Source organism: Heptranchias perlo, chromosome 16, assembly GCF_035084215.1.
Source record: "Heptranchias perlo isolate sHepPer1 chromosome 16, sHepPer1.hap1, whole genome shotgun sequence".
NCBI lineage: Eukaryota > Metazoa > Chordata > Chondrichthyes > Hexanchiformes > Hexanchidae > Heptranchias > Heptranchias perlo.
The window spans coordinates 22228258-22729881 of record NC_090340.1 but is presented as its reverse complement, the minus strand read 5'-3'; the positions used below and the strand labels follow the sequence as shown (position 1 = coordinate 22729881).

Genomic DNA, 501624 nt, shown 5'->3' with positions numbered 1-501624 from the left:
GTCCCGGCGCTCAGCTGAGGACCGTTAACCAGCTAGTCGTATGTGTGCACATATTACAAATTTCGCACATACTTTTTGGCCTCTATTTAAAATATTAATTTTGTGTCTCCTTGACATCTAAAAGGGTACTTTTTTGACATAAATCACGATGAAATCAAATGCTACAATTAAATAACGTCCCCCCCCCCCCTCCCCTCCCCTCCTCGAGACAAGTGGATATAACTAGCAACAGACCCCCGTCAACGTTATGTTGTAAAGATGCTGTGCTGGAAATCTGAAATAAAAACAGAAAATGCTGGAAATACTTAGCAAGTCAGGCAGCAGCGACCTGAAACGTTAACTCTGTTTCTTTCTCCATTATTACAGACTTGCTGCCCCTTTAAACTGTGTGAAGGAATTTTTTTTAAACACTGCGATTGGGTAAAATGCGAATTATAGTGACATTCTCCTACATGAGAATATAACAGAGAAAGCACCTCCCAATCTATAACACTCACATGACCTCTGGAATCTGATGTTCAATAATGAGGCTGCAGTTTTACATGTGCAGTTATACGTGTCAGGACAGCAATTAAGGCAAATGATGATCAAATACTACAATTAATTAATGTTAATTAAGGCAATCTGTTAGTTACAATTAAACTCCGCTCTCCAATTCCGATTGTATATTTATCTGAAACTGTTTAATTGCATTTAAATAGACCTGTCACTTTTTTCATTGCAAAAATTTTGAATTAGTATTAATATGGATGGGAAAGTAGTTTAATGGGAGAGGGGGAATCCTGACGTAATATATTTTAACAATTTGCATTCAAACGAATTTTCTCTAAATCTGTTTTACATAAATGGATTTAATCTTAGTGTCCGATTTTACATACAAATCTTTTTCTAGCCGCTTTAAGAGAAAACCACCGGATTTTTTTTGAAATTGAGAAACCTAGTTCCACAGTGCAGGACATCTCCATAAAAATAGAATAGGGGGGATAAATCAAGAAATATTGATTAGGTGACACCAAGTTTGGGTTTTGAGAATCTGACTTTCATTCTGACAACCTCAGAGTTTGCCTCCCAGAGCATTCCTCTCTCTTCAGATCAGTGACTCATCACTCAACCATATCCACTCTTTTGTTGCCGATTCCCACTCTACATTCATTAATTTCCGACATGTTCCTTACGCCTCGTGCAGTAAAAGGGTTAAATTGCTACAGTTAGATCACCTTCATGTTCTTTGGTTGGACAACGGAAATCTTTTCCCATTTAATTTTTTTTCAAAAACATCCTTTCTTCATGTCATTCAAATCCAACCAAAAACGATCACCTCTTAACTTTGATGACTCCACCATTAGTCCTTTTTTTCACATGAATGTACAAAAAGAATGAAATAAGACAATTAAAACCCACCACTGCCCACCCTCACCATTAGTCCATGTACCCCCGCCCCAATCTATTGACATTCTTGGCCTCACCACCTCTTCAAATCTCAAATTGAATTCTACATTTTCATTACTAAAGCTGCCTTTAAGAAGTTTGGATTTCTCTTTTGAGCTTCTATAAAACCCAAGACTTGAATATTGCTCTTGTATCAGAGAAGGTTCTTTTAACACTGAGTCTTGGGTAGGATACAAGGCAAAATTCTCATCTGACAACCTCTTCTTTCTCCTGTCTAATTTATTGGTACTTCTCCCTGTGTTCCTTGTGTCCCCCATTCTGTTGAAATCAAGATGCATCACAGCACCTCCCACTCTATCTCATTCTTTCTCAGGACTTCAAACTGTAGAACTCCTTACTGCTCTTAGTCTTCCCTCCTCTACATTCTAGAGGTTTTAAAACCCCAACACCTAATTAATATTACTTGATTTACTTAATTTCCTCACCTACTGTCCATTGCCTTGGTGGTATCCTCCTCTATGGGGCTTCTCCCTTCGCATGGGTTTCTCAATTAAAAAAGAGGAAGGCAATGCTGATGGAGGTAAGGGATTCCAAACTCTGATGATGACATTCTTCCCTTCTTTCCTGTTCCTAACAGTACAGGCCGGATGGGATATTTGATCATCTTGCACCTAGCTCCGTAATTCCAATCCTGTTTCCAACCAGATACTTTCCAGTTCCTTTTTGAAATAATCAATTGACATAAGATTAATTACTTCTGCTGAGAGTTTGTTAAACATATCGAGTACTTTTGGGGGGGGGGGGAGCAGGGAGAATTCTTCTAATTTCTAGCCTTTCTTGCTAATTTTAAAAGTAGAAGCCACTTTGTTTGTAGAATTGAAATACTCATCAAAATTGCACAATTTACAATAATAAATTACATTGGCATACAGAAAATATAATATAGCCTATGTCTAGTAATGGTGCACAATGCAAAATTCCCTAAGTGCAATGCAAATTACCTTGAGATGCTGTAGTATGGAATGTGTAGCTCAATATGCCCCAATCTAAAGTGTAAAATTGGTGCACCAGCGAAGCTTGCTGATAAGGACTTACATTTCAATTTTTGTTGCTTCAATTCTTTCGCAGTGGTTTTCATAAGCAGACTCCATCTCTTATGATCCATAAGTTGTACCTTTCAAACTCTGCTCTTCTGGAAGTTGTTGAGCCCAGGCTTGCAATTCCCCAGTTGTAGTAATTACCCCAATTGCACTAATCTACCGATTGGAATTTATTCAGATTTGTACTACATTTCAAACGCCACAGAATATAGCGCAATTATAAATTAAGGAAAATAATGAAGCATCAGATTTAGCTAATACTAGAAAAACACAATAATAAATCATTAAAATCCTTGTCCAAAAGGGATTTTTGAAACGTGATTTAGAGCAGTGAGTTTTGCTGCACAAAGCATCCTTTTTCTCTATCACTCCAGCATGACCTTTAATAAAGAACTCTCTCTAGTTATTTTTATTCACTATTTTCTATTTGATGTTAGAATTTCAGCCAAGCATTCACAGAGATGAGCACTGCAAAACAGAATTAATAATGAGGTAGCATGATCAGCTGTAAAGCGACAAGCTGAATCCAAACAATAATTAATAACGCTCAATGATATGATATGATACTTAAAATATACCATCAATTTCCTATTAACAAAACTCAAACAAAAACTAATACACATTCTTGCTTGTGGGCTTGACACCATTCCCATAATACTAACCAAACACCCATTGTCAGGCTCAGAAAATGAAATACAACGAGTTGCATTGAAACAGTCATTAACACTTCAAAATAATTATCATTGACAGCAAGAGTGATTTCCTGGGTCTGCCTGCATCCAAGTTTCATCTTTAAATTTAAACTGATAGTACATTATTTTCTACATTTATTAGAGGGGCATTGAAACAAACCCACAGACTGCTAATTGGGATTAGTACTCTGTGTGTCTCATTCACTAATAAATATTTATAATCATACTCATACACACAATCATTGTATTCTCTCAGTCATATTCTCTTTCTCATTGATATATTTTCTGTGTTTCATTGGTGCATATTCTTCTTTTCTCATTAATAAACATTTGTAATAAAAATTTTGGTCTCGTTTTAGCTTAGTAGCAGGACTATTTCATGCTGAGGTTGAATGTCAATAGAATCCCTCCTCATTGCAGCCGTGGTCTCGCAAACCAATAATGGACAGTGATGTTCATGAAATGCACCCTTGAGGATTGCTTTCATTCATTCCCAATATATAGGGAGTTTAAAAAACAGGTGCGTTCAAAATCATGTTCCCAGCCTAACTTGATACAAATGTTGTGAAGATTTGTTTGATCACCTCTGAGGCTACAGGGCTAAGTCATGCCACATTAAAACAAAAATATATTCTGTGATTTGCTCAGTTATGTGTATGATTGACAGTTACTTTTGAATTTAGCTGACAGTTATTCAAGTCTATAAGTATTGTGGAAGTATTTGAGAATGGATTGTTCAAATACATTCATTGGTTTGGAACTTTCAAAGGGTGAGTTAACTCCCACAATTGGTAAGACTATCTACATTATTAAAAATCATGCATTGGGCGAACGCTGTCCATAACCTAACTTCCTGTTTTCACGATTTTTGGTCATGCTGTCAAAATTTACCATTATAAATTGTGAATTCAACATTTCCTAATTTTGCTGTCAGCTGTCATAGTGTAGTTGCAGGTTCTGGCCACGAGGGGGCTCTATGGAGTGAGCTTTTGCTTAGAGAAGCTCAGCAAGTCAGGCAGCAGGGTCCTGACAAAAGGCCTTTGACCTGAAACTTTAACCCTGTTTCTTTCTCCACAGTTGCTGCCTCATTTGCTGAGCTTTTCCAGCATTTTCTATTTTTATTTCAGATTTCCAGTATCCGCAGTATTTTGCTTTTGATTTTGAAATGTCTTTCCTAATTCTGTCACCATAGAATCATACAGCACAGAAGGAGGCCATTCGACCCATCGTGCCCGTGCCAGCACTTTGAAAGAGCGCCCCAATTAGTCCCACTGCCCTGCCCTTTCTCCATAGCCCTGTATATAAAAATACATATTCATCAGCCAACCATGGGCAACGACAGAGGCAATTTATTAGTAAGAAGAAAATAACTATATATAAAGGTCAACTATTAGTTATTAAAAATTGTTTTCCATTTGAGAAGTATAGTTATATCAACTGTAAATATATATCTATTATTAATTTGCATATTCATTTATTCAATTTATTCATTTGATAGTTAACATTTGAAGCTAGGTTTGATGTGACATTTTGCCACTTTCTGAAGATGTGAGAAGGATTCCATGGAGGCACAAGATAGATGCAGTAGGTAAAGAAAATTATAGTGAAAGGTCTTCGGTTTGTTATCCTGGCATGTCACCAAAACTTAACTGGATATCAGAGCCAGTGAAGATACTCTTGATCATCAGGAGAAAACAACTCAACTATGACAATAACCTAAAATACAGAAGCCAGAGTGGCCAGGATCTGGGAGAGATAAGATCCAAAAATGTGTCGTTCTCTCTGACACTATTAAATGCTTCCAGTCTTTTTTTCTTCCTCAATGATAAATGTTCTATTAATGTCCTCTACCTCATTTATCACTGCTCCCTCTTCCATGTAAATGCTGTTGTCCCTAATAGTTGCCCTTTGTTCTTCAGATAATGTTTCATCATTACAGATTAACTGGCCATTCACCTCATTGTTGACTAGGGGATGTTGTTGGGAAAGAATAGTTGCTGCATTGGCCTGCACTCCAGGGGTGGTTCATTTGTGGAGCGTTTTGATATATTTTTGGCATGAAAGCAGTTTTTCTTTATTGTATTGAATTGTATTTCTTCATTTCTTTTCAGTAATATTCTGTCTCATGAATGTATTTTATGTTTCTTTCTCTAGCCAGTAAATGTTCCATCTCTTATTAATGATTACAGTAAGCCTCACACTATTAAATATTTCATCTCAAAAGTATATGTCCTTTACTTCATGACTCAGTGTTCTCTCAGACTGATTGTTCCTGTTCTCACTAATCATTCCTCTTTTCCATATTAATACAATGCTCTCAATCTTTTTCAGCAACTTGCATTTATACAGCACCTATAATATGAAAAAAAATCCCAAAGCATTTCTTAGAGCTGTATTTCGGTAATAAACATGTTTTCAATGAATTTTGTCCTCTCGCTAATGTTTATTCCCTATCATCAATCAGCATTTATTCTCTCATGAACAACAAAATTCTTTTTCTCAACTAAAATGCTTTTTTTCCCAACAATGAACATTTTTTTTCTCTTACTGAAAAAGAGAAACAATATTTAAATGTTTTCTTTCTCAGTATCATAAGTTCTCAGATACCAATAATTATTTTATTATTGATAGAAAATTAACCACCCAATCTTCTTTAGTATTTGAATGTAACTTGTCCTCCATCAAATTAGTTAACTGTCATTCAAATAGGAAAATAAATCACGGGGCACTGTCCCTTTAATACTTTTCATTCTTGATATAGAAGAATGTCAATTCTCCATCTTACAGTGTATAATAAAGCCTTGTTCTGGATTTACACCTCAGTTCTTTGAGGGAGAAGGCAACAGAAAACACTGAATTGTTATGATAAACGCACGCCCCAAAAAATTATGACACTCCAAGCATTTCATAAAATACGGAATGGAGACATGTGAACATTAGAACACCCCAGTTCTGTATAATAGATATTTATAGAACTGGTATTCTGGTCATTCTTGTTGGATAAAAAGGTTACATTATTTCTACAGTGATAGGAATGTTTCACGTGGTGTGACGTTGAATGGAAATCCATTTCCTTCTATTTTCACCGCTATATATTTCATGTTCAGCTTTTATGCAGCAGTAGAACCACAGTTGGTTCAGTCTGTGAATTTCCCCATTGCTGCTGATGTGGAATTTAACAACGTGTGCCAACATTTGTAGGGAAAGAAAGAGCTAAACATACGGTGGTATTTCTATGATTCATTGGTGAATACTTGGTATCTGGAGCCTATCTGTTTGATACTTCTTGCCCTATTAATTCCCTAATAATGCATAATATAAGTGCCTTCAAACCAAGATGATCCAATGTATATTATAGGATGTACGTGCTTCTCTGCATTTAACTCATAATGTAAGCTAGGAAGCATAGATTTCAATGTATCAAATATCGAGATTTAAAATGGGTGCATCATTTACAATGATTTCTTTTTGCTAGGCACAACTTTCTAATCACATCACATGTTCATTAGCACAGCAACAAACAAGAGGACCCTGCATATTCAACATAAAAACAATGAATGAAACCATCACAAAAGCAGCACATAACTAACCAAGACAAAACACAGCCACCCGAAACATGCTGGTCTTCTGAAGGAGCTGTCCACGACCGAGTGTTGCCATCTGGCACACTCCAAGGTGCAGGAGTACGTGCTGTGGGACACACTGAAGCGAGGTGCAATCTACGCAAAGGCTTTATGGGGAAAGGCCACCATTTAGAGCCCTCCCGCCATTGTATACCGAGGGGCTAGAAGCAGGGAAAACCCCCCTCAGGCAGAATGTAAAATGATGAATGAACCTAATGAAATGTACGGTATCTGTAACCGGTAACGACTGTAATGCAATGAGGCACCCTAGGGTGCCATGAACTGTATTTACAATGTATGGTGCATAACTATTGATTGTACCAGGACCGTTGATTTGTACTGTATGTACCATTGCAAATTGTATGACCTGTGTTGTATTGTATTGTTTGAAGTTTGACTTGAATTGCATTGTGTGTACCTTTGCACATTTCATGAATAAAGTTTATTTTGAAATATATAAAAAAACATGAAATAATAGCTGATTCCTCTGCACAGAGCAAGCAAAATGTGGCACAGAGCTCTTAGAAGAAGCATAAACAGCAGATAATTCGGAGTAAGACCACTACATCCTTCCTCACCTCCTTAAAAAATACTAGCAAAATGAGATGGCTGGAAAAACTCATCGTGCTTAGGTTTCTTACACCCGGCAGATAGAGAAGGCTGGATCCCCGCACCCTGGGTGCATTCATATCCAGACGGCAGAATTGAAAACACAGCACTGTATTCTACTCCATTACATTAGCAAGGCCTCTGAGTTGATAATGATATATCCAATGTATAATGGCAGCGCCCCAATAACTTTAATAGCCATCAAACAAATTCCCGGAGCTGGAGAGATTTAGAGGACCTGATCTGTGGCGGGAACTGAGAAGAAGCAAAATGGGATCATCACCCATTGTGAGCAGCTTGGAATCCTGGAGGTAATAGAAGGAAGTCACCACTACTGAAGTCTCGGGAGCTGCCTGCAGGTGTGAAGGAAAAATGGCCATTGTGGAGTTCTAAACAAAGAAGGAAGAGACTGGAAAAAACTAATCTGTTGAAAAGTGTTTTGATAAAGGTTTAACATTATTGGTTTTTATGTTTTGTATTGTTCCTTGTAGTAATTCCCTCCTGTTTTGGTGGTATCGTTGGTTGATTTGAGGATCCGTGTCTGGTTAGTTAGAAGGGTTTAGTTCTGAAGGGGAATGAGTTGTCTGGGCTGAAAGGATGGAGATGGGGTTTAGTAGTGTGATTGGTGGAGAGATGATTGTTGGGTGACACATACTTGGCACAGTCAGGAAATAGTCTTGATTGTGATATTATTGCATTATTCTCCGAAGCAAAGCTATGGCAGGACAAGATTTCACATTTAAATACAAGCTGTGGTTTTATATTCTGAAGTCCTTTCTATATAGGGCTGTCACAAATGAAAGTGATTTGTGAATGCAAGCTGACCAGTAATAACTGCTGAAACATCTGTGTAGTACTGCTGTAATTCAAGGACATCTCGGGGATAAAGTCTTTGAAACCACCACTGCCCCCATGTGGGCCAGCTTTGTCAAAGTAATCAGAAACCGTACGAGCAGAAAGTAAAAGCTTCAAACCTCATACATCTTTGATGTCTGATATCTGTATCTATAATTTTACCTATTGTAATTAACTACATTTATTGTTAAACATTTTATCCCCAATTAATTATGAATGTACCAAGGATACGGATAGGCCATCCGGCGCATATATGCTCACCTCACTTTTTCCTGGCTTCATCTGCATTAGAGTTGCTAACCCTCTAGGATTGTCCTGGAGTCTCCAGGAATTGAACATTAATCTCCTGGACACTGCTGTGAGCAACCAGAGTGAAACATCATAGAGAAAAGCCATTGGGGCATTAAAAACAATGTTTTTAAAATTTTCTTTTAACACTTTTGTTTATTGGAGATGGGGAAAAGAGGCTGTTTGACAGGGCGGGGCAGTGGAGACACGAGATCATGGGATGAAACCTCCAGGAATACGCCCAACCAAAGTTGGCAACTCTTATCTGCATATATTTACCTTTCCTTCCCCTGGTCACTTTGAAGAGGCAAAAACACAGAGACTGGTAGCCAGTTCAGGAATCCTTGTCAAAAATTCCTCTCTGACTCCGCTAAGATGATCAGCCAAGCCCTAGGAGGCCCCAAACCTCTGAATTATTTCCAAGAATAATTTGTCTTACAGTTCTTCTACCATGATCAAATCTCTTTTCAAAAATGCGTCCGACGCCTTCTTGAATGACTGCAAGCAGTCAGTCCTCAGTGCCACCTCTGGAATCCTGCTCCATACATTGACCGCCCTCTGAGAAAAGTAAAACGTCTGACATTCAATCTCACTCCCAGCTTTCTCAATTTAAATGGGTGGCTGCTAGTTTTATCTGGCCCCATAACCTCAAACACTCTACTTACTCATGTGTTACTTGTGCCCTGAATAATTTTAAAGACCTAGCAGTAATGTCAGATTGGGGATGGGGTGGCTGTTAAATGGTGAGTGTGGTCCTGCAAAGGTCAGTGCTTGGACTCTTGCTGTTTTCTAATCTATATGAAAAGCTTGGATACCTAAACCAACTGTAAGATCGACATAAGAGTAGGGTGAGTAGCAGGTGCAGCAAAAGATTTCCAAAGGGGTTTGATTGCCCAATTGGGCAGACACACGGCAAATAAGTTTTAACATTGATAAATGAAAAGAATTACATTTAGACTGAAATAATGTGGGACAGTCGTATACAATGAATTGGATTAACAAAGAGACACTTAGAAAGGGGCCAAGCAGTGATAGTAGCCATGTCACTTTCAGTACCCAGATAATGTGCCAAAACAAGTTGCAAAGTTAAATAGAATTCTGGACTATATATGGCCACCACGTAAAAAAAAAAGATAGTGAGGACACAGAAAAGAACAAGAAGATCTCATATGAAGACAATGAGCTATGATGAAAGATTAGATGTTAAGGTTAACTGTATTGATGTATATAAAATATTAAATGCTATATAAAAGGTAAACTTGGATTATTACTTCAATATATGACCAAAGAACATAAATAGAAATCAATGGGAAATCAATTTAGAAGTGATATCAGTAAAAACCTATTTATTCAGAGCAATAAATGTTTGTAATAATCTACCAAACAGAGCAATACAAGTGAAACCATTAGTGTTCAATGTATAACCAGATGCTGTTTTGGGAGAGTTAATGAAGCGGAGGGATAAGCTTTAACAACCAAATTGCCCTTTCCCATCCCCGGCTTTTCTTATGCTCTCATCATCGATTAGTCACTTTGCTGAGACACCTGACCTTGTTACTGTTGACTGTCAGTGCACCTTGTTCTCATTTCATCTCATTTACAAAATAATGTTTAACGTTCAATCCCATTCCATTGTCAAACCTCTTTTTACAGAGGTTAGTGAACAATAACAGTAATTGCTTTTGATAGAAGACTATTCCACATTTGTACTACTGGGTGGAAATAATAATTCTAAACTTGCTTTGTGGCTTATTCATTTTGGATTCATGTCTTCGAATTCTACAACCAAATGCTAAGTTAAATTACCTGCTTATATCGTTTTTTTCTGCAGCTTTTAGCATTTTAAAGCTTGGCCCTACTCTTCTCAATCCTCTTTGACTTACAGTTCATTTATTTTAGAGATGCAAATTAGTACTTAATTAGCCTGGCTGAGAACGGCTTCATATTGATTGGATACGTTCACTGATTGATAATCAGATCTAAACTACATCTCCCAAACTTGCTGTTTTGTGGTACTATGTTGTGAAATGCTGTCAAGAATTACGCCATGACCAATGTTGGACTTACTATAATTCCATGACTCATGTCTTACTAATTTTTTTGAACATAAGGATGACATTAATCATTATGATTCCCAGGAGCAGCCCTGTGTTTCTGGAGTTTTCGGAAAGATCATCATCTTTTCCTTGAAGATTCTGGGGTGTATAAGATGTGGTCCATGTGCCATATAGATTTACTTTGAGATTTTTCATAAAACATGTTTTACTTACTTCTATATACGATTTAGATTTCTGAGGAAATTTGACTGCATATCAAAGTAAATCTATATGGCACATGGACCACATCTTATACACCCCAGAATCTTCAAGGAAAAGTTGATGATCTTTCTGAAAACTCCAGAAATTTGACTGCAATCTATTTTGTTTGCAAAGATTAAAGAGAAGAATTCATTTAACACATCTACTATTTCCTATATGTTCTGACATGTTCTGTTTTCCTCAAACAGAGCTGTAAAAGAGGACTTGGATCTCTCTGGTTTCTATCTGCAATCCATCTTTCTATTGAAATTAAACCCCTTTTAATATCAATTTTATTTATCTTCAATTCCCATCTTTGTTAATTTTTGATTCTTAGCATATTTTTCAAAATAATTCTTAGCCATTTTTATTGTTGGCCTCTTTATTTAGGCACAACTGCTTTGGTGACTCTAACACTTTCCAAATTAATTTATAAACAATATTAGGAACACTTGGTTGTGTCTACACCCATGGTCTTAATCTCAGACAAGGCCATTTCCAGCCACTTCCTTGTATCCCGTTATCCCCTTCCAATTCCACTTCCTTCTGTGTCCACTCCTAAAAAAACTCTTCCCCCAAGTCACTTACTCTCCTCTGCCAAAACCACCCACTATCCAGTTTTGTTCCTGCAAAGCAAAGATAACCCCCAGATTATTTTCTCCATGACCAACCATCTCCTTAAATCCCTCTCCTTTGTCCCCTCCAAGTGTGAGGAGCTCATGGACTTCTTTGTCACTAGGTTGAGACTATCTATTCAGCTGCTTCACCCCCTTTCCTTTGCCCATTAAGCCAAACCTCCCCACAGGCTCCCCCCCTGCTCAAACTCTGATCCCACGTTTTACCCTAGTTTCTCTCCCATCTCCCCTCATGCCCTCTCCGAGCTCATCTTGGCTATAGGACCCACCTCCTGCTCCTTGACCCCATTCCCATTAAACTGTTGACCACCCAACTTCCTTTCCTGGGCTCCATGCAAGCTCACATTGTAAATGGTTCCATCTGCTCAGGTACAGTCCCCCTCCCTTTAAAAACCACCATCATCATCCCCCTCCTCGACCCCTCTGTCCTTGCAAATGACTGCTCCATCTCCAACCATCCTTTTCTGTCTCAAGTCCTTGAACTTGTTGTCACCTCCCAAACCTGTCCACCTTTCCCGCAACTCCATGTTTGAATCTCTCCAATCAGGTCTCTGCCCCTGCCACACCACTGAAACGGGCAAAAGTAAAATCACTAATGACATCTTCTGCGACTGTAACCATGGTGGATTTTTCCTCCTCAACCTCTCTGCAGCCTTTGACACAGTCAGCCACACCATCCTCCTCCAACACCTCCCTTCCGTTGTCCAGCTTGCCCTCACTTAGTTCTACTTTTATGTATCCAATTGTAGCCACTGCATCTTCAACAATAGTTTCTCTTCCTGCCCCCAAACCGTTACCTCTGTAATCCCACAAGGACCTATCCTTGGCTCCTCCTCTGCCTCATCAAGATATTGCCCCTTGGTGACATCATCTGAAGACATGGGGTCAGCTTCCACATGTATGCTGATGACGTCTTAATCTACCTCTCTACCCCCTCGCTCGACACCTCTGCTGCCTCTATTCAGACTGCTTGTCCGACATCCAGTTTTAGAGAAGTCGCATATTCCACCAGTTAAACACTGGGACGATGGATGTCATTGGCTTCAGCCCCCAACATAAGCTCCATACCCTTTCCAACAATTTCTTCCCCCTCCCCAGCCACTATCTTAGGCTGAACCAGACTATTCACACCCTTGGCATTCTATTCGACACAAAGATGAGTTTCTGAGCCCATATTTTTTCCATCACAAAGACTGCTTACTTCCCCTCAATAACATTGCCCACCTCTGCCCCTGCTTCAGCCCATCTGCTGCTGAAACACATCCAAGCTTTGTCACCTCCGGACTCAACTATTCCAAATCTTCTCCTGGCTGGTCTCCCATCCTTTACGCTTTGTAAACTGCAGCTCATCCTAAATTCTGCTATTAGTATCCTATCCTGCACCAAGTCCCATTCACCTATTACTCCTGTCATGCTGACCTATATGCGCTCCTAGTTTCCTAAAGCCTCAAATGTAAAATTTGCATCCGTGTGTTTAAATCCATTTATGGCTTTGCCCCTCCTTATATCTGTAACCTCCTCCAGCCCTACAGCCACCCTCCCCCCTCCACCTCCAGAACTCTCCATTCCTCTGAATCTGGCCTGTTATGTATCTCCCCATATGCCTGCTTTGCCCCACCATTGACCGCTGTATTTTCAGCCACCCAGACCCCAAACTCTGGAATTCCCTCCAAGGCCGTTCTGCCTCTCTGTCTCCTTCTCCCCCTTTAAGACCCTGCTTAAAACTCACCTCTTTGACCAAATTTCTGTTCCCTCCTCAAAATATCTCCTTCCTTGGCTTGGCGTCTATTTTTTTTGTCTGATTACACCTCTGTGAAGCACTGTAGGACATTTTTTGACGTTAAAGATGCTACATGAATGCAAGTTGTTATTGTGTAGATCCCCTTATTCCAATTATCTGCAGCTCTAGAAAGATCAATTGATGCAGATTGGTTAATATTCACAAATACAGGAACTTTCCTACACAGGTTAAAAGGGTGATCAGAAGGGCAAAGAGGAACCTGCAAATGAAAATAGCTGCAGAGGCTAAACAAAAAATTCTTCCAGTATTATAACTGCAAGTGGATTAAAGAGAGAACATTAAGGATGCCAATGGGAAAATTGTTAACATACTCGACTATTTTTTCCTTTAAATATTTACTATAGAAGTCCTTATAATTATGACCTCAGAAATAATCCAAGTATGCTTACAAACTTCGACACAGGATTCAAAACAAAAATCCCCAGCGATGGTGTTTATCCCAGCTCACTGAAAGAGACAAAGGACAAGAATTGTGAAGTGCTGATCCCTGTCAAGAGAACATTACTGAATTTGGGGATGTCCTAATGAATTGGAAATAAGCTAACATAGTTCCTGTGTTCAAAAAAGGTGACATATCTAGTCTAGGATACTACAGAACCATTAATTTTACATCAGTAACATTAAAATAATGGAATCAATTATTAGGAGTAAACCTAATTCTATGTATGATAATAACCTGATAAATAGCAATTAAACTGTCTGACAAACTTCATTGATTTTTATTTTGAGGAATTAACATCCCAATTAGACTTGGTGTATTTGGACTTCCAGAAAACTTTTGATAAAGTTCCCTATGAAAGGCTGCTGCATAAGTTCCAAGCAGGGATAATTCAAAGTAAAACATTGAAATAAATAAGAAACTGGCTGAAGGAAATAAAACAGACGGTACTTATTAGGGGAGTGATGTTGGAGTGCATGGGTGGGGAAGTGCTGAGCGGAGTACCTCAGATTAATGCTGGAACCAATATAGATTCTAATTTACATCAATGACTTGGATTCAGAAACTGAAAGCAAGTTGGCAGATTCGCTAAGTTGGGGGTGGAGGCAGATAGAATCAGAGGATGTAGCCAAGGATCAAGAAGGAGTTAACTAAAATCTATAAATGGGCAGAATAGTGACTGGTAAAACTTAATACAGATAAATGACAGGTACTGCACATCATAAGAAAATATGAGCAACATACATACTCAATGAATAATGCAGAAATAGCTGAAGGTTGTGAGAGGGTTGGGGATATTAATAGACTTGGCACTTAACATGTCAAGTCACTTGGTAGTAGCAATCAACAAAGTGTATAAAATACTGAACTATACTGCCAAATAAATAAGAGTTGAGTCAGAAAATGTTATGCTCTGGTCAGACTGCACCTTAACTATTGTTTCAGTTTTGGCCACCAGGACACAATTGAAACATTCCAGTCCTGGAGGCAGTGCATAGGAGAGGCTACAAAACTGACCCTGAACGACAGAGGACTGAACTCTTGAGGGAAGATCCAAGAAATTGTGGCTCCTTAGGCTTGAAAGAAGGTGACAAAGGGGACCTTACAAAAGTACGATATTAAATGGTATAGAAACAGTAGACCCAGAGCACTACTTCAAGGTTCATCATGACAGTAGGATAAGGGATCTCAGGCTCAAAGTAGTGAGGTGTGAATTTAAGGAAAGAATGAATACTTGTGTTATTATAATGCTTTTCATATCCTCAGGATGTTGGAAGGTGCTTCACAGCCGTTGAATTACTTTTGAAATGCAATCACTGTTTGTAGGTAAATGCATGGCTAATTTGTGTACAGCAAAGCCCCACAAACACTAATGAGGTGAATACTTAGTTCATACAAAAATGAAATGAAAGGCAGGAAAAGACCTGTTGGTCCATCAAGCCTGTCCCACATTCATGATGACTGGAGCATCATGACTGGACATTTCCTATCCCCCAGCAGCCATGTCATCTATTTTGGTGGTTTGGGATTCAGTGAGGAATGTTGGTAGGGACACTGGGAGAACTCTCTGCTCTTTAAACAAGTGCCATGGCATCTTTTGCATCCTCCCATGAAGGCAGATGAGTCCTCAGTTTAACATCTCATCTGAATTATAACACTTTTGACAATGCAGCACTTCCAACAATTTAGGGATGATGTTGGGCAGAATATTTTCACACAGAGTAATTAACACTTGGAATTGATTTCTGAAACCAGTGGTGGGGCCGAAAACCTTAAGAGTAATTCAAGACCAAGTCGGATGATGGGAGGAGTCTTAAATTTTTCTTTTTAGACAGGTGTGTTAACATGGGCTAAATGGCCTTCCTCATCTGTATTTACTTTGTGAAATAATTGTATGGCTTTGAAATTTTCTTGCTAAAGTGCTAGAGTTCCCTTTTGCAGAAACCAGGAGAACCAGGATGTAGTAGCAGAGAGGAGACAAGGTGCATAGAAAACTAGGAGGGACAAATAGCAACAGAATAAAGAATAGTCCAGAAAGAGCAGGAACTAGATAGAGGAAGAAAGCAACACCGACTAGTAGGGTGTTGGAATGCATGTCTGTTAATGTGAGCAGTGTTATAAATAAGGTTGATGAGCTGCAGGCACAAGTTGCCACAAGGGGTTATGATTATAGTGGCTACAACGGAGACCTGGCTTAAATATGGGCAAGAATGGGAACTAAACATTCCTGGCTACAATGTATTCAGGAGGGATAGGGAAGGAAAAAAGAAAGGAGTAGGGGTGGCAGTATTGATCAAGGATAATATTACAGTTTTACAGAGGGACGATATACCAGAGGGTCCAAAAACTGAATCTAATTGGTTAGAGTTAAGGAACAGACAAGGAGCTGTTATATTGCTGGGTGTTTACTACAGACCCCCAAATAGTGAGAAGGCGGCAGAGGAGCAAATCTGTAGGCAAATTTCAGAGATATGTAAAGATAATAGAGCAGTAATAGTAGGGGACTTCAATTACCCTAATATAGACTGGGGAAAAAAGTGTAAAGGGCAAGGAAGGTGAAGAATTCCTAAAGTGTGTATCGGAGATGTTTCTTAATCAGTATATTTCTAGCCCAACGAGGAAGGAAGCAGTGCTGGATCTAGTTCTAGGGAATGAAATAGGGCAAGTGGAGTGTGTTTCAGTGGGAGAACATCTGGGTAATAGCGATCGTAATATTAGGTTTAAAGTAGTTACGGAAAGGGACAAAGAAAAATCAAAGGTAAAAATACCCAAATGGACAAGAGCCACTTTTAGTGATTTGAGAAGGGATCTAGCACAGGTACACTGGAAACCAAGAGTGGTCAAGAAAGCAGTAAATGAACAATGGTAGGCCTTCAAGGCAGAGATAGTTCGGGTACAAACCAAGCATTTTCTCAGAAGGAGGCAAGATAGGGCATCCAAAGCTAGAGCTCCCTGGATAACAAAGGAAATAGAGGTTAAAATAAAACAGAAAAAAGAGGTCAATGACAAATGTTAGGTACAGAATACAGTCAAAAACCAGGCAGAATACAGAGAGTGCAGGGGGAAGTTGAAAAGGGACATACGGGCAAAGAGAGAGTGTGAGAAAAAGATTAGCGGGTTACAAAGGGGAACCCAAAATTCTTTTATGAACATATAAAAAGTAAAAGGATAGTTAAAGGAATGGTGGGGTTGATTAGGGATAAAAGAGGAAATCTTCTTGTGGAGGTAGAGGGCATGACTGGGGTACTGAATGAGTACTGTGCATCTGTCTTCACAAAAGAGGATGAAGTTCATGTTGCAGTAGAGGAGGAAGGGTAGAGGTATTGGATAGGATAAAAATGGACAGAATGGAGGTGCTAAATAGGTTGGCATCACTTAAAGTTAACAAGTCACCTGCTCCAGATGGGATGCATCTTAAGTTGCTGAGGGAAGCAAGAGTGGAGATAGCAGAAGCTCTGACCACAATCTTTCAATCCTCCTCGGATATGGGTGTGGTGCCAGAGGACTGGAGGATTGCAAATTTTACACCCCTGTTCAAAAAGGGGAGCGGGACATACCTGGTAACTACAGGCCAGTCAGTCTAATGTCAGTGGTAGAAAAACTACTAGAGACCATTGTCAAGGACATAATTAATTCACTTGGAGAAGCATGGGTTAAAGGCAAATTGTGTCTGACTAACCTGATTGAGTTCTTTGATGAAGTAACAGAGAGGGTTGTTGAAATTAGTGCATTGGATGTTGCACATATAGACTTTCAAAAGGCATTTGATAAAGTACCACATAACAAACTTAATCATAAAATAGAAGCACATGGGATTAAAGGGATGGTGGTAACTTGGGTACATAATTGGCTAAGGAATAGGAGGCAGAGAGTAGTGGTGAATGGATGTTTTTCTGGGGTCGGTATTAGGACCATCGCTTTTCTTGTTATATATAAATTACCTGGACTTGGGTATAGGAAGTACAATTTTGTGGATGATATAAACTTGGTAATGTAGTAAATAGTGAACAGAATTGTAGCAGACTTCAGGAAGACTTAGATAGGCTGGTGAAATGGGCAGATACATGGCAGAAGCAATTTAATGCTTTAAGCGTGAAGTTATACACTTTGGGAGAAACAACATGGCAAGGCAGTATAATCTAAATAGTACTATTTTGTGGGGAGTGCAGGAGCAGAGGAACCTGGGGGTACATATTCACATGTTTGAAGGTGGCAGGGCAAGTTGATAATGCGGTTAAGAAAGCATATGGGATAATTGGCTTTGTAAATAGGGGCATTGAATACAAAAACAAGGAAGTCATGCTAAACCTTTACAAATCACTGGTTAGGCCTCAGCTGGAGTATTGTGTACAATTCTGGGCACCACATTTTAGGAACCATGTCAAGGCCTTAGAGAGAGAAGCTGGGATTGTTCTCCTTAGAGCAGAGAAGGTTAAGGGGAGATTTAATAGAGGTATTCAAAATTATGAGGGGTTTTGATAGATCAATTAGGGAGAAACTGTTTCTCTGGCAAGTGGGTTGGTAACCAGAGGTCATAGATGTAAAATAATTGGTAAAAGAACTAGAAGGGAAATGAGGGGAAATTTTTTCACACAGAGGGCTGTTAAGATCTGGAATGCACTACCTGAAAGGATAGTGGAAGCAGATTCCATAGGAACTTTCAAAAGGCAATTGGACATGTACTTGAAGAGGATTAATTTGTGGGGTTATGGGGAAAAAGCTGGATTGTGAGACTAAATTGGACAGCTCTTTCAAAGAGCCGGCACAGGCCCGTCGGGCCGATTGGCCCCCTTCTGTGCTGTAAAATTCTATGATTCTTTGAAATACAGCTTTGTGTTTAATCAGCCTCACAGTGGAGTGGTAGGAGATTGGTTTGTGCTTATGATTCTCCATATGGTGGGAGGACAGACTGGCAGGAACCCTCACAACATTCAAGAAGCATTTGGATGAGCACTTGAAATGCCATAGCATACAAGGCTACAGACCAAATGCTGGAATATGGGATTAGAGTAGACAGGGCTGATGGCCGGCGCGGACACGATGGGCCGAAGGGCCTCTATCCGTGCTGTATAACTCTATGACTCTATGACCAAACTGTAAAGAAGCAGCTTGGAATACACGTGAGATACTCCTGGACCTGAAAAGGAGGAAACATTACTGGAAGCAACAGCCAGTGTCGCTTTTGTATAACTGCTGGTGTTATCATCAGATGCCCAGTCACAGGCTACCTCCCATTCTCTGTGTGAGAATAGTGTGTGGAGCACAGAGGACCTAATAGAGCAGAGAAAATGACAAAAGACTTGAAACATCTTTGTATTGGGTGAGGTAAGAACTCTAATTTTCTCAATCAATACATATTTGTATCAAATACACAAATACGTATACCCAGGGCATAAGGAGGAGATGGCAAAAATATACCAACAAAACCACAAATTTTCATCACCTCCAGAGCCTACAAAGAAAAAGCAAAGCAACACGAGAAAAACGTGAAACATTTAATTGTTGCAACAACCCTTGTACAAACATTCAAAAAACAAAATCGCATGGATAAAAATATAAAGTTTATGAAAATACATCACACAATCCTAAAGGACCTTTGATCTTATTTTTTTTAAAGCAGAATGGTATGTATTTGTAACACTCTTAGTATAATTGCTTAGTTCTGCATATCTGTTTAATTCAGTAACCTTGCAAACCCTTTGGAGGAAGGTGCTGTTGGAGCTTTATACTATGTTGCTGAGACTACCCTGCAACTAATATATTGATTGATCTGTCAATTAGTGGTTTTAAAAAAGTGTGATCTTAATACTGCCTCTACACGGTCATTTAAAAAATAAATGTGACACCCAGTGCAAATTTATATCCATGCTATGGATCACACACAAGTATGCTAGTTTCTGCATATCTGCTACATAAAGACAACTCCAAATATACTTTTATTGTAGTTTGACAAATGAATATACTTTATCCTCTTTTACTGCAATGTAGTAATCATAATTATTCATATCAATTCTCCACCCTGTCAGTTTAAAATATCTTTACATCATAATTATACTGGTTTAAAAACCAATAATTTTAAAATTTAAACACTTATGATTATAGACATGATTGTTCCAACAAGCCCATAGCTGGTTAATGTCCACAGTATTTAAGCTAGTTCAGTGGCATCCCCTGCTGGCTCAGTGGGTAAATGCATCATGTGTGGGTGAGCCATATATACCAGGGAAGTCCCAAGTTCAATCAATGGTCTGTGGTGAGTTCACTAATTTCTGACAGGACACCAGTGGGGAGAGGTCTTAGTGTCTCTGGGCCGGGGTAGGGAAAAATTGTCCAGTGTTCCCATTCCTGATCACCATCCATTGATTCCTGCTGGAAGTACACATGCGCCCATAAGATGAGGACTAGGTTGAGTCCAGCTGTGAAGCCCTTCATGCCTAATAGCTTGCTACCACTCACTGTCCTGTTCGTACTTGGGCAAGGTACTGGAGGGTGAACAATACCCGCACAACTGTATTCCTGCCTTCAAGAAAGGATTGGGGAAAATGTGTTGGGGAAGAAAATAGATATTAGTTTTCAGCTGAACACTAGTCGTTTTGAGAAAAAACACCATCAATCAGCTTAAGTGGAGAAGGGACATTTATGATTATTTTGGCTGAACTTCTATCTGCCCTCTGAATCCATTGTCTTGAATGAATTGGGCTGTCAGATTTAGTGAGCCCAGCTCAAATGATTTATATTCAATACACGATTCCTTCCAACAATATTCTGATACAAGACCCAGGGCCTCTGTAACAATTAAAAGTATTTGTGAAGTTCTGGAACTTGTCATGAATCTGGAGGAATATGAAAATGCTTTCTTCATTTTTCTGTGCTGTTAGCGTAGATGTCTCAGATTGTTGATGATCACTGAGCTTCACTCGTATCCAAGACATCTTATAGTTCTACTTCTGACGCTTTTGACAAACCCAAGGCTTGGACCACATCAGGGGTCAGACCACTCTTCAGGGTTCTTCGCACTGCACAGAAAGAGCAAGCGCCATTAATACAGGTAAACCAAACACTTCGCTCTACTAGGTCAGTCACCCCAGCTGAACTGGAGCAGGATAAAATCTCAACCCAGTTCTTAATGGGATGTACCCACAGCACAGAACTGCCCCTGATATGTTACCATCTCATTCAGGAAGGCGATAAGGATGGCTGTCGTGGGAGGTGCTAAAATTCACACTGATACATTGGGGAGTATTCTTTTCAAATAGAGGGAAAGGCGTGCCTCTGCGACAGAACAGTAGAATTTATTCTGCATTTGGCTGTGCTATACCTGATATGGCATGCTGGATAATGGTACTTGGGTGGGGGGGGGGGGCAGGGGAAAGACTAGAAAAAATGTTCCAATCCCCAGTACTGACAGTGTTGACTTAGAGGATGAAAAAAATTACCTCCTCCCCCCAAATAAAAGATTATTAAGGAATAATTTTGTCATAGGAACTGCAGACCTAAATTTCCAATGGCCATCATCAACGTGTTAAATCACTGGTTAGACCTCAGGTAGAGTATTGTGTCAAATTCTGGGCACAACACTTTAGAAAGAATGTCAAGGTCTTGGAGAGGGTGTGGAGAAGATTTACCAAGGATGAGGGGTTTCAGTTATCTAAGAGACTGGAGAAGCTGGGATCTTTCTCCTTGGAGTAGAGAAGGTTAAGGGGAGATTTAATAGAGGTGTTCAAAATTATGAGTAGTTTTGATAGAGTAGATAGGAAGAAACTGTTGCCACTGGCTGGAGAGTCAGTAACCAGAGGACACAGATTTAAAATAATTGGCAAAAGAACCAGGGGGGAGATGACGAGAATTATTTTTACTCAGCGAGTTGTAATGATCTGGAATTCACTGCCTGAAAGGGTGGTGGAAGCAGATTCAATAATAACTTTCAAATGGGAATTGCATCTCTAATTAAAAAGGAAAAAATTGCAGGGCTGTGGGGAAAGAGCAGGGGGTGGGACAAATTGGTAGCTCTTTCAGAGAGCCGGCACAGGCACGATGGGTCGAATAGCCTCCTTTTGTGCTTTTTGATTCTATATTTAGCAATATGTACCACAATGACATGCATAGGACACACCAATGAAAACAGCTTCAAGTTCTTCCCCTCCCCACAAAACACAGGCAATACTTCTTTAATCAGCCACCTAAGAAAAAGCCAATTCACATGCTGGAAGTTAGAGAAAATGTAGAATTGTAAGGTCACAATACACTGAGCCAAGAGAGAAAATTAAGGGCACTGCTAGAAGACTTGCATTTTCATTCTTGCAGCCTGTGTGAAAACAATTCATCTGAAATTTCATTTGGACCGAGCCAAAAGAGTTCTGACAAAAAAGTCAGAGAGAAAGAAAACAAACAATCATCAATGGCAGAGCTGTCCTAAACAATTATTTTGCAAATCAAAATATTATTGCATCATTATTGTATATTAGATTCAATAAACAATCAGAAAATTGGTACGACTTGCCACTGAACTGTAGGTGCACAGTGATATGTCAGTACAATACTGAACGTATCCAACTTTGTTTAGATTACACCAGTAGATCTCCTGTGGCATTGCTCATGGGTAATCTGGTCAGGATGTTTAGCTGATAACCTGGTCTGTCCCTTTAAGATCATTGCTCTCTGAGGGAATTTTAGTTGCGTGTAAATTGCTCGGGTCTATTAGAAATCAGTAAATTCCTTATAAATCTCAGGCTCCAGGTCAATGGTTGACATTCCTGCTCTACAACAATGGTGCAGTCTCCATGTTGGCTGCATTAAATACTTCAAATTCTGTTGGTAGTTTCAAACTGATAATTAATTGGCTTGCTCCAACAGTCTGTATTGTGTCACTTATTTAAAAAAGGCATCCTTCAAAGAAAATTGTATAAATTATTATTACAATGCAATTGATTTGTAGCATGATAAAAATCAATGTGTGTCGCACCCATAAAACTGAGAGGTGGTTGGCAAAAGGCCACTCGTATTAGTGAATGAATCACACTATCACAAAAAGCTCGACAAAGGTGTGAGCTAGTCACTGCACGCTTTGGTACTGTTAGTGACAGTTTTTTTGTGCCCTGAGGAATTATAGTAATACGAATAATGCAATGTACACGTATATTTTTCATTATAAAATGTTCCACTAGCTCAGGTATCATCACAACCAGCAAGTCGGGAGTTCAAGTCCTAGAGTTGCCCATCAAGCAAATTGACATGCCTACTGAATGGAATTTTATCTTATCCTAATCAGAGCAGGGAAGCAAATGGATGTTGAAGGGAGACATTTCCCATTCAGGGAAGAAAAGAAAACACTATCATCATCCACCTCGTTCTGCTTGAATTGTGTTTCCTGCCAAATGATCACTATGCCAGTACACAGCAAGATATGTAATAGTGAGCTGCTTGCAAGGAGAATAGATAAAAAAAACATTGGAAGGAGAAAGATAAGGGATATATATAACAAACAATAAAGTTCAGGTATGAACATTTAGCACACTTATACCACATTCCTTACAGGTTAATACCTGCTTAAAAATCACTCACTGAAGATTGTAGTATGAATGGGAATGGTGAGGAGCTAGGAACTGTGGAGGAGCAGAGAGATTTAGGGTCAATGTACAGAAATCACTAAAAACTGAGCGAGGCAGCTTGCTCCCAGTCACCAGTGCCCCCTCCAACCAGCTGACAGGAGCACCAGAGATGACCCAAATATGAATCTCCCTTCCAATTTTTCCTTCCTCATTTCTAGAAGATGCCAAGGCCTCGACAGTATCTTTATTTTTTAATAATGTAAAGAAAGCCAAAGTCCTTTTCATCGAGACTTCAAAGAAAAGGTACGTAATTAAACTAATGTTGTAGTGAAAAGAACATCTCACCCAATCTCTAATTTTCCCTTTGAATAAAAATAGCAAAGCACATTTCCTGAAGGGGATCCTTCGCCTTCCTTCTGCGAAATCCATGACCAGGCTGAGCCATTGTCTATTTACAACTGTCAGATAGACATTCAATTCAGATCAGTCACTCCTTTTGCCTTTGTTGATCTGAGCTAGAATTCCAGTCACCATTTAGCCAACACAAAGGTTTACATTTCTGGCGATTAGGACCAGATTTTCCAGCAAGAGCTGTGACTTTTCATGATCCATCAGTTTAATTTTAAGAAATGATATTTTGCCGTAACTGATTTCATTTTAACAACTTGCATTTATATAGTGCCTTTAACGTGTTCCATGGCAATTCACAGAGGTGTAATCAGACACAAATGGACGCCGAGCCAAAGAACACGATATTAGCAGGGGCAGGAAGGGAAGCCATTGCTGGAGATGCTGTGGCTAAGATTGGATAGCTAAGAGTGGAAGGAGTTCTTACAGTCTAAAATAGCAGAAAAAACTCTCGCACATAGAAATAAATTTTGCTATGTAGGATATTTCAATGAAAACAATTTCATAATATGTGGATTCAAGAATGGTTGGGGACATGGAAGTGTTGTTACCATTATTACAAGAGTCTATTCTACCAGATAGTCAGGATTCTGATAAATAGTCTTATCCTACTAGGAATCAATAGCACGAAAGTAGATTTACTTCAATTTCACAGCCGTACCAAGTACTAGGAAAACATAATCACTTCTCATTCCACCCCCCCCACCCCCGGATAAAGATACTTACTAGATTTCCTGTTTGCTCTTGATCTCTTGCGTTCCTTTGGAGTAGATGGCCTCTGGTTGGGATTCTGTGTGACAGATTTTACCAGGCGATCCATGATTTCATCAGTAGCATCATCAGCTGGACTTGCTGCTTCATCTTTAGGGATAGAGGGGTTTGGTGGACTGACCCCTCCAATAGCTGCAAGAACCAAAAGGATAAAAGAAACATCAGTAACGTTTAAAAACAGCTACCCTACTGGAAGTGCGGACTTTTGTAATTCATATTGCGATCAAAGAGATGGCAGAAGCAGTCTTCCGCTAATGTGGGTGTGTTTGTAATAGTTGTGTGTTGTATTTGCAAGTACATGCAAACTAGTGTATCTGCTGTATTCATTAAACCACCGGGCTAGATTCTCATCCCTTTACAATCATCAGTAATAAAGATTACTAATGTTAAGTGTTTGTAGATATTTTTAAACAAACAATCAATGCAATAAACATCTGAGCCTTTCCTTGCCTTGTATAATCAAAGGATGGTTACCATTTATCCAATAATTGAACTTTTGTAGAATAATTGGCCTGATGCCTTTCCTGAAAACTGATAACGAAGGATTCTGCTCAAAACTTTCTGCGGGAAACTCCTCCAATGGTTCAGTTGGGAAGTGCAATGCCCAATATTGAGCTGACTCAGAATAAGAAAGTTTCATTTCTCACCCTCAGTCTGCTCAGAGTTAGCTAATCTGAGCCACGGTGGCAGTAGGGAGCTACTGTTGGCCTTGGGGCCCCTCAGCTAGGGAAAAGAGAAAATGGAATCAGCCACTGTTCCTGCTCCTGATCGCTCTCCAGGGATCCCTGTTAGGAAAGTACATGTTTGTGAATGTCAGATAGGGGCAAGATCTAGATTGGCTATGATGCCCATCACAGTTAAATAGCCTGCCAATATTCACCATTTTGACTCACAAATGAAAAATTGGCAGTTGGACATGTTACTAGAGGGTAACCATTGGTTATGGATTATTACCTCAGCATGGACTGGTATTATCAGGTGAGGAAGGGGAAAATTGAGATCTGAGGAAAATTCTAAAGTTACTTATATAGTGTGGAACTAAATTGTACAGCTGAAAACCCCATAGGACTTTTAAATGTTTCGTATAGAACCCAATAGGCTGCAATAAAACAGCGCCAAATCCTGAAAGAAGTTCTGACGAAGGTGGCTTAAGGACAGAAAGTTGGGGAAAATTTCACCTATATCGGCACGGTAAGTTGGTAAGCCTACTTGTGTTGGGTTTATACAGACCAAGACATGCAGAATGACAAAATGCTCTGGCTAGACACACTCAAAAAAAAACACGACGTGGAGTGATCCCCTCCCCATGAAAAGGAAGAAAAGGAGCTCACATCTGTTGCCTCTGCTCCTTCGAGTCTGTGGCTCTGGTATAGTCAAAATATTTTTCATGTTCTCGTGCTCTTCATCTGCTTGTGGCTGGTGATCTGGTGTTTCAGGAGCTTGGCTGCTCTCAGTACTACCAGCTGCGGTAGAGAACTTAGCTGTCTGCAATAATAAGCAAAAAGAAACATGGCTCGGTTAGACTGTTAACTTGCTGACTTTCAACATGAAACGGGTTTGTTTGTGCTCATCAAGGCCAAAATGTTTTTGTCTCTTCCTGACATCCAAAAATATAATGAATTAGTGGAGAAAAATTATATACATTGTATATAAAAATATAAATATTTATGAGGCTTTGATACTCCATTGCCTTAAATAGATATAATGTGCAAGGTTACTAGCCCCTTCATTGATAGGTGACTCACAAAAAGCATTCACTTTGTGATCATTATTTTTTGAGTTTGGATTAGATCACAAATATAAGCAACATACAACCAAACTTCATTGTTGCTTGTTTTAGTAAGCTTTTACATTGCTTTTTGAGGTAAACATTTGACACTCAATGTGTTCAACCAATGCAAACCAGCAACCGACAAAGCCAATAGAATGCTTAACTATGTAGCTAAACAGTAGCACACAAGTTAGAGGAGATTGTGACCAAACCACAGTGTTCTGGCCAGACTCCTGGGGGGTTATTTAACCCCCAAGAACGGGTGGGTTGGGGGCAGGTGTACAGTAAAAATAGTTGATATTTGGAGCGCGACCGCATCCCGCTCCAACACGCCCACTTCCGGGTTTAACCCAGGTGTGTTTGGATGTGTGTGCAACAGAAACCCGGAAGTCCCATCCCCACTTAAAGCCGGCGGCTGATACTTAAAGGGACAATGTACCTCATTGCGATAGTTGAGGCACTTACTTTTTGGGTATTGTAAATGTAAAACGAATGTAACTGTACCTGTTTGGATTTCTTATCGCTTCCGATTTATGTCAGGTGAAAGCAGGCGGAAGCAGGCGGGAAGGGCTAGATCTATGAGGTGAATGCCTTTATTGCACTGCTTGTGGGCCTAGAAGAGCAGGAGTGCTTCATCCAGTCCCAACAAGCACACCTGGCGCGATCGGACTCCCACGATCGGCCGACCCCATCCCATTGTGAACCCTCCCCGACCCCAATACTGGACCTTCACCCCACAATGGTGGCCCCCGCCAATGGCTGACACCCTCCCAATGGCCAAGACCCCTCCATAGCTCCGACTCCTTCCAATCTCCGACGACATCCGCCGATCTTCTGGTGACATCTTCCAATCTTCTAGCGACTTGATCACCTCCTGGCCTGCGATGTCCTCCATGGCCCCCAGCCCACCTCATAAGTCCTCCACCACCCCAATGTCTTGATTGGCCCACGATCTCTCCCTCCCTCCTCTCTGCTTCCCGCCTGACAGGCAGCCAGCCTGTCGATCAGGCTGCCTGCCAGGCAGGAAACCTGGAAGTAAAATTCATTGCCCTCATTAAGGTTGCGATATCAGATGGCGACCCGCCAACTTTATTTCCGCGTATCACATCCGATTATCATCACCCCCCTCCCCCACCTCCCCGCTCCCTTCCCTCCTCCATGTTAAAATCATGCTTCTGGTGTCCAGTTCTGGTCGCCGAGACATAAGGGAGCAGGGAGACGCTCGAGCCTTGGAGGCAGTGCAAAGAGCCATGAGGCTGATCAAGTGCCAGAGGTATGAGGAGGACCAAAAACACTTGGGCTTTTCAGCCTTAAAAGGAGGCATCTGAGCAGTGATCTTAGACTTATTTAAGTTAGTTAATGGTATGGAAAAGATAAACTGGAAAACTACTTTAAACTAAATTGCGAGAGTTGGATACAGGTTGAAACTAATGAAAGGGAAATTTAAGATATCAGAATGTTCTTCACACACACACACACACACACACACACGCACACACACGCACACACACACAGAATAATCAATACACGGAGTAGTGGAGGTAAAAATCTTGGAATTATTTAAAAACAATTGGATGGTGCAATGGGGACTTGTTAGGGTCTTTCTGGATTGATGAGCTAAGATGGGCCAAATGTCCTCCCTCATCCAAAAAGTATTTTGTGAACACTGATAATTGAATTCTAATCTCCTCTGGGTTTTTCCCTCATCACGCAACCAACATCTACATCACTGTTTCAATTCACTGGCCCCTGTTTTGATTCTTTTATAAACTTACTTTATTTAAACAAAGATACGATCAGTGATAAGACTGTGTCACTCTTAGCACTTAACATTGACAACTTTCCAGCAAAATGACACTGTACCATTTTACTTGGATGACGATACTCCTTTAATCTCACAGACTACACTTTTCTTAATTGCAGTGTGATTATATTTGATGAAAGGAGAATGGAATAATCCATTATCTATAGGGGTGAATCCGTAAACGATGGGGGAGCGTTGGTTAGACAACCCTTTTTCTGACTCGCAGCTTCCACTGGAAGCACAGGATCCCATTTGGTCCCTTATATATCCTCTCAGTCGGGAAGAATTGAACAAGTTTGCAGTATGAAGTCAGCTAATGTTTTCCATGCATTTGCATTCCTGAGATTTGATTAACTGAAGGCCTAGAGCGCAGCGGCAAAGTGCATTTGTAATAACTGAAGCAAATCAAAAGGTAAGAGAAGTTCAAAAATAACCTTGCATTGAACTAAACTCACCCATTTGGTCTTGCAAAACAAAGAAACAAACAAACAAACAAAAAACTTTCTTCAGGTCAGATTGACCTCACCAGAATAACCCAGCCTAGAGCCAAATGTTAAAACAGAGATGGATATTTTGTTATCTAGTATCTAATTAAAAAAAAAATCATATATGGCATGTATTCTTCAGTTTTGTAGCTAGCAATCCCTTGAGTGCAGCAAGGAAAGTTCAGATCCTGTGCCTGTCACCCTGACCCACACACTCACCAGAGACCCAGTAGTTCTTGTTGAATTTTTCTGGCAAAAATTAAAATTGTTTGAATGCCAAACTAAATTCAAATTACACGTGAGCTGAAAAGTCATGATCATTTTTTTGTTTTGAGTGCTGTTGTGTAATAATGCACAGAGTGAGGTCCCCACTGCACCCTCTATTCTTTACAATAGCACAGACAGTGATGCAACTGGGAGAAAATGTAGATACCTCCTAACCAGATGATGGATTGAGTTTGGAGACAGCTGTCAACCAAGCCATGAGATCAGAGCTCCAAGGAAAGATTTAACAGAATGCTTCACATGAAGGGGCAAGGGAAAAACTCACAAAGAATTACACAACCAAATTGTTGGTCTCTCTAACTGCTTGCCTCAGTTTTTAACCCACCCACCTTGGTTTGTAGCCTACGTTATTTTCTGGATTGTAATGTTCCCACAAACAATGAATGAAACTTGTGAATAACTATGTATTTGTAATTGAAGAGGTTTGCTACACAGTGTGGTAATGTTCCTCGAGATTTGTAAAATGTTTAGTGTACTTTTCTCACACGTAACAGCACTAGAATTAGATAGGCACTGACAGGCTAGAGAGAGAATTGAGTTTATGTCATCATACAAATTATTTTGGTAGTTCTATAATTTTTATACATGGATAATGTTTGCAAAAAAAAGTCAGATAGAAAAGTTACTCGAGGGAATATTTTTGAGCTAGTTTGTCACCGTACAGTATTATGCGTAAGCTTGTGTGTGAACTACTGCACTGTTCATCAAAAGAATAACACAACCAATCCTGGGATAAAACAAAAGTTTGAGAGGGGGAGAAAATTGGATTAAGGGCCGTTTTTGTGCATGGGTAGCGTGATGCGCTATTACCCCGCGTCCAATGACCCCTGCGCAGGCAGGACGCGAGTTTCAGCCGGCAGGAGGACTCACCTGCAATCAGCGTCCCATTCCAGGCCGTGCACATGGAATCAATGCAATTCACACCGTCCACCACCAAGGGGAGCTCAATCTCTCAAAGGGAGGATGTTTCTTAGAAATCTCTTATTTGCTGAAAATAACAGTCAATTGTCTGTACGGAGTCTGAACGGAGATCAGACATCGCACACGTAAAACACAGATGCAGGTCCCATCCCTATGTTTACACACTGATGAGTTTTGTTAAAACATTGCATAAAGGTTGTGCACTACTAAATCCCACAACGTCCAATCTGCACGCCAGACCTCACCAATCTGTCGATCTGAGTTGGTACCAGGCCTGCGAGAGTGCACCAAGGTTCTCTGCTGATGCACTTGGTGCAAGAGGTGGACAGAAGGAGGGACATCCTATATCCGCAGAGGGGGTGGGGAAACAAGAGGCCCTCCAGACATATATCCAAAAGGCAGTGGGAGGCAGCGGAGGACGAAGTCAATGCCAGGCGCTCAGCATCATGAACATGGATGCAGTGCAGAAAGAAGTTCAATACTTTGACACGAGTGGTCAAGGTGAGTGAGGTCAACTGTAAAGTGGCGTCTCCTACCAACTACGCCACTAGCTGCATCCACTGCTCCACACACTACACCCCCCATCACCCACACACCAACAAACTCACTCTTTCCATTAGTGCCCAAGTCTTCAACCAGATGCTTCCTCTCATCCTTACACATTACCACTGTTTCAAGCTGCCCACCCACAACTCACAGGCCACACACACTGGCAGCTATTCAACCATGACACATCACCGAGACACACGTCCCGCTTTCTTGCAGGAGAAGGTGGCGCATAACAGGAGGCAGAAAGCGGCAGTGGCATTTAGCCCCTCGAGCCTGTTCCACCATTCAATGAGATCATGGTGGACCTGTGACCTAATTCCATATGCCCGCCTTAGCTCCATATCCCTTAATACCCTTGGTTCACAGAAATCTACCAATCTCAGATTTAACATTCACAAGTGAGCTAGCATCAACTGCCGTCTGCAGAAGAGCATTCCAAATGTCTCCCACCGTTTGAGTGTAGAAGCATTCCGTAACTTCACTCCTGCACGTCCTGAATCTAAATGTTAGGCTATGTCCCCGCGTCCTAGTATTCAAGTCTAGGAGACCTCTAAAAACAGTTACAAATGTCTTAGCAGCCAGAAGCAATAATCCAGCCACTAACCTGTAAATCCTGCATGGTCGCTTTAAATAGCACTGGTGGGTGTTCCTCCAGGCACTCTAAGACACGTTCAGATGGTCAGGGTTAAGACTGCGTCGAGTTGAGAGTTAAGTCCCAAAATGTGTCTATCACTTTAAATCAAGGTCGTACAGTGATTGAAGCCATTTTCTCCCTACTTTACATGTTTCCAGCGTTCGTTATCTGCGCCTGCGCTCACTCCTATACCAAGATTCCTATGTTCCCAAGATGGCGTCCGGCGCACATCACGCTGGAACAATGGTCGCTACACGGCCCAATTTAGCGCCCATTGTCTTTTTTGGCCCCTGCTTAGGAAAGTAGAAACCACACCCTCCACTTTCAGTATAACAAATCATTTTCTAATAAATATAATAGGTTTTCTAAGCTGAGAAGTTATTTCATGGACTGACAGATGGAAAACTGAGAAACCTAAATGAACGACCAAGGCCTAGACTAATCGATTGCTAATGTCAATGGTAACTCATTTAAAATGAATGAGTTACCATTGGTGTTTGGTTCGGAAAACCTGAACTGATAGTATAGGGCACCATCGTGATTGTAAAGAATAGGAGAGAAAATTAGGTAAATCACAAAGTAGTGACTAGGTGATGCCAAGCTTGGGTTTTAAAAACCTGTCAATTATGGAGGGCGGGGAGGTTGAGGGAGGTAAGGAGATGAATATTTACAGGTTCTGAGAAAGAATAAGTTAATGTTCTTGATTTCAATAGAATCATAGAATCATAGAAGTTACAACATGGAAACAGGCCATTCGGCCCAACATGTCCATGTCGCCCAGTTTATACCACTAAGCTAGTCCCAATTTCCTGCACTTATAGAATCATAGAAGTTACAACAATAGTGAGGGTGCAGGAAGAGCATGTAGGATAGTATATGTGAAGTTTGGGAAGAACAAGTGAAGAAAGCTCAGAGAAACAATGTTATTAATAAAACAAATTAATAAAGGCTGCAATGGTGGGAGAAACAGATTGGGAGCTATCTTTTTCTTGTACCCTATCCAGAAGTGTTGGAAAGGTGTTAGAAGTGGAAATGGGAGGAATAATCAAGGGTTAGATGCACATTGAGTTTACAAAAAAAAATCAATTTGTTACATGGGAAAAGAAGAATTTGGCATGAAAGAGGAAACTCCAGTTTGTTGGAGGCAGCTTCAGTAATGAAGATATACGTAATGGTTCCATTTGAGGACAAAGGACTATCTTAAGGCTAATCAGAGGTCTCTCCTGACTCAGGAATAATGATCATTTTCCAGCTCACAATAAACAAAGCTGCTTCCACAAATCCCTAGAGCACACAGGGACAGCTTTGAGCAGTAGCACTGCTTATATAACTTAACTTATAAATTATGTAGCAGTGGTTGCCATGGTATTGCTATCACTTGCTGAAATTAAACATGATGAGAGTTTTTCAGTCCTTGGCAGCTGTGTCAGCTCAATGTATTTTGGTAAGCAAAAAAAATAGTTTCACTGAAGAATTGTTAGCTGAGACAGGTTTGAAAAGTAAACATAATAAATGACTATTTGCATGTTCACTGTTTTAATTAGATGGCCTTACAGATACCCTCAATGCATTCAACTGGGATGTAATAGCAATGCAATTTACGAGACTTCCTTATCCTTAGTTTAAAGTTACAAAATTGGTCTTAATTTCTGTTGAAGACTTGGCGCTGAACATGGACGCTTATCTGAAACTAATTTTCTCTGATCTTTTATATTTATGTTACAAAATAATAGGTGTACCCAAGTCATGTTGCTTAGGTTTCCAGTTGTTTTTCTCGGTTCCCTAGGTTTCTCCTTGGTGCTTTTCCAAGGAATATGTCAGACTTTCAGCAACGCTCTTATACCTAAACCAAAATCGGCACCCAGAGAGTTCAGAGGTTCAGTTTGATGGCGTACATACGTCTTGGGGGAGAAAAAAGCTTGAACTCCAGTCACGATATTGCAGGCTCAAATCACAGAATTTATAATTATTACACGTTCCTACGGCATTAACTAGTCTTTCACTGAATTTTCAGTTACCAAAACATTATAATCTGATAAGGTAGCCCCGGCCTCTTGAATATATGTTCAAGCCCTCAAGAGAGGAATACAAGCCCATAATTCACCATTTAGAAGCTTGCTTTGATCTACAGTGCCAAGCTACTTTGCAGACCTCCCCAGTGCACATCCAGAATGTCAGTGGTACTTGGGGATTTTAAAAGATGACCTCATGCAGACCAGGAGACCAAAGCCTTTAGAAACAGAACACCTGCGAAGGTCAGCCTCCTGCATTGCACATTTACTCCTTCCAATTGGTTTTAGATTACAAAACTTTAATAGAACTTGTCAGTGTTTCCACTACAGTGGTTCAATTAATTCCAGTTACTGGTAGCCAAATTAACTTCTCCAAAATGGAAGAGATTCCTCAAGTGGTAATGTCAGTACTAAACTTTTTCATTTAAAGCACAGTAGATAGCAACAGATGCTGCAGTATCTCTTTATTCTGAGTCTAGCTGGGCTACAATACAAACCAAATTATATCTGTAGAAAGTAAATAAAAAAAGATCATTCACCCATGTTACAAAATGATTTGTACCGGTGGTGGTGGTGGTGGTAGTGGGGGGGGGGGGGGGAGCGGGTGAGGTGAGAGGGGGCATCGTTGATGTTTACAGATATGAAAAATTCCCATTCCTAAAAAAGCATAGGGCAAAAAACAATCAAGCCAAGTGTACCGATCTCTAACATGTATGGAATTCAGAATTTATTCCAACCAGTTGAGGTAATAGGACATAAATTCAGCAAACAGTAACCCTAACAGGAACTGTTTTCCCCTTGACTTGCTTCTTTACACTCTGAAAGTCACTTTAAAGGAATTACTTTAATGGTGCTTATATTTTAAATATAAAGATCATAGATTCCTATTCCAATGCAATATACATATATTTTTAAATCCCAGTACTGATCATTTCATCAACAGCAGGTAATGGGTGCAGTAATACTGTGGTAAGCACCTCACATTTGGAAGCCTTGTAGCAAATGTTACACTTATGCCCTGCCTCGGTGGATACACTTCAACACTGAATATCATTTCTTTCTCTTATTCTCCTCATTACATCAATTCAATGAACATAACCTTCGGTCCAGCTCCATGACTCACAGCAATAAAGGATTCAGTTTCGGATAAAAGCCCGACTTTGCACTGTTCAATCTCACTAATGGGGATTTTCAAGATGGCTGACCCTTTATTCTTGAAAAGTATTGATTGATTGTGAAGATAAGGAGTGTTACAGCTCCCTCGGAGCTTGTAGGAATCCACGTAGAAGCCCAAATCCTCTCTGCGCTACTCATCGTAGTCAACTGCCGCGGTCAACAGCAATCTGGAGACCTTATCTAGAAAGTGTGAAAGGAACCTAGGCTGACCTGCCCCTTGTTTTTCCCCTCTTGTTTATTTAGAGGAGCCAAGGGGCAGCATGTAGCTGAGGAGGAGGAATAGAACCTTAAAGAAATACTCAATAGCCAAACTACACTTTACAGAGGGAGAGATCAAGCAAAACTGCTTGTTTATTTAAAGTTCTGTTCTTCTTCCTGATCTACATGCTGCCCCTTGGTGATATTATCTGCAGACATGGGGTCAGCTTCCACACTTAGCTAGCTCTACCACTACACCCCTCACTTGACCTCCTCGGTGCCTCTGTACTGTCAGACATCAGTCTTGGGTGAGCCAAAACTTCCAGCTAAACATTAGGTAGATCCATCACCAATCCTCATCATCAGTTCCATCCTCCTCCTTAGTTATTGTCTCAGGTAGAACTGTTCGCAACTGTGCTCTCCCATTCAACCCCAAGCTGAGCTTCCAACCTCTATCATCTACTTCTACTTCTGTAACATCGCCCGCCTCTATTCCTTCCTCAGCCCATCTCCCCCAGCAACCCTCATCCATGCCGTTGTCACCTCCAGACTCAACTACTCCAATGCTCTCTTGGCCCACTTCCCTTCCTCCACTCTCCATAAACATCAACTCCTCCAAAACTCTGCTGTCTTTATCCTAACCCATACCAACCCCACTCACCCATCATCTCTGTTCTCACTGACCTAGAATGGCTCCCAATCCCCCAAAGCCTCAAATTTAAAATTATCTTTATTTTATTCATTCTCGAGATGAGGACATCACTGGCAATCCCAGCATTTACTGCCTATCCCTGGTTGCCCTCGAGAAGTTGGTGGTGGGCCTTCTTCTTGAACTGTTGCAGTCATTATGGTGAAGGTGCCCCCACAATGTTGTTAAGTAGGGAGTTCAGGAATTTTGACCCAGTGACGATGAAGGAATGGCGATATATGTCCAAGTCAGGATGGTGTGTGACTTGAAGCGGAACTTGGAGGTGATGATATTCCCATGCACCTGCTACCCTTGTCCTTCTAGGTTATGGAGGTCATGGGTTTGAGAAGTGCTGCAAAAGAAGCCTTGGTGAGTTGCTCTAGTGCATCCTGTAGGTAGTACACACTGCAGCCACGATATGGCAGTGGTGGATGGGGTGGATGTTTAAGCCAGTGGATGAGGTGCTGATCAAGCAGACTGCTTTGTCCTTTATGAGGCCGAGCTTCTTAAGTGTTGTTGCAGCTGCACCTATGCAGGCAAGTGAAGAGTATTCCATCACACTGGACCTGTACCTTGTAAGTGGTGGAGAGGCTTTGGGGAGATAGGAAGTGAGCCTCTCACTGCAGAATATCAGCCTCTGACCTGCTCTCGTAGCCACGGCATTTATGTGGCTGGTCCAATTGAGTTTCTGGTCAATAATGAGTCCCCCAGGATGACGGTGGAGGACTAACTGGTCTGATGTAAATGAGGCCCAAGTCCCAATGTTAGGTGGGCCTTGGGCCTATCTGTTCTGGTGCAGGGATTGGCTGCTTTTAGATTGAATTTGTTTTAATTCCACATGCCAGTTTCCAGCATTTAAACTACTAAATCTAGTTGTCTTATACCAGTGGCAAACTAAGACCCAGGAATAACTGGGAAAAAAAATATATGCTATGGGCTAGAATTTCCATTCAGTGGATGAAAAACCTATCCCTACAAAAGTGCATTGCCGGCAACACTGCTGAGTTTTATTAAAACTGCATTAGGTTGCAGATGCCATGTTAATTCTTGAGATAAAAAGTTAATTCTATTAAGTAAACATACCTCTGTGATCATTTTGCCCCTTGTTTTGTTCCTCTCTCGGTAGGCAGCCCGTTTCTGTTTCTGCTGCAGTACCCGCTCTCTGCTGGTGCGATACTCGAGTGAAAACTCACTAATTATTTTACAGAACCTGGTAATCTTCAGCTCTCGGGCAGAGTTGGAAGGATGACCGAGGTATAACAAAAAAGAATGGAACCTGTAAGAGACAGTTATAGTTATTGAGAATTTCTGTTTACAACAGTAACAACAACAACTTGCATTAATTTTTTAAATTATTCGTTCATGGGATATAGGCGTCACTGTGAGGCCGGCATTTATTGCCCATCCCTAATTGCCCTGCAGTCCGTGAGGTGAAGGTTCTCCCACAGTGCTGTTAGGAAGGGAGTTCCAGGATTTTGACCCAGCGACGATGAAGGAACGGCGATATATTTCCAAGTCGGAATGGTGTGTGACTTGTTAGAGGGGAACATGCAGGTGGTGTTGTTCCCGTGTACCTGCTGCTCTTGTCCTTCTAGGTGGTAGAGGTCGCAGGTTTGGGAGGTGCTGTCAAAGAAGCCTTGGCGAGTTGCTGCAGTGCATCCTGTGGATGGTACACGCTGCAGCCACAGTGCACCGGTGGTGAAGGGAGTGAATGTTTAGGGTGGTGGATGGGGTGCCAATCAAGCGGGCTGCTTTGTCCTGGATGATGTCAAGCTTCTTGAGTGTTGTTGGAGCTGCACTCATCCAGGCTAGTGGAGAGTATTCCATCACACTCCTGACTTGTGCCTTGTAGATGGTGGAAAGGCTTTGGGGAGTCAGGTGGTGAGTCACTCGCCGCAGAATACCCAGCCTCTGACCTGCTCTTGTAGCCACAGTATTTATATGGCTGGTCCAGTTAAGTTTCTGGTCAATGGTGACCCCCAGGATGTTGATGGTGGGGGATTTGGCGATGGTAATGCCATTGAATGTCAAGGGGAGGTGGTTAGAGCCTCTCTTGTTGGAGATGGTCATTGCCTGGCACGAATGTTTCTTGCCACTTATCAGCCCAAGCCTGGATGTTGTCCAGGTCTTGCTGCATGCGGGCTCGGACTGCTTCATTATCTGAGGGGTTGCGAATGGAACTGAACACTGTGCAATCATCAGCGAACATCCCCATTTCTGACCTTATGATGGAGGGAAGGTCATTGATGAAGCAGCTGAAGATGGTTGGGCCTCGGACACTGCCCTTAGGAACTCCTGCAGCAATGCCCTGGGGCTGAGATAATTGGCCTCCAACAACCACTACCATCTTCCTTTGTGCTAGGTATGACTCCAGCCACTGGAGAGTTTCCCCCCGATTCCCATTGACTTCAATTTTACCAGGGCTCCTTGGTGCCACACTCGGTCAAATGCTGCCTTGATGTCAAGGGCAGTCACTCTCACTTCTGGAATTCAGCTCTTTTGTCCACGTTTGGACCAATGAGGTCTGGAGCCGAGTGGTCCTGGCGGAACCCAAACTGAGTATCGGTGAGCAGGTTATTGGTGAGTATGTGCCGCTTGATAGCACTGTTGACGACACCTTCCATCACTTTGCTGATGATTGAGAGTAGACTGATGGGGCGGTAATTGGCCGGATTGGATTTGTCTTGTTTTTGGTGGACAGGACATACCTGAGCAATTTTCCACATTGTCGGGTAGATGCCAGTGTTGTAGCTGTACTGGAACAGCTGGCTAGAGGCGCAGCTAATGTCGTGCCTTTAATGTAGTGAAATGTCCCAAAGCGCATCACAGGAGCCATTATCAAAAAATATTTGATAATACAGATGATATTATAAGAGCATTACCATTGCTTTTCAATCTAGTTATTGTAGTGATGGCACATGTGCTGTGAAATGGGGCCTTGAGGCCTTAGGCAGAGTGGTTTTGCTTTCAGTAATTAGGGATAAAAGTAACAATGTTTATACACGTCAGGTTCCTCCACAAGAGTGCACCATAGAACAAGAATACACACTGACATTGTGTGGTGTGCTTGTGTTCTCTTAGACTGGTTTGAGAGTGTTGCTGATTAGGTAGGGGATGTGTGTCAGGAACAGGAGCTTTTTGTAAAATAAACTGCTGATTGACGCTGGCTCCGTAACGTCGGCTACTATACGAGTGGCTTTTTGTAAACCACCCGGCCCTTAATGTGAGTTTAATCCTTCGACTATCGACAGTTCCAAACAATTCTATGATCTCTGGGCTGTCTATATTTTTTTTTGAAGATTTTCAATTTCCTGCTGTGATGCAGCAAAGTTCCCTAACTTTTTGAACACTTCACTTTTGGTGAGGGACATTAATGCTGGCAAATGGAACAATTTTTTTTTGCATGTCAGGCATTTTGCTTCGGCTTCAAACTTTGTTACGTCAGGACAGCTGCAGACAAAGCTTTCAGTAGAGGGTGATGTTTCCCATTACCCGCGCCAGCTATCTATGGCGACTTTAGTGTCAATTGTTCCTGAATTAGGGGCAGCTTTGTGCCCTGGGGCCATGCCGACTAGGAACTGGGGTGAGCCCATCCAGGCTTCTTTCAAATAGGATCCTTACAAACTGCAGAGGGAGGAGTCTTTCATCCCATCAGACTGGGTTTAATTTTTGCCAGTTATATATGGAAACAGCTAATATTGAAATACCAGAAAAAAAGTTTGAAGCTTTCTTTATTTCGTGGAGGAGTTTATTCCTCGGTAAATTTTGCCTCCTTTCTGTAATTTTTGCTCCCTTTCCTCTTCATCTACCAGATCTGACGCCTTGCAGCTGAGAGGGCGGGCAGAACTACACAAATGCTCTCTCTGTAACTGGCCACAAGAAGGCACCAGGGAGCCTCTGGACATCTGTGGGAGGCGCTGGAACCCTTACTCCTTTGATGCTGCTCAGATCAGAACATGAGCAGACTAGGCTTATCTCTTTCTGTCCCCACTCCGCAGCACTGATTATTGGTGCAGTAATGTTTAATGCAGCTGCATCATTCCCAAACAGCTATTTTGTTCCTCAAAATGCAGCACAAAGTCTATATCTGACTCATTGCTGAAGTTTCAATAATGCCATAGAACTTCTTTCGAAAAGAAATTGCAGGAGACTTGAAAAGAAAAGTGGTTTTCTTTTGAACCTGGAAAGTACTGAGTGGATTTTCCGCATGCACACTGTCCTGAAAACATCCTTAATTTCTTGGCAAGTTATTGTGTGCTTGATATTTTCTATTCTCCACCCACCCATATTCTCCCCTTCTCTCCTCTCCTGTGGGCTCTCATTCTTTGCTGGGACACAGTTTCATGGGTGCCAGTTGCCCTCCAGTGGTTCACCCAAATGTTGATTATTTATGCCCGAACCTCGACAGGGCGTATCAGCAGGCTGTTCAACCGTGGGAACATCACAGTTGCAACCGATCTGGTCCAAGCCAGATATCCGCAAATATGCAGTTCCAGTAGGAGTTGCAAGATAGCGATTAAGGGTGGGAACTCTGGCTGATTCCCCCTTCCCTAACTTAAGAATGCTTTATTAATTGTAGTGTCTATACTACCACTCCAACCAAGACCTGCTAACTCAGCACATACCAGAGATGTCCCTGCCTGTGCCACTCAGATACTCACTGATAAACTCACTGTGTCTTTGATATTTGTTACTAAATGATTTGAAGTGAACCTTTCAGAGCCTGTAGTACTGTTTCTGTACCACATCCAAAACAATCCAAGACAACAGCAAGGTTTTCTCTGTTTTCTCTAACTGTATTGTACAAAATCTAGTTCTCAGGAAAACATTGGCAAGAAAGTCCCTTAATCCTTGAACACACTTTCAGCAACATAGGCATCAGAAATAAAATAATATTTCAGTTGGTGGGGCGAGAAGATGGTTAGAATCAGCAACACCCAAAATGACTTTTTATGCAGATGCTACATGTACAAATCTGTGCATTTCTAAATCTGAGAAAGATGTTTGTGACTCAAATGATCAATATAGATACGGCCATAAAATGGCGTGTGGGCACAGTGTGATGAAGTGCCAATGTACTATGCCACAGGATGTTATGATGATTTTGTGCTCAACTGAGCACTTAGCGGGGCCATGAGCTGAGAGAGACAGAGACACAGGTTCTGACCCCGACCCCAGGTAAGATCAGGATGCACTTTTTCACACAAAGGGTAGTAGAAATTTGGAACTCTCTCTCCCAAAAGGCTGTGGTTGCTAGGGCAATTGGTATTTTCAAGACTGAGATATATAGATTTTTGTTAGGTAAGAGTATCAAGAGATATGGAGTAAAGGCAGGAAAATGGAATTGAGGTGCAGATCAGCCATAATCTAATTGAATGGCGGAACAGGCCTCTGGGGCTGAATGGCCTCCTCCTGCTCCTAATGTTCCGAGGCTGCTCTGATACACATCACAGTAGGAGGAAAGAAAAGAAACTGACCAAAACAGAAGCAGCATGTGGATAAACCCTTGGATCACGATTCATTGGGGGGTTACTAATTGTACTGATAGAAAATGTTTTCATTTTGAACAGGAGTCTCACAAATATACTTTAAAAAAAAATTCTAAATCCTGGCAGGCATGCAAAACCTCGAGAATGAAGTCTGACCTGTTAATAATTCTACGATGTACCACTTTGAGGATTATGATCCTTTCTGTGCAGTCTTTCAGAAATTCAGTCATTTTATTTTTTAAAACGGGCTTTGTTTCATGCTTAGCTATAACCTTCAGGTGATCCCACGAAGTTTTGCATTTTCTCTCCAGCTGAATGAGGCTTTCCGCCAGTTGATCAAAGTCAATCTGTGAACACAGGCAAGAGGGCATGTGATGACAGCAGCCTGGGAACAGCTTCCAGTCACAAATGACACCCATGCAGTTTAAAGCAGAAATGGAACATACATCGGCAAATGCAAGTTATGAATTGCAGCAGCTACCATCAAATATGGCCCATTTGTCAGAAGGACTTTGCATTAGTTTTATTAAATTATATCATTCTATATATAGCAGTGTAAGCGGAGAAAGTTTTAATACTGTTCAAGTTGCCCCTCTGCGCTTGCAAAGACCCAAAATAGATAAGATAGTCCAACTTATCGCCAATTCCATTTTTTTTAAATCTGGAAAGATAAATTCTATATTCTAATAGCATGTTATTCTTTGCTGTTTGTAATACTGTAGCAGCACAGACCCTTATGTTCACACTAGTTTTGCTGATCTGCTAAAATTCAAATAGTTTTAACAAAATCTTTTACAACAGACATTTAGTGATTTTCAGAAAACTGCATTTTAACCTCAGCTCACCTATTGGGGGGAGAATCTACTGCTTTCATGGTTTGAGCATGACCGGTTCTGCATTAACTCTTCATTATTTTCTTGTCATGAGGGTATGAACGGTAGAGGTCACACTACACAGATACATGGCCTCCATCACAAGTCATATTGCAGCATGGCATTGATGTGCTGAAAATTGCAGCACTGGGACCTGCACCAAAGCTGCAGTGTAATGACAACAACAATAACAATTTGCATTTATATAGCACTTTTAAAGTAGTAAAACGTCCCAAGGCGCTTCACAGGAGCGTAATCAGACAAAAATTGACACTTAGCCAAAGGAGACATTAGGACAGGTGACCAAATGCTTCGTCAAAGTTGTAGGTTTTAAGCAGCGTCTTAAAGGAGGAGAGAGAGGTGGAGCGGCAAAGAGGTTTAGGAAGGAAATTCCAGAGCTTAGGCCTCTAATGGTGGGGCAAAGGGAGTAGGGGATGCACAAGAGGCCATGACCACAAGGATGGATGGGACTGTAAACCAAATACCATGCTGGTCCAGCAGCGAATGTGCTTCTGAGGTGAGATTAAGCCATTGTTGATGCAGTGTAGCAGAAATCTTACTGTGTACTTAACCTGTATGAATCCTGTCCTTGGAATACTTGATGCCACTGGGTGCATGAAGTAGAAAATGGCGGATTTCTCAGCATTGTCAACCTGCACCAAACCTCAACATGGTAAATAGAAGTCTGCCTTCTTGGTACTTACCTTAGCAGATCTCGTGATTGCTGCAATTTCTGAATACACGTCTGTTGTGTCTGGGAAGTTCTCCACCACAAAGTTACACGTGTGATACAGCAAAGATTGTCTCTGAATAGTATCCTTCACCTCAGACACTTTCTCCAGATAACTCAGTTCAAATCCTTTGGCCTAGGGGGGGAGAAAGCCTAACATGTAAACTTGAATCATGGAGTTTGAGGGTTTCAAACAGCAATCCCATCACTATGAAACAAAAATGGATTCTTACACTAGAATTGTTCAGAAAATTTCCTATTGCAAGTAGAGTTGCCAAAAGTGATTTAAAGGTTTTATTCTTTGCAAGTTGTTCCATTCCAAGCTTCAAGTCAAACAATGGTTCTGCTATTTCCTGCAACAGAAAAAAGTTAAAACTTAGATTTCAAAAGGTTATTTGCAAACCATCACCTTAGAGCCAATTTTGGAGAGTCAGTCATTAAAGTATTAAATGCACAAACTGAAACATTTAAAAGAATGAATATAGATTTAGCAAATGGATAGATTTATAATCTTTTTGAATGATACTATACTACTAAAAGTATAAGCCTGCCAGCCATGAACTTTAAAGCTGCACATACAATTACTTAACACATAAATAATAACCACTAACACATTAAAACCAATGATAGATGAACACCCCTTGAAATCAAGCTTTGTTTAAACATGAAGTGTGATTTAAGAAAACAAGTGTAGAACAAGAAGAAGCCATTTGGATCAACAAGCTTGTTCCTTCCATAGATTGTACTCTATCACGGACACATTCAACGTAATGTTCGCAGAACCATTTCTTTGACTCCCTCACATCTCAAGTCAAGCTAAGCTCAAGAATACCTAATTATCCCTGGATCATTCATCCTTGGCCAGTTCCTTTCTGAGATATTCCCTCAGTCCCAGCAGCTCAAAGGTCATCATGTTCCATAATGTATTTTGTGGAGCATTTGAGCATCACTAACCACCACATGCATGACAATTCAAATATTTCAATGTTCCTCTTAAACTGCAAATAAAGGTACAAATATACCCATTTAAGTGTCTAGAATTACATGACATGCCCATTATCTGCCTAACCATCCAGAACATACCAACATTTTGATTTCCTTCACTGCTGCTAATTATGTAGAGGGGAAGTTGAATTGCATTTCATTTTTCACACTGTTAACTATAGGTCTATTTATTTATAGTCTTCCCCAGTGAAAATGACTTTCAATTCTACACATTGCATGAGTTCCAGTACACCTTGTAGAAAATCCAGTTGTAAACAGCTGTAACATTCCATAACTATGTATCAAAAAGACTAACAATTCACACCTTTTCCATGACCTCGTAGTCTAGTTTAAAAGCCCAGAGCTGGAGCCTGGCTGTGATTCCATTGATTGAGGACAAGGTTAAAAGGAACTGCTCGGCTGTACCCAGCGGAACATCAGGATTTGCCAGCTGAGCTTCTTGGATCTTCTGCTTCTCCTCTTCTGTGGGGACCATGGTCAAGATTTTCTGTTGGAAAACAGAGGGAGGGGAGGGGTTTATCAGTGGAAATTACAAGCAGTACAGTTGTTTGATACTTTGACTAAAAGTTAACTATTAAACTGTAGTTTGAAAACGTCATCCTTCAATTTATTGGATACCATAGGCTTTTGAATACATTAACTTAAAATCAGGCTCCTCTGTTCCAGAAGTGTTGTAACGGAAACAAGCATATTTTTATCTCTGAAATGAACCCCTACTAATTTTAAACATAAGCTTTAAACAAAAATCAGAATGAAGTACTCGTTGGATTTACAGTGGATCAAGTAGGACATCCTCTCCAACTCAATAAAGTATGAATTGTATATTTATTATATAATATATAAATTATATAAAATATGATCAATAGATTTTTTGTTAGGTAAGGGTATTATGGGATATCGAACTCAGGTGGGAAAATGGAGTTAATGTATAGATCAGCCATGATCGAATTGAATGGTGGAACAGGCTCGAGGGGCTGAATGGCCTACCCCTGTTCCTATGTTCCTAAATGATTGACACAATCTTGGTTCAACATAACAATGCATTATGCCCCTATTACATCACATTCACAGTATACTTTGAGAATAAATTTATAACAGAAGTAATTGAGAGTGCCCAGTAATACACAGTTGGAGTATCAGGGAAATCATTGTTGAGTGAACTGGAGTGCCAGCATGCTGATAATATAATTTTACAAGAGAGAGCGCTATTGATATCAAATGTATTATACTCTTACTGTTGATGTCACACTTTTAATGTAAATGACACGATCCACGGAGACTTCGATTTCATGAGCTCTGCCATCGGGTCTCCGTTTAAAGCAAAACTCATGGTTAAATGGAGGGAATCCGGGAGCTCCATGAGACCATGGGGCTTGATTTTAAAAGTAAAAAACAGGTGGGTTGGGGCAGGGGGGCATTGATAATTGCCACCATTTCAGACCCGCCCCCAACCCGCCCATTTCAGGTTTTCACTCGGGCGGGACGAGGGGCGGGCGGCCAACCCGCTCCCAGGAGGCAGGTCGGGCCTTTTAACACCTGCACTGACTGCCTCCCCCACCCACCCCGATTGCAGACCCCCCCGCCCAATCGCAGAACCCCCCCCCGATTGCGGACCCCCGACCCCGATCCTCCCCCTCCGACCCTGACCCTCCTCTGACTCACCCCCTCAACTATCGCGGACCCCCGATCCCGCCCCCGTGACTGACCCCCGATCCCATCCCCCATGACTCACGACCCCTGTGCCCACCTATGCCCACCCGTGCCCACCTATTCCCCTTGCCCACTCGTGCATACCTATGTCCCTTGCCCACCAACCCCCATGCAAACAAAGACTTTTCTGCAGACTTACCACAGACGTCCTCTCCCTGGCTGGTCTCCCATCCGCCTGAGACCAGCCTGTCATTCAGCCAGTCAGTCAGACAGGCTGGTCTCTGTCCGATGGGAGGATTCCCAACCTCAAATTGACCTCCGCGCCCGCTTCCCGGCTAGTTTCAAAATTGAGTCCATGAACTTTCAGTTTCGAAACAGCCTTCGTTATTTTAGTTGGTGCTACCACTCCTAAGAATGGGAGAATGGCACCTGGAGGCGAGCACCATTTTCCTGGTGATGAGAATATAAAAGTGTCTATTGTTTACCAAGCTACGAGATTCCTCATTGAATGTCTGGTCTCAGTCAAATTATAGTGGTCTAATAATGGAGGGACCTCCCTCCCCCCACAGGATAATGGAAATTGGCAAATAATTGAGTCTCCAAATTTTGGCCATACACGTTTGATACAGCAATAATTTAGGCATAGGAATGAACATAGTACAAACAATGTAAATTAAATTTAATCTTTCTTGGGCTGCGAGGAAGACTTATGCCTGGCAGGAAGAGATTGACGTTGGCAGATTACATAAATGAGGCAAAGTCCCATGCAAGAAGGATATGCTGATAGGGTTAGATGAGGTAGGGAGGGAGGAGGCTCGTGTGGAGCATAAAGACTGGCATGGACCTGTTGGGCTGAATGGCCAGTTTCTGTGCTGTACATTCTATGTAATTCTATAAAAGATTTTATCCTTCAAAAACTGGTGGATAATTGGGCAGACAGATATGCAGAGCAAGGGTAATGGAGGCTCCACTGTATCCGGATGTATTCCCAGAGGGACGAAGATAAAGAAAACTACTGATAGATCCAGTTAGTCCTTCACACCTTCCATTGAGGAATGGCAAGTGGTATTGGGGGGAATTTTGTAAGGGAGAAGAATTTTTAGCATAAACCAAAGCAGTACCATTAGGACTACATCCATTTTTTTTTGCTCAGGGGAATATTACTTGGCTTGGCAGATATTGATGTTTTGTTAAAAATATAAATCAACAGTGAAATTAGTTTTTATTTAAAAAAATAAACAATTTCTGGCTGAATTTCTTGTCAGCACACCATTTTTAGTCACATTCATTTGCACTTAAAAAAACCCACATTTATTGTTTTCCACATAGAGCTGCCAGCTTGGTAACTGCCGCAGTAAAGGTGCTGAAAGTTTCATGGCAACAGTGGCGATTGGTTATAAAAACTGAACACCACACAGTAAAATTGGTGGAAATGTGTTTTTACAGGAGAATTCCAGCGTCGCTACAGTATTTAAACTTGATTTGGTTTCTTTGAACTTAACTTTGTTAGTTTGATGTATAATTGAATCCTAGCATCATAGATGGTTGCTGTGTTTGGGGTGGGGGGGGGGTGGAGGGTGTGTGAGAGAGAGAGAAAGAGAAAGAGAAAGAGAAAGAGAAAGAGATGGGGGGAGGGGGGGGGGGGAGGGAGGGAAGAATGTTTAGTCATGATGGTCCAGCCATCATGGTGTGGGGCAGGTTTGATGGACCAGCTGATCTTTTCCTGCCTGCTGATTTAGTATATTTGTATAAAATTGGAATTAAAGCATGGATTGGTACACAACAACACTGGGGAGGAGGGGGAACTGAAATGGACCAGGTGGAGCACGCAACCGTGAGAACCTACTTTTCCCATTCTTGTTCTTGTCCTTTTTCTGAATCCATGCACACACACTAACCCGAGCCTCCAGTTTCAAGTTTGGATTCCTTACCTCAATGCCTTCTTTGTTGATTGCATATTCATCGAAGTTGAGGATGGCATTTTTGATGATATGCACTGGAGGCAATACTGTAAGACCAATGTTAATCGCATTACTCCTCTTCGGGTCCAGCACGATCAATCCTTGCTTCTTGACATCTGCTCCTTTCTAGGAGTTAAAACAGCAACACCTTTTTGAAATTATGTTGTGCCATTTAAAAAAAAAATATTTAAAGAACAATTGTTGCTGTACTGTTGTGTCACCCCTGGAATTATAGCTATGAAATGGATCCATTGTTCGTGCTGACATTTGCCATCAGCCTCCATCCATTGCTGAATAGATTCAGACAAAACAATTATAAGCTGCATTATAGAGAGGAAGGAGGTGGGTTCTTTTCTCCTATAATTCCCTGCACCTCAACTTCCCATCTCAGCCAACCAGTCTGGGGTTAGGTCTCAGCGGCTGTAAGGTATTTCTACAGAGTGAAGGGGAGCAAAGGTGTGTGATGAATCAATCCACCATTTTTTTTTAACACATCACCCAACCATTGATCTGAGTGGCACAGGCACGGATCTGGGAACCAGAGATGACTGGCTCTCCTGAAAGGGGGCGGGATTCTTTTGGATTTTCGTGGAAAAGGGGAATAATACACCCCTAAGGAACCATTCACAGAGGCACTCAGGAAATCTCTCGATTTTCCATATGGCCAGTCCGCCCCTGCTGGGAACAGATCGTCTGTCTGCTGAAACAATGTACTTAATTCACGTCCTCAGTAATAAAATATTCAATGTTTATAAGAAAATGATAAGGGATTTTTCAGGAACTATATTTAAAAGTAAATTAAGAATGAAAATCTGAAAACAGATTGCCCATTTAAGTTTGGTTTATTTTCTATTGCCCATCCTTGCAAGTAAAAGGAATTACAGACCAGTCAGAAGCAACAAATACTACATCAGGTACTTAAAGGATAACAGATAAGTGTGGAATATACAATATATTGCACAAGTCTCAGTAACTTTGAAAAGGTAGCTTGTAACTTCATTACTTCCTCAAGTGTTGAATACATTTATCGGTTAACTATTGCATAGTCCATAAAAATCATGAACTTAAAATAATGTTTTGACAGTGAGGAGAGACATGCACTGAATTTATGTGGTGTAGGAACAACCTTAATGTAGGCACACAATATGAGGGGTTCCAGATGGAAATGATTCGTTTGATAACATATCAGGTGGATGGGTCACAGAACAGCTGCTACTGAGCTGAGATTGGCTTCTTTCCGGTATCTGGATACTGCTGACCACAACAGCTAACCTAGGTTAGTAACGGTCACTTGCTGTGTGCAAATTGGCTGCTGCGTCTCCCTACATTACAATAGTACTTCAAACGTACTTCATTGGCTTTGGGACGTCCTGAGGTTGTGAAAAGCGCTATATAAATGCAGGTCTTTCTTTCTGTTCTTTCAGTCGGGGCTGAGACTTAGCCGGCACTGATCTTTACATATCCACTTCAGCACCAGTGTTTGCATTCAGGAGTGGGAAGGATGCTGATCCCTGTGTGGGTTAATAGCACCCAACTAAATGGAACCATCCAATCTACTATCCAAGCAGATGTTTTCTGGTCTGAAACCCTAACATTGTGGATATTCATTAGGAGCTTCAAAGCCAAGTAAATGGAAAATTCCTCCACTCAGGGATAATATAAAGTACTCGCGCCCCCCCCCCCCCGCCACGCCCCCCCCCACCCCTCTTTCCCATGGTAATGTTTTTCCTTTCAACAGAAAATGAAAGAACTTCAAATATAATTTACACTCCACTGATGGCTCAACAAGTTTATCCAGTGAGTAGTTGAATGATACAGACCAGGAAGGTCTCAGGTTGAATTCTTGGTCCGGGCTAAAGTAACTAATCTCAACCATTACAATTGGTCTCACAGCCCATGAGGTAGGGAGAGAACAAGTAGTGGCATCCAGCTGGAAGTGTGCTGTGTGGATATTGGATAAACACAGGATCAAGCTCTGCTGTAATGCCCCTGTGGTCAAATAACCTGTTGACACTCACCTTCAGAACTCACATATGAAGAATGGCTGCCGAAGGAACCATAACCTAGCAGTGGGGTCAGTGCCATCAAGAGATGAAAAGAGGGGTGAGAATGAGAAAATAAATAAACATATAGAAAGAAGAAAGAACGAACTTGCAATTATATAGCACTATTTACGACCTCAGGACATGCCAAAGTGCTTTACAGTCAATGGCTGGAGTCATACCTAGCACAAAGGAAGATGGTAGTAGTTGTTGGAGGCCAATCATCTCAGCCCCAGGACATTGCTGCAGGAGTTCCTCAGGGCAGTGTCCTAGGCCCAACCATCTTCAGCTGCTTCATCAATGACCTTCCCTCCATCATAAGGCCAGAAATGGGGATGTTCGCTGATGACACTGTGTTCAGTTCCATTCGCAACCCCTCAGATAATGAAGCAGTCTGTGCCCGCATGCAGCAAGACCTGGACAGCATCCAGGCTTGGGCTGATAAGTGGCAAGTAACATTCGCGCCAGACAACTGCCAGGCAATGACCATCTCCAACAAGAGAGAGTCTAATCACCTCCCTTTGACATTCAAAGGCATTTCTATCGCTGAATCCCCTACCATCAACATCCTGGGGGTCACCTTCGACCAGAAACTTAACTGGACCAGCCACATAAATACTGTGGCTACACGAGCAGGTCAGATGCTGGGTATTCTGCGGCGAGTGACTCACCTCCTGACTCCCCAAAGCCTTTCCACCATTTACAAGGCACAAGTCAGGAGTGTGATGGAATACTCTCCACTTGCCTGGATGAGTGCAGCTCCAACAACACTCAAGAAGCTCGACACCATTCAGGACAAAGCAGCCCGCTTGATTGGCACCCCATCCACCACCCTAAACATTCGCTTCCTTCACCACCGGCGCACAGTGGCTGCAGTGTGCACCATCCACAGGATGTACGGCAGCAACTCGCCAAGGCTTCTTCGACAGCACCTCCCAAACCCATGACCTCTACCACCTAGAAGGAACAAGGGCTGCAGGCACATGGGAACTACACCACCTGCACGTTCCCCTCCAAGTCACACACCATCCAGACTTGGAAATATGTTGCCGTACCTTCATCGTTGCTGGGTCAAAATCCTGGAACTCCCTACCTAACAGCACTGTGGGAGAGCCTTCACCACACAGACTGCAGCAGGTCAAGAAGGTGGCTCACCACCACCTTCTCAAGGGCAATTAGGGTGGGCAATAAATGCTGGCCTTGCCAGCGACGCCCACATCCCATGAACAAATTTTTAAAAAATACTTTTGAAGTGTAGACACTGTTGTAGTATAATTAGCATAAAGACCTAACCTAAACCAACATGCACGGTAATCAAAAGATTAATACCCTCTTCCTGTCTATGTTTCAGCTGATAACAGATCTCAACTAAAGCCAAACCACCACTGACCAATCTTGTATAATAGGATGCTCATTCAGCTATCCTAGAGCCTGTTGTACTGGTATTCAAAAAGAAGCACAAAGGAATGCCATTATCTGATTGTCTCACAGGCTAAACCTTGTGTAAGGACAGCAGTACATACAGATTTCCAAGCTGCATTGACTTGAAGTTGAAGGTTAAATGCCATCACTGATAGATACTTACCCAGCGTCTACAATAATTTTGTAACAAACTACAGACTGACATGGTTTTCATTGCTACTTAAACAGAACATCATCATTTCTTCTGTAAGATCCTTTCAACTGTTGTTGCTAAATTACTTAAACATATTTATTATTTTGATACGTCTCATTCATTTCTTTCAATTATAATAAAAGATTCATTGGTTAAACATTTAAAACAGTTACAAAATCTGGGAGTAATTATTATGACATTTTGTTGCTTCCAAGTGCATACTTGGGGCCAGAAATCATAGAGTTTTAATTTCCCCAAGGGCCTAAAACAACACAATCAGAAAGATCTCCATTCTAGGTTGTGGCTTTAAAAAACGTTTCCTAATTTAAATAGGAAATGATTCAAACAATGAGGAATTAATCGAAGTGCAGTAACTGAAGAGTGTCTGTCAATCTGTAACCCAGTTCTCTTTTATTTTACCAACATGTTCAGGAGGATGTGTTTTAGGTAGTACTCGTTAGTAATTCCAGTAAGCCTGAATCACACACCGCAGTAGAAAATGGACACTTATTTTAAGTTAACCAACATTGCACCTTGTTTTGTTTATTTATTTAAAACTTCTCTTCCCTCCTGCCTGGTCAGGCAACAGGATTACGGGCAGCTAACCTCAGCCAAGGCCTCTGCAAAAACCGCTCCATGACTGACCACAGCTACATGGTGCATGGCAGCTGCTGACGAGTGATTCTGTCTAAAGAAGTGCCCACTTGGTACCTCTTCACAATGGGATGGCTGAAATCAGTAGTTCATTGAGTGAGCAATTGCAGGCTCAATGAACCTACAGCCCTGTGGTACAGTACACTGGCATCCTAGTATGCTTTGGCACCATGTTACCACTGCAAATTGTTTTGTGATTTAAGTATGATGACTCAAATGATTACATACTGTAATTTCTTTGCAACACGGTATATTACGCACACAGGCAGTCAGTCAGTGGCAGTCAGTAATGTTGTAATGAGAGAGAAGTCAATGGAGCAATTACCTTGGCTCAGTAGTAGCACTCTCGCCTCTGAGTCAGAAGGTGGCGGGTTCAATTCCTAGTCTGGAGACTTCAGCACATAATCTAGACTGACACTTCAGTGCAGTAGCGAGGCAGAACTGCACTGTTGGAGGTGCCATCTTTCGGATGAGACGTTAAATTGAGGCCTGTCTGCCCTCTTACGTGGACGTAAAAGATCCCATGACACTACTCGAAGAGTGAGGGAGTTCTCCCTAGTGTTCTGGCCAATATTTATTCCTCAACCAACAACTCTAAAATAGATTATCTGGTCATTATCTCACTGCTGTTTGTGGAACCTTGCTGTGTACAACATCAAAAGTACTTAATTGGTTATAAAGTGTTTTGTGGTAATGAAAGGCATTATATAAATGCAAGTATTTCTTTCAGTCCATTGAAGGTGGCATTAGAACAAGTGAGAACTGTGCAAACTTAAAGGTACCTCATTCATGCAATTTGAGTCATTGCATCATGAGTGTATGTAACCCCACAATGGCTAAGGCTTGAAGTACAATGTCTGCTGGACATGCAGTAGGAAGGGGCAAATCTGATGGATATTCTAATGGAGTATCTCCAGATTCCAGAAACCTTCTGGAAGAAAGCTGGGAGCGGGGTTGGGGGAACCATGGAATGGATATTGGCACATTCGGATGGCCAACTTACAGGAAGTGGTTACTCTGTGGCTGTTCCCTGAGGATACAATCATTGATAAAGAACAGATAAAAATACTCATGCTGCTGTTGGTCTTGAGAGGAAAGATATGGCCCCACAGGGCTGGAAATCCCATTGCCCTTTAAGCAAATTAACTCAGTGTTGAACAGTACTAAGCTGAAATTGCCAGCAACCAAGGATCAGATAGAAAACTACAAATAAAAAATACAGATACCAGGGAGGTAGGATGTGGAGCAGGGAAACCGATACACAAAGGCAGCCCAAATGATTATTTGATTGAACAAGATCTCCCAGGTCAAATCAGATGAATCCAATCATTAGATGGGGCTTGGGGGAGAGGAGGGAAGGAGGAGAAGGAAGGGAATGTACAACTGTAAGGAGGTACTTGTAGATTTTTGCATGTATGATTAATTTCTTATATTGCTGTTTGTATCAAAATGCTTTTAATAAAAATTAAAAGAACGTTCACTGTTATGGAAATCAATATGTATTTTGCTCATGTGGGATTTCATAAAAAGAAAAAACTTGCATTTAAATAGTGCCTTTCATGATCTCAGAATGTCCCAAAGCACTTTACAGCCAATGAAGTACTTTTGAAGTGTAGTCACTGATGTAATGTAGGAAATACGACAATTTGCGCACAGCAAGGTCCCACAAACAGCAATGAGATAATGCCCAGATAATCTGTTTTTTTAGTGCTGTTGGTTGAGGGACAAATATTAGCCAGGACACCAGGAGATCTCCCCTGCTCTTCTTTGAAATATTACCATGGGATCTTTTACATCCACCCGAGAGGGTAGACAGGGCCTCGGTTTAGTGTCTTATTCGAAAGACGGCACCTCCGATAGTGCAGCACTCCCTCAGTACTGTGCTGAAGTGTCAGCCTAGATTATATTCTCGAGTCTCTCGAGTGGTGCTTGCACCCAGGACCTTCTGACTCAAAGGCAAGAGTGCTACCATTGAGACAAGATGAATACTAGTGCTGCAATTCGCTACAATTATAGATTTTATATTAAAAGAAAGATACCTTTTTAAAAAATTGTAAAAGAAATAAAAGAATTGGAATTGTTTTGAAAAGGTGAGCTTTATTGTGCCTGCCCAGGTTGCATGTAGGGCAGATCTTTCTTACTCGAGATTCATGGAAGAAAAATCTGAGTGATGAACTTTTAAACATTTGTGTTAAAGGGTGACCACTGCCTTGTGGCTCTAATTAACTACTGGAATACTAATACCAGAATTCGATTGAAAGCAAAACATTTATGGCCTTGGTGTCAAGTTGCAGCCTTCATTCAATTAACCTAAACTTACTTATAGGGTATTAAACATAGGCATCAGAATGCCATTATACAGCAGAATGAACATGCATATTGCAAAAAGGAAAATGAAGTAATCAATTGTGTGGATTTATACTGTGAACTTATTCAGACTACGACTCCTAGTTCCTCTGGTGGTAAATACAGAAGATAGACTACACTTTCCAAATTCCATGGGTCTGAATGAAACCTGGAGAGATTTACCCCAGGTACAGCAGACTGTGGGAAATGTGATCGAGATGGTCTCAGAAAAGGTAGAGAGCACTTTGCTGGTTTTGCTCAAGGGCAACATTCTGAATAGATACATCTCAAAAATGATGCACTTCTTTTTGAACTGACCTGTCTGCTGGGTTACTTAGAAATGTCAAACAACAGGTAGGAAATCTTAAATCTACTTATAAGAAAAATGCATTTTTTTTTCTACCATCGCAATAAACCTTTCCGGAAGGTTATGAGAGAATGCTGCTTGAACATCTCACAACAAATCTACATAGTAATAAACCTGTCACTGGACTTGCATCTAATGTAACGAGACTGGAAAAAGTCAGCAACTTAATCTGGATCTAGCACTTTCTTTGTCGTAGTCACCACTGAATTTTCACTAGCTGGCACTGTGCTCCATTAGCGTGACCTTCTAAATATGATACTTCCCTGCACCATCAAAGAAAGACATGACAGTAACATGGTAATGCTTTGGACAGGAAAAAAACATTGATCCATCTAGGCCACCTTTGTTAAACCCCCCATACCATTCCTTAGCTGATTCTGGATTAATAGTCCTTTATCCCCATCACTAGCAGGAATTAATCCTAAGCTTTTTTTTAAACCCTTGCCATGGTTTTTGGTTCCATCATCCCCACTGGTAATTTTTCCCACAATTCTATCACTATCCTACTAAAAAAAAAGTTGCCTAAATTTCTCATTTTGCTTTGAGACCCGTAATTTTAAATTGTGTGCTTAGTCTTTGAATCCTGATCCCGGACAAAAGAACTTTCTAGGATCTAATTTCTGTAGATCTACGAAAATTTCAAATAGCTCTATCAAGTGGTCCCTCATCCTCCCCTTTTCAAGAGGGTAAAATCCCAGGGTCGACAATCTTTCCTCATAGCTCAGCCCTCTAAGTTCAACCTCATGTTGAATTTTGGGAATTTCAGCCATTTTCCACACAAAGGATTTGGATACGATTTATGTTGAACTGTTATCCTTGAAATTAAAGCACATTCACAAAAGTTTAGAACCCAACTCATGCTACATGCTGGAACAGTCGGGACAAAAAGAGGATTGGTATGTTAATGAGCAACCATTGAAACTTGTATCCATGACGATCGGGGATAATGGGGAGTTGTTATCTCGTATCAGAAGTTCTCCGTAAACGATTACATCTTAAGGGGTTGGAATGTTCTCTCCTATTGACCCTTGCATGAAGATCGTTTCAAAGGATTGTGGCAGGTTAAACTGGCAGCTCTACTGCCAAGCCCCGGGACAGGGGAAGGATCATTAATTAAGGCCCCAGCTTATTGGCAGTGTCAGTTGTGGCTCAGTTGGTAGAACTTGTGCCTCTGAGTCAGAAGGTTGTGGGTTCAAGTCTCACTCCAGAGACTTGAGTACAAGATCTACTGAGGGAGTGGTGCACTGTCAGAGGTGCCATCTTTCAAACATTATTGAGACGTTAAACCGTCTGCCCTCTCAGGAGTTCTCCTGGTCAATATTTATCCTTCAACCAACATCACTAAAAAAACAGATTATCCAGTTATTATCACGTTGCTGTTTGTGGGACTTTGCTATGTGTAAATGGGCTGCTGGGTTTCTGGGTTTCCTACATTACAACAGTGACTACACTTCAAAATTATTTCATTGACTGTAAAGTGCTTTGGGATGTCCTGAGATCGTGAAAAGTGCTATGTAATGCAAGCTCTTTCTTTCCTGTGGAACAGGGAACGAGGAAAAAAGACACACTTACTGGAGGTCAGTTGGTTAAGGCTGCTGAGAGAAAGGCAGGTAAGGCCTAAGCAAGATACCTTATGAATAGGGTCAATGTACTTCTTGGTTTGATTAAATGCAAAGGATGACCAAAACCAAGTATATATTTAACCCACAAACCGGCAGAGGGCATCATGGTTTCTTATTTATCTTATCTGCAAGGAGGCACTGAGGTTAAGTTGAATCAAGTGAAACTTGCTGCAACTGTTTCTCTGTACATTCATTTAGTGATTGCAAAATAAAACAGCTTAACAATTTGTATCTGGCCTCATCTCACTTAAGTGTTAATCAATCCACCTTCCAGAAGATTGGAGAAGTGCACAAGGCACATGTGAAGGATACAGTATCTAGTTCATATGACAAGGGAGATGCATTGTTACCCTCTTTCCTCCAAGATATGCTGTCGTCCAAGAAGATATTAAGCAGTGCTAGTTAATTCTGGAGTGAGAGAGGATTTACCAGGGTTACTGAACCCAAGAGAATTTCGACAGCAGACCCAAAATTTGGAACACCTCCCTCCAATAATCTTGGATCTTTTCCATAATAGTGACAAAAATTGAACAAAGTGCTCCAGATGTGGCCTCACTAAGGCCAGCTATAACTTCAACATCACTTTCTGTGACTTATACATTACACCCTTAGCTGTACATCTGAACATTTTATTTGCTTTTTTGATCCCCGTGAAAACCAATCTAACAGTTTTAACAATCTCGTCTCTTTCCTACTCTGTTACCTCAAGCACATTGCCATATAACTTGTACTACATATTCCCATCTAATCCTGCCACCTAACATTGATCAGTGTTGAAGTCCATTTGCCTCCCCTCTGTCCAGTGATGTAGTCTCTGGATAATTGCACATTGATTAGCATCATTGGGCATTGCATCCAATTTGGCATCATCTGTAAATTTATACCCCGTGGACAATATTCCATTCTCTAAATCATTTATTAGAACATTGACCCCTGTGGACTTTCACTCTGACATCTCCCCCTCGCACCACCACCCTTTGCTGTCCACCTTTCAGCCAAATACTTTGCCATCTGTCCCATGGCCATGCATCTTGTGAGCCAGTCTATTATGTGAGATAGTGTCAAATGTCTTTCTGAAATCAAGGCAGAAAACATCTACTGCCTCCTCACCATTATCCACCAGATCTGTAACCTTCTCAAAGAAATCCAATAAATTGGTCAGACAATACACCTGCCCCTTCTGAAACCATATATTCAACACCATATTTTCATTAAATTAGAACAGGTATTTTAGCCCAGGTAACTATTAGCCATGCAATTCCCACTGAAATTCTTAGAAATGTAAAAGGGGTTATTTTTTCCTTCATTTTTATAATCAATAGGCAAGTCAACCCCTTACCTTCGTAGGTAGTTCCTTAGCTTTAGATTCAAACAGATGTTCCAATTTAGTGGTGTCAACAGTCACTTTATCTAGAGAAGCCCAGACAGTGCCCCGGCCAAATTTACAGTTCCTGAAAAGACCTTCTGGCTGCTTTAGTTCCTTCCAGAAGAGCTTGACAGTTTTTCTCTTCTTTGTTAATGCAGGGTCTGCTCCTTGGGAAGGTGATAAGTTAATAGGAAGAGGTGGGGGAGGTAGAGGAGGGCCAGAATGTTGTCCTAAAAGTGGTGGTGGTGGTGGAGGGGGCGGAGGTGGACATCCAGGGGGTGCAGGAGGTGATGGAATAGATGAAACCATTGAACTACCAGATAATGGAGGAGGTGGAAGATCTTGTCTAACAGCTGCAGTGGCCATGAAAGAGTCTACATCTAATACATCTATGTCCTCCTCCTCACGAAGATCTGTGAAGTCTAAATCTTTGATCTTCAGCACTCTTGGACTTGCTTCTAGTTGATCCCACATGTGTTCAGAGTCTTTCTTCAGTGGCGTAATTATGGCAGTTTTCTCCACGTTCTTCTCATTCAGTTCAGCCTCAATGCTAAACTGTTCCTTCAAAGCCTTGATCTGAGGTTCAGCAAATTTCTCCAAAGTGGCTTTTACATTGCCGGGGATACTTTCAATTTCAGATTTCCTTTGGTTCTCCTCATTCTGATGGTTGGTCTGCCTGGAAAAACGTTTGATCAGACTCTCCGTAGATTCCACCAAAGCCTCTTCATTGAGTTTCTCCTCGCTCTCAGTAGGACCCTCTTTCTTGGGTACTTGGGAGTTGCTGACCTTGGTTTTTGCATACAGCATGTCCAGCATGAACTTTTTGTCGCTGGAGATGGCACTGCACTGATCCAAGCTGGACTGGCGGATAATGCACCGACCTGCAGCCAAACAAAACATCACTGCTTGAGAAAACATAATAATGCCCTGTAACATTTTAACAAGTGAATTAAGCGATTGAACAATTTCTTGGCAATTTTTTAAAAAAATTAACGTTTTAAACAGAAAAGACAAAACCAAGGTAACAGTAAAACAATCATTTTTGCTTACTTCTGTGGTGTCCAACCACGGAACAAACCCCCGAGTTTCCGCACGCTACCATTTTGAATTCTAGAAAGCGAAATGATGCTACTCATCAAAACAGTGAAAGTAAACTCGAAGCTTTGCTGCAGTTCCACTCTCTGCACTGTGGTGTGCAACAAAGTGAAGGGAAACTAAACAGGGTACAACATTTGTTTTGCACCAAGCGAGGAACGTGACCATTTGATCTAAACAATTTACATAAAGATTTTTTTTAACATAAATGTCAAATTACAAGTAATTTACTCTCCCCAGGCAAGGGAGTAGCAACTAAGTGTGCAGTCTGGCAAGTATCCCAGAGTTCTTTCGATCATATCAAAAAACCTCTGGGTACTTTAAAAAGCAAACAAACGGATTCCAACACTCCTTTCCTTATTTAACGAAGAAAGTCAGTTGTGGGAGGGGCGGGGGAATCATCATCTAAAAGTCTATCAAAAGATTTATCTTTTCAGAAATAACATTTCTCGCTGTTAATTGAGCAATGTATACCCTTTCTGTTTGTAACACCGCTATTAGCAGATGTTCCTACAGCTTGCTCTTGGGGAATGAACGGATACTAAAAGATGCAATCTTTCTTGCCTGTCTCATTATCGCCCGCCTGTCTGTCTCCCTTCTCTTCCCTCTCCAACGTACTGCTGGTTGAAGAACTGCTGGAGGCTGAACATGGTTCTCTCTCATTTAATGCTTCATTCTGTTGTTCCTTTTCACTTAGCATCTCAACTGCAACGAATAAGAATGATTCAGTTTACAGAACACTTATTTGCCCATTTGTATCAGTGCATGTTTTCGTAATTTTAGTATGAGGATGACTATATAACAGTTTGGAAAAAATTCAATTGTCATAAACATATGCAAATCAACATCCTGGTAAGAACTGAAATGTCCTAATGGTTCTTCATTCCAAGAAGTAATAGCTCAGGAATTATTCATTTTGTCAACTACTGAAATAGCTACTGAATAAGCCAACTTAAACTTCCTCAATTGGTAATTGCAATGCTTGGCATGATACTGAGTCATACAAAGCAACAAGTTCTCGGGTATGATCACTGGTAAGTTAGCTAGTCTTAGCTATGATTACAGTTTGGGTGCAACAGTTGGTCTCACCACCACCAGTGTGGGTTAGGGTAAAATATCAGCCAGGGTTCCTCTGAGAGAGAGGAGAAAGGCAAAGAGAAACTTCTTTATGCTGAGACAGCAAGGAATTATTTAGCACAGCGAGAAGTAGAGGCAGAGTCCGTAGAATCTTTCAAGGCAAGAGCAGACAACCATTTGAAGCAAATGATGATACAAGGCCAAAGAACAGATACGATAGGCCAAATGGCCTTCTTCTGTGCTGTAAATGTACGTGTTTCTATGGTTCTTGTTCCCGATTACTCGATGTGTACAAATCTATAATGACCTCATTCATTTTCATTATACAATTCCACAACTTCTCAAGGGAAGATTCCACTGGTCATTTTAAGTTAGAGACGCATAACATTTTCCTATATTTGCTACGTTCTACAATTTCAATGTAAATAGTGACCAGAAGAAATCCTCTTGCTATGTTTATGCTGTATAAAAGAACATAAAACATAAAACGAGTAAAGGCTGCTCAGCACCTTAAGCCCACTCGTTTCACGAAGCATGTATAACCTGTCCTATATTTTAATCTCCTGCAGTAAAATTCTGCAAAATGTCTCCCTGAACCCCCCCAAAGCTAACTGAGCAAACTTCAGGACATCTAAAATAAAAACAGAAAATGCTGGAAATACAGAGTGGGGGAATTTTAATCCCCTCACGGCGGGCAGGAGAGGGTTGTGGAGGGGGGGGGGCGGAGGGTGGTTAATCAGTAAAAATGTGAAACCCGACCCCAATCTGCTGCAAATGCGCCTACTTCCGGTTTAACCGTAACGGTTTTGGGGGCATCCGAGTAACCCGCTCGGGAGGGGCGGGTCCCTAATTATAATATGTAAATGAGGTTCCGTTCCTCAGATTTTGGGAGCCATTTTAATTTAATGATTGCAGGCCAGGATTCCTAGGGTGCAGGAAACCCAACAGCTAAAGGGAGGAGGGCGCAGCTGGATCCAGCAGGTAAGAGCTTTTCCAGCACTGCTTGTGGGCCAGGAGGAGCAGGAGTGCTTCCCTCGGCCCCTCAAGCAAATCTGCTGCTGCGATCTGCCTCCCTCCTGTGATTGGCTGAAGCCAACCCCCCCACCCCACAATCAGCCGAAGCCCCTCCCCCAACCACGATTGGCCGACCTCCCCAAGCGATCTCTCCCTTCCCGGAATCTCTCCTCGCCCCATGATCTCTTCCTCCCCCACAATCTCTATCTCTCTCAGCAATCTCTCCCTCCCTCCTCACTGCGGTGCTCCAAGCCCCCGCACTATGCCCCAAAATTCTCTGATTGCCAGGGACTGTGCCCAGCAAACAAAACTCATTTCTAATGGCCAATCTGAGTGACACTTGTTAAAAGAGTTCACATCCTTCTGGTGTCAATCACCTCCCACAGCTTTATTGGCCTCCAAATCAATGAGCACAGTACCTAGACATCTAAGTCACTCGTTTACTCCCTAGATTCTCAGGTCTTTGCTCACAAAGGGTCCAACACAGGTCCAGTTAGAGCAGGACATCTTTATATCCCCCTTAACATGCTGTCTGTGGACCCGTGCTCTTAATGACTTGTTATCTGTCCCTGGTAAGATATGTTTTATTTGTATTAGCCTTTGTGGCTTAATTAGCATTATCCCTTTCCTTTTCTAGCATTCAGTCTGACTACTGGCTCCATTTTGAGGGGATATTTAAGGAGATTGTGAGGGCATTTTTCCCACAATAGATTTCACCCTGTGTTTACTTGATGGTAATCAGACTTAAAGTCGCAGATATAGATCCATACAGAGCGAGAGATCAATCCTCAAAGTAAATTTCAATTTTCTCTGAAGCTGCTCAATTTGCAGTTTGTTCTCTTTTATTGTCAATTTGACCTTACAGAAAAAAAATCTTTATAAAGCTCTATGAGCATCATTATACAACTGATCTTGAAAACTGCCTTGACCAAAATTTGTTTGGTTTGTTGTCATATTTGTTATCATGTAGAGACTGTTAAGCACTGTTCAAATTTACAACCATTATATGATCACCAAAACCTGTACGTCACCCTTTTCTGTCTCCCTTAACTTTGGTCTACTAAGTACTGTTCCCATTGCTGGCACTTTCAAAAATACAACTGTAAAGCAGGCACACGAGTGGGGGAGAGGTAAGGGAGTAAGTTATGGCTATTTTGTATTTTTATTTTCTGACCTACGACCTACATCTGCCCTCAGTAGCTGAATTTATTCAGTTGTAATTATTTAATTATTCCACATTTCAGAATTCACAAGTCAGTTATTTGCTTGGACATCAGTGATTAACATTTGCAATCAATGAATTGAGTCAGGCTCACTGGATAATTCTTATAGTTCAGAACATAACAGATCTTTTCCAAGGTTATAATTACGCACTAATGCATCACTGAATATGTGACATTTATAATGAGCTTCCATTCAATCATTCTCCACGATATGGACAATTTCCTTTTATAAGAATACTTGCCTTTGAGGCGGTGCAACGAAGGCTCACTAGATTAATTCCTGGGATGAGAGGGCTGTCCTATGAAGAGAGGTTGAGTAGAATGGTCCCATACTCTCCGGAGTTTAGAAAAATGAGAGGTAATCTCATTGAAACATATAAGATTATGAGGGGATTTGATAGGGTAGATGCTGAGAGATTGTTTCCCCTGGCTAGAGAGTGAAGAACTAGGGGGCATAATCACAGGATAAGGGGTCAGCCATTCAAGACTGAGATGAGGAGGAATTTCTTTATGCAGAGGGTTATGAATCTTTGGAATTCTCTACTCCAGAGGGTTGTGGCTGCTGAGTCATTGAATATATTCAAGGCTGAGATAGATAGATTTTTGCACTCTAGTGGAATCAAGGGATATGGGGATCAGCCAGGAAAATGGAGTTGAGGTTGAAGGTCAGCCATGATCTGATTGAATGGTGGAGCAGGCTCGAGGGGCCGTATGGCCTCCTTCTGCTCCTATTTCTTATATTCTTATGTTCCAGCATAAATACCACTCCAAGTAAAGAAAGAAAGAACTTGCATTTATATAGCGCTTTTCATGACCTCAGGACGTCCCAAAGCTCTTTACAGCCAATGAAGTACTTTTGAAGTGTAGTCACTGTTGTAATGTAGGAAACGTGACAGCCAATTTGCGCACAGCAAGCTCCCACAAACAGCAATATGATAATGACCAGATAATCTGTTTTAGGTGTAGGTTGAGGGATAAATATTGGCCAAGACACTGGGGAGAACTCCCCTGCTCTTCTTCAAAATTGTGTCATGGGATCTTTTACGTCCACCCGATAAGGTAGGCAGAGCCTCGGTTTAACGTCTCATCCGAAAAGTGTAGAGAAGATGAAGTCAGTGGTTACTCCTATTTGAAAGGATAATTGGGATATGCAACTGAACTCTCAGAGCATTGCCCCCATTAGGCATCAAATACACATTTAAATCTCTGCCTCTCACAATATGTTATGGGGGTGATACTCCATGTTTTTTTAAATTGAGAAATGGACTCTAGGACACCAAGATTAAAAGGTGTAGGAGGGAAGTAGTGTTTAGCTAACGGCAACCTTAGCTTCTAAAAGTCTATACGTTGCGAGGGAAGGGGAAGACTGAGGGAGATAGGGTGCTTCACACTTTAGGAAACAGTCGGAATTTCAGCTAATTGAGGATTTAGGGAGGAGGAAGAGCATATAGGATGATGTAGTTGGTGTTCAGGAGGAACAAGAGAAAGAAGTACAGAAAACAGTCACTGTTGCTGTAAATGTCAATAATTGGCTCAAAAAAGCCTCTGACAAATGTTTTGAATCATGTGATTTGTAACAGAGAAATTCAACTTGCAATGTTACATATTTTCATTATTAACGCTTCTACTTCCACTGTTTTTGGTCAGGTACCACTGTGCCAGGTTTGGGTTCTGTTGATCTGATACATACTTTTCATAGCATTTTGGCACTTGAAAAAAAAAGTTTTATTAAGGAGCTGCAGAATGAATTATGCTCTGCCTGAAGTTTGCTAATGGTTAGAATATTGCCTGGCTTGTTGTTCTGTGGATTTATTCTGTATGTAACATTGTACAGAATTTTGGCTCACAAGTCTTTTTCTAAGTGAGACAAAGCTCTGTGAAAAGCAGCAGAATAACTTGCAGAGCACAAGGCAGTGATGTAATTGAACCAAATACATTAACACTGTGAGGTGGAGTAAGGGCATCTGTAGAAATGGAAAATACGCAATCACACTCTCTACTACACTACACTTTGTAATTAACGTCAATTGGCAGAGAGCTTTGTTTATAAGAAAATAAGGAAATTTATAAAAAAGGTAATGTTAACCTTTATCAGCTAAGATTGATAAACAATTGTTTAAACTCTTTGATTGCTGCTGATGAGAACTCAACGTGGTAGTGCTCAGCTTCCTGTGCTGTTGCTGAATGATTCTGACAGGCATTCCGAACCTTTGAAGATCATAAGTAACAGCCTAAAAATCTTACCGGTGTAAATGACCAGGTCAGCCATGATAATCAGTCTTCTGATAGGTTATGGAAAAAAAAATAGCCTTTGAACTGGTTTTTAGCAATCAGGGACTAATTTACACTTGTGTGCCCCAGTGTGATCTGAAATGGGATGATGGAGCAAACAAAGGAAAGCTTCAAAAACTTAAAGCAAGTAAAAGTTAAACCAGAATATTTAAGTAAAATAATTTAAAATCATATATATGATAGAGAGAATAGGGAAGAAATAATGCTACAGGATGAAATCTGCTCCTGACTTCAGAGTGGCATTATTAATATTAGGAGGTTTTTTTTCAGTATCATGGTGTGTGAGATGTGATGAGTCACTTAACCTTCCTCTGCCACCTTCCTTGATGGCCTAAATGAAACCTGAAACTGGCCACGTCAAAAATATGCAGTGCCAGCTTAAGTTCTACCACATCATGGCACAGTACAGCGGATGAGTACAGTGCATGTTGCAAACTGCATCACTTTCTACCACTGAATTTTAATAATCAACAAAGCATACTTGTCCGGATGGTTTTAAAATGTACACTGTCACCTAAATGTTCACAATGGCACACGTCTCCCCCAAAGTTAAATGTTCTTATTTGGGGCACTGGATGATGCAGTGCATTTGCATGAATGCCCCGCTCCATTCCAATATAGTTGGTCCAATCTCAGTCACCTGTAAAGGCCCTATATAGGCATGGGTCTGTCAATATTGGGGTTTTCATAACAAAAAAAAGAGGTTTCTAAAGCAGACTGAACCAAAACCTGTAACCTTGTTGCTGGTTTTGGTTCAATAACAATTACTCTTTAACTTACCACAGTAACAATTAGCCTTTAACTTTTCCCCCACATTACAATAGTGACTACATTTCAAAAGTACTTAATTGGCTGCAAAGTACTTTGGGATGTCCTGAAGTCATGAAAGGCACTATATAAATGCTTTATTTTCTTTTATTGAGGTAGGGTAGAGGAAGCTTTGCACTGCATCTAATTATGATATATCTGTGCCTGGAAGTGCTTAATAACACTCAGTGCCCGAAATGAGAATGTGTTGCTATTTTCTATAATCAACATCTTTCACGTCGAAAAGCCTCAAAAACTAATCACCCAATACTATTTCAAATCACCCAATACTATTTCAAAATGCATCTATGTTTCCTTAAAACATTATCGATCATAATAACTATTCTTTTGCGCAGTTTTGTGTTCTTTGAATTAGTGATTACTTTAATACTACAATTAGAGTGATTAACAAGCCTTTTAAGAGTTTGCTTTCAATAACAATCGGGTCATGAGTAACTCGGCAAAAACTAATAGGTTGGGAAAAAGAGTCCAGTAAGAAATTTAGATCATTGCTGTAAAGGCAAATTATAGCAGTAAAAATATCTTTCAACACTGCAATAGCACGAGAGCCATCAGAGAAGAGATAAGAACATTAAAAGATGCAAATGGGCTTGAAACTGACGATGAGCATGGACAGTAAACATTCTGAATGATTACTTCCTCCAAGTATTCACAAGGGAAGACATGAAACACATGCCCTCTCCCCAAAAAAGATTTCCAAGGCATAATTCAAAAGTTTGATATAAATGAGGTTGAAGTCCTAGGTAAGATGAAAGGGCTTAAAACAAATATATCTCCAAGGTTAGATTATACTTATTCCAGAGTGTTGAGAGAAACTAACCAGGAGATTTGCAAGGCACTAACAGTCAATGGACACTGGATATGTACCAGTAGATTAGAAACAGGCAAATGTGGTCCTCATATTTGAAACATGTGACATAACAGATACAGGCAACTACAGATCCATTGGTCTTACTTCAATTATCAGGAGTAAACCTGAGGATTATCTGTATATCAACCACCTAGTAAATAGCAGGCAGCATGTCTTTTGACAGGAAGACCCTGCCTGATCAGCCTCCTGCATTTCTTTGAGGAAGTGACAACCCAAGTCGACTGTGGTAAACCTTATGATGTTGTCTACTTAGACTTCCAAAAGGCATTTGATAAAGATCCACACAGAAGATTACTAATTAAGCTCAAAGCTGTGGAGATTCAGAGTAAAACTTGGGTATGGATAAGAAACTGGCAGAAGGATATAAAATAATATGTACTGGTTAGAGGGGTAATATCAGGGTGGGTGCAGAGAAGTACTGAGTGAAGTGGTCCAGGGCTGAGCTTTGAGACCACTTCGGTTTCTAATTTACATCAATGATTGGATTCAGAAACTTAATGCAAATGGGCTAATTTGCAGATGATACCAAACTAGGTAGGGCAGTAGAATCAAAGGAGGCAGCCCAGGAACTACAGAATGTGCTAAACAAAATATGTGAGTGGGACGAGCAATGGCAGATGAAATTTAATACAAACAAGTATAAAGTATTGTACGTAGGAAGGAAAAAATGGGCAATGTGCATACCTCCTGAAAGGTGTTGAAATAGCTAAGCATGAAGTTAAAAGAGACCCAGAGGTCTTAGTAGACTCAACAATTAACATGTCCAACCAATGCAGAACAGCAATTAACAAAGCCAACTGAATGTTGAACTACATAGCCAACACAGTAGGATAAAAGTCATTGGAAATTGTGACGAAACTGTGCAGTGCTCTGTTCAGACCACACCTTGAGTACTGTGTCCAGAGGCAGTGCAGAGAAGAGTCATGAGGCTGATCCCTGGGGGTAAATTTTAACCCCACGAGCGGGTGGGTTGGGGGCGAGTGGAAAGGTAAAAATTGCAAAAAATGTAAAACCCGATCCCAACCTGCCCACTTCCAGTTTTAATGGAGGCGGGTCGAGGGGCGGCCGACCAACCCACTCTCAGGAGGCGGGTCGGTCAGTGAAATCTTTTGAGGAGGATGTGAGCCTCTATTTTGACAGGTTTTTTATTTTTAACCCCTGGTGGCTAAGATTCCCGGGCTTTCTGATTCACGCCGCATAACAGGAGGCGGGAAGGTCCGGCTCAGCAGGTAAATGCCTTTATTGCATTGCTCCTGGGCCAAGAGGAGCAGGAGTGTTTCTTCCAGGCCCAACAAGCCTACCTGCCGTGATCCCACACATGCTGATCAGCCGACCTCCACCCTCCCCCGTGATCTCCGACCCCCTCCGATTTCCAACGTTCCCGATGACCGACCCCCAACAATCTCCGCCACCCCCCCACGATTGACCCTCCCCCATGATCTCCGATCCCCCAATGACCAACCCCCCCCCCACGATCTCTGGCCCCCCCCCCATGCCCAAGCCCCCATGACTGAGCCCCTGATGACTCCCAATGACCGCCGACCCCAATGACCCCCCCCCGGTGACCGACCTCCCGATGACCCCCAGATGATCCCTGACTCCCCCCCCCCACCTCCGATGACTGACACCGTCCCCCTAAGACTTATGTGCTGGCATCTGCTCCCTGGCTGTTCTCCCGTTCGACTGACAGCCAGCCTGCCAATCTGGCTAGCCTGTCAGGCGGGAAACCTACAAAAAAAAATGAAAGACGTCCATATGTCAAAATTGTAAGGACGTCCAGAAAACCCATACTTCCGGGTTCCCTGTCAGGAATCCCCCTCCCCCACCCTCTTCCCGGCACCCTGTTAAAATTTACCCCCTGGTGTCAATAATCTGAGTTATGAGGAAAGACCGGAGAGACTTGGGCTTTTCACCCTGGAAAAAAGGCATCCGAGAGGTGACATTATAGCAGTATATCAGATAGCAAATGGCAAGGAAAAGGTTAACCTGGAATGCTACTTTAACTGAAATAGTGGGAGAAGGCCAAAGGGACACAGGCAGTTAAAGGTAACTTTAGAACCAATATCAGGAGGTTGTTCTTCATGAAGAGAGTGATCAACACTTGGAATGGACTTCTGAGCAGCGTGGTGGAGATAAAAACCCTGCGGCCATTTAAGAAACAAATAGACGCAGCCATGACATTTCACACGTTGTTCTGGATGGATGTTTTAAGATGGCCCGAATGGCCCTCCTCATCCATAAGTATCTTATAGTCTCATTTATTGAAGTATGAGCAGCTTTTTATCAAATCACCCCAGTATATAAGATATCTTGAGCAGTATTTTGGACTCAAAAAATGACATCCCCAATGTCAAACATATGAATATCTAGCGGGTAAAGTTCAGCAAACTTAGCAGGAACTCTCAGGGTTATCCAAACATGAGATGTGACTTTAACACATTACAATGTTTAATGATATAGAAGTTTATTTTAAATTCTACTCTGACGGTACATTGTCACTTCTAATGTTTGCTACTATTAAAAAAAACTTAAAGACAAGAAACTGACAGCTGGTTCTATGTAATAGTGTTTAACATAAAATACAATATTTTAAATCACTTGGAAAGATTTACATACAATTAAACAAGGTATGTGTAAAGACTTGCATATTTCCCCATATTCTGATCATAAATCAAATATAATAAATGAGTAGAAAGGAACAACTTACCATCAGGGGATCTGTCTGTGGGTAAAGAGGCAACGTCCCTGAGTAAACTCGACTTGCTCAAATCCCTCTCTCTTTGCGTTGCAACAAGATTTTCTAAAAAGCGATTTCTGAAAGAGTTACAGCAGCAATTCAGCGTTATACTTCAAGCAAACCCAAATCCATTCTGGCAATTTGGACTCAACTGAGGTCCCAACAAAATGATATTCCACACCACTGCACAACACACCACACGCACACCACACCAAACATGCAGTTAGGCAAACCTACCGTTTCCCACGGGAAAGCATAATTTTTTTGGACATTCCAAATCCCAAAGCATTTTACATCAATACTTGATTTTGTAAAGCATGTTCTCCACTTTATTACCTCAGGTGCAAACAGCCCAGAAAAGCCCAAATCAATCTAGATCAAACCGTAGTTCAGAATTCACCTCATGAGAAGGAAAACACCACCCAATTTCCAAAAATAAATCACCGGCAACACTCTCCTCCCTCCCCAACACCATGACCCAACCACCACTGCATTATTCCAATTAAGATACTCCACTTATTATAGGCCTGTCACTTTTAAAATAAGCACACTTATACATCGGGGTAGCAGCCTGGCCTCTCAAACCCCTATGGTTTCTTTAAAAATTATGGAATAGGAATTGAAATTCAGTTTGACAACATTTCACTCCAGATGGCCAATTGACAATTAAGTTTTAAATGTGAATTGGAACAGTTAATTGGTTCAATTACAACAAAGTTTATTTTTAAAAAGCCCAATAATTGTGTTTTGTCTTTACATTATAGAGATTGTTACTGGCTTTAGATACAAACCTCCGGCCAACTCCATCCATGAGGACGACTTGACCAGCTATCAATGAAAGGAGTCTCTATTCCTCTAATGGAATAGGATCTGTTCAAATGCCCCAACATCCCCATATCTTGTACAGGCCTATAATAAAACTTGACTCCAAAACTTGGGCCCTGTAGCAGAAGAGAAAAATTACAAAGAAAACCTAGTACAGATCACACGCAATCGAGGTCTCCATTCCACACCCAATACTTACTCATACTTTCTCAGAACTGGTTTATCCTTACTAGAAATCCTTTTAGCCCTGAGAAAAAGATCAGTTTCAGTACAGATATATTGTCATAAAGTATTCGATTTCCATGGGTAACAAGTTGTTGGAGGTGCTGGGAAAGATACAGATTTTATAACTTCAGATTTAAAAGTCTAATGAATCAATCTTTTTAACATTAAATGAAAGCTCCTTTTGTAGCCCTCAAAGCATATGGCACAGCTATTGTTGTGTCAATTGTACATCACTTGTTTATCGAGCAGTGTAATCGTTTACTGGCATCAGAATGTAAAATAATCTTTGTTTTATGTTGAAAGGCCTCAATCTTGAACTTCTTCATAATAGGAAAAAGTGTCAGTTGCACCTTTGCCTCCCCCCCCCCACCCACCATCATCTTCATTATATATAAGACATTATCTGTAAGCATGGGATCAGCTTCCAAATGTCCACCAACAACATCCATCTTTACCTCCATGACGCCACTCTCAACTAGATGACCATCTAAGAGTTGTCTGCCTGCCTAACATGATCATGTGGAAAGACTAAAAACATTCTGTTTGCCTCTTAAAAAACGTTGCATCTTAATCTCCAATTCAATTCCTTTTCCCAACTATTTGTTCAGGCTGAAACCAATGGTATGCAAACTCAGTATCCTATTTGATCCTGAGTTGAGTTTCCAGCTCTGCATTTGGCCCATCACCAAGATCACCTACTTCCACCACTGTACATTGTCCCCCTCCAACCCCACCACCACTGAAAATCTCATTTAAATCTTTGTCACTGCAGCTTTCAGTCATCTTGTTCCTTCACTTTGGAATTTCCTTCCTAAAGCCCTCCACCTTACTATAGTTATCCCCACCATCAAAACTTTCCTCTTCAACCACTTCTTTGTTCGCTTCCCCCAAGTCACCTCCCAACTGCTGCTTGGTCCCTGATCTGTCTTCTCTTTGGGATGTTTTGGTATGTCAAAGACAATGCAAGTTGTTGAAACTACCACTCTCTTACAGAATGAAGTGTTCAGGTGTTTGTCTAAAATTCTCTCCCCCACCCATACACCAAACTACAAAACAAGCCAACTGCACTCTACTTTTAATTGTGGATAAGATTTATATCATTTAATTATTGAAAAACATGAATACGGATATTTATTTTGATTTTCTGTAAGTTTATGTACTGATGTACTTTGTGAAGCCATTGGGCTTTTTGACTGCATAATTCAAAAAGGGAAGGAAAGTTGCTGGGGGGAAAGAAGTACTTTTTGTTCCAAGTGTTCCCCTTTGTACAGAAGAAAATAATAGGCTCATCATAAATTGCTTTGACTATTTAAGTAAATTTTATTGCCCAACTTGGGAGCCCTTAAGGGTCGCCCACTCTGCAAGGCTGAATGGGGTGGTCAATTGAATTCGAGGAAAAGATGAAAGAAGAGGATGGTTTTTGTTTTTGTTAGAAAGAATGATGGATTTAAGCAATGAAAGGTGAGCATGAAATAGAATAAATTGAAATTAAAAACAAGGACAGAGAAACCAGTGAAGTGTGGGATTGGTCTTAAGGTTTTTTGAGGACTTGATCTACTTTTAAATCTACAAACAGAATAATGATGACAATAGATCTTAAAGTTAACATTCAAAGCTGTCCATAAGCTTGAACTAAATTTAGTGAAAAAAAATCACAAGAATATACATTACTTGGATTGGCAGATAAAATGGTAAACTAGAATTTAAAAAATCTAAAATTGGTTGTGTGGTATCAGAGAGTTAAGTGACAAAGTGCAGAACTGGAGCCTCAATTATCTTCCATAATGGTGAGGACTCCCTCCGATGATTAATGGCGGATAATCGATACACTTTGAATTTTGGTCTGAAACATATGGTGCAACAATCCCCTAGGTAACGGAATGAAGACCAGTAAATGCAACTAACAAAAGAAAGATTAATGTACCTTTATCTACTAAGAAAAAAGATGAGTTGGGATTATGTTCTCTAGAGTTTAGAAGGTTAAGGGGTGATCTGATCAAAGTTTATAAGATATTAAGGGGAACAGATAGGGTGGATGGAGAGAAACTATTTCTGCTGGTTGGGGATTCTAGGAGTAGGGGGCACACTCTAAAAATTAGAGCCAGACCTTTCAGGAGTGAGATTAGAAAACATTTCTACACACAAAGGGTTGTAGAAATTTGGAACTCTCTTTCGCAAACGGCAATTGATACTAGCTCAATTGCTAAATTTAAATCTGAGTTAGATAGCTTTTTGGCAACCAAAGGTATTAAGGGATATGAGCCAAAGGCAGGTATATGGAGTTAGATCACAGATCAGCCATGATCTTATCAAATGGCGGAGCAGGCACGAGGGGCTGAATGGCCTACTCCTGTTCCTATATTCCTATGTTCCTAAAAGCTGTGCAATGGGGCAATGTCTCATGCAAGGTTTTGTCCAATGGAAATTCTGCCAGATAATCAGGATTTCGGATAATAGGATTGCAGATATTGGAGGCTCCACTGTGACTTCACATATTCCGTTTCTATTCTTGTGACAAAATGAATTTTCAAATACTTAAAACAGATAACTAAATTCTCTTTAACTGATTGGACTTACTTGAAAATACTTCTTTCTCCAGGTCCCGTTTTCATTGTTTTTTCCTCTGAAGATGTGCTCGGCAGATCTGCCTTACTAAACGATGAATATAAATTTTGGGGAGCAGGGCTGTGGGCAGATAGAAGATAGATTTTTAAACAGGTACGCTACAAAGTGTTTCTTTTTAAAAAAAAAGGACAAAAAAATGTATTAAAATGTCCCAACTTTCTCGCAGAGAAACCCCGCAGTGATCTCTCCAGTTCTGCTGAATCCAGAAACTGACTCAATGTCATCAGTGTCTGCAGACTAAACAATTTCCTGTCAGTCTCCAACCTTCAAACTGGTACTCTCTGAATGACTGGGATGTTACAACACTGAGGAATTGTTTTTCTTTCATGTAGGGAGGCAATTCCTATTTGTGCCAATGCACATTTATACACAAGCTTTAGAAAGCTTACCTCAAGTACAATTGTACTATAATATCTTGAGGAGAAAAACTCAGGGATGTACATTAACTGTTAAAATAATCATACCAGCTTTAGAATTTGGTAATATAATATATATATTGCATTTATCTGTAACACATGACCAGACTGATGTAACAAAATGACAAACGCCAATTAAATGCTTAACAGTTTTTTTTCTACTTTGAAGAGATACACATTTTAAGAATGTATATTATTAACCAGCTCCTCAGGAAATCAATTTTTAAAAATGTCTAGAATGATATGCAAGCCATGAAAATCTCGATTTAGATAAATGTAATCTAAAACATTTGAATCTCAAAGGAATTATAGGGTTAAAATTCTTGCAGCCAACAGTTTTACTGAAAAAGTTGGCAAAAAAAAGTCCTGTTTTGTATTCAATGACTTTTTATTTGCTAGAATTACCGACGGGAGGAATTTAATTCCCCCATATTGACATTGTCAGAAGAATGACTAAGATTGTAATTCCCGGTCCAATTATCTAATAATGGTGCATTTTTCTTTAAGTTCTACTGCAAGAAGAGCACTTGTACCGCCTCAGCAGGGTTGCCATTTTGAATATAGACAGGCCAAGCACACACTAGCTTCTCGTGCTAATCCACCACCAGGCCTAGGCCATTCACTGGGCAGGGACAGGGGCATAGTGATAGATGTGATGAGATCAAAATCATTTGATAGGGAGATAGAGCTTAGAGCATGGAACCACCTGGAGTGAGGGAATCAAGGGTTTGGAATTAGGCAGTGTAGCCCCCGGGTGTTTCGGCGCTACGCGGCCTCTTGAAGTGCAAGCACCTTTCTAGCGTCACATGCACCAGATGCCACCTTGGTATAGGTGGTAACACATGCGCAAATACCGAACACCAGCAGCATGTAAAGTAAGGAGAAAATGGATACAATCAGTGTGCAACGCTGATTTAAAGTGAGAGACACCATTTTGGAACTTAATGTTCAACTCAACGTAACCATAATTATTTGAACATGTCTTAGAGTGCGTGGATGACCCCCCCCCCCCTCCCCCCTTATTTAAAGGGACAATGCAGGACAAGTTAGTTGCTGGATTATTGCTTCTGGCTGCCGAGACACTTGTTACTGTTTATGGAGGTCTCCTATACTTGAATGCTAGGACGCAGGGACATAGCCTAACATTTAATGCCAGGACGTGCAGGAGTGAAGTTAGGAAACGCTTCTACACGCAAAGGGTGGGAGAAGGTTGGCGTGCTCCTTTGCAAACAGCAGTTGATGCTAGCTCAATTGTAAATTCTAAATCTGAGATTGATAGACTTCTATGAATCAAGGGTATTAAGGGATGTGGGGCTAAGGCGGGCGTATGGAGTTAGGGCACAGACCAACCATGATCTCAATGAATGGCAGAACAGGCTCGAGGGCCTAAATGCCACTGCCACTTGCTGCCTCCTGTTATGCGCCACCTTCTCCTGCAAGAAAGTGGGACATGTGTCTGGGTGATGTGCCTGTCATGGTTGAATAGCTGCCAGTGTGGCCTATGAGTTGTGGGTGTGCGGCTTGCAACAGTGGTAATGTGTAAGGGTGAGAGGAAGCATCTGATTGGCAGAGCTGAGTACTGATGGAAAGAGTTTGTTGGTATGTGGGTAATGGGGGGGGTGCAGTGCGTGGTGCAGTTGGTAGGAAGCACCACTTGATAGTTGGCCTCACTGACCTTGACCACTCATGTCAAAGCATTGAAATTCTTCCTGCACTGCATCCATGTTCGTGGTGCTATGCGCCTGGTATTGACTTTGTCCCCCGCTGTATCCCACTGACTTTTGAATATATATCTGGAGGGCCTCTTGCCCGCGCCCCCCACCCCCCACCGGATATAGGATGTGCCTCCTTCTGTCCATCTCTTGCACCAAGGCCTCTAGTGCATCAGCAGAGAACCTTGGTGCATACGCTCTCCCAGGCATGCTACAAACTCAGATCGGCAGATTGGTGAGGTCTGACATGCAGATTAGAGGATTTGGGATTTAGTAGTGCGCAACCTTTATTCAATGTTTCAACATAACTCATTAGCTCGTAAACATAGGCATAGGACCTGCATCTGTGTTTTGTGTGTGCGATGCCTGATCTCCATTCAGACTCTGCCTGTGCAGACGGCAGACTGTTATTTTCAGCAAATAACAGGTACCAGTTACCTTTAAGAGATTTTAAGAGACAGCCTCCCTGTAAGAGATCGGGGCTCCCTTGTTGGTGGAAAATGCACATTTCCTTGAATCGTCGCGTCAGGCCTAATTTTTAACGCTGCTTGACGGTAAGTCCTCAGGCAGGACGAATGCCTCGTCCTGCCTGCGAAGGAAGCACCGGGCGTGGGTTAATTGCGGATCGCAATACCCGTGCCCGGTTTCCTGCTCTATCCAATTTAACCCCCCAAATCTCTAGCCTGTGGAAACCATAGGAAATGAGAAGCAGTTGCAACAATCTGGTATCAAATCAGAACCCATTACGGAACACTAATTAACAGAACTATTTCATGGCATTTGATGGGGAAAATCTTTCAATTCATTATTCACTGGCTGCTGGTTTATACTGCAAAAACCTCAAGCCTCTCGTTCTTCGACAATACTTCGTGCCTAACTAACTACACGAGGAGTGCTAGGCAGCAGTTAAAAATTAACCTTTGAGCCCGTGACTGGCACATACTGAATTTGGAATATACAACTCATTTCCGGAGATAACAGAATACCGTTTTGGTCTGAAAGTGAGACATTAAAAATGTCTTAACTGGCAATATAAAAGTAACACAAACCTGGTAGGGCTTAGGGAGCTCTCATCTGATGCTGGACTAGCAAGTCTAGGCCTTGCTGGAAAGATGAAAGAAGTTGCTGCATAATGGCTGATGTAGGAGCGATCTCTAGTAAAAGGACCAGAGCTGTAAGAAAAAGATCTGGGCAAGGAGCAGCTGGAGAAAGTCATCCACTAAACAAGTCATGCAATGTTATTGTAAACTGCGTGCTAAACAAGCCACTAAGTTGTTAAATAGCTCAATGAAAAGCAAGAGAGGCAGAGTAACTGATTTTGGTAATGCAAAGAGTCTGCATGAAAGATATGCAGCTTAATGCAAGTATTTTTTTTCTTCATCTGGTAGCTGAAAGGAGCTACAGAAGTTATTAAGAGTCTTATTCCTTTTTAGCAATAGTAAATTAAATTTTAAGACACAAGAGAGGAAATTGCTGTAGAATCATTAGTTTGGAGGTAGGTTAAGGAGCACCTAGTCTTCAAAGGATTCCAGTGATGAAATACAAGGGCGGATTCTATGGTTAAGCGCTCCCAGCACAGATCGGCACGTACAGGGACCCCTCGTCAGAAAATCACAGCTCAGAGGTGCCTGATTTTCTGTATATTTAAAGTAATGGACAGAAATTCAGCCCACAGTTTCCCAACCAATGGTTTCTGTGAGCAGCACGTGCACTCAACTGTGGGATAAGGCCTACAATCTCGACAGGTAAAATGTGCCAAACTCACCAATAATGCAGAGAGTAATATCCCAAGTACTGTCTTAACATATTTTAATCTTCAGACCAGCAGAGAGACAGTTTTAAAGAGCATTTCAATTCTCATTTTTCCAAAGATCCCACTGTAAGAAACCAGCAGTAAGTCACTATCTGAGATCTTGCTCATCTTCTCATTTGTACAGATAATCTATTGAACTTGAAAAAAGCCAGTTGGCCTATGAAGTTCATTCAGTTTAATGGACTGGTGCTTCCTTCGGTACAATCACTCATCTTATAATCCAGATGAAATACTTCGATATTTACTCTGGTATTGGATAGAGAATATTTTTTCATTTTTAGTTTAAAAAATATTTTTACAGGGCTTCTTCACGGAGCATGGTTAAGAATTTCTGAAAGCAGATGTGGAGCAGACACCAGCCAAGATGGTCCCTTGCAAAGCGTCACTTTACGGAATGGGGAACCTGCGTGTTTTCTGGCTCTTGGTTGTACATCTGTTGCACACTCACTTTCTGAAATGGACCTCACAGGGTTCCATAGAAAGAATCATAGAAAATTTACGGCACAGAAGGAGGCCATTCGGCCCATCGTGTCCACGCCGGCCGAAAACGAGTCACTCAGCCTAATCCCACTTTCCAGCACTTGGTCCGTAGCCACGTAGGTTACAGCATTTCAGGTGCACATCCAGGTACTTTTTAAATGAGTTGAGGGTTTCTGTCTCTACCACTCTTTCAGGCAGTGAGTTCCAGACCCCCACCACCCTCTGGGTGAAAAACCTTTTCCTCAGGTCCCCTTTAATCCTTCTACCAATCACTTTAAATCTACGCCCCCTGGTTATTGACCTCTCTGCTAAGAGAAATAGGTCCTTCCTCTCCACTCTATCCAGGCCCCTCATAATTTTATACACCTCAATTAAATCATCCCTCAGCCTCCTCTGTTTCAAGGAAAACAACCCCAGCCTATCCAATCTTTCCTCATAGCTGAAATTCTCCAGTCCTGGCAACATCCTTGTAAATCTCCTCTGCACCCTCTCTTGTGCAATCACATCTTTCCTGTAATGTGGTGACCACAACTGTATGCAGTACTCAAGCAATGGCCTAACTGACGTTTTATACAGTTCCAGCATAACATCCTTGCTTTTATATTCTATGCCTCGGCTAATAAAGGAAAGTATTCCATATGCCTTCTTATCGACCTGTCCTGCTACCTTCAGGGATCTGTGGACATGCACTCCAAGGTCCCTCACTTCCTCTACATTTATCAGTATCCTTCCATTTATAATGTATTAATATTATGGATTGAATTCCATTTGCCACTTTTCTGCCCACCTGACCAGCCCATTGATATCTTCCTGTAGTCTACAGCTTTGCTCCTCACTATCAACCACATGGCCAATTTTTGTAGCATCTGCAAACTTCTTAATCATGCTCTCTACATTTAAGTCCAAATCATTAACATATACCACAAAATGCAAGGGACCTAGTACTGAGCCCTGTGGAACCCCACTGGAAACATCCTTCCAGTCACAAAAACACTCCTCGACCATTACCCTTCACATCCTGCCACTGAGCCAATTTTGGATCCAACTTGCCACTTTCCCTTGGCTCCCATGGGCTTGTACTTTTTTGACCAGTCTGCCATGTGGGACCTTGTCAAAAGCCTTGCTAAAAATCCATGTTGACTACATCAAATCCACTACCATCGTCTACCCTCCTTGTTACCTCCTCAAAAAATTCAATCAAGTTAGTCAGACATGACCTTCCCTTAACAAATACATGCTGACTGTCGTTGATTACTTCCTGCCTTTCTAAGTGACGGTTTATCCTGTCCCTCAGAATTGATTCCAATAATTTGCCCACCACCGATGTTAGACTGACTGGCCTGTAATTACTCGGTCTATTCCTCGCTCCCTTTTTAAACAACGGTACAATGTTTGCAGTCCTCCAATCCTCCAGCACCACGTGTGTATCCAGAGAGGATTGGAAAATGATGCTCAGAGCCTTCGCTATTTTCTCCCTTGCTTCTTTTAACAGCCTGGGATACATTTCATCCGGTCCTGGTGATTTATCTACTTTCAAAGATGGTAATCCCCTTAATATTTCCTCTCTCACTATGTTTATCCCATCCAATTTTTCATACTCCTCCTTAACAACAATGTCTACATCGTCCTTCTCTTTTGTGAAGACAGATGCAAAGTATTCACTAAGAACCATACCAACATCTTCCGCCTCCACACATAGGTTACGTTTTTGGTCTCCAATAGGCCCTACTCTTTCCTTAGTTGTCCTCTTGCTCTTAATGTATTTATAAAACATCTTTGGGTTTTCCTTGATTTTACTTGCTAATATTTTTCATGCCCTCTTTTTGCTTTCCTAATTTCCTTTTTAATTTCACCCCTGCATTTTCTATACTCCTCTAGGCTTTCTGCAGTATTGATTTCTCGGTGTCTGACATAAGCTTTCCTTTTTTGCCTTATCTTACCCTGTATGCTCTTTGACATCCAGGGGGCTCTAGAATTGGCAGTCCCACCCTTTTTCTTTGTGGGAACATGTTTACTCTGAACCCTTTGAATCTCCCCCTTGAATGCCTCCCACTGCTTTGACATTGATTTACCTTCAAGTAGCTGTTTCCAGTCCATTTTTGCTAAATCACTTCTCAGCTTAGTAAAATTGGCCTTTCCCCAGTTGAAAACTTTAACTCCTGTTCTATCTTTGTCTTTTTCCATAACTATGCTAAATCTAACAGAGTTATGATCACGACCAGCAAAATGCTCTCCCACTGATACTCCTTCCACCTGCCCAGCTTCATTTCCTAAAACTAAATCCAGAACTGCTCCCTCTCTTGTTGGACCTGCTATGTACTGGCTAAAAAAAGTTCTACTTATTCCAATTTAAGAATTTTGTGCCCTCTATGTCTTTCACACTGTTTGTATTCCCGTTATTATTTGGGTAGTTGAAATCCCCTACTATTATCGCCATGATTTATGTCATTCCTCCTGCTCATGATGACCTTTGGTTGAATCTCAACCACAATCCTCAGATCACCTGTTAGACCCGCATTACCATCCAACAAAATAGTTAATATGAAAAGAGAGGAGCTGCAATATTTTTAGCAATGAACTTGGAGTGCAGGATCAGAACTTCAAACCTCCATTAGCTGGCTGTTATTTTCATACTCTTCCCTTGGAGAATAGTGTGAAGTAGTGGAAGGATTTGTAGGCTGATTGACCGGCTGCAACATGAGCACCCCCTCCATAGCCATCGGCATCTTTATACCTGTTAATGGGGTGGTTAATTTGTACGGCAGGAGGGATTTTTACCATCCATATGATGAGGGGGAGCCACCTACATCCTCCAGGCATGATTATCCCTACTTGATGTCAACCTAGAATTCAGAGCAAAACTTTGGTCTCCACTCACCAGGACTGTCTGGATTTGAACCCTACACTTTCTGACTCAGAGGCAGGAATGCTACCACTAAGCCAAAGGCTTGCTCCAACATTAGCTGGCGTACATCTATCATTGATTTCATTAACCAACTGCCTGCACATCACAGAGATTCATTTTGCAATGCTAGCAATGTCACGATACAGTCAAGGTGCATGTTTGTACATCATAGCTAGTATACACCTTAGGACCAACTCCATATATACAGCACATGGGTAAGTAATGTGCCTGTCACAGTGCAACAGCCAATATTTCACAGAATAACAAAGATTTGGAAGACCTGGTGATTGAGAAGAGAAGTGATTTTGGTGAAGAAAGAGCTGGTATCTGTCCTGCATCTCAGATGGATGCAGCAGCCATTAATAAACATGCACATCTCCCCTACATATCATGGTATATGTATACCGATGTTACCTTTTATGCTGTACCAGTGTGTATTGCAGCTGGCTAGTAATCTGCAGTTTCCTATGATAAGCAGCAGATATAGTCTTGGTAGACAATCGTGCAGACATCCAAACTTCCGACAGCACAGGTCCACATCCTAGTTCTGGCCCAATGTATATGATTGAGGTTCCTCATTTGTCTCTTTACAAAATATTGTGTCAACAAAAGTAAAAATTTGCCAACACATTTGGTAAATTCTAATCTATGGACAGAAACATCACCCCATAACTCCTCCGATGGCCTAGTGAGTAAAGACACTACCTGGTGGATCACAAAGCCATGCAGATCAGAAGGTACTAGGTGTGATTTTCAGTCTGTGCTGAGGTAGCTGATTTCAGCTGGGGAAGCAGAAGATGCTTAAGTGAACGTGGGCTCCTGGGGAACAGCAGATAATTGGAAAAATAAACACTAACCCCCCAGTTCAGCAATGAATACACCTCATAAATTAACAAAATCAGGCTGCATTCTTACTACACAATTCCTGACTTGTGTCAGCCGTGGCTCAGTTGGTAGCACTCTTGCCTCAGAGTCAGAAGATTGTGGGTTCAAATCCTACTGCAGAGGCTTAAGCACAAATTTTAGGCTGATATTTCAGTGCTGCACTGAAGGAGTGCTGCACTGTTAGAGGTGTGTGACAATAAACCGAGGCCCCGTCTGCCCTCTCAGGTGGACGTAAAAGATCCCATGGCACGAAGAACGATAAAGTTCTCCCCGGTGTCCTGGCCAACATTTATCCCTCAACCAACATCTAAAAAATCTGGTCATTATCACATTGTTGTTTGTGGGACCTTGCTGTGTGCAAATTGACTGCTACATTACAACAGTGACTACACTTTATTGGCTGCAAGGCACTTTGGGATGTCCTGAGGTCGCGAAAGGTGCTATATAAATACAAGTCTTTCTTACTTTTACTGATAATGTGTAAAATACCACACATCATCCCTTAACAGAGAAAAAATGATTTCTAACATTCATAGCAAGTAGCCTACATTTTTAATTGGAGTTCAAGGAAACATTCAACTCTGATCTTTCTGCCTTCAACTGTGTTGAAATGTTATCCAATCATAGACATTTTGCCCACCAAACTATCTGCTTGTTGTGGGGGAGGAGGAGGATTTGAACTGCCTGCACAAACTTGACGATTGTGTGTCTGCTTCCTATGTGCACAATTAAATTTTTAGTCATTGGCTGCAGGAAATTTTGGGAAATTGCTTCTATGAATAGCATAGTGATTGCAAACAAAGAGGTTAACACTTAATGCTTTCACAGCATAATGCAGATAGAAAATACAGCTATTAATCATACTAACATACTAAGGTGTATTTGATACTAACTTACAAGTGAACCCAATGTAAACACGTGCCACAACCACATCACCGCTCACTGATTCAGATCCTTTTGAAATTAACTGATCATCCCTCCCTCACAAAAGACAGAGTTTTCAATTCAATTAAAAATTCAACATTAAAGATTAACCTTAAAAATCACCCATACATATGCAAGACTTCTGCGCTCTCAGGTGGGTGTAAAACATCCCATAACACTATTTTGAAGAAGAGCAGGGTAGTTCTCCCCGGTGTCCTGACCGATATTTATCCATCAACCAACATCACTAAACCAGATTATCTGGTCATTGTCACATTGCTGTTTGCGGGACCTTGCTGTGCACAAAATTGTTCTCCCGCATTACAACAGTGATTGCACTTCAGAAGTACTTCATTGGATGTAAAGAGCTTTGCGACGTCCTGAGGTTGTGAAGGGTGCTATGTCAAGGCACGTTTGTTCTTTTTCTTTAACAAAGCTTGCAACACTTTTTTCTGTAAACAATCCACTGTGCTATCTTGTGAAAAGTATTTATTTTCTGATATGATGCTGGACAATACATTAAATCAACAGAACTAATAGTGGACAGAACACAGTGAGGGATCAAGAATGCTTACAATTGGCTCTACAGCACAAGCTGATCGGTGACCTGGACAGTCTCTGAATACATCTCATAGGTGCTTGCAGAAAGATAGAGCACAGGTCACTCTGTTTTCACGTTCCGTTGCATTCTTTGATCTCCTCTTATCTGCCGGAATGTTTTTGATGAGAAGAGCAGACAACAGGTAGGCAGAAAAACAATTAAAGAATCTCTGCATTTCACCAGTTCAAGCACATCAGACATATGGCATTCCATCAGCTAGGACTTAAAAAGCCTAATTTTATACTCTATATAAACAACCAATAAATTAACCTCAGAGGCTTCAGGTCTGCTATCAAATTATTAATATAATGGTTGATTAGTGCCAATTTTGGCTCAAGCTTATCTATTTAATCAGCTTTCCGAAGTCTTACATTGACTTTATTTTAAGTAACCCTTTGAGTGTTGAATTTCTAATTCTCCCTCCGAAAACAACAAAGAAAACCACAATTTAACATTCAATATTTCTAATATCGAAAGGTGAAGTTAATTTTTTTCCAATAGTGATATGTCTATCTGTCAAATTATTAAATTTGCAAAACAACGGGAAAGAAAATCTTTAGCCTGAGTTACAAGATCCCTGATTTACTACATTCCCTTTCAAAATATTTTGATGGAAGCCAGAGTGAATTTTTCCCATCGACAATAAAAGTCTCCATGCAAATCCTGAAGGAACTGTGAACAGGCTTTAATAAAGTCTGCAGAAAATAGCATTGAGGCAGTTCTTGGAAGTTCATAGAATCATAAAATGATACAGCACAGAAGGAGGCCATTCGGTCGATCGTGCCTGTGCCGGCCCTTTGAAAGAGCTATCCAATTAATCCCACTCCCTTGTTCTTTCCCCAGAGCCCTGTAAATTTTTCCCCTTCGAGTATTTATCCAATTCCCTTTTGAAAGTCACTATTGAATCTGCTTCCACTGCCCTTTCAAGCAGTGCATTCCAGATCATAACAACTCACAGCATTATTTATTTTTCCTCTTGTTGCGTCTGGTTCTTTTGCCAATTACCTTAAATCTGTGTCCTCTGGTTACTGACCCTTCTGCCACTGGAAACAGTTTCTCTTTATTTACTCCATCAAAACCCTTCATGATTTTGAACACCTCTATCAAATCTCCCCTTAACCTTCTCTGTTCTAGGAGCATCAGAGTAGTCCATTCAGCCCCTCGAGCCTGTTCCGCCATTCAATGAGATCATGGCTGATCTGTATCCTATCTCCATCCACCCGCCTTGGCCTTGGCTCCATATCCCTTAATACTCTTGGCTAGCAAAAACCTATCAAATCTCAGAATTAAAATTATTAATTGTGCTAGCATCTACTGCTTTTTGCGTGAAGAAGTGTTTCCTAACTTCTCTCCTGAATGGCTTGGCTCTGATTTTAAGGTTCCCCACCAGCGGAAAAAGTTTCTCTCCATCTACCCTATCAATTCCTTTCAAGATCCTAAGAACCTCAATCAAATCACCCCTTAACCATCTATATTTCAGGGAATACAAGCCTAGTTTACGTAATCTCTCTTCATAATCTAACCCTTGGAGCCTGGTAACATTCTGGTGAATCTGCGCCACACTCCTTCCAAGGCCAGTATATCCTTTCTAAGGTGCAGTGACCAGAACTGTACACAGTACTCCAGATGTGGTTTAACAAGGGCTTTGTAGAGCTGTAGCAAAACTTCCTCCCCTTTATAGTCTAGCCCTATAGTTATAAAGGCTAACATTCCATTCGTCTTTTTGATTATTTTTTGTACCTACTACATTTTAGTGATCTGTGTACATGGATGCCTAAATCTCTTTAGACCTCCACTGTTCCTAGCTTTTCACCATTTAAAAAATCCTTGGATCTATCCTTTTTTGGTCCAAAATGGATGACCTCACACTTACTTGCATTGGAATCTATCTGCCATAGTTTTTCCCACTTACTTAATCTATCAATGTCTCTTTGTAATTTCATGCTTCTGTCCACACTACTTACTATGCCACCAATCTTTGTGTCATTGGCAAACTTGGATATATGTATCTCTATTGTGTTATCTAAGTCATTAATAAATATAGTGAATAGTTGAGGCCCCAGCACAGATCCTTGTGGGGCACCACTGGTCAGTTCCTTCCAATTCGAGTACATACCTATTATCCCTACTCTTTGCCTTCTACCACCTAACCAATCTCCAAACCAGACCAATAATTTGCCTTCAATCCTATGAGCTTTAATTTTAACTAATAGACTCTTATGTGGAACCTTATCAAATGCCTTCCCAAAATCCATATAAATTACATCCATAGACATTCCCCTGTCTACTACTTTAGTTACTTCCTCAAAAAATTCAATTAGGTGTGTTAGACATGACCTACCCTTTACAAATCCATGTTGGCTCTCTCTAATCAGCTCAAATTTCTCTAAGTGTGCAGTCATGCTGTCCTTAATTATAGGTTCCAATAGCCTCCCCACAACAGATGTTAGGCTAACATATCTATAATTTCCTGGTTTCTCTCTCTCACCTTTCTTAAATAATGAAGATACATTTGCAATTTTCCAATCTAAAGGGACAATTCTTTAATTGAGCTTTGGAAGATTATGGCTAAAGCATCTGCAATTTCCTCATCTACTTTGTTTAAAACCCTGGGGTGGAAACCATCAGGTCCTGGAGATTTGTCAGTTCTTTAGTGCCTTTATTTTTTCTAATACCGTTTTCTTGCTTACAATAACTACAGTGAGTTCCATTCCTTGATTCATTATTAGTTTCCCTGGAATGTCAGGTATATTATCCTCTTCCTCTACTGTGAAGACTGACACAAAGTAATTATTCAACAAGTCTGCCATTTCCTTATTTTCATTTGCAATATTGCCCACATCTGTTTTTAAAGGGCCCACATCACCCTTGGCTACCCCTTTTCCTTTAATATAATTGTAAAAACTTGTGATAATCTTGATATCCCTCAAGTTTCTTTTCGTATTCCCTTTTTGCAGCTCTTTTTTGTCTTCCTTTGCTGTTCTTTATATTTCTCCCAGTCCCCTGGATCTACACTATTCTTTGCACTTTTGTATGCTCTTTCCTTTAGTTTTATGTTATCTCTCACCTCTTTTGTCAACCATGGCTGTTTTATTTGGTAACTAGAGCTCTTGCCCCTTAGGGGTATATACTAGACCTATATTAAGCTAAATTCTTTTTTGAACAACTCCCCGTTCATCTGTAGTTTTACACGATAACAGTATTGGCCAGCTTGCTGTCGTCAGTCTCTGTCTCATCCCGTTAAAGTTAGGCTTACCAAAATCTAGAATCTTAATAATTGTGTTAAGTTTCTCGTTTTCAAATTTGATCATACTATGATCACTGTTAGATAATTGATCCCTTACTGTTAAGATTATTAACTAAGTCTGGCTCATTACTAAATCTAGTATGGCCTGCCCTCTTGTTGGTTCAAGAACATATTGCTCCAGAAAACTATCTTGAATGCACTCAAGAAATTCACTACCTTTCTGACTTGAGCTACTCTGCTCTTCCCAATCTAATTGAAAATTAAAGGCTCCCATTAAAACAACTCTGCTTTTGCTACAATCCTCTCTAATCTCTGAATTAATATATTCTGCCACTTCATTGCTGCTTTTCAGGAGGCCTGTAGACAACTCCCTTTACAGTTTTAAGTCCTCTCTTATTCCTCAATTCTAAACATAGAGTCTCCACTGATTGCTTTCGCTTACCCATATCCTCTCTTACTAATGTTGTAATAGTATCTCTAATCAATAAGGCTACCCCTCCTCCTCTTCCAGTTCCCCTATCCTTTCTAAAGACCTTATAACCTGGAATATTTAACTCAGAATCATGACCACCTTGCAGCCATGTCTCAGTAATGGCCACCATGTCATACCCTGTAAGCTGTATTTCAGCCTCTAATTCATTCAATTTATTTTTTATACTCCGTGCATTAGTATATAAAACTCTTATTTGGGCAAGAGATCCTAACCCGTGCTTCTGCCCTGATGCTGTCTTTCTTTTACCGTTCAACTTAACAGGTTTCTTATTTGTCACTAAGGAGACAACCCCAGTTTCTCCAAGTAACTAAAGTCTTTCATCCCTGGTACGATTCTAGTAAATTTCCTTTGCACCCTCTCTAAAGCCTTGACATTCTTTGTGAAGTGTGGTGCCCAGAATTGGACACAATACTCCAGCTGGGGCCTAACCAGTGTTTTATAAAGGTTTAGCATATCTTCCTTACTTTAGTACTCTGTGCGTCTATTTGTAAAGCCAAGGATCCCATATGAATTTTTAACAGCCATTTCAACTTGTTGTGCCACCTTCAAAGACTTGTGTACGTATATCCCCTAGGTCGCTCTGTTCCTGTACCCCCTTTAAAGTTATACCATTTAGTTTATATTGCTTCTCCTCATTCTTCCTATCAATAGTTGGAGGATGCTGGATTAAAGAATATTCCTAACTGGTTGCCATATGTGACAATGCACATAATCCAGGCTGGCACTTCATAGTAGTACTGAGGGAATGCTGCACTGTAGGAAGTGCTGTCTTTCGGATGAGATGCTAGACCAAGGTCTGCCCTCTCAGGTGGACATAAAAGATCCCATGGCACAGTTTGAAGAGCAGGGGAGTTCTCCTAGTATCCTGGCCAACATTCATCCCTCAACCAACACCCAAAACAGATGATCTGGTCATTTATTTCATTGCTGTTTGTGGAAGCTTTTTTTGATTATGACTTGGTGAGGCACCTTGGGCATTTTACTATGTTAAAGGGATTATAGAAATTCAAGTTGTTGTCATTGTGTTGCAGTGGAATGAGCAACAGGGACAAATGCCCGAGTAAAAAAAAAAATCACTCATCACTAAGATGCCTCCCCCTTCCCACAACCACTTCCGCATTGTTCATTATTAAATTTCCACTGATCAGACTTCTGTCCATTTCTGTAACTCTGCTTTCTGAATTACCAATACAAAAGATCTCTTTAGTTTATCTTCATTGATTTCTTGCTGTACAAGAAGTTTCTTTTTCTGTGCCAGTTCATTGTCACTGTGACGATTAATCGAAGTGCAATTTGTTCAATCTCAGGAGAAGTGTAATTTCCCTCTTACTCCCAATTTGGGAATATGGATAAATTTTGTTCCACAAAACATTGCTTTGAAGTAACCAATTATGATTTGCATTGTGTGTGAATGTACCATCTTCCATTAAAGTCAACAGGACAGATCATGACTTTGTGCAGTAGTGTAAAACAGGTGATAGCGAATGGTCAGCCTGTTTTTCATCTCTCCTGATTTTTATTTCCATTGAGCTGCTGATTCGCTATCACCTGTTTTACACTATCGCGCAAAGTCAAAATTTCCCCCAGTGAATGAAAACATGAGGGGGAGGGCCCAACAGGAAATGTCTCTTTTTCAAACAGACTTTAACAAAATATCCAGGTTTCCGTCAAAAGTTATTCACTGACTCAATGAATACAGCAGTGGAACAGCCAGCAACTAATTATAGTTGGGGAGAAAGCAGGGAGTGATGTGGTTCATGCACCAAGGACACAGAACACTTAATGTTCATTATGATTTTCAAATTAAACGCCTTTTCCGATCCTATTACATTTGCAGATGGGATTTTATGTACATTCCCTCTGATGGCTATTACAAAGTAGAATGGGAGAAGTGTACACAACCAAAAGAAACAACTTTGTGTCAGATACTTTTACACTTTGTACTCCAGTGTAAGAAATGTCATTCAATCCTCAGCAATTATTATTTTTCCAATAAATTGTGTTTTTTTTTAAAATTCCCAATTAAAAGCTTATAAAAATATAATTACACGCAAACTAATTTAGTCCCTAATGTGACAGAATGTTTACTGCCTCAGGGCACAAGTTAAATTGCTCGAGAAGTATTTAAGGAAGCATTTAGTTTAGGAACATAGTTCCATCACTCCATTTTTTCCCATGAAAATACAAGGCAGTTAAATGTCTTGTTATCCTTAACAAGATTTAGCATAGTTATGGAAAAGGACAAAGATAGAACAGGTGTTAAAGTTCTTAATTAGGGAAAGGCCAATTTTACTAAGCTGAGAAGTGATTTAGCAAAAGTGGACTGGAAACAGCTACTTGAAGGTAAAATTAGTGTCAGAGCAGTGGGAGGCATTCAAGGGAGAGATAGTGAGGGTTCAGAACAAACATGGCCCACAAAGTAAAAGGGTGGGACTGCCAAATCAAGAGCCCCCTGGATGACAAGGAGCATACAGGGTAAGTTACGGCAAAAAAGGGAAGCTTATGTAAGATACCGACAGTTCAACACTGCAGAAAGCCTACAGGAGTATAGAAAGTGCAGGGGTGAAATTAAAAAGGGAATTAGGAAAGCAAAGAGAGGGCATGAAAAAATACTGGCAAGTAAAATCAAGGAAAACCCAAAGATGTTTTATATATACATAAAGAGCAAGAGAATAACTAAGGAAAGAGTAGAGCCTATTAGAAACCAAAAAGGTAACCTATGTGTGGAGGTGGAAGAGGTGGGTATGGTTCTTAATGAATACTTTGCGTTTGTCTTCACAAAAAAGGGTGGATGATGCAGAGATTATAGTTAAGGAGGAGGAGTGTGAAATATTGGATGGGATAAACATAGTGAGAGAGGAAGTATTAAAGGGTTTAGCATCTTTGAAAGTAGATAAATCGCCAGGCCCGGATGAAATGTATCCCAGGCTGCTAAGAGAAGCAAGGGAGGAAATAGCGGAGGCTCTGACCATCACTTTCCAATCCTCTCTGGCTACAGGCATGGTGCTGGAGGATTGGAGGACTGCTAATGTTGTACCATTGTTTAAAAAGGGAGAAAGGGGCAGACCGAGTAATTATAGGCCAGTCAGTCTAACCTCAGTGGTGGGCAAATTATTGGAATCAATTCTGACGGACAGCATAAGTTGTCATTTAGAAAAGCACTGGTTAAACAAGGACAGTCAGCAAGGATTTGTAAAGGGAAGGTCATGTCTGACTAACTTGATTGAATTTTTTGAGGAGGCAACAAGGAGGGTAGATGAGGGTAACGCGTTTGATATAGTCTACATAGATTTTAGCAAGGCTTTTGACAAGGTCCACATGGCAGACTGGTCAAAAAAGTAAAAGCCCAGGGGATCCAAGGGAAAGTGGCAAGTTGGTTGCAAAATTGGTTCAGTGGCCGGAAGCAAAGGGTAATGGTCGACGGGTGCTTTTGAGATTGTAAGGCTGTTTCCAGTGGGGTTCCGCAGGGCTCAGTATTAGGTCCCTTGATTTTTGTGGTATATATTAATAATTTGGGCTTGAATGTAGGGGGCATGATCAAGAAGTTTGCAGATGCTACAAAAATTGGCTGCCTGGTTGATACTGAGGAGGAAACCTGTAAACTGCAGTAAGATATCAATAAACTGGTCAGGTGGGCAAAAAAGTGGCAAATGGAATTCAATTCAGAGAAGTGTGAGGTGATGAATTTGGGGAGGGCAAACAAGGCAAGGGAATATACAATAAATGGGAGATACTGAGAAGTGTCGAGGAACAGAGGGACCTTGGAGGGACCCTAAAGGTAGCCGGACAGGTGGATAAGGTGGTTAAAAAGGCATGCTGGATACTTTCCTTTATTAGCCAAGGCACAGAATATAGGAGCAGGGAGGTTATGCTAAAACTGTATAAAACTCTAGTTAGGCCACAGCTTGAGTACTGCGTAAAGTTCTGGTCACCATGTTACAGGAAAGATGTGATTGCACTAGGAAGGCTGCTGAGGAGATGTACAAGGATCTTGCCAGGACTGAAGAATTTTAGCTAGGAGAAGAGATTGGATAGGCTGGGGTTGTTTTCTTTGGAACAAAGGAGGCTGAGGGGAGATTTAACTGAGGTTTACAAAATTATGATGGGACTAGATAGAGTGGATAGGCAGTACCTATTTCCCTTAGCAGAGGGGTCAGTGACTAGGGGGCATAGTTTTAAAGTAATTAGAAGAATTAGAGGGGAGCTGAGAAGAATTTTTTTCACCCAGAGGGTGGTGGGGGTCTGGAACTCACTGCCTGATGGGGTGGTAGAGGCAGAAACCCTCAACTCATTTAAAAAGTACTTGGATGTACCTACAGGGCTACAGACCAAGTGCTGGAAAGTGGGATTAAGATGGATAGCTCTTTTTCGGCCTGCACGGACACGTTGGGCCGAATGGCCTCCTTCTGTGCCATAACTTTCTATGATTCTATGAAATGCACAGTATATACAGTGCAGCGTCTGCTTGGAGTATTCAGAAAATGAGCTGTAAAGGGTCTGGTTGACGTTGGATTAAAGGCAAATGCAGTGCACTTCGATTAAACTTCTCCATGTCAACGAACTGTCATGGAAAAAGAAGCCTCTGGAGAGTAAGAAATTAAACTAAAGACATCATTGTATTGGTGGTTGAGAAAATAAACTTACATAAATGGACAGAAGTCTGATAAATGCCAGATTATTGTACAACGTTCAGGAGGATAAGCCCTACTATACTGAGATTAAAGTATACATGGGATATGATGAGAACATGATATAGCGATGAATACATCAAAGTAACAGTGTTTAAATGTAGGGAATAATATCTAGAAGCTGACAATGTGAAGGATTAAGTAGAACATTAGAAAGAGCATTATACACTGTGCAAATGGAATGGCCACATTAATCCTCAGCATTCAATTTACTTTTACCTATTAAAGATATTGAAACGTTTCTAGATTATTTTAACAGAAACAATTTTTGAATCCTTGTCTACAGTTGTAATTGAAGGGATATTTTACGAATCAATCATTCGGTTAATGATTTATTGGGGTAGGCTTTCAACTTGTCTATGCCATTATAGAAACCGCCCAATTTTCACTTACATTGAAATCAAGTGGTTTGGAACTGTCGCCTGCACTCCTCAATGAGACCACCACCACCATAACAACAACAACAACTTGCATTTATATAACGCCTTTAATGTAGTAAAACGTCCCAAGGTGCTTCACAGGAGCGATTATCAAACAAAATTTGATACTGAGCCACATAAGGAGATATTAGGATTGGTGACCAAAAGTCTTAAAATCATTCCCACATATCTGCGGATAACAGAGTGTGGCATTCAGAGTGCTTTATGATTTTGTTTCGTTACCAGAGGGTGCATTTTGTGTTGCTGATGCATGCCATCTACAACGCAGGATTGAGAATAGAATAATGTGATCAACAAGCACAAGTAATAATTCACAGTTCATTACTGGGAAATAACATAATGAGTTTGTATTTACACTATTCACATGGGCTTGCCGATGACTGTCCTAAATCAGTGATTTCTCATTTGCATAATTCATTTAGATACTGGCTCGAATCAGTTCCAAAACTGCAGCAGTTAATGGTCACGGCCAGTTTAAATTAATAAAAATATCTCTGGGACACATGGGCACTATAATGTATTTTAATCTCAGTTTTTGCAAAGCACTGAAAGTGGCTGTTGTAGCCAATTATAAGCCAACTAGTCGATTAACCGCTGCCAAAATGGACATTTGTATACTTTGAGTGCCCAAAAGAAAAAAAAAACAGCAATTTAAACTAGCTTCATGCCGAACTGTTAAAACACAGCTGTTGGGACCATGCCTGCCCAATAATATAGAATGGAATCCCAATTTGCCGGGATTGACTTCAATGGAAATTATAATCAGGATAGATGTAAAACAGACTGCTAATTCGCTAATATCCGTTTTACACTATCGTACAAATTCAAAATCTACCCCATTCAGTCCTGTTCACTGGTACCTGCACCACTCCAGAGTTATTCAGTCCAGATCACTGGTACCTGCACTGCTCCAGAGTTATTCAGTCCTGTTTACTGGTACCTGCACCACTCCAGATTTATTCAGACCTGCTCAGTAATGGGATGAGTTCTATATTCAATGCTTTATTAAGTGGTCTTCAATATTATGTAGACTAATTTATATAGTAGTGGGCTTTAAAGGAACAGAACACCTTTGAGATGATATTCCTATAGCAGAGCTCCTCAAAGGTACTAATTCCTCACCACGCATTTTTATCTATGAACTTTCCTACAACTAACACCCTTCTGGCTATTAATAATCTTTTTGGTAATAAATACCAGAGTTTTACAATTATGATAATGTATATGAAGGACAAATGATGCTCATAAGGATCTGCCTCAAATTACCATGAAACAATAATTTTCATTGAGGTGTTGTTCATTCTCCGAGTATGGCAATAGCTTGGAATGACATAAAACCAGAATAAGATCTCCAGAACTCCCTTCCTAACAGCACTGTGGGAGAACCGTCACCACACGGACTGCAGCGGTTCAAGAAGGCGGCTCACCACCACCTTCTCAAGGGCAATTAGGGATGGGCAATAAATGCTGGCCTCGTCAGCGACGCCCACATCCCGTGAACGAATAAAAAAAGATATGAAAATACGGTGCTACGTTACTTTAATGTTTTCGCATTTGTTCTGTCCTCTTAATCACCATTAGGCTAACTTTCATCTTTCTGTAATCCGCTGCGTAAGCCCACACGGGACTATTATTGTGTTGTCGAGTGCCCAGATACTGGTTAGTAAACAGGAAAAAAAATCTCAGCCCACATGAAGGTCAAAGTCAGTGTCAATGATAGGTCATGACTATCTGAACTACTCACTGAAGCTATTCATGTTTAATGTGTCTGATATAAATTGATTCATGATTCTCAAAACATGGTTGAGCTTGTAAAGAATTTTAACCAGTGGGTCTTTAGCTGACTGTCGCTATTCCCTGTGTACAATGTACTTTCTTAAAGGCAGTTTCAATTAGATCCTTCAGATAATATAAGCAAACTGGAGCCAAACTTAGATCAGAACTAGATGGGTAGAAAGCTTTTGGGACAATAAGGCAATTTCAATCAAGTAATGTTATCACATTACAACTGGCCATTACTTTAATGGTGAGCACGTAACAATGCTCTTTAATTTGAAGGTGCCAATTTGAGACTAGTCCTTGCTTTACAGCAAGGGGCGTCAGCAACACCAAGTTATACAGCCATCTCCACATCATTCTTTGTCCAAAGTGCAGCACTGTTAAACACATGCACTGATAGTCACTCAGGTGAAGTGTTCCAAATTAGGAAGGAGCTGACTGTCCAGCCAGTTCTTCAGTAATATTAAAACCTAGAGGTGGTCCAGTGTACTGCTTGGGAAATTTTCAAACACTTTATTTTAAAAGTTTTAGAAGTTTTCTTCACATTGGGTGCAGAATAAACAGCAGTCAGTGCGAAAGTGAAGTAGTGGGAGGGTCCCTCTCGAGGTGGTATTCACACTGCTTCTGATAGACTGAACTGAGACTAAAGTGGAGCTATACTCCAGATTCCACATCAGTGCAGAGAAAACCGCAAATCCACAACACAACTGCTCACAATTTGAAGTTGTAAAACTACAAATATCATTGCTCCCACCACGCTGTACATGATTTAACTCTAAGAAGCTGATAAGCCCCTCCAGTGTTCAGCGCCCGATTATGAATGAGTCTTCAAATGAGCAGACCTGTGCGCATGAATTAAGACTAAATGCCCATAAGTCTTAACTACTGACCCCTAAAAGAAGCAAACGTATTCTATTTTGAGATCACTGTCGAGATTTACCTGTAGCCTATGAATATGGGTTAACTTGCAATAGTGACAGAAGATAATGAGACTCACTTTTACAATCATGGATTCAAATTTGGATCGTGCTTTTTTTTTTCATTTCTCATCCAGGATCTTAGCTGCAATGTGACGATCGAGTAGCATAAATAACCAGAGTTCACAATCAGTATTAGTCCAAATTGACCAAAAAGAATCCGCCAGGCTACCAATTAGTAAATGCAAATGGGGCAAAACAGAATATAGCACAAACATTGCTGGTTACAGACTCCTGCCTCTGACCTATATCTGAAAAGAATCCCTCATTTTCCTAAGCGCTGTTCATTTTAGAGACATTTAAAACACTAAACTGAGACTAGAGAGCATTTTTGTAGGCTACAGATTATGAAGGTTAATAGCATGAATGGCCAAAGTGGAGGAGGGGCAGAGAATGAATTTCTACCCTGCGAAATGACACTGTTATCTTTCACATCCAATTGATGCTATAAACCCATTTACCAGTTGTATTAAACTGTGGAAGAATTTATTCCTGACTTGTCTGGAGGGCTGAGCGTAAAACTGACTGAAACTGTTCCAAGGCCACCTTTCCTTCTCATTTCTCCTTTATATAATCAACAGTATAGAGTCGAACTGACAAAGCCTACACCATTCAGTTGTGATACAAGGGCAGTAAGAGAGAACATGGGGAGAAGTAGGTATGTTACATGTGTTAAAGTTATTATAGAAAGGCAGTACCCAAGAAAGCAGTGTCCATCCCATATTCCTCCCAAACCTGGTCATGATTGAAGATGATATCTGACTCGGCTCAATTGGTAGCACTGTCACCTCTGAGTCAGAAGGTTCAAGTCCCACTCCAGGGACATGAGCACATAATCTAGGCTGACACTTCAGTTCAGTCCTGAGGGAGTGCTGCACTTTCGGAGGTGTCGTCTTTGGAATGAGACGTTAAACTGAGGCCGAGTCTGCCCTCTCAGATGAATGTAAAAGATCCCATGGCACTATTTGAAGAAGAGCAGGGGAGTTCTCCCTGGTGCCCTCGCCAATATTTATCCTTCAACCAACATCAATAAAACAGATTATCTGGTCATTTATTTCATTGCTGTTTGTAGGACCTTGCTGTGCACAAATTGGCTGCCGCGTTTCCTACATTACAGCAGTGACTACACTTCAAAAGTAAAGCACTTTGGCTGTAAAGCACTTTGCGACGTCCTGAGGTTGTGAAAGGCGTATGTAAATGCAAGCCTTTCTTTTTTTATTAACCATGGGAGAAAGTTAATGACATAAGGAAGGAGCTGAAGCTAAAACATTACAGCACTCTGTTAGTTATAATAGAAAGTGTATTTTGTGAAAACTATTAAGGACAAACAGTACCAAATGGGTTAATACTTTACTCTATTGGGGTTTAGCCATCATTTTCTAACTAACAATCCTATAACATGTGTGTTGGCCAGATATAATAGCTTTAGACATTCAGCATGGTTCCAGCTTAGCTTGGCACCACTGCAGTCTCCTCGTGTTTATTTATTCTTGGTGTTGAACCATTACTCACTACCTCACAAACGCCTACTCAGGACAAGTGTTGGGAACATTTGTTCCTTTACAGCAGCAGCAAAATTACTAACCCACTTGACAAGAAAAACAGCCAAGAAAAATGGAAGTGTTATTTTGGAAAAGTTTTAAAATAGCCTCTGTCTCTTATGAGGATGCCTCCTCAAATATATTTCAGAAAAGGTTCAATTTAATTTAATACTCACCATTTTCATAAGTGCATTTAATATTAATTGTTGGGGGGAGGAGATAAATAATGAGCCATGAACACTTGAAGAAAATGTTTTGGAAGAAGGAGAAAAGGTTTTTCCCATCATTAAAATAATGATAATCTGACTCCTTCCATCACATGCTCAATAGTTTCAAAAAAGCAGCTTTCTCCTGACTGAATTGGTTGCATTTCTGTGACGAGCTAGAGGATCCAGCATGACTTGTGCCATCTGTGCTGCCTTGGTATATCACGATGCTGTATTGATGACAGTAGGTAATGGAATAGGAGAGAAAAACACAACGTGGGAGACCAGACAAATAGTCAAAGATAGCATGAAGCTGGGGAAACGACATTGGACACATTTAAAGGCAAAGATCATACTCCAGCAACGACTCAGTGCAGACCAGAAGAGTCCCAGGTTTAATCCCTGGCCTGTGTGTTGAGTTACTTGATCTCAGCCACTGTTGTAGTCACCAGAATTGTCCTCAGCGTCCCTGGATTAGGAATGAAAAAAACTGGCCAGGGTTCTTGCTCCCAATTACTGTTCAAAGTGCATATGTGAAGGTCAGATAATGCTATGATGATTAAATGGCTCGCCAACACTCACAGTCAAGGCTCAAGCATGAAAAATGGACATTAGGGCAAGGATCCAGAGGGCAACCTGTGGATCTGTACCCCAGCAAGGGGTGAATATATTGAAGATGGAGGTGTGGGAAAAAAAGCAAAGATTTAAAATATAAACAAAATGGTACAATTTTAAAGGGGGTGCAGGAACAGAGAGACCTGGTGGAGTACGTACAAAAGTACACAACTTACGGGATCCTTGGCTTTATAAACAGAGGCATAGAGTACGAAAGCAAAGAAGTTATGCTAAACCTTTATAAATCACTGGTTAGGCCTCAGCTGGAGTATTGTATCCAATTCTGGACACCACACTTTAGGAAGGATGTCAAGGCCTTAGGGAAGGTGCAGAGGAGATTTACCATAATGGTACCAGGGATGCGGGACTTTGGTTACGTGGAGGCGCTAGAGAAGCTGGAATTTTCTCATAGAATCATGGAAATTTATGGCACAGAAGGAAGCCATTCAGCCCATCGTGTCTGTGCCGGCCGAAAAAGAGCCATCCAGCCTAATCCCACTTTCCAGCTCTTGGTCCGTAGCCTCGTAGGTTGCAGCAGTTCAAGTGCATATCCAAGTACTTTTTAAATGCAATGAGGGTTTCTGCTTCTACCACTCTTCCAGCCAGATCCCCACCACCCTCTGGGTGAAAAAAATTCTCCTCAACTCCTGTCTAATCCTTCTACCAATTACTTTAAATCTATGCCCCCTGGTTATTGACCTCCCTGCGAAGGGAAATAGGTCCTTCCTGTCCACTCTATCTAGGCCACTCATAATTTTATGCACCTCAACTAAATCTCCCCTCAGCCACCTCTGTTCCAAAGAAAGCAACCCCAGCCTATCCAATCTTTTGTCATAGTTAAAATTCTCCAGTCCTGGCAACATCCTTGTAAATCTCCTCTGTACCCTCTCTAGTGCAATCACATCTTTCCTGTAATGTGGTGACCAGAACGGTATGCAGTACTCAAGCTGTGGCTTAACTAGTGTTTTATACAGTTCTTGCATCACCTCCCTGCTCTTATATTCTATGCCTCGGCTAATAAAGGAAAGTATCCTGTATGTCTTCTAAACCATCTTATCTACCTGTCCTGCTACCTTCAGGGATCTGTGGACATGCACTCCAAGGCCCCTCTGTTCCTCTACATTTGTCAGTATCCTCCCATTTAATGAGTAGTCCCTTGCCTTGTTTGCTCTCCCCAAATACATAACCTCACACTTCTATGGATTGAATTCCATTTGTCACCTTTTCTGCCCACCTGACCACACAGCCAACTTCTTGATCATGCCCCCTACATTTAAGCCTAAATCATTAACATATACCACAAAAAGCAAGGGACCTCGTACTGAGCCCTGCAGAACCCCACTGGAAAAGCCGTCCAGTCACAAAAACACCCGACGACCAATACCCTTTGCTTCCTGCCACTGAGCCAATTCTGGATCCAACTTGCCATTTTCCCTTGGATCCCACGGGCTTTTGCTTTTCTGACCAGTCTGCCATGTGGGACCTTGTCAAAAGCCCTGCTAAAATTCACATACACTATATCAAACGCGTTACCCTCATCGACCCTCCTTGTTACCTCCTCAAAAAATTCTCCTTAGAACAGAGAAGGTTAAGGGGAGATTTAATAGAGATGTTCAAAATCATGAAGGCTTTTGATAGAGTAAATAAGGAAAAACTGTTTCCAGTGGCTGAAGGATTGGTAACCGGAGGACAGATTTAAGATAATTCGCAAAAGAACCAGAGGCAAGATGAGGAGAATTTTTTTTACGCAGTGAGTTGTTATGATCTGGAATACACTGCCTGAAAGGGTGGTGGAAACATATTCAATAATAACTTTCAAAAGGGAATTGGATAAATACTTGTAGGGGACAAATTTGCAGGGCCATGGGGAAAGGGCAGGGGAGCGGGACTAATTTTTAGCTCTTTCAAAGAGCCGGCACAGGCACGATGGGCTGAATGGTCTCCTGATCCGCTAACCTATTCTTCTCTTCCGGATGCTGCATAATCTGCTGCGCTTTCCCAGAATTTTCTGCTTTTATTGGAAAGCCAACTGCGGATGGACACTTTCCTACAAATATTTGGTAATCATGTCAAGTACATTTTAAAAGGTACCAGATTTCTGGTTTAGACCTAGCTGAGGCCTCAGTGTTAACATGTCAACTTGTCAACTTTTAAGGATACAACTTGCTGAATATAATTGGAATCACATTTCACTGCTTTCTGTCAACACGTCATTTTCTAATTCTGGAGGTCTTGTTCTGATCAGAAATACAATACAGCAGACTTAAAATGTGTTGAGAAAATTAGTAAAGAGTTATTAATAACACAAGTGAAAACCAGAGAGAATATAGAAAGTTCAGAGGGGAAGTGAAAAAGGAAATAAGAGGGACAAAGAGAGAGTATGAGAACAGACTAGCGGACAACATAAAAGGGAATCCAAAAGTCTTCTACAGACATTAACAGTAAACGGTTGTTAAGAGGAGGGGTGGGGCCGATTAGGGACCATAAAGGAGATCTACTCATGGAGGCAGTGGGCATGGTTGAGGTACTAAATGAGTACTTTGCATTGGTCTTTACCAAGTAAGAAGATGCTGCCAGAGACTCAGTAAAGGAAGATATAGTTGAGATACTGGTTGGGCTATAAATTGAGAAAGAAGATGTACTAGAAAGGCTAGCTGTACTTAAAATAGGTAAGTCACCTGGTCCGGATGGGATACATCCTAGGTTGCTGAGGGAAGGGGGGAAATTGCGGAGGTACTGGCCATAATCTTCCAGACATCCTTAGATACGGGGGTGGTGCCAGACGACTGGAGAATTGCAAATGTTACACCCTTATTCAAGAAAGGGTGTAAAGATAAACTCAGCAACTACAGGCCAGTCAGTTTAACCTCGGTGGTGGGGAAACTTTTGGAAATGATAATCCGGAACAGAATTAATAGTCACTTGGATGAGTGTGGATTGATTAGGGGAAGCCTGTATGGATTTGTTAAAGGCAAATCATGTTTAACCAACTTGATAGAGTTTTTTGATAAGGTAACAGAGAGGGTAGATGAGGGCAATGCAGTTGATGTGGTGTATATGGATTTTCAAAATACGTTTGATAAAGTGCCACATGGTAGGCTTGCTATTAAGATTGCGATACATGGAATAAAGGGGGCAATAGCAACATGCATACAGAATTGGCTAAATGACAGAGCGGTTGTTTTTTGGACTGGAGGGAGGCGTGCAGTGGTGTTCCATAGAAACATAGAAAATAGGAGCAAGAGTAGGCCATTCGGCCCTTCTCCGCCATTCAAAATAATCATGGCTGATCGTCTAACTCAGTACCCTGTTCCCGCTTTTCCCCATATCCCTTGATCCCTTTAGCATTAAGAAATATATCTATCTCCTTCTTGAATACATCTAATGACTTGGCCTCCATTGCCTTCTGTGGTAGAGAATTTCACAGGTTCACCACCCTCTGAGTGAAGAAATTTCTCTTCATCTCGGTTCTAAATGGCATATTCCGTATCCTGAGACTGTGACCCCTGGTTCTTGACTCCCCAGCCATTGGGAACATCCTTCCTGCATCTAGTCTGTCTAGTCCTGTTAGAATTTTATGTTTCGAACCCAGGGGTCGGTGCTGGGACCACTGCTTTTCTTGATATACATTAATAACTTAGACTTGGGAGTACAGGGCACAATTTCAAAATTTGCAGATGACACAAAACTTGGAAGGATAGTGAACAGTGAGGAGGATAGTGATAGACTTCAAGACGATATAGGCATACTGGTGGAATGGGGCGGACACGTGGCAGATGAAGTTTAATGTGGAAAAATGCGAGGTCATGCAGTTCGGTAGGAAACATGAGGAGAGGCAATATAAACTAGAGGGCACAATTCTAAAAGGGGTAGAGGAACATAGGGATTTGGGGGTATATGTGCACAAATCGTTGAAGGTGGCAGGGCAGGTTGAGAAAGCGGTTAAAAAGCATATGGGGTCCAGGGCTTTATAAATAGAGGCATAGAGTACAAAAGCAAGGAAGTCATGATGAACCTTTATAAAATACTGGTTCGTCCACAACTGGAGTATTGTGTTCAGTTCTGGGCACTGCACTTTAGGAAAGATGTAAAGGCCTTAGAGAGGGTGCAGAGGAGATTTACTAGAATGATTCCAGGGATGAGGGACTTAAATTATGTGGATAGGCTGGAGAAGCTGGGATTGTTCTCCTTGGAACAGAGAAGGTTGAGAGGAGACTTGATAGAGGTATTCAAAATCATGAAGGGTCTAGACAGAGTAGATAGAGAGAAACTGTTCCCATTGGCGGAAGGGTCAAGAACCAGAGGGCATAAATTTAAGGTGATTGGCAAAAGTACCAAAGGTGACATGAGGAAAAACTTTTTTACGCAGTGCGTGGTTGGGATCTGGATTGCACTGCCCGAGGGAGTGGTAGAGGCAGATTCAATCATGGTCTTCAAAAGGGAACTGGATAAGTACTTGAAATGAAAAAATATGCAGGGCCAAGGGGATAGGGCGGGGGAGTGGGGACTAGCTAGATTGCTCGTGCATAGGGCCACGTGGATTCGATGGGCTGAATGGCCTCCTTCCATGCTACAACCTTTCTATGATTCTATTCTATGAAATATTTCTGTGGCATAAACTACTGACAATGTTCACATGCAACAGTATTAACACAGCAGTTAAACTGCAATTCATTAAATGTACAAGACACACGTAGAATGTCATGTCTGATGTAGTTGGGGTCTAAGGGAGATAAGTCATTCCGCCCCAATCCCTCTCTTATACTAGGTCATTTCCAATTGTAACCACTAGCAGTATGTATCATTCCCACTCAAAGTGCAGGGTATCCGGTAATTCAATGGGCACTGGTTCACTATTAACATCGACCTTCATTCATAGGGACCAGTGTTACCATCTCTTTGAATTGGAATCAGACAGATATTCATGAAAATCTGAACTTTGGCCCAATTTGGCTGAGATTGTTTCGGATTCCAAAATCAGATCAACTGTGTTTCAGGATCACCAACCATCTTCCATCCCTGATTAAACCACCTGTAATCTGTGCAATTTCCTGACAGGAAAAATTAAGTATTTGGATAAAAGCTGTAATTCTATCTGCAGTACTAACTGGTATCCTAGAGATAATTGTTTAAAAGTTGGAGTACAAGCCGAGAAAGCTGTTAAAATAAAAAGCATATGGGATCCTCGGTTTTATAAATAAGGGATAGATTACAAAAGCAAAGACATAGGCCTCGATTTTAATTCTCCACGCCTGGCAGAATTCAGGCCGGTGGGGGGGGGGGCGCAGATAAAATGGAGCGGGGGATTTACCCACTCCATTCCTGCCTCGATCTGACTGCTTGCAATTTAAAATTGCAAGCGGCATTGACACTCAGCCCAAGCTGGTGGGTTCCCTTTAATATGCAGATCAGGCTCCGATTACATCACAGGGACCTGATCTGCTATTTTAACTGGAGCCTGAATGGGGGAGATGTGATGGCTTCCCTGCTTGGCCAAACCTGCCAGGAGCTGGATTGAGGGTAAGAAGAGGCCCAGCAAGGTAAGTTTTAAAACTTTTTTTTTAAAGTTTCCTTGTGGGCCAGGAGGATCAGGAAGCATAAATTTAAGATTATCATCAAAGGAACAAAGGTGAGGACAATTTCTGTTTTACATGCATAGAACAGATCAGTCATGAAATGCCCCACCAGAAACAGTGGTGGAAGCAGAATCCACAATAGCTTTTAAAAGGAAAGTGGATAAATATTTGAAAAAGGGTATGAGGGAATGTGCAAGCAAATAGGCCCAAATGGATGACTCTTTCAGAGAGTCAGTGCAGGTACAAAGGACTGAATGGTTTCCTCCTGTGCTATAAAAATCAATAATTCTAATTCACTGCAGAGACAATTATTAACATGTGTCAGGATCCAGTGAACTAGGCTTAAGTTTGTCAGAAGCTGGGATGCTGATCATTGTGAACTTTCATGGTAGGCAAGCATTCTGCTTCTCTCCTGATCTACAAATGTATATACCTTCTTCCCTCTAAATCAATCCTTCAGGCCTCTGCAGCTGAAGGCAGCCTTTAAAGGTTTGGGTCTTTGCCCACATACCAAGAAATTCCAGTAATATAGGTTGTGGGCCTGTGTACATTTTGGTGTGACCCTGTTGATTTTAAAGTGGGCTGGTGCTCTCGGACTGGCTTGAAGAAAGTTCTCATCCCTGACAAACACACTTCTGGCTAAGTAGGGCCTCATGATCGGAAGGGAGACCCAAACTAGTGACTCTCAATGAGAAAGAATTTAAGCAACAGGATTAATGACATCTCCTGAACAATAGCAGGTAGAGAGGTTACTTCTTGCTTCAAAGAGATAGATGGTGGGATGCTTTGTACTTAAAATACTTTGCCAGCCTTTCCTTCTCCTTCAAATAAGGCCATCAATCAAATCTCACAACAGACACAGTCTCCACGCTGAATATTTAGTTTTCGGTTGGAAAAAAAAGGAACGATAAAATATCATTTGGATTAACATATCACAAGTCAAACATTATTTTTGTGGATAATTGGTAGAGTCGAGGTAGTACAGTGAAAGCTATTGGCCTTGACTTCAAAGTCATTTTGCTAGACAATTGTCTTGTGGTAATTTAAATTAGTGATTCTCTATTGCATTTCCTGGCCTTTCACCTGTTTGGACCTCTTCCTATTCCTTTCTCATTTTTTTCTTTGTGTATTTTTCCCCAAACACAGATTCAACAAACACGACACTGCTTCAACAGGCATTTGGCCCAAACCGAGCAATGTGACGTTATCATCTGCTGATATAAAGATCTCTGAGTCAAAAACATCCAGTATGAAGCTGGATTTTACTGTGTAGATGAAGTGATAAATTAGGAATTAGGCACTAGATAGTAGAGGAATGTGTTCTAAAGTTGTTTGAAGCCTAAAGTTTCCCTTTAATGGATGTATAGAATTTTATATATATTGCTTAACAGATGTCTAGTAGTGTTAGAAGGAGCAAGAATGCCTTGTTCGTGACGACTTATTTCCTGTAAACTAGTATTGTGATCTACAGTAAGTGGTGACTCACTTTCAATTCATCTACATTAAATAATGAATTTTGAGACCAGCATTTATAACCTATTGCCCTTATTCTTACTGGATAGATTTTTCAACACTTGCTAATGCAGAGTTCATGCAGACAGGACCAACATGACAAGACGGCAGCAGATGCTTTCCAGTTCTTTTCGAAGGCAAAGCATCTGCCACAATACAGTGCACAACAGTTCAATAATGAAACACCGGTCATTTGAAACACTTCCAGTGCCAACCGGCCCTCTTTGTACAGATTAATGTAGACTGTGGAGCAAAAGATCTACCTCAGCAGACGAATCATACAGCACAGATGTAGGCCATTCAGCCCATCGTGGCTGTGCCAGCTCTTTGAAAGAGCTATCCAATTAGTCCCACTCCCTTGCTCTTTCCCCATAGCCCTGCAGATTTTCCCTTTTCAAGTATATATCCAATTCCCTTTTGAAAGTTACTGTTGAATCTACTTTCACCACCCTTTCAGGCAGTGCATTCCAGATCATAATAACTGTATGTGTAGTTCTGACTTGAGATTGTATGGGTTTCATCAAATGCAAAGCAGAAAACTTTTTAAAATAATCATAACAAAAAACATAGGTGATATCTAGCTGCAATTGACATTTTTGTTATGAGGGGATTCTACCTTTTTGTTCCCTTTCCACATTCTTAACTATCTTCACTCTAAGGTATAACCACATGTGTAAGCACTTCATTTCTTGACCTCCATTTTGTGTTATCAGGGCGATGTTTTTATTTTCTCAATAATTATCTTTCCTCTCCTCAAGGTATTCACTCCTAGAGATATGATCCCAGTACCTCACGCAAGTGGCCATGATTCTTGTGCAAGTCTGGACAGCAAGTGCTATTCAACCATGCAGGGCATCACAACAGGGCTTGATCCTGTCCTCAGCCGATGTCCACACCCACGTGCCTCCAGTAAGAGTTGCTAGATAGCAATTGAGAGCAGACACCCTAGTGAATTTCTTCATCCATAACCCAGGGGCACCAAGGATAATTCTAACACCCCTATTGTTAGCTATGATCAGCTAACTCAGAACAGGTTGGAGGTTGAATTTGGTACCTTCCTGGTCTGTACGACTCAGCTGCTCATTGGATAAACTTTCTGGATCACTGGGTGAGTCCTTATGCATTATTACAGCGATTTATAGGACTGTAATTTATTTTTAGTGCTTGCTTCAGTGCACTGTATTGTGTTTCCTTAATAAGTTTGGACAGTTACTGCATCTGAAAATATGTTGTTTTACAGAGATACATTTTTTTAAAACTGATTTTCATTATTTCTGTGTTATATGCACTAACATATTAAAATATGATGTGGAGATGCCAGTGATGGACTGGGGTGGACAAATGTAAGGAATCTTACAACACCAGGTTATAGTCCAACAAATTTATTTTAAAATCACAAGCTTTCGGAGATTATCTCCTTCATCTGACGAAGGAGATAATCTCCGAAAGCTTGTGATTTTAAAATAAATTTGTTGGACTATAACCTGGTGTTGTAAGATTCCTTATATTAAAATATGGCCATTTCAAAGTAAGGGGCACCCTTGTAGCCCCATAACATTCAAATAATTAAGGTTCCGCATGACCTACTTCCTCATCATCCTCTTTAAGGCAGGAATGCCAAGCAGGCTGTGGACTTTTCTCTCTTTGAGACAGTGCTCCTACGTGGAGTAGCTGGGCAGCGTCAATATTTCTACATGATATGCCATAGGAAGGCGAGTTTAAACCTTCATATTTGGGTATGTGTGTCACATACACACAGACACACATGCAGGTCTGTTTTTGTTTCTGGGTTAGATTCAACACTGGATGACAGAGTATGAAGCAAGCATATTCACCTCTAAAATATCAAGTCAACTCCAATATAACTTGACAAGAGAGTACCCAATTCCTCAGCTTTCAACAGAGTAACGTTTCCTGTCGGGCCAGAGCCTAATGTACCATTTGCTGTTGGCTAATGTACACAGTCTTTGCGGAAAAGGTTGAACAATGGTATCCTACAGTTAAAAGGCAAGGGGCCAAATATTCCAAATCAGCACAATCACTTTAGGGACTAATTGGAATAAAAACTTGTTTGTAGTCACAATATCTCGGATTACATCTCTGTGATGCTCCACATAAAACACAACTGAAATACAAGCCAGCCAGCCAGCCAGCGTCATGCATCATTCCAAGAATTAAAGACGAATTGAATTTTTTTTGCTGGTAATACGAATGACAATCAATAGACCCTCTCATCCTTAAAATGGAACTGAATATGTATGAAAAATGTATAATTAGCGTGAATTTAAAAATGATCAACAGCAACATAGAAAAGGCCAGGTGCAGTCCAATCATTGAAAGAAGAACGTACACTTGTGCAGCACCTTTAACAACCTCAGGACTTCTGAAAGCGCTTTATAGCCAATGAAGTACTTTCTAAAAAAAATGTAGTTACCGTTGTAACGTAGAGAATGCTTCACTGCACTTAGTCACTTCAACAAAAAAGGTCTGTTCACATATTTGCTATTGTTGGACCTCATCACTGTCTTCTTGGAGTGAAAAATGAGGTTCATAACTGTACAGGAAAGCATAATGCAACATACCAGCTGTCTCCTAGTGTCCAACATAAAACATTTCACTGATATCATGCAGGTTACATGCAACATAGCAACTTACTCTGTTGAAGCTTTCACTTGGTCTACAGATGGCGAGTTTAAGTCACTTGCAGGGGTTACAGGTGTGTTTGAAGTTATCGCAGAATGGGCTTGGGTGTCAGGTTGTGCTGGGTGGATGGAAATCATCTTTGAACTCTTAGCATCAAACCTTGTAGGACTGCTAGCACTCAGTCTTTCAGGGGTTGGGCTGTGCAGTCCAGTCTGTGCTGGGCTGGTTGGTCTCATCACTGGTGATACCTCAGCCATGTTTTGTCCTGAAGATCGCCTGTTTTTCCGTCCATCATCCCCATTTGGGGTCAACTTCCTCCTGTCTCTACGTGCGTTTGACATCTGTCCATCATCTTCACCATCTTCATGCTTCAGTGCATTCTGAGTACAGAAAAATTATAGTGAGATCTGGATCTGAATATCGAGTACTTGCATTTCATTCAAGGGATCGTCTGGTAACATAAACCTTTATACACACAGGGACTGGAAACTTTGGAACAGCATTCCTACTGTCAACTCCTATATCTGAGTGAAAACTATAGAATTATTTTACAATCAGAACTAAGTATTATCACTTTGATAATGAAGGGAAAAGCACAATCTAAACTAATACAGCATCTCGGTAGCGCCCAACCATTACTACACCAAGATGGAAACTTTTAACACTCTATCTTTACTTGCGATTAACTAACGGATGCGACCTTTCCGATTTTAGGTAGAATATAAATGAAAAATTGGGATAGCAACAGTCCAGTGAACTCTATTTAAATCTCTACCGCCCTTATAATGGTTGCACTGTGAGTAGAAGTGAAGGGGAGTATATGCAGACTTAAGCTGTGCCAATAAAGTTAAAGGGTCAATTTTTACAATGCTTTTTTGTGTTCCTGAAATCAGAAACTTTTTCAAATTCAGCCAGGAACTCTCTATTCTTTTCACTGGACACTTTGCCAGTTTTCCTCTACAGTAGGTTTTTTTACCCTTTACGTGTCTTGAGTACACACAGAAGAGTGGACAGGAACATTGTAGTAAGTTTGCTTTTATAGGCCTCACTGTAAAGACAATAATAAACAAATGGTTGGAAGGGGGAAAAGAGCTATGATGGAGGGCATGTGGAGAATAACAAAACAAAAGCAACAGGGAAAAGCAGAGCAAGAGCAAAGCAATATAAGAACATAAGAAATAGGAGCAGGAGTAGGCCATGCAGCCCCTTGAGCCTGCTCCGGCACTCAATAAGATCATGGCTGATTTTCTACCTCAACTCCACTTTCCTGCCCTATCCCCATATCCCGAGATTCCCTTAGTGTCCAAAAGTCTATCGATCTCAGTCTTGATCTCAATGAATTAAAATATTTTATACACAATTTACTTGTAAACCACATTTTTTTCCCCAGTATTTCCTTGTTGATTATCCATTTATGCACAGATCTTGGATCAGGATACCTCAATAATTTTTCTTTTTTTTGGCAATTTGTATCAATATAAAGGGGGGGGGAATCAGTTTCAAAACATACTTATTAAATGGTCCTTTTATATGAAAAATCTGATCATGATCTGGAACAATGACAAACCCATATAATTATGGATGGACTCAGCATTACCCAATACTTTCTAAATGGACTGTTATGAAAAAAAATTGAGAGATCATTCCAGAGAACTCTAAAAATAACTTAGTTATGCCTTATAAGGAAGCAAAAATCCAAGTATTGCTGCACAGTTAATCTGTCCACAGCCAAAACTTCACAAACACGTCACATTACACAAATTGACTGGTTTCCTATTTTGTGACATCAGATTTTATGAGCACTAGCTGATTTATCTGTGGGTTTTTACACCCCTGTGTTTCATACGACACTGAGCAATGGAAACATAAAAACGTATGTTCAGTGGAGCAAGAGAGCAATACAAAAAAAATCTGAGGAGTATTCAGCATGGAGCCAATTATGGAAAAGCATACCGATTTATCAAACTCTACGTGTAGGCAAATCAACATGGAAAAATGAAAGGAATGAAGTGTGGTGTAAGCATTTCAAAGTAAAGGAACAGCCTCCCACAGCTAATAATGGCAAATTGCTTCACCCTTTTGAATGCCATCCATTCCAAGTAAAAACTGCATGGAATCATTTGTTCTGTGCCATATTGAATACATTCCCTTTTTAAAATTAATACGTAAGTGCATTTGCAGATTGAATTTATACACTCAATGGCCAGACTCACTACCTTGCTGTAGCACCTGCTCAATTCTTGTGGCCACCACCAGATCAAACCAGTTTTATTCAGTGCCGGCACCAATGGTATTTTTTTTTACCTTCCCAAAGCCACGACGCTGGGGACCAAGTATTTCTGCCATGTAGGGAGGAAGACCATTTGGAAAGCAGGTATGTCCTGGAGCAATGCTTTCAACACAGAGGACCAAAGGCCTATTAGGCTCACCTCAACAGCAAGCTTCACATATTTTTCTGTAAAGAATGTACTGACTCTTGTTGCTGATATGACAGGAGTCCAGGACAGCATTTTTTTCCCTTTTGAAATTTGAGAAAGATAGGGCAATTCAGATGTCAGATATTAACCTTCCGTTTTGTACCCAGTGTTCTACTTTCCACCTATGCTGCTTCCAATATGGCCAGGAGACCAGAGCTCAGCTTCCAAATGGCAAATGGTCCAAATACATTAATAGGTTTTAGTGTTATAGGTTTCTAAAATGAACTGTACAGAACAAGAAAAAGTGGTAAATGGCATTATAAAATGGAAGAGGAACCATCGGGTAATGGCTCAGACAGAAAATAACACAAGCAGATGCCAGTAGTACCAAAACAGGACTTGTCTCAAGATAGAACATCACAGAGGTTTAAAAAAAATCTATAACCGAGAGCATTAAAATGAGTGTCGAGTATATTAAAATTAGACACCAGCAGGTTAAGAGTGTCCAACTGAACAAGAGGGGGTGAAAACTTAAGTTTGCTGAAACCCTTTCCCACCACCTCTCTACCCATCGAAGGGAGCTACCACAAGTAGTTTTAAGAGAGTGCTCATAACAAGTGACTGGGTTACTTTCCAGATCATTTCCATACATGCAGAGTGCAGGAGCAGCCCTTTGTGCCATCACATGACCAAAATAGGTCAATTGACATAAAGCAGATCAATTGAACAATCCATCACAAGGTCCACGAGAAGACCTAAAAGACAATGAGTGCCTTAAGATCAATTGCAGATTTGGTGATGGTCTTGAACTCTTCTAATGATAATAACAACAACAACTTGCATTTATATAGCACCTTTAACATAATAAAACATCCCAAGGCACTTCACTGGAACGTTATCAAACAAAATTTGACACCGAGCCACATAAGGAGATATTAGGAGAGGTGACCAAAAGCTTGGTCGAAGAGGTAGGTTTTAAGGAGTGTGTTAAAGGAGGAGAGGGAGGTGGAGAGGTTTAGGGAGGGAATTTCCGAGCTTAGGGCCAAGGCAGCTGAAGGCATGGCTGCCAATGGTGGAGCGATTAAAATTGTGGATACGCAAGAGGCCAGAATTGGAGGATCGCAGAGATCTTGGAGGATTGTAGGGCTGGAGGAGGACACAGAGATAGGGAGGGGCAAGGCCATGGAGGGATTTGAAAACAAGGGTGAGAATTTTAAAATCGAGACATTGCAGGACCAGGAGCCAAAGTAGGTCAACAAGCACAGGCGTAATGGTTGAATGAGAATTGGTATGAGTTAGGATATGGGCAGCAGAGTTTTGGATGAGCTCAAGTTTATGGAGGGTGGAAGATGGGAGGCTGGCCAGGAGAACACTGGAATAGTCAAGTCTATACTTGACTAATGATAGAAGGCAGAAGGGTTGAACTTTGGAGCAAGTTGAGAAAATGCAAAGAAAACCATCAACTTCTCTTGAATTTCCCCAACATGAATTGAGGATCAGGAGTTCAAATGTTCTTGAAGCACTGAGGTGAAATTAGTACGTTGCAACATTTTCATTTGGTCCTAGTGCAGCTGGTTGCTACTTGGCTCATTGTAATCTGCTGAAGAATTAGCTTCCATCTGCTCATCTGAAACAGTTATATTCAGTTCTCCTTCTGCTTCCCCTACCGCTCCTACAATTCTCTAAACATCCCTCATAGGCTGGAGCTCAATGGATTTTTAGAAACAAGAGCAGAGTAAAACAGTGACACAAGTATTTCTTCCAATGGGAGGAAGGAAAAGTCCCCCAATGGTTTACACCAAATATGATCAGTTATTAAATATATGTAATTGGAGATAGTGCTAGATTTCACCACCTGCAACATAAAATTGGCCCTAGAGATAGACACAATATCAGATAGTAACCACCAAGAGCTGAGAAAGTCATCCCAAGCCTCTGCCAGTTTTTGCACACTTCTGCAAATAGAAAGCACTCATATTGAGCTCCCACCAAGCAGGGAGAAGATTTTGTCCTGAGTACACAATCATTTTGTGGTGAATTTGTCAGGTGGCCGTTATGTAAGAATGGGAGCTTCACCATCAGCACTCTTCAGGACCAAAGAGCCTATTAGTCTAATACCAGCCCAGAGTTGCTTACCTTTAAAATAAACAACACATGGATTGTTATTGCTGGCATGAAAGGAGTCTAAGAATGAGGTAAATCAAAAAAATGAGGAAAACCTTCAACATACTCAAGTTTATTTTTGTGAAAGCCGATGACATCATCAAGGAGGTTCCTTGAAGTTCTTGAGCTTCAATGTTTGAGGGAGCTGAATTGACACAAAGTTGAAATGTCAAATTGCTGAAGCATCCTGAGAGCCTGTACAAATTAATTCACCTCCTGCAAAATTTCCTCTTTCAGCCAAAGTTCCTCCAATGAGGTTATCAGTTTTATATGAAATTTAAAGAAAAACTTAATCAAAATAGACCAAAAAAGGCAGATGGATGGAAAACGCTGCGAATGCACAACACTCTATGCACACAGCATCTGAATAAAAATGGCAGGTTATTCTTTCAGGTGAGAGTCATCATCAGCGATGAGAACTGATGCTGACTGACTGACTTGTGTGTTTCCAGCATTTTTTTCCTCTTGGTTTCAATTTTCCTTTTTATGAAAAGCATGTTTTAAGTTAATCCCAAATCTTTTCAAAGTTGATAACAATGATGAGAATCTCTCTTTAATAAGAAATTGTACCTTCGAAGCGTAAACGCAGACTAGTGATACATGCACTGTTCTTTCAAGCATGAAAGGGGCCCCATAATATTGAGGCAGTGTAGCTGTAACCAATTTTGCAGTTGTTTTCCAAGGGTGAAAGAACAATCACAGCACATCACCACCTAGTGTGAGATTCTATTTATATTGCATAGCCACTCTGGGGAGGTTCAGGAGGTAAATGATCCTAGAATATACTATATTTTGTTACAGCTGTGAAACATCTGTGTAGCAGGTGTGTAAGTCATGCTTTGACATATATTTTGTTCCTGGCAAGCGTGGGTCAGTGCCTTGTAAATTGATGCGATCTGTACTGCGCAATGATTGACTTCACTGCACGAGGAATGACAATGTTATTGGTGAAACTGCAGGCCCTTTTATACAACAAGGAGAGCAGCTCCCAAGGGCGTTGTTTGTACTGCGAATTTACACTGCACTTGTGTCACCAGTCTCCTTCTGATCCAGTGGCATGCATGAAGCAGCCATTATAAATCGGCCACCTTTCATGCACAATATAACTCTGTCATCACATCAGTAGGTGTCATGACGCACAAATCATCTAGTGCAAAAAAAATGTTGCATCTTGACATCACGACAGCAATGCATAATGTGATGTCATTATGTCAAAATCACGCTGCCACCAGTGCAGCACTTTCAGTGGCCAGACTTAGACCAGCTGCAGGGACTAAGACTTAGTGAAAAGCAGTTCTTCCTGGCCACTGGACTAACAGAATACGATATTTTTAGCTACACCTGACAGCCAGTTGAGAGATGCCTGGGCAACAAGAGGTGACAACCAAAGACCTATAGAAAAGCAGCTGGTCATTAACAGAGCATTGTGTTCTATATTTCGGGAGCAGCTCCAGGATTGGTAATTCAATCCTAGCAATGTTAACAGAAACAAGATCAATCAGAAAAAGTGACTGAAAGCAGCATTTCACTTTAGAGACCTGCAAAAGAACACAAAATCCTACAATAGAGTAACTGCAGAAATCGTGATAACAGTAGTTTCAGTGTGTGGAGGCCATTCAGTTTGTTCTAAAGTGTACGACAAGAATGCTGTTTGGTTTACCCATGCTTTTGTTACCTTCAGACTCAACTATTCCAATGTTCTCCAGGCCGACCTCTTATCTTCCACCCTCTGTAAACTTGTGCTCATCCAAAACTCTGCTGCCTGTACCCTGACTCGCACCAAATCCCGTTCACCCATCACTGCTGTGCTTGCTGACCTACACTGGCTCCCAGTCCAGTGGCGCCTCAGCTTTAAAATTCTCATCCTTATATTTAAATCCTTCCATGGCCTTGCCGCTCCCTATCTCTGTAACCCCCTCCAGCCCTACAACCCTCCGAGATATCTGCGTTCCTCCAATTCTGGACCCTTGTGCGTCCCCAATTTCCATTGCCCCGTAATTGCCAGCCGTGCCCTCAGTTATCTCGGCTCTAATTTCTGGAATTCCCTCCCTAATACTCTCCATCTCTCTACCTCTCTCTCCTCCTTTAAGGCGCTCCTTATAACCTACCTCTTTGACCAAACTTTTGGTCACCTGTCCTAATATCTCCTTATGTGGCTTGGTATCAAATTTCGTCCAATAACGCTCCTGTGAAGTTGGATGTTTTGCTCCGTTAAAGGCATTATATAAATGTTACACCAGAGATTCTGTTTATTCCCCCATACAACCTGATGAAATCTTGTAATAATGTCAAGAACATGACTGTCACATCAGCAGCAGAAGTGAGTGAGTTAATCGAATTATCTGATAAATCATTCATATGTTATGGTCAGCACCATGGATGGGGAAGAGCTGTTGGATTGAAACCTAACAAATATATTTTGATACCACATATTATCTAAGTTCTTAAATTAAAATAGTGAAAGCTTGTTGTAAATGTTTACTTTGAGTACAAATTATAAATTGATGTGCTGTTAGCAGACTAGTTCCAGTAATAACACTGTGAAACACTCTCTCCCCCACCTTGATGTCTGCTGTCACTTGCAATGCTATTTCCATGAAGTGCAAAAAGTATTTCATGAAGGCAATTTTACCATATGGTATAAATACTTGTCTTTAGTTTTTTGTCTCCTCTTATTCTTGTGCAATCTAATTGTAAAAAGGATGTGCTTCCTGTCAGTCACGGGTCTATTAATCGCTTCGTTAAAGTTACAGGCAACTAATGTTCAAAATATTGAGCCAGGAAGATAAAACATTAAGAATGTTCACAGCACAGCTATTTGGGATCATCCATACACTACAGCTGCTAGTTTCAGATTGGTACCTGCTTACAGAGACAAGGTCAGGAGAACGGAGTTCCACTACTCAATCTGTATCACTCTCTGATCAGGGAAAATGGACCCATGTGCATGTAGCCGGTGTGAATCTGAAGCGACGCGAGGTTGTCCAACATAATTGCCTGAATTAGATTTGGATGATTTCATATCCGAATCACACTGCAAAGTTTGTGTTGGTACAAATCTGAAACTGCTATGCATTAATGCAAACTGTACAGTGTAAGTAGTGTGTAGTATAGGCATATTGAGAGAGAATTCCACCTTATGGTAATGCACTCCTCACTGCTTACAGCGGGCACGTTGGCGTCAATGCCCGCTATAAGCGGTGAATAGTAAAACCAAAAAGGTAAGTAACCAACATATTTTGTTTAAAAACAGAAAATCTGATTTAGTAACTGCCTCTCCTAATTGTTGCATCCAGAATCTCATCCTGAAGTAATCGCACTTTAACGAGATGCAAACAGATGATTGAAACTGCTTGAGGACCCGACTTTGCCTGAAATCAGCAGAGCCTTTTAAATGGGTTGACTCCTATGGTAATTGATTATCACCATTTGCAAATTAAGGTGACTAGCAATCTTAAAAAGACAAGTCTAAAGGCATTGCGTCTTAATGCGCGGAGCATTTGCAATAAGCTAGATGAATTAACAGCGCAGATAGATATTAATGGTTATGATATAGTTGCGATTACAGAGGCAAGGCTGCAGGGTGACCAAGGATGGGAACTGAACATCCAGGGGTATTCAATATTTAGGAAGGACAGGCAAAAAGGGAAAAGAGGTGGGGTAGCGTTGTTAGTAAAGGAGGAAATCAATGCAATAGTGAGGAAGGATATTGGCTCGGAAAATCACGATGTGGAATCTGTATGGGTGGAGCTAAGAAACACCAAGGGGCAGAAAACGCTGGTGGGGGTTGTCTATAGGCCCCCAAACAGTAGTGGAGATGTAGGGGAGGGCATTAAACAGGAAATTTGAGACGCATGCAAGAAGGATACAACTATAATCATGGGTGACTTTAATCTACATATAGATTGGTCAAACGAAATTAGCAATAATACTGTGGGGGAGGAATTCCTGGAGTGTGTATGTGATGGTTTTCTAGACCAATACATTGAGGAACCAACTAGAGAACAGGCGATCCTAGACTGGGTATTGTGCAATGAGAAAGGATTAATTAACAATCTTGTTGTGCAGGGTCCCTTAGGGAAGAGCGACCATAACATGATCGAATTCCTCATTAAGATGGAGAGTGAAGTAGTTGAATCCGAAACTAGGGTCCTAAATCTAAATAAAGGAAATTACGAAAGTATGAGGTGTGAGTTGGCTTTGATAGATTGGAGAACTTTACTAAAAGGGATGACGGTGGATAGGCAATGGCTAATATTTAAAGAACGTGTGCAGGAATTATAACAATTATTCATTCCAGTCTGGCGCAAAAATAAAACAGGAAAAGTGGCTCAACCGTGGCTTACAAAAGAAATTACTGATAGTATTAGATCCAAAGAGGAGACATATAAAATTGCCAGAAAAAGCGGCAAACCTGAGGATTGGGAGCAGTTTAGAATTCAGCAAAGGAGGACAAAGAGATTGATTAAGAGGGGAAAAATAGAGTGAGAGTAAACTAGCAGGGAACATAAAAATTGACTGTAAAAGCTTCTATAAATATGTCAAGAGAAAAAGATTAGTGAAGACAAATGTAGGTCCCTTACAGTCAGAAATGGGGGAAATTATAATGGGGAGCAAAGAAATGGCAGAACAATTAAACACATGCTTTGGTTCTATCTTCACAAAGGAGGACACAAATAACCTCTCAGAAATGTTAGGGAACCAAGAGTCTAGTGAGAGGGAGGAACTGAAGGAAACCAGTATTAGTAAAAAAATATATAGTGCTAGGGAAATTAATGGGGCTAAAGGCTGACAAATCCCCAGGGCCTGATAATCTACATCCCAGAGTACTAAAGGAAATGGCCCTGGAAATAGTGGATGCATTGGTGATCAACTTCCAAAATTCTGTGGACTCTGGAACAGTTCCTACAGATTGGAGGGTGACAAATGTAACCCCACTATTTAAAAAAGGGAGAGAAAAAACAGACAATTACAGACCAGTTAGCCTAATATCAGCAGTGGGGAAAATGCTAGAGTCTATTATAAAAGATGTGATAACAGAACACTTGGAAGGCATTAACGGGATTGGACAAAATCAGCATGGGTTTATGAAAGGGAAATCATGCTTAACAAATCTACTGGAGTTTTTTGAGGATGTAACTAGTAGGATAGGGGAGAACCAGTGGATGTGGTGTACTTGGATTTTCAGAAGGCTTTTGATAAGGTCCCACACAAGAGGATAGTGTGCAAAATTAAAGCACATGGGATTGGGGGAAATATACTGGCATGGATTGAAAATTGGTTGACAGACAGGAAACAGAGAGAAGGAATAAGCTGGTAACGAGTGGGGTACCACAGGGATCAGTGCTTGGGCCTCAGCTAGTCACAATATATATCAATGATTTGGATGAGGGAACGGAATGTAACATTTCTAAGTTTGCAGATGACACAAAGCTGGGGTGGAATGTGAGCTGTGAGGAGGATGCAAAGAGGCTCCAATGTGATTTAGACAAGTTGGGTGAGTGGGCAAGAACATGGCAGATGCAGTATAACGTGGATAAATGTGAGGTTATCCACTTTGGTTGTACAAACAGAAAGGCAGATTATTATCTGAATGGTGATAGATTAGGAAAAGGGGAGGTGCAATGAAACCTGGGTGTCCTTGTACACCAGTCGCTGAAAGCGAGCATTCAGGTGCAGCAAACAGTTAGGAAGGCGAATAGTATGCTGGCCTTCATTGCAAGAGGATTTGAGTACAGGAACAGGGATGTCTTACTGCAGTTATACAGGGCCTTGGTGAGACCACATCTGGAGTATTGTGTGCAGTTTTGGTCTCCTTATCTGAGAAAGGATGTCCTTGCCATGGAGGGAGTGCAACGAAGGTTTACCAGACCGATTCCTGGGACGGCAGGACTGACGTATGAGGAGAGATTGGGTCGACTAGGCCTACATTCACTAGAGTTTAGAAGAATGAGAGGTGATCTCATCGAAACATATAAAATTCTAACAGGACTAGACAGACTAGATGTAGGGAGGATGTTCCCGATGGCTGGGGAGTCCAGAACCAGGGGTCACAGTCTCAGGATACGGGGTATGCAATTTAGAACCGAGATGAGGAGAAATTTCTTCACTCAGAGGGTGGTGAACCTGTGGAATTCTCTCCCACAGAAAGCAGTGGAGGCCAAATCATTAGGTGTATTCAAGAAGGAGATAGATATATTTCTTAATGGTAAAGGGATCAAGGAATATGGGGAAAAAGTGGGAACAGGGTACTGAGTTAGACGATCAGCCATGATCATTTTGAATGGCGGAGCAGGCCCGAAGGGCCAAATGGCCTACTCTTGCTCCTATTTTCTATGTTTCTATGCTCGATATAGCCACGTGCTAATTGGCATTGGGAAGGCAGATCAGAAAGGTGAATGCGTGGCTGAAAGAGTGTGTGGGAAGGAGGGGTTCCATTTCATGGGACACTGGCAGCAGTACTGGGACAGGAAGGAACTGTACCACTGGGACAGGCTCCACCTGAACCGGAATGAGACCAGAAGCCTAGCAGAAAGGATAAATGGGGCGGTGCATAAGGCTTTAAATGGGCACGATGGGTGGGTGGGGGTGGGGGGATCTGGTAGCAATAACAAAAGCTTAAAGATAAAAGAAACAGGAGACGAGTGTAAAGGTCAGACCAGAGTAAGGAATAAACATAACGTAAATGGTCAGGGAACAAATACACGTAAAAAAGGAGATTGAGCCAGTCCAGGGAACTATAGACCAATTAGCTCAATGTCGGTGGTAGGAAAGATAATGGAATCCTTACTCAAAGATGTAATAGAAAACATCTAGAAACCAAAAATATAACAAAGAGCAGTCAGCACAAATTTCAAAAGGGAAGGTCATGCATGACCAACCTTATTGGATTCTTTGAAAAAGTAACAGAAAGGGTAGACAAGGGTAATGTACTAGATGTAATATATTTGGATTTTCAAAAGGCCTTCGATAACGTACCGCATAGTAGACTCATGACTAAGGTCAGAGCATGTGGAGTCAGGGGACAAGTAGCAGAATGGATAGCAAGCTGGCTACAAAACAGAAAACAGAAAGTAAGGGTTAAAGGCAGTTACTCAGACTGGCCAAAAGTGGGAAGTGGTGTTCCGTAAGAACATAAGAAATAGGAGGAGGAGTAGGCCATACGGCCCCTCTATTCTTCCTACCAAAGTGAATAACCCCACATTTCGCCACATTATACTCCATCTGCCACTTTCTTGCTCAGTCACTTAACCTGTCTACATCCCTTTGTAGCCTCTTTGCGTCCTCCTCATAGCTTACTTTCCCACCTAGCTTTGTATTGTCAGCAAACTTGGATACATTACACTCAGTCCCTTCATCTAAGTCATTAATATAGATTGTAAATAGCTGAGGTCCAAGCACTGATCCTTGTGGCACCCCATTATTTACAGCCTGCCAACCTCAAAATGACCCGTTTATTCCTACTCTCTGTTTTCTGTCTGTTAACCAATCCTCTATCCATGCTAATATAATACCCCCAACCCCATGAGCCCTTATCTTGTGTAACAACCTCTTGTGTGACATTTTATTGAATGCCTTTTGAAAATCCAAATATACTACATCCACTGGTTCCCTTTTATTTACCCTCCTAGTTACATCCTCAAGAAACTCAAATAGATTTGTCAAACATGATTTCCCTTTCATAAAACCATGTTGACTCTGCCTAATCATATTATTATTTTCTAAGTGCCCCGTTACCACATCCTTAATAATAGATTCCAGCATTTCCCTACTACTGATGTCAGGCTAACTGGCCTATAGTTCCGTGTTTTCTCTCTCCCTCCCAGCAGTGTTACATTTTCTCCCTTCCAATCCACTGGGACCGTTCTAGAATCTGGGGAATTTTGGAAGATCACAACCAAAGCATCCACTGTCTCTGCAGCCACCTCTTTTAGAACCCTAGGATGTAGGCCATCAAGTCCAGGGGATTTAGTGCCATCAATTTCTCCAGTACTTTTTCTTTACTAATATTAATTATTTTAAGTTCCTCATTCTTATTAGACCCTTAGTTCCCCACTATTTCTGGTATGTTTTTTGTGTCTTCTACTGTGAGGACAGATACAAAATATTTGTTTAAAGTCTCTGCCATTTCTTTATTCCCCATTATAATTTCTTCTGTCTCAGCCCCTAAGGGACCTATGTTTACTTTCGCTACTCTCTTCCTTTTTACATACTTGTAGAAGCTCTTACAATTTGTTCTTATATTTCTTGCTAGTTTACTCTCATTCTATTTTCTCCCTCTTTATCAATTTTTTGGTTTCTAAAACTCTCCCAATCCTCAGGCTTACTACTCTTCTTGGCAACGTTATATGCCTCTTCTTTTAATCTAATACTATCCTTAACTTCTTTAGTTTGCCAGGGATGGATCACTTTTCCCGTGGAGCTTTTATTCCTCAATGGAATGTATATTCGCTGAGAATTATGAAATATTTCTTTAAATGTCCGCCATTGCTTATCTACCATCATATCTCTTAATCTAATTTCCCTATCAACCTTAACCAACCCACCCCTCATCTATGTAATTGGCTTTGTTTAAGTTTAAGACTCTAGTTTCGGATTTAAGTACGTCACTCTCGAACTCAATGTGAAATTCTCTCATTATTATCACTCTTTCCCAGAAGATCCCTTACTTTGAGATTACTAATTAACGCTTTCTCATCACACAAGGCATCTAAAATAGCCTGTTCCCTGATTGGTTCCACGACGTATTGTTCTAAGAAACTGTCTCGAATGCATTCCGTGAACTCTTCCTCCGAACTACTTTTGCCAAATTGATTTGCCCAGTCTACATGAAGATTAAAGTCCCCCACGATTACCTTTGCATTACCTTTGTTATAAGCTCCTCTTATTTCTTGATTAATACTCTGTCCAACTGTTAGGGGGCCTATAAACAACTTCCACCAGTGTTTTGTGCCCCTTGTAATTTCTTATCTCCACCCATACTGATTCTATTTCCTGATCTTCCGAGCCAAGGTCCTTTCTCACTTCTGTCCTTATGTCATCCTTTATTATCAGGGCTACCCCACCTCCTTTTCCATTTTGTCTGTCTTTTCGAAAAGTCAAGTGCCCTGGAATATTAGTTCCCAACCTTGGGCACCTTGCAACCACGTCTCAGTAATGGTTCCACAAGGATCGGGGCTGGAACCACTGTTGTTCTCCATTTACATAAACGATTTGGACTCGGGAATCAGAAGCAGAATTTCAAAATTTGCGGACGACACCAAATTGGAGGCTATAGTTAATACCTAGGAGGACTGCGAGAAAACACAGGAAGATATTAATAAACTTGCAGAATGGGCTTGTAATTGGCAAATGAATTTCAATATAGATGTATGAGGTATTACATTTTGGTAGGAAAAATAAGGGGGCCACATGCTGCTTGGATAATAAGAGTCTAAAAAGGGTAGAGGAACAGAGGGATCTGGAGGTACAGATACACAAATCACTAAAAGTAGCAACACAGGTTAATAAGACCATAAAAAAAGCCAACCAAGCACTGGGGTTCATTTCTAGAGGGATAGAATTGAAAAGCAGAGAAGTTATGTTAAACTTGTATAGAACCTTGGTTAGAACACACTTGGAGTACAGTGAACAGTTCTGGTCTCCATATTATAAAAAGGATATAGAGACACTGGAGAAGGTGCAAAAAAGATTTACTAGGATGATACCAGAACTGAGAGGTTATATTAATCAGGAAAGATTGAACAGGCTGGGGCTCTTTTCTCTAGAAAAGAGAATGCTGAGGGATGACCTGACAGATCTTTAACATTATGAATGGGTTTGATAGGGTAGACGTGGAGAAGATGTTTCCACTTGCGGGGGAGACTAGAACTAGAGGCCATAAATATAAGATAGTCACTAATAAATCCAGTCGGGAATTCAGGAGAAACTTCTTTACTGTGAGAGTGGTTGGAATATGGAACTCACTACCACAAGGAGTAGTTGAGGCGACTAGCATAGATGCATTCAAGCGGAAGCTAGATAAACACATGAGGGAGAAAGGAATAGAAGGATATGCTGATAGAGTTAGATGAAGTAGGGAGGGAGGAGACTTGAGTGGAGCATAAACACCGGCATGGACCTGCTGGGCCAAATGGCCTGTTTCTGCTGTACATTCTATGTAATTCTATGATGTAGGCGGCTGGCCGTGCTAAGCGTGGATTGTGTCAGTCTGTCTTAGTGCTTCAGCTGATAAAATTCACCATGCAAATTCAAGAATTATTCATTCACCTGACTGCAGATAAGCTGATTGTGAAGTGAATGACTAAGCTGAACTATCAGACTGCAACACCAAACCAGACATATACTAACATTCAAAAGAGCAATGATGTAACAGGAAAAGCTAGCTGAAGGTGCTTCTTTAAAGAGATCAGTATGAGCGCAACAATTACTATATGGTTGTTAAATACATCAGGCAAATTGGTTTTAGTAAAATGCACTCAATTAAAACCTTCAATAAAAATCAGGTTAGGTAAATAGTGGACAATTATTGGAGAAACCATTAATTGAAGAGGAATGCAGAGTAGAGCAGACAACATAAATCAGCACCATTTATAGAATGCTAAGACTTTAAAAAACCATACCCAATGGTTAATTTAAGCTCTTTGGGATAGAAGCTCACTGTAGCATTAGTCCATGATTGGCACAGCATGAATAAAGCAATGCATTCGCAAGTCAGTATGAAAAGATGGTTGGATTGAAAGATGCTGGCAATATCACAATTCAAAAATAGCCAAATCGAACAAAAGCACAGTATTTACTGACTCCCAGCCAAGGCCGCAACTGCAAAAATTTAAACAGTACATTTGCAGAATTGTCAAAATTCCTCCTTTTTTGGCAATTTGATTCAATTACAGAAAACTGTGGTCGTTGGCATCACAAGTCAGCAGCCATCATTTTACCCATAGTCCAGTCTCCATATTCTGCCATTCTGTCCCCTCACATGATCGGTGGTATAGTGGCCTTGGAAAAGGTTCAGAGGAGAGCCACAAGAATGATTAACAGCTTAAAGAACTTTGGTTACTCAGATAGGCTTAAACAGCTGGGTCTATTTTCTTTATAGCAGTGTAGACTTAGAGATGACCTGATTGAGGTATATAAAATAATGAAAGGGCTGGATTGCATACCTATTGATAGGTTATTTCAGTTTGACAGTTTGGGGAGGACCAGGGTTCATGCAAAAGTAGGAATAGACTAGATGTTAGGCGGTTCTTCTTTTCCTAGAGAGTAGTGAGCCTCTGGAATGTGATTGTGGCTTGTGCAGTGGGTGCTGACTCTCTCCATGCCTTCAAAGGGGAGCTGGACCTATTCTTGGCTGGAGCAGAGATCAGAGAAAAGGTTTTAACAGTTAGCATATGCATGGTCAATGTGATCTCCTGGACTGATCTCGATCACCTGATGGGGTCAGAGAAGAATTTTCTAGATTTTTCCCCCTTTTTTGGCCCTGGGTTTTTTTCTGTTTTATTGCCTCTCCTAACACATGACATGGCTGCTGGGGGATAGAAAGAGTCTAATCATGATGTTCCTGGCTTCATGGGTGTGGGGCACGCTTGATGAACCAGCTAGTCTTTACCTGCCCGTCATTTTTGTATGTTCGTAACTAATGTCTTTTACTTTTCTCAGATTCACAGCACTTTGTACATAATCTCCAGGTAAGAGACTGCCTTGTTAATCTAATCCACTGTTACACAGGAGAGTGAGCATTTAGGTGTGAAGTATCTTAGTAAAGGAAATGAATAAAAACTGAAATGCATTTAAAGAAGAATACAAAAATAAATCTATTGGCCCAGCACATTGGATTTGGCAATCTTTCCCATATTCCTTTAAAAATAATTAAAATTTTATCTAATCTTGTTTAAAATGCTTTCAACATTCAAAGAACAGAATCAATTCAAAACAGAAATTTAAAAAAATCTATTTCTCCAATATGACTAGTGATATAGAGTCGCCAGGACATTCATGACCCATTGTGCTCTGCCATTGAGTAGTAGTAAGCAAGTTTGTGCCTTTGATACCTGGCATGAGGAGATGCTGCCTCTGCTGGATTGTAAGGGTGAGGCAGTGAGTTTAAGTTAGGCACTTCTCCAAAGGGAATGAGAGGCCAAGTTAATTAGGGTAGCCAACATTCAATTCCCAAAGCAAATCCCAATGTAGCGGACTTGAAGGAGTCAGGGACAGTTCCTTCGGCTCCATTTCAGTGCTACTGCAAGACTCCTACTTTGAATGCTCCACCGGGATTTCCTTTGAGAATCACAAGTGTTGATGATGCTAAGTCCAATGCTTAGGGCCCTCTTGTAAATCTCCACGCAGTTAACAAAGCAGCAAAGAGGTTTGCAGGTGAATAGACCTTTCCACCCTCTCAGACGGAAAAGGTCCAGGCAGGGCACAAGGGAACCCAAGAGAGGGAGACGATGGGTTGATCAATTCTACATTATTTTATCAGAGGAGGCTATTTGGGAATATTAGAGCTTTTAGAATTAAGATCAATTGATACTTCATTACACTTCATAATGATAGCTACACACATTGTGACTTTGTGAGGTCATAGGTGCTTGCCATGCGCAGTGCATACATTTTCCATTACTTAAAATTAATTGATTAATTTTGCTTTTGTGATAAACTAATTTCTAAAGAGCCTCCTAATTTACTGTGTTCACAGACAATATATATATTTTTAAATAATTTTTAGTCCCATAATGAAACCAAGAAAAATAACGAACTGTGAGCAGTGACCTATACACTGCACCTCATGCTATGCATTCACATTAAGTCAGTGAAATTGTGTTTTCTATTTAGAATGCGCAGCACTAGGCAGTTTATCAACAGCTGTAATTGTACCAAATACTAAAAGCAGAAAATACAAAGGACATCTCAGAGTTTGATGCGTTGGAGAGAACAATGAGGGGGATAAAAAGAGATTGATCAGCAGTATTTTAAAACCAGCTTTGTTTTCCAGTTAACTCTCATCTTATCTAGATTTAATAGAGTTGTTCAAAATTATGAAGGGTTTTGATTGAGTAAATAAGGAGAAACTGTGTCTACTGGCAGGAGGGTCGGTAACCAGAGTACACAGATTTAAGGTAATTGGCAAAAGAATCAGGGGGAGATGAGGAGAAATTTTTTTACCCAGCAAGTTGTTATGATCTGGAGTGCACTGCCTGAAAGGGTGGTAGAAGCAGATTCAATAGTAACTTTTAAAAGGGAATTGGATAAATACTTGAAAAGGAAAAATTTGCAGAGCCACGGGGAAAGAGCAGGGCTAATTGGATAGCTCTTTCAAAGAGCTGGCACAGGCACGATGGGCCAGATGGCCTCCTTCTGTGCTGTATGATTCAATGATTCTATTGTCGTACAACATATTGGAGCACCAAGTTGCAGTACACAGCAGTGGGGGACACAGGTGCAATCTCTTAGTTCATTGAGCTGCCAACAACCATGTTGTGTGACGTCACCAAACTAACACGGCAGTGACCAATGATCAGCTGAGTGCACCACTAGCAGAGGCGTAGGTGCAGGTCTTCCATTAATTCCTGGACCTGATGCAAGAAAAAATGTGATCTGATAAGCAATCCTTCTCTCACCCACAGCCTCCAATGTATGCCCCTAACTTTCTGGTCTGTCTCTATTTCACCCATAATACTATGGTCATTGTTTCTCTGAACTTCCCCGTTCCTCCTAAACTGCGAAGTACACCATCCACACACTCTTACCACACCGTGTTCTACTCCAACTCATTCTTACTCAAGACTGTGGAATTCTTCATTTCTCTCACTCTTCTCATCCTCCCACAATCTACATCAAGGGTGTCCAACCGTTTAGTTTTCATGGGCTGTGTAGGTGCATACCATGGGGCCTGAGGGGCCACACTTGGTACTACAGGCCAGAGTTTGGACAGCACTGACAAGTTTGCTATCATTTCACCACTAGTTTCTCTATTCATCATGTTCTTTTCAACCTTTGTGGTGTCCTGCACTATGGGCCATGGGCCTTCTCCTGGGTTTCTCGATTTAAAAAAGTCAACTACTTTCCTGCATGTGCTGCACAGTTCAGTGAAGAGCAGGGTTACTGGGAGATAATGGCTGCAATTTAAACCATCATAAAAAAAAAATTGAACTGTTAACAATGCAGCAACTTGTTGAAAAAAGACCCTTCTTTTAATAATGTAATTTACCTCACATACAAAAGATTATATACCTAATTTACTGGAATCAGTGCAAAATCGAATGAAAAACAAATTAGTAAATTGCCTGACTGGAAATGCAAACTATTCAAAGGGAGGAAGGGTGAACCACATCACTGATTATTCTCTGATCGTTCCTAGTTCTCTGAAGTTTTCACCATGTGTTACTCATCAAAGCCAAGCTATATTACAGACACTCTGCCAGACCATGGACCTAAATGTCTAGGCTTCTACTTGATTAATTCTGTTATCCATTTGATCTAGCTTAAAATAAACACTAATAAAGAACAGGTTTATGGTTGCATCATGTGGGGCAAAATTGACTTCTTTCTTGTGGAAAATGAGAAGACATGAAATTATATTACTTCAACATTGTACTCACAATAGCAACTAGGGTAATTATGGGGCCCTCGATTCCTAGCGTGCTGATACATTACAATCTGACCATTAGCTATTGACCCGGGGTGTCAGTGCCTCCTCTCAATTTATTAAAATAAAATGCGTATAGAAACTATAGGTTGGCTTTACCATATTGTACAGATGCCATTAGTAATTATAAACCTAGGACTAACAAACAAGACAAATGACTTGTCTAATCTCACTATATGAGGGTCAAAAGACTGCATGTAGATAGAGAACTCAAAAATATTTGACACCGTACCTCCAATTTCTGAGTTAAAATCATTTATGTATATGGTAAACAACAGTGGTCCCAACACGGGTCCATGTAGAACACCACTTCCCACTTTCTGCCAGTCTGAGAAACTTCCTTTAAATCCTATCCTCTGTTTTCGGTTTCGTAGCCATCCTGCAATTCATTCTGCTACCTAGCCATTGACTCCACACACCCTGAACTTTGTCATGAGTCTCTTATGTGGCACCTTCTCAAAGGCCATCTGAAAGTCTGTATGTTCCACATCCATAGCACTATCCTCGTGTCTACTTTTTGTTATTTCTTCAAAGAATTCAATAAGTTTGGTTAAACATGACCTTCCCTTTAGAAATCCATGCTGACTATTTTTTATTATATTTTCCATCTCTAGATGTTTTGTTATCTGATCTTTTAGTCAAGCTTCCAGTATCTTTCCTACCACTGATGTTAAGTTAACTGGTCAATAGTTCCCTGGATTAGTATGGAATTCCCTCCCACCTCTCTCTCCTCCTTTAAGACGCTCCTAAAACCTACCTCTTTGACCAAGCTTTTAGTCATCTGTCCTAATATCTCCTTCTTTGGCTCGATATCAATCGTTGTCTAATAACACTCCCACAAGGTGCCTTGGGTGGATTTCCTACATTAAAGGCGATATATATAAATGCAAGTTTTTGTTGTTCTGGTTAGTTAGTTTTAACTCCCTTTTTGAAGATAGGAATTACATTTGCTGTTTACCAGTTCTCTGGCCATATTCCTTTCTCTATTGAATTTTTATATATGGACACTTTTATCTCCTCCTTAGTTTCTTTGAATGCAATTCATCTACTTCTTCTACATTTCCTCTTTAGTTGCCTCTTTGGTGAAAAATGAGGCAAAGTGTCTATTCTGTCTCCCTGCCATTTCAATATCATTTTCTGTGAGTTTATCTTGCTCGTCTCTTAGTGGCCCCATCCCTATCTTAATTCTCCTTTTGTTATTTATATGCCTATAGCATACTGTACTATTTCTTTATATATTCTTTGATTTTTTTTCTCAATACCTAGCCCGAATGTTATTGAGCACAAAGTGCTCTCTCCAGACTACCCAGTCTTTAAAGGGCAAAATTTGATTGTGCTGCTGTGTTTTTCACTGTTAATGAAGATTTGGCACAAAATCTCACAAATCCATCATTTCTCTTTACCAAATTTTAGTAAAATTAGTAATCACAAACATTTATCACCAGAACTGAATTCCTATTGTTCCATTTATATATTAAAGAGAAAATAATTTTACCTCATAAATGGTAAACTGCTGCTTTAAGTCTGGGTCAGTTCCTTTATTACTCATGTGCCGTTGGATGATGTTTTCCATCCTCTGTTGCTCAAGGCAGTCAGTAACATCATAGAATGAATCCTGGTCTGGAAGAGCTCCTAGGGTCTGTCAAAAAAGAGAGAGAGCCTTTGAAAATCATCTTTGAAACATTTAAAATATATAAGAAAAAGAATAATAAAAGGCCATTCAACCAACCAAACCTCAACCCTCCAGTGGCCAACTCACTCATTCAAAATCCTTTTGAATATCTTTAATATTTTTGTTTCTACTTCCTTGTCTGGTACATTATTCCAAACATTACAGTAAATCTCTTAATATTGGTTATAAATTTACTTTTCACTAATTCAAATTTATGTCCCCTTGTCCTATTGTCTGGCTTATTTTGAAGTATTAACATTTATCATATCTATACCACTTAATGCTTTGTATACCTCAATGAGGATCTTCCTTAAACAACTTCTTTCTAGATTGTGGAAGTTGAATTTCTGTACATTCTTTCCTGATATTCGATCTTCTTCACAATTAGGATCTTCTCAGTACCTATACCAATGCTTGTATATAATTATTGTAGCATGATGACTAACAGCTTCCCCCACCACAAACTCTGTTACCTCGCCATTGATTACATCCCCCTCCCCATCCACTGTTTCAGGCTGAAATAGAATGTTTGCAACCTCGCCATCCTATTTGACCGAGTGGAGTCCATATATTCTCCATCAAAAAGTTTACCTACTTCCACCTCCATAACATTGCCCTTCTCCACTTCTGCACCAGCCCATCTGCTGCTGAATCCCTAAGCCATGCTTTTATTACCTCCAGACTCAACTATTCCAATGCTTTCCTGGCCAACCTCCCATCTTCCACCCTCCATAAACTTGAGCACATCCAAAACTCGGCTGCCTGTATCTTATCCGCACCAAGTCCAGTTCACCCATCACCCCGGTGCTCACTGATCTACAGTGGCTCCCGTTCCACCAACACTTGATTTTAAAATTCTTATACTCATGTTTAACGCCTTCTGTGGGCTCACCCCTCACTATCTCTGTAACCTCCTCCAGCCCTATAACCCTCCAAGAACTCTGTGCTCCTCCAACTCTGGCCTCTTGTGCATTCCCCACTTCCTGTGCCCCACCATTGGCGGCCGTGCCTTCAGCTGTCTAGGTCCTAAGCTCTGGAATTCCCCCCCATAGCCTCTCCACCTCTCTTTCTTCCTTTAAGAAACTCCTCAAAACCTACAGTGAAAGGTTCTATATAAATGAGAGTTAATGTACTTGTTGTTCCTCCCAGGATCAGGTGGCTGGGAGTAGCTCTCATGCTGGGCTGAACTCATGGTATACCCGTTTGCAATGCAGCAGCCTAATAAAGATGGCTAACCAGCTTGAGGGCCTTCATATTGGGCAATAAAGAATTAACATTTTAAACAAAGTTAAATTAATGATGAGACTATTATTTCCCTCTATAGAACGGGGGTGCAATTTAAACAAATAGTACTCCCCCAAAACTTTCCTTCCCCTTTGAGTCGAACAGTAGATGTGACAGATTCGATGTCAAAAAGCAAGAATTTGCTTTGCAGGGAATTTTGTATCCAGAGTTGATTTTTAATTTTTTTAAATTACAAACTCGCTGTATTTTTCTCTCTTCGTCTCTCTGTGCCAAGATGCTTGTTCTTTGGCATCAACCAATTCCAACATGAGTCATCTACTAAGAGGTTCACAAGAGCAGCCCCGGAATGGTTTTCTTTCCCTCCATGTGGAGAAGCAATTAGCACCTCTCTAATAGCAATGCAGCTAATATTGGGAACTCAGTAGAATATGAAATCAAGCCTCTATCCCAATGCTCCCAGACACGGTGCGATCCAAGCAATCTATCACAGAACAGACTACATTCCTGAATCACAATGTGATTGGCAGCGCAGCATAAGTTCTGTTGGATCCTATTTACTGCCTGATTAAAGACCTCATGAATAATCAGTGACAAAGTCACAAGTGTCTGAAGTTAAATTAAAAATGGGCACCGTACCACTCTCATTATACATTGTACTGCGCTCTCGGTCACTGCTATTCGTGTTATAATTTGAGGGAACAGCTACAGACTAAAAAGAAAAGAAACCTTGCATTTATATGGTGCTTTATAACATCTCTCTGAAAGGTTTCAAAGCGCTTCACACACAATTAATTACTTTGCCTACATAACAACAGTCAATTCAACTATACCAGGTATTATGCCCATAGCATGAACCCGTAAACAGCAAAGAGATGAAAAACTAGTTTTTCTAATTCTGGTGGTGTTGGTTGAGGGAGCAATGTTGGCCAGGACAGTGGGAGAACTCTCTTCCCCTGTTTGAATACTGCCATGGGATCATCCACCTGCACCACCAGAACAGGCAGACAGGGTTGAAAGTCTTCTCTGAAGAGCAACATTCCCACAGCACTGCACTGCAGAGGTCAAGGAGGACTAGGAGTGATAATGCACCACATTCACAGAGGATGCCATTTGCGACTTTTATTAAAGGTGTTTCAGTGCTGTGGCAGGGGTAGAAACCTCATTGGAGAGATTCAAACGGGAAGCTGCAGGAAAGATGGGCCTGGATCTGGGAGGTGACAACACATTCAAGGACTTTGAACAGGAAAGGGAGGTTGGGGATGGGGTGGTAGTTTGCAAGGACACAGGGGTTGAGGATGAATCTTTTGAGGAGTGGGCTGATGATGGTGGTTTTGAAAGGGAGGGAGACAACACCAAAGGATAGGGAGCCATTTACAATGTCAGTTAGCTGGGGGCCCAGGAAGATCATGTGTTGAAATCCTATTGTGGGGCTTGAACTTTCAACCTTCTGACTCAGAAGTGAGGGTGCTACCAACCGAGCCAAGCTGACAATGTGACTAAACCAATGCCAAGAGAAAATTAAAATTCACTCAATAGCTACTTAAGTTTTATGTAACAGTGAAACATGAAAGGCAGTTATGATGTTTTACTATGACATTGCAACAAATGGTGCAACATTGTAAGGAGTGAGTTTCAACTGACATTGTAATTTTTAAAAAAAACATTAGTCATCACATGGATATAAATGTAAATTAGATGCTTGCAATAATGCAAAACAATTATACGTGAATTCCATACCTATTGTTTTGCATTGTGTTGCCGTATATAATTGGTTACATATCAAATTGAAAAGTGGACGCCCCCTCAGACATTCTCTGTGGTTATACAAAAAGTCAAACACTGTTTAATTTACATTTCCTAGCAGACTGCTGAAAGTCTCTTAAATATTTAGCTTAAATATCTAGCTTAAATATTTACAGAATAGCTGGAGTTATACACAGTTTAAGACAGTCTCCAGTTCAACAGGCCAATCTTTTATTAAATTATACTACTGCACAGTCTTCCTGATTTTTAGTGTGCACAAAAAAACCCTGGTTTTATTACAGCACCAGTAATGGCAACACTGTCGACCTCATTCTCATCTGTAGTACTCTATCGCCTGGATCTATTGCAAACTTCACTCCCCACGAGTTAAAAGAACATCACTAACAAAAACAATAGCTAACACCAGTAACCAATTGATGTAAGCATTACCAATGAATCCAAATACAATACCTTATATTCATTGTAGAAAGCATTAAAGCAGTACAAGCTTTGGTGATATTGAAAACTACTTAAGCACTGTCCTTAAAATTTTGGGTGTCATCAGCACCCCTTGGAGCTCACTGTCTAGGGACAATCAGGCTAACTGCTTTGAGGGCTTTAATAGCATGTATGGACTTTAATGGAATGATTACAAACCACAATCGTTACTTCATTTGAAGAACACTGAATTAAAAATAGAAAACATAACATGAAATATCCTGTAGCTAAACTAAAATAAATCAGTCATCGAGAACATGCAATGAATTTGTAGTTTTACTCAACTATCTGATTCAACAACCTAGCTAGCTATGTTTAAAACATGCACGTAGACACTACACAGACCTCAAAACAAAGAATAAATTCAGAAAAACTTAAGTGGGTTGGAATACTTCAACAAAGTGTCATCTCAGCTCCTTCTGGTCAACTCAGAAGCCAGGCCACCCACTCCTAGGGCATTCATCATCTCTAGCAGCAGTTTTGTTTGACTGAATTATGATAGCTACATTTTCATTATACATTTGCAGTTGGCACAGTTTAATTCATTACCTCAAGGACATCAACGTTCTCTACTCAAAACCATCAAGTATATAAAGAAGTCATAATAATTTGAGCACAAAAACTTTGATATGCCGAATGGTCAAAGGAAATCACTTTGATACGAACATACAAAATTGACGAGGAGGAAAAGACCAGCTAAGTCCATCAAGCCTGCCCCACACTCATGATGGATGAAGCATCAGGACTAAACACTTCCTAATTCCCCCCTCCCACCTCCACCCTTCTACCTACCTCCCCCACCTCCCACTTCCCCTTGCACAGCCATGTCATCTCCTGGGAGAGGCAAAAAAAAAGAAAAAACCCAGGGCCAATAAGGGAAAAAATACTTTGGAAAATTCCTCTCTGACCCCCTCAGGCGATCGAAACCAGTCCAGAAGATCACATGGGCCAAGTGTTATTTATAAAGACACTAACCTTCTATATGATGAAATGTATCCCAGGACGTTATGGGAGGAAATTGCGGGTCCCCTAGCAGAGATATTTGAATCATTGACAACTACAGGTGAGGTGCCTGAAGATTGGAGGGTAGCAAATGTTGTGCCTTTGTTTAAGAAGGGCGGCAGGGAAAAGCCTGGGAACTACAGACCGGTGAGCCTGACATCTGTAGTGGGTAAGTTGTTAGAGGGTATTCTGAGAGACAGGATCTACAGGCATTTGGAGAGGCAGGGACTGATTAGGAACAGTCAGCATGGTTTTGTGAGTGGAAAATCATGTCTCACGAATTTGATTGAGTTTTTTGAAGGGGTTACCAAGAAGATAGATGAGGGCTGTGCAGTAGACGTGGTCTACATGGACTTTAGCAAAGCCTTTGACAAGGTACCGCATGGCAGGTTGTTACATAAGGTTAAATCTCACGGGATCCAAGGTGAGATAGCCAATTGGATACAAAATTGGATTGACGACAGAAAACAGAGGGTGGTTGTGGAGGGTTGTTTTTCGGACTGGAGGCCTGTGACCAGCAGTGTGCCTCAGGGATCGGTGCTGGGTCTGCTGTTATTTGTTATTAATATTAATGATTTGGATGAGAATTTAGGAGGCATGGTTAGTAAGTTTGCAGATGACACCAAGATTGGTGGCATTGTGGACAGTGAAGAAGGTTATCTAGGATTGCAACGGGATCTTGATAAATTGGGCCAGTGGGCCGATGAATGGCAGATGGAGTTTAATTTAGATAAATGTGAGGTGATGCATTTTGGTAGATCGAATCGGGCCAGGACCTACTCTGTTAATGGTAGGGCGTTGGGGAGAGTTATAGAACAAAGAGATCTAGGAGTACAGGTTCATAGCTCCTTGAAAGTGGAGTCACAGGTGGATAGGGTGGTGAAGAAGGCATTCAGCATGCTTGGTTTCATTGGTCATAACATTGAATACAGTAGTTGGGATGTCTTGTTGAAGTTGTACAAGACATTAGTAAAGCCACACTTGGAATACTGTGTACAGTTCTGGTCACCCTATTATAGAAAGGATATTATTAAACTAGAAAGAGTGCAGAAAAGATTTACTAGCATGCTACCGGGACTTGATGGTTTGACTTATAGGGAGAGGTTGGATAGACTGAGACTTTTTTCCCTGGAGAGTAGGAGGTTTAGGGGTGATCTTATAGAAGTCTATAAAATAATGAGGGGCATAGATAAGGTGGATAGTCAAAATCTTTTCCCAAAGGTAGGGGAGTCTATAACGAGGGGGCATAGATTTAAGGTGAGAGGGGAGAGATACAAAAGGGTCCAGAGGGGCAATTTTTTCACTCAAAGGGTGGTGAGTGTCTGGAACGAGCTGCCAGAGGCAGCAGTAGAGGCGGGTACAATTTTGTCTTTTAAAAAGCATTTGGACAGTTACGTGGGTAAGATGGGTATAGAGGGATATGGGCCAAGTGCAGGCAATTGGGACTAGCTTAGTGGTATAAACTGGGCGACATAGACATGTTGGGCCGAAGGGCCTGTTTCCATGTTGTAAACTTCTATGATTCTATGATGCGATATTCCATACTACGTTAAGTTTTTCTTTTTATTAAATACTTTGTTCACCTGCCTTACTTTGCTAATATTTTTAAATGTATTTTCTAAACTAGATGAATAAAAGCCACATTACTTTGCCTTTTTGGGTGAGGACACCCTAGGCTAAGTCATATTATAATAATGGCATCATTGGAACTGCACCAGCTGCAGCAGGTGGAGAATTGGAACAAGAGCAGTTGAAATGTTCTTGATTACGAGTGTATGGATGAAATTAGTGGTGCTCAGAGTTTCAGAGCAAACTGGGGTGCCCAGTGTATGAACACAGAATTCATCAGCCTCATGAGGCGCACTGTCAAAGTGTTGCTAAAATCATACGAGAAAGAGTAAAAAAAGAAATTGGATTTGGAATGAACTATGACATTTTGCTTTCGGAAGCAGGAAAAGAACATGCAAAGGAATATTTGGTTTGAGAATGATTTGCAAGTAGGCTAGAGAAGTGGAGAAAGAAATGTATCTAAAGTTCATAGATTATGAGAAAGCATTTGATCGGATGAAGTACAATCAATTAATAGATGTGCTGTAAAGAGTTGGAATTGATGGGAAAGACATGAGACTTTACTGGGAACAAGCAACAGCAGTTAGAGCAGATAATGAGTTAACAAAAACCAGGAGACAAATGAGGTAAGGATGTGTTACATCAGCCAATCTTTTAACATACACTCAGGAGCAGTCTTAGAAGTTGGCTTCAAAATTAGTGGAACATTTATAATCAACAAAAGGGATAGAAATGGCTCCATACTGAATAGGATAAAAACAGAAAACACAAGAGTTTCAGAAGGTGAATCAGAGACGTTTCAAATATGGATGGAAAATAAATACTAAGACAACAAAATCAATGATAATCATAAAGAAATAAAATCTCCCAAAATTGATGCTAGAATGAACACTGGAAGAAGAACACACGATATTATTACTTATCGGTTAGTTAATAACACTGAATGGTCAAAGCAATGAAGAAGTTAAATGGAGGATAGCACTGCCACAAGAAAGTGTTTAGCAATGTAAAGGAGTTTCTGTGCAATTGTGAAGTCAAGCTGCAGATAATAAGTAGAATGCTGAATGCTCCGTCTGAGGCCAACAGCATTCGATCTTGAATGCAGAAATAAGATGATGACTGGAAGTATTTGAGTTCTAGTGCTATTGACGCATGCTAATAATTAAAATACTTCGGATGCTGGAAAACTGAAATAAAAACAGAAAATGCTGGAAATACTCAGCAAGTCAGGCAGCATCTATGGAGAAAGAGACAGAGTTAACATTTCAGGTCGATGACCCTTCATCAGAACTGGGAGAAGTTGAACATTAAGCAGTTTTTAAGCAAGTACAGAGCCAGAGAAAGGCGGGAGGGGAAGAAGGGGAGGGGAGGAAAGAACAAAAGGGAAGGTCTCAGATAGGGTGGAGGGCAGGAGTGATTAAATGACAAAAGGGATGATGGTGCAAGGCAAGGAGGGTGATAATGGGACAAGTGAAGAAACAAAAGATGGGCCTAGAGGAGCTGTAAATGGCAACATCAGAACCATTACCAGCACTTGCTGTCTGAAAAAATGAGAGAAGTGGTTATGATCTGAAGTTACTGAAATCAATGTTGAGTCCAAAAGGTTATAAAGTGCCCAATCGAAAGATGAGGTGCTATTCCTCAAGCTTCCATTGAGCTTCATTGGAAGTCTAAGAGGCCAAGGACAGAGAGGTCAGAGTGAGAGTTGGACAGGAAATTAAAATGGCAAGCAACCGGCAGGTCAGTAGAATAGATAGGGGAGAACCAGTGGATGTGGTGTACTTGGATTTTCAGAAGGCTTTCGATAAGGTCCCACACAAGAGGTTAGTGTGTAAAATTAAAGCACATGGCATTGGAGGGGAATATATTGGCATGGATTGAGAATTGGTTGACAGACAGGAAACAGAGAGTAGGAATAAACGGGTCTTTTTCCGGGTGGCAGGCAGTAACTAGTGGGGTACCACAGGGATCAGTGCTTGGGCCCCAGCTAGTCACAATATATATCAATGATTTGGATGAGAGAACTAAATGTAACATTTCCAAGTTTGCAGACGACACAAAGTGTGAGCTGTGAGGAGGATGCAAAGAGGCTCCAATGTGATTTAGACAAGTTGGGTGAGTGGGCAAGAACATGGCAGATGCAGTATAACGTGGATAAATGTGAGGTTATCCACTTTGGTTGTAAAAAGAGAAAGGCAGATTATCTGAATGGTGATAGACTGGGAAAAGGGGAGGTGCAACGAGACCTGGGTGTCCTTGTACACCAGTCACTGAAAGCGAGCATTCAGGTGCAGCAAGCAGTTAGGAAGGCGAATGGTATGTTGGCCTTCATTGCAAGAGGATTTGAGTACAGGAACAGGGATGTCTTACTGCAGTTCTACGGGACCTTGGTGAGACCACATCTGGAGTTTTGTGTGCAGTTTTGGTCTCCTTATCTGAGGAAGGATGTCCTTGCTATGGAGGGAGTGCAAAAAATGTTTACCAGACCGATTCCTGGGATGGCAGGACCGACGTATGAGGAGAGATATGGTCGACTAGGCCTATATTCACTAGAGTTTAGAAGAAGGAGAGGTGATTTCATCGAAACATATAAAATTCTAACAGACAGACTAGATGCAGGGAGGATGTTCCCAATGGCTGGGGAGTCCAGTACCAGGGGTCACAGTCTCAGGATATGGGGTATGCCATTTAGAACTGAGATGAGGAGAAATTTCTTCACTCAGAGGGTGGTGAACCTGTGGAATTCTCTACCACAGAAGGCAGTGGAAGCCAAGTCATTAGATGTATTCAAGAAGGAGATAGATATATTTCTTAATGCTAAAGGGATCAAGGGATATGGGGAAAAAGTGGGAACAGGGTACTGAGTTAGACGATCAGCCATGATCATTTTGAATGGCGGATCATTTTCAGGCCCGAAGGGCCAAATGGTCTACTCTTGCTCCTATTTTCTATGTTTTTGTGTCAGGGTCACGCTTGCGGACTGAGCGGAGGTGTTCAGCAAAGTGATCATCCAATCTGCGTTCGGTCTCCCCAATGTAGAGGAGACCACACCGTGAGCAGCGAGTACAGTATACTAAATTGAAAGAAGTACAAGTAAACCACTGTTTCACCTGGAAGGAGTGTTTGGGGCCCTGGAAGGTAGGAAGGGAGGAGGTGAAAGGGCAGGTGTTGCATCTCCTGCGCTCACACGGGAAGATGCCGTAGGGAGGAGAGCGGTTGTTGGAAGAGCAGACTAGGGTGTCGCGGAGGGAGCTGTCCCTTCGGAATGCTGAAAGGGGAGGGGAGGGGGAAGATGTGTTTGGTGGTGGGATTGCACTGGAGGTGGCAGAAATGACAGAGGATGATATGTTGGATGTGGAGGCTGGTGGGGTGGAAGGTGAGGACAAAGGGGACCCCTCTCATGGTTCTGGGAGGGAGGGAAAGGGGTGAGGGCAGAAGTGCAGGAAGTAGGATGGACACGGTCGAGGGCCCTGTCAACTACAGTGGAGTGGAATCCTCGTTTGAGGAAAAATGAAGACATATCGAAAGCACTGGTCTGGAAGGTGGCATCGTCAGAACAGATACGATGGAGATGGAGAAACTGGGAGAAGGGAATGAAATCCTTACAAGAAGCGGGGTGGGAAGAAATGTAATCAAGGTAGCGGTGGGAATTAGTGGGCTTATAATAGATTTTGGCTGACAGCCTATCCCCAGAAATGGAGATGGAGAAGTCGAGGAAGGGAAGGGACAAGTCGGATATGGACTACGTGAAGACGTGGGAAGAGTGGAAATTGGAAGCAAAGTTGATGAAATTTTCCAATTCAGGATGACAGCAAGAAGTAGCCCTGATACAGTCATCAATGTACCGGAAAAAGAGGTGAGGGAGGGGACCTGAGTAGGACTGGAACATGGAATAGTCCTGGTGGGGGATGGATTTGTAGAGGTACAGGACGTCCATGGTGAAAAGAAGAAGGTTAGAGCCGGGGAACTGGAAACTGTTAAAGTGGCGGAGGGCGTCAGAAGAGTCGCGGATGTAGGTCGGAAGAGACTGGACAAGGGGAGAAAAAGAGAGTTGAGATAGGAAGAAATAAGTTCCATTGGGTAAGAACATGCTGAAACGATGGGTCTCCCAGGGCAGTCTTGTTTGTGGATCTTGGGAAGGAGGTAGAAGCAGGCTGTGCGGGGTTGGGGGACTATGAGGTTGGAGGCCGTGGGTGGAAGATCGCCAGTGATGGTCTGGGAAACTACGATTTGATGGTCTAGGGGGAGATAGGGGGAGGTGTCGGGGAGTTGACATTCAGCCTCCGTAAGGTAGAGGTCTGTTCGCCACACAACAACAGCGCCGCCCTTGTCAGCAGGTTTAATTACAATATCAGGGTTTTACCTGAGGGAGCAGAGTGCTGCAATTTCAGGTTAGATTGGGTGAGGGGAGTAGAAAAATTGAGACCGCCGATGTCCACGTTGGCAGTTCGTAATGAAAAGATCAAAAGAGCGTAAAAGGCCAGGGGGAGAGGTCCAGGTGGAACGAGAATTCAGAAGACAGGAGAAAGGGTCCGCTGTACGTGGGGTAGATTCCTGGCCAAAAGAAGCAGGTGCAGAGGCGATGGTGACAGAAGAAGAGTTCAGCGTCGTGTCAAGCTCAAAATTCATTGAGGTGGGGGCATAAGGGAATGAAGCTAAGGCCTTTGCTGAGGCAGAAAGAGGAAGCTCAGAGGGGATAGTGAAAACATGACAAAGGGTGAGATTAGAGGGAGGGATGGGGTCAGAGGAAAGCGAAGGGGAAGGAGGATCAGGAGGGGCGCGATATCGAAGAGTTATTGAAGCTTGCGGTCCTTGATACCTAATAATTAGCTGGACACTAGGATAAGGAAAGAGAAAAGTGATGAGGTGCACTGTGATGAGAAAAAATGACACAAGCAAGGTAGTTGTAAAAGTTGATGATAATAGGTCAAGAGGCAGATAAAGAAGAATATGGGTAGATGATGTGATGGAATGGGCAGGACTAACACCGGCAGCTGATACAATCTACCTGTGCAGAGATGGGAAAGTACAGCACGTTGTAGTCAACCTCTAGATAGAAGGCATCACACTTCACCCTGCCACCCATATATAGATCTACTTACCACCACACTCTGCCAAGTAGACAGGGTGATTTGAATATCCACTGTAATGTGTATTGGGTTCTGGTGTGCTATACTGGTTCTAACTGTTATACTGGACCTGACGATATGCTAATAAAGCTTCAGACTAACTACTAGGTTGAGGAACTCTGAAATTTAGCTGTTTAATTTGGCTGCTTCATAGCAGGACTTTCTTGCTAAATTTGTGCTTTACCATAAAATTTACACTGTTACAACAGCATCAGCTTTTTATATTATATATATATTTTTATATATTTTATGTAATGGACTATAATACCTAAACTGAAGGACTATGACTTACAGTCAACTAGAGGGGTTCCTGAAAGGAGGTGGCCGGTACTGCTTGGTCTTACTGTAGAATCTGTTACTATAATAGTCATAGCTTTGTATCTCTACTCACTGCTTCAAATTAAAATTCAAAAAATATTACATTTGCACAATATTCACTTATTGTTGTAAACTGGATAGCCAGCTGGTGAAGGGTGGAACACTAGAGCCTAGTCTTCAGTTGCAACCAAACCTTTATTCACAGAACTCCACATTACACCCACACCACAGCCTAGATCTGCCCTCTTATAAATGGATACAAGAGCGTCCCCAATTGATACACATCACCTGAATAAAATTAACACTAATTGATATAAATCACATGGTTACAACTAACATTATTGTGTTGAATCAGCTTTCTAAATATGCAGTAAGTGTGTTTCTGTGCAATTAATACATTAAAGGCTTTTCACAGCTAACCCTCACTACTGAAAGGGCGCTCATGTAAATAACAGGGACTAATGAAGGGGGTCACTGAAATCTAATAGTTCATGGAGAAAATGTAATGAGAGGTTCTTAATTACTTCTTTTACAACTAAACACTAGCAGCTGCTACCTTACCTAACAGCAAAGAGACCAGATAAAAGGATTCTGAGGGGTCTCTAGCAGAAATGACTCAAAAATGTAAATCTTTTTATCTAAAAATCAATATGCTGAAACTGGAATCAATTACTTCTGAACTGTCCTGCAGAGACAGTCAATGCTATAAAACAGGCAACATTACAAAATAAAATGCATCTTGGGAATTAAGATGAAAGATTTGGTTTACAATGACTTACATTCTTACGATGGACTGGAAAGAATCAAGTAACAAGAATTCAAGATCAGAAGCTGGTTGGGGAGTAGGAAGCAGCAGATACAGGTTATGGGAAGAGATTTTGGCGGGGGAGGGGGAGAGAGAGTACTTGATGGACTGCCCAGGTATCCATGCTGGGACCTGTCCTGTTTCTAATCTATGTCAGTGACTTGGATTCAGAAACTCAGAAATTAGTCAAATTTGCAGATGACACTAAGCTTAATGGGGGAGGGGAATAAAGAGAAGAGGAAGCAATCAAGTTTGATAAGGCACCCAAGGATCTACCGAAGGAACTAGATCAAATCTGTAAATGAAAGAAACAGTAGCAGATAAATGCAAGGTACGGCACACAGGAAGAAAAACAGGCAGCACATGTACTCTATGAATGGTGTCAAGCTAGCTAGGGGTGAAATTGAAACAGATTTAGGCTATTAGAAGGCTCAGTATTTAACATGTCCAGTCACTGTGGAGCAGCAAACAATAAAGCAAATAAATCATATTGCTAAATCAGCAGAGGAGGCTGGAGGATGTCATGTTGGAGCTGTAGAGTACTCTGCTCAGACCTGAATATTCATCCAGGTTTTTCCACAGAAACACAAAGGAAACCATTAAAAACCTGAAGGCAATATAGAGAAGAGCCACAAGGCTGATGTCTAGTGTAAGAGTGTTGAATTAAGAACAAAAACTTGGGCCCTTAAGCCTTGAAAGGAAGTGATCCAAAGGGAACTTTATAGATGTATACAAGATAATGAATGATATAGAAAAAGCAAATCCCTGAGCACAACCTTAAGATATACCATTAAAGTGAGGCAAGGAGATAGAGATTCGAACTGGAGAATTTAGGACTGATGTCAGGAGGTTCCTATTCACCCAAAGAGTGATTAACACTTGGAATGGTCTTTCAGATGCAAAAACTTTGGAGTCACTTAATAAACAATTGGATGATGGACAGGTTTTTCTGGAAGGATGAGCTAAGGTGGCCCATTAGCTTCTTGGTCCATTATTTGTCACATGCAACCTGAAAACAACAGTGAACTGTGACAGACAGCTTATTGGAACCAGCAGTAGAGTACAATTTGGGTAGAGCCTTAGCCATAAAAGTTGTATAACTAGCAACAATAACTAAGTATTGTGTTTCAAGGGGGGGAAAAGTCAGGTTTTCTGTTGCATATTTGGATGTATTGAGTGTTATAGAGTTAGATTTTGCAAAATAAACAAGGATTCCATAGCATTAGCATGATACTGCCTTGTAGGAAAAATAAGTCAAATAGCTTGTGCTGTCTTCAAGGGGATAAACATCCAGAATTTTAGCAAATATGGCAAATGGTGTAGAAAGAAACAAATTTTACTCCCAGAGTTGGCAAAAGTATATCCACGTGAACATTCCATGGGATCTGTGTTGCTCTTATTTACTGTGTACATAAATGACCTATATTTAGAACTTGAGTGAACAATATCAAAAGTTATTATTCACCAGATTAAAGCCCCAGATTGGGAGGTATGGTAAATTGTAACAAGAACTGTGAAAGACTGCAAAAGGAGATAGATAAGCTATCAGGAAGGGCAGATAGATGGTAGGTGCAGTTTTTACTGTAGAAAAATATGGAATAATATATTTTGGAAGTAAAATAATGAAAGAAAATACACCTTAGAGGTTAAGATTTTAAAATGGAGTAGAGAGAACTTGGTGTACCAGATAGCCAGGTCATTAAAAGTAGCATTATAAGTAGATAAGGCCATAAAAAGGCAAATGGAATCTGTGATTTTATATTTTAAGGCACAGAATACAAAAGCAGGGAGATAATGTTGAACTTAGATCGATCTTAGTTAGGCTGCACGTGGAGTATTATATGCAGTTTTGGACACTCCATGATAGAAAAGCAATGGATAAGGTGCAATATACATCCACTAGAAAAGAGATTTGAGAAGTTGGGGCTTTTTTCACTAGAGCAGAGAAGCTTATGGGATGACGCGATAGATGTCTTCAAAATGATGAAAGATTGCAATAAGGGAAGTAGTGGTATTTACTATTTTCACTAGTCAGCAAGATGGTAACAAGAGGACACAAATTTAAGATGATCACAAAAAGAATGAAAGAGGTTTGAAAACAAATATTTTCACAGCAGCTGGCTGGAATATGGACTTCTATGCCACAAAACCAGTGTTTAAGCAGAGTCCATAATACATTCTTTTAAAAAGGAATTAGATTGCTGCTTGTTAAAGAGAAATATTAAAAGGATGAGGGGATCGAGCTGGAGAGTGGGATTAGACAAGGTGGCTCAGGTTGAGAAAAACACCAGCGCAGACTTGATGGAACAAATGACCATGAATCTGTGGTGTAATATTTTATGACTCTATGAAGAGGCTTATTCGACTGCATGAAGTCTTGGACTGGCAGAGTTAGTAGTTTGGTAAGCATGCAACTCTTAACCAAAGAAAGTTCTAGAATAGACTTTAATTCTTTTTGGCCATTTGGACTATTCAGAGCCCCAACTAGCTGCTCTGTAATGTATATTTTGAACATGTTCTTCAAAGTAGTCATTTTATTTCTGCTCGTTAAAAATTATATAATCCCCGACTCAGTTAAATTATACAACATTTAAGCTTTTAAACATTATGTTGTTTGTGGCAAAAACAAAGCCGGGAATGGTCCGACTTGCACCACAGCCAGTATGAGTCATATTTCCTACACAAACATTTTGTGCCTAGTTCTATTCAATGCTATAATTTCTAGAAAGTGCTTTAACAATGTCACAACCCAAAACATACCATGTGAAATTAGAGCCCCTGAGTCTTTGTAAAGTCATTATTATTGATCCCTGACAATATTACTCATGACTTGAGAGTCAATCTGAATAATTGTCTAGTAATGCTCTTGTGCAACAGGACTTCAATTCACAACAGTTTGACATTTCCCAGTGGTCTTTTAGTGAGGGGAAACTGTTATAATTGTGCTTAAAAAGTAATTTGTTTTCCCAATGGCCCTGTGAGTTTGTCCAATGAGTAGTTGAGTCACAGACTAGAATGGCCAAAGGTTCAGTCCTCGTCTGTGCTTAGTTAGCTGATCTCAGCCAGTTGCAGGGATGCTACAACTGGTTTTAGTGCCCACTGAGTCAGAGAAGAGGAAAATAATATTAGCGAACTCTGTGGAAATGCATGTGTATGAATGTTGGGTGAGGACAGAATCAGAGTCGATTGTTATGTTCCCTGCAGTTGAATAGCTTCCCGGCACGCTCAGTGATGTCTTGCACATGAATAATGGCTACTTTGGCACAGTAATAGTGGGTTCGCTGGCTTCAGTAAAACAATACCCCAGCAAGGAGTCAGTGCCTTCAGGGAAAGGAATAAAATTGGCAAGAAAATAATTGGTCAGTACATCTATCAGTCTCTCACCTCCAAAACACAATTTTCTGAAGCATTTTCACAGATTTTATTTGCTGATCTACAGCTAGCTATGGAGGATGACAACTGCTGTAAGCATCAATTTTTCTCAGTAAACCTTTTGCTGTGCAAATATTGATTTGAAAATTGTATTTGGTACATTTTGATGTTTTCTATAAAAAAGGATACTGTCTTGAACAAATTAACACAGTTTAAAAAAAACTGGAACTCAGAGAATTTGACCTGGAGGCTTAGAGCTCACAACAGGGGAGGCTGGAGTACCCAGTCTTGGAGCAGTGCAACTACAGTTTCCAATCTTCCCCATTGGAGGGTGGATTCATGCAACAGGATCTCACAGGATTGAATGAAGTTGCAAAAGAATTAGCAAGCAACTTTTACCTTGTTAATAAGTGTCATAGTGAAAACAAGCAGCTCAGAATCAGCTCCATTCTTCTCCTCCAGAATTTCAACTAAACTCGTCCATGGCTTTGTGCCTGCAGAAAGAAAGGATTTTAAAATAGTTACATGTCGGAATAAAAAAAGTTTAAAGAGAGATGTAGTAAGCATGCTTTTTAATTTGATTAAGTCCAGCATCATAGTAAGTTACAACTGCATAGTTAGGAAACATAACTCATTCATGTTACTTGGTGGAACTCTCAGGTGGATGTAAAAAATCCCATGGCACTATCCCTCAAGCAACATCACTAAATCAGATTATCTGATCTTTATCACATTGCCATTTGTGGGACCTTGCTGTGTGCAAGTTGGCTGCCGCGTTTCCTACATTACAACAGTGACTACACTTCAAAAGTACTTCATTGGCTGTAAAGCTCTTAGGAACTTTCTGAGGTCATGAAAGGCATTATTTAAATGCAAGTCTTTCTTTAATGTGGGCTATCAATACACAAGCACAGTTTTACACATTAATACACACTGAGCGAATTATTTACCCTGAAAGTCAGAGGGCCATTCTCAGGACCAGATGGTATCCAGCATTTGATTACTTGTGTTTTTGTAACATTTGGCATGCACATGCGATGCATAACATTATCACAAGTACCTTATTTTACTTAATTATCAGCAGGAATCCAAGTAGACACAGCGCACAATTACTGTTAGGGAGTCAGTGAGAAGAATCAATTCAAGTTTATACATAATTGGACAAGCTCTGAACAAACTATCTGTCCCCACCTTGTTTGAGTGCAGTTTACACCTGCAGCACTCTTTCCACCTTTTTAATTTATATAAGATACACACAAATTCTTACACTGTGCTTCTTTACTTTTAAACATCTTTGAGTGCTAAATATGATACAAAGAATTAGGTGGTGCAGTCGTCCAGTGTGTGCGCGCTCCAATAGTGTGTGCGATAGAATGGTAGGACACAGGTATGTACCCATGGTTCCCTGCACAACAAGTGTCAAGTCTATGCCATGGAGCCAAAAGAGAAATGAAACTTTTGTCCTGGGGGTGGGGGGGAGGGGAGGGGGAGTAATCAGGAGGCAAACCATTGTTGGACAACCCTGCATATCTCTTGCAACTGGAGTATGGTGTGTGGTGCAGGGCACCAAAACACAAGAGGACAGAGATGTGAACAGGTGGCATGGTAATACAGTGCACTTCTGCTACGTTGTCAAGTGACAGGATAGAAGTTTGACCCCAATTTCACAACATGTCCTTGGACATGCTGCCACAGTCAAGGGTGGGAGAAACAAGCAGCAGGTCTAAGTTTTCATGCAGGGCGAGACGTTAAGAACACGAGTCGTTCTTGCCCATGACCTGGCAGCTGGCTCCAGAGTTAAATTAGCAGGGCAGTGAGCTCGTTATTTGTCCACTCTTGTCCTTGGAGACAATTAAGAAAATCAACTCGAAAAGAAAAAAGGAAATTACAGAAAATTTATCAATTTCATGGATGTGCGGGTTCATAAAACACTTCTACATTCACAGACTGGAAGAGACCATGAGATTATTGTGGTTTACTTGTGTAGAATTCAAAAAAAGGGGGATTAAAAATCAGATTTGTTATCAATGCATGAAATAGGGGAAAAACTGAATGACAACCAAAAATTGACAGATAACACAGGCGTTACAAGTCGATGGATACAAAAATGAATGCTTTAAAAAAAAACAGCAGCAATTTCATTCTTTTGACACTTCACGTCTTTTGGATTTTCTGTTTAAATATTACTGCTGGGAATAAACTTACATCTGACTTTCAGCATTACTGTGTGAATTTATGCCAATTAACAATCAGGAATGAAAACAAACACATTTCCTTCCAACGTTTACTCTTTTCAATCATTGGTGAAGGAAAATCAATCAAAATATAAACTGATAATCATGTTTTTTTTTAAATTCTGTTTATGTGCTTCCTTCTGGATTTGATCACATTTTTCTTTAATTTTGGAGCAGTAAATCTTATCAATATCCACAAAAGAGTTGATTCTGAGACTGCAGTCTTCAAACAGCTGCACATCAGTCCAAGGCCAATGCAGAAATCACAAGTGAATCAGATTTTAAAACAAATGTCCCTTCAGTGGGTCCTTAGTCTGTCTTCTGCTTTCTCTTTGTAGAAGTACTACCGTGAAAAATACAGTGAATTTAATCAAAAGTAAACAAATCACCCAGACAGAATATCCTCTGTTCACTTACACCAGGTTTTAACCTTTATTTTAGTGTGGTGTGTGCTGGACACCTGCCTGCTGTACACCAGTAGTTATATCGATCCCATGCTAATGACCTTTTATCAGACCAGCAGCACCAGTTGATTGTACAAAAGCTTTGATTAAAAACTATTGACGGTGGATTCATGTAGAGGGTCAGTTGTACCTGACCTTACCTTTTGTCAAATTCAAAGCCAAAACCACTTCACAAAGAGACAAAACATGTAACACGTGCTACCAAACCAACATGATTGCAGAATTTGGCCTCAGCTTGCTGGAGCAGATGTGTGTAACTGCAACCAGTTCTAAGTACATTTGTTATATTTTACAATTAAAGTTTAAAACATTCATAGGTGACCCTTCAGCTGCCAGAGCTCAAAGCTCTGGAATTCCCTCCCTAAACCTCTCCGCCTCTCTACCTCTCTCTCCTCCTTTAAGATACTCCTTAAAACCTACCTCTTAGACCCAGCTTTTGGTCACCTGTCCTAATATCTCGGGTGTCAAATTATGTTTGATAACGCTCCCGTGAAGCATCTTGGGATGTTTTACAATGTTAAAGACGCTATATAAATGCAGGTAGTTGTGGTTATCCGTTAACGTTGGTGAAGGAGCAAACTAGCCAGTCAGCTCTTTGATACCCCAGTCAGTAGAGCTCTGATCATCCACTTAAGTGAACCCACGCAGTGTTCGGTTCCCCAACCCTCTCCTAATAGTGGGCAGCATATTCCAAATGCTGGAATATGGGATTAGAGTAGACAGGGCTTGATGACCGGCGTGGACACGATGGGCCGAAGGGCCTCTATCCGTGCCGTATAACTCTATAACTCTATAACTCTATAGCATAAGTCAGTGCTGCTGGCTCATATCACTCGAAGTGTGACCTGCAGTATGAAACGGTTAAATACAGAACTCCCGCTGCCTGCCTACACAGATTGCATCCAGGCTCGCAGACTTTTTATCAGCCGAACGGGTAAACAAATGGTGCAGTTGACAATAATTAAAATGAGTCAAAGAGAGATCTGAGGAAAGTGGAACTGAACACGTGTGGAATTAGCATCTGCAGTTGTGGCTGGTTCTTGCATTTTGTTAACTTTTATCCAAGTTGGCCGTACAAGTTCCACATGGATGATGGGTCGTATATTTTGAGGTTTTTTCAGCTTAATTTACCATAACCAAATTGTTTTTCATTGTCAGCATTTTCATTAACTCCAGCAATTGGAGTTGGATTAGTAACCCAACTCCTGCATTTAGTTTCGGTTCAAAGTGTTGGTTTGGTGGACATGGGCCATGTTTTCAGATCTACACAGGAAACACAATGTTTATAACTAACTGCGGTAATGTATAAATGATACAGCAGCATACTGAGTTCAAGAGGGAGTCTGTTGAATCACCCACACTGAGTTAGCTACATGTAGGAAGAGGTCATCCCTCATCCCTGCTACATAAGTTTCAAAATGGCAGATCAGATAAACTTTGAGCAGCAGGATTTACTTCTAAACCTTGGTCCAACAAAACTGTCAGGGTAAACAGGCTTCCCATCACACCTTACTCTCCTCACATTTTCAAAATGGCTGTAACTGCAGATTTAAGATTTTTAAAAAAAAATCAACATTTATTTTCTATTATTGTCTTTGTCAAAACTTCCTGTATTGCCCTCTCTTCCCTCTCTCTCTCAACCTTCATAAGACCACAGTTCTGTACTATGTGCAGGCATCAAACTGCACCCTGTTGCTGCACTTGTTAAATGGGACTCACAAAGACAATTTCTTTGCACACACAGGTCACCAATACAGACTCGGGCACTTTAATTTAATCTCTGCCACATGATCACTCTCCCCATTTTTTTTAACACAGAACCAAAGCCGCAGTCACTGAAGTCCCTAAATAAATATCAGACTTTTATTTTTGTAATACCGACACTTACATTTTAATTACAATTAATTGTTCCATGTGTACGCTATTCAAAACTATTACTGATGCACACAATGGCAGCTCAGTCATGAGGCATGACTATTGCATTTATTGGCCATTGTATGAAATTAAATTGTAAGTACAACTTAGCTTTCCATTGTGCTCATTGTACACTGAAAGACTTCTCAGAGTGATTGACATGGTGATGGGTAATGAATCAGCAACAGGAGGGGGTGGGTGGGAATGAGAAAGTAGTTGGAGCAAAATCATCATTGAAAACAAGAGCCTTAAGGTTTTTGAAGGCAAGGATAGAGGTGACGGGATGGAGTTGTTATGCGAGGGAGTTCCATAGGGCAAAGGCAAAGGGCAAAATGACAGACAGAATGGCCACCAATGGTGGAGAGAAGGGAGCAACATGCCAGTATTAGAGGACTAGAGGGTGCATGCAGGGACATAAGGCTGGAGAGGCCAAGCCATGAAAGTCAATTTTCTATAATATGGAGCGAAGCATTGCAAGAATGGGGGTAGTGGGGCTGTGTGCCTTCGTACAGGTAAGTACAGCATTCTGACTGACTTGTAGTTTATGGATGATGGACACAGGAAGGGCAGCCAGGAGACCATTAGAGAATTCTAACTACAAGGTGATAAAAACATAAATAGGGTTTCACCAGCAGAGAAAGTGAAGTAGGGGTGGAGGCTGGTGATATGGTGGAGGTAAAAGAAAAGACTCTTCATGGATTGGATGTGGGCAAAGGCACTGGGGCCAGGTCAGGCAGTACACCCAGGTTCTGCATCTCCAGTTTGATCTGAGCTGGCTGCCGAGGAGATGAATGAAGTCAAGGCTAGGGGAACAGGGGTACTTGCATGAGCCAAACAGGATGGCTTTAGTGTTACCAACATTAAGATTGCAGAAGTTTTGACTCATCCAGGTTTTAATGTTCAATTGGCAGCTGCAGAGGGTGTCAACAACCATGTGGTTGATGGAGGTGGTGGAAGGTTGAACTGAGTGCCCTCAACATGCATGTAAATGATGAAGTAGTGGAGGCCAAGGATGGAACAATGGGATATATTAGAGGTGGCCATATGGGCATGAGAGAAGAAACCATCAGAGACTGTGGGCATGATTTTAACTTGGAAAAGTGGGTGGATTGGGGGCGGGGGGCAGTAAAAATTTTAAAAACCTAAAACCCGCCCCAACCCACCCGTTCTAACAGTGGCGGGATGAGGGGTGGGCCGTCGACCCACTCTCAGGAGGCGGGTCGGTCACTAAAAGCTTTCAAGGAGGCTGCAGGCCTCCATTTTAACAGCTTTTTGTTTTCAACCCCTGGGGGCCAGGATTCCCAGGCCTTCTACTTCACTCCACGTGAAAGGAGGAGAGAAGGCCCGAAACAGCAGGTAAGTGCCTTTATAGCACAGCTTGTGGGTCCGGAGGAGCAGGAGTGCATCCCCCAGGCCCAACAAGCCTACCTGCAGCGACCTCCCTCACGATCTCTAAACCACCCCCCCACCTCACGATCTCTGATCCACCCCCCCACCTCACGATCCCCGACCCCCCCCACCTCACGATCCCCGACCCTGACCCCCCCCCCAAAGATGACTGAGCTCTACGATGACTGACCCCCGACCCCCGCCCCAATGACCCCCCGATGACTGACTCCCCTGGTCACTCCCCCTCCATCTAACACTTACCTGTTCACGTCCTCTTCCTTCGTCTTCTCCAGTCAATCAGGCCGGCCTGTCGGGCAGGAAACAGTCAAAAAAAAATAAAAGATGTCCTTACGCCAAAATCACAAGGGCGTCCGGGAAACCCGTACTATTGGGTTTCCTGTCAGGAATTCTATCCCCCTGTCCCCTTCCTGGCTCTCTGATAAAATCATGCCCTATGAAATGTTTTCGGTGCAACAGATAAGAGTGGAACCAGGAGAAAGAGCAGTGCCATGGAGATGTGAATGTCTGGGAAATAGTTTGGGACAGAGGCCTTGAAGGAGGTGAGGAAGTTGTCGAGATCAAGAGGCATCAATGTCATCCCAGGTGAAGGTCCAGAGTTGGGGGAAATTGGAGTGCGAAAGGACATGCATGAGAATCATGGGGTAGCTTTTTCCGGGTGTAAAAGGTAATGCTGGAGGAGTTAGGATCAGGCAGGTGGATATCTCGGAGAAAGGAGACGAGGAAGTGACTGGAGAAGGCAGTATTGATGATAGAGAGCTTCATGGGGGATTCTGTTTCCATTTAGTGCTCGTGTTGCATTATAACATAAAAATTAAGTCAGAGATTTAAAATAATAAAATTATACTGGACTAGTTATTTAATGTCAGCAGGTAACAAACCTGTGAGAATGCCTTTTTAGGGGGTAAAAGATGGCGTCTGTCAGAGAAGTTTGAAATAGCCAACAAGTCATAAGGGTGATTACTTGAAGGGCCAGGGAAGCACTCCTGCTCCTCCTGGCTCACAAGCAGTGCTATAAGAAGCACTTACCTTCTGGATCCGGCTGCTCCCACCTCTCTTTAGTTGCTGGGTTTCCCGAGTCGGCCAGTGTTAAATTGAAATGGCTGCCAAAATATCAGGAACGGAGCCTCATTTACATATTATAATGATGGACCTGCCTCTCCAGAGCGGGCTACTCGGACGGCCCCAGACATGCCACGGTTAAAACGGAAGTAGGGACGTTCACAGCGGGTTGGGGTTGGGTTTCGCAAGTTTGCCGATTTAACCCCCCTGTACCCTCTCCCGCCCATTGCGGGGGGGTTAAAATTCCCCCCATTCAGTTTGAACACGCAGTGCATCATTTGATATCTTCAACGTACAGTGAGTGAGTAGTCTCAAGGCCACAAAGTGGTTAATATATCAGGCATTCAGCCAATTCCAGTTAATATCACACTTTTTTGGTGAAACTGTATAAATCCAATCGGAGGAAGAATTCCAGAAAATAATAACTGTAAGCAGCTGTATAGACTGCAGGTCTTTACAGTAAGAATGACATTTGTGACAGACTCAAACACTAATTTCCTATTAAAATTAATGGAAAGCTCAGCTGTGTGAATTGGTTGCAGTATGCCGATACAGTAATAGACTAGAAGCAAACAGTCAGGATGGAGAGAAGTACAAATTCAATGAACCAAGTGTGCCCCATTCCCCTGGAATAAGATGTGATTGAAGGAGATTAGTGTTGGACAGCTAGTGGATTTTTCTGGGATGAAAAGAAATATGAAATATGCATACTGCAGTGAAATATGGAAATGTAAGACTTCACACTTGCTAATATTAATGTTTTGACTTCAATCCCAGAAAAATCCACTAGCCGTCCAATACTAATCTAATTTGATCCCAGTTTACACGGATAATATAAATTCAAAAGTCTGTTGTAGATTGACCCAATGCAATATCTTTGCAGAGACACTGCATTGCTCATATCTAACTCATCCATACAAGTGAGGTACTTCAATTAGAAACAATCACATTCACTACTTCTGCAACTAGAATGCATAGTCTTTTTCTCTTGTGTACTGAATGATGTTGGCTGCTTTTTAAATGCAAGATCAAGACCATCATTTGGTAGCTCTTAGTCCTCCCACGTTCTCATCTTTGACCCAGAATTGCTGCTGGAGGTCCTACAATGGCTCCCGGTCCACCAGCGTCTCAGTTTTAAAATTCTTATCCTTGTGTTCAAATCCCTCCATGGCCTCGCTCCTATCTATCTCTGTAACCTCCTCCAGCCCTACAACTCTTTGAGAACTTTGTGTTCCTCCAATTCTGGCCTCTTGTGCATCCCCGACTTCCTTCGCCCCACCATTGGCAGCGATGCCTTCAGCTGTCTAGGCCCGAAGCTCTGAAATACCCTCTGTAAACTTCTCTGTTTCTCTACCTCTCTCTCCTCCTTTAAGACCCTCTTTAAAACTTACCTCTTTAACCAAGCTTTTAGTCGCCTGTCCTAAGATCAACTTCTTTGGCTTGGTGTCAATTTTTGACTGATTATGCTCCTGTGAAGCACCTTGGGACATTTTACTATGTTAGAAGTTTCCACTGTTACAGCAACTGGTGGAAACTCCACATTCCAAACAGAGCCCAGCAGCTCCTGAGTGCAAACGTCAAAGGACGCATAACGTTCACTCTCCCTAGACAGGGGCAATAGAAAATTAGCAAAGTACGCTAAGCTCCCGATCTCATTATATCATCTTGGGCTTGGGGTGGATGTGGCTCAAGACTGGCCAGCAAAACCTAAGTATTATCAGCTGAATCAGTCTGACACGTCCTAAGCATTTCCCAATGCACTCTCTAGCAGCTTGCTCAAGAACAGTGTTGGCTTGACTTAGAAATGGCGTTTCATATGTGGGAGGGGGCCAAAAGTGGAAAGAAATTTTTTTTTTGTGTGGCAATCTACTGACATCAAATACCGCAGGAGGACGATAGTATTCCAAAGTATTAGATTTATAGAATTCGGTCAATTCCTAATATCTTTTTAATCTATAAACAAAAGATACAAGCTAAAGAAAAAAAATGTCACTCCCAAAGTCTGTTTGTCCCAATACATTTCAGCTGGCAGAACTTTACTTTTCATTATGGAAGCACATGATATAATTCTGATTAAAATGATTATTGCATTGCAGACACATCTTCATGTTACTTAGCTTGGAACATTGTGCAGTGTATTTATCCCTCTCTCTCTGTATGCATTCTCTGATGACCATTGAGCTCCGCACTTTCCGGCCTGTGCATAGGTGAATTGCATCAACCCCTAATGTTACTCCTGCCCATTCCGCCGCATCATCTATCCATGTCCTTCTTTACCTAGCGCTTGATTTATTACCATCAACTTTCCCAGACAGTGGAACTCCCAACTACTTTCCGGTGTCATTTTTCTTATCACAATCTGCCTCATCACTTCTTTTTTTTCTCATGCGAGTTTGAGGACTCTCTCATTAGTCATTCTCCTTGTCCAACTACTACATGTGTAGCACCAGAATTCAGACACTTATGATCATCATCTTACTTCAGCAGTAAGGTTCAGTTTTCATATCCCTACAATGCTACACAAGACATTTCAGCACTCTAATTCTTGTCGCCAGTTTGATTTTACAGCTGCACAGAAACTCCTTCATGTTTTTACAATCACTATCCTCTCACAGCTGTTATAATGACCCTTCCTCTGCAAAACTCATGCTGATGGCAACTATTTGAAGTTACTTTTTACACACGGCCCCTTTGTGTCCCCCTGCTCGCTCGTCCTCACCTGCCTCAATCACAGGCCCCAAATCCAGGCTTCTTACCATTACGCTGTTAGGTGGGCTTATACTGATGTAATTCCATGTTATATGTAGAGTAATCATTGTTCTGGTTCGTTCTGACCTTTTTGCACTTTTTCTGTCAATTTAAAAAACTTTAACATGAAGCACTAAATTCTATTCATTTTTTGCTCCCAGTGGGAATTCAGTACAGTACAGGGGAATGCCCAGCCTGATATCTTGTCAGTCACAAAACCCGGGACCAGGACTGTGGAGCAGAGATTAGCAACACAAATTAAAAAAAACACACTTCCACATGTTGATCCCAATTAAAAAATACTTTAAATTTACTTAAAATGCATTCAATCTGAAACCTTTTTTTTAAAAAAAGTTTTTTTTAAAAACTTATACCCAACAGCAAAAAAACAATCACAACCACTGTAATTTTAAAATACATTTGCAAATTTGGCAGGGTATTTACCTACAAAGTCACCATTAGTTTTGATTTTGTCTAATGTACATGCCTTTGATGTTGTGCTTTGAACATTTACACTAGTTGGCTGTAGCTCTCCCAGAACCCAGTAGAATAGAACTTACTTCTTTTATCGTCCACAATGTTGACAGCCTGGATCAGAAGAGCTGCGTTGTTCTCTGTATATTCCACAAACACTAATAGGAGTTTCAGTGCAGTCTTCACCACCAAACGGTACTGGGATTGAGAAACAACAAGAGCAGACTGTGAGCAAATGTGAGATTTGCCAGCTAACAGTTGAGGGAGGGAAATATTTCAGGCTGAAAGCTCTGACCATTCCAGGAGGTGTCACTGCAGAGCAGTGAGATTTCAAGTTTGAATGAAGTAACTGCAGCACCAGTCATTTTTCTTCAATTAACATGTTAATTTTTAATTGACGTTACCGTCTCTTATTTTAAAATTCACACCCATTCTACCAAGTGTCACAAATAATACAATTAAGTGCGGCTTCATACAAATTGTTGGTTTAAGTGGAATTTATTTTTATTGATTTTTCTATTGTTTTTCTTTTCAGAATCATGAATTTGTTTATTAACTGGTGATACCTTCCACAAACAGACACTCATATACTTAAAAAATGAAGAAAAGACATCACCTAGTTTCAAAGGTTAACCAACTGAACAGTCTCCGTACAAAGATGTGGTGATATGATAAATACGTCAAGGGTATATAAACTGATCAGTGCAGGTGATGTTCAATCTCTTCTTGGAGGGGGCCCTTTCTTGGAGATTTATGCCCCACAACTCTGCCCTTCCAAACTACCTCCCAGCTCCAGGAGGAGGAGGCAGGGGATCACAGATGGAGGAAATAAATCAATACCAACTGACCACCTACATTCCAACAGACAAGGTTACAGTAGGCAGGACCCTTCATCTCCCCACCCCCCACTAACTGGATCCCAGGAGCCACGACTGAATGAATTGTCTCAATGCTTCAACTCTAATTACTATCAGCATCTAGTGAGCCATCCAGTGCCATCCTAATACCCTTCCCCCGGAAGCAGCATGCAGACAAAGTGTACAGTATGCACAAAATATGCATTTGGATGTTAACTCTGGGGAAAACTATCTTTTTAAAAAATTGGTGCAACTTGTAGTGTTAGAGTATGAGAAAGTGTTTTAAGAAAATAACCAGATTATTTTGAATTTAGCAGTGATTTGTTTAATCAGTCTCTCTTTAAATGAACCCAACTGAAAAAAATAAATCAGGGTACACCTTTCAAGCAAGGAGGCAACCCAGCAAAACTGTTGAGATTTCTGTAAGTTCGACACTCAGTACAAGATACAAACTTCAGCTTTGTTTCCAGCTCAGCTCTGGTTTACTCTATGGACCTCTGCTGGCAGGCTGAATGGACAACACTTTTCTAACATGGCATGTTTGTTGATCTAACTCTAAATAACAGCGACAACACATCATTAAAAATAACAACAATCTTTGTTGGTAGCCGTTGGGAAAAACTATAAATCAATAATTTGGTGAAATGTGCTTTATAAACCATTTTTAGAAATGGAGTGGTCTCAAAAATTAATTGGCAAATTTAATTTCTGCTGCAAAACAGATATATTGGCTAGTTCGTTAACATGTTAATACTCATCGCAATTCATTAAATTTATATTTTCCATCCCGTGTTCTCTCATCTCACCTACTGATTTTATGTTTGGTATTAATGAAAAACAAAGAAATGCACAATAATTACTTGTGACTACTTCGCTACATCACACTTTAATTAAAGCAGGTGCTCAAAAGTCAGCTCCTTGTAAACATCTCTATAAAAAGACACACACGCGCAAGTTAAGATGAAACGGTTGCATCCTGTTCAGCTGCGTGCAGCTACACAACATAAAAAAATACCTGCCAGTTCTATATTGTAGCTAGAAATTATTAATAAGAGTCAACGGATTGTTGGGGTTCTGCTAAACTGCAAACAGCTGGCTTTTGATTCACTTCACTTGTGGTTTAACCAATACAACATGTTAAAAGTTGCCTGGGGAAATGGCGGTTACAATGGGTTCTAGTTTCCTAAGACACTGTTCTTATTACTCATATCTTACCTTGACTACACTGGGAAAAAAGATACATCACTTGTTTTGGATGTCATTCTTATTTTTTTATATAAAGTTGAAGCTAATCAGGGTGCAAATTGTCACAAATATAAATGACACCGTCATTACAAGAATGAGAATAAACTCCTGGATTTCCCAAGGCAATTGCTCATGGTAAGTCAGAGAATGTGCGGTTTATAATAATAGGACTCCCTCCAGTAATTCTACATCTTTCCTGAAGTACGGACACCAAAGTTGAACACAGTACTCTGGAAGTGGCCTCACCAACGGTAGATACAACTTTAAAATCACCTCCTTTGACTTCTAAGTCATGCCCTTAGTGTCCATGCCAAATTTTATTTGCTTTCTTGACTGCTTGACAGTTTTGACAACCGATCCACCAAAACTCCCAGATCTCTTTCCTGCGCAGTTACCTCAAGGATGTTGCCATTTAATACGTTATCCACATCCTCGCTTCTTTGACATACTTACATAATTTCACACTTATCCGTGGTGGCTTTTATTACAAGTCAGACAAAATTCATGAGCAATTTGCAACATAAGACAACCTCACGTTCACTCTCTCTTAAATACCTGTGCAAGCACATTGTCTATTGGTTCTATCATTGTGCTCCCTTATCACCTTTCTTTCTTCAAAACCTCAAAATGTTAAAGAGCACATCAACCAATCATGCTTTCTGAAGTACCCAGCAGCTGAAGGTCAAAGATAAGAGCAAGGGTATCTTGTAACCGGAATTATTCATTCAACAATCTCCACATCTCAGAGCAGTGAAATCAGTGGCAGGAAAGAGAACCCAAAAGAATTACCCAATCCCAAATGTAGAGACAAGCACATGAATTTAAACTGCATATTATTATTTGTGAACAAATCCAAGCAGTAGTGTTAGTTGAAAACATGCAAGTACCAATAACATTTCAACACCCCTCAGGGATTCGCTCCACATGTAAGCCTGCAAGCAATTGGACCATGTAGGGTATTACAGCCAAACCCCGTACTCTACATCTAAATACATGCACTTTCTAGCAAGGTTCCTAGGGTAGTGATCAGAATTGAGAACTTGGACTAATTTTACCCTCAGTAGCCTTGAGAACTGAGTCCTATTGCAGTGCCCTACCATTACCTGAAGATTAACCCAGCTCGGTCCAAGGATCAAAACTGGACCTTCCATTTTAGTTCATACGAAAATAAACATCCTCATCATAAGTCAGTATTCATCTACAGGATACCTGACTCACCATGCTGCCAGTCAGAGTGTACAGCCACTGAACAGTCTCATTATGACCAATGACTCCATTCATTCCATCCACAAACAGCATAATCTGGCTCAGAGCTGTAAATGCAACAAAAAGACCATTAAGTATGTACTTAAATAAAGGTAAAAGTAGTGTTCTTAAACTTCAATTTTGATTCATTTGTGGATTGTGACATGGTGCTTTTACTGACACCTTACTCAAGGTTGGAGCTGGTAATAAGCAAAATGCAAAAAACTGCAGATGCTGGAAATCTGAAACATAAACAGAAAGTCCTAGAAACACTCAGCAGGTCAGGCAGTGTCTCAGGAAAGAACAGGGAAGCTGACGTTTCAGGTGTGAACCTTTCATTAGAACAGAACTAGTAATGTTTGGAGACTCCTTGTAGACAACTAAAAATACAGATCATACTGGGAGTTTGTTATAACCTGCTGAACAATAGAAAGGAAATGGTGGATGAAGTTTGTAGACAAATTAGAGAAGTATTAACAATAGTGATAACCATAGGGGATTTTAATTATACAAAAGTAGACATGGATTGGAAAATGTTTGTAGTGAAAAAATATTTTTTTTTGCAGTGTATTCAATAAGACTGTTTCATCACTCATTATGTTGCTACTCCAACAAGGAAGGAATCTCTTCTTAACCTGGTTCTGGGTAATGAGGTGGAGCATGTAAGTGATCCAAAAGTAAGGGAATATTTGGGAAACAGGGACCATTATGTAATTAGGTTCAGTGTGAAAAAAAAAACTGGAAGACATGGATACGTGAATGGAAAGTAGCAAATCATAAAAAGGAATCTTGCCCAAATTAAATAGAAGAAAAAAAATTAGCAAATGGAATTGTAGATTTGCCATGGGAAATATTTATGCCTCCTGGTTAAAATCAGGTACGTTCCAGTAAGGAGAAAAGGTGGGTAGAGAAGGCTGGAGCTTCATGGGTGAACAATGTGATTAGATCAAACATAAAACTAAAAAAAGAAGCATTTAGTGTTTACTGAGTAGATACTAAAAATGAAATCCAGGACAAATATATATAGGAAATCTACAAAAAGGGAGATTGGAAAGACTATGATAGGAAGTTAGCAAAAAAAAACACAAAAGGGCAACAAAAAGGCTTTGTATCAGCACATTAGTAGCTAAGGTGGAGAAGGTCATGAAGAGGGTGAGCTTGTAGTAGAGGCTGAGGCAATGGCAGATACTAAATAAATATTTTTCACGGAGGTGGATAATGAAATGTTGGAACACCAGAGGGAGCTGTAGAACTGTTAATGGTGGTTATTCGAAGAGAGACGGTACTAAAAAAGATACTGAAACTTAAGCACTGGGACCTTTGGTTTACATCAGAGGATCCAGGGTGAAAAACTAAGGAACATCAGAGGCTCTGACCATAATTTTCCAAAATTATGTGGAAAAGAAAACTGTGCCAAGACGGCTGGAGGGTGGCACATATAACACAACTCTTCAAAAAGGGAGACAGGGAGAAGCCAGGAAATTACAGATACAAAGGAAAAACTGCAAATGCTGGAAATCAGCTTTCATACCCTTCTTTGGACTTGAAGATTGATAGATCGGCAATCACTTTTATAAACATTGACAGCTAGGCAATCAATTTAGTGAAGATTGACTGATCGATAGATAGGCAATCAATCAGTTTAATAAAGATCGATTGATAGGTAATCAGTTTAATAGAATTAGACAAAAAGGGGAAAGGGAGGAGAAAAGCTCAAGCACAGAGATGGAGGTAATGGGTTGAATGACCTGCAACCTAATTAAAAGAAAAACAATGATATAAAGGATCTTCTCAGTCAAGCGATGGGAAGAAATTAACCGCATTAAAGAAACAAAAGAACTTGCAAATAGCCCACTCAAGGAAACAAACAAGAACATGGGGGGATTTTAAAAAATACAACGAAAGCCTGCAGATGCATGAATAAAATTATCTTATCTTATGAGGAAAGGTTGGACAAGTTGGACCTGTATACACTGGAGTTTAGAAGAATGAGAGGTGATCTTATTGAAACATATGAGATCCTGAGGGGACTAGAAGGGGTGGATGCTGAGAGGATGTTTCCCCTTGTGGGAGAGACTAGAACTAGGGGCCACAGTTTAAAAATAAGGGGTCTCCCATTTAAGACGGAGATGAGGAGAAATTTTTTCTCTCACAGGGTCACGAGTCTGTGGAACTCCCTTCCCCAGAGAGCGGTGGAGGCAGGGTCATTGAATATTTTTAAGGCTGAGTTAGATAGATTCATGATCAACAAGGGAGTCAAAGGTTATAAGTAGGTAGACGGGAAAGTAGGGTTGAGGTCGCAATCAGATCAGCCATGATCTTATCAAATGGCAGAGCAGGCTCGAGGGGCTGAGTGGCCGACTCCTGCTCTTAATTCGTATGTTCGTATGTAAAATTAAAACAGAAAATGCTGGCAAAACACAGTGGGCCAAGAGTTCTGAAAAAAGAAAAAATAGGCTAACACCAAGGGCACAGACCCCGTGGCAAAGCATGTGGTCTGACAAAGGGTTGACTGATATTGAAGTGGACACTATAAATGAGTTCAAGACTCAATTATACATGTATCTGGAGAAAGAGAGAGAAATGATGAGCAGGATATGGGGTTCATTAATGAAAAGGCTTGGATTTGTTGGGCCAAGTGCCTGTTCCCAATCCCAAAAATTGTCATCAATTCTCAGGCGAACCTAACTACAAATGGAGTTTAGATAACCAACTAAAAAGACCATTTTAATTTGGCCGCATGCACTTCCTTCAAAAAGGAATTCTTCCCAGGGCCCCAGCACAGCAGGCGGAATGACTCTCCTACAGGCCCAAATGTTGGTGGGTGCAGAGTACAGCAGAGGCCCATAGCTTGCATCCCCTGATACTTGGATATGAACAGCAAACGTCAGAGATGTACAACACACTCTGTTTCTGGCCATATACAGGCCCCCTGGCTTCCAAATCCATTCAGAAGGGAAAACCCTATATCTTGACAGTCACGATTGGAGTCAAATCAGAAAACCAAGAAAAGAAAAGCTATTAGATAATTCAGCACCTCTTTGCAAACTATAAAGCTTCAGAATAAAACCCTACTTTTTCGGATCAAATACAGAGCTCCTGCCAGCTTAAACTCTAACTACAAAATCTGTATGGATGAAAATAAATGACTGCCACTACCTCCAGCTGTGTGGCTCTAACCAGGCAAGCCTTCTCCTCCACCTAGATTCAAATCAGGAGAGCAAAGTGAGGATTGTGTTTTTAAAACCTGCTTATGCTGTTCGTTCCTCCTCAATTTAAGTAAAGCCAAAAAGAAAATAGGTTGACTAAAGATGGGAGCTCACTAAACAAGTATATAGAATGGTTATGAAAGGCGGCTGGCCTGGTAACAGAATCTTTTTTGCTGCAATTGCGATATTTACTCCTTCTGTCGCACAACCTGCCCTTGCAGGGCAGTTACACCAACACAGGTTGCCTCCAAATGCTCACATCTACTTTCTGGCTGTAGGTCTGAGCTGAAATCAGGAGGCATGAGGAACTGCTTTGTTGTATTGAATATGGTGGGTATATTTTGAATTTATTTAGACCAATGCTGGCAATCTTGCTGTTTTGGATCTGAAGTATAATATACATTTTACTCAAACTTTGAATCTTCAGCTACTATTGTAACTAAAAAAAATGGAAGAGGGAGAAATTTAAACGACCACCAGTAGAGTCAAGATCAATTGGACAATCACTATCAGATCCATTGGGCTGGGATCACAGTCAGATGATGGAGTTTGGGGCTGTCTACAATTTAGTCTATTGTACAGGTTAAATGATAACACTTCAGATCCCTAAACAGGCATGAATAGCAAATACTAGAAGCTCCAAAACTTAACTTGAACCTCAATTTTAATTTACTTAAAAAAAAAATCTTAGAGCAAAATTATCCTGGAGCTAAAATGTAAAGGAGCAGCCCTCTTAGCTGGATTTTATTTCTAGGGAACAGGCCACAGTACTAACTAACCTCTCAGGATGTAGTTCTGGTAGTTCTGGTCAGCTTCTGCTCCCACTTTGATTAGACATGTCAATCCTTCAGCATTTACAAACTCAGGTACCAGATCTTTGTCCTCCTACAAAAGAAAATACACATTATATCAACAAGGAGTGGCTGACAATGTATTTGTAGCAGTCACAGACAATTACTTTCATGACGATAAGACAACAGTGTTTAGGGTTTGCTTATAGAAATTATACACAAACCCCCACCACGAGGAAACGTGCACAAAGAAAACTGCCATATCATGGGTACGAGAGGCAGCACAGTGCACAGCCCCAGTTAGAACCCCACCGTTCTGTTCCATAGAGTGGGTCACCGTGGGCTCGTCACTGCTGGTTTACAGATGGTGAGATCTCACTCTCAACTTTGCTTTGCTCAATTGCTCAGCAAAGGCCAGGAGCTCTCCCGTAAGGAGGGAGGGAGGGAGGGAGAAGGAACTTGCATTTATATCGCGCCTTTCACAACCTCAGGGTGTCCCAAAGTGCTTTACAGCCAATTAAGTACTTTTGAAATGTAATAACTGTTGTAATGTAGGATGGTAAATCCATATGGTCAATCACGCCAGGAGTTCATGCAGATGGGCCGACTGTGCAACAGTACTGGTGGAAGCCTGGGATGAGAGCTCCCAACTATACCGTCTTCCGAAGGAACAATTGGGAGAGGAAACACGAGCGAAAAATAAATGAAGAGAAACACAAAGTAGTTCATTTGTGCTGTTGGTAGAGATCTACTGAGATTGGAGCAAGAGAAGGTGGGCAATGACATAAGACAGCTCCAAGATTATTAAATTAGTTTTTAAATTATTTGTTTTAATTTCAAATGATGTTTACAGGTTTAGTTTTTGCAACAAAAAAAATTAAAAGCAGGTGCTATCCAGTATCTCCTTTTGGAAAGTGTGCACATGTGCACGTCTAGTGAGGACAGGATCCAGCCCAACCGTGATGCCCTGCACAGTTGAGTAGCCTGCTAACACTTACTATCAAACGTGAAGAATGGCCATTGGGCGAGGTACCCGAGGGCTGTTGGCATTCATGGAATCGTAGCCTAGCACCTCAAGGAGAAAAAGGGAAGAAACTGGCAAAAAAGCCAAAATTAAAGTACTTTAATGGGGCTGGGAGAGAGGGGAGGGGAACAACATTTGCAGTTGACTGTCAGTACAGGTTATTTATAGGAGCTAAATAAGAGCTACACTTCAAGGCTCCATTGGCATAGGAAATAGAAGTTATGAAGTTTCAGATACCATATTGATCGAAACAACAGTCAGCGGAAGGATTGAGATTTCAGCTGTGTAAGCTGACATCATGGTTTCAAAAAAGATCAAAGTCACTAGAACCAGACAATACAACAGCAGAGCCTGGGGAACAGGAAGAGAAGCAGGGTGGGGCTTACAAATAAAGCTACAAACTTAACTATTAGTTATATCAATAGTCATTTGCAATAGTTAAGACTCTATATGTATGCAATAAAACAAATTTCTGAAATATGAACTTATGCACATCATACTTAGGGACAAGGAATCAAAATGTATAGACTAAAAGATAAAGAATGATTTTCATTTATATAGCATTTTACCCCATTTCTTGGAAATGACTCAAGTGCTTCACACACAATGAATTACTTTGAAGTGCAGTGACTGATATATAAACAAATGTGACAGCCATTTTGTACACCCCAAGATCTTACATACAGTAGTGAGATGAATGACCAGATAATCAGTTTTTGGTAGTATTGGTTGAGGGAGGGATATTGGACAGGAGAATGGGCGAACCCCCTGCTCTTCTTCGAATAGTCCTACAGAATATTTTATGTCCACCTAAACCGTTGTAACAGGCAGAATTGGCCTGAGATTAATGTCCCACTGTCGCACAGCGCCTCAGACAATACAGCACTCTCTTAGTACATACTATCAGCCTAAAGTATGTACTTCAATCCTGCACTCGAATTGACTTCATATATGCGCTTATTGAGCACCAATAGCACTTGGATTTATGATATATGCTTAAGATTGTATGGGTTTTATGTAATAAAGGATTCTATAATTGGTGTAAATCAAGAAACTTTAATTGTTAAGTAAGTTTTGCTCGGTTCATGCATTTAAATTTGTAACACATTTACAGCAAATATTTCAGCAAAATTAATCTAGTGCAAAGTGATAACAGTATATTTTGTATATACTCTGGTCCTCAATTTTGTACAAACAGAACATTATCACTAGGTGGCACTCCTGATTCACCTTCGACAAGACCAGTGAAATTTGATTCCTTCAAAATATAATTTTGCTACGTGGAGACATAACTGGGAATGCAACAAATAGTTGTTTCTCTTAAATACTTTGTGAATTACTGCTTATATTTTTAAATCTTTTGTTTTTAAAAAGGAGTTTTTGAGCAGGCTCAATAACCTTCAAATTTTGACCTGCAGCAGGTGTTACATCTGCTGAATGCAAACACATCTAATGCAACAGTGACATCTGTCTCTTAATATACGTAATGAAAACTATAACAAAGATAAAGTGCCTGTGCCTTGGGAGGGTGTTTGGGCTTATTGTTGTACTTATTCTCTCTCTTCAAGTCAGCTGGGATCTGGCTCCCTGCCCCCATTGATACTGCATAGTAATCCCTGGAATTTAGAAGATTAAAGGGTGATTTGATCAAAGTTTTCAAGATATTAAGGGGAATTAATAGGGTAGATAGAGAGAAACTATTTCCACTGGTTGGGGAGTCTAGGACTGGGGGACATAGCCTAAAAATTAGAGCCAGGTCTTTCAGGAGTGAAGTTAGGAAACACTTCTACATGCAAAGGGTGGTAGAAGTTTGGAACTCTCTTCCGCAAACGGCAGTTGATGCTAGCTCAATTGTTAATTTTAATTCTGAGATTGATAGATTTTTGTTAATCAAAGGTATTAAGGGATATGGGCTAAGACGGGCATATGGAGTTAGGTCACAGATCAGCCATGATCTCACTGAATGCTGGAACAGGCTCGAGGAGCTAAATGGCCTACTCCTGTTCCTATGTTCCAAACACTACATGAAGGACCATTCTCTTCCCATCTCCATTTTAACTGACAAAGATACACTTAAGATGCCTTTAAGATTCAGAAAGCATCTAATGTGTCAAAACTCATATCTGAAAAGTAGTCTATTTTCAAGTTTGTTTGTTTTTTTGTGTGTGAAAATATCCTGAATCATGTTTTCATTTACACATGATATTTACCAATAATCAAAGAGCTGGAAACCAGAAGGGAGGCCAGCAGGTTTTTAAAAAAAGTGCCTGGCTAAGGCTTAAAAAAAAGGCTAGAATCATGTTATATATAAATAAAAAATATTTTGTGAACAGATCCTTCAAACAAGATTTCTAAGACATTTTCCTGATTAATTGTAGAAAGTATTAAACTAATTTGTAACTTTAAATGAACAGAAGTAGAAATAGAATTTAAGAAGTCATCTGCCATTTATTATTCTCTTTGCAATCACTGCTTCAGAGTTTGTGAGGATACTATTGTTTTGTAATTTCTGAAGTAAAAATAATCAGTTAGTATTCCAAAGTGTTATATGGTTCGAAAAAAATCTTTTTCGTTCAATCCAAACATTGTAGACTGTAACAATTCTCACTGTGGGTGACATTTATCAATAGTTTGAGGGTGTCACATGTATCCTCTACAATTCTGTGTGTGCAAATCTAAATGTGGAGATCCACACCGTTCACCTGAGGAAGGAGGAAGCCTCCGAAAGCTTGTGGAATTTAAAATAAATTTGTTGGACTATAACTTGGTGTTGTAAAATTGTTTACAATTGCAAATCTAAAGGCATAGAACTATTCTGATCAGGAAAGTTAAAAATCTCCCAAAGAGAGATCAATTGACAGTGCACTAATACACTGTGCCAAGGGTACATTGATGTTGCACTAACATAATGGCCCAGATTTTCCTGTTAAAATAACAGTAAGGCTAATGACGCTCACCGTTATTTATGCGCAAATCACACAGCAGCTTCAGGTGAGGGCAGATGCGCAGTTAAATGCGAAAATTTGGAAGTTGTTGTCCAAGATACGCCGCTCCATTAGCTTTGCGAAAACGGCATTTTGCTGCCTGACTCACCATTCAAATGCATTCAACGGCATGAAGTTCCTGTACTTACATGGTAGATACGAACTATACTTGCCAGAGAAAGTTACAGCTTGTCCATTTCAGTCTAAGTACTTTTTTAAAGGTGTGATAAGTCTTAATTACTGCTCAACAACCTCTCTGGCACTGAAAATGAACTATTACAAGTGTGGAGTCTCATTCTTTCAGTTTTTAATTGTTGTTGGAGATTTTTTTAAAAATTAAATTACATTTTTTTTACTTTATATTTCTGCCTCTTTTTTCTCTCTCTCTTAATCCAATCTTTCTTTCCCTCTCTTTATTTCACTTTATGTACCTGATTTGACATTGAATTGACTGTTCCAACTTACACTCACTGGTTCAGATTCTGCACTGTTCATTTCACAATCCTTCAATCTGATTGGTTTAGGAGGTAAGTTGCTTGCCTGTTCACACAGGTCCCAGATGCCCTGTAGAAGGCGCCGTACTGTTTCCCTCTCCCACGTATAACTTGCAGTGCAAAGTTTCATGGAAGTTAAACGGCACAGGCAAGTCTAACTAACAGCAAGCGCCGTGCTCTAATATACTGTACCATATGTAGACTGACTGTACACTGAGCCACATATACACTCTCAGTGCACTATGACACTGTACCACATATAGACTGCACAATCACACTGTGCCACATATAGACTCACAATTCACCAACATACTGTACCACATGTAGACTGACTATGCCCTAATACAATGAGCCATAGATAAACTGATGGTGCATCAACACACTGGGTAGACTGAAGATGAATTAATACAATGTCTCATGGATAGACTAATGGTGCACCATGCAATATATTGCGAGATGGTCAAAGCTGCACTAACACTCGTGCATGATGGAGGAAACCAAGCATTCTGCTATAAAATACCAACACACGCCTCCCAGTGTCAGCCAGGACATTTGGGAGTGGTGCTGAGTGGAGTTGAGGTCCACTCCTAAGGGATGGCAGGCAAACTCAAGACAAAACAAAAAACACAGCTCTGGTGAAGGGTCTGAACTTAAAATCTTAACCATCTTATCTAGATGCTGATGGACCGGCTGTGTATTTCATCAACCTGAGCTATGCATCTCCTGGAAGGAGTCAGCTGCTTGGAAATAAGTTACCTGCCTGTCCTTTTGGTTAAAAAACTGGAATGGATAACAGTGTTCATGGGGGTTACTGAAGGAGGAGAAGAACATAAAATAAAATTGATGGGGGAATGAAAGTAAATTGCTCCAGGACGTGGGATATAATGTCCTCCACTTACTGTAAATAACAAGCTTCATTACATGATCGAATTAATGAGTTCCATATGTTCCAGCCAGCGATTGGATAATACAAGGTCAGAACTCTTTCTAAACATGTTATTCTACTTCCCCTGAAATTCAACATACAGGAAGAGGTAGTAGAAGGCCCAAATGAGTACCAGATGAATAGTGAACCTGCTGCTCTTGTGCAGATATTTATGAATAAAGAAAGAAAAAGAACTTGCGTTTATATAGGAGCTTTCATGATCCCAGGATGCCCCAAAGCACATCACAGTCGGTTAAGTACTTTTGAAATTTGTCACTGCTGTAATTTGGCGAAAACGCGACAGTCAATTTGCACACAAGGTCCCATGAATAGCAATGAGATAAATGACCTGGTAATCTATTTTTGATGGTGTTGATTGACGGATTAATGTTGACCAAAATATCAAGAGAATTCTCCTGCTCTTCCTCAAAAAGTGCCCTGCAAACTTTTATATCAGATCCTCAGTTTAATGACGAAAGCACTTTACATTGAGCTAAGTGTACTGTCAACTTAAACACACAGCTCACCTGACATTTTAATTCAGTGCATGGTGATCAATGGAAAACCAGTAGCTAGGTAAGGAACTTGTAACAAACGCCCTTGCGCATATTATTCCTCTAATTTATTCCTGTAGCATTCAACGGAGTCGAGCCCACTATCAATATTTCAAATCTCGCCATACAGTGCCACCAATTAAACAGGAACAATGAGATCACAGGATCCTGCTTTCTGCAACAACTCACTGCTGGCAAAAAAAACACATGCTCAGAATAAAATTTAAGCACAGATTGATCCTCCTCTCCCTGCTTATCAACTCCATCAGAACATGTTAGACTCCCTTTTCTGAAATCATCTCAGTCTCTCGATGTGCTGACTTATTACACACTCCAGCTTATATGTTATCTGACATGCACTGGAGAAGTAGTTGTCAAAACTGGATGAGAAGCAGAATGTCTCAAAACAATCATTCCTTAAATCGACTGAGTGAAGCATCATTGCCCTTTCATATAGTAATGACAAAATATTAAGCCATTGCATTCCTATTCATGAAGGTGGCAAAGTCTCCACGCCTGCAGTATCTGTCCAGTAGACCGTCATCAATCCAAGTAGAAGTGATGCCACAAAATTTGTCAGACTTTTTTTTATTCTCGGGATGTGGGCATCATTGGCAAGGCTGCATTTATTGCTCATCCCTAACTGCCCAATGTTTTGATAACTGTTCTCTGAGCAAGTCACTCAGTTTAAGAGTCAACCACGCTGGTATGGGACTGGAGTCACATCTAGGCCAGACCAGCTAAGGAGGGCAGGTTTTTTTTCCCTAAAGGACATTAGTGAACCTGTTGGGTTTTTACAACAAGTAAACAGTGCTCAGGAAGCAGGTAGCCATGAGGGCAGTTTGGTCCTAGATGAATACGCTATTTCATTGTTTCACTTCTTGTTGCTTAAATGCTGTGACAAAGACAAAAACATTTTGACATGCAAGGCCTGAAGTCACTGGACTGGCAACAAAGTAAACAAAAAAAACTCTTTTACCAGCTTTTTATTTACAATTTTTTTTTTGAAACCTGAAATTAGATTCTCAAACTGCCATGATGGGATTTGAAACTGATTGCACTATAACAGCTGTGTGAAGTGTCCTGGGCAGGAGTTGCTATTACTTTCCTCCTGCTTTGTTTTCAAAGCATGGCGGTAAGTTGAGTTAGTGGGGTAACCAGGGAGAGGGACCAGGACCAGGACTGGGCATCATGATAATCTGAATGCACAGGACATGGGGCAAACTGAGGGGAGAAAGATATGGAGGGAAGGAGAGGGGAGGGGAGATGAGATGGAGAAGGAGGGAAGGGGAGAAAGACAGAGAGAAAGACCACTGAAAGATTGTCACAGGCAAAAGAAATGGAGTCCAAACTCTTCATTGAGAAGAAACAAAATTATCTATGGACAAGTCAGTTTAGAGCACTCTTGGGTGTTGCCGACAGCTTGGTTTCAGGGCAACTCTGACAAATGGCTGGCAGCTCAGACTCTCCCACTCACTTTTATTAATCAAGGGATGGTATTTGATGTAGAAGGCAGAATTGAAATAATTTCTTAAAAAAGAGGGAATGGGGAACCTTTCCTCTCCTTATGGTTCATTTGGTAAGTGCACTGCCTTTTGTGCAACTGAGGCATGCAGATGAGGAGGGAATCCAGTTCAAACCAAAGTCTGTGCTGGGTGGGGGTTGGCAGCTAGGGTGCTAGAAATGACCTAGGCACTCCTGGGCTGGGGCAGGGATTAAATGAGGCAGGGTTTCCATTTGTGACCATCGTCACATGACTGCATGCCAGAAAATGAGGATGCTTGGATGTCTACCGAGAACAGAATTGGTTCAGGTGTGATACCTCCCATGGTTGAACAGCGTGTGGACAATCACTGTTGGCTAAGCTCATGTATGAAGATTGACCATTCTAATGAGGCACCCGAGTGTAACTGTATCCCAGTATAAGTCAGCACTCTGGATCGGGGGTGGGGGGGAGGGGTGCAGGGATTGCTGGTGGAATACAAAGTTCTGAAACAATTCTCTTTGAGGCTTTTTGTTTACTTTGTTGCCAGTCCAGTGACTTCAGGCCTTGCATGTCAAAATGTTTTTGTCTTTGTCACGGCATTTAAGCAACAAGAAGTGAAACAATGATACAGCGTATTCATCTAGGCACCAAACTGCCCTCATGACTACCTGCTTCCTGAGCACTGTTAGTGCCTCTTATTGTCGAACTGCAGCTGTTCAGTGTTATTCCAACCGAGAATTCCCAGCAGGTCCTGTAGGAAATTCTCCCATTTTCTCCAAGAAAAGAAGCAGGCCAGTTCTTCCAGGCATGCCGCTGTGCGTATTGAGGCTGCTTCACACAGTAGTGGTAAATGAATGAAGCAGGCAACAAAATTCAATACTGAACACACAACAGCTGGCAGGGAATTCCAATTTATACACACTCACTTTGAAAATCGCTGTTAAAAAAAACAATTTAAGAAATAGGCTAAATCAAAGAACACTGTAGTTTTAAGGAGGATAATCTCTTAAATTGTCGAATGCACTGCTCAAACTATCCTTTTGCTTTATTTCTCTCCCCTCCTCCACTGTACACACCTTTCTCAGTCAAATGAACAGGGTGTTGAACTCTACCAATGTCCCTCAGTAACCATCTCAACAGTGATAACAATATTATGATTTAGTTTTAATGTACGCGTCTTTAGTTTTGATTGGACTTCACATTCAGATTATTATATTTTTGGTGCCGCCTCAGATGAGGGGGCACTTGTAGAACGGAAGTCAGGCAAAGCAGGTCGGGAATCCAGCATCAGGGGAGTCAAGGAGAGTGAGTCAGGAGTAGGCAGAATCCTGGAGGAGAGTAGAGTAGCTTTATTGATAGTTTAACATGACAAGAGAGATTGTCACTAAGAGCTGCATCCACCTTTTTAAAATGAAACAGGAAGAGATTCTACAATTTAGAGAAGAGCAGATTAGGAATTTGCACGTCTCCCCAGCCAGTGATTTTCTATCCATTAACGTTGGGAGCGCAGAAATTGAAAATCTCCCTTCTGTAGAACAGTGCTGTTTGCTTTTGACTTCCATCATCTAATTACATTAATCAAAAACTTTTTTAAGCTGAATTTTTTTAAACCTTTTTCTTCCTTCTTGTAACATGTTGAGTGCCACTTATCTTAGGGATACGGAAAGAAACTAGAGACACAGAGAGCAAAATACAAATACACACAGAGGAACAGAGAGAAAATCAGAAACACACAAGTACAGACAGAGAGCGAGTGAGAAAACGAGCCACAATCTCTCACGGTTTTTCTTCCCATGCATTAGTGAGGTGCCTAGAATTGGCTGAGGAGCTTGGCTTGAGGATTCAGCTGAGATCGAAGCTTGATCAGTGAGCATTTAAAGGTACATACCCTCATTCTTTATCAGTGTACGTGTGCACCAATAACCATACACCAAACCATCCACTCATTTTCGTTTTTATGTCTTGGGATCAATAAAATATATTGTGCTTTTACATTTAAGTTTGAACAATATGAGCAGAAATAACCTATTGTTAACATCCAACCAAAATTATGCAATACATCTTAACAGCAACCTTTGCTTCATAGTTAAAGGTTTATTTTATCACTAGTATATGAGTCCCTCGTTTGTACTTCATTGACTCTACCATCAAAATGGCTTCTGCCTAGACATTGCATTGGCAACTCATTTAATAATAAGCCTGCATCAGTATAAATGAGTAATTATAAGCATTTGCAAGTGACTGAAATCTGTCCGGATGTTGAAGGAGTAAAATATATTTGTTTATCATCAGTGATTACTACTCAGTGAATCCTAGGAGATGGGTAAATAAACTTGAAACTAGTTTAAAGATTTTTTTTTAGTTCTTTAAAACATTTACCCTCATTAAGGTGAGTGATGTTAGTGGCAGAATCAAGCACTCCTATGTCAGGTATTCATGATGTGGAGATGCCGGTGATGGACTGGGGTTGACAATTGTAAACAATTTTACAACACCAAGTTATAGTCCAGCAATTTTATTTTAAATTCACAAGCTTTCGGAGGCTTCCTCCTTCGTCAGGTGAACGATGTGAAAATGAGGATTTCATTTTCACATCGTTCACCTGACGAAGGAGGAAGCCTCCGAAAGCTTGTGAATTTAAAATAAAATTGCTGGACTATAACTTGGTGTTGTAAAATTGTTTACATATGTCAGGTATGGCACAGATACAAAGTAAATCTCCCAATCTCAGAAGAGCACCCCCTGCTATACCAGTGTAACATTTTGTTCCATTTCCCACACTAGCCATCTTGTGGCTTCTATCCATCAGTGCCAAATTCTGGGCAGTTTTTGTGCTGTAGGCCCATGGATTGATGCTGTCCACAATCATTTCACATGAGACCTTTACAGCCAGCAGAGACCTTCATCCTAACAGCGAGGTCTGGTTTTGAACTCAAGTCCCAGAGGTGAAAGGCCCATGTCTAACACACTGCACCATCTACGTTCCCCTAAAGGGATTCTTAATCGAGCTTGTCACAAGGTGTGACCAGGTATGTGCACATCGCGCGGTGTTACTTGCTAATGTTTTTTTACCAGGGTCACAATCCCAATCAACATCTTGCTGAAAGGCCACTCCCAGGAATGTTTCAAAACTCTACATCACAGAGTGATGGGAAGAGGTCTGTACTCGCCAGCGCTTGATGCCAAATCAAATGTGCCACCCTGGGCAGTTACTAAGACACTTAATAACACTTGTACTTGTGTAGTGCCTTATCACCTCGCAACCTCTCGAAGTACAGATACTGTTATGTTGGCAGTTGCCCAAAGGAAGGAAAGAAGTGGATTGTAATGGGCACCTCCAAGAGAGAGCTGGATGGATTTTTGGCAAGGGAAGCGATTGAGGGATGTAACAGATAGAGTGACGTATGATCTTTTCTGGACTTTGGGACCAGCTTGGTGGTCATGTGCATTCTACATACTGCAATTCAAGGCAATGCAGTATAATAATTTCACACAATTAGACTTTACAGAGATCCCGATGACAATGCTGTAAATTGATTTATATATGTACACGATAAAGATCAAGTCCAGGAACTAAGGTTAGGTCTCAGTTGTTGCAAACTGTAGCTTCACAGTCAATTCCCATGGAGCTTCTTCAGCACTCAGTGGAAGGTTTTGCGTCCAGCTGTACAACCTATGTACATATGAAAAGTAACCAGACACAGCTGGCTGCCTCGGGCCTTCTGGCTTCAATCCTAATGCAACATGGTGAAAAAAATACCTTGCGAAATCTTTTATTTTTTGAAACAGTTCCATAGACCAAAGATATTGCACTACTTCTCTGCAACAGCCTATTTTAAAGTAAAGCGAGATGCAGGAGAAAAAAAAAACACACAACATGAAACTGATGGAAAAAGTGGTGAATCATCCAATTTACAGGAAAGCCCTTGGTTCAATTCCCGGTCTGTGCTGAGTTAACTGATCTCAGCCAGAGTGGCTGCAGGAGGGGACAGTCAACTACAATTCCTATTCCTGATCACTGACCAGTGACTCCTGCTGGAAACAGCACCTGTGTAGAAAAGGTTGAAGAAAGATTTCGGGCTTTGTTGTGATGCCCTCAATGGTGGAATAGCTTGCTAACATTCACTGGCTAGGCTCATGCATGAAGAATGGTCACTTGTGTGAGGTAGTAGAAGATGGCCAGCATCTAGAAGACTGTGCCCCAGAACAAGTCAACGTCTTGAGGAGACAGGACAAATTCCAAGTGTGAGATTTTCAGTCATGAGTTGTACACCTGAGGTGCTAATTTGCACCAAAAACAATAACGGTTAAAAGTAATAAGATGTGTTCATTGCAGAAAGCTAAACAGGTTGTTCACTAATTCTCCACTTCTTTACAATAAAAAGTGCAATGCAAGATGCAAGTCTGAAAATTTAAATATTCTTATTAGAAATCTGGCTAACAAGCATGGTGACTGATCTCTTACAACACTTAGACTGTTAAGTCAACCCCGATAGTCCATGTAAATGCAATAGCAATAAATAAAAATCTGATCTCTTCTTTAACTCCTCATTAAAGGAATGCAACACGAGCTGTAAGCTTCAGGAGAATCACTTCCACAATATGTATAATCTCTCTCATACACCTGCACGACATTAGCCTTTCCGTGGGATTCAAGTGAGAGACAACAGTAGCAACAGCATCAGGATTAGGATTCCAATTCCCCATTCCTTCATACATTCCCGCACATACGACACTCCCAGTGAATGTGGAAGAGTTGATAAACATGGGGAAAATGGGAGGGGAGGCAAGACTCAGTGAGATGTTTTAAAAATGTCAACAGTAACTTAAAAGTATAAATTTGGGAAGTGGGAATCAATTGTACTGGGAATGAGATGTGCAGTCAGTCATCCAGAGGTACATTTACTTTGCGTTCCACTTCACTTTTATGCCACAACTGTTTACTGTGGATACTCCCATATAAAATTAAAAATTTGAGATTAACAGTAGGAGATGGACCATCTTAAATGTGGGTGATGCCCTCTTGAGGTTTCCCTCCTGGCAAAACAACTTTGCCAATAATGATAGACCCAGCAGCAGCATTATAACTCTCAGCTGTTACTTCACTCAGTTCCTCCACCACTGACATTTGAGAGTCAACTTTCCCTTCTGACTCCAGTCTACAGTGAATTTGACGGAGACAGCCCAGCGAGATAGATACTGGGAGAGGGGATTTAAAATGAGCTGCAGGAGCCAGGACCCGAGATTTTTAAACAAACACAATCCTGCCAAAGCGGAGCAACAAAGTATAGGAATGGATTTGCTGAAATAAGAAAATAAGGAGAAATAAATCTATTTACGGATATCAGCCATCATGAAGCAAAGAATTTTGGTGAAAAAGATTTGTAAATGGCGATCCTTGTCTATAGAGTGTCTTGAGATTTTTGGGTGGAATATACGAGCACATAGGGTAACGACATACGTGTAACTCACTGGCGTCATAAGGAGATCACGCAAATCTTCAAAAACCTGAGAAACAGTTGCGATGTCATTTTAAATTACGTTGAAAAGTATCAGCTGGTACTAAAGCACCATCAACATTATTTCAAAATTGAGTACGAAGCTCTTCAGGCTTTTGAAGCCGTGTGTTAAGGCTTTCAGCAATTCAGACCCTTAACACCCTATGGAGCCGAATGCCTTTAAATGATTATCCAGTGTTTACTGTCGTTTCTAAAATATCCACCATTACAGTTCTTCCATAGTACTGAACACTACAAAACATAAATTATAAACTGGATTACGAGTCCTACCACGTCATGTACTAGTTCAAAAAACTATGATGGATTGTCAGGTAGAATAGCAGCTAGCCAGATCTTATACAATTTCTGAAGTGTGAGTTAAACATTCATTAACAATGGAGAGAAGGACCTAATGTGGGGAAGTGATCAACTGATTATGTCATTATGTACTTACTATCCCCATGCACGAACACCATTTAGTATTTATTAAAAAAAGGAATGGACGATATGAAATGCAAAGACTACATTTTATCAGTATAAAGACTGCAGGCAGGAACATAGTTTAATTGTGTGCTTGCCTTTGTATCAAGATTCATGAATATAAGTAATGCCCTCACAAGACTTGGTGTCCGCCCTCCCCCCCGGGTCACATCATTCTCAATTAAACTGATATCTTAGGGGTTGAGCTTTACACAGATATTAAGAGTTAATGGGTTTTTTTCTTTCTTATTGCAATTGTGCTCCAGTCGTAGTGCATTCTTAAACACTACATTCACGATGTACATCTTACATGTCATCTACCATACACTTAAGAGTGGCTTGGAGATGACCCTGTCGACTTACTCGAGCAAGTTGCAACTGTACCTAGCTGTTTCTGCACCGGCCCATTGGCCTGACTGCACACCTGTGATTTTCTTCATTTGGGTTGCTTGGCATGTGTCCCTCTATCGGCTGTGTAACAGATGTTGCTGATGTCACCCGTTGTAGGAAGGACTGGCAGGACAGTCTTGGCTCTTGACTCAGTCTCGGTGAGCACGCTATTTTCTCAGACTAATTCCAAAGTCATCCCACCTATATTGACTGGAGTGGGGAAGCAATTCCTCCCATCATCTCAGTGGAATGCTACAAGTTAGAGGAGGAAGCTCCAGAGTTTGTGTTCACGTCTAGGGGGAAGAACACAGGGAGCCCCACAAGGCAGTGTGTTGAATCTGGTTGGATTGTGAAGAGTTTGGAACATTTTGTTACATTCAAGGAGCTGTTTAACTGCAAACTGTTGTTGTGTGTTAAATAATTACTTCTAAATTGTACACAGCACACTTTGCCAAAAGGGCCGGATCTTTGGGCGTCCAGATGTTCAAGATTACATCTTCTATGTCGTAGCACGTTGCTGGGCTTGTAGGAGCCATCTAGGCAGAAGGGGGAGGGAATGTCAATGTTAATTCCGCCATCTTTACATTTAATGTAGGCCAAGACTGCACACAGGCTCACTGGGGAATTCCGCTCCACCATCAGACGGAATTCTCTCGAGACCTCTTTTGCTGCATTTCTATTTTCTCAGCACAAGGAAATAAAGATTTCATACCCCCAGCGATTCCACAACCACTTAATTTACTCAGCATTCTTCCAAGGGAAATAAATAGCACAGCAAAGGAATACGAAGGAGCTGAGAAGTATTTAAACAGATATTAAGTGCGTCATGTATCTGTCCTTCCCCCTCCGCTCCCCAAATAAACTGGGATATGGATGTGATGGGCCTGCAGTTCAATCTTAAATTTTCCCTTCTTTTAGTGCAATTCAAGACTGCAGACTGCCTCGACGAGTTTCCCAGTTAATGAATCTCTTTCATGTTCCGTGTCAACAGCTTAGCTCCCAGCTGCCATCACAACCACAGCAGCAGTAAAAAACATTTGCACGTGAGAATGCAACTATAGGTCATACATATGCTTCTTGTGTTGGCTTTACTTCATAAAAACTAGTGGCTCGCCCGTGAGGCTGCTCACAGTGAGTGGCAGGACGTGGTAGAAGTTTGTGAGAGATGTGGTGAGACGGAGAGAATTATGCGGATCCTGGGAAATCTTAAGCAAATCAGAAAACTGTGACAGATCCGTTCGTGCTATGGACGTACATAAGGTGTGGTGCATGCTTACACAAGACTTTTAACATGCTCGGTGCTGTGGAAGAGCAATGGGATTTGGGGGTACCGACTCTTTGGACTTTAATAGGCAGCACTTCAGGTTGATAAGGCTGCAAAGCTAATGGAAATCTAGTTTTATCACAAGGGGTATAGAATATAAAAGCCACGAGGTAGTGATGAGCCTATATAAGACCCTAATACAACATCAGTTAGATTCCTGTAGGGAGCATATTGAGAGTTTAGAGAGCGTGCAATGCAGAATCACTACGATACTACCTGGTACGTGGAAAAATGGAGCTTATTTCGTTATAACATCGCAGATTATGGGGCGATATGGCAGAAGTACTTAACATTATGAAAGGATGGGGGAAGGTAGATAGAAGCAGACTGTTTCCAGTAGTTGAGGGGTCTAGAATGAGGAGCCATAGACACAAGATTATATGTAAGAGATTTAGAGCAGAGAGCAGGAGAAACTTCTTTACACAGAGAATTGGAAGGCTGCTGAATTCATTCCAGAGTTAGTGGTTGAGGCAGAAACTATATTGATGTTCTAGATTCAATTGAATAGACTGAAGGAAAAGGAGATAAAGGGATAGGGAAACAGAGTGGGTAAATAGGATTATTTGCTCATATGGAGGGTAAATGCTGACGTGGACTGGTCGGGCCAAATCATTGTTGTAACTTCCATGAATTTCTATGTATATATTAATGGATATATAGATTTCTTCAAATATTGGACGGTTACAGTACCTGGAATAGTTGTTTCAAAGAGAAAAGTAATCTTCTTAAGTCAGGGCCTGTCGAGTTGTACAGCTTCCCTGTAAATGAAAGTAGTAAATGTTAGGTTATAGTAATAAATGGCTTAATAATTCTGAATCATAATTAAATTATAAAATCAAAAGGATGTTGCAATTTTTTTTTAAAACACAAAGACATTCATCTAATTGCTACAGTTTTTACAAGCCTGCATCAAAAACTATAACCAGGGCTAGTAGCAAGTCATGGCTGTGTTTTTAATCACAGAATCCATGAAAATCACATCCCCACCTCAACAAAAATCATCCTGCTTTGCTCCCTAAACTGTCTTCACTGCTACTCCTGATTCCAGGGTTTTGAACTCTGCTACATGCTGTAAGTGGGCAGGAATTCTTGATCTCAACCACTAACTCTGGAATGAATTCAGCAGCCTTCCAATTCTCTGTGTAAAGAAGTTTCTCCTGCTCTCTGCTCTAAATCTCTTACATTTAATCTTGTGTCTATGGCTCCTCATTCGAGACCCCTCAACTACTGGAAACAGTCTGCTTCTATCTACCTTCCCCCATCCTTTCATAATGTTAAGTACTTCTGCCATATCGCCCCATAATCTGCAATGTTATAACGAAATAAGCTCCATTTTTCCACGTACCAGGTAGTATCGTAGTGAGCAGTGGCATTGAATCCACTGGAGCAGCATGTATATTGGGTAGGAAATGGCAGGGGCAGCAAGAGGCAAATTGGGGAAGACAGACTCCATGGGCCCGATATTACCATGGCGGAGGGTTCGCGGCTGGGGGTCGATTACGCGTCCAGTGAAATCAGTCTGCCCCGCGCGCAATCGCAGGCTGATTGGATCCACTTACCTGGTCTTCCGGGTTCCCCGCTGCTAAGCTGCGCGGCGGGCGGACTGCGCATGCGCAGTAAGGTCTGTCAGCTGGAGGAGCTCTATTTAAAGGGGCAGTCCTCCACTGACTGATGCTGCAAGAAATAGGAAAAATTACAGCATGGAGCAGCCCAGGGGGAAGGCTGCTCCCAGGTTTAATGATGCCTCACTCCAGCTCTTATTGGATGGGGTGAGGAGGAGGAGGAGGACAGAGATCTTCCCCCCGGTGCGCGGGAGGAAGCGGCCTGCCTCTGCCACCAAGAAGGCCTGGCTCGAGGTGGCAGAGGAGGTCACCTGCACCACCAACATATCGCCCACCTGCATACAGTGCAGGAGGCGCTGCAATGACCTAAGTAGGTCAGCCAAAGTGAGTACACTTACTCATTCCCCGACACTCCGTCTGCCACATCACCGCCCCCACCCCACATCTCCTTCTGCACTGCCAACACTACTCTGTCACATCATCCCTCACACCCACTCAAACCTCATCCTCATCTTACCTGCACTTACTCACCTCGCCAGTACTCATCCCGCCACTATCACTCAACCCAATCCTCATACAATCTCATGGCTCTATCTCATACTCACCCTCTCATGCATCTCTTTCACAGTCAGCCTCACTCAACCTGCCACTACCTGTGCTGCAGCCACAGGGCATGCATCACATATGTGCAGTAGGCAGTGTAAGGCAAACGTGTCGTGAGCATGAAGGGGATGCACAAGGGTGTTTGAGAGTTTGTCATGGTTTTTACTTATATTTAATTTCTGATCAACTCACATTACATATTATATTGGCACCACTACTGTCACGTCTTTGCGAATCTTGTCTGGTTTGTGCAATAATGCCCTTTCCCGAGGATCACAATGAAGACCCACAACTGATGCCACCCATTGTATCACTGCAGAGTGGGTGTAGGTGTATTTGCAGGGCTCTTTTCTGCAGACGACAGAGATGTCGGCGATGTCCCCGGTGGCACCCTGGAAGGATGTGGAGGAGAAGTTGTTGAGGGCAGTGGTGACTTTGAGAGCGACAGGTAAGAAGATGGTGCTCGGGCCAGCCGGGAGCAGCTCGGCATGAAGGAGGCTGCAGATGTCCACGACCATATGTCGAGTGACTCTGAGCCTCCGTGTGCACTGCTGCTCAGAGAGATCCAGGAAGCTGAGCCTCGCTCTGTGGACTCTGTGGCGAGGGTAGTGCCCTCTCTCTGCATTTGCCCTCCCTCCTGCTGTTCAGGTGGATGTGTCACAGCACTGTGTTGTGGAGCTCCACGTGTCAGAGGTGGACGGCGTGGCCAGCGAGGCTGGTGATGCTGTTCGCCCTCCGAGGAGGTCATGACTGCAGCTACGGCCCCCATCCGGAAGATGTACATCTGAGGGGGTCCGCAAGGTAGGTACATGTGTCTGTTGGTGCAAGTTGGTGAATTTTATTGTTAGGAGGAGGGTGGTGGAGGCCAAACTTTGTCCAAAGTGACAGAGTGGCCTCCTGCAATGAGTGAGGGTCTGCCCCCCCCACCTGTCAAATGGACCTTTGCAGCTGCCACAGGCTGATGGCTGCAACACGTCCATTTGAACTGGGAGTGTTTCCCCCAGTACGGGAAACAGTCCCGGTCAGTTGCAAAATCCCATCCCTGCTAAAATAACAGGTCAATCAGGTCTGTAAACGACCTGAAGTACCTGTTCAATTACTTTAAGTGGCACCCCACCGGCTTTAATTGCCGGCGGGAGTCCCACATGCGGGGGCTGCGCGCGCATGTCAGCGCATCAGTGGGGAACTCGGAAATGGGGCGGGTTGGAGCCGGGCTCCCGACCCGCCCTGGGAATCCCCAATTTTCGTAGGCCCCCCACCACGAATGCACCCGATCGCGGGTGCTAAAATCGAGCCCTATGAACTGGTGTGTGGAGGGCGGGGGAGCTGGGGGCGCAGAATGGTAGAAGAATGCCAGCATGATAAGCAAGGGAGTTACAATACAACTTCAATCAATATTTATAGAAATCGAACAGGAACGGCACATATGTAAAAGTCAAATGGGGTTAATCGTCAAAACCTGCAATTCCGAACATACATACAAAATTAATTAAAGGCTCCAGTCAAAGAGGTTATTTGGATCGCTACTGTACAGTAACGCAGTCCAATAACCATTGCTCAATTAATTTTTGTTGGATGCAGTTCAGTTATCTAGCTTTTTATGCACACTCCCCTCAATACACAGCAAAGGCCAAATGTTCTGAATTATCATTAAACAAAACCCTACACTACTGTGAGGATTTGAGTCACAGTAATTACAAGCTGAGATTTCCTTCACATCCAGAGTATTTAAACAATACTTGCTTAAATGCACTGCACTGCACTGTACTGGTGGTTTCTTCGAAAAGAGAGGGTGGTTTAAAGTAGGGACGTCCAAACTACAGCCGTAGGCCCCTTTGTGGCCCGAGAGCCCCCGCAGCAACATGAGCTCAGGCAACTTGGTTCTACTTTCATTTTTATTTTTTATTCACTGGTTGGTCTTGTTTGAATTTCATGGGGCTGCTTCAGAAGGTTTGGAAAGGGCTGTCCTCATTGGTAGAAAAATCCTAAATTAGCTTAGAATAAATGCACAATAATGGGAACATGGAATTAAACTTCATACATTGCCCGCAAATCTCCACGGTTTGTACCCACATGGCACACAAAGCTGAAAAGATTGCGTACTCTTCTTTGTGAAAACAATACATGAGCAGCCCATTTCAGATTATTAAGTTATAATAAGTTGCTATGAATCACAGAAACCCCATCGTGAGAGGAAGCCATTTGGCCCATGAGTCCTGTGCCAGTGCTGGTTCCACATTGGAGCTATTTAATCTGATTTTCCTGCTCTTTCCCCATGATTGATTTGACAGGATCAATTATTAATGTTTAGGCTAAACAACATTACCAACCTTTTCGACCTTGAGCTGAGCTTCATGTGCCGTATCCAGTCCATTGCCAAGAATATTTTCTATCCTCTCTGGAACTTATGGCCCTATCCCTCCTTCAGTGCTGCTGAAACCCTAACCCATAATATCATCACCTCAAGTACTGACTTCTCCAATACTCTCATCAGCCTCCAATTCAATTTCCAACTCATTCAGAACTTCACATCTCAGGTCCCCTCCTGCACACCCATCACTACTGTCCTTGCCAGTTCTACTGGCTCCATATACCTCCCTGAATCAACTTCAAAATCCTTATCCTCAACTTCAAATTTCTCTCCACACTGTCTAAGTCATCCTCTCCAACAATTACATTCCCACTTCTCTGATACCGAATTATTGCTAATTACTCCCCCTGCTGCTTCACCATTAGAGGCTGCTCCTTCCCTCTGGAATTCTCTCCTAAAACGCTTGTCTTTGCCATCACCCTGTCTGACTTCAAAAGTCTCCTTAAAGCCATGTATTCAACTTCCTTCCCCTCCCCCACAAAGTATTTCCTCTTCTCTTTCCTGCCCAGGGGCCAACTTGTCTACTGTATTTTCCAGTCAGAGATTCTTTATATTATGAGAGGACCTCAGTACAAGTCGTTATATTTGGTAGAACAGTGGGAATGAAAGTGTGCATGTGGCTCGTGTTTTACAACATGTGCAGATGTGCCAGAACACACAAATAGTCCAGCGTAATCTGACTGCAAGTTCTGTAGCAGACATACCTGGACCTTTTTGCGATGTAAACCAGGACTGTGCGTACATTTAGAAAGATTTCAATTGAGGCAGTAGCTGCAACAGGTGACCTGCTGGAAGGTCACCGGGAAAAGTGACAGACTCACAAATAACACAATTATTTAAATCACTTTCAACAGTCCAAATTCAGCACGAATTCTATCACTCCACATTGTGTAAAGTTTCCTGACTGATGGCTTACAGCTACAAGTAGCAGTGGGAAAGACAATGCAGTGAAGTAAAAGTCAACCCTGCAGAGCCAGTGGTACTGGATCGACATGGACTGTTGTATTGAACGAAGCTGAAACTTTGATGCATTATTGTATAGTCTTCAATGGAACAACATTATCCAGGGACAAAGTATCTGAATCAGTAAATAATGAACTAAAATGAAGCTTATAATGTGCTTGTGAATTTAAGATTCCCCCCCCCCGCCCCCAAGATTCCAGTTACAATATTCCAATGCCATAGATTCCAATTAAACAATAAACTAATCCGCTATCTCATACAGCATTCTCATGCTGCGGGATTCAAGAGGTCTACAATCAAGCTATATCATATCACAGCCTAAGGTAGCTCTGACTGAGTGTCTAGGTCAGTTATTCTCTTGCAGTATAAGCACACCTGCCAGTTTGGATACAGATTCCACTTTTAAAAAATTAATAACATAGATGTAGAGGAAGACACTATGGTAGGGACTAAACATGTACTCATAGGATCATGGAAGTTTACAGCACAGAAGGTGGTCTTTCAGCCCATTGTGTTTGTGCCACCTCTTTGCGAGAGCAATCCAAAGCTAATCCCACTGCCTTGCTCTCTGTCCAGAGCCCTGCGTTTTCATCTACTTTAAATATTTATCCAATTTTCCCTTAAAAGATGCAACAGTGTCTGCCTCAACCACTCCCTGTGGCAATGCATTCCAGCCCCAACAACCAGCTGCATAAAGACATTTCTCTTAACCTCTCTCCTCATTCTCTTAGTGACAATCTTAAACTGATGGCTCCCTCATCAATATCTCCCTAACCAAACGAACTAGTCTTTCCCTATGCAGTCTAAAGACAAGATTAGAGAATAGAAAAACTTTTGTTTCTCCCTCCCCCTTGGATAGTAAACATGTGGATCAGACTCATAGTAAAAGGACTTGATTCTAGGTCAATTGACACCTTATAGGGAGCTTAATCAATATGAGTTGAGAAGGGGCGTTGAAGGTTACAGAAGTATTATTCGATTTTTTTTCAGTAGCGATGTGGAGAAGGAACTTAGTGTTCCCTTGGTGGGGAGGTGGGGTGAATGAAATCCATGATATAATATCCGTATGTGGACTCTGGACAGGGTGAGCTTGATGGGCCATCTGTTTTTTTTTCCCCCTTGATCTGAGTTTTTTGACCTTCTAAATAACATTTTAGTAGCTATTTTTAAATGAGTCCTTAATTCCTATTTATTTTCATTGCTCTGTGTGCTTTCGGTCACATAATAGGATGCAGTCTGTAAAAACTGCACTAATAGCAGATGTCTCTCAATATTGTCTCTGGTGATTGATGACAGTACAGAAAGTCTTGTAGAAATTATACTGGGAAACCAAGTGGTAAACCAGTGCCTTCTCACAGCCTAATGTATACTCCAAGAACCCTAGAAAGTTAGTATGATCAAAACATTGAAATAAACCAGGCAAAGAAAAGCATGCATTCCCTTTGTGTGGTCAAACTGAGTACTTGACCATATGGGAGGTAATTTTAATCCCCAAGGACTGGTGGGTTGGGATTGGGTGGGAAGGTAAAAATTGTAAAAATGTAAAACCCGCCTCCAACCCCCCACTTCCGGTTTTAATGGGGGACTGGTGACCAACCCACTTTCAGGAGGCGAGTCGGTCAGTGAAATCTTTTAAGGAGACTGCATGCCTCCATTTTAATAGCTTTTTTATTTTTAACCCTTGCAAGCCGGGATTCCTGGGTCTTCTGATTCAGACCAGAAGGAGGCGAGAAGGCCCTGCTCAACAGGTAAGTGCATCCCCAGTCCCTCCATCCCACCATTGGCGGCCGCGCCTTCAGTCATCTAGGCCCTATGCTCTGGAATTCTCTTCCTAAACCTCTCCACCTCCCTCTCAGTCTTCAAAACCCTCCTTAAAACCCACCTCTTCGACCAAGCATCGAGTCACCTCTCCGAACATCTCCCTCATTTTTTGTCTGATTACACTTCTGTGAAGTACCTTGGGATGTTTTTCTACATTAAAAGGTGTTATATAAATGCAAGTTGTTGTTCTTGATGTTAACTAACACCTAATAGTGTATACTGTTGAGGCTGATGAAGTCATGGTAATGGGCCAAGGCTGTAGGGAGGAGGGGAGGAGAGATGGGAAGTCTCCCCTAGGCTACTTTTGTGCAAATCCCTATACCCTGTACATTAAGAATGACTGTGGCTGTGGCCTGGGAGTGGGTCATCATCCATGTTCTCTCAGCTCTAGGTATATGGAAACAGGAGGGAAGGGGCAACAAAAAAGGTAACATATCCTTTCGAAAGCAGATCAATGCTCTAAGTAGGGCACAGGAAACTGCAAATTCTGGTGACAGATTAAATGGTTTTCTGCTGTGCTGCTTTTTATAAAACTATCCTTTTATCATTGAGTACCAGATTGTTCTCAGAAGGAATATTTGATTATACCAGCACACAAACAAGTGAAAACTCGCACACGGCTGCACGTAAACAACTCAATTTAACTCCCTAAAGCTGCATGACATATAGCTGTAATTGATTCTATGCCCGAACTTCATGGAGAGATTGTCTATCATTAGTTGGAGCTCATTAATTAATTTCAAATAATAATGACTTAATGCTTTGATGCTCCACAGCTTCTGGTTTTATGACTAAATTATACAGCAGTTTAATTGCAGCTTACCTCTGGAGTGAATAGTGCCTATGGTAGTAAATGGCGCTCGCATGGGAAGGTGCTGTGGGGAGGAGAGCAGGTGTTGGGGGTGAATGAAGAGTGGACCAGGGTGTTGCAGAGGGGGTGGTCCCTTTGGAATGCTAAAGAGGAGGGGAGGGGAAGATGTGTTTGGTGGTGGGATTGCGATGGAGGTGGTGGAAATGGCGGAGGACGATACGTTGAATGTGGAGGCTGGTGGGGTGGAAGGCGAGGACAAGGGGGAGCCTATCATGGTTCTGGGAGGGAGAGGAAGGGGTGAGGGCAGAAGTGCGGGAAACAGGACGGATGCAGCGGAGGGCCCTGTCAACTACAGTGGAGGGGAATCCTCGGTTGAGAAAAAAGGAAGACATATCGGAAAAACTGGTATGGAAGGTGGTATCATCAGGATAGATGCGACGGAGACGGAGAAACTGGGAGAAGGGAATAGGGTCCGTACAGGAGCGGGGTGGGAGTAAGTGTAATCAAGTTAGCTGTGGGAGTCGGTGGGTTTATAATAGCTATTGGTTGACAGCCTAACCCCAGAAATGGAGATAACGAAGTCGAGGAAGGGAAGTGAAGAGTCAGAGATTGACCACGTGAAGGCAAGGGAAGGGTGGAAATTGGAAGCAAAGTTGATGAAATTTTCCAGTTCCGGGTGAGAGCAGGAAACAGCACCAATACAGTCATCAATGTACCGGAAAAAGAGGTGAAGGAGGGGACTTGAGTAAAACTAGAACAAGGAATGTTCCACTTTTCCCACAAAAAAGCAGGCATAGCTGGGACCCATACAGGTTCCCATAGCAACACCTTTTGTTTGGAGGAAGTGAGTGGAATCAAAGGAGAAGTTGTTCAACGCAAGAATAAGTTCAGCCAGGTGGAGGAGGGTGGTGGCAGATGACGACTGGTTGGCCCTCCGTTCAAGGAAGAAGTGGAGGGCCCGGAGGCCATCCTGGTGGGGATGGAGGTGTAGAGGGACTGGACGTCCATCGTGAAAAGGAGATGGTTAGGGCCGGGGAACTGGAAACTGTTAAAGTGGCGGAGGGCGTCAGAAGAGTCGTGGATGTAGGTCGGAAGAGACTGGACAAGGGAAGAAAAAAAGAGTCGAGATAGGAAGAAAGAAGTTCCGTAACCTCCTTGCCTTGCACCATCATCCCTTTGGTCATTTAATCACTCTTGCCCTCTACCCTATCACATACCTTCCCTTTTGTTCTTTCCTCTCCTCCCCTCCCTCCCACTTTCCCTGGATCCGTACTTGCTTAAAATCTTTAACATCTTCCAGTTCTGATGAAAGGTCTTTGACCTGGATGAGGGACTTAAATTACGTGGATGGACTGGAGAAGCTGGGATTGTTCTCCTTGGAACAGAGACGGTTGGGAGGAGATTTGATAGAGGTCTTCAAAATCATGCAGGGTCTAGACAGAGTAGATAGAGAGAAACTGTTCCCATTGGCGGAAGGGTCAAGGACCAGAGGACATAGATTTAAGATGATTGGCAAAAGAACCAAAGGTGACATGAAGAAAAACATTTTTACACAGCGAGTGGTTAGGATCTGGAATGCACTGCCCTAGGGAGTGGTGGAGGCAGATTCAATCATGGCCTTCAAAAGGGAACTGCATAAGTACTTGAAACAAAAACATGTGCAGGGCTACGGGGAGAGGGCGGGGGAGTGGGACTAGCTGGATTGCTCGTGCGGACTCGATGGGCCGAAAGGCCTCCTACCGTGCTGTAACCTTTCTATGATTCTATGAAACGTTAACTCTGTTTCTTTCTCCACAGATGCTGCCTCACTTGCTGAGCTTTTCCAGCATTTTCTGTTTGTTTCAGATTTCCAGCACCCGCAGTATTTTGCTTCTGATGAGACAGTAGCTTGATATTTTTAACTTTTTAGTGCTATCATAAAGCTGACCATCCAATTTAAGGAATCATCCAGCCTCTTAGCTTTCATCAGGAAGGGAAGAGATACCACATTTTGTGTAAAGCACTCTACTCATGTGGAGAGAGATCTTTCCTGGCTCCCTTCTCAGCTTTTTAGGTGAAAGTTTTGATTTTGCCCTGTAGTCAGTACAGGAGACTTGGCAAGTCAGCTCTGAATGCAGGAAGAGAAAAGGCAGCAATGGGCCAGTCAATGAGTGTCTCCAATGAAGCACAAAGCAGCACCTTTCTCAATTCCAATCCAGAGGCACTAGAAAGTTAAGAACTCAGTACCAGCAGAGTACACAGCAGTACTGAACCAGTGCACACCAGTACACAGCAGAGGACACAGATATTCAGCCAGCACACAGTTATTCAACTAGTACACAGCAGGATCACAGCAGTACTCAGCCAGTGCTCAGCAGTACCAGTAAGATACTCAGCAGTACACAGAAGGGTACACTGGAGTACACAATGAACATACAAGGGATGCAGGAACATTTCAGATCCTTACGACAACACCATCATGTCAGTGATACAGTCAAAACTGGTTGAGGTCACATCAGTCGATACAATATTTTTCAAATTGCAATTGCTCCTCAGTGACAACCACAGAGTATACAGGAGACACGATTTTGCTGTATGTGATGCAAAGGGATCAATTTGAAAAGTTTCCTTTTGTCGCCAACACCCTGAATGGAACAGGTTGCAGCAAAGACCTTGACTGCTTTTATTTCATGCCAAGTAAACAATGTCACCTTATCAGGTTTTCAATTATAGAAATATTAGCTGAAATTAAAGTCTTGAGTGGTGAACTATTGACCTGAGGGATCGAGAAGTGACAGAAGCTCAAATGCTCAAAGCCAAAGGCTGACTGCATTATTATAAACTCAAGGTGACTGCTGGAATCAGGGAGAGGTTGGGGGGAGAAAGGCAGTGAAGGGGAATAAAAGACTGAAAAGGTGTTCTTTCTAAACAGTCCTCATCTGTTCCCCCTTTCATTCTCTGCTATAATTATTTCAGTGCTTATTCTGACTCCTCAGTGGATAATCAGCAGTGGGCCACACAGCTGCTCGTGCTCAGTGTGCAATACTAAAAATACCACAGGGAAACTGGCAGCAGTTCTACACAGGAGCTTCCTCTCATCAGTGAGAAACAGTATGCGCCAACACCAATCAGTGAAAACAACTTTCTCACACATCATGGTTCTTCTCAAAATCACAATTACCATATCTGTCTACGGGTAAAATAAACTGACAAAATAATTGACAATGGTTATGAGGCTCTAATCCAATTGCAGGACCAAACAACCTCTAAAATAGCAGAAGCAAAGGCTGAGGTCATTTGTTGCTTTCACCTTAAAATGGAGCCTTATAATCACTTTGGGGACCCAGCAGTGCAGATATCAGTGTCCAGTACGCACACAGAATGCCAGTAATGTATAGCAATGTCTCCATTGAGGCATTAATGATTCTGACACAATCACTACAAGTTTATTGAACAGTAATTTTAAGTGATTTAACACCAAGTAAGATGGTCAGTACACATTTATTTTTTTTATGCAGAGTATTTGCTTGAGAGAGGAATCCTTGGTTATGAGGAGTTTGCCCACGGTATGAAAGCTGATGCATCTTGGTCATGCTCTAGAATATAGGTCATCTGACACCCATGACCTGGAGGTGACTCACCCGCTGCAGCACATAGAGAACTTTTCGTGCTAGCTTTAAATATACAGCTGTGCAAGTCCTTATAAGGCAAATTCACTAAACTAGATCATTGCAACATTAGCATGGATTGCACTTCAAAAAAGCAAACAACACATTCCTACACATGCTGCCAGGCGCAATCTTGCTATCTGGATAATTTACAGTATAAACAGCTCATTGATTATAATGCCACAGTGCCCAGTTGGCACAAACTGGCATTTTATTTTAACAGGGTTGTGTCATTAAAGCTGACACATCCCCTTTTCATTTCTTCTCCTTGGTAACCATACAACAAATCATTTGGTTTACACATGTCAGCCTTTAAAGCATGGACAGTTGTAGCACAGCCCTGTGGGACTGAGCAGTTGTGGCCTACCTCCCCCTCAGCAAACCTGATGCTCCATATGTGTCTATGCCTCAACTCACAGCCAATCAGTTCTGGAGTGTTATTTGAACAAGGATTTAGGGGGGGGGGGGAAGGTAAGGGATAGCAGAGGGAGAAAGTGCTCAATTTAATGGAAAACTTGGGGTGGGGGGGGCGCAGCAGATGGAGTTTCTTTACCGTCGGTTTATCAGAATGGCTCTTGAGCAAGTCGACGCACAGCATTCTGTCCCTTGACAAAAATATAACAAATGCCCTGTCTTAAAGAAAACAGACTACCTGAGCTTACAAGTGATAGTGGCATATTGTTACCACTGCCAATATACCAATTCCACTACATTAAATATTTACGTCCTGTTAGAGAAAAAGTTATCACTGTTTATGATATTTGTACCATAAAACATTTGGTGACAACAGAAGCATCGCCTGGGGAGTTTTATGATGATCATGTGATAAAGTCCAGTTGCTGAAGAGAAAGGAGGCCTATCCTGGTGACCCTTGCAGTAACTAATGATTGTTGTACAAACAGGCAAGGTCTTCACGAATGGCTGATTCCTTTCACTAACTCAGCTTTCCATGGTACAAATAACAGTTTATAATAAAGTCACTTTTCTAATTATTTCTGCTCTGTCTGTGTAAATACAAAGACAAACATGTATTAAAAAGAGCATTTATCATGGGCCAGAATTTGCTGTAGCCGGTCAACAAACGGCGCCTGCTTTTAGTTAGATGTGCCCATTTAATTTCCATAAGATCGTGCATTGGAAGCTGCTATGGAAACGGCGTGGCGCCCTCTACAGGGCATCTGGGACCTGTGTGAACTGGACAAGCAACTGTATATCTCCTTAACCAATCAGATTGAAGGATCGTGAAATGAACAGTGCAGTCTGAACCAGGAAGTGTAAGTTGGAATAGTCAATTCAATGTCAAATCAGGTACAGAAATAGAAATAGAGAGGGAAAGAAAGATTGGATTAAGAAAGAGGAAAAAGGCAGAAAGAAAAAAATTTAATTTACATTTTTTAAAAACTCCAACAACAATTAAAAGCTGAAGAAATGAGACTCCACACTTGTAATAGTTACTGCCAAAGAACCCCCCTCGCAATAAAAATTAACTAACACTTATCACACCGTTAAAAGGGTACTTAGACTGAAATGGACAAGCCCTAACTTTCTGTGAAGAGTTTAGTTCGTATCGACCATGCAAGTACAGGAACTTCACGCCGCTCAATGCATTTTAATGGTGAGTCAGACAGCGAGATGCCGTTTTCACGAAGCTAACGGCGGAGTGGCACAGCTCGGACAGCAACTTCCAGATTTTCCTGTTTAACTGTAGATCTGCCCTCGCCTGAAGTTGCTGTGCGATTTGCGCATAAATAATGGTTATTTTGACAGCAAATTCTGAGCCAATTATTCTTGGTCCCTCAAAATAGTTTTTTTTAAATAAAAGAGTCCACCCCAAAATGCTGGAAAAGGCACCAAATAAAGTGAGACAAATCAGCACTTTCTGGGAGCGGGAGGTGAAATGCCTCCCATGCACTCCTAGAAAATAAATCTCACACCTTCAAAACTTTCATTCCTCATTAGAAGTTTCTAGATTGGCAGCGGGACAGGGTGGACATTAATGACGTTAGTCAGATTCCTAATTATTTGTCCATTTTTGAAAGAGGAACAAGGATCAACTTTATAAACAAAAGCTTAAGCCATGCATCTCCTTCAAAGATGAACAGAAACTGCTGAAACCCGTTTTTTTTACTGACTAATGTTTTTTTTAAATCTCAGATTGTATACAAATGTAATTTTTAACACAAAACAATTTATTCATTAAATCGTTAGAAATAATTAGCTGCCGTCATTCAGACCGTACAGACCGGAGATCCCCAGGTCAATTCCTAGGCTGCGTTGTTAGCTGATCTCAGGCAGAGTGGTGCTACAGACAGTCAACGGTGCTGGACACACTTAATGAACTTGTACTTTCCTAATTTAGCCTGCCCCAAGTTCTGGTTTTAATAAAATAATGCCCTTGGAGTTTACAATATGGACTTATCAGTATACATTATACCTTGACCAGATACTTACCATATTGTCATAATTTATAGAATTCTCCCACTATGTATCTCCCCCCGAAAGAAAACACACACATTCAAATATATTGGTAATATTTTAGCAGTGTCAATAAAGAACATCAATAAAAATATTAATTTTTCCCTCTAAACCCATTAATTCGAAGTGAAAACAGTAAAGAATTATTTTCTGAATTGGTTTGACTGAATGGGAAAGAGTTACCAGAAATGAAGAATCTGGTTTGGCTACAGTAAAAGATCGGTCCTGTAAAAGTTATAAATTGTCTTCACAAAAGTCTCCCACAGGAAAAGTTGTGACCTTGGCATGTACACAGCAGTTTCCACACAGTGCCATACCTTCAGACCCCAGAACTGGGCCAATTAAAACAGCTTTCCAATATATTTATACTGGCCTTTTGTGTTAAAACAATTTAACCCATAGTCTAGCATTCTTTACTATTCAAAAAAAAGTAAAGTACTTTTTTTCAAATCAAACCAACTTTTAATGTACAACCTTGACAATGAACAGTTCCTGTACTATGGAAGTGGAGGATGATGCAATTCCCAAATAAATAGCCCTTCTCCAACTGTTTGATGGTTCATTTTTGTTTTCAACTGTAGTCAACTTTAAGTGAGCCAAAGAAATCCGTGGAGGATTGGTAGTTCTTATTTACTTAAAACCTAACTTTTTCCAAGAGACATCAAAGTTTTCAATCCCATATATATCCAATTCCCTGTATTAAAATCTCACTGTAATTTTATGTAAATATTTTTTAGATGCTAGACTTCAAATAAAAGGTTACAAAACCACCTGACAACAGGACCAATAATTGAACCAATTATCAGCCAATGGAAGAGATTGAACATATATTCATCTATTAGCCTGATTCCAAAAGCTTGGTCCATTAATTTTTAAGATAGCAAATTCCACTTGACCTATTGAATTGGACAATCCTGATAACTAAAACACACAAAGTAAACATTTTTACAACAAGGTGAACATTAACATTAAATTATTGATGGCTCTGGCTAAATATGTAATGTAATATCAAGCCATACAGGTCGGGAAAGACCTCAGTTCAATTGCTGGGCTTGGTGGGCCAAATAACCTTTTCCCATTCCATGCCTTCTTTTGTTTCTTGAGCAAGATCTGTCAATAGCAATACATTTATACTCATCATTACAATGTGACCTACTGGCAATTACTCAGAGGCATCAATATATAATGTCCTGCCTCCTATCATGGATTTTACAGCTATCAGCATTTAAAGTGCACCTCCTAACATCGATTTAATTTATAAATGGGTATATTCAATAAGTCGCCCTTAAGTCGAGCTCCTGCTTAGGGTGATTTACTAGGGGTTGTTTCAAAGTCGACTCATCGAAATTCAATGCCCAGTTATTTTGGAGCCCAAAATAAAAATCTGGCAGCACATCATCATTCCAGATATGAAACTAAAACATGCAGCACATGGCTATTCCCAGTGGGATAATGTGCGGAATCAATGCAGTGTAGAAAACAAAGACTCATCAAGGAAAATATAGCTTCTCATTGAAGGCATAAATAAATACAAAAAAATCAGGAATATATTTATAGAGGTTGGCATAAGAACAGTATTCCCATAACCCTGAGGACACTACTGCCTGAATGTTCCGTTGTGATAGTTTACTACAGGTCATATAAACTAAGAAGAAAAGGGAACAATGAATTAATTTGTTAACCAATTAGCAGCAGCTGGGGAAACAAAAAATTCACAAAAAGAACACACACATGCATCATAATTATATATATGTAATATATGCACATATATATATATATAGACACACACACACTGACAGACACACAAACATACACACAGGACATAAACATACCCCTGTTGCCACCTATTCCTGTGAAACTATCAGTAAAAGTGACCATCAAGCTGTCAGATTGTCTTAAAAACCCAACTGGTTCACAGTTACTTTTAAGGAAGGAAACCTGCCATCCTTATCTGGTCTGACTGTGGTCCCCCACCAATGTGGTTAACTCTTAACTGCCCTCTGAAATGGCCCCACAACCTACTCAATTAGAAGGCCTACCACCACCACCTTCTCAGGGCAACTAGGGATAAATGATGGCCTTGCCAGCAACAGCCACATCCCAAGAATTAATTTTTTAAAAACTCTGTGGAAATCGTATTGGTTAGTGCCACTTTCATCACTGGATAAAGTTATTGCAGTAATTGAGGTTATTCTATTTTACCAACCGAGGTTTTCAGAGAAAGCTAATGCAGGTGTCCCGAGCACTGTCAATGCAATGACTTGTCATCCACCATTGGAGCACATCAGTTGTCACCAAAGTTTTAGTTAGTGCTGCAGGAAGTTGCACGAGTCACAGAGGATCCCAATGCTTCCTCTGCAGTCAATTGTAAATGTGATTTTTGATGAGGGATAAACTTTAGGTCTGTTTCTTTGATCTGCACTATGTTCTCCATTTGACCCAGAGTGTGAGCCCCAATGTTTCATAGAAGAGCTGGACTTTTGAGGACTTGATCATGAATTGAGTAATGAGTAAAGCCATCCTCCCTTTGAAGATCACTTTCCAGCGAGTCAAATAAACAAGGGTGTGTGTGTGTGTGTGTGTGTGTGTGTAAGCTGTGTAAAGTTGCCAAAACAAAGCAAGCATCAGCCATAAGTATCTGTGCAAAGGGCCTATGTGAGGGTTTACAAGTCATGAACTTGGATCCCAACATCACTTGAAACTGACAGCTCGGAAAGATTTGGCTGACTGAACACCGCCAACAGATGCTTATGTTCACTAAAGAACTGAACAAAAGAAACACATAAACCCTGCAGAAAAGCCTGAAGGTGACACTATTGCTGATAACTATACAGAACGGTAAAAAAAATCTTACATAGAGCTTTACAAAATGAGAACTTTGACTAAAAAAGTAATATGTTATTAAAACACAAATTATTATTGAAAGGAGTGAAGGAGTAAAAGAACTTTTCCCTGCTGTGTTACAACAGATTTATTGGTGATGATAGGAGATAAACGAAGATCAACTCCAGAGTGACCCTTTGTTTGCAGTGGAGACTGGAAAGGCCATGTACCCACATGACTATATAGAGGCACTGAATTCAAGGGGATTATTTCTAAGTGGCTTTCACTCATTTATCTATCATTAGTATATGGAGTTTGAAAACAAACTCACCATGGTTCGATCCTTATAATTCAAGTAACACTAGCAAGGTAACAAAAACAAAGAGAATCCCAATTAGCATTTTCTTCTTGACTTTCAAAAAGCAAAGTCCAGATAACAGCAGATTAGTTGTCTTAGAGGAATCATTAAACCAGCAAGTATGCTACATATACACATGTTGAAATTACAATTGTCAATAATTTCTAGATTAATGAATTGGCTCGGTTTGTGTCTCTGTTGTCCCTTTATCAGAAGGTTGAGCATTCAATCCCTACTGGACGACTTGAGCACATAATCTAGGCTAACACTTCAGTCCAGTACTGAGGGAGGTGGCACCTGTCAGATGAGACGATAAACCAAGGCCCCATCTGCATGTTCAGCTGGTTGTAAAAGAACCCATGACGCTATCCTAAGTGTCCTTGCCAAAATTTATCCCCCAGTCAACACCACCAAAAAAGATTAAGTGATTATTCATCTCATTAGTTATTTGTGGCACCTTGCCATGAACAAATTAGCTGCCACATTTGCCTACTAAACAACAGTGACTACACTTCATAAGTAATTCATTGGCCATGAATTTTTTTGGGGATATTCTGAAGGGTGCTATATAAATGCAAATTCATTCAATGATGCTAATTCCTGACAACATCCTGGCTGAAGTGCTGAAGACCTGCGCACCAGAACTAGCCAACCTATGGCCAAGCTATTCTAGTGCAGCTTTGCCACTGGCATCTCCCCGGCAATGTGGAAAATTGTCCAGGTAGGTCCGACCCTCAAAAAGCAGGGCAAATGCAGCCTATTACTGCCCTAACAGCCTCCTCCCAATCATCCATTGGCAACATGATGAAAGGAGTCATCAATAATGCCATCAAAGCAAAATCTGCTCATCAATAATCTGCTCGCCAATGCTTAGCTTCGGATCTGCTCCAGCTCAGCTCCAGACCCTGCCACAGCCTTGTTCCAGGCGTAGACACAAGAGCAGAATGCCAGAGAAGAGGTGAGAGTAGTTGCCCTGCAATTCTCAGGAAGCTCGACACCATCCAGGAAAGAGCAGTCCACTTGATCGGTGCCCCTGCCACTGGACTGAGTAGGCCCCCTCCACCATCGGTGCACGGTGGCTGCGTATGTACTATCTACAGAATGCACTGCAGCAACTCACCAAACTTACTTCAAAAGTACCTCCAAGCCCCATTAGGAAGGTCAAGAGCCTCAAGATCATGGGAACACCATTACCTCCAAGTTCCCTTCCAAAACACACACCATCATATATCAACGTTCCTTCATCTTCGCTGGGTCGATATCCTGGAATTCCCTACCTAACACCATTGTGGAAGCACCATCGCCACAAGGACTGCAGCAGTTCAAGAAGGTCCAATACCACCTTCTCAGGGCAACTAAAGATGAGCAATAAATGCCAGAGTTACTCACATCCCGATAACAAAAAAAACCCAGCTCCTTCTCATGGTTGATGATGCGCTCAGCACTCACTGTTCAAACACTAATATTCCACACACACAAACACACGGGAAAGAAAACAGAACCTAAATTGAAGGTGTCTATTAAAAAACATTAAACTCAGGTCTATAATTCCTAAGTTCAGCTCCATCATCAACAGGGAGGTGCCAAACAGAGGCTGGGCACTTTCCTACAGGGAGGGAAGGAAGGAAAGAAAAGGAATCAGCTTCTCTTGTGAACCTCTGTAGCCGTCCTGATCAGTCCAACACCAGAGTCCTGTGAGTAGGTCGCTTGACAGTCCCCTGGGCGGAGAAATAGAACAGACGGAGCGATGGGGAAAGAGATCAGCAATATCAGTTACAACTCACAGATCCATTAAATAGTTATGCTTTACACCATTCAACTGCTGTCAAAAGAGAAACCTCTGAAGTGAGGGATTATTAGAATATAAGAACATAAGAAGTAGGAGCAGGAGTAGGCCATAGGCCCCTCGACCCTGCTCTGCCATTCAATCAGATCATGGCTGATCTTTGACCTCAATTCCACTTTCCTGCCCGATCCCCATATCCCTCGATTCCCCTAGGGTCCAAAAATCTATCTATCTCAGCCTTGAATATACTCAACGACTCAGCATCCACAGCCCTTTGGGGTGGAGAATTCCAAAGATTCACAACCCTCTGAGTGAAGAAATTTCTCCTCATCTCAGTCTTGAATGGCCGACCCCTTACCCTGTGACTATGCCCCCTAGTTCTAGACTCTCTAGCCAGGGGAAACAATCTCTCAGCATCTACCCAGTCAAGGCCCCTAATAATCTTATATGTTTCAATGAGATCACCACTCATTCTTCTAAACTCCAGAGAATAGGCCCATTCTACACAATCTCTCCTAATAGGACAACCCTCTCATCCCAGGAATGAATCTAGAGAACCTTTGTTGTACCGCCTCCATGGCAAGTATATCCTTCCTTAGATAAGGAGACTGAAACTATACACAGTACTCCAGGTGAGGTCTCACTAAAGCCCTGTACAACTGTAGTAAGACTTCCTTACTCTTGTACTCCAAACCCCTTGCAATAAAGGCCAACATGCCATTTGCTCTCCTAATTGCCTGCTGTACCTGCATACTAATTTTTTGTGTTTCTTGTACCAGGACACCCAAGTCTCTCTGAACACCAACATTTAATGGTTTCTCACCATTTAAAAAATATTCTGCTTTTCTATTCTTCCTACTAAAGTGAATAACCTCACATTTCCCCACATTATACACCATCTGCCACCTTCTTGTCCACTCACTTAATCTGTCTAAATCCCTTTGCAGATTCTTTGTGTCATCCTCACAGTTTACTTTCCCACCTCGCTTTGTATCATCAGCAAACCTGGATACATTACACTTGGTCCCTTCATCTAAGTCATTAATATAGATTGTAAATAGCTGTGGCCCAAGCACCGATCCTTGTGGCACCCCACTAGTTATAGCCTGCCAACCCGAAAATGACCCGTTTATCCCTACTCTATTTTCTGTCCTTTATCCAATCATCTATCCATGCTAATATATTACCCCCAACCCCATGAACCCTTACCTTGTGTAACAACCTTTAATGTGGCACCTTATTGAATGCCTTTTGAAAATCCACCGGTTCACCTTCATCTACCCTACTAGTTACATCCTCAAAAAACTCCAATAAATGTCAAACATGATTTCCCTTTCATAAAACCATGTTGACTCTGCCTAATCATATTATGATTTTCTAAGTGTCCTGTTACCACTTCCTTAATAATGGATTCCAGCATTTTCCTGATGACCGATGTCAGGCTAACTAGCCTGGAGTTCCCTGTTTTCCCTCTCCCTCCCTTCTTGAATAGCGGAGTAACATTTGCTATCTTCCAGTCCACCGGGTCCGTTCCAGAATCTAGAGAATTTTGGAAGATCATATCCAATGCATCTGCTATCTCTGCAGTCACCTCTTTTAGAACCCTAGGATGTAGGCCATCAGGTCCAGGGTTATTTGTCAGCTTTTAGTCCCATTAGTTCGTCCAGTACTTTTTCTCTAGTGATATTAATTGATTTAAGTTCCTCACTCTCAATTACCCCTTCGTTCCCAATATTTTTGTGTCTTCTACTGTCAAGGCAGATGCAAAATATTTGTTTAACGCATTTGCCATTTCCTGATTTCTCCATTATAATTTCTCCTGTCTCAGCCTCTATGGGACCAACGTTTACTTTTGCTACTCTCTTCCTTTTTACATACTTGTACAAGCTCTTACAATCCATTTTTATATTTCTTGCTAGTTTACGTTCATATTCTATTTTCTCCCTTTTTATCAATTTTTTGTTCGTCCTTTGTTGGTTTCTAAAACTCTCCCAATCACCAGGTTTATTACTCTTCTTGGTTACATTATAGGCCTATTCTTTCAATCTAATACTTTCCTTAACTTCTTTAGTTAGCCACAGGTAGATCACTTTTCCCATGGAGTTTTCTCCACTTGAACAGTTATTAAATACCATGGAGAGATCCAAATACCTTCCATCCTCCAAAATAGTTTCCTAAATACTTGATAAGATGCAAGAATAAAGTTCTGAATACAGGCAGTGTAAAAATATTTTTTATATGTTTTGAAAAAACATAAAAGGTGCCTAGAAATAGGTCCAATTATTATAAAAATGAAAATGAATATATTCCAATTCATTTAAGGAAGACATATTTTAATTTTGGAGGTCTAGTACAGTCTAATCTAATATTTTCTTTTCTCTGGAGTCAGAGTCGTGGAAGAGGTAGTATCTCTGTGCTTCACTTCAAAGTCAGTTCAGGCCCATGTCATCAGATTTACACTACACACGTTGAGCATCCGTACAAAGCCAAAACCGCTTCACAGCTTTACTAAACTGGTAGTGTAAATGCATCCTAAGTACTCACTGCTTTCCCTGAATAAACAGCAGCATGAATGGGCAGCATAACTGATCCTGCCCACTCTCACCACTCTTAAAAATGCACCCAATACTGCACCATAGCCCTGTACCGAAAAACGCTATTTTGACGGTCCACATACGAGCCAGATACGTATGAACAATGACGGACAGGAAAAGACCCTCTGCTCCATCCAGCCTGTCCCACGCAATTGTGATACCACCCAAAACCATGTGATCTCCAGGGAGAGGCGAAAAACCAGATAAAAACCCAAGCCAATTTGGGGGAAAAAAATCTGGGAAATTCCTCTCCGATCCCTTTGGCGATCAAAACTAGTCCAGATCATCACTCGGGCCCAGAATTCTATGCATTACATTACCATTTCTAAGAGGTGATCTCTGCCCCAGCCAGACACAGGTCGAGCTCTCGCTTGAAGGAATTCAGTGAATCGGCGTCCACCAATTGCATGCATCAACTGCAGTAATACTCTGGTATTAGCCACAACCTGTTGCTAATATGTAGCTGTGCTCATTTTTTGTAATATATTGTTCGAAGAGCTTTCTTATAATCTACACTGTTTATTGTCTGCCAATTTAAACAGAAAACACAAAATAGCTATGTCAAAGTATGATTAATGAGCAGAGCTTGCAGCATGTAAAATTAATGATTTATTATATCAAGAATGACAGCACTTTAGTAGAAACAGAGTTCTTGGATCCCTTCATTATCAGGAGAATGTGGACTAGTAAATTTCATGGAACATTATAATCGCACTTATGTACGATCACACACACACACAAAGATTATGAAGCAAATAAGGCAGGTATGAGTACTGTAATTTTACACAAATCATGCATACTATTTTACATTGAAAATCAGTCTAAATGCAGGTGCATTTAGTGTTTGTTTTACAAATATATAAAGTGTTAGAGGTTGAGATATTCTGTTTGTGATTAAGAATAGGAAAATTCAACTCCTTGCATTCGCTGTCACTCAAACTCATTAATCAATGGGCTTTGGTTGAGTCTGGTTCTCAAGGGCCTTGGTGTTTTCCAACGAGAAAAAATACACAACTCTTTCCATCTTGCCCCATGACACCTGACAGTTGTTCTAATGATGAGCCCGTACAGATGTGACGGGTATGCTAGCTCCACCTGTGCTGTAAACTAAACTTCCATGATTTTAATCCACAGCATAGCCCAGGCATAGAAAGTTGTGGAGAAATCCATAATCCAAAAAAAAGAGAATCACTCGCTGTGGGGTGTGACAGGTGATGGCAACAACTATAATAAACTTGAAGCATGCAGAGATAATTGCAATTAATGATTTTACAACAATGAAACAGCTCGAGGCAGTTCATAAAAACGCTACTTGATTTTACAAAGTAGTACTGTGTAACCTTTATCCGACATAACTATGTAATTAAAAATGTAACAAACAACTCACCGCCTCCATCTATCACAAATTTGTTACAGAATAGAAAAAAAGTTAGTTGCATCTTTTTAAGACTAACAACTATTCCTAACCCTCCCACAACCCATCACCTGTTCAGGGCCCAATTTTAAACCTTCTCAATTTGTTGGCCTCCTTCGGAAATCACGAGGTTCTGACAATATAATAACAATATGGGACTGCAAAATTCAAGCGGTCGATGTCAAAGCTCAGAGTCTCTGCTATACTCAACATGTTTAGATCAAAATGTTGTGTAATTTAATATATATACATTAATTTTTCTTCCAGCGTTTTAAGTACATTTAACATTAATAGGATAATTGATAGCAGGGAAGGGAAAAGAGAAATGGCGAATGCATGGCTGCACTTAACCAGCACAGCAGCTGTTTTGCCAAATGTTAGATGTTGCACTTGATGTCCCACCTTGTGTTGAAAATTGACTGCTGCCAGCATCAGGTGGCATAAGAAAGATTTACAGTACTTATGGCACTAGACCCAGCTGTTATCAGCACATGTGGCAGTACAAGGCTTTGTTGAAAGACAATAGGTTTACCAACATGAGATGCATACAATATGAGCAGAAAAATGTATACAGAGACCAAGGCCCCGATATTAGCAGGGAGGCGGGATGGCAGCGGGGAGTGGGGGGGGGGGGGGGCGATTGGGCGCGTGGGTAACCCGCCCAATAAAATCTGTCTATTCCCCAAGCGATTGCGGCTCAATTGGAGCCACTTAACGTGGCTTCCGGGTTTGGCATCTGAAACCTGTGCAGTGGGCGGACTGCGCACCCGCATCACAGGCTGTCAGCTGGAGGAGCTCTATTTAAAGGGGCAGTCCTCCAATGGCTGCTCCTGGAGCAAACACCCAAATAGAACAATGGAGCAGCCCAGGGGAAAGGCTGCTCCAAGATTTAGTGATGCCTCACTCCAGGTGCTACTGGAAGAGGTGAGGAAGAGGAGGGATGTGTTCTACCCGGCGGATGGGAGGAATTGGCCTGCCTCTGCCACCAAGAAGGCCTGGCTCGAGGTGGCAGAGGAGGTCACCAGCAGCAGCAACATCTCCTGCACATGGATCCAGTGCAGGAAGCGCTTCAATGATCTAACTAGATCAGCCAAAGTGAGTACACTTACTCATTCTCCTACATTCAGTCTTCCACATCACCGCCCCCACCCCCCAACTCGTTCTGCACTGCCAACACTACTCTATCACATCATTCCTCACACCCACTCAAAGCTCATCCTCAACTTACCTGCACTTCCTCACCTCCCCATTACTCACCCCACCACTACCACTCAACCCAATCCTCATACAATGTCACGGCTCTGTCTCATATGCACCCTCTGATGCATCTCTTTCATGGTCAGCCTCACCCAAACCAATGCATTCATCGGTTGGTCACGTCACCATCACTCACTCACGCATCTGTACTTTCTCCCCTTATAGAAGAGAGCCCAGAGTGCACGGGAAAGGGCGACGACCAGAGGGGGACCGCAACAGATAGTCATCCTCACAGACGCGGAGCAGGAGGCTCTGGAGCTCAGCTGCACCCTCGAGTGCCTGTCCGCTGGGGATGCCGAAACTGGCACCCGACAAACGTCTGATGACAGAACTTTAATCTTCAGCACACACAATATCAAATGATGTTAACATGCCTTGCCATCTTCAGTACCTCAACTTCTGTCATCATGCTTAATATTGCCTTCTGTTCTCTTACAGGGCCTTCAGCGACTGCTGTGACAGCAGAGGGCGATTCCTCAGAGGACCTGCCAGCCTCTGAGGGTGCACCGTCACATCTGAGCGAGCCATCCACCAGCGCAGATACACAGACCTCGGTGGGTCCCTATCCACAGTTAATTGGGGTCGCACATGGTGAGATAGGAACATAGAAACAGGAGTAGGCCATTCAGCCCCTCGAGCCTGCTCCGCCATTTGATAAGGTCATGGCTGATCTGTGATCTAACTCCATATACCTGCCTTTGGCTCATATCCCTTAATACCTTTGGTTGCCAAAAAGCTATCTATCTCAGATTTAAATTTAGCAATTGAGCTAGTATCAATTGCCATTTGCAGAGAGAGTTCCAAACTTCTACCACCCTTTGTGTGTAGAAATGTTTTCTAATCTCACTCCTGAAAGGTCTGGCTCTAATTTTTAGACTGTGCCCCCTACTCCTCGAATCCCCAACCAGCGGAAATAGTTTCTCTCTATCCACCCTATCTGTTCCCCTTAATATCTTATAAACTGGGTCACTCTTCAGTGGACATATGTGTAATTGCAGGACTGTTTTGTGCAGGGAGGTGGGGTGGGGTGGGCGGGGGGGCTGGTGTGGCCGCTGCTCTGTCCAGGTGGTGAGGACTGGAGTCTTCACACTGTCTGATGTTAGGAGAACCGTTCACATATCAATGACTCCCTGGCCTCACGAGCAGCCAGATGAGCTGCTGTTGTGCCCATGGGTTGCTCCTCCTCCTCCTCCTCCTCCTCCTCCTCCTCGTACGCAATGTGGGTTGCAGATGTGGATGGGGCCTCCTCAGGCAGCTCCCCTCTCTGTTGTGCCATGTTGTGCAGGGCACAACACACGAATATAATGCGTCTCACACTGTCTAGCGCTCTCCCAGAACGATCAAGGCACCTGAAGCGCATCTTGAGCAGCCCTATAGCATGCTCAATTGTAAACATGGTAGCGATGTGGCTGTCGTTATATCGACGCTGTTGCTCGGTGGTGGGGTTCCTCAGAGGTGTCATGAGCCACGGTGTGCAGGGGGTATCCCTTGTCCCCCAGGAGCCAGCCCTTAAGGGTACGTGGAAGAGGGGCGGGATGTTGGACTCCCGGAGGATGAAGGAATCATGGCAGCTGCCAGGGTATCTGGCGCACACATGAAGGAATCTCTTGCGGTGGTCACAAACGAGCTGAGTGTTGATGGAGTGATAGACCTTCCTGTTGATGAACAGTCCTGGCTCATGTGGAGGTGCTCCTGTTGCTATATGGGTTACACCCTGCATCCGTGGGAAGCCAGCCACAGCGCGGAACCCCACTGCCCTCTCCGTCTGGCTGAGGTCGTCCATGGGGAAGTTGACGTAGTGCGAGGCCCTGCGAAACAAGCCGTCGGTGACTTGCCTTATGCACTTGTGTGCAGACAACTCAGAGACCCCGGCGATGTCCCCGGTGGCACCCTGGAATGATCCGGAGGTGAAGAAGTTGAGGGCAGTGGTGGCTTTGACAGCGACAGGTAAGGAGATGGTGCTTTGCCCAGCCGGGAGCAGCTCGGCATGAAGGAGGCTGCAGATGTCTGCGGTTACCTGGCTACTGACTCGAAGTCTCCGTATGCACTGCTCCTCAGAGAGGTCCAGGAAGCTGAGCCTAAGTCTGTAGACCCTGTTGTGAGGGTAGTGCCTCCTGCGACGTCGCTCTCTCTGTTGTTGCCCTCCATGCTCTTGTGCAGGTGCCTGTGGTGCAGCACTGTGTTGTGAAGCTCCACGTGGCGCAGGTGAACCCAAGCCTGGAGATGTTGCTCGTCCTTGGATGTAGTGATGAATGCAGCCATGGCGTCACCCATCCTGACAGTGTGAGTTTGAGGGGGTCCGCAAAGTAGGTAAATATGTTTGCAGCCAAAACTTTGTCAGCAAGACTTTGTGTTGTGAAGTGACAGAGTGCCCTGTTGCAATAAATGAAGTTTTCTCCCCCCGTGTCAAATAATCATTTGCATCTCCCACTGGCTGCTGGTTGAAACACGTCTGTTGCAACAGGGAATCTTTCCCACAGCACGGGAAACAGCTGAGGATCCTTCAAAATTGCACCCCTGCCGAAATGTCTACTCAATCAGGTATGTCAAGTACCTTAACTATCTGTCAAGGTATGTAAATTATCATCCCACCGACTTTAATTGCCGGTAGGACTCCCACATTCGGGAGGCACGCGCACCCGAACGAGTCACTGGGGAACCCGGAAGCCAGTGAGTTGGAGCTGGGCTCCAAACCCACTCCGGATTTCTACAATTTTAGGAGACCCGCCCCCGCCCCCAACGCACCCGCGCCACCATCCGAAAATCGGCCCCCAAGTCAATGTAACTCCAACATATGCAAATCCAGGCTGTGTTCAGTTTTTCTTCTGTGTCCCAATTCTTTCATATTTTCTTCAAATATATACATTTGTATATAACTTGCAACTTTGAGTGGAATTTATAAGATTATCTGCAAAAAATGGAAGAAATTATGGAATGCATTAGGGTTAGGGTTAGGGTTAGGACACCAGTCCCAAAATCCCATGTAATAAAAACAGAATTTGACTTATTCATTCAATGTGAACCAGTGATGCAGAAAATTACCATCTCCTTTTTCATTCTTGCAATACACTCACTCCTTTCACTGGTTGATAGTTCAAATATCTGCATATCTCTAATTCAACTCATTTCCCAAATGACCAGGAAAAAGTATTATAACCAGATAGTTTTGCACCTAGTTATGGGGCATCAATCTGACATTTCAAAAGTAAAGGTGCTACTGCATCCATCCATCCATGGAAATTCCACATCATTACCCTGTCAGTTAACTATGCTGCTGATCCTGTGGGTTAGACAGCCAGTGCTTTTCATAAATCCACTTCCCTGCTCGACTATACTTGTACTGATCCTTTAACTTTGTGAAATGGTCTTTGCAAACACCAAGGCAAACTTCCTTTTCTTGGAGGGAACACTCAGCTACTGAAAAGCTTTAGCCAACCTGCAAGTTTTAATTTTTCCCTCTGATTTTCTCCATGTATCTCTCGTCTCCTTAAGGATGCTATGGCCTAGCTCCATGGGTGCTATTGTATCCTGGTACCTCATCCCAGTAACCATTTGTGACTTTGGATAGTGAGTATTGGTGAATTATTCAACAATGGGGTGCATCATATAGATCAACTTGACACCATCCTTATTCAGCATCCGTACACACACAGTTGTAGAAGGGTCATTGGATACCGATCAGAAGTAGAGAAGCCAATTGATTTTCTAACCCCTCCTTCCCCCCATCGATGGGCTGGTAGAGCTGAAAACAATTGTAGCACCCTGACTGCTACCTCAGCTGACTCAGCATGGATCAGCAACTTAGGGCCTACCTGATCTCCAGGGCTCTGCACACATTTAAACACCAAGTTATCAAGAGGGAAAACATCACTCCAAGTTTAAAGAAAGAGGAACTTGCGAGCAATTTTGGAAATAAATCCTCTTGTTTTCAGAATCTTGGAGGAGGAAGAGATCTAGGGAGAGTGGTGGAAAGAAACAAAATGGATCTTCAACAGAAGGCAAAAGTAGCCACGTTAAGGATACATTCGCCTATTGGTTTGCTGCAGTCCATAAAAGAGTTGACCAACTAATGATGTAGCTTATAGAAAAGGCAAAGACATTCATCGATGAAATGGGGATGAAAGTTTGAGTTAACCAATGGCAGCTGTGCAGATTAAAAGCAGCACCATGGCAACACCTGAAAAAAGATTTATGGAACACTTGATTATTTTGCCTCCAAGATAGGGTTTCAGTCAAAGAATATTTTCAATTCAATTCAGGCTCTAAGGATAATCCAAATGGAAAACTGACAACAATGACCATCATGTACCTCAACTGTAGCTATTCCTCATGCGTGAACGTGCATGGTGAGCAGGGTATTCTGCCATGGGTCCATCACAGCTCAACCCAATTCAGTCCTTATTCGGTGTCTACACATCTGCATATTCAACTATGGTCCTCTACCTAGCCTGCAACAATGAGGCCTTCCTCGCTGAGTCTAATTAACTCCCACCACCAGTGTGTAGCAGTAGCAGTATTAGTTTCAGTCATTGGTGCTTGATGCATGCTAAGAAGGGAAAGTGACCATTAGCCACTGGAACCAGGTTGCAGGCAGGGGAAATGGATGGCAAGGGTAGTGGGGGGGAGATGGATGGCAAGGGGAGAGAGAGAAAATGGACGTTAAGGGAAGAATAGCAAGGAGAGGGGAAAATGGATAGATTGAAGGGAACAGAGTGTGCCAGGTTGGATCAATGAGGGAGATAGAGAAGTCTGCCAGTTTGATCTCAAAGAGTTGAAGGAGAAGAGAGGTTCGCTGTGAAAAGGTGGGGAGCTAGATGGGTTGCAGTATCTCTATGAATTCGGTCCCGAGGTGATGGGGGGGAGGGATGTCGAGTGCCCTTGTGAGATGTGATGGGAGAGAGGGTTGCATGCGGGACAGTTTCCAGGGTTGCATGCCCTAAACCTCCCTCAAAATGCACCATCGCTTTTATTCCTTCATTTCAGACTTTCATGAACTTATGGGTTTTCTTTTTCCTCCAATACAAGTGAAGGAATATTCGGTATAACTATTAGTTAAAATATATGCCAATGTAACAACTCGTTTTCACATGTCAGGGCCAGTCTAGAGTTGTCAGCTTTTTAGCAGCTGTTGCTCAACTTTTTCTAGTTTGTTCTGATAGTATGGTATGCATTTCTTTCAAAAACAGAGGATAGTCATTTCAAAAAAACTAGCATTTCAATTGTTTCAAAGAGTATGTGAAATTATTGCAACTCTTGTAAGATCAGTCAATCCTTTCTGAGACACTCCATTTATAAATAATGGTAATATGGTCCGTCTTCCCTCCTCGCTACCCAAAACTCAGTCTGTCCCAGCGTTCTAAGCAGTTACGAAACTACCATGAGGGGAACAATGATAAAACTCCGTAGAGAAATGAATAACCACCGTTTCCTCTCAAATACCTTACTAGCTGGCCCACAGGAAGAGGAGTGACTCAGTGAACAGGCTGGGGAAGGAACAAAAAACAAATCCATATCCACAAAGCATTCTATTGGGATCAGATACATCCCACTTCTCCCTTATCCCCAAACAAAGCAAGAAGAATCTTCTGCATCAGTTAATAAATTATGAGTGCTGTGGTTTTTTGAAGCTAGACTTGGTATCTCTTTACCTCTAAGCAAAAGTTTCGACACCCAAGCTGTCCTCCTCCCGCCACCCCCCCCCCCACTCCCTCGTGTACACACACACACACGCGCAAATAGCAGTGGAGAGAATCTAGGGACACAAGGCACACTCATTCATCAACCCATCCTGTTTCCCTCATGGTTCAGCTTTTGTGCCAGGATGTCAATAGATCAACAGTAGCTGCCCTGGGGCAACCAGACTCCCAAATGGAGGCCTTTCGGAAGAGGATGTAGTATCAGGATTGTGGGTATGGTTGCTCTGTAATTTATCTCACTTTGTTACTAATCCACAGCAAGTCTGTAGCACAGCACATGGCCTTAAATCGCAAGGTTATATCAAGCATTTATATCTGTTGCACATAGGTCTTGCTGTATTAGGTTTGTATGGGCTGGGACTGCAGCTTAACAGAGGAGGCTAATTCCTTATATTGTAGGTGTCAGCCTTGGGTGAGTGGTAGCACTGTTGCCTCTGAATCAGAAGGTTGTGGGTTCAAGCTCCACTCCAGAGACTCTTGAGCACATAATCTAGACTGACACAGCACTATTCAAAGAAGAGCAGGGAGTTCTCCTGGCGTCCTGGCCAACATTTATCCCTCTACCAACACCACCAAAAACAGATTATCTGGTCATTTATCTCATTGCTGTTTGTGTGACTTAGCTGGCACGATTCCCCATATCACAAGTGTCTACACTTCACGAGCATTTCACTGACTGTGAAATGCTTTGAGATGTTCTGAAATCATGAAACGCAACATATAAATGTAAATTTGTTCGTTCTTTCTTTAATAAACAAATGACTAATTCAATCCATCATTGTCTCATTACTTCGATTGCTACATGTTTTCTTTTTCGGACTGCAGTAAGAAATTATTGTTTACAATTTGATTATTTGCAATAGATGCACAATTCAATCTTCAAACAAATCTTGTTTCATAATAGCTTTGCTACTAAGCAGTTGCTATACATAAGTTAAGTTGACTTTACTTTGAACCTGGCTTCAATTCAGCCATCATGTTGGTTGCTGTTGTCGTTTATATTTTTGCCTTGTCAGCTGGTGGCTAAAAACTTTCCTCCTGTCCACGGTGATTCTTCAACTTCCAGTAAGATAAGCTCGGTAACAATCAGTTGTTTTAAGCACTGGTCTTCAAATAGAATATTTAGCCCTCAAAGGGGTTAACAGGTTACACTTCAGATCCTTTGTCATATATCCTGTATCTACAATGTTATTCAAATACATTTTCTGATTGTCAAGAGTCCAAAAACTAATTTAGCTCAGTTTAACGAGAGGAAATGGGAGCTGAGACAATGCCATGTGACTAATGCAAGAGTGAATGTTGGACACGATCATACTGTTTACAGTTTCATACCAATCTGGAACAATATTCAAAGACAAATTGGTATCAGACTGGTACTGTGCTCTGAGTTCACAAATATTATGCAAACAAAGAAAGTGAATCATTTTATTAATCATGTACAGCAGGTTCCATGTAAATGTACTTTGGTGCATGAGTCATTCATGGGCATATTAAGATCATAGTGTCTCTGCACTGTAGGAATTTAACACACAGTACACTTTTTTTGATTAAAACTCTCTCAACTTGCAAGTGGGGTCTTCTTTGCTAATTGCTTTTAATCTTTCTACAGCAACTCATTCCTCCATCCTCCCAAGTCAGTACTGGATGAGTAATACCCAACAGAATGTCAAGACAAACCTAATTTCTTTCACAGGAATCCTCCCTTCAGCAAATAGCTGCCCTCCAGCTAAAATCCTCTTTAGTGAATTACAGACTTAAACCATTATGGCATTTACCTTTACAAGTCCGAGAAACTTCCTTTTCATGAACAGCTGGTGCCCAGACTACTTTCACATGAGCGATTTACCTCAGAACCTTCCCATAACATCACCAAGACAGGTGTTAGTGCTCTTTTCAGATAAGTTCAGTTTGAGATGCGGTCCACTGCTGAAGCTCAGGTCAAGAGCTCTGGGAGTATTCCAATCTGCAGTAAATGCAATAACCGTCACAGTGTGCACTGCTGTGATGGTCCTTTTGTTACTAGGCATAAATGGCATCATGACACAATGGCCACTGGGTGACATAACCATCACTAGGAAACTTTACCAAGTGCCTTATCGACAAAGCCTTTTAATAAAACGGCATCACAATGACAATAATGTCACCTTATCATCAAAAGCAAAATACTGCGGATTACACTTCCTCCCACCCCGCTTCTTGTAAGGACTCTATTCCATTCTCCCGGTTTCTCCGTCTCCGTCACATCTATTCTGACGATACCACCTTCCATGCCAGCGCTTCCTTTTTCCTCAACCGGGGTTTCCTCTCCTCTGTGGTTGTCAGGGCCCTCGACCATGTCCGGCCCATTTCCTGCACTTCTGCCCTCACCTCTTCTCCTCCCTCCCAGAACCCCAATAGGGTTCCCCTTGTCCTCACCTTCCACCTCATCAGACTCCACATTCAACGGATCATCTTCTCCCATTTCCGTCACCTCCAGCTCGATGCCACCACCAAACACATCTTCCCCACCCCTCCCCTTTCATCATTCCAAAGGGACTGTTCCCTCCACGACAACCTGGTCCACTTTTCCATTACCCTCAACACCCGCTCCCGTTCCCATGGCACCTTCCCAAGCAAGCGCAGGAGATGCAACACCTGCCCTTTCACCTCCTCCCTTCCCAACGTCCAGACCCCAAACACTCCTTCCAGGTAAAACAGCAATTTACTTGTACTTCTTTCAATTTAGTACACTGTATTCACTGCTCACGATGTGGTCTCCTCTACACTGGGGAGACCAAATGCAGATATATCGCTTTGCTGAACACCTCCGTTCAGTCCGCAAGCGTGACCCTGACTTTCCGGTCGCTTGTCATTTTAATTCTCTGTCTCACTCCCAATCTGACCTCTCTGTCCTCGGTCTCCTACATTGTTCCAAAGAAGCTCAACAGAAGCTCGAGGAACAGTGCCTCATCTTTTTATTAAGCACTTTACAACCTTTTAGCTTCAACATTGAGTTCAACAATTTCAGATCATAACCACTGTTCCCATTTTTTTAGTGCTGGTAATGGTTCTGATGTTGCCATTTACAGCTCCTCTAGACCCATCTTTAGTTTCTATACTTGTCCCACTACCACCCCCTTTGCGTTGCACCATCATACCTCTGGTCATTTAATCAGTTCTGCCCTCCATCCTATCACAGACCTTCCCTTTTGTTCTTTCCTCCCCTTCTTCCTCCTGCCCTTTCCTTGGCTCTGCACTTGCTTAAAAACTGTTAAATCTTTACTTCTTCCAGTTCTGACGAAAGGTCATCGAACTGAAATGTTAACTCTGTTTTTCTCTCGACAGATGCTGCCTGACCTGCTGTGTATTTCCAGCATTTTCTGTTTTTATTGCAGGTTTCCACTGAAGTTTCTTCTCCACGGCTGTCTTCCCTGCAGCCAGCTTCACAGGCATTTTCAGAGCAAATCAACCCAAGTAATCAACTTTTCACTGATTGAGCATCCAGTTGCCTTCTTGTGACCTCAGTACAATTACAGCTAATTGTTCCACTTTATAGGATCACTGCTGCCACATGGGGAAAGGAAAGAGCCTAGAAAATCTGTGCAGTGTGATAATGTCACACAAAACACACACGAACATTTCCAGAAGAGAGTTTGTGTATGAACAAAAAAAAAACTTTTCCCCTGGACCACATTGGGGAACACACACACTGGCTCATCCTTTGTCTAATTTATTTACAAAAATTAGGGTTTTACTTTGCACAAATGGGCCATTTTATTTGCCACAAGCCCTTTGTACCAACTTTAGAGGGGAAGATCAAAAAGATTTCAAAATAAAGAAACAGGCTTGTGCAGCCTCTCTCCTGGATAGCTGCTGTATCGACTCAGCAAAATGCAATCACTCGCTCCTCAACACTTGCTGCTCGTGAAACACAACTGGTGCCAACAATGAGGCAGGGGAAAAACCTTCCAATGGCTTAAGCCTCAATGTCCTCTGTCCATTAAGAAAAACATTGATACTCAAACAGTCAGCATTTCGACTGTTTGAGACAAATCTTACTCTCAAGGTGGTTAACAATGTTATCCAGGTGAGGCTTGAAAGATCTTGTAACCTGTGGTTATCCAGGCTCAGCTTTTCCGCCCTCCCAGAAAGGCTGGAGCTAGTCAACAAATATTGGTTGTTAAAGAAAAGATGATAGGATCTGCTTTAACTTTGGTTACATTCTGCATCGAGTGTCTCACCTCCTGACTCCTCAAAGCCTCTTCACCACCTGCAAGGCACAAGTCAGGACTGTGACGGAGTACTCTCCACCTTGCCTGGATGGGTGCAGCTGCAACAACACTCAAGATGCTCAATACTATCCAGGATAAAGCAGTCCGCTTGATCGGCAGCTCATCCGCCACCTCAAACATCCACTCCCTCCACCACCGGCGCACTGTGGCTGCTGTGTGTACCATCTACAAGATGCACTGCAGCAATTCGTCATGGCTTCTTCAACAGCACCTCCAAAGCTTCTACCAACTAGGAGGACAAAGGCAGCAGACGCAATGGGAACCATCACCTCCAAGTTCCCCTCCAAGTCACACACCATCCCGACTTGGACATATATTGCCGTTCCTTCATCGTTGCTGGGTCAATAATCTGGAACTCCCTACCTAACAACACTGTGGGAGCTTCTTATAAAATCATAGAATGGTTACAGCACAGAAGGGGGCCATTCGGCCCATTGAGCCCATGCTGGCTCTTTGTAAGAGCAATCCAGTTAGTCCCATTCCCCCGTTCTTTCCCCATAGCCCTGCAAATTTTTCGCTTCAAGTATTTATCCAATTACTTTTTGAAAGCCACGATTGAATTTGATTCCACCACCCTTTCGGGAATGCATTCCAGGTCACCAGATCATAACTACAACCACATGGACTGTAGCAGTTCAAGAAGGTGACTCACTACCACCTTGAGGGCAACTAGAGATGGGCAATAAATGCTTGCCTTGCTGGCAACGCCCATATCCCGAGAATTAATTTTTAAAAAAAGTTTCTAAAAATATACCACATTGCACCAGGACCTATTTCCAATTTTTGTCACGGATACATAAATTAAAAGTGACAACAGGGAAATGGTTTGGTTTATATTTTGTATATAGAGCTAAATACACAAGGAAGCATGTTGCACTCTTAGAATGCATGGTAATTATTGTCGCTAGATGTGCTGTATTTGTAATATTGACCCTACGTGACAAGATAAGTAGGGCGGATACATAGTTCAAATTCTTCAAATTACTCCAGCTCAGCTGACCTGCCAGTGTTTATCTCTAAAATGATGAGCTTTACCAGACACACAGAAAAAAATCTTTGACTGCAGCTAAGTCTTGGCTAAACGTTGCAAGAAAAAAAAAATAGAATTTCTTTAGTTTCCTCATAGTAGAAGTAGATCAATCAAACTGAGAAGGAAAATAATAGGTTCAGTGGTCCTCACTTGTATTTGTCCTTTGCCTTTTTAATAACAAAAGTCAATAAGTCCACAAACTGCGTAATCCTGAATCAGTGATCCACTGCAGGCAACGTGGCCTTCAAAAAATTTGGGGTGATAGGAAGAGGTGGGAAGAAAAGAGGTCAGGAAAGAAACTGGGAGATATTGGAATACTGTGCTTTCAACCCCAGAATTTGTCTCTGAAACCAGCGGCGACTGATGGGTTGAGGGGTTTCTTCTCTCCATCTTCTGAAAAGCACCAAATATGACACGAGTTTGGTCACACCCAGTTCCTAATGGCCAACATAACACTTTCCATGAATATCAATATCGTGTCAACTTTTGCTCACCAAGGCCACAGGACATTGGTGCAGGAGGGGATGTGCTCTGAGGTTAGGATTAGCACAAGTCTGCTGGGGCAGGATAGAGGGAGGTTCACTCTACATCAGGTCATGCTGTAAGAATATAAGAAACAGGAGCAGGAATAGGCCATACGGCCCCTTGAGCCTGCTCCGCCATTCAATAAGATCATGGCTGATCTTCCATCTCAACTCCACTTTCCCACCCGATCCCCATATCCCTTGATTCCCCTAGAGTCTATATATCTATCCATCTCAGCCTTGAATATACTCAACGACTGGAATTCTCTACCTCAGAGGGCTGTGGATGCTCAAAGGTACACAACCCTGTGAGTGAAGAAATTTTTCCTCATCTCGGTCTTAAATGGCCGACCCTTTATCATGAGACAGTGACCCCTAGTTCTAGACACTCTAGCCAGGGGAACAGCCTCTCAGCATCTACCCTGTCAAGCCCTCCAAGAATTTTAAACGTTTCAATGAGATCACCTCTCATTCTTCTAAACTCCAGAGAATATAGGCCCATTCTACTCAATCATTCCTCATAGAACAACCCTCTCAGCCCAGAAATCAATCTGGTAAACTTTCACTGCACCCCCCTAAGGCAAGTAGAATCACAGAATCATAGCATGGTTACAGAAGGCGGCCATTCAGCCCATCGAGCCCGTGCCAGCTCTTTGTAAAAACAATCTAGTTAGTCCCATTCCCCTATAGCCCAGCAAATCTTTCCCTTCAAGTATTTATCCAATTCCTTTTTGAAAGCCATAATTGAATCTGCTTCCACCACCCTTTCAGGCAGCGTAAAAAGCTTTTTCCTCATGTCGCCTTCGGTTCTTCTGCTAATCGCCTTAAATCTGTGTCCTCTGGTTCTCGACCCTTCTGCCAATGGGAACAGTGTCTCTTTATTTACTTTATCTAAACCCTTCATAATTTTGAACATTTCTATCAAATCTCCTCTCAACCTTCTCCGCTCTAAGAACAACTCCAGCTTCTCCAGTCTACCCACGTAACTGAAGTCCCTCATCCCTGGAACCATTCTAGTAAATCTTTACTGCACCCTCTCTAACACCCAGACTTGGACACAATACTCCAGTTGTGGCCGAACCAGTGTTTTATAAAGGTTCAATATCATTTCCTTGCTTTGTACTCTATGCCTCTATTTATAAAGCCCAGGATCCCATATGCTTTTTTAAACCGCTTTCTGAACCTGTCCTGCCACCTTCAAAAATTTGAGCACACATACCCGCAGGTCTCTCTGTTCCTGCACCCCCTTTAGAACTGTACCATTTAGTTTATATTGCCTCTCCTCATTCTTCCTGCCAAAATGTATCACTTCGCACTTTGCGCTAAATTTCATCTGTCATGTGTCCGCCCATTCCACCAGCCTGTCTCTGTCCTCTTGAAGTTTATTACTATCCTCCTCACTGTTTACTACACTTCCAAGTTTTGTGTCATCTGCAACTTTTGAAATTGTGCCCTGTACATCCAAGTATGTATCTTGGATATACATCCCTGTATATATTAATATATAACAACAAAAGCAGTGGTCCTAGTACCAACCCCTGGAGAACACCACTTCCTCCAGTCTGAAAAACAACTGTTCACCACTACTTTCTGTTTCCTGTCACTTAGCTTAGCCAATTTCGTATCCATGCTGTCACTGTCTCTTTTACTCCATGGGCTTCAATTTTGCAGACAAGCCTATTATGTGGCACTTTATCAAACGCCTTTTAAAAGTCCATATATACAACATCAACTCTCTCTGTTACCTCATCAAAAAACTCAATCATGTTAGTTAAACATGATTTTGCCTTTAACAAATCCGTGCTGGCTTTCCATTATTAATCCACACTTGTCCAAGTATATCCTTCCTTAGGTAAGGAGACCAAAACTGTACACAGTACTCCAGGTGTGGTCTCACCAGAACCCTATGCCTGACCTGGGAGTGATAAACGCTGATATTAGGTGCCAAAAATAGAAACGCGCCCATTACCGAGATCCCTTTAAATAACAAGCACAAGTGTTTACCAAACAAACAAAAATAATATATTGGGCATAAAAAGGTAAATATGCCACTCTGAATATCCCGGAGTAAAGTCCTTGGTTTGTCACAAAGGATTCATGCGGTGTAGATTAATTCACATTCTTTGGCCTAGTGTCAACATTGCGCCCATACTGCTCCATGGCAGTGGATAGTAACAATAATGTCATTCTCTGATGATGAAGCATATTAAAGACAGCTCCTTTCTTTCACAAATAGACCCAAGCTCCAAACAGCAATAGATTTCATGCTTTCCTATTCAGAGGATCCACGTGTTAGCGCTATCCATCCAATTGTAAAATTTACATTTGTTAAAATCAGCATGTACTTTATTTTTAATTTTCTGCCATCATCTCCTAAAAGCATCAACTCCTTGATAGGGTACAAGACATCAGTTTGCCCTCAGGTACCTCAAATGAGAGGCCATTATTCATACAGGAGCTTCAACGATGAGTATTGGCAGGACATCACAGTTTAATCCCATCCTCATCCAACATGCACACACAGACATTTCCAGTGGGGTTTGTTAGATGGTTAAATGAGGGCAGCTGAGGCCAACTGCAGCAATCCTACCAATGTCTCAGCTGAGATCAACCAACTCAGCCCAGATCGCAGCTGCGACCTTCCTGGTCTGTATGACTCAGATAGTCACTGTGCCTTGTTTATCCGCTAATTTGAAAAGAGCAGATAGCACATTAATAACATCCAAATTAATCTGAAATGTATATTTGCCCTGGCTATAATCAACTCCAGCTAAACCCTACTGTCATTTGCCACCCAGTGCACAAGATGTGATTCAAACCAAATCAAAGGCTTCTGCTTTATGAATGGCACAAGGATGTGGGCGTTTTTAAAGTTGACACAATGAAAGTGAAGTTCCACCACTCAGACTATTTTAAAGCTGCACGATCCCTCAAAGGGAATAGTCTTCATGGAAAAAAATATTTCTTAAGTGATTTTTTTTATAATCATTATTTAGAGGGAACCGTGCACTATTTTCATCATGATGACACTACACTCAAGTGGCACAATTTTTGTATTTCAATGGAATTTACTCCCTCATGTTCTGCGTTTAAACAAAAACAATTCACCAAATACCACCATGAAAGCAGTGTCACTTTAATTTTTCCTGTCAATAGGCCAGATGAAAACAGCCTATTTTTGGTATGGTGGGGGGGGGGGGGGGTGGGAAAGAGGAAAAATGTCCCCAATTGTGAAGCCATTCACCTTTAAACAGAGAAGAATCAACAAGCCTGAGTTGGATTGTTGACAGCCACTTTCTGTCCCAAATTCTGAATCAGGATTTGGGGGTGTGTTAGTGAAAAGTTGAGATCAATGTACAGCAGGGAAGGTAGTGCAAGCCTGATGGTTATTTGCAGCCAAGTGATATCTCATTAGCAATAAGAAGTTCCCCAACTTGTGGCAATTACCAATGAGAAATTTACCAGGGGAAAATTAAATTGCCTCCCCATTACCTAGGGCCTAGTAGTAACCAAGTCATTACTAAGCAACTTGTTTATTACTTGATTAAATGCACTCTTAGTAACTGAGAGACAGGGCTCATAGCATACTAGTCATCTGCATGACTTGCAATGATTCAGATTTTTTATGGTGGGTGAGAGAAGATCAGGGTGGATAAATAATTGTATAATTATAAAAATGTTAATAATCACATTGGGTGCTACTATGTAATCAATCCTTTTATGAGACAACGTAGAAGGCAGTCTGTTAACACAAGGTGAGTTCATTTTCTCTAGTTTTATTATAGGGCTCACAGAAAGAAGAATGCACACTACAATTTAACTTTTAAAACACTAAACACTTCCCTCACATTCAAAGTTACTCATTTTAAAATTTAACTTAAAATGAATAAATATCTGTAAGCTTTTGAAAGTAACACTATTTGTACTCCCACCACTATTGTGCAAGAACTCATATTTAGAAATATATTTATTTCAGAGCAAGATTAACATTTAAAAAAATATTCTGTGCACTATCACCACCATGCATATTCCTCCTAGTCCAGTCAGTCTGTTTCACAGCTGTGGTCAATGCTGCATGGTAGTCAGGTGGTAGATGGTGTGGCTTTTAATTCTGAGAAATGGACAGTCCATTTGCACATGGACCTCCCAACCTTTGGCTTCTGAGATGGAATAGGTGAATGATGGCAAGCAGCCCAATTTGAAGAGCTGGATTTGTAAACTGCTCCTTTACAGTCAAATGCTGAAACACTTGAGCTACTAGGCTAACCCCAGGTTCGCCATTTGCCTCATATCTGGTGTGAACAAGCTGCAAGCACAAATGTTTACAAAGTACTTACAGTAATATCATTTCTGGAAAAATGTCTAGACAATGCAACATGCTCATAAAGGAATCCAAAAATCTTCCAACATTGTATTAGAACTGAACTACTGTTTGGGTGAGATCCTACTTCCGGATAAAACTGGAAACAAACTGCGGGTCGCACGCAAGTTTCTCCCTTGAAATAGGTTTGTATTTTGTAAATATAATATTTAGTTTTAAACTCATTCATGACTGTCTTTTTGTGTAAGTTATTTTCTCTCCTTCAGTCTCTTGCACCAACAGCCAATCTGTTCTCAGGCCTTTACACACATACTGCTCTGAACCAGTCACATGGAGTGCTCACGAGTGGCCCTGATGACCTGTCATGTGCTCATCAGCAAGACAACTGTGATAGTGCGAAGGTGCAATGTCACCAAGAAATAAATGCAGCAAAAACTGACCAAGAAAGCTGACACAATCCCCAAGAAGCAGACATCTAAAGAACAGCCCTTATAATAAGCATGAGAAACAAGATGATCCATAGGCTTTGTAATTTAAGCTGTAGGGAAACCCAACATTCACTTGTGTTAGAGGGGGCAAAAAACATAAGTACCTGAAAAAAATTTAAGCTAAAAATGATGCATTCTGATTAATTCTAAGCACTTTTATACTCTATAATTGATAGAGTTTTAAACTTAAAAAAGGGAAAGCAAAATTACATTTGGATTTTCAACAAACCAATCAGGCCATCATTTCCCCAAAAAAGAACCAAAGGTGACATGAGGAAAAACTTTTTTACACAGCGAGTGGTTAGGATCTGGAATGCACTGCCTGAGGGGGTGGTGGAGGCAGATTCAATCACGGTCTTCAAAAGGGAACTGGATAAGTACTTGAAAGAAAAAAAATTGCAAGACTACGGGGATAGGGCGGAGGAGTGGGACTAACTGGATTGCTCTTGCATAGAGCCGGCACAGACTCGATGGGCCGAATGGCCTCCTTCCATGCTGTATCCTTTCTATGATTCTAAAAGTTACCTCAACAGTCATTCTCCCACTTGCTCATACAGTTTTGGATTCTACTAAGTTATAGATAATTACATCCCACATCCAACCTGTTCCCAGTCCCAGTTAACAGATGTTTTCTACACTCTCATTTCATCCGAGCACTCTTCTCTTCCCCCTCCCCCATTAATACTCGCATTCTCCTTCCTCCCCTGCTCTAAAGCACTTCACCCAGCTTCTGACCTTTTCCCTCCATTGCCATCCATTTCCTCCCTTCCCTGCAATCCATTCCCTCAGTTTCCCTGTCCCCTCAGTACCACTCCTACCCAAGTCCTGCTGCAAACCTGCAGCTAAGATAAGAAACGCACCATGCGGAGAATTAGTCATGTATCAGTGCCCGACATGTATGTGACATAATGCACAGCAGCAACACATGCGCTGACTAATCCTGGACATCCTTATCTGCAGTCTATTCCACTTATCTAACTTACTAGATTACGTCTCCAGTATTGCTCAACCAATGTCAACAACAGAGTGAAAAATTATCAAAGAATGTCTAAACACCTTTCACACTCTATAAAAATGGAATTCCAGAGTTAAGATTGGTTACATCAAGTCAAACATTTTGGTAAAAGTCCAGCTTTTTTTTATCTGCCTCTTCTGGCAAGTATTCAAAACGCAGTCTACAACATATTTAACGTTTTTTTTCTATCAGATTCAAGCTATACAAAAACATTGTGTACAATATGTGCACATTTGATGCAAATGACCAGGAGGAATGTTTTCAACTTAAAGATCACGCACTTCCTCTTAGAATTATTTAGCACAGTACTGTAATACTATATTCTAGAGCAGTCTAATTAGCAGTAATGGTGTGAAATTCTTGTACCATTACTAGGTTCTTCCCATGCCACACTCATGATCAATTGGATAGGCTGTCAACTGATCACAAGGAGGTGCACAGCACTGGCATAAAATGACTTGCTCTCCTCCACCTCTCTCAAAGTAATTTCTCATATATTTTTCTCTGTCTTCTATAAACATCACCTTGGATCTAAGTCTGTAAATGTTCAATTCTTTCCACAGCTATCTTTGTACATTTTCAGTGGGCATATTCAGGAAAATCTACTCACTATCTGGTAATCACCTTGCTCCATGGATGTGCTACTGGTCAGGAGAGAATATTACATTGTAGGAAAAGGACAATCATTTCACTGACGCAACAGAGCCCAGTTGACGAGACCACCTGGTTTTTGCACCAACAATAGTAGTCATAGTGACTTTGAACACCATCTGCGATCACCTACCTGCCATTATGTAGGGAGAAAACACACATGGCATCAACTTTAAAGCTCATCTGTTTGGATGCATTAATATTACTGCTCTGCATAATGAAGTGGACAAGGAAATAACCTGGCTGGAACTGGAACAATAATTTGCATTTATATAGCAAAACATCCCAAGGCGCTTCACAGAAGCATTATCATTTTGTTAAATTTGACACAGAGCCACAGAAGGAGATATTAGGTCGGGTGACCAAAGGCTTGATCAAAGAGGCAGGTTTTAAGTAGCGTCTTAAAGGAGGAGAGAGGGGTGGAGAGGTTTAGGGAGGGAATTCCAGAGTTTAGGGCCTAGACTGCTGAAGGCAAGGCCGCCAATGGAAGAACAAAAGAAATCAGGAATGCAAAAGAGGTCAGAATTGGAGGAGCGCAGGGTTCTTGGAGCTTAGGGGTTCTGCAGCAGTGAGCCACCAATACACATTTTAATGTTTATATTATAGCAGGTTTCAAATTGGTAGGTTTTCTTTTCATCATAAAGTTGAAGCAGTGTACAACCGATGCCTGCTGAAATGTATTTTGACATGTACAGAGAAGTAAGCCATCTGCAGAGTAATCTCTCGACAGTTAAATTTATAGAAATTGATTAAAGATAAAAGGAACTTTTTTTCCCCTACATATCATTTATAACAGGCTGTAATTATGCGTTAGGTCTTTGGATGTTATGTCCATGTTTTCCAAGATGAGCTGTGTACAATGTACTTGTGTCCACAACAGCTGTTAGAAGTAACTCATTGGCTGCAGATATGCTCTCATCCTGCAACTTCAATGCAGCAAATTTGCTCTGAAAGTCCTCTCTTCATTTACAAGAACAGACTGCTATCTTGTTTACAGAGGGTAATAAAAACAGCCAATACTGCCTAGAGCCTGGCCCAGCGTGTCCAGTGATGTCAACACTTTACTACCCATAAAGGGTTATCATCTTGAATCTACATCAAACTTAACAGAAATACAGTTCCAGAGCCAGCATTCCACATCAATGGGATTAGATGGGGATCCAGATACAGGGCAGATAAAATGTCAACTGTGCTATTCTGAGAGATTCAGCCCGGTTGTTATTCAAACTCACTTTCAAAACAGCCATCAAGAACTTTGATGATCAAGATTATTCCTTACATCACAAGACAAATATGAATTTTAGAAAGAGAAAAGGGGTAAAAATGAAAGGATGCATAAAGAAGAAAAAGCAAGTGAAAAAAAATATGCAAGACCCTGTGCTGCAGGGGGGAGAGGGATGGAAGGGCCAGAAATCCATGGATTTCAATGGATGGAAAATCACAAGCCGTGCATCCACCATGTTGTGATTCACACTGGCTGTGTGGTTCCGCCACCACAGCCAGTGGTTGGGGTATCGCAAAATTTGCCCAATGGAATTCTTGCAGTTTCCCATGTATGCTTTTTTTAGAAAAGTTTCTTAATGATCTAACAGCGGTTTCCATATAATAACCTTGACCCCTATGATTCAGATGTTGTACCTTCCCTATATTCAGTCCTCACAAAAACCTGCAGGGCTTACAGTTGTCCCACTTGTAGTACTCAATTCAATGTAGTTGCATGCTATGCAACCAGACTGTGTGTGTGTGTGTGTGTGTGTGTGTGTGTGTGGTAAAGTCTGTAATCAAAACATCTGTAAATTGATTATCAAAGTCTCGACATTCGAGAAGGAAGCCTCGAGTTTCTGATATGGAGAATTGAGTTGGTTTCATCTTCTCATTAATCTTTTCGTAACAACATATCATAATGAATTATCTCTTCAAGCAGGGAGAGAAACAAATCATTTCATTTGACCAAGGGCAAAAATTCCAAAGAACTCCAGTTCTGTTCCAGATCCTAGCATTTAAATCTTTTAGGTGACAAACCAACACTTCTGCTTGCTTCATTTGAAATAAGAATTTTCCATACACACTCCACGATAGTTCATATATATTCCGTTCATATCAAAGGAACCAATCCGCAACTAAACAGAAGGAAAGAAACCCACATGATCTATTAATCCAAAAGATACTGTCTACTCTTTTAAGTATAAATGGGCAAATCAAACTTTATTAGAACTGTATATTTTTTCCTGCCTATTCTTGGCGGATTACCTCTATAAAAATACCTTGGACCTAAATATCTTAACTGTTTAATTATTTCTGTTGTTGCCTTGCCACATTCTCACTTACATGTTAGATCACGAACATCACCCCAAAATTAATGATGGGGGTTGGCAGGAAAAGCATGATCAAGGTTGATTAACAGGGTACAAAAAGACAGCTAAATAAACATTAAAATGTTTAATGTAATGAACTTTATTTGTATATTAAAAATAACGCAGTAAATCTTTGCTCTACAGTAATTGCACTGCTGGTCAGAAGCAATGTCAGTGTACGAAAAGGACATAGAGGCCCCGATATTAGCAGGGGGGCGGTAGGTGACTGGGCGCGTGGGTAGCACGCCCAGTGAAATCCATCCGTTCCCCACGCGATCGCGGGTAAATTGAAGCCACTTAACGTGGCTTCCGGGTTTCCCGTCGACTGTGCACCCCATCACAGGCTGTCAGCTGGAGGAGCCATATTTAAAGGGGCAGTCCTCCAATGCTGCTCCTGCAGCAATGAACCAAAATTATAGAATGGAGCAGCCCAGGGGAAAGGCTGCTCCAAGATTTACTGATGCCTCACTCCAGGCCTTACTGGATGGGGTGAGAAGGAGGAGGGATATTTTCTACCCGGCGGATGGGAGGAAGTGGCCTGTCTCTGCCACCAAGAAGGCCTGGCTCGAGGTGGCAGAGGAGGTCACCAGCAGCAGCAACGTCTCCCATACATGGATCCAGTGCAGGAAGCGCTTCAATGACCTATCTGGGTCAGCCAAAGTGAGTACACTTACTCATTCTCCTACACTCCGTCTTCCACATCACCGTCCCCATCCCATAACTCATTCTGTACATGCCAACACTACTCCATCACATCACTCCTCACACCCACTCAAAGCTCATCCTCAACTTACCTGCACTTACTCACCTCCCCAGTACTCATCCCACCACTACCACTCAACCCAATCCTCAGACAATGTCATGGCTCTGTCTCATATTCACCCTCGGATGCATCTCTTTCACGGTCAGCCTTACCCAAACCAATGCGTTCAGTGGTTGGCCACGTCACCATCCCTCACTCACGCCTCTCTACTTTCTCCCCTTATAGGGGAAGAGAGCCCAGAATGCACGGGAGAGGGCGAAGACCGGAGGGGGGGCCGCAACATCAGGTCATCCTCATGGACGTGGAGCAGGAGGCTCTTGAAGTGAGCCGCACCCTCGAGTGGATGTACGTCGGGAACGCAGAGACTGCCACCCGACAAACAGCTGGTGACAGAACTTTAACATTCAGCACTCACAATAGCAAATTATGTTAACATGCCTTGCCATCTTCAGCACCTCAACATCTGTCATCATGCTTAATATTGCCTTCTGTTCCCTTACAGGGCCTTCAGCGACCGCCGTGACTGCGGAGAGCGATTCCCCAGAGGTCCTGCTGGCCTCTGAGGGTGCACCATCACATCTGAGCGAGCCATCCACCAGCGCAGATACACACACCTCGGTGGGTCCCCATCCTCAATTAGTTGGGTCCCCATCCTCAATTAGTTGGGATTGCACATGACGAGTCACCACACACGTGAGCACAAGCAGACACTGGTGACAGGGGCAGAGTCCGCGTCGGAGGGAGCACTCTTCCCCAGGCTCTGCTCAGCTGGACACAGATGCTGAACCCTGGGGGCCATCCATGAAAAGGAGCAAGAGTGAGGGGCAGCAGCACATCTGCGAGGTGCTGGAACAGGTATCACGTGCACTCTCCACAATCGCGCAGAGGATGGAGGAGTCCAACGCCTGCATGAGTGGAATGGTGGCACAGGTACAGGAGGGAATCTCTGGGATACCGTCACAGGGACGTGAGGGCATCTCTGAGATAGTGTCGCAGGTAAGTGGCGGAATGTCTGCGATGGAGGGAAGGCTAGCCTCCCTCGAGCTTCAAGCACGGCTCACCAATGAGTCCACTGAGGCCCTGACAACGGTCCTTCGGACTCAGGGTGAGCAACTTTCTCCCACCTTAAACAGGTAGGCAGATACACGAGCACTGGCCTTACAAAGCTTCACACATGTCCTCCAAACTATCGTCCAGCAGGGTGGTAGGAGTGGTGTGGGCCTGGCCCAGGGGAGGAATGATGGTGAAAGGGGACATGGAAGTGAGGACGCCACTCAAAGCGCTCCCACGTCTCACCCGTTGCCCCCCTCTCAACCAGTACCCGCAACGCTGCCTCCTCTCCAGGTGGCCAAGTCTGCCCCTGCACAGGTGCAGGTGGAGCAGTCTTTGGAGGGGCCCTCACGGGCACTGAAACCCAGAGGGCGTAGTCGCAAAGCATCTAATCGGTCAGGGCATGAACAATAGCAGCCTGCCACTACCTCTGCTGCAGCCACAGAGGAAGCACCACGTAGGAGTAGTCGGAAGCGTAAGGCAAAGGTTTTGTGAACACAAAGGGGATGCACAAGGGTGTTTGACGGTTTGTCATGTTTTTTTTATTTATATTTGATTTTTATTAATGGCACATTAAATATTATTATTCTCACCACCACTGCCACGTCTTGGCCATTCTTGACTGGTTTGTGTAATAAGTCCCTTTCATGAGGTTCACCATGAACACCCACACTTGATGCCACCCATTGGGTCACCCAACAGTGGGTTTATGTGTAGTTGCACGACTGTTTTGTGCAGCTATAGTAGTATAGTGGCTATGTTACTAGACTAATAATCCAAAGGCCAGGACTAATAATCCAGAGTCATGAGTTCAAATCCTGCCACAGCAACTGGAATTTAAATTCATTTAATGAAATAAAATCTGGAATTAAAAAAACTAGTATCAGTAATAGTGGCCATGAAACTACCGGATTATTGCAAAAACCCATCTAGTTCACTAATGCCATTTAGGGAAGGAAACCTGCCGTCCTTACCCGGTCTGGCCTATATGTGACTCCAGACCCACAGAAATGTGGTTGATTCTTAATTGCCCTCTGAAATGGCCTAGCAAGCCACTCAGTTGTACAATCTCGCTAAAAAAAGTCATAATAAGAATAAAACCGAACAGACCACTAAGCACCAGACACAACAAAGGCAAACCAAGCCCAGTCGACCTTGCAAAGTCCTCCTCACTAACATCCGGGGACTTGTGCCAAAATTGGGAGAGCTGTCCCAGACAGGACAGCAACAGCCTGACATAGCCACACACATAGAATCATACCTTTCAGCCAACGTCCCAGACTCTTCCATCACCATCTCTGGGTATGTCCTGTCCCACCGGCAGGACAGACCCACCAGAGGTGGCGGTACAGTGATATACAATCAGGGGGGAGTGGCCCTGGGAGTCCTTAACATTGACTCCGGACCCCATGAAATCTCATGGCATCAGGTCAAACATGGGCAAGGAAACCTCCTGCTGATTACCACCTACCGTCCTCCCTCAGCTGATGAATCAGTCCTCCTCCATGTTGAGCACCACTTGGAGGAAGCACTGAGGGTAGCAAGGGCACAGAATATACTCTGGGTGGGGGACTTCAATGTCCATCACCAAGAATGGCTCGGTAGCACCACTACTGACCGAGTCCTGAAGGACATAGCTGCCAGACTGGACCTGCGGCAGGCGGTGAGCGAACCAACACGAGAGAAAAACCTACTTGACCTTGTCCTCACCAATCTACCTGTCGCAAATGCATCTGTCCATGACAGTATTGGTGGAAGTGACCACCGCACAGTCCTCATGGAGATGAAGTCCCGTCTTCGCACTGAGGATACCATCCAACATGTTGTGTGGCACAACTACCATACTAAATGGGATAGATTCAGAACTGATCGAGCAACTCAAAACTGGGCATCCATGAGGCACTGTGGGCCAGCAGCAGCAGAATTGTATTCCAGCACAATCTGTAACCTCATGGCCTGGCATATTCCTCACTCTACCATTACCAACAAGCCAGGGGATCAACCCTGGTTCAATGAGGAGTGTAGAAGAGCATGCCAGAAGCAGCACCAGGCGTACCTTAAAAATGAGGTGCCAACCTGGTGAAGCTACAACTCAGGACTACATGCATGCTAAACAGCGGAAGCAACATGCTATAGACACAGCTAAGCGATTCAACAACCAATGGATCAGATCAAAGCTCTGCAGTCCTGCCACATCCAGTCGTGAATGGTGGTGGACAATTAAACAATTAACGGGAGGAGGCGGCTCTGTAAACATCCTCATCCTCAAAGATGGCGGAGTCCAGCACGTGAGTGCAAAATACAAGGCTGAAGCGTTTGCAACCATCTTCAGCCGGAATCATAGAATCATAGAATCATAGAAGTTACAACATGGAAACAGGCCCTTCGGCCCAACATGTCCATGTCGCCCAGTTTATACCACTAAGCTAGTCCCAATTGCCTGCACTTGGCCCATATCCCTCGATACCCATCTTCCTCATGTAACTGTCCAAATGCTTTTTAAAAGACAAAATTGTACCCGCCTCTACTACTGCCTCTGGCAGCTCGTTCCAGACACTCACCACCCTTTGAGTGAAAAAATTGCCCCTCTGGATCCTTTTGTATCTCTCCCCTCTCACCTTAAATCTGTGCCCCCTCGTTATAGACTCCCCTACCTTTGGGAAAAGATTTTGACTATCGACCTTATCTATGCCCCTCATTATTTTATAGACTTCTATAAGATCACCCCTTAACCTCCTACTCTCCAGGGAATAAAGTCCCAGTCTGTCTAACCTCTCCCTGTAAGTCAAACCATCAAGTCCCGGTAGCATCCTAGTAAATCTTTTCTGCACTCTTTCTAGTTTAATAATATCCTTTCTATAATAGGGTGACCAGAACTGTACACAGTACTCCAAGTGTGGCCTCACCAATGCCCTGTACAACTTCAACAAGACATCCCAACTCCTGCATTCAATGTTCTGACCAATGAAACCAAGCATGCTGAATGCCTTCTTCACCACCCTATCCACCTGTGACTCCACTTTCAAGGCCTCCTCCTGATATCCCCACCATCACAGAAGCCAGTCTTCAGCCAATTCGATTCACTCCACGTGATATCAAGAAATGGCTGAGTGCACTGGATACAGCAAAGGCTATGGGCCCCGACAACATCCCGGCTGTAGTACTGAAGACTTGTGCTCCAGAACTAGCCGTGTCTCTAGCCAAACTGTTCCAGTACAGCTACAACACTGGCATCTACCCCACAATGTGGAAAATTGCCCAGGTATATGCTGTCCACAAAAAGCAGGACAAATCCAATCCGGCCAATTACTGCCCCATCAGTCTACTCTCAATCATCAGCAAAGTGATGGAAGGTGTCGTCGACAGTGCTATCAAGCGGCACTTACTCACCAATAAACTGCTCACCGATGCTCAGTTTGGGTGCCACCAGGACCACTCGGCTCCAGACCTCATTACAGCCTTGGTCCAAACATGGACAAAAGGGCTGAATTCTAGAGGTGAGGTGAGAGTGACTGCCCTTGACATCAAGGCAGCATTTGACCGAGTGTGGCACCAAGGAGCCCTAGTAAAATTGAGGTCAATGGGAATCAGGGAGAAAACTCTCCAGTGGCTGGAGTCATATCTAGCACAAAGGAAGATGGTAGTGGTTGTTGGAGGCCAATCATCTCAGCCCCAGGACATTGTTGCAGGAGTTCCTCAGGGCAGTGTACCAGGCCCAGCTATCTTCAGTTGCTTCATCAATGACCTTCCCTCCATCATAAGGACAGAAATAGGGATGTTGGCTGATGATTGCACAGTGTTCAGTTCCATTCGCAACCCCTTAGAAAATGAAGCAGTCCGTGCCCGCATGCAGCAAGACCTGGACAACATCCAGGCTTGGGCTGATAAGTGGCAAGTAACATTCGTGCCAGACAAGTGCCAGGCAATGACCATCTCCAACAAGAGAGAGTCTAACCACCTCCCCATGACGTTCAATGGCATTACCATCGCCAAATCCCCCACCATCAACTTCCTGGGGGTCATCATTGACCAGAAACTTAAATGGACCAGCCATATAAATACTGTGGCTACAAGAGCAGGTCAGAGGCTGGGTATTCTGCGGCGAGTGACTCACCTCCTGACTCCCCAAAGCCTTTCCACCATCTACAAGGCACAAGTCAGGAGTGTGATGGAATACCCTCCACTTGCCTGGATGAGTGCAGCACCAAAAACACTCAAGAAGCTCGGCACCATCCAGGACAAAGCAGCCTGCTTGATTGATACCCTATCCACCACCCTAAACATTCACTCCCTTCACCACAGAATGCACTGCAGCAACTCACCAAGGCTTCTTCGACAGCACCTCCCAAACCCGCGCCCTGTACCACCTGGAAGGTCAAGGTCAGCAGGCACATGGAAACACCACCACCTGCACGTTCCCCTCCAAGTCACACACCATCCCGACTTGGAAATATATCGCCGTTCCTTCATCGTCGCTGGGTCAAAATCCTGGAACTCCCTTCCTAACTGCACTGCGGGAGAGCCTTCACCACATGGTTCAAGAAGGCAGTTCACCACCACCTTCTCAAGGGCAATTAGGGATGGGCAATAAATGCTGGCCTCGCCAGCGATGCCCACATCCCATAAACGAATAAAAAAAAAAGGTGCCTGTGGTGCAGCACTGTGTTGTGGAGCTCCACGTGGCGGAGTTGGACGGCGTGCCTGGCGAGGCTGGTGATATTGCTCATCCTCGGATGAAGTGATGAATGCAGCAATGGTGTCCCCCATCGTAACGGTATGAGTTTGAGGGGGTTCGCAAAGTAGTAAATGTGTTTTCACAGCAGAGTTTAGGGTAAAAACTTTGTCTGAAGTGACAGAGTGCCCTACTGCAATAAATGAGGTATTCCCCCCAACTGTCAAAAAGTCCTTTGCATCTCCCACTGGCTGCTGGCTGAAACACGTCTGCTCCAACAGGGAGTGTTTCCCACAGCACGGGAAACACACTGAGGATCCTTCAAAATTGCACCCCTGCCAAAATCTCCACTCAATGAGGTCTGTCATGTACCTCATCTAGCTAAATAAGTATCTAAATTATCATCCCGCCGGCTTTAATTGCCGGTGGGAGTCCGGCACGCGGGAGCTGCGCGCGCACCCGAACGCGTCACTGGGGAACCCGGAAGTGAGTGGGTTGGAACCAGGCTCCGGACCCGCTCCGGGATTCTGCCATTTTTGGAGCCCCCTCTCCCCCAATACACCCGCTCGGCTATCCGAAAATCGGCCCCATAATTTCACTAATTCAACAATCTGAGTTGACAAAATCACCTGCTTTTAGCACCAACAAGGGTAGTACTTTGTGCAACTATCATCTATATACCATTATACATCAAAAATTTATACTGCATCAATTTTGAAATCCATCTTGATAAAGCTGAACAACATGGACTCGGTTTCACGGATCCATAAATAAAAATTGAATTATACAATTGTTAGAGTGACGCTGTGTTCAGAAAAAGAATCCTGTTTTATTTGGGGAGGGAGAGGAGCAGTATTTCATTTTCATTACCATAATGTGACATGCAATAATGTATTTAGATGTGTAATTACAAAGGTATGCCAAATGCTACTTCATAAAGCCTTTAATTAATCAGTCAATAAGCTTTTGATTCATCCCTTGCAAGTACTGTGGTGCACTTACATCTGTGCTACGAAGCACCTGAAAGACATGTATAATATTGCTGGTGGGGGAGTTGGGAGATACAAGCTTGAGTGAAAGTGAAAAGACAAACACTGAGTGGGTTACGTGATATTTGATGTCACGAGTCAAATCCTTTTCTATTATCCCGCCACTCCCACGATTGCACTTCCACCACATTTGTGCCGGTAATCTTGTGCGATATCAGCATTATAAAACCACCTGAAAGCTGTCTCTGAATGTCAGACCTCAGTTGTAAGCCTCAAGGAAGGTTAGAGATTAGAAAACAACTCACCCTCCCTCCCCACTCAAAAGGATACTGGAAAAGTGGAGCAGATCTCCCAAGAAGGTAGATATTTAAGCTCAATTGGCACTTTTAAATATCTTTTCAAAAAGGGAATTGTGGGTTATGGAGATATTAATAGCAGCCAGATAGATCACTGGTGAACTCTGCAAAGGTTGGTGCTACAAGTCAGCTGAATCCCAGTCTTTGGGTTTAGGATAGCACACTTTGTGATTAGTGGCTGTAACAACAATTAAAATGCCTAAATGCCTAATTAAACATCCTGCTGCTTCTAATGGCTCCTGTTGATGCCAAGATGCCAGACTCATGACCCCTATAGCAGCATAGTGCTGCAATTTGTAGAGTACTTGATCCTAAGGATTAAGTTGTGATAATAATGTGGATCCATGTTCAGAATATTTTTCTGAATAAGGACAGGGTTTTGAGGGGGAAAATGCCAATTCTAGAATATGAGGTGTACAATGGCACTGAACAGACTCCTGTAGGCTGACTGCACAACGGATTGCCTCCAATGGAAACTGAAAATCACACTTTGGCACCTATACTGCCATGTACAGGCAAGGCTACACCAAATTCACTGCAGCAAAAATTCAGCAGTGCCTTAAAAAAAAGATACAACTGGATGATCTTCAGTCAAGGCACAGACAGATAGCTGTTTCTTCCCCCACGAATGATCACCTCCCGGTTGTGGACATAGCAGCAGTTAGAGGCAGATCCTTGTGGCTTTACTCATTATTTGAGAGCTAATTAAATGGAAAAGTCAGAACCTGATTAGGACTTGGAGGCTGATTTTCTAGAATATGACAGTTATCAGCTGTTTTTTCTAAAGCAGTTATATGGGTGAGAACTGCCGGTATAACAAAAGAAAGCATATCGTGATCCAGTCTTTCACACGGCAGCAACAGTACTCAAGGATGCTGCATGCCTCCCTGAAATATGCATGAGTGCAAGGAACAGTGTCCCAAGATATTATGGTCATTCATCTTCTTAGCTGGCGAATTCTCCATCACAAAGATAAGGTTGCAACCCCATAAGCAGAGTCAGATTTTGTAATAATCAGTGAAGGATAAAATTCATAGCAAAGTATAGCATAGTGACTGATCTCTCTCCAAATAGCCTGGAGAGATTAGTGTTAAGATTCCTAGATGTCGAACTAGATTAATCATCTTCCTTAACAGTGCCAGTACCAGACTGTTTAAGGCCTTGCAACATGCAACATATTTCCAAGATTAAACATTAATCCATGTGTGTGGAAAGTAAAACCCTTAACTACAGAACTGAAGTGCTACATAAATATGAATATTAATGCAGTACTCTTGTACCAAAATGGCCATGATTTGAGGGCTTTCTTTCACTGAAGTCTGCTAAATGAAAGCATCTTCACATAGTGATAATATTACATTTAATAGAGTTTCCCAATTCCTGCAGAAATTTTTTCCCAAGTGGGGAGCTCCAGTGCTGTGCGATGCTCCATCTAGCAGGATGTGGTGAACGTCACTCAGTCAAATCGGGCGAGTTTGATTGCAAGCTTTACCTGGGATTTGAACATGCACTCCTCTGGTTTGTGTATCCGTGGTCCAGGGATACGGCTAATGGTTAATCTTCCTTAATCCGTGATTAAACACAAACCAGCAAATTTAGCTAGAAATTGTAAAAAAAAACAAATGGACAATCCCAGCTAAAATTTCAGAATTCAAATAAAGATGAGTACAGCTCAATAGGGAAGCTGAATATTAGTTCAGCTGTATAGTTAAAATATCTCAATATTCAAGTGAAGTTGTCATTTATCATCCTCTATCTGCATTTTGTTTCTCAAAAAGTAGGGATTCACTCAAATGGTTTAAATCTCATTTCTGGCTAATTTATCTGCTAACTCAACATCAAATTGAATAATCTTAATCTTTTTCTTGCACTCTTATTTGGTAATTCCATCTCAGTTTTTTGTTTAAAAGCAGCAACATGCCAATCCAATGTGCTTCCGAAGCTTTTATGTAAAGTGCTGAAATTCAACAACTCAAGAGCTTTCCATCAAAAACAACACCTCTGCAAAGAAGTTAAAACAAAGACAATCATGGAATTGCACTTCAGGTTTGTTAATTCATTTGGGGTCATAGATTCATAGATTTAAGCTGATTGGTGGAAGGATTAGAGGGGACATGAGGAAAAACTTTCTTACCCAGACGGTGGTGGGTGTATGGAATTCGCTGCCCGAATTGGTGGTAGAGGCAGGGACCCTCAACTCTTTTAAAAAGTACCTGGGCCTGCACCTGCACCTAAAGTGCTGTAAGGGCTACAGACCGGGTGCTGGAAGGTGGGATTAGAATGGGCACCTGGTTTTTCTTCGAGCCGGCGCGGACATGATGGGCCGAATGGCCCCCTTCTGTGCTGTATCTTTTCTATGGTTCTATGGGGTCCTATTTTCCTCTGTGGGTTACAAAAATCAACAGTTGAGCAAGACCGGGAGACAACAGTAACAGACTTTCATCTTTATTACCACACCTCTGAGCTTCCTCCCATGCTGCAAATTGTTTGTAATAATTTGCCCAAAAGACATGTTGTTATAGCCTTGTTATTGGCCCAATTAAGAGAAACACAAGCAGAATTGCATAGGGCCTGACAAAAGTAAAAACTCAGTTAACAATTCAGCCCAGTCTGTGAGTTAGTCATGTGGATGGGTCGGAGTTCAAAGCTTCTGCACAGCAATATCAGAAGTGGAATTTTTATGCTCACATGTTGCTGAATTTATGTTAACACTGCAAATCCAAAATTTATTTAATAAGAGTGTTTTACCATCAATTTCAGATAGATTCAGTTATCTTGGTGTTCGTATGTGCTTTACAGTGATCACATTCATAACCATTTAGAGATCTGTAGAACAGCCAGCATGGCTTGTTATAGACAAGTCGTGTTCAACAAGTTTAACGATTCTTTGAAGAAGTAACTAATTGCATAGATATAGGGAACGTAATAAATGTACTGTATATGGATTTTCGGAACGTGTTCGATAAAGTGTCGCATGGGAGGCTAGTTACAAAAATTCAGGCTTATGGTATAAATAGGAAATATAGCAGAATGGACAGAAGACAAAAGGTTATGTTATTAGAGGGTGTTCGGATTGGAGAGGCGTTGGAAGTAATGTATCCCAGGGCTCAGTTCTGGGTTCACTTTACTTGAGATATATATAAAATAAATACACACACATATTGGGCCAGAAATTGCTCCGAGTGGCGAGGCAACAGTTACCGCCGCTCCTGCAAATTAAATTAACAAAAATACTTACTGCGGGCTCTGGTGTCGAATTGCTTGAATTTGAACTTTAAAGAAATTTTGCGCTTTCAACCCAGCCGCTGAGCAACGCAAGTTGCCATGGCTGGAAAAGTCTGTGAGACGAGGAGACACACCCATAAAATCTGTCAGGAAGAGAAGCCACACCCAGATTCAGCCTGCATTGCTCAAGCAGACTTCATTCATTGAAAGTTAGTATTCTGCATATAATTGTAAATAAAAATTTAAAATATTTTTTAATAAAAAGCCAAAGAAATAATTGATTTAAAGAGACAGAAGGGAAAAGTTAAAAAATGTTTTTTAACTTTGTAAATTTAAAAAAAAAATTTAATGACAAAAACTAATAAAATAAGGAGTAATATGAGACTCCACGTTTTTAAAAAGTTAATTTTTAGTTGTTTGGCAGTCATTAAGACTTACCATGCTGTTAAAACTTAGTTTAGACCTGTTTTTTTTAAGCATACCTGTTTGGTAGCATAATTAGTTACTTTCCAGCTGAACAGATAAGCAAGTTGGCACTTTTTCAATGATTTCTCTGATTGCAGCGTGCAATGTCCCTGTTATTTGAAGCTGTCATATCGCCGGTGAACCACTAGGAGTGAGTTCTAGATTTCCGTATTTCACTCTGCATGTGTGAACGCTGGAACTTGCTCCTTCAATTTGCCACTAACAATGGAGAGTGCTGTTGAGCTCCTCCGTTATTTCAGGAGCGATTTGTGTCCCATTATATATGTGATTTGGACTTGGGTGTAGGGTGCACAATTTTGAAATTTGCTGACAATACAAGAAGCAAAAAGTTCAGGGGATGTAGACAGGTTAGTGAAATGGGCAGACAGGTGGAAGAAGCAGTTTGGGAAAAAAGCAAGTAATGCGAGTATGAACTCAATGGAAAGATGCTAAAGGGTCTGGGGAAACTGATGGGGTTCAAATACATCAATCCTTGATAGTGCAAGTACAGGTTTGTGAAGCCATAAAAAGGCCAATAGCATTGGGTTTTACAAATAGGGGAAACATAGGAACATTCAGTCCCTCGAGCCATTCAATTAGATCAGGGTTGCTCTGTACCTAAACTCCATTCACTCGCCTTTGATCTATATCCCTTGCTATCCTTACCTGATAAAAATCTATCAATCTCAGTCTTGAAGCATAAGGCAATGGTTAGGCCACAGTTAGAGTACTGTGCGCAATTTTGATCGTCCTGGTTAAAAACAGAGCGCACAGCACAGATCCATCAGAAATAGCAAACTATAGTTATAAGGAGGGATATTTCTACTGCAGCAGAGAAAGCTAAGAGGAAATTTAACAGAGGTTTTTAAAATTACAAAGTGTTTTGATTGAATGAATAGGAAGAGACTATTTTCTCTGGTTGGGGAGGCAGTGACAAGAGGTCATCAACTTAAAATAGTCACTAAGAAAGTGTAAACAATTTTACAACACCAAGTTATAGTCCAACAAATTTATTTTTAATTCCACAAGCTTTCGGAGGCTTCCTCCTTCATCAGGTGAACGGTATGGAAATGACATTTTCGAATCCTTCGCATTTTAAAATCCCAGAACAATGCCTGGTGATTACTGCCCGTTGCCAAGGCAATCACAGTGAGCAGACAGAAAGGTGTCACCTAAAAAGGCCACCGAATATACAAACCCCCAAAAAAAAGAGAGAGAGAGAAGGAAGACAGTCAATGACCCGTTATATTAAAAACAGATAACATTTGTTCGCTGGTGGGGTTACGTGTAGTGTGACATGAACCCAAGAACCTCCAACCAACACTATACACCAGATACATCGACGACATTTTCTTTCTATGGACCCACGGTGAGGAATCACTAAAGAGACTACACGATAACATCAACAAGTTCCATCCCACCATCAAACTCACCATGGACTACTCCTCAGAATCAGTTTCTTTCTTGGACACACGAATCTCCATCAAAGACGGGCACCTCAGCACCTCACTCTACCGCAAGCCCACGGACAACCTCATGATGCTCCACTTTTCCAGCTTCCACCCTAACCACGTCAAAGAGGCCATCCCCTATGGACAGGCCCTGCGAATACACAGGGTCTGCTCAGACGAGGAGGAACGCGATGGACACCTACAGACGCTGAAAGACGCCCTAGTAAGAACGGGATATGATGCTCGACTCATCGATCGCCAGTTCCGACGGGCCACAGCGAAAAATCGCGTAGACCTCCTCAGAAGACTAACACGGTACGCAACCAACAGAGTACCCTTCGTCGTCCAGTACTTCCCCGGAGCGGAGAAACCTCGCCATGTTCTCCGCAGCCTTCAACATGTCATCAATGATGACGAACACCTCGCTATGGCCATCCCCACACCTCCACTACTCGCCTTTAAACAGCCACCCAACCTCAAACAAACCATCGTTCGCAGCAAATTACCCAGCCTTCAGGAGAACAGCGTCCACGACACCACACAACCCTGCCACGGTAACCTCTGCAAGACATGCCAGATCATCGACACAGATACCACCATCACACGAGAGGACACCACCCACCAGGTGCACGGTTCATACTCCTGTGACTCGGCCAACGTTGTCTACCTCATACGTTGCAGGAAAGGATGCCCCAGAGCATGGTACATTGGCGAGACCATGCAGACGCTGCGACAACGGATGAACGGACACCGCGCAACAATTGCCAAACAGGAGGGTTCTCTCCCTGTCGGGGAACACTTCAACAGTCATGGACATTCAGCCACCGACCTTCGGGTAAGCATACTCCAAGGCGGCCTTCGAGACACACGACAACGCAAAATCGTCGAGCAGAAATTGATAGCCAAGTTCCGCACCCATGAGGACGGCCTCAACCGGGATCTTGGGTTCATGTCACACTACACGTAACCCCACCAGCGAACAAATGTTATCTGTTTTTAATATAACGGGTCATTGACTGTCTTCCTTCTCTCTCTCTCTCTTTTTTTTTGGGGGGTTTGTATATTCGGTGGCCTTTTTAGGCGACACCTTTCTGTCTGCTCACTGTGATTGCCTTGGCAACGGGCAGTAATCACCAGGCATTGTTCTGGGATTTTAAAATGCGAAGGATTCGAAAATGTCATTTCCATACCATTCACCTGACGAAGGAGGAAGCCTCCGAAAGCTTGTGGAATTAAAAATAAAATTGCTGGACTATAACTTGGTGTTGTAAAATTGTTTACAATTGTCAACCCCAGTCCATCACCGGCACCTCCACATCATGACTAAGAAAGTGAGGAGAGGGGTTTGGGGAAATTGTTTTATGAAGAGAATTTCAAGGATTTCAAGAGTAGATAAACATTTGAAGCGGAGGAAGATACAGGGCTATGGTGGGAGCAGGGCAGTGGGATTAGTTTGGATTGCTCTGGCAAGGAGCTGGCACAGACACTATCGCAGGGATGTTAACTCCTGGGTGGAATGCAGGGGAAAGGCACCAATTGGAGGCCCATCTGATTTTAATGGCTGGGCCTCATTAACATTTCACCAGCCAGCAACCTGCTCAAAATAGGCAATAAAGAAGCAGCTGGCCAGCTGCAATGTCGCAAAGATTTGCCAGCCCTCCAGCATTCAGGTAGGTCGCTGGGGAGCAGGGGGGGGGGTGGGGGGCGGGGGGCGGGGGGCGGGGGGCGCGAAGAGTTCAGTAGCGTTTCACGGATGGGGGGGGTAACCCGAGGTGGCAGAAGTCCAAACTTTCTTTGTAGGGCCCAGAGAAGTCCACCTGCTCCTTCTTTTGTACTTACCTTTAGGGGCCTCCATTTCTGCTCCAGTATGTTTTACTGGTCGGAGTGTCCACAGCAGACATTCCAGCCAATAGGCTGCTTAAATTGCCTCAGGGTCCTATCTGATAGGACCCAATTTACATATGATGATGAGGCGTTTGCCTGAGTTAAGTGGACTCCTCAACCGACTGGTATTAAAACAGGTATCTGAGCTGTAAAAAGTACCGCACAGTCTAAACTATCGTCCCACCCAAGTTTCTGCCAGGCAAAGGGAGTTAAAATCCTCCCCAATAGGCCAACTATCCTTCTTTTTACTGTAAACGTCATTCAGATCAGCTTCATTGATAGCCCAACAACAGGAAGGAAGGAAGGAAGATGAGTTGTACTTGCTGAAACCAGAAGACAGAATTGTATTTGAGAAAAAAAGGTGAACTAAGTTGTAAAATAGGAAACATGACAACGCTTTGCTGAAGGACATTATGCAACAAAAAAAACAGCCAACAGCGACTGCATAGCAAGGTATCATGGAGTTCATCTAGTTTCACAAATGTGGAACTTGCTTTTCATTACTCATTTGTTCTCCATCTGATGTAATACAGTGAGGAGGCCAGAATTGAATTCAATTGTGCTGTAAATATTATGTAACAAATGGAAAATAAAGTTCCACACATTAGAATTAACGAAATAATAGCAATTTGTTTTTTTTTAAAAATTGTATACATTAAACTCATCAATTGGAATGCTTTGTTTGAGTTTGTTAACCTCGCTTAATTTTCTTTCAACCAAACCAAGCTGAACTTCACAGACAGCAGCTGGAATATACTTGTGGAAAGTCGGGTCTTTGTTTTTAGAATTGGATTTTATATCGAAAACGATTCGCTGGTGTATAAAACTTCAATGTAGTTTTAATTTGTAATTCAATGTCACGTACTGAAAGACATTCTGAGCTGTAAAACACTTTAAAGCTTGAACATGCATCATGTAAATAAAAGCCGCACAAACACATATGGATGGAATATTACTGTAATTCTTGTTCACAATAAATATCAAAAACTCAACATTACTTATACCATACTTTTTGCCAACTAAGCTACAATGTAGGTGAATCACATGACAGAACTGCAGACTGATAAAGGCTGGGATACACTAGGCAACAGACTTTAACGGTGAAATTTAAAGCCTGGCTCTTCATTTTTAGGGGACAGGGTAAATCAAGATGTTCTCCATTTTTGTTCTGCCATTACAGAAAATTTGGTGTACTGCACAGCGAAAAGTAAAATTCAATATTTAAACCAATCAAGTGGCAACTTAGCTGGTTGAAAAGTGTGAAAAGCTTTATTACAGGTACATCATGATTAACTGGATTAACTTTGGTTGCTGCTAACAGATTCAAGTTGCATCTATCTGAAAAAGACAGAGGTACTGAAATTTGTGTTCATCTATCTGTAAATAAATGATTAACTTGTGAAATCTTTGATGAATTTGAACTAACCGTGGTAAGTACATAACTAAGATAAAAGCAGAAAATGCTGGAAACACTCAGCAGGTGAGGTAGCATATGTGGAGAAAGGAACAAGGCTCGGTTAACATTTCTGGTCTATGACCCTGCTACAGATGAACAGTTTATTTGGAAGAACAGAGCAAGGGAAGAGGGTCAAGGAAGAAAAGAAAAAGAATGATCTGTAAAGTGAGTAGGAGGCGAACAAGAGATGATTAAATAACAATAAAAACAGAAAATGCAGGAAATACTCAGCAGGTCAGGCAGCATCTGTGGAGACAGAAACAGAGTTAACATTTCAGGTCAATGACCTTTTGTCAGAACTGAAAGAAATAAAGATTTAACAGTTTTTAAGCAAGTACAGAGCCAGGGAAAGAGGCGGGGGGGGGGGGGGGGAGGGAAATAACAGATGTGATGATAGCGTCAGACAAAAGGAGACATGATGTCAGATATTAGAGAAATAAAAGCTCTGTACGAGTCACAGAGGATGTATGAATGGTTAAAGCAGAATAGCAGGAGGAGGGAAGCATGGAAAATCTGGCAAACCACAGACACATGCATATTTTTGAATCAAAAGCCTAACACATCGAGTATCCTGGAGTAAAACATGGTGAAATCTTTTTAACCCCGCTGTTTTGGATGTGACATCAGTTCTGGCATCCAAGATGTTTCTCCCTCTCACCTGTACATTTCTGGCATTTTCTGTTCTTATTTCATATTTCCATCATTCCTGTTTCTTTTTTAAAAATCAATACATTTATGTAACTTCTGGGAGAGTGGTGGAAGAAAAAGGCAGGTCGATACCAGGGGTGCAGACCACCCCAACAGCTGTGAACAGAGAGCAGATCCCCATTCCAAACATCAACCCACAACCTCGGAAGTGATGGAACACCCATCCTATATTACCAGTACCAGCTGTGGCTGTGGAGCACTATGATACGTCCTTTAGATCATGAAAGGCGCTATACAAATGCAAGTTCTTTCTTTCACTGTATCAAAGTGAATAGTAAAACTGGCTTACCACATTCTTCAATGTTTCTTACATAATGTCATTTGCTGGTCAAACCAAACTAAAATGCTCCATCTATCGACGCCAGTAACATTATTTGAATTACTACGATTCCCAAATACAAACAAGGCACCACAGCTCAGCATCACTGCACAGAACCATAGACACATGCATATTTTTTAATCAAAAGCCTAACACATCGAGTATCCTGGAGTAAAACATGGTGAAATCTTTTTAACCCCGCTGTTTCGGATGTGACATCAGTTCTGGCATCCAAGATGTTTCTCCCGCTCACCTGTACATTTCTGGCATTTTCTGTTCTTATTTCATATTTCCATCATTCCTGTTTCTTTTTAAAAAATCAATACATTTATGTAACTTCTGTATAAAATGTATTTTTACAAGCATTTGCCCTTGTTGTGAAACATGTTCTAGCAAATGTGTTAGTGAACGGAAAATTGAAAGTTAACTTACTTGAATATTAAAACTTGTGGCACAAACATTGACATTTACCAGTAATTGCTCATATTTTAGTTGGAAAATATGGAGTTCATCTTGACTTATTTTTAATATAAAAGTTCAAGTGATTACTTCAGTCAGCCTGGTCTGGTTGCCAGTCTTGGAACTATTGATCAAAACACCTTCAAGTTGCTTTGCTTTTTTATGTCTGCAGCATAATACGGATCCACGTTGAAAGGATAAAACCTGACTCTTCAGTATATTCATGTACAGCTTTGCTTGAAGTGTGTTTGCAATTGAAGAAAATAGCATGATGCAAGAAGTAATGGAAATAAACTGTATATCTTAGCAGTAATGTAAGGGGTCTTACAACACCAGGTTATAGTCCAACAGCTTTATTTGAAATCACAAGCTTTCGAAGCTTTCCTCCTTCGTCAAGTGACGAAGGAGGAAAGCTCCGAAAGCTTGTGATTTCAAATAAAGCTGTTGGACTATAACCTGGTGTTGTAAGACTCCTTACATTTGTGCACCCCAGTCCATCACCGGCATCTCCACATCATATATCTTAGGAGGACATTCAGCTTAATGATATAATTTGACTCCACAGTTAGGGCCTGAAAAAGTCTACCTCCTAATTTCTTAGGGACACATGTGCTATTTCGATCACCAGTTGGACACTTCCTTCCTCTTAGAGTACAAGCAAGCAGGATTGGTAATCTTCATCGCCTTTTTGTTATTAGCTTCCTGTAATACATACCACAGGCTTTCTCTCCACATCACAATGTTACAATAACTTCAATTCAGCTACAGCCATGATTGCAATTGTTTCTGTATTGTGTTACATGGGCTCATTTAATGTTTGGAAACTTAACATTACTGCACGATACAGATCTCGGGATTGAAACTAGTGCGAAGGAAACCATTGTGTTATTAAAGCTACAGAATGGCGCATCAGATTGCATTTTCCAATTGGTGGGCAGTCATAGATTTAATCCCGGTGCTCCAAGCAAGGAAGTCTGCTTAAGCCCAATTCATGAAGATTACCCTCCTGATGATCATAGAATCATACAGCACGAGGCCATTCGGCCTGTCGTGCCTATGCCGGCTCTTTGAAAGAGCTGTCCAATTTAATCCCACACCCCAGCTTTTTCCCCATAGCCCTGCAAATTAATCCTCTTCAAGTACATGTCCAATTGCCTTTTGAAAGTTCCTGTGGAATCTATTTCCACCATCCTTCCAGGTAATGCATTCTAGATCTTAACAATCCTCTGTGTGAAAAAAATTCTCATTTCCCCTCTAGTTCTTTTGCCAATTATTTTAAATCTATGACCTCTGGTTACTGACCCACTTGCCAGAAGAAACTGTTTCTCCCTATTTGCTCTATCAAAATCCCTCATAATTTTGAATACCTCTATTAGGTCTCTTCTTAACCTTCTCTGCTCTAAGGAGAACAATCCCAGCTTCTCCAATATCTCTACATAACTGACATCCCTCATCCTGGGTATCATCCTGGTAAACCCCCTCATTACCCTCTCCAAGGCCTTGACATTCTTCCTAAAGTGTGGTGCCCAGAATTGTGCACAATACTCCAGTTGAGGCTTAGCCAGTGATTTGTAAAGGTTTAGCATGACTTCCTTGTTTTTGTATTCAATGCCCCTATTTACAAAGCCAACTATCCCATACGCTTTATCAGCTTGCCCTGCCACCATCAAAGATTTGTGAATATGCACCCCCAGGTCCCTCTGCTCTTGCACCCCCCTCAAAATAGTACCATTTAGATTATACTGCCTCTCCATGTTGTTCCTCCCAAAGTGCATCACTTCACACTTATCTGCATTAAATTGCGTCTGCCATGTGTCTGCCCATTTCACCAGTCTGTCTACGTCCTCCTGAAGTCTGCTACTTTCCTGCTCACTATTTACTACATTACCAAGTTTTGTACCATCCACAAACTTTGAAATTGTACTCCCTATACCCAAGTCCAGGTCATTTGTATGTAACAAGAGAAGCAATGGTCCTAATACTGACCCCTAGGGGGCCCCACTGCATACTTCTCTCCAGTAAGAAAAACATCCATTAACCATTACTCTCTGCCTCCTATCCCTTAGCCAATTATATACCCAAATTACCACCGTCCCTTTAATACCATGTGCTTCTATTTTCTGAATAAGTCTGTTATGTAGTACTTTATCAAATGCCTTTTGAAAGTCCATACATACAACATCTACTGCACTAATTTCATCAACCCTCTCTGTTACTTCATCAAAGAACTCAATATGGTTAGTCAGACCCGATTTGCCTTTAACAAATCCATGCTGGCTGTCCCTTATTAACCCATGCTTCTCCAATTGAGAATTAATTTTATCTTTGATAATGATCTCTAGTAGTTTTCCCACCACTGATGTTAGACTGAGACTGACTGGCCTGTAGTTACCAGGTTTATTCCTCTCCCCTTTTTTGAACAGGGATGTAACATTTGCAATTCTCCAGTCCTTCGGCACCACTCCCAAATCCAAGGAGGAATGAAAGATTAAAGTCAGAGCTTCTGCTATCTCCACCCTAGCTTTCCTCAGCAACCTATCTGGTCCGGGTGACTTGTCAACTTTTACTGATGCCAAACTATTTAGCACCTCAGTTCTATCTATTTTTATCTTATCCAATACCTCTACTCCCTTCTCCTCTACTGTGACATTAACTTCATCCTCTTCTTTTGTGAAGACAGATGCACAGTACTCATTCAGTACCTCAGTCACGCCCTCTGCCTCCACAAGAAGATTTCCTTTTTTTGTCCCTAATCGGCCCCACCGTTCCTTTAACAATCCATTTACTTTTTATGTTTATAAAAGATTTTTGGGTTCCCTTTTATGTTATTCGCTAATCATTTCTCATGCTGTCTCTTTGCCCTTCTTATATCCTTTTTCAATTTCCCCCTGCACTCTCTGTATTCTACCTGGTTTTCTACTGTATTCTGTACCTGACATTTGTCATAAACCTCCTTTTTCTGTTTTATTTTAACTTCTATTTCCTTTGTCATCCAGGGAGCTCAAGCTTTGGATGCCCTATCTTTCTTCCTTTTGGGAATATGTTTGGTTTGCACCCAATCTATCTCCACCTTGAAGGCCTGCCATTGCTCATTTACTGATTTCCTGGCCAATCTTTGTTTCCAGTCCACCTGTGCTGGATCCCTTCTCAAATCTCTGAAAGTGGCTCTCTTCCAGTTGGGTATTTTCACCTTTGATTTTTCTTTGTTCCTTTCCTTAACTACTTTAAACCTAATTAAATTATGATCACTATTACCCAGATGTTCTCCCACTGAAACACACTCCACTTGCACTACTTCATTGCCCAGAACTAAATCCAGCACTGCTTCCTTCCCCGTTGGGCTAGAAACATACTGATTAAGAAAGTTCTTCTATACACACTTCAGGAATTCTTCACCTTCCATGCCCTTGACACTTTTCTTCCCAGTATATATTTGGGTAATTGAAGTCCCCTACTATTACTGCTCTATTATTTTTACATTTTTAAAAATTCGTTCATGGGATGTGGGCGTTGCTCGCAAGGCCAGCATTTATTGCCCATCTCTAATTGCCCCTGAGAAGGTGGTGGTGAGCCACCTTCTTGAACCGCTGCAGTCCATGTGGTGAAGGTTCTCCCACAGTGCTGTTAGGTAGGGAGTTCCAGGATTTTGACCCAGCGACGATGAAGGAACGGCGATACATTTCCAAGTCGGGATGGTGTGTGACTTGGAAGGGAACGTGCAGGTGATGTTGTTCCCATGTGCCTGCTGCCCTTGTCCTTCTAGGTGGTAGGGGTCACGGGTTTGGGAGGTGCTGTCGAAGAAGCCTTGGCGAGTTGCTGCAGTGTATCCTGTAGATGGTACACACTGCAGCCATGTTGCGCCGGTGGTGAAGGGAGTGAATGTTTAGGGTGGTGGATGGGGTACCAATCAAGGGGGCTGCTTTGTCCTGGATGGTGTTGAACTTCTTGAATGTTGTTGGAGCTGCACTCATCTAGGCAAGTGGAGAGTATTCCATCACACTCCTGACTTGTGTCTTGTAGATGGTGGAAAGACTTTGGGGAATCAGGAGGTGAGTCACTCACCACACAATACCCTGCCTCTGACCTGCTCTTGTAGCCACAGTATTTATGTGGCTGGTCCAGTTAAGTTTCTGGTCAATGGTGACCCCCAGGAAGTTGATGGTGGGGGATTTGGCGATGGTAATGCCGTTGAATGTCATGGGGAGGTGGTTAGACTCTCTCTTGTTGGAGATGGTCATTGCCTGGTACTTGTCTGGCGCGAATGTTACTTGCCACTTATGAGCCCAAGCCTGGATGTTGTCCAGGTCTTGCTGCATGCGGGCATGGACTGCTTCATTATCTGAGGGGTTGCGAATGGAACTGAACACAGTGTCATCAGCAAACATCCCCATTTCTGACCTTATGATGGAGGAAGGTGATTGATGAAGCAGCTGAAGATGGTTGGGCCTAGGACACTGCCCTGAGGAACTCCTGCAGCAATGTTCTGGGACTGAGATGATTGGCCTCCAACAACCACTACCATCTTCCTTTGTGGTAGGTATGACTCTAGCCACTGGAGAGTTTTCCCCCTGATTCCCATTGACTTCAATTGTACTCGGGCTCCTTGGTGCCACACTCAGTCAAATGCCTACAGATTTGCTCCTCTATTTCCTTCTCACTATTTGGGGGTCTGTAGTAACACCCAGAAATGTAACAGCTCCGCTTCTGTGCCTTAACTCTAACCAAATAGATTCAGTTTTTGAACCCTCTAGTATATCATCCCTCTGTAGAACAGTAATATTATCCTTGATCAAAACTGCCACCCCCACTCCTTTCTTTTTTCCTTCCCTATCCCTCCTGAATATATTATAGCCAGGAATGTTTATAGAATCATAGAAAGGCTACAGCACGAAAGGAGGCCATTCAGCCTGTTGGCCAGGAGCTGCAGAAAACTACTGAGTTTAATTCGAATTGCCCATCGAGTCCGTGCCGGCTCTATGCAAGAGCAATCCAGCTAGACCCACTCCCTCGGCCTATCCTCGTAGACGTGCAAATTTTTTCCTTTCAAGTACTTATCCAGTTCTCTTTTGAAAGCCATGATTGAATCTGCCTCCACCACCCGCTCTGGCAGTGCAGATCCCAACCACTTGCTGTGTAAAAAAGTTTTTCCTCAAAGTACCTTTGGTTCTTTGACCAACCACCCTAAATCTATATCCTCTGGTTCTTGACCCTTGCGCCAATGGGAACAATTTCTCTCCATCTACTCTGTCTCGACACTTCACGATTTTGAATACCTCGATCAGTTTAGTTCCCATTCCTGCCCATGTTTAAGCCAGGTCTCCGTTATAGCCAGTATGTCATAACCCCACGTGGCAATTTGTGCCTGCAGCTCATCAACCCTTTTTGTAACACTCCTCGCATTAACACATACGCATTCCAACACTATGCTTGTCGGCATTGCTTTTATCCCTTATCTAATTCCAGCTCTTTCTACACTATTCTTTATTCTGTTGCTGCTTGCCCCTCCTAGTTTTGTACCTAGTCTCTCCTCTCTGCTGCAACGTCCTGGTTCCCCACCCCCTGGCAAATTAGATTTTGGCAATTTAATGTATTTCTGCATTAAAAAATGGCATCTATTCACATTGGTGCTCCAATTTAGCAAGCATTGAATGGTGGGGTATGGGATGAACCCCCCACGATTCCCCACAAAACAAATTCACAATCTCAGTCATGGTGCTGGGATGGTTTTAATATTACGTGTTGATCACAAGCACATTACCTACCGCAAGGTTCATACCCGACCACAAATGTAAATGGGAGAGAAGCAAATTAAAGGGATTATATAAGCTTTTGAAAGTAATTTAGATAAAAACACGTAGTTTCTGTTATCATTCCTACTCGAGACATGGTTTTGTATGCAGCAGAATACAATTTCGTCCAATTCAGCTGGTTGATTTTACAAATTATTTCAGTGCAACAGATGAACTTACTGAAAAAGCCATCTAGTAAATCCTGTATTCAGTTCTGTGGTTTGAAGAGTTTAAAATGTCTGCCAGTGACAAGTACGTGTGGTCCCATTTACACCAGGTAATGGAAAATATGGAGAACAAAAGCCCAAATCTTCACTAATTATAGTGAATCTGATTGTTAAAGTGCGCGAGCAAAAAGTGACATTCTGCGTGAAGGAATCATCGCAAAATATCACCGTGACAAAGCGGTGGTCCTTTACCTCCCCTTTAATTCGTTCTTCAGTACAAACAACACAGAATTCTCAGTCTCCAAGGTGGATGACAGAGTTGTTGAAGCAGATCAGTGTGTTGGAGTTGGGTTTACTGTAGCCATAGCAACTTGGCAAAATCCATAATCTTGGATAAACTGTGAAAATCAACTATTCTTTCCTAATATGTGTCAAAAATTGCATACTCCATGAAATAATTAGCAACTACAAGATATGTATTGCGTGCCACCCATGGTGCTCAAATGTAGCGAGGCTTTGAGCGTTAGGGTGGGGGTCAGGCCCAGTAAATTGAGTCTCAGTCATGCCATCGGGATAACTGCGAACTTCCTCCCCCTTTGTACCTCATAACAACCTGTTGAGGGGCCACAATGTCAGAGGCCTTATAGTATGTGTGAAGAGGGAGATATATATGTATATATATATAAAAATATATTTATTTTTCTTTTAAAAGGGACAGCAAGGGAAATATTTACATCTTATTCAGTTTCAGGATATAAAAATAACTAGTGTGATGTGCATATCTGCCTATTCATTTGGAAATCTCTTATACCATATGCAACTATCTTATCAAAATGCCACTGTATTATTAACAAAAAAAATCCTCAAGTTACACTGCATAATTAGAGTTCTAATGAAGCCATACATATTTATAACGAAAGCAAAATACTGCGGATGCTGGAAACCTGAAATAAAAACAGAAAATGCTGGAAACACTCAGCACGTCAGGCAGCATCTCTGGAGAGAGAAACAGAGTTAACGTTTGAGGTCTGATGACCCTTTCATCACAACAGTTCTGATGAAAGGTCATGAAACCAGTAATACATATAGATCATGTCTAAATGAACAGACGATGGCCAGCTAGCTAAAGGGCACACTTCATTTTCACTATGTACGGAGGTAACCAAATCAGGGTCCAGTTCACTCCAGCAGTCTGTGTTTGTCTGCACAAATGGGAACACACTGTTTGCCCTCCCTGTGCAATCCTCTGAGTAGCCATAAAACTCAGCACTCTCTGCTTCCACTGTTATGTAAAGGGAGCTGGTACGATACTGGAAAACTACAGCATAACAGGGAATATTCGATGTGCCCATTAGGTCAAAACCAGGCCTCACATCCAGATACATGAACAACTCAACACCATCCCGCCATTTTTAATAATTCACAGCTCAACATTCACCTTAATAATTTTAAATTCCTAAGTGTAGCCCACAAAGGGTTCACAGTTAATGCACTTATATTGTTGTATCTAATTCCAAACAGACAGCAACAAAAGGTTTATTCAAACATTCTGCACTGGTATTATTTCCAAGAACAATAACTTCAAAATTACTCACATTTTGGCCAACATATTCCAACTAACTAACTAAAAACAGTATACCTTATAAATGGAATCATTAAGGGGAAAGGACTGTGAAAATAACAAAAAGCAACTGAAACAATGCATTTACCACTCATGGGGGCATTCTTGGGATTTTGGAAAGACCTCCTGGCACTTCACTGGGTATGTGCACTATCTTGGGTGAAGTATTGGAAGAGCAACACTGGCTTCTCCCACTGATTTCTAGTGCTCTACTTGTCTCTCACTGCCCAGTTTTCCATGTCCTGTCTGTCTCTCTTGCCCAATTCACGACACTCCAACTATCTTCCCACACTCAATTCTCAGTGCTCCGTCTGCCCCACACTGTTCAATTCCCACTGGTCTATCTCCCTTTCCCTGGCTGTCTTGTTTGAATGATGAGATTCCCCACATCCACAGTTGTTGAAACCTCCCATGCAACAATTGGCTTATTGCTCCAATCTGCCCTTTCGCAGTAAGTTAATTCAAGTGATTAAAATTTCTAGCCTATCAGGGACAATAGCCCTCATGGAGTGGTAAATTTGAACTGCAGCTATCTGCAAAAGACACAGACAGACAATCAGGCCACCGGCCAACAAAAAGACTGCTAAGCAGATAAAGTCATCTCAGGCTTGGCTCCTAGGTCCAGACCTGAGGTGGAAGTGGCGCAAACTGAGGCCATCAGTGAGATCATGGAACCAGATCTAGTCTCAGCCCCAGGGAGCAAAGGCCTGAAGAGCAGGTCCAACTTTACCCCAACAAGTGCAGGGCTCTGTAGGGGTGTGGAGACATCTCAAATGGTTTATTTACGTGGTTACAATTACTTGAGCAATTAAAAATTTGTTTACAAAACTCAATCTCATTCTGTCAGGAGATGCAACTCTAAAAATCTTCTTAAACTATTGATTCACAGCAATGATGATAGATATCACATGATACTGATTGAACTACAAGATATGAACTTGCTATCCCTAAACAGATAATACCAGCTCTCTAAGCTGCAGGGTCACAAAGGTCACTTTTCCCCCCCCGCAAACAAGTACTGAAAAATGAAGGGATGATGTGGGAGAGGAAATTCTATCTCCAGTTATCAAAAGCTCTAACCATCTTGCATCCTCGATCATGGTTGCCAATCCTCTAGGATTGTCCTGGAGTCTCCAGGAATTAAAGATTAATTGCCAGGACACTATAAGCAACCCAGGAGAAAAATCATAGGGACATTTAAAAAAATGTGAGATTTTTTTCGTTTTCTTTGAATGCTTTCAATTATTAGTCATTAAAATATTGGATATGGGTTAAAAAGGCTGTTTGACTGACAGACAAGCATTATCCAATTGGGTAATTAAGAGCCTGTTTGCTTTCCAATTGGTGTGGGAAGGCGATGCGCTGCGAGGATGGACATGTTGGGCGACCAATGGTGGGGCGGTTGGAGGCAGGAGGTCGTGTGATCAAACCTCCAGGAATATGTCCAACCAGAGTTGGCAACCCTATCCTGGACTGGCCAAGTTTTGTGCTGGACTGAAATCAAATGCAAAACAAAAATACATCACAACATGAGAAAATGCATCATTACATGAGCACATTTTCTGCCCCAGATTCCTGCTGAGTTTGAATGCGTGCCTATCTGGATTATTTCAGATAGTGGAAGCAGCTTCGGCACTGCATCCCTGAAATGGGCTTTGCAGCATTGAAATTTCTGTGCTTAAAATGCAGCACTACAAAGATCTTGAAAGTCATAAAGGCACTGTGTTAGCTCTCAGAATTGATGGGAGACTAATTAAAGCCCAGAGATGATAAGGAAGCAGGAAAACAAACTTCAAAAGAAAGCAATGATGCAATGTAAGCACGACCAGCAAACTCAACTCCAATTAGCAAAAAAAATAGAAAGTTCAACAGTAAATTTAGATGCGACATGATCATTTTCAATTAAACTCTCAGTTGCTTGAAGAAATGAAGCATATACAAAGAGACTCCAGAGGTGGCCAAATGGTCTTCAGATGTTCTGATCGGTTCATCTGTAGAATTGCTTGAAAGATAGCTCTGCCTCTTTGTTGCTACTTTTAATTTTAAACTGGAGAATTTTTCAAAATCATTTAGTTAGTTCTCCTTACTCTTCACTTGTGCATCTGCAGTCAAGATAATGGGCAATCTACCACTTAGGACCAACACTTGCTGTTTGTGCCATAAAAAGCTTTTCTATGTTTTTGTGAGTCATTTTATGTGTCAATAAATCTGATCAGTAGTTTAGCATGTGCAAAGTGGTCTAAAGGTGTGATATTTTTCAATGTCTGAATTGACAGGAGACATTGTGGGCACCCTACATATTCTAAGTAAGCAATTTATGGGCGATTGAGGTTCATTGTCATGGCAACACAATACAGCAGAGAATAAAGGTGCAAGTTTCTGTTCATAGCAGACTCAGACTGCTTATGGAAATTATTGCCATTTACAAGAGAAAATAGCTGCTGGGAAAAAGCCAAAATTCTAACAGCTGCAAGTTACAGCCCAGTTTCGACTGCCTTGACCAAATTTCATCTCGTTCTGCCATCAGACAATGACAGAGCCTGATGGGTTGCCCACTCAGCATGGCTGAAATCAGGATTAAACCTGTGTCTTCCCACTGCACAGCATGATGCACTAGTGTCTCGGGCACCACCAGGCCATATTTTCAATTTCCCATTACCATCACTTCTAATTCACTAAACGGGATTACATGTGAATGTATGTACAGAGGAGAAAAGCATCAAAAGTGAACGGAATTTACACGCCTTTTCAAAACTTACCATTCTGAAGTTCAGCTATGCTAGTACTACACCTCAATTATTTAAATTGAAGTTTCTGCTCCTCCGCACCAATTTCTAAAGATTCTCAAGCACATCTTTTGGTGAAGTTATGTGCTGAAAGTAAGGGGCATTATTGCTGGCGGGGGGGGGGGGGGGGGGGTGGGGGGGGGAACGATTTTTTCATGCCATCATCCAGAGTTAGCACCAATCCCAGGTTAGGTACAGAGTGAAGCTCCCTGTATTCTACCCCCACAATGTGTGTTAGTTCCAACCTCAAGTCAGCACCCCTTGTTGCCCCACTTTGATTTTTTTTCATTTTCCACACCAGCGTCTCTTGTGGCCAATCTGCTCCAGTTTACTTGTTTATCCTGAATTGTGAACTTGTATCCAGTAGCAACATGAGAGAGGAAAAATTTAACCTGTCACTGCATGCTGGAGTCAAACCCAAGATCCAGAAGTGGAAACAATAGGGTGATGCAGATAAATGGACTGATCAGACACAATTAGTGATGCCTTTTAGTTTCCGCCTCTTACGAGGAGCAGAATGAATGGAATGCTCAATACCCTCTTTGTCTGGTGTAGCCCGAGCATGCCTTTTGAGAGCAGGTGCAAAAATGAACTCAGCCTCCCTATTAATACCAATGCCAAAATCTATTACAATAATATGATCTTTTTCTACCCAGACATGACTTCATGTCCTGCTGGAGAAAGGTCCAAGGATGGCCAAGCTGTTGGTTTTAAAAATCATATTTACAGTTAATTTTATCAGAAGTATATTCAAGAAAGTAGTGCAATATATACATGAACTATGCAGTTAGACCATCATTAGTTTAAAGTAACAAACTTTCAGTACACATTCTAGGGTTAAAATACCCTGAACTACATACAATCTGATAAAAGCAAACTTCCAGCAATTTCTTGATGAATTTAAATTGTTACCAAGTCTCAGTTTTGCTCTTTTCATAATAAACAGCACAACATAATTACAGTTCTGCTTTGATGTATAACTTTGTCTGTCCTGGCCATTTAACCTTACAAATGGATTCGGTGAACAATGGACAAATCGTTAGCCATGCCTGGTTATTCAGAAGGACACTCCATACTTTGGTGCTGAAAACCTTTTGTGATCTCTTTGTGAAAAGTCTTTCTCACAGCCCACAATCAAAACACTGGCACCAGGAGGGGGTTAACTAGCAGAAGGCTGCAAAGGGATTGAACCACAGTCCTGGGCGGCAGAGCAGAGTACAGAGTGATTGAACTTTTAAGTTGAGTTAGATGAACCACCGAAGCAGGTTCGCATGCATCTGTTCTGTATATATTTTCTAACAGTATGTGACCAGAAGTTATACTGATTGTACCAAGTGTCTCTCAACGTACTCGATGTTCTGTATGTTTTGCCTACAATGGAATAAAGCTGATTACAAACATCGTCTTGTCTAGTGTTAACTCAGTCTACCTTTGGCGAGATTGAAGGACATAAAACACATAGATCTGGTCCAGAGTGCAAGGGAGTTCCATTGTTACACTCCTGGTCCTATAACTGTAGATATAGGGCAGTGACAGTGACAGCCAACTCCCATACGAAGCAAGTGAACAGGCCGCTTAAGGGAACGGTTGGCACCATTGAACCTGTCGATATCTGCAGCAGAACTGAACGTAAAACTGTGAAAGATTGAGTGTGAATAGTCCAGAATAACACAATAGGAAGGTCTGAATCCAAACGTGACTTCAAAATTGGATCTAGTCTTCATTAGTCTGGGTCATGAAGGAATGGGCTGGATGGGCCTGATGTCTGTCCTAATTGTGGGCTGTGAGAAAGACTTTTCACAAAGAGATCACAAAAGGTTTTCAGCACTAAAGTATGGAGTGTCCTTCTGAATAACCAGACATGGCTAACGATTTGTCCATTGTTTGGATCTCTGATAGAAATTCCCACCTCAGATTGTAATTACCATTCTTCTGCCCATCGATCCATAACTCAGCATGGGGCCATCATGGGAAGCTAACCCCTTTTAGATGAGGAGAAATTTTTTCTCTCAAAGGGTCGTGAATCTGTGGAACTCCCTTCCCCAGAGAGCGATGAAGGCAGGGTCATTGAATATTTTTAAGGCCGAGTTAGATAGATTCCTGATTAACAAGGGAGTCAAAGGTTATAGTAGATAGGCGAGAAAGTAGGGTTGAGGTCACAATCAGAACGGCCATGATCTTATCAAATGGCAGAGCAGGCTCGAGGGGCCGAATAGCCTACTCCTGCTCTTAATTTGAATGTTCGTATGTTAACATAGCTCACGTCCAACTCCTTTCTGTAAAAAATTGGCCAACGAATCCCAAACCATGACAATATTTTACTAACTTCCATATTAAACTTTGTCTCCTTCTACCATGTAAAAAACATAAACCCCAAAATGCTGTTAAGGCTTGGTCAATTGAAAATTTTGAAACTGAGATTGATAGATTTTTGTTAGGCAAGAGTAAACATAGAAAACAGGAGCAGGAGTAGGCCATTCGGCCCTTCGAGCCGCTCCGCCATTCAATATGATCATGGCTGATCCTCTATCTCAATATCACATTCTCGCTCTCTCCCCATACCCCTTGATGCCTTTTGTGTCTAGAAATCTATCTATCTCCTTTTTAAGTACATTCAGTGACTTGGCCTCCTCAGCCTTCTGTGATACAGAATTCCACAGGTTCACCACCCTCAGTGAAGAAATTTCTCCTCACTTCAGTCCTAAATGTCCTACCCCGTATCCTGAGACTGTGACCCCTCGTTCTGGACCCCCCCACCCATGTGAAACATCCTCCCTGCATCCAGTCTGTCTAGCCCCATCAGAATTTTATATGTTTCAATGAAATCCCCTTTCATTCTTCTAAACTCGAGTGAATACAGGCCGAGTCGACCCAATCTCTCCTCATACGACGGTCCTGCCATCCCAGGAATCAGTCTGCACTTTGCTGCACTCCCTCGATGGCAAGTATATCCTTTCTTAGGTAAGGAGACCAAAACTGCATACAATACTCAAGGTGTGGTCTCACCCATGCCCCTTATAACTGCAGTAAGACATCCTTGCTCCTGTACTTAAATCCTCTTGCAATGAAGGTCAACATACTATTTACCTTCCTAACTGCTTGCTGCACCTACATGTTTGCTTTCAGTGACTGGTGTACAAGGACACCCAGGTCCCTTTGTACATCAACATTTCCCAATCTATCACCATTTAAATAATACTCTGTCTTTCTGTTTTTCCTTCCGAAGTGGATAACTTCACATTTATCCACGTTATACTGTATCTGCCATGTATTTGCCCACTCACTCAACTTGTCTAAATCACCTTGAAGCCTCTTTGCATCCTCCTCACAACTCACGATCCCACCTGGTTTTGTGTCGTCAGCAAATTTGGATATATTACATTTGGTTCCCTCATCCAAATCATTGATATAAATTGTGAATAGCTGGGGCCCAAACACTGATCCTTGCAGTACCCTACTAGTCACCGCCTGCCAGCCTGAAAAAGACCCATTTATTCCTACTCTCTGTTTCCTGTCTGTTAACCAATTTTCGATCCATGCCAGTATACCACCACCAATCCCATGTGCTTTAATTTTGCACACTAACCTCTTATGTGGGACTTTATCAAAGGCTTTCTGAAAATCCAAATACACCACATCCACTGGTTCTCCCTTATCTATTCTACCAGTTGCATCCTCAAAAAACTCCAGCAGGTTTGTCAAACACAATTTCCCTTTCATAAATCCATGTTGACTTTGTCTAATCCCATTGATATTTTCTAAGTGTCCTGTTATTACATCCTTTATAATAGACTCTAGCATTTTTCCTACTATTGATGTTAGGCTAACCGGTCTGTAGTTCCCTGTTTTCTCTCTCCCTTCTTTTTTAAATAGTGGGGTTACATTTGCCACCCTCCAATCTGCAGGGACTGTTCCATAATCCATATAATTTTGGAAGATGACAACTATTGCATCCACTATTTCCATGGCTACCTCTTTAATACTCTGGGATGCAGATTATCAGGCCCTGGGGATTTATTGGCTTTCAGTCCTATTAATTTCTCCAGCACTATTTTTTTTTAAACTAATACTAATTTCCTTTAATTCCTCCTTCTCACTAGGCCCTTGGTTCCCTAGCATTTCTGGGAAGTTATTTGTGTCCTCTTCCGTGAAGACAGAACCAAAATATTTGTTTAATTGCTCTGCCATTTCCTTGTTCCCCATTATAAGTTCTTCCATTTTTGACTGTAAGGGACCCGCATTTGTCTTCACTAATCTTTTTCTTTTTACATACTTGTAGAAGCTTTTACAGTCTGCTTTTATGTTCCTTGCAAGTTTACTGTCATACTCTATTTTTCCCCTCTTAATCAAGCTCTTGGTCCTTTTTTGCTGAATTCTAAGCTGCTCCCAATCCTCAGGCTTGCTACTTTTCTGGCAACTTTATATGACTCCTCTTTGGATCGAATACTATCCTTAATTTCTTTTGTTAGCAATGGTTGGGCCGCTTTTCCTTTTGTGTTTTTGCACCAGAAAGGAATGTATAATTGTTGCAATTCATGCATTCGTTCCTTAAACGTTAGCCATTGCCTATCCACAGTCATGCCTTTTAATGAAGCTTCCCAATCTATCATAGCCAACTCACTCCTCATACCGTCATAGTTTCCTTTGTTTAGATTTAGGACCCTAGTTTCGGATTGGACGACTTCACTTTCCATCTTAATGAAGAATTCTAAATCATCTTATGGTCACTCTTCCCTAAAGGACCCCACACAACAAGATTATTAATTAACCCCTTCTCATTGCACACTCCAAATCCAAGATAGCTTGTTCCCTGGTTGGCTCCTCAACATACTGGTCTAAAAAATCATCTCATACACAATCTAGGAATTCATCTTCCATAGTATTATTGCTAATTTGTTTTGGCCAGTCTATATGTAGATTAAAGTCACCCTTGATTACTGTAGTACCCTTGTTACATGCATCTCTAATTTCCTGTTTGATGCCATCCCCTACATTACCACTACTGTTTGGAAGCCTATAGACAACTCCCACCAGTGTTTCCTGCCCCTTGCTGCTTCTTAACTCCAGCCAGACTGATTCTACATCTTGATTTTCTGAGCGAATAACCTTTCTCACTATTGCTCGGATTTCAACCTTCACTAACATCGCCACCCCATCTCCTTTTCCTTTTTGCCTGTCATTCCTAAATATTGAATGCCTTTGGATATTCAGCTCCCAGCCTTGGTCACCCTGTAGCCATGTCTCCATAATCACAATTACATCGTATCCATTTACGTCTATTTATGCTGTTAATTTGTCTAGCTTGTTACGAATGCTTCGTGCGTTCAGATACAGTGCCTTTAGATCTGTCTTTTTAACATTTTTAGACATCTTAACATTTTTTGTACTATGGCCCTATTTGTCTAATTACCATTTTTTCTTACCCGGACCCTATTTGTTAGTGCACTCTTTTGCTTGTACACTTTGTCCCTTCCTGACACAATCTGGTTATCCTTACCCCAATCACTTTCCTGCACTGCTTCCTTGTCTTTTCTCTTTAGCATTCTAGATTTCTCTCCACCAGGACCCTCCCCCCCACCCATTTAGTTTAAAGCCCTATCTATATCCCTAGTTATTCGATTCGCTAGAACACTGATCCCAGCATGTTTCAGGTGTAGTCCGTCCCAATGGAAAAGCTCTCTCCCCACGAATCAAAACCCACTTCTCCCACACCAATCACTGAGCCACGTATTCATCTCCCGGATCCTTTTGACCCTATGCCAATTTGCTCGTGGCTCAGGTAACAATCCAGAGATTATTACCTTTGTGGTTCTGCTTTTTAATTTCGTCCTTAGCTGCTCAAACTCTCTCAGCAGAATCTTTTTCGTAGTCCTACCTATGTTGTTGGTACCTACGTGGACTAAGTATTAAGGGATATGGAACCAAGGTGGGTAAATGGAGTTAAGATAGAGATCAGCCGTGATCTAATTGAATGGTGGAACAGGCTCGAGGGGCTGAATGATTTACTCCTGTTCTTATGTTCATGTGATACAATTCATTCCTAGATAATAGATCAAAGCTCAATGATATAAGAAATTACATACAGATGCCAAAAAACAAAATCAATCACAGAGGAGGCTGTGGTCAAAAATGAACCCTCTAGGAAATAAAGAAACTAGGGCAGGAATTTAAAATTTTACAGAGTCTCAGAAAGTTAATACAAAATGACAGGGATACAACTGAAGGATGGCTAGATTAAAATTTGGGAGACAATCTGTGAGCATAAAATAGAAGTGAGGCAAATTGCAACAGATACTGATTGTGAAAGCTGCACCACCAACAATCATATGCTGGTGCTGCTTTGAGAAATTTTCCAAAAAGCCCATAATTGTCACTACTCAAGAAATATCAGTGTCCAAAATATTTTTTGAAAAATTTGCTCAATGTCATATTTCCAAGCGAACCACTTTTCCAGATGTGTCAATACTAGGCCTGTGATGAGACCATTAGTGAATGTAGTAAGGCGCTGCTATATCATGATTAGATTTCTTAACTGCACCATATTCCCTCACCCCACCCCACCCCCATCTCATCCCCTGCATGCACCCAAGTATTCCCATATTGAAAACATTTTCCAGTATTCAGGGAAGATCCTGGACATGGACCCATCAAACCATCTAGCATTGGTCATATTGAAGCTCTCCAGGGGATCTTGGGAAGGGTGGGCATTGAAATATATCTTGGAAGGGCAAGACTTAATAGATGATGATGCAGAACTCGAAACTTAACAGGAGTTGCTGGAAAGTTATGATGCTATCCTTTCTATGAAGTCATCAAGAAAGATGATGGAAACAAAGCATTATGGCTGTTATTTTAAAAAAGGTATTTTACCCTCTCTTGACCAGAAACGTAATTGAATTAGCCTAATCAACACCGTAGCTACAAGGGCAGAGCGGAGACACTGCAATGCATGGTTCACCACTTGACACCTCAATGCCCCTCTACCATCCACAGGGCTCAAGTCAGGAGGGTGATGGAATACTTGTCACTCACCTGGATGAGTACAGCTGCAGCAGCAATCAAGAAGCTCAATACCATCCAGGATAGAACAGCCCCTTTGATTGGCGTCCCTGCCATTGGACTCGATATCCAACCCATCCACCACCAGCACACTGTGGTTACACTACAGCAACTTACCAAGTTTTCTTTGACAGCACCACTTAGCCCTGTGACATCTACCACAGGGAAGGTCAAGAGCAGCAAGATTATGGGAACACCATCACCTCCAAGTTCCTCTCCAAGTCACACGCCATCCTGACTGGGACATGTATCACCATTCCTTCATTGTCATTCGGTCAATATCCCGTAATTCCCTGCCCAATACTATGATGGGTGCACCATTCGCACAAGGACTGCAGCGCTTCAAGAAGGCAGCCCACCAACACCTTCTCAGGACAAACAGGGATGGGCAATAAAGGCGGCTTTGCCAGCATCACCCATCCCAAAAGCAAAATTTTTAAAAATTCATAACACATGACACTCTGTATTTCTTAGTTAGTGGAGATCTAGAAATCATAAATACAGGTATACATGGAAAATATTTCCTTTCTCTGCCCAACTCCCCATTTCTGGAACTGGATTACCATACAGTACAAGAAATGGGTGCATTGGTAATAACGTCGTTCACTTGTAACAATACATCTAAAATACTGCCAATGAAGTTCAAGACAAAATCTCTTTGGAAAAGCTTATATTTTAATGCAAAATTTCTCCATTTACCGACAACAGACCCGAGTTTTCTGGGAAACTAGGCTCTACTAGATGACAATGTCCTTTAAATACCAAACTACAGTGAGGCCTGTATAGTTACTGGGCCAGTTCCTTTTCAGATGCTAAATCCATTACTGTTGAATGTACCCAACTTATTCTCAGCGGTGAGCACCAGTGAATGACAATGAACACCTGTATAGGCAAAAGCCCACATGCACAAAGGAACAGGAAAAGGCCTTTCAGTCCTTCGAACCTGTTCCGCCATTCAATCAGATCATGGCTGATCTGTCAAGAAGTCCCAAACATGCCTCCACACCCTGCTGACACTGCACCATGTAAGGCTACAGTAAACTTTGAAACATTTGCTTTGAACAGTTCAAGAAGTCAGATCTGCCTCATAAACCAAGCTTGAATTATTCCTCGGTTTGCTGAAATTGTCATTTGATTACCATCAAGTTTTATCTCTGTATACAAACTACTCAGTTACCAAATTAAAATGAATGCATGCTTGCAGATACACGTACACGAGCAATTTAGTAGCATCACAGGAAATTATCTATTTGGTTTAATCTCTTTCACAAACCCTGTTTTTGTACTAAGTGAATTACTTTAATAACCTTTAAATCAATAGGCTGAGCAAATGTTTTACCCTAGAGGGGGAGACATGGTCACATTACCAAAGCCAATAGAGTACATCATTAGTTTTTGTTCCTCAGAACAGCGGATGCTATAATTGTGGTGGGAAAAATTACCAAATGTATTGGATAGGGAAAGAGAAACGCAACATCCAGCAGATTAATACAGAACTCCATCCTGTTCTATTATTAGGTTACTTAAAAATATGCAGTAACACAAGAGACAATAAAATTTCTGCATTCTTTAATGAAACGTCTGAATATTTATACTACCACAGCAAAACGAAGACAATGCTGATAGTTCTTAATGTTATGCCTTCCTCCTTTTATCTAATTTGGCATCTACAATAATGTTTTCACGTTTTCTTTATTTTTTTACTGCTGACATTGTAATTAAAGAACCACAGGACCACAGAGTGCCTGCCCTGCCTTTCAGTCTGGGCAAATCTTAAGTACTAAAGCCACTGTGGCTCTGAAGCTCTGTGGCAGTGTTTCATTCCCAGTTGTCCCACTGAATACACAGGCCTCGCAATTCTCCAGGGATTGCTCTGTGGTTTTGAGAAAATTGAGCAGCACTTTTTAAACAATTAGTAGAAACTTGGGAATGTTTGCTATCACCTTATTTACAATCTCCAGCAATTCAGGTTTTGACCTTAATGATCTGACAGCTACTTGGCAATCCTCAGGATAGCTCCCCTGATGCCTAAGTAGGTAAGTGTGGTACTGAGGCATGCAGACCAGGAAGGCCCCAGCTTTGATTCCTGGGGGTAAATTTTAACCCCAAAGAATGGGTGGGTTGGGGGGGTGAAGGGGGGGTAGTAAAAATTTTTTAAAGTTTGGAGCGGGAACAAATCCCGGCTTCAATCCGGTGACTTTGACGTTTCACCCAGATGCATCTGGGTGCACACGTGCTTCAGAAACCCAGAGGTCCCACCGGCACTTACGGAGCAATTAAGGTATTTGAAGTAGTTAAGGGAATTAAATTATAGTATATTGAGGCAGACAAACGATTTTAACTCTACTTGAACGTGTCTCCCGTGGCCTCTGATATACTCCATGGAAATGGAGGCGAATTGCAGCCGGCAGCCATTTGGACCTTGAAACCAGTGATTGACATATGTGAAGAAAAGGTGAGTTTTTGCAGCACAGCAATCAGTTCTTGCAGACAAACCCTTTAGCTGGGAGTTCTTTGTGTTTAGACTGAGATTTCATTGTTCACACTCAGGAACTGCACTCACTTTTCCTGACCTTGTTAGGTCATTAAATGCACTGCAGCCAAGACCAGAGCACCGTGCTCCTGCTGCTGACCAGCCATGCCTTCTTGGTGGCAGAACCAAGTTTCTTCCTCCTGTCAGGTGGGTATAGCACCACCCTCCTGCTTCTCACAGCAGCCAATAGTATCTCCGGGGTGGCGTCAGAGAACCTGGGTGCTGCCTTTCCTCTATGATGTTCTGCTTTTTACTCCTTTCTCCTTCACAATGCATTGGCCCTATAAATAGTGGGCTTTAAATCGCGTCATGTGGGTGCGCAGTACACCCGCTGCGCAGTGAGGGTTAAAAAAATAAAATCAAACCATTCAAGGTTCCTACTCCCGATCACTATCCAGTGACCCCTTCTGGGAAGTATGTGCACTTGGACATTGGTGGAGGACAGGATTGGGCTTGGCTGCAATGCTGCTGCTGCAGGCAAATAGTCAGCCTACATTCATGCACGAAGAATGGGCACTTGGACAAGTAGTGGAGGCCTGCCAGCATTGTACTTCAACAAGAGTCAGTGCCCACAGTAGAGGAAAGACAAAGAATAGAGAAAAAGTGCTCAAGGTAATGATAGTCAAGAACTGGAATAGTGAAAGCAGGATCAGTTGATAACAGAGGTGGGGGGGGACCTGATTCAAAATGTGGTGTTTAACTTGTCATGAAATATTTATGTGTGAACTTGCTTGTTCTTTAGCTTCAAAGCAGAAAGATTGTTGTGCAACTCAGTAAGTTATACAGGGCACAATTTCAAAATTTGCAAATGACACAAAACTTGGAAGGGTAGTAAACAGCGAGGAGGATAGCGATAGACTTCAAGAGATATAGACAGGCTGGTGGCATGGGCGGACACATGGCAGATGAAATTTAACGCAGAAAAATGCGAAGTGATACATTTTGGTAGGAAGAACGAGGAGAGGCAATATAAACTCGAGGGCACAACTCTAAAAGGGGTACAGGAACAGAGAGCTCTGGGGGTATATGTGCACAAATCGTTGAAGGTGGCAAGGCAGGTTGAGAAAGCAGTTAAAAAAGCATACGGGATTCTGGGCTTTAGAAATAGAGACAGAGTAGAAAAGCATGGAAGTCATAATGAATCTTTATAAAATACTGGCTCGGCCACAACTGGAGTATTGTGTTCAGTTCTGGACACTGCACTTTAGGAAAGATGTGAAGGCCTTAGAGAGGGTGCAGAAGAGATTTACTAAAATGATTCCAGGGATGAGGGACTTTAGTTACATGGATAGACTGGAGAAGCTGGGGTTGTTCTCCTTCGAACAGAGACGCTTGAGAGGAGATTTGATAGAGATGTTCAAAATCATGAAGGGTCTAGACAGAGTAGATAGAGAGAAACTGTTCCCATTGGCAGAAGGGTCAAGAACCAGAGGACATAGATTTAAGGTGATTGGCAAAAGAACCAAAGGTGACAAAAACATTTTTACACAGCGAGTAGTTAGGATCTAGAATGCACTGCTCGAAGGGTGGTGGAGGCAGATTCAATCGTGGCCTTCAAAAGGGAGCTGGTTAAGTACTTGAAAGGAAAAATTTTGCAGGGCTACGGGGATAGGATGGAGGAGTGGAACTAGCTAGATTGCTCTTGCATAGAGCCGGCGTGGACTTGCTGGGCTGAATGGCCTCTTTCCCTGCTGTAACCTTTCTATGATTCTATGATAATGGGCATCTACATCTGTATATTATTAACGATTAAGAATAATTGTCTTGGATGGAAAACTCAAAACTAATATTGGTGCCTCACATATTAAATAAATAAAGTGATAAGTAAACACTGTGTATAATATGTTGCTCTCTCTGGCAGCAACTGTATTCCTACAACCACTCCCGGTTTATGTATACATTTAGTGAGAACACTCTTCCCCTCAGCTCAATCCATTCAGTAACATCAATTCTGTATTAAGTAGTATTTACTGAAGTATGGGGTATACACACAATATTCAACTATGACATTTCTATTATATTGATTCAATTTCACTATGCGATGTATCTTCCTTTCTTAATTTTTTTTCAATATGCCAAACTACCCTTCCTCTTTCTTCTCAGTCAACAGAGAGATAATGTGAATGGCAATCAGGATAGGGATCTAAACCTTTGTTTTCTTGCAGTCTCTCATTCCAGCATTGGCGCCACAGCCTACCCATTAAAGCAAAGCTTACAGTTTACATACAACCAAAGCCGATCGAATTATATACTTTAAAATAATGAAAGCATAATATAGATGTACCATAAATTTTCAACACTTATGATAAAAAAGGTGCCCCTGAACTGGAGCAGCTCTCTTATGTTTCTGGCATCCTCCCAATCGATTCAGTAGTGTAGCCACTCAAAGACAGAGGTGGCATTTCACTACAAAGCCCTCGATGAACTTGGAAACAAGGGGCAATGCCATGGAGACACTGGCATAAGGCACTTTATACTTTTATAATTTAAACAGTCAAAAAATAAAGTGAGTTTTCACCTCCTGAGCACTTGTTACGTTGATTGTTTTCTTTCTGTTTACTCCCTACCTAACAGCACTGTGGGAGAACCTTCACCACAAGGACTGCAGCGGTTCAAGAGGGCGGCTCACCACCACCTTCTCAAGGGCAATTAAGGATGGGCAATAAATGCTGGCCTTGCCAGCGACGCCCACATCTAATGAACAAATAAAAAAAAATGATATTTTGTGATTCATGCTACAAAGTCTGAGAGATAATTCTCGAAAACTTTATCTTTATTCTTTTCCTGTGACATTTCAGACTGAGCTTTTTTTTTTGCAAGCAACAGTAAAAGGGAAGTAGGCAATTTTGCATGCAGTCTCCAAGTGAGTCAAAAGTTTATTTTCACTGTAAACTACAGTATCTCGTATTTATCGGAAAGAGTCTCAAGGTCACATAAGGGGAAAAAGCAAAATAATTTTAAGAATACAAAAGAAACAAACAGGAAGTTTTGACTAAAATGCATAAAGCGATAGGCCAGTGGTACTAATTGGAAAAAAGTCTGTCATGTTTTTAGTGGTTTGATGCAAAGTTTCTCACAGATACTGATCCTCCTGTCAATTTTTTAATAATTTATTACTGAATGGCATATTGTACTTATTATTGAGTGTGTTATTTCCTTTGTCTCTAATGGCCTCAGTTCACAATTAATTGACTTTTTGGAGATTTTTCTGAGATCATGCACATTTTGTACCACAAATGTCGATGCCCGAGGTTGGGATGAATGCACTTTATGCCATTTACATGATTTATTCAGCCTCTGGAGACTGGGACTACTTTCTACCGGCAGTCCTCCGTCCCAGAAAATGCTCCAATCACAGCTCCATAAACATGTTCCAGGATTGTTTAAAATATCCAACTCTGACTCAACTGGATTATCAATATTACCAAAACAAAACTAAATACCAGCAACAAAGAAATGCCTCCCACTCTTTGGGAGGGTGCAGGGTGGCTGCTGAATTGAAAGTAAAATGCTAACTTCAGATAAACCTACGCATTCTTGGACTACTGTGTCAATTCTATCTTCTCAACTCTGAAAAGCTTTTAGTTTCACTTTTAAAAAAAGGTTTTCTGTTTGGTTAGTGACATGGTGTCAGTTTATATTAAATCAGTACTGTACACCCAAGTCTCATGGATCTTGTCTGTTCTTTCTCCACACACGCTGCCTGGCTTGCTGAATATCTCTGCCTTTTGCTGTTTTTGTTTCAGTTTTCCAGCATCTGCAGTATTTTAGTGTTGGGATCTTGATGAGGTCTTGCAATGGGCTTCTATGTAAGAATTTAAAAATCACATTCATTAACCTTGGCTGCAACGTATGTGGAGACACTGCCCACAAAGGATAATCAAGTTGTCCATCTTAAATGCTGCCAACCTGCCAACATAACAGACCACGTCTGTAGGCTTAGGCTTGGAGAGTCACACCAAATAGCAGGTCAAAGTGATAGACAAGCTATGGAAAGAACGTTTGGTTTCTCAATTAATGATGGGGCTGTAAATAATGAACATTAAATCAGTCCTCAGAGTATATCAGACATTCTGATTATCCTGCCAAGTCCATTCCATAATCTGGTATGGGTTTGACTCTCGCAAACTGGCACCATAAATGTGGCCAAATTAGGTACTGAGTGCTCGAGAGGTAGGTTTCATGTTATAAATGCCCAGAGCTCGTGTCAATTTCATAAATAACCAAGTAATGCAAGACCTTTGGATAAATTAAGCTCCTCCCAATAAGGAGGCAAAGCACACGGGGACATGCTGATTAATTTTGTCTTTGGGATCTGCAATAGACCAAAGTGCTTTCACTCTGGGTACAAGAATGAAGAATTATAGTGAAGAGTAATGTTAGACTGTCCAACAATGTATGAAAAGGTACCTTAAGATGAATTTATTTAACAAATTTATTATTTCTTGTAGCTAACAAAATGCCACACCGATTATCAGACTGTTAAATAGCAACATCTTAAATGTTACTGTACCACTGCTATCAGAGTTAAAGTATACTGTTGCTGGATTTTAATTTCCACATCAAATCAGACAGTAGAACATTTCCGATCAAACATCCAATTGACTGCACTATAAGTCTGCTGCTAACAACTGACACATGGTCTGCTCGCTCTTGTAGTATGCAATGTTCAAATCAAGAAACACGCTGCAATAAATATTGGATGTCACCATCGTAGCACCTGTGGATGCTAATTATGAGATTCTATATTCAAGTGAAATCTAATAATCCACCTGAGCCAATAAAATATTGGGCTGGATTTTGCTGTAAAAATAACAGTGAGGCTAACGTGCTCACCCGCTGTTTATGTGCAAATCAAACAGCAACTTCCGGCGACTGCACACGCGCAGTTAAACGCGGAAATCCGGAAGTTGCTGTCCGAGATACCCTGCTCCTCCAAAAGCTGCGCCAAAACGGCCTCTCGCTGTCTGACTCATCATTCTTATGTATTAAACGGTATGAAGTTCCTATACTTACCTCATAGTTATGGACTAAACGCACCACAAAAAAAGTTAAGGCTTGTCCATTCCAGTATACATACCCTTCTAATGGTGTGGTAAGTCTAAATTACTGTTAAACAACCTCTCTGGGACTGAAAATTAACTTCTACAAGTGTGAAGTCTCATTCCTTCAGCTTTTACTTATTTTTGGAGATTTTTTAAAAATGTAAGTAAAATTTTATTTTAACTTTTTCGTTCCGTCTCTTTTAGCTCTGTCTCTTTCTTTTTTTTCCCCTTTCTTTATTTCGCTTTCTGTACCTGATTTGACAAAGAATTCACTATTCTAACTTACACTTCCTGGTTCGGACTCTTTGCTGCCCATTAACGATTCTTCAATCTGATTGGTTAAGGAGATACACAGCTGCTTGCCCTGTTCACACAGGTCCCAGATGCCCTGTGGCGAGCACCCATACTTTTTGGATCTCTAATTTACAGTAACTTGCTGTGCAAAAGCAAGTGCAAGTCTAAAGAACGGCTGGCCCCGTTAGTTCGCCATTCAGAGCAATATCCGGCACATTATATTTAATTTGTATATATCACCCTCCCCAGTAATTTTCTACTTTCTCTTTTCTCCCAGGTTGGAAGTAAAGTGAGTGACTTGCCCCACGATCTCCATCAACACCACTAGAAGGTGTACAGGGAGAGTCGACTGGCTAGCTGACTCCCTGATTGTCCCTCCCTATGAGAATCCTAACACCCAGCTGACATAGGGAATTTAATCGTGGAGAAATCTTGGCTGTAAATCCACATTCTAAAGTCTTTAATTTTAAGACAGTATTTTTCTTTTATCTTTTTGTGAAGGATTTCAATATAGAAAGTAACCAGCATCCAGTACAGTCATGCTTGAGGTGGCCCAGGATCAGTTTTCCTAATGATTGCTGGACTTTGTCCTGGTGTCCCTGAAGCAGATGACATTTTCACACGTGTATTTTTATTAATATCAATCTAGGAAATTTCTTCCAAAATTTTCAACTGCAAATGACCAAATTCATGGGAAAAGGGTTTAACACAACACTCAAAAGCTTTCCATGGGTAATTTTCAAAAAATTCCTCATTTCATGCAATGCATTTTTACAAAAATTATTGTAAAGATGAGCACTGCTTTCTGTGGTTCAGCCGATGCCAGTTGACATACAACCTGTTCATGGGCACATTCTGTTGAAAAGAATTAACACAGGTATCACTTTCCCACACATTCTGCAGAGTAACATAACTGGCAATGTTTGGATAAAGAGACCACTTGTTTACAGCAATGCACTGTACCTATTCCGAGGCTCCTAGATAGAGTCATAGATTCATAGATTCTTACAGCACAGGAGGAAGCCTTATGGTCCATCGTGCTGGTCTGGGCTCTCTGGAAGAGCTATTCATTTAGCGCGGGAATCCCCCACAGCGGCCGGGTATAAAGACAGCGGAGAGAGCAGAGCGGAGAGAAACCGCGGGAAACCCCCATAGCAACCGGGTATAAAGAGGAAAGGATGCCCCAGAGCATGGTACATTGGTGAGACCATGCAGACGCTGCGACAACGGATGAACGGACACCGCGCAACAATCACCAGACAGGAGGGTTCCCTCCCAGTCGGGGAACACTTCAGCAGTCAAGGACATTCAGCCACCGACCTTCGGGTAAGCATACTCCAAGGCGGCCTTCGAGACACACGACAACGCAAAATCATCGAGCAGAAATTGATAGCCAAGTTCCGCACCCATGAGGACGGCCTCAACCGGGATCTTGGGTTCATGTCACGCTACACGTAACCCCACCAGCGAACAAAAGTTATCTGTTTTTAATATAACGGGTCATTTGCAGTCTTTCTCTTCCTTCTGGATGTTTCTATGTTTCTGCCTCTCTCTCTCTGTTTATTTTTGTGGTTGTTTGTATATTCGGTGGCCCTGTAGGTAACACCTCTCTGTCTGAACACTTTGATTGCCTTGGGAACGGGCAGTTGGAAAGACTATCTGTAATCACCAGGTATTGTTCTGTGATTTATAAACGTGAAAGGTTCGAGGATTTCATTTCCACATTCACCTGAGGAAGGAGGAAGCCTCCGAAAGCTTGTGATTTTCAAATAAAATTGTTGGACTATAACTTGGTGTTGTAAAATTGTTTACAATTGTCAACCCCAGTCCATCACCGGCATCTCCACATCAGGGTATAAAGAGAGCAGAGAGAAAGCGCGAGAATCCCCCAGCGGAGTCCCGGGTATAAAGAGAGCGGAGAGAGCAGAGTGGAGAGAGAGTGCGGGAATCCCCCAGCGGAGTCCCGGGTATAAAGAGAGCGGAGAGAGAGCGCGGGAATCCCCCACCGGAGTCCCGGGTATAAAGATAGCGGAGAGAGAGCGCGGGAATCCCCCAGGGGAGTCCCGGGTATAGAGAGAGCGGAGAGTGGAGAGAGAGTGCGGGAATCCCCCAGCGGAGTCCCGGGTATAGAGAGATTGGAGAGAGAGCGCGGGAATCCCCCAGCGGAGTCCCGGGCATAGAGAGAGTGGAGAGAGAGCCTGGGAATCCCCCAGGGGAGTCCCGGGTATAGAGAGAGCAGAGAGAGAGCGCGGGAATCCCCCAGCGGAGTCCCGAGTATAGAGAGAGTGGAGAGAGAGCCCGGGAATCCTCCAGGGGAGTCCCGGGTATAGAGAGAGCGCGGGAATCCCCCAGCGGAGTCCCGGGTATAGAGAGGGTGGAGAGAAAGCGCGGGAATCCACCAGCGGAGTCCGGGGTATAAAGAGAGCGGAGAGAGAGCGCGGGAATCCACCAGCGGAGTCCGGGGTATAAAGAGAGCAGAGAGCAGAGTGGAGAGAAAGAGAAAAAAAATAATCGAGGAGTGACGTCACAGGACAGCAGGTAGGAGATTGGTTGGTGAGTATTGCCTTTTGTTTTGCTCTCCATGCTAGGACAGTGGTTTAAATTAAAGAGCTGGAAAACTATAACTATTACTTTATTAAATCAATGATTTAAACTAGATAAACTAATTAGTTAATGAAATGAAGAATTTTGAGTGAATAAAAACTTTAACTAATTAAATATACAAAACAAGGTTAGAGATGGCAGGGCAGGTGGCTTGTCGTAACTGCAGCATGTGGGGTTTGTGGAGACCAGCGAGATCCCGAGCAATCACATCTGCAATAAACATCTGCAACTCGAGGAACTTCGGCTCAGAGTTGTTGAGCTGGAGTCCGAGCTGCAGACATTGCAATGCATCAGGGAGGGGAGAGTTATCTGGATACTTTGATCCAGGGGGCAGTCACACCCCTTAGGTTAGGTAGTGGTTTAGATTTAGTCAGTGGGTCAGGGACAGGAGGATGTGACTGCAAGTCAGGCAGGTATGGGGACCCAGGGTGCAGTGATGAAGGAGCCTCAGTCTTTGATCTTGTCCAACAGGTACAAGGTATTTGCTACCTGTGTGGATGAGAACAAGGACTGCAGGGAGAATGGGCAAACTGACCACGGCACCATGGTACAGGAGGACATTCAAGTGGGGGGGAGTAAAAAGGAATGTGGTAGTGGTAGGGGATTGTATAGTCAGGGAGATAGATACTGTTCTCTGCAGATGCGACCGGGAGTCCCGAAGGCTTTGTTGCCTGCCCAATACCAGGGTTAAGGATATCTCCTCGCGGCTGGAAAAGAACTTGGAGCATGAAGGGGAGGATCCAGTTGTCGTGGTCCACATAGGAACCAACGACATAGGTAGAACTAGGAATGAGGTTCTGCTGAGGGAGTTTGAGGGGCTAGGGTCTAAATTAAAAAGCAGAACCTCAAAGATAATGATCTCTGGATTACTACCTGAGCCACGCGCAAATTTGTATAGGGACAAACAGATTAGATGGTTAAATGTGTGGCTGAAAGGTTGGTGTGGGAAGCATGCGTTTCAATTCATGGAGCACTGGCACCAATACTGGAGAAAGAGGGAGCTGTTCCGTTGGGACGGGCTCCATTTAAACTGGGCTGGGACCAGTGTCCTGGCGAATCGAGCGCTGTTAACTAGGGTGGTTAATAGGACTTTAAACTAATAAGAGTGGGGGGAGTGTTCAGGTAAGGGTAATTTTATAAATCTAAAAAGAAAAGTCAAGGCTGTAGAGCAGAGTAGTGATTTGAGTAAAAACAAGTTGAGTGTATCAGGAAGGGACAGAGAGTTTAACAAAGGTAATAGGACATAAGTGACTAAGGTCGCAAAAGGGGAACAAAGTAAAAAGTTAAAATTAAAGGCACTGTATCTGCATGAAGCATTCGTTACAAAATAGATGAATTAACGGCACAAATAAAGATAAATGAAACAAATAGCGATTACTGAGATGTGGTTGCAGGGTTGCCAAGGTTGGTAACTAAATATTCCAGGGTACTTAACTTTTAGAAAATATAGGCAAAATGGAAAAGGGGAGGGGGGATAGCCCTGATAATGAAGGATGAGATAAAGGCAGTAGTGAGAAAGGATCTTAGCTCAGAAAATCAGGATGTAGAATCAGTATGGGTGGAGCTAAGAAATAACAAGGGGCAGAAAACACTGGTGGGAGTAGTTTACAGGCCCCCTAACAGTAGTTATAATGTTGGACAGAGTATAAATCAGGGAAATTAGAGGAGCATGTAACAAGGGTAATGCAATAATCATGGGGGGGCTTTAATCTTTATATAAACTGGGCAAACCAAGTTGGCAAAAGTAGTTTGGAGGACGAGTTCATGGAATGCATCTGAGACAGTTTTCTAGAACAATATGTCGAGGAACCAACTAGGGAACAGGCTATTTTAGATCTAGTATTATATAATGAGACAGGATTAAATGTAATCTTATAATAAAAGATCCTCTGGGGAAGAGTGATCATTATGATAGAATTTCATATTGAGGTTGAGAGTGATGTAGTTAAGTCCAAAAATAGGGTCTTAAATTTAAACAAAGCCAATTATGTAGGTATGAGGGACAAGTTGGTTAAGGTAGATTGGGAAATTAGATTAAAAGATATGATGGTAAATAAGCAATGGTGAACATTTCAAGAAATAATTCATAATTCCCAACAAATATACATAACCTTGAGGAATAAAAACTCCATGGGAAAGGTGATCCAACCGTGGCTAAATAGAGAAGTTAAGGATAGTATTAGATTAAAAGAAGAGGCTTACAATGTTGCCAAAACGAACAGTGAACCTGAGGATTGGGAGGGTTTTAGAAATCAGCAAAGGATAACCAAGAAATTGATAAAGAGGGAGAAAATCGAACATGAGAGTAAACTAGCAAGAAATATAAAAACAGATTGTAAGAGCTTCTACAAGTATATAAAAAGGAAGAGATTAGCAAAAGTAAACGTGGGTCCCTTAGAGGCATAGACAGGAGAAATCATAATGGGGAATAAGGAAATGGCAGAGATGTTAAACAAATATTTTGTATCTGTCTTCACAGTAGAAGACACCAAAAACATATCGGAAATGATGGGGAACCAAGGGTCTAATGAGAGGGAAGAACTTAAAGTAGTCAAAATTAGTAAAGAAAAAGTATTAGAAAAATTAATGGGACCAAAAGCCAACAAATCCCCAAGACCTGATGGCCTACGTCCTGGAATTTTAAAAGAGGTGGCTGCGGAGATAGTGGATGCATTGGTTGTGATCTTCCAAAATTGCCTAGATTCTAGAATGGTCCCTGTGGATTGGAAGATAGCAAATGTAATGCCGCTATTAAAGAAAGGAGGGAGAGAGAAAACAGGGAACTATGGGCTAGTTAGCCTGACATCAATAGTAGGGAAGATGCTAGAATCTATTATTAAGGACATGGTAACAGGGCATTTAGAAAATCATAATATGATTAGGCAGAGTCAAGACGGTTTTATGAAAGGAAAATTGTGTTTGACAAATCTATTAGAATTTTTTTGAGGGTGTAACTAGCAGGGTAGATATGGGGGAATCAGTGGATGTAGTATATTTGGATTTTCAAAAGGCATTCGATAAAGTGCCACACAAGAGGTTGTTACACACGATTAGGGCTCATAGGATTGGGGGTAATATATTATCGGACTGAGGATTGGTTAACGGACAGAAAATAGAGAGTAGGAATAAATGGGTCATTTTCGGGTTGGCAGATTGTAACTGGTGGGGTGCCGCAGGGATTGGTGCTTGGGCCTCAGCTATTTACAATCTATATGAATGACTTAGATGAAGGGACCGAGTGTAATGTATCCAAGTTTGCTGACGATACAAAGCTAGGTGGGAAAGTGAGCTGTGAGGAGGACCAAAAGAGTCTGCAAAGGGATATAGGCAGATTAAGTGAGTGAGCAAGAAGGTGTCAGATGGAGTATAATGTGGGGAAATGTGAGGTAATTCACTTTGGTAGGAAGAATAGAAAAGCAGAATATTTTTTAAATGGTGAGAAACTATTAAATGTTGGTGTTCAGAGAGACTTGGGTGCCCTTGTACAAGAAACACAAAAAGTTAGTATGCAGGTACAGCAGGCAATTAGGAGAGCAAATGGCATGTTGGCCTTTATTGCAAGGGGGTTGGAGGACAAGAGTAAGGAAGTCTTACTACAGTTGTACAGGGCTTTAATGAGACCTCACCTGGAGTACTGCACACAGTTTTGGTCTCCTTATCCAAGGAAGGATATACTTGTCTTAGAGGCAGTGCAATGAAGGTTCTCTAGATAATTCCTGGGATGAGAGGGTTTTCCTATGAGGAGAGATTGAGTGGAATGGGCCTATTCTCTCTGGAGTTTAGAAGAATGAGAGGTGATCTCATTGAAACATATAGGATTATTAGGGGACTTGACAGGGTAGATGCTGAAAGATTGTTTCCCCTGGCTAGAGAGTCCAGCACAAGGGATCGGCCATTCAAGACTGAGATGAGGAGGAATTTCTTTATGCAGAGGTTGTGAATCTTTGGAATTCTCTACCCCAGAGGGCTGTGGATGCTGAGTCATTGAGTATATTCAAGGCTGAGATGGATAGATTTTTGGACCTTAGGGGAATCAAGGGATATGGGAATCGGGCAGGAAAGTGGAATTAAGGTCAAAGATCAGCCATAATCTGATTGAATGGTGCAGCAGGGTCAAGGGGCTGTATGGCCTACTCCTGCTCTTATTTCTCATATTCTTATGTTCTAAAAATCCCTCACTTCAGAGGTTTCTGTTTTGACAGCAGTTGAATGGTGTAAAGCATAACTATTTAATGGATCTGTGAGTTGTATTTTTTAAATGGTGAGAAACTATTAAATGTTGGTGTTCAGAAGGATTTGGATGCCCTTGTACACGAAACACAGAAAGTTAACATGCAGGTACAGCAAGCAATTAGGTAGGCAAATGGTATGTTGGCCTTTAATGCAAGGGGGTTGGAGTACAAGAGTAAGGAAGTCTTGCTGCAATTGCACAGGGCTTTGGTAAGACCACACCTGGAGTTCTGTGCATAGTTTTGGTCTCCTTACCTAAGGAAAGATATACTTGCCTTAGAGGCGGTGCAACAAAGGTTCATTAGATTGATTCCTGGGATGAGAGGGTTAGCCTATGAGGAGAGATTGAGTAGAATGGGCCTATACTCTCTGGAGTTTAGAAGAATGAGAGGTGATCTCATTGAAACATATAAGATTCTAAGAGGGCTTGACAGGATAGATGCTGAGAGGATGTTTCCTCTGGCTGGAAAGTCTAGAACTAGGGGACATAGTCTCAGGATAAGGGGTCGGATATTTCGGACTGAGATGAGGAAATATTTCTTCACTCAGAGTGTTATGAATCTTTGGAATTCTCTACCCCAGAGGGCTGTGGATGCTCAGTGGTTGAGCACATTCAAGACTGAGATCGATAGATTTTTGGACTCTATGGGAATTAAGGGATTTGGGGATCAAGCGGGAAGGTGGAGATGAGGTCGAAAATCAGCCATGATCCTATTGAATGGCGGAGCTCCTATTGTTCTTATGTTCTTATGTTCTTAGTCCTATACCCTTGCCCTCTCCTCATATCCTTTTCAATTTCTTTTTTTCAATTATTTAGCCACTTGCCTTTTACAAACTATTTTGATTTCTGCTTCCATGTCCTAATAACCATCTGTTCAAAAAGAAAATCAGTACCTTAGTCATCTCCTGTTTGAACATTTCCCATTGTTTGTGCACTGTCTTATTTGCTAATTTCTCTTTCCAGTCTATCTGGGCTAGTTTTCTCTAATCTTATGGAAAATAGCATTTTTTCAGTGAAATACCTTTATCTTTGACTGTTCTCTCTCCTTATCAATATCAAACCCATCTATATAATGGTAGCTGTTTCCTGGATGATCCCACTATTTACGTTACCGGCTTGCCCCACTTTATTTCCTAAAACTAGTTCCAGCACTGCCTTGTTGGACTTGATATATATATATATCATGATCCAGAAAGCACTCCTGCATTACAGAATCCCACCTCCTTCTTTCCCACTACTGTTACTCTTATTGAATTATTGTCAACCTCTTGGATTTAATTTATGTAAAAACGGTGGAACTTTATGACAAAATTTGAAGTCAGCTTGATATTTATCTACAAAACCATGACTTAGATAGTCACAACTAATAGATTTACAAAGTAAAATTTTAATTTGCACATACGTAACTCTCAATTTTAATTTTTAAAAAAATAAATGAATATATGCTTTTGTGTTTCAACAAACAGCTTCCTTCAGACAATTCTTCAACAACCCATAAGTTGAAAACAATCTGCCAGAGAGGACTGTTTGCCAATTATCTTGTTTATTAAATGCAAGCAATGTACTTCCATGTTTAAATGGAGAATTATTTCTGCTTTTTTACAGGTTAATTGGTAAGTCAAGCTAACCAATTGGAATCAAAAACATTTCTTAGAAATTTACTAAACTCAGCCTAGCTATGGCAACAGTAAGAACTCTACATTTAGCCTCAATATTCCTGGGCTAGGGAAGAGTAAAAAGAGAAAATCAGTCGGGGTTTTGAGTCCTGATTGCTACGGAGTGACCCTTGCTGGAAAGTGCATGCATGTGGATGCTGGGCGATGATGTGATCAAGCTTGACTCCAATACCATCCATGGTTAAAGCCTATGGTAACACCGGCTGTCTGGGCTGGCACCTGAAAAAATGACAACTGGGCTGTTCGCCATGGCTCAGTTGTAGCACTCTCGCCTCGGAGTCAGTGTGGGTTCAAGACCTACTCCAAAGACTTGAGCACAAAATCTAGGCCGACACTCCAGTGCAGTACTGAGGGAGAGCTGCACTGTCGGAGGTGCCATCTTTCAGATGAGATGTTAAATCTGCCCTCTCAGGTGGACGTAAAAGATCCCATGGCACTATTTCGAAGAAGAGCAGGACAGTTCACCCGACGTCCTGGCCAATATTTATCCCTTAACCAACATCATTAAAACATATTATCTGGTGATTAACTCACTGCTGTTTGTGGGAACCTTGCTGTGCGCAAATTGGCTGCTGCGTTTCCTGACTAGACTTCAAATGTATTTCATTGGCTATAAAGCTCTTTGGGACATCCTGAGGTTGTGAAAGGCACAATATAAATGTGAGTCTTTCTTTCTTTTAAAGTACTGGAGAGTTGCTGTTGAACTGTGCCCCAGCAACTGCCAGTGCCTTGAAAAGTGATGGGGAGAAAATTGGAGAAACTTGCAGAGAAAAAAAAACATGCAACTTAAATTACATTCTGTTATAGGCATACCAACCAAGTTGACATGAATTCAGGGGAATGAGCTTCCTCTATGGCAACCGATAAATGGGACCAAGAAGCAAGACCCTAACTGAGTTTTCTAAATGCAGGCAACAGAAGCAAGTAAGACAAAACGTTAATCTGGTCAAATGAAAAAACACAACCACTCAGTATAAACAATATATTACATGCCAAGATAATATAGTAATGCATAATCTTAGCCCTCAAAAGTAATATTGTCCCTGTCCTTGGAATTGCAACAAGATCTCTAAAACATAATGATGCCCGTACATCATAACATACAACCATATTAGAACCAGCTGCTAGATAAGTCATAGGTACCAAAATAACTCAATTCAATGGTTACTCTATTAAGGTACTTCATTATGTTCATATCAGACATACAGTCAAAAATTTCCTTACAGCTACATACTGTCCAACAGTTCCCAAATTTTCTCAGGGGGAGAAAAAATCTAATTCAGAATATTACGATTTCTCTTTCAACTTAGATATGAAGAAGAAATACACCACTGAAAGATTTTACACAGGTGAATCATATAAGATCCAACACCTGCAGAAGTAGAATATTTCACTCACCTATAACGGAATGAACTCTTACAGACAGCTGTGTCCGAAGGATGAGGGTAGGTCGTCTCCCTTTGCTGAGTGAAAAATAAATTATTTATTAGTCAACTAGAACCCCAATGTTTTCCGCCGCTTCCTTTTAGTGTACAGTACCAGTATAAATTCCTCTGTAGTGAAAACATGCACCAGTTTAGCAGCAAATGCACATTAATATTATTGGAGGTTATTTTGAGACAAGAAATTGTTACAAATACTTCTGGTGAGTAGAGCTTTCAAACACAGGTGTAATTTATGTGGCCTCGAGGTTCTACAAATCATCACAGTAGCACTTCCAACTCATTACTCCAAGTCTGCATGACACTACAGATGGATTTCACAGGATTTCTGTAATCCCAGGATTGTAATGGGGCTACAAGTTTTTGACTTTTAACTCTTTGGACATTCTTGCCACTGAAGCACCCAAGATCTAGCTGCTGTTAAAATTTTGTCAGCATAGAAAAGTCATGTAGTATCGTGCCTCGAGAATTTTGATAATCTTTTTCATGAAGCATTTTGGAATTGAGCTGTGTTTATACGCTGCATTTTAAAACAAAGTGAAGTTGCACAGGTTTAAAAAGAAAGACCACAGGCTGCAGGAATTTGGAGATGATGATCAGGAACAAGAGTGAGTCGCTGCTTCATCTCAAGTACTCCCAACAAACATGAAGGGCTTGTGATGCCCCTTCCTGTTGAGCTTTGCATTTCATTTGGGGGGAGGGGGGGGAGGGACAGTAGCAGTCTTGATTAGCAGCTATTCTGGACAAACCCCCAACTTCCAGTAGAACAGGAAGCAAAAGACCCAAATATTGGCAGTTAGACCCAGCAAAGACTGCAAAACCATTCAGTTTTTAAATAGAGAGCTGCAAGGGCAAGCTTTGATCTGGCTCGGAAGTAGGACGCAGAAGGGTACTCGAGTTATTTTAAGTCAAGCAAGACCACCCACTGATGTGGGGAAGCATAGCATGTTCATTATTTTGGATTATTATGGGAAGACAAGTCATGCTGATTGAATTAAATGAGAGTGTCTAATCATAACTGTTGCTCTTTATGTTCACTTGCTATGATATAGGGCAGTTTAACAATTTGTACCTGGCCTCACCTTACAAACTGTTTTCTCAGTCCACCTTCAAAGAGTTTGGAGAGGCACATTGGAACATGTGAAAGACACAGGAGGGTGGGGGGGAGCTATCATTACACCTTGGGTTATGCCATCATATAGTTAGATATTGGGCAGTACAGATACATCCCTAAATGCAAGATGCTCAGGCCACTTATAGGAATGGCTAGCACCATTTTAACCGAAGGAATATCTAAATATCTAATACCCTAATCTTGTACCATTACATTTAGAGATTGTGCATAGAACAATCAGTTGTACTAAATTATAAATCAGCAAGCAGCTTCTTAAATACTATATAATCCTCTCATATCTGAAGACTTGTATTGCCTTTCAAAATCAGCACTGAAAGATCGTCTTTAAATTCTACATTTTCCTTGGGTGAGCTGTGGGGAGGAGAGGGGGAGAAAGAAAAGAGGACCAACACTCTACTTCATTCTATTCCTCATTGTTCCTCAGCCTCCTTCCTAACACAGATAAAATTCCTTCTAATCGTTTGGGAAGGAAATCAGAACCTATGGGAGATTATGGATAATGGAGTAAATTTTCAATTTTCAGAGCTCCTGGTGCTCAAAGGGACGGGAAATTGTGGGCGACGCCCACTCAATTTTCCAGTAATGGCCCAAACAATGCTGTCAAAATAACGGCGCAGCTAATAGCGTTCACCATTACTTATGTGCAAATGCCACAGCAACTTCAGGCGAGGGCAGATGTGCGATTAAACGCAGAAATCGAAAAATTACTGTCAGAGATGTGTTGCTCCACCGTTAGCTTCGTGAAAATGGCATCTCGCAGCCTGGCTTTCCATTGAAATGCATTGAGCGGCGTGAAGTTCCTGTACTTGCATGGTAAATACGAACTAAACTCTTCACAGAAAGTCAGGGCTTGTCCATTTCAGTCTAAGTACCCTTTTAACGGCGTGATAAGTGTTAATTACTGCCAGCCAACCTCTCTGGCACTGAAAATTTACTATTACAAGTGTGGAATCTCATTCCTTCAGCTTTTAATTGTTGTTGGAGATTTAAAAATTTTTTAAAATGTATATTAATTTCTTTTTTTAAAAAAATGTTCTTTGTATTTTTTTTCTCTCTCTTAATCCAATCTTTCTTTCCCTCTCACTATTTCTCTTTCAGTACCTGGTTTGATATTGAATTCATCATTCTAACTTACACTTCCTTGTTCAGTCCTTGTCCTATTTATTTAACAGTCCTTCAATCTGATTGGTTAAGGAGATACACAGTTGCTTGCCCTGTTCACTCAGATCCCAGATGCCCTGTAGAGGGCGCCGCACCGTTTCCATCTCCCACTTCCGGCAACTTGCAGGGCAAAATATTGTGGACATTAAACGGGCAAGGGCAAGTCTAACTAACAGCGGGCGCTCTTCATTGGCCTGCCACAGCAGTTTTTGGGCCGTTGCATTCCTGTTGCGTGAAGCTCTGCAGACAAAAATACTTTTTTCATCGGGTTCCATTTGTGCAGAAATCAGCAGTTCAACATAGAAGCTTCATTAAGATATTCGTTTAAAAACAGCCAGCATATCCAGGGTGGAAAATCGTCCAAGGGAATGAGAAAATGAGGATTTTTCTCCTCCTAGTGATTGATGTTGGCACGGTCTAATAATATGCTTAATATTCTGTGATAAGCTTTTCGCTGAATTGAAAATTGCTTCCACTGTAATACAGTATGAAATTTCCAATAGGAACACTTTTTTAAATGACAAATAGAAAACTGAAGTAACTTTCTCCCAAGTCAATAACTGCTACAGAATCCGTCACGGACTCTTAAACCAACGTGTGAAAAAAATGATGCAAGCAATCACTGGCTGGAAAGAGACAGTCAGCTCTCTCCCAATCATATAGCCTTCAGTGCTACTGTAAAAGCCACAACATGTTCAGTATAAAAGAGCAGTGTTGTCATTTGTCTGCAGGGTTTTACATCAGGATGTTCTGAATACGCCACAATGTAACTGCAATGCTCTGTTAATACTGTACCATAATATTCTGATGCATAGATTTTTTTTTGGTGGGGGAGGAGGGGGGAGAAAGAGGAGAAGAGATCCAATGTTCATTAGTGATCATAGAATCATACAGCACAGAAGGAGGGCATTCAGCCCATTGTGCCTGTGAAAGAGCTATCCAATTAGTCCCACTCCCCTGCTCTTTCCCATAGCCTTGTAATGGTAGGAAGTATCTGTACTTTTGGTGCCCAGTGAAACATTCCCAGATTAGTTAAAGCAGGAGGCACATTCCCCATCCTAATCGCATAGTTCAGGACAAGTTTCACAAGTGTACCCCATACTACATCAATGTGAAGTTTTAATTTTGTTGGGCTGTCAAGGGAGAAAGAGAAATTCATTGAGCCTGGGTTCATTTCTGATCACTGACCAGTGGCGCCTGCTGTGGACATTAAAGTAAGAACAAGATTGAACCCTGCTGGGTTTTGGAGAATGTGCAGCATCACAGCTGACATTCACCATCTAAGCACAAACATAAAGAATAGCCAGTTGCACACAGTACTGGAGGGCTGCTAGGACCCATGGAACCATAACCCAACATGAATCAGCAGCTCGAGCGGGGAGAAAAGGGGACAAGGAAAAGATCTCAAAGTAATTGCTTTGTAAAATTGCACACAGGCCAATCAACCTCAAAAGAATGAAGCCTATGCTGGGACTTATTCTGGAGTATATCTTTAACATTTCTTTTGTATTCATCTTTACTGCAGTATAATTCAGAATTATAATCAAAGCTGGCTTTATTTAGTGCAGACTGTGTGACAGGTCACATGAAGAAATGAACAATCCCCATATGACTGACTGATGTAACTTTGAACAAGCTTCATAAGAGTTTTCAGACTTCCTTGTCAAACCCTGAAAAATGTGCTTGTACAGCATCACTTCTGGCATACATGTGGTATTTTAGGTCCTGAGTCTCTTTGTGGTGGCATTTCATACCATTTTCCATGCCTGTCATTATATTCCACCAGCAATCTTTTTACAATTACCCTGAGACACGTAGCCAAATTATTTCAGTTTAAAAATATTTTGCTTCCCTGTTCCGAATTTGCACACAACTTTAAACAAATACCGTTGAGGATTCAGGTTAATTATCATTTATTTGATTTTCCATTGCTGTCCAGCAATCACCATTTAATTTTGCTCAAGACAGAATTTCAAGAAAAGTTAATTTGATCAGTTTGGAGCCTGAATGAAAATCAGGGCAAAATGTCATTTTTTCCTCCTTGGAACAGCAACATTGTCCGACATGCTGCACTCTGAACCTCCGTACATCTGTACAGAATGGCCTCTTGTCTACACGTTGTTTCCACAAATCATTTTAACTTCGCATCAGTCAACCCTTAAAGCTTATTCCCTATTCCGCTTCAACCAGGCATCAAGAATTAATCAGACATTGCAAGCTAGCACACTAGGGAGTCACTGAAGGTCCAACTTTAATAACATCAGGAGGCAGGCAGAAACATTACTAGTATAATCTTGGCACCAATTTATTATATGTTGCCAAATTCAAAATTGGCATATAGAATCATAGAAAGTTACAGCACAGAAGGAAGCCATTCGGCCCATTGCGCCCATGCCAGCAGTTGAAAAAGAGCTATCCTGCTTAACCCCACTTTCCAGCACTTGGTCCGTAGTCCTTTAGGTAACGGAACCTCAAGTGCACATCCAAGGACTTTTTAAATGAGTTAAGGGTTTGTGCCTCTACCACCCTTTCCGGCAATGAGTTCCAGACCCCCACCACTCTCGGTGAAATAATTTCTCCTCAACTCCCCTCTAATCCTTCTACCAATTACTTCAAATCTATGCCCCCTGGTCACCGATCCCTCTGCTAAGGGAAATAGGTCCTCTCTATCGACTCAATCTAGGCCCCTCATAATTTTATACACCTCAATTAAATCTCCCCTCAGGCTCCTTTGTTGCAAAGAAAACAAGCCCAGCCTATCCAATTTTTTCTCATAGCTAAAATTCTCCAGTCCTGGCAACATCCTTATAAATCTCTTCTGTACCCTTTCTAGTGCAATCACACCTTTCCTGTAATGTGATGTCCAGAACTGTATGCAGTACTCAAGCTGTGGCCTAACTAGTGTTTTATACAGTTCTAGCATAATCTCCCTGCTCTTGTATTCTATGCCTCAACTAATAAAGGAAAGTATCCAGTATGCCTTCTTTACTACCTTATCTACCTGTCCTGCTGCCTTCAGGGATCTGTGGACATGTACTCCACACCTCTCCGTATCCTCCCATGCCTTGTTTGCCCTCCCCAAATGCATTACCTCACACTTCACTAGGTTGAATTCCATTTGCCACTTTTCTGCCCACCTGACCAGTCCATTGATATCTTCCTGCAGTCTGCAGCTTTCTTCCTCACTATCAACCACCCGGCCAATTTTTGTATCATCTGCAAACTTCTTGATCATGCCCTCTACATTGAAGTCCAAATCATTAATATATACCACAAAAAGCAAGGGGCCTAGTACTGAGCCCTGCGGAACCCCACTGGAAACAGCCTTCCAGTCACAAAAATACCCGTCAACCATTACACCCTTTGCTTCCTGCCACTGAGTCAATTTTGGATCCAACTTGCCACTTTCCCTTAGATCCCATGGGCTTTTACTTTTTTGACCAGTCTGCCATGTGGGACCTTGTCAAAAGCCTTGCTAAAATCAATGTACACTACATCAAATGCGTTACCCTCATCGGCCCTCCTTGTTACTGCCTCAAAAAATTCAATCAAGTTAGTCAGACACGACCTTCCCTTAACAAATCCATACTGACTGTCCTTGATTAACCTGTGCCTTTCCAAATGATGATTTATGCTGTTCCTCAGAATTGATTCCAATAATTTGCCCATCACCGAGGTTAGGTTGGCCTACAATTACTCGGTCTATCCCTTTCTCCCTTTTTAAACAACGGTACAACGTTAGCAGTCCTCCAATCCTCCGGCACCATGCCTGTAGCCAGGGAGGATTGGAAAATAATGGTCAGAGCCTCTGCTATTTCCTCCCTTGCTTCTCTTAACAGCCTGGGATACATTTCATAGAAAAGAATCATAGAAAGGTTACAGCATGGAAGGAGGCCATTCGGCCCATCGAGTCCACCCCGGCTCTATCCAAGAGCAATCCAGCTAGTCCCACTCCCCCGCCCTATCCCCATAGCCCTGCAAATTTTTTTCTTTCAAGTACCTATCCAGTTCCCTTTTGAAGGCCATGATTGAATCTGCCTCCACCGCTCCCTCGGGCAGTACAATCCAGATGCTAACCACTCGCTGTGTAAAAAAGATTTTTGCTCACGTCACCTTTGGTTCTTTTGCATCCGGGCCTGGCGATTTATCTACTTTCAAAGATGCTAAACCCCTTAATACTTCCTCTCTCACTATGTTTATCCCATCCAATATTTCACACTTCTCCTCCTTAACTATAATCTCTGAATCGTTCCTCTCTTTTGTGAAGACAGGCGCAAAGTATTCATTAAGAACTGTACCCACATATTATGCCTCCACACATACGTTACCATTTTGGTTTCTAATAGGCCCTACTCTTCCCTTCGTTCTAGATAATTACAATGCTTTTATACAACAACAACTACGTGCATTTATATAACACCTTTAACGTAGTAAAACGTCCCAAGGCACTTCACAAAATTTGACACCAAGCCACATAAGGAGATATTAGGATAGGTGATCAAAAGCTTTCTCAAAGAGGTAGGTTTTAAGGAGCGTCTTAAAGGAGGAGAGAGAGGTAGCGACGCGGACAGTTTTAGGGAGGGAATTCCAGCGCTTAGGCCCTAGGCAGCTGAAGGCACGGCCGCCAATGGTGGAGCAATAAAAATCGGGGATGCACAAGAGACCAGAATTGGAGGAATGTAGAGATCTTGGAGGGTTGTAGAACTGGAGGAGGTTACAGAGATAGGGTGGGGCGAGGCCATGGAGGGATTTGAAAACAAGGATGCGATCGGGATCGGGATTTTAACCGATAAAGTATAGTGTAGTGTCTTTTAAACATTAGGACCGACCAGATGTACCAGAATGATTCTTTAATTGCATTTCTCAATGTTTGTTACTCTTGGAATACAGACTAAAATGTTAAACTTACCATGTACTTCGACTGAATGTCAGCAAGCAATGGTTCAACCAACTAAAGTTAGAATAGTTTCAAAAATTGAACATGGTGAACGTACACAGCAGGTAAGTCATATTGATAGAGAAGAACAGTAGGTAGCTGTTGATTAACTCTTGAGTTTTGTGAAGGAAAATTTCTTTTAATATCATTTACAGGGTTCCTCTGTGCAGCCTATTTTAATTTGTTTCATTACCCAGCAGCCATATGGAATGTACCGATGTGACACAATACCAAGCGAGTTGCATGAATCAGTCAATATCAGGAGAGTTGCATGAATCAGTTAATATCAGGAGAGTTGCATGAATCAATCTGCTTGGACATGGACAGCAAGCTTTATTCCTTTTATTTCCCTGATTCCTAACAAATGTTTGCCACAGTTTACAACTTTGAGGCCAAACACTACCACAGTTGTCAAAGAGTTCGGCACATGCTCACAGAGACACAGATAGCTCCAGGAAGCCCACGGGGAACGTCACTCTTGTCATTCAGAATTTCTCCTGACAGTTTTCAAAATGGGCAGTTTTAAAAAAGGCAGTTTTCATAAGTAGACTGAATATCCTATGATCAAAGAACTACACTCTTCTTTATGTGCGGGATGGTGTAACATTCAGCCCAACTGGTCTAAGCCTTCTTCTACTCTAATTACCTCTTCCCACACTGCCCGCATCTCCCTCTATTCCCTTCTCCCTCATGCATTCATCGAGCCTCCCTTTAAATGCATCAATGCTATCTGCTTCAACCACTCCACGTGGCAGCAAGCTCTCGATTCTCACCACTCTCTGTGTAAAGAAAGACTATCTAGATTTTTTATTTCATCTGTTCGTGTCTATCTTATATTTATGCCCCCTAGTTCAGGCTAAAACTAATAGATTTATTTACAACAGGATAATTAAACAGAGATACACAGCAAACAACAGATGGTACAAATACCTAGAGAAGAATAAAGACTGAACCAGCCTACAAGGATTAAAATACCTTCTTCAGGGTGTATTCTTACATAGTCCAATGATTGGCAATACCGTTGGAATAAACAGTATTTTGTATAACAATATAGTTGTATATTTCTGACCAGCACACAGAGTCCGAGTGGGCAATTTTAACTTAACTCGCTGGACAGGCAACCCACGGGATTGGATGGAATGTCGGTTTTACACCTCGCCTAATATTACTCCCCACTGACTTCAATGGAGAGTAATAGCGGGTGGGGTGTAAAACCAGCATTTCCCGACAGGCGGGTTAGGTTAAAATCGTCCCCCAAGTATCAATTCCAAATACTGAAACCAAACTGATACTTCAGTGAGGTTGATCACTTTGGCAGTCCCTTTGTGCCAAAAGAAGCCTTTCCTGTCATCGATATTAAATGAGACATTAACTATTTTCTTCTAAAGTATACTGGAGAATGAGCTAGATATTTGATGAAGTGGATGATTGGCACGATCCAACTGGACAGCTAAGTCTTTTCCACTTCTCTACGTTCCTGATCGGTCAGCCGCCAGGAATAATGAATGAATGTGTAAATTTACATCATTTAATACTTGCCAGCAATCAAAATCATTCCTATGTCTGATTGGAGTCTACAAATAACATACCCATTATCCGTCAAAAGACTAATTTCACTATCACCTAGAATCAAGCTTCTGCATCTTGACTAATCTACAACTCAAAGAACCTGCTTGCATCCTGCAGATAGCTGGGCTCTGGTCTTTACTTTGCATTTTAGTGAGGAAGGGCAGATTCCATCTTATTTCTAGTTATTTCTGAAACACATTCACCTTGTATATCTATGGTCACTAAAAAGAACAGGTGATACAGATGTTTGTCTCATTTAACACAGAATGAAAACTCTACTTTCCTTCGTTAGCATTGAATATGTGGGAACCATGTCAGTCATTCTCATCTCATCCAGTACCAGTTCAATTGTCCACAAATACACAAATTGTACTGGCACATTCTCAACACTGCCATTTACAATAGGCACAGGGGTTGAAATTCCTCAGCGCATGGCGATGTGGCTACAACGCACGCCCAAACTGGGAGGCCCAAGGCCAGCCCAAAATTAGGCCTCAGGCCTTATCTAGATCAGCCGGAGCCTGTCACGCCTCCACTGGCACCTTGCCCGACTGGTGAAATGAATTTCGGGCCATCTGTCTCGCCAACAGCGGCCCTCAGGTAAGTCATTACACAAGATAAGGGCTCAAGGGGTTGGGGGCAATATATTAGCATGGATAGAGGATTGGATAACGGACAGAAAAGAGAGTAGGAATAAACGGGTCATTTTCAGGTTGGCAGGCTGTAACTAGTGGGGTGCCGCAAGGATCAGTGCTTGGGTCTCAGCTATTTACAATCTATATTAATGACTTAGATAAAGGGACCAAGAGTAATGTAACCAAGTTTGCTGATGATACAAAGCTGTGTGGGAAAGTAAGCTGTGAGGAGGACACAAAGAGTCTGCAAAGTGATATAGACAGGTTAAGTGAGTGGGCGAGAAGGTGGCAGATGGAGTATGATGTGGGGAAATGTGAGGTTATTCACTTTGGTAAGAAGAATAGAAAATCAGAATATTTTATAAATGGTGAGAAACTATTAAATGTTGGTGTTCAGAGAGATTTGGGTGTCCTCGTACAAGAAACACAGAAAATTAACATGCAGGTACAGCAAGCAATTAGGAAGGCAAATGGTATGTTGACCTTTATTGCAAGGGAGTTGGAGTACAAGAGTAAGGAAGTCTTGCTACAATTGTACACGGCTTTGGTGAGACCCCACACCTGGAGTTCTGTGCATAGTTTGGTCTCCTTACCTAAGGAAGGATATACTTGCCTTAGATGCAGTGCAACGAAGGTTCACTAGATTGACTCCAGGGATGAGAGGGTTGTCCTATGAGGAGAGATTGAGTAGAATGGGCCTATACTCTCTAGAGTTTAGAAGAATGAGAGGTGATCTCATTGAAACACATAGGATTCTGAGAGCGCTTGACAGGGTAGAGAGAATAGAACCAGGGGAATAGTCTCAAGAGAAGGGGTTGAACATTTAGCACTGAGGTGAGAAGGAATTTCTTCACTCAGAGGGTTGCAAATCTGTGGAATCCTCTATCCCAGAGGGCTGTGGATGCTGAGTCATCGAGTATATTCAAGGCTGAGATCGATAGATTTTTGGACTCTAAGGGAATCAAAGGATATGGAGATCGGGTGGGAAAGTGGAGTTCAGGTTGAGGATCAGCCATGGTGTTATTGAATGGCAGAGCAGGCCTGAGAGGCTTGTATGGCCTGCTCCTGTTCCTATTTCTTATATTCTTATTAGGGCAATCAAAAATAGTCAAATCCACTACGGTGTTTAAATATGAAGTTGTCTGTCACTGTCTAATATACCAGCCACTTTATTCTTTCTCACCTCAGCCATTTTGAATATTAGCATCTTCCCATGACAGCTTATGTGGCGTAAAGATAATTCCGTGAAAACACAGGTGTGCAATGACTTTCACAGTGAATGCCGAAATAAAACATCAAACTTGCTGATGCACACATCATACCTTCAGCTTATGAAAGTCATAAATGCCAGAGGGAAATGCAACTCATGCACTGAAAGTTATGGTTACCCCCCCCCCCCTACCCACTCAATCATAGTTCAGGTGGTAAATGCAGCACCTGGTGTTGTACTGAGCCATACAAACCAGGCAGGTCCCAGATTCCACCTTCAGTTTCAGCTGATCTCAGACAGAGAAGTATCAGGGAGATAATTGGCTTTAGTGTTCCTCGGTTAGGGAGCAGGGGAAAACCATCCAAGGTTGCCAGTTCTGATCGCTATCCAGTGACTACCTACTGGAAAGTACACGAACATGTAGGCAGGATGTCAGGCTCTCCGGCTCTCCATGGCCAAACAGCCTCCAAATGTTCACTTCCACCCTCCGTAAACTTGAGCTCATCCAAAACTCTGCTGCCCATATCCTAAATCGCACCAAGTCCCATACACCCCTGTGCGCGCTGACCTACATTGGCTCCCGGTCCGCGAACTCTTCGATTTTAAAATTCTCATCCTTGTTTTCAAATCCCTCCATGCCCTCACCCCTCTCTATCTCTGTAACTTCCTCCAACTCTACAACCTTCCGAGATCTCTGCGCTCCTCCAATTCTGACCTCTAGTGCATCCCCGATTTTCATCACTCCACCATTGGCGGCCGTGCCTTCAGCAGCCTAAGCCCTTAGCTCTGGAATTCCCTCTCTAACCCTCTCCGCCTCTCTCTCTCGCTCTCCTCCTTTATAAAGCTCCTTAAAACCTACCTCACCTGTCTTAATATCTCCTTACGTGGCTCGGTGTTAGATTTTGTCTGATTACGCTCCCATGAAGCGCCTTGAGATGTTTTACTATGTTAAAAGTGCTATATAAATACAAGTTGTTGCTCTCTTGCTTCACAGATGAAGATTAGCCACTCAGTTGAGGTAGGAGACGTCAAGCTGCACCCTTGGGACTATGCCACAACGCGAGTCCAGTGGGCTAGATTTTCAACTTGCCGCTAGAGTATAAAACTGGCGTTGTAGATCGATTGCCCATTATTGGCACCGCCCAATTTTCATTCATTGACTTCAATGGAAATTAAATCGGGCAGGTTCTATAATCTGCGGCTGATGCACAATGGCAGTTTTATGCCCAGGGGGCAAGTTCAAAATCCACCGCAGTGCCTTCAGAAGAGAAGGGAAAGGAAGAAAATGGGCTGGGAAAAGAAATTGAGGGTGAAGTACATATTGAGCTATGTGATCAATGCTACCCAATGAATTATTTTGCACATTGCACCAATCTACTTCCTCTTTTACTACTTACAAATAGTGACAGAAAAACAGTTTAGGAGTGTCCTTAGTGATTGATTTGTGGGTGGTGAGGGGTTCGGGGCGGGGGGAAACATCAAGGAAGAGGAAATTAAACAACTAAGGCTGAAAATAAATGCTGATGCGCAAAACTGCATCAGGCTTAAATAAACCCACATTTTATGTAACTTAGCAACCACCATTTAAATACAACCAGCCTGACAGTCTCTTCAGCTGGCCCAGTTGTGGTCAGTGATTCACTGTGTGGCTGGAAGTACTCTTGACAAGCCCACTGCTAATGCCTAAAGAAGCCACAATTCCATTATTTTTAAATCAGTAACACAATCTTTGGCACTTAAAGCTATAATTTTAGATATAAAAAGTACTCTCACAGCCTTTTGAAAGCTTTACAACACAAATGAAGTCCCAGTCTATTTTCCTATCTGTGCCACAGTTTACCAAAGTTACTGGGAAACCTAACTTGGCAATAGCTTTTCTTTACAAGCTGGTATTTAGTCGTTTTATTGTTACAATTGTGCAACTAAATCCATGTGTAAACAGAGATCACTGCATAAGTACACAGAACGCGGCTATTTAAAACACAGGGCAAGGATTTTTCCTTTGCATTCCTAATGTTGTATCGATAGAAACAGTACTCGTTTGTGCCGATGCCCCGCTGTTCCCTGCAACCCCACAAGCCGTACTTTATATAATGGGCAGGGCAAGAGTTTCGACAGAGCACAACATGCTATTATCTACACTTACTGCACGTTGCCCAAGTATCAATTTTACAAGAAGTAGTTGTTGTAAAAAGAATTGAGGCAGTGAAAATGGTGGCGTTTAAGCAATGACAAATCACTTGCCCTAGAAATGGATATGATGGAATTGTAACGCATCAATGGCGAGGGCAGCTTGGCAATTTGCGTTTCAGATCCCCATTGTGCAACATTACAGACTGGGAAACAGGTTTCCACTCACGTGGTCACTTCCAGATCCCAACTGTGCTGTTGTGAGCCACTGCCGTTGAGAAGCTGAGGGAACTCACCCGTAAAAAAGGGTGGGGGGGAACGGAAAGAAAGTCAAAAGGTTCGTCACTTTAAGCTGCTTTGCCACAATTCCCAGCAGATAGCTGCGAATGTTACTGACAGTAGCAAGAGAACAAGTCCCTGGGTTTCTCTCAGTCTGGGTAGATCCGTGCTATAAGGAGACTATGGGAAGGGAAAATAGGAAGGCAAGAATAAACTAACCAAAAATATACTCAAATCTGCCTAAACCTTATGTGAGAAAAGAGAATGGAAAATATCACACAAGATTAAAAAATAAATACCGTAGTGAATATTTGTCACGACCAAATCCGAAAGGGGAAACCCAGACCGTTTAACCATTAGGCTGCGTCCAGGATTTGCTTACTATTATTATTCTGTCCGGCATGTAGATTTAATTATATCCCCATGTTTAACTTTCATCAGTGGACTGCTGAGAAAAGCCACATGCAAGTCGTTCCCATATGTTGGAATATTTTGTTACTGCAGCACAGAATAACCCAACGTATGTTAAAAATACAATTCCATTTGAATGAAAAGCAGAAACCAGAGACCACTGCAGAAAGTTTGCCAATGGGTGCGTGCAGATTTGAAAGTTCTCAGCTCTCTTTGGGTTCAATTGGTTGCCTACCAGACTTTCACATTCCGCTTCACTTGCACTTTTGTAAATGTCAACAATCCCAATTCAACCACAGCCCCATTTGCTTCACTGCGCTAACTTTTTCGTTAACAGTGCAGTTTATCATTAATAACTATATCGCTATCCCTTCTTTGTTGCTGGCTCAATATCCTGGCATTCCCTACCAAACGCCATTATGGGAGCACCATCATTACAAGGACTGCAGTGGTTCATGGAGAAGGCCCATCACCACTTTCTCATGGCACATAGAGACGAGAAATAAATGTGGCCTTACCAGAATTGCCCTGATTCCAAGAACCAATAAATAAAAAACTACTGACTTCCATGGTTTTCTACAGTTCAGTTTCAACTCCATAATTAAGAAAAACTGATCACAGGCATCATCCCCATGTACGTCCAATGATGGTGTGTGTATGAAGAGATTTAACTATTTTCACATAAGCAGATCAAACTAATTGAAACCAACGCACATGTCAGATTTTACAGCATAAACTGTCACAAAAAAGTAGCTCTGACTCTGTAAACGACAAGCAAAATTGCGGAGGTTGGTGCATCTCTAAAACAATGTGGGGTTATTATATGACCAATATTGTTTCATATTAAAAAAAACTCATTTTCTACAGTACAGTACTACAGTAATAGAAGGTTTACTAGCAGTTGTAAAGCTTATTGGGAGTAGTAGGGTTTATAAAATATAAATTTCATTAAGAAAAATAATAAATTAATTAACACATAATAAAGATGGAAGGGCTGGTGACGTGGAGCTCCTGGACGCCGGTGTGATCCAGGGCAAACACGTCTGCAGTAAGTGTCTGCGGCTTGAGGAGCTTTGGCTCAGAGTCATTGAACTGGAGGTCGAGCTGCAGACAGTAGCAAGAGAACAGGGAGGGGGAAAAATACCTGGACATTCAGTTCCAAGAGGTGGTCACCCCCCTTAGGATAGGGTCATCTGAATTGGTCAGTGGTCAGGGACAGGAGGGTGTACTGCGAGCGAGACAGGTAAGGGGATCGAGAAGGTAGAAGTGGAGGAGCCTCAGTCTTTTGTTATTGGAGGTAGATGGGAAAGTAGGGTTGAGGTCACAATCAGATCAGCCATGATCTTATCAAATTGCAGAGCAGGCTCGAGGGGCCGAATGGCCTACTCCTGCTCTTAATTTGTATGTTCATACATATGTTCGTACAGTCGCAAGTGAGAATTTCATTGCCTTACTGCTAATGCAGGACTTCCAGCATGACAAGTTCTGCGATACTGCAAATGAAGCAAGAGCGTCATTAGTGCAGTATTACCGGGGAATAGATTGCAGTGATTACAGGGGAGTTTCTCAGAAACTACACTGAGCTGAATCTCAATGGAGGTCAAATCTGTCACAGGAATATCTTCACCAGTTCATCACAGCACATCGAAAGGAGACTATTAACAGATTTGTCAGAGACAGCAACAACCAACTTATAAATACTCCAAATAGTTTAGAAAAGAATTATATTGTTAAAAAAGTAAAGCATGGTACAAGAAAAACAGAAAAATTGTTGAACGCTCACTTGATATCGGATTGCTCTGGAGTGATCAAATATTAAGCAGAGGTGAAGATGTGCTGAGTCCACTCATTGGTTAAACGATGGATCCTATTAGACTGGCCATTTATTTTCATGTATGACACTAATAGTGTTTCCTTACCCAACTTCTTCATAGAATCCTTCCAGGTCATCCCTCTGTTCATCCAGTGACAGCTCTAGATCCAAGTAATTCCCATTCGGAGCTATCTGTAGTGCACAGTCTTCCAACTTGACAGAAATGAGAAATATAAAAATTAAAATATTTTATTTTTATGATCAGAAAATCCAATATTAAAGAGAAGACTTGTGCAGGGCTATGGTCGAATTAGATTTGGTGAGAGGCAAGTCTATTTACAGAGGGGAGTTGAGAGGTCAGAACTTCAGCAGGACAGAAGTGATCACTTCACTTTATTTCAACCAGGCTGTGGCTGTCTATGGTGTTTGATCTCTTAGGCATTTATTACACACAGTTCAGAATTGAATATTTGCCTGAAAACATGCTGTCCCAGATTATCGCAGTATCAAAAAGTTCGGATCCCAAGAAATGCCTGATCAATTTCCCGTTACGTTGTCGCAGTACACAATTTGAGCCATTAGATTCCGCAAGACAACGATGAAACATTCCCATGGCTGTTTGTGGGATTCCAAATTCTGTTTTATATATACAAGTGTTATAATAGAACAAGGTCATGGACTAGTTCCACATGTTGAAGGAGCATTAGAAGACCTTATTCAAAAACAGTACTAAACTAATCCCTCGGTGGGCAGCTTTTAAATGCAGCAATGTAATGACTAATACATTTTCTTTTACAATAAACTTAATAAGTTGTCTTCAAATTAATAAGGTCCAGTGAAAACAAGTTAGACAGTGGAAATATAATGAAAAAACAGGAAAGAGAACTACAATTTGTGATAACCTTCATTCTAACTTCCGTTTTGCCCCACAAAGATAGACACAGCTCTGACTAGCTCTGGAGCTCCACCTTTGTCCCACCCCAAATAAAATGATTTTCCATATCATCAGGGCCAGCTCACTTAGAGAAGAAATGGAATACTGCTTAAGCCTACACGACTTTGACAAGTCATAGTTCACGTACAGGCAATAGTTATAACTAGGCAGCTGTACAGTTAGGAATGGAATCCCATCAAAGCCTCTCTCTGTCCCTGCAGGATGTAGCAATTAGGTAATGCTAGGCTTGGGTTTTAAAATCTGTAGATCTTAGGAGGAAGGGAAGACTACATGAGGCAAGCAATTCCACAGGCTTGAGGTCCTGGAAAATTGAGTGAGAAGGAAATAGTGGGGTGAGTCTGGATTTTTATACAGTAAGGATGAAGAGTGGGGGCTGAGAGGAACAAGGAAAGAAAGTTTTGAAAAGCACCAACAGTAGTAGAGATAAAATGGAGCATCAAGAAAGCAACAGTGAGAGAAACTTTGGAGAGTAGAGGAAAAGCAAACTGTAACTTGGCATCTAGTTTCACCCTCCCATACATGCCAACTGCCGATAGTCAGCACTCTGAAGTCAGTGTCTGCTTGTGTGTGTTTGCAGATAAAGATCAGTGCTGCTCCTGGCTCCATCCCTGGTTCCCAATGATGCTGCTGCTCCAGAACATGGAATATTGCTGCCTACTATGGGTGGGACATTCAGGAACTTCCCCTGTGCGGCAGAATTCCACCACTGGAGTAACAGCATCCAGGAAGAGCCAGGAGCAGCGCTGAGGAAGGAGGGGAGAAGGATGCCACTGTGAACTGGTGGCAGGGAGGGAAACAGAAAGGAAGGAGGATGCTAGATGCTAGATGGATAAGGGAAAAAGATGAGTGTCAGCCTAAATTAAGGGGGGGGGGGCGCAGAGAAAGGTATGTGTTGTGAAATAAGGGGGAAGAGGAGTTCATGCTCTATGTTCAAACCCGAGCTTGATTCTTTTCTGAAAGGACTTACAAGATCCTGAAAGCTTGTTACGAAATGTGTAATTTAATGGTTTTCTGAATAAAACATTATCCCTTTTAATGCAGCAAAGGGCCAGTACGATCAGCCTATTTCATCCCACCATTTTAAAAAGAAAAAAAAATAGAAGTCCACTCTATTTAGTTTGGTCCAGCTCCATGCATTTAGTCCTGTTTTTTTGTTTGTTCTACCATACGACAGCAATAATAACCATTCAGCACAACAGTAATGGAAACAAAGGTCACTAAAGGGAAAGCAAGTTTTTAAAAAAATTGTGTCACACAGGTATGTTAGGATTCTGAAATCATTGGGATCAAGAGTCCCAGTATTGATTCTATCAACTGAGCAAGATACAGCCATACAGAGTCCAATGTCACAATTTTAAAAAAATTACCCACACTATGATTAACTGCATTCTGCATCACTTCAGTAATGTGCTATTCAGTTAAAAGGTGTAATCCCCTTTTAGGATGTAATGGTGAGATGATGAGTCAATAAATCTGCATCCACCGTATTGATCAGTTCTTGGACTGCACTATAAGCCATCCATTGGAACACAGCAACAGGAGTAGGCCATTCAGTCCATCGAGTCTGTTCTGCCTTTTAATTAGATCATGGCTGATCTGTATATCAAATCCATTTACCCGCCTTTGACCTATATCCCTTACCTAACAAAAATCTGTCGCTCTTAGTCTTGAAAATTTCAATTAATCTAACATCCTTTTGGAGGAAAGAATTCTAGATTTCCACTGCCCTTTGTGTGAAAAAGTGATCCCAGATTTCACTCCAGAACAGCCTAGCTCTAATTTTAAGATTGCGGCCCTTTGTTCTGGATTCCTCCATCAGAGGAAATAGTTTTTCTGTATCAACCCCATCAAATCCCAATATTATTTTGAACACCTAAATTAGATCACCCCTCAACCTTCTAAACTCGAGGGAATACAAACCAAGTTTATGCAACCTGTCCTCATAATGTAACCTTTTAAGCCCTGGTATCATTCTGGTGAATCTGCACTGTACCGCCTCCAAAGCCAATATATCCTTCCTGAGGTTCGGTGCCCAAAACTGAACACAGTACTCCAGATGGGGTCTGACCAAGGCTCTGTACAATTGAAGCATAACTTCCTCCGCTCTGAATTCCAACCCCCTTGAGATAGAGGCCAACATTCCATTAGCCTTTTTAATTAACTTTTGTAGCTGTGCACCAGCTTTTAGTGATTAGTAAACATGGACACCCAAATCGCTCCACAGTTTCTAGTCTCCCACCATTCATAAAATATTCCAAATAGTCTTTCTTGGATCCAAAGTGGATGACCTCACACTTACCCACAATGAACTCAATCTACCACAGTTTTGCCCACTCACTTAATTGATCTATGCCCCTTTGTAACTTTTTGCTCCCACCTACACAACTTACTGTTCCTCCGAACTTAGTGTCGTCTGCAATCTTGGTTATACAACTCTATTTCTTAATCTAAGTCATTGATAGATATGGTGTAAAGTTCCCACGGTCCCCAGCTGCAGCTTCCTGCCACCAAATTCCCGCTCCCGCCCATCAGCCAGGTAGTGAATTTGGCCGGGACGCTGGGAACTTTTATGTAAATGAGGGCCTGCCGTTAAGATCCATGTCCCTGGCCTCTCCGAGTGCACCGCCCGTTACCGGGCTCACTCGCACCGTTCCCGCCACCGAGGCCAGTGTTTTTAACTGCTCCTGTGAATGGGGTATTTTGTCAAGAACTCTCCTTTCCTCCCTCTTGCTCATTTTGTCATTACCTTGGCTCCCTTTACCTATATTTTATATGATGCAGCTTCTCATGGTTTCTCCCTATTGCTCCATGCTAAGATGTCATCCTACTTTACACCACCAATAAGCCTGTAATTGATGTGCTTTTCCTTTAATCTTTTAAATAATCCTCTTAATCCTACTTTCACTTCCAATTGTGTTTGTTTGAGTCTTTCAGCCCATCAACTGTACAGTCTTTTCTCACGCCACCTCTCATTCAGAAGGGTGATGAGTCCCAAATTCATCTCTTCAAAGTGGTAACCTAAAGGTCTGTTTCAACGTGAGGCTGGTGATCCTTCTGCCCATGGCAATAAAACATTAATGGGGCTATTTTGTACTAATCTGAAATTAATTATAGTTTAGCTGATCACAGGCTGCAATTAATATGTTTCACTGGGCAGAATCCACAAACGAGGTGGAAATCGCAAAAGAAAAATTAGAAGCTGGAAGAAATTTGCTGCTTCCACTGCCTGGGAATCAGAAATCGACTGAAATATTCAATCTGAAAGTCAGCAAACTGCATAACGGCCATAAAATCAAACTTCTTCCCAGACAAAATTACTACCATTCCTGGAGACATTCTCAATTCTATTTTGAATTGCCGATCGCAAACTTTAAAATAAAGTCACTGATTGCAGCAGACATAAATGCTGGAACCACACAAACCACTGGACTGGAGAGGTTACAAAAGCCAACGGCAATTTTTAAGAATGATTTTAAGGTTTCATTAACACCTTTAATTTCAAATTGTACAGAAACCCTGAAACAGTGTCAAAAGTAGTTTAGGATTATCACATATTGAAACAGATGTACAAAAATCACCATCAGTGTTGGGGTTTTGTTTCAAATTTGGTTAATTCCACAGGAATTTGGTACAGCCAAGTCAACAGAATGAACTTCAAAAATTCAGCATTATTAAAATACTCCACTAACTTGTGGCTTCTTCATCATATTTACAAGCATATTTCACAGGGAAAACAAAACTACATTCTGTAAACCAAGCAATTTTATCAGATCCTTTCACCTAAGTCATGCAGGCTTGTGTGTCAAGATATGATTGTGAGTTACAAAGAAAAATTTGATTATATATTTGAAGTCTGTCTTCACTTCTCTCAGCTATCTATGTTGATAAGTTTTACCCATCTGTAAATATGCCACAATATATATTTATAGTAGAGATGATTTAAACAACCTATCCTGTATGCTGTGCTGTTAGAGGTTTGCATACATGTCAGAAATTGCAGTAAGTCAGCTGTTTCCATTATCAAACTGATAATACATGATTGCCTGTTAATGCTCTCAGGAGAACTAGGTTTAGGCAATAAATGCTGCCACATCCCAAATATAAAAAAACAGAACCATCAAAATCTGAAAACTAAAATATTTTGTTGATTTATATAAACTTTCATAACTGTTACAATACAAATATTAAATACACTTCTAGACATTATACAAGTATTGCGATCATTTGTATAATGCACAGAAATGTATTTAATGTATTTGAACATTTACTGCTCTGGGCACACAGGAGCTCCAAATAGAAGTTGTTACAATACAAGCCATTGGTATGGAAAAATAATGGTTAGCATTACCTGCTTGTGCCTTTGTTATACTGTGCATATCTGAATGGAAATATTACAGATTCTCAGTCCAACATTCTGCACATTTAAAATGTTCACAGTTTCCTCCCCAATTTCTTTTTACTCTGCTATAGTCAAATAAACTTATCCAAAACAGAAGTGATCCCATTTCTACCTAATACATCACAGATAAGTTAGATTTTGTAAAAATGGGTTTACGTTAGATTTTGCATCTGAAATGACTGCAATTTGCACCCAGGATAAGACACGCGCATGACATTACCTCACATGTTGGCCTGAAGTGCACTTTTAGCTTTGACCTGTGACAGTAATTTAATCTAGTTTAATAATTAAATATTATCACAAGTAACTAGAATAATGTGCAATGGATAAATGTTCTACAAGATAGGGGCTCACCATGTAACAGTTGAAGACTTTTACTGGCCCAGTAAATAGCTCAATGGAATAACTCAAAGGGTACAGCTCATATATAACCTTTAAAATGTTATTGTCCATTTAGGCCACACTGCTTTGAGCATATACTCTTAACAGTTTATTGGCAACTAATGGCGTAGTTAAGTCACTTTTACACCACGGTAGACCCGCTCTGGAATCACTGGTTTCCAACACATGGGTTTCATGCAGCTGGTAAACCCACAGGGATTTGCTACAGCTATGTCTCTTAAAACTTTCATGAAACCAATACATTTCAGATCAACATCAAACACAGCAATTAACCTACCATAGCTAATGTAAAGCTACCATTACTGAATGAGGTCAGGTCCCTTGTGATGGGAGAAGGGGAAATGTGTTGTTGACCGGAGGTCACCGGCGGAAAAAAGTTTTTGTTAACCTATCCACGTGAACACTTGGGTCAAGTTAAGCACATTAAATCATTACCCTGTAGGTGAATGCTGCACTGCTAAAGTTATTTCTAGAAATTATAATATTTTACTGCTAAAGGGGATATTAATGAGTTGATATTGCAATGACATTCTATAAAGTTCAGAGATCACGAGAGAGACAGAAAGACTAACTAACTGAGACTGACTCTATGCTCAGTATTTTTTGTAATTTTCTGCATATCGTACACACACTGCTCCTGCTAAGAATCTGAAGTCACCTCTGCTGCTCAGTTGATCAGATCAGTCGACAGGGGGATTCAAACTCCAATCTCTTGGCTGAGAGCCCAGTTATTGTAGCAACCAGTCTGGCTGGATATTGACTTTATTGGAATTTCAGCAAATAGCAGAAAAAACAGAAATCAGAAAAAGGAACTGAACTGACAGAGAAAAGATCTATGGAGCTTAAACCCCAAATTATAGTAAAGCAGTTTTAACTACAAAATCCACAATCTTAACCAGTAAACCGTACCATTTGCTCCACAACATAAGATTCCAGTTTTGGTGACCGTTACTGTGCAATTTTCATTTCTAAACGCACAGCTTCTTGCACAGATTAAAATCAACACAGAAGGTGTTAACACAAGCCAGTCCCATCAAATTATTACACAGGCTTCAGCTATACAAGGTGCAGGTGTACAGTGCTGTGCTACAGATCTGTTTTACAAAAGAAAATGACACAAACAACATGTACATGGTTCAGTAAGACAACAATTGAAGTGATTTACTTTGATCCCTTTTCCCTGCCTTAAGCAAATTAATTAAGATGCATAAAAAAGGAGATTCAACCACAGTTCTGAGATACAGTATGTGCTTAACTCCATGCTTATTGTCATTTTTATAACAAAACACTAAATTAAACTCTTTGGGATTGTACGGTAAAACAATAGGGGGTGAAATTGGGCCATTTAGCACCCGTTTTTATTAGGCACTACGCAGCCAACTAACCCTCAAAAATGGGGTCCGAGATTCGTGCACACACTTCCGATGGGAAGAGCGCAGGACGCCATCTTGGTAAAAGGGTTTGTGGTGCGCCTAGCAACCGCCAGCAGCATGCAGAGTAGGGGGATTATGACGCGAATCAGTGTCCAACTCTGATTTAAAGGGACCGCTGCTATTTTGGAACACCCCCACCCCCCCACCACCAGCGCTATTTAAAAGGGATCATGCAGGAATTACAGGTTATTTGCTGGATTATTTCTTCTGGCTGCTGGTGCATTTATATGTGTTTTTGGAGGTTTCCTATACTTGGATAAAGTTGCAATACTCTACAGCTGGCTAGCTGACAGACAACAGGAAGGGCACTGGCAGAGTGGCAGTGCTCAGGGGAGCAGGAATGCTGTCATCCTGAGAAAGGACAGCAGGTTCGTGTTCCATGGAGCCACTGCCACTTGCTGCCTCCAGTTATGCGCCATCTTCTCCTACAAGAAATAGGGAAGTGTGTCAGTGAGTGTCCTGCAAGATGTTTGGGTGATATGGTTGTCATGATTGAGTAACTACCAGTGTGTGTGAACTGTGAGTTGTGGGTGTGAAGCTTGCAACTTGCTAAGTGTGTGAGGTTCAGAGAAAGCATATGATTTGAACAGTTGAGTACTGACTGAAAGAGATTGTTGGTAGGTGGGTGATGATGGTGTAGTGAATTGAGAAGTGGATGAGGCTAATGGTGCAGTTGGTACGATATGCCACTCGAAGCTTGAACTCACTCACCTTGACAACTTGTTTTAAATCACTGAGCTTCTCCCTGCACTGCATTCATGTTCTTGGAGCTATGCTCCTGACATTTACCTCCTCCCCTACTTCCTCCCACTGCCGCTTCATCATATGTCTGGAGGGCCTCTTGCCCCCTTTGAGGATACAGGATGCCCTCCTTCTCTCCACCTCTTGCACCAAGGTCTCCAGTGCATCATCAGAGAACCTTGGTGCATGCTCTCTCCCAGGTGCAGCCATTCTTCAAAGTATCACAGCATAGATTCAGTTTTGAAACGACTCTCACCACTTCTTGCAGCCACAATGCACCTCCCCTTTAAGAGGTGCAGGCTGCCTTTAAGAAGCGCTAGTCACTCGCGATAGCGGGGCCCCCACCGATGCGTTCAGCCAATCAACAGCGCAGTTAGCGCTGACCACACGCAGCAATCATTTAAAACAGCAGGCAGCACGAATGTAACGTGCTGCCTGCATTGCTATGTACGGGCACGGGTTAATCACGTACCACACTCTCTATATGCAGGGATTCAGACACAATTTCATAGTTTCTTCTAAGTTTTTAAGCTCTCATCAGGGCTGAAAAATAACACAATCGAAGAAAATCAGTCTAACCTGTGCACATTCTAAAAGTGCAGAAAATTTGTAACTCGATTTTGATTCTAATGCAGTGAAAATTTCGAGAGACATTGGGAGCGGAGAAAAAAATCTTAAATCCCCCGTCACTGCTTTCTGTGAATAACTGTTTCCTCATGATTCTATACAGAATCGTTTCACAAACATTCCAAGCTACTTTAACATTGGGATTTAACCACGAGCAGCCCTCTCCCCACAGCTATTTATTAACGTGTAAAATCTGTGCACAGAATGAGACGAGTCCACTAACAGACTAAACAGATGAATGGACTTATATAAGTTAACTAGAATCATAGAATCATAGAAGTTTACAACATGGAAACAGGCCCTTCGGCCCAATATGTCCATGTCGCCCAGTTTATACCACTAAGCTAGTCCCAATTGCCTGCACTTGGCTTGGATCCCGTGAGATTTAACCTTACGTAACAACCTACCATGCGGTACCTTGTCAAAGGCTTTGCGAAAGTCCATGTAGACCACGTCTACTGCACAGCCCTCATCTGTCTTCTTGGTTACCCCTTCAAAACCTCAATCAAATTCGTGAGACATGATTTTCCACTCACAAAACCATGCTGACTGTTCCTAATCAGTCCCTGCCTCTCCAAATGCCTGTAGATCCTGTCTCTCAGAATACCCTCTAACAACTTACCCACTACAGATGTCAGGCTCACCGGTCTGTAGTTCCCAGGCTTTTCCCTGCCGCCCTTCTTAAACAAAGGCACAACGTTTGCTACCCTCCAATCTTCAGGCACCTCACCTGCAGCTGTCGATGATTCAAATATCTCTGCTAGGGGACCCGCAATTTCCTCCCTAACTTCCCATAACGTCCTGGGATACATTTCATCAGGTCCCGGAGATTTATCTACCTTGATGCGCGTTAAGACTTCCAGCACCTCCCTCTCTGTAATATGTACACTCCTCAAGACATCACTATTTATTTCCCCAAGTTCCCTAACATCCATGCCTTTCTCAACCGTAAATACCGATGTGAAATATTCATTTAGGATCTCACCCATCTCTTGTGGTTCCGCACATAGATGACCTCATTGATCCTTAAGAGGCCCTACTCTCTCCCTAGTTACTCTTTTGCCCTTTATGTATTTGTAGAAGCTCTAAAGTAAGCTTATTGTTATTTTCAAGCATTTCAAAAACAACCAGTAGGAACACACAGGAAAAATTAATAAATTTCCATTTTTGCACAATTATGCAGATGTAATTTTGTAGCCAAGATCAGTTTTGGAAAGATGTGGCCTTTGCAGTGAACTCTGTTATTTACATCTGGATTCTAGCTTTGAGACAGCAGAAACCCAGATGCAAAGAAAAGCGTAAATTTTATAAAAGTTATTTTCTCAGGGGACTCTGATAGCTCAGAAAGGTCTTATGTTCAAGACCTAGCCAGTACTACGATAGACAATACCAGCAAGGGCACTACAATTGGTGCCAGTGCCTGTATTGGAGGAGGGGGGGGGGGGGTGTAAAGAGAGAGAGGTGAGTCAGCAAGGGATTCAGATACCAATAGCAATCCAGTAAACCTTCATGGAATAAATGTCTGTCCGAAGAAGAGTATCCTTGAAAGACGAGTTACTGAAAGTAGTTAGGGAAAGGCTTTCACAGCTGATAGTGATGTGCAGAGATGCAAGTGCTAGTTCATTTCTTAAAAACATGGGAGAGAAGAATGATTCATTGTTTGTGGGGTACAGGTTAACTGCATTAACAAATCAACTGGCCTCTCCTCACCTCCTGCCTAAACAATACTTTTGCAGCAGAGAAAAACCTCCTTTCAAAATTATGTCATGTGGAAAAGAAAATGGGCTCGAATTTAGCAGGCCTGCGGGTTCCCAGCGGGTGGTCCTCCGGGAGCGTGGAAAACGCGGACGGGTAATTGTGTGCGTCCCCCACGCGATCGCGGGATAATTGGACCCATTAAGGCCTGCTTCCGGGTTCTCCGCTCCCCAGCTGCGTGCCGGCCGGCTGCGCATGCGCAGTACCGTCGACGCGATGTAGGAGCTCCAGTTAAAGGGGCAGTCTCCCAAAGCCCCTCCTGCTGCAAGCAAGAGGTCTGGGAGAATGGCTCAACCAAGGGGAAAGGCTGCGCCCCGTTTTTCAGATCTGGCACTGCAGCTGATGCTGGAGGGCGTGAGGAGGAGGAGGGAAACACTCTTCCCTGAGGATGGGCGCAAGTTCCCTGCCGCCGCAACCAGGAAGGCATGGGCAGAGGTGGCGGCGGAGGTGAGCAGCAGGGGCAACACCCCAAGGACTTGGGAGCAGTGCCGCAAGCGCTTCAATGACCTGACTAGGTCTGGCAAGGTGAGTACACCAACGCACCCTCCCACATCCCGTCCCCACCATCACGCCAAGCAGATCACAACCCCCTCCTGCACAGCCACCACTGCGCTCCATCAGCAATCCTCACAGCCACTCATTCACCATCCTCGCCGTGCACGCAAGTACCCACCGTCCCTGACCCCACCCGAACACTACCACACACCCCAATCCCCATGCAATGGGATGGGCACGTGGCCCACACTTCCTCCCATCCGTTCCGCGCCACGCTCAACCCAACCACACCGATGCTCGATGCGTCTCACGATGCAAGACGCACCCACTCACACATCTGTGTTTTGCCTTCACAGGAGAAGAGGAGTAAGAACAATCGGGAAAGGGCACGCACCGGAGGTGGGCCGCCGCAAGTGGTGGAGCTCACCGACGCAGAGGTGGAGGCGCTCGACCTCGCCCGCACGCGACATTGCCTGTCGGTGGCCGATGGCGAGTGTGTCGCTGCCGAAACGGCCGGTAAGGGAAAGCTGACACTCAACACCCATGATCGCGAGTGACCGTATCATCACCTGCCATCAGGCGCACTGTCAAGTTGGTCCACATGCCTCAAAGTGCCCTCTGTTCTCTTGCAGGTGCGTCTTTGGATCAAGCGAGCGTGGAGGGCGATTCCTCAGAGGACATGGCGGTCTCTGAGGGTGCATCGTCACATCAGAGCCAACCATCCACCAGCGCAGAGACACGCACCTCGGTGGGTCCCCCTCGCCAACTAGTTGGGGTAGCACTTGGTGAGTCACTGCGCACGAGTGAGCATGAGCAGACCCTGGTGGCAGGGGCAGCCGCGGAGGGTCCGCGACGGAGGGAGCACTCATCTCCAGGCTCTGCTCAGCCGGACCCAGATGCTGAACCCAGGGGGCCACCAGAGAAAAGGAGAGTCGTCGAGGGCCACCAGCTAATTGCTGAGGTGCTGGCAGAGGTGCCGCGCGCATTGTCCACAATAGCGCAGGCGATGGAGGAGTCCACCTCCTGCATGTGGGCATTGGTGGCGCAGGCACAGGAGGGTACCGGCGACACAGTGTCGCGGGTAGGTGCGGGACTGTCTGCGGTGGAGGACAGGCTGGCCTCCCTCGAGCGTCACGCACAGCTCCACTTCGAGTCCTTGCAGGCCCTGACAACGTCTGTACGGATTCAGGGTGAGCAACATTCCGACGCCACCAACAGGCTGAGGGATACACTAGGGGTGGCCTTGCAAGGCCTCACACATGCCATCCAAACTGCCGTCCAGCAGGGTGGAAGGGGTGATGTGGGCCGAGGCCAAGAGAGGGATGATGGTGACCGGGGACATGGAAGCGGGGACGCCTCTCAAGGCGTCCCCACGTCCCACCCGTCGCCCACCTCTCAACCAGCACCCGCAATGGTGCCTCCTCTCCAGGTGGCCGAGTCTGCCCCTGCCCCGGTGCAGGAGGAGCAGTCTGTGGAGGTGCCCTCACGGGCACCGAAACCCAGGGGCCGTCCGCCAAAAGCATCTACCCGGTCAAGGCAAGAAGACGAGCAACCTGCCACTACCTCTGCTGGAGCCACAGGGGTAGCACCACGTAGGGGTTCCCGGAGAAGAATTCCAAAGGCCTTATAATCACAAAGGGAATACACCAGGGTGTTTATTATTTTGTACTTTGTTTCTTAAATGATGTCACATTCCACATATTAAATAGTCTATTCTCACCACTCCTGCCACCTCTCGTCCATTCTTCCGCGGCTTGTGCAATAGGTGCGTTCCGTGGAGGCCATCATGACGGCGAACACCTGCTGCCACCCATTGGGCACACTGCTGTGGGTGCAGGATTACTGGCAGCACTCTTCAGTGGAGGGGGCTGGTATGGCCGCTCGCATGTGCAGGTGAGGAGATGCGAGCGCCTCGCAGTGTCTGACTCTAGGAGAACCGTTGACGTATGAGTGCGTCCCTGGCCCGGCGACCATCCCGGTGAGTCGCGGCTCGGCGCATGGGTCGTCCAACATCCTCGGGCGCGTCCTCCTCCTCCGCCGCCTCCTCCGCCTCCTCCTCCTCCTCGCCCTCGCCTTCCTCAATGTGGGTGGCGGGTGTGGATGGGGCCTCCTCCAGCGGCACCCCTCTCTGTTGGGCCATGTTGTGCAGGGCACAGCAGACAACTATGATTCTTCCCACTCTGAATGGTGTGTATTGGAGCGCTCCCCCAGAACGATCAAGGCACCTGAAGCGCATCTTGAGAAGCCCTATGGTCTGCTCAATTGTAGACCTGGTAGCAGTGTGGCTGTCATTGTACCGACGCTCCGGCTCGGTGATGGGGTTCCTCAGAGGTGTCATGAGCCACGTGTGGAGGGGATACCCCTTGTCGCCGAGGAGCCAGCCGTTGCCGGCGTTGGGTGCCTGCAGGATGGGCGGGACGGCGGACTCCCTGAGGACGAAGGCATCGTGGCAGCTGCCGGGGTATCTGGCGCACACGTGTAGGAATCTCTGGCGGTGGTCACAGATGAGCTGGGCGTTCATGGAGTGATACCCCTTCCTGTTGATGAACAGCCCTGGCTCATGCGGAGGTGCCCGTATTGCGATGTGGGTGCAGTCGATTACACCCTGCACCCGTGGGAAGCCGGCCATGGCATGGAATCCAACCGCCCTCTCCATCTGGCTGCGCTCGTCCATGGCGAAGTTGATGTAGTGGGAGGCCCTGCGGAACAACCCATCGGTGACCTGCCTTATGCACTTGTGTGCAGAGGACTGACAGACCCCGGTGATGTCCCCGGTGGCACCCTGGAAGGAACCGGATGCGAAGAAGTTGAGGGCAGTGGTGACTTTGACGGCGACCGGTAAGAAGATGCTGCTTGGTCCATCAGGGAGCAGCTCGTCGTTAAGGAGGCTGCAGATGTCGGCGACTACCTGGCGATTGACTCTGAGCCTCCGTATGCACTGCTCCTCGGAGAGGTCCATGAAGCTGAGCCTCGCTCTGTACACCCTGTGCGGAGGGTAGTGCCTCCTGCGACGCATCTCTCTCTGCGGTTGCCCTCCCTCCTGCTGTGCAGGTGGGTGTGCCACAGCACCGTGTTGGGGGGCCCCACCTCTCCGAGGCGGACGGCGTGGACTGCGAGGCTGCTGGGGCTGGTCATCCTGTTCGTCCTCCGACGATGTCAACGCACCACCCATCTGGCAGGTGTTGGTGTGAGGGGTTGTGCAGGGTAGGTGGGTGGGTCCTCGGACTGGGGCTGCGGTTTCGTGTCGGTCTGTCCTCTGGCTTGGCGGGGGTTGGTGGAGGGCAGGGGTTGCCCTATGTGACGCGGTGGCCTCCTGCGTGGGTGAGGGCGCTCCCCCGTGGAGCGCACCTTGGCACCTGGCACAGGCTGCTGGCTGCAACACGCCTGGTTTGAAGGGTCCTGTTTCCCCCAGTGTGGGAAACTGACTGCTTTGACCGTAAAATCCCACACTTCCTCTTTTGACAGCTGCTTCAGCTCATTAACTGACCACAACGAGCAAGTTAAGTGCTCTCAAGTGGAACCCCGCTGGCTTTAATTGCCTGCGGGATTCCCACCAGCGGGGCTTGCGCGCGCAGCCCCGCACGTCAGCGCGGTACCCGGAAGTGGCCGGGATTTCGTCCGATTCCGGTCACGTGATCGGAGATCGGGATTTTCGGGGCCCCCCCGCTGGAAACCCGCAGGTAACCCGACCCTAAAATCGAGCCCAATGCCTCCATGGTACAGGAAGAGTAGATGGCAAACCAAGAGTCCATTCACATATTTTCTACGGATGGAAGAAAGTGTATACAATCTTAAATATGAAAGTGCTCGGTAATTTGAAATGTACCATAGTCCAAAATAATAAAAGCAGAAATTTGATTGTGTCAGTTATATAGAAATTGTTCACAATAATTCTAATATTCTACTCTCTTCTTCCTTGATTAGCAATATTTAACATCACAAACAGAAAAGTACAAAGACACATGAGGAGAGGATTGGGCTCCACTGTGATTCTAACACTCTGCCCTTCTTCCCCCCTCCCCGGATAAATAGCTTACTAAGACTCTGTCTAAGCTTACATAGTCGAATGACCACTTGAGCAAGGCACTGAAGAAGAATAAAAGAGTTTTCACCTTCTTCAAGTCTGCCCACACCAAGCATTAACCCCACCAAGACTGGACTATTAGTCCTTGGGCTCCATCGAAGCAGCTTTATAAGAAGCCAACACCATACAGATTAACTGACCAGTCCGCTTATTGCAGTTTGTGGAATCTTCCTCCATGGAAAACATCTGCTGCATTTAACTATATAACAGCCATTGCACTTCAAAATAACTCAGTGTGTGAGAGATGCAGAAAGGTGCAACAAAACTGTAAGTCTATTTTCCTTTCAGTGGGGAATGCACAACAGCCTATTACTTGTGTCAATTGACAATATTCGCACATCTGAGTCAGAAGGTTATAGTTTCAAGCCCCACTCCTCAAGAATTTGAGCACATCATCTAGATTGACACTTCAATGAAACACTCAGGAAGTAGCGTACTTCCAGAAGTACTGTCTTTTAAATGAGATGTTAAATCAAGGCCCAGTCTGCCTGTCCAGGAGAATGCAAAATATGCCATGGCACTTTTCAAAGAGTATGGCAGTCTACCCGTGTCCTGGCCAACATCCCTCCCTCAATCAATACTACTAAAAAGAGCGTGACTGGTCATTCATCTTATTTGCTGCTCATGGGAACTTGCTGTACACAAATTGACTGCTGTGCTTGCCTACATAACAACAGTGACTCCATTTCAGAAGAGAACTTATTGAATGCGAGGTGCGTTATGACATCCTGAGCATGTGATAAAGAATTATATAAATGCAGGTTCTTTCATACCATTTTGTACTGTGAATCGGAGTTTCTCCACAGCAAACAAGTGGAATTAATGCTCTCATAATTTGAATAGTTGGTTTAGATTTGTATTTCTAAACAAAATGACCAGAGGTTACAGATTATAAAAGGACCTTTGTAACAAAGGTACCATTCCTCATTATAATGCAACATTCCAACAAAGGAATCATTCTGTTTTATTCCCCACATTGTTATGTAAAGAGGTTTTGTGTGTCCGAGGATGTGTTTTGGAAGATCAGCATCAACATCTGCAGCTGTGCAAACTTGTGCCACTCAAAGCCTCTTTTAGTTCGGACTTTGAACTTCCTACCTCTCAGATTTTTTCCTTTCCCTAAAATACATAGTGGTAAATTTCACCACCATAATGTGTATTTTTGTTTGAAGTTGTAGGTGACATGTGAAGCACAAATGTTCTACAGTCCATCAGTTTGACTGACAGCAGCACTGGATCACTGCTGAATGGTAGATCTTTATTTTGGCCTTGTTCCATCTGATTAACTCACCTGGCCAAAAGAGACACTGAACTCCACAGCAGTTAATCCGAAAACTAAGTGGCTTAATTTTGTCTGGTAGTGCATTGGTTAATACATTTACCTGCAACTCTTTGGTGTGATATTTTATAACAGTTGTTGAATCTTTTTGTTAGAATTTATTACGGTTTATTTTAAACTGACACATTTACACACATAAAAACAGTGACTACAGCTCAAACATAATTCATTTCCTGTGACGCACTGAGGAAAATCACAATGACGTGAATGATGCTATATATAAATGCAAACTCTTTCTTTGAATACCTTTGAAAAGCAGGGAGGAATTTCAAAAGAATTTCATCTTTGGTTAGACGCCTTCCTTGGGAGATTGATTGGATTGGGTCCAATTATACATGACCCTTGGATGGAACAGATTCAATGGGCCAATAGTCTCTTAACATTCCATACTTTCTTCTGCTCCTAAATGTTCCCTGTGGATTGGCCCCTAGGATAAACGTGAGTTTTAAGGGCGACCCACTTGCAAGAAAATTCTCCTCAGAAACATTTACTGTTGTATTAGACCCCAGGGAACATTCATACAAAAACAGATGCTGCACCTGCAGCAGCATGAGCTTTTCCAAAGGAGCGGTCACATTTTTAGCAATGAAATGATGTTGCTTCACTGATCTCCACCGTTACACCCTTCACTGTGTAAAACACTTTCTTCAATTCAATCAAACCAGGAATGCGAGACAAAACAAAATTAGAAGTCGATTCTCAGGGGAAATTTACTCCAGCACAAAGCCAAGTTTTATATATGCGTTACAGAACTTCAGCAGTGAGCTTTCACAAAGCCGAAACCAGGTATTAATTCAAAATCGGTACTGAAAGTGCACATCTAAACATTCAACAATTCCACTGTGGCCTCTTTTTTTTAAAACATTAAATATTTTGATGAAGTCCAACTATCTTTGAGAAAACAGCTGATCATGTCAGAGAATAATGTCCATAGAGAGGATTTAATTCACACATTTGATATTCTTTCTGAGAGCGCTGATTCAAATACTGCTACTGTCTATTAAAGACACCAGGATGGAAAAAAAAATACACTGAACAATAATTGCCAGATGTCCTTAAAAATCCCAAATAATTAAATACTTTACTCCTCTTAATTCGAATTATCTGATTTTTTTTAAGCACTCAATTCACATTTTGTTGTGCCATTTACATTGCTCAATTCAAATTATCGGATAATTCAATTTTTTTCAGCACGAGACATGGCTTTGAATTATCAGGAATAGGCCAAACAGATAGAGACAGAAATAATCCATATATGGAGCAGAGAAGCTAAATGGAAAATTTTGAAGTTTGTTTTTAAACCCCTTCCAGTTTTTGATGTCCTGGTTTGACATTTGAATCATTTAATATTTCACGACCATTAACTGTATTTCATATTTTTCTGCTAAACTGTTATCGGTTCAGTTTTCATCTCTCTCAGTCAGGCTTCCAGTAGTGCAGCTGAAATCGGCATCAGTCTCCCTGGACTAGGGAGGAAAAAAGAGTGGGTTCTCAACCATGATTACCCTCCAGTAACTGCTACTGAACTTCCATTGAGGACAAGATTGAGATTAGTTGTTATTTCCTGCCATGATCAAATTGCCTGCACTTGCCACCTATATTCTAGGTGAAAAATACTTCGGCAATTATCAGAGGCAGCAACTGTGGAGCCATGACTCAGCTATCTGTCAGTACCTTCAGGAGAGAAGGGGAGATAACCGGAGGGGGATTTTTTTTTTAAGTGAAGTGAACTCCAACACAAAATAAGCACATTTTTCAATGAATATTTAAGACGGCAAACATCCCACATTTGCCTCAACAACGACAACTTGCATTTCTATAGCACCTTTAACATAGTAAAACATCCCAAGGCACTTCACAGGAGCGTTACCAAACAAAATTTGACACCGAGCTACATAAGGAGATAGATATTAGGACAGGTGACCAAAAGCTTGGTCAAAGAGGTAGGTTTTAAGGAGTGTCTTAAAGGAGGAGAGAGAGGCGGAGAGGTTTAGGGGGGGAATTCCAGAGCTTATGGCCGAGGTAGCTGAAGGCACGGTTGCCAATGGTGGAGTGATTAAAATCAGGGATGCGCAAAAGGCAAGAATTGGTTCATGTACATAGAAAGCAAGAGTCTTACTAGGAAAAGTTACTCTGTTCTGGTCATCCATTTTTAGAAAGCTACTTAAGCCTTTACAGCGGATATAAAGTTCACTAACAGACTGTGAGATCATGCTGCTGACCAGCGCTCTCTCTCTCCTGACTCCAACCCCTGAGACAAAGGCAAGAACAAATCCATTTCCCCCACCTCAACTTATCTTCCACCTATTCCTATGGAAGGCCGAATTCTGAGCAAATTGTGGTGTATCAAAGAATTTTAAAGCTATGACACCCTTTCTTCTGTAATAATTTGTGCAGCACTTTTAACTCACTGTACTGTGCTTTAAAATCCCATCGCTCATTGGAAGACAGGGGACCATACTCTTAGTTAAAGCTAAACTCCATTCATCAAAGTCCTTCATTACGCACCTATCTCAGTCTTTAACCCTGATCCCATTTCTAACAGTCTTCATTTTGTCCCTGCCTGCCCCAACATTTCCAATTGGTCACTGCTCCCCGCCCTACAGAACCTTCTTTTTCCCGACAGAGACAGTATCGGAATGGATGCAATCACAGTATCTGAGATGTGGTGTCACATTTACAGTGGTAAATAAGAACCCACATCATCTGGCTCTGGTTTGCTGCTGGGAACGTCATGGATTCCAAGAAGCTGACAACACAAATAAAGTCTACCTTTGTGGCTGAGCTTTTAAAAAGGCGGATGAGTCAGGCATGGCTTCTAACCCTTCATTTCCTGGCACCAGCCATGATAGTCGCAGAAAGTGAACGTTTCTTTTTAATTCCAAGGTTTTCAACATGTACAGTCTTGATATAAAATAGTTACACTGATGGCCCAATAAATCACCAAACAGCATTTCAGCGCAAGTCAAAACCCAAAAACAGGAAAAACCTTTCAAAATAAAGCAACAAGAAAACCACTGCGTGAAATTTATACAGGAGCTGTGGAATACAAATTTAAACAACTGGATGTCTAATTCTTTGTAACAGGGGTATAGGTGGGTCACTGCAGCTTTAAAACTGAAAAAAAAAACATAATTAACATTTTACCAAATTACATACACTGCCAAACGCATTGCACAACCACATGTGATTTACACACTGTTAGCAGCACTCTCGCTGAGATGTGCAGCAGCATTTCTGTACCAGAGCCAAGAATCTAACTCTATTATAAAGTTATAAACATTTGCCTGAGGAAGGAGAAAATCTCCGAAAGCTTGTGAATTTAAAATAAAATTGCTGGACTATAACTTGGTGTTGTAAAATTGTTTACTATTATAAAGTAGGGAGTTGTTACCTGCTCTTTATGTCTGTTGTCATTTTATTCAGTGAAAATGTGGTACTGCAGGTCTTTCCAGATTATAATGGATGGCAAAATTTCATAAGACAGAATTCCTTTTTTGAAAAAAAACAATGAATATAAATCTTTCGGCATTTAAGAGTTCATTAGAGCAAATGTGTGGCTGATACAATGCAGTGAAGTAGATGTAGTCAGTGGGAACGTCACATTCTTCCTTGATCTCACAGCATTCCTGCACTTAAACACTGCACCTGACGCTGCTGCAGCCAGTAACATCAGTTCATGATTATAGTGTCAAATTAGTACTGTATATTTTTTTCATTAATCTGATTTTCTTTCCTTTTCCCCCCTCCTCTCCTGAAGGTGCTGATTTTTTTCTAGAGTGCAGTTTCACAAGTGCCGGCTTCTGTTTAGTATGAGACCCAAGTGGCCACTCTTTATTCATGAGCCCGGACAGTAAGTAACAGCAGACTATTTAACCTCGGTGGTGGGGGGGTTATCACAGCACATCCGATCCTGTCCTCCTTCCAGTGTCCACAAATGCACACTTTCCAGCAAAGGTAAATCAGGATCAGGGACTGAGACTGACCTTTCCCTTTCATAAGTAAAGGTTCTAAAACATCCCTTTCAACCTCCAATAGCGATCAATTCACTCAGCACAGACCTGGGATCTTCCTGGTCTTAATAACCCGTACACACCAGGGTGATGCATTTACTCACTAGGCCATTAAGGGAGCTGGTTAAAAGTGTTTTCATCTTAAAAGACATACATTCAGGATTCAATAATTTGTGAAGATTCTCTAGATAAAATCAATACAATTTTCACTGGGGTGGGGGGGGGGGGGGCGGAGGGGAAGAATTATGGACCAGATCCACATTTTCTAAGTAAATTTCTACCTTCAAGCAGGTATGTATATGTAATTTGTAGACTTATCCACACACAGAAGGCAGACAAGAGTTTTACACATATAAGGATCGACACACTTCACCCTTTATGTTGAACTTGTCTCAGTTTTCTACTCTACCTGCGATATAATCCATCCTTCATTATACAATCCACAAGTATATTTCTCTTTCATTTTTGCTTGTCTCTGTCCTCTCAAACTTTGGCTCTTGGTCAGTAACCATCGCTGTCCTTTTCCTTTCTCAGTGTCACGTTCTTTGCAGACCTCTCAGTCAGTCGTTGTCCTTGCTCACCCTAACTCCTCTCACTGCCCTGCCAAATCACTCCTGCAGTTGCTGGTACTGCTGCAGAATGAAGGAGGATAATCTCGTGATCACAAGATAATTATAGATGAAGGCGGCCATTTTGCCCATCTTGGCTCATCTGCCCAGAATGACCCTAATGCCCATTCAATGTGGAATCTAATTGTTATTTAATGGTCCAGGTTTTTCACCTCCACTTTGTCCAGAGGTCCATTCTTTGTATTGATCACTCTCTGTGTGTGAAGAACTTCCTAACATGTCCTCAATTTGCCTAATTTGAACCTGTGTCTCCTTGTCCTTGTCTTGCAATTTAGTTTGAAGTCATTTTTTTTTTAAAGATTTTCCTTTTCTATTCCCTTAGCTATTTCCTATATTGCTATAAAACCACCTCTCAGTCACCTCCTTCCAAGGCTGAGAAGTCGAAGTTTCTCTAGTTTTTTTCTCATACTTCAGACCTCTGATACTCAGGATCAATCTTTTCTGAACTGCCTCCAGTACTTGAATGTCTTCCTTATATCTTAGTGACCAGAACCAGACACAGTACTCAAAGAGCGATCTGACCAGAGCGCTGTACAGTTTGAGCATGACTGCCTCTCACTTGTACTATACTGTCTTGGCTATAGTTCAACATAGAACTACATAGAATCTCTAGCACAGAAATAGACCATTTGGGCCAACTGGTCTATACCAGTGTTTATAGACCACACGAGTCTCCCCCAACTTTAATTACCTCTTCCCATCCTGCCTCTGTATCTCTCTATTCCCTGCTCACTCATGTATGCATCAAGCATCCTCTTAAATGCATCAACGCTATCTGCTTCAACCACTCCATGTGGCAGTGAATTCTATATTCTCATCATTCTCTTTTAAAGAATTTAGGAGAAATTTCTTTACATCGATCTGTTCGTAGCTATCTTATATTGCCCCCTTGTTCTGGACTCACACAACAAAGCATTTTATTTGCAATGTCCTAGTGGGAGTGTTTGCTAGTGCTGTTGGGGAGGGTTTAAACTAATGTGGCAAGGATATGGGAACCGATGCAGGAAGTCAGTGGGAAGTAAAGTGGTGACAGAAACAAAAGGCAGTAAGGGAGAGTGTACAAAACATGACCGGACAGATGGTCTGAGAAAGCAGGGCAAAGACCAAGGGAAGTCTAGATTAAACTGCATTTATTTCAATGCAAGAAGTCTGATGGGCAAGGCAGATGAACTCAGGGCATGGATGGGTACATGGGACTGGGATGTTATAGCTATTACTGAAACATGGCTAAGGGAGGGGCAGGACTGGCAGCTCAATGTTCCAGGGTACAGATGCTATAGGAAAGATAGAGCAGGAGGTAAAAGAGGAGGGGGAGTTGCGTTCTTGATTAGGGAGAACATCACGGCAGTAGTGAGAGGGGATATATCCGAGGGTTCGCCCACTGAGTCTATATGGGTAGAATTGAAAAATAAGAAGGGAGAGATCACTTTGCTAGGATTGTACTACAGACCCCCAAATAGTCAACGGGAAATTGAGGAGCAAATATGTAAGGAGATTACAGACAGCTGCAAGAAAAATAGGGTGGTAATAGTAGGGGACTTTAACTTTCCCAACATTGACTGGGACAGCCATAGCATTAGGGGCTTGGATGGAGAGAAATTTGTTGAGTGTATTCAGGAGGAATTTCTCATTCAGTATGTGGATGGCCCGACTAGAGAGGGGGCAAAACATGACCTCCTCTTGGGAAATAAGGATGGGCAGGTGACAGAAGTGTTAGTGAGGGACCACTTTAGGACCAGTGATCATAATTCCATTAGTTTTAAGATAGCTATGGAGAATGATAGGTCTGGCCCAAAAGTTAAAATTCTAAATTGGGGAAAGGCCAATTTTGATGGTATTAGACAGGAACTTTCAGAAGTTGATTGGGAGAGTCTGTTGGCAGGCAAAGGGACGTCTGGTAAGTGGGAGGCTTTCAAAAGTGTGTTAACCAGGGTTCAGGGTAAGCACATTCCTTATAAAGTGAAGGGCAAGGCTGGTAGAAGTAGGGAACCTTGGATGACTCGGGAGATTGAGGCCCTAGTCAAAAAGAAGAAGGAGGCATATGACATGCATAGGCAGCTGGGATCAAGTGGATCCCTTGAAGAGTATAGAGATTGCCGGAGTAGAGTTAAGAGAGAAATCAGGAGGGCAAAAAGGGGACATGAGATTGCTTTGGCAGATAAGATGTGGAGATGCCGGTGATGGACTGGGGTTGACAATTGTAAACAATTTTACAACACCAAGTTATAGTCCAACGATTTTTATTTGAAATCAACAAGCTTTCGGAGGTTTCCTCCTTCCTCAGGTACCTGAGGAAGGAGGGCTGTGCAGTAGACGTGGTCTACATGGACTGTAGCAAAGCCTTTGACAAGGTACCGCATGGTAGGTTGTTACATAAGGTTAAATCTCACGGGATCCAAGGTGAGGTAGCCAATTGGATACAAAATTGGATTGATGACAGAAGACAGAGGGTGGTTGTAGAGGGTTGTTTTTCAAACTGGAGGCCTGTGACCAGCGGTGTGCCTCAGGGATCGGTGCTGGGTCCGCTGTTATTTGTTATTTATATTAATGATTTGGATGAGAATTTAGGAGGCATGGTTAGTAAGTTTGCAGATGACGCCAAGATTGGTGGCATTGTGGACAGTGAAGAAGGTTATCTAGGATTGCAACGGGATCTTGATAAATTGGGCCAGTGGGCCGATGAATGGCAGATGGAGTTTAATTTAGATAAATGTGAGGTGATGCATTTTGGTAGATCGAATCGGGCCAGGACCTACTCCGTTAATGGTAGGGCGTTGGGGAGAGTTATAGAACAAAGATATCTAGGAGTACGGGTTCATAGCTCCTTGAAAGTGGAGTCACAGGTGGATAGGGTGGTGAAGAAGGCATTCAGCATGCTTGGTTTCATTGGTCAGAACATTGAATACAGGAGTTGGGATGTCTTGTTGAAGTTGTACAAGACATTAGTAAGGCCACACTTGGAATACTGTGTACAGTTCTGGTCACCCTATTATAGAAAGGATATTATTAAACTAGAAAGAGTGCAGAAAAGATTTACTAGGATGCTACCGGGACTTGATGGTTTGACTTATAGGGAGAGGTTGGATCGACTGAGAATTTTTTCCCTGGAGAGTAGGAGGTTAAGGGGTGATCTTATAGAAGTCTATAAAATAATGAGGGGCATAGATAAGGTAGATAGTCAAAATCTTTTCCCAAAGGTAGGGGAGTCTATAACGAGGGGGCATAGATTTAAGGTGAGAGGGGAGAGATACAAAAGGGTCCAGAGGGGCAATTTTTTCACTCAAAGGGTGGTGAGTGTCTGGAACGAGCTGCCAGAGGCAGTAGTGGAGGCGGGTACAATTTTGACTTTTAAAAAGCATTTGGACAGTTACATGGGTAAGATGGGTATAGAGGGATATGGGCCAAGTGCAGGCAACTGGGACTAGCTTAGTGGTATAAACTGGGCGACATGGACATGTTGGGCCGAAGGGCCTTTTTCCGTGTTGTAAACTTCTATGATTCTATTGCTGGTCCACAATGGTTACATAGCTTTACTTAATATTTGTCATACTATCATAGTAGGTACAGCACAGGAGGAGGCCATTCAGCCCATCGATCCTGTGCCGGCTCTTAGAAAGGTCCAATTAGACCCATTCCCCTGCTCTTTCTCCGTAGCCCTGTAAATGTTTTCCCTTCAAGTATTTATCCAATTCCCTTTTGAAAGTTACTATTGAATCTGCTTCCACCACCCTTTCAGGCAGTGCATTCCAGATCATTACAACTCACTGTGTAAAAAAATGTTTCCTCATGCCACCTCTGGCTCTTTTGTTGATCACCTTAAATCTGTGTCCTTTGGTTACCGACCCTTTTGCCACTGGAAACAGTTTCTCCTTATTTACTTTATGATAAGGAGATTACAGCACAGAAACAGGCCATTTGGCCTAATAGGTTTATGCCAGTGTTTATGCTCCATACGAGCTTCCTCCCACCTTACTTCATCTAACCCTATCAATATATCCTTCTATTCCTTTCTCCCTCATGTACTTATCTAGCTTCCCCTTAAATGCTTCTATGCTATTCGCCTCAACTACTCCATGTGATAGCAAGTTCCACATTCTCACTACTCTCTGTGTAAAGAAGCTTCTCCTGAATTCCTTTTTGGATTTATTAGTGACTATCTTATATTAATGGCCCCTTGTTTTGGACTTCCCCACAACTGGAAACATCTTCACTACATCAACCCTATCTAACACCGTCATAATTTTAAAGGACTCCATTAGGTCACCCCTCAGCCTTCTCTTTTCTAAACAAACAGCCCCAGCCTGTTCAGTCTTTCCTGATAATTATAACCTCTCAGTTCTGGTATCATCCTTGTAAATCTTTTTTGCACCTTCTCCAGTGCCTCTATATCCTTTTTGTAATATGGACACCAGAACTGCGCATATGTGGCGTAACCAAGGTTCTATACAAGTTTAACATAACTTATCTGCTTTTGAATTCTATTCCTCTTGAAATGAACCCCAGTGCTTTGTTCGCATTTTTTTAATGGCTTTGTTTACCTGCATTGCTACTTTCAATGATTTGTAATGCAAACCAGTCATCTAATGAACTTAATTTCCTACTTTAGTAGAAAAAAGATTTACAATTGTGAACCAAGTTAGCACCCGGGGGACGGAGGAAGAATATAAATTGAGCATGAATTGGATGTAAAAGAAACAATGCTATGCAGAACCCTAGGGCTGAGCATGTTGAGCATCAAATCTACTCACCCCCTTCTTGGAATCATTCTTGGAATAGGTGCATTGTCCATTTTTGTTCCTATCTGTGGTACTTTACATGTGTGTATTAAATTGCATCTGCCTGACGTATTTTGCCCAGCAATTCTTTTGGGAGTTCCCGAGCAGTTTCCTCAGAATCAATTGTCCCTCCTAGTTTGGTATCATTACCATAACTGAACTGGAGTCAGTGTGTGATGGTATATAGAACCAATATCTCCTGCCATATTGTTCAGAATTGGTAGGCAACACATTACACAACCTGTAAAAGTCCTACTGGCCAAATATTTTTCAAATGGAATATAATTGGTACTACCTATCTTACCATTTTTGATCTACTGGGTAGAAGGAGGGAAGCAAGTGGTCTTGGTCTTCTGCATTTCAATCATTGAGTAAAAATACTCTTCATGTTATGAAACTTGGGCATATTCATCATATTAACTTGGCAAAGTTTTACCAAGAATACTTCATGAGGAAAAAAACAACAAAATTCTGGTCTCCCAATAAATATTTCTGTCACTTAAAGTACCACAGTACAGTAGTGCTGTATGTTCCAATCACTATGACAGTTATTTTTTTTAAAGAGGTTAGGCAGGAATGCTCCTTTATAACAAAAATCACAAGGAAGTTACAGTGCCTTGAACTCCCCCTACCACAGCAGACGATTCTGCCTTTTTTCTTTATTTTTATTTGACCACATCCAGCAATGAGAGAAAAGAATCTCAAAAGGCTGCAACTGTAAAATATACTTGGTGAGAATTTTTGATGCTTGCTTGGATTGTTTCACTTCCATCATTTTAAGATAGAGATTTGATTTAACACTCGTGCTAGAATTAATTTTAAAATAAGTAATTTTTTTGCATTTCTTCCATTCCTCTCAAAGATTGTCTCCTACACTACGCAATTCAGTTGCATGAGTTGGACAGTCTAGCCCAGCTCTCAACAGAGACCACACATGTCACTCCTTGGCCAACATTACAAGGTGCAGTATGGGAATGGGTCTCCCTCACAAGCAACAGGCAGCCTCCTCTCAATCCAAAGTTGCTTCCACCCCATATATCCAAACATGCACACATCCAGTAAGAGCCAATGGACAGAGAACCTGGGCAGGAAGGTGGCTAGGTTTTTCCCTCTTTATCTCAGGGAGATAGGGGCCAATCGCACCGCCCCAACTGGCATTGACTAACTCGGCACCGACCAGGGAATGAAGCTGAGACCCTTCTGGCCCAGGTGACTCAATATCACACACGAACCATCAGAGCACTGCAAAGAACTTCTAAAGAACTAATCAAGTCATCGCTAACTCGTACACAGTTGCCAGTACACACATTAGAGACTAATAAGGAGGGTGGGAAGACAAAATAAAACAAAGTACTACTAAATTAATGAGGGAATTATCTTGTAGGTAGGGTTGTAAACATTTGCTTTCCAGAAAAGCTTGGTTGAAGCACTGCATTGCAGTTACCAGTTTGGCACTGGGTACCCACTCTTAATGACAGCACGGAGCTCTACTGCTCACTCTGCACTCCCCTCCGATTATGGGACAGCAAAGGTGCGGGAGCACCTTTAAACACACACGCCTTGGCCTCCAACTACCACTGATGGGAAAAAAAAGCTGACAGAACAGTCAGCTCTTTTCTAACGTTAGAAATTTAAAGGCAGTCCAGTTGGCTTTGTAGTTGTTGCAATTATTTCAAAGCCGGGGCTCTCTTCTCTGGGTGGGTTCACACCCAGTGCAACTATTGCAGTCTGACTCTAGTTATTCTGATCATTTTACATCAGGGCAACATAGAAACCACTTTGCAGCAATACAAGATGTACACTGTAAAGTTATAAATTAGTCTTGAGTACATAGTGTTTATGGATCCACAAACATACTGATATTACACTGTAGCTAATTATAGAAGGGAACTAATGACAGAGTCACTGGTCAGAGAACTCAGGGGAAAAGGATGGAGGCGGAGGTATTATATCAGGATTCCACAGCGCTGCATCATATCTCTGTGACTTCCTCCAACCCTCCGAGATCTCTACGCTCCTCTAATTTTGGTCTCTTGCGCATCCCCGATTTTAATCGCTCCACCATTGGCGGCCTTGCCTTCAGCTGCCTAGGCACTAAGCACTGGAATTCCCTCCCTAAACCTCTCTACCTCTCCCTCCTCCTTTAAGATGCTCCTTAAAACATACCTCTTTGACCAAGCTTTTGGTCACCTGTCCTAATATCTCCCTATGTGGCTCGGTGTCAAATTTTGTTTGATAATGCTCCTGTAAAGCGACTTGGGACGTTTTACTAAGTTAAAGGCGCTATATAAATGCAAATTGTTGTCTTTGTTGTTGGAGGGACCTGAGAATCAAACTTTATAGCAAGACTACCTACTCAGTCATTTCATCATGGGAAGATGCCAAGTGGGAACCAGCTGTGTTCCCAGGGGGTGGGTGAGGACAGTCACCATGGTTACTCTCAAGCAGTTCCTAGTGACTGAGCAAAAGCCTGGAAGCAGGTTATACTCTCTGCTACAGTATTGTGCATAGAGACCTTGAGATGTGAAACAAACAAATAGAAAAAGAAAAACTTGTATTTATATGGCGCCTTTCATGAACACAGGACGTCCCACAGGACAGCCAATGAAGTACTTTTGAACTCACTGTTATAATGTAAGAAATGCGGCAGCCAATTTGGGTACAGCAAGGTCCTTCAAATAGAAGTGACCAGATAATCTGTTTTTAGTGATATTGGTTGAGGGATAAATATTGGCTAGGACACCAGGGAAACTCCCCTGTTCTTCAAATTGTGCCATTTGATATTTTACATCCACCCGAGAGGCCAGACGGGGCCTTTGTTTAAAGTCTCATCCAAACAATGGCACCTCCGACAGTGCAGCACTTCCTCAGTACTGCACTATACTGCCAGCCTAGATTATGTGCTGAAGTCTCTGCAGTGGGATTTGAATGCACAACCTTCTGACTCAGAGTCGAGAATGCTACCATTGAGCCACAGGATCCAACAAAGAGTTTTAAAATCAGAGATAATGCTTTAGAGCAAGAGTTTCAAAAAGGGCCAGGAGCATGGAAATAAGTGCACAATTTTAGCAATGGTTTTTCCAACAATGTCATTCACTTGTCAACATTGCCCATGAGGTACTGTGATTACATTAGGTTACAACATGGGCCAAGCTACCCATATGTTCACCATACGATTTTCATAGATATTCCATTCCTGCATATCAGCATTGGGCCACAAGGTGACAGACATTCTATCCCTGCCACCCTGTAACTTTTTTTAAAAATTAATTCTCAGGATGTGGGCATGGCTGGCAGGGCTGGCATTTATTACCCATCCCAAGTTGCCTTGAGAAGGTAGTGGTGGGCCTTTTCCTTGAAATGATGCATGTAGTAGTTTGATACAATTGAGCGGGTTGCTAGGCCACTTCAGAGGGCTGTCAAGGAACAGTCAACCGTGTTAGTGTGGGACTGGAGTCACATATATGCCAGACCAGGTTAAGGATGGCAGGTTTCCTTCCCTATAGAACATTAGTGAACCAGTTGGGTTTTTATGACAATGCTACAGCTTCGTGGTCAAATTTACTGATACCAGCTTTAAGTGTAATTAAATTCTCAAACTGCCATGGTAGGATTTGAACTCATATTAGGTGCATGAGATTTGAGTGCAATCCAACATCCTACCATCCCAGACACTATCTTAACTCCCTAGTTTCGGCAGCACATATACAGGATCTTAAATGCTCATTTTTACCAGAAAGTTTATGTAACGTTAGCAATTTGGTGCTGATGTCACAAGGAGGCAATTCCAACTATCACTATAGAGGGACCATTTGATTCCAACTACCAGTCTTCAATGCACCAAATTCAATGGGCCAAACTTTGCTGTAGCGGGGGATCTAATGGCATCTGCTGTTAGTTAGACCTGCCCCTGCAGGCTTCAGCTCAAAAAATTTTTGCCCACTAAGTTGCTGAAAATGCGAACTGATAATGTCGCAGTGAGGGAAACAAGGCATCTGGGACCTGAGTGAACAGGACAAGCAACTGTGTATCTCCTTAACCAATCAGATTGAAGGATTGAGAAATAAACAATAGAAGGACTAAGCAGGAAGTGTAAATTAGAGTGGGTGAATTCAATGTTAAATCAGGTACAGAAAGAGAAATAAAGAGAGGGAAATAAAGATTGGATTAAGAGAGAGAAAAAAATGAGACAGAAAGGAATAGTTAAAAAAAATTCTTTAATTTTAAATTTGACATTTTTTAAATCTCCAACACAATTAAAACCTGAAGGAATGAGACTCCACACTTGTAATAATTAATTTTCAGTGCCAGAAAGATTGATTGGCTGTAATTAACAATCACATCATTAAAAGGGTACTTACACTTTTAATGACAGACTAAACTTTCTGTGGCGGGTTTAGTTCGTATCTACCATGCAAATACAGCAACTTCACAACATTCAATGCATTTCAATGTTGAGGCAGACAGCAAAATGCCATTTTCGTGAAGTTAACGGCAGAGCGGCGTAACTCAGACAGCAACTTTTGGATTTCCGTGTTTAACCACGCGTCTGCCCCTTGCCTGAAGTTGCTGTACCATTTACACATAAATAACAGTGAGTGTTATTTACGTCACAGTTATTTTGACAGCAAAATCTGGCTCAATATGTTTTAAAAGGTTCCGCAATCATCTTGGGGGAAAAAAATCCTCCAAAAGACTCAACAAAGCCATACATTCCAACATGGCCCATGGGAGAGAATGTAATAGGATTGAGGTCCACCACAGTAGCCAGAAGAATACACTTTGAATAGTTTCAAAGATGCTTTCTGCTGGCACCTTTGAAATGATAATTGCACATTCCTGTGTGTCCAAACCATTTAAAATGCCTGAGCAGGAGACAAGGTCCCTTTAATGTTTCAAGTTGTTATGGACATTGGGGCCACTCCATTGTTCAAAAGGAACCCAGTGTCTAATTGAGAGGAAGTCACTTATGAAATTCAAATCGGATGACGCAGTTTTTAAATTATTTAAGAGGATATAAGGTTTTTTTTGTTCTTGGATTGACAGTGAAAGAAACACAATAAAGTGAGCCCCTGAAGCTAGGATTAACCTCCACTTCCCAGCCAACCACACCTGTGAGGAAGGAGAGCAGCTTTACTTCAACACAAAATTAGCTGCGGAGAAAAAAAATGTATTTTTTTTAGAATTTGCATTTCCAAAGTGTTTAATGAAGTTTGTTTAAAAACAGGAACATCAACAATGAGATAGCCTCTCACCGCAGGCAATGGTGAATGAAGTCGCTTTAAAGGCTTACCTTCAGCGAGGAGCCCAGCAGCTTGTGAACTCCCGCCACTTGGGCTATTAAAGGGATCGTTTCGTACAAGTTATAAATCGGCGGTCTCCTGGGCTCGGGGAAGTTGGTGCAAACGAGCGGGTCCATGTCGTCCAGATACTGTACTCTGCAAGGTATAGTTGCCATGGTCCCGAACTCCCAGAGTCTCCTCACACAGCAAATAAAACAAGTTATAAAAGTACACACACTTCAAGAAAAGTTGTTGAGCGAGTCGCGGTGGCGAGGTAAGTTGAAGTTGCCGTGATTCCGCGCTGTATCCCTGAAGCAGATGTTACATTAAGACTCAAACGCCGACGCAACCAGGAAGTAGTGAGTCAGACAGCAGCTTAAAGGGGGAATGGGATCAGTACATGTGTGTCACCGCCTGCATTCATGACCTCTCGATCTCAGGAACCTGCAAGACGTTATTTTTAATTTCTTTTTCATGGCTGATAGCTTGTTGCTGTTATGACCACTAGTCTGAAAATAAACAAGGCACAGAGTCCAACTTGTATTAACAGCACTGGAGTAAATAGTGATGGACAGCAGAGAGTCCTAAAGAATATCCCCACAGAAAGGTTACAGGAGTCTCATTTCTTTGCATGGGAGAGTCCTGCATTCTCGGAGGTGCTAGCCTTCAAATGAGAAATTAAAATGTCCCTTCGAATGACTGGAGTGGATGTTAAAAGATTCCATAATACCATATGAAGAAATGTTGGGAATTCTTCCCTCAACGAATACCACCAAAAATAGATTAACTGATCATTCATTTCATTTGGAACATAGGAACAGGAGTAGGCCATTCAGCCCCTTGTGCCTGCTCTGCCATTTGATAAGATCATGGCTGATCTGTGATCTAACTCCATGTACCTGCCTTTGGCCCATATCCCTTAATACCTTTGGTTGCCAAAAAGCTATCTATCTCAAATTTAAATTTAGCAATTGAGCTAGCCTCAATTGCCGTTTGCGGAAGAGAGTTCCAAACTTTTACCACCCCTTGTGTGTAGAAATGTTTTCTAATCTCACTCCTGAAAGGTCTGGCTCTAATTTTTAGCCTGTGCCCCCTACTCCTAGAATCTCCAACCAGTGGAAATAGATTCTCTCTATCCACCATATCCGTTCCCCTTAATATCTTTTAAACTTCGATCAGATCATCCCTTAACCTTCGAAACTCCAGAGAATACAACCCCAATTTGTGTAATCTCTCCTCGTAACTTAACCCTTGAAGTCTGGGTATCATTCTAGTAAACCTACGCTGCACTCCCTCCAAGGCCAATATGTCCTTCTGAAGGTGCGGTGCCCGGAACTGCTCACAATACTCCAGGTGCGGTCTAACCAGGGTTTTGTATAGCTGCAACATAACTTCTGCCCCCTTGTACTCCAGTCCTCTAGATATAAAGGCCAGCATTCCATTAGCCTTATTGATTATTTCCTGCACCTGTTCATGACACTTCAGTGATCTATGTACCTGTACCCCTAAGTCCCTTTGGACATCCACTGTTTTTAACTTTTTACCATTTAGAAAGTACCCTGTTCTATCCTTTTTTGATCCAAAGTGGATGACCTCACATTTGTCTACATTGAATTCCATTTGCCACAGTTTTGTCCATTCACCTAATCTATCAATATCGCTTTGTAATTTTATGTTTTCATCTACACTGCTTACAATGCCACCAATCTTTGTGTCATCAGCAAACTTAGATATGAGACTTTCTATGCCTTCATCTAAGACAGATCCCTGCAGGACTCCACTAGTCACATCCTGCCAATGTGAGTACCTACCCATTATCCCTACACTCTGTCGCCTTTTGCTCAGCCAACTTCCTAACCAAGTCCGTACTTTTCCCTCGATTCCATGGGCTTCTATCTTAGCTAACAGTCTCTTATCTGGGACTTTATCAAATGCCTTCTGGAAGTCCATATAAATAACATCCATTGACATTCCCCTGTCCACTACTTTAGTCATTGCTTTCTGTGGAATCTCACTGCAAAAAATAATTTGCCCACATAAATGCACTTAAAAGTAATCCCTTGTATGTGAATCATCCTGAGATTTTTCTGAGAGACACAATAAAGTGCTATAGAAATGCACCTTTTTTTCAGTCAACTGTTATTTTTATGTTAATTTTTAAAATATTTTTATTTTTTAAAAATCGTAATATAGAGGCTATTATGAGAATGCCAGTGCTTTGGTTATTTATGATGTCAGGTATCCTGCCTCTCGCCTCTCTTCAGAAATGACTGGTCATCATTTTGAAAAGCCCATTCTGAAAATTAATTTAACAATTATGCACAATGGCTCTCTTCACACCCCATCCAAACCATGAATATTTAATGTTGATTACTGGTATTTATCACAGTGTTCATTTAAACTCCAAAGTGCATAACTTTAAGTGAAACTTGTTTTTAAGGAAGTTAACAATGATGGATTTGAAGCCTTACTGGCAAAATGTCCCATTCCAGTTCATGATACATGACAGCCTTGTTTGTCCTGCTGAATACAGAACTGGAGCAATGAGTCATTATTGGAAGGGCCTCATATTTACAAGAGTGCAAGGACATTCACCATAGACTTCTACTCTACCTAATGTCCTTCAGAGAAGTGCTCTACCCACTCCTACCCAATTTGATCTGCATGTGACTAGTCCACACCAACACTTAATGCCCCCTGAAGTGGTTTAGCAAGCCAATCAGTTGCAAAAACAATTATGTAAGAAGGCCTACCAACACTTCCACAAGACAAGGAGTGATAGCTAATAAATACAGCCTTGCTAGTGTCGCCCACATCCTGAGAACAAATAAAAAAACACCCAAATACCATTGGTTAGTCACCTCCTTCAGAAAATTGATATAAATTGGGAGAGTTCAGGGCTTCTCCAATGACTTAGTGAGTTTGAGACCAGGAAGGTTCCAGCTGTGATCCCTGGTCTGTGCTGACCACAGCCTCAGCACCTCTGGGTGAGGTGGGTCAAATTGCCTTGAGTTTGTGCTTATGTTTGGTATGTAGTGACCCACCCCCCCCCCCCCCCCCGGCTGCTGGGAGGGTGTTTGTGTTGACAGCAGGTACGGAAAGGATTAGCCATGGCCACAATGCCCCTCCTGGTCAAATAGCCTGCCAAAACTCACCATCAACATAAGAACATAAGAACATAAGAAATTGGAGCAGGAGTAGGCCAATCGGCCCCTCGAGCCTGCTCCGCCATTCAATAAGATCATGGCTGATCTGATCCCAACCACAAATCTAAAGAACACAAGAAGTCGGAGCAGGACCCGGCCACATAGCCCCTGGGCCCTCTCCGCCACCCACAGGGCATTGACCGATCCGAACTCAGCTTCATGTCCAATTTCCTGCCCGCTCCCCATAACCCCTAATTCCCTTTACTTCTAGGAAACTGTCTATTTCTGTTTTAAATTTATCTAATTATCAAGGAGGGCATCTGAATAATAGTCACTTATACAAGGTACCAGAGGGCGACTTGCACTCAAGCAAATGTAAAGAAAGAAATTGCATTTATATAGCACCTTTCATGACCCAGGACATCCCACAGCACAGCCAGTGAAGTACTTTTTGAAGTGTACTCACAGTTAGAATGTAGGGAAACACAGCAGCCAATTTGCACACAGTAAGGATCCACAAACATCAATTAAATAAATAACCAGGTAAACTGTTTTAGCAGTGTTGGTTGAGGGATAAATGCTGGCTAGGAGACCCCTGTTCTGTTTCAAATAGTGCTGTGCAATCTTGTGCATCCACCTGAGAGGACAAATGTATTACACCGAAGTGTCACCCTAGGTTTTGTGTTCAAGTGCCTACAGTTGGGCTTGAACCCAAAACCTTCTGGCTTTATGGCAAGAATGCTATCACTGAGCCAAGACTGGTAACTATCATGTGAGCCTTTTTTTGTGAGCATTGGATCAGTGACTTTACCCTCATTTTTCATATTTCCTTCCTGAACCCGAACCTTTAGGAGAGGAGGAAGGGAAGGGAGGAAAATGACAAAAAAAAGTAGAGCGAGTTCTCATCAGTTCAAGTTGGAGCTCTCCTGACGACTGAATGGGTAAATGCACTGCTCACTGTGATTATGAGCCACTTGTATGAGAAGGTTTCAGGTTCAATCCGTGGTTTGTGCTGATCATGGAGAGGGCAGCTACAATGGCCCACAGTTGGTCTCAGTGACCCTAGGTCACGTCAGCCATGGCTCAGTGGTAGCATTCTCACATCTAAGTCAGAAAGTTGTGGGTTCAAGTCCCACTCCAGAGACTTGAGCGCAAAATCTAGGCTGACGCTCCAGTGCAGTACTGAGGGAGTGCTGCACTGTTGGAGGTGCCATCTTTTGGATGAGACATTAAACCAAGACCCCGTCTGCCCTCTCAGGTGGGTGTAAAAGATCCAATGGCACTATTCGAAGAGAAGCAGGGGCGTTCTCCCTGGTGTCTTGGCCAATATTTATCCCTCAACCATCATCACTAAAACAGATTATCTGGTCATTATGACGTTGCTGTTTGTGGGACCTTGCTGTGCACAAATTGGCTGCTACGTTTCCTACATTACAACAGTGACTACACTTCAAAAGTACTGGCTGTAAAGCGCTTTGGGATGTCCAGAAGTCATGAAATGCATTATAGAAGTGCAAGTCTTTCTTTTTCTTTCTTTAAGCTAGGCCAGGGAAAAATCAGCAGGGGTTTCTGCTCCTGAGTATATCCAGTAATGCCTCCTGGTAAGTGCACATGTGTGACATCAGGTGAGGACAGCATCTGACTCGGCTGTAATTGATTAGATGGTCAACACTGACGGCCTAGGTTCACACAGGATGCCGACTTGGACAAGGTATCAGTGGATTTCCAGCACACCATAGTATGAGTCCGCGCTGACAGGAAAAGGGAGTAAAATAACAAAAAGTGTAATTTTTTTTAAAAATCAGGCAGGAAATATTAAAAGTTAGGGCAAAGTCTCTGATCCTATTCTCACAACAGGGAGATCAGTGAATTGACACAACACAGTTCTACAAGCCACACTCGAAAGGAGCACAGTCTTAGAATTGACATTACAGTGTCAGAACCCTACCTTCACTTCAACCATCACCATTCCTTGCTGGGACCATGGGATTGATGAATTTACCCTATTATCTTATGGTAATGCAGTGTTCAGTATTAATTAACTCAGTTCCATGATTATCGAGTTAACCTCATAACTAACGCAGCTCACAGCAGTCATTTATTGTTTTTAATTTAAATAAACCTATGGCCTCCTTTAGCTTCCCGATGTTCACACTGACCTCCTGGGTGGAAAGTGTTATTCTGTGGCCTGTTCTACCTGTTGTCTATGTCACTCTTTACTGGCTGTCAGAATGTTCACTTTATATGATAAGGCCATTAGCAGGTAACAGGCTATCTGGAAAATAATCTCTTTATTTGACACCTAAGTGCTACAATAAAATCTTGGGCTGCAAAGAAATCTGTAAGAGTCCAGAGCAAAGCATTTAAACAACCACCACTATAGCTTTTGAGGTGTTGTGAGGGGGGGAGGGGGAGATGGGCATTCTCCACAAACCTTGGCAGCGTCATGTAATGACGTAACACGTTAGGGCCTATATTTCAGGGGTGTGCTGGAGGGTATACTGATAATATTTTTTATTCAGACCTACTTTTCATTTTTGGACGGTAAGGGTAAACTCACTGATCCTGAGCCTGCAGTGGGAAGTTGCACTCTACACAATGCGATCGCACTCCTACAACACAGTCGCCACGATTCTCCAACCCACACGCATTTCATGCATGGCTTCCCATAAGACTGGTGGATTTATCCTATGGTGTGATGTACTTTTAGTTCGACCCCTTCCAATAACCGCACACTTGGACTGCTCCCAGTAACCACATTTTGACCACTCGTAGTAACCCAACACTCCCCCGCCTTTCATCCCAATAACTGCACACTCCATCCCTCTCAATAATTGTACCTTCTGACCCCTCCCAAAATTGTACACTCAGATCCATCCTAATACCTGGACACTTCAACTTCTCCCAATACTAACACACTCCAACGCAGCAAGGTCCCGCAAACAGTAGTCAGATTACTCTTTTTTTAAGTTATGTTGGTTAAGTATCGGCCATGACACTGGGAGAACTCCCCTACTCTTCTTTGAATAGTGCCATGGATCTTTTACATCCAAAAGACAGCACCTCTGTAGCACTTCCTCAGTATTGCATCAAAGCAACAGCCTAGATTATATGCTTAGGTCTCTGGAGTGGCGCTTGAACTCACAACCCTTTAACAGAGACATGTGCACCACCACTGAGCCACGGCCGACACATAGTAATACTACTGGGAGGGGCTGGAGTGTGTACAGTTTCTGGGAGGGGCTGGAGTGTGTACAGTTACTGGGAGGGGCTGGAGTGTGCACAGTTACTGGGAGGGGCTGGGGTGTGTGCAGTTTCTGGGAGGGGTTGGAGTGTGTACAGTTTCTGGGAGGGGTTGGAGTGTGTACAGTTACTGGGAGGGGTTGGAGTGTGTGCAGTTTCTGGGAGGGGTTGGAGTGTGTACAGTTACTGGGAGGGGTTGGAGTGTGTGCAGTTTCTGGGAGGGGTTGGAGTGTGTACAGTTTCTGGGAGGGGTTGGAGTGTGTACAGTTACTGGGAGGGGTTGGAGTGTGTGCAGTTACTGGGAGGGGTTGGAGTGTGTACAGTTACTGGGAGGGGTTGGAGTGTGTGCAGTTACTGGGAGGGGTTGGAGTGTGTACAGTTACTGGGAGGGGTTGGAGTGTGTGCAGTTACTGGGAGGGGTTGGAGTGTGTACAGTTTCTGGGAGGGGTTGGAGTGTGTACAGTTACTGGGAGGGGTTGGAGTGTGTGCAGTTACTGGGAGGGGTTGGAGTGTGTGCAGTTACTGGGAGGGGTTGGAGTGTGTACAGTTTCTGGGAGGGGTTGGAGTGTGTACAGTTACCGGGAGGGGTTGGAGTGTGTACAGTTACTGGGAGGGGTTGGAGTGTGTACAGTTACTGGGAGGGGTTGGAGTGTGTGCAGTTACTGGGAGGGGTTGGAGTGTGTGCAGTTACTGGGAGGGGTTGGAGTGTGTACAGTTACCGGGAGGGTTGGAGTGTGTGCAGTTACCGGGAGGGTTGGAGTGTGTACAGTTACTGGGAGGGTTGGAGTGTGTACAGTTACTGGGAGGGGTTGGAGTGTGTACAGTTTCTGGGAGGGGTTGGAGTGTGTACAGTTACTGGGAGGGGTTGGAGTGTGTGCAGTTACTGGGAGGGGTTGGAGTGTGTACAGTTACTGGGAGGGGTTGGAGTGTGTGCAGTTACTGGGAGGGGTTGGAGTGTGTACAGTTACTGGGAGGGGTTGGAGTGTGTGCAGTTACTGGGAGGGGTTGGAGTGTGTACAGTTTCTGGGAGGGGTTGGAGTGTGTACAGTTACTGGGAGGGGTTGGAGTGTGTACAGTTACCGGGAGGGGTTGGAGTGTGTACAGTTACTGGGAGGGGTTGGAGTGTGTACAGTTACTGGGAGGGGTTGGAGTGTGTGCAGTTACTGGGAGGGGTTGGAGTGTGTGCAGTTACTGGGAGGGGTTGGAGTGTGTACAGTTACTGGGAGGGTTGGAGTGTGTGCAGTTTCTGGGAGGGGTTGGAGTGTGTACAGTTACTGGGAGGGGTTGGAGTGTGTACAGTTACTGGGAGGGGTTGGAGTGTGTGCAGTTACTGGGAGGGTTGGAGTGTGTGCAGTTTCTGGGAGGGGTTGGAGTGTGTACAGTTACTGGGAGGGGCTGGAGTGTGTGCAGTTACTGGGAGGGTTGGAGTGTGTACAGTTACTGGGAGGGGTTGGAGTGTGTGCAGTTTCTGGGAGGGGCTGGAGTGTGTGCAGTTTCTGGGAGGGGCTGGAGTGTGTGCAGTTACTGGGAGGGGTTGGAGTGTGTGCAGTTACTGGGAGGGGTTGGAGTGTGTACAGTTACTGGGAGGGGTTGGAGTGTGTGCAGTTACTGGGAGGGGTTGGAGTGTGTACAGTTTCTGGGAGGGGTTGGAGTGTGTACAGTTACTGGGAGGGGCTGGAGTGTGTACAGTTACTGGGAGGGGTTGGAGTGTGTGCAGTTACTGGGAGGGGCTGGAGTGTGTGCAGTTACTGGGAGGGGTTGGAGTGTGTACAGTTACTGGGAGGGGTTGGAGTGTGTACAGTTACTGGGAGGGGCTGGAGTGTGTGCAGTTACTGGGAGGGGTTGGAGTGTGTGCAGTTACTGGGAGGGGTTGGAGTGTGTGCAGTTACTGGGAGGGGTTGGAGTGTGTGCAGTTACTGGGAGGGGTTGGAGTGTGTACAGTTTCTGGGAGGGGTTGGAGTGTGTGCAGTTACTGGGAGGGGCTGGAGTGTGTACAGTTACTGGGAGGGGTTGGAGTGTGTACAGTTTCTGGGAGGGGTTGGAGTGTGTGCAGTTACTGGGAGGGGTTGGAGTGTGTGCAGTTACTGGGAGGGGTTGGAGTGTGTGCAGTTACTGGGAGGGGTTGGAGTGTGTACAGTTACTGGGAGGGGTTGGAGTGTGTGCAGTTTCTGGGGGGGGGGGTTGGAGTGTGTGCAGTTACTGGGAGGGGTTGGAGTGTGTGCAGTTTCTGGGGGGGGATGGAGTGTGTGCAGTTTCTGGGGGGGGGGGTTGGAGTGTGTGCAGTTACTGGGAGGGGTTGGAGTGTGTACAGTTACTGGGAGGGGTTGGAGTGTGTGCAGTTTCTGGGGGGGGGGGGTTGGAGTGTGTGCAGTTACTGGGAGGGGTTGGAGTGTGTGCAGTTTCTGGGGGGGGGGGTTGGAGTGTGTACAGTTACTGGGAGGGGTTGGAGTGTGTGCAGTTTCTGGGAGGGGTTGGAGTGTGTGCAGTTTCTGGGGGGGGGGGTTGGAGTGTGTACAGTTACTGGGAGGGGTTGGAGTGTGTACAGTTACTGGGAGGGGTTGGAGTGTGTGCAGTTACTGGGAGGGGTTGGAGTGTGTACAGTTTCTGGGAGGGGCTGGAGTGTGTACAGTTTCTGGGAGGGGTTGGAGTGTGTGCAGTTACTGGGAGGGGCTGGAGTGTGTACAGTTTCTGGGAGGGGTTGGAGTGTGTACAGTTACTGGGAGGGGTTGGAGTGTGTACAGTTACTGGGAGGGGTTGGAGTGTGTGCAGTTACTGGGAGGGGCTGGAGTGTGTGCAGTTACTGGGAGGGGCTGGAGTGTGTACAGTTTCTGGGAGGGGTTGGAGTGTGTGCAGTTACTGGGAGGGGCTGGAGTGTGTACAGTTTCTGGGAGGGGCTGGAGTGTGTGCAGTTACTGGGAGGGGTTGGAGTGTGTACAGTTACTGGGAGGGGCTGGAGTGTGTGCAGTTACTGGGAGGGGTTGGAGTGTGTACAGTTACTGGGAGGGGTTGGAGTGTGTACAGTTACTGGGAGGGGCTGGAGTGTGTACAGTTACTGGGAGGGGTTGGAGTGTGTACAGTTACTGGGAGGGGCTGGAGTGTGTGCAGTTTCTGGGAGGGGCTGGAGTGTGTGCAGTTTCTGGGAGGGGCTGGAGTGTGTGCAGTTACTGGGAGGGGCTGGAGTGTGTACAGTTACTGGGAGGGGCTGGAGTGTGTGCAGTTACTGGGAGGGGTTGGAGTGTGTACAGTTACTGGGAGGGGTTGGAGTGTGTACAGTTACTGGGAGGGGCTGGAGTGTGTACAGTTACTGGGAGGGGTTGGAGTGTGTACAGTTACTGGGAGGGGCTGGGGTGTGTGCAGTTACTGGGAGGGGTTGGAGTGTGTGCAGTTTCTGGGAGGGGTTGGAGTGTGTACAGTTACTGGGAGAGGCTGGAGTGTGTACAGTTACTGGGAGGGGCTGGAGTGTGTGCAGTTTCTGGGAGGGGCTGGAGTGTGTACAGTTACTGGGAGGGGCTGGAGTGTGTGCAGTTACTGGGAGGGGTTGGAGTGTGTGCAGTTTCTGGGAGGGGCTGGAGTGTGTACAGTTACTGGGAGGGGTTGGAGTGTGTACAGTTACTGGGAGGGGTTGGAGTGTGTGCAGTTACTGGGAGGGGTTGGAGTGTGTGCAGTTTCTGGGAGGGGTTGGAGTGTGTACAGTTACTGGGAGGGGTTGGAGTTTGTGCAGTTACTGGGAGGGGTTGGAGTGTGTGCAGTTACTGGGAGGGGTTGGAGTGTGTGCAGTTACTGGGAGGGGTTGGAGTGTGTACAGTTACTGGGAGGGGTTGGAGTGTGTACAGTTTCTGGGAGGGGCTGGAGTGTGTACAGTTACTGGGAGGGGTTGGAGTGTGTACAGTTACTGGGAGGGGTTGGAGTGTGTACAGTTTCTGGGAGGGGTTGGAGTGTGTACAGTTACTGGGAGGGGCTGGAGTGTGTGCAGTTACTGGGAGGGGTTGGAGTGTGTGCAGTTACTGGGAGGGGTTGGAGTGTGTACAGTTACCGGGAGAGGCTGGAGTGTGTACAGTTTCTGGGAGGGGCTGGAGTGTGTGCAGTTACCGGGAGGGGTTGGAGTGTGTACAGTTTCTGGGAGGGGCTGGAGTGTGTACAGTTACTGGGAGAGGCTGGAGTGTGTGCAGTTACCGGGAGGGGTTGGAGTGTGTACAGTTTCTGGGAGGGGCTGGAGTGTGTACAGTTACTGGGAGAGGCTGGAGTGTGTGCAGTTTCTGGGAGGGGTTGGAGTGTGTACAGTTTCTGGGAGGGGCTGGAGTGTGTACAGTTACTGGGAGGGGCTGGAGTGTGTACAGTTACTGGGAGGGGCTGGAGTGTGTACAGTTACTGGGAGGGGTTGGAGTGTGTGCAGTTACTGGGAGGGGCTGGAGTGTGTACAGTTACTGGGAGGGGCTGGAGTGTGTGCAGTTACCGGGAGGGGTTGGAGTGTGTACAGTTACTGGGAGGGGTTGGAGTGTGTACAGTTACTGGGAGGGGCTGGAGTGTGTACAGTTACTGGGAGGGGTTGGAGTGTGTACAGTTACTGGGAGGGGTTGGAGTGTGTACAGTTACTGGGAGGGGTTGGAGTGTGTACAGTTACTGGGAGGGGTTGGAGTGTGTACAGTTACTGGGAGGGGTTGGAGTGTGTACAGTTACTGGGAGGGGCTGGAGTGTGTACAGTTACTGGGAGGGGTTGGAGTGTGTACAGTTACTGGGAGGGGTTGGAGTGTGTACAGTTACTGGGAGGGGTTGGAGTGTGTACAGTTACTGGGAGGGGTTGGAGTGTGTACAGTTACTGGGAGGGGTTGGAGTGTGTACAGTTACTGGGAGGGTTGGAGTGTGTACAGTTACTGGGAGGGGTTGGAGTGTGTACAGTTACTGGGAGGGGTTGGAGTGTGTGCAGTTACTGGGAGGGGTTGGAGTGTGTGCAGTTTCTGGGAGGGGTTGGAGTGTGTACAGTTTCTGGGAGGGGTTGGAGTGTGTACAGTTTCTGGGAGGGGCTGGAGTGTGTACAGTTACTGGGAGGGGTTGGAGTGTGTGCAGTTACTGGGAGGGGTTGGAGTGTGTACAGTTACTGGGAGGGGCTGGAGTGTGTACAGTTACTGGGAGGGGTTGGAGTGTGAGCAGTTACTGGGAGGGGTTGGAGTGTGTGCAGTTTCTGGGAGGGGTTGGAGTGTGTGCAGTTACTGGGAGGGGTTGGATTGTGTACAGTTACTGGGAGGGGTTGGAGTGTGTACAGTTACTGGGAGGGTTTGGAGTGTGTACAGTTACTGGGAGGGGTTGGAGTGTGTACAGTTACTGGGAGGGGCTGGAGTGTGTGCAGTTTCTGGGAGGGGTTGGAGTGTGTACAGTTTCTGGGAGGGGCTGGAGTGTGTGCAGTTTCTGGGAGGGGTTGGAGTGTGTACAGTTTCTGGGAGGGGCTGGAGTGTGTGCAGTTTCTGGGAGGGGCTGGAGTGTGTGCAGTTTCTGGGAGGGGCTGGAGTGTGTGCAGTTACTGGGAGGGGCTGGAGTGTGTGCAGTTTCTGGGAGGGGTTGGAGTGTGTGCAGTTACTGGGAGGGGTTGGATTGTGTACAGTTACTGGGAGGGTTTGGAGTGTGTACAGTTACTGGGAGGGTTTGGATTGTGCACACCTATTGCGAGGGGTTGGAGACACCGTGCACTACTAATTCAAAGAATGGTCAAAAATTACTTGGTCTATGGCCCTCGGGAGCAATTTGTCAAAATCTGGCCCCCATTGCTTCCCAACTGCCAGAGGTTGGTTGGCTGGCACATCAGCAACAGTCCCCACTCTGGTTGCACAGCCATCTCCTGTATCAAGCTCCATCCCACCTGAACATCTTAACAATCCTGGTGGCCCAGCCAAAACCCACCCACCACTGCCAAAGTGGGCAAGTTCAGTGAAACATAGAAAATGTGGTCTACCCTGGAGCCAGTGCCACCACCTGGAATCAGTCTCCAGGATCATCCACAGTTCCAGACACTCCACAAAGCTCACTGATCACTGTATATACTGTACCATGTATGCTGATATTACAAATGTGAGTTATGCCAACTTGTTGCAACCAAAGAACAATTGCAATACGATTTTAAATGGGCTCTACATTACAAAAATATACCATTTAATAAAATTATATATGGAAGTAGAATATCTCCTGCCCGTCTAAACTTCATGCCTGGTTACAGCAAACAATTTATACATCTCATATAAGAGCAGATTGTATTTATGGAACATGGTCTCCGTGGTTTAAAATGTTGCTCTCTAGCCCTCAATGTCATTTTGAGAATCCTGTTATTGTTCGTTATCCTGGGAAATCCCTTTGGGATTAGCAGCAATATAGGCCCAGTGTCTGGAATGTGGCCAAATCCACTTCAGAGTTACTCTGAAAGTTTTCTTTTTAAATCTGTTTCCCCCCTCCTCCCCTTAAGACTCTTTCTCTCAGGGAATTAGGGGTTATGGGGAGCGGGCAGGAAATTGGCCATGAATTTAGATTTGAGGTTAGGATCAGATCAGCCATGATCTTATTGAATGGCGGAGCAGGCTCGAGGGGCCGATTGGCCTACTGGAGTAGAGCTCTATAGGTGCTGCTGGCCTTTGATATCTTCCTGGGCAGTAAATGTTGACATGCTTTTTGATCATGGGGACATGTGCCTGCTAAAGCTGATATTTATATGTGTCTACTTTCCAGCAAGAGAGATCAGGATAGAGAAATCTGATTATTTTTATTCTCTCCTCCCTAGCCCAGGACCACTGAGCCACTTGTGGCATCTCCATGCTGCCCTGCTTGATACCAACTAATGCATCACAGACCAGGAATCAAGCCTGTGGCCTTCCTAATTTGAATCGCTCAATTCCACACAGTGTTTAGTATTCACAAACTGAGCTATCAGGGGAAACAGCCTAGTGAGATTTGATGTTAAGTAAAATCTTTAAAGAATGCAGACCAACAACATACAGGTATTACCATCTCAGAGGAATTCAGCATCATACTTGATGTAACATTTAGCTTACCATCTAATTTTGGGAGGAATTGGTCAGTCACCAACCAGTGGGTTTGAATCCACTTTTTTTTCTAAGATGTGGAGATGCCGGTGATGGACTGGGGTGGACAAATGTAAGGAGTCGCACAACACCAGGTTATAGTCCAACAGCTTTATTTGAAATCACAAGCTTTCGGAGCTTTCCTCCTTCGTCACCTGATGAAGGAGCAAAGCTTCGAAAGCTTGTGATTTCAAATAAAGCTGTTGGACTATAACCTGGTATTGTGCGACTCCTTGCATTTTTTCTAAGAGGTTTGCTAATTATAATAGGCTAGCAGCCCCATTCTAGTCAATGAAAAAACAGCTCAACTAAGAATGCATTCAGAATTCTGGTGCCTTTCACACCTTCAGGATGTCCCAAAGTGCCTCACAGCCGGTTAAATACTTTTGAAGTGTAGTCACTTATGTTATGCAGACAAAAAGAGGAGCCAAGTCCTACAAACAGCAATGAGATGAATGACTGGTTGATCTGTTTTGCTGGTGATGGTTGAGGGAAGAATGTTGACCAGGACACTGATAGAACTCCTCTAATTCTCTCAAAAATAGTGCCGTGAGTTCCTTTTTAACTACCTGAACAGGCAGATGGGGCTTCAGTTTAACATCTCATCCAAAAGCCAGCACCTCTGACAATGCAGCAATCCCAAACTAGATTATGTGCTTAAATCCTACAGTGGGGCTTAAACCCACACCTTAGAGGTGAGAATACTATCACTGAGCCAACGTGCAACAGTTTGATACCTAAGAGCAATTAGAATTGCTCACAAAATCACCAGAATTGAGAGGACGCAACTATCAGGAAAGATTGAGCAGACTGAAGCTCTTTTCTCTGGAAAAGAGAAGACTATGAGGCAACCTAATAGAGGTCTTTAAAATTCTGAAGAGGTTAGATAGGTTAGATGTGGAGAAACTGTTTCCACTTTTGGGTGAAGCCAGGAGAAGTGGCCATAAATATAAGATAACCACTAACAGTTCAAATAAAGAAGTTAGGAGGAATTTCTTTACACAGAGAGCGGTGAGAATGGAGTGGTTGAAGCAGATAATATTGATATATTTATGGGGAAGATTGATGCTTACATGAAGGAGAAAGGAATAGAGGGGTCAGGGTTGGAAGAAGTTATCAGATTGGCAGGAGGTTCGTGTGGAGTAGAAACAATGGCATAGACCAAATGGGTTGAAAGGCCTGTTTCTGTGCTATAGTTTCGATATAATTCTATGTAAAGATACTTACAGATGAGGAAAACCATTCAGCCTATCTGAATTCATCCATCCAGAACAACCCTACACTCCCCCATTGCTGCATCTAATTGTTTCTTAAATGATTCCAGAGATTTGACCTCCACCACTCTGCCCTGTTATTCCAGGTGTTAGCATAATCAGTGTCCTTAAGCTGGAATTTCCTTTTTTCTTTTCACCCAGAAATAGTTCCATAACAAATTATCCCACCCCCCTGAACCAGGCTGCAGTCATTCATTGGAGGAGGGGGGCAGGGAGAGAAGTTAGCTGTGGTTGTTGCTCCCAATAGTTATTCCTATAGATCCTGATAGCTAAACCTAATGGCCAATACATGCGCGTGGATGTCAGGTGAGGTTAGGATCTGAATTGTTTGCCAACATTCACAGACTCAGTTTACGAACTGAGCACACTTAGGGAAAGTATCAGATCGAGTTCATGGAAATATACCTCAGCAACTTTCAGGAAAGGAAGAGGCAATTTTTTTTTGAGGAGATAAAATATATATTTTAAACTAAATAAACAAATTAATTTCTTACTATAAAACCCCAGAAATCCAACCTGTGCATGTCAATTACCTTAACTATTCCAAACGCTCATTATTTACTTGTACTGCTGCATCAGTAGCTTCAAGTACTTCAGATTCATAGTTCTACCTCACTATATTCAAGCCAAATTCTTTGTTAGTTATTCTACCTAAAGTGTTGAATGAAAAGGAAGGAAGGACTTGCATTTATATAGCACCTATGATGGCCTCAAGACATCCCAAAGTGCTTCACAGCCAATGGAACAGTTTTGAAGTGTAGTCACTGTTGTAATGTAGGGAAATACAGCAGTCAATTTGCACACAGCAAGGAGATAATGATCAGATAATCTGTTTTTAAGTGATATTGGTTGAGGGATAAATGTTGGCCAGGCCAGGTAGAATTCCCCTGCTCTTCTTTGAAAAAGTGCCATGGGATCTTTTCGTCCACCTGAGAGGGCAGGTGGAGCCTCAGTTTAACCTCTCATCCGAAAGATGGCACCTCCAAAAGTACAGCACTGTACTGCACTGAAGTGTCAGTCTGGAATACGTGCTCAAGTTTCTGGGGTGGGACTTGAACACGAGGACCTTCCAGCTGAGAGATAAGAGTGCTACCACTGAGCCAAAGCTGACACCTTATAATAATAATGAGTATTATTACTGTGTGGCTGATCGCTCTGTAATGGGAATATCAGGAAATTCACTGTCTAACAAGTGTTTTTGCAAAGATGAAATGCAACAGTTCAAATGACTGAAAAGGAATCAATATAATAAATTGCAATTAATCTTTATTCAATAAGATATCATTTAAGGATTGTGTACTATTGTATTTCATGAAAGCCATAGAATTTTTATCACAGAGATTTGCTGCCACCTGTTGAATGAACAGTGAAAAGCACAAGAGAAGAGTACAGAAGTGGAACAGGTTATGTGCAGATACTCTATACCATGGTGTGGTAAGACGCGAGATCCAACTATGTCATTTCTTGAACTCTGTCAGGGTTATCTGGGGAGCTGCCGTGTGAAGGTACAACACTTCCCCTGAGAAACAGGACACACAGAATGAGTCAGCCCTCATCACCATTTCAAAACTGCTAGCAATGAAATCAATCACAGCAGAATTGCAGTACATCCACCAGTGTGCTTTAAGCCCCAACTAGTGCATAAACAAACCTCAGACTAAATTTGCTAACAACATCCCTGTTAGCTCGTATAACGTTACATTGAGGTGAGGCATAGTTTCTGGTTGGTCACTGGATAGAGGAAAGAACAGTTACTTGATCACTCCTGTCCACCAATAGCCAGTTCATCCTCTGGTGCAGTGATTTACCTCAACCACTACATGGAGCCAGCTGAAGACATTCTTTGTTTTTTTTTGACTCAGTTCTTTAGACCCTGGCGGCCAGACAGTAAGTCTGTGGTTAGTTAAGTCATCCTTCTTCAGAGGTTGTTGATAGGAGCTGCCATGTGACTTTTTCTTGGTCGGCATTTTCTGAGTTGTTGTTGAATGTTTTATTAACATCAAACAAAACCACAATGGCTCAAGAGACGTGATTAATGTGTAGCTCATTTCCTGACTGTTAGAATTGTGACCTCCATCTCTCTCACCCAACACAAACCTATGAATAATTTGTTGCTTTGCCACTGACATTAGAGACAAGGTAAGCAAGGCAGAATTAGTGCAGCTAGTACTATGTCCAGCTCTGGGCACCAAGACACAAGGACGATATTGAAGCATTGGAGGCAGTGTGGAAAAGAAGCATGAGATTGGTCCCTAGTGTCAGAAGTATGACTTATGAGGAAAGACTGGAGAAACAATGGCTTTTTGGCCTTCGACACAGCCAAGAGATGATCTTATAGAAGCATGTAAGATAATTAACAGTATGGAAAAAGAAAATCCAGCAAATTACTTTGAAATTAATTCTGTGAGTAGGATAAGGGGACACAAGTCCAGGTTCGTAAAAGAGAAATTGAGGACCGATTATGAGGAAGTTCTTGTTCACACAAAGAGTGATCCACACATGGAATGAGTTTCCAAATACTCATAGTTACCGACCATCTGCTTTTTGTGCAGACGTCAACATTTCTAGCCCCCATTTGTGCTGTTTGTTTGAAGTCTGAAAAATACCTGATTCTGAATCAACTTAAGTTGCCCTGAAATGTAACATAGGCCACCTCTTCTGCACATATGCAATGTTTCAAGGCATGTGCAAAAAAGATGACCCAAGATCCATTATGGGGCAACTTAAGTTGTCCCAAAATCAGCTGTTTTCTTGGTAATGTGACCACCTGTTTTGTGGAAAGCCAGGTGAGTCCGAGTACATTTGGTTTACACACAAGCATCTCAGCACTGCTTCTTTGTGTATATCGAATTGCTTTTATTTTGAAATGCTGAGAGCTGTCAGTTTATTAGAACGTAAGTACACAAGAAGTGGGAGCAGGAGTCGGCCATACGGCCCCTCGAGTCTGCTCTGCCATTCAACAAGACCATGGCTGATCATCTACCTCAACTCCACTTTCCCACCTGATCCCCATATCCCTTGATTCCCTTAGTAACCAAAAATTTAGCAATCTCAGTCTTGAATATACTCAATGACTGAGCATCCATTGCCCTCTGGGTTAGAGAATTTCAAAGATTCACAACCTCTGAGTGAAGAAATTTTTCTTCAGCTCGGTCCTAAATGGCCGACTGCTTATCTTGACACCTTGATCTCTAGTTCTAGACTCTCCAGCCAGGGGAAACAACCTCTCGACATCTAACCTGTCAAGCTCTCTAAAAATGTTATACGTTTCAATGAGATCACCTCTCATCCTTCTAAACTTCAGCCCATTCCACTCAATCTCTCCTGATAGGACAACTCTCTCATCCCAGGAATCAATCTAGTGAACCTTCATTGCATCCCCTCTAAGGCAAGTATATCCTTCCTTGGGTGAGGAGACCAAAACTGTACACAGCAATCCAGGTGTGGTCTCACTAAAGCCCCATACAATTGCAGCAAGACCTCCTTACTCTTATACTCCAACCCCTTTGCTATAAAGGCATCTTAATTGCTTGCTGTAGCTGCATGTTAACTTTCTGTGATTCGTGTACAAGGACACCCAAATCCCTCTGAGTATCAACATTTCTTAGTCTCTCACCTTTTAAAGAATATTCTGCTTTTCTATTCTTCCTACCAAAGTGGATAATTTCACATTTCCCTCATTATACTCCATCTGTCAAATTCTCGCCCATTCACTTAACCTGTCTATATCGCTTTGCAGACTCTTTGCGTCCTCCTCACAGCTTACTTTCCCACCTAGCTTTATATCGATATTTGTTTAACATCTCTGCCATTTCCTTATTCCCCATTATAATCTCTCCTGTCTCTACCTCGAAGGGACCCATGTTTACTTTCGTTTATCTCTTCCTTTTTACATACTTGTAGCAGCTCTTACAGTTTGTTTTTATATTTCTTGCTATTTTATTCTCATATTCAATTTTCTCCCTCTTTATCAATTTCTTGCTTATCCTTTGCTGATTTCTAAAACTCTCCCAATTCTCAGGCTTACTATTCTTTTTGGCAACATTGTAATCTCTTCCTTTGATCTAATACTATCCTTAACTTCTCTATTTTGCCACGGTTGGATCACTTCTCCAATGGAGTTTTTATTCTTCAAGGGAATGTATATTCTTTGAGAATTATGAATTATTTCATTAAATGTTTGCCATTGCTTATCTACTGTCATATCTTTTAATCTAATTTCCCAATCTACCTTAGCCAACTCGTCCCTCATTTCTATGTAATTGGCTTTGTTTAAATTTAAGACCCTAATTTCGGACTTAACTACATCACTCTCAAACTCAATATGAAATTCTGTCATATTATGATCACTTGTGTAACCTTGTTACTCATCTACAAAATGAATCATGCTATAGATAATTGTGAGGCAACTTTATACGTGAAATGAATGAGAAGGTTCATTTTCAGTTTAGCTTTGACCTCTAAGTTGCATAACATTGTAACTGATAAAAGCACAGAAGACGTCAGTACTTTATCACATTTTAATTTGTGAAAATGACTTTGTATTTAGGGCAGCTCCAAAGCTGGTTTGTTTTATGTTTGCAAGATGTGGGTTGGAGTCAATATCTCCAAGAAAGTAATCATCTGAGTGTAATCTGGAGAAAAGCTTTTAGAACTTTAAAGAAATGCTACTATAATTCATGAGTCATTTCTCAAGAGTGGCAGTAATTCATTAAATGTTGATTTTCTGTCAAACTAAATTATTATTAACCTGCCATTCAAAATGGATTTAAATTATAACAGGACATTGTTACAAACTATTATGCATACCTTTTAAATTGGTTGCCAAAAAGTTTATGTACCTCATATGAAGGGGAAGGATGGATCGAATTTTTAATCTTGCATTTGTATTATAATGGAATTATTTTCTCTTGAATCATAGATGCAGCTTCATTTGCTAAAGCTTTTTCAGAATCATCATAATAAATTGAATTACCATGCTTTCGCTGAAAAGAAAAATATGTAGTGGCTTGCTAGGCCAGTTACATCCAGACTTGACTATTCCAATGCTCTCCTGGCTGGCCTCCCATCTTCCACCCTCCATGAACCTGAGTTCATCCAAAACTTTGCTGCCCATATCCTAACTCGCACAAAGCCCCATTCTCCCATTTACCCTGTGCTCGCTGACCTACATTGACACCTAGTCTGGAAAGGCCTCGATTTTAAAATTCTCATCCTGGTTTTCAAATCCCTCCATGACCTTGCCCCTTCCTTTCTCTGTAACCTCCCCCAGCCCTACAACCCTCCGAGATCTCTGCACTCCTCCAATTCTTGCCTCTTGCGCATCCCCGATTTTAATCACTCCACCATTGGTGGCTGTGCCTTCAGCTGCCTAGGCCCTAACCTCTAGAACTCCCTCCCTAAACCTCTCTGCCTCTCTCTCCTCCTTTAAGACGCTCCTTAAAACCTATCTCTTTGACCAAGCTTTTGGTCACCTGTCCTAATATCTCCTTATGTGGCTCGGTGTCAAATTTTGTTTGATAACGCTCCTGTGAAGCACCTTGGGGCATTTTACTACATTAAAGGTGCTATATAAATGCAAGTTTTTGTTGTTGTCATTAAGAGTCAACCACATTGGAGTCACAGATCTGGACCAGGTAAGGACGACTGGTTTCCATAATGAACATAATTTTACAACAATCCAACAGCTTCATCATCACTTTTTACTGATACCAGCTTTTTATTTCCAGATTATTTTAAACTGAATTCAAATTCTTAATAAACTGTCATGGTGGAATTTGAACCAACATTCTCTGGATTACTAGTCCACTAACATAACCACTATGCTACCATATCTGGTGCTGAATGATTTCTCAGCCTTCTTTTGTGCATCCGAAAACCTTCTAAGAAAAAAATATATCACTTATGCAAGAGTGAGCATTATGGAGGGGCAATCAATCAACATCTTTTTTTACAATTTAGGAGATATGATTCCAGAGACTGAACATGTTTAAGGCATGTGAATGTGTTTTAGGGCAGTGGCCATTGGCAACAAGTGGTGCAGCAGTTGTTTGTAGAATTGAATAATGTTGGAGCGCAGCATTGCTCAAACAGAAAAAATACAGAATGAATGCTGGTCAGTTACTTGTGCTTCAGGTGATCCAGTATGAATCAGCTGTTTTGCACACTAGAATGTAAGGAAGTGGACTGAGTGGCATAGCAGGTTAGCTGACTGGGATTCGGTTCAAAACTAGCAAAGGAGCATTGTGTTCTTAAGACTAGTTGATCATCTGCATCTGAGAGTAATTTATATCTGTACGTTTAACCTAGTGACATTTTTCTGATTTTGCTTCCCTAATGAGATAATAACTGCCTAGAATTTGTAGATTGAGGTTCATTAAATCAAAGTTCTCTTTCTTTCTCTTCCCTGTAATTCACCTCAGATCTCCTATCTCTATTGCATTTAATGACCTATTTTAGATACATATATCCAATTGTAGCCAGAGTATCTCTATCAATGGCTTCTCTTCCCATTTTCACAGCGCCACCTCTGGAGTCCCCCAAGGCTCCATCCTTGGCACTCCCCTTCTTCATCTACATGCTGTCCCTTAGCAACATCATTCACAATCGTGGGATGGCTTCCACATGTACAGTGATGACACCCAATTCTACCTCTCCACCACCTCTCAACCCTTCTGCTGCTTGTCCGACATCCTGTCTTGGATGAGCTGCAGTTTCCTCCAGCAATAATTGGGAAGATCAAAGCCAATGTCTTTAACCTCCACTACAACTCTGGTTCCCTCGTCACCGATTCCATTCCCGGCTGCTGTCTGAGGCTGAACTAGACTGTTCGCAACCTCACTGTCCTATCCAACCCCTGGCTAAGCTTCCATCTCCATATCATCTCCATATCCTCTCCATCTCAAAGACCACCAACGTCACCTCCACAACATCATTTGCCTCCATCCCTCCCTCAGCCCATCTGCCATGGAAACCCTCATCCATGCCGATCACTTCCAGACTCAACTACTTCAATAATCTCTTGGCCAACCTGCACCATCTATAAACTGCAGCTCATCCAAAACTCTACCTCCCATACCCTATTCTTCACCAAGTCTTGCCACTTCTCTTGCTGGCCTACATTTGCTCCCTGTTCCCCAATGCCTCAAATTTAAAATTCTCATGTTTAAGTTCCTTCATGGTCTCTTCCCTCCTCGTCTTTATAACCTCCTCCAGCGCGACTCTCCTGCCAAATGTTCCTCTGCCTCTGAACTCTTGTGTATCCCCTTCCTTTCACCCCACCATTTGCAGCCATGTCTTCAGCAGCCTTGAAAATCATTTCTCCATCTGTCTGCATCCCTCTCCTCCTTTAAAAACATTCTTAAAACCCACCTCTTTGATCAAGCATTTGGTCACCCTTCTTTGCCTCAATAGCTATTTATTCCTTACGCCTCTGTGAAGCGCTTCGGGACTTTATCTACGTTAACAACGCCATTTAAATGCAAGTTGTCAATAAGTGTATAAATCAACTTCTTTTCAACTGGCAATGTATCCTAAAGCCATTGCCAATATGGTTTGACTGTATTGTGTGTAATGTTAGTGATATATCTCAATCTTCCCATGAGAATCAGTAATCATATTAGGACAAATTGAATAGGTTGGTGTCCAGTGTGCTGTTCCGTGGAGCTGTAAGACGCGGATTGCTACGACACTTCCCACATATTGGAGTTAACAATTTGTTTTCAAAACATCAAGAAGATGCAGCTGCTTCTCTGCAAGAGAGAAATTTGGAGAGCAAATGTGGGAAAAGGAGAATTTTTGGTGCCTGGTTTACAAACTTCTGAATAACTGATTCAAAAACAAGATTTTCCAGTCGGCAACTGGTTCGATGGTAACCTTACCATTTATTAGCACAGGTTGCAACTTCCTGTCCCAAATAGAAATGAAAGAATTTCAGAAGTGTCTGAACTGAAACTTAGTAAGAAAACAATGTAGCTCTGAGTATGAACCCGAGCTGCCCAATATTGGAGGATGGGGGGGATGGGGGGGATCATGTCCAAAACAAACTCTCCAGATCTTTTTGACCTCTCGGTAACTAGCAGGGCCAAATGTCATCAGAATTAACAATGTCCTCTTGCTATACCCTATTATACAACCTAATATACAAATATATATTACATTCTTAAAAAAATGTTTTCCCACAGAGATGCTACCTATTAAATAGAAGTACTAAACCACACAAACATCAAACCAGGGAGGCAGGTTGGCACCGGGGGGGGGGGGGGCGACTGGACGCGTGGGTAACCCGCCCAGTAAAATCCATCCATTCCCCACGCGATCACGGGTAAATTGAAGCCGCTGCGCAGGAAACCTGCATCACAGGCTGTCAGCTGGAGGAGCCCTATTTAAAGGGGCAGTTCTCCAATGACTGATAAGAACATAAGAACATAAGAAATAGGAGCAGGAGTAGGCCAATTGGCCCCTCGAGCCTGCTCTGCCATTCAATAAGATCATGGCTGATCTGATCCTAACCTCAAATCTAAATTCACGTCCAATTTCCTGCCCGCTCCCCGTAATCCCTAATTCCCTTTACTTCTAGGAAACTGTCCAATCCTGTTTTAAATTTATTTAATGATGTAGCTTCCACAGCTTCCTGGGGCAGCAAATTCCACAGACCTACTACCCTCTGAGTGAAGAAGTTTCTCCTCATCTCAGTTTTGAAAGAGCAGCCCCTTATTCTAAGATTATGCCCCCTAGTTCTAGTTTCACCCATCCTTGGGAACATCCTTACCGCATCCACCCGATCAAGCCGCTTCACAATCTTATATGTTTCAATAAGATCGCCTCTCATTCTTCTGAACTCCAATGAGTAGAGTCCCAATCTACTCAACCTCTCCTCATATGTCCGCCCCCTCACCCCCGAGATTAACCGAGTGAACCTTCTTTGCACTGCCTCGAGAGCAAGTATGTCTTTTCTTAAGTATAGACACCAAAATTGTATGCAGTATTCCAGGTGCGGTCTCACCAATACCTTATATAACTGCAGCAATACCTCCCTGTTTTTATATTCTATCCCCCTAGCAATAAAAGCCAACATTCCGTTGGCCTTCTTGATCACCTGCTACACCTGCATACTAACTTTTTGATTTTCTTGCACTAGGACCCCCAGATCCCTTTGTACTGCAGTACTTTCCAGTTTCTCGCCATTAAGATAATAACTTGCTCTCTGATTTTTCCTGCCAAAGTGCATAACCTCACATTTTCCAATATTGTATTGCATCTGCCAAATCTCCGCCCACTCACCCAGCCTGTCTATATGCCCTTGAAGGTTTTTTATGTCCTCCTCACTCTCTACTTTCCCTCCCATCTTTGTATCATCTGCAAACTTTGATATGTTACACTCGGTCCCTCCTCCAAATCGTTAATATAGATTGTAAAGAGTTGGGGACCCAGCACCTGCGGAACACCACTGGCCACTGGTTGCCAGTCCAAGAATGAACCATTTATCCCAACTCTCTGCTTCCTGTTAGATAACCAATCCTCCACCCATGCCCAGAATATTACCCCCAATCCAGTGATTCTTTATCTTGAGCAATAATCTTTTATGTGGCACCTTGTCAAATGCCTTCTGGAAGTCTAAATACACTACGTCCCTTTATCCACCCTGTACGTTATGTCCTCAAAGAACTCGAGCACATTTGTCAGACATGACTTCCCCTTCATAAAGCCATGCTGACTTTGTCCTATTAAATTATGTTTATCCAAATGTTCCGCTACTGTCTCCTTAATAATAGACTCCAAAATTTTACCCACCACAGATGTTAGGCCAACTGGTCTATAATTTCCAGCCTTCTGCCTACTACCCTTTTTAAATAAGGGTCTTACATTAGCTGCTCCTGCAGCAAAGAACCACACAGCACCATGGAGCACCCCAGGGGAAGGCTGCCCCCAGGTTTAATGATGCCTCACTCCAGGTCTTACTGGATGGGGTGAGGGAGATCTTCTACCTGGCGGATGGGAGGAAGTGGCCTGTCTCTGCCACCAAGAAGGCCTGGCTTGAGGTGACAGAGGTGGTCAGCAGCAGCAGCACCATCTCCCGCACCTGGATACAGTGCAGGAAGCACTTCAATGACTTAACTAAGTCAGCCAAAATGAGTGCACTTACTCATTCTCCTACACTCCATCTTCCACATCACCGCCCCCACCCCACAACTCCTTCGGCATTGCCAACACTACTCCATCACATCACTCCTCACACCCACTCAAAGCTCATCCTCAACTTAGCTGCACTTACTCACCTCCCCAGTATTCATCCCACCACTACCACTCAACCCAATCCTCAGACAATGTCATGGCTTTGTCTCATACTCACCCTTGGATGCATCTCTTTCACGGTCAGCCTCACCCAAACCAATGCATTCAGCAGTTGGCCAAGTCACCATCCCTCACCCACGCCTCTCTACTTTCTCCCCTTATAGGGGAAGAGAGCCCAGAATGCACGGGAGAGGGCGAAGACCGGAGGGGGGCCGCAACATCAGGTCGTCCTCACGGACGTGGAGCAGGAGGCTCTTGAATTGAGCCGCACCCTTGAGTGCCTGTCCGTCGGGAATGCCAAGACTGATCCGACAAATGGCTGGTGACAGAACTTTAACATTCAGCACTCCCAATAGCAAATGATGTTAACATGCCTTGCCATCTTCAGCACCTCAACATCTGTCAGCATGCTTAATATTGCCTTCTGTTCTCTTACAGGGCCTTCAGCGACTGCTGTGACGGTGGAGGGCAATTCCTCAGAGGATCTGCCAGCCTCTGAGGAGGCACCGTCACATCTGAGCGAGCCATCCACCAGCGCAGATGCACACACCTCGGTGGATCCCTGTCCTCACTTAGTTGGGGTTGCACATGATGAGTCACCACACACGTGAGCACAAGCAAACACTGGTGGCAGGGGCAGCTGTGGAGAGTCCGTCTCGGTGGGAGCATTCTTCTCCAAGCTCTGCTCAGCTGGACCCAGATGCTGAACCCTGGGGGCCATCCTTTAAAAGGAGAATGATTAAGTGGCAGCAGCACATTTGCGAGGTGCTGGAACAGGAACAATCGCGCAGAGGATGGAGGAGTCCAACTCCTGCATGAGTGGAATGGTGGCACAGGTACAGGAGGGGATCTCCGAGATATTGTCACAGGGATGTGAGGGCATCTCTGAGATAGTGTCGCGGGTATGTGTGGGAATGTTTGCGATGGAGGGAAGGTTAGCCTCCCTCGAGCTTCAAGCACGACTCACCAATGAGTCCACTGAAGCCCTGACAACGGCCCTTCGGACTCAGGGTGAGAAACTTTCTGCCACCTTAAACAGGCAGGCACATACACTAGCACTGGCCTTACAAGGCTTCACACATGTCCTCCAAACTGTCGTCCAGCAGGGTGGTAGGAGTGATGTGGGCCTGGCCCAGGAGAGGGATGATGGCGAAAGGGGACATGGAAGTGGGGACGCCACTCAAAGCGCTCCCACGTCTCACCCGTTGCCCCCCTCTCAACAAGTACCCACAATGCTGCCTCCTCTCCAGGTGATCGAGTCTGCCCCTGTACAGGTGCAGGTGGAGCAGTCTTTGGAGGGGCCCTCACAGGCACCGAAACCCAGAGGACGTAGGCCCAAAGCATCTAATCAGTCAGGGCATAACCAATAGCAACCTGCCACGACCTCTGCTGCAGCCACAGGGGAAGCACCACGTAGGAGTAGTCGAAAGCGTAAGGCAAAGGTTTTGTGAGCACAAAGGGGATGCACAAGGGTGTTTGACGGTTTGTCATGTTTTTTTATTTATATTTGATTTTTGTTAATGGCACATTAAATATTATTATTGTCACCACTACTGCCTCGTCTTGGCCATTCTTGACTGGCTTGTGTAATAAGTCCCTTTCATGAGATTCACCATGAACACCCACACTTGATGCCACCCATTGGGTCACCCTACAGTGGGTGTATGTGCAGTTGCACAACTATTTTGTGCAGGTGCCTGTGGCGCAGCACTGTGTTGTGGAGTTCCATGTGGCGGAGGTGGACAGCGTGCCTGGCGAGGCTGATGATGTTGCTCATCCTCGGATGAAGTGATGAATGCAGCTATGACGCCCTCCATCCTGAAGATGTGAGTTTGAGGGGGTCCGCAAAGTAGGTAGTTTAGGATATAAATTAATAATTTTGAGTGGAAAGACAAAGGTGTTGCAGCTAAAACTTTGTCTGAAGTGACAGAGTGCCCTGCTGCAGTATTCTCCCCAACTGTCAAATAATCCCTTGCATCTCCCACTGGCTGCTGACTGAGACACGTCTGCTCCAACAGGGAGTGTTTCCCTCAGCATGGGAAACACGCTGAGGATCCTTCAAAATTGCACCCCTGCCAAAATCTCCACTCAATGAGGTCTGTCAAGTACCTCAACTAGTTAAATAAGTATCTAAATTATCATCCCGCCGGCTTTAATTGCCGGTGGGACTCCCGCATTTGGGAACTGCGCGCGCACCCGAGCGAGTCATTGGGGAACCCGGAAGTGAGCAGGTGGGAGCCGGGCTCCAAACCCGCACCGGGGTTCCACCATTTTCGGAGCCCCCCCCCCCCCGCCCCCAATGCACCCGCTCAGTCATCCGAAAATCAGCCCCCACATTACTTACAGCACTGCGGCACAACAAAAGATCCATTTAATAAGTACATTGATGATAAACTTTCAGTATTTTACTTCAATTCTACACATTTTATTACTACAGATGGTGCTTGTATTGGTCACATTTATTAAAGTAGCTAGTTTAATATCAAAATATTACAAGAAAATGTGATTCATGTTTGAAAAATTAAAGCTGCCCATTCCATTGAGAAATAATATTGATAATATATAAAATATTATTTTCAAATACCTTTAATATGGGAGTGAGCCTTGGGTCAGTGGTAGCATACCCGCCTCCAAGTTGGAAGGCTGTGGGTACTGCCAGACTGCCCCAGTGAGCAGAAACAATGGTTCCAGTCTCTGAATACTGGGCTGACATCCAGCAGTGTACTTGTGTCTCATAGGTGCGGAGTGGCATTGCATCTGGCCGGTTATCCTGGTAGGGAGTTGTGAGTCAGGCTAACAGCCTGTCCACTTAAAATGGGTCTTTGTTATCATAGTATGCTACAGCACAGAAGCAGGCCTTTCATGCCCATCATGCCCATGCCAGCTCTTTGAAAGAGTGTTATGGCAACAACCCAGACCATGAGCTGCTAGATGTAAAAGCAGTGGAAGAAATGGGTTGCCCCTAGGCATGGAAGAGAAAGAAGAATAAGACCTTTTCATATAAAGCTACTTTGATTGTATTAGGTTAAAAGATGCAAAAGAATGTCAGAACTGCTTGACTCCACGCTCCACAAGGTTTCTTGTAACAGCACAGTCCCCAGCAGCCATTGTAAACCTCCAACTTCTCTCTCTTCCCCTAATCCCCAGTTGGAGCTTTGCCAATACTCCTCTAGGACAGAGTGTGGGGTGGGAGAGACCCGTCAGCACCAACAGACCTCCATCACCTAATCACCACAGGAGGAACTTATCTCTCCTCTCCTGGCTAAAGGAGGAAGCAAGAAGAAAATACAACAAGGAAAACATTCATATTGGAGTAAAACTTAGCCGCAGAATGGCATCAAATATATATACTTACATACATATATTATATATATATATCTTTGTCTACTTCTCCATTAATGTACACAAACAGGTTTCTTTATAAAGAAGTACCCGATTATTTTTAACTCTTAAGCTTTTTCATTCATATGCTTGCATATATTTTCCAAGATATCACATGGGAAGGAAAGTCCAAAACAGTCAACAAATGAACTTGATGCTCGTGTTAACACTCATCAAGCTTGGTTGCAGCCCATCCTTGGCCTTGATGATGTGAAGTGGCGTTCCACTCTCTGCCTATCAGTAAGTGTATCACTTTCTGCATCATTAGTCTCAAAAATATCAGAAGGAAGGTAATAATCTGGTTTCTCCTGCTCTTTACGTCAATGTTCTGTGGTAGTTTTGAGCAAATGTAATAATGTGCATGTAGCATCGTAACTGTTTTGTGCCTTAATACAATACAGCCAGCACACTGATGGGTAGCATAAGTTCGAGTGACCATATTAAACATAATTTCAGTGAGAGCATACAAAATATATTTTCAATTAGCATATAAATCTATTGCACCATATCAGGATTCCTAACCGATTCCCCCATGGATTAAAATACTTCACAAAATACAAGTAAAAGTTCTAACAATGACCATTTGCTAAGCCCGTCTGACAATAATGTTGGTGGAACCTTTAACGTCGCGGAGTCTGTTGCTGTTGAAATCCACCATAAGTTTCCGTAAGCCAGTCTTGCTTGGAATGAAGGATACATTCACCACAATTTCTTGTCCAGGATGGATTTCCGCAGTACTATATTCATTTAGAAAGAAATAAACAAACAGAATTGAGAGAGATATAAAAGGGATTTCTTCTAATAGGTTCCTACCTGATTCTATTAGAATTAAAATAATTTAAAATGTCCAAATTTGATCTGCAGAGATTTGTGTATGTGATTGCAGGTACCCATGTGACCCTGTGCAGGACAGCCTGCAGTTCTCCAATTATCATTATAACTGAAACATGCAGTTTTCATCCGACATATAGTGGGAAACAGTGAGAAGAAGAATCCACAGGGAATGTAAATATTGAAAGGATGAGCCCAACTAAAGGCTTCTCTCTGGCCTCCTTTGAAAGTCTATTAGTGTGGCATTCCTGGAGGAAGCTGGGAACAAACAACTTAGGGAAAATATTCCAGCAGCAGATGCTTACTGATTTAAATTGGCTTTTCACATTGACGTGAAATGTCTCATTTTTAGCACCTAAAATCATGTATTATTTTAATTGTGTCACGGCCCAGCTGAGAAGTACTGATGGTATCAGTACAGCAGCAACTGCTGTCTTTTGTTTGGTAGTGTTCAAAAACGGTGTGGGGGAAACTGCATCGAAGGAGGCACAACAAGATTTGAGTCAGAAATAAAGATTAATAAATAAATAGTATCCAAGGCTACTTTGGTTTTTCTCCCTCACTTTTGGTGCAGCTACTGTTCTCTTGCTGGGAGACTGCAGGTGGAAGTCTGCTGAGGCTGACCTGAGAATAAAAGCCGGGCAGCTTTGTTTACAGAGTTCATTATAACAGAACAACAAGATATGACAAAGTTACTCAAACTGTTCTAGTTTCCTGCTGTGCCTGGCACTTAGATTTCAAACGTAATTTTGCTGTTGCAGATCTTCCCTCACAACTTGTACAATGCCTTCCTGACAGCAAGAAAATGTGTAAAAAAAGACAGTGGGAATCTTCAATTAGATTGTAAAAACAGCTCAAAATAAATCATTGGAAAAATGTGTACCATTGTCACTGGGTCACCAGCATACACTGCAATGTGTGTGGTAGGCTGGCACAGGGCCTCAGTGCCCTATTCCAACGTGTGCAGCGGAATGCAGGTGACACAGAGTCTCTATGACCCATTGCAATGTATGTAGCAGGATGCAGGCGGCACAGGGCCTTGGTGCTCTGGTGCTGTGTGATGCGACAGGATTTGTGTCCATCATTCTCCACATGACGAATTCTCAATCTCAACTGCACTATCACAACAACAACTTGTATTTATATAGCACCTTTAACATAGTAAAATATCCAAAGGCACTTCACAGGAGCGTTATCAAACAAAATTTGACACCGAGCCACATAAGGAGATATAACGGCAGGTGACCAAAAGTTTGGTCAAAGAGGAAGGTTTTAAGGAGCGTCTTAAAGGAGGAGAGAAAGGTAGAGAGGCGGAGGGGTTTAGGGAGGGAACTCCAGAGCTTAGGGTCCAGGCAGCTGAAGGCACAGCCGTCAATGGTGGAGCGATGAAAATCGGGGATGCGCAAGAGGCCAGAATTGGAGGAGCGCAGAGATCTCGGAGGGTTGTAGGGCTGGAAGAGGTTACCGAGATAGGGACGGGCGAGGCCGTGGAGGGATTTGAAAGCAAGGATGAGAATTTTAAAATTGAGCAGCAGCAAATGGTCATGCGCTTTCCCACAGCAACTAAAAAATAATTGGTTCTGTATTCCGTGCATTGAACCATGATAACATCGAATGAATGTGCAATGTGATGGAACTGAAGAACAATTAAAGCCAACACTCAAAATATCTGCAGAGTAAGTCACTCCAAGACACTGACACAAAGCTTCTACAGGCCAATCACAAAGCATCATTGACAGATGCCAAGGGTCAAGTAATCCACTAAAGAAAGATAATTTTGAAGATACATAGGATCAGGACAGCAGGAGGATAAAGGTGACTTCCATCCCATCATTCTGACCTGGATTTGAGCCTGGGTGTCAGAGGTGAAACGGCAGTGTCTAACCCACTGCACCTAGTAGTCATTTTTTTAAAAAATTAACTTTTTATTAATATCTTTTAAGCACATATACAACTGGTGATACAGTGACATTATAACATCACCATTCACATTGCTGTGCCTCTATTGTTTCCAATCCTTCTGAAATAAACTGCTAGTCATTTACCAGGACACACATTTCCCTTTAACTTGGTCTTTCCAAAACCGTCTCTGTAATGTCACCATATCACTTTCAGTAGGAAATTTCCTCCAACGCTTGAAGAAAAGTACAAATTAAATTCTCTGTGATTATGATCAGTTAAATTTAGCTTAGCTGAAGATGCTTTAAAAAATTCCACAAATGTACGGCAAAATGACATGAACAACCACTAAAGTTTTTCATTTAATTCAGCCATTTTTATATTTCATTTTTAAGAATTTAGAAATGTCTTGCGAAAATATTAAAACCTAATTCGTTTGGCAATCAAGTCTCACTGAACTTTCAGTTATTGAGGGAATGGCCTACAGATGGTGCTGTTAACTTGCACTATCCCAGAAACACACAGGAACCCGTAACCTGCAATATCCCGAAGACACACAGGGACTGTTAACCTGCAACATCCGGAGACACACAGGGACTGTTAACCTGCGACATCTGGAGACACACAGGGACTGTTAACCTGCGACATCCGGAGACACACAGGGACTGTTAACCTGCGACATCCGGAGACACACAGGGACTGTTAACCTGCGACATCCGGAGACACACAGGGACTGTTAACCTGCGACATCTGGAGACACACAGGGACTGTTAACCTGCGACATCCCAGAGACACACAGGGACTGTTAACCTGCGACATCTGGAGACACACAGGGACTGTTAACCTGCGACATCTGGAGACACACAGGGACTGTTAACCTGCGACATCCGGAGACACACAGGGACTGTTAACCTGCGACATCCCAGAGACACACAGGGACTGTTAACCTGCGACATCCCAGAAACACACAGGGACTGTTAACCTGCGACATCCCAGAGACACACAGGGACTGTTAACCAGCGACATCCCAGAGACACACAGGGACTGTTAACCTGCGACATCCCAGAGACACACAGGGACTGTTAACCAGCGACATCCCAGAGACACACAGGGACTGTTAACCAGCGACATCCCAGAGACACACAGGGACTGTTAACCAGCGACATCCCAGAGACACACAGGGACTGTTAACCTGCGACATCCGGAGACACACAGGGACTGTTAACCTGCGACATCCCAGAAACACACAGGGACTGTTAACCTGCGACATCCCAGAAACACACAGGGACTGTTAACCTGCGACATCCCAGAGACACACAGGGACTGTTAATCTGCGACATCCCAGAGACACACAGGGAATGTTAATCTGCGACATCCCAGAAACACACAGGGACTGTTAACCTGCGACATCCCAGAGACACACAGGGACTGTTAACCTGCGACATCCCAGAGACACACAGGGACTGTTAACCTGCGACATCCCAGAGACACACAGGGACTGTTAACCTGCGACATCCCAGAAACACACAGGGACTGTTAACCTGCGACATCCCAGAAACACACAGGGACTGTTAACATGCGACATCCCAGAAACACACAGGGACTGTTAACCTGTGACATCCCAGAAACACACAGGGACTGTTAATCTGCGACATCCCAGAGACACACAGGGACTGTTAACCTGCGACATCCCAGAGACACACAGGGACTGTTAACCTGCGACATCCCAGAGACACACAGGGAATGTTAATCTGCGACATCCCAGAAACACACAGGGACTGTTAACCTGCGACATCCCAGAGACACACAGGGACTGTTAACCTGCGACATCCGGAGACACACAGGGACTGTTAACCTGCGACATCCCAGAAACACACAGGGACTGTTAACCTGCGACATCCCAGAAACACACAGGGACTGTTAACCTGCGACATCCCAGAGACACACAGGGACTGTTAACCTGCGACATCCCAGAAACACACAGGGACTGTTAACCTGCGACATCCCAGAAACACACAGGGACTGTTAACCTGCGACATCCCAGAAACACACAGGGACTGTTAACCTGCGACATCCCAGAAACACACAGGGACTGTTAACCTGCGACATCCCAGAAACACACAGGGACTGTTAACCTGCGACATCCCAGAGACACACAGGGACTGTTAACCTGCGACATCCCAGAAACACACAGGGACTGTTAACCTGCGACATCCCAGAAACACACAGGGACTGTTAACCTGCGACATCCCAGAAACACACAGGGACTGTTAACCTGCGACATCCCAGAAACACACAGGGACTGTTAATCTGCGACATCCCAGAGACACACAGGGACTGTTAACCTGCGACATCCCAGAAACACACAGGGACTGTTAATCTGCGACATCCCAGAAACACACAGGGACTGTTAATCTGCGACATCCCAGAAACACACAGGGACTGTTAACCTGCGACATCCCAGAGACACACAGGGACTGTTAACCTGCGACATCCCAGAAACACACAGGGACTGTTAACCTGCGACATCCCAGAAACACACAGGGACTGTTAACATGCGACATCCCAGAGACACACAGGGACTGTTAACATGCGACATCCCAGAGACACACAGGGACTGTTAACCTGCGACATCCCAGAGACACACAGGGACTGTTAACCAGCGACATCCCAGAGACACACAGGGACTGTTAACATGCGACATCCCAGAGACACACAGGGACTGTTAACATGCGACATCCCAGAAACACACAGGGACTGTTAACATGCGACATCCCAGAAACACACAGGGACTGTTAACATGTGACATCCCAGAGACACACAGGGACTGTTAACATGCGACATCCCAGAGACACACAGGGACTGTTAACCAGCGACATCCCAGAGACACACAGGGACTGTTAACATGCGACATCCCAGAAACAAACAGGGACTGTTAACATGCGACATCCCAGAGACACACAGGGACTGTTAACCAGCGACATCCCAGAGACACACAGGGACTGTTAACATGCGACATCCCAGAAACACACAGGGACTGTTAACATGCGACATCCCAGAGACACACAGGGACTGTTAACATGCGACATCCCAGAAACACACAGGGACTGTTAACATGCGACATCCCAGAGACACACAGGGACTGTTAACATGCGACATCCCAGAGACACACAGGGACTGTTAACATGCGACATCCCAGAAACACACAGGGACTGTTAACATGCGACATCCCAGAGACACACAGGGACTGTTAACATGCGACATCCCAGAGACACACAGGGACTGTTAACCTGCGACATCCCAGAAACACACAGGGACTGTTAACATGCGACATCCCAGAGACACACAGGGACTGTTAACCTGCGACATCCGGAGACACACAGGGACTGTTAACCTGCGACATCCCAGAGACACACAGGGACTGTTAACATGCGACATCCCAGAGACACACAGGGACTGTTAACCAGCGACATCCCAGAGACACACAGGGACTGTTAACCTGCGACATCCCAGAGACACACAGGGACTGTTAACATGCGACATCCCAGAGACACACAGGGACTGTTAACCTGCGACATCCCAGAGACACACAGGGACTGTTAACCTGCGACATCCCAGAAACACACAGGGACTGTTAACCTGCGACATCCCAGAAACACACAGGGACTGTTAACCTGCGACATCCCAGAAACACACAGGGACTGTTAACCTGCGACATCCCAGAGACACACAGGGACTGTTAACCTGCGACATCCGGAGACACACAGGGACTGTTAACATGCGACATCCGGAGACACACAGGGACTGTTAACATGCGACATCCCAGAAACACACAGGGACTGTTAACCTGCGACATCCCAGAAACACACAGGGACTGTTAACCTGCGACATCCGGAGACACACAGGGACTGTTAACATGCGACATCCGGAGACACACAGGGAATGTTAACATGCGACATCCCAGAAACACACAGGGACTGTTAACATGCGACATCCCAGAAACACACAGGGACTGTTAACCTGCGACATCCCAGAAACACACAGGGACTGTTAACCTGCGACATCCCAGAAACACACAGGGACTGTTAACATGCGACATCCCAGAGACACAGAGGGACTGTTAACATGCGACATCCCAGAGACACACAGGGACTGTTAACATGCGACATCCCAGAGACACACAGGGACTGTTAACCTACAACATCCCAGAAACACACAGGGACCCGTAACCAACAATATCCTGGAGACATATAGGGACTGTTAATTGTTGACCTCCTTCCTTCAACGGTTCACCACAAAACGCCTCGAGTAAGTACAAGACACTCGATAGTGGAATATACAGAACAGACTTTATTCATATACAGTACAGGTAATCAATCTATACCGAATACAGGAGTAGCTTTGGGTCTCCCTCTTTTTCGAGCTCTCCCAACTAACTCTGGAAAAACCATTCTTCTTATACACCTCAGTTTGCCTAATTCAAAGGCATCCTTCACACTTAAGACTTCATGATTGATCTGTTCTTGGATTCTTTCAAAAGCAACTTTATTTACATAAACAGTCTTAGTTGCTTACTTCACAGGTATATTTCATAAACAAGATTTCCTTACAAACTGTTCTCAGAACCTCTCAAGAACAGTTTATTTACAGCTCATTTATTTAACATCCACTCTATAACATGGTTAATTGATCCCTCTTTGTATATTTATAAAAATAGTCCCTAAAGTTATACCTTAATCACTCATGGTCGATGTCATCCCAGTCACTATCTCTTTGCACAGGCATCCCTTGTACATCATAGTAGGTACAGCACAGGAGGAGGCCATTCGGCCCATCGTGCCTGTGCCAGCTCTTTGAAAGAGCTATCCACTTAGTCCCATTCCCTTGCTCTGTCCCCATAGCCCTGTAATTTTTTTCCCTTCAAATATTTATGCAATCCCCTTTTGAAAGTTACTATTGAATATGCTTCCACCACCCTTTCAGGCAGTGCATTCCAGATCATTACAACTCGCTGTGTAAAAAAAACGTTTCCTCATGTCGCCTCTGGCTCTTTTGCCGGTCACCTTAAATCTGTGTCCTCTGGTTACTAACCCTTTGGCCACTGGAAACAGTTTCTCCTTATTTACTCTGTGAAATAAGGAGATTTCATGATTTTGAACACCTCTATCAAATCTCCCCTTAACTTCTCTGTTCTAAGGAGAACAACCCCAGATTCTCCAGTCTCTCCACATAACTGAAGTCCCTCATTCCTGGTACCACTCTAGTAAATCTCTTCTGCATCCTCTCTAAAGCCTTGACATCCTTCCTAAAGTGTGGTGCCCGCAATACTCTAGCTATGGCCTAACCAGTGTTTTATAAAGGTTTAGCATAACTTCTTTGTATTCTATGCATCTATTAATAAAGCCCAGAATCCCATATGCTTTATTAACAGCCTTCTCAACTTGTCCCTGTCACCATCAAAGATTTGTGTACATACACCCCCAGGTCTCTCTGTTCGTGTACTCCCTTTAAAATTGCACTGACTGGCCTGTAATTGTCGGGTTTATCACTCTCCTCTTTTTTGTACAGGAGTGTAACATTTGCAATCCTCCAGTCCTCTGGCACCATCCCCATATCTAAGGAGGATTAGAAGATTGTGGCCAGAGCTTCTGCAATTTCCACCCTTACTTCCCTCAGTAAAACTAGGATGCATCCCATCTGGACTGGGTGACTTTTCTACTTTGAGGACTGCTAATCTTTTAAGTACCTCCTCTTTATCTATTTTTAACCTATCCAATATCGCTACTACCTCCTCCTTTACTGCTACAATGGCAGCATCCTCTTCTCTAGTGAAGGCAGATGCACAGTATTCATTTAGTATCACAGCCATGCCCTCTGCCTCCACAAAAACATATTTTTTGTCCCTAATCGGTCCCACCCTTCCTTTGACTACCCCTTTACTATTTATATGTCTATAAAAACACTTTTGGGTTCCTTTTTATGTTAGCTGCTAATCTACTCATATTCTCTCTTTGCCCCTCTTATTTCCTTTTTTATGTTCCTCTGTACTTTCTGCACTCAGCTTGGTTCTCCAATGTATTATGAACGCACATAGAATTATATAGAATATAGAGCACAGAAAAAGGCCATTCGGCCCAAAAGGTCCATGCCGGAGTTTATGCTCCACATGAGCCTCCTCCCTCTCTACTTCACCTAACACTATCAGCATATCCCTCTATTCCTTTCTCCCTCACGTGTTTACCTAGCTTCCCCTTAAATGCATCTATGCTAGTCTCCTCAATTACTACTTGTGGCAGCAAGTTCCACATTCTAACCACTTTCTGGGTAAAGAAGTTTCTCCTTAATTCCCTATTGGATTTGTTAGTGACTATCTTATATTTATGGCCCCTTGGTCTGGTCACCCCCACAAACATCTTCTCTATATCTACCCTGTCAAACCCTTTAAGAATCTTAAAGATCTCTATCAGATCACCCCTCAGTCTTCTCTTTTCTAGAGAAAACAGCCCCGCTTGTTCAATTTTTCCTGATTGGTATAACCTCTCAGTTCTGGTATCATCCTAGTAAATCTTTTTTGCATCTTCTCCAGTGCTTCTATATCCTTTTTATAATATGGAGACCAGAACTGTTCACAGTACTCCCAAGTATGGTCTAACCATGTTCTATACAAGTTTAACATAACTTCTCTGCTTTTCAATTCTATCCCTCTAGAAATGAACCCCAGTGCTTGGTTTGCTTTTTTAATAGCCTTATTAACCTGCATCGCTATTTTTAGTGATTTGTGTATCTGTACCCCCAGATTCCTTTGCTCCTCTACTCTGTTTAAACTCTTACTATCCAAGCAGTATGTGGCCCCCTTATTCTTCCTACCAAAATGTAATATTTCACGCTTATCTATATTGAAATTCATTTGTCAATTACATGCCCATTCTGCAAGTTTATTAATATCTTCCTGTATTTTGTTGCAGTCCTCCTCGATATTACCCCACAGTTTTGAAATTGTACTTTTGATTCCCAAGTCCAAATTGTTTATGAAAAAGATGTACAACAGTGGTCCTAGCAATGATCTCTGTGGAATATCACTTCCCACCTTTTGTCAGTCTGAGTAGCTACCCTTAACCCCTACTCTCTGTTTTCTGTTTTGTAGCCAGCTTGCTATCCATTCTGCTACCTGTCCCATGACTCCGCATGCTCTGACCTTAGTCATGAGCCTACCATGCGGTACCTTATCTAAGGCCTTTTGAAAATCCAAATATATTACATCTACCACATTACCCTTGTCTACTCTTTCTGTTACTTCATCAAAGAATTCAATAAGGTTGGTCAAGTATGACCTTCCCTTTTGAAATCTGTGCTGACTATTCTTTATTATATTTTCAATTTCTAGATGAACCTTACATTTGTCATCAGCCTCCTTTTTCTGTTTCATTTTAATCTCTAAACATTCAGTCATCCAGGGAGCTCTAGCTTTGGACGCCCTTTCTTTTCCCCTCGTGTACCCGAACCATCTCCTCCTTGAAGGCCTCCCATTGTTCAATTACTGTTTTGTCTGCCAATTTTTGATTCCAATCCACCTGGGCAAGATCCCTTTTTAACTCACTGAAATTAGCCCTCCTCCAGTTAAGTATTTTCACGTTTGATTGTTCCTTATTCTTTTCCATAACTATTCTAAACCTAATGATATTATGATCACTGTTCCCCAAATGCTCCCCCACTGAAACATGCTCCACTTGCCCCACTTCATTCCCCAGAACTACATCCAGCACTGCTTCCTTCCTCATTGGGCTGGAAACACATTGTTCAAGAAAGTTCTCTTGTACACATTTCAGGAATTCCTCCCCCTCTTTGTCCTTTACACTGTTACTGTCCCAGTCTTCATTGGGATAATTGAAGTCCCCCATTATCACTACTCTATAGTTCCTTCATCTTTCTGTAGTTTGCCTGTAAATTTGCTCCTCTATCTCCTTCCCACTATTTGGTTGCCTATAGTATACACCCAGTAGTGTAATAGCTCCTCTATTGTTCCTTAACTCTAACCAAATAGTTTCTGTCTTTGACCCCTCAATTACATCATCCCTTTCCAGTGCTATAATAATTTCTTTGATCAATACTGCCACCCCTCCCTCCTTTCTTTCCTTTCCTATCTTTTCTGCATACCTTGTAGCCAGATATATTAAGTTCCCAATCCTCCCTTTCTTTGAGCCAGGTCTCTGTTATTGCCACTATATCATTGTCCCATGTGGCGACTTGTGCCTGCAGCTCACCAATCTTATTTACCACGCTACATGCATTTATGCACATGCACTCCAAACTCATCTTAGACTGTCTCGCATTTGCTCCCCATCTGATCCTTCCTATTTCTGAACTACTCGTTACTCTTGTTCTATTTGTCCCATCCCTCTGTGCACTTTGTTTCTCCTTTCTAATGTTTTATCCTGGTGCCCACTCCCCTGCCAAATTAGTTTAAACCCTCCCCCACAGCACTAGTTAAACTCGTTATCAGACCTTTGAAGTAGGCCATGTAATCCATCCTTTCTTCTCCCAGTTCGCTTCTGGTTTACTGTTTATCTTAGAAAGCCTGTTGCTTCTATGACCAGTTGTAGTTATACAGGTTAGTTTGATCATCAACCCTTAACTCTCCAACACGTCCACCATTAACCTGCGACATCCCAGAGACAGAAAGGAACCCGTAACCTGCGACGTCCCAGAGACACACAGGGATTGTTAACCTGCGACATCCCAGAAACACACAAGGACTCTTAAAATGCAACATCCCAGAAACACACAGGGACTGTTAACATGCGACATCCCAGAAACACACAGGGACTGTTAACATGCGACATCCCAGAAACACACAGGGACTGTTAACCTGCGACATCCCAGAAACACACAGGGACTGTTAACATGCGACATCCCAGAAACACACAGGGACTGTTAACATGCGACATCCCAGAAACACACAGGGACTGTTAACATGCGACATCCCAGACACTTGTTTCTGAATTGTTTGACTATGATAAGAAGAATAGGCATTTAAAGTATTCTTATCTATCACTAAACATTAGCAACAAATTGTGAGTATCTCACCATGAAGAGTTATTGCACAATATCCAACTTTCATGTTCTGTAACATCTCTTTCATTTACTGAAATGTTAAGTATGTTACTCACGGAGATTTAATTTCCTGTAGATCTGTGAGCCCAGTGCCTTCCACACTGAAGATGCCTCCAGTTAACGTGATGGGAAGTGGATTTGAAAACTTTATTTGGACAGTTAGCTCTTTATACAGAATTGGTTCACCAATTACCTAGAATGAGGAAAGACTGTAATTTGTATCGTGTTAAAATGAACGTTTTAATGTGTGTGGTGCATTCAGCCATATTAATCCAATTCACTTGGACATTAAGTTTTTAAATCCATGCAACACCTAACCATAGCTGGAGGTCTTCTACCACTTGTTTTTTGCTAACTTGAGCACATGGTGGGGAAATGGAGGCTGAGTGCTTCTTTATATTAAATGCAATCTCTTGTTGTGGGTTTTTTTTCAGCTGTTCAGTTGAAATTCCTGCTTAACTTAAATTTTCAGATAAGCCTGAAGATAGAATCAGTTTCTTCCTGTTCTTATCTTCCCTCTGGATTGTTTTATTTGTGCAAGGGGAAAAAAATAAATGAAAAGAAGGTGCAGTGGAGCCAGGGACTTGAAGCAGTGACACCGCTCTGATCTGATCCGGGTGCTCCTTCTGCAAAGATGGTAACACAGGTGGAAGGAGTGGATGCCACTGGCCAATACAAAGCCTCGATCTGTGTGTGAGCGCTGGTGCAAACAGGACTCTGTCAGTGAATCAAGAGGGGAAATGTGTCCACCACTCGGCTTAATCATCAATCACATTTCAAACCCCAAGTCAACTTTTCATTTCCTTCATCAATAAAATAAATCTGTTTTTCTTACAACTCTGAGGGGTCTTGTGTTTACCTTCACAGCGAGCTGAGGCAGGTTCAGAGCAACATCGCACTCCTTAAGATTCACTTCGGATGTACCTTTAGTCACAAGCATGGCCGTCAGTCGAATTAAATTGTGTTCAGAGAGATGTTCACCATAGTGTTTGTATTTCAGTCTCAGAACTTCTTTATGTACTAATAAAAGCAAAAACAAGTGCTATGAGCTCTCTGGGCTGAGGTGGGGTGGGGGGGGGGTGGGGTGGGAGGGGGGGTGACTGGCTTGTTTTGAAACTAAGAGATGGGAGGTGCACCAAAGCAGTCCAGGGTGACACCCCCTCCCCTCACTGTGGAGAAATACCTGACCTCTGCTCAGCATGGCACCACAGCTGTGGGGTAGAATAAGGGTCTGAACCTGCATCCCACCACTCTGTGGCATAATTCCCTGTGCCACTTGCATGGCTAGACTTTCTGTCATCTGACGCTTTTTCATTAGTCAGTGGTAACGCTTACTTATCGCATTTGACAGTTTACTGAACAACTTATGCAGACTGGATCACAGAAAGAAAACAGCCCATTCAAGCCCTTGGACAGTGATTATCGGTAGGTTATTCAACCATGCACCATTTTTCAGTTAATTGTCAAATGTGACAAGTCAGCAGCATCACAGACTAATGAAAAATATTCTACCTGTGCAGTTGGCACAGAGGCACAGCAATTATGGCACAGAGTGGTAGGATTCAGGTTCAGATTAGAAGTGACTTTCAACAACTTCTTCCAGGCCAACACTAACTTAAGAACCACCCTCTCTCTACAATGTGCAAGAGAACGGCTATTGTGCCTCTCCCTCCAATTCTTTCCTTTCTCACCAAACCCGTGTCTTTCCAACCTTGCAGGACCTCAGGTTGGTGCTCTGACCCATGGCACCACCAAAGAGATGCAGCTGTTTTAGCATAATTAACCAACGTGGAGTTATAGCTATTCACATTTTACAGAAAACTGCAATTACCTGTGGCAGCTTTTAACATAAATGTAGTTGACCTCTTGCTGACTTCCGTTAAGATGACCCCATTGTACGTTATAGTGGTTGCAGATAGGGTCAAATGGACATCTTTGTCCATAAAACCATGGTTAGCAACAGTGAAGTAGACATCAAAATCACTTCCAAGGATTGGCTGAGCATGTTTAATACTGATCTTTAAATCTTTCTGCTGTGTGTTGGCGGATCTGATTTTCATTCCTGCTTTGCTGTAGACTTCCCGTTCCTTTGTCGAACCTGTGAAAAGGACAACATTATTCACACTGGTCGAGAAACAGTGATACTAAGACCCTGTAATCCCAAAATGTGCACTAGTTTGTAATTTTGATGTGCACTAAGAAACAATACTATACGTAATTACAACTAGTTTGCAATAATCCTGAAATAGTTTTCTAACGTGCAACTGCAGTTGCTTCATCAATTTGTTGAGCCTAGTCTTCCAATCACCTTGGCCTAATTGACTTACAACTTCAAGTGATCAGATGCTACAATTATTTCCATATTATTCTGCTTCGGCCATTTTGTGTTTCACTATCTTTTGGCTTTGTACTCGACCACTAATGATTCAGTGATTACAAACTCAAGACTAATACCAGTCACTAAATCTGGGATTTAAAAAAATGCATTTATAAAAGAGAAGACATTCAATCAGTGTCGGCAGGACTTTATAAACAGAATCCATTCTTCCCCAATGCTACAATTATACTGTTATTAAACTACATGAATAAAGAATTATGATAATGACATCCATTAAAATGGTCATCTGATTTGGACAATGACAATTATCTTTCCATAATACAATACTGACCACTCAAGTGGAAGAGAACTCATGATCTGAACAAAGGTGAAAAGTCTCTAGCCTGTTTGAAAACACAATAAAGTTGCTCAGTGCTGATTTTTAAAAAAATTTATAATTTGCTGAGTATTTGAATTTACCTTTCCACTTCTGGGACTGATAGAATTGCCGTTAGTGGGTTACTGGTATCAACAGAGATTCATAAAATTAAATTCATCCAATCTGGCAGCTGAATGGATTGATCCACCATTTGGTGTGCGTCTGGTCACAAAGACCAGGGATGTCCCGGATTTCATTTCTGGTCTTGGATGATTTATTCAGCTAGGGTGGCAGGACTGTGTGGAGAGCAATATCAGTCTCAGTGTCTTGGAAGGGCTAAAACCATAAGCCAGGTTTGTTGATTGCTATTGAAAGTGGGCATGTGGAGTTCAGGTGAGGATTGGACTTGGCTGCTGCTAAGCCCAATAACCTACTGACCCACTCTCTAGGCTCATATTTGGGTAAAGGAGGGCTGTATTTGCTATGGTGAATTACCCATCATGATGTTGGGCCTTCAGGAGAAAAATGGTAAGGGGCAAATTTGATTGAGAAAAGATTGAAAAGCACAGTTTAAGAGCTGTGTGCATTTGTTGTGACTTCACACAGTGACAAGGGGGGTAATTTTAACCTCCAAGAACGGGTGGGTTGGGGGCGGCTGGGCAGTTAGAATAGTTAGTTTTTGGAACGGAACCGCATCCTGACTCTAATGCGCCCATTTCCAGGCTTGACCCAGGCACATTTGGATGCGCGCACGCAACAGAAACCCAGAAGTCCCGTTCCCACTTAAAGCTGGCAGCCTGATACTTAAAGGGGCAATGTACCTCAATGCGATAGTTGAGACACTTAATCTTTTTGTGTTAGAAATGTCAAAGAAATTTAACCTTACCTGTTCGGGTTTCGCATCGCTTCTGATTCACGTCAGGTGAAAGCAGGCGGGAAGGGCCGGATCCATGAGGTGAGTGCCTTTATTGCATTGCTTATGGGCCTGAAGGAGAAGGAGTGCTTCATCCAGGCCCATCAAGCTCGCCTGGCTGACAGGACCCCCACGATCGGCTGACCCACCCCCCCACCCCAGATGCTAGAACTCCCCCCCTCCCCGCCACGATGCTGGACTCCCCGCCCCCCCCACCCCCCCGATCTTCTCCAAGGCCCATCTGATGTCGGCCACATCCCCCACCCCTCCGATTTCTTCCACAGCCCACAATCTCTCTCTCCCTCTCTCCCCCCTCACCGATTTGCGGCTCCTTTCATTTCCGTCAGCCAGCCAGCCAGTCAATTTGGCTGCCTGGTGCGTGGGAAACCCAGAAGTACAAATACTTACCTTCAGTTGAGTTGTGATCGCAGATTGCAATGCACTCGTTTGACTTCTGGGTTCCCCACACAAATATCTACGGACGTGCTGGGTTCCTGGCTCCAAGCTAAAAACATGCCCAATGTCTCTCGCACAGAGTCCAAACTGAGCAATGGCTCAGAACAGAGCATGAATCATGATGCCACATGCAAGGTACAGAAAAGAGGCCAGTGCTTCCTCACTGGGAAAGAAAAAGGTATCCAGAGGTAAAGTCATTGTTGAGCCCCTCTTCTCTAAATCCTCATATCAAGGTTCAGAATAACATTATCAAATCCCTGGGAGCATGTTAGTTAACGTGTATGTCTGTGGTGGCAGGGCTGAGGTTCAAAACTAAGAACTTGCACTAAAGAACATTAAGAAATACATACAACTTCCATTTTATTATTAATGTGACCAGTAAAAATCCCCTACCCTCTGGGTATTTATAATCGTGTGTAATATCCTCTCTTTTATCTGCGTAGGCACTTTTTGTAATGATCAGCTTTCCCACTTGGTGCTGTTTGACTCCCAGCTCTTTTTTCGATCCATCTTTGTTTACCAACCAGTAAACCACATCTGCATTGACCTCGGCGAAGATAAACACCGCGTCATATTTCACATCCACATGACCTTCTTTTATTGCTCTGACGGGGCAAGGGCCGCAGCAGTATATGCCTAATGAGACAAGAACACCACTGTAAGGTACTGCAGGAAAATATTTTTGAACTCTTTCCAAATTGCATCCTTCGTCCCCCTTCCTCTCTTGACGACAGTGACTGGTAACGAGGTTTGCCCTCCAGCGCCTCCCCCATGTGGCCATGGTTGGCACTAAACTGTGAGTTTTGGCAGCAGATTTGGCTAACTGTCATCACAGCTGAGGCCAAAAGTGTTCACAACGTCCACACATGAGCCTTTTTCAAGCAGGGGTTGCTATAGGGATTAGGAATAGGAACTCATGCTGGCTCCTCACCTCCACGCCGCAGACCAGGGACACTGTGGCATGCCAACTGCAACCCTAACAGATCAGCTCACAGACGAAGAATAGCCAGTTGGTGAGATACTAGAGTGCTGCTGGTGCCCAAGAAACAATATCTTCAGAAGGAGGGAGAAAGTGGACATAAAAATCCTAAACTGTGAACATTAATATCTCAAACATAAAATTAAAATAAAACATGTCGTACAATTTCAGGTAGTTGAATCACACTTGTAGCTAACGCACTCTAACAGAAGTGTATAAAATTATGAAAAGGTTTGAGGGGGTAAATAGTGAAAGATTATTGCTAAAGGTAGACAAGAAAGGGCATAAACGCAGTAAATGTACCATCGACACAAAGGAGGAGACTGGAAGATTTTTTTATTACTATATGGAATTTACAAGTGGCTATTAAAGCCAAGGCAATCGTTACACTTGAGAAGAAAGTAGATAAACACTTGAAGAAAAATACTAGCAGGTGCATGGGGTAAGAGCAGGAAATGGGATCACAGCAATTAGCTCTGATGCACAGCTAGCAAGGACACAGGGCTGGTGATCCAAATGGCAGCTTCTGTGCTGAAACTTCTTTGATTCCATCATTTATTTTTGGTGGGCGCACTGAGGCACTTCCCAGTACAGATGGGATAGACTTGGCCCTGTACAGCGGAGTCTGCTTTCAGCATTGCTGTGTGTCATAATCCATTATTACTTCAAGCTGAATATTTTAACCAGTTTCAGGCTGTTTTGATGGGTAAAGCAGCCTTTTAATTTTCAGTTAGATAACCAATATTCTTCAGTGCCCCTGGGTTAGGAAAGAGGTGGAGAATAAAATCATTCAGGGTTTCAGCTCCTGATTGGTCTCCAGTGAACTTTACTGGGAAAGTGCACGTGTGCAGATGTCTGAAGAGAATCGGATTGGTTTAGCTCAGATTTGTGTAGCCTGATGACAGTCAATGTCTAGGCTCATGTCTGTAAAATGACTATTTGGGAAAGGTACAAGAAGGCCATTAGTCACTGTGAACCCCACTCCAGCATAAGTCAGTGCCTTCAGGAGACAGAGAGCAGAAAATTAGGGGGAAAAAAGATAACCAATACTTTAAAACTTTTAAGGCTCATCAAAATACAATGTCTTGAGTGATGGGCTGCGGTCGCAGAATGAATCCGTTCTTGGTTGAAGAGTGGTGTAGCACTGTACGAGTCAAAGTGATTTTGCTTGAATCTTGGATTCAGAGCTAAAGGCAGAAATCAGGGCTCTGAGTCTGCCCTGGTGAAGCATGACCATCTTCTGATCCTTCTCACTCACAGATGCTAATTGATATGGAGTCAGCCTGGACTCCATTAATTATATATTTTTAAACAATTATCTATACATACATATTAAAAAATTATTTTATTTCAGTTATAATGTTACCGTCACTCCTCTCTTGTGGAGTAGGATCCAAGACTTGCCATCCATCATAACCAGGGGGAAGGTCAGGACGGGTCATCCACGATTCCAGCCAGCTGTGATAGTTCCTGTGTGCAACAGCGTATTAATGTGAAATAGTTGCCATAAAACTACTCAACTTGATTAACCGGACACGTAGCAATGAAGATGGAGGAGTCCTTGCAGTCATCAGCTGTCAAAATATTAAAACTTGATTGGACATCAAATAATAAGGAATTTGAATCCTTATTGAGACTTCTGGTGTTTCCGATTTGAGACCTGGATCAGTCTGCTTACAGTAGCTCTTTAAAAATGTGTTTGTATTTAAAGACAGGGCAAGTGTGGGTTGTCCCAACAGAGACATCTTTCTCCAACATCTCCAGAGGGAGTCTCTCCTACGCCAAGGCAAGAGGGAGTCTCTCTAAGACAAAGGTGAGGGGTGAAGAGTCTCTTCAGTGCCAAAGCCGTGGGAGTCTCCCCAACACCAAGGCAGTAAAGGGGTGGGGAAGTCTCTCCTATGCCAAGGTAAAAGGGAGTTTCCCAAATACGAAGGTAGGGGTGGCTGAAGTCTCTCCTCTGCCAAAGCCAGAGGAAGTCGCTCCAATAAGAAGGCAGGAACTGGAGGATGGAGTCTCTCCAACACTAAAACCCAGAGGATGTCTCTATTTGACACTAAGGCCAGAGGGCATTTTACTCATTATTTTCATCTGGGGGTAAGTGCACTAGTCTTCTCCATTGGGTCCTCGCTAAATGCTCTTTAAAGGCCCTGGAGGAGACCACAGACTGATGTGCGTAGAAATTGTGACAGAACAAGGAAGAGTAAGAAAAAGGGAAATGGGATAAAGTGAGTATTTTTCTGAAACAAAAAACCCAAAGTACACACCACTGTAGAAATTTGCACCAAATTTATGCTCTTTCAGAACTGTGTCACAGCCATGGATATATACAGTGTCCATAAACAAGCACTGGGAGTAATAATTACCAGCACATACCACACCATATCTTTCCTTTTTGAAGGCATGCGCGAGTAGTCTTCACTATTATAATAGTGATCCACTTTGAGATTGCCGTCAGTGTCATGAGCAGAGAAGTAGTTTGTAACACAACGACTCGGGATCCCCAAGCACCTCAGAACTGAAAGAAACAAATGTAAATATGGTGATGAATGGATCCATTTCTAATTCAACAATTCAAGATAGTATCAAGTTTGTAAGAGTTCACAGGCTTCCCCCATGACTCATTCAGTAAAGCCACAGCCAGTGAGCAACTCAGCCAAAAAGTCCAGGAAGGTCCGATGTTGTTCCTTGGACTGGGCATTGCTTGCTGATCTCGGCTGGAGTGTCTGTAGAGATACTACGAATTGGTCTCAGCACCCTTGGGCTAAGGGAGGGGAGAAATAAGCCAGGGTTCCTGTTCCTGATCACTATCCCTTGACCTCTCTCTGGAGAAAGCCCGTGTGCGGATGCTGGCTAGGACAGGATCGGACTCTTGACATTGACCTGATTATTTTAACAGCTGCACTAAAAAAACGAACAAGAAGAATTTAGCACTAACGCGCCAAGTATTCATATGGCAACGGGGTCGGACGGATTAGGACAAGTGATTTGTTGCAGCGTGACACACGTAACAATCCTGGGAATTTCTACACTCACTGCGTGTAGTGCGAGGACAGCAATTCTACGTAAAAAACCCTAGGCTAGGCTGAAGGTTGTGATGTCTGAACGATTACACATCACTTGCCACACTTACGGGGGCAGAAATCCGTCTCGGGCAGTATTGAATCAGCTGCCTGTTTTACGCCCCCATGATATTCAATTATTGACTTCAGTAGAACCAAATATCGGGCGGAGTGTAAAACAGGCGACCCCTGCAATATCACACAAGGCGGATTTCCACCCGGTGGTGTACATGAATGAGGTGAGCAACGAGGAGCAAGTGGTCATATTACCAAAAATGTATGCAGTGCTTCATTTGATTTGAATGCTGGATATTAACAACTGACGGGAAGAATAGAAGAATCTTGGTGCACAGTTATTATGAGCTTCTGTCTGCGTAACACATTCCATGCGCAGTATTAGTTCTTACTTGTGAAGTTCCTCGATGAGGAGAAATAATGCAAAACTTAATCTCCAATTGTGTCTAAATGAACAAGTGCCTCTAACAGCTACAAACACAGCTTGCATTTATAGAGCACCTTTAACGTAGAGAAACGTCCCAGGCATTTCACAAAGGTGTGAGGAAGCCAGCAGGTTCTTACCAGTGCAAGCTACAGCAGCAAAGACCCAGCACTGCCCATATCGTACTTTTTCAGCCCCAGAAGTGCTCCACAGGCGTAAAATTGGAAGACTTCCAGTCCATCTGGTGGGGGCGATCCCATTGGAGTAATTACCATCCCACCTTCCCAAAACCACACCTTTATCATCATTTGCATTCACCTTTGGAGGGAAAAATAAAACATCTAATCTTAGCGTCATTAATAAATAAATAGAAATATACACATAATCTTCTGTTAAAGAAAAGGTCTCAATGAATTTAGTTAATACATTTAATATTCAAATCACTCTGACAACGAGGTAGTTTGGATAAAGGGAACCAGAAATGTTTTACGTTATATATTTTTAAAATATTAATAATAATGCAGTTCTCATCAGAGGTGACTTTTATCCATCAAAAGGAGAAGCTGAACTTGCCTGGCTTGTTCTATACTGTGCCAGTGTTGGATAATATCTAAAGTCGGCTTCTCTTGGCTCCAGTCAGTCTCGGATTGTGTACAGTGTGCACTACATGCCAAACTTCAACTGGGCCTTTTGGGAATCGCTAAAAAGGACTGTTTATGCTTAAAGTCTTGGCTTCCTTTTCAACAAATTTACATGGTGTTTAATGATTGGGAAAAGGTTGTAAATTCTAGCATTGAGAGTCAAACAATCCTTACCTTATTTTGCAGTTGGTCTAGGACATAGTTGACTGGCTACCTGGCTCGTGATTGCACAAATAAGAGCCAAATTTTCCTCTAAGCATTACTTTTAATGAATTGTTTCCTCTGTATGTAAGTTTTAGTGTTACAAACAACGTTAAAACAAACACACAGAGGAAACCATCAGCGATAACGACCAAAAGGGACACAGCAAAATCTATGCTTTCAGCAACTTTAAGAACAAGAAACATTTCTTCGCTATGGTCCTGTGCTAAAGTTTCTTTCTTGGACACATGAATCTCCATCAAAGACGGGCACCTCAGCACCTCACTCTACCGCAAGCCCACGGACAACCTCACGATGCTCCACTTTTCCAGCTTCCACTCTAACCACGTCAAAGAGGCCATCCCCTATGGACAGGCCCTACGAATACACAGGGTCTGCTCAGACGAGGAGGAACGCGATGGACACCTACAGACGCTGAAAGATGCCCTAGTAAGAACGGGATATGATGCTCGACTCATCGATCGACAGTTCCGACGGGCCACAGCAAAAAATCGCGTAGACCTCCTCAGAAGACTAACACGGGACGCAACCAACAGAGTACCCTTCGTCGTCCAGTACTTCCCCGGAGCGGAGAAACTACGCCATGTTCTCTGCAGCCTTCAACATGTCATCAATGATGACGAACACCTCGCTATGGCCATCCCCACACCTCCACTACTCGCCTTTAAACAGCCACCCAACCTCAAACAAACCATCGTTCGCAGCAAATTACCCAGCTTTCAGGAGAACAGCGTCCACGACACCACACAACCCTGCCACGGTAACCTCTGCAAGACATGCCAGATCATCGACACAGATACCACCATCACACGAGAGGACACCACCCACCAGGTGCACGGTTCATACTCCTGTGACTCGGCCAACGTTGTCTACCTCATACGTTGCAGGAAAGGATGCCCCAGAGCATGGTACATTGGTGAGACCATGCAGACACTGCGACAACGGATGAACGGACACCACGCAACAATCGCCAGACAGGAGGGTTCCCCCCCAGTCGGGGAACACTTCAGCAGTCAGGGACATTCAGCCACCGACCTTCGGGTAAGCGTACTCCAAGGCGGCCTTCGAGACACACGACAACGCAAAATCGTCGAGCAGAAATTGATAGCCAAGTTCCGCACCCATGAGGACGGCCTCAACCGGGATCTTGGGTTCATGTCACACTACACGTTACCCCACCAGCGAACAAATGTTATCTGTTTTTAATATAACGGGTCATTGACTGTCTTCCTTCTCTCTCTCTCTTTTTTATTTTTTGGGGGTTTGTATATTCGGTGGCCTTTTAGGTGACACCTCTCTGTCTGCTCACTGTGATTGCCTTGGCAACGGGCAGTAATCACCAGGCATTGTTCTGTGATTTTCAAATGCGAAGGATTCGAAAATTTCATTTCCACACCGCCTGAGGAAGGAGGAAGCCTCCGAAAGCTTGTGAATTTAAAATAAATTTGTTGGACTATAACTTGGTGTTGTAAAATTGTTTACAATTGTCAACCCCAGTCCATCACCGGCATCTCCACATCAAAGACCAATGAGGTTTACACTAGCAATTTCACAAGACAGAGAGGTTCATCTCTCAGCCATGCCATTGGGAGGTGGTGACATGTTGAACAGACACTTCACAATAGGGATAATGGGAAAAATATATAGATTTGACAGGCTGGTCACCTTGTGCAGACAATTACAGATTGGCATTGGCTTTGAGTAGTTCAACTTCCGGGGAATGGATTGTAGTATTGGGGTGGGGGGGGAGTAGGGAAGAGGAAAATAAACCAAAAATGAGGGGAGGGGGGAACTGTTAGGCCACATGTATCCAGCACCCTAACCAATTTTAAGTTATATTTTACAAATGTCAGATACAATTGTTTTTGCAGTCAAATTATATCGAGACTAAACCTGGTGTGTTGGATTGAATGAGGTAATGCTGTGTTCTCAACACAGAGGTCAGAACAACAGACTTGTTGGCTTGCAAGACATTTTACCAGGTGACAATGACCCTTAAGACAAAACAAACATTTACATTTAAAAATATCAGACATTTCCGAGCTCACCATAGCAGTCACTGTTCTGCTGATATGTACAGGATCATTTCTCCTCTGAGCATCAGCCAATGGATTTTTCAGAGCAGGTAGACTGTTGTCCAAAATTTGAAAGCAAATATCGACGACATCTTTTTCAAACTGTAAAACAGAACACAAAATGGCACCAAATCTCAGAGCAACGGTGCTAAAAATAGAAAAACAATGGTGGATAGATTGTATAAAGCTTAAAGGTTATATTACTTGTCCAAAATTCCATGGTAGTGGGTTGATGTTGGCATTTGAGCCGCAATAGAGCAGTCCATTCTCATTCAGAATGTACTCCTGCAGCAGGTCCTCATCAGGCAGGTACACAGCATCCTCTGAGGAGATAGGCAACTTAATTTCCAAACAATGTAACATTCATCCTTTTAAGTACTTTGTTTCATTTGCACTTTATTGTGCACAATCACGTGTTAGAAATTTGCTCACGGACCAGCGCCCCAGTGGCTCACTGGGTTAATGCACCGCCTGGTGTTCAACCAGGCTCAATCTCTGGTCTGTACTGAGTTAGCTCATCTCAGGGTTACCGTAGGAGGTGCTACAATTGGACGGAGCAACCCTGGGCTGGATGGAGGAAACATAATCAGCAGGGTTCCCATTCCTGATTTCTACCTAGTGGTCCTGGCTGAAAAGTGTGCCTGTCACTTGCTGCTTGTTACTCAGTGCATTTATTTCAAAATCCTCATCCATGTTTTCAAATGTCTCCTTGGTCTCACTTGACCCAGCCCCTGCAAACTCTACCTGGCTCATTCTAGTCTTCCAACTCTGATCTATTGTCTATTCCCTCCCTCCCTCCCTCCCCTCCACCATTGGCCTTCAGCCATCTCACTCCATAAATTCAAACTCCCTCCCTAAACCCCTCTGCCTTGCTAAATGTCTCCTCACCATGAAAAGCCTCCTTAAAACCTGCCTCTTCCACTGTGCTTTTACCCATTTCTCGTAATTATTCTCCTACTCCAGCTCAGGTTCATCCTCTGCTTTATCAAATATCTTGGGACGTTTTGCTATGGTAGAGGGGTTATGTAGTGCAACTTGCATTTGTTGCAGTCACATAGAATGTGCTAGCTTGTACAAAAAGTTGAACGTTTTCCAGTTTTGAGCCCCAATAAATACTGACTGCTGTTTGTATTGAACGATTCCTCCTCAGGTTAGTCGTTTCTCACTGTATCGAACATACGGAAATATGAACAACTAAACTTAGTGTTTGCATGTTTATATATGACACATATTTGGAAGATGAAACAAAGTTATTGGACTCCTTCCCCCATTCAGGAAGTAAATCTGCCACCTTATAGCACTGGTGATGTAAAGGCTTTGCCATTTCCCAAAAGGACAGAGTTGCCTAAATTAATAGGATTTGTGCCCTAATGATTTGCTAAGTTGGCATTTTTAGTCCACTGATGGCAAGCATTTACCACCGAGTTAAGTATATGATCAGAAAATGCAACGTGGCATTAGCACCATCAAAGCTAGCTTTAATGCCAAGATTCATTGGGTGTCTGGCATCAAAATGAGAGTAAAAATTACCAACACTTGGAAACGAAGGTCCTTAAGTCACTTGAGGACTATGAGGTATTTCGCGTACCTAGATAGTTTGAGTATTCCACTGTTCCTTGTTGCAACATATTCTCTATATATAGAGGTAGTAAAACGAAAACTGGGTCATGTTCTTGGCATGACCAGCCTGTTTTTTTTTATGTGAAATGTTTAAAGCAACTTTTTTTTAATGGAGACCTGCTATATGTGAAAGAGTGTGCTGTGCATGATTGATTTTAGAATCTTGTATATTCCAGCAGACAGTAAAGCTCTGTCTAATGGCCTAGATGTGTTTTACAGAGCCATTTAACAGCACACAGTGAACACTGCACTTACATTTTCTGAAGATATGCACACAGATGCTAAATAACTGAATTGCGTAGTGTGAGCACACCTCTTCTCTTCGTAATTTCATCAATGAAGAACAAAAATCACCAACTCTTTCTTATGCAGTTATCATGAAGCTAAATGGGCCTGTGAAATTTAATTTCTCACAGCAATAGAGGCCACTCCTGCTTAGTATGTAACTAGCTTTCTTATAGTTTCAAGCAACTTAGTTATCAGGATAGGCTCAGAGCTGGGACTCGACACTTTAGAGAAGCGTTGACTTGGGTGTGATTTGATTGAGGTTTTAGATAGAATCATAGAAAGGTTACAGCACGGAAGGAGGCCATTTGGCCCATCAAGTCCGCACCGGCTCTATGCAATGCAATCCAGCTATTCTCACTCCCCCGCCCTTTCCCCGTAGCCCTGGAAATGTTTTCCTTTAGGAGGTGTTCTTTTCCCAGAGAATAGTGGACCTATGGAACATGCGGTGAAAACTGATTCGCTGAATTCCTTCAAGTGAGAGCTGGACCTGTTTCTGACTGGGTGCAAAAAGTAGGTACTGTATGACATGAGTCTATGCCGGAGTGGTCTCCTGGACTAATTTCAATTGCGTAAGGGGGTTGAAGAGGAATTTTCCAGGTTTTTTTTTCCCGAATTGGCCTGGGTTTTTATCTATTTTTTTGCCTCTCCCAGGAGGTTACATGGCTTTTGGGTGGGATGGGGAGTGCATATATTGTGATGCACAAGGCATCGCAGTTGTCTGAGACCAGCAGGTCTTTTCCTGTCTGTCACAGTTCGTATCACTTACTCTTCATTAAAAGGTATCCATTGACCAGAGAGTGTTAGAAACATAGAAAAATTTACGGCACAGAAGGAGGCCATTCAGCCCATCGTCTCAGTTCTGATCGATAAAGAGCTCCCCAGCCTAATCCCACTTTCCAGCACTTGGTTCGTAGCCTTGTAGGTTACGGCACTTCAAGTGCACATCCAAGCACTTTTTAAATGTGATGAGGGTTTCTGCCTCTACCACCCTTTCAGGCAGTGAGTTCCAGACCCTGACCACCCTCTGGGTGAAAAAGAATTTTCCTCAGCTCCCCTCTAATCCTTCTACCAATTACTTTAAATCCTTGCTCCCTGGTTATTGACATTGCTGCTAAGGGAAATAGGTCCTTCCTGTCCACTCTATCCAGGCCCCTCATAGTTTTATACACCTCAATTAAATCACCCCTCAGCCTCCTCTGTTCCAATGAAAACAATCCCAGCCTATCCAATCTTTCCTCATAGCTAAAATTCTCCAATCCTGGCAACATCCTTGTAAATCTCCTCTGTACCCTCTCTTATGCAATCACATCTTTCCTGTAATGTGGTGACCAGAACTGTATGCAGTACTCAAGCTGTGGCCTAACTAGTGTTTTATACAGTTCTAGCATAACCTCCCTGCTCTTATATTTTATGCCTCGGCTAATAAAGGAAAGTATCCCGTATGCCTTCTTAACCACCTTATCTACCTGTCCTGCTACCTTCAGGGATCTGTGGATATGCACTGCAAGGTCTCTCTCTTCCTCTACACCTCTCAGTATCCTACCATTTATTGTGTATTCCCTTGCCTTGTTAGCCCTCCCCAAATGCATTACCTCACACTTTTCTGGATTGAATTCCATTTGCCACTTTTCTGCCAACCTGACCAGTTCATTGATATCTTCCTGCAGTCTACAGCTTTCTTCCTCACATCAACCATACATCCAATTTTTGTAGCATCTGCAAACTTCTTAATCATGCCCCCTACATTTAAGTCTAAATCATTAATATATACACAAAAAACAAGGGACTTAGTGCTGAACCCTGCGGAAGCCCACTGGAAACATCCTTCCAGTCACAAAAACACCCTTTGCTTCCTGCCACTGAGCCAATTTTGGATCCAATTTGCCACTTTCCCTTGGATCCCATGGGCTTTTACCTTTTTGACCAGTCTGCCATGTGGGATCTTGTCAAAAGCCTTGCTAAAATCTATGTAGACTACATCAAATGCACTACCCTCATTGACCCTCCTTGTTGCCTCCTCAAAAAATTCAATCAAGTTAGTCTGACACGATCTTCCCTTAACAAATCCATGTTGACTGTCCTTGATTAATCCTTGCCTTTCTAAATGACAGTTTATCCTGCCCTCAGAATTGATTCCACTAATTTGCACACCACCGAAATTAGACTGACTGGCCTGTAATTACTCTGTCTATCCTTTTCTCCCTTTTTAAACAAACAGTACAACATTAGCAGTCCTCCAATCATCTGGCACCACGCCTGTAGCCAGAGAGGATGGTCAGAGCCTCCACTATTTCCTCCCTTGCTTCTGTTAACAGCCTGGGATACATTTAATCCAGGGCTGGTGATTTATCTACTTTCAAAGATGCTAAACCCCTTAATACTGCCTCACTCATTATGCTTATCCCATCCAATATTTCACACTCCTCCTCCTTAACTACAATCTCTGCATCGTCACCCTCCTTTGCGAAAACAGACGTAAAGTATTCATTAGGAACCATACCCACATCTTCCGCCTCCACACATAGGTTACCTTTTTGGTCTCTAATAGGCCCCACTCTTTCCTTAGTTATCCTCTTGCTCTTTATGTATTTATAAAACATTTTTGGGTTTTCCTTAATTTTACTTGCCAGTATTTTTTCATGCTCTCTCTTTGCTTTCCTAATTTCCTTTTTAATTTCACCCCTGCACTTTCTATACTCCTCTAGGCTTTCTGCAGTATTGAGCTCTCGGTGTCTGACATAAGCTTCCCTTTTTTGCCTTATCTTACCCTGTATGCTCCTTGACATCCAGGGGGCTCTAGATTTGGCAGTCCCACCCTTTTTCTTTATGGGAACATGTTTATTCTGAACCCCCTGAATCTCCCCCTTGAATGCCTCCCACTGCTCTGACACTGATTTACCTTCAAGTTGCTGTTTCCAGTCCAATTTTGCTAAATCTCTTCTCAGCTTAATAAAATTGGCCTTTCCCCAATTTAAAACTTTTACTCCTGTTCTACCTTTGTCCTTTTCCATAATTATGCTAAATCGAACTGAATTATGATCACTACCAGCAAAATGTTTTCTCACTGATACTCCTTCCACCTGCCCAGCTTCATTCCCTAAAACTAAACACAGAACTGCCGCCCCCCACCTTGTTGGGCTTGCTACATACTGGCTAAAAAAGTTCTCCTGAATGCAATTTAAGAATTCTGTGCCCTCTATACCTTTTGCACTGATTGTATCCCAGTTAATATTAGGGTAGTTGAAATCCCCTACTATTACTGCCCTATTGTTTTTGCACTTCTCAGAAATTTGCCTACATATTTGCTCTTCTATCTCCCTCTGACTGTTTGGGGGTCTATAGTACACTCCCAGCAGTGTGATTGCCCCTTTTTTGTTCTTTAGCTCAACCCATATGGTCTCATTTGATGATCCTTCTAACATATCATCCCTCCTCATAGCCGTAATTGTTTCTTTAACCAATATTGCCAATCCCCTCCTTTTTTATCCCCCTCTCCGTCTCTTCTGAAAACCTTGTAACCAGGAACGTTGAGCTGCCATTCCTGCCCCTGTTTAAGCCATGTTTCAGTAATAGCTAAGATATCATACTTCCACGTGCCCCTAGCTCATCAGCCTAATTCACTATACTCCTTGCATTGAGATATATACCATTAACACTGCCAAACTCCTTTGTTGACTATTTTCTAACCTTTGTCTTCCAAACTTGCTTACTAATTTTCTTCCTTCTATTTCCAGATCTGTTTCTCTCCCTCCTGAATCTATGCTCAGATTCCCATCCCCCTGCCGAGCTAGCTTAAATCCTCCCCAACAGCACTTGCAAACCTCCCGGCGAGGATATGAGTCCCTGTGTTGTTGAGGTGCAACCCGTCCGGCTTGTACAGGGCCCACCTCCCCCAGAACCAATCCCAATGCCCCAGGAAGTAATACAATCAAACTAGTGTTCTTTGGGGGGACAAGAATGCTGTTTCTGTGACAAGACACCAGAACATTATCTGAATATCAAGTATGTGCTACACCTTCTGACAAACTCAAGTCTTATTTAATTGTTATTGGGGATAATTGGACCAGGATGTGCAGATATAATTCAGTCCCCATTTTAAAGTTCTACATTGTCATTTTCGTATTATCCTTGTAATTTCCTATTTTTTTTATTATTCATTCATGGGATGTGGGCGTCGCTGGCGAGGCCGACATTTATTGCCCATCCCTAATTGCCCTTGAGAAGGTGATGGTGAGCCGCCTTCTTGAGCCGCTGCAGTCCGTGTGGTGAAGGTTCTCCCACAGTGCTGTTAGGAAGGGAGTTCCAGGATTTTGACCCAGTGACGATGAAGGAACGGCAACATATTTCCAAGTCAGGATGATGTGTGACTTGGAGGGAAACGTGCAGGTGGTGTTGTTCCCAAGTACCTGCTGCTCTTGTCCTTCTAGGTGGTAGAGGTCACGGGTTTGGGAGGTGCTGTCGAAGAAGCCTTGGCGAGTCGCTGCAGTGCATCCTGTGGATGGTGCACACTGCAGCCACAGTGCGCCGGTGGTGAAGGGAGTGAATGTTTAGGGTGGTGGATGGGGTGCCAATCAAGCGGGCTGCTTTGTCCTGGATGGTGTCGAGCTTCTTGAGTGTTGTTGGAGCTGCACTCATCCAGGCAAGTGGAGAGTATTCCATCACACTCCTGACTTGAGCCTTGTAGATGGTGGAAAGGCTTTGGGGAGTCAGGAGGTGAATCACTCGCCGCAGAATATCCAGCCTCTGACCTACTCTTGTAGCCACAGTATTTATATGGCTGGTCCAGTTAAGTTTCTGGCCAATGGTGACCCCCAGGATGTTGATGGTGGGGGATTCGGGCGATGTCCACATTTATAATAGAAACTACCTGTGTAAACTTGTCATGCTGTAATTACGCCATACCACCAATGGTGGCACTGCAGTGTCTACACAGAGGGGAGTGTAATTACAGTGTGATGAAATATCACAAACAGTTTCCATTATAAAAGTGGATGTAGAACGTCACGGATAAAGTTGACAGAGCGCACACAGATAAAAGGATTTTATTAATAATAATAAAAGATGAGCAGATCCCTCCTGGCATTGCACATGAAGAGGCAATACCAGGAGTCAGATTTAAGTCATGATTGTGCAGAAGACCCAGAGAGGCACTGAGGGCACAGTGCAGGAAATATCATGATGAATGGACCAGGCAAAGTATAGAAGCTGTGGTGATATCAGAAATAACAGAACTGAAGCCCCAGAAAGTAGGCCTACAGCACAAAACTTATTGGATGGATTTCTAATAGGTGATGGGTACAGTGAAATAATTTTTCCAGTGAGCTATTTCAGCTTTTATATGTTTCTAACCTTATGAATTGTATTTTTCAGGTTTCTGTAGTTGCTGGATCAAGAAACAACATGGCCAAAAGAAATTGGGGAAAAATTGTTTGGAGGATTTGATTGGACAGTTATGTGGTACATGCTGGTTTATGAATAGCAGTTTTGAAAAAAATTCAGGAATTTAATGCTTGATTTTACCGGTTATTCATTCCTGGTTGGTACTTTTTACTACTTTTGATTTGTTCATTTTTAGTCACAGATAAATAATTGATTGATAACTTAACAGATAAGTGGTTATTTGAGTTAATCATGATTCTTTGCCGTATGGATATGTGACACTTGAGTCACTCCATAAACACAGGCAAGGCAAAGACTTTTAATTATATAGATAGCCAAGTCTTTCCTTTATTTCTTATTGGTGAACTCTCTCGTTTGCAGTCCGCGCCTTCTATTACTGCTCCTAGGTTTTGTTGTGGGGGTTCATAGGAGTTTTTCTGATTGTGCCACTGAACCTCAGCTGTATATTGTCAGCTTGGCTCAGTGGTAGCACTTTCACCTCTGAGTCAGAAGTTGTTGGTTCAAGCCCTATTCAGGACTTGAGCACATCATCTAGACTGACAGTTCATTGTCGGAGGTGCTGCCTTTCAGATAAGATGTTAAACAGAGGCCCTGTCTACCAACATCACCAAACAGGCTAACTGGTCATTGCTGCTTGTGGGACTTTGCTGTGCACAAATTGGATGCCTTGATTACCTATAAAATGACAGTGACTATACTTGGAAAGTAATTATTGACTGTGAAACGCTTTGGGACATCCTGAGGATGTGAAAAGTGCTAAATAAATGCATATTCTTTCTTTCTTCAATATCATCCTACAGGAAAAGGGTGTTTAACTAAACAAAATTCAGTGATGTTCTGTTTCACTGGATTCACATCTCACAAGTGCCATACATTCACAGAGCATTCCATATGCCTGGCAGGAATTTCACTGTGGACTCCTCCCATTACAAAATGCCACCAAAAATTCCGTATCATCCCCACCAGTTAATTTTCCTTTCGTAAAGTTTTCCAATTAGATCCTTGTTTATTTGAAGAGGAGCTTAGGCAAAAATATGGAAGCCCTATTTTGCAGAGCTTATTATGAATTTGCTCTCCACATGTGCTCGACATTTTAATCACTCACTACATATTGGACCTTTAAGAAGTAAGGAAGTGTGACAGGGTTATTCAGTTATGAAGATCAGCTTACTATAGTGCAATGATAGGACAGTGAACAACACCATGCAATTATTGTATGTTAACTTTCAGTCAGTAAAAGTAACATTTACATTTTGATATTTACTCTGACTGGACACTAACAAACTAACAGATTAGAGTTAGAATGGCACAGCTCAAGGTCATAGATTTTCAAAGAGGGGTTGGTGGATCCTCGGGGTTCACGGGGTGGGTGGTTCAGAGTGTTTGTAAGATCATCAGGTTTCTGTCCATACGAGACAGCAATATTCTTTGCTGTAAGCACAGTGTTTGGAGAATTCTGTATTCTATATTTTTCTGTATTACTGACACTGTTTTTCTTTGGGTAATTGACACCCTCTTTCCAACATTAGGCCCAAGGTTCTTGGGAGTGGGTGGGTATTTAAAGGGGTCCCTGAGAAGGTGTTAATATTTGCAGGGGGTCCTCCCAGAATGTGTCAATATATTTGGAGGGGTCCCACACTACATGGAAAAAAATGAAAACCACTGATATACACTTAAAAATGACTATTGTACATTTAACATAGGAGTATTCCTTGAAGAAATTTATCTTGTCTTATTTATTAATTGCTTTTAAAAAGTACCCATTTAAAACATGTTCACACATATACTTTATGTAAAGGCTAAGCGGTTATTACCTTTACACCAGGGATTGAAGAGAAGGTAAAAGTCTCCTGCAGGGATCTGTTGAACGGGTTCCCCTCCACTCGGGTAGAGTATCAGATAGATTTTATAGTGGCCGGTACAGGCACTGGGTGGACTGTGCATGGCCAAGTGGATATGGCCAGGAGTGGACTGCAGGCTGAATGTCCATTTATCCCACTTCACCCTGGAGCTGAGCAATTTAATTCGAGTCCCATCTGCTTCTGATGGTGCGGGTCCTGTACAGGTGATCACATATATTTATGCAAGTACACATGCAACATAATGGCCTAACTTGGGAGATAGAATCAACTCCTGGGGGTGAAAACATTATATTGGAAGTTAGCCACATATACAATTTCAAAGTTTGATTCGAAATTAAATTGGATTCATTCAATGACTCAATTTACATACATCGAGTTACATTGAAAGTACAGCTCAGGAACAGGCCATTCGACCCAACTGGTCTATGCCGTCGTTTATGCTCCACACAAGCCTCCTCCCTCCCCACTTCACCTAACCCTATTATTCCTTTCTCCCTCATTGTTTACCTAGCTTCCCCTTAAATGTATGCTATCTGCCTCAACTACTCCTTGTGGTAGCGTGTTCCACATTCTGGGTAAAAAAAGTTTCTCCTGAATTCCCTATTGGATTTATTAGTGACTATTTTATATTTATGACCTCTAGTTTTGGACTCCCCCACGAGTGGAAACATTTTCTCTACGTCTACCCTATCAAACCCTTTCATTCCCTTTCATTATCTTAAAGAGCTCTATTAGGTCACCCCTCTGCCTTCTTTTTTCGACAGAAAAGAGGCCCAGCCTGTTCAGCCTTTCCTGATAAGGATATCCTCTCAGTTCTAGTATCATTCTTGTGAATCTTTTTTGCACCCTCTCCAATGCCTTTGTACCCTTTTTATAATTCAGAGACCAGAGCTGTGCACAGTACTCCAAGTGTGAACTAACCAAGGTTCTATATATGTTCAACATAACTTCTCTGCTTTTCAATTTTATCCCTCTAAAAATGAACCCCAGTGCTTGATTTGGCTTTTTTTAATGGCCTTATTAACTTGCATCATTACTTTTAGTGATTTGTGTATCTGTACCCCTAGATCCCTTTGCTCCTCTATCCTATTCAGACTCTTACTATTCAAGCAGTAAGTGGCCTCCTTATTCTTCCTACCAAAATGCACCATGTCACACTTATCTATATTGGAATTCATTTGCCAATTACATGGCCATTCTGCAAGTATATTAATGTCCTCTTGCATTTTAACGCATTCTTCCTTTGTATTAACTACACCCCCAATTTGGTGTCATCCGCAAATTTTGAAATTGTACTTCCGATTCCCAAATCCAAATCGTTATGTAAATTGTGAACAACAGTGATCCCAGCACCGATCCCTGTGCAATACCACTTCCCACCTTTTGCCAGTCTGAGTAGCTATCCTTAACCCTTACTCCCTGTTTCCTGTTTTGTAGCCAACTTGCTAACCATTCTACTACATGTCCCCTGACTCCATCTTAGTCATGTGTCTACAATGCGGTACCTTATCGAAGGCCTTTTGAAAATCCAAATATATTACATCTACTACATTACCCTTGTCTACACGTTCTGTTACTTTTTCAAAGAATTCAATAAGGTTGGTCAGGCATGACCTTCCCTTCTGAAATCCCTGTTGACTAGTCTTCATTAGATTTTCGTTTTCGAGGTGTTTTCCTATTACATCTTTGAATAAAGATTCCATTATCTTTCCTACCACCGACATTAAGCTATTTGGTCTATAGTTCCCTGGATTGGTTCTAGCTCCCTTTTTGAATACAGGAACTATTCCCTTTTCTAATGAATTTTTATATATATGTAATAGTGCCTCAGCTATCTCCTCCCTAGCTTCTTTTAATATTCGTGGATGCAATCCATCCGGACCAGAGGTTTTATCCTCTATAAGTTTGATTAGTTTATCAATTATCATTTCCATCCTAAATGTTTTTATATCTTCTTTGATCTCTTCTTCTAATGTCATGCCCACCTGGTTAGTCTCCCTGGTAAATACTGAGGCAAAATAGCTATTCAATATTTCTGCTATTTCGCTGTCATTACCTGTGAGTTTATTTTGTGCATCCCTTAGTGGCCTTTCCTGATTTTTCTTTCGTAATTTACGTCTCTGTAGAATATTATTCCTTTTTATATTCCTTGGAATTTTAATTTCATAGTTCCTCTTTGCTTTCCTAATTTTTTTTGACTTCTTTCCTAATCTTGTTTTATTCCCTTTTGTCATCCTCTTCTTTATGTCTATGTACTTAGATAATGCTCTTTTCTTTAGTTTCAATTTTATCTTTATCTCTTTATTCATCCATGGTGTTTCATTGTTGGCTAGTTTGTTTTTGCTTTTTAAGGGGAATATGTTTCTCCTGAACTCTATTGATCACCATTTTAAATATTTCCCACTGCTGTTCTATCTCTTTATCAAAGTTTTTTTCCAGTTTACCTTCCCTAATTCCACTCTCATCCCCTCAAAATTAGCTTTTTTTCCCCAATCTATTACTTTGGTCTTTGTCTTATATGTCTTTCTCAAATCATTATTTTAAACCTTATTATGTTATGATCGCTATTGCCTAGATGTTCTCGTACGTTCAATTCTCTTATCTGCTCTGGTTCATTTCCCATTGCTAGATCCAGCAGAGATTCCTCTCTTGTTGGGCTTCTCACATACTGGGGAATAAAGGAGCCCTGTACACTTTAAAAACTCCATTCCCTTTTCCCCTTTCCCTACCCCTTTTTGCCAGCATATTTGGGGGTAGTTGAAATCTCCCATGATTATTATTGGATTTTTTTACTCATTTCGTAGATTTGTCTACATATTTCATCCTCCACTTCTCTTCCACAACTAAGTGGTCTGTAGAATCTATCTATTAATGTGATCCATCCCTTCTCATCCTTTTTCTCAATCCATATAGATTCTATTTCTATCTTAATGTTACTTATGTCCCTTTTTTTCTACTGCTATCATGTTGTCCCTAATTAGTACAGCTACCCCTCCCATTTCTCCTTCCCTATCTTTTCTAAATAAGTTATATCCTGCAATATTTAACTGCCAGTCATGTTCCTTATGTAGCCGTGTCTCAGTTATCCCAACCACATCTGGCTCCTCGCTACAAATTATCACCTCCAATTCCCCCGGTTTGTTTCGGATGCCGTGTACCTTGCTGTATAGGCAATTTAATTTGTTTTTAATAATTGTTCCCCTTACTTTATTTTTAGTCATTTTGTACTTATGTTCTATGACTGTATTTGTTGCCTGACCGTTTATTTTGCCCTTATTCCTTACCTTGGTCTGACCTTTACTCTCATTTCCTATTTCTTCTATCTTCAGACTTATGTTATCCTCAGCAGATCCCTCCCCCTCCCCCCTTACTAGTTTAAAGTCCTATCGGCCAGGACACTGGCCCCATTCCGGTTCGGGTGGAGTTCGTCCCAATGGTACAGCTCCTTCATGCCCCAGTGTCCCATGAAATGAACCCCTCCTTCCCACACCAGTCTTTCAGCCATGCATTCACTTTCCTGATCTATCTATCCCTATGCCGATCAGTAGGTTTTTTGAGCTCCTGTTTTTTTTAAATTTAGTTCCTAGCTCATTTTAACAATGCTCTGACATAATTTCATGATCCAGATGTTAAATATATCCATCCTCCAATTCTCACCGTTTGCATGAATTGCTGGGTCTGTCTATCTTTAAACCAAACCACAACAGCGCGGCAGAGAAGGTTGCAAAGACGAGGAACCACAGATTAAACAAACTAACACTTTTCTAAAACATGGAAACTGACATGAAAACTGACAAGCATGCAGCGCCAAGTCAAGGGAAACGTGTGCTGTTAACACTGAGTTTTAAACAGTGCAAGAGCCCGAACGAGTTGATTCCGAATTGCAATCCCATTACAAACCTGTGTCCAGAAGGACTGCGAGCTGGTCTTTGCCCTCCAGGAATGCTCGGTGTTTAAATTCCGCATTCAGGCGGAACTCTTGCCCTCTCCGGACCAGGAGCCTGTCCGTGTCAATTTCGATGGTGTGATGCTCAGTATTGTTGGCCTCACACCGCAAGTCCACCGCTCCCAAGTACAGGTCTGCCATCGGAAAATATTCAACATTCAACCGTTCCATTCATATCAATCCATTTGTAAAAGTGGTTGCAAAGTAAATAAAACACCATTTAAGAGTTTCCTTTAAAACTAATTATCGCCAATCTTTAATAAATCTATTCACCCGCAAATCGTTTTCCTTATAAATAACCCATTTACTTGGCAAAATTGATTTTAAACTGTATTCTGTAGTTTGTTACTGAGTCATATTTTAAGTCTTACCGTTTGTTGCCATATTTAAGTTCCCCTTCACTGTGCAGAAATGAAGCTCTGCATTCTGTGGGACAGCCTACTGCTCTCCACTGTAGGGTAGCGTGGGGAAGAGACTGTGCAGTTTCATGTCCATCCATATATATACGACCCCCTGTGACAACGTCTCCAAAATATATGCACATCAGTTCCACGTGTGTACAAAGGGACCTCTTGTAATCGTTACCTCATTGACTAATACAGGAATTCTCCGAGGGGAAAAAAATAGCTTATGCAATTTCACTTCCTCGGAACTCAATTCAAAAATCAGCACTGGAAGCCAATGAGTTTGGAATAACATAGCATTGAGAAAGAGAAACCACCATTGAGAAAGAAAAGTCACAAAAAAAGAAGTGTTGATGGGCTGGATATTCTCCTGGCATGGTAGGAGGAGACTTGCTGAGCTGACGGCAGCAGTAGCACTCACCTCTATCTGTAAGGGGACATTGCCCTATGGAGTAACAGAGGAACCACTTATCCTGACAAAACACCTAATAAATCAAATAATATTTTAAAATCAAGTATCCATTTGTGTTGGATGTAAACAGAGACAAAAGAATATGTGAAGTGCATGGGAATCTTACGTTTGGGACCCTTACAAGCCAACTGTCTGATTCTAGTAATACGCTCTGAAGCATCTTAATTCAACAGTGCTTGCTCCAGGTTCCAAGCTTTTTTGTGTGTGTTCATAGCCTTCGGGGCAGCCGGAACGGCAAGCTGCTCGCAGGCTTCTGCCGGGAGCTGCGACTGTTAGAGCATCGGCAGAGCTGGTGACTGTCCCTGCAACCCCCACCCCATTGTGGTAAAACTTGCCGCCCCCACTGTCTTCCTCGGCCACTTTTACACCGCACACAATGAACGGGGAGTAAATCGGCCTCAGGTTCGCTCTGGGTAATGAAGACTATCTTTACACCGTGGTCAAGAGATCTGGAGTTTGGCTTTAAATCTCCCAAGTGTTGGGGAATTTCACTCGAGTTTCCAATGCAACGGGGAGTCAGATCATCGACGTTTACGCCAAAACTGCTTTGTTGTAACGCTGAAGTTTGTGTGCAAATGCACCTTTAATGTACGTTGTTTGGGAAATAAGAGTGAGACCACAGGAAAGAATGCGTAGCTGCAGACCGCTCGGTCCATTGATGTCCATTGCTGGGACAGCAGAATTATCCCTATGGGTCTCAAACGTTTTGTGTTCTGGCAAATTAACACTAGAAACCCAGGGTAAGAAATGCTCCAGCCAGCCAGTAACGCTGTCTTAAATACCACTGCTCCCTTAAAATGTAGTTCACTCTTTTTTAAAAAGAGTATCAAATAAAACACCCTCAACCTCACCTTAGCCTCACTGAATGTTTGACTTTATTAAAACCCCTTCACAGATTTCATCTCAACTTTCCAAAATAACTGAATGGGTAACATTTTGGAAATGGAAAAATTTTCTTTTGGTAGAATAGAATTTATTAATCTTTAAACATAAAAGGACAAGATTCCACAGGTTAAAACTCTCACAAAGTCCAACAGTTCTGGTAATCCTATTTCATGCACTGTTAAGTTCCACAGCCTTTACAACCAGCCAACCTAGTGTTGTCTTATGAAGAAATACTCCAGTGCCAGAATGTTGCTCTGTCCAAATATTAGATTAGGTCTGTTTATTCTGCTTTCTCCATTGTGTACACAAGATGGTCTGTGTTCTGTACCTTACTGGGGATGATTGACAGCAAACAAGGAAGGAGCTGCTTTAAAAACACAAGTTCTGAAAATTAACAACAACCGGATTCTGATGAAAGCTGAACATCTAAAACATTCACCCATCTTTTCTCTTTTACTTGCTGTGCATTTACTGCATTTTCTGTTTTATTTCAGATTTACAAGGATTCCTGGTTTCCCCTTTTTTTAAATATAACCTTTTATTCCCCCCCCTTACACCCCTCCCCCCATTGGTTGATTAAGCAGTTGCAAGTTACTAAAAGTGTATGTCTATTCTTAATTCAAAGTTACTTCATTCAAATTATCTGATAATTCAATTTTTAAGCTTAAGAAAAACAAGTTCAAGTGACTAGGATTAGACGGTAGTTCTTCTAATTTTGCTTTCTATGCTTTGGCTGGTTACCGAGAGCTCCTCATTTGGATTTAAACATCCAGTCAGATAATTGTACTCAGATTTTCACAGACTCACTGCTGATTATTGCAGGGGTCAAGCAACTGCAAACTCCATCAGGTACCAAAAGAGACAAGCATTTGTTAAGCTACATTAGACAACACTTTCTTTACACAGCCGACCCTTTTCAAAAAGTGAATGGTATGACAAAGATCCTCCTAAAAATGCAACGATAATACAGTATTAACGGGCTTTAACATTCAGGAAGCATGAAATGTGGTACATATGTTTAAATTGCAGGGAATTTTTCAGAGATTGAAATACATTCAGAAGTATAAAATCACATCAAGAGAAGAGGAACAGTCTCTCTAATATTAACATACCGGCTGTCAAACAATGCAGTAGTTAATGTCACATCATGTCTATGAATTCATAAGATTACCAGTAATTTAGGATATTAATAAACTGCAACAACAATTGTGGTAATTTTGACAAATAACAAATTTGAATGAAAAATGAACATGCAAAAGTAGGGAACAACATACTTTCAATTTAATTTGGAGTTCAATAGAGGTCAGCAAAGTGAGAAAAAAACACAATAAGATTACATCGTATTAGGCTTTGAAAATTGTCCATTTATTTTTGAACAGCGTGGTGACTGTTTCAGTCATGGATTGGTGAAATGTGGGTTTGCACCCATGAAGGGATTCGCAAAATTTCACGTCCCCCCCCACACCACGCCACCGCGAAGATTGATTGGAGTTATTAAAGAAACCCTGGTGTGACGTGTTTTAAAAAATCCACAGAATCTTCCACACATTGAATTGCTGGATTCAGCACGCTGCTGTCGGTTGACACTGAGTGGATGGAGACTGGTCAGTCATTCACAGACTGTGGTCACTCAATCCCTAAGTGATTACTCGAGGAGGCCAGGAGCCACTCTCTCAAACACAGGTCGCCCATGTCACGTGGAGACCACAGAAAGTGGGCAAGGATGCAAACGTAAATACCATAAGCAGTGCCGCCTATTTTTCTCCCCACAGTGTAACTGCAATCTTAAAAGGGATCAATCCCAGTGACAATTGTGCAGTCATTGGCAAAAAGTGTATAGATCTGCTCAACAACAATTAACTCGGGTGATTTATTAGTTATCATACAAACAGATCACCTACTTATTCTTGAAACCCATTGTCCAAAACACGCCAACGTGTGACATTCATGGTTTATAAAAGGAGGGCCTGCAGCTTGATAACCAGTTCATCCAGTCTTAAAAATGATTTCTGTTATTTCCGCTCTGCTTCCAAGTCTCATTGGAATCCCGTAGTAAATTGTCCCAGGAGTTACGTACACTAAACTGTTCTCCCCAGCTTTGTAAAGACCTTCAAAATATGGATTTAACAAATAAGCAACAATTGCCAGAGGAAAAATCTGTCCAGCATGGGTATGACCTGTTGAAAAGAATAACAAAAATAAATTAAATGTTAAGTTTGTACTAATGATTCTAACCATGAAGATTTTCTGAATTAAAATGGCTAAATCAAAGTGGTGAAATATTATATACATGCCTACACCAATGATGCAGATCTTTCACAGATACAGAGTGCATCATCGGCCTTGTAGATTCAAAGCATTTTAGATTTCTTCCCTCATAAGAAATGCACTTGTAACTAATCACTTATATACTCACTGAGTGTGGACATGGGTTTGTATTTCATGCAAATACTCCGTCACCCAATTTACACAGGAGCTGAACTCTAAGAGACAAGTTACAGGAGAAACAAGAGGGATTTGTTAGGGATAATCTGCGAGGACCATGCAAAAGCAGCTTGGGACCAAAGTTGTGAAACGCCATGTAGCAAACTGAAGAACACGGAAATGCCAATGTTGCAGTTTTCAAACATCATTTCACAAATGCCCCTGCCATCAGCCTCAATCACAACAGATGCTATGAATAAATATATTCATTTTCAGGATGTAGGCATCCCTAATTGCCCAGAGAAGGTGCTGGTGGATCTTCTTCATGAACCACTGATTCGGTTTGATACAACTGAGTGGCTTGGTAGGCCACATCAGATGGCAGTTAACAGTCAACCACAGGAGTCACTTATAGGCCAGACGGCAGGTTTCCTTTTCTCAAGGACGTTAGTGAATCAGGTGGGTTTTTACGACAATCGTCATGGTCACTTTTACTAATTTAAACTGAATTCAAATGCTGATGGTGGGATTTGAACTCACATTCTCTGGATTACTAGCCCAGTAACATAACCACTACACCACCATACCATTTCAGAAGCCTAGATCCCTCTAAGAAGGTGGTTTCCCAAGCTCCTCCTGAGACATTAGCACTGGAGCAGTAAATTAAATGAATCGTGGCAGTCACCATTCTTTCCGGCACTGGGTGGGCAAAGTGGGCAACCCACATGCGCAGGTCAGCACTGTAGTTTCCCACTTACTGCTCTCTACAGACCCTCGTCAGCCACTGGGGAAGGGTCATAGCCAGAAACAGATACCACAATTCACAACTTTCGCAGGGCTGCAAGTGTACAGAGTTGTTTGTCTGTTGCTGCTGAGGAATCTGCCCACCCGTACAAATAGAACAGGTTACACGGCACCAAGTAGAACTGGTTCTGTAGTATGAATGGCAACATTAAACATACGAACATACGAATTAACAGCAGGAGTAGGCCATTCGGCCCCTCGAGCCTGCTCTGCCATTTGATAAGATCATGGCTGATCTGACTGTAACCTCAACTCTACTTTCCCGTCTACCTACTATATAACCTTTGACTCCCTTGTTAATCAGGAATCTATCTAACTCAGCCTTAAAAATATTCAATGACCCTGCCTCCACCGCTCTCTGGAGAAGGGAGTTCCACAGACTCACGACCCTCAGAGAAAAAATTCTCCTCATCTCTGTCTTAAATGGGAGACCCCTTATTTTTAAACTGTAGCCCCTAGTTCTAGTCTCTCCCACAAGGGGAAACATCCTCTCAACATCCACCCCTTCTAGTCCCCTCAGGATCTTATATGTTTTCAATAAGATCACCTCTCATTCTTCTAAACTCCACTGTATACAGGCCCAACCTGTCCAACCTTTCCTCAAAAGATAACCCCCTCATCCCAGAAATCAGTGACTGAACCTTCTCTGAACCGTCTCTAAAGCAATTATGTCCTTTCTTAAATAAGGAGACCAAAACTGCACACAAGATTCTAGATGTGGTCTCACCAATGCCCTGTACAACTGTAGCAAAACATCTCTACTTTTATATTCCATTCCCCTTGCAATAAATGACAACATTCCATTTGCCTTCCTAATCACTTGCTGTACCTGCATACTAACTTTTTGTGATTCATGTACTAGGACACCCAGATCCCTCTGTACCTCAGAGTTCTGCAATCTCTCTCCATTTAAATATACTGCTTTTCTATTTTCCTGTCAAAGTGGACAAGTTCACATTTTCCCACATTATACTCCATCTGCCAAATTTTTGCCCACTCACTTAACCTATCAATATCCCTTTGCAGACTCCTTGGGCTCGATTTTAGGAGGGCGGCGGGTTGGCAGCGGGGGGTCGACTGGGAGCGTGGGTAACGCGCCCAGTGAAATCGGGGTGCTCTGCACGCAATCGCAGCCTAATTGAAGGCACTTACCTTGGCTTCCGGGTTTCGCGCTGGAAAGCTGCGCAGCGGGCGGACTGCACAGCCGCATCACGGGCTGTCAGCTGGAGGAGCCCTATTTAAAGGGGCAGTCCTCCACTGACTGATGCTGCAGAAAATAGGCAAAATTACAGCATGGAGCAGCCCAGGGGAAAGGCTGCTCCCAGGTTTAATGATGCCTCACTCCAGGTCTTACTAGATGTGGTGAGGAGGAGGGGGAGGACAGAGATCTTCTCCCCGACGGACGGGAGGAAGTAGCCTGCCTCTGCCACCACGGAGGTCTGGCTCAAGGTGGCAGAGGAGGTCACCAGCACCACCAATATATCGCGCACCTGCATACAGTGCAGGAGGCGCTTCAATGACCTAAGTAGGTCAGCCGAAGTGAGTACACTTATTCATTCCCCTACACTCCGTCTGCCACATCACCGCCCCCACCCCACATCTCCTTCTGCACTGCTAACACTACTCTATCACATCACTCCTCACTCAAAGCTCATCCTCATTTTACCTGAACTTACTCACCTCGCCAGTACTCATCCCACCACTACCACTCAACCCAATCCTCATACAATCTCATGGCTCTATCTCATACTCACCCTCTCATGCATCTCTTTCATGGTCAGCCTCACCCAATCTGCCACTACCTGTGCTGCAGCCACAGGGCATGCATCACATATGTGCAGTAGGAAGCGTAAGGCAAACGTGTCATGAGCATGAAGGGGATATACAAGGGTGTTTGAAGGTTTGTTATGGTTTTTACTTATATTTGATTTCTGATCAACTCACATTACATATTATATTGTCACCTCTACTGCCACGTCTTTGCAAATCTTGTCTGGTTTGTGCAATAATGCTCTTTCCTGAGGATCACAATGAAGACCCACACCTGATGCCACCCATTGTGTCACTGCAGAGTGGGTGTAGGTGTATTTGCAGGGCTCTTTTGTGCAGACAACTGAGAGACGTCGGCGATGTCCCTGGTGGCACCCTGGAAGGATGCCAAGGAGAAATTGTTGAGGGCAGTGGTGACTTTGACAGCGACAGTCAAGAAGATGGTGCTCGGGCCAGCTCGGCATGAAGGAGGCTGCAGATGTCCACGACTACATGTCGAGTGACTCTGAGCCTCCGTATGCACTGCTCCTCAGAGAGGTCCAGGAAGCTGAGCCTTGGTCTGTAGACCCTGTGGCGAGGGTAGTGCCTTCTGCGATGCATCTCTCTCTGTGGTTGCCTTCCCTCCTGCTGTGCAGGTGGATGTGTCACAGCATTGTGTTGTGGAGCTCCACGTGTCAGAGGTGGACGACGTGGCCGGTGAGGCTGGTGATGCTGTTTGTCCTCCAATGACTGCAGCAATGGCGGCCCCCATCCGGAAGATGTACGTTTGAGGGGGTCCGCAAGATAGGTACATGTGTCTGCACACCAGGGTAAGTGTGCAAGTTTGTGAATTTTATTGTTAGGAGGAGGGTGGTGGAGGCCAAACTTTGTCTAATGTGACAGAGTGGTCTCCTGCAATGAGTGAGGGTCTCCCCCACCCACCTGTCAAATGGAACTTTTCAGCTGCCACAGGCTGGTGGCTGCATCACGTCCATTTCAACTGGGAGTGTTTCCCCCAGTACGGGAAACAGTCTCAGTTGAGTTGAAAATCCCACCCCTCCTAAAATATCATGTCAATCAGGTCTGCAAACGACCTGAACTATGTAAATACTTGGTTTAAGTGGGATCCCACCAGCTTTAATTGCCGGCGGGAGTCCCGCATGCGGGGGCTGTGCGCGCATCTAAGCGCGTCACTGGGGAACCCAGAAGTGGGCGGGTTGGAGCCGGGCTCCGGACCCGCCCCAGGAATCCCCGATTTTCGGAGCCCCCCCCCGCCACGAACCTGCCGTCTCGGACATCCGAAAATCAAGCCCCTTATGTCCTCTTTACAACTTACTTTCCTACCTACCTTTGTGTCATCAGCAAATTTAGCAACTATACATTCGGTCCCTTCATCCAAGTCATTGATATAGATTGTATGTAGTTGAGGCCCCAGCACTGATCCCTGTGGCACTCCATTCGTTACATCTTGCCAAACTGAAAATAGCCCATTTATGCCTACTCTCTGTTTCCTGTTCGCTAACCAATCCTTTATCCATGCTGATATGTTACCCCCTACACAATGAGCTCTTATTTTGTGTAGTAGCCTTTGATGTGGCACCTTGACAAATGCCTTCTGGAAATCCATGTACACCACATCCACAGGATCCCCTTTATCACGTTGCTTGTTACTTCCTCAAAGAACTCCAATAAATAAGTCAATCACGATTTCCCTTTCACAAAGCCGTGTTGACTCTGCCTGATTGCACAGAGATTTTCTAAGTGCCCTGATATAACCTCCTTAATAATAGATTCTAGCATTTTCCCTATGACAGATGTTAAGCTAACTGGCCTGCAGTTTCCTGCTTTCTGTCTCCCTCCTTTCTTGAATAGAAGAGTTACATTCAATATTTTCCAATCTGATGGGACCCTTCCAGAATCTAGGGAATGTTGGAAAATTAATACCAATGCATCAACTATCTCTGCAGCCACTTCTTTTAAGACCCTAGGATGAAGTCTGTCAGGACCTGGGGATTTGTCAGCTTTTAGTTCTAATCATTTTTTTTTCAGAACCCTTTTCCTGGTGATTGTAAATGTTTTAAGTTCCTCCCTCCCTTTCACCTCTTGATTCACAATTATTTCTGTCATGTTATTTCTATCCTCTACAGTGAAGACGGACGCAAAATATCTGTTCAATTCATCCGCCATTTCCTTATTCTCCATTATTATTCCCCACACTCACTCTCTAGAGGACCAACGCTCACTTTACTTACTCTTTTCCTTTTTAAATACCTGTAGAAACTCTTACTATCTGTTTTTATATTTTGAGCTAACTTTCTCTCGTAGTCTAATTTCTCCCTCCTTATTATTCATTTGTCATTCTTTGCTGTTTTTTTACATTCTGTCCAATCTTCTGACCTGCCACTAATCTTTGCGGAATTGTATGCTTTTTCTTTCAATTTGATATTCTACCTAACGATCTAGTCAATTTCATAAATTCTAAATCAACCAACTCTGGGCTCAGGGGGCAGAAGAGCCCAATAATACAAGCAGCACTGCACTCCCAATCAGGAGAAGAGCAATGCTCCTGGATCTGCAGGGATTCCTAGTTGCACATGACAAAGAATCATTTGAAATAATTGCAGAATCGATGGGGTTGTATTCTAGCCTATTCCAAAACAGTTACTTTTTGTGGTTTTCTCCTACCCACGATGCGTTCAAGTGCAGTTCCCCACTGGGAATGCAGGATCAATTAATTAGTGTAAATATTGACACTGGATCATATTTCTTGCCATGCAGTTGTATGTTGCTGTACAATATTAATTATACTACGTACTGAAATGACGAGTGCCTGATGAAAGTCCTTGGACTGAGTTGCCCATAAAACAAACTTCCATGAACATTTTAACCATCTAAAGAAAGCATAGTTTTATAAATGTCGCCCGGCAAACCCTATAAAACTGAACAAATCACTAAAAGGCTTTCCTGTAACATTTGTACGGTCATCAATTAGCAAGTTTATAAGCCACCTTCTCTTCCTGCTCCAATATTTCGCTCCTATTCACTCTTGTTCTGAGGGCAATGACTCAACCTGGGGTACAGTTTCCACAGTATCAGTAGTCTCCAGTGCCCCAGCCAATTGGCCAATCTTCACATATGGAGCTTATGAACGTGGAGGCATCACAGCTGAGCCTGTTCCTGTCCTGACCTGATAGCCTGTCAGGCAGGACTCAAAGGATAATAAACACGAATGGGAACCTTGGCCCGTTTCCAAATTAACAACCTTTATAATAATGGGGAAAAGGCTAATTAAATAACAAATCTTTAGTTGCATAGATTATTTAGCAATAGTGGCAACATATATAGCGTATAGCTACTTTATTATAGACCGGATGGGTGCACATGATTGCAGTTCTTCAATACATTTTTAGCTTAATAATCACTTGATGCTGGTGTCTAATTGCTGACAACCATAGAGAAGTCATTATAACAGTATGTGCGAAATCAGTGAGAGGAGTGGATCTGTGGACCAGCACATCAGCAGCAGCCACATAAGCAGCTGTATGTAATCCCGTCATAGTTTCTGTCACATTTCAGCGCTTAGAAATATTTTGACATTATTAGATTCTATTATTAAACATGATGCCACTGCCAGTCAGTACGGCAACATATTGTCAAGTCGGCTATTCCCAGCAGTCTGGTACAGCCAGCATCATCATTCGATTGGGAGGCTGTTGGGGGTCATAGGGGGAAATTGGAGAGATATAGGGGGTGATTTTTGTCCGGGGCGCTAATCGAGTGGACGGCAGGTATTGTGATTGCACCAGCTAAAGGCCCGAACTATTTTGGTGGTCGGGCCTCATTAACATGCAGTTGACGAGCAGCAAGCACTGAACGGGTGCTCCGAGGCAGCTGGCTGGTCGGGGAGGGCAGGAGATCAGCTAACTCATACGTAGGGTGACAGTACGGACCTGAGGGGGGATGGGAGTGAGGCGATCCCAGGGTGGCTGGAGTATTTTCGTTGGGCCAGAAGGAGCACTCCAGCTGCTCCTGGCCACACAAAAACATTAATTTGGCCTGTTTATGGAGCCGCCTGCATTGATCCCTTTAAGGACTGCTGGTTATGCTGCTCCATGCCAGGGACCAACGGGTGATTGGTCTATGAAAATTGCATCGGAGTCCTACGTAGAGCCCCAATTTAAGTATTGAAATAAGGCTCTCGCCTGATTCAGGCAATAGCATGGCCACCCATTTTGGAGGCCTGCTCGAAAATTGAGTCGGATGGGCCTGGGGTGGCCAATGGGTGGGTTTTAGTTTTTAAAAAAAAATTGTCTGCCTATTGCCCCATTTTCCAGTGTAACAGTGCGACAGGCATACAAATATCATCCCCATAAAGTCTGATCTTCAGCACATCGTTCATTATTAACAACAACTCTTCCTCTCTATTTTATTGATAATACTATGGTCACTAATCCTCTGAACTTTCCTCTTGTTTCTTCCAAGTTCCAAATGGCCTATTTTAGAAACTCTTCCTCCTCTGTTGAAATCAAGATTCATTGCATTGAGTCCTACATTTATTCATTCTTTCCCAGAAGCTTCAAATGTGGAATTCCTTGCCTCCTTCAGTTTTCTCTTTACCCGACAATCTATTTTTAAAAGCCAAACTTGGCATAATTTAGCCAGGACGTACACATTTATTTTGTCTTCTCTCCTACTCTTTTTAACCTTGGTGTACTGCAACATGGGTTTTGGCCCTTAACTTAGGTTTCTCAATTTTAAAAAAATCTCCAGTTCCTGCATTAGTCTCTTTGCCCCACTGAAATGAATAATACTTTATTTCAAAACAAAGCTGTTTAAACCCACAATGGGGATCTTTTCTCTGCCCTCCCCATTCTTTCCAAATCGCCACTGGCTCAAAATTAATATTTCTAAACTCAATAAATGACTCAAAGCTACAAATAGTGTCCTTGTGAAATAAAACAACTGCCCCTCCCTCTTCACATGAGTGACAACATCAGCAGGAATTGCTTGTGGTTTCTTGCTCTGAAAGGCTACATTCTGAAGGCTACATTCTGAAGGCTGCTTGTTAAATTATCTTTGGGCTTTGCCCTCCTGAGTGATTAGTTTGCATTGACAGAAGTATACCACCCGCTTTGACATTCATCACATTGTTCTGGGGGGAACAAATTAAACCTTTGATTATTATGACAGTCTTTCCATTTTAATATCAATTTAAGGACTGTACTCTGGGTCTCTCACTGTTTTTCCAGCCTGTTTGTACCTCATCAGATTTGCTGGAAAACTAGAAAAACCCAAACTGACCAATGACCACCGATACAATAGTGGATGTCACCAGAATTGACATCTCACCCTATACAGTGTATAAGTCCACATTCGAAAGAAAAGCAGTGTCCAATTTGTTGCGTGATGTAGTCAGAACTGGACACTGAGTGGTCAACTGCGACATCATCTTCAACATTCAGAAGTCAGTCAAGAACAGGGGACTGGAATGTTGTCCACCCACCTGTAAACCACAAGGCACGCAAACTCTTCAATTACAGGCCCCGAGCCCCTTGACTTACATGGAGGTAAACAAGTTGCAAAGATGACTGGAAAAGCAGTAGTGCAGGACTCTGCAAGGCAGATCAGATACACTTGCCACTGTTGAGAGCTTCAATGTTCGATGCAGCCTACATCTGCCCTGGGATAGAACATTGTTGTCCTGCTTGCCACTCTGCAGACTAAATCCATCTATTTCGTCTGAACTATAGTGCAAAGCCATGCAGAAGAGTGGATTCAGTGAGGTCCCGTACTCCTCTCTCCAACACAAAACAGATGTTAGCCAGGAGCAGCACAGCAAGAGTTGTTGGCGCTTAATTCAGATGTTTCTGCATATACCATGAACTCAACAGTGTGCCTCAGTGTAAAGCACCAGCATAAAATGCCAGGAGCAAAGCTTCATACACCAGGGCCGATTTTAAGTGCCTCCGACTGGATTAAACAGAGTACATAGGATCCCGATTGCAATCATGAGGTACAAATGGGTGGAGTGTGCATCAACACTCCACTTATTTGTACCAACATTGAGTTGTACCCTTAAAGGGACCACTGGAGGCAGCTCAAAAAACAGCCAAACGTATTTTTAATTTTTATTTTCGTGGGGCCAGGAGGAGCAGGAGTGGTCCTCTTGAGACTACAAAAAAACTCCAGCCTGCTGTCAGCCAGTGCAAGCCCCCCCCTCACACCCCACTGTCCCGGAATCGCCTTCTCCACCCCACCCCCAAAATACTTGCCACCCCCCCAACTGGCGAGCTGTCAGGAAGCCTGCTTGGCGCCTACAGCTCGCCATCAGCAGGTAAATGAGGCTCGGGCCTCACGGCGATAATAATGGTTGGGCAGCGGGCACACTCCACCCACCGATTGCTTGTTGTGTGTCTAGAGTTAAAATCAGGCCCCTCTGTCTTTCCTACCTGTGGAATTCTCCCCAGACAGTGTCATTGCCTAAAACTGCTCCTATCACAGTTGTCCCCAGCTCCAGCCTATTGTTATGCCACCCGATAACAAAAAGCTGCTGTACTCTCAGAGTTAACGCCAGCCGTCCTTCAGGGCACTTTTTGCTGCAATCTCGAATAGATATTGGAAGTAGTGAAAAGTTGGCATCAGCTCAAGAGAAGGAATCTTCCTCAAAGAACATGGTTTTTCTGCCTACAAACAGCATTTAGGTAATAACAAGGCACTCAAGCAGACAGACTGCCAAACACAGAGGCAGACTCAACAAGTCCTACAGCCCGTCTTCAGCTTCAAAACAATAAACGTCTGAACAAAGGCGGAGGTTTTGTGTAAAAAAAATTTCTATTTAAATGACCATATCAGAGCACATCATTAGCAACTTTAAAGGGCCAAAGACTTTATGAAACCTTTATCACAACATTAATGGAGAATGACAACATGGCTAGAGGTCGTATAGAATGGTTTCTGGTGGCTCTTTGCCTTAAAGTAATGTTACTGGAAGATGATAGGGAAGTCACTGCATTCAAAATAGCTTCTACATGCATTCCTGTAGATTAAAGATTAACACTGACTCTAATAAACACTATTTTTAGTGTTTTTAAAAAATTCCTATCGATACATCAACTACTTTTTCAGCAAAGGACAAAATTAAACAGGTAATAATGGAGGATGTCCATACCCGAGAGAACCAGGCTGATGTCCGGCCTGCTCTGTAGGGCACGTTTAGCAGCGACTGGCTGGTGTGCCAGCAGCACTATAGCATCTTCGGTACTGCAGCCATTCAATGCTTTCTTTAAGTCCATACCGTGTCCAGGATACCTACAAAGCAAACAGCAACAAAGTCAGGCCAAGAGATTATGGGATAGTGATCAATATTACCTGGGTATTGTGATCTGGCCGGCTGCTCGTGTCCCTGTTACTGCAGTAGGACATAGACAGATAGGGGGAATTTTTAAGCGCTTTTCCAGCACTGCTTGTGGGCCAGGAGGAGCAGGAGTGCTTCCCTCCGGCCCCCCCAGCTAACCTGCCGCAATCTGCCGACCCTCACCGCAACCTGCCAACCCCACCCGATCCCCACCTCCTCGCGGTCTGACGACCCCTCACCACCACCACCACCACCACCCCCTCTTCCTCCCTCCTATCCAGTCCCCAGCTGCGGCCTTCTACCGCAGGCCTTCCGGCCTGACAGCCAGCCAGCTGCCGGATGGGAAACGGAGAAATAACATTCAAATGTGGTCCTGCCATTAAATTCGGCAGGACCTTCCTGTATTTCCAGGATTCCTGGTAGCTGACAGTCACCCCCGCTCCCTCCCCGCCTTCCCGTAAATATTGGAGCCATAGTGTTTGTTTATTGCCTCTCGGTTCTTTAGGAGCCAGTTTCATGCTCTCCACTTTCCAGATCTTTTCAAATACTGACTTTTGTTTAAACTTTAAAAATTTGCCAAAAGAATATTGCCTACATAGATCACTGATTGGTCTAGAGGAAAGCAAAGACTCTCTCCTGATATCGTGTTATTCAACAGTTTTCCTTACCGGTTGTGTACTTTAAAGAAAGAAGCACATTGGAGCCTTCTGTACAGGCCAAACAATACGTTATTATTCCTACATTATTTATTTATTGCCTTCTCATTTTCCCCCTTTTTCTCCCCTCCGATTTCCCCCTCCCCATAGAGGAACTAAGATGGCTGGCAATCTGCGCCAGGCCCTATTACTGCTCCTCTGGATTGATCCCCGGGGGAAAGTGTAAGACTCAAAACACAGGGATGACACGTTCCGCTGTCCTGGGCCACTGCTCAATGCGATGGCTGAGATTAGAAACTCAGCAGGCTGGGAGAATTGATCCTGCATCCCTGCACCTCATAGTGAAGCACACTGGCACTGCAACTCCTGGCCCTACCATGCTGATCTGATTTCTGTGCTTTATGAAATGTAATTATCACATGAATTCAGAACTGACTCTTAGGATTTAAAAAAAAATTATACTTTTACTTATATTATTTTCAATGTTTAACATAGTGGAAGTTCAAACTTCTCAACCATTTTTGGGTCAAATTTCAAACTGAAATGTCAGCTGTATTTACACAAGAATTTTCTTCTCTCCCTAGAATTGAATCAGCTCCAAATTCTCTCAGAACTCAGCGCAACATCTCACACTCAGAATGGGGGTACAGTGTAGCCTCACTTGAATAACCCAGCACCAACCACATGTGCAGCTGTAATCTGGGACACACTATTACCATGATAACACTTTGAAGCCTCCACTTCCTCACTTCACTGCTTTTTATTTCCACTCCAACCTGTGGTTTAATGGCACCATGTCTGTCCCCTTAACCACTCTCTCACAGAAAAATAAATAACTATTATAAACCCAAAGTTGTGTATTTTTTTTTGCAATGTCTACCTTTGTTTTAACAGTGGGACATAAAGAAGTCTGAATCATACAGCAACAAACATTAAGCCCACGACCTAAACTTCAAAGGTCAAGAAAAGTAAGTCTGCAAAATTCCACTATTACAAAATCTGCAGTGATTGTCCTTACACAATCCTGTGTTGAGATTCAGTGAACAAGTCATTGATTGTTGGTAAAGGGAAGATGTTAAAAAATTCCCATTTGCTCCTTTTAAGTCACCCTTTGATCGTTCTGAGGAGTGAGAAGGGCGGCTACAGAGTGCCAGAGTGTTTGACTTTCTCAGAAGAGCTGTTGCATTCCAAGCCTTTGGAACACATTCCCACAAGGACTGAGTACACAGTGCCAAGGTGGAAAGTGAAGCACGTACCGTAACATGTCCGCTTCAATGTCATCAACCCCAGCCAGACAGAACCAGTTCTTGTTCTCACTGGGGCTGTAAATCCTGACGTGTTCATTGTGGAGTGGCCGGATATTTAACGTCTGCAGATGCTTAAACCAGTTGGTGATGTCAGCGCTGTAATAGTCGTGGTTACCTAGGAGTCATTCAGAAATATGGCGCACACATTACTATTGCTTGTTCAGCTTCACTTCCATACACTGCCTCAAACTAACTAGGTCGGAACACCAAAGAGAAAAAGGGGGAGAAAATATCTGTGACTACTACAAAATCTGAAACAACAACAGAAAAGGCTGGTTGAGGGATAAATATTAACCAGGACACCGGGGATAACTCCCCCTGCTCTTCTTCAAAATAGTGACGTGGCATCTTTTACATCCACCTGAGAGGGCAGACGGGGCCTCAGTTTAACGTCTCATCCGAAAGACGGTACATCCCTCAGAACTGCACTGAAGTGTCAGTCTGGATTATGTACTCAAGTCTCTTAACGGGACTTGAACCCACAACCTTCTGATTCAAAGGCGAGAGTGCGACCAACTGAGCAACAGCTGACATTGTGAGGACCAACTGAGCAACAGCTGACATTGTGAGGACCAAATGAGCAACAGCTGACATTGTGAGGACCAACTGAGCAACAGCTGACACTGTGAGGACCAACTGAGCAACAGCTGACATTGTGAGGACCAACTGAGCAACAGCTGACATTGTGAGGACCAACTGAGCAACAGCTGACATTGTGAGGACCAACTGAGCAACAGCTGACATTGTGAGGACCAACTGAGCAACAGCTGACATTGTGAGGACCAACTGAGCAACAGCTGACATTGTGAGGACCAACTGAGCAACAGCTGACACTGTGAGGACCAACTGAGCAACAGCTGACATTGTGAGGACCAACTGAGCAACAGCTGACATTGTGAGGACCAACTGAGCAACAGCTGACATTGTGAGGACCAACTGAGCAACAGCTGACATTGTGAGGACCAACTGAGCAACAGCTGACATTGTGAGGACCAACTGAGCAACAGCTGACATTGTGAGGACCAACTGAGCAACAGCTGACACTGTGAGGACCAACTGAGCAACAGCTGACACTGTGAGGACCAACTGAGCAACAGCTGACACTGTGAGGAGTCACACGTTTAGTGTACACCCAGTGCCACGGTGAATCATACGTTTAGTATACAGCCAGTCCTATGGGGATTCACATGTTTAGTATTTAACCATTGCCACAAGGATCTGTGGGGATTTACATGTTTAATAAGAAATGCAGGGCAAATATGGATAGAGACAAAATGTCAAACCTGGCTAATTTGTGAGGCCGTGCACCATCTCACCATCTCCCAAAAACCCAGATATGAAATCAAGTATAAATGAGACAGAGAGCCAACTGCCTACTGGCCAGTTTGTAGTCATTACGTAACAATCTCTATCCATCAGTGCTATCATTCAATAACTAAATACTTCTAAAATGAAGAGGAAAATATAATTATAGGAATAAATGACTCAGAAAAGAAGGGCCGGTAATTATTTCAATTGAAAAATGAAGCATTTCCATTCAGCTTAATCAGAAAGGTACCTCTGGTGTTTCCAGGTGTACTTACAATAAAGTGCTGGTCTTTTTTTAAAGTGAAGCTTAAAGGTACTTTTATGTCAATTTGACAAAATGCAGAACTAACCTACCAGCTCTTTGTAAGCAATCCATTCAAAATAGGAGCCCACAGGAAAGAGAGCTCCAGTGGCTTGAACTGCAATTGGTGAAATTGAGAGGATTACTTATAGTTGCAGCTATAGTGCTATTCTTACATTGATGCAGTGTGGTTTTGGGTGCATATCATTGAAAAAGTGGCAGTGTAACTCAGGCTCCATCACCAGTACTAAAGTGCTGAGCTGTGACACCCCCTCCAGGAAGCTTTGAGTTTTCAAAGCTTGCAGCATATATCCAGCCTACTGCAATTGGAGTTCTACGCCGGAACAGCCACCTAGTGCAGTGTGTCCAATACATTAGCCATTAGCCACATGTGGCTCTTTGGGAATCCAGATGTGGCTAATTGCATTTCTGATTAGTAAATAAAAAATGAGTAACAGACACTGTCCTTGGGCATGTGATCTATATACTCATATTCATATGACATATGCATGTGTACTTTAATCTTTTTGTGAATTTGTTAGTAAAATGGTAAGATGAAAAGCAGAGTGTGCGAGTGTTTTTTGATCATTGTGAGTGCTTTACCTCCTTACATCTACACAGCTGCATTTAACCCTGCGTTCATCCCCTATCTTGCTCAAGCTGTCTGTTTTTGCACAGAAATATCTCTGGCTTTCAGATCCTCTCACCCTCTCTCTCTCTCTCTCCTGTCTACACATTCACTATACCCCCCCATACTAATTAACCCATGATGCTCGTTTACCTATATCAGGCTGTTAACCTGTTATATTACGCACTATCCTACAGGATGAAGAAAACTCACAGCTGGAACAGGCACGATGCCTGACAATCAGAAGCACATTACACACTCCGAGCAACAGGCTATTATGAATGTTAATTCCGTAAGCTTTTACTTATTTTGACTGTAACAGTCAGGAAAGATTCTAAGTGGAAGACAAACGTTTTTAGGTCAGGTTAGATGAGTCCCTGGTCCCATGCAGATAACTGCTTGAAAATAGGTTGGTTTTGATAGTCATCAAGTGTAGCGAGCAAGTCCAAATCCTTGCTGGCCATTGCTAACTGGAAGGAGCCCAAAATTACATTTACAAGCTTGCATGGCGACTTCAATTTCACTTGACACATTGGCCGCAATTGGTGTGCAAAAGCAGTAATCCAATAGCAAAGTGCAAAGCCATGACCACCCTGACAGTGGAAACACAGAGACCTGTGGAGTTTTTATTAACTTTACTTTTCTGGGGTGAAAGCTTCCTCCCAGTACCCTTCACCTTCTACCTGTAATCTTTCTTCTTTAATAGTAATTAACACTAGCTATTTGCACTATAGGTATACGATTCTGGCATCCATACTGTAAGCTTCCAGTTTTAATATATTTACAACACACCTGTGTGGAAAAATGTTTTATGAAATTACTCAGAGTAGGAAATTTGTTTCATTATAAGAAGTATGTTTAACCCTTAGACCACTGGCAGGTTGAGGGGAAGTTCTGCCTCCCCGGACTAACCAATTTTGCAAGTTTTCATCTTGCTGCTATGACATTGAAAATAATAATCCATGTTTAATTTGTACATTCCCAAGGATTTGCTTTTATCAGATTTACATACACGTGGTTACATGGCTGCCACTTATTAAATAAAAAGACCTTTTACCTGTAACAAAGTACGTCCCCAATTTTGGCACCAGCTGTCTTAGTGGCTCTATGGCTGTTCGGAGATTGACTACCTGAGAGTCTGTAAGGTCACCGACAATCACAATGATATCTGAAAATCATGCACAGTTACTTAGATAATGTTTGCTTTATTGCAAGTTTAAAATCAAAAATGACACAATCGAAATAATACTCTATTTACAGCAAGGTATGTCAGAGAACTGGACAACACCTTCAATACTTTTGCCTTACTTGACTTTCCAGTAATACATGGAAGTTACAACAATGAATCAGGCTATTCGCCCTATCAGTCCATGTCGGTGTTTACCCACCCATGCAAGAAAATAGTCCTAATCACATTTACCCTCCCTGTTCCCTATACAATCTAATATTGAATGCTGACATTATTTCTGCCTCAACCATTAACCCTGGAAGTGAATTCCACAGCCTCACATCTCTCTGTGCAAAGAAGTTTTGTCTGCCCTCTGTTCTAAATCAGAGTATAACTAAGTCAGGTAGGCCAGGATGGTCCCAGGTTTGACCCTGGTCTGTGCTGAGTTAATTGATCTCAACTAGGGCAACAATAGGAGCACTGTAATTGGCTGCGGTGCACCTAAAAAAGGGAAAAAGGGGGAAAAAATCAGGAAGTGCATGTGTGTGGATGCCAGGTGGGGGGCAGGATTTGTTTGGTTTTTGGTACCCCTTCCCTGCCCAGTTGAATAGCCTACTCTCTATCTAGGCCTACATATGAAGAGGGTACGGCACTAAATTAGAACTGGACCAACATCCCACAGCCAAGTGGACTACCAGCGGCCATGGTGAAGGAAGAGGACACACTATACCCCATGTCATATTATGAGCACTTGCATCAGATAACTAGGATTCTGGAACAGATGACTGACAAGTGGAGCTTTGCCTCCTTTGGCTCCATTCTTGTTGAGGCTTAAGACTTGAGTCACTTTAGTGGCTTACCTGGGTTTAGATCATTAACCATCTTCACAACCATTTCAAGTTTGGTCCTTCCTACTGTAGGCCCTAAGTGAATATCAGCCAACAAAACCATCTTCAAATTATGGAATGGCTGAGGTAGCTTGTGGACAGGTATTTCCACCCGTTTGATCAGAGGAGGCTGCAGTGCATTGAGGAACCCGACAACAGTGCAGGCAACAGTGAACAGGAGGGCCAGGACAACTTTGACAGCGTTCCGACTGTGATTGGACGACGTCGCCCGGGTGAATCTGAGCAGCTTCTGGGCCTGTTCCAGAAGCCCTAAAACAAAAAGACTGAAAATGAGGAAAATGTACATTCCTAGGCAGGTGTAGGAGACCAATGAGAAGATGTGAGGTTCTTCTGACACCAGAGCCAGCAGAGAAAAGAAACTGGAATGAGCCAGAAATAGAAAAACCAAAATAATGATCTTCCAGCCAGTAAAACACTTGGAGCCATTGCAGGAAACTGTGCACAAAATCTGCAGGTTCGACACAGTCCTCTTCCAGATATACCGCGATCCGATTGACATGAGGGTGTTGATAAACAGCAGAAACTGTACACGGAACAACTTTAACAGAGTCGGCTCATCAAAGTAGTCTCTTAAACTCCTAGAAATGACCATAGAGAAAAACACAGCAGCGGCGCCCAAAGACACGCGGATCTCCCAGGACAACCTGCCGAATGTCAACATTTTCCCCCTTCCCCCTTTCCAGTTTATTTCTTTTTTCTTTAAATGTCTTCCGCCGATTGCATAAGTAGGGAGTGTGAGTGTGTGGGGTGGGTTATGATGAATATTAATCGGACAGATTCAGCAGACCGATTGCCATCGATACTTCCTCATTTTGTCCGCCCACCCCGGTGCAAAAAGAAGCCGCCCTTCCACCCGCGCGCGCGGGTTCCATCGATACAAAGTAACAAAAATGACAATGGAGGCTTCGATTAGAACGTTGCCCGGAGCTTCCGCGTGCCAAACCTCACGTTCCAAAGTTCCGATACAAAAGGAGCGCTCAGTGCCGGCGCCGCTGTGGGTGGTGACTGTTTATCTTCTTGTCCACTCACCTGAAAGTATAATTTAAACTTTCAACCATAACCTTCCCCGCCCCCTTTTCTACTAACGCTGGAACTCACTAAATATCTGTAATGGATGATGGCAGACACGTTGCACTGTTACAAAAGACTAATGATTATAAAAGTACACAATGTGGAAATATTGCTCAGGAAATGTGTACGTATTTTCAAAAGGATTTAAGAACTGCAAACAGACAACATAAAATTTAGTATATCTTTAATAAATGGGAATCAGCGGTAGAGAGCGGTGCTTTTTGATTGTTGTGGCTTCGCAATTAATTGCCAAGAGCAATCAATGAAAAGTTCCTGTTTGATTTTCTCAAATGATTTTCTGAAGCGTTATTGCTATAAGTCAGGATGGCCGAGCGGTCTAAGGCGCTGCGTTCAGGTCGCAGTCTCCTCTGGAGGCGTGGGTTCGAATCCCACTTCTGACATTACTTTTTTCCTTTTACATAGTTAATAAGCCGATAATTATTAATATATATAAAATATCAGTAAAATTCCTATTGTTTGGAAAAGTCAAATATTTGACTAATAATGAGAAACATTCCGAATTAATTGCATGTATTAAGTCGTTTATTTTTAAATTTATTTTAAGTAGTGCTCATATTGAAATATCATAGAATTATACAGCATAGAAGGAGTCCATTCGGCCCATCGTGCTTGTATTGGCTCTTTGAAAGAGCTATCCAATTACTTCCACTCCCCTGATCTTTCTCCATTGCCCTGCCTTTTTGTCCTTTTCAAGTATATATCCAATTTTCTTTTGAAAGTTACTATTGAATCTACTTCTACCACCCTTTCCGACAGTGCATTCCAGTTCGTTATCTTATTGCAAGTGAAGAATATATATATTTATTTTTTAACAAATGATGCTAATTAGTTTGCTGCGTTATAAAAAATGTTATATTCTGTTTATTCATATGTGCTATTAACCAACTAGGTACATGTTTTTGAAATAAGTATAAAAATAGAGAACCATGGAATGACAGAATTTAGGTTTATGCCCATGGTTTCTCACCACTCAAAGGAATATGGAATATACCTTTTGAAAGTATTAAACTCAAACCACAGTTCACATAGTTAACAAAGTTGCTGGACCCATTCAATCACAGAGAGGATTTTGTTGCAGGGCTCAACTGAGCCAGTAGCACTGAACTCCATACACCCATCAGAACAGACTGTTACAAATTCCAGGTTATCCAATATAAAAAGGGGTAACAAAACCTGAGCCAAGCTCAGTATTACTAGCCTAACATACTAATGCATAAAGAGGAAAGAAACCATGGGCTGGGTAAAAGGTGCTCATGGCCCATGTGCTGTATCTTGGACACGCCCAATTTAGTCTATCGAGAGGGTCATACGTGATCTGTGGACGAACAGGTGAGATGGGCCTTGTGGCCTTTTCTTCTTTCATACTTTTTTACATTCACATGAATTTGACATTCAAAATAGATTACATTTCAAAACGGTTACACTGACTGCTGGGGTAAATTCTGAAGGTGCAGCTAGCCATTTGATACCTTATCCAAGTTGTATTTTTTCTGTGTGAATGCAGACATTAAACCATGAAGGTCATCACAGCTGAGCCTAATCTTGTCCTCGCCCAGTATTCTCACACCTGCACTTAGTAACTCTCCAGCAGGAATAAGTAGTAACAACCAAGATGGGAACCTTAGCTGTATTTTTTCCTTCCTAACCTGGTGGCACAGCCCAATTGCAGTGCCCTCAGGCCCACTACCCTGGTTGCGATCAGCACAAGCCAGGGATCAAACTGAGGATAATCCTGGTTTTTATGGCTCAGTCAACACCAGGTAGTACACTGAAACATTAGGGGACATATTCTGTGACCTAATAATCCTATGTGAATGTTAAAGGTTGTGACATTACTGTAAATGTATTAAAAATTTCCAATCAATTATGAGAAATTCTACCTTAACTATATGGACTAAAAGTTTTGCTACCATTATTTTAGGAATATTTAGTGTTTTTTTATCCATTTTAATATTTATTCTACACAAGAACTCAGTGGTACAGTGTGATAACACACTGGCCTTGCACCTTTAAGACTTGCTTTAAATCCATCCATACCATGAATCCCTGTGAATGCCCATTGCTGAACTGCAGAGTAAAGTAGGCATGCTAGAGTGATTTAAGAGAGGGCATTTGTTCACATCTCCTCTACAGCATTGGGTTCACCATTTACTGATCTCATTAAAAGAAAGACATGGACAGACCTTTCAACTGTACATAAACATAAAAGCAGCAAACTATCTGTCACATGAGAGTCAGAGGATGGCCAAAGGAATTAATATAATGTTTTCTCATCTATTCCTTATACTGTTTTCCTGGTTCTTCCTTTCTTTCTCAGTCTCTCTTTTTTCTGTTCTTTCTCTTTTCACAGTCCGTTTGGTTGTGGGGTTTGCAATTGTTTCACCTTGTTTTCTCAGGCTGGATAGTAACCAATGCAAAGGAGGCAGCTATGAAAACCAGACTATCAGAATTCATAGCAGCAGCACAAGCCCTCTATTCAAACTTTAAGATCTGGAGAATAAGAGAAATGCTGGGAACTATACAGTATATGCATGTGGAAGATCGTGAGTCTCCTGTGTGAGACTATAGATAATACAGGAGAGTTAGCAGGCCTGGAAACCCAAGGGTAGGCCAGGTGTTACACCACCTTACACATAACAAAATATCTAAAGGTACTTAAAGGGACAGCAAGGGACAATGAGCAGTATACAGGCAGTGAAAGTGACTAAAGCACAACCAAAAAAGTATGTTTGAGAAAAGAAAGAACTTGCATTTATATAGTGCTTTTCACATGCTCAAGACATCCCAAATCTCTTCACAGCCAACTAATTACTTCTGAAGTGTAGTCACCGTTGTGTAGGCAAACATGATGGCAACCATGGTCTAATAGCACTGCAAATATTATAGAGACCTGGCGCTGGAACTCAATAATCTGTAATTTATAATGGCAGATACGTTGTGCTGTTATAAAGGACTAATGATTATCTAAATATAGACACACACACAATGTGGAAATATTGCTCAGGAAATGTACATATTCTCAAAAGGATTTAAGAACTCCAGACAAAATAAATGTTAGTACATTCTTAATAAACCAGGATTAGCGGTAGAGTGAGGGTAGGTTGCTTTTTAATTGTTGTGGCTTTACAATTAATTGCAAAGATCAATCTATGAAATAGTTCCTGTTTGATTTTCTCATTCCACATACAGGCAGTAAGATAAATGACCAGTTAATATGTGTTAATGGGGTTGGTTGAGTGATAAATGTTGGCTAGGTCACTAGAGGAACTCCCCCGCTCTTCATCGAATAGTGCCATGGGATCTTTCACATCCACCTTGAACAGGCAGATGGGCCTTGATTTAACATCTCATCTGAAAGTCAGGACCTCCGACAATGCAGTACTCCCTCAGTACTCCATTAATGTGTCAGCCTAGATTATGTGCTAGAGCTTTTGATGGTGGGGGACAGAGATAGCAAGGAGACAAGGTTTATAAGAATTCCAGAGATCAGTGGCATGATGGCTGAAAGCTCTGTCAACAATGGTGGTATGAAGGAAGGGTGCGGGCACAGTAAAACAGGTTCACAAGATTGTTGAAGCACATGGGGCAAAGCCATGTAGGGATTTGAAGAACTGATCCTGATAATACTTGCAGCATCTAGGTATGACTCCTCCACATCATCCTTTGTTCCTGGTCCTTCAGTGTCTTCATTGAGTTCTCTTGGCTTCTTCGAAACTGATGTATTTATACTTTTTCTCCTTGCTCTCGCTCTCTTGCTCTTGAAAGCAGTCAGTCGATTTGTCTGAAAAAATTAACCCTAAACTTATTTTGAAAATAAAATTCAAGGCAATTTGACCCACCAATCATGTCTTCCCAAAAATTGGAATACTTTATTTTCTTTGCGATCAAATTCTCAACCCTTTAATTGTAATGGGGCCTCTGTGCCAATAGTCTGGATCCTTGCTGACGACAGAGCCATCATTAAGCGTTTTCTCAGGAAGATTCATGATTTTGAATACCTCCATCAAATCTCCTCGCGACCTTCTCTGTTCCAAGGAGAACAACTCCAGCTTCTCCAGTCTATCCACGTAACTAAAGTTCCTCATCCCTGGAATCATTCTAGTAAATCTCTTCTGCACCCTCTCTAAGGCCTTCACATCTTTCCTAAAGTGCGGTGCCCAGAACTAGACGCAATACTCCAGTTGCGGCTGAACCAGTGTTTTATAAAGATTCATGACTTCCATAATTTTGTACTCTATGCCTCTATTTATAAAACCCGGGATCCCGGATGCTTTTTTGACCGCTTTCTCAACCTGCCCTGTCACCGTCCACGATTTGTGCACGTATATCCCTTTTAGAGTTGTGCCCTCTAGTTAAAATTGCCTCTTCCCGTTCTTCCTACTGAAATGTATCACTTCGCATTTTTCTGCATTGAATTTCATCTGCCACGTGTCCACCCATGCCACCAGCCTGGCTATATCCTCTTGAAGTCTATCACGATCCTCCTCACTGTTCACTGCCCTTCCAAGTTTTGTGTCATCTGCAAATTTGGAAATTGTGCCCTGTACACCCAAGTCATTAATATATATCAAGAAAAGCAGTGGTCCCAGCACTGACCCCTGGGGAACACCACTGTACACCTCCTTCCAGTCTAAAAAACAACCGTTCACCTCTACTCTGTGGTTCCTGTCACTTAGCCAATTCTGCATCCATGTTGCTACTGCTCCCTTTGCTCCATGGGCAGCAATCTTGATGACAAGTCTACCATACAGCGCTTTATCAAACCTTTTGAAAGTCCATATACACCACATCAACTGCATTGCCCTCATCTTCCCTCTCTGTTACCTCATCAAAAAACTCTATCAGGTTAGTTAAACACTATTTGCCTTTAACAAATCCGTGCTGACTTTCCCATATCAATCCAGACTTGTCCAAGTGACTGTTAATTCTATCCCGGATTATCATTTCTAAAAGTTTCCCCACCACTGAATTTAAACCGACTGGCCTATAGTTGCTGGGTTTATCCTTACACCCTTTTTTGAACAAGGGTGTAACATTTGCAATTCTCCGGTCTTCTGGCACCACCCCCATATCTACGGATGTGTGGAAGATTATGGCCAGTACCTCCGCAATTTCCGCCCTTACTTCCCTCAGCAATCTAGGATGCATCCCATCCGGACCAGGTGACTTATCTACTTTAAGTACAGTTGGCCTTTCAAGTACCTCTTCTTTATAAATTTTTAGCCCATCCAGTATCTCAACTGTATCTTCCTTTACTGAGACTCTGACATCTTCCGCCTCCACACATAGGTTACCTTTTTGGTCTCTAATAGGCCCCACTCTTTCCTTAGTTATCCTCTTGCTCTTCATGTATTTATAAAACATCTTTGGGCTTTCCTTCATTTTACTTGTCAATATTTTTTCATGCTTTCTCTTTGCTTTCCTAATCTCCTTTTTAATTTCACCCCTGCGCTTTTTATATTCCTCTAGTCTTTCTGCAGTATTGAGCTCTCGGTGTCTGACATAAGCTTCCCTTTTTTGCCTTATCTTACCCTGTATGCTCATTAACATCCAGGGGGCTCTAGATTTGACATTCCCACCCTTTTTCTTTGTGGGAACATATTTGCTCTGAACCCTCACTATCTCCACCTTGAATACCTCCCACTGTTCTGACACTGATTTACTTTCACTGACCATTGCCATAACAGTTGTAAATTATAGTGAAAGAAAGGCTTTTGGTTTTGCCTATTGTTGTTTGGGACTGTACTACTGTAGGTGCTTAACAATTGCAAAAGATTTCTAAGGTGGAATGATCAATGTAGGAAGTGTTTTTATTGCTTCCTCAGCCACTTGAGCATAACCTGTTAATATTTAAATTAAAAATGAGAATGTACAGAATTCGAGAATATTGCTCTACACGTGACATTTTAAATCAGCACACAAGACATGACAATCAATAGTGACAATATGAGTATACATTTGGCACTTCTATTTTTGATGAGAGAAAAAAAACGTAATGTCAGAAGTGGGATTCGAACCCACGCCTCCAGAGGAGACTGCGACCTGAACGCAGCGCCTTAGACCGCTCGGCCATCCTGACTGCGGACTCCATTACAGCGATGCTTTTCATGCCGATGGCGGCTCAATTCCTTATCGAGCGAGAGATTTATAATGTGGCGATGCCGGTGATGGACTGGGGTGGACAAATGAAAGGAGTCGCACAACAACAGGTTCAGCTTTATTGGAATCACAAGCTTTCGGAGCTTTCCTCCTTCGTCACCTGAACGAGTGTGCAGCATTCGTGCACCAGGAAGGCGGCGACAGTTCAATGATAAATGTGCATGAAAGATCAATTATTTTGCACGGGGTGGGGGGTGTTTAAAAGCCGGACGGAAACGATGCATTTCTTGCATCCATCCAAATTCAACCTGACGGCTCCCGCTGAACTTTGACCCCCTCCCCCCCCCCCCCCCTCTCCCTGGGGTCAGCGTCATGGCGGCTCGGAAACTGAGTCGGGAGGAGGTGGAGGAGATGGTGGCTCTGGCCCTGCGCTCCGGCCTCACCGAGCGGGACATCGCGCAGCTGCCGTCGGTGCACAAGCTGCTGCTGAGCCGGGGCCGCCGTCCCCCCCGCCCCTTCTCGCCGCTGCGGGCCGTCGTCTTGCTGCTGGCGCTGCTGCTGCTGCTGTCGTCGCACTGCGCCCCGCTCCGCCATCAGGCGCTGCGGCTCTGGTTCTGGCTCCACGGCTCCTCGGTGGAGAACGAGATGTGCGTCGTCGGTTTCTCCGACTTTTACAACCCCTTCAGGCAACCCTTGGACTGCCGGGTCTGCAGCAACATCACCGCCGTCCACAGGAAGAGCAACCTGAGCCACGAAGAGTTCCTGCGGGCCTACGCCTACTCCATGCAGCCGGTGGTGGTGGAGGACGGCCAGAGGAACTGGTCGGCCAGGGAGGTCTTCAGCTTCGAGTTCTTCACACAGATCTACGGCAGCGACAGCCGCGCCCTGGACAACAGTGGCAGCGAGTGTCAGTTTTTCCCCTACGACACGGAGTTTCTGAACTTGGGGGATGTTTTCGGCATGGAGGCGGGCCGAGCTGGCATGCACGGCAATGCCAAGCCTTGGTACATTGGATGGTGTGTGTGACAAATCAGCAATTTCATTTTTCTTGCTTTGTCGGGGAGAATTACATATCGAAGGTGACAGATGAGGGGCAGTGGATTGCAATTCAGTAATCCAAGCTTTTTTTCCCCCCTCCTCTTGAACATAGGAACAGGAGTAAGCCGTTCAGCCCCTCAAGCCTGCTCTGCCATTTGATAAGATCATGGCTGATCTGTGATCTAACTCCATATACCTGCCTTTGGCCCAAATCCCTTAATACCTTTGGTTGGCAAAAAGCTATCGATCTCAGATTTGAATTTAACAATTGAGCTAGCATCAATTGCTGTTTGCGGAAGAGAGTTCCAAACTTCTACCACCCTTTGTGTGTAGAAGTGTTTTCTAATCTCACTCCTGAAGGGTCTGGCTCTAATTTTTAGACTGTGCCCCCAAGTCCTAGAATCCCCAACCAGCGGAAATATGTATCCACCCTATCTGTTCCCCTTGATATCTTATAAACTTTGATCAGATCACCCCTTAACCTTCTAAACTCGAGAGAATACAACCCCAACCTGTGTAATCTCTCCTTGTAACTTAACCCTTGAAGTCCGGGTATCATTCTAGTAAACCTACGCTGCACTCCCTCCAAGGCCAGTATGTCCTTCCAAAGTTGCGGTGCCCAGAACTGCTCTCACTACTCCAGGTGTGGTCTAACCAGGGTTTTGTATAGCTGCAGCATAACTTCTGCCCCCTTGAACTCTAGTCCTCTAGATATAAAGGCCAGCATTCCATTAGCCTTATTGATTATTTTCTGCACCTGTTCATGATACTTCAATGATCTATGTACCTGAACCCCTAAATCCTTTTGGACATCCACTGTTTTTAACTTTTTACCATTTATTAAGTACCCTGTTCTATCCTTTTTTGATCCAAAGTGGATGATCTCACATTTGCCTACATTGATTTCCTTTTGCCACAGTTTTGTCCATTCATCTAATCTATCAATATCCCTTTGTAATTTTATGTTTTCATCTACACTGCTTACAGTGCCACCAATCTTTGAGATAAACAAACAAGTGCCAAGGGCCACACTGCCCCACAGGGTGGGAAAGAGCATGAAAGAGTGAAGAATCAAGAAGTAATGATTTGGTGATACCAAACTTGGATTTTAATGGCTGAAGATTGTTGGAGGGTGGCGAGAAAGGAATGAACAGAGCCTTGGAGAGCCCTCCAGTTAATGGAGAAAGGGCAAGATAAATCATTAACTACAACACAGATTGTGATTGTAACCAGCCATGAACTATAGTTTTAGTAAGAGGCAAGTTGTTTAGAAGTATAGAAATGTCTAAGAGTATGGCAGATGATTCACCAAAATGTGGTATGGATATGCCATAAATCATACAGATGATGATGGATTAGACCAACACTTTCAGGATGATAGATGATTTGAGAATTAGAAACAGCTTCTATAACTTTAGAAACTATCGTGCAAGGATAATAGGGCAGTCATTTGAAAATTGGAGATAGGATTGAATTTGAGCAAATCTACATTGAGAAGGAAAGGTGGACTGCAAGTGAGAGATTGGAGAGACAGCATTAAAAAGGGATACCTGTTGAGGACAATGCGATGGATACCATAAAAACAATATTCTGATTGGAGTCCATAAAGTAGAGGACTCAACAGACCTGGGGGGGATAAAACTTCATGTCAGTCATAATGGTTGAGCAGAATCAATTGGGCAGAATCTTTACCAGATCATTGAGATTAGAGTGGAGGAGAAAAGTGACCTAAAAAGGTTTACTTTCTTTTTAGGAGAGCAGAAACTGAATATTCAGGACTGAAGAGAGATGGAAAGGAAGATTCACAGAAATTACGAGAAACCACTTTAGAAGAGATCCAAAGGAACAGTGGTTGTGAGGGAGGAAGACAGCAGTTGACACTTGAAAAAAATTATTTAGCAACAAGATAGGACCACAACTTGTAATCTACCAACCATTCAAGAATTTTTTTTATTGCATGAATGGCATTGGTGTTGGTTGGGTTGATGGCAGACTTTGCTTTTGATACTGTGGACTCATTATTCTGGAAGGTGAGTTACAGAGGAATATTCTATATAATAATCTAATACTAAACGTGGTTGAGAGTCATGGTTTGGGGCAGAGCCAGAAGTGCACGTACTCCAACCTAATGACTGGACAGGAAATCAAAGCTCAGACGTGCATTTTAACATAAAACTCTGTGTATTGATGTTGTAGCTGGTTCTGATTCAATTTCATTAGAATTGTCTATTTATTGAACAGGTGATCAGGATTTCAAACTTTATATTGTCAGCACCTGTACTCACTGTACAAGATCAAAGTTATTAAGGCATGCAGTATACACTATAATTTACTATTTTGTATAATAAGTATTTATTTCCTGGTCTCAGCAATAAAAAAGGGCCAATATAACATGTAGATAAACGGACTGGACAAATGAGTTCACTGTTAATGGATAACAATACATACGTGACATCAGGGGTGTAACGTTCCAGTCAATGTATGCCATCCAGAGTTTTACAATTACAGGGATGTGATCGGTACGTTCAGACTTTAAAAAGTTTTGTGCGGGTGAAGGTGATACCATTTTTAAGTAGCACAGAATAATATAGGAATTTGTAGGTTAATTGTTTAGGATGAAGATGATTCACTAAAGTGTTCAAGAACAGAGCTCAAGAGGTGCACAACATAGGAAACAAAATGACCAGTGGAGAACCTATGCCAAAAACTATACTGCAGATCATGGGTTAGGGCAGAACCTTGAAGTTCCAGTGCATATTCACAGCAAATAAGTTGGCACTACAATGTACAGGCAATATTATAATACTTCTAAAATTATTTAGATGATGGAGGAAAACTGACCCATTTTATGACCACATCAGTCCCCTCCGAGTTGAAACACAGGTTCTGTGATAGTGGTGGCAAAATTGAACACATCCAGTAATTCCAATTATCTAAAATAGAATATGTTGCACGAGGAATCTGATTGTTGGTCTCCCGCATATGTTACACGTGGTAAAATGTTCTGTGTTCGTAGTCCATAATGATGTAATTTACATGGGAAGCTTTTTAGTTTGTACTAAAGAAAGATTGTGATGTAACTTTTGGCAGTCTGCTCCATACAGCACTGCTACTATCTAATCGGTTAAACACAGGGTGTCCTGAATATAGTTCGGACTGAAATTGTGAAGGGTATACAGACAAACAACAATCAGTAATCTTGACAGATTTAGTATGTTTGTCTATCATAAATTTGGAATGAATGGATCTTAATTATCAATCCTTCAATGTGAACATTCTCCTACATTAACTATTCAGCACACGATTAATTATTTTATGCTACAATATGTGAAAGTTATTCCTCCCTCCCTCCCTCTTTTCCCCCCCCCCCCCATTCTAAACCTATAAATCGTATAAATAGAATAATGTCCTCAATAACATTGCAAGTGAAAATACCTTTGCTCGAGAGGCTGACCCTTATGTACTTCCAGCATCGCCACTCATGAGTTATCCCGTTCCTCTCACTTGGCAGGTTGCAGAAGCAGCACCACCTCTACAGTGATCATAACTGAGGATATAGGTGCAGCATTCATCGTACTGAACAGCAAGCTGCACCATAGAACAGGCACTAATCCTGTATACACGCCAGTTGGGGTCAGGGGGGGTAATTGCCACCCCCTTTTCCTCCCCCCCGCCCCCCCCTTCCTGGCCCATGTTTATGTCACTGCCCAGGTCGGGGTGACTTATTAGTGGTGAATGTGGAGAAAGTTTCTAGTTAAGTTTTCCTGCTCCCTCAGGTACAGGAGTATGTGTAAGCGACCTGTAAGTGTTGGGGGGGCGGGGGGAGCGAGAAGCCCATTCCATTTGATAATGGTTAATTCTGCTTTTATTTCACAGGAGTAACTGTGATTCCAGTGCAGCAAATATCCTGAGGCAGCACTACAAGCGACCGTATTTTATCCCAGCCATTTCCGAATCTAGTAAAATGGACTGGATATTTATGGGAGTGCCAGGGCATGGTGCCCACATGCATGTAAGAGTGAGAAACTGTGATTCTTCATTTGAAAGGGAAGTTTGTTCTATCGAATTGGCCCATAATCTCTCCAGTGTTATAAAGGAGATGTCTGTGCACATACTGAGGCATCTCCCACTCACCTTGCTGTCGCATCTTAGGCTTTAGAACTACAGGTTAGAGGCAATCTAGAAATGTTTTGTGCTGTGAACTCCTGAATAGGGAGTGCTTGTTATGGGGCCCCATTCCCAGTCGTGTGGTAATATTTTGAGGGGGGAAAAGAACCCCACTCTGCATCTGTCATAGCACAAGTCAGAAGCCATAAAGCATGAAACATGTCTTAACATCAGTTACTGTACTACAGTGATTCATTGTATGTGAAGATGAAGGTGTTTGAGCTATCAGAAGAATTATATAAATGCAAGTTTTTCTTTCCATGAAAACGTGTGATTGGGAGACACCAATAACTATAAAGGAATTCAGGAATTATGGTGCAATTTTATAGAATACACTTCCCTTCAATAACTTGGAGGAAAGCATTTTTTTTTGCTTTTTAAAAAAAAATCTGTTCCAATTTAAATGCCATTTCCAAACATTTTTCATTGCGGCCCTAAAACGTATGGCAATGCAATATATTGTACAGCAATTATCTGCTGTTACCATAGTGTGAGGATTGACACTTGCCAATAGGTCAGTACAGCCACAAATACACACACCAGCTTGTCTCAGTTGGTAGTATCCTTGCACTCAAACCCACTCCAGGGCTTCAGCCTGTAATCTGGCTACATTCGGATAAGTAAGAGTAGAACTAAATGAGGGCTGTCCCACCAAGCTGGACAGTGGAGGAGAGGCATTGGAAGAGAATGGTGTGGTCGACCGTGCCAAAGGCTGCAGAGAGGTCGAGGAGGACGAGAACGGATAACGCACCATGTCACAGTCACAGAGGATGTCAATTGTGACTTTGTCCATTTTGGTGCTTTGTCAGTGACAGAAACCTGATTGGAGAGATTCAAACATGGAGTTGTGGGAAATCACGAAATTCGGAGAGGAAAGCGATGTCGGGGATGGGACAGAAGAGTATAGGGTGGGTTTTTTGAGGGGGAGGGGGTTGATGATGACAGTCCCAGAGGAGAGGGAACCATTTGTAGTGTCAGCCAGTATGGGAGCCAGGAAAGGAAGTTAGGTGGTCAGCATTTTAGTGGGAATGGGATCAAGAGAGCAGTAGGTAGATCTCATGAACAAGTTGAGCTCAAAGGGCATGACGGAAGGAAAGAGAAAAGCTCGAGAAAGACACTGGTTCAGGACTAGAGCTGGGGAGGTTTGGGCTTGATGGGCAAGGAGAAGCAGCAGAGGCAGCTGAACAGAGTCTGAATTTTAAGTGACAAAAAGTCCATGAGCTCCTCGAACTTGTTGGAGACGAGAGTGGAAAGGGGAGAGGGGTTTAAGAAGACGGTGATGGTGCAGAAAACGAGCTTGGATTATCTTTGTTCTCCAGGATGATCCTGGAGTAGACACGATGATACTTGATGTGGTCCAGACAGATCTGGTGATGGATGGCTAGAAGAGGTGTACACTAGGCACACTCAATGCTGAGTCCCTTGAACTTGAGGGTTTGAAGATGGGTCATATCAGGAGTACAGCGGACATGGAAGAGAGTAAGAATTTTGCTGGGGACAGGGATACCAGAGGTGGAGGTGAGGGGGTGGTTGTGCAGATCAAAGGCATATGGAGGGCCAGAGGCTCTGTGATTGAGAATTTGAAAGTACAGTTGTAAGTGAGTTTTTCTCAAGGGCGGGCATAGAAGGAAGTGTGGTTGGAAGGGGGTAGAGGTATTTTGGTGGTGAAGGATACAAGGAACTGGTTGGAAATAGCTGTGTCTGTGATTGAGACAATGGGAGTAGAGATAGCAAGGTCAAGGGGGTGGCAGTGAGTACGAGTTTATATGGAGGTAGAGGTTTGGGGAGGGCAGTGAATTCAGATGAGAGAGGCATTGGGGAGCGGAAATAGAGAATGACTTTACTGAGGATAAAGTAATACTTCATGCTGCAAATGTAAAGAGATGGGACTTACCAATACGGTAGAAGAATCCCCAATGTATAGGGAGGTCCGTGTGCTCATTAAGAAGGACTTCTCCAGACACATGGTATGGAGATCATCTCTGCTAAGTCTTCCATTTCACTATTTTGGGCTCAATAGCCCATTACGCCAATTCTCCTGTAATGTCGTCATCACTCCATATTCAAATAAAAGCAATTTTTAAAAAAAGTTGTTAAATCAACAAAACTAAAATCAAAAAGAATGTTGATGCTAATTCATAGTAATTACAGTGCAAAAGAGATTTGGCTCAGTACTACCTCTGCAGCGGGAGCTATCTGCTCTAATCCTATTTCCGTTCCGTTCCCTTTCCCTGTATCCTTTTATAACTTTCCTTTTCAAATACTAAGTCAGTTTTCCTTTTAAATGGTATTAAAGTCTCTGCCTCAATAACCACTTGTTCTATGTCCTCTGTATGAAGAAAACATTCTTCTAGATTCCCCCTTCATTCTTCTAGAGGTAATCCTGAGTCTGGGTCCCCTTGTTGCTGATTCACCAATCATTGAAAACAATTTTTCTACTACCCTCTCAAAACCTTTCATGGTTTTGAAAACCTTTATTAGATTCCTCCTCTTAACCTTCTTTATCCCAATGAGAAAAGCCCCAATTTTTTGATGTGGAGATGCCGGTGATGGACTGGGGTGGACAAATGTAAGGACTTGCACAACACCAGGTTATAGTCCAACAGTTTTATTTTAAATCACAAGCTTTCGGAGCCTTCCTCCTTCGTCAGGTGAGTGACGAAGGAGGAAAGCTTGTGATTTAAAATAAAACTGTTGGACTATAACCTGGTGTTGTGCAATTTTTTGAGCCTTTCTTCATAATATGACGTTTAATTCCTGGTATTAATCTGGTGAATTTTCACTGTACCCTTTCCATGACTGAAATATCCTCTTGCACACAATACTCCATCTATGTCCTAACCAATGTCTTGTACAAGTTCATCATCACTTCCTTATTTTTATATTCAGTGCCCTTGTATAAAGCCCATATAATTGTATAGATGGTTTTAAGAGCAGGTTGGTGAGTCATTAAAGCTTCTACCATATTTTAGGAGTTGTAAACAATTTTACAACACCAAGTTATAGTCCAGCAATTTTATTTGAAATTCACAAGCTTTCGGAGGCTTCCTCCTTCTTCAGGTGAATGTGGAAATGAAATCCTCGAACCCTTCGCATTTATAAATCACAGAACAATACCTGGTGATTACAGACAGTGTTTTCAACTGCCCGTTGCCAATGCAATCAGTGTGCAGACAGACAGGTGTTACCTACAGATCCCCCGAATATACAAACCACCAAAAAAAGAGAGGCAGAAACATCGAAAAGACAGCAAATGACCCGTTGTATTAAAAACAGATAACATTTGTTCGCTGGTGGGGTAACGTGTAGCGTGACATGAACCCAAGATCCCGGTTGAGGCCGTCCTCATGGGTGCGGAACTTGGCTATCAATTTCTGCTCGATGATTTTGCGTTGTTGTGTGTCTCGAAGGCCGCCTTGGAGTATGCTTACCCGAAGGTCGGTGGCTGAATGTCCCTGACTGCTGAAGTGTTCCCCGACTGGGAGGGAAGCCTCCTGTCTGGCGATTGTTGCGCGGTGTCCGTTCATCCGTTGTCGCAGCGTCTGCATGGTCTCGCCAATGTACCATGCTCTGGGGCATCCTTTCCTGCAACGTATGAGGTAGACAACGTTGGCCGAGTCACAGGAGTATGAACCATGTACCTGGTGGGTGGTGTTCTCTCGTATGATGGTGGTATCTGTGTCGATGATCTGGCATGTCTTGCAGAGGTTGCCGTGGCAGGGTTGTGTGGTGTCGTGGACGCTGTTCTCCTGAAAGCTAGGTAATTTGCTGCGAACGATGGTCTGTTTGAGGTTGGGTGGCTGTTTAAAGGCGAGTAGTGGAGGTGTGGGGATGGTCATAGCGAGGTGTTCGTTGTCATTGATGACATGTTGAAGGCTGCGGAGAACATGGCGTAGTTTCTCCGCTACATGTTGAAGGCTGCGGAGAAACTACGCCATGTTCTCCGCAGCCTTCAACATGTCATCAATGACGACGAACACCTCGCTATGGCCATCCCCACACCTCCACTACTCGCCTTTAAACAGCCACCCAACCTCAAACAGACCATCGTTCGCAGCAAATTACCTAGCTTTCAGGAGAACAGCGTCCACGACACCACACAACCCTGCCACGGCAACCTCTGCAAGACATGCCAGATCATCGACACAGATACCACCATCACACGAGAGAACACCACCCACCAGGTACATGGTTCATACTCCTGTGACTCGGCCAACGTTGTCTACCTCATACGTTGCAGGAAAGCATGCCCCAGAGCATGGTACATTGGCGAGACCATGCAGACGCTGCAACAACGGATGAACGGACACCGCGCAACAATCGCCAGACAGGAGGCTTCCCTCCCAGTCGGGGAACACTTCAGCAGTCAGGGACATTCAGCCACCAACCTTCGGGTAAGCATACTCCAAGGCGGCCTTCGAGACACAAGACAACGCAAAATTGTCGAGCAGAAATTGATAGCCAAATTCCGCACCCATGAGGACGGCCTCAACCGGGATCTTGGGTTCATGTCACGCTACACGTTACTCCACCAGCGAACAAATGTTATCTGTTTTTAATACAACGGGTCATTTGCTGTCTTTTCGATGTTTCTGCCTCTTTTTTTGGTGGTTTGTATATTCGGGGGATCTGTAGGTAACACCTGTCTGTCTGCACACTGATTGCCTTGGCAACGGGCAGTTGAAAACACTGTCTGTAATCACCAAGTATTGTTCTGTGATTTATAAATGCGAAGGGTTCGAGGATTTCATTTCCACATTCACCTGAGGAAGGAGGAAGCCTCCGAAAGCTTGTGAATTTCAAATAAAATTGCTGGACTATAACTTGGTGTTGTAAAATTGTTTACAATTGTCAACCCCAGTCCATCACCGGCATCTCCACATCATATTTTAGGAGTAGGAGAGTACAGGAAAGGATGCCCCAGAGCATGGTACATTGGTAGTTTTAAGATAGCTATGGAGAAGGATAGGTCTGGCCCAAAAGTTAAAATTCTAAATTGGGGAAAGGCCAATTTTGATGGTATTAGACAGGAACTTTCAGAAGTTGATTGGGAGAGTCTGTTGGCAGGCAAAGGGACATCTGGTAAGTGGGAGGCTTTCAAAAGTGTGTTAACCAGGGTTCAGGGTAAGCACATTCCTTATAAAGTGAAGGGCAAGGCTGGTAGAAGTAGGGAACCTTGGATGACTCGGGAGATTGAGGCACTAGTCAAAAATAAGAAGGAGGCATATGACATGCATAGGCAGCTGGGATCAAGTGGATCCCTTGAAGAGTATAGAGATTGCCGGAGTAGAGTTAAGAGAGAAATCAGGAGGGCAAAAAGGGGATATGAGATTGCTTTGGCAGATCAGGCAAAGGTGAATCCAAAGAGCTTCTACAAATACATAAAGGGCAAAAGGGTAACTAGGGAGAGAGTAGGGCCTCTTAAGGATCAACAAGGTCATCTAAGTGCGGAACCACAAGAGATGGGTGAGATCCTGAATGAATATTTCACATCGGTATTTACGGTTGAGAAAGGCATGGATGTTAGGGAACTTGGGGAAATAAATAGTGATGTCTTGAGGAGTGTACATATTACAGAGAGGGAGGTGCTGGAAGTCTTAACGCGCATCAAGGTAGATAAATCTCCGGGACCTGATGAAATGTATCCCAGGACGTTATGGGAGGTTAGGGAGGAAATTGCGGGTCCCCTAGCAGAGATATTTGAATCATCCACCGCTACAGGTGAGGTGCCTGAAGATTGGAGGGTAGCAAATGTTGTGCCTTTGTTTAAGAAGGGCGGCAGGGAAAAGCCTGGGAACTACAGACCAGTGAGCCTGACATCTGTAGTGGGTAAGTTGTTAGAGGGTATTCTGAGGGACAGGATCTACAGGCATTTGGAGAGGCAGGGACTAATTAGGAACAGTCAGCATGGTTTTGTGAGAGGAAAATCATGTCTCACGAATTTGATTGAGTTTTTTGAAGGGGTAACCAAGAAGATAGATGAGGGCTGTGCAGTAGACGTGGTCTACATGGACTTCAGCAAAGCATTTGACAAGGTACCGCATGGTAGGTTGTTACATAAGGTTAAATCTCATGGGATCCAAGGTGAGGTAGCCAATTGGATACAAAATTGGCTTGACGACAGAAGACAGAGGGTGGTTGTCGAGGGTTGTTTTTCAAACTGGATGCCTGTGTCCAGCGGTGTGCCTCAGGGATCGGTGCTGGGTCCGCTGTTATTTGTTATTTATATTAATGATTTGGATGAGAATTTAGGAGGCATGGTTAGTAAGTTTGCAGATGACACCAAGATTGGTGGCATTGTGGACAGTGAAGAAGGTTATCTAGGATTGCAACGGGATCTTGATAAATTGGGCCAGTGGGCCGATGAATGGCAGATGGAGTTTAATTTAGATAAATGTGAGGTAATGCATTTTGGTAGATCGAATCGGGCCAGGACCTACTCCGTTAATGGTAGGGCGTTGGGGAGAGTTATAGAACAAAGAGATCTAGGAGTACAGATTCATAGCTCCTTGAAAGTGGAGTCACAGGTGGATAGGGTGGTGAAGAAGGCATTCAGCATGCTTGGTTTCATTGGTCAGAACATTGAATGCAGGAGTTGGGATGTCTTGTTGAAGTTGTACAGGGCATTGGTGAGGCCACACTTGGAGTACTGTGTACAGTTCTGGTCACCCTATTATAGAAAGGATATTATTAAACTAGAGTGCAGAAAAGATTTACTAGGATGCTACCGGGACTTGATGGTTTGACTTACAGGGAGAGGTTAGACAGACTGGGACTTTATTCCCTGGAGAGTAGGAGGTTAAGGGGTGATCTTATAGAAGTCTATAAAATAATGAGGGGCATAGATAAGGTCGATAGTCAAAATCTTTTCCCAAAGGTAGGGGAGTCTATAACGAGGGGGCACAGATTTAAGGTGAGAGGGGAGAGATACAAAAGGATCCAGAGGGGCAATTTTTTCACTCAAAGGGTGGTGAGTGTCTGGAACGAGCTGCCAGAGGCAGTAGTAGAGGCGGGTACAATTTTGTCTTTTAAAAAGCATTTGGACAGTTACATGGGGAAGATGGGTATCGAGGGATATGGGCCAAGTGCAGGCAATTGGGACTAGCTTAGTGGTATAAACTGGGCGACATGGACATGTTGGGCCGAAGGGCCTGTTTCCATGTTGTAACTTCTATGATTCTATTGAATTTTGGTCTCCAGCAAGATCTAATGGAAGAATCTTAAGAGTTTATTCTTGAAGATGAATGTGCATCAATTTTTTTCAGTTCTTCTTTAATATCTGTTTAGTGAATGGTTTTTAATGGTGCATTTACACTGCAGCTGTTGGTCTGAAGCAGTTATTATGCAAATGTAGCCTGAATGTGGAGTCAGGCCTGACCCGACACCAGAATGAAGTGGAGTGGTGCTTCCTGGAGGAGGGAGTCTCACTTAGCTGTGTTTCTGAGTCAGTTTGGGCCTTCACACCAAAATTGCACCCCAACTTTAATGGCTTTTGTGAAGTGGGTTCAAGTTTCAAACAACTGCAAACTTGTGGATTATGAATGCATCACAAGAGTTTATTTTCCTTTGCCTACTTCACATTACTGATAAAGGCTTAGCCCCAAGAGTATGATCTTGAGCTATCTGACCTGTTATTGTGTACAGATCGCAGCTGTTGGGCTTTAGACATTCGCCTTCCTTACGTTTGATGCTAAAATAGTTTTGTAACTTGTTTTTTATCTTTAGATTGATGATGTAGATAATCCATCATGGCAGGCCCAAATCAGGGGCATCAAACACTGGAAGCTAGAACCCCCTGCAGAATGCTACTATGAATGCTCTTCTCTGGAAGCCATTGTGTACCCTGGGCAGATCAGTAAGTACTATGGTACCATGCACGATTCCAATCAGCACCCTCCCGACTCTGCCAATCAACATTTATAGCATTGTAGTGATGACTTCCTCCCTAACTTCACATTTACCCTTATAATTTGCTGTTTTATTCACAGGGACCAAGATTATAGCTAGATCCAGGGTCCCCACAGGCCTGTACTTGTATCTGATTGCATTAAACAGTTCAGACCTGTCACCACACACCCTGCGCTGCCTGGAAACAGAACGGTACAATTTGTTGTTATGCAATTGGTTGTCAGTCAGAGATTAATTTGCATGCTGACTTCTCATCGGCTGAGACCCAAGCCTCATTTTGACAGTGGTTGTGCCATTATTGAGAACCAGCCCAGTGAGCTATTGAATTGTAATACTGGATAATTCACTTTGTGCTGCAAAGATAAAGGCAGTCTGTCAGTGGGTGTTAGCTGGTCGCTGAATGCAGGATTATATCTGAATTACTCATTTTGTTGGGATGGAGATCAAATGACCACAACAGACTGGAGGTTTGACTGTGTGTGCACCGAGTCGTTCCAGATTGGTTTCCATTGTTTAAAACCTATGTATACTGTCCTCCACTGAAAGAGTACAGTATTTGAACTAAATTTTACAGATGAATACCCAGCTCAACAGGCCGTGTTTACCAGAACCTTATACAGTATGACTGTGGCGAGAGGGAATAAAGAATTCCTGTATTTTAAAGGCAGAACAAATTCTATTTCAGATGTTTCACTATTTAACAGTGCCTTTACCAGTTATAGGATGTACAAGTGCGTCATTAAACTGTATTTGATGAGCTCCGATGGCTATTGCACTATGTCAGAAGATCCCAGATTAAATCCTTTGCTAAATTAGCTGATCTCAGCTGAGCGACTGTACAGACGTGACAGTTGACCTACTGGGCAAAGGTGGGGGAGGGGATGGGGGATGGAATAAAAGCAGCCAGGATTCCCACTATCTATCATTATCCAGTGAACCCTGTAGCAAATGGAGGGCCAGACACTTGGGAGTTTGAAAGTGCAGTTGTAAGTGACTGGGGGAGAGTTTTTCCCCAGGGATGAACGTAGCAGGAAGTGGAGTTAAGAGGAGATGGGGGAATGTGGGTTATGAGGGACACAAGGAAGTGGTCAGAGATGGCCTTGTCTGACCCCTGCTTAAAAAAAAAAGTGCACGTGTATGAACAGTGGGTGAGAAGAGGCAGGCACTTTGCTGTGCTGCCCCCCATGGTAGAATAATCGATCACCTCTCACTGTCTAGTCGCACACATGAGTAATGGGTGAGGAAGTGTGGGCATTGCTGCAACAATAGCCGAGATAGAATTACTGCTTCAGTAGAGGAGAAGACAAAATCGAGAGACGGAAGCAACAAACATATTTAAATACTCTATAGTCATCTGGCTGGATACGATAAATGGTTGAACGAACATTGAACCTCATTAACACAAACAGAGGCCAACAAAGCATTCCTGCTGATCAGGGATTCAGCTCAATGAGGTCGTCAGCTCCTTACTGACTGTAGTGGGTCTATAGCCAAGAGTTTGTTAATGCATGATTTATAGTAATGATATTTATTTAGTTGTTACTTTTACAGTCTAAGTGGCTATTTCTCTGCTTATTGAATATAGTACAGTTTTAAAAGCCAGAGTACCTGCCATGTGCTGCACTGTTACTGTTAAAAACATATCACATTACTGACTCACCCTCAAAACTGCATCCTTCCATGCATATCATCCAAAGTAAAGGCAATAGCATGACAGACACTCTATACCAGTATTTATAGAATGCACATGAAAAATGCTAAATTAAAACTTAAATATTGTTTCTTTACGTATGATATCACACAAACAGCCACGTCTTGGCTTATGGATCATGGAAATTTCGCACCATTTTCAAAATAAACACAGTGACGTATTGCTGGCATAAACAGAGACCCATTAGAAAGAAAGAACTTGCAAGAACCTGTCCCGTGATCTAGCCATCAATATCCTCCAATGAAGCTGAATGTCCAACAGCGCTCATCAAGAGACACATTAAATACCAAGTTGTTTGCATATTTTGGTATTTTTAAAAAAAATAGAAAAATCATTGCAGTGATTGGTAATTGCAAGCTTTTTAGGGCCTGAGATTGGTGTAGTACTGTACCTGCAAGAGAACTTTGTCAAATGATTTCAGTGGAACCCAGAGTGTAGTATTCTCTATATTGCACTGCTCTAGAGTATATTTATTGCTTCTAGGTAGGAACATACAAAAAAAGGACAGAAAAAGACCAACTAGTCTATCAAGCCTGTCCCATCACAGCAAGGTGCAACCTAAAAACAGAAAGAAAGACCTGCATTTATATAGTGCCTTTCACAACCCCAGGACATCCCAAAGCGCTTTACAGCCAATGATGTGCTTTTGAAGTGTACTTACTGTTGTAATGTCGGAACCAACAGACACAAATCAACCCCCCCCCCCCACCCCCCCATCCAGCAGTCTCCTGGGAAAGACAAAAAACCACAGTGAAAACCTTAGGCCAATTTAGGAAGAAACTCTGGGAAATTCCTCTCCCACCCCAAATGCGGTCAAGTAAGCTCCAGGAGACTACCTTCTTAGTCAACTCCCTTTTAAAGGTTTGCAGCGAATCCACGTACAGGCAACCTATTCCAAAGGTCGATAGCTCGCTGAGTTGTATTACTTCCTGGCACCTAGCCTATCTCTACACTTTGGTATCTTGTACGGATGTCCCCATCCATCCCTGCCCTTCTAGCTCCAATAACTTACCCGCGGACAGAATCTAATCCCTTCATTATTTTAAAGACCTTAATCATATCCTCTCAAAGTCTGCGATTCCACTTAAAAAAAAACCCTAGCGAGCTACACCGTCCTGATAACTAAGAGCCCTTCAACCAGATATCAACTGAGTGGCCATTCTCAATCTTTTCTCAATATTTCCCCCCATTTTCAGGGAACGAAAACTGGGCACAATATTCGACATGTAGACTGCCTTGGTCCAGCCATAAGTCGAGGATTGTACTTCTAGTTTTATATTTAATTGCTCTAGCAATACTTCCCAACATCTTATTCACTTTCGCGACAGTCTCATGACACTGGTTATGGACCTTCATTGCTTCATGAACTATAATTCCCAGCTCCTTCTCCCACTCAGCAGCCTTGAGTATGCAACCCTTATGCTGCATCATCTATATTGTTTGACATTTGCCAGACAGGGACCCATTTCCCCCATTGCATCCAAACCTGCCTGCAGACTTGCTTGTTTTTTTTCCTTATTAGTTCATGGGATGTGGGCGTCGCTGGCGAGGCCAGCATTTATTGCCCATCCCTAATTGCCCTTGAGAAGGTGGTGGTGAGCCGCCTTCTTGAACCGCTGCAGTCCATGTGGTTCTCCTACAGTGCTGTTAGGAAGGGAGTTCCAGGATTTTGACCCAGTGACAATGAAGGAACGGCGATATATTTCCAAGTCGGGATGGTCTGTGACTTGGGGGGGGAACGTGCAGATGGTGTTGTTCCCATGTGCCTGCTGCCCTTGTCCTTCTAGGTGGTAGAGGTCGTGGGTTTGGGAGGTGCTGTTGAAGAAGCCTTGGCGAGTTTCTGCAGTGCATCCTGTGGATGGTACACACTGCAGCCACTGTGCGCCGGTGGTGAAGGGAGTGAACGTTTAGGGTGGTGGATGGAGTGCCAATCAAGCGGGCTGCTTTGTCCTGGATGGTGTCGAGCTTCTTGAGTGTTGTTAGAGCTGCACTCATCCATGCAAGTGGAGAGTATTCCATCACACTCCTGACTTATGCCTTGTAGATGGTGGAAAGGCTTTGGGGTGTCAGGAGGTGAGTCACTCGCCGCAGAAAACCCAGCCTCTGACCTGCTCTTGTAGCCACAGTATTTATGTGGCTGGTCCAGTTAAGTTTCTGGTCATTGGTGACCCCCAGGATGTTGATGGTGGGGGATTCGGCGATGGTAATGCCGTTGAATGTCAAGGGGAGGTGGTTAGACTCTCTCTTGGTGGAGATGGGCATTGTCTGGCGCGAATGTTACTTGCCACTTATGAGCCCAAGCCTGGATGTTGTCCAGCTCTTGCTGCATGCGGGCATGGACTGCTTCATTATCTGTGGGGTTGCGAATGGAACTGAACATTGTGCAATCATTAGCGAACATCCCCATTTCTGACCTTATGATGGAGGGAAGGTCATTGATGAAGCAGCTGAAGATGGTTGGGCCTAGGACACTGCCCTGATGAACTCCTGCAACAGTGTCCTGGAGCTGTGATGATTGGCCTCCAACAACTACTACCATCTTCCTTTTGTGCTAGGTATGACTCCAGCCACTGGAGAGTTTTCCCCCTGATTCCCATTGACTTCAATTTTACTAGGGCTCCTTGGTGCCACACTCGGTGAAATGCTGCCTTGACGTCAAGGGCAGTCACTCTCACCTCACCTCTGGAATTCAGCACTTTTGTCCATGTTTGGACCAAGGCTGTAATCAGGTCTGGAGCCGAGTAGTCCTGGCGGAACCCAAACTGAGCATCGGCGAGTAAGTGCCGCTTGATAGCACTGTCGACGACACTTTCCATCACTTTGCTGATGATTGAGAGTAGACTGATGGGACAGTAATTGGCCAGATTGGATTTGTCCTGCTTTTTGTGAACAGGACATACCTGGGCAATTTTCCACATTGTCTGGTAGATGCCAGTGTTGTAGCTATACTGGAACAGTTTGGCTAGAGGTGCGACTAGTCCTGGAGCACAAGTCTTCAGCACTACAGCCGGGATGTTGTCGGGGCCCATAGCCTTTGCTGTATCCAGTGCACTCAGCCGTTTCTTGATATCATGTGGAGTGAATTGAATTGGCTGAAGACTGGCTTCTGTGATTTTGGGGATATTGGGAGGAGGCCGAGATGGATCATCCACTCGGCACTTCTGGCTGAAGATGGTTGCAAACGCTTCAGCCTTGTCTTTTGCACTCACGTGCTGGGCTCTGCCATCATTGAGGATGGGGATGTTCACAGAGCCTCCTCCTCCCGTTAGTTGTTTAATTGTCCACCACCATTCACGACTGGATGTGGCAGGACTGCAGAGCTTTGATCTGATCCGTTGGTTGTGGAATCGCTTGGCTCTGTCTATAGCATATTGCTTCCGCTGTTTAGCATGCATGTAGTCCTGAGTTGTAGCTTCACCAGGTTGGCACCTCATTTTTAGGTACGCCTGGTGCTGCTCCTGGCATGCTTTTCTTCCCTCCTCATTGAACCAGGGTTGATCCCCTGGCTTGTTGGTAATGGTAGAGTGAGGAATATGCCGGGCCATGAGGTTACAGATTGTGCTGGAATACAATTCTGCTGCTGCTGATGGCCCAAAGCGCCTCATGGATGCCCAGTTTTGAGCTGCTAGATCTGTTCTGAATCTATCCCATTTATCACGGTGATAGTGCCTCACAACACATTGGATGGTGTCCTCAGTGCGAAGACGGGACTTTGTCTCCACGAGGACTGTGCGATGGTCACTTCTACCAATATTGTCATGGACAGATGCATCTGTGACAGGTAGATTGGTGAGGACGTAGGTTTTTCTCTCGTGTTGGTTCGCTCATCACCTGCCACAGGCCCAGTCTGGCAGCCGTGTCCTTCGGGACTCGGCCAGATCGGTCAATAGTGGTGCTACCGAGCCATTCTTGGTGATGGATATTGAAGTCCCCCACCCAGAGTACATTCTGTGCCCTTGCCATCCTCCGTGCCTCCTCCAAGTGGTGTTCAACATGGAGGAGGACTGATTCATCAGCTGAGGGACGACAGTAGGTGGTAATCAGCAGGAGGTTTCCTTGCCCATGTTTGACCCGATGCCATGAGATTTCATGGGGTCCGAAGTCAATGTTGAGGACTTCCAGGGCCACTCCCTCCTGACTGTATATCATTGTACCGCCACCTCTGGTCCGTCTGTCCTGCCGGTGGGACAGGACATACCTAGGGATGGTGATGGAAGAGTCTGGGACGTTGGCTGAAAGATATGATTCTGTGAGTATGGCTATGTCAGGCTGTTGCTTGACTAGTCTGTGGGACAGCTCTCCCAATTTTGGCACAAGTCCCCAGATGTTAGTGAGGAGGACTTTGCAGGGTCAACTGGGCTTGGTTTGCCTTTGTCGTGTCCGGTGCCTAGTGGCCCGATGCCGGGTGGTCCGACTGGTTTTATTCTTATGACTTTTTTTAGTGAGGTTGTACAACTAAGTGGCTTGCTAGGCCATTTCAGAGGGCAATTAAGAATCAACCACATTGCTGTGGGTCTGGAGTCACATATCAGCCAGTCTGGGTAAGGGCGGCAGGTTTCCTTCCCTAAAGGACATTAGTGAACCTGGGTTTTATTAATAGAGGCATTGAGTACAAAAGCAAGGAAGTTATGCTGAACCTTTATAAAACACTAATTAGGCCGCAGCTGGAGTATTGTGTTCGATTCTGGGCACCACACCTTAGGAAGGATGACAAGGCCTTAGAGAGGGCGCAGATGAGATTTACTAGAATGGTACCAGGGATGAGGGACTTCAGTTATGTGGAGAGACTGGTGAAGCCAGAGAAGGTTACGGGGAGATTTGATAGAGGTGTTCAAAATCATGAACAGTTTTGATAGAGTAAATAAGGAGAAACTGTTTCTAGTGGCAGAAGGGTCAGTAACCAGAGGACACAGATTTAAGGTGACCAGCAAAAGAGCCAGAGGTGGCATGAGGGAACGTTTTTTTATGCAGGGAGTTGTAATGATCTGGAATGCACTGCTTGAAAGGGTGGTGGAAGCAGATTCAATAGTAATTTTCAAAAGGGAATTAGATAAATATTTGATGGGAAAAAATTTACAGGGATACGGGACTAATTGGATAGCTCTTTCAAAGGGCCGGCACAGGCACGATGGGCCACATAGCCTCCTCGTGTGCTGTACCTACTATGATACAATGTTGCCTGGGTGCCAGTCAAATCCTAGACAAATTTATATTAAACAAAACTTTGTGTAGCAGTGCCTGGAGGTGGAATCAGGCAAAGCACTGAGCAAATTCTGTACCCAAATCCAGGAACTTTGCATTAATGCATTTTGGTTCTGCTCTTCCCCTTAAAGCTCCTGAATTGGGTGAGGAGGAGTGGCTGTCAGGGTTCCAACTCATGATAAGTATCCAAAGCGCCCCTGTTAGAAAATCTGTGTGTTGCACCTATGGTAGATTAGCCTGCCAACCCTCACTGCATATGCTCAGACATGAAGTATGTCTACGTGGGCGAGGTACTGGAGAGTGACTGGACCCCAGAAAAGAGCCAATGCTTCATCGGGATGGGGTGAGGGGGTGGGGAGAGAAGGAGGGGGAGATTGGAAAAAAAGGTCTATATCTGAACGATCCAGGTTGATGACTCTCAAACATTTATCCACTGATACACAATAAGTGTTCTGTTTTCAGCTGTTCAGCAATAATATGACAAGTTATTGTTGGTAACCCAGTGCTGGGCAGCTTGTACCAATTGCAAACTTAATAAAAATTATTTGCACCATAGATACAGGTTTCCTTTCTGAGAATAATTTGCATTGTAACTGTGAAGTACAGATTTTTTAAAAAAGCAGTTTTGACTAGAAAGTTGTCAACAGAAGTCATAAGGAGCTGATAAAACTACCAGGCCTTAGACATAAGTCTATTACTGAACAAACCTTTGATGTTACTTAGTTGCAGGTGCAAGGCCAAATCTCACAGCGAACTCTACATTATGGTGATCATACATCAACCAAACACACAAAAAGCTGTGATTTGCAGTTGTGGGTGGGTTCCAGTAGCAGTTGCATCAAAATGACCTCCCCCCCCCCCCCCCCCCCCCGGCAGACACATCATCAGACCTGTGCAGTGATGTAATTTATTTTCACATTTGCAAACAGGATTATCAGTGATCCAGGTGGTTCAGTAACTGCACAGTAATAGACTTCTGAAATCCCACATCACTTTGAAAAGTAAATCACTCATCAGTGGATTTCACAGTGACATGAGTTTTGTGCAACATTTCATTTCTCTAACTTGCTGCAGTTAGCCTGAGTGAAGTAGTTAAAGTTATTCAGTATATTAAGCTGGAAACCACTTCACCTCGGCTATAAATGTGTTTATATCTGCGTGAAAAGTTACTCCTTAAGTTTAATTATTTTAGCTGTTTATTCTGGTTAGCATAAGTGAATTTAAGGTAGCTGGAGAAAGAACGTGTTTGAGATTTGGGTTTCTAATCACTTAATATTTAAGTGGTCACCTATACACTCGTACTGATCAGTTGTGATAGAATAGAGAGTAATACAGAGGAGCAAGAGACCAGACATAGAGCTGCTGATCCCAGTGCTCAGTCCTGAGCTCGAGAGTAAGTGGCTGTTCAGCAAAGCGCCATATGTATTAGAAATTAGACTTCAATTAGGTTACTTGAAAAGGGACATCTTGCATAAGAATCAAGATATCTGACTATATCTTTAACCCTTCCACAAGTTACACAAATCTGCGCCCACGACTGCATGCAAGACAATGTACATATCACAGCTTATTTTTATTGTAGGGAGGATCAAGCGGTATGCGGAGAGTGGCGGTACAATTGTACTGATGCTCTTTCAGCGGCATGGCTGCAGTTGATCTGTGTTGCAGGCGAGAAGTCGCTATTCACAGTAATTACACTACAGCCTCTGCGTGTGTGTATCTAATGTTCTGCAGACTTTGCACGCTGGACAGCAACCCCAGGCACTCTGCACAACAGAAGCTGTGATACTGGTTTAACCCTTATCCTGTTAAATAAGTAAGTGGGTGGTATACACTGAAAAAGCACAGCCGTTGTTGCTGTAACTTTGTTTCCCCTCTCCCTTTTAGTTGTGCTGGACACGAACAAATGGTTTCACGAAACGCACATTTTGGGAGAAGAACTCAGCATTACTATTGGTTCGGAATACGACTGAGCTCCACCAAGTCTTAACCTCGGGAAAAGAAACACTTAATGCCACGTCGTTACGGCATCAAAGGAAGAATGGAGAAGGGCTGCAGGATTGGTTACTGACTCCATCCTAGTTTGGGTGTAATCCCAACTGTGTGCATTGGAGCACTATTCCACACAACGTCAAATGGTGGTCAACTGATGGGACTGTTAGATTGTACGTCTCTCTTAACTGGTGGTCTTTTAATAGCTAGTTTAAGAATGTTAATTATTTTTTGATAATTCTGAACATTTAAACCAGAGCAATAGAGGTAAATGGAACCCCCCTACACACTATTTCAGTCACTTTTTAAAAAAAAAAAACTTTTCCTGCAGTGATAACACTGTTTTCCTTTGGATAGCTATCTTTCAGAAAGTAAGATTGGGAGGGAGAATGCCCAGGAGTGTGTCAATATTTCCTTGGAGTCCTCCACACAGAACAAAAGCTGAAAGCTACAGTACTCCAACCAAATACAACGCAGGTTTTGGTAATAGAGCCTCATTTCACCCCCCCGCCCCCCCCCCCCCGACATTCTTCAGCTCTTCGGCCTGAACAGTTACTTCAACAAATTTCAGACCTTAGCTGTCTCCTTAGTTTTCCTGCTAGATTCTCCCATTCACTTCAGTTTCTGTTCAGCTATGCATTTTCTTTCCAATTATGTTTCACACGGCTGACTAAAAGAGCCTTTTGCGAAGTATACAGAACCTTTACACCTCATTCCAGCATTTTAAAAATCTATTCACAGGTTATTGAACCTATTGCTTGCCTCTTTGTGAAAGTAAGGTGTTCCACATACCTGGGCTGTTGACCCTCTACCTGTAGTCATCCCTGCCCCCTTTTTTCAGTGGGTCCTTTGAAGTCACTGTCCAGTCTGACCATCAGTTCTAATGAGGGAGTTCCAGTTGTAAGGTTAACCTGTCTTTCTCTTTCAGATACTGTATATTGAATTACATAGAAATTACAACATGGAGACAGCCCCTTTGGTCCAACTGGTTCATGTTGATGTTTATCCTCCATGCGAGCAGTAGTCCTAATGCTGTGTGCTTGCCCTGTTCCCATGGCCGAGTTACTAACTGATTTGTTCATTTCCAGTTTTTAAAGCAATGAGCTTGTTAAATATTCAAGAACATTGCAGGCTTCCAATGGGATGAATTTTCTGCCTCCAGCTTTTTTTTAATTTTTAAAAAAAAGTTTTCAAAATGGCAGATCTGAATAAATACAATTTTTGACTCATTTCCTCTTTCACAACTTCTGTTTTGAAATTGCGAATTGGCAGCTGTGAATAAACTGGCTATTTTTAACTATGCTTTGCAGCCAGTGTTAACCCTTCTAGATATTTATAGCTTGATGTCAGAAATATTTATGGTTGTGAAAGATAGTACCAGGCAGGTTTTCACCATTAAATACAATTAAAACATTTAATGCAGCATTTGAAATCTAAAGTTATTAATAGCGTACACAATATCTATACTTTGTACAGACATAGGGTCATGAGTTCTGCAGTGGATCAACTGTATGCTGTGGAGCAGAGCCATACAGACTAGGAAGATCCCAGGTTTGAGCATTGGTCCATGTAGAGTTAGGAGGTCCTGTGTGTGCCCAGGCTGGGAGGAAAGGAAGGAAAAGTTAGTTCCTGCTTATTGTATCCAGTGAACCCTGTTGGATTGGCGCTCGATAGTGATCAAGAACAGATACCCTGGCAGATTTCCATTCCCTAACCCTGGGGGTTGAAGCCCATTGTAGTACCCGCTACTGCCATCTCAGCTGAGATGTGCTAACTCTCCCCTGATGAAATGTGAGACCTTCCTGGGCTGAATGGCTCAGCTACCCCCCAGATGCACTCATTGATCTCGCAAGGTTCTATTGTAGTTATTGTTTTTGCGCAGAACAGAATATCTGGAGTCAGAATAGTGTACAATTTACTCAAGTTTGTAGCTTTTTCCTGGTACTGAGGCCAGGAGTTTGTTTACATTGCCGTAAGTGATAAATGGGACATTTTCTGGCATCTGTTAATTTTGCTATGTGTATTGTCTTTATTTATACAGAAACAAAATTCAAAAATATTAATGTTTAGCTTGGTTGGTCCCAGAAGAGCAAAAAAATGATCCAAGAGAATTTCCTGGCACCACTGCAGGGGAGAGGCGCACAAGGGCAAGTCACCAACAGTTCCTTATAGCACCTGCCTTAGTCAGACACATTCCAAAACTGTTTGTACGCACGTGCAGCAGCAAACCGTGTACTGTGACACTACCCTTCACATGATGTTATAAACCCTCTCCGGTTGAATGTTCCAATCCAGCAGAATACCTCAATGTTCCAATCCAGCAGAATACCTCATAACTATACTCGGTGCGCCTAGCTTAGAATTATAAGGAAACATTAACACTCAGTATCTACCGTGTATGGGTGTATATAATAAATAGGCAGGATGGGGTTTTAGTCTGTAACTTAATTGTAAGTTCGGGTGACATTCACCAAACACACGAGTGCCACTTCACATTTGCCTGAGATCTCATCTGAACTCCTTAATTACATCAACAACAACAATTTGCATTTATATAGCGCCTTTAACGTAGTAAAACGCTTCAAAGGAGCGATTATCAAACAAAATTTGACACTGAGCCACGTCAGAAGATATTAGGACAGGTGACCAAAAGCTTGGTCAAAGTGGTAGCTTTTGTAACTCCTGTCCACATACTGATTATTCAATATTTCATTCTAAAGCATATTAGCTTTTATCCGCCATTGTGCTTAGGCATCGCTTTTTAAGCAGTGCATGCCAAATCCTTTTGAAGTGCAGAGTTCAGCGTATTAAACACAGCAGCTGTTAACCTCAATTACACATTTGACTCAATTTCTCGGCTTTGTTTACAGTGATGACACTTCTGTAACTGCAGTGTTTGTAATGTATAACGTGCTTGGTATGTAGTGCGAAGATCTTGTATTACTGTTAGAAAGTTGTGTGGTTATCCTAAACTTGTTTTGTAATATTTACAGTCCTGTGGGCACGTATTGTCAAAATTTCTCAATTACTTGATGAAACCCATGTATGAGACATTTATTTGGAAATAAAGCATTTCTGCGGTAATGGTATGTCCTTATTACACTTACTTTTCTCTTCATCGATGGTGTTAAAGATGATATTTACACTGGTCATATTATAATGATGTGCACTGTGATTCTGCTTCCAGGGGCTGTGTTTGACCTGCAGAAATTCACCAAGCCCAGCACCATTGCAACAACTTGTATGGTACCTTTAATGTTGTAAACTGTCCCAAAATGCTTCACATGGGATAAAATGGACTGAACATGAGTCAAAGAATTAGGAGAATTGACCAAAAGTGTGGTCAGAAATGGAGGAGACCAGTAGGGATAGGACTCCATGGTCAACACAGTGGATATAATTAGTGACATGTGGGCAAGACAAATGAAATTTTTGGTATTATGATTGAATTTTGGGAGAGATGAGCACAGAGCTGGACTTTGGAGAAGAAAGGACAATTAAATGTGAGCCTGAGGGGACATGTGCCAAGAACTTATAATGAGCAAATTTTAATTACTTGATTGAAACCAGACTTGCTTGTCAGTTGGTAATTCCTGTTATTTTTATGGTTAGCATAGGCATTTCTTATATTTCCCAGACAGTATAACTCTCCATTCACCCTTGATGAGCCTAGGTGTATCTAGCTCTGACCACTAATTGGAACCAGCTACTATAGGACTTAGTTCTATGACTGCTGTAGTTCTTATCAGTAACTCATTTTCAGGCCACCCAGTTGGCCATCCTTAATTGGTGAACCAAGGTAGTGAGTGTGGTGCAGCATGACAGCCAAGCCTGATGCCATCTTCAATCAGTGTCCACACACTACTGCAGAAGTAGGAACACTGACTAGCACTTCTCTCCTGAAGACACCGAAGCCAGAATTGTAGCACTACAACGGTCACTCTGCCCAAGATCAGGTAATTCAGCACAGACTAGGAATCGAACCTGGGACCTGCTGGTCTATATGGTAAGTGCAACATGTAACAGAGCCACAAAAAGAAGTGTGTCACTAATTTACATGAGTGGAATGTTCTTCCAACTGTGGAAAAGTAATCAATTTAAAATTATTTCAGTGAATTATTTGACCTAAAAAAAGTTCAAAAATAATCACATCTGCAAAAAGGAAATTAAAAAAGGTTCCCTCCCCCCACCTTTAGTCCTGTAGTTATAAGAGGGTAACTGTTTTTGATTTACTGTATCACAGTGCTGTCTGAGTGATTAAAGGGTCACTGCCTTCATTAGTCTTTGTCAAACTTTCAGCTGTGAGGGGGAGGGGGAGGAGCCCGACTTATTTGTTACCTCCATCTCATGCACATTACACTTCAAGAAGATTTATGCCATTCACCAAGTGTTTGTCAAACTTGTCGCAAATATATTTGCCATGGAACGCTGCCATTTTAGAAGGTTGTTGTACTGTGAAACTGACCTTTTTTAAAGAAAACTTATTTGGCAAAGTTTTTTCCAACAAGTAAAGCATGCAAATGAAAACATCACAATATTGGAAAGCCCGATGCCTTAGTTGTAATCATGAAGCAGTTTTGATAAACAGTTATAAATAAGGTGCAGTCAGTACATTAACCAGGCTCAAGCAATAAAATGAGACGGCTTGATTCGACCAAGAAAGAAAGAACTTGCATTTATATAGCACCTTTCACGACATCAGGATGTACCAAAGCGATTTACAGCCAATGAAGTCCTTTGGAAGTGTAATCACTGGTGTAACATAGGGAAGCACAGCAAGGTCCCACAAATAGCAATGAGATAAATGACCAGATAATCTTTTTTTAGGTGTTGGTTGAGGTATAAATATTGGCCAGGACACCAGCCCTGCTCTTCTTTGAGATAGTGCCGTGGGATCTTTTACGTTGGCCTGAGAGGGCAGATGGGGCCTCGGTTTAACGTCTCGCCCGAAAGACGGCATCTCCGACAATGCAGCACTCCTTCAGTACTGCACTGAAGTACCAGCCTAGATTATGTGCTCAAATCTCTGGAGTGGGGCTTGAACCAATGACCTTCTGCCACTGAGGTGAGAGTGCCACCAATGAGCCGAGCCTGAGACTGAAATTGAGCCATTGATCTGTTTCTATTGGTTTAATGTAGTTCTTCTTGGGCCATAGACTCCAATCTAACTGCAAAGGCACCAACATGGAGATAAAGTCCTAGTATTGGAGATGATGGAAGTACATATTGGGGCAGTTTTCTAAATATTTCTGTCTGTGGATAGATCAACCCCAGTTGGGGCTTTACCTCAAATATTAGCTTGTCTTTTCTTTTTACAGATGCTAATAACCTGCTGCGTATTTCCAACTTTTTCTCTTTTTGTCCCAGTTAACGTTGATAATAACGTTGATAATTACACCAAAAGAGTAACAGAGCCAAAATTGTATTGGAGCAAGATAGTCAAGACCCAAATAACACTGGCCTGCAGCATCCCCTGCTTATCGAACACGTCAAATCAACCAGCGACCTCAGAAAGATAGTCAAAATAGGGAGGGTGGGAAATAGTGCTGGTGCGTGAAACTTAACGACCGGAATTCAATCCAACAGTTCATAGAACGCACATCACACAAGCCTGAAATGCAGGATAGACATCGAGACGGGGCATAACCTGATCAAACACCATCTGAGGCTATTTATATGGAACACTTATAGAAAGTAACTGGAACAAAGCAATTATTGGGCGACAGGAAATAATTGACAGGGGGTTGAATGTATTTTGTTCAGCAGCCAAGCGGTCTCAGATATGTGTCAATGTTCAACTTTGGTTAACGCCCTCAGCAGTGTGCAGTCACCAGGCAGGTTCCTGGTAGAGTCACACGCTGTTATCTCTGGCCCGGACCAGTCGGCGAGGATGAAGTTCAGCAACAACAGCAGCATCGCTCTGACTTTACTTTGAACCATCGAACTGCCTTTACTTTAAGAAGTGGTTTGCAGCCACTGAACTCCTGTCTCACCATGGCCGACTTTCCAGATAAAGTCAACACCCAGACCAGTACGAGGACTCACAGCAGCTCGGTTAGTCCCAGATTCTCCCCAATCGGACTGGATATCCATTTCCTCAAATCCTTCATCGGACTATTGATGATAGTGGAATTAGTAAGTTTAATCATTTGAAATCTTTTACCCCCCGGTAACAATCAATATATGGCTCGCTTTAAAGTTAGATGCTCAGATAACTGTTGGTTGATAGCCGGTCACTAGAGTTAACAGTTTGAATTTAAATTTCTATTTCTGTCGCCGGAAGATTTGCATCTTGACAAGCGTCAGTGAGTTCAATATCACACCTGGAGTTCAGCATCAAACAACGGTGCAGGAGCGCTGGCCTCAGATACTGTGACTTACAAAAAGCATTCTGCATTTCTTAAAATTAACGAAAGTGTTACTTTTCTTATTTTGGACAGTTATTGTTAATTTATAATTAGGATCAGAAGGTGCAGGTTGTGCTGTAAACAATGTATTGTGGATAGATTAAAGGGTTAAAGGAGAGAGCTCCAAATGATCACATACAGTGAAAGGCTACGGTCTGCTATTATGTGTAAATAGCTGTAACAGGCCAATTTTACATGTAAACAAGCATAAACTACAACACTGAGGGGAGCCCCGCGACAGTGCCCGCTCCACTGTATTGTTTGAAACCTGGCCGTCCTCCAACAGCTGTGAACATAGGCGAGTCTTCCCAGTACTGAAGGGCAAACCGTGCCTCACGGAGCAGAGACCCAGGGAGGAAGATTCTACACGTCCTGGTCACTGGGGGCCGGGGGGCTTCTAATGTCGTGACCAGTGAGTCTGCGGTACCTACTGCCACCTGACATGGAAAGCACACGTGACAACCACTGCCCCAATACACTTCACCAGCGAGTACTTGGTGTGAATTTGTGCTCAAAATACAGGATTTGCTTATTTTAGAAGATCGATTGAAGTTTTCATAGTGGATACAGTAAAACTGTGTACAGTATTGTTTAATCTTGGCTGCTTTGAGTTAAGCATGCAAAGAAGGCAGATTGCCTAGTGACCAAACTGGTTACTGGTTCACCTTAGAACTCCCCTACGCTGGCTTATTTGACTATTAGTCGAGTAGATAAAATACACCTCCAATGTTTACAGGCCATTGAACAGATTTTCCCATTGTCACCCTCACTAATGCAGCAACATGTTTCTGGTGTGCTGATCTGTTTCAGTTAAACTTCCATTAAGAAATTAACTTGGTTCAGATGTAAAATATGTATCTGACCCACACCTTGTGAATCATTTGACTTGGCAATATGTGGGTGCAGATTTGTAAACAAGAGAGCATGAATGCCCAACTCAATTCAGACAGTAATGGCCTTGATCAGAACATATTTGCCAGTAATTGAGCAGTGGGAATTTTCTGTGATGGTTAGAATCCAGCTAACTTACCTTGTTGAATTCACACAATAAAGGCACAATTTTGCTGTATCCACTGTGAAAACTTCAATCGATCTCCTAAAATAAGCAAATTTAACATTTATGCATTTTGAGCACAAGTTCACACCAACCATGACATACAAGTAGTTGTTGGTGAAGTGAATTTGGAACAATACGTTATACGAGATGTTTCTACAGACAGATAGTGGTGGTCATGTGTGCTTTCCATGTCAGGTGGCAGTAGGTACCCCAGACTCACTGGTCATGAGGAGTTTTGGAGACATGAAAGAAAGTGGCAAGGTGGAGGAATCCTGGGAGGGAATTCCAGAGGACAGGGTTCTAATGGCTAAAAGAGCATTCACCAGTGCTTCAGTGGAAGATGCAGGAGCAAGCAGTAACCTGGTATCAGAGAAACGGATGGTGCATGTGGGGGTCATATGGCTAGAGAAGATAGGGTGGGGGCGAGGCCTGGACGTCATTGGGGCTGAGTTATCTTTTTTCCACTTGGGTGCAAATCATTTCTTAGTCAGAGTGCACAAGCCGAGAACTGGGCGGGGAACTTGCATATATCTACGTTTTTCATGTCCTCAGGATGTCCCAACCTGCCTCTCATCCAATGAATCACTTTTGAAGTGTAGTCATGTTGATTTTGTAGACAAACATGGCAGTCAATTTGCACACAGCAAGCTCCCACAAACAGCAATGAGATGAATGCCCAGCTAATCTGTTTTTTGTGTTAGTTGAGAGATAAGTGTTGGCATAAGAAAAACTCCCTGCTCTTCTTCAAAAAGTACCATGGCATCTTTTACATCCAACCAGCAGACAGACAGAGCCTCAAATTATTGTCTCATCCAAAAGCCAACACCTCTGACTGTGCAGCAGTCCCTCAGTACTGCAGAGAAGTGCAAACCCAGATGATGTGCTCAAGTCCTACAGTTGGGTTTGAACTAACAACCTTCTGACTCAGAGGCAAGAGTACTAAGTGGCTTAGCAGTGGCTAAGGGAGATGTGGGCCCATTAAAGGCAGATGCAGGTGTTGCAGACGCAGACAACAAGGTAATGGAAGATTTATTAAATGAGTACGTTGTATCCATTTTCACAGTAGAGGAAGAGGATAAAATATCAGTGATGGAAGGGAAGCTAAAAATAAATAAAGGGTTCGAACTTATTGGGTTCAATAGAAGTAAAAAAGAATGGTGATGGTGAAAACAATGGGACTTAGGATAGGTAAATCACCAGGACCTGAAGGTTTCCACCCTAGGGTATTAAAAGAAGTAAGTGAGGAAATTGCAGATGCTTTAGTCATGATCTTCCAAAACTCTCTTGATTCAGGAATTGTCCCCTTGGATTGGAAAATTGCCAATGTCACTCCATTATTGAAGAAGGGTGGGAGAGAGAATCGAGGTAACTACAGGCCTGTCAGTTTAACATCAGTTGTGGGGAAGCTACTAAAATCTGTCATTAGGGATAGAGTGACTGAGCATTTGAATAAATATGAGCTGATCAGAGCGAGCCAGTATGGCTTTGTTAAGGGTAAATCATGTATGGTTGAATTTTTAGAGAGGTCACTAATAAGGTAGCTAAGGGAGTGTCTATGGATGTTATCAATATGGACTTCCAGAAGGCGTTCAATAAGGTTTCACATGAGACTATTAACAAAAATGAGAGTGTACGGAATTGGAAGTTGCCTTTTGACTTGGGATGGAAATTGGTTGGGAGGTAGGAGACAGAGTGGGGATAAAGGGTAGGTACTCTGATTGGCTGGATGTGACAAGGGATCTGTCTGGGGTCTCAACATTTCACCATATCCATTAATGACTTGGATGAAGAGATAGAGAGTTGTATATTCAAGTTTGCGGATGACGCTAAATTAGGATAGACAGTAAGTAGTGCAGATGGGAGCAGGAAGATGCAAATGGATACAGACAGATTAATTGAGTGGGCAAAACTATGACAAATGGAATTCAATGTGGGCAAGCATGAGGTCATCCACTTTGGACCCAAGAAAAATAAACTGGAGTATTTTCTAAATGGTAAGAAACTAGGAACTGTAGAGGAGCAAAGATTTGGGAGTCCAAGTATACACAAATCATTAAAAGTTAGTAGACAGGTACAAAAAGTAATTAAAAAGGCTTATGGAGTGCAGTGCAGATTCACCAGAATGATACCGGGGCTTAAAGGGTTAAATTATGAGGGCAGGTTGCATAAACTTGGCTTTTATTCCCTTGAGTATAGATGATTGACGGGTGATCTGATTGAAGTGTTTAAAATGTTAAAAGGATTTGATAGGGTAGATACAGAGAAATTATTTCCTCTGGTGGGGGAATCAAGGACAAGGGGACATAATCTTAAAATTATAGCTAGGCCGTTCAGGAGCAAAATCAGGAAGCACCTTTTCACACAAAGTATAGTAAAAATTTGGAACACTCTTCCCCCAAAAGGCTGTGGATGATGGGTCAATTGAAACTTTCAAGACTGAGATAGATTTTTTTGTTAGGTAAGGGTATCAAGGGAATGGCCATTTAGCCCCCCAAGCCATTCAATCAGGTCTTGGCTGATCTGCACCTCAACTTCATTTACGCACCTTTGCGCCATATCCCTTGATACCCTTACCTAACAAAAAAATCTACCTAATGTTTCTATGTTCCCCTAGTAAACAATTTTATCTACTTGCTCTATTTCCATATTGTTCACTTGAAAGTCAATTTTTGGAAGGTCCTCTTTCTTTATGACTACCATTATCTTGTTCATTTTAGCATTCATTTTCAATCCATAGGCTAAACTGGCCTGATTTATTGTCATTATATAATTACTCTGATTGCATGTATCTGTATAATCCTGTGCATCAGAGAATGTGCACCTTTTGAAAACTTCAAAGTGTGCTCGAGACAGCCCACCTGTGCCGTTACTGAGGAATGAAATATTTCGAGGGCTGCTGCTGTTCAACAGAAACTTACAATGTTGCCTACATGAGTCAGAGAATAAAACGTGAAACATCAGAACTTTACTGCAGTCAGAGCAAGGAGTTATCAGTTAACAAAGGTGTGTTACACATTCTCCTACAGCACATTCCATTCCACTATGGACTTTGAATCCCAATTGCATATAATTCAAAATACATCATCTGTCTAAAAAGCAACAAGAGTTGCCTGCAATGTGTTACAAGGTAGACAAAACCTTCTGCTTGGTAGCTTTGCTGTGTACAAGGGCAATTGTTTTATTTGCAGAGAATTTAATCTTTTCGCCATCTGGGCGCACATCACTTTTGTAATCTTATTTGCTGACGAAAAGTGTGGATAGGAGATCTGCTCCCTTGTCTTGGACTATACTGCCCTTGTTAACCGCCAACTGGGGGTGTGGGTGATGATTCATCCTGTGATTTTTTTTCCCTTTCTAGTGGTCAGGTGATTGCGCATGTTTATTTAACTAAGCCGGTTGCAGTTTTTCCTCACCTGCCCTCATTTCCCAACAAGCTTTTTCTCAACTGTTTGGTGTGCTTTTTTTAAAAATGGAAATCGATCCCTCCTGATGGATGATTAAAATTTTAAAAAGATATCTGCAACCTGTTGAAGAGGCTACAGCCTGCAGTGAACTTTGTGAAGGAACAATGTCGTTTGGCATAAGTCTTATAAGAGACATTAGATGGGAGGGCTTAGGTGACATGGCATCATTGTATCTGGCATAATGATTCTTATTTTAAATAGCAGATGAGTATGTGCTCCAACTCCAACACCCTGTGCCTGTTGTCACTGTAATGGGGTTTTGTATGCCATTCCCAGCCACGCCTGTCCTGGTCGGCTTATTAAGTGGGAAGTATCCCTGCTCCCCAGAGGAAGGTTAGGAACTCTTAAGGGGGCGGGATAGGGAGCCTCGATCTTCACAGAGGAGGCCTGCTTGTCTTCTTAGTAAACATTTGTAAGCTGTTGAAACATTTGGCACAATACCTACTGCTGTACCAAATAAGTTTGTATTGATTAGTTCAATGCTGCTGCACAGGCTGTCCTGCTTTGGAGATTTGTTTGTTGTACTTGATCCACATTTCCTGATCAAGTGCATTTACAAATGGCTATTTGTGCACTCAGTGCAGAATCACACAAGATGTGGAGAAAGCTTGGAGAACAGACCCCTTATATGTTGTATTTACATTGTAGCATTGCTATTGACTGATGATGCATGCAGTAATGTGAATGAGATGGCACTAGAGTCCTGTCAGCAAGGAGGTAGCTCTCCCCTACACCACAGGAGCTTCAGCACTCCCAACATAAACAGCTGCATCTCATGCCATCAATTTTCCCCCATCCATAAATGCTGCTATTGCATCACTGACATGGACAACAACAACTTGCATTTATATAGCACCTTTAACGTAGTAAAACGTTCTAAGGCACTGCACAAGAGCATTATCAAACAAAATTTGACATCGAGCCACATAAGGAATTATTAGGACAGGTGACCAAAAGCTTAGTCAAGGAGGTAGGTTTTAAGTTGAGTCTTAAAGGAGAAGAGGTAGAGTGGTGGAAAGATTTAGGGAGGGAATTCCAGAGCTTAGGGCCTAGACAGCTGAAGGCACAGCCGCCAATGGTGGAGCGATTAAAATTGGGGATGCACAAGAGGCCAGAATTGGAGGTCAGACCTTCCCCAGCCAGAGAGGGAAGTGAGCATACACAAAACCAAAGTTACCATTACAACTGTTAAACATTTCTGTGTTGCAACCAATGCTCTGAAACTCTGCCCTACTACATGGGACATCAAAGCGGTCACAGGGAACTGAATGCCCCACTGTTTGCTTTTCTCTGCCCCGGATCCAAATTGTGACCAGAGACCTACAATTCCCATTGCTAAAAAGGGAGGGAATCCAGCTCAGTAATTTTGGTTTTAACTAAAGACCCGATGGCAGTTTGGAAGACCCACCATACAAAAAGTGGTGTTATTTATATTAAGGAGCGCCATCCACAGCGTGAGTGCTTTATTTGGCTCTCAGGATGTAGGTACCACCACATTTATTGCCCAATCCTGATTACCTTCGAGTTTGCCATGCCACTTCATTGGGCATTAAGAATCAGCCACTTAGTGTGGGACCGGAGTCACATGTAAGCCAGACCAAATTTGGGGTGGCAGGTTCCTTTCTCCACAACAATCTAGGTGCTAACACGATCATTTTTTCTGGTGCCAATTCACAAATTATCAGATTTATTAAATTCAATTTTACAACTTACTAAGAGGGGGAATTTCCATGTCTATGTCTGGGTTGTTAGTCTAGTGCCATTACCACTGTACTACCTCTGCGTACTTCATCGATGTAAAATCTGCCTTGTAATGTGGGTGAGCTGCCTTCATCACAACTATCGCTGAACTACAAAAGTAATTAATTGCGTGAAGCACTTTGAAATGTTTCAGTGCGATAATGTGTCAATAAAATTCAAGTATTATTCAGAGTTCCAGAACACTGACAGTCTCAACTTCCTCATTATTAACAAACTATAAAGGTGATGAGGGACTTAATTTACAGCCATGAAACCACCGTTCACATTTGTGGTCTGGGTAGGACAGCTAACTCGATGTTAAAAGACATTGTCCCGTTAAGAGCACAAATCTAACACAATGAGGAGAAGGCTCACAAAACCCAATCGATGAGTTTTATTCTAGTATTTGGTGGATTTGAAAGTAAAACATTTAAGTTTAAACTACCCTTAAAAAAAAGGGATGCAAGTATTTACTCTCTAATTTTCAGTATTCTGACCCCAGTCTCTGGTCCTTCTACCCTCCACACATCACCTGTGAGGAGGCAAATAGCCCATCACCAGATCTCGATCAATGCCACTTTGAACTAGCCTACAGAAAGTGTGCAAGGGTGGGCAGCAGATGATGGAATTGAAAAGCTGGTCGCCCAATGACTGTAATATTGGAGATGGAGGGGTGGTGGTGGTGAGGGGTGGTTTGGGGACATAACAGCTTCAAGTGGAGTGCTTGTCAGTCATGGTCCCATTTTGCAGGTACAACTGGTTTTGGGTATACAATATATTATTTCTATTCTGGTGTGGGAGACCAGTATTTGTCCATTTTCTTTATGTGTTTGTAATGTATTGGAGAGTTGCACACTATAGTTTGGGCTTCAGCTTCTGTCACAATTGGAAAGAAAGTTAATTAATTTAAAAAGAAAGAACTTGCATTTATATAGTGCCTTTCATGACTTTGGGATGTCCAAAAGTGCCTCATAGTCAATAAAGTACTTTTGAAGTATAGTCATTGTTTTAATGTGAGTTAAAATGGTGAGGTTTGAGACAAGAAGGACCAACAAGAAAAAGGGAATAAACCATCTCATCAAATGGTAATGGTGATTTTGACATGCTTGCATCAGACTGGACTGTGGGCAAGAGTCATTCAAGAATCACACTTGGCAGAAAAGGCAAAAAAAAGTAAGACTGGATATGACGAGTGTTTTCTGCTTCTTTTGGTTCTGTCTATCTTTTGGATGAGATGTTAAACCGAGGCTCCGTCAGTCTCTTCGTATGGTTCAGTTGGACATAAAAGATCATTATTTGAAGAGCAGGGGAGTTCTCCTGGTGTCCTGACCAACACCACAATCAGAACATATTAACTGCTTCTTCATCTCATTTGCTGTTTTTGGGAACTTGCTGTGTGCAAATTGGCTGCTGTGTTTGGCCTACATAACAAGTGACTGTAGTTCAAAAATAACTCATTGGTTGTGATACCCATCTTTGGGACATCCTAAAGATGTGATAATTTACTATACAAATTCAAATTCTGTCTTTCAATCAGGATGGGGGTGCTGATTCCTTAATTTTGATTCCATAATAGTGAAAGATACAAACTCAGGTCCTGAACAATTTGAGGCTGGTGATAGGCAAATTTAGTTTAGATATCACTGATTTACATTTATGTGTCTTAGCAGGTAACTTTCCATTAATAACTGGAGGTACCTCAAAGCTAGTACTGTGGTTGGGGTCCCATTAATCCTGAGAAGGTCTTCTGTTCCTCCTCAGCTTTGGACTCGGTCACCCCATCTGAAAAAGTTACGATCAGACAGATAATTGGTATTGGACGTCCGATCGCTCTATTTCTATTGCATCTTTAGCATAGGTGCATCACACAAAAGCCAAGCATACAACTCAACATTAATAATCCTGCAGAAATTGGGCATTTGGCACCAAGATCATCTTACTGGCTTTTCTCAATTTGTTGGAGGCCCGTAATTGCCCCTCCCCATATGTGTTTGAGACAATGTGCTGAGAGATCCTTCTCCCCCACCCCCACCCCCACCCTCACCACCACTCAATATCAACATCAGCAGATAGTGTAACTGCAGCTGCCCATTGCTATTAAACTGTTGTGGTTGATGCAGTACAACTGGGGAATAAGTGATGTGTGGCACTTTCAACGCTGTGTGCACAGGAATATACATATTGCTGACAATGGCACCAATCTCATTCCAAAATTAACACCATTTGGATGCCACAGGGAATATTAAAGGCCCACCAAGATAATTTCAGACCACAGACCAATCCGTTACCATTGCCTCTCCCCAGTATAGACTGCCCCCATGACAAATAGGTGACAATTTAGTGGCTTGCTACAGCACACTAACCATTCTAAAGTTTGTTAATAATGAGAGGTGGGACTTCCTCAAACAACCAGCGCAATCAGGAAAATTGTTGGGAGCATTGTGGAATTACTGGGTACATTATGGAACAAGAACAAGAGTGGAAGGACTGAAAGAGCTGATAGAAAAAGTGACTGCTATGGAGAATGAACACAAGAAAGGGACAGAATGAAGTGTATAAAGAATTCTTCTCCCCCTTCTGAAGGGACAGACTTCATACTGGGGTACAGCGCCTTCTGGTATCTCATCCAAGTGGCCATTGTACATGTGTGAACCTAGATATTGGAGTGCTGGCAAACTGTTTGATCACAGGCGGACACCACAGTCAAGCCACATTCTGTCCTCCCCGCCATCCACACACCTGCACTTTCCAGCAGGGATGAGAAGTGGGAAACCTGGCTGATTTTTCACCCTCCTAGTCCATGAGTACCATGACCAAGCTGGGTACGGTAGCATAGTGGTTATGTTACTGGACTAATAATCTGGAGTCCTGAGTTCAAATCCTACCGCGGCAGCTGGAGAATTTAAATTCAATTAATTAAATAAAATCTGGAATTAAAATACTAGTATCATTAATGGTGGCTATGAAACTACCGGGTTGTTGTAAAAACCCATCTGGTTCACTAATGCCCTTTAGGGAAGGAAAACTGCTGTCCTTACCTGGCCTAGCCTATATGTGACTCCAGACCCACAGCAATGTGGTTGATTCTTAATTGCCCTCTGAAATGGCCTAGCAAGTTGTAAAAATCTCATCACAATAAGAATAAAACCGGACGACCACTAGGCACCGGACATGACAAAGGCAAACCAAGCCCAGTTGACCCTGCAAAGTCCTCCTCACTAACATCTGGGGAGTTGTGCCAAAATTGGGAGAGCTGTCCCACAGACTAGTCAAGCAACAGCCTGACATAGCCAGACTCACAGAATCATACCTTTCAGCCAACGTCCCAGACTCTTCCATCACCATCCCTGGGTATGTCCTGACCCACCAAAGGTGGCAGAATAGTGATATACAGTCAGGATGGGGTGGCCCTGGGAGTCCTCAACATTGACTCTGGACCCCATGATCTCTCATGGCATCAGGCCAAACATGGGCAAGGAAACCTCCTGCTGATTACCACCTACCATCCTCCCTCAGCTGATGAATCAGTCCTCCTCCATGTTGAACATCACTTGGAGGAAGCACTGAAGGTAGCAAGGGCACAGAATGTACTCTGGGTGGGGGACTTCAATGTCCATCAACCAAGAGTGGCTCGGTAGCACCACTGCTGGCCGAGTACTGAAGGGCATAGCTGCCAGACTGGGCCTGCGGCAGGTGGCGAGTGGACCAACACGAGGGAAAAACTTACTTGACCTCGTCCTCACCAATCTACCTGTCGCAGATGCATCTGTCCATGACAGTATTGGTAGGAGTGACCACCGCACAGGCCTGGCGGAGATGAAGTCCCGTCTTGGCATTGAGGACACCGTCCATCATGTTGTGCGGCACTACCACTGTGCTTAATGGGATAGGTTCAGAACAGATCTAGCAGCTCAAAACCTGGGCATCCATGAGGCGCTGTGGGCCATCAGCAGCAGCAGAATTGTATTCCAGCACAATCTGTAACCTCATGGCCCGGCATATTCCTCATTGTACCATTACCAACAAGCCAGGGGATCAACCCTGGCTCAATGAGGAGTGTAGAAGAGCATGCCAGGAGCAGCACCAGGCGTACCTAAAAATGAGGTGCCAACCTGGTGAAACTACAACACAGGACCACATGCATGCTAAACAGTCGGAAGCAACATGCTATAGACAGAGCTAAGCGATTCCACAACCAACGGATCAGATCAAAGCTCTGCAGTCCTGCCACATCCAGTCGTGAATGGTGGTGGACAATCAAACAACTAACAGGAGGAGGAGGCTTTGTAAACATCCCCATCCTCAACGATGGTGGAGTCCAGCACGTGAGTGCAAAAGACAAGGCTGAAGCGTTTGCAACTATCTTCAGCCAGAAGTGCCGAGTGGATGATCCATCTCGGCCGCCTCCCGATATCCCCACCATCACAGAAGCCAGTCTTCAGCCAATTCGATTCACCCCACATGATATCAAGAAACGGCTGAGTGCACTGGTTACAGCAAAGGCTATGGGCCCCGACAACATCCCAGCTGTAGCGCTGAAGACTTGTGCTCCAGAACTAGCTGCGCCTCTAGCCAAACTGTTCCAGTACAGCTACAACACTGGCATCTACCCGACAATGTGGAAAATTGCCCAGGTATGTCCTGTCCACAAAAAGCGGGACAAATCCAATCCGGCCAATTACCGTCCACTCTCGTTCATCAGCAAAGTTATGGAAGGTGTCGTCGAAAGTGCTATCAAGCGGCACCTGCTCACCGATGCTCAGTTTGGGTTCGCGCCAGGTACCACTCAGCTCCAGACCTCATTACAGCCTTGGTCCAAACATGGACAAAAGAGCTGAATTCCAGAGGTGAGGTGAGGGTGACTGCCCTTGACATCAAGGTAGCATTTGGCCGAGTGTGGCACCAAGGAGCCCTAATAAAATTGAAGTCAATGGGAATCAGGGGGAAAACTCTCCAGTGGCTGGAGTCATACCTAGCACAAAGGAAGATGGTAGTGGTTGTTGATGGCCAATCATCTCAGCCCCAGGACATTGCTGCAGGAGTTCCTCAAGGCAGTGTCCTAGGCCCAACCATCTTCAGCTGCTTTAACAATGACCTTCCCTCCATCATAAGGTCAGAAATGGGGATGTTCGCTGATGATTGCACAGTGTTCAGTTCTGTTCGCAACCCCTCAGATAATGAAGCAGTCCGAGCCTGCATACAGCAAGACCTGGATAACATCCAGGCTTGGGCTCATAAGTGGCAAGTAACATTTGCACCAGAAAAGTGCCAGGCAATGACCATCTCCAACAAGAGAGAGTCTAACCACCTCCCCTTGACATTCAACGGCATTACCATTGCCGAATCCCCCACCTTCAATATCCTGGAGGTCACCATTGACCAGAAACTTAACTGGACCAGCCATATAAATACTGTGGCTACAAGAGCAGGCCAGAGGCTGGGTATTCCGTGGTGAGTGACTCACCTCCTGACTCCCCAAAGCCTTTCCACCATCTACAAGGCTCAAGTCAGGAGTGTGATGGAATACTCTCCACTTGCCTGGATGAGTGCAGCTCCAACAACACTCAAGAAGCTCGACACCATCCAGGGCAAAGCAGCCCGCTTGATTGGCACCCCATCCACCACCGTAAATATTCACTCCCTTCACCACCGGCACACAGTGGCTACAGTGTGTACCATCCACAGGATGCACTGCAGCAACTCGCCAAGGCTTCTTCGACAGCACCTCCCAAACCCGCGACCTCTACCACCTAGAAGGACAAGAGCAGCAGGTACATGGGAACAACACCATCCCAACTTGGAAATATATCGCCGTTCCTTCATCGTCGCTGGGTCAAAATCCTGGAACTCCCTTCCTAACAGCATTATGGGAGAACCTTCACCACATGGATTGCAGCGGTTCAAGAAGGTGGCTCACCACCACCTTCTCAAGTGCGATTAGGGATGGACAATAAATGCCAGCCTTGCCAGCGATGCCCACATCCCATGAATGTATTAAAAAAATGAACAATTGTAATGCCCCATATTGCTCTGCAGGTTGAGATAACAGACTGGGAACCAAACCCGAGAATATGGCTTAGCTCCACATTTCACCAACCGATGCTGCTGCAGTCCGAGGAACAACAACAATACCTCGATGACATAGGATTACATTTCAAGAGACTTTTTGTAGCAACAAGGGAAGCTTATTGAAGCACATTATGCACTATGACAACACAAGCCTAATGAAAATTGTAACACTGCGGCCATTGTTGTCACCGCAGTAGTTTGACAATGGGAATAGCAGCAGTGAGGAAAAAGGATCGGTCCTTACAAAAACAAGGCACTGTGATCAGCTATGTACAGTTCATTCCGTTCAAGGATTTGGACAGGCCAAATGCTTCATTTAGATCAATTTAAAAAATGTTGTTTCTTCTTGATTCTCCTGAAGGCAGTTCCATAGGTGCTGGCAGCCCTTGAATACCTCACTTAAGTGGTTATGCGTAAGGGTGAATAGGCTGTTCAACCACTGGGGACATCATAAGAGCGCCTGATCCCGTCCTTGCCTCACATCCACACTTTCCAGCAGGGTCACTTAACTGTGATCCAAAACAATGGCTCATTTCTCCCTTCTTAGCCCCGGTGTAGTGAGGCCAGTTATAAACTCTATTAGTGCTGCCCTGGCTGAAATCAGCTGTCTCAGGCCAAGTTAGGGATTGAACCTAGGACCTCAATGCCACATCAGGTCATGCATTATTCCACTGAGCCACCTAATAGTATGACAGAAATCCTCAAACCCACCACCGTTGCTGAAGTAACGAGTTATAAAGGACAGCCAATTGCTCTAACAGTAATAGCGAATAGTGTGACCCTCAATTTAAGAGAACACAAACTAATCAATGTCGTATCTTTGACTAATGGAAATAAGTAGTCATTTACCTAATCATAAACCCTTATCCTTCTCAGCTCTACTGAAAAAGACCCAACTTCTCAAGTCTCCTTTCATAAGTCAAACTGTTCACCTAGACACACAGGAAGTCAGACCGAAGGTCATGTTTAAATTGGTGAAAAGTAAATTTATAACAAATATCAGAAAGAATTTGCTCAGTGATAACATTTTGCACTAATCTGCTGGCTGGTGTAGCAGAGGAAATTAATAAGATGTCCTAAAATGAAACTGGATGTTATAATGGCAGAGTTAGGGTGCTCGAGAAACGAGCTTTGATCAGCCGAATAGCCTTTCCCATTCTTTATTTTTCTTGTGTTCTTACAGAAAAAGATTCAGATTACAACCCAGCACCTATGTGGATCTGTACCATATCTGAGGCCCCAAGCCACAACAGAATGAGAAATCCCTTCCTGTCTATAAAAGATTTAACAGGGTCAAAAGATTACTGGTACAAACCCTTTTGGGCAACAGATGTATCGAATGTTACAGTGCAGAAACAGGCCATTTGGTCCATCCAGATCATGCTAGTGTTTTTCTCCACGTGAGCCACTTAGCTTCAACCCTCACTCCCCATAACCTTTAATATTCCTCTTTTTCAAACACCTATCTAATTCCCACTTAAAAAATTTATGGACCCTGCTTCAACAACAGTTTGTGGCAGAGAATTCAAAATGTAATCAGCTTCTGTGGAAAAACATTTTTTTCTCACCTCCCCTTTATTCTTTTTGCAATTATCTTAAATTTGTGTCCTCTTGTTATCATCTCACTGACTAATGGAAATAATTAATTATTTACCTCATCATAACCCCTTAACCTTCTCAGCTCTACTGAAAAAGACCCAACTTCTCAAGTCTCCCTTCATAATTGTAAATCCTCATCCCTGGGAACATCCAACTGCACCTTGTTCATTGCTTTTAAATCCTTCCTATAATGGGGTGCCCAAAGCTGCACATAATATTCCAACTCCGAGCTAACTAAAGACCTGTAAAAGTTTAACATTACCTCCTTGGTTTTCTTTCTCTGCATCTAGATACAAAACCAGTGAGCCCGTTTACCCTTTTGATGGCCTCATCTAGGTGTGCTGCCATCTTTAATGACTCGTGTATCTGCATACCAAGGTCTCTCAGTCCCTGTACTCCATTTACAATCTTATTGTTTAAAATGTATTTCCACCATTTTATTTTCCTGCACAAACAGCAATGAGTAATTGTACAACACTCAGCCTTGGTAACACATTTATTTTCCATTTAGTTTGTTGCATTCATTTCATTATATTGCTACACAAACCCCATAACTCATAATGCACTCTTCTTTTGTGCTTGTTCTGAGGTTCTTTAAGGTTGAATGTTGGGTGGTAGTTTCTGTGGTCCTGCAGTGATCTGCTGTGTAATCTGTGACCTTGAATGCAAAAATGGGGATGGACTCCCTGCATTTACTTCAAAGAAATCAACTTCCCTAATCTGATGGGACAGTAGAGTTTTGTAGGTCTACAATCCTGTTGACTCCCAAAACCCCAGTTGCTTAAAAACTGCTTTTAGTTGGGTGTTTGTGCCACCAGCCCCTGATGTGCAGGTCTCATGCAGCCAATGGTAACCTCAGGATTAACTTGCCAAGGCTGGCACCTGCGATGAACGTTGCAGAGAAAGGAAAATAGGTCTTCCCAGTGGACAGTCTTAGCGCAAATCGCAAGTTTACTTTGGGATTGCCATCGGTTGTGCAAGACTGTGTGACAGGAGCTGGCAGCACTAAAACTAATATAATCCCTTACCCTTCTCAGCTTTCATGTTGAGTGTCAGCCATGGCTCACTGGTAACACTTTTGCCTCTGAGTCAGAAGTTTCCTCCATTTTGGTAGGAAGAATAGAAAAGCAGAATATTTTTTAAAAGGTGAGAGACTAAGAAATGTTAATAGTCAGAGGGATTTGGGTGTCCTTGTACATGAATCACAGAAAGTTAACATGCAGCTACAGCAAGCAATTAGGATAGGAAAGCAAATGGTAGGTTATCCTTTATTGCAAGGGGTTGGCATATAAGAGCAAGGTCTTGCTGCAATTATATAGGGCTCTGGTGAGACCACACCTGGAGTACTGTGTAGAGTTTTGGTCTTCTTACCTAAGGAAGGAGATTCTTGCCTTAGAGGGGGTGCATCAAATGTTCACTAATTGATTTCTGGGATGAGAGGGTTATCCTATGAGGAGAGATTGAGTAAAATGGGCCTATATTCTCTGGAGTTTAGAAGAACTAGAGGCGATCTCGTTGAAATGCATAAAATTCTTAGAGGGCTTGACAGGATAGATGCTGAGAGGCTGTTTCCCCTGGCTGGAGTCTAGAACTAGGGGTCATAGTCTCAAGATAAAGGGTCAGCCATTTAGGACCAAGATGAGAGAATAATTCTTCACTCAGAGGGTTGTGAATCGTTGGAATTCTCTACCCCAGAGGGATGTAGATGCTCATCGTTGAGTATACTCAAGACTAAGATTGATAGATTTTTGAACACTAAGGGAATCAAGGAATATGGGAATAGGGCAGGAAAGTGGAGTTGAGGTAGAAGATCAGCCATAATCTTATTGAATGGTGGAGCAGGCTTGAGGGGCCGTATGGCCTATTCCTACTCCTATTTCTTATGTTCTGGATTTAAGTCCTACTCTAGAGACTTGAACACATAATCCAGGCTGAAACTCCAGTGCAGTACTGAAGGAGTGCTACACTGTTGGAGTGCCGTCTTTTGGATGGGACATTAAACAGAGAACTCGTCTGTCCTCTCAGGTGGACATAAAAGATCCATGTCACTATTTTGAAGAGCAGGGGAGTTCTCCCCGGTGTCCTGGCCAATATTTATTCTTCAGCCATCATCACTAAAACAGACTATCTAGTCATTACCTCATTGTTGTTTGTGAGAGCTTGCTGTGTGCAAATTCACTGTCGTGTTTCTTACATTACAACAGTGACTATACTTCAGAAGTATTTCATTGGCTCTTAAGCACTTTGGGGCATCCTGAGGTCATGAAAGGTGCTATATAAATGCAAGCTTTTTGTTTCTTAAAAAAATGTAAACATGACATTACACTATAGTGTGCAGCCACTAGGGAGGAAGTGATGTTTGCCTCCAACTATAGGGCAAACTCCCAGCAACACATCTTGTAAGCAGGTGTGTGAAAATCTGTACATCTGATCTGCATACTAATTGATCAAAACATTAATCAAATTGAACCAAATACCCTATCGCTACATATTTCAATTCTAAGGGGTTTCATTCAATGAGATGCTATGCTCTATAATTCCCTCCCTAAACCTTTCCACTTCCCTCTCCTCCTATAAGACCCTGTTAAAATCCACCTCTTTCGCCAAGTTGCTGGTCTTCCCTCCTAATACCTCCTTCATTGGCCTTAGTGTCCATTTTTCCCCCTTATGCCTCAGTGAAGTACCTTGGAACATTTTTCTAAATTGAAAGTGCAAGTTGTTGTTGCAGACTTTCAACTGCTCGGCTGAACCTTACACAGCACAAGCTCACTTTCTCCAATAATCAGCACAACTCTGCCAATTATTACCTAACAAGCTACAAGCTAGATACTGAGTCAGGGCAATAAAACTAAACTACTAATTTCACAAGTTGCTAATTAACCAATAAGTATTGAGATACATCGAAACTACAGCACAGAAACTGCATGATTTGCATACTAATTGATCTGCAGGAGTATCCCACTCCTCCTTTGTTCTTTGTTATTGTTCTTTATTGCTGAACAACAAGTATGCTTACAGACATAGATTTATGGCTTGCAACCTAGAAATTCCTGACATAAAACTATTCTGACAATAACCCTCTAAAACAAAAACAAAATACTGCAGATGCTTGAATCTGAAATAAAAACAGAAAATGCTGGAAACACTCAGTAGGTCAGGCAGCATCTGTGGAGAGAGAAACAGAGTTAAGCTTTCAGATCGGTGATTTTTGTCAGAACTGGAACCATCTAAAGATGGGCTGTTAATTGTTTTGTTAATTGATTTCAAAGGGTAAAGGCACCACTGGAAGCTCCCCCGATGGATCAGTTGGTAAACAGTATGTAGCTGAACATATCAACTAGCAGGCCCCAGGTTTGATTCTTGGTGCTGAGTTACTTCTTACAACTAACCTCCATGCCTTGGGTTCAGGATGGAAAATTGACTTGGGGAGGGGACTATAAACCAGAGTTCCCACTCTTGATGGGTAAACAGTGACCCCCATTGGAAGTCCACATATGTGGATCTCACACGAGGACAGAATTGACTGTGATGCCCCTCATAATAAAATAGCCTGCCAACACCCGGTGTATAGTCTCACACATTGATGAATAGGCATTTCTCCGAGACACTGGAGGTCAACCCTGGAATCGTACTCCAACAAGAATCAACATCTTCAAGATAGGAGGAGGGGAGAAAATGGACAACACAAAAAAGCCTCATCTAGAGTAGTACTGAGCCATTGAGACCAGGAAGGTCCCAGTTATCTGATCTCAGCTAGGGCGCTACAACTGCCTTAGTGAGCAGATTGGGAATTGAACCAGGGATTTTCCTGGTCTGTGTATGCCTCAGTTCCACACTGGCCAATGCCAACTGAGGTGTTAGGTAGGGGAGGCTAGACCCTATGCTTGATATCTTCATTATGTGGATCTCCTGCTTATTCAGCAGGGAATGAAGAGTTACAAAAACATTGCAAGTTTTTAACAAAAATTGAAGCTTGATTAGAGGCAGCTAATGTTAAGAAGGAGAAAGGTGCATCTTTGGTACAGACGAGGACAAAGAATGGAACACTGAAGGATTGGAGATGGAGGGAGCAGTGCACTGACGTTCCTTGCAAGTTGGGCTCATTAAAGTCAGCTATGTAGCACTCTGCCTCTGAGTCAGAAGGTTGTGGGTTCAAGTGCCACTCGCGAGACTTGAGCACGATCTCGGCTACCACTTCAGTGCACTGTCATTAAACCGAGGCCCCACCAGCCCCCTCAGCTGGAAGTAAAAGATCCCATGATAATATTTAAAGAAGAGCAGGGAACTTCTCCCCGGTATTCTGGCCAATATTTACCCCTCAAGCAACATCACTAAAAAAGTGACCACATTTCAAAAAAAGTACTTAATTGGATGTAAAGTGCTTTGGGACGTCCTGTGGTAGTGAAAGGCGCGATATAAATACAAGTTCTTTCTTTCTAATGTTTTATTTTATTCTGTGCAGGTATTTGGCTTGTTGGTGTGGGCGCTGATTGCTGGTTCGAGAATCTCGAGTGGTGATGCTGCATTTGGATGGGTGATGTTTGTGGCCGTCTTCCTGTGGATACTCACCATTATTATCTTTTTCTTCTACCTGCTGAGCCTGACCCCTAAACTCCCAATGGTTCCTTGGGCTTATGTGGTAGGTTTCATTAAAAAGCAGTAAATCAGTCTGCTTCTGCAGGTGTTAAGTGACACTCCAGAAATAAGTGGGATTCCTGGCTACTGTGAACAGTTAGTAAATCGTCCAGCAATTTACATCACTTCCCTAGATTCAAGAAATCTTACCACTGTACAAGTTATTGTACAACTCAACAAAAGTAGGGCCGATGCGATAGTATTCAGATCAGAACCATTCATTCCCCATTACTGCTGCACATTTGCTGTACTCAGGATTATTGTACAGTATCTAAAGGTATTTGTTTTTTGTATTGTATTGCGGAGCTCAATATTCTTCGGGGTTTCCAGTCTTGCAGTGAATGGAATGAAATTTGAGCCCCAGATGGAGCCTGTTCATTGCAGCTGTGCTCCTTGGTGACTTGTTTTTCTTCTCAAAATTCTAGTCTCTCTCAACACGAGTCTTCCTAGGCTGAGGGAGTGGCTGAAGAACTGCCTCACAACCTGACCGTTGTCTTTATTACTGCAATGGCTCTTGGTTATAGGTTAACACATTGTGGTACGTTACATTTGTAGTATACAGAATACAAGGTGGGCCGTACATGGCACAGAGTGATGGTGAGTGAACATTACAAAGCAGCTCTTGGATGGTCTTGGAGATTGAATCCTCAGTGTTGGGCTTTTATAGCCCGCTTAGCTGTGCCAAGGGTTCTCCCACAGAGTGATTTCCAGACCTTACCTGCAGAGTAGAGAATAGATCACTGCCTAATAATTTGGATACACCTCGAGTTTAAAAAAAAAATCAAGCTAATAGTGCACAGGTAGAAGATTTCTCCCAGTGGACTTGTTTTGTTTCCCCCCCCCCCCCCGAGACGTAATGTTACTTAAACAGGAGTCAGAACCTGAAAATGTGAATTACCAATGCTCAGTGAGATACAGTATAAACAGTGGGTCCTGTGGGAATCTCAACAAGGCCTATATATGAAATTTGCCACATTGCAGGCTGTATCAGTCCAGTTGTCTACGTTCTACTGCAAGTCATTTGATACACAGGTGCTGAACATAAAACCTTACAACTAAATTTTAACTCTATGGAATAAGTACAGACTTACCTAGCAACTGACACACATGCAAGGAGAGGCGGGTCTGCATTATGGAGAGATTCAAAAATAGTTTCATAGCTCCATATTGGACTGAGATTCAGAGGGCCCATGTTCACAACCTTCCCAGAAGTGACATCTAAATAGGTGTTAACCTCACGGGGTTAAAGTTTCACCTGCTCTTGCCCAGCCTGGGTCCTGAGATTTAGTCTTCAATGTGACTTCATATTCAGGCTCATACCTTCAACTCTGGATTTGTTGGGAAAGGTTTCAGTTTGAAATTCTCCCAAGACTCAGCTGATTAGTTGCTGTTCTATTAGGTGATATATGAGGTACATAACTCAATTTGCTGAAGTAAGAAACAAGAAAGCTGTGAAGAAAAGTAGAAATTTTTTTTTTACATGAAACTGGAGGGTTGTCTCTCATTTTTGCAAATTTTGGCTATATTGGTGCAATTGGTTCAGATCGTGCTGAGTTAGCTGATCTCAGTTGGGACAGCACCTGGCCTCATGGTCCCTGTTTCTGTGGACATCAGGTAAGGATAAGACTGACTTGGTTGTGCTGCCCCCTATGGTAGAACAACCTACCAACACATTCTGTCTAGTACATGGAAGGTGGTCCTGGAGGGAGATTGGCACCCACGAACAATATCCCAGCAGGAGGCGGCACCTACAGGAGATGGAGGAGGAAAACTGGGGAGGGAAAATTCTTTTAGCTGGAGTTTATGAAATAGTGACACTCCCCAAGACTTGAAAATTCCCAATTACATTTCCCTTAATCCTCCCTGGAAAGCAGAGAGATTGGGGACTTAACTGTAAACCAATTAATTTTTGCATTTATGACAATACACAGACATCGCTAGAACTTTAAAGAAAAGCAATAACTATAACCCTGTTGTGGCCTGCAGCTTGTGAGACAGCCTCTTACATATGTTTTTCTCTTTCCACAGCTGCTGTATTTTAACTTGGGTGCTACAGTTCTGTACTTAACTGCCTTCATTACCAATGCATCATCTGTGGACCCAACATCTATTAAAGGGTCTTACAAATACAACAACAGAGCAGCTGCTGCGGTGAGTGTTTAAATTTATTTTCAATCAGCCTTTACCTTTAAAGTGAATGGTATTCAAAAAAATGGACAATTAAAAAGATTAATATTCAAAATAGTAAAATCTGAGATGTATAAAATATTTAATATTACATTGCTATTAACCTTGATAACTAGTTGTCCTTTTCTTATTCATGTAACATGTACAATCCAGCTGATTAGTCAGGATTTGAACTGGCTGAAAACTCCTAAAATATTTCTGATGTAGCTTTTTATAAAACCGTTAAGGTGAACAGGAAATAATTTGTGATTTTCAGTTTCTATTGAGTGAACAGGATCAGTCACTCATGAGGTTTGAGTGGGCTTGACTGTGTTGCCTTTGCATCAAGATTCAAATTGGTACAAAGTCTCTTGTAACACTTGATGAGGCAGACAGTCTATAGAAACCTGAACACCTGGCATGAAGAATTTTCTGCGTGCGGTTCGTTTAACAAAGTCATAAATCTATTCCTTATAAACAAGTCTATGATTTCATTACCTGTAGGTACTATAGAGCAATTTTTCCTTCATTGGAAATTTAAAACATCCAATCATGTTCTCAAAATCAAAGGTTCTGATGTCCGATTGGATATCTAAATATGAAGGAGGTTCTTTATTGTTACGTTCAGTTGTTGACAGAACAGAACAATTAATCCAAAATCTACCATAAAATCAATGAGATAATTACCCCCTCAATTTGCCTTTACTGCCTGAAAACCTGAGGAAGATCTGTTATCACTCAACTACTCATCAGTCTAGCATAGAAATTACACGTGAGGCTTCTTTTTTGGTTATTATGGATGGTAATAATCCTAGTTTGAGAAATATGTGCATCAGAGGAACATAGGAACAGGAGTAGGCCACTCAGCCCCTCGAGCTTGTTTCACCATTCTTTAGATCACTGCTGATCTGTACCTCAACTCCATTTACCTACCTTTGATCTATATTCCGTGATACCCTTACCTAACAATAATCTATCGTTCTCAGTCTTGAAAATTTCTATTGACCCAGTGTCCACAGCAGTTTAGGAGAGAGTGTTCCAGATTTCCAAATCCCTTCATGTGAAAAAATGCTTCCTGATTTCACTTCTAATTGGCCTAGCTCTAATTTTAAAATTGTGTCCTCTTATTCTGAATTCCCCACCGGAGGAACTAATTTCTCTGTATCTACCCCATCAAACCCTTTTATCATTTTAAACACCCCGATTAGATCACTCCTCCGCCATCAAAAATCATGGGAATAAAAAACAAGTTTATGCAACCAGTCCTCATAATTTAACCCACACTGTGAAATGATCCTAATGCAATACTTATGGCAAAAACATCAGAATTATTGATATTGCAGTGTTACTGATAAATCTGTAACCAATCCCCCACTTCCTTGCTTGAAAACACTGAGTTGTTGTGCGTTTAGAACTATGGGCACCAGAAGCTGTCTGGTACCTCGCCCAAGTTACCATTCTTAGTGTGTGTGTGAGCCCAGACAGTGAATGAACATCAGCAAACAATGCAGTCATCCCCTCATGTATACTTTCCAGCTAGGATTATTGAGCAGTGACCAGGAGCTCTGGTTAACTTCCCCTACCACCCCTCCCACCCTTTCCTTACTTATTTCAATCACCTTCCAGCATGAGTCAACAACTTTGAGAGCGAAGGGGTAAAGGCAATCTGTAACCTGTGCTATGCAGACCTAATGATATGATGTGCTTTTCCCACAGTTCTTTGCAGGTATAGTGATGATAGCGTATGGGATAAATACCTTCCTCTGCTTCCTGTCATTGCAAGGAAGTGGTAGCAACGCAGCAACAAGTCAGGCAACTGGAAGTAATTCAGCATAGGTTTTTTCACCAACGCGAAGGCCACAACGTATTCCATTGCACACTTTAGAAATGACGAGCAGATTGTATTGTCTCAGCTGTCTCCAAAATCGCACTCCATTCCAGCTCCTCGTTCAGGTTGGTTACAGGCTCTAAATACACTACAGTTACCAAGGACAAGAACAATTCATCCAGAGTATTTATTTTTAACTTCTTTGACTCCTCACTTTTGATATTATTGCAATTTTTCTTGTGACTTAACATTTCTACCCCGCACCCCCCCCCCAAATAAGAGAGTTCACTATAATCTCATCAGTTTTGATTTCGACACGAGGAATTACATGTGTAGCCCAACTGCATGTAAGTGAACTGCATCACAAGCACCTCAAAGTATCTAACTGCACAACAGTCCTCAGCACTGTTTATGAGTATCTATATTTTTTTTAAAATGATGTATCTTGGCACCTCTGTTAGAGTAGGTGAAGGTGGCTAATACAGAGCCACACAGACCAGAAGGCTTCAGGCTCGATTCTTAGCCTGTGCTGAGTTGGCTGATCTAGGTCAGGGCAGCAGTTGGACTGAGTGTCTAAGTTTGGGGGACGGGGGGGGAAAACCAGCCAGACTTCCTGGTCCTGATCATTATCGAGTGATCCCTCTTATGGTTCAATAGCCTACCAGTGTCCACTGTCGTAAGTTCACACATGGAACTGTATCCTAGCATGTCAGTGCTTTCAGTACAGAGCGGGATAACACTGAAAATCCAAATGTGCTTTCCACAGGAAATGGTCACAAGTTTTGTTGCTGCGAAGTACTCTGTACTTTCAATCATAGCCGTAACTCCAAGAGGCTGAGAATGCAGCAGGTTTTTAAAATTCATCCTCAAGTCCCTTTCTGAATTCATATCAATGCAGAAGTTTCTAACACAAAAGGACCATTCATTGTAATTGAATGTGCTGCTTTGCTCATTTGATCACATTCCATCATTAATACCATTTCAATGACACTGGAATACACTTAAAAGTTGAGTGACAAAGACTCCTCCTCTTAAAAAAAAAATCTAGAAAAGTGTGTTTAAAGGAATAGGCACTATAGTGCCAACTTAGTGCAAGGACTTGCAACACAATTTTCTTGTTATTTGTGTTGTCATCAACCAGGGTGATGACAGAAGTAGCAGTGCAGAGTTACAACATGTTAGAACTCCAATGCATGAAGCCAAGACTGCTGGTCTGAGGTGGGTGGGGGTGGGGGTGGGGGTGGGGGTGGGGGTGGGGGGAGGAAACGTGCAGTCCCCCATACTGCTGAGGTGCTGATCTCACCTATAATGCTGTGAAGGAGCATGAGGAGGAAGTCAGAGGGCGTTCCAGTGGCTGGCTCAAATGGCAGAGAGGGGGGCCTGGAACATGTTGCCCACCCTATAGGCTATGGTTGACATGTGACCCAGGAGACTTCAACGATAGCAGAATGTAAATTGAACAAAGAAAGTATACATGGTGTCACTAAAGTATCAAATGGAGAAAAACATCCCAAGGCGCTTCACAGAGGCATAATCAGACAAAAAAAAGACAGCGAACCATTCGAGATATTAGGAGGGGTGACCAAAAGATTGGTCAAAGAGGTGGGTTAAAGGAGAGTCTTAAAGGAGAAGAGGGAGGTAAAGAAATGGAGGGATTTAGGGAGGGAATTCCAGAGCATGGGGTCAAGGTGGCTGAAGGCATGTCCGTCAATGCTGGAATGAAAGGAGAGGGGGGGCTGCATAAGAGGCCAAAGTCAGAGGAATAGTGAGTTCAAGGCATGTTGGAGGGCTGGAGGAGGTTACAGAGCTAGCTCGAGGTTGAACAAGTCAGAGGTTGTGAACATTCACATTCGTACTACTAAAGTACACCCGAGGAGGGAGTGGATGGCCAGAATGAAACAAACTATACAAGTATGTGTGCTGTATCAATTAAAAATTGGTATTGATGGTATTTATGGGTGTTGGGGAAGGGAAATATAATCGTGCAAAGATTACAACAGCAATCTTTCAAACGAGATTTTTTTCAAGTTTTTCTTTTTGCTAGTTTGAAATCTAAAGGAGAACCTTTATGATCTTAACAAGAATCATTTTTCTTCAAATATAATGGAATGTTATGTAAAGCTGCAGTCAACATAGGAGACAGAGTGCTATTTCAAAGCTGTTCCAATTTGCAAAGATTAGCTGTTTTTTTTGTACAAGACAAGAACTTCAACATTTTTTTAAAATGCACCTTTCATTTTACCTGCTCCAGTGTGAGCGTGCATTATTGTATATTTGTAACTGTATTACTGTTACTTTTCTGCATTTCATTTGTTATGGTTGCAAAATATAAAAGAAATCCTACTGGTTTCTGCGGTATATTCATTCTAATTGTAACTTGGAACATACAATAAACATTTAAAAACAAATTTGAAATTACATAATTAAATAGAAGTACTTTGACATTTCTTTTATTCTTGTACATCCCGAATTATATTTGTCTAAAATCTCTCATATCCTTTGACACATTGAGGAAGAATCAGTTATGTGCAACAACATTCTAATAAAAGGAATTAGTCACCAATCTGTGATTGTGTATTGTCCATATTGATCAGTACTAAAGTGAGGTTGACTTTTTTCTTTGGGAGTTTTGCCCTTTCTTTCCTGCAGTTGGACTCATCGTGGGGCATGGCTGACAGGGGCTGGCATCCCTCCAGATGGTTGTTATTCACTCATGAGCCTAGAAATGGTCAGCATTTTAACCATGGGGGCATCACAGCTAAACTCAACCCCACCCTCAATGACTACACACATGCAACTTTGAGCAGGGGTCACTAGATAAGAGTCAAGAATGGGAACCATGGCCAATTTATTCCCCTCCCTCATCAAAAGATGCTGAGGCCAACTGTAATGCCCTGTGCTGCCACCTTGTCCTGAGAACAGCTAGCTCAGCACAGTCTAAGGATCCAACCTGGGATCTCCCTGGTTTGTACAAGTCAGCTCCACACGAAGCACTTTAAATCCTGTTGCTCAAGTTGTTTAGAATCATAGAATGGTTACAGCACAGGAGGCCACCATTTGGCCCATCGAGCCTATGCTGGCTCTTTGTAAGAACAATCCAGTTGGCCCATTCCCCTGCTCTTTCCTCGTAGCCCTGCAACATTTTTCCCTTCAAGTATTTATCCAATTCCTTTTTGAAAGCAGATTGAATCTGCTTCCACCACCCTTTCAGGCAGCGCATTCCAGATCATAACTACATGCTGCGTAAAAAAGTTTCTCCTCATGTCGCTTTTGGTTCTTTTGCCAATCAACTTAAATCTGTGTCCTCTGGTTCTCGACCCTTCCACCAATCACCAATGGGAACCATTTCTCTTCATTCACTTTATCCCAACCCCTCATGATTTTGAACACTTCTATTAAATCTCCTTTCGACCTTCTCTGCTCTAAAGAGAACAACCCCAGCTTCTCCAGTCTATTCTCGTAACTGAAATCCCTCATCCCAGGAACCATTCTAATAAATCTTTTCTGCACCCTCTCTAAGGCCTTCACATCCTCCCTAAAGTGTGGTGCCCAGAATTGGACACAATACTCCAGTTGTGACCAAACCAGTGTTTTATAAAGGTTCAACATCATTTCGTTGCTTTTTACTTTATGCCTCTATTTATAAAGCCCAGGATCCCGTATGCTTTTTTAACCACTTTCTCAACCTGTCCTGCCACCTTCAAAGATTTGTGAACAAATACCCCGATGTCTCTCTGTTCCTGCACCCCTTTAGAATTGTACCATTTAGGTTATATTGCCTCACTTCGTTCTTCCTGCCAAAATATATAACTTTGCACTTCTCTGCGTTAAATTTCATCTGCCATGTGTTCGTCCTTTCCACCAGTCTGTCTATGTACTCTTGAAGTCTATTACTATCCTCCTCACTGTTTACTACACTTCTAAGTTTTGTGCCATCTGCAAATTTTGAAATTGTGCCCTGTACGTCCAAGTCACTAATATATATAAAAAAAGCAGCGGTCCGAATACCGATCCCTGGGGAAAAGCACTGTATACCTTCCTCTAGTCCGAAAAACAACTGTTCACCACTGCTCTCTGTTTTCTGGCACTTAGCCAATTTTGTATCCACACTGACACTGCCCTTTATTCCATGGGCTTCAATTTTGCCAACAAGCCTATTATGTGGCACTTTATCAAAAATCCTTTTGAAAGTCCATATATACAATATCAACCGCATTGCCCTCATCAATCCTCTTTGTTACCTCATCAAAAAACTCAATCAAGTTAGTTAAACACAATTTGCCTTTGACAAATCCGTGCTGGCTTTCCTTTATTAATCCACACTTGTCCAAGTGACTATTAGCTTTATCCCGGATTATCGTTTCTAAAAGCTTCCCCACCACCGGGGTTAAACTGACTGGCCTGTAGTTGCCTTTTTTGAACTAGGGTGTAACATTTGCAATTCTCCAGTCCTTTGGCACCACCCCTATATCTAACTCAGGAGGATTGAAAGATTATGGCCAGCACTTCTGCAATTTCCACCCCGACTTCCCTCAGCACCCAAGGATGCATCCCATCCGGACCGGGTGACTTATCTACTTAGTACGGCCAGCCTTTCTAGTACCTGCTCTTTATCAATTTTTAGCCCATCTAGTATCTCAACTACCTCTTTTACTGTAACTTTGGCAGCATCTTCTTCCTTGGTAAAGACAGATGCAAAGTACTCATTTAATACCTCAGCCAGGCCCTCTGCCTCCATTCGTAAGTCTCCTTTTTGATCCCTAATCAGCCCCACCCCTCCTCTTACTACCCGTTTACTATTTATATGCCTTTAGAAGACTTCTGGATTCCCTTTTATGTTAGCCATCAGTCCATTCTCATACTCTCGCTTTGCCCCTGTTATTTCCTTTTTCACTTCTCTATATTCAGCCTGGTTCTCACTTGTATTATCAACCTGACATCTGTAATATGCCTCCTTTTTTCTGCTTCATCTTACTCTCTATCTCTTTCATCATCCAGGGAGCTCTGGCTTTGGTTGCCCTACCTTTCCCCCCTGTGGGAATGTACCTAGACTGCAACCGAACCATCTCCTCTTTAAAGGCTGCCTATTGTTTGATTACAGTTTTGCCTGCCAATCTTTGATTCCAATTTACCCGGGCCAGGTCTGTTCTCAACCCACTGAAATTGGCCCTCCTCCAATTAAGTATTTTTACTCTAGGTTGCTCCTTGTCCTTTTCCATTACTAATCTAAACCTTATGATACTATAATCACTGTTTCCTAAATGATCCCCCACTGACATTTGCTCCACTTGACCCTCCTCAATCCCCAGAACCAGACCTAGCAATGCCTTCTTCCTCGTTGGACCGAAAACACACTGATCAAGAAAGTTCTCCTGAACACACTTTAGAAATTCCTCCTCCTCTATGCCCTTTACACTATTGCTATCCCAGTCTATATTAGGATAGTTGAAGTCCCCCATTATCACTAGTCTTTGGCTCTTGCACCTCTTTGTAATTTCATTGCAAATTTTCTCTTCGATATCCTTCCCACTAATTGGTGGCCTATAGAATACACCCAGTAGTGTAATGGCACCTCTATTGTTTCTTAACTCTAACCAAATAGATTCTGTCCTTGAACCCTCAAGGACATCCTCTCTCTCCAGCACTGCAATATTCTGCTTAATACTGCCACCCCTACCCTATTTTTCCTTCCCTGAACACGTTGTATTCAGGAATATTTAGTACCCAATCCTGCCCTTTTTTTGAGCCAGGTCTCCGTTATCACCACTACATCATATTCCCATGTGGCTATTTGCGCCTGCAGCTCACCAAACTTATTTACCAAGCTTCACGCATTTATACATATGCACTCTAAACTTATCTTAGACCTTCACTTATTCTCTCTTAGTCTGATGCCACCTAATACTGTACTATTTCTTACTTTAGTGCTATCTGTCTTTCCCAGTCCTTTGTGCACCTTGTTTCTCCTTTCCAATGCTACATCCTGGTGCCCATCCCCCTGCCAAATTAGTTTAAACCCTCCCCTACAGCACTAGTGAACCTCCCTGCGAGGACAATGATCCCAGCTCTGTTGAAGTGCAACCCCTCAGTCTTGAACAGCGCCCTCCTGCCCCAGAACTGGTCCCAATGCCCCAAGAATCTGAAGCCCTCTCTCTTGCACCATGTCTCTAGCCACAGATTAACCTGCCTTATCTTCCTATTTCTGTACTCACTAGCACGTGGCACTGGGAGTAATCCAGAGATTACTACCTTTGAGGTCCTGCTTTTTAACTTCCTCCCAAGCTCCTGAAACTCTGACTACAGAACATCATCCCTTTTCTTTTTTATGTCGTTGGTACCCACGTGGACCATGACTTCCCCTCTCCCCCCCTTCCACCACGCAGAATGTCCTGCACCCTTTCCATGATGTCCTTTACCCTGGCAACAGGGAGGCAACGCACCATGCGGGACTCACATCGGTGGTCACAGAAACGCCTATCTGTCCCCCTGACTATCGAATCCACTATGATTACTGCATTTCTACACTTTGTTGTACCCTCATGTGCAGTCCTTTGCCCCATGGTGTCATGTTCAGGACTGCACTCCTTCAAGATGTCATCACCTTCAGAATACCGGTTTGAGAGTGCCACACACTCAGAAGATTCCTGCACTGCCTGCCGTACCTACCCTTCTAGATGGCCACCCACTTGCTATCTTGAACTCAAGGATTTCATTTCCAACAACGTTCACCTGAGGAAGGAGGAAGCCTCCGAAAGCTTGTGAATTTAAAATAAAATTGCTGGACTATAACTTGGTGTTGTAAAATTGTTTACAATTATCCTGAACTCCGTAGCTTTGGGGTGACCACCTCCCGGAACGTATGATCCAGGAAACCTTCAGCCTCCCTGATGCTCTGCAGTTACTCCAGCTGCCCCTCAAGCTCAGAAACTCTCAGCTTGAGCTCAAGCAACTGGAGGCATTTCCTGCACATATGGCCCTCCAGAACACACAAAGCGTCCTGAAGTTCCCACATGGCGCAAGAATTGCAGGCAATGGATCTTAGCTATCTGTCAATTATATTTAGAAACCTTTTTTTTTTTAAAAGCCTAAATTGCCTTTAGATTCTCTATTAATTTACTTACCGTTTACTCCGATTAACCTACCTTTTTATTCCAGGTGTCTCAGAGCTCCTCCTCTCTTGTTCACTGTCCTTCCCCCTCTCACCAAATTCTCAAGTTCCCACTCTGTTCACAATCCACTCTGTTCGCAATGCGCTCTGCGCTTCAGCAAATAACCTTCTACTTTGTACACCTTTTGACCAAAAACAAATTTTAAAATGCCCCCACAATTTCAAAACACCATGAATTACTTTATGGAGGAGGTAGCTAATTTAACAGGACATAAAAGGATTTTACTCCAAAATTTGAAGTTTTTTGCCGATCGAATCATACATCTTTACACTGTAATCACAACATAGTCCATTTCATTCATTACTACAACTTGCATTTATATAGCCCCTTTAAAGTAGAAATACATCCCAATGCACTTCACAGGAGCATAATCAGGAAAAAAAAATGGACACTGAACCATACGAGATATTAGGAGCGGAGACCAAAGACATAGTCAAAGAGATGGGTTAAAGGAGGGTCTTAAAGGAGGAGGGGGAAGTTCAGAAGCATGATTTAGGAGGGAATTTCAGAGCAAGGGATTTAGACGGCTGAAGGCATGGCTTCCTATACTGGAGTGAAGGGGGAAGCACAAGAAGCCAGAGTCAGACGAACAAGTGAGTTCAAGGCACGTTGTAGGACTGGAGGAAGCATCAGAGATAGCATGGGATTGAACAGGACAGAGGCTGTGAACATTCTCATTTGTACTACTGAAGTGAAGAAGACTTGCATTAATATAGCGACTTTCACGACCGTAGGACGCCCCAAAGCACCTTTCAGCCAATTAAGTACTTTTGAAGTGTAGTCACAATGTAGGAAAGTACACCTACAGTGAGTGGATAGCCAGACTTAAACAAAATATTTTTACTATACAAGTACGTCTTCTGTATCAATTAAAAATTGGTATTGATAGTATTCATGGATGTGGGAAAGGGAAATAAAATGGTGCAAAGATTAAAATAGCAATATTTCAAAATAATTTTTTTCAAATTTTACTTTCATGAGTTTAAAATCTAAATAAGAACCTTTGTGACTTGAACAGGAATAATTTCTCAGAATCTGGGAACTCCTGCAGTAGAGCATTGGAACAATCAAATCAAGGGGCTGTTGCACTGAATCCCTGGGCTCAATAGATACCGAAACTTGCTTTCCCTCATTTGGCAAAGTTCACTAGTCCTTGGCCAAGCTGTTAAGGGTATTGTGCAGCAGCAAAACACTTTTCTCAATGGAATAGGAAAACTTGGTAGCACTCCCAAGCCTCTGATCAATAGAAGTGAATGAACTAGTTACTTATAATAGTAGCAACTGAAATCTCAATAGCTCTGATGGCCCCATTCTGCCATCTGGATGAAATATAGTAGCATGGTGGAACTGAACCTAAAGGAAGAAAATAACAGTTAAAAAATCTGCAGTCTTTCAAATTTTATTCAATGAGAAAATGTTTATAAATACACACATTTAATGCTTTACATGTAGTTGTCAATCTCTATTTATCTGGCCTCTGAAAAGGGTGTCCAATTTGGACATTGATTAAAACTTGTCATTCTTAGGTCCCATTTACCGTACAGCATTAGTCGCATTGGCATCCTGACTTGGGTGGCCAATGAGATGACTGTGCTGCCTCCAGAGGCTCCAAGACTCATCTAAAGAGGTGGTTTTTGGCAGCACCTCCAAAATGAGTGCTGGCCTTAGTTCAATATAAATGCTGTCGAAGAAGAAGAGGCTAGCATCTTTTTTGGTCACTGGCAAGCTGAGTGACTCAGTCCTCTTTACCCATGCAGAGCAGCACTGCATTTTTGTTGCTCTCTGACACAGATGTACCTTTCCTAGCCTTGTGGGACGATCAAACAGCCAGAAAACAGAATTATAAATTGTGAATTAAAGACAACTGGACACATGTGATGCTGTTTCTGGTACCGTAGAATTTACCTTGCAGATAAATAGGACTAATTATACAGGATAGTAATATAAAAAGGCCTGTAGACATTGTCACTTGCTATTCTTAAAAAAAACAATACTTGTACGACTTGTCTTACAAAAGTGCATTTCAGCAATCTTTTATTTAAAATACATAGGAATAAAAATATATGTACAATTATGAAAAATACAAATTAAACATGAATTCGTAACCCATAGTGAAACAAGTGCTAAATCGACATTCACTTTTTACACATTAGGAAAGCCATAATACGCTGCATTCTTTCAACAAAATCCTTATTCTTACAGCTTGAACTGTTATAAGTAACAGTGCTATAGGCTTTGAGTTTATATCCATAAACAGGATAAAAAGTCGAAGTCTAGAGTTCTGGCCAATTAAACAGTGAAATGAATTCAGGGATTGTGTGCTAAAAGAACCCTTGTTACCTAATCTGATATCTCACAAAACATATTTTACAACCAGGTCAAATATGTTTCAGGATCCTCTAGTAAAGGTAATGCAAAATGTGGATTTTTTTTTGGAGGGGGTGTAGGAGGTGTATACAATATCACAGATTTTACTTAACTGCATTACAACCATACATTATCCTGTTGAATTCTCAGCTTTTGTTCAGGAAATATTACAGTACTAGACAACAGCAACAAACCAAAATACAATTTGAAGTCTCAAAATAGAGGAGATACAAAATCCTGATTCAATCTCACCTATATTTACAGGTTCCCAGTATTAAGAGGCAGAAGAAGCAACTCTGACCCAATTACCAGCATGTGGGAGTGGCCTACCTCAGGAACACTCATTTTAATGGTTGAAGGGTTAAAGTACTGAAATTACCAATGTAGGTTCTGCATGCACTGAGTGTGATGGAAAATGATAGTCATGGATAGAGGCTCATTGTGTTTTTTTTTTAAAAATCAGCTCTGGGCTGAAGATCCCATTTTCCACTTATAGGATTACCTTGCAGGATCAAGGGATCTGAACTGTACCAACAGGTACCAAAAACAAAAGACTACTATTGTTTCTGGTTGGGGAAGCTACATACAAGCCAGCAAGCTAAGAATCACATGCGGACTGAGCAGTTAATGATCCCAAAAGACTGTGGTCTTTGCCTCTGATTACAATGTTTATATTTTGCTGCCAAGAGTTCTGGAAAAACACACCTTCTCAGATGGGTCTTGGAGCGCATAGAGGCAGCAGTGTAGCCTTATCTACCTGTACTGCCACTAGAATCTTTATAAGATGAATGCTCATTACAGCACATAGACCTGTAAAGCGGATTAGGAGGGGGCCCATGGCCCACATTGGTTAAATGAAAAAGTTGCTAAAGATTACAAAATTCTTGTCTTGAATTCTTGTAGGATCTGAAAAAACAAAAATATTAGTACTGAAGCATTTTATTGAGGTTTATGGTGTACCTGTACAACCTTCCTTAGAGAATACTGTAATATGTCAAAATGTCTATCATTGTGCTTGGAATATGTAAATGTACAGGAATAAATGCAGAACTCCACAGACACTCAGTGAAACTATTGGAAAGGTCGAATGTTGTTTGAAGCCGGAGACAATGAAGATGATTTTGATAAGGATGTCACTACAAGATCTCCACTAAAGTCAAGGCCACGTCCTTCTTTTTCCTGAAAAGTAAATATATTTAACATTAAGAAGTAGTAAACTATTTTTTAAGTCACTAGTCAAACACTATCTGACATCACTGGGTTCATACAAATTTGCGATAAATGACCATGGAAAAAAAAATCAGCTTTGCATTTGACTAGTTTGGCCAATTTAGTCTGTGACTTCTTACTGTGCAGTAATCCCGCTAGTTAACGTTAATCAGCAGCCCCCCACCCCATCAAAAAAAAAAAATCTAGAACTGCGTCTTGGAGCTGATACAGCAAGTCTCCAGTGTCAAGAGGAGATAACAAGGCTTTTTTCCTAACACATAGGGCATGTCTTCAGCTATATTTCCCTTCACTACATTGTAGAGAAAGCACTTTACATTAAAAATGATCCTAAACAGTAAAGCTCCCTTCTGATCTTATGAGGACCATGCAGTTTTTTTTTTTTAAGTTGTTGCAGCTTCTCGAAGGGTAACTGATAGCCCTCTTATTTTATTAAGAAAAACAATTTACATACAAGCTCTAGTTTATGTAGATTTAGAGAACAGAGCGAAGGCTGTCAACAGTGCAACATGAGCCTGTGTTAACCGGATTCTTTATTTCTAGTAAACAGTATATAGAGATTATATATAGTAGAGATTAAATAGAATTGCAAGCTACAACCTGCATTTCTATACTGCTCTTCAGATGTAGGTAAACACCTCAAATGCTTTATATTGAGGACTAAAACATGAATGCTGAGCAAGTGGGTAATGTGTGAAAGTGGAGGAGCAATGGCACAGTTTAACAGTAGGACTCAGTGGACGTTTTTGAACGAAGGGAGAGAGGTGGCAAGGCAGAGGGATCTGAGCAGTGTTCCAGAGGGCACGAGCATAGTGGCTGAACAAACGATGAGGAAACACCCAATGTTAGAGAAGTGGAGGGTGTGTTAGGGGCATAAGGCAGGAGGCGATCATTAAGGTAGGATGGGTGAGATTACAGAGGGATCTGAAAGCGAGGACAAGACCTCAATTAAGTCAATGGGGCATGGGAAACCAGTGGAGCTGGAAGTAGACAAGGGTGATGGGAGTGTGAGGGCACAGACTGGAGCATTTTGGATGAGTTGAAGACTGTGGAGGATTGAAGCAGAATGACCTAGTTAGGAGAATGTTAGAGAAGTCAAACCTTAAGTGTGTCACCCTTGGCTCAGAGGTAGCACTATTGCCTCCGAGTCAGAAGGTTGTAGGTTCAAACATCACTCCAGAGACTTGAGCATATAATCTAGGCTGACACTTCAGTGTAGTACTGAGGGAGTGCTGCACTGGTGGAGGTGCCATCTTTCGGATTAGATGTTAACTCGAGGTCCCTTGCCCTCTCAGGTGGGCATATAAGATTCCGTCGCACAATTCGAAGAGCGGGGGAGTTCTCCTGGTGTCTTGGCCAATATTTATCCTTCAACCAACATCATAAACAAGCAATCTAATTGCTGTTTGTGGGACCTTGCTGTGTACAAATTGGCTGTTGCTTTTCCCTGCATTATGACAATGACATCACTTCAAAAGAACTGCTTTGGGATGTCCTGGTATCATGAAATTCTTTTTCGTCTTTCTTAAGTTGAAGAAGGCATGGACTAGACTATTAGTAGCTGAGAGCGAGAGACAGAGGCAGACACAAGCAGTCATGGAAGTGGAAGATACCAGCTCTGAACATGTGTGTGGAAGCTTCTGGATGATGTCACTAAGGGGCAGCACATAGATGCAGAAGAGGGGCCAAACTATTCCATTTAAGATCTATCTTTGGTTAACAGCATGTTTGTTTCATGTATGCATTTCCTCTCATTCATTTCAAAGTGACTAAGTTCTAACAAGTGGGAGATATTCCTCTGATAAGCAAGTTTGTCATCAGTGCCAATATAAACTACTGTGCTGAATCCAACAAATTCTAACTAATCAATTTTAGAAAATGTGAAGTAATTGTGCTGTTTTTAATAGGTTTCTCTACATAAGTGATTTAGAAGTGGTCGTTAGGTTGTACAGAATAGCATAAAAGTAAGTTCCTATTGAATTCAGTTTCACAACCATTGGGCAAAGAAAGTAGAGATTGAAGGGGGGGGGGGGTTTCTAATTCACATTTGGCTATTTGGCCTTTGAGGGACATCTTCATTCTTTGAATGGATGCATTCTCTGTATACTGCAGGTTAAGCCCAGGCCAATAACTACATGGATGTGGCCCTTTCAGATATTTTAGCATCAGTGATGTCATATGCATAACCTTCCATTATCATTCCATATAAATGGCACCACCTCCATGTTGATGCAGCAATGCCTCTCTGAGGAGCCATAAAATAAAATACAAAGATTTTAAGAATCCAATAGTACCAAGGAGGAAGGGGGAGTTCTTCATGTCCTGGAGGGCATGAAAATCCTGCACAGTTAAGTCCTCTTGGCCAAAAGATCCAAGGAAAAATGTTTAGTGGTCGCATATGGGTTACTCCCCAGTAGCAAGCTGCAGATGCTATCTACATTGACCGTTTTGAGCTTAGCCCATGACACAGATGTTGTCCAACAGAATGATCTTAGACTCTACTAAGTTTCATACCTGTAAAAATTAAGGTAGTGGATTAACTAGTCACTTTGCCAACTGCCATCTAAATATGGTCGTTCCCAGAATACATACTGCATAAGACATACCAGGCTAGCCAGCTTTACAAATGAATTTTATTCTATCAACACAAGAACACACATCACCTTCAGCATCTACAAAATGGAGCTGATGCTTGACTTTCAATTTCTGAGATCATCCTTCCCTTCTCTGGCCTGGGGTCAGAAAGGCCAATTGTTCTACCCTCACTGCTACTGGTTGAGATCAGCTAACTCATCACAGGCCAGGGATTGAACCTTATACCTTCCTGGTTTGTACATCGCAGGCCAATGTGACATGATGCTCTAATTTAATACAAAACAGCATCACAAAGTACACTGTACATACCGCTCTGTAGTCAAGAAACATTTCTTTGAAAGCCAGGAAATCTGTGAAAGTCAGTAACATGTCAAATATATCTCCAGATATCTCATCTTTATGTTGCCTGTAACAAAGCATAATAGCACAATCTTTACTGTGTTTTTAATCCTCTTAAATCTCACAGAAGATTATATATTTATCACCTATAATACTTCAATTTTAGATACTGACCACTTTCTGAAATCCTTACGTTTACCAAAAGATGCAGCAAGGTCCTGAAAAACTGCGGGGGGAGATTTACAAGTCTGGCACAAATCGGGCCTGATATCAATGGTGCACCCACGTGCCCGACCAAGGACACAATTGGCAGGCCTGAATCACATTCAGGTTCGGGCCTCATGTAAATTTTACCGATGCATGGAGGCAGCCTGCAGGTACGATCGTGAATGCTCCTGACCCTATAAAAATCTTAAAGAGAAAGAAACTTACCTATTCTGAGTGACCTCCAGCAGTCCCTTCAGGAGCCACTGGTTAGGCAGCTCAAAGCCTGGAAAAACTGGGACCAGCATGCACTTTGCATGCTCTGCCTATTCCTCCATAAGAATTGTAATCGGGGGTCCTACAACAGTGAAGAACCCCAATTTGCATATTTAAATAGCCTCCCACTTGTTTTGGGCAGGAGTGCTGGGCACCCATTTACAGGCCTGTCTGAAAATTGAATCAGGTGGGCATAAGAACATAAGAAATAGAAGCAGGAGTAGGCCATCCGGCCCCTCGAGTCTGCTCCGCCATTCAACAAGATCATGGCTGATCTTCTACCTCAATGCCATTTTCCTGCACTATCCCCATACCCCTTGGTGCCTTTAATATCTAGAAATCTATCGATCTCTGTGTTGAATGCACTCAATGACTGAGCCTCCACAGCCCTCTGGGGTAGAGAATTCCAAAGATTCACCACCCTGAGTGAAGAAATTTCTCCTCATCTCAGTCCTAAATAGCCTACCCCTGGTTCTAGACACCCCAGCCAGGGGAAATATCCTCCCTGCATCTACCCTGTCGAGCCCTGTAAGAATTTTGTATTTTTCAATGAGCGTCCAAGGTCCCCCCAAGATTACCCTTGACTTGTGCGTTTTTCAGACGAGAAATGGATAGCTGGCAGTTGAAAATCCCTCCCCCAGCAAGTTGCTACATGTGCCACTTAGTCTGCTACTGGGTAAAAACTAAGTAATCCTCATAGAAATTATGGATACCACTATCACTTTTAGTCATCTGAGTAATATTATTTCATCTTTTGCATCTCTCAGATTATTTCACTTGTTTTAAATATTTGAATACAATTTGTAACAGTGTAGCGCTCAACACATTGTTAAAAAAAATTGCAACATCAGAATTGTTCTTGAACAGGTAGTGCATTTCTGGATGTTACATTTATTGATGTTTCATATCTTGCTTTAGATCTGCTCTTTAAAGGTAGCCTGGAAGCATCCATTTTATGCAGAATTCCCCAACTTCTCTAACGTGACACCATGAAGTTCTGGTCCAGCGCTCATATGAATGGTATTTATAATCTTACGTCCTCGTTCATTATGCCTTTGTATGGGGTGGGGGAGAGAAAGAGTTCCACCCAAAGTGTTTACTTCAAGGATATCTCTAGCCAGCAGTTGTAAAGTAGGGTAAGCATGCAAATATCTTCTATTGCAACATTTATGATTATGGGGCAATTCATCAGACTACACTTAGAATCATAGAAAGGTTACAGCACAGAATGAGGACATTTGGCCCATCGAGTCCGCGCCAGCTCTGTGCAAGAGCAATTGAGCAAGTCCCACTCCCCAGCCCTTTCCCCGTAGCCCTGCAAATTTTTTCCTTTCAAATATTTAACCAGTTCCTCTTTGAAGGCCATGATTGAATCTGCCTCCATCACCCCTTCGGGCAGTGCATTCCAGATCCGAACCACTCGCTGTGCAAAAAAGTTTTCCTCATGTCACCTTTGGTTCTTTTGCCAATCACCTTAAATTTATGTCCTCTAGTGCTTGACTCTTCCGCCAATGGGAACAGTTTCTCTCTATCTACTCTGTCCAGACCCTTCATGATTTTGAATATCTCTATCAAATCTCCTCGCAACCGCCTCTATTCCAAGGAGAGCAACCCCAGTTTCTTCAGTCTATCCACGTAACTAAAGTCCGTCATCCCTAGAATCATTCTAGTAAATCTCTTGTGCACCCTCTCTAAGGCCTTCATATTTTTCCTGAAGTGCGGTTCCCAGAACTGTATACAATACTCCAATTGAGGCCGAACAAGTGTTTTATAAAAGGTTCATCATGACTTCCATACTTTTGTACTTTATGCCTCTGTTTATAAAGCCCAGGATTCTGTATACTTTTTTAAACCACTTTCTCAACCTACCCTGCCACCTTCAATGATTTGCGTACATATACCCCCAGATCTCTCCCTTTTTTTTATATTCGTTCATGGGATGTGGGCGTCGCTGGCAAGGCCAGCATTTATTGCCCATCCTTAATTGCCCTTGAGAAGGTGGTGGTGAGCCACCTTCTTGAACCGCTGCAGTCAGTGTGGTGAAGGTTCTCCCACAGTGCTGTTAGGAAGGGAGTTCCAGGATTTTGACCCAGTGACGATGAAGGAACAGCGATATATTTACTGATGTTGGTGGAGGGAGGGATGTTATTCGGGACACGAAACGTTCCTGCTCTTCAAATAATGCCCTGGGATCTTTACCATCCACCTGAACAGGCCGGCAGGGCCGCAGTTTAAAGCGTCATCTAAGGGAAGGCACCTCCATAATGGAAATCGCGGAGGTACTGGCCATAATCTTCCAAACATCCGTAGATACAGGGGTGGTGCCAGAGGACTGGAGAATTGCAAATGTTACACCCTTGTTCAAAAAGGGGTGTAAGGATAAACCCAGCAGCTACAGGCCAGTCAGTTTAACCTCAGTGGTGGGGAAACTTTTAGAGACGATAATCCAGGACAGAATTAACAGTCATTTGGACAAGTGTGGATTGATTAGGGAAAGCCAGCATGGATTTGTCCAAGGTAACCTGATAGAGTTTTTTGATGAGGGCAATGCTGTTGATGTAGTGTATACAGACTTTCAAAAGGTGTTTGATAAAGTGCTGCATAATAGGCTTGCTATTAAGATTATGGCCCATGGAATAAAAGGGGCAGTAGCTACACCGATACAGAATTGGGTAAGTGACAGGAAACAGAGAGTAGTGGTGAACAGTTGTTTTTTGGACTGGAGGGAGGTGTACAGTGGTTTTCGCCAGGGGTTGGTGCTGGGACCACTGCTTTTCTTGATCTATATTAATGGCTTGGACCTGGGAGAACAGGACACAATTTCAAAATTTGCAGGGGACACAAAACTTCGAAGGGTAGTGAACAGTGAGGAGGATAGTGATAGGCTTCAAGAGGATATAGACAGGCTGGTGGCAAGGGCAGACACGTGGCAGAAAAATGTGAAGTGATACATTTCGTTAGGAAGAACGAGGAGAGGTAATATAATCTAGAGGGCACAACTCTAAAAGGGGTACAGGAACAGAGAGATCTGGTGGTATATGTGCACAAATCGTTGAAGGTGGCAGAGCAGGTTGAGAAAGCGGTTAAATAAGCATACGGGATCCTGGGCTTTATAAATAGAGGCATAGAATACAGAAGTATGGAAGTCATGATGAACCTTTATAAAACACTGGTTCGGCCACAACTGGAGTATTGAGTCCAGTTCTGGGCACTGCACTTCAGAAAAGACGTGAAGGCCTTTGAGAGGGTGCAGAAGAGATTTGCTAGAATGATTCCAGGGATGAGGGACTTTAGTTATGTGAATAAACTGGAGAAGCTGGGCTTGTTCTCCTTGGTTGCGAGGAGATTTGATAGAGGTATTCAAAATCATGAAGGATCCAGACAGAGTAGATAGAGAGAAACTGTTCCCATTGGCAGAGCGGTCAAGGACCAGAGGACCTAGATTTAAGGTGATTGGCAAAAGAACCAAAGGTGACATGAGGAAATCTTTTTTACACAGCGAGTGTTTAGGATCTGGAATGCACTGCCTGAGGGGGTGGTGGAGGCAGATTCAATCATGGCCTTCAAAAGGGAACTGAATAAGTACTTGAAAGGCAAAAAATTTGCAGGGCGGGGGAGTGGGACTAGCTGGATTACCCTTGCATTGAGCCAGCTCGGACTCGATGGGCCGAATGGCCTCCTTCCATGCTGTAACCTTTCTATATTTCCAAGTCGGGATGGTGTGTGACTTGGAGGGGAACGTACAGGTGATGTTGTTCCCATGTGCCTGCTGCCCTTGTCCTTCTAGGTGGTAGAGGTCGCGGGTTTGGGAGGTGCTGTCGAAGAAGCCTTGGCGAGTTGCTGCAGTGCATCCTATGGACAGTACACACTGCAGCCACAGTGCGCCGGTGGTGAAGGAAGTGAATGTTTAGGGTGGTGGATGGGATTCCAATCAAGCAGGCCGCTTTGTCCTGGATGGTGTCAAGCTTCTTGAGTGTTGTTGGAGCTGCACTCATCCAGGCAAGTGGAGGGTATTCCATCACACTCCTGACTTGTGCCTTGTAGATGGTGGAAAGGCTTTGGAGAGTCAGGAGGTGAGATGCTCGCCGCAGAATACCCAGCCTCTGACCTGCTTTTGTAGCCACAGTATTTATATGGCTGGTCCAGTTAAGTTTCTGGTCAATGGTGACCCCCAGGATGTTGATAGTGGGGATTCGGTGATGGTAATGCCGTTGAATGTTAAAGGGAGGTGGTTAGACTCTCTCTTGTTGGAGATGGACATTGCCTGGCACTTGTCTGGCCCTTTTAGAGTTGTGCCCTCTAGTTTATATTGCCTCTCCTTGTTCTTCCTACTGAAATGTATCACTTGGCATTTTTCTGAGTTAAATTTCACATGTCCACCCATGCCACCAGCCTGTCTATGTCCTCTTGAAGTCTACCACTATCCTCCTCACTGTGTACTACCCTTCCAAGTTTTGTGTCATCTGCAAATTTTGAAATTGTGCCCTGTACACCCAAGTCCAAGTCATTAACATATATCAAGAAAAGCAGTGGTCCCAGCACTGACCCCCTCCAGTCCGAAAAACAACCACTCACCACTACTCTCCATTTCCTGTCCTTTAGCCAATTCCGTACCCATGTTGCTACTGCCCCCTTTATTCCATGGGCTGCAATCTTGATGATAAGCCTACCATGCGGCACTTTATCAAACACCTTTTGAAAGTCCATATACACCACATCAACTGCAATGCCCTCATCTGCCCTCTCTGTTACCACATCAAAAAACTCTATCAGCTTAGTTAAACACTACTTTAGGGAAAGCCAGCACGGATTTGTTAATCAATCCACCCTCATCCAAATGACTGTTAATTCTGTCCCAGATTATCGTTTCTAAAAGTTTTCCCCACCACTGAGGTTAAACTCACTGTCCTGTAGTTGCTTTTTCGAACAAGGGTGTAACATTTGCAATTCTCCAGTCCTCTGGCACCACCCCGGTATCTATGGACGTTTAGAAGACTACGGTCAGTACATCCGCAATTTACACCCTTACTTCCCTCAGGAACCTAGAATGCATCCCATCCGTACCAGTGACTTATCTACTTTAAGTACAGCTAGTCTTTCAAGTACCTCTACTTTATCAATTTTTAGCTCATCCAGTATCTCAACTATATCTTCCTTTACTGAGACTCTGGCAGCACCTTCTTCCTTGGTAAAGACAGATGCAAAGTACTCATTTAGTACCTTGGCCATGCTTCCTGCCTCCAGGAGTAGATCTCCTTTTTGGTCCCCAATCGGCCCCACCCCTCATCTTACTACCCGTTTACATGCCTGTAGAAGACTTTTGGATTCCGTTTTATGTTAGTTGCCAGTCTATTTTCATACTCTCTTTGCCCCTCTTACTTTCTTTTTCACTTCCCCTTTGAACTTTCTATATTCTGCCTGGTTCTCACTTGTGTTATCAACCTGCCATCTGTCATATGCCCCTTTTTTCTGTTTCATCTTACTCACTATCTCTTTTGTCATCCAGAGAGCTCTGGCTTTAGTTGCCCTCCCTTTCTATCTCGTGCGAATGTGCCTAGACTGTACCCGAACCATCTCCTCCTTAAAGGCTGCCCACTGTTCAATTACAGTTTTGCCTGCCAATCTTTGATTCCAATTTACCCAGGCCAGATCTGTTCTCATCCCATTGAAATTGGCCCTCCTCCAATTGAGTATTTTTACTTTAGAGTGGTCCGTGTCCTTTTCCGTAGCTATTCTAAACTTTATGATACTGTGATCGCTGCTCCCCCACTAACACTTGCTCCACTTGGCCCTCATTCCCTAGAACCAAGTCCAGCAATGCCTCCTTCCTCGTTGGGCCGGAAACGTACTGGTTAAGAAAGTTATCCTGAACAATTTCAAAAATTCCTCCCCCTCTGTGCCCCTTATATTATTATTGTTATCCCAGTCTATATTAGGATAGTTGAAATCCCCAGTTATCACTAATCTATAGCTTTTGAACCTCTATAATTTCCCTGCAAATTTGCTCCTCTAGATCCTTCCCACTAGTTGGTGGCCTATAGAATACACCCAGTAGTGTAATGACACCTCTTTTATTTCTTAACTCTAACCAAATAGATTCTGTCCTTGACCCCCAAAGGGCATCCTCTCTCTCCAGGACTGCAATATTCTCCTTAATCAATACTGCCACCACCTCCCCCCGCCCTCCTTTCTTTCCTGAACATCTTGTATCCAGGAATATTTAGTACCCAATCATGCCCCTTTTGGAGCCAGGTCTCCGTTATCGCCATGACATCATATGCCCTTGTGGCTATTTGCGCCTGCAGCTCACCAACCTTGTTTATCATGCAAGCACTACAAACCAGTCTTAAACTTTCTTGTACTCACTCTCAGTCTGATTCCACCTAATACTATACTATTACTTGCTCTAGTGCTATCTTTCTCCCCCAATTCTTTGTGGACCTTGTTTCTCCTTCCCATTGCTACATCCTGGTGCCCATCCTCCTGCCAAATTAGTTTAAACCCTCCCCCCCAACAGCACTAGCAAACCTCCCCGCGAGGACATTGGTCCCAGCTCTGTTGAGGTGCAACCCATCCGGCCTGTATAGGTTCCACCTTCCCCAGAACTGGTCCCAATGTCCCTGGAATCTAAAGATCTCCCTCCTGCACCGTCTTTCCAGCCACACATTCATCTGCTCTATCCTCCTATTTCTATGCTCACTAGCCCGTGGCACCGGAGCAATCTGGAGATTACGACCTTTGAGGTCCTACTTCTTAATCTCTTTCCTAACTCCTTAAAATCTGCCTGCAGGACCTCATCCCTCAATGTCATTGGTACCGATATGGACCACGACCTCTGGCTGTTCACCACCACCCCCCCCAAAATGTTCTGCAGCTGCTCAGTGACATCCTTGACCCTGGCACCAGGGAGGCAGCATACCATCCTGGAATCATATCTGCAGTCGCAGAAATGCCTGTCTGCTCCCTTAACGATAGAACCCCCTTTCTCCTCCCCCCCTGCACAGCTGAGCCATCCTTGATTCTGGTTGCACTCTGCAGAGGAATCCTCTCCCTTACCAGTATTCAGAATACTGGTTAGAGAGTGAGATACACTCAGGGGACTCCTGCACTACCTGCCTGGTCCTCCTGGTCTGTCTGGCGGTCACCCAGTCGCTCTCTTAAGCTGCGGGTGACCACCTCCTGAAACGTGCTATCCAAGTAGCTCTCAACCTCACGGATGCACTGCAGTGATGCCAGCTGCTGCTCAAGCTCTTCCAACTCTTCCCTTTTAAAAACCAAGAGCTGAATCATGGTTGCCAATTTTTTACAGCACCGCCCCAAGACTTTCAAGGAGCTATATAATGTCATTGAAAATAATAGAGAAAGTAGCATTTAACTGCTCAGCTGCCAAATTTTCACCCAAGTTGGTCCCACAAACAATTTGTAGATTGCAGTCAGAAGAGATCACTATTTGAAGTTTTCTGACTAACAACCATACAAAAAGTTACCACACAGTATCTCAAAAACAAAACCAAGGAAATTCACTATTAACAGTCATATGCTTTCAAAAAGCATAAATTAAATTTTCACCATTCAGTTTATAGCACCACCTGGTGATGACATTTCAAATGGCACTAATTAATTTTCACAATAGCTGCATTAATAACATTTGCCAGACCTTTTGCTGGATTTACTAATCGCATTCTTCAATTATGGTCACCACCAAAGTATGGTCTCATACTTCACCTACTTAACAAGATTCCCTGCATTCCAAAAGAAAGTAATCACACCAAGTGCTTGTCGGCATTCTGCTGGGAAAAAGCACTATAAAAATGCAATCATTTATTTAATATTGAGCCAGATAGTCTTGGAATTTAGAGACATGCCTGCCTCCTGCAGCAATAGCATTTTAAAACCCAGTTTCGCACAGGTGTTGGAATCTGCACATTGTATTTTTTTTGCAGGAAATAATATCCTGAATTTACTTTGGCTGCCGTCTCAACTTCAGCTTTTCGTTTTTTTCCCCCTAACGTTCATTTTTTCTGCATTACCTCTCACACACCAATCCTTAGGTTACACGTTTTTGCCAATACAGTTCCACATCCATCTTTTGGGTGTGAGAAACCATCCCCGGGTCGCTCAATATGTGATTTACATTATCTCCCTGTAAGCGCCCAGCTGGCACCTTCTCCCAATGCTCCAAGAGCAGGAACTCACCATGTGGGAAACTGCATCTTTGCCCATACCTTGGACACAGTATACAATATGTTGCACCAAGGCACCATCCTCTCAATTTGAGCTTTTCTGCTAATAGCATTAGTTATTAGGTTGATATCCTTTATTTCATCTTGTTCATTTCTTTCAAAAGAAACTTGAATTTCCTCTAGCTCGCTTCCAAAATAACCGTCTTCTCTACTGGCAATTTTCTTCCCTCCCCTGATTCCTGAAGATGTTGACTCATTGCCGACCTTTGGTTCCAGGGGTACAGGTTGACATCTGCTACCTCATCCAAATGGCCATTACTCACATATGAGGCTGGACTGTGCCAGAAGGCTATTTTCTCATGGTGGTGGGGGAGGGGGGAATGGGGGCATCACAGCTAAGCTTGATCCTGTCCCCACCTAGTGTCCATGCACAGATACACTTCTAACAGGGGACACGGGACAAAAAATGGGAACGGGAACCTTGGTTGACATCCCCCCTCTAATCGAGCAGCATTTAAGGCCATTTATAATGCCTCACCCACCACCCCTCCTGAGATCAATTCACTTGTCAGAGACTCGGGCTTGAACCAGGATTCCTAGTTTGTACTGCTCAGCTACTCACTCGATATACAGGAGACTCGAGCTTACTTTTGAGTGCATTAAATTAACAAAATTAGAAAATGTACCACATTTCACAAAAGCTAACCTGTACCTAGTTGACTATTCCCCCTCCCCCTGCCAAGTTGCTTAACTTACTGTAGTGATGTATTGAATGTAGTCATATTGAAGGCTGGTATCCTTTCTATCAACTGCTGCTCAATGTACTTCTCTAACAAATCAATCTGGGGAAAAAACAGCCACCGTTAATTACAGCTTGTTGGGCATAAAACATTAAAATGCTTGATTTTATGCGGATGGAATACTAACAGCTCGTGTAAGTAGAACAAAAAAATGCTGTTGGCCCAACATGCTGAACCTACACCTTACCAAAAGAAAAAATCTTGAGTAACACAAGTCACGTTCTCAAAGCAAGAATCATATATGCCAATCGTGTAATTAGAGACCAAACTTTTTTTAAAAAAAAGAATCACATGTGGAACTTTATACCTTTTGAAGATCAGATCCACTGAACAGCCCTCATCCATAGAGCAATACATGAACATAAGGATTTTTAAAAATTATTCGTTCATGGGATGTGGGCGTCGCTGGCGAGGCCAGCATTTATTGCCCATCCCTAATTGCCATCGAGAAGGTGGTGGTGAGCCGCCTTCTTGAACCGCTGCAGTCCGTGTGGTGAGGGTTCTCCCACAGTGCTGGTAGGTAGGGAGTTCCAGGATTTGACCCAGCGATGACGAAGGAACGGCGATATACTTCCAAGTCGGGATGGTGTGTGACTTGGAGGGGAACGTGCAGGTGGTGTTGTTCCCATGTGCCCGCTGCCCTTGACCTTCTAGGTGGTAGAGGTCACGGGTTTGGGAGGTGCTGTCGAAGAAGCCTTGGCGAGTCGCTGCAGTGCATCCTGTGGATGGTGCACACTGCAGCCACAGTGCGCCGGTGGTGAAGGGTGTGAATGTTTAGGGTGGTGGATGGGGTGCCAATCAAGCGGGCTGCTTTGTCCTGGATGGCGTCGAGCTTCTTGAGTGTCGTTGGAGCTGCACTCATCCAGGCAAGTGGAGAGTATTCCATCACACTCCTGACTTGTGCCTTGTAGATGGTGGAAAGATTTTGAGGAGTCAGGTGGTGAGTCACTTGCTGCAGAATACCCAGCCTCTGACCTGCTCTTGTAGCCACAGTATTTATATGGCTGGTCCAGTTAAGTTTCTGGTCAATGGTGACCCCCAGGATGTTCATGATGGGGGATTCGGCGATGGTAATGCCGTTGAATGTCAAGGGAAGGTGGTTAGACTCTCTCTCTTGTTGGAGATGGTCATTGCCTGGCACGAATGTTACTTGCCACTTATCAGCCCAAGCCTGGATGTTGTCCAGGTCTTGCTGCACGCGGGCACGGACTGCTTCATTATCTGAGGGGTTGCGAATGGAACTGAACACTGTGCAATCATCAGTGAACATCCCCATTTCTGGCCTTATGATGGAGGGAAGGTCATTGATGAAGCAGCTGAAGATGGTTGGGCCGAGGGCACTGCCCTGAGGAACTCCTGCAGCAATGTCCTGGGGCTGAGACGATTGGCCTCCAACAACCATTGCCATCTTCCTTTGTGCTAGATATGACGAGCCACTGGAGAGTTTTCCCCGATTCCCATTGTCTTCAATTTTACTAGGGCTCCTTGGTGCCACACTCGGTCAAATGCTGCCTTGATGTCAAGGGCAGTCACTCTCACCTCACCTCTGGAATTCAGCTCTTTTGTCCATGTTTGGACCAACGCTGTAATGAGATCTGGAGCCGAGTGGTCCTCGCGGAATCCAACCTGAGCATCGGTGAGCAGGTTATTGGTGAGTAAGTGCCGCTTGATAGAGCTGTCGATGACACCTTCCATCACTTCGCTGACGATTGAGAGTAGACTAATGGGGTGGTAATTGGCCGGATTGGATTTGTCCTGCTTTTTGTGGACAGGACATACCTGGGCAATTTTCCACATTGTGGGGTAGATGCTAGTGTTGTAGCTGTACTGGAACAGTTTGGCTAGAGGCGCGGATAGTTCTGGAGTACGTCTTCAGCACTACAGCCGGTATGTTGCCGGGGCCCATAGCCTTTGCTGTATCCAGTGCACTCAGCCGTTTCTTGATATCACGTGGAGTGAATCGAATTGGCTGAAGACTGGCTTCTGTGATGGTGGGGATATCGGGAGGAGGCCGAGATGGATCATCCACTCGGCACTTCTGGCTGAAGATGGTTGCAAACGCTTCAGCCTTGTCTTTTGCACTCACGTGCTGGACTCTGCTATCATTGAGGATGGGGAAGTTTACAGAGCCTCCTCCTCTCGTTAGTTGTTTAATTGTCCACCACCATTCACGACTGGATGTGGCAGGACTGCAGAGCTTTGATCTGATCCGTTGCTTGTGGAATCGCTTAGCTCTGTCTGTAGCATGTTGCTTCCGCTGTTTAGCATGCATGTAGTCCTGAGTTGTAGCATCACCAAGTTGGCACCTCATTTTTAGGTACACCTGGTGCTGCTCCTGGCATGCTTTTCTACACTCCTCATTGAACCAGGGTTGATCCCCTGCCTTGTTGGTAATGGTAGAGTGAGGAATATGCCGGGCCATGAGGTTACAGATTGTGCTGGAATACAATTCTGCTGCTGCTGATGGCCCACAGCGCCTCACGGATGCCCAGTTTTGAGCTGCTAGATCTGTTCTGAATCTATCCCATTTAGCACGGTGATAGTGCCACAACACGTTGAATGGTGTCCTCAGTGCAAAGATGGGACTTCACCTCCACGAGGACTGTGCGGTGGTCACTCCTACCAATACTGTCATGGATTGATGCATCTGCGACAGGTAGATTGGTGAGGACGAGGTCAAGTAGGTTTTTCCCTCGTGTTGCTTCTCTCACCACCTGCTGCAGGCCCAGTCTGGCAGCCATGTCCTTCAGGACTCGGCCAGCTGTCAGTAGTGGTGCTACCGAGCCACTCTTAGTGATGGACAATGAAGTCCCCCAACCAGAGTACATTCTGTGCCCTTGTTATCCTCAGTGCTTCCTCCAAGTGGCGCTCAACATGGAGGAGGACTGATTCATCAGCTGAAGAAGGATGGTGGGTGGCAATCAGCAAAAGGTTTCCTTGCCCATGTTTGACTTGATGCCATGAGATTTCATGGGGTCCGGAGTCAATGTTGAGGACTCCCAGGGCCACTCCCTCCTGACTGTATATCACTGTACCGCCACCTCTGGTCCGTCTGTCCTGCTGGTGGGAGAGGACATACCCAGGGATGGTGATGGAAGAGTCTGGGACGTTGGCTGAAAGGTATGATTCTGTGAGTATGGCTATGTCAGGCTGTTGCTTGACTAGTCTGTGGGACAGCTCTCCCAATTTTGGCACAAGTCCCCAGATGTTAGTGAGGAGGACTTTGCAGGGTCGACTGGGCTTGGTTTGCTTTTGTCGTGTCCGGTGCCTAGTGGTCCGATGCAGGGTGGTCCGTCCAGTTTTATTCTTATGACGACTTTGTTTTTTTAAGCGAGATTGTACAACTGAGTGTCTTGCTAGGCCATTTTAGAGGGCAATTAAGCATCAACCACATTGCTGTAGGTCTGGAGTCACATATAAGCCAGACCGGGTAAGGACGGCAGGTTTCCTTCCCTCAAGGGCATTAGTGAACCAGATGGGTTTTTAACGACAATACGGTAGTTTCATTGCCACCATTACCGATACTAATTTTTTTAATTCCAGATTTTATTTAATTGAATTTAAATTCCCCAGCTGCCGTGGCGGGATATGAACTCATGACTCTGGATTATTGGTCCAGGCCTCTGGATTACTAGTCCAGTAACACAACCACTATGCTACCGTACTTTGACATAAGAACATAAGGATGTGGAACAAAAAATGGCCACTTGGTCCTGGAACCCAGAACGCTCCCAAGGAAGGTCGCCTCACATTTAGTACCAATACTGACAGCTCCTTGTAGTATCTACAATTCTTCGAAGTTTTCTCTGTGGAGCAGTATGGGCATCCATTTGAGTTTTTCAATTCCCCCCACCAACCCATCTTTACTATAGTACTCGCTTAAAAATTATACTGCTATTGGTACAGAATGTTGTATGTTTATTGGAAGGTTTAAGAGAATTGTAGACACAACCCATGTCAACATACAAATTTTAGAACCTCTAGGCTGTTAGATACCTAAAAAGTCAGTAAGGGCTGAGACTCACATATTCTTGGAAGATTGGAGTGTAACTGAGCTTGTTTTCTTCAGTATTCTCAAACTCTAAATAGTATTTGTCCATAAAATGTCTCTGTAACTGCTGAAATTCTTCATCTGACGGAGAGAGATTAAGAGATCACATTTTGCAGCATTAGGTGCATGATTTGTTTACCAACTTTATTTTTATAAATTCAGTACCTTTAAACAGAGATATAGAAATTGCTGATGTAAATGTTGTTGTTGATTTGCCCGTTAAATTGTCAGAGAACTCAAGCCAGGGCAACTTTCCCTCCAATTTTCCCCTTCAAGTATCGCAAGCAAAATACTGCTTTTATTGAAATACAAACGGTGGAAGCCTTGTATTATCATCCTGCCTTTAAAATGTTCTAAAGTTAGTGTCCAAGACTCAGGACCTCCTACTTGACCCCGAGCTGAGCTTCCAATCTCACATCCTCTCCATCACAAAGACCGCCTACTTCACTTCCATAAACAACGCCCGCCTATGCCCCTACTTTACTCCATCTGCTGCTGAAACCCTCAACCACGCCTTTGTCACACCTAGACTTGACTATTCCGATGCTCCCCTGGCTGGCTCCCACCCTCTGTGAACTTCAGCTCATCCAAAACTCCACTGTCCGTATCCTATCCAGCACCAAGTGATACTCACCCCTGGCTTGCTGACAGACATTGGTTCCCGGTCCCTCAATTTTAAATTCTCGGCCTCATGTTTAAATCCTTTCATGGCCTCACCCCTCCCTCTCCTCCTTTAAGACCCTCCTTACAACCAACCTTTTTGACTGAGGTCTTGGTCACCCCGGTGATATTTCTTTCTTTGATTGGACTTCCATTTTTTCTGATAACATCTTTGTGAAACCCCTTGGGACGTTCTTTTATGTTACAAGTACGATATAAATGCAAGTTGCCGTTGTCCAAGTAGCTTGATTAATGTTTTTACATGAAGGTTTTCAGCCTCTCTCCAAAGCCTGGACTGAAAATAATATTTTGACCAAAAGCCATCAGTGTGTTAGCTTCAGGGAGATCTCACAGGGTGAAAGCGAGGAAAGACAGTGTGCACATACACGCGAAAGAAAGTTCATGGTCCAAGAGCCAGAGAGTTTGACAGGAAGAGAATGGGTGCGACACAGAGGGAACAGAGTGCATGACGGAGAGAAAAAGTGTGTCAGAGAATGCACACAAGAGTATGCGCAACAGAGCGCATGAGAAACACGTACAAACACTCTCTTGACCAATCCTCCTGCAATATACACATTACTGCCTTCACTGTGGGAATCTCCTTCCTATTTTCCTCACTTAGTCTTTGCACCAATGTTCGCCTCATCCTAAAGTCCCCCCACTCCATCACTGACACGGCCATTTCCAACCTCATCCTTGTTCCCCTTGCTATCCATGTCCCTTTATCTATCCCAATCTCTCAACCTTTACCCCTTGAAAACAGTACCCTCAACTCCCTCTTCAGCCTCTTTTCCTACACCCACTCCAACACCAAGACCCATATCACCAATGCTTAATTTATACTTCACAGTTTTGCCCATCTTCCAGAGAGAAGAAATTAAGTGCTTATCCACCTGTGCTTTCCTTTGTTTGTAATTTGAATTTGGGGTTGTATTCAACAAAATGCATTTATTTTTGTCAGTGGAAAACTGGAAGCATGTCTTTTCACAGGATATAATGGAGGCTATAAACAATATTTCAGTTTTTCCAAGCACATTGACAGATGAATTTTAAGAAGGTTTTTGGGGTGAAGTTCATCAAAAATTATTTGAAGTAAAATATAGTGCACGTTGAGACAGAAGATACAAGAGCGAAACAGAGAGAGAGGTAATTGAGACCACAAGATTTTTTTAAAAAACATTTGAAAGTATTAGTTTACATTAAGAGCCGATGGTTTGTTTTCATCAGCAAATATGCAGTTGTGCCAGGTAGCTCCACTGCCTAAGGGAAAATAAAATCTTGCACATTAAAACTATTACCAACCCCCACCACGGTACTGCCAAATTCCAGGACCCCTCAGTGCTACCAAAGCCTAGGGCCTTTGGTGTATCTAAGCCCACGAACCTCTCTTCCTGAGTATTGCCTAGTATGTATGCTGGGTTTCAAAAAAGGAAACAGATAAAATTAAGTATGTGTGTAAGGAAACATATTAATCAAAGCCCCTGATTTACAGATGTCACAGAAAACCGGAGCTGCGGAATATGATCTTGAACAAGCCAGTAAAAATCTCAAATATGTAATGAATCTGCAATTTACACTCACTTTAAGTCAGTAGCCCTGATAATACATTGTGTAATACATGGCATAACACTCATTATGAAATAGCATATTTTCTAACTCACAATGAGCAGTGCTACAGGAGATCTGAACTTTTAAAAAAAATAGATCTGTGTGTGCAGAAATCACACTGTGTTATAGATGCAAAACAATCTACTTCTTAGCTGAGCCACAAACGGCCTGAGCTCTCTTTACTTAATAACTTTGTGATCTTAAAGAGGCACAGTCCCACCTTAGTAGCAGAATACATAGAAGTTACAACATGGAAAGAGGCCATTCAGCCCAACCAGTCCGTGCCAGCATTTACCCTTCATGCGAGCCAATGTAATACATTATGCATAACATGTGATAACACTTCTGCCCTTGCAGAAATAGGACTTATCATGAGCAATATCACAGGATTTATAGAATCATTGAAAATTTATGGCACAGGAGGCCATTCGGTCCATCGTGTCCCCGCCAGCTGAAAATGAGCCACCCAGCTTAATCCCACTTTCCAGCACTTGGTCCATCGCCTTGTCGGTCATGGCACTTCAGGTGCACATCCAGGTATTTTTTTTTTAAATGAGCTGAGGGTTTCTGCCTCGACCACCCTTTCAGGCAGTGAGTTCCAGATCTCTACCACCCTCTGGGTGAAAATTTTTTTCCTCAACTCCCCTCTAATCCTTCTACCAATCACTTTACATCTATGCCCCCTGGTTATTTGACCTCTCTGCTAAGGGAAATAGGTCCTTCCTATCCACTCTATCTCGGCCCCTCATAATTTTGTGCACCTCAATTAAATCACCCCTCTGTTCCAAAGAGGACAACCCCAGCCTATCCAATCTTTCCTCACAGCTAATATTCTCCAGTCCTGGCAACATCCTCGTAAATCTCCTCTGTACCCTCTCTAGTGCAATTACATCCTTCCTGTAATGTGGTGACCAGAACCGTACACAGTACAAAAGCTGTGGCCTAACCAGTGTTTTATACAGTTCTAGCATAACCTCCCTGCTCTTATATTCTATGCCTTGGCTAATAAAGGAAAGTATTCTATATGCCTTCTTAACCACCGTATCTACCTGTCCTGCTACCTTCAGGAATCTGAGGACATACACTCCAAGGTCCCTCACTTCCTCTACACTTTTCAGTATCCTCTCATTTATTGTGTACTCCCTTGCCTTGTTTGCCCTCCCCAAATGAATTACTTCTCCGGATTGAATTCCATTTGCCACTTTTTTGCCCACCTGACCAGTCCATTGATATCTTCCTGCAGTCTGTAGCTTTCCTCCTCACTATCAAATTTATACATCTATATGTTGTAGTAGTTTAAAAAAAAGCAACTGATTACAATCTTAACTTCCATCATTTGCAACATTTAGTCTCAATTTCATAGAAAGGTTACAGCACGGAAAGAGGTCATTCAGCCTATCGAGTCTGCGTCGGCTCTATGCAAGATCAGCCCAGCTAGTATCACTCCACTACCCTATTCCTGTAGCCCTGCAAATTTTTTGCCTTTCAAGTACTTATCCAGTTCCCTTTTGAAGGCCATGATTGAATCTGCCTCCACCATCCCTTGGGCTGTGCATTCCAGATCCTAACCACTCGCTGTGTAAAAAAGTTTTTCCTCATGTCATCTTTGGTTCTTTTGTCAATCACCTTAAATCTATGTCCTCTGGTTGTTGATCCTTCCGCCAATGGGAACAGTTTCACTCTATCTACTCTGTCCAGACCTTTCACGATTTTAAATACCTCTATCTAATCTCCTCACAACCTTCTCTGTTCCAAGGAGAACAACCCCAGTTTCTCCAGTCGATCCATGTAACTGAAGTCCCTTATCCCTGGAATCATTTTAGTAAATCTCGTGCCTTCACATCTTTCCTGAAGTGCGGTGCCCAGAACTGGACATAATACTCCAGTTCTGGCTGAACCAGTGTTTTATAAAGGTTCATCATGACTTCCATACTTTTGTACTTTATGCCTCTATTTATAAAGCCCAGGATCCCATCTGCTTTTTTAACCACTTTCTCAACCTGCCCTGCCACCTTCAACGATTTGTGCACATATACCCCCAGATCTCTCTTGTTCCTGTATCCCTTTTAGAGTTGTGCCCTCTAGTTTACATTGCCTCTCCATGTTCTTCCTACCGAAATGTATCACTTTGCATTTTTCTGCATTAAATTTCATCTGCCACGTGTCCGTCCATGTCACCAGCATGTCTAGATCCTCTTGAAGTCTATCACTATCCTCCTCACTGTTTACTACCCTTCCAAGTTTTATGTCATCTGCAAATTTTGAAATTGTGCCCTGTACACCCAAGTCCAAGTCATTAATATATATCAAAAAAAGCATTGGTCTCAGCACCGACCCCTGGGGAGCACCATTGTACACCTCCTTCGAGTCCGAAAAACAACCGTTCACTACTACTCTCTGTTTCCTATCACCTAACCAATTCTGTATTCATGTTGCTACTGCCCCCTTTATTCCATGGGCCACAATCTTGATAAGCCTGCCATGCGACATTTGATCAAACGCCTTTTGAAAGTTCATATACACTACATCAACTGCATTGCCCTTATCTATGCTCTGTTACCTCATCAAAAAACTATCAGGATAAGTAAACAGGATTTGCCTTTAACTTACTTGACCTCAGAATGTGCTAGGAATTTATAAGCGATTGCTAATCTGAAGACAAACTGTAAGAACATCGATATGTTTCGACATTACTTTTATTTCTAACAAAGACAGAACAGTAATGTAGACAGAATTGGTTTAAATTGTGTTTTCGAAAATCCTGTCTTTTCCCCTCAATGATGCTGATAATATTGGAGAGGATGAGTTTGAGCCGAAGACATTGTACTGTACGGATTGGCACATATAGATTATTAAATAAATAAGCTAGGTGCATAATATTGAGCTTAAAGAATTGTTAGCATTAAAACATATAGGCTTTTCATCACAGCAGGGGGTTGTGTAAGAGAAGCAGATTGCTGCAATATAAAAGGCAATATGTTGCCATAAGAGCATACATCAAGGGATGTTTGCAACAAAGCTATGGCTTGGGAAAGCAATGATAGGAAGTATCAGTATGCTGTGAAAAGGCATGGGGCCTCTCATCCCTATCTGGTAATCTGTTCAAAGAACTGGGATTTGTAAAACATCAGATAGTCTTGCATCCAGCAGGAAGCAGATCATAAAAGCAAATGATATAAGAGATACCATGTTTTTACTTACTTAGAAAGAGTCCTTTTTGCTATCTTCAAGACTCGGTGGTGTGAACAGGCTTGGAGAAGCCATCTTCATAGTTTCTCATTAAATCCATGCATGTGAGTTTTTAGATGCAAGGCTAATGTGCATTGTTCTGAATGGTTGTTTAGGGTTAATGTTGTCAATAAATGAAGTGAATCAGATATATTACTGTTTCTAGCTTTTCGAATCTGTTTAAAAGGATAAAATGACTTATCCAACTCAAACCTCTTTTTGCAAGAGTAATAAGTTCTAGGTAACCTCAGAATGTGCCTATTTAGAGGACTAGGGAAGTGCTTTGTGACCTAAAAGAGACAAGCCAGGCTAAACACAGCTCCAGTGTAAATGGGAGAGGAGAACCCGGCAGCAGACACTTTCCCTTAAGACCTATTAGGAAAGGGATACCAAGACGTAAACACTTCTCTTGTTAATATAAAATACATGTGCATCACATGGTGTAACTCTCCTGTTATAAAACCCTGCATCTGTTGAATTACCAGGAGCAATGACACACAAGACTTGCCAGTACCATAAGATATTTGCGAGTAGTTACAGGTTATAACAGAATCTCAGAATTCCAAGCTTCAGGATAACAAAACCCCACCAGTTGTTGCTTTTTCCTCATTTTTTTCCTCTCATCTCTAACTAGATTCCGCATAGTTCAACAATGACATGTCAGTTAAAATATTAAACCAAATCTAAGGATCAAAATATTGATAAAGCTACAAAATGTCATTTGGTGTAAACAGCTGTGAAATTGTTGGTATCTACAATTTAAAGTTGTGAAAGGAAGATAAAATGTTAAAGTTTGAATTGATTTATATAACATTTTTTTCACCTACCCATAATAATATCTTCTAAGTGCCCAACGACTGCATCAAACTCAGCATCAACATCAGATGAACTGGATGAGAGATAAAAGGAATATTACTTTTTTTAAAAATGTAATTCATGCACAGTTGTATCATGTTGCAATTAATTATAATTTGTATCTAATTTCCAGAAATGGGCAAGGATTCAAACATCCCATGCTGTGCTGAGAGCATGTCATAATGTACCTTCTTTGGCTATGTGAGGCTGCATCAGTTAAAGTGAAAGACATTTTTGTGGCATCTCCTGATTGTCGTATGAAAGTTGATATCTTTGAAACGGTTGGCTATTTGAGGCACACAATCCCTACATGACTGAAGGCAGAATGAGCAGTTTGAATTTCTCTCAATTTTTTCACCTGTTTTTGAAATCAGTAGGATTGAACGGTCATCTTATTGGGCTTACGAAATACTGTGTCTTAGAAGAGAGGGAGGGGGCTGTGAATAGGCCATGAGTCTCCGAAGGGACGCTCAGCTAAAAAAGTTTAGGAACTTACACCCTAGAAGGGTCATCCCTGTGCTTATGTCAGCAGCTCCCTACAACTCCTGAGTGCTTTCACATCCAGCAACTCCCTTTCCAAATGTGCACACACCCCAAAACCCTTCTCCTATAAACCCAGGATTACCCCCAGTGCTGCCATACCCCAACACCTTTGTCTCAATATCATCAGATCCTGCTACTCCCTACTCAGTGCTCCCAAACACTAACACTACCCCTTTCCCAGCGTTCTCACAAACCCCCAAGTTCTCCGAGACCCTGGCATCCCCTAATACTCCCGCATCTGATGACCCCTGCTCTCAATCTCAGGACAATTTCATAAAAATCACCTATTCACACAGCTCTCAACACTGCCACATGCACTTCCCACAAACCAATTCCTACCTATTATGCGTATCTTGCCTAGCATCTTGCTATGTATTCTGAGCTTCTAAAAAATGGTTACAAGATAAAAGTAACCCCAATTAATAAGTAGGAATCAAGGATTTACAGCTTCCACACAAATATGTACATAATCACACAATTTAGGCCTGAAAATATCACTAACATTTCTATAGTACAGTGTGATAAAAAAAAATTTTGACATTCAATCACTATGAATCAGTGGTCCTGATAATATATTGTGTAGCACTAACTCTTACTCACCATGAGCAATGCCATGAGATACCATACTAGAATTGTCAGAGCAAATTATATATGCATGTACATAAATATACATGAATTGTTACAGCAAACTGTGAAAGGTTTATAATTCTCACCTGAACTTAGAGGATTCCAACCTCTCAAAATTTGCTCCGACAATTCATATCATATGAGCCGCTTGATTAGATAACCACCTAGCGACCACTCTTTTGTCTATTGCTATATAAAGAACATTCCTAAAACATTCTGAATCCAGGGCTCAGAATTCATAAATCTTAGCACAGTAACCCTACTACAGCAACTTACTTACACAGATATGGCAAGATTCTCTTCCTCTGCATCCTCCATTTCTACCACTCGATCTCCAGTACCAAACACAACTATCCGAAACAAAAGATATGTCATAAAGTTAGTCAACCTCTCATTTTCTATATATAAATTGAATTCAATTATTCACCTGCAAATAAATGTGCAAAGTCAGGAAAATCCAAATTTAAGCAGTTATATACAAACTGCACCATAGGCAGAAAAGAACCAAAAGCTAAAAACCATTTCCTGATTCCTCAACAGGATGTTTCCAAATTCACTGCCCAAAGTGGAACTGTGCCATATAGATCAGGAAGATTCAATCTCAACTCTGTGTCCAGTTAGCTGGTCTCAGCAAAGAAGCAGTGCAGGGGCCTCAGTGGGCCAAGGTGGGAAAGTGTGAGGAAGGAGGAAGGGCAAAGGCCAAAAAAAATATCCATGCTGATATTGGCTCAGGACACCGTTGCCTAAAATATTTGCTAATGTCAAAGATAACATTGTTGCACTGCCTGTGAAGCATTGTGCTACTTGGGTGCCCACAACAGTCTAACCCACTCATGCTAGCACACGTGTTTGTGAAAAGAGCAAAGATACTGTCATGAGTTTGCAACGAGGCTATTTCACTTAATCAACTCTCCTTATGCTCTTAACCAGCACACCACTCTGGCTGATAAAATACATACCACCACAATTCACCCACTTTCCCCATGAGCAAGGTGCTCTGTTGACATGTGTTACAGGCATGCCACAGAGCATCGTGAGAGGAAATCCTATACACCGACATCTAGGACTGGCCTGGATGCTGACTGAGAGACACCCAAACTGTGATTTTGTCATGATTGCACAGTAGCACCCAGCCACTCAGCTGTTTCCTGACATTCAGAGTAATCCAAGATGCTGACATAGAATCTACAGCAGAGACAGGCCAGTTTTACTAAGTTACCGATACCACACCGATAGCAATGATATTATTTTTGCATTTTTAGTTTACAATAAAAGCTTCCACAAGATGATTCAAAGCCATCAACAGCCAAATGAATATCAGAGCAGTGTAAATGACTCATGCAAACCATTTTCTGCCAAAGAAAATATTTAAAAATGGAGCTGATGAGTATAATCTGAAATAAAAATTGACGTGGGGCAGAGGACCGTTTAAATATTGCGAGAAGCCTTGGCGGATCTATGTTTAACATTCCAAATAAATACTACAGAATGCATCCAAGCCATCAAACTTGACAGTTTGCATGCACATGTGTATTAATTGATATAGTTATAATTAGTAAACATTATAATAGACACAAAGCACAGCTGCTGCTCATGTTCCATGTGGGAGTCTGAATTGACTCCTAGTTTCAGAATTCCACCACCTTCAATATTGGTAACTTTAGTAACTGGGCACTTTAAGACAAAAGAAGTAAAATATCAAATATAATTATTCTCTGGCTGAAATAACAGTAATAGTCCAAAATGTGGACCACAGACCTTCTTTCTTGTCTTGAAGGCAGTAACGCAAGCTGGGATGCAGTACCTTGCACATTCATAGCTCATGTGTTAGCTTAGGAAAACTTTTTAACAGCAGAGAACACCACAGCCAAGTCCAATTCTATCCACGTGCATGCACTTCCCAGCATCTGTTAGTTATCAGAAGCAAGAACCCGACTGGCCAATTCCCTACCCCCACCGCCTGCCCCGCCTAGCAAAAGAATGCTTAAGCCAATTGTAGCATCCTTACTGCTGCTCCAGCTGAAATCAGCTAATTCAGCACAGCTTGGGTAACAAGCTGAAAGGAAACAGGGCACGGAGAGATATGCTAAGTCACAACTCAATGCAAGAGTGACAGACAAGTCACAAGTGCTAGAGTGACAGTCCGAGGATTAACTTGCAATAGTTGTCAGCCTTGGCTCAGTGGTAGCACTCTCACCTCTGACTCAAACGGTTGTGGGTTCAACTCTAACTCCAAAGAATTCAGCCCATAATCTAGGCTGACACCTCAGTGCAGTACTGAGCGAGTGTTGCACTGTTGGAGGTGCCGTCTTTCGGATGAGACGTTAAACTGATGAGACGTCTGCCCTCTTGGGTGGTCGTCAATGATCCCATAGCACTATTTGAAGTAGAGCAGGAGAGTTCTCCCCAAGGTCCTGGCCAATACATATCCCTCAACAAACATCACTAAAACTAATTATCTGATCATGTATCTTATTGCTGTGGGACCTTGCTGTCGCCTTTTCCTACATTACACCAGCGACTTCAAAAGTACTAAATTGGTTGTGAAACATTTTGGGATGCCCCAAGATCATGAAAGGAGCTATACTAATGCAAGTCTTTCTTTCCAAGTTGGAAGTGAAATGATACTGCTGCTTGAACTATCAAATCACAGTAACTCTCTCTATATATATATATATATATATATATATTAGAACTGGAATTTTGTTTTAAATATTGACATTACAGCAATACTGCAAAATGTTTTAAGGAGCTCTCAACATTGGGGAAGCATTCGGAGTAAGACATACAAATAATCAAAATGAATGAAACCTATTGCAAACCTACTTAAACATGTGGAGCTGTATTTACTTGTAAGGGTGCATTTGCATTACAACTATACTTCACTTCGCACTGTCGCTCTTATTGTGTAAATGCAGTCTGGATCTGGAGTCAGGGTCTTATCCCAAGACGCAAAGCGAGAGAAACTCCCCGAAGAGCAGCTCAGGTCTCAGCCCTAAATTTACACATCAGTTTAACACTGGTACAAAGCCGAAAGCACCTCACACTGACACTCAACTTGTAGTATGAACGCAACATGAGTGGAGATACATCAGTTTCAAACCCAAAAGCCGACAAACTCGGGCCAAATTAGCGAGATGCGACGGGTCTGCGTTTTAACGGCAGGTCGTTCAGTGACATTTGCCCTGGAACATATACCACCGGCGATCAAATGGTACGGGCTTCAATGTCGACAATGCCGCTGTTCAATGCAAATCAAACAAAGCTGTATGTGGACCCCAGACACTGAACTCCGAGCAGCTGCAGTTTCGCCGGCTACAGATGCAAATGCAAGGAATCTTACAAAACCAGGTTATAGTCCAACAATTTTATTTTAAAATCACAAGCTTTCGGAGATTATCCCCAAATTGTTGGACTATAACCTGGTGTTGTAAAATTCCTTGCATTTGTCCATCACCGGCATCTCCACATCATGGCTACTACAGATGCAAAGCAGCCGACACCCCCCGCCCTCGCCGGGTTTCACATTCCCAGACTCGGCTCTGGCAGCACTGAGGACCGTGATTGCCAACCCCTCGGCTGAGGAGCCGCGGGTGTGTGGACAGTAAAGGCACCGGCTGCTCACCTGGCGATTTCCAGGCCATTGTTGAAACGCTCCTCTCCACAGCAACGGAAGTAACCGGTCCCAGCCAGGCACGGTCCCCACTGCAACAGCGGCGCCCGCGGCAGGTTCCGACGATTGCCTGGATGCGACTGCGGGTAAAAAGAAACACAAGAGATGGCGAACAAGCCGGCCGGGCTCAGATTAACATTTCCCTGCTGCGGCTCCTCCGCATTCCCTCCCCCACTCCTCTCTAACCCACCGCGCTCTCTCTGTTGGTGTATAAATCTAACCCGAGTCTCGAGCTTCTTCCTGTCCGTCGCCTGTGAGTCCCTGGAGGCCGCGGCTGTGATTACTGCACTATTTGGGGGTCCGTGTGTGCGGCGGTTGCTCAGTTAGCTGCCGTTTTACGCTGCGGTGCCCGGGTCCGCCTTGAACGTCGCTTCTCGATGCTTCTGGGCGCCCCACGAGTTGTGGAACTGCGAGCCGTTGGGCCGCGGCGGCGCTCGCGCGCCTGTCAGGGCTGCAGGGTCCGGGAGTGAAGCTCTTGACCCACAATTGGGCGCCTGGCCTCATCGTCAAATAATCACGGCTTGTCATGGTAACGGGTTTGCAATATACTCTTATTAAAATAATTCAATTTGTAATGGTCTAACCATAAGACGATAGTAATAATTAATAAAAGGCACGTTCACACACACACACACTAAAAGATTTGACATTACACTCACCCAAATCCCACTAAACGTTTTCAATACTTTGATTTGTTCTCAAGATGTGGGTACTGCTAATATAGCCACATTTATTGCGCAGCTGTAATAGACCTTCTCCTTGACCCACTGCAGTCCAGGTGGTGATGATACAATTATGCCTGGGTGAGGTCAGGAATTATTGGATACTAATCCAGCACCAATGAAGGAACAGCAGTATGTCCAGTTCAGAATGGTATTCAATTTGAAGGTGATCGTATTCCCGTAATACTGCTCATTGGCCTGTGGTAGAAAGCACAGAGGAGGGAGGTGATGTCAAAATAACCCTGCTGAGCTGTTGCTGTAACTATACAGAGTGGGCCCCTGATGGAGGAGATGGATATCGAGTCCACTTACAGGGATAGTGTGATTAATCACCTCCTTAACACTTAAATTTATTTCATGAACGTTTTTGTATAAATATAAGAACATGTACTTGAGTCTCTTTTAGGAAAGTCATTGCTACTTATCAGCAGAATTATGTTCAGACTGCACTTGAATTCAATGGATTGTATAGTTTCCCACAAATCTTTTGCTTGGTCTTATCTTAGATTTTGACAATCTTCTACATGTGTCTCATCAGTTACTGAATAAAGTAGCCAGATCGATTTTCCTTTTCGGGTTTGCAAAATAAATCCTTTACATTAGAACACTTTCCGTACTATGAGAATAGGCTATGTAAAACTTGTACCAACATACTCATTTATTTACTCATGGCAGAGATAAC

At 42.6% G+C, this 501624-nt stretch overlaps 6 protein-coding genes and 2 non-coding genes across 13 annotated transcripts; 3 read left to right on the top strand and 5 right to left on the bottom strand.

Moving 5' to 3' along the window:
- Positions 1-19209: 19209 nt before the first annotated feature.
- On the bottom strand, positions 19210-318912 carry fhod1 (formin homology 2 domain containing 1). Of its 3 annotated transcripts, XM_067997797.1 has the most exons (25): positions 318450-318912; positions 287616-287722; positions 272187-272251; positions 175042-175109; positions 159181-159286; positions 155166-155260; positions 151932-152043; positions 141942-142036; positions 125685-125828; positions 104975-105342; positions 74687-74791; positions 71462-71569; positions 68859-68906; positions 67805-67911; positions 58357-58497; positions 56671-57578; positions 46656-46811; positions 43379-43561; positions 42303-42422; positions 42044-42205; positions 40624-40814; positions 36062-36254; positions 25787-25940; positions 24411-24587; positions 19210-20744 (listed from the first exon to the last, which is right to left on the bottom strand). In XM_067997797.1, the coding sequence occupies exons 1-25, from the start codon at positions 318612-318614 to the stop codon at positions 20662-20664; spliced, it is 4161 nt and encodes a 1386-aa protein (XP_067853898.1). In that variant the 5' UTR covers positions 318615-318912; the 3' UTR covers positions 19210-20661. The 3 variants fall into 3 exon arrangements, with proteins under 3 accessions (XP_067853898.1, XP_067853899.1, XP_067853900.1); XM_067997798.1 differs by lacking the exon at positions 68859-68906 and having other exon boundaries at positions 318450-318911; XM_067997799.1 differs by lacking the exon at positions 74687-74791 and having other exon boundaries at positions 318450-318910.
- Positions 318913-346908: 27996 nt separating this feature from the next.
- On the bottom strand, positions 346909-384027 carry tgm2l (transglutaminase 2, like). Its single transcript, XM_067997795.1, has 13 exons — positions 383645-384027; positions 383228-383407; positions 379280-379522; positions 370362-370480; positions 370131-370259; positions 367360-367537; positions 366095-366236; positions 365088-365191; positions 363136-363378; positions 360509-360775; positions 359537-359697; positions 358734-358870; positions 346909-347573 (listed from the first exon to the last, which is right to left on the bottom strand). The coding sequence occupies exons 1-13, from the start codon at positions 383655-383657 to the stop codon at positions 347423-347425; spliced, it is 2067 nt and encodes a 688-aa protein (XP_067853896.1). The 5' UTR covers positions 383658-384027; the 3' UTR covers positions 346909-347422.
- Positions 384028-385100: 1073 nt separating this feature from the next.
- On the bottom strand, positions 385101-404685 carry tmppe (transmembrane protein with metallophosphoesterase domain). Its single transcript, XM_067997794.1, has 5 exons — positions 403594-404685; positions 402623-402733; positions 399278-399443; positions 397180-397319; positions 385101-387211 (listed from the first exon to the last, which is right to left on the bottom strand). The coding sequence occupies exons 1-5, from the start codon at positions 404300-404302 to the stop codon at positions 387021-387023; spliced, it is 1317 nt and encodes a 438-aa protein (XP_067853895.1). The 5' UTR covers positions 404303-404685; the 3' UTR covers positions 385101-387020.
- Positions 404686-405030: 345 nt separating this feature from the next.
- trnal-cag (transfer RNA leucine (anticodon CAG)) lies at positions 405031-405113 on the top strand. Its single transcript has one exon. It is a non-coding gene; the product is annotated as a tRNA-Leu (tRNA).
- A 5616-nt stretch (positions 405114-410729) lies between these two features.
- On the bottom strand, positions 410730-410812 carry trnal-cag (transfer RNA leucine (anticodon CAG)). Its single transcript has one exon. It is a non-coding gene; the product is annotated as a tRNA-Leu (tRNA).
- Positions 410813-410825: 13 nt separating this feature from the next.
- LOC137333583 (uncharacterized) lies at positions 410826-435934 on the top strand. 2 transcript variants are annotated; one of them, XM_067997793.1, is made up of 4 exons: positions 410826-411848; positions 415747-415882; positions 423763-423892; positions 432746-435934. In XM_067997793.1, exons 1-4 carry the CDS (start codon positions 411205-411207, stop codon positions 432829-432831), a joined length of 996 nt encoding a protein of 331 aa, XP_067853894.1. In that variant the 5' UTR covers positions 410826-411204; the 3' UTR covers positions 432832-435934. The 2 variants fall into 2 exon arrangements, 1 of the variants encoding a protein (XP_067853894.1); XR_010965934.1 differs by lacking the exons at positions 423763-423892; positions 432746-435934 and adding an exon at positions 413624-413900 and having other exon boundaries at positions 410828-411848; positions 415747-415833.
- A 2745-nt stretch (positions 435935-438679) lies between these two features.
- pllp (plasmolipin) lies at positions 438680-464378 on the top strand. The gene is made up of 4 exons (XM_067997792.1): positions 438680-438985; positions 457649-457825; positions 459850-459972; positions 461704-464378. Exons 1-4 carry the CDS (start codon positions 438845-438847, stop codon positions 461821-461823), a joined length of 561 nt encoding a protein of 186 aa, XP_067853893.1. The 5' UTR covers positions 438680-438844; the 3' UTR covers positions 461824-464378.
- A 6609-nt stretch (positions 464379-470987) lies between these two features.
- On the bottom strand, positions 470988-501153 carry arl2bp (ADP-ribosylation factor-like 2 binding protein). Of its 3 annotated transcripts, none has more exons than XM_067997446.1 (8): positions 500880-501153; positions 500173-500300; positions 496828-496897; positions 495350-495411; positions 489001-489107; positions 484932-485017; positions 475483-475579; positions 470988-472530 (listed from the first exon to the last, which is right to left on the bottom strand). In XM_067997446.1, the coding sequence occupies exons 2-8, from the start codon at positions 500189-500191 to the stop codon at positions 472423-472425; spliced, it is 549 nt and encodes a 182-aa protein (XP_067853547.1). In that variant the 5' UTR covers positions 500192-500300; positions 500880-501153; the 3' UTR covers positions 470988-472422. The 3 variants fall into 3 exon arrangements, with proteins under 3 accessions (XP_067853547.1, XP_067853546.1, XP_067853548.1); XM_067997445.1 differs by lacking the exon at positions 500880-501153 and adding an exon at positions 500442-500690; XM_067997447.1 differs by lacking the exon at positions 500880-501153 and having other exon boundaries at positions 496824-496897; positions 500173-500381.
- Between the last annotated feature and the right edge of the window lie 471 nt (positions 501154-501624).

Bases quoted from the DNA above. Each gene is read 5' to 3' on its own strand.
- arl2bp (XM_067997446.1), bottom strand. The intron at 495,412-496,827 runs GTAAGTAAGTTG...TCTCTCATCCAG, and splicing joins GAGAATCTTGCCATATCTGT to TTCATCTGATGTTGATGCTG. The intron at 485,018-489,000 runs GTGAGTCTCAGC...TTTTTTCCCCAG, and splicing joins CTCCAATCTTCCAAGAATAT to ATTGATTTGTTAGAGAAGTA.
- fhod1 (XM_067997797.1), bottom strand. From the start codon at position 318,614: ATGGCAACTATACCTTGCAGAGTACAGTATCTGGACGACATGGACCCG. The intron at 152,044-155,165 runs GTGAGTCAGGTA...TCTCAATCCCAG, and splicing joins ACACTCTGACTGGCAGCATG to TACCGTTTGGTGGTGAAGAC. The intron at 42,423-43,378 runs GTGTGAATTGTT...TTTCTGTTGCAG, and splicing joins ACTACGAGGTCATGGAAAAG to GAAATAGCAGAACCATTGTT.
- LOC137333583 (XM_067997793.1), top strand. From the start codon at position 411,205: ATGGCGGCTCGGAAACTGAGTCGGGAGGAGGTGGAGGAGATGGTGGCT. The intron at 411,849-415,746 runs GTGTGTGTGACA...TTTATTTCACAG, and splicing joins AAGCCTTGGTACATTGGATG to GAGTAACTGTGATTCCAGTG. The intron at 423,893-432,745 runs GTAAGTACTATG...TCTCCCTTTTAG, and splicing joins TGTGTACCCTGGGCAGATCA to TTGTGCTGGACACGAACAAA.
- pllp (XM_067997792.1), top strand. From the start codon at position 438,845: ATGGCCGACTTTCCAGATAAAGTCAACACCCAGACCAGTACGAGGACT. The intron at 457,826-459,849 runs GTAGGTTTCATT...CTCTTTCCACAG, and splicing joins TGGTTCCTTGGGCTTATGTG to CTGCTGTATTTTAACTTGGG. The intron at 459,973-461,703 runs GTGAGTGTTTAA...CTTTTCCCACAG, and splicing joins ACAACAGAGCAGCTGCTGCG to TTCTTTGCAGGTATAGTGAT.
- tgm2l (XM_067997795.1), bottom strand. The intron at 365,192-366,094 runs GTATGTGCTGGT...TGTTGCACACAG, and splicing joins AAAAGGAAAGATATGGTGTG to GAACTATCACAGCTGGCTGG. The intron at 359,698-360,508 runs GTAATTGCAGTT...TGCTTTTATTAG, and splicing joins TATGTTAAAAGCTGCCACAG to TACATAAAGAAGTTCTGAGA.
- tmppe (XM_067997794.1), bottom strand. From the start codon at position 404,302: ATGTTGACATTCGGCAGGTTGTCCTGGGAGATCCGCGTGTCTTTGGGC. The intron at 402,734-403,593 runs GTAAGCCACTAA...CATGATTTTCAG, and splicing joins GGTTAATGATCTAAACCCAG to ATATCATTGTGATTGTCGGT. The intron at 397,320-399,277 runs GTACGTGCTTCA...TTTGCTTTGTAG, and splicing joins ATTGAAGCGGACATGTTACG to GTATCCTGGACACGGTATGG.